At 34.0% G+C, this 555,962-nt stretch overlaps 1 protein-coding gene and 1 pseudogene across 3 annotated transcripts; one reads left to right on the plus strand and one right to left on the minus strand.

The window, feature by feature from the left end:
- Positions 1-10,453: 10,453 nt before the first annotated feature.
- Grm5 (glutamate metabotropic receptor 5) lies at positions 10,454-454,154 on the minus strand. 3 transcript variants are annotated; one of them, XM_005339208.4, is made up of 10 exons: positions 453,721-454,153; positions 435,952-436,812; positions 282,997-283,246; positions 132,949-133,184; positions 101,346-101,592; positions 94,366-94,534; positions 88,585-88,711; positions 61,248-62,187; positions 29,727-29,822; positions 10,454-15,306 (listed from the first exon to the last, which is right to left on the minus strand). In XM_005339208.4, exons 2-10 carry the CDS (start codon positions 436,610-436,612, stop codon positions 14,400-14,402), a joined length of 3,633 nt encoding a protein of 1,210 aa, XP_005339265.2. In that variant the 5' UTR covers positions 436,613-436,812; positions 453,721-454,153; the 3' UTR covers positions 10,454-14,399. The 3 variants fall into 3 exon arrangements, with proteins under 3 accessions (XP_005339265.2, XP_040141011.2, XP_021591554.2); XM_040285077.2 differs by lacking the exon at positions 453,721-454,153 and adding an exon at positions 451,535-451,746; XM_021735879.3 differs by lacking the exon at positions 29,727-29,822 and having other exon boundaries at positions 453,721-454,154.
- Positions 454,155-484,301: 30,147 nt separating this feature from the next.
- On the plus strand, positions 484,302-484,977 carry LOC101964916 (transmembrane protein 14A pseudogene; annotated as a pseudogene).
- The last annotated feature ends 70,985 nt before the right edge of the window (positions 484,978-555,962 follow it).

Raw genomic sequence — 555,962 nt, forward strand, 5'->3', positions numbered from 1 at the left:
ATTTTTTTTTAAGCGAGAAGTCATTTGGAACCATTCTGAATTACTTTGTCCAGGAAAGAGTTGGGATGGAGAGAGAGAAAACCATTTCTGATCTAATCTTCTAAACCATTTGGATGTTGATATCATCTTGACTTTGACCAGAGCAGTTGCTCTGTTCTACCTCTCCAGAATTTCATCTATTTATGATTTTTAAACCACCTGTCCACATGGTGAGCAGAGGCTATAGCACATAGCATATGCTCAACTCTTCCTTTTCTTAGTCCTGATGTGTTCATGAACTAACTGTGGCACTGGACTGATCAATGAGACTCTCTGAAATTTCATCGAAGAGAGAGAGAGAGAGAGAGAGAGAGAGAGAGAGAGAGAGAGAGAGAGAGAGAGAGAGAGAAAATGCGTGCTAAGAATGAAGCTAACATATGTAGACACTATATTGCCAAGCTTTGGACAGACTTCTTCAGTTCACCATTTCTTCACCATCTTCACAGCTCTCACTCTCATTATTTCTCAAGGGGATTACCATTTGTCCTGGACTGATAGCTCCTCCCCTTTTCCACTGTTTTCACTTCTATCATATATTTTAGGAACAAATATTTGGTCATGCCAACCTATTCTATATAACTCCTCACTGACTCCTTTTCTAAACATCTTAGCATTGCATAGAAGCCTTTTCCCCTCTCTTTTTTACTTCTTAGCCATTTTCCTGACACTTCCTCATGTAAGAATCCTACATTTCAGTTCTACCAAACCCCTTGATGACTGAACTTCACACTTTTACTTTTATACATGCTACTTCCTCTGCCAATAATGTCTTATGGATAGTGCTCCTTCAATTCCTAATCTCCAGTATCACCTTCTCTAGGAATCTTTCCCTGACAATCCCACTACCAGTTGGGGTAACTCTTAAGTGTTCCAGTGGCCCCCTATTCTTCAGGTGATGGCTTATCCCAGGGCAGATGCTCTGTTTTCTGTTGGATGAAATGCTACCACTTTGTCCTACTGGATGCCAAGTCAACACCCAAACTCATGCTTGCATTCTCTTCCAAGTGTTCTCTTTTGTCTAGGCATGGAAAGAGGCATGCAATTGAAGTGTGGGATGATCCAAAAGGAAGCATCTTGTCAAGCACCATGAGATAAGATATGTTGAAATGACTGATGGAGAGTTTTGAATATCAGGTCTTCTGCCAACTAGCTGTATTGCTTCTGAGGCAGAAAAGTCCAGAGTGTTGTTATACCAATGAATTTGTTGCTTACTAGCAATGTTGACCTTCAAGTGCCAGAGGGTATCTTGCAGCAAGAGTATTAGTGAAATTGAGTAGAGACGTTGCCTTTGAGCTAGAGTAAGGACTAAGGTTTTTGTTTGTTTGTTTGTTTGTTTTGTAGTTTTTTGTTTGGTTTTTGAGATGGAATCTCAATATGTTTGTTGCCTAGGATGAGCCTGAACTCCCAGCCTTAGGAGTAGCTAAGGTATATGTCACTTTCTTCAGCCAGGACTGAGAGACTTATTACTCAGGTTTATCTCATTTACCACACAAATGTCCCTTTCACTTGTAGAACATTTACTTAGGTGTACCCTTATCATAAAGTTTAGCGATTTTAAGCTAAAAGTAATTTTAAGCTAAAAGTAATGCAGAGAAGTATTTTTCAATCTTTGATTAGTGAACCCCTTTCATATTATGTAATCTCACAACAATCCCTTAGGTTTGAGCAAATCATAATTTTAAGAGGTATTGCTTAAGAAGTAATTTTGAGTTAAAATAAATTGATTGATTGATTGATTGATTGATGGATTATTGGGGATTGAACTCAGGGGCACTTGACCACTGAGCCACATCCCCAGACCTATTTTGTATTTTATTTAGAGATAGGGATTCACTGAGTTGCTTAGTGCCTTGGTTTTGCTGAGGCTGGCTTTGAACTCTTGATCCTCCTGCCTCAGCCTCCTGAGCCACTGGAATTATAGCCTCCTGAGCCATTGGCAAAAATTATCTTTGATTGATATATACTATGTAATAATTATACATGTACAATAAGATATTCTCTTACATTATTTTTCATAATCAACATGTTTTATAGTTATATTCATCCTAATATGATATCCACCCTAATAGAAATCTTGAATCTAACATGTCCTGATCCCTGTAAGATGTGATCCAACTGCAGTCTTTCACAATTCAGCTAAGGGCAACTCCGCCCAGGCCAATACCCCTGGAATCATTCTCAGCTCTCCTTTCTTTAACACTCACATCCAACCCATTAACAAATCATGATAACTTTATTACACACACACACACACACACACACACACACACACACGTGTATAAAATGACTGCTTCTCATGATCTCCAATACAAGCGCCAGCCTTCCTGCTTTTAATTTTGCTTCCTAACAATTTTAGGGCTTTTAGACTAATTGTCTCAAAATAAATCAGATAATGTATGCTTCTGCCCAAAACCCTCAGAGTAAAAGGCATCTTCCTTATAATAGCTCACAGGCTCTCCATGAGTTGAGTCTGGGCTTTCTCTCTGATGTCAGTCAGCCCTGGCACTTTACCCTAGATTCAGTCTCTTTAGTCCCATGAGGTTTCTTGTTATTCATGACATTTCTAGACTCACTCCTTCCTCAGGATCTTTACTCTTCCTGTTTCCTCTATTTGAAATATCTTTCTTCTCCTTCTCTTTCTTCTTCTTTTTTAACACAGGATGTCATGCTTCTCTGTAACTGGAATTTCCTTTCCCCAGATATTTTCATGACTGGCTTTTGTACCTCCCTCAAGTTATTGCTTCATGTCATCTAAATGTAAAAATATTTCCTGATGAGCCTATCTAAAATTACTCCCCTTTTCTGAGTTTATATCTCCTTTACTGATAACTTTTTGATAGCATGTATTTTCTGATATATACTATTCTTTGCTTTTCAATTTCTGTTTCTCGAATTTTCCACCAACACGCTGTATTTATTATGTATTTATATACATAATAAAAAATATGGTCCTTGAGGATAATAATTTTTATTTCTTTTGCTTATTGCTGGACAACAGGTCCTAGTAAACAGCCCTGGAAAATAGCAGATATTCATTAAGTTTTTATGATTTGAATGAATTATATATAAAGGCAAATTACTATTCTTTTCTATTTACCAAAAAGCTTTATAAAATTTACTCTAATTATGTTTGAAAGAAAACTGAGTTCAAATGACAAATAAAATCTCATACTTGAGACTATTTCATATTTAGATACTGAGTGTAATTTAAGTGTAATTGAAATGACATTACATAGTATGCAAGAACTGCTTGCTTCCATGATCTGATATTAGGGAGTATATCTGAAATGCAAAAATCAAGTTGATTATTTTATTTTATAGTATTCATAATTTATTTCCAAATTAAGCAAGATGTTGTTATTTTAGATATGAGGTGTCCCCTCATAAGCTCATGTGTGAGACAATGCAAGAATGTTCATGGATGAAATGATCAGATAGTGAGTTGTAACCTAATCAGTGGATTAATGCACTGATATGGATTAACTGAGTGATAACTAGAGGCAGGTGATAACTAGTAGCTGGAGGAGGTGGGGCACTGGTGTTCTGGCTTGGGGTTGATATTCAGTCCTGGTGAGCAGAACTCTCTCTACTTCCTGGTTGCCTTGTCCTGAGATGCTTTCTTCCACCAATGCCGTTTTGTCATGATGTTCTGCTGTCCTCTGAAACTGAAAGGCAAATAAACTTCCTCCTCTAATTGTTCTTGTCAAGCCTTTTGATCACAGTGGCAAAATAGCTCAGTAAAACATGTTTATGTTAATACGTTGAAAGTTAGTCAAAAACAATTCAATGCTGGGAGCAGTGGTACATGTGACTTGGGAGGCTAAGGTAGGAGGACCACAGGATTGAGGCCAGCCAGGTGAACTTAGAAAGACTCCATCTCAAATGTAACTCAGTGATTGAACACCCCTGGGTTCAAGGGTTTAATTCCCAGCACCAAAAGAAAGGAGAAAAGAAAGAAAGAATGGACAGATGGAAAAAAGGAAGGATGGAAGAAAGGAAAGAGGAAAAGAAAGAAACAAAGCAATCCAATGCCTAACAGTATTTAGCAGACTGAATGAAATATTATGAACCCACCATTTTCATGCCATTGTACTGCTTACTTCATATTTTCTCAAAGGGTCTTAGGAAGCATGCATTTAACAAAAAAGATATTTTTTTCTTTTAATTATTCCCATACTAGTTAAGATAAGGAAGCAACCTAAATGTCCATTGATGGATGAATACGTAAAAAAGGAGTATATACATATAATAGAATATTGATATTATTGATTTATTATTATAATTGGATAAGACAACTAAAACGAAGGAAATGTGTCATATGTGACAGTATGGATGAAGCTTGAGGGTATCATGCTAAGTGAAATAAACTAGTCACAGGAGGACAAATGTGCAATGACTGTACTTACATGAAGTCTCTAAAATGGTCAAACTTGTAAAAGCAGAGTGGAATGATGGTTTTTAAGACAAAAGCTAGGGGGAAATGAGGAACTGCTATTCAGTGGGTGTCCAGTTTCAGTTTTCCAGATGAACAAGTTCTAGAGGTCCGCTGTACATCAGTGTGTTCTAGTTAGCAAAACTGATAACAATAAACTCATGGTACTTTTCTCATGGTGCTGAACCCATGCCTGTGCTGTTCCTGTGTTCCCCTCATGTGATCTAGCTAGTCAGCTCCTATGAATCCCTTAACATTTTGTTTTTCAGAAATCACTTTGGGAAGCATTCTAAAATGTTGTCCTCACCAACACTTTTTTCCTGTGCTAAGATTTTTATCAAGGTGATAGTTTGTTTCATAATTTAAAAATTATTGCGTTTATGTCTTTAACTGTCCCTACTGGTTCAGCAGGTCTTAAAATCCTAGCACTGACAAGAAATTACTTGCCCAAAGTCATGTGGCTCATAACTAGTGATTTCCTTTCTTTGTTTTTTCATGTCTTTGAATTTAACATTTTATTTCTAGATTGCCCTAGATTTTACAGGTAGCTGAATCTTTAGGTGGATTTGTCTTTTTAAACATTTTATTTGCTTTATTTTCCTTGACGTAAGAGTTTTATCTGTGAAGTCAAATATCACATGTGGTAGCAGTTTGATTAAGTGGGCTCATGCTGGAGTTTGCTTAGAAAAATTTAGGTATGAATAGTTATCCCAAGTAAAGCCATTGATCTAGTAGCACTAACACTTTTTATTTATCTCTCAGAAATGCCCCACGTAGGGCAAAAATTTCATTATTGCTTCAGAAATTGTGCACATAATGCATACTTCCTGCACTGCTGACTCAATGGGAATTCTTCTAATTTGTTATTAGTGTCATATTTGCTATAGATTACCAATAGCTTTTTCTATCTGAAGATACTTCCCTTTTATTTTTAGCTGATGATTTGTTTTATGTTAATTAGGAATTGGTGTTAATTATTTTTAAGTGTGCTCTTATCCTATTCTTTCACAGATGACATTTTTCTCCTTAATACACTAATGGTGTCAACTCTACTACTCGATTTTCTAATATTGAGTACTCATAATCCTACTGTAATAATACTTGTTCATGAAGTATTATTAGTTTATTGAGTTTCAAAATTCAATATTTAAGTACTTTATTAGGAATTATTTTAAAAATCTTTGTTTTTAATGTTAGCCTATCATTTTCTTTCAATTCCTTCCTTGTTTGATTTCTCTACCAAAATTACCGTGTCAGAAAAATGCTATCAATATTTCCATGTTTTTCCATGTTTATTTCTCATGGTAAAATTTATCATTAAAATATTTTGGATTATGCTTTTTAAAATAAGATAATTTTAAGTGCCCTTTATGACATTTTACCATCAAAGTCCAAGTTTTCTATTTACTTTTATTTCATTTAGTTAATGTATATTTTCCCAGAATAATTTTCAGTTTATCTGTATTTTCAAATTTATTGATGTAAAATTTATCTTGTAATTTTAAATAGTTTTATCTGTGTACCTCCTTACTCATTACTAATTGGTGTTTATTCCCGTTTCCTTGATTAGATTTGATGGATGTTTGTCTATATATTGTTCTCCTCAAACGAAAAGCCTCCAGTGAATTTTTTTAATCATTGAATAATTACTTTTTTTTTTTTTTTTTAGTTTTTTGGCTCTTAATTTTTTTTACATTTTTGTTTTTCTAAATTAATTTTGAGTTAATCAACATTAATTGTATTGTTTTTATGGATTATTTTTCAACATCTTCAATTGAATGTTTAATTTTATTTTTAATAAATTAAAACATTTCGGATAAAACATTTTTGAGTACTCATTGGCTCTTCTACGAATTTTAATACACATAGTTCTCTATAACATTCATTTTTTAGTAGATTGTGACTTAGTTAAGATTTTCTTCTAGTTACAGAAGCTATCTTAGAAGATAAATCCCAAGTGAATATATTTCATTTGGATTTTTTTTCTTTTACGATTTCATATATTTTTGTTAATGAATGTAGACTGTATGATTTTTTGCTTTATGGAATTTGTTAACATTCTCTCTGTGTCCTGATCTAGGTTGTATATTTACAAATGTTAAAAGGTTGATGAAAAGAATGTTTGTTTTGTGTTAACTCTAAGTAGATTTACTTGACTCTTCTTGCCACTTATGTTACTTGATTTTTGTAAATTTTATTTCATTTTATTTTTTTTGGCTTCTTGCTCTTTGTGTTAGTAAAATATAATAAAGATTATAATTGTAGAATTTTTAATTCTGTTTTTGTTTTATAAAACTTTGAAGCCATATTTTTTACAAATATTGAAGCACATATCAGTTTATTGCTGTTTTAACTTCTAAGTATTTTATCACTTTAAGCTATCTCTTTTGAGCCTTTCAATGAGTTTCATTTTTAATGATTTCTTGCTAGATGTTCACTTTCCTGTACTTTCCTTTGTATATTTATCATTTGCCCTTCCCCTGGGGCTTTGCATGATCAGGCTTGGGTTGACAGTCATTGGGTATAGTGAATAGCACCCTTGATGAGACAATTCATCACTCTTTCTTTTGTGCTTCCTGTTTGTTGGTCTTGTTATCATCAGTCACATTTTTCTTGGACTCCTGATCCCTGCTTTGTCAATGAGGAATAGGGTTTTATCTCAGCCCCCTCATATTTCTTAAGAATTCAATTTGGTGCTCTTCAAGTTCCACACAACAAAGTATTCCCACTCTCTTCTTTGATTTTGCCTAGATAGAACTAGTCAGTATATTACCATAATGCTGTTGTTGATTTTTTTCCTGTTTTATTCAAGTGAGTAGTTGTCTTCCCAGAGTAAGAATTTTTTCTCTCTGTAAACATTTAAATTTTTTTTATGCCTCATTGGAGACCAGGGTAAAGGCACCTGAGCTAGTTATGTGATTTAAGCTCTTCAGAGAGATTAAGTATGTGACTAAGTGCCACAACACGTATGCAAGTAAATGGCAGGGCTGAAAGACACCTTGAATACGCAGGAATAGAAATGCATTGATATGGAATATGCTATCCATGTGTGTATGTAATTTTGCTCATCTAAGGACATTAGTAAAAATCTGAAAACAGTTACCATAATTCCTTTCTGTTCTAATAGCCTGCTGCTGCCCTTAGAAGATACTCCCTTGCTAGTCAACATCTACTAATGCTGTCTCTCATATGTTCCTTCCTCTGAGACTATGACAGTTAAGGGAACCATTTAATACTTCTAATAAAAAATGATTACATCAAATAAAAAGTAAAAGAAAACTCTCAGCTTGAACCAAGAAAATAAAAAAAGTACTAGTACAAGTCTGAGAAATCATAAAATGAGAGGAAAATGAATAATAAAAATGAGTAAGATTTCCCATAGTTCAGTAAAGCAGCTCCTGAAGATGATGCTAACCTGTTTGAATCCACATTTTCTGCTTGAAAAGTCTTATGAGAACCTCATGGAAATGACAATATATTTTGAAGTCTGAATAAAAATGTCTACACATTATAAATTTTATATGATAGCATTTCCAAAATGTGTTCCATGAAATTCCTCAGAAGATACAGCTTTATGGAAAAAAAAGAGCAAGGAAGAAAATATTAGCATATTGAAATATTGAAGAAATAAGTCCTAAGGGGAAGAAAGTAATTTATTTGAAATTATTATGCCTTTCAAATTTTTAAAACTCTACAACTTTTGCTACTTGTGATGCCACATGCCTATAATTCCAGTGACTGTGGAAATTGAGGCAGCAGGATCACAAGTTCAAGGCCAGCCTAGTCAATTTAGCGATATCCTGTCTCAAAATTAAAAAAAAATAAAATAAATAAAAAGAGCTGGGGATGTATCTCAGGGGTAAAGTGGCCCTTTGTTCAACACCCAGTACCAATAATAAATAATATTTTTTTTCTTCATTGTCAATTGCTCTTTAACAGATCAGAAAAGCAAATTTAATATGTTATTTAAATTTTCATGGATATGTGATTCATTTAATTTGTAATACTTATTCAATTATTGGAATATGATAGTATGTAAAGTTTATTTTTTAAAGTGAGTGAGTAGGAATGTAAGATACTTATAAATAAGCCAAGTGTGTTTGAAATGTATATCACATAACTAGACTGTCTATAAGTTATATATAACTGAAAAAGACATTTGTCCTGGCAAAAATAAATGTCCTTGCCCTGAAATAAAAGCTATTTTAAAATATTCTTGTGAAAGTTAAGTTTTCCTGTAATACTTTTGTACTAGAATACTAAGAATGTCTTTTGAAGCTAAGTTTAAACATTTTCTTTGTAGAGTTTATTCAATATATTAACAACTAAAAAATAATAACCAGTGTAAAATGTAGTAATTGGTCCTGAATTTCAAAGTATCTTGTGATAAACAAAATATAGATTCATAAATATAATTCTTTCTATATTCCCACTTAACTACCCAGTTAGCTACCATAAAAAGTTAATGAGAACTGTTCATTTTCTAGTATTTTTCATTCATGGGCAGCATAATTAAAACACTGGCCACAGCATTCAGCAGAGATTTTAACATAAGAAAAATATTCTTTCAGTGGTATTCAATTTACTAAGATGTCCTAAATAGACACTTCCAAGGTTGCATATGAGTTCAAATCTCAATAGCTTTCCTCTTGAAATATGCTTAGGTTTGGACAAACTTTGTTCTATCTCCACAAGTATTATTGAACATGATATATTTTATGTACCTGCTGAATATCAACTGTATATACTACATGCTATAATGCCATTAATGTTGCCTTCTTTGTATTAACACTTATAATGTATCAGGAATGTTGGAAATGAAAGAGACCAGAGGTTTTTTTTTTTCTCACCTCTGCATTTAAAGAAAGAGGAATTGAGCTGTGGAGATATCAAGGTAATTTACCTGAGGTTAGATGGTTAGTATTAGATCCTTGCTTTTAATTTAATGTTATTTTTATTGGTTCAGCTGGATTTGAATGACCTTTCATTTTTCTATTCTTACAAGACTGTTGATATTTAGAAGAAAATTTTCTATATGGTTTTTTTATAGATCTCTCTCCTTTATCTCAATTTTATATGAACATCTGCCCATTGAAATTATCTCAGAATAGATTACTCTGAAGGTCAGAGTGTCAAGAAGCAGAGAAAATGGTTTTGTTTTTAAAGATTGAACATAATTTGTTCAATAATATATGTAGATATGTGTGTATACATCATGTGTGAGTATAAATAATACAATGTTTGGAAGCATAGAGATGATTTATTTTAAAATCTATATTGTCTTTCTTTTTTACACATAAATTATCTATTCTATATTCTGCATTTAGATCTTCTGATTTGTGTTCAGATATGTAAATTTATGTTAGAATCAAAGTACTACGTAATTTAACAATAATTTTTCTGGATAAATTATATAGTTATGCACATACACACAAACACACATTTACACACAAGCACATATGTAGATGAACTCCAAATTAAAATCTCTCTTTTCATATATATATATATATATATATATATATATATATATGATTGTTTATAATATACATAGACACATAGACATACACACAATAATCTATTTTATCCTTGTGATGTTACCTCTATCCACTTGGAAAATTATGGAACTATTTCTATAACTTGTATACCTAGACAAAAAAATTATTTGCCCCACATTTCTTTAAAAAATGTATTTTTAAATTCACATCTTAAAAGGTGTTTGTAGATGTCTTTGGGGACAGCATATCTGGTTGATTTGTATTTTAATTTTAATATATTGTCCACTGCTTACTTCATAAACCCTCTAATTCAAAATGTGTATATCAATCAAAATTTTAAATTAATAGTGTGGCTCTTTTCATCTTAAAAAAACTATTAGGTTAATATTCTAAACATTTGAGGGGAATAATCTTAAGTCATACCATAGTTTCTTTTTTAATATTTTTCAAAACATAACTGACTTCACAAACAACAACTATAACATGATTTAGACAACTGAGAAACAGGCAAGTGTATTTTAAAATGCTAAAATAAAACACATTTATACAAGTACAAAGTAAAACTGCTGATAAAAATGTTAAACTTTATGAAAAAAATCATTTGCAATTCACATCAAAATAATTTAACATTCTCTATCATTTTAATAGTATAAGCTGCAACAACAGAAAAAACAGATACGCGCACACAATTTTAAAACCAAATCAGTTATAAGTGCAGAAAAAGTAGGTACAAGCACTTGTAGCCCACACAAATCTTTTAGGATTGGCACCATCTCTCTAAAACATCTATATTCTATATAGATTTCTAATTACAACACCACCAGCAGCTGCCATTGAATTCTAGAAATACACACAATATACATAGTATATTTGTTCACATTGGGAAGATCAGTGAAATTCAACCAACTATTTTATACATGCCTCATTTTTCAATAGACAATAGAGAATCTTCCAGGCCTCAAACTTTTTCAAAGCAAATTCTAATTTATCTTTACACATTCACTGATCTGTATATTTTTTCACAGTATAAAATTGTAAATGGTAACTATAGAGATTCTGACAGCTTGAGGGTTATTAATAAGCTGTTGCTAAATGTGAACTCATATAATACCTTTGAAGTCTCCAAAACATGTACATTTTGCTGGGAGACTAGTATAGGAAAAGTTTTTTTTTTCTTTTTTATTTTTTCTTCTTTTTTTTGTTTTGTTTGTTTTTATTTAAAAAAATTGTTTAATTCCTGGTTTGGAAGTCACAGAACTGCAAAAAAAGCCATTATACAATTCAGTTACAGTCAGAAATAACTCCTAGTCTTCCTGATCACTTGCTGGTAACATCAATAGTTTGGAAAAGACTATTACTTTCAAGGATTAGCACATTTGGGGATTTGCTTTTTTCTCTTGCTTCAAATTTCTGATGATTTTCCTTTCCATACTCCCTTTCTGTTTTCCACTCCTAGCCTAAAAATAACTTTTCCCCCAATCCAGATATGGTCTTCTCAGGCTGCCCCCACTCTTCTCCCACAGAAGACGAGGGGATTGCTTAATCAGTACAACTTGATCAACCCAGGTCTTCTCTTTTTCTTTCCAGGACCAGACTCTCCTGTAGTGTCACTTTGCTGATCCTTAGTATTTTCCTGTACTTTCCCTTTCCTTTTAGACATACAGATCCCTACTGAATTATCATTGGGCACCAGTAACAGGTTGTTTCCAAGGAAATAAAAATAGGTACCCCGTATCTAGCCCTGGAGTACATGTCAGTTCTCTCTGTATTGTAGAGTTATTACTTGGAACCTGGTATTAGAATTGGCAAAGAGACAATTAGCATCATTCCAAAATAAAACATCTCAAGAATGTATCACGAATAATTTTATGTCCAATATACAATGTATTTAATGATGTGTCAAAGGTCATAGAAATATAGAGAAAAATACATCTTGTTCTCTATTTTTTTATTATTATAGTTGATAATGACATGTGAAATAATCAGGTGAAAATTTATTTGCATTAAATTTTAATTTCTAATGAAGTTTTCCAAGGTGATGTACTTTTTAAGGAAATGTTACTGACAAAAAAAAAAAAAAAACAAAGAATTTAGTCATGGAGAAAGTTTTTTGGTCAGTAGAGTGAAACTTATTGTACTTGAGAATAAAATAGAAATCAATGTAAGGATTTAATGACACAAATTGTAAAGCTTAGAGAATAGAGCATATTTAGAAATATACCTAGGAAATCAAGACAGAAATCCCCAGATGAGTGTCACCTTTCTGATGGGGATCCAGGAGTGTTAATATTTCCAAATATTTACATTAGTTTTTCAGGTGGAGGCAGACATTTTCTTTCAATGAAATTAGGAGAATTAGCTTCATGAATGAAATAGGATTTCATTTCTGTTTCAAGAGTCTCACTCATATTTGGGATCAGGGTGCTCTGATGTTGTTATTTTCAAATCTGGCATAGGAGGTTTGATTACTGTTAAGAATATTTTAGAAAACTAACATTAGCTTTAAATGTTTTATATTGGGAGAACTGACTTCAAATTTCAAGTAAGAACATATCAGAAAAGGAAAATCCACAAGCAGTATATTCATTGTAACTTTTTAAAGAGGAGATGGTAAGTTATGCTGATGAATAGTCTTCAATTTCTTAATTTTTTTAAGTAGATGAGAGATTTAAAATAAGGATATTTAGCTAAAAGGAAAAATTCTATTTATTTTTCTCTCTGCCAAAAATAGACTTCTGCCTCACAGCAAATCTTTTTCATAAGGCTATCTTTAGTATAAGGCTGGGTCAACTGAACTTTAAATTTATAGGACACCTCCTCCTTTTATTACTATCTTTATTTAGAAATCAAAAACATTTGGTACCTGAGGATAGCTGCAATGGGATGAATAAAGAGATGACAGTGAATTCAGGTCTTGAGCTATGATTTTTACCTTATATGATCCTATCAAAGCACATATTTTTATTATAACTCTAAATCTCTTTTCTGCAGTATTTAAAAAGTGACAGTATGAAGTGCACAAAATCATATTAATACTTATTTTTAAAACGAAAATATTAATATTTGCTTTGCCTTTTTTTCTTTTTCTTTTTGGAATGGCTAAGAAAGACTTGTTAATATTCATTAAGGTTCCTCTGTTTCAGTATTCTGTATTGCTTTGAAAAATCTACGCTTGTCATAGTTCATAGCTGCCCTGTGTAAGCAGCAAGGAAAAGATAAAATCACTGCTCATGGGCACAGCAAAATCTTTGCTAAGCCTATTTGACACAGTTTAAAATTTTCAGTGTATTAATATTGTATTAATTTTTTTCAACAATAGTCCCTCCAATAGTGACAACGTCTTCGTTAGGTCTACGGACCACTCTTCCAGTGGTGGGACTCAAAAAGAACAGAGGAGCTCTTGTGCATCAGGTTCTCAAAAGAAAGGAATGAAGAAGCCCAAATGCATATTTTAATATTTTAGCTGGCAACACTAACGGAACAGCATTCATAAGGAGTGGCTGTGTATCATGAAACAGATCGCCAGGCTGGAGCTCAAGAATTATTATTATAAAGAGAAATTCCAGCTACACAATGCACCCCAATGAGGGAATTACAAAATGGTATTCCAGAAAATATTATTATTATTTTTTTGCTACTCCAGTATTGATTGGCAACATGGTGAAATAGTCAAGAAATCTTCCACTGGTTTTTCTTGGTTAATGGAGGTGAATCTGAAATAACTAGGTGGAATTCCAGATGCAGGCTTTTGGAAGAGTATTTCACAACCAAATTGGAGAGGAAAGTCTCAGGTAGAAGCTCTAGGTGCATTAGCGCAGCACTCACTATCCAGTTGTGTGTTATGCATGGGACATACTCACAACTCCCACCTCTAAGTACTGGGCCCAAGGTACTGCTTTCCAAGGTCTTTAAAAGAAGGAAAAAAATAAATAAATAAAAAAGTAACCAGAAAGGTTGACGTTTTGGTCCCAGATGTAAGAGTTTGTTAGAAAATGTACATTCATGTTTGGTGAATCAAAGACTCTTCTGGGAAAAGAATTAAAGTAAACAAATAAAACTTTTTACAGTTGCTTATTAACTACTCTTTCACCTTCCATTATGCTTTTTCACTCTCTCTGCTTTCCCTAGAGCAAAGCACTTGGTATGTAACTGTTTTAACAGACTCCTTGTCAGCCCTCAAAAATATAAGCAATGTTTCTTAAAAGCCCATGTTTTCTAAGGCCACTAGAAGAAAATCTGCCAAAAAATTTGTAGTTGGTGTCTTCGTCGGTTGTTGTGAAATAGCACTATAATCTCGTGTTTCCATCAAGGCTGAAATTGGCATCTTCTACCTCAGGTCCTAACCGGATGAGAACGCGTGTCACTGCGTCCCTCCGTGTGAACACGGAGATCTCTGCTCTGCATGCGGATCCCAGCATGGTTTCCAGTGACGTTCACAACGACGAGGAACTCTGAGTGTAATCTCTTATGATAAGAGTGTCATATTTGGGAGACGATGGTATACAGAGGGCCGATTCGGACACTGGCGAGTTGGGGGTCGTACTCCCCGAGTCCACTGAGTCTCTGAAAGGGGACGGCGGGGTCAGAGCCACCAGCTCCTCCAGGTCTGGCTTGCCGGCCGCCGCCTCGGGACCTGCCGCCGGGGTCTCCGGAGTAGCGCCCCCCGCCGGTGAGGCTCCGGCTGCGGGCTGTGTGCCACCAGTGACCTCTATAGCTGGCAGAGGCTGGATTTCGGCGAACGTGGTCATGGTCGTGGGCAGTTGGATCTCTTTGGGGATCAGGTAGGACGAGCAGAGAGGAGCGCCCACTCCGGGGCCAGGAGCAGCGGTGGACAGCATCATGGAATTGAGCTCACTGATATTGGCGGTGAAGCGAGTCACCACGCTGCTGATCTGCTCCATGAGCGAGCCCTGCGAGGAGCTGCTGCGCGCTGCGGGCTCCGAATGCAGCGAGGGCACGTCGTCTTCCGTGCGGCTGGCCGAGCCCGCGCGGTGGCTCAGCGTGCTGATGGGCGACGGCGAGCGCGGCCGTGCGGGCGCAGGGAACTGCTCCTCCGCCTCCGCCACGTCGTACAGCGCCTTGGCACCCGCGTCTGGGGGCTCAGCCCCTGCAGGGCTAGCGCTAGCACAGCTCGCGCCACCCACGCCCCCAGACGCCCCTGGGCCCGCGCTGCCCGCGCCAGTGCCCAGCCCGCGGCTCTCCGTGCTCTTGGGGAAGGGCTTGATGACAGCCGTTTGGTTGGGGTTCTCTTTCTTGTTGATGTGGACCGACAGCCGCTGCCATAGGTGCTGTCCCCTACTCTTCTCGTTCTGGGCCCACGTGACAGATTTTCCATTAGAGCTGTTGAGAGAAAGAGAAGAGAGATGACTCAGCGAGGTCTGAAGGGGTCTTCCAGGTGGCTTCCCCAATGGTGGGTGATTGTGGGGACTGAGAAGGAAGGGCTTTTCCTATTCTTTCAAGAAATGACACATCAAAAGGACATCATGGAAAGAGGCCTTTGGAAGTGTCCTTGGTTTTCTTCTGGGTTAAAGGCTGCTTTATTTTATCTGGCCTTTAGCTGTATCACTATCATGAACATGTGTCAGATGGGATAGAAAGCTACAGGAGCAGTTTTCAGGATTCTCTGCCCACCCTTGAGTACAACAGTTGTTTATGCTGCAAATCCAGAAACCAGGGTTTGTAGTGTTGTAGTTGTGTGCAGGAGTGCCTGTTACAGGGTAAGGTTTTCCTAGAGTTAGATGGAGGGGACATTATAACTACAATCTAAACTCACAGTCTCAAGAGGGGAGAAGGGTAGTGAGAGAATCAGGGTTTACCAGGAAGTAGTATGGTTCAAATTCAAATTTTATAGTGCAGTTTTATATTTACAACAAGGTATTTCTATCTGAACTTCAGATTTTGAGTTTAGTTTTATTTAGGTTGGCTTATTTGCTGGAAAATAATTAATTAGAAATTCTCGACTTCACATAAATTCTCACATTCTTTTTAAGCTTAAAACTTGAATTCCACGTGAAAGAGTGAAATGCATCGCTATTGCACCTATGATAGAGATTTCCAGTTTTGACCTTGATGAGTGTCATCTGACAAGGCCTTTCTTCCTCTATTCTTTCCCAAATAGTCCTTTTTGTTCTCCAACCTTGGCTCTGAAAGTTACTCTGATGAAGGTGTAGTTGGTTCCCATTCTCAAAGTCTGCATCCTTACCACTCCAACCTGACACAACCACCTCAAAAACTGTTCTTCATCAGGAATATCATGACCTGACCTGCAGGGACATCACATGGAAAAAGCTTGATGTGAATCCATGTCATGAATTACATGCAAGATTTCTGTGACTAGGGGATCTGTTACCTTTAATGCAGACATCTATATATGTTTTTTTTTTTTAAGAGAGAGTGAGAGAGGAGAGAGAGAGAGAGAATTTTTTTTTAATATTTATTTTTCATTTCTTGGCGGACACAACATCTTTGTTGGTATGTGGTGCTGAGGATCGAACCCGGGTCGCACGCATATCAGGCGAGCGCGCTACCGCTTGAGCCACATACCCAGCTCCAGACATCTATATTTTAGGAGTTGTGACCAAGAGATAGCCTGGGGCAGTTTGAGAAGAATGGTGAAAAATGTAGTTTTATTGTATTAATTATACATAAGACTCACCTAGGGTGTTTTTCAAAATTGCCAGATCAGCCATGCCCCCGCCAAGAGATTCTGATTGTCTGAATTGGGTTTTAAGCATCTATGCTTTTTATCAGAACTCTTGTTCTGTGCCCCTTCCCCAAGGTGACTGATGCTGGTGTTTCCCTGAGGAACTCTGACAGAAAGCTATCCTTTGTTCTAGGCTCTCATCTCTCCATTGCCAAGCAGGGGTCTAAACCCTGTTTGGAGCCCACTTGCTTTGAGGTTGCCTGATTGCACCTGCCAGATCCACTCTGCCTGAGGCACTTGCTCCTTTTGATACTGTCTCCATAGCCCTTTTAACAACATTATTCTTGACTTTCCTATACAGCTTGCTTCTTCATCTGTCCCTTTTTACTTTGTGGTATTCCTTTGTCTACTACTTCCTGTGAAATCTCATTTCATTTAATCTGCTCTATATATTACAACCTAATGTCCTTCAGAATTCTGGAATATGAGATGTTTCTCACCACCCGCACCCACTTTTCTGGAAAGGATGAATGAAATCATTTCCAGGTTTGGAGGTTGCTATGCATCTATAGTAGCCGAAAGGGTACTGCCAAATGCTTGACTTTCCTTTCTAACACTGTCTCAGGATTTGTTTTTTCCATTTTGTATTAATCTGACCTGCTACCTTTTAAGTTTTCAGTGCATTACTTTTCTTTTTCCCAGGTGACCACTAACTTCTGCATCATGGCACAGAAGAAAAGGGCCAAATTATTCATGGGATTTGATTGAGAGGATGGTTGCCAACTACTCCCTTTCTCTGCTACCTGCAGGTAAGAAACAGCCATTTTGGGAAGAGCAATTAGTCTTTCAGGTCACTGAGGCCTCTTTTAATACAAAGCATAGGCTAGAAACCAGAAGCATAACTGGATTTATTCAAGCAAGCTTTACCCTAGAGATACTTTTGCTTTCAGCAGAGCAGTTTTGTAACATTTACTTTTAAAAGTCTTTCTCTTTCATTCTCTCTTGAATGCTTTTAGATTACTATGATGGAACATAACTTTGGATGTTAACAGTGACAGTCTTTGGACTCACACATAGTCATGCCTCAAACTATAACAGTATACAGAAAACCTTTTTGGTGAATAAGTGAAAAGAGAACCATCCTCACAAGTTTTGAACAAAATAGTTACATCTAATTTTCTGGTTGTGCCTCTGCACACAGTGCCCATGGCCTTGAGGGAGAAAGAGCACAAGAGCATCTGAATAGACATAGAAGACATCAGAGAAATGGAGTCCAAATCAGAGCACTTCATTTCATTCTGTAGAACATTATAGATTTTTTTCCCCAAAGCAAACAAGAATTCATAAGAAAAAGAAAAACCTACTCATGATGTTAGTTAGCTCTTTATTAGTGAAATGTAGGTTTTATGAAGTCAGTTCTTATCTTATTCAATGACAACAAAATCTTACTAAGACTTTTATAGTTGAGTAGGATTTTTCAGCTAACAGGGCCATGTGTGGTGCTGTGGAAAGTGTAATGGACAAGAGATACTGGATTCTAATTCTAGATCTGCTATCCTGGGTGTTTGAAAAGAATAATCTCTAAGCTTCAGCAAGAAGCAGACAATGATTCAATTGGCAAAAGTTATTTTAAAGATTCAGTGAAACAACTCAGGTATATAGTAAGGAGAATGTGTCTAAGAATGTTCAGTTTTTGTGTTCAATGTGAATACAACATGTCAGTAAATAAAAGCAATATACTCAATGCCATTTTGAGCCCCAGTAAAAGAGAAAGAATTAAGGGAAAAATAAAACACATGGTAAAGCTATAAAATCTTTCCAGTTGTTTCTCCTTACTTAACCAATTTTAACAAATATTTGAATCCCTGGTCTTTCATCCTCTTTTTTTTACGTTTCTGATTGGTCCCATCTGTTCCCACTAAATTCCATGTTATTCTCTTCTTGAAATGCTTTTTCATTGTGCTCCCTTTTCTCTTCTACTTTCTTTTTTGCTTAGACACAGAATATTTATTTACTTTCACATTTCACTTTAATTTTCTTGAAGAAAGCTCTCCTTAACTGAGACCCTGATTAGGCTGACTTCCATTTCTATAGCCGTTTAGGCATTTGATAACTCTGGGTCATATGTGTGTTGCATCTGCCAGATGGGCATCACAAAGGCAAAGGTTGGTTATGTCCATAAAACCCAATGTGTGTGTTGCCTAGAACACTGCACACACTCAAAACTATATTGGGGCCAATAATTGAATGGATAAATGCATTTACTTTTTAAAATTTCATATTTTTTCTCTTAGAAATGAAGTTTCAAAAATGATTTAATATTAATTTTGTTTTATGGATGTATTTACTTTGTATATCACTTTCTTTAAATCAGTAGTACTCAGTGTATCCAGATAAAAGATATTTCCTCAATTAAATATGGTCTTGATATCTACAATGAAAATCATAAATACTTTTTTCATTCATCGCTGTGTGCGTGTGTGTGTGTGTGTGTACACGCAGGTGCGCGTGTGCGCACGTGAGTGAAATTTCTCAGTGATGAAGCTTAATGAAGCAATATGGATAGTGGAAGGGAAATACAACCTAAATGGTGGATCTAAGAACTGACCCTGATTAATGCTGGGAAAATCATTTAACACTTTTGAGATTCCTTATGGCTAAAAATGAAAGAAATGAATATCCATTGCCCAACTCAAATGATTTTTTGGAGGCTCTAATAGATAAATACATAAGAGGGTTCTCAATAAAGTATAGCAGTTCTGCAAGCTCAAGAAATTATTCATTATTGTGAAATCTTCCACTCAGTGGAGATGAGATATTGAGTTTATTATTTAGGCTGAGGATTTTTTTGTTTTGTTTTTTCAGCAGCAGGATTACATGCTTATTTTAGTGGCTTCAGGAAAACAAAAGAAAGGAAACTTTTCTTTACCTCTCCATAGATTTTACCTTTCTCCACTGCATATATTGGTTGTTAGAAAATCAGTGGAGGAAAGAAGAGTGGAAGAGAGAAGGACAAGACAAAATGGTTGCTACATATAGGAAGAAACCCCAAAATGCTTCCACTATTTTCCAGGTACCATTAACCCTTTCTCAGACATAATAATACTGTGCAATGTGATGTCTTCTCTTTTGTGATAATTTGCTCTTTACTTTTGAATAAAAAATAAGCAGTGTATCAATAATGTTGAGTGTTTATCAACTTTTTTGTTTTCTTGGTTTTTTTTTGTTTACATTTCAGGTTTGCAAAAACGACAACTTCTACCTTGAGAAGTTTCCACTTCTTCTTTCCTTCAGTATAGGCACTTAAATAATTTATTAATTTCCAGCAGGCTCTAAGTGTCAGCTTAATGGTTTCTCTACTTATTGACCAAATATGAAGAAATTAGAGCATTTTGCCACAACATGACATCATTAGAGGCAAACATTAATAGAGAGAGAAGTTGACCATCAAAAAACTTGGTGGAATTTATAATTTTTTTATTCAAATTATTATTGAATAAATTGTGTAGTGTTTATTCCTCAGAACATGTTTAGGGTTGTATGAACAGTATATAAGCAATTAAAATTCTTCTATGTTACTGAATTTTATAAAAAGATAAAGCTAAACAACACTTTTTTATTTTTTGTTGCATGGTCTAAGTTATGAAGTTCCTTCATAACTTAAATAGTTGCAGGGCATCAGAAAAACTCTGAGTAATCAAACATGCCCTCCAAAAGTTAACAAGTATTTTTTATTAAAAATGGTCTTCATTACTGAGCCTCTCTTGTTTGGGTATTTTGATTTGAGGGGTAGCCAGGAGGGAGGTGTATGATTATGAGCTATCTAAGATTAAAATATTTGATAAATAAAAAACTTAAAATGTTGTTAGAACATAGCAACTGCTGCCTGCAGAATGACATCAGAAAATATTAAGTGAATGAAAGAACTTCATAATTTAAGAGTATTATAAACTGAAATTTTTTCAGTGGTGATTCCATTTTTTTGGTTAGTTTTCTTAGAGTTTTGTATCCATATATTTTACTTTATAATTTGACTTGAATTACAAAGTATGGTGATACAATTTATAAAGAACACTAAAGAATTTGATAGCGTTTATTTTCAGACATTTTAAAGTAGGTGAACAAATTTCTTTCTAACCTTTGCCCAAAACCTGACATCTAAGGGCTGGAGTTGTTGTGGCTCAATGGTAGAGTGCTTGCCTGGCACGGGTGAGGCAATGGGTTTGAACTTCAGCACCACATAAAAATAAATAAAATAAAACCTGACATCTTGATTTTGAAAATTATACTGAGAAACACACTATAACATGTAAGAAAGTAGCAGAGTTATCTATATAAATTTCCTCAGTTACACTATATAAAGAGCTATCTGTTGACAGAAACAAGTTAAATGGCCATGGCGATGTATGCATTAGAAATGTTTGCATAGAGAAAAACACTTAGGTGAAAGGAAATGAAACCAAGGACTAATTACCTAATACAGAAAGAGGAATCCAAGCAATCCACCTTGTGTTTACACAGTGCTTTATAAAGTATGTTTGGGAATGCTCTGATTGTAAAAGATAGGTAGGAACAACATCTTTATCAACCTTTTCAAGGATGAGAAAACCAAAGCACAGTGAGATTGGGCGATTTGCCCGAAACAGTTACAGAGTTAACAAATGGCAAAGTGAGACTAATGCCATCTCCTGATTTATAATTACAATTTACACTGTCCATACTTTCTTTTTGAAGTTAGACCTCCTTAATCCACAGAAGAAAAACCTCAGAAGATATCTGGAGATGATATGTGTTCAAACTAGGTAAGCCAGTCATTTTATTTATAGTTCTCTTGCCCGATGTTTCTGGACTTCTTAATCATACGCTTACTCATATGCTTAAGAAAGCACTCTACATCGTTTTGTGGCCATTAAATCAAATAGCACAAGTTCATTAGGTAACAGTGTTTGTCAGAGATAATGATTGGATGTCTCAGTGATGGAGGCACTTGAAGCCTACAACCATATAAATTAATATTATTTGACAGTTCTCAGCCTTTTTTTCTCTTTCATGCTGTAATGCAATAAAAAACACTTTTCCCCTGGATGGTTCTAATTCTCTCATTTTGTCTCTGACTCATTTTAGAATTCCAATAATATGTTTTTTTGGATAACTTTATATCTGTACTATTTTGAAAATTTTGTCATTTAAACTAATGTTAACAACAAATAATATGTGATAACTTTGCAAACAATTTTTATTCATCAATGCTTTTTAACACTGTGAATGAAAATTACTGATGTATGAGACAGCTCTCAAGGAGGGTAAGATGGAGTTAAAGAGAGAAGACAGGTGCAGAAGGCTAACATTATCAGGTGTTCACAGTATTTTGACGGAGAGGTTGTTTCTCCTTTCCTTATGACATTGAAAGGAGGAAGCAGATGGACAGGTGGAAGAATGCTAAAAACAGGGAAATTGAAGGATGGCAGTGAAGCATGCAAACAAGGAATCAGTTCATTGGGCTCTAACAGGGGACAGATCAGGAGCGAGTCAAAATTTCATAAGAGGGGAAAACCATTTCTAGCAGGAGTGGTCAGAGAAAGGTACCTTCCAACAGGGGACAGCATGCATCCAGGCTTTGAATAATTGATAGATGATGGTGATGTACAAAGAGAGTAAAAGATATTGCCCTCCATGAAGGATAGCAGTGACAGTGACAAAAATCCACAAGAAATGTTCAAGAGAGAAAATCGACTAGGTTCAAGAAGATAACCATGGGCCCAGTTTGACTATGGGGATATAGTAGATGCTAAAGTATTGGAAGGTACAAGTTAGAGTATGTTGTCTTCTATAAAAATTCTTTCTATTACACTACCTCCAATCTATAAAGATCTACTTCTCTCTTTCTCTATTTGGATAATCCCTTAATAATAACCCTGTGTTTCTCCTCAGTGTCTGGAATGCAAACATGGTTGAATATATTAGACCACAAAAGTAGGCTGATTATTAAAAATGAATAAAACCTACATTCTTGATAAATAAATGAAGAAATAACCATGTCTTCTTTTTGTTATTCCTCAGCCATTGAAATTCTGTTATTTAATGTTTATATTTTTGATCATTAGCTCAGCAGTCAATTAGGGTGCAGGCACAATGCCATCATCTTTGTAAACATTCAACCAGCTTCATTCATGGATGCTATTTCTCATCTAACTCTAGTCCTGATCCTCCTTCAGGAAAATGTTAAGACCAAATTTATATATTTTTTAAAGTTAATTAGTTCTTTGGAGATTGAGGAATAGGGAAAATTGTCTTAGGCAAAATAGTGCAATCTAAGGAAGATTAAAGAGGTTGTTCTGATAATATAGGGATACAATGTTAAGATGCTAATGAGTGTGCCAAAAATGAGGATGGAAAGAATGAACCAATAGGAAAACTACTGTGAAAGAAAAGACATTTGTTTTTGACCATTGGGTTTTAATTGTTGATATTAGAGGAATCCAGAGAAACTTGCCACTGGAGAAAGAAGTTTCAAGGAAAGATGTTCAAATAAAGTGGGGCTTAATGAGGTCTATATACTGGGGATGTTAAAATAATACAGAATAACAAAATTCATTTAATTTATTATGCATTGAAAATATGACAAAGTCATTAATTCTGTATGCCAAATCCCATGAAGCCCTTCCCTCAGCCCTACAAGATGGATTTTCATCTTTCTCTTAGTAGCAGTGGCTGCACACTTTTAAAATTGCCCCAGAAAATATCTCTTACCAGACCTTTAATCCCCAATAAAATGATTGTGCAAGGAGGATCACTCACCCCTGTGGTAACTCATTTTTGGTTTAATAGCCTTTTGGAAATGTTACATGTCCATCCTGGGTGGGTTATTAAAGTGCCTAATGGCACTAGTACTGGGCTACCTCCTCTAAGAGTGCTTATAAAGAGAACTCATTTTAACAAAGAAGAATGTGACACAGGAGCAAGTGTTAAGCTTGGGCATTTTGTTGAGTCATTGAAGCATTTTCTTTCCTAAATTAAGCTCTTTCCTTTAATTCATAATTCAGTTATCTGAACTCAAAGCTTAAAACTAAGCTACCCCTTATCCTAAATTTTGAGTTCTAGTCTTTAGTATAAGTGTTCCAATTAAGACTAGAAGGAGTTTTAGTTTGTGTTTTTCCCAAAACAGAAATGATCGTTTTCCAGCCATCGTTATAAAGTCTCAGATTACAATTTAGTGAGAAAGAACAAGATACAGATGTTTTATATCTGTGGGCCTGTGCAGCCAGGAAAACCATGTGGAGGAATTCAGCTCCATTTAAACCTTGCATAAAAGATGGAAATGAACTGGTGGCAAAGAAGGGTCCCAAAAGAATAATAGCTCCCATTTGAATAACACTTTGTTGCTCACAAGGTGTTTTCACCTATATTATCATATTTGACATTCACAACAGCTTTCTGATATAGCACTTTTCAAATTGAATTATGTATTTAAAAATCAACTCTGCACCATATCTGGAGCACCCTAAAGATGGCAGCTTTGAGTATCTTCTGTACTCAATGTGAGGCCAGGTGTAGAGCAGTTGGGCAGGGAGTTTCAGTGAATGAAGTTAATTCTATCATCTTGAATGTCTGGTATAGACAGGGATTAACTGATAGGTCATAGAGAAATGTGAGTGGTGGGAACATGAAGTTAAGGGAATAATTCTACAGCATAGCCCACTGTGCTTACCCTCACGTTTTCACTTTTAAAAAGTAATTTACCTGCAGCACTGCCTGGCTTAAGTCCCCAGGATATGTTACAGTGCTCTGCAAACAACCTATTATCTGTAGGAGAACTGAAGATCTGAAATGCTGATAAGAACAAAAGTTACCCTGAAGTGGGGAGGGGGGGGACTTTTGTGACACAGATAAGTGATCCCAGAACTCAGGGAAATAAGGATAATTGCCCCTAACTACAAAATCCCCAAGAACAGGTACAAATTAGAACCAGTCAGCATGAGTCAAGGTGATCTAGAGTTGTGATGGCAGTGGATTTGAAAGTCTGATGTTATCCTGTTGTTGGTCAAAAGTCAAGAGATGGATCTGGGCAACTCAGGAAACTTCCCAGGGACTGTCAATAAAACTGCATGGCAGGAGAGCCACACTATTCCTCTCTTTTCTAGGAAAACCTACTCTCTTCCTTGAGCGTGTCCTCTTTCTCCCTTTGCTATCCCTTCTAATCAACTCATGCCTGTTATTCTGAACAACATGTATGAAATCTTTCCAGTGTGATAGCAAGAATCAGAGGTTGGCGGGGTTCATTACTACCTCAGTATCATGGAAGCCACAGCCCTATAAAACTAACCTGCATTATAGATGTGAAAACTTAGGTTATGGAACTAAACCAAGTTACCCAAGTCAAAATAATTGACAGAGCAGTGCTCCAAAATGAATCCAAGGAATATGAAGTACAACAGTAAAAAAAAGGTTAGGTATAGAAAGCCTATTTCATCTCTCCTTGAATTTTTCCAGTATGAGACACGCTGACTTAGGCATAAGTGATGAATAAATGTTTTAAAAATAAATAAACTTGAGTCGAATCAGTTCAAAATGACTCATGACACATGGAAGTAGATGAAATGATCAATTTAAATTTTTAGAGCACTCCGTTTTATTCATTGACTTTTGCCTATATTTTAGATTACCCACCTAATATGAATACAACAATGAGAATAAGTGTACCCAGCTGCAAGATATTATCTATATCTTGAGGTGAGACTAAAAGTAGAAAGCATCCTTCAAAATTCACACATTCTTCTCTTAATGCAGACAAGTTTGAACTTGCTGATTATTTGGCAGGCTGCTCCCTTTTTGGCTTGGCACTTGTTATATCAGAAATTATTTTGATTTTCTTCTTCCTCTTCACAGGAAATCAGAAGCTATAATCTATTGTGTCAAATAAAGTATATTTGCTCTTTTTTAAAATAGGAAATCATAAGATATAAATTTGCTGTTTCAAATAAAGCAAATATATATATACAACTACTGAGTTATTTACAAAAACTGTGTGTGTATGCACATGTGTTTGTGTGTGTGAAATATTTGCCAAATACATATTTGACAGTAGAGGGAAGCAACCTCAAGAAGGTTTTGATCAGCTCTTCTGTTTCTCAATTTAAAGGGTGTTAGGCAAGAAGATGCTTGAACAGAGATTGAGACAGAGGGTCATTTGCTTTTCATAGGCTGAAGAGATGATTGCCAAGTTTAATAACACATGAATGCAATATACTCTCAGTAATTAGTGATTCTTTTAGAAAAATAAGCAACGGGAATTAGGGACTTGGTTTATGTTTGTGACACTTGGTAAAGTCAATGATTTCTAACTTCAGCTAGACTGAGATTTTGCCATCTTGTGAAAGATTTCTTTGGGAAATTGCTTTAATATTTCAAGGATTTATTATAAGATATATATATATATATATATATATATATATATATATATATATGAACGACAACAGATGACTTGAATAAATAGCTACAGGATCAATTAGGTTAAACAAAATAAAATTAATTTCTCAAGACTTATTATGTAAGCATTCACTGAGAGTCTCTTAAGGGCAGATAGCATGTAGTGTGGGCTCTGCTATTGTCATCCCTACTGGCTTCCCTGCTTCCCACCCACCCTGCACCTGGTCAAGTGTTCCTTAGAATAGTTTGTGAAATTTTCTTCTTGGAATTCTTGAAATGTGATCTTGTAACTGTGTATCATGTTACTTCTCCTTTTCTCTCCTCTCCAAATCTAGCCTATATTATCCAGATCACAGATTGAACATCTTAATGTAACTATTTCTCCTACAGTCTCTATTAGACTTTTTTTTCTTTATTAAGAAAATAAGTATCTTTAGGATGGAGATTATCATTATCGTGTCCTTCTCTGAATATACCATGGTCCTTAAAACATTGCTGCCTACCTACAGAAAGGTTCTTGTTCTTTTATTGACTGGTTGATTGACTGAAAGAATAGACCCAGAGCAGTTTTGAATTTAGAAAACATAAGTGAACAAGATTAATTTTTTTTTTGCCTGAAAAATCTCAAGAAGATACAGGCAACTATACAGTATGAGACAAAAATACAAAATACTTCATAATTATGAAACCAGACAGAGATAAGATAGAGTATAAGACTTCTAGGAAGGTTTTACTAGTACTAGCCAACTTGACTCTGGGACAGTTACACCACACCTGAATTCACAGAGTCCTGTTTGTTCCACAGTTTCATCATAGTAAACTTAAGGCCCATGAGATACAGAGCAACACTCCAGGTGTTCTGTGATTACTTGAGGTTCACTTTGTCCCTGGGTGTTCAGGAAAGGCAATTAGCAAAGGTGTGGGGACGTATAAGAAAGAAAGAATTGTCACATAATACTAAAAGCATTTATAAACATCTCATATGCATACAGTTATCCTTGTTCCATCTCTTCAATTCCAGAGTAAGTAAATTAGGATTAACTTCTGCAACTCTGTAATATACTTTTTTTTCATAAAAGTTGTCTCCTTCACATATATTCTTTTAATCTTTAATTTAAACTTATTTCTCTTGTTTAAATGTCATTGTGTGTATATATGTGAACAAATGCATGTGTATTATATGAATAAATATGAAGCTAGAAAAAGTAAAAATGCAAAGGCCTTGTGAATTTTGGTCTATTTGTATGTCTCCAGGGCTTCTCTCTTCTTTAAGGGGAAAGTTGATTTAGAGTACTGAAGGACTTCTCTTCTTCTTCTTCTTCTTCTTCTTCTCTCTCTCTCTCTCTCTCTCTCTCTCTCTCTCTCTCTCTCTCTCTCTCTCTCTTCTGTGTGTGTGTGTGTGTGTGTGTGTGTGTGTGAGGGGTATGTGTATGTGGTTTTATTGATTGCTAAGGACTTGAGAAATTAGAAAGAAAGGATCATTTGTTCCCAATTAGCTTTGCTTATTCGTGGGATTGAAGTCATTACTACAACAAAATGTTTTTTATTACAGCACACACCATTCCCTTCTTTCCTACCAGGATATATCAATGTAGTAAGTCTTGCCTTTACCTTTACTATATCCCCAAAATGTGAGGAAACAAAAGTTAAATGATGTCTTGCTATTAGAGAAGAAATTGGACCATTTCTGGAGTAGATATATTGAATTGGCTACCTTTGTAGATCTGAACCTGAGTCAAAGAAGCTTGGTCTGTTTGATCTGGGTTTCCTTTCACTTTGTATACCACTCTCTCTGTACCCTTACCCCCATTCTCAGTTAAGACAACCTTGAGCAAATCCAATCTCTGGAAGTTCAGATGTGAGCATTCTAAGCATTAACTAAACACTCCTAAGAACATTGCATGGTATAATCAAGACCTAATGCTTGCCACAAACAGCCCATGTTGTTTCCCAGATAAATGGATTGTTTTGAAATATCAGTTTATTGCTCTGACTAAATTGAAATGATCTAGGAAACTTGTTGAGGACAGATGCCTAGATTATATCACTCATGATTTTTTCCTACCATGTTTGATTGGAAGCCAGGTGTGCTAGGTTCAGAAACTCTAGTTTTAATCTTCAAGTCAGAAGTTACTCTGCACAGGGCCCTGGAGCTCTCACTTGATGCAATCTCTTTCACTTTGTCCACCTTACATCAATGCTGTCTGCCTGATTTTTCTGTCATTTTGTCATACTGAAATTAACAGGAATCTTTGCTAAGTTAGTCCCACAAACTGGTCCATTGAGGCCCATCTTCCAGATATTTTGACATCCTAAGACAGCTGTATAAAGGGACTGTTGCAGAAGGCCAATAGTATCCCAATGTGCACACATATGTGCTTGCAAGGGTACACACTCTCTCAGTACTTTGTCTCTGGAAGCCATGAACAAAGTCAGCTAAATTTAGCCAGGGCTGTGATGAATGATCATTCAAATTATGTACGTTGCACTGTTCTGAGAACCATTTTCACAAGACTGTCTTGTGAATAGTTCCACAGCAGCTGTGCAATGCAGAGTTTCTTGGAAAAAATGAGTCATTATTTTGAAAAAAGGAAGGAGCCCACCACTGAGGAAGCAAACACATGTTTGGGGGTAAAATTGGAACACGATTCAAATATTTTCTTGTTATGTGGCTTGATGCTCTCAGCACATGCAAACAGCACATGTACACACTCTCTCCTGGCCTTCCTGTTTTCTCTAATCCAGGTTAATTTGCAACATTTTCCCTCCATACTTCTGTACCACAGCTGAATTGGGAAATACCACAACAAATTAGAAGTGAAGACTTGATTTCTGGTGAGTGACTTCTCAATTTAAGTCTCCTTTAGCATTCTGGAACTGTTTGTTTAATGACAATCTTGATGGCCTTTGTCTTCAGAGCCCTTTCCTTGAAACCCAGTCCCATGCAAAAAAAGCACGTTCACTTCATGCAACACAGCTCAGTTGATGCTTACAGTTCCAAATACCCCAGTTCACTGGGAACAACACAGTTGGAAGTGCCTGGTATGAAAGAACATGCACAGCGCAGCGACAGGGAGTGTTTACCACCAACACAAAGAAGTCAAGGAGCAGCAAAGCTACAGTGGTTAAAGGAGGATTAGCTTTCCTGATTTCATTTCAAGAAAACTCTCTTGCCCATACAGTCCACTGGTTTGGCATGGTATTTGCCCTTGGCTCTGAGATGTTGTTATATTCAACATAGATTAATTTCCAGGTTTGTTTAGGATCAGGGGCTAGCATGGTTCTTTAATTGCAGTCCTTCCTTCAAAACCAGTTCTAAACTTTTGCATTTGTTTTCTTAAGTGGTATAGTCCTGGAATGTAAATTTCCTCCAATTGCTTCCACTTTGCAAACTCCAGAACCATTTGACCAATAAGTTAAAACCTAAGAGAGAACTGACTGTTAGCTAAGGCTTCAGACATGCAAAGCGCACAACCCTGAGAAACAGCAGCACCTGGGACAAGAGGCTCCCATTCCTTTACATTAGGATGGCCTGGGTTTTGCCAATCAAACAACACAGAAACCCAATGGCGGCCCAGTTTGGACACACGTTTTGGGATGTTCAGCAAGACACAGTCCAGGGAGCCACTTGTTCCTCTAGCTTGCATACATTTATTTCACACCACCTCAGGCCACTCACAATTTTGCTTACCTGCTCATTGTTGCTCTCCCACCATTTCCCATACTCCCTTTGGGGGTGAAACACTCTATTTCCGACTTGTGCTGGGCCAGTCTCCTGTCTTTGTACCTGGTGAGCATGAACAAGGACAGGAGCAAACAGAAAGACGTGATTTTGTGCTTAACTACTAGGCTGAGGAAGAGCCATGACCACAAAGAGGGGCACCCCATGCCAAAACAGGGAATCCTGCTTCTCAGTGCAATGGCTGAACTGTGATCCTTATTACATTACTATGAAGGGAGAAGGAAAACATTGGAGATGATTTTGTTACTTCTTGGTTAAACCGTATGTAATCCACCCTTTAGCTTTGCATATTAATAAGTGAATTCATCACATCTAATAGTCAATGGTGAAAGGAATGCAGTTCCTAGCATCTGAAAAAAGATGAGTACCAATCAATAAATCAGAATTTATGTATTGCATACATGTATCAGCCACTGTACTAGAATTTTACTTAAATTTAATCTGATGAATAGCTCTATGGCAGAGTCTCTATTATTTTCATTTCCATGTTACTAATGAAGAAACCTAAAATTATAAAAATTAACTAAACTGATCAAGACAGTTAAATAGTTGGGGTGGGTTTTGAAAAAAAGAGAGTAAAAGTTTAGAACCCACACTTTAGCCATTATAATGTGCTGATTCTATTGTCATGTTTTTTTTTTTTAAATTAAATCTTGTCACTAGTCCAACTTCACAGAGTGATACTATTTCTGAATATTTATTAGACACTGGCAAACCAAAAGAAAGAAGTTATGTTCCTTCTGTAAGAGAGTCTCCCATAATCATTAAACTGAAGTTTGAGAGTCAGTGTTGAATTGAGTATGTCTTGGAATACGGCTCAAAAGGCCTTGGTATCAGAATTGACACTTCACCTCTCCTGGAGCATATTAGGTATTTCATGTAAATTAGTAATGAGATTCTCAACATCTGTCTACTACAAGGTGCCTCAAGATGAATCCTTATACTTCCATGAGTTTTTGAGACAAAATGCTTTTGCAGAAATACTCTTTACTTTTCATGTTTAATCTGTGGAGTAGGTTAAGAAGTCTTGCTATTTCCATTTGCCAAATGAGGAACTTACTTAACTGACTTCACCAAAGTTACAAAACTGCTTGTAGAGTTTGCAGGAACCTAAGACCTGATGTTTTCTCTTATAAAACTGGACCCTGGTATGATTCTATTTCTTCCATGTTCTTAGTATTTGACAGGCAATGATAAAATGAGCTAGTGTCATAAGACTTGCTAACACCAATACATTCACATTCTTTTTAGTTTCTTTTCCTGCTGTCTCAAAAGTTATATAAAACAAAATATGATAAAATCAAGATAATTATGAATCCCAAAATGTTAAAATACTTGCTAAAATAGACAGTGTTGTCCTTCTTTCACTTATTCATTATCCCATTTAAATAAAGATGGTTCATTACATTAGGGCCAATGAACATAATGGGTTAGCTTGTACAATGGACATTTGTTGAGCATCTAATAAATTCTAGGCAATGGACTTTGTACTTCAGCTATAGAGATTACATAATCTGCAGGTCCTTCCTTGTAGAGCTCATAGAATATTGGGAGAAAGCAGAAAAAAAAAAGGCATGTGCCCAAGTGACTTTAGATATAGGTCATAAAGAAGAGAGGAAAAGAACATTTAAGTCTTTGTTAAAGAAGCTAAAGCATCAGACAAAGCCAGACTGAGAAGTCTTTATTTTACCAAAGAAAAATTCCTCAGAAGAGAATCCTTCTGAAGTATCCATCATTGAATGACACTCCACAGGTCAATGCAAAATATTTTGTGCTTGTTTGTGAACTGAATTGCATAACCAAAATACTGCTGTGCAGCTTAAATTAAAATAGTATTAATAGAATAATAAATTATTGATGATTATTCACTTGCTTACAAAAGGATCCTTGACATATTTTTAAAGGTCTTCTGTTAGACTGATTGCCAATTCATCATTTAAGTCCTTCATAAAACTGACTTAAAATAGCTATATTTTTCATGTTCATAAGCTTTTATCCCTAACCCTCTTTTGCATGCCCCTCTAAACACTGCCTAATAACCTCCATTTATTAAAAATAAAACAAACCTCTTTTGGTAAGAGCTTTTACACACGCAAACACACAAAACAAAAACAAAAGAAACAACAATAAAATTCATTCCAATAATGCATGAGATGCCTTAGAATTTTTGTAGTTTTCAGGTAGTTTTGTATTTAGCATGGAGTAAAAATGGCATTAATACAGCTTGGGAAGCTCATCTTTGCTTTTGGAGGTGACCCTTCTTAACTACCTGTAACTGTAATTACAGCTTTATTATGTTTACTACATGCTAAAATAGACAATGTTGTCCTTCTTTCACTTATTCATTATCCCATTCACCAATAATGTGTTGCTCAAAGTAACTAATAATGTTTCAATAGTCTTCACTGAAGATTTATAATTCTTTCTAGTTGAGTTTATTTCAGATATGTAGAACTGCTATGCTAAACATAATTTAAGACTTAGAGTTTATGGCCTATAAAATTTCTTCAAGAAACTCACAGGGTAATTATTATCCCCATTTTTAAATAAGGCACCCATGACTCAAAAAGTTTTCTATGCTGGTCAAAGCCCCATAGGTAGTAAGTCACAGAAGTGGAACTTAAAATCAGCTGTTTTATTTCCAAATCCCGTGCTCTTTATTAACATCTTACTCCCTGCCCCTCATTTTATGCTTAAAAAAACCCTCTTTATTTAAAAAGTCTGATATCACATTGGAGAGACCAAAAAGGTCATATATGAAGGTAATAGTGTGTACTTAGTGGAGCAAGGTTTTGAGCACAATGTAAACTTATTTTTTAAAAGGTCAAATTTGACTACATAATGGCCAAGTAGAATAAATCACTCTCCAGGCTCCCTGCTAACATGCAAACAGAATGCCATTCCACTGCCTGAAATTTACCTAGACAGGAATACACCAGCAAGCAGAGGGCTGGGAAAGGGATCTTGCTGAGATGAGCTCACCACCAGTGTGATGCATGAGATGTGGTGTGAATCAGATGATGGATAGGCAGTAGACTTCAAGAGCTGAGATGTGTCACCAAAAGAGCTGAAAGACAGCCCAAGTCAACCCTCTAGTAAAACTGATCAAAACACTCCAGATGAAGGCAGAAGAAAAGTCATTATGGATCTTCAGTTTACAAAGAAAGTATAAAACCAAATTTTAAAACTTCACTATTATAATGTGATATTGCCAAGTAATACCCTACTTCAGTCCCATTACTCAAGCTTCTATTCATAAGTAAATAAATTGTAATGGTTTACTAAATATGCCAACGGATCTTGTAGCATCCATACACACACTGAAACACATCCTTTGCCCAGACTTGAAATGCCACATTGATTCATTTAAAGGTTTCAGATTAAAAACAAAATTGAGCATGATTAATAGTCCCATAAAACAATGTCAGAAGTGAACATAAGTTTGAAACTATTTGAGAAGCTGCCAAGAAACATATTAAGCTGTGCTCTATAAAAACAAAAGGAAGGCAGAAATTGACAGGTGGGGAAGCAATGCAAATAAGCAATTAAAATGTAAAGAATCAGCTATATTGACCCAGTAATTCTATTCATAGGAATTCATTCTAAGAAAATAATTCAACAGAAGCTCGAAGGTTTTTGCACAAAGATTTTCCCTTCAGTATTATAGAGAATGTCAGAAGCAAAACAAGAACAAACAAACCACTGGAGAATAGTTTAATAAATTAGAGTGTAGAATATAATGAAATGTGTTAAATTTTGTATTGAATAAAGCCTTTCATTTAGCTTCCAGAGAATTCCCAAAGGATGAATCTTAATCCCGCTTATGAGGAGAGTTGTTTTCAGAGATGAATCATCTTAAGTCATTGCCTTTTTGCTGTGTACTTTCCCTCAACATTTCTACTTGTTTCACAATCAATAGAAACCCAGGAAGATACAGATTTTGAAAGCAGTCCTAAGGTGCTTTACAAGCTTACACAACATTCTTAAAGGAAAAGATTTTCAGGGAGGAACTAAAGGTCAACTAGAGGGAAGGTCTCCATAGGAGAATAGTAATGGCCTCAAGAATCATTTGAGAAAGCATTAACTAAAAGTTGCTGGCATCTTAGGACTTATTTCAGAAATGAGGAATTTTCAGGCAAATCATTTATTCTAAGATAAACCAGATGTTTTCCAACAGAGATTTCTCCTTACATTTTTTGTACCTGAACAACTGTAAAGTCTTTGCATACAGAAGAAACTGCATAATAATAACAGAAAGAGCTGTTATTTCCTGAACCCTGGGAATATATCAGACACCATTTAAGTGAATTTCCTCATTTAATCATTGCCATGGTCTGATTATCATCCGTATTTTATACACCAAGAAGAAATAGAGCACAGGAAAGTTAAGTAACTTGCCCAAGGTCACCAGTTTGCTTAATGATAATGTGTATTCTCACTAAAATGCCAGATACAGTAGCATTGCTATTTGTTGGGCTTGGTTCTGTCTTTAAATGGCAACTGTGCTGTTTTTTCAAACCTTTCATTCTTTTTTATTTTTACCACAATCTCCATGGCTTCAGCCCCTGCCTCTGCTCTTTCCTGAGCCTTTTCTGCCCTTTTAGAGAGGAAAACTTATTCCTCCTGGGTACTAACCTTGGTTACAATTTGCACTAGCAACTAGATTTTCTTAGTCTGGGGACAGATGGAGCTCAAACTTCAGAATTCCTCAAAGGAAGCAGATTTTTTCCTGAAGCTGGTGGATTACCATAACCTCTCACAACAGACCCTTGCAAGATTCCATTTCTATTTTTGTGTTTATATTTTGAGATCATTTTCTTTCTTAAATAAAGTTCACCAAATCATATGAATGTTAGGTCATACAGGCTGATATACAATAGATTATTATTCAGCCATAAAAAAGAATGTAATTGCTGGGCATGGTGGCACAAGACTGCAATCCTATAAGCTATGTATAGAAAGACAGGTACTATATGTTCCCATTCTCTTATTTGTAGAAGCTTTAAGTTCATCTTATACAAATTAAGAGTAGAAAAATGACTATTAGTGCCTGGCAAGGGTATGGTGGAGGGAGAGATGGGCCTGGTAAATAGCAGCAATTCTACAGATGTGTTTTGCATTGCTGCAACTGAGAATGTGGTAAAAACAAGATTGATCACAGGCCAGTTCTACTACTTACCCAAATCTAACTCCATCTAATCTGGTCCCTTCTTTGGTGCACAGAAGTTCACTGTCTGGTTCTCCTATCTCATCAAGGTTCTTCTGTTTGACATCCTCCTTCCCCCTCACCTTCAACTTCCTGTCCTAATGCAACACATAAAGCCACTTTTCTTCCTTTTTTAAAAATTTCCTCGGTCTCTGACTGCTTACAAACAAATAAAATATGTTTAAAAATTTTGCAAAGAAGGTTAGTTCTCATTTTCTCAGATTTTAAAATCACTGGATTTTGACAAAAACAAAGTGAGGGAGGGGTCGGGGGAGGAAGTTTGGGTGTCCTGTCAACATGTGTGAGGAGTGAAGAGCAAAGGAGAGGAAGCATGCTTAGTGGTAAGGTGGCCAAGCCTGGGAACGATGCCTGTCAGAGAGAGGACATCTGGCAACTCCTGGCCCACCAGGCTGTGTGCTTCCACTGGATCCAACAGACTCATCTCTACTTCACTGGACTAGAAGGAGGGGGCTAAAATCACAACTCTATGATGAGAGACTCCTTACCACTCCATTATATTCTTGAACTCATTGTTTCAAGAGTACCGTTATAATAAAGGGGATTATATTTTTCCTGGCTTTAGGATAATGTTTTATGCTATCATCACACATAGTTACAACAGATGGATTTACTAATTTTGTTACTTCTAAGCAAACATCTGTCACAATAAATGACACATTCATCACAGTAAATGGAAGTGAGATGATTTTAAGTTCAAAATGGGAGATTCCTAAAGCAACCTCTAATAGTGTTTCTTAAGTACTTATGTGCCATGCACTGAACTAGGATTTGAAATGTGATCTACAGGAGTTCATCATGGATGTGTGCGAGAGGCCAATATATGTATGTGGTCATACCTTGGTATCTGCAAGAGAATGTTTCCAAGATCCCTTGTAGAAAACAGAATCATAAGGTACTTAAGTTGCTCATATAAAAGGATGTGGTATTTGCAAATAAACTATGTATATTCTTCTATATACTTCAAATCTGTAGATGACTTATAATACCTAATAAAATTTAAGTTCTGTGTAATTGTTTTGCTATATTGTTTATGGAATGATTATAAGAAAAAAGACATCCATATATATTTGTAATAGATAGTTTTCATTCAAATATTTTCAAACTATAGTTGGTTATAGATGCAGTACCTATAAATATGGAGGGTTCTCTCTGTATCACTCTCATCCACACACACACAAACAACAACAACAACAACACTTGTATCTCCATATAATTATATACAAACGCACACATATAGATACATATACAATAATTCCAAATTTTTCTAAATTGAGTGGATTTTAATTCACTCAAGTTAGGCAATGATATATCATGGAAAAATGTTCTGACTTTGGAGTTAATTAAAATGGATTTGATTCCCAGCAATACCCCTTATTAGTTGCATGATTTTGAGCAACTAATAAAACTTTCCTAAAATCCAATTGGACAATGGAAACAATAGCACTTATCTCATACAGTTGGTGTTTTATACAGATTTTCACATGTTATCTCACAAGTATATTGTGATACAGTTGCTATTATCATCCCAATGTTTCAGATAAAGAAACTGAGGCAAAGATTGGTTAGTTAGCTTGCTCAAAGTCAGATGGTTAAATGGAGCAAAGATAGTACACATATTTGAATTGTTGAAGTCTAATTAAGGTTTGTATTCTAAAATACTAGATTAAAGAAAATAACCAAAATTACCAAATGGATGACTATTAGGAAAATAAAACTCAATTAAACAAATAAAATGGAAGTTGGGAATGTAGCTCAGTGGTTAAGTACTTGCTCAGCATGTTCCAGATCCTGGGTTCAATTTCCAGTACTGAAAAATAAATAAAATAAAATCCAATAAATCAAGTAGAAGGCAATGAATAAAGAAGAGAAGGAAGAAGAGCAAGCATACATTATAGGTGCTGCACTTGGAGCTTCCCATACATTGTATCAACTATCCTTGGAAACCTGAGATTATCATTATGACCTTATTTAAAGGAGAACTATGATTGACATAGTTGATGAGTATTGGTGTGGGAATTCAAAATGAAGTGCTTATGATGATAAGGAATATATTTAGATACATATTGTGCTCCTTCTAGACACCTGGCATAGAGAATATTCTTCACAACCTCACAATACAAGGAGTTTAGAATCTAATTAAGATGGCAAGCATGACCACCACAGTCAGTTACACAGCACTGAATCAATCCACTGTGAAGGTAACAACACATGTAGCTGGAAAGAAAAGATCAGACTAGGACTAAAATGGAAAAGGTCATGGTAGAACTAGAACTTACCCTGGTCTAAGAATATACCATGAACAATTATTATGTGCTAAATGCATAAGTGGTATGAACAGTTAACTGAAAAAATAATGTGTTCTTTTTCTGTTATCTTTCTTTCTAGGGCCTAAGATAAGTGAAAGTCTTAGCTTTCTCCTTCATGCCTAGAAAGAAGGCAGGGTTACTCTTGACAATACCTAAAGTATGGGAAATCAGCCTACATGCATATATTGGAGTTTTACTTTGCCATAGTGAAGAATGGCAGTTGCTGGTAAATGGATGGAAATAAAGAACATCAAGCTACGTGAATTATGCCAGAATCAGGAAATCAAAGGTGGAGTGTTTTCTCTCATATGTGGAAACTTAAGCAAAACCAAAGAAAAAAGGTGGGAGGATCAGATATCATAAAGGCATAAGTTTTAGAATATAAAACAAACAAAAATAAAACCACTTGTAATTTTATCAAATACTTTATTTCGACATCTATTTGTAAAAAATAGAATTATTGTATAATATGATTTGGAAATTTGCCTTGTGTCACGCAAATTTGGTATAAATCATTTTCTATAAAATTTAACCCTTGAAACAACAAAAGAAGATGTAGGGAAGATTATTAGAGTAGAAGAAGGATAGCAGGAGAGGAGAGACAGAAAAGGGGAAGAAATGAGGAATGAATTTTGAAAAATCACACTATGTGCACATATGGATATACCACAGGGAATTTCACCTTTAAGCATAAGTAGAAACAAACAAACAAAAATAAACAAACAGAATGGGTAAAAGGAAGATCAGTAGAATAAAGGAAGGAGAATAGGAGAAGGGTGAAGGAGAGAGAAAAGGAAGAATAATATAGTGAAATTGAATTCTATGTACATATGATTTTGGGGGGATGAACTTAACTACAATGTATAATTATAATGCTCTAAAAATAATGAAACAGGGTCAGGAGATGATGAGAAAACAGGAGTGTATAGGAGAAGGGAGGATGGACATGATCAAAACTAGATTATACATGTATGGAAATGCCACAGTGAAATCCATTAATTTGTAAAATTGATATGTATGTATAATTATAATAATTTACAAAGAAAGAAAGAAGGCAGATGTAGAAAGAGGAGATGGAGGAAAACACTGGAGAAAACTCACTGCCTTGTTCAATGTTATGTTCATCACAAATAAATACAGGATTGTAGCTTCCTGAAGTCACAGACCTCATAGGTATCCTAGTGTACGAAACAGCAACTGGATTTGTTAAAAATATGTTCTTGCCCAGTGTGGTTGTGCATGCCTGTAATACCAGTGTCTCAGAAGGCCCAGGCAGGAGGATTGCAAGTTCAAAGCCAGCCTCAGCAACTTAGTGAGGCCCTAAGCAATTCAGCAAGACTCTGTCTCTGAATAAAAATATAAGACGAAAGGGCTGGGAATATGGTTCAGTAGTCAAGTACCCGCTGAGTTCAAACCCAGGTACCAGGAAAAAAAAAAGGGGAGGGGGTGTGAACATTCTCAATGAAAGAATTTATTAATCAGAAGGAAAAAAAAAGATGGATTATTTCAGGGAAGAACTATAGAAAACAGGGGGAGAGAGGAAACACCACAATCAGGATCCATATCATCTGGTTTTCTTTCTTTGAGGCTTTTGTTATCCCTTCTCAACAGTGAGAGTGCTGTAACTGACCAATGAATGCTGATTTCCATATAATTACTTCTTTTTTTGTGTGTACCTCTAGTGTCCCCTCCATAGACTTAAATACTTACAACTCTTTACTGACATTTGTTTATATCTCTACTATGAGGAGAGGAGTTATGTGTGGGAAGGACAGTATTTTATTCATTTTTATATATCCCTTTCTTAAAATGTCATCAAGCCATGATAGACAATGTGGGAAATAATGGTCCTCAACAGATGCTACCTGTTTGTTATTGCTGGGGTAATAACCATCACTGAGCAGGGAATCCTGCTTTCTTTGACATCTGGCCAACTATTCTCTTTCCAGCCCACATGGTTTTGATGCCTATTCTATTCCTAATATTGTTGACTACCTTTAACTCACTAAGTTTAACTTCTGTTTCATTCTCCATGAATGTGTGCATTGCCCCCTTGTGTTTCCTTTTGTCAAGCTCCTCAAGAGCCCCTGCTCTGGCATTTCTCCCCCTCCTGTGAGGCTCTGCTGCCCTCTAGGGGGCCTTGTATCATATACATCTCAGGACCCAGGGGACCTGCACTTGAGAGCACAGCCCTGGTAGCAGTGTCACGCCCCAGCAGTGCAACCAAATGCTAGGAATCTTTAACCTACTCCTACATGCCCTAGTTTAGAAACCTGTGGCTGTATAGCCTATTCAGTTCAGGAACACAGACCAAGCTTAAGCAAGTAAGTGGGGTGCCAAGAACTGTCCATCACAAATAAAGGCTTGTTGGAAGCTTGCATGGGGTTTCAGTGCTCTTAGTACCAACAGCGTCCCTAGCTATGAGTGTCCCACCTGCAACTGGTATCTTGAATATGATAACAAAGTTTATGCAATGGAATCCAGCAGCCAATAATGAGAGTGCTATAAATGACCAATGAATGCTGATTTCCATCCTTGCTTGGTCCAGGGAGACAAAGAACTTCCTCAAAGAGATGGAGCCTGCCAAGCACAGCGCATATACCTGTAATCCTGTAGCTCAGGAGGCTGAGGTAGGAGGACTTCAAGTTCAAAGTCAGCCTCAGCAATGGTGAAGCACTAAGTAACTTAGTGAGACCCTATCTCTAAATAAAATACAAAATAGGGCTCGGGATATGGCTCAGTGGTCAACTGCCCCTAAATTCAATCCCTAGTAGTCCCCCAAAAGAAAAGAGATGGAACCTGTGAGCACTTTTCATTAATTCCCAGCAAAAATTGGTTGCTTGCCTGATGTTGACTCTTAACCATTCTCCTTGGCATCTCTGTAACTATTGGCCACTCCTTCATTTTTGAAGTATTCTTTTTTTCCTTTCATGGTACCATTGATTATCTGGGTCTCAGGTGACTCAGGTGATACTAACCAAAAAATTCTTTGTCCAGCTCTCAGATTTTATTTACCTCGTCTCTGGGCTCTTTCCTCTATTCTCCCAAATTGTGCTTCAAATCCCAAACTCTAATTTTTCACAGGTTTCCTAGCAGCTTCTTGGATTTGTCCACTTAGATGACTCTCAGAAGGCTGAAATTTAACAATTGCCAAACCAAATACATCTTTCTTCAAACCTGTTCTCTTTTATTCTTACCACCACATCTCATTTTTTTTCTCATTGAATCATATCATCATCAAATACAGATGCTCCCCTAATTCTACCCTTTTCATTTTAGACTTCAGTCAGGACTTCTCCAAGCTCATAGGACAAATTATTTCAAACTTAATTCTTAGACATATATATTCAAATTTAATTATTGATTATCCCCTTGAATTATCTCCTCCTCAAGTCTGAATTGCACTGGTTCAAATACTATTAAATAAAAAAACCTATCAATCCTCTTTAATTTTTTAAATTTCCTTTATACATAACATCAAATCAATCATTAAGACTCATCATTGTAATTTCTAGTTGAAGTGATCAGCCTCTTAAATCAGATGATTTTATCACTTCTCTTCTCCTTGTTCTGCCTTCTATTCTATCTATAGAAACCAGAAGTCTCTCTTTCACATACTAGTCTTACCATGTAATTTCTCTTCTCAAACATTATGACATTTCCTGTCACACTCAGAACAAAACAAAATCTGTACCTCACCTGGTCTGATCCCCGAAGACCACTCTACTACATTTTCCTCTTTCCATCATTTCCTTTTCTAGCAATATTCCAACCACAAGGACTTTTCTGCTCATCTTCTAAAATGCCAGTTTGGTTCCTGCCTTAAGGTCTTTTCCTTTGCTCTTCTCTCTTCCTCTACCACCCAGATCTACGGATAAGATAATAAGATCCCGTGTTCTTATTTCACTCTTCTCTATCTTCAGTGTATTCAGAGGGGCTGCTTGGGATACTATTTCTTTTTAAAATTTACCCTTTTTAGTGATATACAACACAAGGTTATACCCTGACATTATCACAAAAGCATGGAACACAACCTGCTCCGATTAAGTCCCAGCACTACCCCACCACCCCCACACCACTGCTAGCTCCCTCTACTTCAGGATACCATTTCTAAAAATATATGAAATCACCCCCAATTCACCTCACTCTAGTATCTCATCTTGCTTCATTTTTCTTTACAGCAATTAACATTATGCATCTGTTTATAGTTTATTGTCATTGTCTCTATTGTTGAAGTTCCGTGAGGGTTGAGATTTTGTTTTGTTCACCACTTTATTTTTAAAACTTAAAACATTTCCTGATAAACAGCACATTATCAGGAATAATTGCCAGTGTACTAGTGAATAAAATCAGTGTTATAGTTTGGATGAAGAGTCCCCCCAAAGCTCCTATTTAATGTAGGAATATTCATCTTTTAGATGATTAGCTTATGAGAGCTGAAACTAGTAAGTTCATCCTACTTTGAAGGGACTGACTGACTGGTGGTAATTTCAGGCAGGTGAGGCATAGCTGGAAGAGGTAGATAACTAAGTGCTTTCCCAGGAAGCATGCATCTTCCCTGTGACCCCTTCTCACTCCTGCTACTTCCTAACTTCACTGATCTGAGTACAGGGCCCTTCCCCCATGATGTGTTCCCTTACCTTGGGCCCAGAGCAAGAGAGCCAGCCATCTATGGACTGAGACCTTTGAAACTGTGAGCCCAATAAACTTTTCCTTCTCTAAGTTGTCGTTGGATATTTTGGCCAAAGCAATGGGACAGTTGACTAAAACAAGATATTAAAATATAGTGCAAATTCTTTAGAATTTTCCTATGATCTGTTTCTAAGACATTTGCTTTATCTTCAATAAGATGAATGTGTGTGTGTGTGTGTGTGTGTGTGTGTGTGTGTGTTAATAGTAATAGCCATCTAAGTGAATGATCATCTTTAATATGTTTAGTATTTCTGTGGACTACCTAGTGAATGGTGAAGAATGACATTATAAATGGCATAAGCTGGAATGGGTAAGATGAATGAGAATGAGTTTCATGTACAATTAATACTCTGTAGAAACAGCAATGTACAAGCACTGATTTAGGTCCATGTGTGCAGCAGCTTGATTTTTGAAGAAAATTTAGGCTTAAAAGAAACATGAGGTAAAGCTGAAACGGTAAGAAAGGTGATTCCATAAAGACCCTTGAGTTGCCAGACATGTATTTTTTAAAAGAAGAGAAGAGAGACTAGAGAGTTTGGAGTTGGTCAGATGTTTGGAGTTTTCACTCTTGTGTTAGTTCAGACATGTAGAGATAAGCTATTCTAATTAGCACCTTTGTTTTTTTAAAAAAATATTTTTAGTTGTCAATGATCTATTTCTCTTCTTTCTTTCTTTCTTTCTTTCTTTCTTTCTTTCTTTCTTTCTTTCTTTCTTTCCCTCCCTTCCTCCCTCCCTCCCTCCCTCCCTCCCTCCCTCTCTCTCTCTCCCTCTCTCTCTCTCTCTCTCTTTCTTTCTTTCCTTTTTTCTTTCTTTCTTTCTTTCTTTCTTTCTTTCTTTCTTTCTCTCTCTCTCTCTCTCTCTCTCTCTCTCTCTCTCTCTCTCTTTCTTTCTTTCTTTCTTTCTTTCTTTCTTTCTTTCTTTCTTTCTTTCTCTCTTTCTTTCCACTACTGAGGATCAAACCCAGGGACTCATACATACTAGGCAAATGCTCTACCACTGAGCAACAACTCCAGTTCCTCACTGTAGCATCTTTTTATTTTTTATTTTTTTAGTTGTTGATAGGCTTTTTAATTTTATTTATTTAAATGTGGTGCTGAGAATCAAACCCAGTGCCTCACATATGCCAGGCAAGTCTGCTACCACTGAGCCAAAGCCCCAGCCCCACCATAATATCTGATACATGATTAAATATTAGTTAATTTAAAGACAAGGAAAAATAAGCATGGCTACTTTTTGAAAGTGGGAGGTAGGAGAGTTTGATACATTTAACAGAAACATGGAAAGAAGAAATCATTGAAGAAGAATTTACTGATATAAAAGAGGATGTTATACTGTAGTTATGAAATAAAGCAATGAAATCATGCCTATTGCATATGTTTTGTTGTCTTTGGAAGGGGCCTGATTACTAATCAAGGAAAATAAATGCAGATTTAGGACCAATAAAAAAGAAAATAAAAGAGAATGTTAGTCAGCTTTGCATCACTGTGACCATTACACCCAACAAGAACAATTTAGAGGAGGAATATTTTCAGTTTTATAGGTTTAGTCCATGGGGAGCTGACTCCATTGTTCTGTGCTTGAGGTGAAGCAGAAAATCATGGCATAAGGACATGGCAGAGGAAAGTTTCTCTGCTCAAGCAGCTGGGGAATAGAGAGAGCTTCAGTGCCAAGAGCAAGGGATAATATAATCCACAAAGGCAAACCCCTAGTGACTTACTTCCTCCAGCCTTGCCCTACCTGCTTACAGTCACCACCCATTAATCCATTAAAATTGTTAATCCATCAGGTGGATTAATCCACTGATTAGGTTATAGTTCTCACAATCAAATCACTTCATGTCTGAATATTCCTACACATGAGCTTTTGGGAAACACCTCATATCCAAACCATAACAATGAGTTTGGGGTGTATTGAGGTTGAGGTGATCATAGGTATGAAAACACAACTGCCCCCTTGTCATTTTCAGATGCACAACTAGGGCTCCAGGAAGGACAATACATGAGAACTGAGAATGTAATGATGGTTGTGTGTTCCAAAAGGAAGTGAAGTAAAAAGTAGTCAAGGACCATGGATTGGCTGCAGGTAATACCTATAGTTAGGAGACAGGGGACAGCCTCACAGGGCTTCAAATTCTATTTTGGTAACCCTGTTACCTCTTACTGAAATGCTTATGTGCTCAGTTTAAATACTTTGACTTAGCCTTCTTTTCCATGCTAGGTCCTCTGCAAGTTTCTTTAATATATCACTGAGAGTTGAACTCTATACCTGATTCCCTCTTTTGAGATCAACAGGAACATACATTCAGTTAAGGAGTAATGATGGATACAAGGAGGTGCAGTGGGAAGAGCACAAGGAATAGGCTGTCAGTCATAAGCTCAAACTGGCTTAATTACAATCCAAGTGTACAGTCTTAGAACACATGTTCCTTCTCTCTCAGTTTCAGTTTTCGCAGCTATAAGTAACAGTAGAGAGCTTATTTTAGCCCAACAGCTAGAGAAAATGATAGCCTTATTTTCCTTGTTTATTTCTTCCATCTTCTATACCTAAGGAATGGAGCTTGAGGGAAGATTCTTTAACTCACAGAATTATGCCTCAGGGATACTTTTCTCTGATATGAAATTTTATGTTCTGAAAGAGATATGACTTGCATGCCCCAGATATGTTGCAGCTAGACCACTTCCAAGCAGGGATAATTCAAAGAAAGGAAATATTTCTTAAAATGATATTTCAAACACTTGCTGGTTTACCTCACTACCTAATTTTTATCAGTTAATCAAAAATATTTTAATGAGATTCAAGTAGTAACAAATGTGACCACTAGTATCACATACAAATTAAAATTCATTGTAATCACAGCATTCCAGAATACCAATTCATTATACAGAGGGAGTGTTTTATATGCAATTCATCATAATCATCCAGACATAGTCTTTTATAGCTCCACAAAGATATTTCAATTATTGCAGAACCAAACCATTTAATTAATCATTTGAAAGCATTTTTTTCTCCAAAGTAAAATATCTTAAATATATCATCCATAGCATTGTAACTCACCCACAACCCTGGTATATCACCAGGCAGTGGTATGGGAGACTGGAACAGTTGACTTATCACCTTGGAAAATGAACTATTGAGTACAGATTCGTCATGAGGGTTTAAATATTCTCTAGAGAGCCTAGAAAAGTAAATTTTTGTTGTTCACTGAATACAAATTTCTTAGAGAATTTTCTAAAAAAAAGACACTGTTAGTTGCTAGTGAGCTAGAAGACAATGCTAGGAATTAGTTGCTAGGAGATAGAAGGCAATGCTTACAAGAAGCTTACAACTTGGGCAGGGGAAAGGGTTAGAATGGGCAGGCAGGAAACTTGGGATCCTTTGAGGACAGTTCTGGTTTGCAAGGCTAAGAAATTACAGACACAAATCAGGCCACAAAAAGATCAGGCTGACTCCTGTGTACGCAGAAAAAACAGATAGTTGAGATATCTACTTTCTGGTACCCAGACCCATCTCTAAAAAGGGGCCAAAGTAACCTGATTGTACCATAAAGCATGTTACGAACTGTGGACATGAGTACCTTACCCAGAATTGAGTCAGGAGCTAGCTTCTTTAACCCTGCAAATCTCTATAAACCCCTAGTCACTTTCCAGTATCCATCCCTCTTTTGGGACCCCCACTCCCTTTTGAGAGTTCTATTACTCAAAAAATCCTTTTACGTTGCTCTCACCCTTGGGTTCCATGAATTTCATTCTTTACATATGTGAGACAAAGAACAAAACCCCATGTTCTGTGCTAAAAAATGCAGAAAAACATAAACCAATATTAATTATTCCAATTTTACCATGACACATTGTATACATGTATTAATTTTTCCTACTGTACCAATAATTATGTACAGTATTATATCAATTTTTTTTTCTCTGAGATGGGGATCCCACTATATTGTCCAGGCTGGTCTCAAACTCTTTAACTCAACTGATTCTTCTGCTTAGCCACCTATGTAACTGGTATGGCAGGTATTGAACACTACGCTTGGCCATCATAAAATAAAAGGAAACACAATATATACAACCTGATGAGTTCTAGGAAATTCAGAAAGTCCAATAAATATAGTTTATAAAAGAGTTGTTATATTTGGGTTAGGAAATAGAAGGTTATAAGGTGTTTTCTAGGTAAAAGAAATAAATAAATACAGGCATTAAAAGAGGCAGGAAGTACACTTTTTACATAGGCTGGAAGCACACTGTGTTCCTAGGCCTACCAACTAATGAAATGGCTGAGGCATGACGCACAGGGGAGACTGTTGCAGCTTGGCTCTGTAGAACTGTATGTGTTTTCAGGCTATTAGAGGAAGACTGGTGGGACATTATGGGTTTGGTGAGGCACGTTAGCAGCTCTATCCAAGGTTTTTCAGGTCAAATCATCAAGGAACCAGGTCATCAAAGTTTTGAGCCTTGGGAAGAAATTTTAGATTTTACAAAGGAATCTATACACACTGAAATCAATTTGTAGATTGAGTAATTTGTACTTTTAGGAAGATCACTCTGGCAGCTATGAAGACAGAGTGGCATAATATTTGGGACATCATGTCAATAATTCATAGATTAGGCAATGAGGACCTAACACATAGTGATATTGGTGAGAATGCGAAAGATAATATAAAACATGTTCAGGAAATGACTGCTAAGGTGTGAAAGGTCAGGAAAAGTAAAATAATTGCAACTTTTTTCCCCCAAAGAGAACATATAAGAAGAAACTTCAATGATAAGATGTGGAGAAGTGACAATGAAGTAATTTAATTTCCAGGTCAAAATAGTATTTTCTTTTGATGACTTGTCTTATATACACAAAATATCTTATTATCAAATAAAGTTGGTTCTGATAATGGACTTAAATATTTGCATGAAATAGGTGCTTAAGAAATATCTGTTGACTTGAACTGTACCTGATCACTTATAAAAATATACCTCTCAGTATCACACACCTTTTTAAAGAGAACAATGTAGAAATAGTGTTTATTTGTCAAAAGGAAATGAAAATATGTCATAAGTGATAACAATGAAACCATATACTTAATTTGTGTCTGTTCTTAGGATATGTGTCCCATTCTACCAATTTTGTTAGAATCAGTGCTGTCTGCATTACTCACACATTTCAGCAAGAAATTAAAATATTCTTCATGTGTGTACTTACTTTCATGACCAAGCCTATTCTTGTGGGACTTAGCTGAGTCATAATGCAAAAGAGTTCTCTAGACAGGCTTTAAGTTAACCTGGAAAGAGAATGTGGTAAGGAAAGGGGCTAGCAGAAGAAAACTGGTCAGTGAGCGATCGTTTACTTTTACAAGGAGTTAACAGAAAGATGCCTGGCCAAAATAAAATTACAGCAATAACAGTTTCTCAAACATATGTATCAAGTCTCACCTCTCATTGATTCCTATGAAGGATTTACTACCCTCTTAAATACAGTGTTAGTTTTATTTAATGTTAATGTTAAGGTAGTTGAAATCATGAATTCTAGAGCCAAACTACTTACTTGGGATATAATGCTTTTTACCTGTAGGTATCTGGGCAATTTGCTTAAATTCACTATCTTTCAATTTCCTTATTTATAAAATGGCCATACTTATGTTATCTACCTCTTGGAGTTGTTTTAATAATTCAAAAGTATCAGATCCTAAACATTGACAATATTACTGGACACATCACAAATGTTCAGTAAGAGCTAGCTTTCAGAGTCAACATCCTCCTCCTCACCATCCCCATTCTACGTCTTGCTACCCTCCACCTTTCCTCCTACAGGTTCTATCTATTTAAACTTTGGCTGGTGTGCCTAGGAGTGTTATTTTAAAATCAGGAACTGCTTGATTCCATTCCCATTATCCTTTCTCCCTTAATTCCCATTAGCAGACCCCCAACATCTTCCAGTGCATCAAGATCTTAGGGATGAAGAGTTGTACACTAACTCATTAAAATTCATGGATTGCAAAAAGTTAACTGCTCTTTTACATGTTTTGTTCCCCTCCAGAAATGGAGTGACAAAACATGTGAGAGGATCTTTTCCTTTTGAAGGCCAAACTTCAGAAAGAGCCATGAATTCTAGAGCTAAAGATCTTAACCTCATCAGCTGAGTTCAAAACCTGGTTTAGCCCTTCAACACCTCAGTTCTTTGTCTCTTTCATCTGTGGTGTACTCATCACCACAAGGGGCATAACACACCTTCCTTGCAAAGTTGTTGTAAGATATGAATTATATTAAGCATATGGTATACATAGGCACATGGTGCAGTGATAATTAATAGAAGATCTTAGTAGTGGTAGTGAGTTTGACTCTGAAGAAGCAGCACTGGAAGTGAGAGGCATTTCTGGTTTCAAAACGAAGGTAGGAGAATATTTAGGCAAGATTCCTTTATGGTGTGTGAAACAAATATATATGTTTTTAGAATCTGATATCAACATTCTAGAAGATGATATTGAGTTTTTCCAACTGCTATATGCCACATCATTTTTACAGGTATGGAAATGTGGTATCTGTGATGATGAGAAAACCAACTGATAAAATTGGGAAGTTTGTGTTAGGAACCTTCTTCAGCTGGTACAACTTGGAATACACACATCTACTATTAGCACTGCTCCTGCAAAGGTGTGTCTCTGGGTCCTCACATGAAGCTCTCAGTACAAGCTTACAGGGGCAGTCCTCGACCACTGCTACACAAGCATAGATGCTCTTTCTCACTGGATCTGCCCAGATAACCTGTCTGCCACCTAGTGGACAGGAAAGGGACCTGGTCTGCTGACTGCTAGGGGCTGGGGTGAGGGTGGTTGGGGGAAGGAAACAAGGATAGTAGGAGAAAGTCTGTAAACATTTGACACATAAGGTCTGGCTCTTCACTAGCACCGCTAAGGATGGTCAGAAATGCCCTGGAGTTTAAAAGCTGTCTGCTCCTTTCAGCCCAGAGCTCGCTGTCTGTCTGGCACTATTCTCCCTGGAGATGCAGTCACAAAGCAGTGTCTGCACAGTGAATACAATTAAATGAAAGGCTCTGGAAATGTCCAAGGGGAAATTAGATAACATGTGCTTTGATGCAGGGATTTGGAGTTTGAAGGTGAAAAAGAAAGGCAAGACATCAGAAGGCTGCATCTGCTTAGCTCCAGTTCAGCACATTAGCATTCTGCTAATGGGCCTGTAAATTCTTTGCTGAAGTCAATTTGCTCAGTTTTTTCGCAAGTACCATCAGAAAATTTCAAACATCATTTAGATTAAAACAAGTCCTAAAGTTAGAATTCTGTTGTTACTGAATGTTGAAATCATGTATTTTCTTGTATTTTCATTAGTAAATCAACCAAAGTGGAAAGTGTTTACTAGTCCATTTGGGATAAAGCATTTGGTTCTAATTTTGCTGTCCTGGAAGGCATGACTAGCTTTGTGCATGAAGGACAAAAACTGACTTTTGCCCTAGTCCATTCTCAGCAACAGGCTGCACACCCAATGGCTGGTGGTTCCTAAGAGACTTGTCCACAGTTCACTCTGAATTCAAGTTTCTTTCATTTCTGTGCATCTTTGTGTAATGTCATAATGCTTTTGCCTGAATCAGAGCATACCTGATTCTCACCAACAGGTCAACTGTGACCCTGTTCTTTTCAGCTTCTGACCAAGACCTTGGTGGGCTCCAAAGTGAAGAGGACAGGACACAGCATAGGAGAGAGTTAATGTGGATAGTTTACAACAATGCAGATTTGTTTCCCCTTGAGGAACATGAGGAGGAGTATTCAGGAGAACTTGGTCTCCTTTGAACCTCCTGACTTACTACAACAGCATCTACTCAGAGCCAACTCATAGACAAGTTAGGAGAATGTTCTTTCCCTCAGTGGCCTCTGATAGAGTAATTGTGTTGAAGCTGTGGCATGAAGACAGCGACCTTTGTGATACACACTCAGAAGTTTTGGGTGAGGAAGACAAAATATTCTCTCCCTTTACCTGATCCAGTAGTCTGTTTTTAGTGAGTTTTATAGTCAAGATAGAATCATTCAGGTGGGATCCAGGTTTTACAAACATATATCAGTTGCTTATTGTTTTTGTATCAAGTGACCACAAACTTAAAGTCATAAAATATTATCTTATAGTTCTGGAGATCAGGAATATGAAGTGGCTTTCATGAGCTACAGTCATTAAGACAGTAGGGCTGTGTTCCTCCTGGAAGCTCCAGGGACCACTCATTTCCTTGTGTTTTCCAGCTTCTAGAGGCTACCTGCATTCCTTGGCATCTAGACTCTTCCTTCAGTTTCAAAGCCAGGAAAGGAATATTTTCAAATCTCTGACTCAAATACTCCTTCTTATAAGGGAGAATTTGGATGAATGTTTTAGAGACATCTTTGAGTCTGCTGTAGAATTTACTTGGTGAATTGAGTGGAAAGTATACTTAATAACTCAACCAGCAAAAAGCCTCTTCTGATAGCAATGTTATTATTTACCCTCAGGTAGCCAGGCAATACCTAGAGTTTAATGAGTTTGCAAAGCAAAAAGCATAATATCAAGCAAACAAGAATGAGGGAACAACTACCCACTTGATATATTCTCTTGAAAGCTTATCAGTCCTGCTATTATAGAAAGAATATGGCAGTTAGATTTGGACAATCTTGGGTTTGAATCTTATTTGTGCCCCTTACCAGTAATGTAATCTTAGACAGATAACTTAACCATCTTAGCTTTGACTTTCTCACTTTTAAAACAGACATACTAATAATAGCTGATTCATGTGGTTGTTGTGAGCTTAGTATATATGAGACCATAATTTTCAAAGGAAACCTATAGTGTGATTCCTATACCAGCAACATAGGTATTACTTGGGAGTTTGTTAAACATGCAAACTCTCTGGTCCCTCCCTACATACATTGAACTAGAAACTGTGGTTTGAAGAGCTTGAGTCCATAAAAATAATGATATGCCAAACACATGGAGTAATGTTCCACCCATGATTTGGACTCTCTTAACAAATACCGGCTGTAATTATTTTTTTTTCACTGGGTGCTTTGTTATAATTATTCACCACACATTGCTTTTCAGTTATTGTTTGTTTTGGAAGAGCAAGGTCAGTGACTGATTGATGTTTGATGTTTGTTCACCAAGTCATGGTCTCCTTTTTTTCTCAAACTAAAAATGTCACATAAATAAATAGGGAAGATGCCTTATTTGTTTGAATTTTTGGCTATGCCATTTTAACTCAGCAGAGGGGAAGCCATGCTCTCTCTGGTAGCTTTAACTAGCTGGAGTATGCTGTCATGATATCAGAAAGCAAGACCAAGAAGCAAGTTTGTGCACATGAGAGGTGTTGTGAATATTTTATTCAATTTTTTTTAAAAAACTAAGTGAACAATAAATGCACAAATTTGCCTCACCAAAGACAATTGCATATTATGTAATGCATAAAATTTACCACAGTGCTTCATCATTTAATTTCTACATAATTAAGATGAAGCCACATGTTCTGGACCAAGTTAAAAATTATGTTTTTTTTTTTTAAATAAAAAATATCAATGCATGGACAAAACCACAATAGGAATAAAAAAAAACCCAGCAAAATCCCCCAAACCACTTTTAAACTCTGAGGAAAACATTACTGGGAGAAAAAAAAATACAGCACTTACACAGAACTTTATAAAAACCTACCACCTAAGAATATAATGAAAAATTTGAGGGTCATGTCCCTGTAGGATATAGCAATGATTCACTAGTAATTCTAGCAGATTTACAAAGTCAAATATTTCCGTTTCAGTAACTTTCTTGAAGAATGAAGTAATGGAACCTATTCTTCCATTATGTCACCAGAGTTGTGTAGTTGGTGGAATTGAACTGAGATGACCCCATGATTAGGAGAAAGGAAATAGACATCTCCTAGATCTGGACTGTGAGATATACTCTGTATCATGCTCCCAGAGACCTTATGAGATGAATATTATTATCCCTGTTTAGAGGCTCAGAGAGTTCAAGTGCTTTGTCTGGGGTCTGGCTTATAAGTGGCAGAGCCAAGAATGGAATACGTGTCTCTTAGGCAAGGCTGAATTCCCTGTACCACACTACTTTCATGATGCCATCTTGCCAAAGCTGCATCTTGTTTACCAAATAAGAAAAGTGTTTGGTATAGATACCAAAACAGGTCACTTGTAGGACCCTTTCTCTGGGATTAATATCAGTATCAAAATATGGCAGAAATACAGTTTTGATGACCTTATTTAACAACAGCAGCAGCAAAATGGGGTATATAGTTGAGAAAATGGGTCCATCAGAAAGGCAATATCTGAATGGCAAAGAGCTTTGAAGACCTGGGTTTGAATCCAAAATTTTGGTTACATCATTTATCAGTTCACCAACTAAAGCTGCTTTGTCTCTAATGTGCCTGTTATTATTTTTTCTTATTTGTATACAGAGGACAGTACTTTCTATTGTCAAATATTATACAAAATTGTATGTATCAATTAAGAATAAATTTTAAAATAACATTATATGAAGAGCCAATGGGATCCAATACTTAGCATAGAGCTTTTCCTAAAATAGTTGCCTAATAAATGTTTACTGCATATAGGATGATGCAAGCCATTGACAATCGTGATGATAAAACAGGGGAGGACACATACGTTTTCATTGGGAATGAAGTAGGAAGGCATAGCTGGTATTGGTAAAGTGGTTGTGAGTATGAAGGATTTGGATTTCTAAAGTGGGTGGGTGCTAAATAAAAGAGGCTATCAAGAGGAAATAAGGAAGGTTGGAATGTAGCTAGCTGGCTCCTGAGGCTAAAGCAATTAGGGACACAGTAGATGAGCTTCCTTTGCTCCTTTCAGGCAGCCTCTTCTCCTGTTACCTGCTGGCATATATTTTATATGCTTTTAATGCCCTACATGCATCATCATGTTCCATTTGCTGGGCTGGTGTTCATGCTGTTCCCTAGTGAGTCCATCCATTCCATCGTTTTCACTTGAATCATTTAATCATTCTTTAAGATCCAACTCAGGTGACATCCTCCCAGGAACTTTGGAATTGGACTCAGTTCTCTCCTCAGTGACTTTTCACTTCCCTGTGCATCTATCTCCCTCATCACTTATACACTACAATATAATGTGTATGGGGTGGTCTCCCCACTCTTCTGTGAGCTTCTTCAAAGGGCAAGACTTTTATCTTATGTAATGCATAAAATTTACCACAGTGCTTCATCATTTAATTTCTGCATAATTGAGATGAAGCCACATGTACCCAGGACATAATTATTGCCCTGAAAGCACAGGTTGAGTTAAAGTGAACTAAACCAACTGTAAACTAAACCTGGCCTATTTTATGAGATTTCAATTGAGATTAAGCACTCCACCCTTCAAAAAGAATTATACAAAAAAGCAGTATAAATTCTTATAATTCATGTGAATAAATAGTAAATACTGATGAGATTTTATTCTTGTAAACAAAAGTTGTATAGGTATTTCAAAGTCACCATTAAATTTCTAGATGCCAGCAGCTTTATATTTTCAGATTTTATCTCAGAGGCTTTTATATACTTTATAGAAGACACCAACACAAATCAAATCAGGTTGAGTTGAAGGTATGACTAAGTCTGAAAAGGACAAACAAATAAAGATCCAGGGAGTAGTTTTCCAGCATACTCCTTGAGGAAGAGTTACAATTTTCACTCATTCAATCCCTGTTTTCCTGAGTTCAGGCTACCAAATATTAAGGGATGAAGTGGGAAACAATTTAAGAGTCACTTCATGGGCTTGGAAGCCAGCCTTCTCTTATTCTAATTCTGCCTCATCTATTTATTCTCTGAATGCACCGAGCAAATAAATTAGCCTCTGTTCATGTCAGTTTCTTCAACTTTAAAATAGAAAGACTCATAATGCATGCTCTATAGGTTGTATGGGAACAAGTTTTAATACTTTTAGAGCTCTACCTGCCTCATGGCAAGTACTCACCAAATATTATTTCCTATCTTCAGCCTTTTTCACTGGCAAAAATCAATGCAGCTTAGACATCATTATTCATCCATCCATCTATCATCCATCCATCCACTTAACAAACATCACTGAGTATTGACTATGTGCTGCATGGCCAATGACACAGAAAATGAGTAAGACATGCTCTTCGTTCTTAGTGAGTTCATGATAGAGTGTGTGAGTATTTGTATGTGTTTGTGTATGGGCATATAGCATATGGGCATATGTCCAGGAGTCTTATAGCATTGGGTAAAGCATACTCTATAACAAGAAGCACCTGTTTCATCTCAATCATAAGATGGGGAACCTAAAGCAGTCACAGAGGTCAGGACAGGCTTTTCAGCAGAAGTGTTATTTAAGATGAGGATGAGCTGATCAAGTTTGAGTTGGAATAAGGAAGGGAAGAGTGCATTTCATATCAATGTGGTTTTCCTGCTAGAGGCCATATAATTTATATCTGAAGCATCCTCAGAGGTTCATGTTTTGGTCCCCTAGGCAACAACGTCCAGAAGTTTGGCTATTGGGCAATGATTGTATCATGAGGCAGATTATCAGTGGATTAATCCATTCATGGCTGAATGGATTACAGAGAGGTGGTGGAGACTGGGAGGCAGGGCCTTGTTGAAGGACTGGGTCCTTGAGAGCATGTGTTGGGGAATTTCTTGTCCCTGGCCCCTTCCTCTTCCTCTCTCTTTGCTTCACGTCTGCCATGAGCTGAGCAGATTTCTTGTGCCGTAACCTTCTGCCATGATGTTCTGCCTTGGACCCAGAGATAGCCAATCATGGACTGAGACCTATGAAACCATGAGCTAAAATAAGTCTTTCTCTAAACTGTTTTCCTCAGGTATTTGTGCTAGTGATGAAAAGCTAACACAAGGCCTGAAAACAAAACTGAGGGCGAGAGTCAATGGAAAGTCATGCAGGAAGTGGCCAGAAGCAAGGCTGCTTGGTGGAAAATCAGATCACAAGGGTGTTTCTTAAGAGGGAGTAGAGTTAGGCTTTGCTCTATCCTATTCAGTGGAGAGGCTGATAGGGAATCAAATGTTTAGAGAGTTTTTCTTGTTTGAACTGAATCTTTTAATTAAAAATAAGCTTATTTTTAATTCCTGACAGAATTTACTACTTCTACATTTGAGTCCCTCTATTTCACCCATAAACTCCTGTCATAGCACAATATCACTTTATTTAACTTACCTGTTTCCAATTCAGTTTTCTTTGAGAGGCTGAAAGTGCCTCAAAAGCTGTTGTTCATTTATCTTTGTCCCCAGGATGGGAAAAGTGATTGACAGAGAGCAGACACTCAATGGAAGCTTGATTTAAAAAGTCTGGAGTTAGGCAAAAAGAATCTTATATTTTTATAACAAAGTATTATCAGATAAAATATGGCCAATCTAATCAACAAAGTTATTCTTCATTGTGATGGTTGTGTGAATCTTGTGAGCTGTGGCTCAATAGATTTGAAAGCTATATATCCTACTATGTGTGCTATCATTGAGCACTGGTGCTAGGCAAATAAGGGAGATATAAACACATTTACAACAGCATTAAACAGTTGTAAAAATACTATATATATATGTATATGTGTGTGTGTATGTATATATATATATGGAAAATTTTGAAACAATACCTACATCTCTAAGGCCTAGAAGAGTGCCCAGAAATGCTCATCCCTCAGCAAATTTCTATGAATAAATAATATATAAAGAAGATACAAGGAATGTGTGCTGAATGTATACTATACCCAATAAATGCTCTTAGAGGCTGGATGAGGTAAACACTGCAAGATTAATTAATCTGATTGGGTTTCATTGAGGACTCTTGGCTTTGGAAGATAAATAGGATCTAGAAAAACAGAAGGAAGAGGCCAAGGATTCTGGAGAAAGAAACAGCACAAATATCACTTTATGAAGACTAATAACCTTTTAATGAAATCTAAGCCACTGAAATCATTTTAAAGCTCTGATAATGGTTGAGGCATACTGAAATTCACACACGAGACCCAATTTCCCAGGCATATTGTAATTTGGTCACTGGATATGGAAAGGCTAGCAGTTGCTTCAGTAGACAGCCTAAGTGAGCCCTCATGACAATGTTAATTAAAGCAAAGTTAATTACTTAATTAAAACAAAAGTGGCAAATGATAGTTTCTAAAATTAAGTTAAAGTGGAGGCAACAACACTAATGATTCTTACACCTGACTAGAATCCCAAGAGAGGGTTTCACCTTTTGAGAAAATTTGTTATTTAGAGCTTTAGGCCTCTGTCATTAATTTAGTCATAAAAGGCCCACTGTATTTTAAAGCTCCAGCCCCATGTCGCTGGAAATTCTGCATCTTGTAGAACCAGAACTTTGGACTCATCAGATTAAATGCTTTGTTTAGGTCAGAAACGGGTTTGTGTTCATTTGTCAATTTGCCTCCGAAGTGAATGCCTTAAACAGAAGCCTGGCATTATCTGCTTGACAATGATTTGATGCTGCTCCATGTCATGCTGGAAATTAGTGACTAGAACCAGAATGTTAATCACAGGGACCTCTATACATTGATGGCATAAATAGCATGCTTGTGTATAAAAAAATCTATAGTGACTCATTCCTATTTAAATGAAAATCTCTCTTTGCTATTTCAGTGAACCAAATGACTGACTCTGGGCACTTTTCTGTGTGCTCTAGGGTGAGCCCATTTAACTTCACAAAAACTGCTAGCTCTGTTAGAATTAGCTCTGTTATTTCCTTAGGCTCTCAGAGATCTCAAAGTGATTCTGTCCCCATGACCAGAGGTAGATGTTGGTTCCTCCAGCTACTGACTCAGTAAATATGAACTACTCTTCAAGGCACCATAAACATGTCATCTTCTTAGGTGTGATGATGTTTTTCAAACAGAGCCCCTAGGAGCATCAATTCTTCATAATAACATTATGAAAAACATGGCCCTATGTACAATAAGTGTAGAAAATGATTGGAAATTGTTAATAAATTAGTGGTTTCTGAACTGTAAGACTCTTCAGTCTTTCTATCTAATAAAAGAATTGTGTTTTTTATCCAGATGATTTCACAAACTATTCTGTTTCATGGAGTAATTTGTGAGATATTTTCTAAAGAATATATTGTGGGAAATGTTCGACTTTAGTGACCATATGCTAAGACTGAGTTAAAAACTGCTCCATCACCTACCAATCATGAGATGACAGGCAGGTTGGTCTATGCTGGACCTCAAATTTCTCATCTGAAAAATGAGAAGGATGATGCTTCCTCTTGCAATAGTTTGTGATAATTATAAATGTTAGACGAATAAATGTTTTTCAAGGTGACAGAATATGGTCAGTGGATAATAAACTACTTTGGGGGACTATTCTAATTTTTACTTTTTCTTAATTGCCTTTGTGTTGCTTCTTTACTTCCTTTTCTTTCCTGTATTCCTGACTTTTATTACTATGGCCACTATTACTAGTAGGTACTACCAGTTTCTGTGGCTTTTCCAGTGAGTTCTGTCATCCCTTTTCCCATGCAGTTTCCAATGAAGAGTCTGACAAGGCTAAGTGCACACTTTACTGTGGTCCTATTGCAGCTCTTTAAGACATTCTCAAACAATGAGATACAAGAGCAATTCTTGTAAGACTTGAAAAGACATGCATCCTCCTAATAAAAAGGATGCATTTCATAGCCATGACAGCTATATTGCAGCCATTGGCCAAGAGAATGGCAGAGGTGCTGGCACTGGCATCTCTAAGCCAACATCACATGCTGGGCCTCCATGCTTGTACCATAAAGAATGTGAAACTCAAACAAATTGTATCTTAAAATAGGTTTTCTTAAAATAGATTCAATAGCCTCTTAAAATAGGTTTTCTCTTCCTCACAGTTAAATCTGATTTTAAAGGTTTAGCTATAATATATTAAGTAATTTTTAAGTGCTGCTACTAAGCACTTAGTACATACTACCTCTTTTAATCCTCAAAACAGGAATGATGTGCAGTTATTACTAACACTCACATTAATTTATTCCCCATTATTTAAGTTCCAATGCGACAGATAATGTGATACACACAGACATACATGCAATTGCAAATTTGAAGGGGAGGTAAAATTCTAGCATAACTAGTGATATCCTACAATGTGATAAATGCTTGATTAACACTTTGAACATATTGATTTTGTGTCATAGAGAAGAAATATTTAGATTAGGGGCTGATGGAAACCATCGAGGAAAGGATGGTTAGTTTCATCTCTCTCTGAGGACTGCGGCTTAAGAGAGCAACAGGAATGTATGTGATGCAAGAGGATGATCTCTTTCTCTGCCCTATCTCTTCTCCATATAAACAGCAGGTTCCAGCCTACATATCTTAATTAATGGCCAAAAAAAAATCTCTACATAATTAGATTGTAATGTCTCTCAGTTATAATCATGTAGATGGGCTGAGGTTTATTCAAGATCATAAAAAAGAAAACCCATAAACTATCAAAAGTCCCTCCTTGCCCTTTTTGAGATTTTAATACCCAAATGTACTGATTACAATATCTGATCATCAGGAACTACAGGGCAAGTTAAAACATTGTCACAAAATCCTCAAAAATTTTGTTTCTATTAGCACTATCAGTAAAATCTCTTGTTTTTTGTTTGTGTTTTTGTTTACCAACATAGGAACAAAATAGTTAAAAATATTGATCAAGTGTTACTAGGGGAACATGATATCTAACATGATTAGTAACCCAATTCTTGAGCAGAGACTAATGACTACAAAAACATGAGGGATATTGCAATACAGTACAGTGCAGACTTAACCTAATGAAAGTTAATAGAATCACTGAGGAGTAGTATGCACACTTAGAGACAAGAAAAATAAAAAATACCTATTATATAACCCTTTCTGAAATTCATTCATTCATCAAACATACCAACGAATCATTATTGAGTATCTTCTATGTATGATGCGCCCTTCTAGGTATAGGTAGGCATTGAGGACACAGTGATGAGTACTGTGGACAAGATCCCACTTCCAAGGAGCTAACACTGCTTAAGCTGAAACGCAAGTGTGCTAGGCATTTTGGCAAGGAATAGACCTTGCAAAGATGGAGATGCCGTGAGAAATTCAGACTGAATAGGCAAAGCCTCTACAGATATGTATTGCCTTTATGAGGGTCTTTTCATTATTAATATCATCTTGCTTACATTTCTGACACAGTGACTTTCAGGTATGAAGGAATGCTGACAACTGTCAACTGTCAAGTTAAAATAACATACTTAAGAATTACTATGTGGCAGATATTACATGTATTAGTTTTAGTCCTCACAAAAACTCTACAAAGTATGTATTTCATGATCCTCATTTAACAGAGGTGGGGATTGATTCAGAGAGAGGTTATGTGAAGTTGCCTAAGATTACGCTGATGGTAGTTGAGGTAGCCAGGATACAAGTCCAGTGCTTTCTAGCATAGCATTCTGCTACCTTGAGTAAAGTTATCTATTAGTGTCAAATCTTTACAGACATTTATCTCCTTCATTCTTTATAGTCCTCTGAAGTCAGTGATCCCAATTTATCAGATGAAAAAATTAAGGTGCAGAGAGAGGAAATGCCATTGCCAGTGTTCAAACTAAGGACAACACGTTACACAACCAGTGTTGTTTGCCATTACTTCAGGCTGTCTCTCTAAGGAGCCTTCCCTGATGAGTTCTTGGGAGTGCTGAGAAAGAGACTCACAATTCCTCCCTATGCCAAATTGTCTGTTTTCGATATCTCCTAGACTTCTCTGGAAGATTTTGTTTGAATAAAGGGTGATAAAATAAAAGTTTGTAAAAAATTTTCTTGGCCAAAAATGAAAAGCTGATCCTGCAGAATTTTAGGAAAAGAATGTTTCATAGAGGAGTCAGGAAGATGGATAGAAAATGTGCTGGAAAGTTAGGTATATGGAAGGTCTTCTGTGTACAAACCACAGCATTGCTGGGATTTATTGAAGAAAGGAAAGATACAATTTATGATTTGATGGATATCTTGTACAATGTGCAAGGAAAGAGATGAGAAGCAGAAGGAGGAAGGAATGGAATGAGGTATGGGTAAAAGTTTATAATACAAATAATTGGGCCTCATGGATAAACTTCTTCAAGTATCCTGTGAATCGTTTCCAAAACTTGACGGAGGCAGTATCTTTACCATCACATAATTCATGCTTTGAAAAGTAGGGTAACTGAAAAGTAGGATTTTCATGCAGGAAAAATGATGGTATAGGAGACTAGTTCAAGCAATATTGTTTAGAGATCTATCTTCCATTCAAAAGATATTTAGCTTCTGTTATATTTATCCAGCTTTTAGAAATACTGTTAAATCCTAGTAGATTTTTTGGGACTGATGCCCTGACTAGCTTTTTTGATGTGGTGCTTCTTAAATAGAGGAAATCTTTATTCCCAATCTATGGATCTGTGGAATAAGAAGTTCCTTGTCAACAATCTATGTAGCCTTTTTAATACCTTGAAATTTTTTCTCAAGCTACTGATAATATGATCTCAATGTCATTTAAAGTGTCGGGTCAGTTATAACATAAGAAAGACCCTAACAGCATGGAAATTATTTATTGGCTATTGCATCTAGATTGCTTTCAGACAGAAATCACCTAATAGCTGCTGTTCATGATAGTGAACTTAGGGTGTGATGGGACAACAGGTAAAAGAGAATTGGGAAAGTGATGAGTTAAAAGAGTTATATGCAAAGTTATTTGGTTGTTTTTGCTATTTTCAGCTATTCAGACATTTTTCAAAGAGTGTAACTTACCTATTAAAAACTAAAATGTAATTACATCTTCAAGTCTTTATGGGATGAGCAGTTGAGAGCTCCTCTCAGTTTCAATAAAGGTTCAGACACATTCAAGTGCTGTCAGATGCATAAGACTCTTGGCACTTTGCTCTTAGGATAATATTTATTCACAATAATCTTCTCTAGTCTTGTGAGCTAAAATTTAGTTCTTAATATATCTTTGTGCCCTCAGGACCTGGAGATCTTTGTCTTGGCTCAGTGATTTTACTCCGCTTTCCCTGAACTCACTCTGCTTTGGCTGTACCTTTTTGCTTTATCTGCAATCTCAACTTCCATATGTTTTATCTTTGGCCCAAATAAGTGGACTTGCATTTTATTAACCTCACAAAAACCATTCAATGAATAGGTCCCAAGCCTTAAGGCACTCTTCCCCCCATTGCTTCATTCACTCGGGTGTCTCCATATTAAGATGGCAAATGCCCCTGCTTCCGGTGTAGCAGCGCACCCCCCACTGTGCCCCCACACATTTTACCTTAGGGTTTCCCCAGAGGAGCCCCTCCTCTTCCACAGGTTGACTAGGCTGCTGGATCTGCTGGCTGCGGAGGATGACTTGCCATCCCCTACGTGCATGCGCACCACGGTAGACGTGGTGAAGGCGCTGCGCACGTTTCTCTCCGGCTTGGCCAGAATGATATACACCTTCGGCACAAACATGCAGCCTAGGGCCACTGTGGCACTGAGGCTAACTGAGAAACACATGGTGATGATTTTGTAGTTGCTGCCAAAGTAGATTGGCACAAAGGCCAGCCATATAATGCAGGTGGTGTACATTGTGAAGGCGATATACTTGGCCTCGTTGAAGTTAGCCGGAACATTCCTGGTCTTGAATGCATAGAAGGTACAGCTCAGAATCAACAATCCATTGTATCCAAGAGGAGTGACAACTCCCAGGTTGGTGGTGTTACAAATCAGATAGACTTCTCGAATGCTTGGATAGTCATGCATTATATCAGGAGGCTCCATTATAAAAAGGGCCACAATAATGCCCAACTGGATACATATGAGAATGAAAGCAATCACCAGCTGGGCACAGGCACTCATGAATCTGGGCTTTTTGGTACAGATCTTCTTCTTGCTGCCAGCCAGGATCCTCGCGATGCGGTTGGTCTTGGTTACTAGGGCTGAGTAGCTCATGGCTGGAGACAGACCAATGCCAATTCTCTGAAGATAGCAATAAATCTGTTTGGGCTTCGCAATGAGGCAGAAGGTACATAAATAGCCCAGGCAGATACCAGCAAGAATAATGTAGCAGAGTTCCCTGCTGGAGGACTTGACTACTGGAGTATCACGATAAATGATGAAGACTACAGTAACAAACAGGGTGGCCAGCAGGCCGAGGCAGGCAAACACCACAGCTGCAATGGGCTCAGGGTCACCCCACCGAAGATACTGTACTGGGATCAAATCACAACCTGCAGAGACACAGACACATGTTGAAAAAAGGGAGAGAACTTTACTTGGTTTGCAAATCCTTAAGGTAAAAGCAGCTGCTAATGAATATTTCAGTGTATCTCTCATCTACCTTTCTAACTTCGGTGTTTTTAAATTCATTTAAAAATTCAATCAGAAAATCTTTCTATTATTGACTACATACTGGGTGTTAAGAACTGTTCTAGGTTGTGAAACAAAATAATGATAACCATAGTCCTTGCCCTCATACAAATATTTGAGACCCTTTAAGCAGTGTCCAGCATAGAGTAGGTACCTGAATAGTATTTTTTTGAATGAACAGATGAATATTTCGACCTCTTTTTTTTCTCACTTGCAACATCCTTGCTGAGAATAATATGACCCGAGGGAGGGTTGTATTGATACAGAATGACTTAGTTTATCGGTTTAGAGACTGACAATTGACTCTCCAGAACAGAAAACTCCAGAACAGAAAGGTAAACAACTCACAACCATGAGAATTGTCTCCACTCACAAACCTTTTTGTGTACTCAAGGCATGCAGTTTTTTATATTACTTCATTATGTAGAAGAAAAATATGATAGAATATGGCATAATTTGGGTTATCTGTCATCTTTTTAAATTTCTTTAGGACAGTGGTTCTCAAACCTGGATGCATTCAGGAATCACCTAGAGATTTAAAAAAAAAATACTGAGGTCTGTTTCATTGCTGAAGTTTCTGACTTAATTGGATTGGGAATTGCCTGGGCATTGTAATTTTTGAAATACACTCCAAGTGCTGTTATTGTGCATCACTAACCCTATTTTTATGTCAGTTGAGAACCATTGCTCTAGAACAATTATTACCATAATATAAAGGTTTTTTTTTAAATTGAATTGAGATAATAGCTTCATTGAGTAGAAAAGGAGGCAAGAAACCAGGACCATGAACATTGAGGGAATATGGCAGAGATTACTAATTGACTGTAAGGATCCATTTTTCCCTTTTCCCACAGCAACAGATACACAATTTTATTTTGGATAATAAAAGATGCAACTCAAATACAATGTTTTCCAGTAACCATTGCTGTCAAATGTGGCAGATGTATAGGTTTTAGCAAATAAGTTGTAAAGAGAGGATTCCTTAAAGGAAAATGATTCATCTTGGAGAGGACACACTTCACATTTTCTTGTTTCTTTCATCTTCTTCCTAGAACATAAAGGCTATGTCTGGACCTCCAGCAATTACCTTACTCTTTGAAGTAATGTTAAGGATAAAAAATATTTTCTGGGTTTGAAAGAGAAACTCGGGGGGGGGGTGCAAATTCCTGATAACCATGAAACCAGTTATTAGCTCTGGATTATGTATGTGCATATCTCCTTTGCCTAAAGCTACTTCACTTATTTTGTGATATATATGCAGCCAAACAAAATATTAATTGATATAAAGTAGGGTTTTCCTATCACCTCGCCATTTCCCCTGATTGGAGTATTGCCATGTCTTCGAATATCAATGGTAACTGGGAGTTAGGGAAGACAACACCACCTACTGATGATCAAGAAGAATGTGATTTTTCCAAAATATGCCCGTGGGCAGCTCTGTTGCAGAAAGGAAATAAAGGAAATGTTTTTTTCTTCTTCCTATTATTTCTGTCCCTTTGGTCTCCTACCTCAAGATCTCATGTTACAGATAATAGCATTAGTATTATAGTTAAGTATTATGGTTAAATTCATTAAGGATTCAATAAGAGTTGTGAGTTAGCTTGAGCTCCTCAACACATTTTGAAAAATTGGTCCTATAGAAAAATGTATTCTTATTCTAATTAAGTGTGAATTTAGTATTGAAACAAAGTTCTCTTAGCATTTAAAATTTTGAGGATATCCCAGACAAAACACAAGATAATTACTAAGTATAACATCATTAATTATAAATAAATGCATATGTTACTGCTAATGAATATATCAGTATCTATATTTTAAGATATCCATGTCCATATGTGATGCTTATATGCTAAAATACAGTCTCTGATGCCTTAGTAGGCTATAGAGCTTAGTTTTATATTTAAAATTTGTTCCTTATAGAAAATATTTTATAAAGAGAAAAATTAATTATTCTTTATTCTTGTACAAAAGATTATTTATAGCATTATTTGACAATCAAATTTATTATCTACTGCAGTTAATTTTGTAGATTCTTGTTTCCACTGGTAAGTCATAAACTACTAATATCCACAAGGATTTACTGGTATAGGAAATATCATGGGTAGAAGTGGTGTGAGGCAGGAATACTTTCATTAGCTAAAATAATCTACTAAAAAACATCAATATTTACTTTAAGGACTTTACTTTTTCCCCTTTGTTCTGCTAAATTTTAATTGCTTACATCTAAATACAATTAGCATCTCAATTTCTAAATGTTTTGCACAGGATATTTTTATGTCAGATATATTCTTGAACTCTTCACGTGCAACCAATTAACATTACGTGTGAAACTAAAGAAAGCTCATTAGATGTATGTGTTGGGAACAATATGCATGAGACATGCCTCTAATGTGATGCTATTATTTTCACAAGTTTACCAGAATTTATTCATTCAAATGAATTTTTTTCATTTAATGCAAAACACTGAGAAAGATTTATGTTTGGTTTTCACAAAGCTAAACTGCTATTGCACAAAATACTTTTTATAATTATTCCCTGTGAATAGCAAATTAGACTCTTACTAGAATGCTATAATCACTGAATCTTATAATTGAATGATATCTTAGAGTTTCCAAAAAATAGTTATGTATCACATACTTGCAGGAGATCACAAAAATAAAATTCTGGGGTCTAAACTCAGGAGATTCTGAGTCAGTATTTTGTGGTGGGGCAAAGGAATCGTCTTTTGAATAAGCAACCTCAGTGTCTATAGAGGTAGTCCTGAGTCCTTGATTGGCAACTCAATCTTAGAGATTATTAAATTGACCTCATTCAGTATGTGAATGTCTTATGGGCTACCTTTGAGAGGTGGTAAACCTGGCCTCACTTAAGGATTTTCATGAGCTAAGACTAATAGCAGTGATGGAAAAGCAGGAGTCCACAGTGGCAGCAAGAGACTGAAGAAAGCCTATTCTGAAAGCTATCACAACAAGGCAGTCAAAGATGATTAAAATGGAAACTTAGTCACTGTACTGGGGAAATTAACTGTAAAGAAATTTCAGAAGCAGGATTGAAAGAAATTATAAAGTACACAGGAGATTCAAGGAGAGTGGTTTCAAACTGAGTTGATGGTAATGTTATTAATTAAGACGAGGACCACAGAAAGAAAATTGCTCCGGTTTGGATTTGTTATGTTTGAAGTGTCTATGACCAAGTGAGCATATGGAAACAGAGGCTTAGGTAAGACATTAGGGTAGAAGTTATAGCTTTAGGACCATCTGTTTAAACATAGAAATAGAAGACATGGCCAGGCGTGGTGGCACATGCCTATAATTCCAGAGGCTCAGAAGGTCGAGGCAGGAAGATCACAAGTTCAAAGCCAACCTCTGCAATTTAGTGAGACCCTGAGCAAGTTAACAAGCAAGACCCTGTATCAAAACCATAAATAAATAAATAAATAAGTTGGAGATGTGACTCAGTGGTTAAGATCCATGTTTAATCTTTAGTACCAAAAACAAATAAACAAACAAACAAAAACAGATAGTTTAATAGGTTAACTTTAACAATGAAGTTTCAGTTTTTCTTTTCTTTATCCTAACCCAAATATCATGTATGAAGCATCAATTGTTAGCTTTACCAATATCTTCCCAAAGAGTATATCATTATGTTTTCCTCTCAACTCTGATATCTATTTGTTTTGAATGAGGAGTAGTGTTTCTCCTAAGTTGGAACATGTTGTACCAAAGCTCAGAATCTTGAGATAATGCTGATTTATTATGATACAAATTTAAATGCCATTTATTATCCCACTTTCTATAGCACTGGTCAGCAAACATCTGAATACCTAGTTATTCTTTTTCAGTTTCTTCTTTATTTTCTTCTAATAACTGGACATTTTTCATTAATAGTTTTTTTTAATCCCTTGCTTTATTCTTGGTATAATGGTAAATTTCTAGAAGTATATCTAGAGGCTAGGAATCTTAATTGTATACATTTTATAGTTTTCTTATGTATTTAATTAATATAGCATATGTTATTGTAGTTTATGCTAAATAATCTTAAACATGGTAATGAAGTTTCATCTAACAAATATTTTGTGATCATCAGAAGATATGCATTAACATTCTTTTCTAGAAATGTATTTGAACCACAGACTAGAAAGCCAAATCCTGCATTCTGATAGCATTCATTTAAGTAGATGTTCATATCTCACTTTCTCTCCCTTTCATGCTTGATTCATAATTTTATGGTTCTTTAGAATTATCCATCATTTCATAGTGTGAAATGAGTGACATATATTGCAAATATAAATGCTTATTTTATATTTGGGGGAACGTGGGCTGCCAAAACTACTGTCCATATTCATCACATGATTCCACCAATCTGTTCCCCATACCTCTAATAACAGAATAGACAACTCACTGATTTTCTGAACCCCTGAAAACAATGTGACTGCTCACTTACAGCTGGTACTCATGCTTAGTGTTTTGGTATTAGTCCTACACAATGAATATTCCTCTAGTCAATAGTTCTGAGATGCTGCATTTTCAAATCCTGTTCTAAGTGTCTGTTCAGGCAGAGGGAATGAAGGACAGATGCCTGACATTCTACAAGTCAGGCTGAGCAGGAACTCCTTTACAAGCTCTGTAACATCTATATATTTTGGGGTAAAGGAAGTTGCTGCTGAGAATCTCTGAGAATAAGATGTATGTGTTCTCAGATGCTGACCAGACCATTACAGGGGTACAACTGATAAGGGACTATGGAGACTACCCCAATACACGAGCAGTGGAACTGCCCAAAGCACAGGACTGGTGACTTAGAAACAGCATGCTTGCTTTCAAACTGCTCTACCAGTAACCATTTGTCTGCCTTTCCGCCTTTCTTTACCTCTCTGGATCTGGATCTCTAGGATGTTGTGCTTCGATTTCAGGAATGTGCAGACTTAATTCTTTCTGAATTGAACACATCCCCAATCTTTTCATATTTTCTATTTATTGAGCTTCAGCTATATTTTTCATCATTTCCACAGTTGAGAGGTATTGGAAGTGGCATGTGTGTATGTGAGAGATGATAGATAGATGATAGATAGATAGATAGATAGATAGATAGATAGATAGATAGATAGATAGATATTTGTGGGCTTTATTCTTCACTGCAACACTCACTATAATCTATTTTGTGTATGTGTATGGAGGTCTGCTTGGTTACACTGGTAAGGTCTGTCTTCCTTACTTAGCCACAGTTTTTCTCTGTGGTTCCTCAGTAATGAGAATCACTTATATGATTGGTACAGCAATTCACAAATTAATATATTTCCTATATAATCGAATATATAATTCTTATTCTGGTGAACAAACTTAAGTCATTTGCAACAATTTTTTTTTGCTTCTTTTAAGAAGCCTCAAGTTATAAACTATTATGTATTGCTACAGGCAGAATTCCAAACTCAGCACACTGTATTTGAATTTCAGAGTCAAGATTCTGGTACCCAGAAAGGACAAAACTAGGCAAGCAACTCAAAGGCTTACTTCTATGTAGAGTTGTGATATGTTTAACATTAAAGATTCCTTATACTGAGTAATCATTTAATAGATGCTTCATGATTGATTAATCTCATTTTGAGTAATTCATTCTATATGGGTAATTCATTTCTTCTGTGAGGAAAGAGAGACAATAAAGAGAAATCACTTTTTAGCAAGTGCTATTTAATTATAAAATTCAGATTAATTTCTCCTAAGAAAGCTGTTAATTTCACATTCTTTTTTTTTTTTTTTTTTTTTTGGTATTGGGGGTTAAACCAGGGATTGAACTCAGGGGCACTTGACCACTGAGCCACATCCTCAGCCCTATTTTGTATTTTATTTAGAGACAGGGTCTCACCGAGTTGCTTAGTGCCTCACTTTTGCTGAGGATGGCTTTGAACTTGGGATCCTCTTCCCTCAGCCTCCCCATCCCCAGCGGTTTTTATTTTCATTTTTAGACAGGATCTCACTACATTGCTGAGGTTGCTTTGAACTTGAGCCCTTGGGAATACAGCCATGCACCATCATGCCTAGTTTGTGTTTTACTGTTTACAACAACAAAGTCCCTAAGTCCTCTGCAGAGAAAGAACATTCTAGAGTGAAGTGATTTTTACTATTACCTTAGCTTGAACTAAAACATGCCATGATCATACCATGAAATTAAAATTCAGCCTCTTTCCAAAATGTTAGACAAGATTCATCAGTAACTCATTTGGAAACTGCTTTTGTACCATTAATGTTAGTGTGAACAAAAGGAAAAAACTAACATTTCCTGAGTGCCTCCTACATGCCAGGTGATGCACCAGAAACTTTATGTCTTCTTCATAATAAATAAATAAGTGCAATTATCTTTATTTTGCAGAGAGGAACAATATGAGCTTTAATAAGATTTATTTACTTGCTGGGACTAAGATTGAAACCTCAAGGTTATTTATTTACTTATTTATGCTTTTTTGCTACACCATGGAGGAATTATCATCAACTGGTCCTCTGAAAGGGGTTGTCAGGCTACTTAGTAGGAAATAGAATCCCGATTGATTAGTCACGTCTACCATGGGCATGGCTAATGATGGCAAATGCATTTGATAGTTGTTATTCTAACATAAATCCAAGCTTTCTTCTAAGAAATTCCATTGTTTTCTGCTTTGCAGCAAGCTTCTCAGTCTAGTCTATGTGTCCTGGAAGTCTCTGGCCAAAGACATATAATGGTGTTGCTGCTCTTATGTCCCTAAAGTTATCTAGCATAGAACATTTTCTGTGTTTCCAATAGGCACAGAGAAGCACAGCACAAGGGAACAAGAATTAATTGTGAACAATCCCCATTTTGCTGGAGTGGACTCATAACCCTCCAGTCATCATTGGACCCAGTCTCTTATATACACTTCATGGTTTATTACATATTTTTGTTTTAGATTCCCTTAATAAAATCCCTCAAAGAGCTGGAAATTCAGAAGTATATTTTTTATTTAGTTTTTATTATTTTTGTTCTTCTTTATTGGTTATATTTTATTGGAGGATCTGAAATTGTATGCCAAGATTTATTTCATAATTAAGACATAAAGAATGATTTAATAGTACCACGGAGTGCTAAAGGGAAGGATTATCACAGATGCACATTTGTAGGAACAGCTTTGAAAAATATGACTTCTGGTCATACTGCAGATGAATAAGAGTGGAAAAACACAGCATATGGATTTCAATAATAAAATGTGCTGACTGAAATGCTTGCCTCTTGTCTACTTTCCCTCTATCTCTCATCACTAGCTAACTTCTCATTATTCTTCTATTTTGTAGATACTCTTTGAGGATGATTATTCCAATTCCCTGAGTCTGAATGACAGGTTCCTCCCATTTAGTCAAAGGGCTCTCTGGCTTGTGTCTATGTTTGCTTGTCTGTTTCATGTGGTAGACTGAGCAATCTGAGAGCAGGAAACTGTTTCTTTGTTTATTGCTGTATTTCTAGTGCCAAGAACAGTGCCTGGCACACAGTCAGCAGTTAAGTAGGTTGCATGAATGGATGATTACGTTAATGAAGAGGACAAGTGGGGAATAAGAAGACATACACTTCCTTTTCAGCTTGCAAATGCACACTTCCTGGGGATATGAGCCTTTTATTCTATTGATGTGTGTCTCAATGTTTCCATAACATAGAGATAATACAGAATTCCCTTACCTATAATAACAGTTCTAATTTTAAGAAATCCTTGTAGAAGAATTCACAGATAAGAAATTAAACACCAATGACCAGAAAAAAGGTCAATAAAGAAATTGCTTGTGACTGCAGATGTAAAATGCTTCAAACTAATTTTTGTATTTTAGTAAAATCAAGCATTGAAGTCATCACTTTAAAACCAACACACTCTCAGTGGAGTTTCACATATTTAATAATAATAACTGTATTAATAGTTTACTATTACATTCTCTTTGTCTAGTTTGCTGGATTCTTTGTTATTGTTGCTTGTTTGGTTATTTTTTCAAATAAGTTATATACAGAAAAGCATTTTTTACTCCTGGTTTTTTGTTCAGATATTCAAAGGGTTTCTGATTTTTATGACTCAGTTTTTGCAACCTCTTTCTAAACCCTTCTGTATTTCCATAAATCCTTGATTTTCTTCTTTTTTGAGATAGGCCAGGATGGTTGTAAGGCTTGGGCTTATATTACCTTTCCTATGGCTTTTTGCAAAACTGTATTCATATTCTGCTATAAATTTTACTTTCTGTTTCTTTCCCCAAGCCTGTAAGATTCTAAAATTTAAGTGACACAAAATTATAAATATTTTCCCAACTGAGCTACTGGTATATACTTGATGAATTTAAAATGCTTGTTTCTATTCTAGAGAGAAAATAAGAGAACAAAACCTACATGTAGAAGAAAGGTACATAAGAAGAAAGATTAATGCATTAACCTACCCATTAAAAAGATTGAAAATTATTCACATAGCACAACTAGAGCACATTGCTCACTTCTTGGTTGCGTATAGGTTGTTGAGCATCTTATTGTATTTATGGTGCTGGGTCAGCACCATGGTGACAGAAAGGCAGTCTCCGTTCCTTTAAAATAGAGTACTCTCCCAACACTCAGGGTCTGTGACTACACCACTGGCACTGTGCCAAGCACTTTATGCTTAAAACCTTCTTTAATGCCTCAACATTCTGATGAGGTAAGGACTGCCCTTTCATCTCTCTTTGGTTAAGGAAGTATAGAGGTAGGGTTGGAACTAAAGAGTATTTGAAAGGAATCATAGAAGAAGAAATAAAGACATGGGAAAAGAGAAGAATGTAAAGGAAACAACCCCAATACAGGTCAAATATGCAAAAGGATAACTCTGCAACATAGCAATATAGTGTCGTAAGAAAATTAGAAAGTTCCAGGGAATTATTGCTGAGAGTTCAGATGGGAAACCAGTAAAAACTTCAGGAGGAAAGATGAAAATACCTGCCTGCCTGCCTGTTAAAGATTAGTACAAGGACCATATAAGAAAGTCTGTGACTTGAAAAGTGGCATAATAACTATGAAGTAAGGAAAAGGAGAAAAATAGAAGCATATACATAAAACAGAAGTGACTCAACATCTGCTAAATTGCCTGTGCGTTTTAATAGATTGTTTCCAATGTTCTTCAGGGGAATAACCAGACTGTTTTATTTTTCTAGCCTCTTCGTAGATAAACAGCCCTGAGTAAATGGTATTATATTGTCAGAAATTGTCTGTAAGTAGAAGGCAGAGCGCAATGCTCTATGAATTTTTCACTCGTCTAATGCAGTATTTAACAGGTGTCAGTACAGTAGACATTTATCTGTTTCACATTGCTCATGTAATATACCAATGCTTAATGAATCATTTTCCAAGTAGGTTAGATAATATAGGGGTAAACACTACATTAAAATGTTTTATGTTCTTGGGGAGAAATGTGATCATTTATTTTGGGTAAGCTATATCTATCCAAAACTGAAATCAATGAAACCACATACTTTTCTGTAGTCTGGGCATGTCAGTGCGGTTTTGACCATGCTTATATAGTTTTGGCCAGACCACAAACTTATCACTGTGAGGAAGAGCACAGTGCACATTTTTCATTGCATGGTTTCTGGCAGGATAAATACTGGTTTGTGTTTTCTTTTAGGACTTGTTTTGAGAGGTTCCATTGAGATGGGTTTTCAGCACTTTTTTTTTTTTTTTTTGGTCTTGGAGTAAGTGGTGTTTACATCTATAAATACACTACACAATTTATATATCTGATAGGAAAGCACATTTATATGTTGATAAGAATTTATAAATTGGAAAAGAAAAAAGGCTTTTTACAATTGATCAGTGAATGACCCATGGCATATTATTTTTTTTTTAAATCATTAATTATTTCAGTATTAATCAAAACATCTTCTTCAAGCTCATTATTTGAAAAGAATCAATGAACAGATTTTTTTTCACTACATTTTAGAGATCCTTTAACAAAGAATGCAGAGAGTCACAGGAAAAAGGACAGATTTTATATGAAGACAGGGCAGGACTTCAGCCCTGATTTCTGCTTACTGTGTTATCACAAGCATAGCTATTTTCTGTTTTCAATCCGTTTTCTGTAAAATAAGGATTATGATTCTAACCTTTTTGAGATTTCAAGTGGATTGGCAGGCAGAATACAAAGTTCCTACTAAGATGGGTGACAGGTAATTAATATATGGGGATTTGTGTCTTGGCTTCCATTGCACAAATTCAGGGTCTACTGTAGTCTAGGAGCTTAGTAATCCAAGTTAACAAAAAATACATCAAACATTTCCCTGCCTTTTAGTTTATTTTCCAACTGGGAAGACTGACAAAAATAAATTAATACATAAACTATATAAAATATTAAATACACAAAGTATATAAAATATTGAAGCATATGAAACAGAGAAGAAAAGGTAGAACTGGGTAAGAAGGGAATAACTTTCAGTATTTAGTTGGTTGCTTTTGATAGACATTTGAGCAAGGACTTGGGAGAAAGGATATTAAACATATGTGGATCATTTCCCCAGCTATTTCCTTTGCTTGGGAATTTTTCATTCACCAAACTTAAAAAGTAAAGAAACTTCAGATGTAATGGAGGAACAAAAAGACCTATGTGTTGGGATGGGGGACCAGTTGAAGTGAAGCATAAACAGGAAGATATGTAACAAAGGGCTAGGTCATACAGAAGTAGAATTTGATTTTTGAATGAGATAGCTACCAACTAAATACTGAAAACTATCCCTTTCTCACCCAGTTCTACCTTTTCTTCTCTGTTTCATGTGCTTTCTTTTAATATTTTATATAGTTTGTGTATTAATTAATTTTTTTCAGTCTTTCCAGTTGGAAAATTCTTACATTTTTGCATGTGTGTGTTTGAGTATTGGAAAGAGGCTATAAATAGGGTCAAGGGTCCAATAAGGGAGACTAGCCGAGAAATTATTGCATCAGTAAACATGATCAATGATAATTGCTAGTCCATATACTGGGACCTATAGTGGAGGTAGTGGGAAGTGGTAGAACTATGGAAGTGAAGAAGGAGCAATTGGGATTTCCTGACCGATAAAAGGTATGAGAAAAGTCTAAAGGTAATTCCAAAGTTACTGTCCTAAGCTACTGAAAGAATAGACTTAATATCAAGTGAAATATAGAAAACTAAGGATGGAGCAGCCTGGGGATTCAAAGAAGGCAAAGACCTGGACTTTGAGCTTTGTAACATACAATGTGAGATACCTATTGGTCAAATAAATATGTCAAGTAGGGAGTTGAATATTAATGTCTGTAGATTAGATTAGAAGTCTGGGCTAAAACATTAAATTCAGAAATATTCAGTGTATAGATGATGTTTAATAACAAAAGCCTTGGTGTGATCACCAGTCAATGTTGTAAAAAGAAAAGCAGATCAAGACTGAGATCTGGAGACCCTAAAACTATGTTCTTAGTTTGACTTGAAACTTATAGTTGTGTATAAATGGAAAAATATTGAGGGGACTAGATCCATTTTGGTAAGGTTAAAATATGTAAGTATGTATGCATGTATATATATGTATGTATGTGTATATATATATATATATATATATATATATATATATATATATTTTGTCTTGCCAGTGAGGAAAATATCAACAGTCTGTAATGAAGTCATCAATGAAGCTATAAATATTTTAATAAGGGACAGTGATAAAATTTTAAAAAATATGTCATGGTTCATGGCTATCTTACCAGACTTGGGGTCACCATTAAACTGGAATAATTTATTCACTTTGAATTATAAACCCTAAGAAGATAGCCTGAGTGAAGTTAGAATAGATGTCTATGATAGTAAGCTTAGTTTAACAAATACAAAACCATTGCCTACTGTGCCATTCATTTGACTGGATAGTCATTGATTTAAAATACTTTTCTTCTAAATGTAAAAGATATTTAACAGAGTCATGTTAAAACTTTTCCCAAATTTTCTCACTTTTTCCATTTCTAAATCAATCCATTTGCCTCTATTCATTAAGCTATTAAAACTTTAGTAACAAAGGTGATAATAGTTAAGATATTTGAACATTTAATGGGTTCTAAACGGTTTGTATGCTATTTAAAGTCCTCAACAATCCTAAGAACTAGTTGCGGCAATTATTTCCGTTTTATGGAAAGAAAGCTGAAGCTCAGAGATGGAAATTTATTTGCTTGATGTCATGCAATGAGTCATTGGTGGAACACAGGTTTGAACATGACTATGCCTGACTCTAAAGCCTTTTGATCTAAACCCCATGCTATCGGGAGATAATAAAAATAAGTTGTTGCAGACACATCTTTAAATCCTCAGCTATATTTTTGGGTACTACATTTGTCAAAAATTCAACTTCCTTAAATTGTACTGATGAGTGTGCAGCAAACTTAAAAGGAGAAATCTAGAAGGTGGTTAGGGAACAGAAATCTTATTGTTAAATAAAGCAGTTACTTTCTTTCATAGCTGATCACCATTATGATATTTGCTGTTTAGAAAAGGCTGACTCCCATAATACAGGCTTCAATGGAAAAGGTAAATGAGAAATAGTGATGTATTTGCTCCTGAAGAGATTTGCTATGTTGGAAAAACTATTTTTCAGACGTATACACATTTCTTATATAAGACATGCATCATTCTTTTTAGTTCTTTCTGTCTGAAAATTTCTCTATGATGTACTTAACTTTTCATTCTCACATGCAGTGATTTCCTTTCTGCCTGGAAATTACCTCTAAATTTTCAAGATCTCATTAATTTTCTCTCATCAAAGTTCTTGTATTAATCAATGCTTCCTCTCATAGTAGCATTTTGTTTTTCCCCTCATTCCTTTCTTTACTTCTTCCTCCCCCTTTTATGTTTTTATTAGACAAACATTAACTTGTTCCTACTTAATCCCAGACATACTTAACATACAGAAGTTGCATTCATCTCTGGCTAGGCTCTGGGATACTCAAGAGTAGGAATTGTGGCTCCATCATGACTGCATATCCTGTAACAAATGCTAGTTTACCATCTAGTTGGAACTCACTAAATATTTACAAATAAATTATTCTATCTTTTGTACCACCATTGCATCTGGTAATGGTTCCATTATTGTATGTTTCACATCTCTACTCTAAATGCAATTACATAAATCAGCCTTCTTCCACTATGGACATGTGATTCCATATAAATAGAAGGTCAGGCACTTTCCATTTCAATCTTTATTGATAGACCTTAGCATTCTGTTGAAAACACTTGAAACTTGATCACATAATCTTTTGCTGGTTGAATGAATGAATGAATGATAGGATAACCATCTGTACAGCCTATGTCCCATTCAGATTATTGCCTACTCTAGAAGCCAAGAAGCTAGATAGCACTGTTCTGAAAACCTGTTTCATTTTTTTAATTTCAACAGAAAAACTATTATAATTTTAGCAATAAAGATAAACATATTTCAGAATGGGGTTGTGGCTCAGAGGTAGAGTGCTCTCCTAGCATGCATGAGGCACTGGGTTCGATCCTCAGCACCACATGAAAATAAAATAAAGGTATTGTGTCCACCTACAACTAAAAAATAAATATTTTAAAAAATAAATAAATAAACATATTTCTCATCTAAAATTTTAACAAATAGCCCCCAAAGAATCAGAAATACACAATATATAATAAATGGCAAGGATTCCTCCATTTCCTGTCTAAGTCCAACTGTTATAATCAAATAGCCAGAATATTTTCAACATATTTAGAATGAAAAATATCAGAAAAGTCTGAGATAATTAATATTTGACAAGTTTGAAGCTGAAATTTTTCTTTCTATAATTTCCTGAAAATACATGACTCTGAAATGTGATTGTAGAGAAAGGAGGTGGTATAGCATAAACCCACAGGCTTGATTTTCCATTAGTTTTGTGATCTTGAGCAATTCAGAGTCTGACTGAGTTACTTTCATTGTAAAATAATAACATCTGCCTCACGGAATTCAAAAGGACAATGCTTAAAATAGTTATAATTATTGGTGAAGAAAAGAATTCCCCCCATGTTTATGTTTAATGTGCTGACTTATTAAAAGGCAAACAGAAAAAGTTCTTCGGAAGTAGGACCAGCTAAGAAACATAAATGAAATTGATATTTGTAAGAATGGAGCTCGAAAGCTGGGGTTATAAGGCCTGTCAATGCTTCCACCCACTTGGAGCTCTTCCTCTATTCCCTCACTTTCCCATCCACTCCTTTGTGTTTGACTGTGTTCATTTCCCCCCCTTAAGTGAAGATACAAAGGTTTCAATCTCCAAAGCAATTAGGTAACTCAGGGAACCAAAAGAGCTTCCTAGAGAATGTCCCAATTGGCATTAAAATGCCGATATGTACTGCCTTCCTTCCATTTCACAGCTTTGCACTTGATAAATAAGATATATTTCCTTATGAGTAAAAAAGCAGGAAATCATTCTAACTTCCCAGCATAACGCTTCCCACGGAGTTATTTCTGGAAAGCCACGTTGTTTTTATCCTTGGATTTGGGTTTATTGGAAGGTTGCCGGAAGCTGGCAAACCCACCTGGAAGTGCTTCTGTGGTTTTGGATGAGGGAGCTAAAGATCTCTGAGCTGTTGCTACTTACATTCCCATTCTGAAATTCTTTGACAGAAAACAAATTAAAGATTTTATTCTAGGACAGTTTTTGCAGATACATGGCAGGGAATGGTGTGCAATGAAATGTAGCCTGGCTGAGGCTTTGAGAGAATTCTGAGTGCCTTGCCCAAATTGCTGCCTTTGGCCACTTTTTTCCTTCCTCTCTCAAACCAGACCATACTGTAGTTAACTTCTTCTCAGAGAATCAATTACCTAGTAATATTGATTTTAATTTCTAATCAATCTCTTCATTGCTTTTTATTCCCACTACATTATCCTTGTCCAAACTACCATTAGATTCACATTGATTTTTGCTGAATTTCTTTACTGCGTTTTTCTCTTACTCTCCTTTTGCAATCTCCAATTTTGTAACATTTAAGTAGTTCTAATAGTATGAAATATTTTAAATCATAAACATTTTAAATATTCAAGAAATATAGTACAAATTTTTAAAAATCCAGATTTAACGAATGTTAACATTGTCATATTTGTTTCAAGTCACACACACAGACACAAATACACATTACTGATATAACTGTAACCCCTTCTGTTATTTCCATCTGACTGCTTCCTCTCTCTCTTTGCAAATGATGTCTCTCCTGAAACCAGTATCCTTCTATTTCATGATTTAAAACAATATTCACTGTCTGCAACATGACCATGTAAATAATATTTATAAAGTTGGCCACCAGAATTGCTTTTCTTTTCTCATTCACTTTTTGGATATGCCCCGAGATAATTGCCATGTTGAAAATTATTTTCTCTGCTGGAATGTAAACATCATAGGGGAAGAAAATTTTATCTGTTTTGTTCATAGAAATATTTTCAGCACTTAGAATATTGCCTGTGATAGGGTTCATGATATGCTAGCCCCAAACATGGCACATTGGCATTCTGAATATTTTAATGGAATGATGGAATTTAGGGAGCAACATGTATAGCAAGTACTTCCTAACCTTAACTCACCCTTCTCCCCTGAGAAGGTCATAAGACCATTAGGTGAGAGGTACTCTCCCTGTACTTGAGGAAGGTAGCATCTTATATCATCATCCTTATCACCAAAGATAAAGCGACCCAGGGAGGAAACTAAATGAATAGGCCTTGGTAATTTTTCTCACTTCACCTGTATCATTTTCCTAACACAGTTCTCTACAGCTCTTAATTTTCCATCCAGACTTGCATACAAACACCCAGGTTTAACTGCTTTGTCAAGTCCTCACTTTCTTATGAGAATTCTCATGTTATCAAGACACTTAAATTAGCTGAGTGTAGTGATGCATATATGTGGTCCTAGCTTACTCAGGATACTGAGGCAGGAGGATCACTTGAGCCCAAGTATTTGAGAACAGCCTGGGAAACAGAGAAAGCTCTCCTTCAAAAACAAATAAGCACTTCACAGATCTTGGGAGCAAATCTTTACCCTCACACATCAGAGAGAGCACTAATCTCTAGGGTATATAAAGAACTCAAAAAGCTAAGCACCAAAAAAACCAAATAACCCAATCAATAAATGGGCCAAGGATCTGAAAAGACACTTCTCAGAAGAGGATATACAATCAATCAACAAATATGTGAAAAAAATGTTCATCATCTCTAGCAATTAGAGAAATGCAAATCAAAACTACTCTAAGATTTCATCTCACTCCAGTCAGAATGGCAGCTCTTATAAATACAAACACCAATAAGTGTTGACAAAGATGTTGGGAAAGGGCTGGGGTTATAGCTCAGTGGTACAGCACCTGCCTCATATATGTGAGACACTGGGTTCAATCCTCAGCATCACATATAAATAAATAAACACAAATATTTTTAAAAAAAGATGTTGGGAAAAAGGTACACTCATACACTGCTGCTGAGACTGCAAATTGGTGCAGTCAATATGGAAAGCAGTATGGAGATTGCTTAGAAAACTGGGAATGGAACCACCATTTGACCCAGCTATCCCTCTCCTCAGTCTATACCCAAAGGACTTAAAAACAGCATACTACAAGGACACAGCCCCATCACTGTTTATAGCAGCACAATTCACAATAGCTAAACTGTGGAACCAGCCTACATGCCCTTCAATAGATGAATGGATAAAGAAAAATGTGGCATATAAATACAAAGAAATATTACTCAGCATTTGCAAGTAAATGGATGGAATTAGAGAAGATAATGCTAAGTGAAGTTAGCCAATCCCAAACAACCAAATGCCAAATGTTTTCTTTGATATAAGGAGGCTCTTCATAGTGGGATATGAAGAGGGAGCATGGGAGGAATAGACAAACTCTAGATAGGGCACAGGGGTTGGACGGGAAGGGAGGGGGGCATGGGGTTAGAAATGATGGTGGAATGTGATGATCATTATTATCCACAGTACATGTATGAAGACACAAATTGGTGTGAATATACTTTGTATATAACCAGAGATATGAAGCATTGTGCTCTGTATATGCAATAAGAATTGTAATGCATTCTGTTGTCATACATAAGTAAAAAATTAATTAAAAAACAAGCAAACAAGACCCCAACAACAAACAAGAACCTTATAGTAAACAAATGCATATATTTTTCTTATTAATATGTCTTTTACTATAGAGGCTTCAGCCAATGAACCCAGGGTGGGCAGAAGGAGAAGAGATTTTTTTCTTCCATATACCTGAAGCAGAAAAGACACTAGATATATGTTTATTGAATGAATGGCTAGGTGGCTAAGTGAATAAATACTTGGTTTTTAATTTCCCTTTGGGTAAACTTTAAAGTATTTATAATGGCTTACAAAGTCTTCCAATGGTTGGTCTTTGTCTAGATTTCCTGTCTCATTTTTCCCTTTCACTCTGTTTCTCCTCAGTTATAGATTCTGTATCTGAAACACTTTCAATGTAGTTGGCCAGCTACTATGTTCACTTGAATTTTTCTATGTATACAAGTCATTGAAAAGGCAATTTTATTTATTTATTTGTTTTCCTTTCCACAATAATGATGGGATTTGTTCTTACATATTTATACATGCACACAATACAACAATAATCTTTGGCCAGTATCACTCCCCAGTTAAAGAGGCAATTTTCCATTTTATCTAAATTAACTACCACAGATAAAGACTCCTGCCTCTCTCTGGTCTTTGTTTTTAATACTCAATGTCTTATTACTATTTGTAATGTTTAGTAAGCTTCTCTCTTTCAGAGAAGAGGTCCTGTTTATCCTACTCACTGCTATCACAGGTACTTGATGACAATAAATGACTGTTAGATTGTTTACTGTTCTCAAAGAAAGGAAGTTGAATTGGCAACATTGTCTATGGTCTGCTCTCAACTTTCACTTTTAATCTTATTTCTTTCTTGTCTTCCTAGTTTTCATACCTGACTCTCTTTCTCACTCATTTTAATTCCTAGATACTGGTTCCTGACAATTTATGATTGTTACTGAGAATATGCCTAGCTTCATGACAAAAATATATTTTCATAATATAATCCAATAATATATACATTTGTTCATTGACACATACAAATGCATTTATGGGTACAAAAAGTAATCCATACTCCTACCACTCATAAAAATCTTTTCTTAATAAATAACTTTCATTTCAGTTTTTTATCTATGTAAAATAAATGCACACACTCCCAAATGTAAGGGTAAATATATACATAAATATTATTATTGGTTGATTGAAATTTCTAGTTATTCTGAACAATTATTTAACTCTGGATAAACTCATATCTCTTAGTCATGTTTGTGGGAGGCCATCCTTGCACGTGATTTTGAGTCACCTCCACGGTGGGGCGAGAGGCGCTTAGACACATTTTTGTGTTCAGAGCTTTCCCCACCCTTCTAGGGTCCAAGGGCTTGTTCTTGTGGAGGTGGGACTGACCACAACCCCTGAAGACCCAATTGTCTCACCTGACCTTGGGACACTGCTTCCCTTAATCTTCATTGGGTGTGATTTTCTCCAGAATTTTTTGTTCCGCAATAAAAGTCCACTCCTTTGTGTGTTCTCTCTTTCTCGCTAGTCTCTTCAGTAAACCTCACTACTCTAATAGGTAGCTTGAGGCTGGAGGTACGAGAAGCCATCCTGGAGGTGGTTTAAAGGTAATTAGAGTCTATCTCTTTAATTTAAACTCCCTTTGGATTTCTCAATTAGCACAACCTTTACCTATGAAGCTTGTGCTGGCCACAGGCTAAAATGTTAATGGTTTTACAGGGTTAGATCTGGATTAAATGAAATGACATTTCAAACAGTTTCTGGCATATAGGAACCATATAAGTTTTAGTTCTTCTTGTCATGATGACAGTATTTACCCAAAGTTGACCTGAGCTGTCATGTTATAGACTGAAGTGGGGCAACTGAAGCCAAGTGGGAAGAATAAAGGCTAATAACGTTCCCTAAAGCTAACCCCAAGCCTCTGTGACAGACCTTGGCATAGCTGAAATGGTCAGAATGATCTTCCAGGGAGAAGTTCCAAGTGAGCTGTTACTTTGAATCAGTCAGTGATCTAGGCCTGCAAATAGCTATAGGCTCTTTAGAAAAGTCCTGTAGATTCCAGCAAAAGTTTGATCATGTGGAGAACTTTCTAGGTTTGGCATTTATCAATCCTGTAAAATGGCACACACACAGAGAGAGACACACATATACATCTGTGCAGGTATCCAAAGTCCAATTATTTCATTTTTTTTAAATCTCCATTGGTCCCACTGTGTCTGGAGGATAGAATACAAACTCCTTAGTTAAAGGCTGTCTTCTTAGGCTGGCCCTAAAATTTATTTTGCTTTTCATCTACCACTCTCCATGCCATTTTACTGCAGGTTGACTTATATTTGCTGAGTGACTACTTTATGTGAGGCATTGTATGAAGTATTGGGATTACAAATATAGAAAGAAGACAGTTGTGTCCTTAGGAAAACATCAATTCAGTAAGAGACATGGATAAGTATATAGGTAATTAAAATCTAGTTTGAAAACAAATGGTGCAAAGAGGGAAGCAACATTTCCTTATAAATACAGAAAAAACTGAGCAGGTTGAACATGTTAAGGAGGGTTTTGTGGAGAAGGTGACACCCATGCAGGGTAGGGAAGGTAGAGGGGGAGTTACTTCAATTAGAAAGAGGGGTAAACACATTCTGGGCAGACAGACAATAAATGTCCAGACATGGAGGAATAAAAGAACATGGTGTGTAGATAAGGATTGTAAGCAGTGTTTGACACTAGAATAAAATGAGAGGTAAAAAGCTATGACTACTGAACCTAGAATGACTATAGAAGGGTGGAGGAGAGAGGAAGTTTTGTGTGCCACATTGAAAACCTGGAGTATATCCTCAGAGATACAAAACCATTGTTAAGTGTTGAGTGATGGATTCAGGATACACTATCTGAAAATATGTCACTTTAGCCTGTAAATATTAGCAGAAGCAGAAAGCTCACCCTCAGCTTCTTTATGGCCTTTTCCCCAAAAGCATGTCATTAAACCCTCATTTTTCAGAAAACTTTTTCATACTCAGAGGAAAGGAAGATCTTTATCTCTAGAAACAGGATCACTGAGAGTGATCTTCATGAACAGGATTTGCCAAGTATCCTCTAGTTTATAATAATTAGGTTCCATGTTTTTCTTAAAAATGTAATCATATTTCTATCTGATGGTTCACTTCTCCATTAAACCTATCATATAAAATATAGAGGTTTACCCTAATTTTAGGGTCTTTATTTCTTTATAAAACATACCACATCATGTAAAATTTATCTTAAAATATTGCATGGTTTTCTTTTGTTAAAATGGCCTCAACCATAGATTTTAGGTAGGAAAAAAAAGATATTTATTTCCCTCTACAGGAGCAATTAAATGGAAGGAAGAGAACTATATTTTGAATGCATTCTCTGGAAGCAAGATGAAAAGTAGACTTTGAGGCATGAAGCATAAAATATGCAAAAAGGGAAATGAGCAATTTGCAATTATCAAATGTGAAAAGTTATACAAATGGAGAAGAGAGGAAGTTAAGACTATTTAGCAATTCAAATAATCAGGCCTGATAATCAGGCTTGGATATGGGTGGCCAAAAGGAGAGAAGAGTCTGAGATAACCCATTTCTTCTTGGTTGGAACAACTAAGGTAATGATGGTGTCATTGACTGAAATAGGAGACATAATGGGAAAAGCACTTGTATCATAGTGAAATGATGAGGTATAGACATCTTGGACTAAAATATCTGTGGACTAAACAAATGGACACATTCAGCAAATAGTAAGATTTGTGTGCTTGAAACTCAGGATAAAAATGCAGGCTAAGCTGGACTGTTGGAAGTCATGTAGGGAAGATTTAAACTATCAGAATAGATAAATTCACTTGGAGAGACTGTGCAGAAGAAAAAAACACAATGAACTAATGATGGAGCCAGCAATAAATCAAATTCAAATGATACAGATGAAGTGGAATGAAAAACAATAAATCCCAAGGGAAAAAAACCCAGAAATAGTGTTTAGATAGATCAGAGAAAGTTGTTTTGTGATATGGCTGGCAGAGACAGAGAGCATGCAACATCAAAATTATTAAACTGAGCAGAAATATTTGTAAAATAATGACTTTTTTCAAGTTTGTGGTAAACTTAAGTTACCATAAGGTCTGGCAATGCAGGAGTCCCCAATATTATTTGCCAGGTTGGTAAACCAATTGCTTTGATGAACTCAATGTGAGGAAACTCTGTACAAAAAAGTCTGTACAAGAGTCAGTTGAGTGGATCAAAAAGAGTCAGTTGAGTGGATCAAATCCTACGAATTAGACCAAAACTTTGCAACTGCCACAAGAAAGCATAGTCTCAACACTCCAACATATCGGTGCAGGTATCCACTTCTTAGATAAGTTTCCTAAAGCTCAAGAAATAAAAACAATAATCAATATGGGAGTCACATAGGGAAGAGTTAAAACTATCAGAATAGATGGAGAGACTGCGCAGAAGAAAAAACACAATGAACTAATGAAATAAAGTAGGACAGGATCAAATTTAAAGGCTTCTGCACAGCAAAGGAAAAAAAGAGCATGAAGAGAAAGCTTACAGAATGGGAGAAAAATCTTTGCCAGTTATTCTTCTAACAGAGGATTAATACACAGAATACATAATGAATTCAAAATAATATCAAAAACTTCAACTCAGTCAACAAATAAGCAAAAAGATTAAATAGATATTTCTCAAAAGAATAAATAAAAATGACCAATAAATATGGGAAAAAATTTTCATCATCCTTAACAATTAGAGAAATGCAAATCAAAATGACATTGGGATTTCATCTCACTCCAGTTAAAAAGATAATCATCCAGAATACAAATAATAATACATGCAGGTGAGGAGGTGGAAAAAATGTATATTCATAGATTTTTGGTGAAACTGATAATTAGTAAAACCACTTTGAAAAGCTGAATGGAGATTCTTCTAAACACTAGGAATAGGACCACCATATGACCTGGTTATTGCATTCCTTGGTGTTTATCCAAAAGATCTAAAATTAAAATAATATGGTGATATAGGCACAGGAAAGAGCAACAGGAGTGCAATTCATAATAGCCAAGTTATGGAACAATCCAGGTGCCTATCAACAGATAAATGGATAAAGAAAATGTAGTATATAAACATAATGGGGTATTGCTTAGTCATAGAGAAGAATGAAGTTATGGCATTTGCTGGTAAATGGACGGAACTGGAAAATGTCATGCTAAGTGAAATGAGCCAGACTCAGAAAATCCATGGTCAAATGTTTTCTCTCATATGCAAAAACTAGATTTAACAAAATGTAAAAAAAAGGGGGATGAAAATAGAAGAGAGATCAGTGGAGCAGAGGAAGAAAATTGAGGTGGAAAGAAAGAGAGATTGGAAAATGGAGGAACTGCAGAGTGAATTAATCAATTTTTTTTATGTACTTCTATGACTATACCACAGTGAATGCCACCTTTATGTATATCTAGAATGCACCAGATAAAAATAACAAATAAATGGAAGGAAGACCATTAGAATAGAGGAAGGTGAAGATGGGGAGAGAGAAAGGAAGGGAAAGAGGAAGCATTGAGGACTGAAATGGAGCAAACTATATTCCCAGGAATGTATGTTTATATCAAAATGAGACCCACTATTATGTATAACTATAATGCACTAATAAAAAAACACTAACCAAAAGAATATTTGTTAGAAAGATGATTACAAATGGGGATAAAATAGAATGAGTAGTGAGAAGAATAGTCTTTACAGAAAGTCTCTTAGATAAGAGACAACAAATAAAACGTGCACACATATTATACTGAGGAAAAAAAGAAAGAAAAAAAAAAACAGCCCTTCCTTGATCTTTAGATTACGGGGTTAATAATTCTGAAAGAGCAGCTTTGTCATATATTCATGGTCACTTTGTTAAAGTGAGCTTCCACTTATGCCTTAAGATTAAAGCTTCCCAAATTCTGCAAAGTTCACAATGCTGTCTTCAATACCCATTTCTTGCTCACCTTTAGTGCTAACTTCACTGTGATGTTATATGTTTACATGCTTTTCTCCCACTAGACTCTGAGATTTTTAAAAACTTAGAGCATATCTATGTAATTCCAGAACCTATTACATTTTTGGCACAAACTAATGACTGAATTTATTAAATGAATTAATTCCCATTTAATAATCTCAAAAGCATCTCAAACCTATCTGATAAAAATTTAAACTTTTAGTCTTTATGAAAGAATGTATCTCTTTTTTCAATCTTTAAGACATTAAGCTTGACATCTTTTAAAATAACATCAATTCTATACCAAAGAATGTCTCATATACTTCCAAATCACTCTTGTGTTCAGGAGACTGAGAACTCAGTAGTGACAACCATCCAATTTGTCTACCCATTCCTACCTTCCAATTCTACCCAATTTTTTCTCCTTCACAGCAATCAGAATTCTATTTTTAAAAGTATACCTTGAGTAGTAATGTTTTTGCATCCATTGAGACCTTATAATGGGTTTTCATTACAGTTAAATCATGTGAACCCTGAGCATGTTCTTAGGCTGTACAAGATTTTGCCCCTGTTATTTTTCTTTATCTCTTCTGATATCATTCTCCAAACTGCTTTTCCATATACAGACCTGTATGTATGCTGTTTTCTTGGTACAAAATGCCCTTCTCCCCATCACATGTTAGTTATTTATTATTATATTGGTATCAGCTAATTTTCACTTCTCCAGAGAAACCTTTTCTGACCACAATGTATTCTCTAATATTTTCATTTTTAACTCCTTTTCTTTTACTTCATACTTAACACAATTTGTCAATGTGTGTACATGTGTGTCTGCTCCCCCAACATGGTAAGATATATAAGGACACTACTTGGGGACCAAGAGATGTAGGAACCATGAATGGTTTTCAATTCAGTTTCTCCATTACCCATTACTGTAATGAAAATAGTAATAATAAGAAACATACTTATTAAATTAATAAAATAACAGGTTATGCTCAATTTCATTTTCAGCAGCAAAGTCTCATATAGGACAAAAATATACATTTATATATAGTCTGATGCTTTATTCACGGGTACTATATTTGTGGACTCAACCAAATGCATGTGGATCAAAGTATTTGAAAAAAAACCTGCATGTGTACTAAACAAGTATAGACTTTTTTTTTACTTGTCATTATTTCCTAAAAAAATCATTTTTAACAGCTATTTACATAGCCTTTTACATTTTTTTGTCTTACAAATTATCCAGAAATGACTTTAAGTATACAGATGATGTGCCTATGTTATATGCAAATAGTACACCATTTTATGTATTGGACTTGAGCATCAGGAGATTGTTGTATATGTGGGAGGTCCAGAAATAAATCCCCCACAGACTCCAAGGGACAACTGTACTTGCCCACAAGTTTCTTCCCTATGAAAGATAGTTGAACATGCAAAAAAATTTTAAAATTAGGCAATAATTCAGGTTGAAATTAGAAAAAAATTTAAAAACAATGTAAAGGAAGTGTCACCAATATTGTTCCTTGTTTCACTTCCAAGAAATCCAATCATAATACCTTTTTTCCCCAGCATTTAAATTTTGTGAACATATATGTATACATGTAAATGTTCATGCATGCATACACACATACACAGTAGTTCATCTGTTTCATAAAATTTCTTAAAGGCTTTAAATTCAACATTGAGTCAAGCTCTGGGTATACCAAGATGAATAAGAACATCAGAAAACTTGCCTGGCAGCAAAAATAGGACTCAAGTGTTATCACAAAGTACTTGGATGTTTTCTTAAATCAAATTTTAATGGAAGGAGGAAGGGAAAGAATAAGTACTAGGGGCTGAAGGGGAGCAAATTATGTTCCATGCAGATATGATTTTACCTAAATGAACCCCACTACTTTGTGTAATGATAATGCACTAATGAAAACATAAAAAAGTATTCAGTATGAATACCAATTGCTAAAAAAACTGTAATGTAAGCAAGTTTCAAAAGGTCCAGGATCACAGGATTTGTATACCCAAGATTTTGAAGTAAGCTAATAAAACTAGCATGAACAATCTCTCATCCTGTGAGGGATGGAGTCTAACACTGATGACCTTATGATCTTCCAGCATTAAAATCCATCTCAATACTGAAGGTTAAGCTGGCCACTAGATGGCCTGACATACCACATGGTGAGCCCTCTGCCTAGAGTGCTCCTATGTACCCCATGGGTGCCCTCCCCATTCTCTCCTGCACAGAAGTCTATGCCTACATTATATTGTAATAAATTTTACTTTTTACCATTTCACATTAAAACTGTGAGTTTCTTAAAGGTAAATACAGTATTTTAATTTATATATCTTTACTTCATTAGTAGGCAAAAAGGACACTATGAGTATATTGATGAAAAGTTGGAAGCAAGGTTGGGAGGAGACACATCAGCTTTGGTATTGTGAAAATGTGAAGTGGCTTTAAAATATAGAATGAAAAAACAAGGATATACACAATCATTCTTTGGACTAAAAACAAAAAAGCCAATCCAGAACAACAACAACAACAAAAAAGCAAAAAATAAACAAGCATTGGAAAGTTTTGACCTGAGACAACATTAATTTAAAAGCTCTTATTAGTAAGAGGCTCCTGATTTCAATTAAATAAAAGCATTAAGAACAGCAAATAATTTTAGGAGCTAGGGTTGTAGTTCAGTGGTAGAGAGCTTGCCTAGCATGTGTGAAGCACTGGGTTCATCCTCAGCACCACATAAAAATAAATATATAAAATAAAGTTATCGTGGCCATTTACAACTAAAATAAAAAAGAGTAGCAAATATTTTTTTGTCAAATTTCTACACAATTTGGCTCTACTATTTGCTCTTGAATATGTTGTAATATATTTCAGTCTTTTCTTAGGTAATACGTTCCCCTGTGCTCCTTAAATGACATACTTAACTGAATCCCTGCTTATGAATCTCTAGGAACGTCTTGAGGATGGGTTGACAATCTAGGAATTTTGATCTAATTTGGGATGAGGAGAGAGGTATAGATGGATCCTCCACAGTATCTATAGATTGTCATGATTAGCTCAGCCTTTGGGAAGGCTTATGTTCTTTAGGGAATTATTTGTCCCATAAATAAGACCACCTAACATGAGAAATACTTGAAGATGCCATCCTTTTCTACTGTGTTTGGCTGTTTTCAGTTGATTTTAGAGGAAGGGGATGAGATTGTGATACATGTACCTGTCAGGTCATCAGTGGGCCAGGAACCCAGCTGGCATGCTTTGCAGGTGTACTCATCAAAGACGTACTCATTCTCCTTACAAGGCGTGCAGGTCCAACAACAGCTGACTTCTCCCTTCCGGATCACCTGAGGAAAACATTTAAATTTTGGTTAATATTTTGTATAGATAAAAATCCAACAATTATTTCTTCAAATGTATTGCTTTTCAAAGCAAAAAGGGTCTTCACATACATTCTTTCAAACATCATCACTTTGAATGAGAATCAATATTCTCATTTTATAATTAAATAAATTAAGGATGAGTTTGAACAAGGAGTCTAACATCCCAAGTTGGTTGTTAACGGAGTTGAGAATTAAATAATATGTAAATCTTTGCATAATTATCTTTGGATACTTGCATTTAACTAAATTCCTGTGTTTGTGCTCATGTATACACACAGAAACATGTAAACAACTGAATATTTCTCTTTTTCTATAAATTAAGACCTTTTGCTCTCTGAATTTATCTTGGCTTTCCTTCAATAGCTGAGTAATTGTGAGAAAAAAAAACATTGCATGTTTCCTAATACTAAAAATCTATCTCTATTGATAATTAGTAATTTATATTTGACAGAAACAGAGGCAGAAGACAAAGGATTTCTGGATGTAATCTCTTGGTCTTTTTCTACTAAAAATCTGATTTAAATTTCAGCCCATTCTTTCCTCTTTAATAAATTTACTTTTGTCAGGATGGTTGTAAAAAAAAAAGGTCATTTAGATTATAATATGCTGCTTAATCTATTTGATTTTTAAGGTAATATAAAATAATTGAAATAATTTAACAGTTGAAAGAGTCCCAGACGTTATTCTTTAGAAATGGATGTGTCTTTTATTTTTTCCTGCCATCACATGCATGAATACCTTCTGTGGAATAGAGGCAGAATTCATTCAACATTCTTATAAATAATAGAAACACTTTTGCTTTTGCTTTATATTCCTTGTCTTAGATGGTAATTTTATTAATGAGCTTTGATAATACTATTTAAAACATCTATAGCCAAATATAATTGTTAAGTGGCACTTCTATTTTACATTTTGCATTGTCCCTGGTGCTGATTCTTGATACTGCAGCAATACATTGTAAGTAGGGAATGATGAAAAATGTTCCTGAAGCATCCTTTCCCTAAACTCATCTAGATAAGGCAAAATTGCTAATTAGATCTGCTTAATCCAGCCACAAAACTCTTTACCATAATATTGACTATTTACAGACTATTTAGTGCATGCCACGTGTTCTGATACCATTAAAACATTAGAACAGCTTGGAATGAGGTAACTGGTTTTATTTTATTCATTTTTAGAGGAGAATACTGAAGTATAGTCAGCTTATATCTTATGTTATGGTGAATGAGATATCAAATAACATGGTAGACATGAAGACTCATACTTACAAATACTGGGACTTATTAGAAGAAAGCTTCATGATATTATGAAAAATTTAAGAGAAAGAGGATTGGTTCTGGAATCAAGAGGTCCAGGTTCTAGTCTTGCTTAGTGTCGCTGAGCAGTTATGTGCCTTCATTATTCCTCCAGCTAATGCCAAGATGCCTCAAACAGAGCCTATGCATTGATTATAATAATTCTTACTCTGTAGGAATTCCTGAGGGTTAACACTACAAAAATGTGTAGAACTCCCTAAAATATTACTTATTATTCACTAACAATAAGCATACAAATACTCATATAGAGGAAGGAAAATGTTATTTATAAAGAAATTTCAACTATACTTGGTAAAGAGGAAGGAAGAATGTTATTTATAAAGTAATTTCAACTATACTTGGTAAAACTACTATTGGAAAATGTAGATTACATAATATAGATAGGTGTATTTAAAATTATGAAAGATTCTCTTTTTAGACCTTAGTAAGGATTGGTGAATAAAAGCTGCTTTTTCCTCCCAAGAAATACACTGAATTCCTATGGTTTATTTTTTGTTGGTTGTAAATTTCAGTATCTTGCCAAAATAATTTTGTGTACCTTTCCTAGAATAATCCTACTGTTGCAAATCAAATTTGAATGTCTTCAAATCAGTCATGGCAACTGAGTATGTCTTCTGATCATTCAAAACCATTTTTTTTGTTCTGTTTTACATTTGGTTTGAATAAAAGACATAGTGAAAATTCTCTTTCCCAGCACTGAAAGTAGTGGCACTTTATTTATAACTAACAATTTGTAACTCATTCAAATTTTTTCTAGACTAAACACTTTCATGGAAACTAAGTTACAAATCTCTGAACAACCCCATGAGGTGCTACTATTAATAAATTTGCTCAGTAATAACTTTAAACTATATTGAAAGAATATTGTCAACTCTATACTTAATGGAATGAAAATGAAATATGACTAGAAAGTCAGAGAAAAAAATTATCTTCTAAAACTTTAAGAAAGGTAGCAGAATACAACAGTTACTAATAGGGCATTATGTAAAATTGTGGATGTGTAACCGACGTGATTCTGCAATCTGCATTTGGGGAAAAAATTGGGAGTTCATAACCCACTTCAATCTAATGTATGAAATATGATATGTCAAGAGCTTTGTAATGTTGTGAACAACCAATAAAAAAAAGAAAAAAATAAAACTTTATTAGAAGATAATCAGCATTAAAAATATGATAATAGGGAATCAAATTCTTCCAATGTGTAAAGTTCTTTATGGTTTTCTTTTTTGCAGTGCTAGGGATTGAACCTAGGACCTTGCACATATTAAGTAAGTGATTACTACTAAGCTACCTTTCAGTTCCTGTTGTATAATTGGGTAGAAAAAATATGTGAAGAAGTCTCTCAACAAAGACGTTCAGCATTTTGAATTTACAGGCTCAAAATGTATTGCTGCAAAGAGTCAAAAAATCAACATTCTCTATAGTTATTTACAATGTGTAAGTGTTTTTCAGGAAGTAGTGGAGAGCATGAATAATTGATATCTTGGTTGGGTCTATACTGGATTTCACATGAAGAGCTTAGTTGTAAGATGGGCCAAAGTTCAGAACTCTTTTATCACTGTATATAAACATTTAGTAAATGTTTTTTGAAAAGGATCAAAAGGAAGAAAGGGGCTGGGGCCTGTAGGGAAAAATGGTGGAAGGAAAGAAGAAACACAGGAAGATAGCTTGGCTGTAGTTTTATAAAAGTTTATATTCAAAGGCAGGTAGCAGATCAGATTTAGCCTCTAGGCTTTGGTTCACAATTCTTCCTATGTAACATAATAAGATATCCAGAAATTTTTATATGTTTTGTAAGCCAGTGAGTCATTTAGCCACTATTAAGAAATTTGTTTTCTATTTTCTTTGACTTTGGCTTTCTTCTTTCAAGTCTTATGCTTTTCAAATCTTCAGAACTACCTATTGAGGAACTTTTAATTATAAATCCCATAGAAAACATTTCATTTTTTAAAAAATTTGCTACTAAGGATGAACCAAGAGGTTCTTTACCACTGAGCCACTTCCCCAGTACTTTCTAAGTTTTATCTTATATTTTTAATTTTTTATTTGTTATTATTAGTTATATATGACACTAGAATGCATTTTGACATATTATACTTATATGGTATGTAACATCTCATTCTTGTGGTTGAGTATGAAGTAGAATTACACTGGTCGTGTAATCATATAGACATATAGGAAAGGAATGTCTGATTCATTCTACTATCTTTCCTCTTCCATTTTCCCTCCCTTCCCTTCATTCTCCTTTGTCTAATCCAAAGTACAAATGTTCTTCCCAACCTCCCAACACCCTGCCCCCATAGTGATTTAGCATCTGCATATCAAAGAGAATAGGCCTTTGGTTTTTTAGGAATGGCTTATTTCACTTAGCATGATAGTCTCCAGCTCTGAACATGGCAATCAGTAAACAGAGAGAGAAAGAGGGAGCACCACTCACCAGAGTCAAAATATAAATCCCAAAGGTAGGTTTCTGGTGGTCTACTTCTTCCAGCTACACCCTTCCTGTCTATAGTTACCATATCAGAAGATTAATCCACCTATTAAGTTTCAGCTCTCATAATGTAATCATTTCACCTTGGAACATTCTTGCATTGTCTTACACATGAGTGTTTGGGGGAACAACTCATATTTAACCAAAACACAACAATAACTAACTTATTTCTGCTTTTTAATTATATTTCCATATTCTTCTTCATTGGCTTTTTATTTTCTATCAGCTAGGACACACCAGTGTAAAAGCACCTTTCCTGTACCCTGAAATTACCAATCTGCTACCTATTTTCACCATATACTTTTGGATGCTCAGTTACCATTATATGTTCCTCCATCTGGAAAACTTCTATCTCCAGAGGAACCATCTCATCTTCCACTGAAAACTGTCTTATCTAACAGCAAATTCTGCTGGAGCTCTCTGAATCTGAACATACTCAGCCTCTATTTCTTCTTCTTCCTTTAAACTTCAAAAGAAGACATTCTTCAAGACTCTTCTAGATCTATATTATTTTTTATAGAAACTTCTAGGTTGAGCAATTTTATCTACTTAATAACTTCAACTTGAACTCCATTTAATGTCTAAATCTGAATCATTAGTCTTATTTCTCACTGTTCTGGACCAATCATCACAGGGTGGCTATCTCTAAACCAACAAACTACCCCAAAACTCACCACCTTTTCTCTAAAAGCATTCTCATTTGTTATTCCTGATGATGGCACTTTTTAGTTACTAAGACTTGTAATTACAGTTGATTGTCTTGTACTCCTTTTTCTTCTCCAACCTTGTATCTAATCAGTAATCAGGATTGATTGAGTCTCTTTGTAAGGTTTCTCCCAATGTACACCCTGTCCACCTTTTCATTCTCACTGTTTCTTCCTCAATTCAAACCTTCGTCACCATGATCACAGTGTCCATTTACTTATTTCTTCCATCTTTTTTCATGATTCATAAGTCTGCTCATCAATCTTCACCTATGATAGCTCAATTTATGCCAACACCTCAAAGTTTTTCTTTGACTCCTGTTTAATAAGAAGTAGCTTCAGTTTATTTAGTATAACATTGAAAACTTTCCACAAATCTGGACACAACCTATCATAACTTTTTCTTTTATAATAACCATTTAGAGCAACCATTTACATAATCTAGATTATTCACTGCTATTGAGAAACTATGTATCCCCTTGATCTCTTCTGCATCTTTCCAGTGACTGTTCCCTCTACACTAATGATCTCTCCCTGGAGTCACACTCATTTTTATGGTCCAATGTTTTACATTTTATTCAGAAAAAAGTTCTCTTTCACCCTCCCCACCAAGAATTTATGTAGTCTATTTTTTCTTTCTTGAGGAAGTCATCACATTTTCATGATACTGCTATCTCATGATCTATATGAAATCCAACAATAAAGGATGTCTCACTCATTTCCCCCCACGGATATTAACTACTACTATTACATTAAGAGGCATTTGATAAATACTTGTTACATTAATGAGAATTAGCATGTTTTCCAATTCTAAGTCATTCACTTACAGGAATCAGTCTTTAAAGTCTTGGATAAGCAGAAAGTGTGGGGTAGAACATAATGCCTCAATTAGTTTTATCCTCTCAGACCAACTACTAAGACTATCGTTGGTTGCATTAGACATAAAGAATTAACAAGAGTAAAGAAGAAAAATAACCCTCACAGTTTCTAATGCTAAAAGCCTACAATGTAAAAATGAAAGAAAATCTCAATTTAGAAAAATAGCCAATGGTAGCCAACATTGTTGAATTTACAACAAAAATGAATGAAGTGTGTCCTCCATTTTACCTTTATCTGGCCTTTCTCACATGGTTCACTGCACACAGATCTGATGATGTTATTTTTCTTGGTCCATACTTCATCATCATCCATTTTTAGTTCTCCATTGTCCCAACTTCCAACATTGATATAATCAAAGTAATCTTTTCCCATTTCCTTGAAATTCATTATTTCATACCTGAGAAATAAGAAAATAATTATTCAGCTACAAATATAAATAATCCTCTATAAAAAGGAAAATGACTTCATTCCCTTAAATATAACTCCTATCAGGTAAGTAGTGCTTGGATTTCACAAGACAGAATCCTTAGATAACCAAAACCTATCTGCCATTTCATTTTCTCTTCAGAGATCATTGTTCTGTTTTAATTATTCACGTATTTATTTATTTACATTTAAATCTATACCTGAAATAGAAAAAAATTCCATGTGAGAAACTGACTTAACCTCAAAAGGATGGAGCAGTTTTTAAATAACTTGAAGAAATTTAAGCAAGGACTACTGTTGGGCTTGTGAAAAAAAAAAGAGTTTTGTCTCCATTCAAATATGATCAAATTTTCCTTTACTAGCCCCATGAGAATTTGGTAAATCTTTGATCTTGTTTTCAGTGTTAGGGTGTGTGGGAGTAACTTGGATAAGGCCTGATTTTGCCTTTATTATTTTATGCTTTGTCAACTGTTAAGTTCATTGTATAAAGACAATTTCCAGAATGTTTTTTTAAAGCCTGAACATAGTTACTAAAGAATCTTATGCAAAGTAAAATTACTGGAAGAGAGGAGTACTTGGTGAGTTCTCAGGCTTTATTTGTTGTTAACTCTTATTTTGAGTAAGGGATAAACATGTAAATAGGGAAAACCAACATGCTTATTTAAAGCCTTTTCTTATATGTGAGAACATTTCCAGAGAAACACTTTTGAAATAATTTTCTCATCTGAGGACATCAGATTAGCAACAACACCACTGCATTGGTTCCTACAGGAAAGTAGAACCTACAGGTTCACAATGTCTTCACATGCGTTTTTGTTGTTGTTGTTGTTTTTAAGATTTTTTTTTTTAGTTGTAGATGGGCATGATATCAGTATTTTATTTATTTATTTTTATGTGGTGCTGAGGATTGAACCCAGTGCCAGGTAACTACTCTACCACCAAGCTACAACCCCAGGACCCTTCATATGCTTTTTAACACTACACACACTGTACAGACAGGGGGACTCCTAACTCATAAAAAGCTTCTTCAGTATGTTCAGCAATCTGGAAATGGATATGGATAAAACACATTTTAGCTTTTGGGTTCCAGTTACCATATACCATAGTCACACCAATATTCTGCACAGAAATAAAAAGAACAAAACTAACCTCAGTCCTTGGATCTCCTTTGTAAGATGATGCCATGCTGTTTTTATTGCCAATCACAATTTTTTACTGTAGTAGGTTTTTTTTTTTCAGAATAACAATCCATTCTTATATTTTGTTGGTTGTTAAGTAGCTTCAGGATTATCCTGTAGTGTTTTATTTGAAGTAGGTAATAAGTTGTGATAACTACCTAAATTCCATTTCTAAATAAAAATTCATAGCTCACTTTCCTTTCCACACTGTCACAGTTATCCTATGGCCACAGAGCATTCCATAAATCAAGATTTTAGAACACAAAGCACTAAAGTAAAAAGACCTCATGTGTTATGTCATGGGCTCCTTCAAATACACATGCTGCTAAGTCTTAAAAAGTGAATTTCTGTGAGCAAATAACCTTTGAACATTGTAGTCTGGGAGAAAGAAATAAATGTCAATGTCAGGAGGCTTCTTTTGCTGCTGATTTGAGAAGAGATGAGGGTATCTTTGCTCACTCATAAACAAGACGCCAACCCCATTTCTACTGATTCTTAAGTCTGACAAAGTCTGACCAAGATGTTTATTTCACAGCTAATAGAACTGGAGCCACCTGAGGTCAATCTGTATGACCAACTTGCAGAGAAAGTGTCAGAGCCAGGACCTAAACTAAACCTTAATACTTTAAGTCAGCTCTTCATTTTTTCTCCATTAGATTACTCCCAATCTATTGCTATAGCTAAGAGATCAATTTTCTGTTGTTTAAATAATGTAAAAATGTAACCACTTTACATTATAAGGTTTTAACTTTACACTCATGGCTCCTACTTGTATGTATGAGAATTTTTAAAAAGTAAATGGATTCAGTTTTTGAAAAATAATTAGGAAACCCTATAGAATAAAAATGTCATATTTGATAGGAAAATTATTTAAAGAAAAGTTAAATCACTATTTTATCTTAACCTATCACACTTGTATAACTATACTGGAGACAATAAATCTTCCTTTCAGAATTAATCTTCTTTTTTTCCTGGTAATTGTTTCTTACCTACCAGACACAGAGAAAGATATTATCAATAATAACTAAAGCTGTGAATATATCCCATTCCTTTAAAAACCTTCAGTAGCAGTATACTGAAAAAGAACTTCATAAGGATACTTCTCCATAACAAAGATTCTCTCCTTTTTTCGAGGTGATATATTTTTATTTTTTTAATTTTCAGAGAAAGGATACAGAATTTATTATCCATCAAAAGTGAAAAGAATGAGTGATTCAAAAAAGAACAAATAAAAATGCTCAAAAAGACTAAGGTAAATTCTCATTTGATAATTGTAACGGAGAGCTGCATATTATCCTTCCACTGTTACTAGTTAGTTGGCTGTGCAAACTTGGATGTGTCTCTTTCTTTCTCTGAGACTCAGATTTCTCTCCAGGAAAAGTAGGACATTGACACAGATCATCTGTTTCTCTATGGTCCTTTTAGGAGCACAGCGGTGTATTCAGAATCTATGTGTGGGCTGGGGTCGTGGCTCAGTGGTAGAACACTCATCTGACATGTATAAGACACTGGGTTAAATCCTCAGCACCCCATTAAAAATAAATAAAATAAAGGTATTGTATCCATCTAGAACTAAAAAAAAAGATAAAATAAAAAAATCTAAAGAAAAAAAAAAGAATCCATGTGCATTCAAGGCCAGGATCTGAAATTTCTACTATTCAGGCTTCATATTTTCTATGTGCCCCATTGGTTTTTGCCCTTCCATTCCTCTTTTTCTGCAATATTTTCAAGTTAATCTTTTTTCCTTAATCCCTTTACTGGTATTCCTTTCTTCTGGTATGAAAATTTTAGAGGTTGCTTAAGGGATTACAAATATGAATTCTTACTCTACTTAATGTCAAGTTACCTAATGTAAAATGTAAGAATCTTTCCTTGTATGATTTCATTTCCCTTTCCCTTATACCATTCTTTTCAAATATTTTACAACTATAGACTTATCCACTCTACAATACAGTATCTTAATTTTTGCTTTAAATGGGCAGTTGTATTGAGTTTGACATTTTCTCTCCATGTTCCTTCTGCCTAATTAAGGTCAGTCCTGGGCAGCAGCTAGACCACTTAAAACTTAGGTCCTGAAGGAGTCTCTAAACTAGGGCTTAGCAAACTTTCACTGTTAAAGCACAGATAATAAGTATTTTTGACTTGTAGATAGTCTCTAACTACTCAGCTCTGCTATTATAGTGCAAAAGCAGCCACAGTGCCTAACTAAATGACTGTCACTGTGCTCTAAAAATCCTTCTTTACAGCAAACTCAATTTGGCTTGCAGACCCTAGTTTGCTGACATATGATCTACATCACTGGTGGTAAATACCATAGGTCCATATTTTACATCTGTAATTATGAAACACTTAGAGCTCTGAAAACTGTTTTTTCACAACTCTACTGGCAGCAAAACACGAATCTATCTGCAGTTACCAGTGAAAAAACCTGACCTGAACCTGAGGCTATTTATAGTCTCTATATAACACCTAGTATGAATATTCATGTTTTATGTCAGAAATATCCATTTATTGATTAAGGAGTGCTGTTCCACAGCATGTTGGGGCATTATATTACTGTGTAAACATTTTTAAATTCAAAAGTTCTGGATTCTGTAACACACATGGCACCATGGTTTTAATTACAAAATTATGGGGTGATAGTACCCTACTCAGAGGTGAGGTTTTTAAAAACAATGATCCAAATATGCTTGAGAACAATCTGCAAATGCATGTAAAAGAACCGGTTTCTATCTCTCCTGGCTCCCTTTGTTCAGGATCTTCCTCTTATGCATCTGGCAATTTAAGAGAATCCCTCATCACGCCTTGCTCCTCTAGTTCCTTGTCCATTTGAGAATCTCTTTGATCCAACCCAACAGTTACTTTTACAACACAAAAATAACAATGCATTTTCTGCAAATAAGTTTCTAAAAATGTTTTTATAATTTGATTGTGTTTGATTATAAGACAAGCAGCTAAAGTCTAAAAGACAGAGTTACAATCAACTCTTATCACTTAAGAGACTGTCTTTGGATGAGTACTTTAACCTTTGTAGGCCTCAGTTTCTTCAGCTGAAAAAAAAAAGAATAATAATATTACTTACCTCATATGATTAAAAAGTAGAGCACTCAGCTTGGTGTTTGGATAATAGCATACAATAAATATTAGCTATAATTTTCTTTTGAAACAGATTCTCACTGTTGTGAAGACTTGTTGTGAACAGTTGTAATTTTCTTTAAAAATATAAGTAAATCACTAGGATGGCAATATGTAAAGCAATGGAAGTGAAACTGATGTGAATCTGCAATCTGTATAAGGGGCAATATGGGAGTGCATAACCCACTTGAATCAAAATGTGAAATATGATATATCAAGAAATATGTAATGGAGGGGTAAGACAAGATAATACAAATGGAAGAAATGATTTACAGTAGAAGGGGTAGAGAGAAAAGGGGAGGGGAGGGGAGGGGAGGGGGGATAGTAGAAAATAGGACTGACAGCAGAATACATCAGACACTAGAAAGGCAAGATGTGAATCAATGGAAGGGTAACTGATGTGATACAGCAATCTGTATACGGGGTAAAGTTGGGAGTTCATAACCCGCTTGAATCAAACTGTGAAATATGATGTATTAAGAACTGTGTAAGGTTTTGAACGACCAACAATAAAAAAAAAAAATAAAAAAAAATATATATAAGTAAATTAGTTGGAAAAACAAAAGGTTGCAAACAAACCTTTCTTTGATCTGGTCCATGCCCTCAGAGGCCAACTCTGATAATTTATTAATGCATTAATGTAATATTAAAATTTTGGGGGGGCACCAGGGATTGAACTCAGGGCCACTTGGCCACTGAGCCACATCCCCAGCCCTATTTTTATTTAGACATAGGGTCTCACTGATTAGGCTGGCTTTGAACTCAGGATCTTCCTGCCTTAGCCTCCAGAGCCACTGGGATAACATGTGTGCAGCACCATGCTCAGCTTGTAATATTCAAACTTAGTAGAACATGGATAGACTCAAACCAGCAGGCACTCCCAGATATTGTTTGCAAAATGTTATGTATATTGTTCCTGAAAGGACATCTAGAATTTTACCAGAGTCCAGAAGGGATTAATATTCCAAAAAAGGTTAAGAACCAGTGTCCTAAAAGTACCCTATTATAGTGTATGTGGAGTATGAGTGAGAAAGTAATGTTCTGCCTAATCTATTAAAGTTTCCCACTGGAACAGAACTGAACCATCTGAAGCATTTCCTCAATGTCTCATTTGTGAAACTGTTTGGGGGACATGATATCAAAACTCTTGAACTGAGATAGCTATATTCATTAGTCTGTTAGCAGGTCCCAAGCTAATGTCACTGCTCCAGAGATGCACAAAAGAACAATAAATCCATGCATAGATATCAGAGAACCTAAAGACTGAGCTAATGGGTCAACCTGTCCTAAAAGGAATTATAACACATGTGAAGTAACTTTTGGCCCAGTGGATATAGCAAACAGAGAAAAAAAGTGGAAAACAATATAGTGTAAAGTCAGTTTATCTTGGCAAACAGTCTTGGAGCAATAATCTTCAAACTTCTGGAATAGAAAAACTATATTTTTTAGTCTGGCTATGTGACCTGGCAATGTCACTTAGCAGTTCAGCATGTGAGATGGCAACAGCTACATCCAGGACAATCTCCAGCTTACCTTACAATATGGAAATGTGCTAAACCAAGATTGTTGGCAGAAAGTATGGACACATGGGGTGTGAGCTGTGGAGGATCTTATGAGATCTTCTCTTGGCAGGGTCAACTGCAAATAGAGTGCACTGACACTTCTTCAGGAACCGCTGCTAAGCACAAGGTGCTATTGGAAGAGCATTTGGAATTTTGCAATAGGAGACCAAAGGGTCCTGATTGTTCTGATGCAAAGCATAGGCTATTACAACTCAGAATATAATTTCAATGACACCATCCCTCATGGATTAAATCCCTCATGGATTAAAAACATACTGTGTAGAATTAAGAATCTGGGTATAAAATACATGTGAATTCTGGTAAATTTTGGATACCTAGTGATTTTTGACCTATAATTATAAGTAATTATAATTATATTTCTAAGGCACTTCCCTAGAAATAATAACGGTGAAATATCAGAGAAAAGGGCAATTCAATCCTCAAAAAGGGAGAAAGTGCTCCAACTGGAGAATAACAAAGTAAAATAGGACGTAAATCACTGTACCTCAACCCTATTTCTGGTTTGCCAGAAATTGAATCATTCCTATTTCAGAATAGTTCCATGACCCAAGAGGATAACAGAGTATAGGGAATAACGTGACATAACATGCACTGAGAAACCATTGAGATGGCTTTGGTTACCTATGTTAAAGTGAGGCTCCTGCTCTAACTTTAGGTCTCTGAAATGTGATGATTTCAAAAGCACATTGTGGACATGGGCATCAATTTTTTTTCTTTGGCCACAGGGTATAAAGTTTTGTCTCTGTTTTGCTCACTTTGGGATATTGGGGCTTGACAAACATGGCCAGGCAGCCTAATTATCCACAAGGGAGGGAGACAAGCATCTCAGCATCTACAATTGTCTCTTGTTTAGGCTCTGTTGTTTAGAGGAGAAATCTAACAATACCTTCCTGGAGAGTCTCCATTTTCATCAAATAGGATCATATCTCCAGAAACCCCAGTAAAATTGGTTTTCATCAGGGAGTCCAAAAGTTTTCGCCCATCAATTGGCTTCATTGCATCACAGAGTCCTGCGTAGCCTGGGCAGAGGGACATCTGCATGTTGTGTAGTCCATAGGCCATGGAATAGATGGCATTGATCACAAATCCCATTTTGGAATCTTGAACATGATGTGTTCTCAGGGTCAGAGAACCTGTTGAGAAACAAATCAAGAGTTAATTTTGGAATTTAATTCTATCATACGTGAATGTACGGATCCCAAATAATTGGAATGCCCTGGAGCAACTTGTCAGAATTTGAACTGGAGGCAATGCTAGAAACAGATGCCAACATACTGTCCCAAACTTTGTCTTCTCTATTTGGGCTTCTGTTCCAAAACTTTGAAGACAAATCTCAGCTCCCAACAACAGAAAGATTCACTTCCTCCAGTAACTGAACTCTGAGGATAGGGGAACGATAGCATTGCATTGCTGTATACAAAATTTATCTTAAGGTCAGATTAATTTCCCTTGTGTCAGCTGTGATAATGTACCTCTTAGTTTAGAAATCCACAACAAATCTCCAGCCTCCAAACTATTTAGTCTTCTTAACTGAGAAAATAAGATATTCTACCATCTGGCCTCAACTTACCTAGTTGATGATTTATCACCTACCACCTCCAGTCTCAAAGCATATTCTCTAATAAATGAGCCTATTTTAAAATTATAAAACATACCAATTAAATGCCATTAAGTCACTAATCAATTCAATATGTGTAAAATCAGAGTATATATAAAGCATGTGATTGGTGATCTAGGGGAAAAATAAAAATGATGAATTAGACATGGATTCTACACTAAAGAAATCTGTCCAATAACAGTCCTTTCTGATGATTTGTTTTATTTCTTTACTTGAAAGACTAATGCGTGGTGAATAAGGAGAAGAGAACTAAAATGAGAGGTAAGAGAGAGAAACAGGACTAGTGGAGTGTAGGTCTTTGGAATGTTTTCCAAGTTTCATTAAAAATTATTTTGCTGTATGGAAAATGGAAAGAAATTGGTAAAAGAGGAGGGGAAAACATTTGGGATACTGTGGTAGAATGCTGAGAGATGATGGTGGTTTAGTCCAGGATAAGATTCTGAGTCTATTTTGAAAAAGGAAACAACAGGATGTGCTAATGGATTGGATATGGTCTATTAGGGAAACAGAAGAATCAAAGGATGAATCCAGGTTTTTAGTTTGAGCAATGATGGATTAAAGTGCCATTAACTGAGAAGTGAGAGACACATTGGTGGGGATGGGGAATCCGAGATGCTGTTTAGATTGTAAAGAAGGGAGATAAGTTGTTTGGCCAGTGTTACAGAACCAGGCAACAGATATTGGTGGGTTTTTGTTTTGTTTTACATGGTGACAGCACTAGAGAAGTTGGGGGGTGTTCACATTTAAGAAACATTGGAAAATAGAACAAACATGATTGATTGATTGTATCTGGCTCAGATATCAGACTCCTGTTGAATTCTTTATCATGCCTTTAAAGTTTTATTGTTCTCTATATTTCTACATTTTGTCATCTTCTAATTCTATGTTCTTTCCATGTTTTCAATGCTAGGTAAGTGAGGATTGCCTATAGGGAATGTTTTCAGTGCTACACAAACATTCACTCAATTCTTATAACAACCCAATGGAATATGTGGTATTTTTATGAGAGAATTGGCATAGAATGGTGAACTAACCCAATGCCACATGGTTATTCTGAGAAGAAGCAGGATTTAGAACAATACAGTTTAGCTCTAGAGTGCATGCCTCTTACTTAGATACCCAACAGCTTCTTTTAAATCTAAATCCAATTGAACTCCCAGACAGTCCGTAAGGCACATCAAGCTTAATATTTGATTTAAAAAAAAGTTGGATTCATTCTATATCTCAACTAATTTTGCACACACTTCTATATTCCCTGTATCCATTTCTTTTCTTCCAGATCCAGCCATTCCTAACACCTTTATTTGCATTTTCAGAACTTCCTAATTATATGTGTACTTGTGTATTAATATTTCTAGATTCAATATCAAGGTCAAACATGAAAATGTTATAAAATAAAAATGTTCTCTTTGATCTGCCTTTAGCCACTCATTATTTCTCACTAAGGGTAAACATTCTTAAGAGGGATATTCAATATCCTAACTTTATTATTCCTTCGAGACATTATTATTTTCATTGACAAATATTTACACAAGCCTGAAGATGTCATTTCATAATGGAGGTATGCACACATGCTCTTCTATATCTGGGTTTCTATGCATTACCCTCTCAATACCTAAAACACACATTCCCTCAGATTTTCTACTTAAATTTTCAATTCATGTGAGTTCACTTGCACTCAGAAATTTTTAAAAACCCTCCCCACTCCAGAATTAAGTCCCTGCTTTTTTTCTTACAGTATGATGATGAACAACCATATTGGCACATATTCTCCCTGGTTGTCCTTATTACTTCAGTATATTCATGGGAATTTCATGGGCTCTTTTGTGTTTGATATGTGGTGTCCTGTTTGCATATTATATACTTCACTGTAATCCAGTTGCTGTTAAGAATGATTTACTTTAATGGGAAAAGAAAAAAAAAAAAACTTCACCCAGGCCCATTCCTGAGTGTCCATACAATGAATTACTAACCATTTTGGAAACAGCCCTAAGTATGTAATGGGCATGATATGTGTGGAACTGTGGGTCTGTGATATAAATGCACATTTAATCATTGTGTGGGGTGACTCTTAATTGCTTCTAAATATGTAGCATTATGGTGGATTAATTTGTGCAATTCTACTAACTTTGAGATTGTAACAGTTGTGAAGGATACAATGGTTTTCAAATGAAGGGGCTTACAGAATGGTACAATGTTACTAATATAGTTTGGCCTTTGTTATACAAATTGTTAACACTAGCTATTAAAATATAATAGAAAAAAGAAAAAAGAAATTGCCTGCGTGTAGTTTTGCCTTTAGCCTGGATTTAAGATTGATCCTGCTCTCTCCTCTTCATAGCTCTGGTGGTGATCTCTCACTGGCTTCCAGTACACTGTAAACTATCTGAGATTGTCACAGATGTAGTCCTTGTACTAGCACAGCATATGACATATGACTGGCATCACTAAAATATTCTGTGTGCACGAATAAGGCCATATGGGTGAGAGACAGCCTCCAAGAGTGTCACCAAATACCAGGTCTGGACCTCAGATTGTGAAATCAGTTAATCAGAGAAATTATTTCTTTGTAGAATAGTACTTGTTTAAACAAAACTAAATATCAACACCAATTTGCAATAGGATCTGTCAGGCAGACCAGTTGATCTCTTTTAGCTATCTCATGGATTTTCACCATCTAATAAAAATACATGGAAAGAGCAATAAAAAACAATTATTTGTAAAAAAAAAATACATGGTGAAAATTCTGGTCCCATCAAAATGAAGTAAGCACACTCTATTTTTCTTACACTGAACACAACTAAACACTCTGGGCAGAATGATTAGAATTAGATGAGCTAAAAAAATATATGGAAAGAAGTAGATTGACAAAACTCAAAATGTCAGTGAAGTAGGCATGAATTTCTTAGTTTTTCCTCTAATATCTTTAAATGTGAAGTTGAAAGCAGCTTAAGACATGGATCTTGTGTACCAGGTGCAATCAGAAAGAACTATAAGACAAGTCCTCTATTTCTAGACTAAGAAGCAGAAAGGGGATACCTACAGGTTGGAAGGAATTAAAGAGTTTGTATTTCTGTGTGTTTGTTTTTTGCTATCTTACCCCCTAGGTGTTCTTGCTAAGGAGATGGTGGTAGGTAGTAATGGTGGAGCCCATAGTCCTAGGAAGGTACTTATAACCCTGAGGGTGGGACCCCTTCTTTTTTACCAAAGGAACCATGCCCCAAGCATGTGAGGAAATCCTTTGCTACATTTCCCCTTCTTTAGCTTCATCTTACTTGTGTCCCATGGTAATTCAGTAGCAGGAACAGAAAGAATGAGGAAGAGGTAAAAACTAAAGTCCTAGCCAAAGGATCAGGAAATGGGTCAAAGAGGCTAGAAGATGGAAAGGCCAAGAAGATAATGGACAGTAGAGAGATCCTATATCATTGAATAGACTACTGGGATACTTCCGAGTTGTACAGACATGGATTTGACCTTAGCATACCAAATTCTGAGAACTGAACTATATGACAGAATGCTGCATAGGTCCAAGACTAGCCACTTGATGAGGCACTGTGTGACAAACCCTGATAGCACTGAAAAGCTTTGGAAACTGAACTGAGAATGGAACAACAGCCCAAAGAAGGCAGATACAAACTTACAGATAGAAGTTAATCAAGTTTTTTGCTTGTATTTTTCTTTTTCTTTTCAAAACTCAATATTCTCCATAAGATTGAAACAGCATGAAAAATAATATAACATTGTATTTTAAATTTCCAGAACCCAGAGATGATACTGAGAGTAAGAGAAGTGTGCACAATCAGGTGGGAATAATGTTAGATGCCAACCAACTTTCGCTGATATTCTGTTTACATTTCTAAATTCCCTGCTCTTGTTTGGCTGACACACTATTTGTTTACTGCCTAAATAAAACTAAATAAAAATAAAAAAATTGCCTAAATAAAAAAATAAAAGAGTTATATTCATTTCCTTTGTTTTTTTTGCTTTGGCCTCAGAGAGAAAAACTGGCTCATTGGTTAATTTATTCAGTGACTCATTCAAAGATTAAGTTATTGATTAAAAGATATTTATTGAGTCCCTACTGTATGTCAGACTCTGCTGGATGCTGGTGGTATAAACCTAAGCAAGATCGAATCTCAGTCCTCAATACAAAATCAACTCAGCATGTAAGTTTAAGGTTTAGTGATAGAAGATCATTAGGGCCCAAGGAACTTTATCTTGTCAGGTAAATTTTAAAGGCCTGAATGTGTATCATAAGATAATTCATTTTATTTAGGCTTCTAATCTACTAAGCTATAGGAAAGATCAGATGTTAACTACTTCATGCTTCTAAGAATGAATGTTTCCTTCAGGAACATTAACTTTGCTCAAAGATGATTTTTTAAAGTTTTCCTGGACCAGACCCAACCTAACCATGACATTCTGTGCCAACCCAAATTTGCCAGCTGTTTCAGCTGTTTCAAGCAGTTTGCAGAGCAGAGAGGAAAGCAATGAAGCTGCTCTTCCTTCTTCTTTTTTTTTTTTTCCTTTTGTTCGAATTGGGATACTTGATTTACAGCATTTAATATTCAGGCCTGATTTTAGTATTGTTTAATCAAATCAGAAACCTCCAAAAGGATTATCAGAAACTGAAACCCTCCAATCTGTGATTACAATTTAATTTTGTAGCCTGCAAAACATGTTCTTTGATTCATCTGGGGAACTAAAACTTTGAAGCTTAGTAGATGTTAAACAAAGGGAAATAATGCTGTTAGCAAATCAGAGTCAAAGAATGTCTGTGATACAAAGGATTTTAGAAGGTATTTAGTGTAAAGGCTGAAAAAAGAAAGCCCTTAGGCTGAACTCAGTCCTTGGATATTATTATTATTATTTTTGCTTAAATGCTATTTTATTGAAATTTCATATAACCAGCTTTGTAGGTTCTTGAAAAATCAGAAGATGTAACAACACTGGCACCACAGTCTCACATGGAAAATACTGACTTTCTTCTCTTTTATATCACCTCTCTGACCACTGTACTCATCTGAAATTGTGACCTAGTTTGGTCCAATAAAGCAATTTTACAAATGAGGAAAATAAGGCCAAGAGGGACAAAGAACTTCTCTAAAATCATACTTTTATCTAGTGGCAGCTGCCTAGACCCCTTGTCTCCTAACTCCTTATGTAGTGCTATTTTTATTATGAAAGGGAAATTAATCATGATTTTAAAATGTTTTCAGCAAATTAACTCATTATTGTGGAATGAAATAGGCAACAGATTATTTAAGGAAAAAAAAAAGAACCAAGTTAATTCTTTGTTTATCCCTGGTTTTAGGCACTAAAAGATTTTCAGGTTGTCTTCAGTACATCCTGTGTACTCATTAGTAAGGAAAAAACATTAATAAATGAAGGAAGTAAAGGGGAAGAGATTCCAGCATTTTCTAAGAAAGTGATTACAAATCTGGAAGAAGTTGTTCAATAATGAACTGTAATATTTCAATAAAAACTTCAGTGAAACAAATTCTCCCTACCCTCATTTATTTTATGAATCCACTCATTCTTTATGCATATGGCAAATGGATTCCAGTTGCACACAGTAGATGACACAATAATTTGTTTCCTGCTGTGACAAAAGGGCAGAACATCCCCTCAAACCAGAATTAATCTTTCGCCATTATGTGCTCCACAGAAATGTGCTTATACCTCTATTACATCAAGCAATACTTTCTGCCAAACACTACAATTATCTGCATGCCTGACTGCACAACTACAGAGTACGAACTTCATATAGGCTAAAGCCATCATGCTCACCTGATATCCTCCATATTTCATAATACTGAGACTCAGAGTGGATAATCCATTCCTTCGTTTAATATTTACTAAATACTTTTTAAAAAAAGCTTCTACATATATAATGATGTCCAGAGATTAGTTTAGAATAGACAATCAGTTTCTGTGGATGGGGTACACATTGATCTTATTTGTCATTTTGTTTCCAGCACCTAGAACAGTGCTCAACATTATCTATTGTACATCAGGGATCCTTTGGATGATGGGTGAATACATGAATGTGAAGTAGACTTGCTGTATAGAACATACCATAAAATGGGACAGACAGAGGAATGAATCTTATAAAAAATGTAGGTAGTGCTTTAGGAGAATAGATTCAGATTAGTGAAATAAAAGATTGGTTTTGTGATAGAGGGCTTGGACAGAGTTAGTGATGTAAAGAATCATCTATTAAAAGGCTGGGGTAACTGCTGACATCTCGTAGGTCTTTTGTCCCCTTGTCTAACACTGAAGTGTCAGGTGGCTTGGAAACACTGGGAATTAGAGCTGTACCCAAATGCCTGTAGAGACACCAGTTTCTAATGTCCACAGTGTCTTTAATTTATAACTGTGTCTGAAATGCAGGCAGTTGCCTCTAAATGCTCATACTGAAATGCAAATGAACACAGCAACTGCAGAAAGAAAAGTTTCCCTCAGGGAACTTCGAAAACTCTCCAGGGAATACTATGTTTCTATATACAGAACACCAAATTTTAAATTTAAATTGTGAGCACCATGAAAAGGAAAGTTTTCTGGTGGATATGCTATTTTAGATAGCATATTTCTTTAATTCACATCACAGTATTTTTTTTTTTGGAGGGGGTACTGAGGATTAAACCCAGGAGCACCAACTACTAAGCCACATCCTCAGCTCTTTTTATATTTTATTTAGAGACAGGGTCTTGCTAAGTTGCTTAAGGCCTTGCTAAATTGCTGAGGCTGGCTTTGAACTTGTGATTCTCCTGCCTCAACATCTCTAGCCACTGGGGTTATAGGTGTGTACCATTGTGTCCAGTCACGTTACAATATTTTGAGGAACTTCCATATGGAGTGTAAATGAAGGAAGAATTCCACAGGGATGTGAAAGCTAGTGGTTATGATATTAATTGAAAGAATGTGTAGCAAAAGTCATGGCCTTACAATGTTTTTACTATCCCAAGACCCAACTCCTAGACCAGACCTTCCCACTTGACCTTCTCCGTTCATGTCACTGCAACCATTCTTTCCCAAAAGTTTTATTTTAACTGTATTTCGTGTTATTTTCCAAATAAATGACTTTCCCATCTCTGTGTGATTATTTTCTTATCATACTTTAAAATATAGTCTAATGGTCACTTTACTGTGATACTTTAACAGTTTTCCAGGTAGAATTGAATATTTTTTTTCAACACTACCTCATTTTGAAAACAAGAAAAGTAATACTTTTCGTAAAGTTGTGAGAATTGGGGATAATACAGACAGAAGTTATAGACTTGAAATAGGTAATAAATAACTGAAAGCTTGCTATTGTTATTGTACATTTAGCACAATTTACATACAAGATTGCTAGATTAATCTGAGATATTCAAACTCCTTGCTTTTGAAAGTTTGAGAATTACTGTACTTGTCAATTCATGAAATATTTTGAATTTTAGATTTCTTACAATAAGGGATGAAAAATAATTAGGTTCCATTAAGATTTTTACTTCTAATTAAAAGTAACAAGCATGCTAAATGAGAACTCCATCTTTTATAATAAGCAGTATAATGGCAATGAGGTAGAAAATCGCAAAAATGAATTACATTGCCATATATGAACCTACTGCAAAGACTTTAACCACAAAATGCAGAGTCCACAAATTGTACACATGAAAGATCATCTTCTCTGTTACAAGGGATTTGGTTAGCGTATAAAGTAGATTCATGGAAGAAGACAGACATTAGATCATTTCCATCAAAAAGTACTTACTGAGTGTGATACTTACTGTATCAAGAACACTAAATTCTTTATTGTACATATTACTTTCAAATCAGTACAGCGTTACTTTCAGCCATGACAATGATCATTTTCTATAAGCCATTTTATTCTGAAATATTTCAGAGGCAATCATTACAGGAAGAGATGAGAGAAGAATATACCCTGGAGATGCAAAATACTAGGTGCTTTACATTCATTACCTATTTATCCCTCACAAACTTGCCATTATTTTCTGCTCAGGTTTAGCTGAGGAAATTGAGTTAGAATGTGATATTCAATGTTAGAAAGTTACTAAAGTAGAATTTCAAACCTAGTTTAATCTAACTCCACAGATTAAACTGTCTGAAGCATACTAGCACATCTTCTAATTCATATAAACATAACTAGGTCACTCTTGTAAATGTCATTTTCCTCCACCTGAAAATGAGAATAATCATCCAGACTAACTTTTGAGAGGAGCATTCAGGAACAAATTTTTTACATGGAAAATATTTTGACTAATGGTAATGGGTAATATTTATTGAGAAAGCATTGTTTTTCAGAGTTAATATAGAAAATCCCTATAGGCAGATACTATCACAAGCCTCATTTTTTAATATAAGAAAGCTGAGGTTCATATATGTAGAGCAACTTTTCAAAGGACAAACAGATTGAAAACACCCAATTTTAAAGCATTGCTAACACAGAGAATCATGGAGGTATGTAATCTAAGAAACTGTGCTCTGCCACATTAACTCCTAGGCTTGGCCCCAGCTCCACTCCAGTCCAACATTTATGTCATTAGTGTACCTAACGCTGCACCCTTTTCAATGCATTGGCATTTATTAATGTGTGTCGAAGTCAAGATCCAGTAACATGTAAACCAGAAAACTAAATCTCCTAGAGGTTAGTCAGTGAGAAAATGATTTTTAGTTCTGCAAAACTCCAAATTGGGTTCAGTGGCAGGCATTTTCTCAACCTAATGTTTTGCATTTATAGCCGACAGCACAACATAATAAAGACATGATTTTAGAGGCTTGGATTCAAATTATAACTCTTTATTTGCCAGTTGTATATTCTTGGTTGGCAAGGCAATGCATTTGTTTCAGCTTTAGTTTGTAAAATAACAACCACAATAATATTTCAGGATGTAGAGAGAGCAAGTGAATTAAAAAGCAAGAGGAAGCATGAACCATTTTATAATAGACTAATATTGATTTGTAATCTATAGATTGGCTACAATGAGATATTCAATGGCATAAAGGTAGTAAAGAGTCTACTAGTTCTCCAAAGATAGAAGATAGAGTCCAACAGTTCTCCAAAGAGCTGAGCTAGTTCATTCTAGCCCAATATCGATCTATGATTAAGCAATTCAGAATTGAGCCATTATTGTCTTTGGAAAGAATTACTGCATTTTAGCCTTCAGGTTATTGTGGGAGGTCAAGGTAGGATCCAGCTGTTAGGTATATTAACTCTGGCCACTCTCCACATGTTCCTACCCTGTGTCTGAAATACTTCTCTTCCCAGATTAGTTTCTAGGATTATTCCAGTTTTTTAAAAAAATCAGAGTGGAAATTTGTGGAGTCAAAGAAAATAAATGATTCAAAGACTTTTCACCTATAAATAATCTTATCCAAAATTATAAAATATTATCATGTTTGAGAACAAGTAACAAAAATAAGCTGTCATTTAAATCTAATATCCACTTTATCACTCTGAATACACTGGTTTCATTATAAAACAGAGCTCAGCACAAGGCTTAGATAGAGGGGAGGACACCTGCCTCTTGACAACTTGTCTTTAAAATAAAAATGTGGTATACATTCATTTACTAGTTCTTTAAGTATTTATTGAATATCAACTTTATACCAAAGCAATTCTGCACAGTAGTTTTCAGTAAGTGTATGTAAAGCAGGTAGTATATTCTAAAATCAATAAAAGTATCTAAGAGTGGCAGAGAGATCAATCCATGTATATGCATAAGGTTTAGATTCTTTAGAATCAGATAGCCTAAGGTTTGAGATTGCTTTGCAAACATACTAGCTTTGTAATCTTGAGCAAGTCATTTACACTCTCTAAGCATTATTTCTTCTATTTTTAATAAAAAGGACATTAATAGTAACTATCTCATAAGACTTATAGAGAATAAAATATGATAGGGTAAGGGAAAGTAACCAGCCTAGCAAGCAAGTAATTGCTTATTAAGAGTTTATTATGATGATGATGGTAATGAGACCACTTACTTATATTGTAGCAAAGTGTTAAATTAAGCTTAAGTAATCTCTGTAACCTGGGTGCATAGAATGCAAATTCCCACTTGAATTTTGATTAACTCTTCGTTTTACCTAGATTATGGAAGGCTGTATAATTCTATGATTAGAGAAGTTGAAGTAGCCTTATCCTCCTGTGTTCTCCATTTTTCCTTACTGTCAAACAATGGAAATGTAACTCAGGCTCAGTAAATTGAAAGCTCCTTTCCAGTCATCCAGAGAAAGTGGAGTAAAGCAAAAGAATGGCCAGTATTTATTTGCAATGAAATTTGAGATGGAGTCCAAAATGCAGTTATATGCTTGCAGATTGCTAACAGCGGAGTTTCCTGTTTCCTGGAAGTGTGGGGAGCTGGTTCAGGTTCCCAAACATGGTTCTTTAGCTACCAGTGTATACTGGGAAGTCTTGACATTCTTTCAAATAGTAATATTTATTTATATTGATTTAGTTTATTTAATGAAATCAAGATGAATTTAGTTTCCAGTGATTGCAATTGAAATCCATGACAATAGTCAAACTGTCAGCAACGTTATCAGCTGAGTAACTATTTACTAATTATCTAAGTTCCAACTCAACTATTAATTTTTTAATAGTTTTTGAACTATTAAAAAAACTATTTTTAATAGTTTTTTTGCTCTATTTAGTGTTCTGCAGGTTTGTACACATGGAGGTAGTCCAACAGAGGCAAATTAATTAATTTTATATTAAAGTAGAGCCATGGACCAAAAGATTTCCTTTGCCAAACCATATGAGAAATAAAATAAAGTTGTCAAATTTAATTCAGTACTGTTGCATTCCCTCAGCTGGGATAGCTGGTACCTTGTATCTTGCAGGCTGATTTCATGGGGGAAAACGTCGTCCAATTACCTGTGACTATTTGAATTTGGTAATTCAGTTGAGAGAAAGAACCTCCAGATGAATATCCTTTTCTCTCTTGTCTGCTGAATGAACTTAATTAAATATTGCCTGGGAGCAAAAAAGGAAGCCCTAGTCCAGATCTGTTCCTATACCTACTTTGAGGGGACTGAGAAACACAGGAGGAAGGAAGAATGGCAACAGGGTAACCACAATAAGACACTGAAAATTTTAGGCATCAAGGGAACCCTTACTGCAGAAAACTTGCTGCATGCACCTGAAATCATTAATTAAATTACCAGTTTTGTTTTCTTTCCACATGATGTCTAATAATAGCTAGTTTCCTAGGATTTTAAAATGTCCCCCTTTTCCATTTCCATTTAGAGACAGAGATGAGGTCTTGTGATAAGCAAGTGGTATTATAGCTAGAGGATCTAAGAATATAGAATCCTAGAAATCTGGAGCCACTCCTCTGCATGAGGTTCACCAATAAGACACAGTCTTGTTAAACTTATCAAACTTATTCAAATCATTCCAATGATTTTGGCATAAGGCAAACTTAAATTCAATCAAAGGGACTGATTTCCCCAACCTAGATTCCTTCCTATATCAGTAAGACTTAGCATCTCTACCAGGGACAGATTAAAGGTTTCCATCCAGAGAGCCAGGCTTTTTAATATGCAGGCCATTTGGTTTATTATTCTGAATTCACTTAAATAAAAGCAATGAAATGGTCAGACCTGCTCTCAGATGAGAAGGTGCCCCACTTTAGCTTACTTTTATAGGAATAATGCAAAGGGGAAAAAAGAAAAGGCTGTACCTGTGTCCCTGATGCTTTAATCCACAGTGACTCTGTATTCTATCCAAAGCAGCACAGTCATTATCCTGGAAGCTAGCCCCATTATTATCTTTTTCCTTAGAAAATGAGTTATGGGGTGTATACCTGTCTCTGGGGGCCACACTTTTATATTAATGTTTAAAATTACTAAGCACTAGCAATGTGCTAACATTAAACTATAGAATTGTGGGCATAAACTGGCTATGCTCTTAACTCCTGCGGTGCTAAAATCTGGAGGGAAGTTGAGTTGGTGTTATTAAAAACATCAAATGAGCAAAGAAAAAAAATTCCAGAAAAGAAGAGATAATTTTTAACTCAGAACAAAGAAAGCTGTAATTACTACTCCAGTGCCACAGTCTAGGCAAAATACAAAAGTGCCAGGTGGAACTCACAGGCAACAGGAAGCAATTAGAGAACCAAGACAGGTCACAAAAACAGAGCCGTGTTAAGTAGCTGCTCCTTTTCAATTTCTTGGCTGATAGTTCTAACAATTCTGTGTCCCGAAAGCAGTTTTTACAGGTTGAACTAGATGTAGAGATACTCACTGATTTTCCCAAGATTAAAGAGAAAGAAAATTACAAGAAGCAATGCTGTGAACAAAGCTTTTACTATGTCACAGGCTACTCAGCATAGATAAGTTTTTCCAGATTACGTGACAATCTTGAATGTTGTTTTTATATTTTGCTAATATTTCTCAGATGCAACATATGCCGATTAAAGCAGTATTTGCAAGACATTCTAACTTGAAGACTTTGTGATGATTAAGAGTTTGGAAATAGTCTACTCACCCCCAAAATTATTGTATCTCTTTCTACCATGACTAATAGAGATTTGGGTATAAGTTTCATTTCTTCATAAAATGTAATTTTTAATCAAATTATTTTTTAGAATTACATTTTTTATTCTGAAGTTGTGGGAGCTCAGTAAAATTGATAGAGAAAATATTATGTTAACAAATATTTCTAACAATGACATGATTTATTGAATTTTACTAAATGTTAGAAACTATGTGGTATGAACTGAATTGTGTTCCCCCTGCAAATTCATATAGTGAAGCCCCAATCTCAGTTTGATTGGATTTGGAGATGAAGCTTTCAGAAGATGGTTAGGTTTGAATAAGATCATGAGGGAAGGCCCTCAGGACAGGATTAACACTCAAATAAGAAGAGACACCAGTCTTTGTATTCTACAAACCAGAAAATGGAAAAGAGCCCTTGCCAGAAACTAATCAAGCTGGTACAGTGATCTTGAACTTCCACCCTCCAGAACTTGAGAATTGTAATAAATTTCAGTTGTTTAAGCTCCATAGTTTATGGTACTTTGCAGCTTGAGCTGACTAAGGCAATGTTAAGAGATTCAAAAATATTATTCCATGATCTCATAAGATCCTTATCAGGCATATATTTCATATAATCCTGAATTTACTGCTGAATGAAGAAGAAAGAGAGTTTAAGCAATTTGTCCCTTGTCACAGAGCTATTAAGTTGCACAGCTAGGAAATAAATCTAGCCTGTCAAATGCCAAAGCCTATCCAAAACCCTTCAGCATGTGGCCTTCAATGTATTTTAACTTTTCATTTCTACAAACCCACCACTCATGAATCAGTTTAATTACATTGGTCGCATTAATTAACACGAGTTTACCTTATATTTCTTTGAGAAACTTTTTTTTTTAGGTCTCATGGACTTTCCAAAAGATGCACAGTAGGGACAGTTTTCATTAACTTCTAGCTTTGAGCTCTTCATGCTTCCATCCAGGCTTCTAGTCTACTTCCTGGGAGTAATTTTGCACCAGGGACTCTACCTCACCATTGCATGTCACAAGATGCCTGTCACATTTTTCCTAAGTGTCTATTCTATTAAGTAGAATTTATCTTCCCTATGAATAATTATCCTAATTAGCTCATTTCTTTACTTTCAGTCTTTCTCATTAACATATATTTTTTTCAATCACCTGAGGAAGAAACATTGACGTTACTCTTGCCTTCTCCCTTTCCTTCAACCCTGCAGAGGATCTCTAACTTTACACTACTCTTCAGTCTTACAACAGAAGCTTCAGTGACACTCTCAAACTCCTAGAAGCTTACACACCATAAGGTTATTTCTTTCTCCTATCCAGTGCTAATTTCTCACTCATGCAATAAACTGTAATATTGTCAAGTGAAATTCTTAAAATGTGTTTTTTCATTATATCATTTTCTTTCTCAAAAATATTCAACAATTACTTGCTTTACAGAAGAAAATTTACCAAATCACAGTCTAATATGATAATCTTTAAAAAGCCTTTCTCTACCTTTATTCCCAGTCATTTCTGTTATTACATGTACACTTTTACACTGGTTGGGTTTATTTACCCCCATCATCTGACCAGACCTTATGTTTTCTCAGTGTCATTTTTCAGTGTGCCTAGTCTTTTAAGCTTAGAATACTCTGCCACCAGCTCTTCCTCTAACTGTCCAACCAAAATAAGCACTCAGCTTAAATGCTAACTAAATCTTTAAGTCCTGATCTCCCCATCAACAGAATTTTCTATCTTCTCTAATGCTTAGAGCCTCTAGGTCACATTTCAATCTCCTTCTGCTTATCAGGTATATCCTTGTATTAAAAGATGTTCCAGGATAAATGATAAAATACCTGAAGGCAGAGATTAACTACTAAGTAATCTTTGCATCTTGTTTTATGTTCCTCAAACACAGCTCAAAATTTTGCTTAATGATGTTTTAAAGGGTGATAATTTGATAAAGAAGATATAATAGAAATTTAATAAATGTCCTAAGTTTGTATCAGTACATCACTTTTTGAAACAATATCACATACTATTTATTTAGTATCTTCTCTGATAATCATGCATCCTTCAAGCTAAATCAGTAAAATGTTTTGAAAGAAACAGCTCAAATATCCTAGATACATTCCGAAAGAAATAGAAGAGGGTCAGTGGGAATCACCATGGTAACAGATAGATCCTGCAATTCTTGCAGTCACTTTGGTGTAGACTGGCATTTACACATCATGACAAAAGTCTGAGAATTGCTGTCCATCAGGAACAGTAGGAAGATATTGCAAATCAGGGTAATTAACAGTAGCTGCTATGACAATCCTCAAATATCCAGTAGTTTAACATAATAGAGGTTAATTTCTTACTCACATAAAGTCTGAGGTAGATGGTGAAGCTCTCCTGAGTCTTCTAAGTGATTCAGGGAACCCAGCTCTTTCTATCACATTACTTTTCCATCCCTGAGTCAATTATGAATAGGTCTTCTATTTGTCCATGGTCAGTAATGATGGCCTTTTAAGTTATTCCTTTTAAGGAATAACTCTGAAAAGGCATTTGCACTGGAGCTATTGGTAGTGGCAAAATTGCTATGAGATTTCTTCCAATGATGATCAGACCTTCTTTAGTAGTATTCCATAGCAGTTCCTGATTAATGACACACACCAACTTCATACTACTATTCATTCTCAAACTCAAATATTTCATCTGTGTAACAACCTAATCTATACCTGGATGCACTTCATGTCTTGCAGCTTTATTACTTTCCAGTGCCTTTCCTCCTTATTTTATTCAGTCCCATCCATTCAGGTCTATGAACATGCCAGACAGGTTTCAAGCTCCATCAGAGGTTGGGTGGCTTTCAACTTAAAAGGCCATCATTACTGACCATGGACAAATAGAAGACCTATTCATAATTGACTCTTCAATTTCAACTCTACTTTCCTATTCACTCAAGCTATGTTCTTTTCTTAGCCTCTCATTCCCATTTTCCCACATCACATCCACACCCTCTCTTACAATTGTCCTTAGGTACTCTGACATTCACTGATTTTTCTTGTTTGTATACTTCTGTGACTCTGACTTCTAGAGTCACACTTCCAGCAATGCTTTGTAACCCAACTGATTCCGTAGTGGAGTGATGTGACAGCCAAAGTGATCTCAAAACAATAAGAAGCCAAGCCAAACCATGACAAAGCAAAATGCCAACTTAAACCTGTTTGCCCAAATATGCTAACTTCTTACTCCATTGTAGTGAAAACCCAACTCAATACAATGGCCAACAACACTGCACAATCTCAACTTCTTGCTGTTATCTACTATTACTCCCTCAACCCCCAATTTGCTCTGCTCCTCACACTGGATTACCAACTATTGTCAAAATGAGATGCTGCTATACTTCTTTAGACTTTAAACCTGTGACTTCCTGCTTCTGGAATCATCTCTCCCCACATCCACCTGTGCCACATCCTCTTATTTTTCTGGACTTCATACAAAGCCACTTTCTCAAGAAGGTTATCCCTGACCATCATTTTAAAACTATATCTTTTCAACATTCTAAATCTCCCTTCTTTATTTTTCTCATAGTAATGATGATTATCTAATATATAAATTTTTTATTTTTATTTTGTTTTGATCCATCTCCTCCTAAAAATAATGTATGCTCTGCAAAGGTTTATTTTGTTTATTGCTATAGCTCCAGCATCTTGAAAAAAATAGCAGTAAGCATTAGATATTAGATATTCAATTCATGTTTGCTGAAGAGATAAATCTTTTTTATTTCAGCTTTAATAGCATATATTTTGCTCTTGTGCAGAATGTAGAACCCTGAAGTCAGGTATCAGATCATAATTTCCCCTGTATCCCACCTCTGCATTGAACCAATATTGCAATGGATTAGTAACAATTTATTATTACAAATAATCTTTTAAATCAAGTTCCTTCACAATATTTTCTCAGTGACCCTAGCTTTGGTAGCAACCTGTCTTGTTACTTCAGTGCCACATCACAGCTGTGGGGGGCAACAGCGTCTTTATTTAGTAGCCATCTGGCCTGGATGTTATTTCTCTACCATTTTTAAAGGTTGTGACACTGGTAATTATGGAAATGTCAAAACACTAGGCCAACCATGAGGGCTGTGGCAAAAACCATCCCACAGTGTTGCCATGGAAATGTGGGTAAACTCATATATAGCATCTGGTACCAGCCAGAAATTGAAATTAAAAGTAGCTCTCTCTATTGGCTTGGGGAATGGCACCTGTTATGAAACAGGTATATTGTACCAAAACACTAATATGAAGACTAAAGTAGAGGGCACAGGAAAATTTTTCTACTGTCATATTCTAATCCTATGCTTTTTAACAATCATTTCTAGCCTGATGATTATTGGGAAATATATTCACTAATATCACATTTGCATTTTTTTCTATTTACTTAGTATAATGAATATATAAATCATATTTATGAATTATACATATTTATGAGATATATTGTTTTGTATCCATTGCATAATGTATCCATTGCATAATGCATATGTATATTGCATAATGTTCAAATCATGGGTAAACATATCTATCTCTCTATGTCTTTTGCTTTTCTTTTTCATGATAATGTAAATGCAAATATCTTCTAGAGCACAATTTCTTGTGGCAACTTTATAAGTGTGAAGTTTTAATATAATATTTCTAGAGATCCTTTGATAAGAGTTTTACATATATCATGCTACTTTATCCTCAGAATGTAAGTATTGCCCCAATTGTATAAATGAAGAAGACAAGACAAAGTAACTAGGCCAAGGCTGCAGAGAGGTGAGTGGTGGGGCCGAATTTAACACAGGCTGTCACAGTAAAGCTCTTCCTGCTGCTCACTACATGGTAGAGCTTAGCTAAGCCATATGAGAGACCAGCAGAGGAGGCTGCCTGGGACAGCTCAAAAGGATGAGCACAGGGATTAAATTAAAGCATGAGGGAAAAAATCCTTCCATAAAATATATTTCTATTTGGTTAAAACACAAGAGATATAAGAGATCAGGGATTTGGTTATGTGTATGAGTTCTTTGAAGCATAAGAAAAAGTCTGTAATTAGAGGATTGTTTTAGATGTTTGTGTATGTGTGTAAGTGTATGTGTATGTATATATATTATGTATGTCTAAATATGTGTACATATCACATATGTGTGTGTAAGAGCATACTGTGTGTGTATGTGTGTGTATACATATATATGTATCTCCCCACCACACACCCTTTTTGCAGCCATGGCCTAGTTATTTAGTCTTATCTTTTTTGTTTATACAATTGGGGCAGTACTTATATTTTAGGGTCATTGTGTGTGTATGTATATAATATATATGTATTATATATAATTTTAATTTAAATGTATATAAATATATATATTTATATATGTTCTTTTTACTTTAAAAAAGCTGTTAGAAATGTTTAAGGAAGAAGTATATACATATATTATATATAGATTTTTATATTTAAGGAAGAAGAATATATATGTATATTATATATATATATATATATTATATACAGCTTTTTTAAAGTAAAAAGTATAATTGACATACAATAAACTGCACAAATTGCTTTTACATATGTATGTTCCTATGGAATAATCATAACAATCAAAATAACAATAACAACCAAAATAACAATAACAACCAAAATAACATATTCATTACCTCTACATGTTTCCTGCTACACATTGGATCCTTCACTCCCCTGTTCCCATTCCTGGGAAACTACTAATCTGACTTCTGTCACCATAGATCATTTTACATTTTCTAAAGTTTCATAGAAATCAAATCACACAATATGTATGCCTTCTTTCCTTGATTACTTGACATTGCATAATTATTTTGACTTTTACCATGTTGTTAGGTATATTAATTTGTCAATCCTTCTTCTTCAATAACCTTTCATTGTCTGCATGCTCTTTCTCCAGTTGATGGATATTTAAGTTGCTTTTAATTTCAGGCTATTTTGAGTGACATCACTATGACCATTCTTGACCCAATACTTAGCAGTGCAACAGATGTACCACAGGGTAAAAATATGTTTAATTTTTTTAAGAAACAACTAAACTGCCTTCCCAAATGGTTAGATTATTTCACATTTGCAGCAGCAGTGTATGAGAATATTTGTTCTTTCACATTCTAGCCAACACTTGCTATTGCTGGGCTTTATAATTTAGTCATTCTAATAAGTGTATGGTGGCATCTTACAGTCACACAAATCTTCATTTCTGTTATGAATAATGATGTTGATGTCTTCTCATATCTTCCATCCTATCAATCTTCATTGATAAAATGACTCTTTAAATATCATGTTCATTTCTTTGAACTATATAAAAAATATATGTTCTAGAAACAGGTCTTCCAGTGTGTGTGTTTTATTTTTATTCTCTCTGTAGAGTCCTTTGAAAAGTTAATTGTTATGGCTTAGGTATGAGGTATCCCCCAAAAGCTCATGTGTGAGACAATGCAAGAAGAACTTCCCCTATGATATTCTGCCTCATCTTGAGCCCTGAGGAATGGAGCCAGCCACTTATGGACTGAGACCTCTGAAACCACGAGACCCAAATAAACTTTCCTCCTCTAATTGTTCTAGTCAGGCTTTTTGGTCACATCAATAAGAAAGTTGAATAAAACAGCAGCATGTTTTTTTAAATTTTGATTAAGTCCTGAGCCTTTTATTTTCTGTTGATTGTGTTTTTGGTATCACATCTAAGAAATCTTTCCTAACATAAGATCCCAAAAGATTTTTCATACAGGCTTATAGATGTTTTATAGGGCTAAAGTTTACATTTAGAGCTAAAATTGATTTCAAGTTAATTTTCATGTGTGCTGTATAGTATAGATTGAGATTTTTTAGAGAGTAGGTTCTTATGAATATAGAAATCTTCCTTGTTAAAAACACTCTTGTTTCTCCATTGAATCACTTGTGCCTTTTTTTTTTATATCAAATCCAGCATTTCAAGCAAATGTTGGTTTGTTTCAGAGCTAACTACTCTGGTCTATTGATCTGTTTATCTTTATGTTGATATTATATTGTTTTGATTTCTGCACCTTAAACTGAATCTTGACATTGGGTAATTTTAATCCTTTAACTTTATTATTTTTTTCAGTTTTTTTTTTTGTACTGTGGATTGAACTTAGGGGCACTCAACCACTGAGCCATATCCCCAGCCCTATTTTGTATTTTATTTAGAGATAGGGTCTCACTGAGTTGCTTAGCATCTCGCTTTTGCTGAGGCTGGTTTTGAACTCATCATCCTCCTGTCTCAGCCTCTCAAGCTGTTGGGATTACAGGAGTGAGCCACCATACCAGGCTCAAAGTAGTTTTGAGTTTTCTAGCTCCTTTGCATTTCCAGACAAATTTTTAATCATCTTGTTAATTCTACTAAAAAAATGAGACCACTGTATTTACATTACTAGTTCACATATGGTAAGAAAAAGAAGACTCCTAAGATTTTAATTGATATTCTTTGCATTTATAGATCAATTCTGGCCAAATTGCTATCTCAAGATTGAGTCTTCCTAATTATATATACAGCTTATCTCTCCACTTAACTTAAATCTTTAATTTTCTGAACAAAGTAGTTTTTAAGGCACAAGTCCACAAATCTTGTCAGATTTACTCTCAGTATTTAATATTTTAAGTATTATAAATGAAATTAATTTTCTCTAGACTTCCTAGTACTTGACAAATAAAAATTGTTTAAAGTAGGCAAAATGATGTTTTGATATAATATACAGTGTTTCATGATTACCACAATGAAGCCAGTTTAATCTACGTATTACCTCACACAGTGTAGCAAGAACAATTTAGAGTAATTCTCTCAGCAAATTTCAAGTATATAATATTATTTTAAATTATAGTAACCACTTAGTCTTTGGAATTTATTCGTTCCTCAAAATTGATCAGTTGTACCCTTTTACCAATATCTCTCCATTTATCCCATTGCCCAGCCATTGCAATCACCCATCCATCCTCTGCTTTTATGAAGTCAAGATTTTAAGAATCTACCTATAAGGGAGAGCAGGTAGTATTTGTCTTCCTAGACATGTTTACTTTGCTTAACATAATGGATTCCAGGTTTATCAACACTGGCAGCATTTACTTTCATTTTAAATGCTAATATTGCTTTATGCATATATTCATATATCCATATATATGATACACATGTATCATGTTGTCTTTTTCCATTTATCTGTTCACCAGACACTTAATTTGTTTCTGTATCTTGGCTAGTATGAAATAAGCAAAAGAACATTGGGATGCAGATATCATTCAGATACTGATTTCATTTTCTTCACATATATAGCCAGAACTAGATTTGCTGTATCATAAAATAGTTCTATTTTTAATTTTTAAAGAAATGTCCATAACTATTTTATGTAATGCTTATACTAATTTACATTTCCTCCAATAGTATACAGAGTTCCATTTTCTGTGCATCCTTGCTAATAATCACCTTTTGTCTTTTTCATAGTACCATTCTAACAGGTATGATGTGACATTTTGTTTTTGATTTACATTTTCTTGATGATTACTGGTAGTGAGTGGTATTTTGTATACCCATTGGACACCTTCTCTTCTTCTCTTGAGAAACATCTATTCAGGTCTTTAGATAATTTTTAAATCAGGTTATTTACTTATTTTGCTATGTTCAAGAATCTTATATATTTTAGAAATTGACTCTATGTCCAAATAGAAATATATGGTTGCAAATATCTTGTTCCATTCTATGAATTGCCTTTTTATTCTATTAATTATTTGCTGTGCAGAAACTTTTAGTGATGCAATTCCATTTGTTTTTGCTTGATAGCCTGTGCTTTTGGTGTCATATGAAAAAAAAATCATCGCCTAGAACAATGTCCAGAAACTTTTTCTTTATATTCTTTTCTGATATTTTTGTGTTTTTAGGTCTTTCATGAAGGTCTTTTGACTTATTTTGAGTTGTTTCTCATATGTAAGATGAGTAATGTGTGTCCAATTTCACTCTTCTGCATATGAGTACCAATGAATTGTACTAATTTCTTTTATATGTCTATTATATAGAAATACAAATGATTTTTGTAAATGTGCTGAACACACTAGAATAATTTTTTGAGGTTCCATTGAATTTTCTAGCTCAGTAATCATGCTATCTATTAGTAAAGATGGTTCTACTTCATCCTTTTAAATTAAGAATCTGGAATCTTCAGTGGTGAGAAACAACTTTATTGCCTGATCATAGGGAAAAAGATGTTTAATATGTTGAAAAAGTTTCTGCCTTCTCCAAATTTACTGTAAATTTTATCACAGTAAATGACTAGATTTTATCATTAAAAATTTTTATATCGCCTACCATGTGCAAGGCAATGGATTTGATACACAGCACTGGAAAGATAAACAAACAAACAAATCAAAAAACAAAACCCCAACAACAAAGAACAAAAATGGAAAGCAAAATAAACATATATATGCAAACATATATGTATATATAGAGATCTATCTATAGATCAGGACTATCTATCTATCTATAGATTCAGGACATTTTTCTATTTTAGCTAAGTTGGCTAATTTATTTGTAACTAATTTTTTTAAGAGAGAGAGAGAGAGAGAGAATTTTTTAATATTTATTTTTTAGTTTTCAGTGGACACAACATCTTTATTTTATTTTTATTTGGTGCTGAGGATCGAACCCAACACCCCGCACATGCCAGGCAAGCGCACTACTGCTTGAGCCACATCCCCAGCCCCTGTAACTAAAGTTATACTCATAACATTCTTTTAATTTTTTAATATCCATAGAGTCTGTAGTGATTTTGCTTCTCTCATTCTTCATATTGATAATCCTTATTTTCTCTTCTTTTTCATTATCAATTTGTATTTTAATTTTAATGATTCCTTAAAGGAAACAGGCTTTAGTTTTATTTATTTTTTCTACTATATATCTGTTTTCAATTACAATGAGTTTCACTTTGATCTTCAACTTACTTTACATTTACTTTGCTCTCTTTTCCCAGATTTCTTAAGGAGGAATCTGTAGTTATTGGTTGAAAATATTTTCCTATAAAACTTTTCCACAGTACTGCTTTAGGACCTTTAGCTGTAGGTTTTTTTTTTTTTTTTCAGTTTGACTTCTGTGGATAGATACTCCCCTGTCTTGCATGAGTCCTATGAATCCTGTTTTCTCTCCTTCTTTGGGGTGATTTATTCCCTTACTCTCAAATGTTATCCTTGCTTGCATGTGTAATCAATATTCACTTCATGTTTCCAGGGTTCTCTCCCTGGAGAAAGGAGTTTTTTTCTCTTAAGAGGAGTTCTGAGTTCTTCCTCTATTCCTGTGCTGTGTAAACTCTGGCTTCCCTGCTTTTTCTGAACTCCTTTCCATTTCCTCCACTCAGCAAGCTTCCCTCATTTATTTCTATCTCTTGAAAATAACTATCTTTCATTGCTTAATGTCCAGTGCCTTGAGAACTACTTTTCTCTATATCTTGACTGGTTTTGTTGTTGTAGTTATTTCAAGCAAGAAAGTAAATCTAGCTTTTATTATACTTTATTTGAAGCAAACATTTTCCCATTTATCCTTGTATTTAAGCTTTACTAAAGTTCTGGTGAGTTAGGTATTATTTCCAATAATCATTCTTGTCTTAAACATGTAGAAAAGGAAACGTAGAAAGGCCTCTAAATGATTACAGATTTTTTATTTTTATTTTTTTGTAAGTTTCCTGGATCTAAGTCCAATCCTTTCAACAATGTGCCTACTTCCCTCAGGCAATGGGTTCAACCAGCTTCGCAGCTATCTCTTTAGTTGACTTTAAATATATTTAATACATCTTAGGTTTAACTTCCAGTCCTTAGGTATTTGGGGGAAATCACTAATTCTAAACCAATGCCTTTCTTCTGGGATTTCTTTGAGAATTTTTGATGATGGATAGTCACCATAGAAAATTCCATGTATCAACCTCTAGGATGGATGGATAATCTCCCCCTTTTCTTAGACTCTGGAATTCAAATGAGAAATGCATCTGATTTTTTTTTGAACTTTTTATCTAGGACATTGTTCTGTCTCTATATTCCATTTTCTTAAAACAGATTTCAAGATGGAGAATCATATTGTTTTTTCTGGCAATGAGAAGTATCAAGATATAAGTAACCTAATGCTATCACATAAAATTCTGCTTATCTTAATCCTTTCATTGACGTAGACTTTTGCTCCAGAGACTTTACCACATGCACTAAGACAATGTGATCAGATTTCTTCTTCAATATGTGTTACTGGTGGTGTTCTAGCACAGACTTTCCTACATTATGGCTCTAATCAATGTTGTATAAGAAGATGAATTCAGGGTAAAACAGAAAAAGGTGATGCTGGCTTAAAGAAAGTTATTTATATTTTTTCACAGTGGAATTTGTTATTTTCCAACACGATGAACTACATCAAGTTTCTAAAACATGGTTAAGGAATAATCCCCAACAAATTTAACTACAGAATCCTTTTCATACTGATTAATATTCTTTCTATATGCAAATTTGGAAATGTTTATGTAATGCAAGGATGAGGAAGCTCTCACCTGGCATTATCTGTGGCATTTGACTTTTTTAATTTGGTCCTTACAATACCATTCCTGTATCCCAGCAACTCTCACCTAAGCCAATATTTTCTCTCAGTGATTTGTTTTTTTATTTTTCCACTTACATTTTCAGTTTGAGAGCTGCTCATATTTTCTGAACAATGGCTAAGCATCTAATGCACATTTTAAAGGGCAAAAAATGGTGACAGAACATAAATTTCTGATGGACAAATATCTTCCAACTAACCCGGCTCAAATCCTACTGAGACATGTTCACCAGAAAAAATGTGAACAACTCTAGATGGAAACTTATTATAACAGAAAAGGAAACACTTCCAAGCTAGCAGATTCAATTTTTGGAATACAGGAAATTATTTAAATGTCAAGAAGTCTTCATATGCTGCACAATTACTATTTGTACTTTTAGTGCTTTTGACTTAGAGAATACATAACAACATTAAACTACTGTGATTCCAGTTCTTCACATTAGAACTTCACATTGACCACACAGCTTATGCATATTCACTAGAATATACAAAGCATAGTTCAGTCAACCAATAATTCCATAAGGATTGTAGACCCAGGCTGGAACTCAACAGTGACCCAGTGGATCACTACAGGTTGGGAACTGTCCTCAGTTCTCTAACCATTGTAACATCACCTGGGTCTGAGAAATAAAGGTATATTTATCTAATAACATTTATCAAATGTTTACTACAGATTCTACAGATTGAAAGCATTACAGTAGAAAATTGGAAAACAGAGATAAGTAAGGCTGGTCCTCTTATGACAAAATATATAATTTAATGAAGAAAGAGAAGTATAAAATGTTTTTATACTGGTGTAATGATTTGAAAAGTCCTATTTCTATGTTGTTGCCATACTGTGGGAAAAATTTGTATTAACTCTGGCTGTTTCAGATTCTGAAGGGACAGGGTCATTGTTTTTTTTTTTTTTTGTTGTTGTTGTTGTTTGTTTGTTTGTTTTGGCTCAGTGGTAGTCCTAGCACCGGCGGGACCTGGGTTCAATCCTCAGCACCACATAAAAATAAAATAAAGATGTTGTGTCCACTGAAAACTAAAAAATAAATATTAAAAATTCTCTCTCTCTCTCTTTAAAAAAATAAAGACATTGTGTTGTGTCCATCTACAAAAAAAGATTCATTCTCTCTCTCGAAAAAAAAAGAATAAATTACTTTGTGTGCAGCAAAGTAACTATATTAGCAGCTTTAGGTTCAAAGGACGAATGCTCTGTCTTAAGAATAGAGAAAACAAAATAGTTAAAAAGCTCTGCAAATGAAATGAAGAGTTATTTATTTTAGTAGGTGCACGAAATTCTGAGAAGAGAAGAAGTAAATGTTAAAAAGAAGAAAAGGGGGAGAAATAAAAGCAACACAGTGTCAAGAAGTTGTGAGTGGGAGTATGTGGGGTAGAGTACTATAGAGAAATGTTAGAGCAGGAGAGACTGTTTTTGCATATCATGGCCAAAGGACACAAAGGACATGGTTATTTTGGTAAGTTCTTACTAAAGTAAAATGTCAACATAGAGAAGTTAAAAAATCAGACCTGTAGGTGATTTTTTTTTCTCAAACCACCACTGGATCAAAAAAACATAATATTATAAAATCCCCATAAAAGTTCTCCTGGTTAAAGTACTATTTTGTTATTCTATTATTTCATGCTTGTTTTATTGAGAATAGTTTGGAACACCTACAAATGCATGTATCAGTAATTATATTAAGCATTACGAAAAGGGGGGCAAATCTGTGTTCAATTTCTGGATTGGTATATAATAAAAAGAAGACAAAGAATAAAGGAAGAGTAACATGAAGGAAGTAGAGTTTCAGTGACAACAGGAAAGATATGTACATTCCATGTATGTATTATATGTCAAAATACATTCTGCTGTCATGTATGACTAAAAAAAATTAAAATCAAAATTAAAAAAAACATGAGAGCATAAGCTCTCTGGAATGAAAATATCCTGAGGTGGGTTTTTCCTGAAGTAAAACTCAGTAACATGAAAAAGCACAGGCACTTAAATAGGCTCGCCACTTTACATGGGAGGTCACAATCTGTGAAGTGGCTGGAGTACAGGCTCCATGGATTTAGGGAATACAAGATGAGACATGAAGGCTGGGTTTGTGGCTCAGCAGTAGACCTCTTGTCTAACATGTGTGAGGTACTGGGTTCAAGCCTCAGCCCCACATATAAATAAAATAAAGGTATGGTGTCCATCTACAACTTTATATATATAATGAGACCTGAAAAACATAATTAACTATTTGGAAATGTTTTGACTAGAGCAAAAGAGTTCTGGAATGTTTTTGTAGATATCAGACAACCAAGATCTTATAGAATGGGAGGGTCATGGTGAGATATTTTTTCCTTCCATGAACATCCTTGGGACTAATTTTCAGCATTAGCACAGGAAAAAGAAGCTGGTATGGATATGGTTAGGTAGGGAGATTCTAATACTTGAAGTGAGGGAGAATGAAAAATTAACACAGTCATACAATGATGGATATTTAGACCATGGTGGGATTCACATTATTAGGTCACCACTCAGCTCCAAGGGTAGAGTAGGTGAGTATTACTCACTCATGTGTCTTGGGAGACAGGGAGGGGGATGAGTATGTCATTGACTTCAGCTGTGGAAACAAAAAGGAGAAACTGAAAGTTTGGAGTGGTTAATATGGAAGTTATAATGAGGTTAATTTTAGACATATATAAGTTTGAGCAGCCCTTAGGACATCTAGGTGAAAATATCTGTGTGTTAATGTCATAAGTGACACTTCTGGAAACTATTGGAGGCAACGGGGAGAAATCATAGATAGGAGATGGCAAATGAATGTCAGCAGTTGACAGAGAATGAATATAAAGGTAATGGTCCTTGAACCAGCTGAAATGGGATATGCTTATTAGAAAACAGTCTTGATTTAATCCTCTAAACTTTGCTACTAGGTTAAATACACAATAAGAGAAGAGAAATTAAATTATTGATATGTTAAATTTACTGTCATCATTAATTTACTTTATAATTTAAATCTTCCATAATGGTGCAATTTAAATAAAACTTACTAAAACCATCAAGTTGGTCAATACTGTTTAGGGAAACCATCATATTGAAGCCCTAGAGCATATATTTATATAAAAGTAAAATATGTGTTAATAACAAAACAAAGTGCTGGTATAGAGTTAAAAATTTACAAGATTTTTAAATGGAAATAAGAACCAACTTTAAAATAGTGTATATTAAATTGAGGAGCCATTTGGTAACTTCTATCTAAAAACTCTAAAGGACTTATTCTAACAAATGAAACAAATGTCTTAAGAGAAATAAGATAATAGAATAATTAAAATCATTGATTGATATAAAAGAAGGCAAGAAAGAATAGAAGATTAAGAATTAAAAAATGAATTGGCCAGGCTGGGGCTGTAGCTCAGTGGTAGAGCACTTGCCTCACATGTGTGAAGCACTGGGTTCAATCCTCAGCATCACATAAAAATAAATAAATAAAATACAGATATTGTATTCATCTACAACCAAAAAAATTTAAAAAATGAATTGGCCAAATATAAAACAAATGATTAATGAGAGGAATAGAAGATTAATAAAATAAGCCTCTGATTAAACAATTCAACAGTACATATATCTGACAAAGGACTCAGATCCATAGTATATGAGGCATTTTTAAAAGAAAGATTAAAAAGATAATAAACTCAAAATCATGTTTGAAAGAACTCTTTACAAAAGAGAAGGCCTATTTTTCAATAAGCGTATGAAATGCTTAATAGTATAATACATCATAGAACTGCCAAATGCCCCAGAATGATAGAACCACACACTCAGAGAATATCTCAAATTCAAGAAATAAAATCAGGTTCAACAGGAGCATAGAACAACTTAAATTCCCTTAGGTGATAAAGATGAGATGCCAAAATGACATTTGAGTAGATAAGGAACTAGGGTCAAAACTAAGCGGTAATGAATGTTTGGCTTTGTATAATTACCTTCTATAGCTATACATAAATCATTTAAAAATATATATTTTGAGGCAAGTTTTCACTGTGTTGCCCAGGTTGGACCTATACTTGGATCAAGTGATCCTACTGCTTAGCCTCCTAGCAGCAGGAACTACAGGTATGTGCCACTACTTCTGGTTCAAGAATTATTTTCCTTGTATTTGTTTGATACATATTGATTATCATATAATGCAATGGGCGGAGGGGCAACCAGGAATGAACTCAGGGGCACTTAGCCACTAATCCACATCCCAGCCCTATTCTGTGTTTTATTTAGATACAGGGTCTCACTGAGTTGCTTAGTGCCTTGCTTTTGCTAAGAATGGCTTTGAACTCTGGATCCTCCTGCCTGAGCCTTCAGACCGCTGGGATTACAGGCATGGCTTAATGCAAATTTGATGATTATAATTTTTAATCTTTTCTATTCTGTTTCTATAGTAAATTTCACTAGTTAAACTCTAGACAAATCTGAGTTTAATTCTAAGTTCGAGCACTTAATGGACATATGACTTTGAGGAAGTACTTTTGTCTCCCTAAATCATGTTTACTTTTGATCATTAAGATGAAGACAATAATCTTCCCAGGATGAGAAGAAAAACAGAGGTATTACTTATTGAATGTCCAAGTTTATGCACCAAACATTGGTTGTCAATTAAGATTCCAATGCTGGGGCTGGGGATATAGCTCAATTGGTAGAGTGCTTGCCTTGTATACACAATGCCCTAGGTTTGAACCTCAGCATTGCAAAAAAAAAAAAAAATAATAGAATAAAAAAAATCCAATGGGGGCCTAGGAGAGTACCTTTCATTAGGACAGTGAGGAGCAGATTCTGAGCAGTAAGATCACATTTCAGTGTGCCCAAATGCTCAGTGCCAAAGGGAAGATTTTACCAAACTTCTTTCAAGAATATATCTAAATATGGCCTCCAACAAAGGGAGAGAGAAAAAAGTAACTATTTGTAAGAGGTAGCATTTCAGACAAAAAGGAGTCTGAAAAGAACATTAAGAAGGTACATACCAACTAAAACAATTCCCTTAGACACACTGGTGGGGAGTTGTCATCAACTCCTGAGTACTGAAGAACAGGAGATGAGAACAGAGCTATTGCTTATTATTGATAATGTCTCCAGAATAGCTATGTACAGTAATCTGTGCAGAAACATAGAGTAGGAACAACAGAGAAGTATATGCTCCCCAAATTTCAAAAGAGGAAATAAGTGTGTTCTTCCAAAATTGGATAGAAATGTGACAACTACAAAATTAGCTACAAAATTGAAATTGTGAAATTTAAGTGAGAATGCTATTTATTCTCACACATTTTAAAAAGAAAATAAAAAAATAAAAAAGGAAACAAATAAGTATTGAAAATTTGGAAAGGAGTTAGCAGGAAATCAAGTAGAAGAAAGGCAGACATACTCATACCATACTTCTGTGGTTCCTGGATTTCACTGACCAGTAAGGCAATTTTTTTTTTGGGGGGGTGAGGCACATATCTCCCTTTCTAGACACTAAACCTTTGAAGGAAGAAACTAAATCTCCTAAAATCCCCCTTTCCAACATTCCTCCTCTCCATACTACCTAAACAGGAACTGACACAGTTTTGCCAAGTTCTTGTTTTACCAAATAATGGCATTTAGAAACAATCACAAATCGCCACTTACAATCTCCATCATTTCATAAAAAAAATGAATTGATACCAATGCATAGAACAGACATGAGCTTAGAGAGAGAATGCTTTAAGAGTTCCTGATTTTCCTTATTTTGATGCCAATATAAATAAACTCTCCATGAATGTAATTGGTACTAGAAATAGGATTACAAACCCTCTACATCAAATTGTTCTAGGGATCCATCAACATGGGTGCAAGCAATTATTCTAACAACTAGAATATTTCATACCTTGGAAAATGCATGGGGTTCATATTACACAGTATGGGATAAATCAGTCTCAACAAATCCCTTATCAATTTTAACAAGCCTTAACCTTTTCAGAAATTGCCATATATGTCAATTTTGGCTCTACCTGGTGATTAGAGCCAAGACTTAGGATGTGCAACAAATGATCCTAACCAAATACTTTGTTTATTCCTCATTGCAATACTTGCAACACAGAACAGCAATTTTTTGGGGGGGAAGGGGGCACATATCTCCCTTTCTAGACACTAAATCTTTGAAGTAAGAAACTAATTTCTCCTATTATAGTACTCCTATAAAGGCAATATTTGACATATTATGGATCTCTATAAGCATTTACCAAATGTTTGAATATCTTAAGAGTGTTTATTGAAACAACATAATTGTACATAGTAAAATCTCAGTGATTATTTTATGTTTTATTAATGGAAGTAAGAATTGGATGTGTGGCCTATATTCACTCATTAACTCTTCAGATCTATATAAAACCCTTAATATGTGCTTCTACTGTACTGAGATAATAAAAATGGTCCTCCATCTGCTCAGTATCATAGAAATGAACAGAATGTAGTCCTTGCCTTCAAGGGTGTCAAGAATAGGTGCATTCTAAAGCCCATATGATCTTTTAGTACTGTGTCTCACAAAAATATGTCCAATTATTTGAATGATATAAATATAAATAATTTAATCATTTTAAATCTCAATAGAGTAAACACTTGCTGAGCTATGTTTTTCTTAGCGAGAATAAAACCTGTTTATCACCATTAAGTGGTAATACCTACTCTATTTGAGAGTCCTCCTTGCTAACAAATTACAGCCACTATCCTCATGACATAGTTCACTTAGATTGGAGTCTTAGCCTTGTCCACTTTAAATGATACAGTAAATCTGCTTACTATTGCAAGTCTTGTTGTATTTGCTGTTCTCCTGTGCAAATCCTTCCAGTCGGCACTGAAAACGATGCTGCCAAAATTCTTGAAACCAAGGGTTTCGGAGGTTTGTTTCTGGCCGGAGCTTCAGATAGTAATCATCAAACCACTTGACATCAGGAGATTGGAGCTTGATTGTGATTCCACCAACAGCTTCTCGCTGATATCCATCTGTCACATCATACCTATCAGCCCAGCCATCACTGTGGGAACACACACACACACAAAAAAAAAAAAAAAAAAAAAAGAAAAAAGAAAAACAGAACAGAAATCTTCTGAGTAAATGATTTTCTTTTTTTTTATTTTTTGGTTTACTATGTCAGTCATGAAATGGTACGTCAGGCCACAGGATGGTCATACATTATACCTAGGTGATTGTTAAGATAACAGCTTGTTAAAATAAAAAAAAATGCAGTAACACCAAGAAAACTTTAGGTTTCAGAATGCTAACCTCTCTTATCTTGAGTTGCAAAAAATTACCTAATACTTTTGGCAGAATTTTACTTCTTGTAAAATTCAATATATGCATTTACATGGCATAATAGAAGAGAATCATTCACACCTCTTTTTCCTCTTTCTCAGTGATACTGAGGATTGAACCTGGGGGATGGGCACTTCTCTTTTGAGCTATATCCTCAGCCCTCTTTATTTTTTTTTAATTTTGAATCAGGCTTTCACTAAGCTGTTGAGGCAGGCCATGAACTTGTAATCCTCCTGCCTCAGCCTTCTGAGTCACTGGGATTATAATGTGCACCACAGTGTCAGTTTATCATTTACTGATACTGGATATGTCAAGTTAACTTTCAATATACTCATTTCTTTTACTTTATGATAAACATTAAAATAATCATAAGAATAAAAATATTTCCAGTACATGCCTAACATTGATTTAACCACCCTATAACATGATATTAATTTTTGTTAACATTATACAAGTGAATTATAGAGAATAAAAAAAAAACTTTCTAATTATACTCATTCTATTATTTCAGTCTCAAACTTAAATCTTGGTAGTCCATCACCCATATACTCTTTGCTATCCTAGAGAACTTTTCAATTATATTTAAAATATGTATTTAAAATCATGTTTTAAAGTGATGGAAATAACTTCTTAACAATGGGCCATCATGGTTCAGGACAGGGATCACACTCCTCAACCTACTATTATTATATATACTAATCACTCAAATTAGTAACCTAGGAATTTTAAAATAAAAGAGGTTGGAATCAGAGAGTCCATGTTATAAAGCTACAAGACAGTATAACAATAACAAAAGAGTATTCTAAGCTTATTGGGGAAATACATGGGACACAACACTGGAAACAAAACACAAGAAAAAAATGTTTAAATCAAACTTGGATACTCCCAGGGGGCCCAGGGAGAAGGCACCTTTGACTCCTCCTCCCTCTCTCTCAATGGAACACACACAGCTAGGGCTGCATGTTGGCTGGGACATGGTGCTTCTGCCTTTCTCCTGAAGAGGTTCTAACTGCTCTTTAAGCAAATAAAAAGGAAAAGGAAAATCTGACAACTTAAAAAAGCAACACCAAAAATGTAAGGGAAGAGATATAGAGGAAGTCGAGAGGAAGAATAGAGAAGAGCCCCCGGAATGGAAAGCAGGAGGTGTTTGAACCTGTGCTCCAGGAAGAAGGCAGTGGGCACTGGGGGAGGATAAGGGAAGGGACTTCTATTATCAAGTACTGTTTACCTCAGTGATCCCATTTTCTTTTGAATGCATTTTTGTTCTTAGATTTTTTTTTTCTTTGAGACAAAGCACATGATCCAATGCATGGCACAGAAAACCAATATGTAGGTATGCAAGTTAATAAATAAAATAACACAAAAAGAATGCACTTTTTTTCATTATGATCTATTATACCAAGTCTGATTAAAAAAATTAATAATTAAGAGTTGCTCCAGAAGTCACATAGGTGTTATGGGAATTTGCAATGACTTGAGGTATTTCCTATAGCATCAATAAGTAGAAGAAGAGAAAATAAATAAATAAACAAAAGGAACCATTTCTTTCTCTAAGTCTCCTTGACAAGAAGATATCTCATTAAAAGTTATCTATGGTAAAATCTGAAAAACTTTTGTGGCAGATTAGGGGAAAAAAAGTGTAAATGCAATATGTTTTGTCCCAGTGTTGAATTTGGTTACTTCACACATTGTCTTTCTTCAAGTTTCTCATTTTCAGCTCCAGAAGATTTTATTTAAAGCTGACAAGTTGAAATGAAGTGGGCTTGTTTGCCTCACTTTCTCTCTGTGTTGTGGAGGGTTTATTATATCACTGATATGGGAGTGTGGGTCTCATTGCCACTCCAGGAGCTGCATGGGCGTGCTGCAAGTGGGACAGGAAGCTCTGTTTGTCAAGCAGAGTCCCATTCTCCAAGGAAGTGGCAATTTAAATTGTTCCTTTTGTTAACATTAGCTCACTCTTATGTAACACTATGATTATGAATATTACATAAGAAATGTAAGATTATAATGGGTCCAATTTACCCTTCACAATTCATTCATTGAATTTAATGGGAATTGTAAAAAAGCTTGTCTTGAAAAAGTTACTTGCAGGCAATGTTTTCATAAAGGAAAACTGTCAGGACCAAAGAGTGTTAATTTACTTATCTCTCATCATGTTCATTTCTCTTTGTTTTTTTTCAGATAGAAATCTCTAAGTTTAAGCTTGTAAAAAAAAAAGATGATGCTTTACTATTAGCCTTAAAGGTTCAGTTGTTTAGTTTAAAATGATTTTTGTTCCAGATATTTCTAATCAAGAGCAAAATAAAAATCATAAAGAGGATAGTGCAGAAAAAGAAAATCTCAACACCTGTGTGCAAAGCAGGGTCATTCTATTCAAACTGAATGAGAATATGTGCTAGGTAAGTCACAAGAAAAGACATTTGATGATGTGAAGTTAAAGGATGCTTTAGATTATAAAATGTTAACATTTTTCTAAACAAGTGCTTTTGAGATTGAAGATGTAATAAATCCCAAAATAAAACGAAATGCCAAGAAATCCTGAACATACCTTTCTACCACCTAATGCTTTCTATTACTTCAAAAGAGTAGTCCTTCAAAATATTGGCATCAATTTAATGCTTTGGGTGGCGTGTGTTTCTCCAAAGCAAGGGGAAAAGGGAAAGAACTAACATTTATTGAAAAACAACTCTATGTAAAACATTGATTTAGCTTTATTTTTTACCTATCTTCGATCCATCCATTCATCTAATTTCTCTTTCATCTCACTAGTGGACACGCTACCTATCTCCTTATCATCTATTTCATTCCTTTCTTTCCAATTTTTTATATACAGTATTTTCAATATTTATAAATTCTATATTTGCAAATTTAGAGCTGGAGTTATAGCTCAGTTCTAAAGCACTTGCCTAGCCCAGACAAGGCCCTGATTTCAATTCCCAGAACAGCAAAAAAATGTATTTGAAAATTCACTTACTTCCAAAAATTTATTTGCAACAACCAAATCAATACTGGTGGTATTTTTGCAGTTGTTCACAGGTATGCATGCAGAAACAAAAAGCCGGCATGCATATTCCTAAATGAGGTTTAAAGGATGTCCCTAGGCCTTTACATCAGTTCTCATACAATAAAAATGTGTGCTTTTCACATTCTATTTGGTGCCAGGTCTTTTATAATTTTGGGTTTTGTGCTGGCGATTTTGCTGCCTCACATGGCACCCAGCCTTAGTGAGGCTATGTTGTTCAGTGTAAGCACAAGAAAGCTGAATATAAAATTATTCATAAAGAATGGACAAAACAGTGTTTGCTTCAAGTTCAATGTTAATGAATTAATAATATTAAGTAAGTGAGACTAGCTTCAAAAAAGGAACACATAAAATAAAGTTGCATATGACTAGCAAGTGAAAATATTGTGACTAGAGACTCACAGAACCTAAGTGTGTATTTCCTTTAGGAGCAATTGACAGTCTTCACTAATTTAATGTTTATTTCATTTTTGTACAAACATGGAGTGAATGGAGCATTGACTGTATACATAGTTTTAATCAGGATGTTGTTTTAGTCAGTCTTGTAGTTTTTATTTGGCTGCACAAACAGAGTAATATGGACATTTGAAATAGGATAAGTGTTCTTAACTTAGAACTTGGCTGAAGTCAAGGAAGAATCTCTGTACCTCTTAACCTGTTCTCAAAACCACTCCCAGCAGAAACTTAGAGCCCTTTAAATCTTCCCTGAAGATATCTTTAAAGATATGCTCATATAGCAAGGATTTACCTTCATTTTCTTCCTAGAATTACATTATCAAAAGTATATACTCCTTTCTACAATTTACCTTTCCCTTTCCAACTCAATTTCCCATTATTTCTCAAAATTAGTAACTCATGAAAGTGTAATTTTTTTTCTTTTCAATAGGTTATGTTTAAAACAAAATTGCCTCCGCCTAAAAACTTATTTCTATATCTTAATAACCTTTCTTCTTTACTTCAATATTTATTGCATATCATATCTTAGACTAAATTATTTGTTTGCAATGATAGTTCCAATATCTCAATGGCATAGAACAAAGGCTTGTTTGTTCCTCAGCCTTTACATTCACTGTGAGTGGGCTGTGACTCTGGTCTGTTTTGTTGAAGGGAAAAATAGTGTAAGGGAACCATATGATGGTTCTTAAAGATTCTGCTTAGAAGTGGCATACATTATTTCTACCATTGACCACAAGAAGTCATATGACTAAAGATAATCTGATGGGCTAGGGAGCTACAATTTTTTCCACAGAAAGGAGTAGTCACTATTCTAAAGAAAATGCAATTTATTATATATTGAAATTGTATTGGAACTGGAAAAAACATCAGTTGAATGGGTTTTAGACATATTTGAAAAGCTCAGTCTAGCCTACAGAGCTGTATAAATCACCTATGAATGAATATCATTATAGGTATGAATTAAATGCAATGGGAGATTATATCAGTAAATAATTGATTAACTATCCATAGGATAATAAGATTGCATTTGAAAATAATAAATTGCATTTGAAAAATGTGGATAATATTATTTTGAAATATTATTTTCTATATAGTGAGAGAATATTTGTGAGTCAAGGAACAGTCTTAATTGAACATTGCAGCTAGGTGTTCATCACCTTTTTATTGCTGTGACCAAAACCCCTTCAGGACCAACTTAGAGGAGGAAAAGTTTATTTTGGGCTCATGATTTCAAAGTTTCAGTCTACAGATGGCTGAATCCATTGTTCTGGGCCTGAGGTGAGGCAGAATATTATGGAAGAAGAGTGTGGCGGATGTACCTTCTTAGCTCTTGACAGCCCAGAAATAGAGCACAAGGGGCCAGGGACAAGTCATATAAACCCCAAGGGCATGCACCCAATAACTTAGTTCCTGCAGCAATACCTACCTGCCTATAGGTACTACCAGGTAATCTGTTCAAATTGCTAATTCATAAAATGGATTAACCCACTGATTGGGTTACAGCTGTCGTAGTCTAATCATTTCACCTCTGAACATTTCTGCTTTTTGGGGTGACACCTTACATCCAAACCATAATATGCTATGTAGGATGCACAAAGTAGTGAGTTAATGAAAAGTAAGCTGAGAGGACAATTGTAAATTCTTCTTCTTCTTTTATTATTTATTTATTTTATTCATTTTTTGGCAAACCCTAATGCTTTTGTGAAAGTACTGGGGAACCAGTGGTGCCTTTTAAGGGGGAAATGATATGAAGAGATGCTGAGAACTGGATGAATTCTGAAAGCAGTGTGGGTGACAGTTCGGAGCAGTTGGATTTGAATGTTAGAGGATCAAGTTAGAAAATGTGTTGCAATGGCCAAGAAAACAGAGTTGAATTAAAGAACAACAGTAATAAAGAGCATTGAATTGTATTTGCAAGGAAACTTGATTTAGAATCCCTAGTATATGTGTAAAAATATAAGGTAAAGAATTTTTACGGTTTGCAGAAAAAGAATAACAATATTGTACTTCCATACCCTTTTTTGGAAAATATAGGAAGAGAACAGGTTTGTTATGAAAAAGGAAGAACTAAGTATATGAGTTGGGGTCCTTGATTGTCATAGTTTTATTCATATGCTGTGTAATATTTCTTTTACTTTGATTTTTATGCATTGTCTATATATACAATTGGTTTAAATGTTAAAAAGAAATGCTAACAATTTTCTTATTTGTGGTCCAATATCTTATCAATCTATTCTTTTCTATTATGTATATGTTTTTGTAGAAGTATAATAATTGTTGGAGCTTAAATACATAGTGAGGGATAATGCCAAATAGAGAAACATAAAAATTTGGTATTTCATTATTTCCTTATAAAATAAATATTTTAACTTTATAGTTATTTTATCATATATTGTATTAAATCAGTGATTATCATAGGGTGGCCAGCACCTTACCAGGGAACTCTTGCCTGCTAAGAAGGATAAGCCTTATAAGAATTTAAAATCAGAAATAACAGAAGAACAAAAGACAAAGTTAGAATTAATTTTAAAGGATGGGACCTCTGATGATAGGTGCAGTCCACATAGGATCTGGAGCTAGATAATTAGAAAATGGCTCCTATGGTTTATTTAAGGGGGTTCATCAAGAGCAGGGATAGGTTTCAGGGGTGGAGTTTTGCTTCATGGTGTCTTGCAGTCAGCAGGTTGATTTGCATCTTGGCAGGTCACACCCATCTCTGAGGGACTGTGTGGCTACTATAGATCACCCCACCTCTGGTGCTGTGTGGGACCAGGCAGAGCTTAATAGGACTCACAATGTGTCTGGGCAGTCAGCCAGAGGATATATCCACTGGAAGTTCCCACACATCAGATTCTCTTTGTTCATTAGGCTGTGATGCCAGTATAGTCCACACACAGCCCATGGATGGCTCTTGACAAATGATATATAAAACAAGCCAATAGTTGTAAAATAATCACTGCAGTATTTACCACCAATGACATAAATGCATTTTTTAAAAATTTTGCTAGATGTAGAGATGCCGCTGATATATACATGCTAACAAAAATAAGCAAAAATAATACTTATGGTCTACGGCCATACCACCCTGAACGCGCCCGATCTCGTCTGATCTCGGAAAAATAATACTTATGAAAAAAAACAAAATTAACAATTATCTAATGCTGACTGGAGAAGCTAAATAATCTTAAAATGTGTCTCTTTTATAAAAGCATAAATCTATAAAGGCAGAATATACAATTTCCCTTCCTTTCTAATTTATAAAATCAATAATTGTTTTGAGTGATTGTTATGCAAAAATACATGTACTATTGAAAAATGTGTTGGATCATTCTTTAGTGACAGTGTCAATGTTGTATTCACTCTAGTACATTAATTTGGTAAGGATTTTGGATGCTTCTTCTGTACAAGAAAGTGGTGGGGTGAGTCTACACCCTCAATGGGTCAACAGTCTGTTAGGCATGACCTGCCTAAACAGGCATTACCAACTTACATCCCCCTGAGTATTTCTCATTCATCCTTCATACTGGGTATCCTTCCACTGTATCTTTCAGTCAATCTTTTCAGAATCAGCATAGCTCACTGGATTTCCGGTCACTGGATTATCATTAACTGAAAAATCACATCCCTGCCCTGCTTTCCTAAGACTATTTCACAATCACTTCAATTAATATTCTGGATGTTTCCAAACTCCTAGTTCTTACATTTACAATCTCTTCATTTATTTACCTGAAAGGCTAATCACATACAATAATTTTAAAATGTTCAGTTGTTGAACTCTCAAATGACAGCATGATTATTTACTATAACTCAATAGAATTCTTGAAAAGGCATCTGCTATCTGTCATGGGCAAATAACATAAATGAGAGTCTTTCTAAAAGGTACAATGCCAGACTAAAAAATGTATATATCTAAATGACTATTTCTAGAAGTTACAGTTGTTAAAACTGGGTCTTGGAGATGCGAATTTGGTAGGTGGCGATGGAGAAGTGCTGGCATATGCAGTTATTCTTGCTTACCAAAAGCTTTAGTTCTGCCTATTGCCAAGATACAGAAACTTCTAAGACTAACCACACACATGCTGTCTATTGGAGACACAGCACATTGATTCTTGTTTCTCAACTATGCTACACTTTCATGCATTCCCCCTGCATAGAATGCCATCTCCTCAACTCCTCATGTTCCCCAAATTGATCAATCTAGTCATCCATCAACTAGATAGGTTTAACTTGAAGGCAACTGAGCAAAATCTTTCCAGAGCTCCTGTGGGCTTATTGGTTTCCTCCTCTTTGCTTCTAAAGTACCATGCCATTCATTTATTTACTGAACAAGTGTTTTGTAACTAATATCCAAAATGTGAAAATACAGTGGTAAACAAGAAAGACAAGATTTCTGCTCTCCTAGGAGTCACATGATGAAGTTTTTAGTTTTGAAATCGTCATGGCATTAAATTTAGCTACATTTATTTCTGTCCCTCAAGTTGACTATATATTTTGTGCTCTGGAAATGTTTATATTCTAATGTTTATTGCAATGGTTGGCACATACTAAGCATTCAAGAAATGATATTAGAAAATTAGACTTTAAATGATGAAATTCAAATTATACAGAATTCTTTTCAGATACAACATCCAGTCATTTTTAATTAAGAAAACAAGACGACTTGAATGTACCTTATAAAATAACTGAAAGCTGAGTAAATTCCTCCTCCAAAATGGTCCTCTCCATTATCTACCTGATGCTATTAAGGTTAATGAGTATATTCATTAGGCCTCAACCCAGCATTTTTTTTTCAAAATCTGTTCACAACCCACATAATTATTATGGAAACTGCTGTTCTACCCACATGTAATCATCATCCTGCCAAATCTCTTACCAATAGCATTTTAAAAGATATTCTGGGATTTTAAAAATTCTAATAGTGGGAGTTTACTGGCTTTTTGGCTACTTTCATATAATCCTGTCTTCACCCTGGGGGAGTGGGACATTTCAGAGTCTCTAAATAATAGTGAAAAGCAGGCAAGGATATTGAGACTTTAAATAAAATTTCTTATGTATACTAAACATTAATGAATTACTTAATTATAAATGAAGCAAAATGTATACTTGCTGAGAAAAAAGGTGTGGTTATGGACTGAAAGTCAATCTGTGACATTTGTAAATCTGTTATTCCCACTTTCCGAGATTTATAAAGGATGAGTGGAGGTGGATTGGATGAGCTATATCAGAACATTCAACAGAAGGGAGGAAAGTCAGGGACATGAAATTTGCTATATGTCTAACATAAGGTGCTTTCTCCATTGTATGACTGCCTATTGCTCTGCAGGATTTGTAGGTAATTCTTAGTAACCTTAAATTTTTATAGCTGAAGAAATGAGGCTTTTAGGCATTAATTCGTGTACTCTAAATTCTACAAAGCTCTAGCTCTTTCCATACATACGTAATGACACACTACTTGGCGACAGTACGAAGAGGTGTTTCTTAATTTGAGAGCACATATTGGAGAACAAAAAGCAGAATGCTGGTCTGAGAGCATGCATGCTGAGTCCTAGAACAGCTCCCAGGACTCCTAATCATTGGTTCATACATACCTCTTCTGGTTATTCAAACACTAAACTAGAAAGGCACTGCTTAGAAGGGATTTTCAAGATGTACTTAAGGTCCTAAATAAATCAATCTAAAATAGGAAAATTATTTTAGGTGACTGATCTAACCAGGTGAATCCTGAAAAGGAGACGGCTCTTCCTATCCAAAGAGTTTCAAACACAAAAGGGATTTGACCTTAGAGAGGCAGAGAACATCTCTATGGTTGCCTTTGAAGACAGAGGGAGCCACATGGAAAGGAAGGAACTGAGAATGGCCTGTAGGAACTGAGAATGATCCCTACGAACAACCAGAAAGGAAATGAGGACTCAGGCCTACATTCAAAAAAACTGAATTCAGTAAAAATATCTTGAATGTGCTTGGAGGTAGATATTAAGGTCTGTAAACAAGTCAGGATGGAGCCTGGCATTTTGCCATAGAAATGTTAGAGTCTGTAAACAAGTCTGGATGGCGCCTGGCAAAATGCCAGAGGGAGTGGTTTGTGAAGTAATGCCAGTGAGCCATTAAGTGTGGAGATTCCTTATTGGTTGACTGCTGTATCTATTTTATGTTAATTAGATAAGCTTTGTGGAATGTATAAATACCTCTGTTGTCCTACAATAAACGGCTCCTACTCCTGCTGTATCAATCTACACAAGTTGTTCGTTACTCCCCCACCCCCTGGTTATTTTGCCCACCCAGCCTGGCTGCAGCAGATGGTGCCCCATACCGGGAGCCCCGTGGCACTCGGGGGTAAGTGACGAAAAGAAGCTGCCCATCCAAAGTCCAAAGCTAGGACAGGAGCAAATCTGCTCGTCCCTAGATAGGTCGAGAGGAAAAATGGCCATTTCGAGAAAATGGAGAAGATTGTTATAGTATGTTTGTGTCTTGTTTTGTCTCAGTGTATTGTATTGTCTTTGTGATGAAAATATGGAAGGGGTGTTAAGTAAATTGATAAGGGAAAGAGGCACCCCAGTGGAACCAAGAGCAGTTAGGGAATGTGTTGATAAGAGCCCAGGAACTCTAATCAGAAAGAAAAAGAAAGTTCAGAAGAAGAAGGATTATCAGGAAAAGTTGCAGCAAAAGGCTATTACTGAATACTTTTCGTTGCCGGAGGGTGCGTGAATTGTTGCAGCGGCTGCCACGTGCATGAGCAGGTCACGGTGCAGCAAGTACTTTCCAAGCAGCGGCAGCCGGCTCTTCCATTGCTGGGAGCCCAAATCTAGACCTGACCTAGAGGCACAGTTTCAAAGGCTCTTGCTCCCTGTGCCCAGTAGCAGTTTGAGTCCGGGACACTCCCCGGACTCTCCCAGGGCCATCTGGGGCTGCCCAGGATGCTACAGCCTGCAGAAGACCTACTAGCATCCCTGATGTTTGGTCATTTTCAATGCCAATAACTAAGCTACAATGGTTCTCCCACACCTGAAGGCTGATGAGTAATGAGCGCCATTAAGGCCTATTTCAAATGTAAAAAACCTTGAGATAATGTACTAAATTGTTCAGAAGATTGTTTTCTTAGTGGAATACTACAGGATTCTCTTTAGCCATCCAGAGTTCCTGCCTTCATCCCAGTGCCGGTAAAGACAAAGGTGGAAGAATTTCCAGTGTTGCTGAAAACCGGAAGAGACTTCAGCTGAGAAACAGACTTTTCAGATCAAGCTAGCTGCCTGCAGAACTTACCTGGACTGTGATTTAAGCTAGCTGCCTGCAGAACTTACCTGGACTGTGATTTACCTGGACTTTGAGTTAATCTATTGAGACACTGCTTTACCTGGACTGAGACAACAAACTGTAATGTACAACAAATTGTAACTCGGTATCTTTGCTAACAGTGGCATTACTGGTATAATTTTTCCAAGGGCGGCTTGCATGGAGCCATCAATTGGCTTGGTATTGTGGCATTTTGTATCCTCCCCTTCTGCTCATAACAGATTATTTATGGTGTTTTTGTAAAAAAATTTTGTTTAATTTAAATAACCACTATGGTGGTTATTTAAATTAAACAAAAGGGGGAAATGTTAGAGTCTGTAAACAAGTCTGGATGGTGCCTGACAAAATGCCAGAGGGAGTGGTTTGTGAAGTAATGCTAGCGAGCCATTAAGTGTGGAGATTCCTTATTGGTTGACTGCTGTATCTATTTTATGTTAATTAGATAAGCTTTGTGGAATGTATAAATACCTCTGTTGTCCTACAATAAATGGCTCCCACTCCTGCTGTATCAATCTACACAAGTTGCTCGTCACCCGCCAGTTATTTTGCCTAGCCAGCCAGGCTGCAGCAGGTAGATTCTTCCACAAAGCCTTGCCCAGGACCATTATGAGCCTGTTTGGTCCTGAGCAGAGAACCTAATTCCCCATAATCCCTCCAGCAATTAGCAGGTAATAAATGCATATTTCTTTATGCTTCTAAATTTATGGTAATTTTTTACACAATAATAGAAATTTATTCTTCACTGCCTCCCTCTTTTCTATACTTCCTCTGTTGGAAGACTGATACCATTAATATTGGAAGTATTATTACAGTAAATCAAAACAATTAAAATCTCTAGAGCATGCATCCTGCCTTGATTTTGGCTCTAGGGCACCAGGCATTCTCCTCTGATTTAACATTTCATCCTTCCAAGGGTGCTTCCTCACTATGCACATTCTTTATAGACAAGATGAGAAATATCTTTGTAAATAGATTGATTACTTTGTGTATTTCACAATCTGTTTCTTTTGTCATATTGTAGCCATTTGGAGAAGTGCAAAAATTGAGGGTATTATATAAAATGTGCAACAATTTAGTAAGCAGAATGATTCAGTGAAATAGAGGAAACTCTTTGAGTAAGTAATTGTATCTGCAGCTTTATATAACCATTTCTATGTTTTCCTATCAATTTTCCTTTTTTAGGATAACCTTCTTATTTTCAGTCTACATTTTTTCCCACCAAATCGACTAACTTCTTCAGATAAACTGGTAAACTCTCATCATTGAACTAATGCTTGGATTTATCTGTTAACATGTCTGTGCTAGGACAATACTAACATTTCAACATATAGATTTTTCTCTTTGTTTTTTTCTTCTTCTGTGAAGGCCAAACAGACTCTCAGAGAATGATCTGGTATATTTAATGCTATGAAACACAACATTCATGCAATTAATCAATAATTGTTTATCAAATGCCTATTAAATTCTAAACAATAAGGTGGACTTGCTAAGTATATTGATGAATAGAATCTCTAACCTCCAACTTATTTTCTTCCCTTATCTCTCATTTCATAATTTCAGACTTAATATATTTTCATGATACTTTTTTACATATTTCAGCAGAATTTAGTATCATTCTTTCATCTAATAAACTCTAATGAGTTACAGTGTGCCTACCCCAGTTTTCTACAGAGTGCTATATATATGGAATACAGAGAAGTAAATTATCATTCCCTACCAACTCTTCCACATTAGAGTCAGGCAAATGAAAACTTACTAGAAAGATAAAAGCATCCATGTGTTTGTTCTCTTTTATCTATCTATCTATCTATCTATCTATCTATCTATCTATCTATCTATCCATCCATCCATCCATCCATCCATCCATACTGCCAGATTTTATATCAGTTGTACAAGCCTGAGTCTATGAAGTAGTTATTTTTATATCTTCAAATTTCATGTGAGGAGGAAACTGCGGCTGAAAAAGTAGTAAATTGCATAAGGTTATATATGATTTAAACTCAGTCACTTAAATATAGAAACTAAAACTGAAAGAGTAAAACTTCTTAAACGTGATACTTGATCCAATTTGTGTGCAAAATGGATGCATGAAACTGTAGAGAGAAGAGTTAATTTCTATCAACACACACACAGACGCACACACTTTCAAAATGTTTTTTTTTTCCTTTTCTGAGACATAATTATCTTAAACTATTGCATATTCTCACAGTGAGCCAGCTGTATACCATTAGAATACACTGGCATAGTTATTTAGAATCTCTCTAATCAGAAGGAAAAGAGCAATTAGATGATGTTCAAGACACTTTGAATTCTGTTCATAAACACAGAATGGACTTTTTTTTCAATTTAAATTTTACTGGTAGGCTATATATTTCTTTCTTGATAAAGTATAACCATGACACCTACTGAAACCAAGTCTATTGTTAATGTCTCACATATATTTGATATGTTTTACAAACAAACACATCTGTAGAAGACTACAAATAATCAAAACCTGTACTGAGTTTGAGACAAAGTTTCAGAAATAGCCATTATACAAAAAGGAAGACAAACTACATATCTAATAGTTTGAAAAATTTAGATGTCATATGCCCAATAATTAATCCAAGTAGAATGAAAATGTTAAGTCACATATTAGAAACTGAACAACTACTTTCATTTAGAGCCATGATAAGTTTGATAAAGCTTCCTCAAAAGACAATTAGAAAGGCTAAGGTTTTTAAACATTTATTTAAAATTTCAGAAAGTTATCGATTCAGCCAGAACTATAGGGACAAAGATTAGAGAGAGAGAAAGAAAATGTGCTGGGTATAAATGTCCCTTTGTGGTATGTTATAATTCATTGACATTGAATTCGTTAAAGAGAAGCTAAGATGTGGGGGACAAAAGCACTAAGTGAGTTTCAATAGTTGTTGTTACTTTATGTTCCAGGCTAACATTATATCCAAAATATGATCAGCAAATATCTGGAAAGCAAGACAAGCACATATATTTGAAGCAGATGTTTGAGGCTATTTTACTCCTTGAACTATTTGCTAATTTCTAGGTCATAGTTGTAGAGTTCAGAAAATGAGCATTAAACAGTGACTAAGAGGCTGAAAAGACAAATGGAGTGTTAGGTTATCATACTAAATTAAGGAAAAAGAACTGAATTTCTCCAAGGGAAAAACAATGCCTGTGAACACTTTTGATTTTCTTTTTTAAAGTTTGTTTTATTGATACATTATAATTATACATAATGGTGGGCTTCATTATTACATATTCCAACATGTACATAATGTAACTATAATTTGGCCAATATCATTCCTCAGCACTTCCCCTTTTCCTCATCTTCTCCCTCTCCTCATCTCTTTTCTCCACTCTACTGATGTCCCTTCCATTTTGATCCTTCTCTTCCATATACATTTGTGGGGTGGGTAGGAAAGGTATTGGGGATTGAACTCAGGGGCACTCAACTACTGAGCCACATCCCAACCCTATTTTGTGTTTTATTTAGAGACAGGGTTTCACTGAGTTGCTTAGCATCTCACTTTTGCTGAGACTGGCTTTGAACTTCTGATCCTCCTGCCTCAGCCTCCCAAGCCCCTGGGATTATGAGTGTACATCACCTCACCTGGCTCCATTTTCACAAGATCCATCCTCATCTCCACCTTTTTCTTTTTCTACTCTAGCTTCCACAAATGAAAGAAAATATATGACCCTTAACTTTCTGAGTTTGGCTTATTTTGCTGAACATAGCACTCTCAAGTTCAACCATTTTTCCTGCAAATGATGGAATTTCAATCATCTTTATAACGGAATAAAACTCCACTATATATGTATATATATCTCACATTTTCTTTATTCATTTATCCACTGATAGACACCTAGGCTCCTTCCATAGTTTGGCTATTGTAAATTTTGTTGCTATGAACATGGGTATGCATATATTAATCTATCATGCTGACTTCAATTCTTTAGGATAAGAACCAAGGAGTGATACAGTTGGATAACGTGGTGGTTCCATGCCTTGTCTTGAGGAAACTCCATACTGATTTCCACAGTGGCTGAGCTAATTTAAATTCCCACCTACAGTGTAAAATGTTACTTTTTCTTCACATCCTCTCCAGTATTTATTATCGTATTATTGTATTGTTATTGTGTTCTTGATGGCTGCCTTTCTAACTGTAAATGAAATCTAAGTGTAGTTTTGATTTGCATTTCCCTAATTGCTAAAGATGTACAACTTTTTTCATATGCTTTTTTGGCCATTTGTATTTCGTTTTTTCTGTTTGTTTTTTTTTTTTTTTTTTACTTTTTGGAGAAATGTCTGTTTAGTTCATTTTCCCTTTTATTAATTGGGTTATTTTATTTTTTGGTGTTAAGCTTTTATTGTTTTTATATATTCCCTATATTAATCCTTATCAAAAAATGGATAGCAAAATTTTTCTTCCATTCTATAAGTTCTCTATTCACATTCTTAATAGTTTTCTTTTTTTGTATAGAATCTTTTAAATTTAATACCACCCCATTTATTAAATCTTGGCATTATTTCCTGAGCTTTAGGGGTCTTATGCCTATACACTAGAGTGTTGACCCTACATTTTTTTTCTTGGAGTTACATAATTTCCGATCTAATTCCTAGGACTTTGATTCGTTTTTGAGTGGATTTTTAAACAGGGTGAGATAAGGGTTTTGTTTTATTTTTCTATGTATGCATAACCAGTTTACCCAGCACCATTTTTTAAAAAATACTATCTTTTCTCCACTGTATGTTTTTGGCACCTTTGTTAGAATCAGATGACTGCAGATGTGTGGGTTTGTCTCTGTGTCTTCTTTCTGTACCATTGTCTATGTGTCTGTTTTTATTCCAGTACCAAGCAGTTTTGTTTTGTTTTATTTTTATTTGTCAATGGACCTTTATTTTATTTATTTATATGTGGTGTTAAGAATCAAACCCAGTGCTTCACATATGCTAGGCAAGCTCTCTACCACTGAGCTACAACCCTAGCTCCCATGCAGTCCTTGGTACTGTAGATCTGCAGTATGATTTGAAGTCAGGTATTGTGATTCTAATTTTGCTTTTTTGGGCTTAGAATAGCTTTAGCTATAATGGGTATTTTATTCTTCAAAATGAATTGAAGGACAATTTGTGTAGTTCTCAAAATGAAGAGTCTCATTGATATTTTGATGAGGATTTCATTAGATCTGTATAACACTTTTGGTAATATGGCCATTTGACAACATTAATTCTGCCTAATAAACAATGAACATAGAAGATCTTTCCACATTTTTGTATCTTATTCAATTTCTTTGTTCATTGTTCTATAGTTTTAATTGTAGAGGACTTTCCACTTGTATTAGTCAGGGTTCTCTAGAGGAACAAAATCAATAGGAAGTATGTGTATAAAAAAGGGATTTATGAGGTTGGCTTACTCAACCAGAAGCTAGAGAGTCCACCATGGCTGTCTGCAGCTAAAGAGCTGGAAGAACCAGTAGCAGTGCAGTTCAAGAGGCTGAAACCTCAGAATAAGAGGATCAATGGTGCTACTTCTAATCTGAGATTGAAAGCTTCTAGAAGCTCCCTGAAGAATCACTGGCAGAGTCCCCTTTGGAAGAGTGAAGAAGCAAGAGTCTGATATTCTCAAGAAGAATCCAGCTTGCATCTGCTGCTGCTGCTGCTTTGTTCCTTACAACTTTTATTTCATCCAACCCACCCTATTGGATGGTGCTGCTCCCACTTATGGAGGGTCTCCACTTCAGTTACTCTATCCCACATGCCAATTATTCCTAGACATACCCAGAAGCCTATTAATCTAATTAAGTTGACAACTCAAATTATCTGTCACACCCCTCTTTGGTTAGATTTATTCCTAAGTTTTCTTTTTTGAGGCCATAGCAAATGGAATCATTGTCATAATTTTTTTCTAGGCACAGTTATTATGATGGAAAGGAAAGCTACTGATTTTCATATAATCATTTTGTAACCCGCTTGTTTGCTGAATTTATTAGATCTAGAACTCTTTGTGTTTTTTTTTAATTTTCGAAGTATGGGATCATATCATCCACAAACACTAATATTTTGACTTTTTTCTTTCCTATTGTTATTCCTTGTATTTTCCTTGTCTTGTGCTGGCTGGAATTTCTAGTATTATATTGAAGTAGAGTGGTAAAAGTGGACATCCTTGTCTTGTTCTGGATTTTAAATAAGATGCTTTCAGTTTTTTCCCATTTACTATGATGGTGACTTTGAGTTTGTTATATATGCCTTTTATGAAGTTGAAGTAATTCCCTTCTATTTCTCATTTCTTCAGTTTTTAATCATGAATGGGTGCTGAATTTTATTGAAGGTTTTCTCTGTATATATTGGGATGATTCTGTGATTTTACTCTTAATTTTATTTATGTGATGAATTATATTTATTGATTTATATATGTTTGAACCATCCTTACAATCCTGGAATAAAACCATCTTGGTTATGATGTACAATCTACTTAATATTTCTTGAAAATTTTTGCATCTAAGTTCATTGAAGATTTTGCATCTAAGTTAGTATCTAAGTTCATCTATAATTTTCTTTCCTTAATGCGTCCTTATCTGGTTTTGGAAGGACCATGATACTGGTTTCACAGAATGAATTTGGAAGCATTTCATCCATATGTTTCATGGAATAATTTGAAGAGTATTGTCATTAGTTCTTCTTTAAAAGTCTGTTAGAATTTCAGTTGAGAATCCATCTGATTCTAGGCATCTCTTAGTTGGAAGACTTTTTATTACTCCTGATATTTCATTGCTTGCTATTGGTCTGTTTAGGTTTTCTATATTCTCTTGATTCACTTTTGGCAAGTCATATGTGTCTAGAATTGCATCCATTTCTTCTGGGTTTTCTAATTTATTGGAGTATAAATTTTCAAAATATTCACTAATGATCCTATGGATTTCAGAAATGCCTATGGTGATATATCCTATTTCATTTCTAATTTTGTTCAGTTGGGTATTCTCTCTTTTGGTTAGTTTGGCTAAAGGTTTATCAATCTTGTTTATATTTTCAAAGAAATAATTCCTCATTTTTTGATCTTTACTATATTTCTATTCCATATTTCATTAATTTTAATTCTGATATTAATTATGTCCTCACTTCTACTGATTTTGGAATCAGTTTGTTCTTTTCTTGAAAGATCCTTCAGGTATATTATTGGGATGTTTATTTCAGACCTTTCTGATTTTCTCATGTAAATGCTAAATTATAGATGTCCCTTTTAGAACTGCCTTAGAGCTGTCCCATAGGTTCTAGTATATTGCATCACTGTTCTTGTTTGATTCTAAGAATTTAAAAAAAAAAATTTCCCTGATATTTTTCTTTCACCCACTCATCATTCAAAAGTGTTTTGTTGGGGTTGGGGTTGTGACTCAGTGTTAGAGAGCTCACCTAGCACATGGGAGGGGCTGGGTTCCATCCTCAGCACCACATTAAAGTAAATAAATAAAATAAAGATATTGTGTCAAACTACAACTAAAAAAATTATAAAAGTGTAGTGTTCCATTTACATGTATTTATGTGTTTTTTGTGTTGATTTCTAATTGCATTCCATTATGATCAGAGAAAGTATAAAAAAATTCTATCAATTTTTTGATTGGTTAAGAGTTGCTTTGTGGTCTAAAATATGATGCAGTTTGGAGATGGTTTTCTGAGTAGCTGAGAAGAAAGTGACTTTGGCTGCTGTTGGATGAAATATTCTGTAGATGTTAATTAAGTCCATTTGACTCATATTTTTCAGGTCTAAAGATTCTTTACTGAGTTTATATCTCAAAGAATTATCTATTGGTAAGAAAGAAATTCAATAAAATGGCCTCCTCTCATTTAACTGCTTTAAAGCCATAGCATATTTTCTCTGGAGGAATACAACTTCACACATAGTCTCAGATTACATCATATTCATTGTCCATTATTCAATAATAGTAAATGGAGAGGTATAAAAAAAGAACTAAATGATTAAAAAACAAGGAAATAAGGCAATGAAATTAATCTCATCACAAACATTAAAATTATTAGAAAGAGAATTTAAAAATAGCTGTGATTAATATGTTCAAGATTAGAAGATGAGTCAGAATTTAGGTGGCAGCAGTAATTTATGAAAAAGAAAAGAGAAATAAAGAAAACTAAATATTTTAGGATCAAAATAAAAAACTCAGGAAATGTGTTAGTTTATTTTAGCAATATAAAGGAAGCCAAATTTAAGTTTAGAAAACTTGAACATAGAATAGTAGAAACTAACCATAATAAAACAAGGAGAAATACAATTTTGAAGACAGAAAAAGGTAAAACCTATGAAAAATATTCTGAAAACGTTTATTGTATATACTTGATTTCCCAAGGCAAAAACAAAATAGTGGGAAAGAAACAGAAAATAATGGCAGAGAAAATTCCAATCAAAACAGTAAGCCATAGATAAATAAGTCTGTTGAATTCAAATAAAATTATTAATTTATATCAAGGGATATTGCAGTAAATTGTTCAAAATGAAAGGAAATTACAGGAAGCTAGAAAAAAATAACAAAACAAGAAAAAAATTTCAAAAGAATAAAGATATGCAGAGAATGAATGCAAAATCTATACAGTAGAAAATTTAAGTCAAAGTTGCTTTTTGAAAAGACTAATAAAACTGATGAACACTTGGCCACAGAAATCAAGAAAAATGCTGGGTATGGTGGTACACATATGTAATCCCAGTGATTCAGGAGACTGAGGCAGAAGGATTGCAGATTCAAAGCTAGCCTTAGCAACTTAACAAGAACCTGTCTCAAAATTTAAAATAAATAAATAGGGCCTAGCTATGTGGCACAGTGGTTGAACATCCTTGGGTTCAATCCTCAGTATTTAAAACTTCCCCAGACATGCACACATATACACACAGGCACACACACAAATATACCCCTAGTTTACCAACTTTACTGACAAATCATTCCCTACCTTCAGAAGAGAAACAATACCAGTACTCTGCAAGTTTTTCAGAGCAAAGCAAAGTGTTTACTTCCTGATTCAGAAAAACTGTGATACTAAAATATGAAAAGTATTTTATGAAAAAAAAAGATAAAATAAAGCACAATATCTCACAAATATCAATGTAAGAGCCTAAATAAAATGTAAGTAAACCGTATACAGCAATATATAAAAATGTGAATATATCATAACCAATTTGAGTTTACCCCATGAATGTAAAGTTAGTTATCATTATTATTGTAGTGAAAAAAGAAAACATGAGAGCCTACCTTCCTAACAAAATATTTCAGTTTTTAATAAAATTATATTGACTATACACACAATGCTATACAGCATTCTTAGAATTCATTGGTCTTGGATAACTGAAACTTTATACCCATTGAACAGCAGCTCCCCACGTCCTTCAGTCCTCTCCAGACACAGGCTACTACCATTTTATTTTTGCCTCTGTGAGTTTGACTTCTTTGCATACCTCATGTAAGTCCAACTATGTAGCCTTTCTCCTTCTAGGATTGGCTTACTTCACTTAGCATAATGTATTTAAGTTTTATCCACATGTCAATGTGGTACAACCATCACAGAAAACAGTATACAGTTTCTCCAAAAGATAAAAATGTAATTACCATATGATCTGGCAATCCAATTTTTGGATATTTATCCAAAGTAAATGGAACCAGGTTCTTGATAACTAAAATCAGGATGAATGCATTCCCACATTCACTGTAGCATCATTTACAAGAGCTGCGATTTGGAAACAACCTAAGTGCCCATCGGTGAACAGAGAGAAAAAGGTAATATACACACATACAGCTGACTGAATATTTAAAATCAGCTAGTTTTGGTACCACATTTAAAATGATGGAGAATCAGAAAACTATAAAGAAAATGTGACAAATTCAACAACATTCTGATAAAAAATGTCCTTAGCAACTCCACTGACAGCACCTCCTTTATATGTGCCAGGGTCTTCGAAGTAAAGATCACACACATTCCTCAAAATGAACCCCTATCTTAACTTCTAATATTATAGGTTAATTTTGTATATTTTAAATTTTTCATATAATTGGGATAATATAATTATATTTGTTCTTTATTCTATGTATCTTTCTTTTATTTGCACTCCTAGGTGTTGAATCCTGGGACACTTTACCACTAAGCTAGTCTTTTTATTTTTAGACAAGATCTTGCTAAGTTACTGGGGGTTTCCCTACATCATGGTTGACACTGAACTTGTAATCCTTCTTCCTCAGCCTCCAAAATTGCTAGAATTACAGGCTTATACCATTATGCCTCGTTATTCAGTATATATTTCACAGTACCATATTTATAACATTTATTTTGCTTCATGTGACAGTAATGTGTTTATTTTAATTACTGCCTAGTATTGTAGGATGTGAACAAATGACAATTTATTTTCTAATGGTCATCAGCATTTTAGTTATTTATAATATGGAGCTAATGCACTAGTGGCACTATTGTGAACATTCTCTGTGTAACTTTGCTGTGAATGCGATAGCATTTTTATTAGAGACATTATTGCAGGTAGAATTGCTGGGTCAGAGCATATGCTTTTATTTAGTTAGAATAGACACTGCCAAGTAGTTTTTCAAAGTAGCTTTAGCAACCTATGCTTCCACCATAATGACTGAGGATTATAGTTGCTCCACATTTTATCTTGAACTATGTCAATCTTTTTTTTAAATCTTAGCCATTCTGATTGGTGTGTACTAATGTTCATAGTGAATTTATTTGTATTGCCCTATTTATTGGGCAGTTTTAGACATTTATTGATCATTTAAAATCTTATTTTGTGAAATGAGTGGTATTCAAGTTTCTTAACACTCATCTCACAAACTGAGATTTTCTATTTTTACAATAATACATAGAAATTCTTTATATATTTTGAATATCAGTCCTTTTCAGACTGTCACCTTTGTATCTGTTATCTGTGCATACTTATGACAAGATACATTATAAAATTGACTTGAAAGATCTGTGCCCTATTTGAGAAATATGTTTTATCCTAAGATGGTAACTATATAAATATATCCTTCTGTTATCATTTAGAAGCTTTGTTGTGTCATCATTCATAATTAGATTTATAACCTATTGGGAATTGATTTTCATAAATGGTGTGGCTTAATTATTAAGATTCCCCCATATTATATGCAATTTACCCATAATCATTCTTTTAAATGAATATTTTTCCCTACTTCTTTGCAGTGTTGAATTTGTCAGTTGTTAGTAACTAAGATTTTCTGTGCATGTGAGATTCTTTTATTTATTGATTTATCTATCTCTAAAATTATACATAATTATAACTTTATGATAAATTTTAATATCTAATAGTGCACTTCTCTCACTTAGTTTCTTTAAATTTTTTTTTACATATTTATTTTTATACCATGGTTTGAACCCTGTGGTGCTTAACCACGGACACACATCCCCAGCCATTTTAATTAATTTATTTATCTTTATTTTGATACAGGGTCTAGCTACATAGCCCAGGGCCTCAAAATTTGCCAAGGCTGGCCTTGAACTTGCATACTCTTGCATCAGCCTCCCAAGTCACCGGGATTATAGGCATGCACCACTGTGCTTGGATCCAGTTTCGTTATTCTTTATCAAGATAATAATCTTGGCTATTCATGGCCTTTTTCATTTTTATGTATACTTCAGAATTTGTTTATAAATATCTTCCATGTCTCACCCTTACCCAAGAAAAGCCCACTGGAAATTTTGTCCATGATGAGATATAAAAAAAGTGGATCTGTATCTGAGGAAAATGTATTTTTAATAGATTGACCTCTGGTCTTAAAAATGAAGTGACGAAGAGCTGATAATTGGAAAACTGTCTAAGAAAGCAAATAATTTGAAAACAAAACAAAACAAAACAAAACTCTCCTAGGCATGTAGCATAAAAACGCTTACTTAAATGCAATAGAAGCCAACGCTTCAGACAAAGCTTTTTTGTTGTTGTTCTTAGGCAAAAAGCATATTAAAAATAAAATATATAAAATATAGGTTGTATTTGTGTAATATATGAACATATATATTTGTGTAATACACGAACTAATGTTTTAAAAAGAAGAAATTGTCCATAATCTGAAAAACTGAGAGTTGCTAAAAAGTAAAATTCACATGGCTTTATTAGAATAAATTAGCTAACAAATACATATTTGCATGTGAAACAATAAAGTAGATACAAAACAAGAAGAGAAATCACTGTATTGTGCCTATTGAAGTTTTAGCAGAATCTGTCATGCTAAAGAGTGGGGATGACATTTGAATCACTGCAAATACCACAGATAAGGGCCCACAGGTGAGAATTCACATGATTTATGCAGGAGAAAAACCCCAGAAGTTTAGTTTTCATGGTAACTTAAAACATGAATCTTATACAGTTCAATTTAGATTTTTAATAGATAATCTTTTCTACAAGTGGATTTAAAGCACTTCCTTCTTCAGATATTTATTAGGTTACATCAAGAAGTCAGGTGAAGAATGATGGAACTTGAAACAGGAAAGCAATTGTAGTATGTGAGGTGAGGGTTCAAAGTAAGTAGCACTATACTCATGAGGTCAAAGAGACATAATTTTGTGATTAATATTTTATGGATAGTAAGGAAGAAGAATGAGCACATAGAACTCCAACTTTTCTGATTTGAGTGATCAGTACCATTTACTAAAGAGAAAATATATTTGTTGGGAAAATTTAGTTGTAAATATGTCAACTCTGAAAGCCTCAGGAGACATTCAAGTCAATGTGTCAAGAATGCAGCTATGCATGTAATCGGAAACTTGGAGGAGTTTGGTCTGTGATATTTAATTCAGATGTTATCAATAGATCATTATTTGGCAGAATTCTTGGAGTGCAATAACACAGTGAAAGTATTCTGACTATTATAAGCAATAAAAACAGGTAGGAAGTCAGATAACACTGATAGTTAAAGAATATGTGGAAGATAAATTATTCTGTTAGGAGTTTGATAGGAAAAATGTAGAGAAAAGAGGTAAATAATGGGAGTGGTAATAGAGGGATGGGATATTAATACAAAGGTTGAATATTTTCTCTGATATGTGGAAGTTAGCCCACAATAAAAGAAAGGGATAGATGTTCAGTAGTTTAGACAACGGAGAATGGAGATAAGGTAGGTAAAGGAAAGACAATGGAATGAATCTGATATAATTTTCCTATGTACATATATGAAAACATCACAGTGAATCCTACCATCATGTGCCTCCACAAGAATGGGGTCCTAATTTGAATAAGATATATTTCATGCTTGTATAATTATATCAAAGTGGATTCTGCTGTTATACATATCTAAAGGAAAGTGTAAATTTAAAAAGAGAAAGATAAGAAGCTGCATAAGGAAAAATAGAGCCAATAGTGTCAGATACTACAGAGAACAGAGGACTTAAAACTGTTGTTGGATCAGGCAACCTGATTCGGGTATAGTGGTTAGACTTCAGTGGGGTTAAGATTAAAGAGGAAAGAAAGGATTGAGATGATGAGGCTTATGATAGAATTGAATATAAGTTATTTTCCAGTAATTCTCAACAGTTTAGGAATAGGGCTGCAGAAAGTGGATTATAGAGTATATTTTGCTAAATGCAGAAATTAACAGGTTTGCAAAAGATTCCAGGGTTTAGATTAAAAAGAAGTTAGGAAAATCAACTATGGCATAGCATGGTTATGAAAGCCAGGCTGGCATGGGAGGAGCTGAGATATTGGGGGAGGAGAATGGATATATCTTAAAACAAGGCCACTCCACCAGGGCAGGTCAGGGTACCCAAAAGGGGAATAAAATTAAGAGAAAGTGAAGAGTGCTTATGCAGAGAGTGAGATAGTGAGATAGATCTCTAGGTGTTAGAAAAACTAAGCATGTGGCACTAGACATGTGCTGACACAGATTGGACATTTAGTTTTCTTATTCATCACACAATACTGTTCTTTTCAATTGTATTTCACTTTAACAAACTGTTTCAAGGCCCCATATCATGTTAAATTACAATGCAGAAATTTTGCAACATTTTAACAACAAGGGGGTTGCTTTCTTTGTTCCTGTAATTTGTGGTTTTTTTTTTTAACTCAATAATTTGATGTTCATCTGCTAAACAGAATGTTCTTATCCAACTGGGTACTTAATCCTCTGGCTGTTTCCACTAATGAGGAAAGTACTGATTATTTTATCCTCTTGAGCAGTTAGGGTTTTATACACAGTCATGGATATGCACAGATTACACATGAACAAGAATCTGCTATTTTCTGTGTAAGCCTCACTTCATCTAAGCCAGTTTTCTTTGTGGGATATTTTGGACTTTGTTTTTTTATGGGGTGCTCTTGAAACAATTATTTGTATTATGTCCCGGTTTCCTTTTTTTTTAGAAATTTTATTTTAAAATATTTAATTGGCAAAGAATGTATATGTACATGATACACAATGGGAAGATTTGATATATTATATTTGTAGTGGTTGCCACCATCAAATTATTTCACATAGTTATCACTACTATGATAGAGCCACTGAACTTGTTTACCTTATAAATTCAAGTTTCATATCCTTTGACCAACGTCTCCCCACTTCCCAGGCAATCACCATTCTACTCCGTGAATCTATGAATTTGAAGTATTTTAGATTCCACCTACTGTAAAATCATCCAGTATTTGGCTTTCTGTGTTTGTCTTATTTCACTCAGCACAATGAAAGGGATGAGCAGAACTCATTTATTCATAAGAATGAAGACACTCTGGAGAGCTACAGTTGTGAAATCATCAGTAATGGGGAACACAGGATTTAAGTCACAATTCAATGCAGAGAAACCAAAAAAAAATAAACCCAAAGAACACTGTGAATTGAGGATTTTAGCCATTCTGATATGAATCCATTTCTAATTATTGAAGTTAGCTCAGAGAAGGAGCCTGGTGAATTAAGAATAATTTATTTCTAAGAAGTAGACTCATTTGTTCTGCATTTTATCAAATTCATTTTATCATAGTTTTTTATTTTGTTTGGAAAAAAATCCCTTTTGTCATTTCCTAACTGGTTTAAAGTACTGGCTATTCATGTCTAAATATCCAGTTGGAGCAAAAGCCATGTTTCAGTGGAAGAAAGGTAAAATAAGGATTAGGGAAATGTATTTTATACTTAGCAGAAAACACAAACCTGACTTTGAGAGGAGAATAGAGAAGAAGGGTAGTGGCTAATGAATGGCTCAGTATTAACCAGGGATTTCAGACCACAGGATGCCACATTCTTTGGGGAAAATAATAGAGCATAATTATCAGATACTTATTTGCTTCAGGTTATGGAACTGTATTTGGAACCAGCAGATGTGAGACTAAGAGATGGACCCCTGGATAGGAGCACAAAGAGTGTTCAAAGAAATATGAGGGAAGAATCAGCACATCTTATTAATGTGCTGGATTGAAGAAATCCCAAGATAAAGTGGGGAAACACTCAGTTATATTTGGCTGTGGGAGAAGTGTTGACATCATTGACTTCTGTGGAATGTTAGATGTTTGAACACTGAAAACTCTCCTGTGATGGCTTCTAAGCAAACAGTGTTAGTTATAACATAAACCTGAAGAGACGTTGAACAGCAGCGGTATTATAATCTTCCTGGGACTTCTTTCACAGCCCTGCCTACTCTTCTCCAGCAGTGAAACTTTTTTCCTCCACATGGGCTGTGGATGTGAGACTTGAGTTTGATATATTTTCCTGCACTTTTAAACAGCATCCCATTTGGACTTTATCCTATGACTTTGATTGCCCTCTTTATCTAAGTGAAACTTAGATAAAAACTCCCCTCAACCTTGTCATTCTTCTAGAACTCTAGATCAGAATATTCAACATCTACTTAAAAGCCTGACATAGGGGTATCACCAAAAGAAGAGTACTTCACAATTCCTCAACAGAAACTATCACCCTGTCTGCTATACATCTCTAGATGCATGCTATTGTTATTCCTGCCCTTGTTCAAGCCAGGATTGTGGAGCTAGGGCAGTGTCACTCTTTTCCAACAAGTAATTCCATTAACCTTCCATCTTGGGAAACCATTCTTTCTTCAGTGACCACCCCAATGGTGACTTTATTTAGAATTTCACCTCTTACTTGGACTAGGTGCTACGAGTTTCCCTTTGGTGTTATCAGTGAGATTTCTAAAACACAAATTTAACAATATTACCTCTCTGCTGAAACTTTTTCTTTGCCTATTTTGGCCTCTAAAAATGTACAGACTCCTTCATTAGGCACACAACATCCTCCATGACATTGTACTTGTTCAATACACTTCCTTTTCATGGCTGCATTTTTTTTTCTTAGTGTGCTTAGAAAATACCTTGTTTTCTTAACTCTTTCTAATCAACTCTTTCTAATTAGCTCTTTTTAATCAATGTTTCTTGCTTGCTTAGTCACGCCCTTCTTCTCTTCATTTTATTCTCATCTATCCATTCTTCTGAACTCATTTCAGATGTCTTCTCTTCTGTTTTTGGTGATCCTACCAGTTTGAAAGAGATATGCATTTTGGCACCTTAAATACCACATATTTTATTCCACTTGGCATTCACCAAATTACATCTCAATTGTGTATATGTTTCTCTTTTCCATGAAGCTGGTTTTATACCATGGTCTCAACACTATTTGCCAATAAAACAGATATTACTTATTATTGCACAAATTGGAGGATTATGATAACTGTTAAGAAAGAGAACTGTCATGAGGATGAAAAGAGAGATGCTGGCAATTTAAGTAGATAAGCATATTTGGAGGATGTGCTAAAATATGCTTGTGGGGAATTTAAGGTGGGAAACAATATTTTCTATTTTCAAGAAGATTAAAGTAATTTGTATTGGCAAATTTTGAGTACATGAGAATTTAGAATAACCCAAAGCTGTACAGAAGCAAATATCAAGGATTATAATGCACAGTGAAGAGAATTTCAGCATCAAGGATTTTATGGGAATAAAGATAGCCTTACAAACTTAAAAGAAGAACTTATTCTGAGTTTTGGTGTCTCTATGTGGATTTTATAGACTCATAAAAGTGATATTTTTCATATAAAATGATCATCAGGCCAAAGAATGTTGATTTTTATGGCATATGTTAGTGTCAGTAAGAATTCTGTCTTGCTGACATAGTGATGCACACCCTAGCTACTCTGAAAGCTGAAACAGGAGGATCACAAATTTGAGCCTGTAAAACTTAGAGATGCCTTATCTCAAAAAAAAAAAATTAGAAAGTAACAGAAATGTAGCTCAATGTTGGAGCACTTGCCTACCATGCCCAAGGCCCTGGATTTAATCCCTAGTACTGAAAAAAAAATTATCTTAACCATTGCCTCTAGGAAGATCCAATCTCTCCAAAGATTCTGTCACACAATTACAACTCTTTGCCTGAAAGTTCTATCTGGGTGTCCTGCACTCATCTGAAACTCAATACTTAAAATCAAACACATCTTCTTTCCCAAACCTCAATCAGTTGCCTTATCTGGGCTTTTATCAAGTCATCCAGACTTGAATGCTAGGATTCTTTCTCCTACATTTATACCATATAGAACCAGTTAAAGGTCTTGACATATAATAAGCATTTTACAGATGTTTGTTCAATCAACAAAAAGGAAGAATTAGGAGTCCATATTTCCACATAAAAGGTTAAACAGGGATGGAGGTACTGAGTGTGGAAATAAAGAAAAAATAGATCGCCATAATTGAGGGTAGGGTCAGTCTCACATGTAAGAAAATCAAACACAATATTTGGAGAGTTAGAAACACTAGATGCTGGCAATTGTAGCTCTGATTTCATAAACTCTTGGATGAAATCCCTGAGGTTAATTATAACAAAGAACTCAGCAATAAGGATCATTAGGAAAGTCAAAGTATTTAATCCTTGAAGAAGTTACCAGCATTGCACAACAATTAATTTAATGTCTTGGTTTTTATTATAGCCCTCCCATAAAATTCAGTCAATCTAATTCAGTTTTTATTTCCCCAATTGATTGATTTTATAACCAGGATTGACTGGCGCCCCACTCCCAACCTTTCCAGAGCACTGAACAAGCTGTAAAATTCTCTAAAGCACAGTATTAATTGAGTCTACAAAGCATTATTTAGATATATGAAATTTTTAAGCCTATGCTTTACTCTAAGATACAAAATTAAGACATTCTCTTTTAGTGATTTTTTTTTAACTTAGAGCATTATAGTTCTATATACAAGTAGAATTCATTATGATAAACTCATACACGCACATAGCATAGTTCGGTCAATTTCATTCTCCTGTTTCAACCCTTTCACATCTCTCCTCCTTCCTCCTTGTTTCCCTTCCTTAACTCAACTTCTCTGTTCCTCCCTTTATTTTCATGAGATCCTTCCTCCACTTTTAATTCATTATTTCTCTCTAGGTTTCACATATAAGAGAAACATTTGACTTCTGACTTTCTGAGTCTGGGTTTTTTCACTCAACATGATGGTTTCCAATTCCATACTTTTACTGGCAAGTGGCATAATTTCATTCTTCTTTATGACTGAGTAAAACTCCTTTATGTATATACCACATTTTCTTTCTTTATTCATCTGTTGCTGGAAAACTATGCCAGTTCCATAACTTGGATATTGTGAATTATGCTTCTATAAACATTGCTATGCATGTGTCACTTTAGTATGCTGATTTTACTTCTTTTGGATAAATAACAAGGAATATTATAGCTGAGTCCATTCCTAGGCTTTTGAAGAAACTCCATGCTTATGTCAAAAGTGGAGTCCCACACCAACAACATATAAGTGGACTTTCCCCCCATATCATCACCAGCATTTATTATTGTTTTTATTTTTGATAATTATTGTTCTAACTAAAGTGAGATAAAATTGTAAAAAAGGAGACATTTTATTGAACACTAGAAATTGGCAAGATTTTGGCTTAAAGTTGTGTAATATTATAGTACATGAAATGTTGTTACTATTTCCCTGTAACCAATTACCACTAATTGTGCTCTATACATTTCAAAATGCTGGAATTGATAGTATTGATAATATATTTGTTGTTCTTTTTTATTTTATTATTTTTTAAATTTATATATAACAGTGGAATGCATTACAATTCTTATTACATATATAGAGCACATTTTTTTTCATATATCTGGTTGTATACCAAGTATATTCACACCAATTTGTGTCTTCATACATGTACTTTGGATAATAATGATCATCACATTCAACCGTCATTAATTACCCCATGTGTTGTTCTTTACAAGCTAAAAATTATAATATACAACATATTGTGACCCTAAGCTTACAAACATGGTGAATCTCCATTGGGTCTAGCCCATCCTGAGCTTTTTTACTTATTCCTTTTCTGAACCACACCATCCAAATGGTTGCTTCTTTAGTTTACTGACCATCATTATGCATTTTCAGTTTTTCAGAATAGCTCAATAATTGGCCCGTTCATTTTCCTCTATAAATTTCTCACTTATTTATTCATTCATTTAGTGAACAGACATGTACCCAGTACTTTCTTAAAGCCAAATATTAAACTTAGGGACAAAACATCAAAAAGACCAAAAAATATGCATATTTAATGATATAAAACTTAAGAAAAATATTAATGTCAAGATTGTATAATGATTCTTAATTACAAATTGATTACATCAAGGAGAATAATTATAACAATGATGAACTACAAGAAGTTAATATCACTAGTTTAGGGCAAGGAAGAATTCCATGAGAGTGAACTTTTAATCTGAGCTCTAAGGATGAGTGCTAACTGATCAGGTAAAGAAGTATGTTAGTAAAAATTAAGCAGAAAAATCATTGTTCCAGGAAGAAATGTCCTACTTGAAGCTCCTAAAATAAGAAGTTCAAACAGGACAGGGAGAATAGTCCCCCAAGCCAAAGCTCAGATCCTGAACTTCACAGGCCACTTTAAAAATTTTAGTTTTTGTCCTGAGAACAATGAAAGTCATTGAAGATTTAAATACCCAATGACAGGATCAGATTTTTAGAATGGAGAAATTTGAGAAATGCTGAGGAAGGGTACTATGGGATTTTCAGACATGTGATCTGAAGAAAAAGCCATTGGGGAAGATACAGAGAATAACCAGTTTGGGAGAAAAGTTTTTGAGTTCTACTTTAGGTAAGGTGATTTACTAATATTCAAGTAGAGATTATAAACATACTAGTTTGGAATTACAAAGGTCTTGCATTGTAGACATGAATCTGAGTATGATAAATTAGGTATTTTATCACAAATACCAAAAAAAACAGACTAGTTTTGTGTGTGTGTATCCATCCATCCAGACTTCATTGCCTTACATTATTGGGAAGTCAGCCACAGAGTTGTATTTATATATCACAATATCATGGGGCTCAACAATTTCATTAGCCACTTTAATTTAGAAGTTGAGAGGATGCTAGATGAAGTTAGTTTGGAAACTGTGGATGGTGTATAAGTTGAACAGCATGTGTGTATCTCTGATGATGGAACTTAGTTAACCACACTTAACTTGTACTAACTAAATTCAGAATAAAGTGAATTAATATTAAGGGACTGTTTCACTTAGGAGATAGAGAATGTGAGACTCACTCCCTACAGTATATATTTTTGATAGCTTCCTCACTCTTCATTTTTCGCATCTGTTGTACCAACATGAGGGTTGGTACAACTTTGTTAACTCGCTAATTTTCTTACACTGAACCCAGTGTAGTACTCTTTTCCTGACACTGTGCTGGTTTCTGGTTTTCTGTGAATAGAAACTTCAGTGCTACTACCATTATTAGAACTAAGGATCACATCTTGATCTTTCATCATGTTCATATCTCATCTTTCACGTCACCTTTACCCTTTTCCTTTGAGGGTCTTCCTGATGATTGGAAAAGCACTGAGAGAGAACTACATAAAAGAAGATTACAACAGAGAAATGATGATATGGGATATCTGGGGTACTGAATGGTAAAAATATATAAATTTCCCATTTGACTCTTAGGGGATTTTTGAAGTGATTACTTCTTATATACATATTCCACATATATGTACATATATATTTATATACATACACACATATGTGTATAGAGGAGAGAAAATTACAAGAGCTATTCAACACTCTGGTTTGTATTTACTTATTTATTTTATTTATGTTTGATGCTGAGGATTTAGCCCAGAGTCACTTTACCACCAAGTAATATCCCTAGCCTTTGAATTAATTAATTTATTTTTTATTTTGAGACAAGTTCTCACTAATTTGCTTAGGGTTTTGTTACCTTGCTGAGGCTGGCCTCAAAATTTTGATCCTCCTACTTTAGCCTCCCATTTCATGGAGATTGTAGGCATGCATCACTTTGCCCAGTTAGCCTGTGGCTTTATATAATTTCCCATGACTGATCCTATTTGTAGAGTCAATGTTATTTATTATCTTAGACCACAGATTCTCCTTTTTGGTTCACTCGAGTGGAATTGCTCTCAAAAGCCTCCTTCATTCCTTCTTCTCTTTTTTTTTTTGGCGGGTTTTTTTTTGGGGGGGGTGTTGAACTCAGGGGCACTCAACCACTGAATAATATTATTTACAGCCATCAACTCTATATTACATATTTACCTATGAAAAATGTAATGTTCACATAGATCAGCAAAATTGCCAAGGATTGTTATTTACAACTTAAAATATCTATGGTAACTATTTGATTTGCTCTTTGATTTCAACCCAGTAAACTGACTTCATTAATCTGAGAGTCAGGGCATAGAAAACTTACTTCCCCGTGTGTCTATACATGTGTATGGGGCTACTAGGAAACTGCTGAAGTAAGAGGTAGAGCTAGAGGTGTCAAGCTGTATCATGCAACTTTCTTATAACATTAAAATTCAGTGACAACAATCTATCCTTGGACATTGATTTAAATGAAATACTAAACCTATGCTTCAAATTTTAAAAAGTGAAATTGTCTATAATTGGGTATATTGATGAATATAAGCATATGTGTTAGCAATACACAGGACAATGAGCTGTCTAGCTAATTAGGTTTATGGTGGTCATTACTAGAATATTAGCTACTCAATAAATGAAACATGAACTAAAGAATTGTGGATTTGCCTTCCTTCCTTGGCTGCTTCTTCCTTTCTCTCTCACGCTCTTCCTTTAATATTCTTTTATTCTTTGTGTTTTCCATAACGTCTGTCTCATGATAGCTGCTTTATAGTTCAATGGTGTTAAACTGAATAGCTTTTTAATCTACTGAGACTTTAGGCAACCATTTGATATTGAATGTTTTCAATGATGTCAATTTCATTACTACCTTAAATGGTTAATTTCCTAACTCATAAAGAAAAACAATATACTTCCTTCCCAGCACATATCAGCCTTGTGTTATTAATAAAGATTCTACTCTAATTTCAAGGCACTTTTCCTTCTAACAATTGCTGACAATGAGTCATAGTCACAATGCCACCACAGCCGGGTCTCAGGGGATCATTGTCCCCACAAGGCACTGCATTAATTTCACAACTGTGGTTCATTAAGGGTATTGCCAATGCCCCAGTGAGGTATGGATGTTTATGAATCCCTGATGTTTTCTGATTATTGGCTTGTACTCTATTCCCCCACTAAGAAGTCATTCCCACTATGCTGTCACTAGGGAAAGCAGTGCTTGATGGCAAATGGTGTAATCTATGCATGCAGCCAATTTCTAGTACTTTTGCACCTTTATTTATTTACTTACTTACTTTTCTTTCACTAGGTTAAAGTGTGCTAATGATTTCCTGGGTATTATGGAATAAACTGTGCTCAGATTTATCAGATGAGTCTGTCGGTATTGTCCTCAAATTCACTAATACTCAAACTACCTTAAAAAGTTTGATTTGGAAAATAATTTATTCTATAAGTTAATTTATAGTTAGTAGTAAAAAAAATAACTCTAGTTGAATAACATAGTATACCACTATGTTAGATTCGACCTCTACTTTGGAGAAATGAAAATGGATTATACAGTGCAAAATCATTCAGCAGCTAAAACTTTACTTAATAACAACTATTAAGTACCAAATCCTTGTCCATATATTGGTGGTACAGTGGTTAAAGGAGATAAATGGGTGTTGATTCTTATGGGGCTTTATTCAAGGGGTTGGTAGAAAAAACAAATTCACTTGTACACACGGATATGACAAATGTAGATAAATATATTGGAATAAGACAGAAAATTTTAAGGGTTTGATGATGCTGATGGAGGGACTTGTGGCACTGTAGCTGCAGTGTTAAGCAAAGAACATTCGGAGTTGGTGGCATTTGAATTGACATCTGAAAAATGAGAAAGAAGCAGTAATACAGAGGTCTTAAAGAAGACTATTTTAGGCAGAGGAAACAGCAAATGCAAGGGCTCTGATAAAGAAGTAATCTTTGATGTTATATAAAAATGGAAAGATAAACAATGGGGCTGAAATTTAATGAACTAAATAGAGAGTGATAAGAAATGATTTTGAAGAGGTGGAAAGGAGCCAGATCATATTTGATGTATAAGCCATTTTATTCAAAATGTGATAGGAAACCATTCCAATATTTTAGGTGAGTTATACAATTGATTTATATTAAAGGTTATTCCAGCTACTATGGAAAATATACTATAGAGGTGCATGAGTGAAATTAAAGGATCAATTGGGAACCTAATATAATAATCCATGTGAGAAATAATGATGCTTGGGATTGAGAGGCAAATGGTGGTGAAACTAATTAGCTGCACTGGAGATATATGTTGAAGGTAAACACAATATACTTTGTTATTGGTTGGATGTGAGGAGTTATAAATAGAGATGAATATATGGTGAACCCAGAGTTTTTGCCTTGAATAATGAGTGGTAGGAACATAAATGGGGTGGGGGTACCTCATTGTAAAACAAGGTTTAAAGGTACAGATTAATTTATGTAAAACAATATGTTAAATTCAAATACTTATTAGACCTCCAATTTGAGATCTTAAAGAGGTACTGAATAGATAATTCTGAATCTCTAGGAGAAGTCTGAAGTTCAGAATACATTTGAGAATCAACATCAATAGAGATGAGCTTCAGATTCAAATATAGATACAAGGCAAAGAGCACAGGAGTACAATGCTTCACACAAAGCCTCCCTCTTCTTTCCTACACCCTTTCTTCTCCTCCTCCCCTCTCCCCAAGTATTTTCAATTATCCCTTCCTGCCTGTTTGGCTGGAAGAGATCTTTCTCTAAATTCCCCTCAAATTGTCCCATGGCACTCTCACAATACTGGTTAGATTTTGTCTTCTCTTACAATTTTGCATTAAGCTTTATTTTCTCTACTAGACATTCACACAAGAATCCTAAGAGTTTCTATGCTTTCTATTAAGCTGACTAGAAATGCTGTTTCTTTTGTGAGCTTGTGCCACACCGCCAGCATTTAATCTGGCCTAGTTTATTTATTTTGAGGAACAGTTCCTTACTGAGGTCTTCCTATTCCACACTCCCAATCCCCGATCTATGTTAGGTTCTGGGACTGGGGATGTAGTCCAGTGGCAGAGATTTCCTACCATGCTCCAGGGCCTGGGTTCAAATTCAGTACCACCAAACAAACAAACAAATAAATAAATAAATAAATAAGGCTTTGGTATATCTTTAACATCAAGATTTACAATATGTGTTCTTCACCTGTCTACATTTAATGGTAGAAAATGAATTATGCATGTTATGCATCTAAATGTATTTCTATATAGCTTCATTTGGAAAAATAGTAGTTTTGTATTTAACATACATACATACCAACATCTACATGGAGCTTTAAATTCACAAAAGCTCCTTGACCAACATTATTTTATTACCTCATCAGAGTTCTGCTAGTTAACTATTAGTATTACTATATTCTATGTGAAAAATAAGGGTCAAGATTGTTTAAAAATTTATCCAAGTTTTAAAATAATGATAGTACTGAGAGTGAAATTCAAAGTTTTGCCAAAAATATAATCTTTTACTCTAACACTGCTTTTTCGGAAATTCTAAATATTTCATTTTAGCTTTGGTTTAATTCTTAATATTTTCTTTCCTTCATTACTTCTGTTTACATGTATACACTAATAGACTTTTACACACACATATATATACACACAGACCCACTCTCTCGCTCTCATTTACATTAGGAAATCTAATAGCATAGATGAGTTGGAAAGATCTTGTATGAACAGACAAGAGTAATGTGGCAAATATGATTATAGACCTATATAATTAAACTCTTATAATTAGATTCTTGCATATGTAAATAAATGTCCTGAAAGTCTAAATACTGTTATATGTTAATATCCAGTTTTTATGTCAACTCTTTTAATTTTATTTTGTTTTAAATTATTTTTTCCCTCAATACTGATATATATTAATAAGTACAACTGTGGAGCAAATGGAAATGAGTAACTTATTTTCTGATTGTCGTATGCTAGGAGGCCCAGACAAAAACTCAGAAAATATTCTGTAGATTTCAGTGAAACACTGAAAATCTATTTAATTTTATAATTAAATATAGCCCAATGAAAAATAATTATTAAGAAACATAGAGAAATTCAGCTAGAAAACTTTTCAGTCATATTGACCAGGTCCAAAGTAAGCAAAATTATTCATATATTTAATTCACTATTATCAAAGTCAACAAAGAGAAACACAAGCTTTTGTATTTCATTTATTAACCAAGTGAGAAAACTGTATTAATTTAAGATAAACATTCCTGGAGACACAATAGAAAAAGAATTGCTTTTGAATCAGACAGATCTGGGTTTGATCCCTGCTCTTCACTTCATTTGAAGACTAGTGCTTCTGCAGTTAGTTAATTCCTGAGATAGTTCATTATCTATAAAATGTTAGACCAAAGCACTATGTGCAGTTACTATTAAAATTAATGTTAAAGTGTAAAAATCACTCATCAAAAAACAAACAAAAAAATCACTGAATGACATGGTCATTAGAAAGATGGGGTAGAGAGAGCAGATGGGAGGGGAGGGGAGGGGGGATAGTAGAGGATAGGAAAGGTAGCAGAATACAACAGTCACTAGTATGGCAATATGTAAAAACATGGATGTGTAACTGATGTGATGCTGCAATCTGTATACGGGGTAAAAATGGGAGTTCATAACCCTCTTGAATCAAATGTATGAAATATGATATGTCAAGAGCTTTGTAATGTTTTGAACAACCAATAATTAAAAAAGGAAGAAAAAACTCCTGCAGAGCTCCTAGCACAGAGCCTAATACTTCAGAGGCAATTGAGGAATTTTCTTTAATTAAATAAATACTCAAAGGACTGTGACAAGGAAAAGACCACTCAGCATCCCAATAGTTCTCTCATATGTAAAATGAAAACTTTCATCTTTTTTCATTAAACAAATATATACATATATATTTCAAATTCTGGCCTGTGTTAGATACTGTGTTAGTTTCTGGATGTGAGGAATAATTGTTAGTTTCAAACAAGTTAATAAAACAGACCCCTGGATAGGGTGACGCCATACATTATGATGGGGGACATGGCAGCACAAAGAACAATATCTATTTTTACCATAAAGGGACCCAACCTGGTTTTGAGGAATTCAAGATTTCTCTGAGTTACTGGGATGCATGAGCTCTACCAAATGGCCAGAGAACTTGATGTGGGGGAGCAGGGTAGAGCATGGGAGAAATGGAGGAACTTTAGATAGGGCAAAGGGGAGGGAGGAAAAAGGAGGGAGCATGGGGTAGGAAAGACAGTGGGATGAGATAGACATCATTACCCTAAGTACACGAGAACAGACACCAATTGTGCGAAAATACTTTGTGTACAACCAGAGACTTGAGAAATCATGCTCTACATGTGTAATATGATATGAATTGCATTCTGCTGCATATATAACACATTATAATAAATAATTTAATAAAAAACAGTCAGTGAACTGTGTTGATGCATGCATGTGGGAGGGACAGTATAAAGACTAAAGAAAGCATGCTTCATTAAGGCTACAGTGTAAGGAACTTGTGCACTGCAGATATGCTTATTAATTTCTTATCTATCACTCACTGTCCTCTCTTGGTGTTGAACTTGGTCCTTTGAGCACCACTGTTTTCACTTTCATCTGAGTTCAGGTTTAGCCAATCACCTTCTGGTCCCCAGCTTTGTTTTTTTTTTTTTTGTCTGACAGATTTATGTCCTTCCCTGGCTTACTTCCTGTGCACTTATCTTGGCACTAAGACAGAAGTTTGACTGTGGAGCACAAAGATACAAATAACCAACAGACACATCTAAGACTAAGGCAGGCAGGTATTAGCTCATTTGAAAGAAACACATTTCTTGTTTTGTTTTGCCCTTTAATAAGGATACACTTTAAAAGTTTCTTTTTTATGCCAGATATCATCTTATGTACTGGGGAATCAAAATAAACTGTCCTTCAGGAGCTCATTATCCAACTGGATAAATAACACAAAAACAAATGCCTAACACAGCTAGAGAGATGCTGATAAAAATCTGCACAAAAGTCTAGTAACAGAGATGATTCTTATCTGAGTCAATTTATTAGTGCAAATATATATTTGTATGTATAGAATGCAACTGAGCATATAGAGCACAAATATATGTATTTATGGTGTCATTATTGTTATCATAATTTTATGCTGTGTTTATTATTAAATCAACTCATTTATATGATGGAAATAGTTTTACAATATGAGAAACTTTCTTGACCCTGAATTTTAGATCTGTATCTCAGAATATTTGATTCTAACTTAACTGTCCATATTTTATTTTTGAACAGAACTCAATCTGTTTTTTAGAAGAAAAACTTCATCATTAGGGGAAGACATAATATAAACCTTGAACAGAGACAGTGATATAATGCAATAGATTAATTCATAAAAATAGGATATGTGCAACTCTCCAGTGACATTTTATAATGATGCTTTATGTTTTTAAAAAGATGAATTTTTTTTAATAAATTGCTATATGTTTAAAAGGAATAGTTCTGAATTCATAAAAATTGCCATGGCTTGGCTTTGATAGAAAAATAATTGAATTCAGAAAACTTTTGAGAGTACCTATTTTCAATTTGATGCCAACTAAGTGCTGAGTGACTTAAATGATGCTATACTGGGTACTGAGGCAATTTAAGTGAATGACATGGTACCTGCCCTCAAGGGGCTGTCACTCTACTCAGAGGTAAGTGTTGTTCTAATGTTCTCTGGTGAAGTGCTGCTCTATATCAGTCTGGAGTTGGAGGTAAGGGGATAATAGATGATTTCCAGGTCAGGTGTACAATCTGAACTGAACCTTGAAAGCAAAATTTTACTATCAATGAATCCAAATTTTGTTTTGATCTCAGGTCTCCATTAATCTCTCTGCTGTGGTTTGGGTTAGCTTTATAGACAGAATCTAAACAAGTAGAGTTTGGAAGATAATCAATTTAAAGCCGGCCTGCAGATAGTTTCCTTGATATATGAAGGTCACAGAGCACAAAGAATGCTTCCCCCTTTTGGCACCTCTTTTGATAACTTGCCAGTGACATTGAAGAGAGGGTAAAAACTGCTGTGCAGTCCTTCAGTGTAGGGGGAAGCAGGCTGAAGGGAGGAGGTGGGAGCAGCCCAAGAGAGTCAAGGAGTGGACAGTGTGTTTCTAATAAAGAAAAATAGAGCCCTGTGTCAAATGCACTTTCCACCATAACTCTGGTTTAATTTTTCTCTATTACTGTAAAACAGATTACTTTCTAACATGTTTTAATTATTGTACTTATTCATGTCATTCTTTTTCTATATTCTTGAAAGTAATGTGTAGCTGTATTATAAATCTAGTTTTTTCAAAAAATACTTTGCTCAGCCATGAAGGAAGAAAATCTGAAATGACTTTATTAGAAGAAGAAAACAAAGAACTAATAGAATTATCTTTCTGCTAGACCAATTTCAAATAGTTGCATATATAAAAGTTTTCATAGTTTGAACCAATATTTCTACCTTGATGAGTGCCATATATGTTTTTAACAAGTTCCTTATTTGCTTTCCACAGTGTCCACTTACCCCCACTCCAATTTGGATATTCCATAGACACTTTAATCTCAACCTCTGACTCTGTCATTAATTTACCCATATTTATTAAATCATCTTGCATTTTTTAATATAGTAATAGATATTATCATCCATCTAGGTGTTTATACTGGAAATTTAGCAAGTACCCCGAGTTTCCTTATTTGTCTTGTACATTCTTTTCCCTATGACTTATACACACCCCACCACAAAGACATTTTATTAAGACCATGTCCTGTCATCATTCTATCATCAATGCCTATCCCAGAAATCTCTTCTTTTCCATTGACCCTTATTAGACCAGGTATGCTACAACAGATTGCCATCAATTCCTTATTCCCAGAATGAAACTATAATATAAACTTTATGACTCCATCTTTCTGCTTGAGATATTTACTTATGAGAGGCAGGATAAATCCCAACTTAACTATTTCATGGAGTATGGGGATCTTCACAACCTGGCCCCAGCTCTTACTCAGTTCTACTTGTCTGCTATAACTCTCTTCAGAGAAATACTCTGCTCTGGAAATACTGAAAGCTCTATACCATGTTCTTTTGCCCCTGGAGAACTTATGCTGAAGTCTTAATGTTTAGCTCACTCCTGATCTCCTTTAGGAAATATCGTATTTCAAGGTGGTTAGAATCACTCATTCTGACCTCACAGCTTTTATCACAGGGTACTCAAATAATTTGTTTTCTGATCTGCCATTCCCTATGAGCTCCTTAAGGGCAGGAATAATTTGTTGATCTAGGTCTCTGGCAGCTTCTGTAGAGTTTTGCCTGACTTTAAGTGCTCAATGTGAGCATTTTGATATGTGAAGGCATGGAGGCATGAAGGGATCAATGAGTGAGTACATGAATAATCTGGATTATTATTAGCTGTAGAATAAGCTTCAAATAAAAAAAAAATTCTTAATGAACAGCACCCAAACTTCACACAGGCCCTTAAGACATCAAAAAGCCCTGTCAAAGATTTTTTCTGTCACCTATAATGAGTCATTTAGTTTTTCATCTCTAAAGCTTACTTAGTGCTTCAGTAATAAGTGCAAGCTGTTAACATGCTAGGTGTTAAATTCATTGCTTCAAAAACACTGTCACATTCGTATTAGTTTGGAATAAAACTGTAAGACATGGAACAATACTCCATTTTAAAATTAAAAAAAAAATGCTCGTTTCCCTCTTGCCTAAAATAAACTATTGGCAGCAAATTCTCAGTTCTTCCAAAGATGCTTCAGCTTCAAACAGGGAGTTTTACCACATCTGTAATTTGAAATTCCTTCTCTCACTCCAGGGCAACCCTGCATGATGTCTCCATCATGGGGTCTAGCTCAGGGTGAATTATCAAAGTAAATGAGAGGAGAAACTAATGGGGGATTCTCCTAATGGACCAGTTAACTGTCTTTCTGTCAGTTAGAAGGCAGCAACATCGTAGCTTCTCCACTGGGCCTTAATCCCTGCATTGAGAGTTCTGCTGCAGAGAAAAGAGAATGGAGTTTGTACCTCTTACAGCTTTCAACCAACTGCAGAATTGAGGGAAAATGTTTAGATTACACATGTTAGATTCAATGGGGAGTATTCCGATAAATGGGTGAGAAATAGTTCTGAGCTTCTGCAGTGCCACATAGGTTATAGTAGGATTTTCTGCTATTACAAATAAACTTATTATAAAGACTGGCATGGAAATAAAAATATTGAGGAGGTAGGGAAAAGAAAAGTGATTTCTGACTTGGGGTTTTGAAAAATTTATCAGAGGAAGTAGAATTTGAGGGTTTGAGTGGGCTCTGAACCGGCATCTTTCACCCCTGTTTGACTCCAAAATGGTTAAAAATAAAAAGTAAAGGCAGGGGGCCCAAATATCACTGTAAATACTGATAGCAGTAGGCTAGTAGTCTGAATATCTGAAAATGATCCCTGGAGTGAGGCAGGCTTTCCCACTGAGATAAACTCAAAGACACCCCTCGCCATGTGAACAGCTGTCCAGGTTAGACTCACGAACCTAGACCAGCTCATGCTCTAAAAGAAGGATCATTTTACCAAGAAGTTAGTCCTTATAGATAGTCCTCTAAAAGACCCACCGAGTAGAGAAGTTACTGTATCTCCTCAGAGAAAAGCCCAGAGCCACATTCATTGACCTCATTCTGAGGAAGAAAGCAATAAGAGTGAAGTAAAACATACCCCACCACAGGAGAGCATCCAAGTGGTGACAGAGAGGGAAAGACATCTCAGGCAGGAGAAGAGCTGAATACGAACTGTGCAAGCAAACACTTAGCAGTGGAATGTCATCATGAAGAACATTCTCTTTGGAGCATAACAGATATAAGTTTACTAACTCTTGATTTGAACAAGTCACCTGAATTGTCTGACCCTTGGTTTACTTATCTGCAAGCTGTGTATAATAATACCCATCTCATAGAACTGAATAAAATAGATACCATGATGTCTATTTCCAGAGTGAGTGGACAAGGGGTTATGCCGTATAATCAGACAACATCCTTCATAAAGTGACTGTGAAATTATGAATTTTATTAAGTGGTCTATTTTTTCTAATAATCACCATTGTGAAATAAAGTTAATGTTTTGGGGCTTGTGTACTGTACATGTCATATATAGTTAAGTCCACCATATTTCTGTAGTCATTCGGTATAGGGCAATTGGATTTGATTGTGCCATTTGATGTTTGATAATGAAGGCCTGCTGGGAAAAGCATAGACCTTTTGTGAATGTCAGTTTATTTTTTTAGAAAGTGTGTTTATAATGGCCTTTATCTCTTAGAAGGATTATAAAGATTAAAGCAGACAATATGCATCAAGTGTAGTATTTGGTGTGCAATGAGCACTCAGCATGTGTTTGGAGTTATTGTTACTTTTGAAAAGAGAAATTGAAGAAATCTTTAAAATTAACCAAACGAGTCACTAAACTCCTAAAGTGACTGCAGTTAAATTTTGTATCAGATGATTGGGTAATGCAAAATGAATCCTTGGAGAAGGTGACATTGTATCTCCTTGTATGTGCTTTTCTTTTAAAACATTTTTTCCTCCTAAGCTGGTCAGCTGCCATTTAAGCACATATCTCTTTTCATTATATCTGGATTCTCACAGGAGCTGATTTGGCATATAATTTATGTCTCATGTATATACAGTGTGTAGCATATATAATTTCTATATATAATATTATTATAAAATGTTCATTGTAGAATCAGATCTTAAGTCAGCAATTCTCTTTCAAATGCAGCTGCATCCCAATGACTGTTTCCCTGAGGAAGGAAATATTTTATTTCCCCCTAAGGCCACATGAAGCCATAAGTGTGAAGAGCAGCTGGCAGAAGGCAGTTTTGCTCTGAGGGAAAGCCACTTTTTCCTGACAGTATTGCCACAGACACCCTTGTGTTGGGTTCTGTCATTAAGGATTGATGTGCTCGTCCCAGAGGAACATTGTATCTTGTGATTCCCTGTGAGGATTAAAATGGTACTTTGCCCACCTAATACTCATTTGCTACCTAGCAGTAACATACAATACATGAATAACTGTAGCAGCTCTGTGAAGTCTTCTTCCCTGTTTTCCAGTGTAGTGCAGTGCAGATGCAAGTGACACAACAGAGAACACATTAGAGATTAGACATTTTCTTAGCCTCAGAATCAAGGGTTTCATAAATGCTGTATTATGTAAAATTTACTTGGATGAAGTTGGACCATACAATACATGCAAAATTTTGAGTGAGAAAGTACTTTGTTCAGGATATAAATTTTATAAGTTTCACCAGTTTCTTAAAGGATTCACAAAAATGAAGGATCATATCTCTGATGTAAGCTCTAAAATAATAAAATAAATATTTTATAACATTTTGCCTGGTACTGTTTATGTATATATATATTGGCACTAGTTCTATTTGATTGTGCTGACCAAAAACATACAAAGTCACCCTGAACATCTTGTCTTTCATATGTAATCCAACATCAAGTGCTGTCGTTTCTTTGACTAAACACTGTTCAAATCCATCCACTTTCCTCCAGCTCTGTAAGCCTAGTCTAATCCATGGTATCATCATCTTTCATCAAGACAACTGCAACAAACTTGTGACTCCATATGTCATACAGTCTTATTCCCTACCAAGCCCTTCTGCAGAGGACAGTAAGGAAGCTTTTAAAAATGTAAATCTGATTATAACTCCCCCTGCAATAAAAGCTTTTCCCATCCTAGATATGACCCTGCATAGTCTTGTCCTTGCATATCTCTGCAGCTCCTCCATGTCCCATGCCCCTATTGGCTCTCTCCACTCCAGCAAGAATAATATTATTTTAACCCTTCATGTGTATTATACTTCTCTCCCTAAGGAAATCAGCATGTATTATTCCCTTTGGCTTGAATACTCCTTTTTATATTAGAAAAATCTTCCATTTCCTCCATGATTCGGTTTTATCCACTGTAACATACATTCCTAGAACATACACATTTCCTCCACATCCCCATTTAAGAGCATTTGTTACAATTTTGTTTTGTTTACTTCATGATTATTTGATGCATGTGAATCTCTCAATTAGACTACAGGCTCTATGAAAGTAAATTCTTTTTAACTATTGAATTTAGAGGGCTTGAGATTGTGCTTGCTACAGAGTGGGCATGGATAAATATTTACTGAATTATAAGGTTTGTAGAAGTTGAACTTATAGACATATGGTGGCCTGATCAAAGTGAAGAACTTATAGCCATCTGCTCCAGGATCCAATGCCCTTTCTACCCACCTTCTACATAGCTGTATCATCTTGGTTTTTACAAGTGGTTCCAACCTGTGAGTAGGAACAATTGTTACTTCAAATTTATAGGTGCAGAAAATGTAGGCTTAGCAATTACATAGGCTATTCCTATCATTCTGAAAATGAGAGAGTTGAATAAATTATTGCCTATTGGTCATTCTTGCTTATGACATCCAAATATTTTGGGATGGCAGTTTGTGCAGTTGGACACATTCTGTATTTACATTCATCATGTCAACTGTGAGAGAGACTTAGACATGTAGACAGAGATGGAGGCTGCGAGCCAGACTTTTCAATGCAGCATTCTTTTTCCTGTGTATAAATAAAATGCTCATGGAATCAGAGTCCAAGCAGGGTTAAAAATTACCAAACTTTCTCCACTCTTTAGGCTTTTTTTTCCCCTATATTCATCTAATAGATGCAGTGGAAGCTGAGAGGTACCATAAAGAGGCCACTTCAGAACCAAGACATTCTTTCTCTCAGTTGCCAGGAGTGTTGACTGTTGATCACTAATAAGAATCCCTCTCCAGGAATCTCCCTCATCCAAAAGCCAGGAAGCTGCCTCAGTCTACAGGCTCCTCATTCATAGGGGAAGTCTCTTCCCAAGGCAAGTGAGTGCTTTTACTATATTACATGAACGGACAGCCCAGATCTGATATCATGTATCACTGTTAAGTTAGTAATATTTTTAGAGCTAATATGTATGGTGCATGAGGAATCTCTTATGACCCAGTAACAAAGGAGAAAAAAAATTACATGCAATTAATTTATCAGCCAGTTCAGTGTATGGGTACACACTCAAAAAATAGGATACATAGTAGAATCTATATAAATTATTGAGCAATGAGGAATGGCTTTTCTGATTTATCAGGAAGGGGTCTGCAAAGAAAAAAAATGAAACTAAAGAAATCATGAGCACCAAGAAAGTTTTGGGGAAAGCCATGTGTCTGACCTACAGGAGTGGCAAAAATGTGAAGGTTTTTCTATTGAGTGTAAAAATCCATCAGAGAGCATGTACAACATAGGAAACATATGATCTGATTAAACCATTCTGTTTTCAGTCACTCCATTGCTAGCATGATAGACTCAAGAACAGAATAGCTGTTGGATATGCATAGATCTAAAAGCCTGAGATCTCATTCTCTAGGTTTCATTTGGCTGCTTTCACTGTCAAAGATTCAACTAGAAATAGCAGAGACCATGGTTTAGTCCCCCATATGGCACTATCACTCAAGGAGACTAAGCATTTGGTGGGATGTTGTCTGATTTTTACTACTTCTACTTTGCAAGAAGAAAATTTTAATTTTGACTGAAATCAACACATACTCCATTCATTATTCCTGGCTGCAGTACTTTACCCAGCATCATCATGGCTGCTCACAGTTATCCAGCAACATGACATCTGGAATAATGTTTCTATAGGCCCGGAGACCCACTGAACAGCTAAGGAGGTGTAGTAGTGGTTACACATACTCAGGACTCACTGATCCCATCACATGTTGCACTTCCCAGAAGCTGTCAAATATATATATAGCAATGGAAAAGTCTCTTGAAAAGACAACTGAAAATATTGATTTGGGTACAATGGCCTGCAAGTATGGAGTACATTCTCTAAGTGCTATAGGTGACTTTAATCAATGAAATGGTACTATGTCCTTACTGGGTAGAGTATATTAGTCCAACAATTGGCAATAAAAGTATGTGGTCCCACTGATCATCGTGTCCTTCATGTCCTTCTTGGGGTACTTGTGTTTCCTATCCCCACAAATCACAGTTTCATGGCTGTATAGGATTGGTTCCCAAGGGGAATGCTTCCAGCAGGAGACACACTGAATGTCCCAATAAATTGCTAGCTTCAGCTGCTACACAATCATTTTAAGCTTCTTGAGTGAAGAAGTCAGCAAGGAAGGATGATAGGGGACCATTCTGGTAGAGAGATAAGTTGGGTTGCCAATATACACTTCAGTGAATCACTAAAGATTTTTTTTTTTTGTACTGCCTTACTTAACACATCTTAATGGAAAATAGACACATGTAGTAGCCATGACCTAAGAAGGACATGGTGACAGGTGCTCAGATCCTTTAGGTTTGCAATTCTGGATCACAATCAGTAGGCAACTCATCAATGACAGCATATTCAAAAGTGCCCCCTATGGGTGAGGGAGCCCCAGAATGTATTGGGAGGGTGACAGTAATATTAATAAGGACTCAAGATAACATCAAAGACGGGACCTATCATTTGTTCCACATTTCATCTTTGTTTTTCCTGAAAAACAGATCAATCAGAATCTTCAGGCAGCTATTTCTAGTAGAGTACACTCATTATATGAAGGAATTAGATGTAACCAGAGACTGTGGCAAATGCAAGGAATTTACCTTGTCTAAGCTCTTTTCCTCTCCATCCATAGGAACAATCTTCTATGGCAGAGGGACACCAGTGGATAAGCAACTTGCCTTAAATAGGGATGACTCTGAAAGGCTATATAGCTCAAAACCCCTAAAGTATCAGTGAGAAATCTTTGCTGCAAATGCCTGACAGTTCAGCTTCTCATTCTATCTGATCCCAATTGCTCATCCTTCACAGGCATTATTATCAATCATATTCTAAAGTAAAGTTCCTGTATGGAAATATCACACTCTAAAAGTGTCTATTTCTTGGAAGCCCAGCCTATGACATGTGTGCTATGATCTCAAAAGAAAATTCACCTCTCCCTCCTTTTTTTCCCTCTCTTTTTGGTGTTATTGGGAATTAAACCCAGGGTTTCATGCGTGACAGGCAAGTGCCCTACCACTGAGCTATATTCCAAGTCTTTTTTCTGTTGTTTTATTTTGAAATAGGGTCTTGTTAAGTTGCCTAGGATGACCTAAAATTTGTGATCCTCCTGTCTCAATCTTCTGAGTAGCTGAGGTTACAGGTTTGTACTACCATTCCTGGTCAGATCCTCTTAAATGTTTGATGTTTACTTGGCTTTATGGGGAGGTAATATGGACTTGATGGTAATTGAGAGTAATGAACAAAGATGTTTTAGAATCATTTCATAGGGTTATAATCATATAATTTATTGTATTAAGACTTATTGATAAAGTATTATATGCTGAATGGTGTCACTTCAAATTTATTTGTCGAAGTCTTAACACACTGTATCACAGAATGTAATCATATTTGGAGATGAGGTCTTTAAAAGAGGTGATTGAGTCAAAAGTAGGCTATTTGGGTTTGTACCCTGAGCCACTATAACTAGGGTCCTTACAAGAAGAAGACAGACAAGCAGCTTCATGCAGAAGTACATGTATATAAAGACTCAGCAACAAGGTGACCATCTGTAAGACAAGGATAGAGGCCTTGGAGGAAACCAGCCTTGAACTTGTATTTTCAGCCTTCAGAATTGAGGGAAAATTAATTTCTGTTGTTCAAGTACCTACTGATATCTAAGGATGTTTTAAATAGGAGAGTATCCTCTTATTTAGTTACCAAGTATTCTCTCTTTTCTCAAAATGGCCATTCCAAAATGGAGATTTCATTCTAAAATCTTGCTTTATGTAAACTCCAAATTAGTAGTGGATGTCTGTAAGCAGGAAAAAGATTGGGGTCCTGACCTGTGTTATAATCCCATATGGAATAATTGAAATATCCAAGGCAAATGTTAAGAGAAAAAAAATACTTCTTTCAGTAACAATAATCTCTATTTATTTTATTATACACTAAATCCTAAAAATTTCAATAGTTTTTCAATAAACTTGTCACTTTGAGATAAATCTGGACTCTGAAGAGATGAAATAGGATGCCTCCTATAATCTGCAACTGCCTAATCCTCAATCTGTGATCACAGTGGGACTCTAGGCCATGTCAAATCAATCCCAGTTAGAAATTTTAGTTAAAAATAAATGGTTGGACAAAGAACAAGTAAAGTAAAATCTACCTTTTCTAACTTCTTATAATTCTGTGATTTCTTATATCCTACTTCTTTGCTCTCAGCAGTGAAAAGTGGCGTGGGTTAAATTATAAAAAGAATGGTACAATAATTATAACTCAAGAATACAACATCTAACATTTATGAGCACAGATCGTGTGCTGACTAAGGTTCTAAGAACTTTACATATATTACCTTATCAACTATTTAAACATCTGAAATATACTTGTCAGTATGTTTGTTCTGCTATTACAAATATAGCATGGGAGGATTAAGCAACCAACTCATATTTCTACAGTTTGGGTGGCTGGAAGCCACTTATTTTAATTAGGATCCTTTTTTTTTGGTTGTACAAGATATGGAGTTATGTATTCTTACATGATCATAGGCAAGTTATATCTAATTCATTCTATTGTCTTTCCTATTCTCATCTCCCTCCCTTCCCTTCATTCCCCTTTGTCTAATCCAATAAACTTCTCTTCGTCCTTTCCTCTAACCCTTCTTATTGTATGTTAGTATCCGCATATCAGAGAGAATATCTGGCCTTTGGTTTTTGGGAATTGGCTTATTTAACTTAGCATGATAGTCTCTAGTTCTATCCATTTACTGCCAAATGCCATAATTTCATTCTTCCTTATGGATGAGTGATATTCTATTGTGTATATGTACCACATTTTCTTTATCCATTCATCTGCTGACTGGCACCTAGGTTGGTTTCCTAGGTTATCTATTGTGAATTGAGCCTCTGTAAACATTGGCATAGCTACATCAATATAGTGTGCTGATTTTAAGTCCTTTGGGTACATGCTAAGGAATGGGATAAGTTAATAAAATAGTGGTTCCATTCCAAGTTTTCTGAGGAGTGGTTGCATCAATTTGCAATCCCACCAGCAATGTATGAGTGAACTTTTTCCTCACATTCTCTCCAACAATTATTGTTAGTTGTATTCTTGATAATTGCCATTCTAACTAGAGTAAGATGGAATCTTAGTATAGTTTTAATTTGTATTTCTCTAATTGCTAGAAATGTTGAACATATTTTTATACATTTTTTTGGCCATTCAAATTTTTTTTTCCTTCTTTAAAGTGCCTGTTCAGTACTTTTGTCCATTTATTGATAGGGTTACTTTTTTATTTTGGTGTCAATTTTTTTTTAGTTCTTTGTACATCCTGGAGATTAATGCTTTATATGAAGTGCAGGTGGCAAAGATTTTCTCTCATTTTGTAGGCTCTCTCTTCATATTCTTGATTGTTTCCTTGTCTGTGAAAAAGTTTTTTAGTTTGATGTCATCCTATTTATTGATTCTTGATTTTATTTCTTATGCTTTAGGAGTCTTGTTGAGGAATTTGGTTCCTAAGCCAACATGATGGAGATTTGGGCCTACATTTTCTTCTAGCAGGTTTAGGGGCCCTAGTCTAATGCCTAGGTCCTTGATACACATTTTTTTTTTGGTTCAAAATGACCAATCATATTTCCTCTGTGAAGTACCTGTTCAGTTCCTTTGCCTATTTATTGATTGAAACCTGTGCTTCTTGGCCATTATATTCTACCTACCTCAAATGTTGTCCTTGTGTTTTGAGTGTTCATTTTCTACCCGATCTTCAAATGCTTGAGAAACATCTGGAGTCTTAAGATTCAGAAGTGCTGCCTCTGTAGGAAGTCCTAAGCCTTTGCCCTTCCTCATGCTAGATTTAGGGCTTCCTGGCCACTAGGCAGGCTCAATGTTTTAACATTTCTATTCAGGCATTTAATGCATCATATTGTCATTTTCTTTTTATATTGCTCCTTCAAAATGAAGTGGGATCCAATCTGTAAAATCCTTGAGGCAGGGAATGTGTCTTTCATCTTTATGACTGTGCTCTGTGAAAATGCAGAGCCAAGTACTTGCCATGGAATGCTCTTTTATTAGGGTTGCCATATAATTTATCACTCAGAAACTTTCTGTGAGTAAAATGGGATGCCTCCAAATATTACACTGATATAATAGGTATAAATCTAGATGCATGATTATCTTTTTAAAAAAATGCTTCCTCAGGTGATTTTCCACAAGTCACAATAACCAAGTTCTTTCAGGATAAATACTGGTCTGCCTTCATGTAAATTACTTTATTTTGTAAGTCAAATTGTACAAATTCTCATAGAGATGACTGCTTACAATTCCATAATATCTATACCATTTCTTGTAGCTTAGTTCAAGAATTGCTAGTTGTGTGTAGAATTGGCATCTCATTAAAGGAGATAGCATTTATTTAATAACTATAAATCACCATTTTAATGTAGAGTTAGGTAGTGTGCTTAAATGTCTCCTGCTTAGAACACGAGGCTCACAAAGTTAGAGATCATATTTTAAGTTCTATTTCTAATTTGCATATGATACAGACTGCAGTGCTCATGGATCATTGAGATAGAGCCTTCTCTTTCTCTTATTCCTGCCAGGTGTGGTCCAAGGAATGATTCTGCATCTCTATGCACATTTTCTTCCTGAGTTCCTCCAGGGCAATACCAATTCATGATCGGATTCATCCTGGTTTAGTAAGTAGGAGTGTGGTCTCTGGTGCTTGTATGATTGGGGTTTCCTCCCATTAGCTATATGATCTTGGGAAAGTTTTTAAACTATGCTTTAGTTTCCTAATCTGTAAAGACTTAAATACCTACTTCATAAAATTATTGTGTAGACTAAGTTAATATTTAACAATAACTAGATCTGTGCCTGGGATTTGTTGGGGTCTATGGGAGTACCTGCTAGTTAAATAGTGGACTGTTTCACTGTGAATGCAAAGGTATTCTTTCCTTCTCTGTCACATGAAGAGCAAAAGAGAGTCTCCTCACCTAGTGCTAGTCTGCTTCTCCCAGGTGTGACAACTGACCACATGCTTACTCTTTGTATATAACAAGTGTGTTACTCATTTCTTCAAGTTTCTCTATTATGGAGCCTACAGCAAGGATGACCATTCTGAGGTTTTTATTAAAGCTGAGGAAGAAGACAGTTTTAAATCTTGAGCTTCTGTCATATATACCAATGATGATATGGGAAGTCAATGAACTATTATAAAATGCTATTTTCATCTTTGTGTGAATGTTCTATGTGATTTTTTTTTTTTTTTTTTTTTTTGGAGAGGAAGAATATTTGGCAGTGTGGGATTTGAACCTTCTTTGTGCCTTTAAGCAGCCTCCTAATGTATTATTAAAATAAACTCTCCTTTATTGAGCTGATAAGATAGGCCAGAGAGCATCAAGCAATGGTAGATTACTGTTAGAGAAAGTAGCCTCCAAACGCAATCACTCTTTTGCCATCACAGTAAATCATTCATGATTTTCCAAATTTTAGACTTGTTTCATGACCTTCAGGCTTTTGCCTTATTTGAGAATCACATACACTAAGATTTATCTCATAGTTTTCTTCCTATTTAGTCTATATTTTAAAACTTAAATATTTTAATTAGAAAGAAAATTCTATGCCATTATTTTAAATGTAAAAGCAAAACCGCCTTTTAGCTTACCATTAATAGAAGATAGTTTAATAACTCTCCTTGTGATATGTTTATTTTTAGACTAAGTGGAGAGACTTGCTTGCCAACATGTGGAGCCCCAGGCTCACCTTCCCACTGGTGCAAAAGCAGCTTAGTAGGCTTAAGTAAATACACATTAGCACCAGAGGGAGAGTGTCTCCTCCATTTGATCTAAAAAGTCTACAAGAAAGTGAAAACTTCGTCAGCTTGAGATTCAGTAGTATTTAGTGCTTTTGATTTCTACCAATCTCTTTTAGACATCTCATTTTGGGAGAAACAGTGGAAGGAAGAGGGAAGAGGCAATGAAACATAAAGACTAAAGTCTTTAAGATGAATACTGGGTTTGAAACCTGGCTCTGCCACTTAACATGAAGTTTGTTCTTACTCCACTACCACACCAAGGATTCAGTGATGATCACATTAGACAACGTATGAGAAAGCATAGCATCCCACATTGAAAAGGTTCAGGTTTAGAAACTTTTTCTAAAAGTTTTTAAAAAATTTATGGGAAATTTATCTATGTTTAACTCCCAAACTTTAGAAGTGATAATGATTGGCTTTCCTAGCTTCATTGTAAATTGTTCTTGGAGTCTCTGGAGGTATCGCCTCGCTTGCCACCCATAAAATCTGTTTTCCTTATTGGAATAAAAGTTGCTAAGATTCTAATATGAAATAGACACATGGTGAGAGTTGAGCTTCAGAGGGAAGTATAGAATATTTCTCAACATAAGGTCAAACAAGACAGGCAAGTAAACAAAGTCCATATTTTATCACTTCTAGCATGCACAATTTTTAAAATTTTCACATTTCTGTAAAATATTTTTTATGTTTGATGTCATCTTATACATTACAAAAATAGTGAGTTCTCTTTTGAAAAGAAGTATAAATGCTCTGAAGAGGACAGGAGAGATAAGGCTTCAAAGAGTTTCTCAAAGGAAAAGATGCTCAGTGACTTGGAGGGGCCAGCAAGTGGACCAAGGCAGGAGGAAAGTGACAAGGAAGCAAGTGTCCTGTACAAAGACATAGTCATACAAGTGACATGTTTGGGGCTCATTAATTATTCTGTGCAGCAGCAGGTTGAGGATAAAATAAAGTGGGGAAGGACCAGGAGACTGAAAGTTTAGTTAGGAGTCTGGTTATGTAGAGCATGTTATATAGTTGGACTTTGAAGAACAGTAAAAAAATTCTTCAAGCAGGCATCTGGCATGACTGAATTTGCAATGTTGATAGATTCACTGGATCACTGCCATGGAAGAAACCACTGGTAATGACAGTAAAGAGCAGAATGAGAAAGGAACTTCTTGGAAACAGAGCCCAAACCCGCCTGTCTGTAGTGAAGTAGCCAAACCAATGCTCTGGAGAGGAGAGAACTTCAGCAAGCTCTGAGCATGAGTTCATCGCCCTGGGTGACTGGGCCCTTTGCCTAAACTCACCCTAAGTCAACTCAGTCTGTATTGCCATTACCATTTCCAGGCGTTTGTGTTCCTGGCATCTTCCCCATGTGCCCTGGGGGCAAATTTAACTGGGTTTTGAATGTGTGAATGCCCCATTATATCTGAGTGTCTGAAAATCTCTATCTTCACAAACATGCACTGAACAAGCAGAATCTGTTCTCAAAAGAAAACAACTGTGCCGCTGGAGTTGGCAGGCGAAGTTGGAAAGAAAGCAAGTTACAGCTCTGCTGCCTACCAAGATGCCTCTTCCAGTTTTCTGTTAAAGGCCCCTTTGGTTCTTTCTCCCCCACAAACCAAAGGAAAATGCTAGGTATTTGCATTCATGATTCCAATTGTTTCAAATTAAATTTCCCCAGGAGCCGAATTACCTTAGCGAATGTTTCTCCGTATTGTGCCACTCTGCAATCTAAGAGGTTTCAAATAAGATTCCCCAAAGGCAGGCATTGTTCCTTCATCTGTTCAAAAATCAGGCATTTGCAAAGCTGCAATCCCGTTCACCATGGAAAGTGTTGCTTTCTTTGGTTTCATAAAAATGGTGGGTGGGAGCAACATATTGGCAACAAAATAGAAAAGAAAAAGGTCTAGATAAAAGTAGTTCATAGCATATCCCTAAGAAAGTTTTATCAAGCTCTTTGCATTTTTAGGACCTGACAGGTGGCCATTGTTGAGTGGCATGTGGAACTGGTGACCATGTTGCCAGGGGCTGGCTTGCTGGAGAAGCAGTAGTAGCAGGGCATGAATTCCAGGGGCTCTGGGATTAACTCATGTTTCTATCACACACTACTTGTGGCATTTTAGACAAGCCAATTAAGTTCCTGAGAACTCAGTTTCACCTCAAACCCTAGAAAAAAAAAATGTTAAGGATATATAATGTGTCATTATAATTGGATATATAGAATATGACTCTAAAGAAACCAAAATATATGACGAAAAATTTAAAGAATCAGTCAATCTCTGGCTCCTATTTCCATTAATTATTTCGAAAAAATCACTGAAACCCATTAAAATGGCAGATAGATTTGCTGAGTGCGTGTGTGTATGTGTGTGTGTGTGTGTGTGTGTGTGTGTGTGTGTGTGTGTGTGTGTTGAAGTGAGGTGGAGATATTCCAGGTAGATTGAACAGATGTTTTTGAGGATTTGAAAAGGGTTATATGGTGGGAGCACTGAAAATAAAATAGAACTAGACTATTGAGGCTCAGTTGGAATCAGAAATGATTATCATGCAGTACCTTATAAGCTTAGTATATTGTCTGAGTCCCTGGAAGAAACAGAGGGGACACTTACATTAGGATAATTAGGAAAATCTGAAGAAGAGGAATAAAGGGACTACTTATAAAGGTGCAGGAACTGTACACTATTCAAATTCCAGTAATATTGGGATCTGGTTATGAACCCTACAACAGAGGAACAAGGAGAAGGAGCAGTGACCTTATACAGATCCAGGGACAGAGAAGATTAATGAAGACGAAATGAAACAGAAGACCTTGGGAAAGGAAGGTGGGCCACAATATCCAGCAGGAAGAAAGTCCACCAAAGGAACAAGTAGTCTGCCCTCATTCTCCTTCGTCCTTTCAGCCTCTTGCTGATGCTTCCCTCTGAATCTGCTTGAAAGCAATGGCAACATACCTATTTGATGCAAGATTCTATGTGTGCCTTTTTCCAGGGTACCAGTCAAGGCAGAGTGGAGGGTGGAATGGACCTGGAGTGGCAAATTCAAGGGGCTTTCTCTGTAAAGGAAGGGCCCTTTTACTCTAATGCAAAAGAAATCTCTGACCATTGGGACCCTTTGCTTTCCAGCACCAATAGTTCTCATGCTGATATGCACTATTCCAGTTCACAGACTTGGAGTTCTGATTGCTTGGTTTCAGGTGGTCCTGCCACTTGTTAGCAAAATGACCATGAGGAAATTATTTCATCTCTCAGTTTCCTTAGCTACAAAATGGGAATAATTATATAACTTTTAGTTAGGACTATTGATAGGATTACATATAATAATATGCTGAAAGCACATTGCATCTTGTCTGTCAAATAGTAGGCACTAAGCAAATGCTTACTCTCCTTATTACTGACATTTCAAAGTGTAAGGAGTTGAAGTTGAGAGATTTTTGTTGGAACTGAGTGGGGGAGAAATTCCACTATGCTCAGCAACTTTAATAATGACAATGTACACTTCCTCTGACTGCCCTCTGAGATTGGGAATTCCTTCAAGGCAAAGATTATGTTGTTTTTGTTACACAACTCAAGAATATATCATGACACAAATTGTTGCTCAACAGATTTTTGATGAATGAGTATATAAAGCATAGTGACAGAAGGTATAGATGTAATTACTATAGAACAGAGACATCCCTTGCAAGCCTCAAATCCTTCTCTCTGGTTCTGTACACATAATTCTATAAATAACAAGATATTGACTTCAACAAGATACTGAAATTCAAGAATAAATCATAAACAGATGTCATACTCTATGACTGCTCTGAGGTTCACCACATTGGTTTGAATTTTTGAGTCACCATTTCTAACATTCCCTCCCACCTAATCCCATGTACCTATTGGAAGCAAAGATGGTATATGACTTGTAGGAACTCATTACAACCCATATTCTCTAAAGTCTAGTGTTTTGTTATTGCTTGGTAGAGGAATGATGTATTATTCAATATATGCTGTTAATGGTCTTTTTGGAGGTTTATGTCTTTTATCTTGCATTCAAAGTCTGAGGACAGCTTAGGGCTTCTCTGGGCAAATTGAGGCTGTAAGTTTATAACCAGAATTGTACTCTTACAGTGGTAACTTGCATAAAAGTAAGTAGGAATCTTAAATGACAACAGAGATAAACTCAGCCAACTTCAAGTTAGAGTAATCTTAGAATGAATAAAGTTGATAGTTTGATGGCAATAAATCCATAAAGAAAACTATACCAGGAGTCAGAAGACCTTGGCCATATCATTGACAGTTGGACAAGGCACTTTTGTTAGTTGTGAAATAAGAATAATAATTCTTTTGCCACCATCTTTAATGCCATTAAAATTCATGCAAGAATGTGATCTCAGTGACAAAGGAGGCTGAGGCAGGATGGTTGCAGCTAGAAGTTCAGCCTCAGTAATTTAGTGAGTCCCTAAACAACTAAGCAAGAGCTGATCTCAAAATTTTTATAAAGGGGGCATGCTGGAGATGTAGCTCAGTGTTAACCCCTAGGTTCAGGTTCAATCCCCAGTACCATAAATAAATAAGTAAATTAATTAAAAAGAATCAGATAAAATTTTATCTGTGCAAAAGTCCTGACCCATATAAAGACTAACGTAAATTCCAAAGCTTTCCTTGTCTCTTTACATATCTCGGACATTCATACATTGTTTTTCCTCTTTGGCACATTTAGTATTTATTGAGGTTTGTTTTTTTCATTTGGTTAAGGTTTGTGTCCTGTCCATAACCTTACTGTTCTAGGGCAGTGGGGTACATTTAAAGGATACCAAAGAAAACACCTTTGGGCAGTGTATGAGACACAGTGTTTATTTAAACTTACTGACTTACTAACTGGGAGAGTCTAGTGGAGGCTGGTTGGAAGGTAACACTCTGTAGCTTGTTCCTACAGGGGAAAGTTTCATAGCTTAAGCTATGTAAGCATTGACCTTATTTGTTTCCTTTGCTTTTCTGTATGATCAGCATTCCCAGGAACATCTGCCTTTGGTGTAGGTGAAGGAGAGAACACTTCTTACAGGTACCTCTAATTATATAGTTCCGAGTGGACATGTGAAGAAGTCAGAGCTCCTTCTGACAATACTCATCCAGATGTTCCAGACTGGGCTAGCTTTCATTATCCCCCTAACTTGACTAGAATCTTGGGAAATTAAAGGGGCATCTCAGGGACAGGGCATTTGATATCCCTCCTTCTTTTACAAGGAATATATGGCCTAAGTATAAAAGACCACGGTATAGAAAGAAGAATGTCTTCCTTCCATTGCCTTCTAGATGTGGGAAGATCTTAGCAGATTAGAGCAAAAGTTGAGAACATTTACAGCTTTCCATTGGATTTCATAAGGTATAGTGTAATATCATACTTCTTATTTACTTTTTTGAAAATTTAGTCGAAATAGCAAACATTTGTTAAGTATTAAGTGAAAAGTGCTATACTATACAAGAGGTCTCTAAATAATTATTTGTAAAAATGTCCTCTTTCCCCAAGAAGTTCATAGGTTTATTACAGTGCCAAACAGCAACTGAATAATAACTTTGGGAAAATAATTGAATCATTCTCTCCAACCCTCCTTTTCTGTCATGTATACAACAGAGATAATAGTTATATCTGTCATTTAAAGTTAGCATGAAGATGAAACAGGTTGATAATTATAAAGCTTCTAGCACTATGTCTATCACATAATAAATGTTCAATTAATGATGGATATTTTTATTATGATTGGGAAAGACATACACTAATACAGATGGCACTGTGACACATGCTACACAGGACAAAGAGATAGTATGGTTATACAAGGAATTCTAATTATCTTTTTTTTTTTTTACCTTTTTGAACTATAAACACATTTTGCTCTATACCCAAAGACTAGAATATTAGACATGGATATGTTACAGACAAGCTATGGGAAGAAGAACCATAATATTTTCCTCTAGTGGAAAATTTGCATGTTTCTATTGGTCCCTGCAGGCATGGTTAGTTTGGTATAGGCATTCTCTAATTAAGGGACATTTTAGGAGAGTTATGTTCATTTTAGGGCCTCAATGCTATAGGTAAAAAAAAAAAAACCCAACAAAAACAAAGAAACAAACACAACAGCCAGGTGCAGTGGCACATGCCTGTAATCTCAGCAGCCACAGAGGCTGAGGCAGAAGGTTCACAAATTCAAAGTCAGCTGCCACAACTTAGCAAGGCTCAAAGACCCTGTCTCAAAATTAAATACAAAAAAAGATTTGGAGATGTGGTTCAATATTAAAGCACCTGTGGGTTCAATCCCTGGTATCAAAAAATAAAAAATAAAAAACCCAGTAATTTCCAGTTATCTCTAGAAATCCCAAACATTTTTGATATTTCTCCATGAAGCTTAAAAAATAGTACTTTTCCCCCGATTCTGTTGAAAGCACATGTTTTTCAAAGACAATACAGGAACAAGATTGACACTCTGTGAGAGTTTAGAATTTATGAATCTTATGGGCTATAATTAACTTATCAAAGATTTTTTTAAAGGTTTCAAATAGGTAGATACTTTGTGCAAAAGAATGGATTTTCATGTCTTTCAATCATGATTCATAATTTGATACATACTCAAGAGTTTTGGAGTTTTAGTTAACTATTGATGGAGTGGCACAGGATAGAAATTTTGGAGAAACTTAGAGGTGAAGAACCAACCCATGGTGGGCGACAGGAGGCTATAGAAGTCTTTCTAATGAATGCAGGCAACGAGCTGGGTTTTAAAGACCTATTAAAAGAGTGGAGGAGCATAAAGGTATCTCAAAGTGCAGGAAAGCCATCCCAACATTATAAATACATGGAAGCGGGGTTTACCAGCAAGCAGGTCACCTACAAAATATGGCATCAACAGTTCATTCAGGGTAAAAATGGGGAGACAGAAATTATTGTGATGGAGACATTCTGGGAAATACTGATGGAAATCTAGGACATATAGTTCACAGGGTCTGACTACCGAGCATTAATTGTCTAGGCAGTTTTATAAATCACTGTGCTCCCTTCTTTGGGATATGGTGGCAGTATGATCATTGCATAGATGGTAATAAATCTGTTTCTGCTGCTTGGAAGCACATCTAGTCAATTCATAAATCCCTTAAATAAACTTCTGAAATGGAGCTTCATGCTCATCAAAATGAGTCTGAACTTGTATTTCCTGTTGTGCACATTAAATTTATCTATAGTACAGCTGCATCCAGAGCTTCTGTAAGGATGAAGATTGCTTGCTCTTGCTCAGAAACAGTCAAGGTGAAAACTCCAAATGAAACTAAATTCCACTTTTTTTTTTTTTTGCATGAAAAGAAAAGGAGGGGCTTAAGTTCAGGTCAAGGGATTATTTTGGACTTTAGTCTCTGCTTTATTTTTCTTTAGATTTATAAACTTAAAAAAAAATCATTGAAAGAATTCTTTTTTTTTTGCAGGTGGTATTGTCTTTTTAATCTCCATAGTGTATTTGTGAAGTTTATTTATAAGCAGATCACTTCACTATTTACAGTACATGAGCATAGAGATTCTATAGTTTTTGTGATGTAAACAATAACTCCACCTTTTGAGCCTGAGAAAAGAAGCCAGTTCTGAAGTATTTACAGATGTTAAAATAGAACTTCATACTAACAGAATAATAATACATAGAGCAATTTGGTTAAATTATGTATGAAACTATATAATCTAACAATGCACAAATACAGGAAAACATTTTCTCATTCAGGAGGTAAGACAGATAGATCATACCAGAAATAAAATAGGGACGATAACAACTACAGTAATTAAAAGCAAAGGTTTCTTCCTTGATTCTTTTTTTTAGAGAGAGAGAGAAAGAGAGAGAGAGAGAGAGAGAGAGAGAGAGAGAGAGAGAGAGAGAGAATTTTTAATATTTATTTTTTAGTTTTCGGCAGACACACATCTTTGTTTTGTATGTGGTGCTGAAATAGAACCTGGGTCGCACACATGCGAGGCGAGTGCGCTACCACTTGAGCAGCATCTCCAGCCTAATCTTCCTTGATTCTTACAGTAAAGTATTTATATAAATAAGGACACAACCCAACAAAATGGAAAAAATATATAAAAATCCTCTACCAATTAAAAAAATAGTAAAACTAAAACTCAATTCTCAATCATTAGCAGTGTGCTTTAAAAAATTAAAATTTAGCTTTCTGCTATAAATAACAAAGCAGATGTGTCCCTCTGTGTAGGTGAAATTATTGCATCTTTCTCAAGAAATGCATCAATGTAATTTCCACACACACACACAGGCACAGATGTGTGTCCATGGGCCTATGCAAGCACACATGCGCGCACACACATTTCAGAAACACAGCCTTATACTCACACACTCCAGACTTTAGTTACCTTTGTTGAGCTTCCTAATAAATAATGCCCCCTACAGTTGTACCCCTGGGGATGATAAAGCCTCACAAGTTTAACCACTCCCTGGTTTGACCCTGTGGCAGAGCCAGGGAAAGCCCTGGCTCCCTATTGCTCAGAATTCTCTAGGCTGCATTGTCACACCAAGAGAAGAAGATTTTGGTCCAAGATTTGGAAATTCTGGAAGGGACCAGAGGGAACACCTTGCCTCATTGATTAAGGTTAGGTACAGACAACTTCTCTAGACACCTTGGGGTGGGGAGAGGGAGCTTGTGTTGATTTCAACATTAGCAGCTGTTTTTGGGGGGTATGTATAATACTTGAAGAGAATCAAAGTTTGAGGAAGGCACTAATATTTAATTAATGCTTCAAATATTCAAGACTTTTAGGTACATTCCTTTTACCTCAAAACCATCCTGTAAAATAGGCATAATTATGACTCAGAATGAAAATATCATGGGGGGAGTTATTCTTGTCTGTTTTGCACCACATATTAAATGCTTAAGAAGTGTTTGTGAAATTCAAATTAATTGGATTAAATCTTTAGTAGGTATAACAGCAGTAAAGAACATCTAGGTGTATTTTTCAGGGACTGCAGCAATACTGTTAACTGGGCATGAAGAATATTAGAAGTGACAGAACTTAGATTTGAATGCAGGTTTAGGTTTATCTGACTGGAAAACATATGATTTTTAAAGTACATCAAATACCTCCCTACGATGGTAATTTTCATGAGAAAAAACAAAAAGCTATACAATTCCCAGTAAGGCAGATATTTCTGATTTAGAATTAAAATTTATCTAGGAAGCAGACAGAGTTGTTGATCCCTATTGGATTATTCTACAATCAAATTCTTTCCTGATCAGTGGCATGGGGAGAGATTTTATATGTATCTTTTTATGCTGCCATGGGTCCTTTTGGGGAACAAGAATAAGTAACACACACAAAAACACAACTAAGTGATGCTGAGAATGTACTGTGATTTCATTTTCATTTCAACAGGAATTTACTGTGTGTCAAGTCTGTTTTTCTGGTATTTGTATGCAGTATTAGAGACTAGGGATATAATGGAGCAAAGAACTATTCCTGCCTGAATTAGCTCACAGTTTTATTTTAGGCAGTAAGAAGAATCAAATCAGTGATTTCTAAACCTGGTTGTATATAAGAATAACCTATGATATTTGCTAAAAATGCAGAATGAAGCTATCTAGGGATCATTCTGAGAATATCCATTTTTATCAAAATCCCAGATCATTCTGATGCATAGCCATAGTCAGGGAACACGGACTTGGATGCATGTTAGAATTCCTTCCAGCTTTTGAATTGGATGATGTTATATCATTCTAAAACGTTTTCACAAATACAGTAAGAAAAAAAGAATTGTAGGTTTCTGCCAGAAGAACACAACTTTGAGAGAAAACACTAAGGCAAAAAGGGTGGCAGTGGTAGAGAGAAGAATTTGGTCTAGAAGGCCATGGGCAGCCTAGGCTAAAACCAGCCCAAATACAGAGAGGCTTAGGCCACATATGGATTTCCTATGTTGGTTGACAGCAAATAGCAAGAATATTCCTGGAGAACTGGTGAAGAGCATAAAAGAGTGGGTTACAAAAAGTTTAAACATGGGCATTGATCAGTGTCTTGCACATAGTGAACTCTGAGCATTGGCTTAAAACATAATTATTATTGGTATGGTGGTTGTTGGTGGGTGATTACACTGAAGTCTAAGAATGGAAAGCACCACATTTCACCAGTGTCACTAAAAGCGATGGACTTGACATCAATGAGGACTCTCCAAAGGAGGATTTTTCAATAAGACAAATGAAGCTTCTTTCTCTTGACATCCTGTGCAATGAGTGAATGAATTTTGTTGACTGTTTACTATATTTAGAGTTCTGACCAGCTACTTTAAAGTACAAATATAATAAAGAAATTCAGAAGAGAGCTAGTATTTCTCAAGTACCTATACTGTACCAAGAGGTTTGCCTATTAAACTTAATATTCAGATTTATTATTCACTAAGCTAGGTGACATCAGCCACATTTTTCAGGTAGAGGAAATGAGATTCAGTATTATTACATGGAAGTCATGGTACAATTTCCAAACTGAGTTGAAACCTACTTACTAGATTTTTTACTGCCACTCTTAGAAAAATTGCCCTAATGGATCTTATTCTGCCTCTGCTTTAGTGGCCATACATTCATCATTTGATTAAGGCCCACATAGCCCATTGTTTTGGTTTGGTTTGCTTTACTTTGCTTTGGGATCCCAGTTTGGCTAACTTGGATTGACTTAGATTACAAAAAATAAGATAGCCTAGTTGCTTTTATTTCCAATATCTTTCTTATTTATAAAAATAGTAAGTCAACGTGTATGTCTGTACCTTATGAGTAATGCTACAGAATACTCAATACTCTAAAGTTTCCTTTCTTTAGAGGAAAGGTACTCAGTATACTTTTTATAAAATATATACTGAGTATATATTTTATACTATAAAATAGCCTTCTATAGACCAACCTTCCTATAAAGGGCTTTATTCTCTTCATTAGAAAACTAGTACAGTGGCTTTTGAGGGTTATATAGTGATAAAAGCCACTTCTTAGTCTGTGTTAGTATTATTTTATAAACCCTGAAAAGTTAGGAAAACAATTGGAAATATCTCATTACATAATAATTTCATTTTTAATGGTATTAACTATTACAGTGACTAATTTATTTATAATGACTAATATTTATTGAATGTTTAATGTGTCCAGGTATTATGCCTTCACCACTGTCTTCACAAAAAGAATAAGTTAGGTCCCTTTTTCATCTTCAATTTACTGATGAAGAAATTGAGCTCCATAGAGACTCTCCTTAAGATATCCAGCTCATATGTTTAGTGGAAGGATTAGAATCTAATTCTGTTTGAATCTTCAGTCCATCTTTTAAAACACAGCACTAAACTAGCTCCAAGTAAATAAATTTTTTGTCTCCTCAAAACATTATCTAGTCACTAACTTATCTTCTTTAGAATATTTAAAGGCATGGGGAAGATTCAATGGTCTAATAATAAGTCTCCAAAACATATATAAAGGAAATGTATATATATATATATATATATATATATATATATATATATGCTTAGGAAAATGCTTGGAGGAAATACAGCAAATGTTAATGTTTTTCTTTGGGTGGTTAAGTTACATGTGCATTCTTGTGTTCTTTCCAAAGTTTTTCTGTTTTCTATATTTTCTGTAATAATCATTTATAGTTATAATATTTACATGCTATTAATTAAAATAGACTCTATTAATGTATTAGAAAGATTATAAGGAAATACAGCAAAACTGAAGAGGTTTTTACTTAGACAGCAGAGCTATAAAGATGCAATAATATTCTTTTGCTGATAATTTCTAAGTACTTTTCATAGAAAATGTAAAAAAGATACAAATGATTCAGTTAACATACAAGATATTCTAGTTAATCTAGTTCCTCTCTACTCTTTTCAGGCTTAATTCTTCAAACTTTGCAAAATGTATTCAACTGATTGGTTTTACCAAACCACTTGAAGGTGCTGAATTCTTTCAGGAGTCAATAGCTATACATCTGGTTCCATTTGCCTGAAATCACTGGATTGTAAGATTTTTGAGGTCAAGGTTCTTATTACCATAGTTCTGGTATTCAGTTTACCTGAATCAATGATTACACCATAAATCAAAATACATATTTGTGGAGTAAATGAATGGCCATTTTTTAACTTAAATCACTCTCCATTTTCAGCATGGCAACATGGTTATATATTCAGGCTTTAGAGCTGGTAGAAATGAAGATTAGTGCAGAACTTTCACATTTACTTTCTCTTTGACAGTTTAACAGTGAAAATGCATTCATATACCACTTATGTAATTTGAATAGAAAAAGTAGAAGACATGTTTTATTAAATTTTTCTCTGAGAGAAAGGAAAAGGTTAGCTATCATTATTAGCTATTATTATCTTTTAAATCTCTGCTCAAATATCACATTCTTTTCCAAAGACATCCTTTATTCCTCCTATGTTCAATTCATTTTTCTATCTTGCTATTTCCCATTTCTCTTTTTAAAACTCTATAGCTAAATTCATTGCATTGTGATTGTTTATTTACGAATGTTTCCCTTACTGTGATGTAAGCAAGAACACAAGTTCTAATTTGTTTTTGTATACCAATGGCATGGCCCATAGTCCATATTGGATAAAAATAAAACATGAATGTTGACTTTTTCTCAAATAAGTCACAGAATGGTAAAATATTTCAATGAGGTGACATTTGTGGAAATGTTCCATCTGCTTCTGATTGCTATTCCAATGTCTGCATCTCAGCAAAGCAGCTTGACCAACCTCTCTAAAATTGCCCCATTTGTCCATCACTATTCCTCTTCCTTGTTACATCTTTATCATTAGTATTTATAATCATCATCTACCATAGTACACGTTTTACACATTTTTTTATTACTTGCGTCCCCTCACTATAGTAAGACCTTTATAAAGATTGAAAGTTTTCCCCCGTTTTCTCCCCAAGCCTCTTGCACACCTTGACATATAAGAGATATCCAATTGACATTTTTTGACTAGGGGAATGTGATGTACAAAATGTAGTAATATATAAAAAAGGAAAATTCAGTTCAGTGGCTCTATCATATATCATCTAAGTTCTGTTACTGAATATATTTTTAACAAGTGGGTGTCACTGAACTCAAGGCAATACTCAGAAAAGAACTTTGAGTTGAAATCTTTTTACCATACAAATAATAGTTGTATATATTTATGGGATACAAAGTGAAGTTATTTTTATGATAATGTAGAATGATTAAATCAAACTAATCAACACACCTATTACCTTAAATATTTAATCTGTTTTATGATGAAAACATTTAACCCGAGTTTTTTTTCTCTTTTTATTTTTTTTGCCTTGGTAGGTCCACCTAAAATTTGAGGATTTTATTTATATTTCCATAAACATGTTTAGTTTTGTCTTTTGTATTGTTTTTCTAGCATCTCTCTCATTTATTTTCAACTTATTGAAAATTTATTTATTCCTGCTCACATCTATTTCCTTTGACTGTAATGTTGAGTTATTCACTTGCAACATTCTTCCGTTTTGAAACAGGTGTTTATTGCTATGAACTCTTAGCTTACTTCTACATCCTGTGAGTTTAGTATACTCTGCTTCCATTTTGAAGTCTTTTACATTTATTTCTGAGTACAGATACTTTTCCCTCCTAGAAAATTAAGTGAAGGTGAGGGTGAGTGTGATTTCATTAAGTTTAAATAATCCATAAAGGTCACTGTCACCTCTGCATCATGCTAAACTGAAGGAGCATCTTTCTGCAAGTCTGTCATTTTCTTTAAAAATCTCTTTAGTATCCCGCCTCTCTCAAACTTAACTGGATGAATAGAGCCATAAACTTCTCTACAAATCATGGTCAAATAATTTAATTATAAAAGTATTTTGTAAAGGAAAACCAAATACTCTTTTGGACAGAATGCAATCTGAATAAATTCCTTTTAGATCATCATGCCTCTTCCCTGTTATCCACGTGGACAGACTGAAGAGAATCAACTGAAGAAAATCACTGATAACTTGAGGAAAAAAATGAAAGCAAAACATTAATTTTGTGATAACAAAAATTTGTTTCAGATCATACAATTTCCTCTTTTTCTTTTAGTAATTTTAAAGTAAGTACCCTGACCTATTGTTTGCTCAGATTCTCTCTATATTTAGTGAAATGGACAAGACTGTTTCCAATAAAAGACCTTTTTTTTCTCTTTATAATAAAGAGACATATCCAACTTACTCAAAATGAAATCAATACATACATTTTTTAAAATTAAAAAAAATGTTGCAGAACACCCCTCTGATTAATTCCTATAAAAATAATTGTAGGAATGTCAAAAACCATTTCTGTGAACTCTTGTATACAAATTCTATAGGACCATTATTACCAGATGTGTTTGTGTGTGAATCATGTAAAATTATTCTGCTTGACTCAGAGCCAGTCCCTATGGAATGCAAAAAATGTTCACTAATGTTGAGAAAACCTCAGATCAATTTTTCAGAGTGGTAAAAACAATAATACAATGTTTACTCTGGGTTAATTAGAATGTAACAATTTGATATATGGGTTCAAAGTCTGGTTCTGCCACCTTCCCATTGGTGTGACTATTAAACATTATTGAGCTTTCTGAAACTTATTGTCCTAAGCTATAAATTTTGGTACAATAGAACTTTAATATGGGATTTGGGGGATATTAAATGAGACAATATGAGAGCATAATATAAACATTTAGCACCATGCCTATACACATTTACTGACAGCAATAACTGAATATTTTCATCATGGAAAGAAAAGCTACTTTTTTTCTAGGAACTCAGTATATATATATATTTTGGTGTGAATACAGAATTTTAAGAAAAGTCCATGGAAGATGTAGCATCTGGTTGGGAAGGCATTGTTTTCAAGATTGTATTAACTGAAGAATATAGAAGTAAGAATTGTTAAAAATAAGGCCTAATGTGGACAAACATGCTTAGTACATGTTTAGAAACAACAAAAAAATTTTAAATTGTTTATAATTTTTTTATCATAAGCATGGTCTTATATCATTAATTATGCATGCACATACTGTTAATTTAAATATTATCAATTATTCCTAACAAGAAAATCCACCTCACAACTTGATCTTGTGCCACCAAAGTTATTCTCCACATAGTCACTGACAAAATTGTTTTCATTTATTTCCTACAAGCTATCCATGAACTCTCTTCCATAGTGAAGTTTCTATACTTCCATGATGAATATAGATGAGAATGTCCTATTGTACCAAGAAAAGAATTTAACAAAGGAAAAGATAGCCTTTTTTTTCTCAATAATACTGGACACAAATTTGAAAGACTGTTCACTTTTATGAAGATACACTTCATTATTTCTGAATTTCTTCCCAGAAGAATAGACTGAGTATGTAAGGTATGACTGAATGACTAGTGATATCTAATTATCACCCACTGAACACATGGCCCATAAGTGGGTCTTTGGTCAATTCACATTTCTAAATTAATTAGCAAAGCAGTGAGAAGGAAACATCTAATGACTGACTATTCTCTTGGTCCACATTTAGTCAAGATTTCATTACCTGGCAGAGAATCACTAACAATTAACACCTGCACATTTAGCCTCCAACCATATTTGGTATTACATTTCTACTTTTCTCTGGTTTTAGTCTTTCCTTGTGGGGAGGAAGTATGGGAGTACAGAATTAATTCTGATAAACAGCTCCTCAGTTATTTTGAAAATTTGAGCTGGTATCACTGTACAGATGCCTTGATGACCTGATGTGCCATCTGCTTCCAAGCATTTGTGGCTTCTTGGGGAATCTGCTGCATTTTTTTTTTTTTTTTTGACACTGCTCCATGTAGCTCCAGAGCCCTTGCTGTGATCGTATTTTGGACACATTTCTAAGTGTTGAGCACAGGGGAAAGTCAGAGGTGAAAGGAATTACTTCATGGTAGCTTTTGTATTTTGCAGTATGCAGAATTCTCAGTGCAGACGCTTCTACTTACTAAATCTCTTCATTTTTTTTCCCCTGAGGTACTAGCACAATAAATTTATCTATGCTAAGACAAGGGAAACCCCTGGGCAAAAAGCCAGAAATATCCCATTGTTTACTGTATAACAAATTAGCCTGTTAGTTTGGGTTTTCTAGCAATTCTTGGGTAGGCTGTGATTTATTTATTTATTAAATGAGTAGAATTTAATTCTTTTTTTAAATATGTTTTTAGTTGTCAATGGACCTTTATTTTATTTATTATACGTGGTACTCAGAATTGAACCCAGTGCCTCACACATGCTAGGTAAGTGCTCTGCCACTGAGCCACCCTAGCCCTTGACTTTAATTCTTATAAGTTTACAGAAAACTTTGTCAGAAAGTATATGGTTACCATATGCCACCCAACCTCCACTCTTTGTTTTTCCTCATATTAATATTACAGCTGATGAACCAATGTTGACATATCATTGACTAATGCCCATAGATTATGTTAGTGCTCATTCTTGGTGTTGTATATACTGTGGTTTTTGACAAATGTATAATGACATGCAGCCACTGTTAAATTATCATAGAGAATAGTTGTGTTGCCCTAAATATCCCCTGTGCTTTTCCTAGTCATTTTCCCTCCCTCCTCTTTGAAATCCCTGACAATGAACCACTAATATTTTTACTACTTTCATACTTTTGCCTTTTTCAAAATGTCACATAGTTAGAATCACACAGTAATAGAGCTTTCTCAGATTGTTTTTTTTCTCTTAGCAATGTACTTTTAAAGTTCCTCCTTATTTTGTTTTTAGATAGCTCATTTTACTCTATCACTGAAAAATATTGAATAATATTCTGTTTTATGAAGGTAACACTTTGTTTATCCATTTACCCAAAGAAAGACACCTCAGGTACATCCAGGTTTTGGCACTGAGGAATAAAGTTGCCATAAGCATTCATGCACAGGTTTTTGTGTGGACCTATGTTATTAGCCCATAGGTATAGATGTTTGATCTTAGGGTAAGTACAGCAGGCTGTCTTTCAAAGTGGCTTTACCATTTCTCATTTCTACCATCAATGGATGAGAGTTTCTATTGTTCCTTGCTGTTTTCTCTTTTGTCTTTTCAATCAAATGGTTATTAATATTAATACTTAATGTTACACATTAAGATAAAAGGGTTATAAAACAGATTGAACAATCAAGCAACTAAACATCAAACAACCTTTTTGTTTTTTCAGTAGATCATCCCTTTCCCATCTCTTTGAAGTTTTGAACTGCAGAGATAATCTTTTGTAGTCACTCTGAAAGCTCTCTGTAGCTCCTCCCATGACCCCCATTTTAACTAGCAACAGGAAATCTTACCCTATCTTTGTGCCTGCTCTTCTAGCTCCTATTAAAACTTTTCTCTTAGCAGGCGGCATGAACGTTTTAAAGATGGAAATACCAACCCTAAACACTCTCATGAGACGACTGAAAACCTTAATATAATCTATGAGATCTTGCATGTGCTGTTAACTACCTGTCCCTCCAGAACTATCTCTGGCCATTTACTTTCCTGCTTAGTTGTTCTCATTTCTATTGGATTCCTTCCACCTCCATGTGCATGTCAAGCTCCTACTCTGCTAGAGAGCCTAAAAACATACCATACGTTCCAGGAGAAATTGTCTTCTCTCCTATCTCCTATGCTGAAATCATATTCATTTTACAGCCTCTTTTGAGCTTTCATGACTTCAGGAGGCCTGCCCTGACATGCTTCTCACCTTAAACCTAAAAATTAACTGTCTTACCAATACTTCATATTTATTCTTCAATTTCCTTCATGATATTGCATAGTTATCCAATATCACTATATCTGATAGTCATCTTTTTCACCAGACAGCATGCTTTATGAAGGTAAAGCTACATCTATTTTAGCCTGCTTTATTCTCAGAACTCATAATAATGATGGCAGTGTATTAATATTTAGCAAGTGAGTTAATAATACCAAATATGTATGTATTAAAAGTGTAAACAGTAATTGCTATGAATTAAGAAAATCAATGCACTATTGAAAATAGAAACTTATATTATTCAGAAATATTGCAGTTTCTTTTAATGGCTAACAAAGCTGATAAAGTCCTTTATCACGCACACAGAGCCAGAAGTAAAAAACCCTTCATGATTTCACTCTGCCTGCTTCTCCTTTCTAGTTACCTACCACTTCTCCCTTATTCATTATATTCTAGAGACATCGAGCTGCTACTGCTCTTCACAGGCTTTGCTATTTTATCACCTGTGGCATTGCTCAGTCTTCTTCCATTGGTGGGAAGATCCATTCTTACTTCCTAATAAGCAACCACTGAATCTTCTTGATATAACTTCCATGTGACCTCCTCCAGGAACACCTCACTAAACTGCAGCCCAAGAAAAGTGTGTCTCTGAGCTTCCTCATCACTCTGTGTAGTCTTACACCATAGTGCACATGTTTAAGAAGTATTTAATTAATGAAATTGAGTGTCATTCACCAAGATTAGGTCAAAATTATTATTGAATATTAGTGAATATTTTCATTCATGCACATCTATCTCCCTTGAGACTAAGGGTAAAATATTAATGGGACTGTTTGTCTTTTTTGCTGCAATATCTCTGGGGTCCCTGGTGACTATGATGCCTGAGAAGAGTCACCTGACCTGTGTTTGCCAAAATTAACTGAATGATCAATACCAAACAGTATTAAGCTGGGACAGATTTGCTCAAGAGTAGGTTACTAAAGTAATCAAATCATCTTTTTTTTGTTTATATTAGATACCTTAATAGTTTATAAAAAACTTGAATTCTCTGACTTTCTAAATAGATGTCAGAATCTATTTCTTATATACTATAAAAAGAATCATTGTGTCTTGCTGCAGTCTAAGCTGACCCAAGATCAAAGAATTAAGGCTCTTATTTTTAGAGATGTCTTACAAAAATGAGTCCAAATCAAGATTTTTTCCAAGATCTTTTGGATCACATTCTAGTTTCTCTATCACTCACTGAGATGATAATTATCCATCCATTTTCTCATTGAATCTTTGCTCATTGAGTACCCTTGTCAAATCTTCCTATCATATCAATTACCAATCTCTATTAAAACGTGTTGTTGATATGTGTGTCTCCTCTGTTTGAAATCTTGCTGAAGGCAGAACTAATGCTTCATTAATTTCTACATTCAAAAAATCAAATCCAGTGACTATCCCATAGATGCATCAGAAAGCAATGATCATATACAATAGGAAAAGTAGAGAATAGAATAACTCAGAGATGTGAAAATATACAAAAATACAAGAAATCTGATATTTGAAATACAAATCACAATCTCCAACATTGGCTCTGTAGAGGAAACTGACACTACCTAGGATGTGCCAAACACTGTGCTGGGTTCTGGGTATTTTGTCAGTGTTGTTTTGTTTCAATTTCACACCAACTAAAGTTCCGTATCCTGCTATTCATACACTATCATTTAAAGAGAACAATATTCGGGTTGTAGAAAATACATGGAGAAAGAAGCTGAAGGGATTTCTGGTTAAGGGAGTGAAACAGTGGAGTAAGAAAATAATCCATCTCATGCAAACCTTTGTTGGCTCAGAGCACAAGGTCTCCTTCATGGCCTCATCTATCTTAGACCTACCCCCTGTGTCTAAGTGTATAGAATGTACTCTTCCCCATGCCTTATGGACAAACCATCATTTTCTAGGACTGGGTGGCTTCAGAAGATGCCTAAAGTAAGATCCTTGCCAAAGCATCATTTTGAAGCTATGTTTGCTTTAGTGCAACTTCCATTCCCCCCCCCCCCGAATTTCTTTAGTGCTTTTATTAAAGTAAACTTTATTGATCATACTAAATGCACTTACCTAGAGATAGCCTATAAAAACTAAAAGAAGCTGAAAAATTTTAACTTTCTGTAGGGTTGAGTAATACCTTGTATTATAGTATATAGTTTGTCAGTATTTATACACTGCCTTCCCCATTAGCTTGTAAGTGCTACATAGGATCCACACTCAGCTCGGTATCCTCAGCATCTAGGATAATATCTTAAATGTTCTAGGAAATCTGAAAATAATATACACTTTGAGATGATAAATAATTTCCCTCATCATATATATTTATAATATGAGACACAGTGAAAGCAAATACTTTTCTTAGACCATGCATTGTGAGGGATGGGACCCAGATCCTCTAACTCTGAAACATCTCTTCACAATTTAAGTATCTTAGAGGTTAGGGGTTGTCTTGACACAGCATGGCTTGAAACCCCAGGAGTTTCCAACCATGAGGTTTTATAATTAGGGAAATTACATGCTATCATTTATGCTATGATAGGTTTAGAGATATTAACAAGTAAAAAATGAGATGCTAGAAATAGCAGTGTTTGTGGTTACATGTTAAGATATTTGGAAGTTGACTCCCAGGACTATTCTCTGCTTGTGTTACATAATGGCAGGAAACCTTCTCAGTAACCTGAGAAAACTTTTTTCTTGCAATCATTTTTTCATCCTGGGGTGGCTCAAGAGAATAAATAAGCTTTAGAAAAGGCAATCTGTTTCCACAGAACAAAATGCAATAGTGAAATAGTGGAGAAAAAAAAAAAACAGGGCTTCTAACCAATCCATCCTAACCTTAAAAAATTCCTGCACATTCTGAAAGCAGTCTCCTGTTGCCTGCTTGTTATGCATTTCTAAGACCATAAACAGTATTTATCAAAATGTAGCATGAGCATATCTGGGAATTCAGATAATTTTAAATATTTACTGATTATTATTTTTATTTTAGTAATCATCTGTGTATTATGGTTAACTTACATTTATTAAATTACTCCATTTTTCTACTTAGAGAGGGACTTTACAAACCAATAGCAAAAAATAAAATAGCCTGAGTAAAAAAAAATGGGCAAATAAACATTTTTGCCAGAGAAGGTACACAAAATTGCCAATAAAAATATGAAAATATGCTCAACATCATAAGTTTAGAGAAATGCAAATCAAAATTTCAATGACTTTACAACTATTAAGATGGTTACTATCAGAGAAACAAAAGACATATAAGTATTGGTAAAAAAAAATTGAGAAATTAACAGCACTTTCGGACACTATTGATAGTATAGTAAAATGCTAAAATATGTATGGGAAACAGTATGAAGGTTCTTCAAAAGAAGAAAAAATAGATTTATAATAATTTGCAGCAACCCCACTTTTGAGTATATATATCCCCAAACATTGAAATCTGGGTCTCAAAGAGATACTTGTACCTATATATACCTATATAAAGCAGGATATTTTGGATTTTTTAAAATATATTTTGTCCCAGATGCTAGTTACTTTAAAAATTATGTGTATTATTTTTCTACCAAGCATAATTAGCATAGTAAGTGCTAATTAAAGACAAGTAGTTATGAACTTATTAAGACTTAATTACTGAGAAAAATGGAGGAACTTTGATTGGGCAAAGGGGAGGGTTGGGAGAGGAAGGGAGATGGCGGAAGGAGAAATGGTGGAATAAGCTGGACATCATTACCCTAGATACATGTATGACTGCACATATGGTAGGATGCTACATCGTGTACAACAGAGAAATGTAAAGTTGTGCTGCAATTGTGTACAATGAATCAAAATGCATTCTGCTGTCATATATACCTAATTAAACTTTAAAAATAAAAAGAATCTATAACTGACAATGATCATGAGAAATAGGAAATAAAAGCCAGAGATGGAATCATTGACGTTTGGAATCAGGTGGTTATCTAGTTGACCGTTGAGAGACAGCATAGATAGAGTCTCGATTTGCTTAATTAACAATTTGATAGATGACAATACATTAAAATACATGATAGAGTCTATTCATAAATGGATATCATAAGAGTCCACATTTGATGTGTACATTAAAAATACTGTAAACCTAATTCTAACTCTGCTTTTTTTAAGTTATTCATTCTTAATGAAATCATCTTATTATATAACCCTAAGAAATACATTAAATTTAGCTTTGTTTTTGAAAATGTTGATGTTCACCACATTCTCACTATTGTCTCAGGAGATTTTCCTTCATTTGCCCAAAGATAACTGTTACTTTAACAGTAAAGTGAAATCTCTCAGCTTTCCCAGCACTCTGTGGTCAGTAAGCTGTCTAAAAATATAGCTTTCCCAGGATTCATTTTGCTAGAAAATGAAATAAAATAAGTTCTCAGAATACACATTTTCTGTGCCCATTACCTTGTTCAGTTTCACACTGGCAAAACTTTCAGTTGGTTCCTGTTGCTATCGTCTCTGTCAACCTGCCATGCACACAGTATTCTAAAATAATGATGTGTCCAGGGAGGGGTTAGCCTATTTCCCCAGGCCCTGAGCTCAGGAGTACCTGGGGACAGATTCCGTTCCTCCTTTCCTCTCACTAGTAAACAGATTCTAAAGTGGGTCTGCTGCATCCTTATCCAATATCCAGGGCATGTAGGAAGACTCTGGTGTCCCAGAGAACAGTGAACTACAGCTGCACATTTGCACGGACACTCATTTGTGTGTTCTGTCTTTCCAGTATTTCTTAGCTGGAAAAAAAATCACCTTTTCATCATGTTCTTCAATCTAGGAAGGCATAATGTGGAAAGGTCAGACTCTTCAGAAGTCATCAGGTGGGGGTGACACTGTTCTCCACAAGACCATACATGGCATGCATCTTAGCCGCAGGCTCTTTTCCAAAGCCAGAAGGCTGTACTTGTGAAATTGTTTGATACCCAAATTCAAAAGACACAATTATGAATCATTTTGTCTAGAGTGACCATAACCATATGGGCCAGTTTTCTTGTGCTCATTCCCTTTATGCTTGTTTTCTCAGAGTGACAACACTCCTGAGAACTCTCAGATTTGTCTGGCTTAGACAATCAATTGTGGTAATCCTAGTTGTGTCCTTAGGAAAATTTGTTCATCTCTTTAGCGTCAGTTTAGAGGACCATACGCTACAATTTCTATAGATTCTTCTAATGCTAACATTCTATGAAAAATACCTCCCACATCAAGTACACAGTAAAACAATGAACTAAAAACAAAGTTTCCTGAAATCAACACATCCTGAGTTTTAATTTGGAACATACTATACTTTTGAATTGACAGGTGGACTTTTCCACCATGTGTGTGTGTGTGTGTGTGTGTGTGTTTGTTTTGTTTTTTAAGATATTTTGGTTAATTTATGAAAACAGTCTCAATTTATGCTTTTATCTCAGATTTCAGCCTTTAAAATAATATTTAAAATTTACAGAGCTGGAATTATTATCATGCCTCATTGTCAATAGGTGCTTTCATTCTCAATTTTCAGTGCTATAAAATTCCTTTTTTACCTTTGTACTTTATGCACATTTTTTTTCTTTTCCCACATTTTTTTATTGGTGCAATATAGTCACACATACTAATGAGATTTGTTGTTACATGTTCATACATGCACACAATATGTAATATAACAATAGAATTTGGCCAATACCACTCTCTAGCAATTCCCCCCCTCCCATCCCTCTTCCTACCCTATGGTCCCTTTTCTCTACTGATCTTCCTTTGATTTCACGAGATCCATCCCCAAACTTTATTCCCTTCTTTTTCTCTAGCTTCTGCGTTGAGAAAAACATATAGCTTCTAGTTCCATCCATTTTCCTAAAAATGACAATTCCATTTTTCTTTATGTTTGAATAAAACTGCACTGTATATATATACCACATTTTCTTCATTCATCTACTGATGGACATCTAGGCTGGTTCCATAATTTGGCTGTTGTGAATTATACACTAGAAACATGGATATGATGACTTTAATTCTTCAGCATAAATAATGAGGATGAATCTTGCAGAGTACAAGACATAGAGGTACACGCACACACCTACAATCATCTGATTCTTGAAAAACATGCCCCAAACATACATTTTGGAGAAAAGACAACCTTTTTAAATAAATGAAGCTGGGAAAACTGGTTATCCACAGGTAAAAAACAAATCTTTTGTCTCATCCTGCACAAAAATCAATTCAAAATGGATCAAAGACCTAGGGATTAGACCAGAAACTATGGAACTCCTAGAAGAAAATATGGGGTCAACAATCCAGCACATAGGCACAAGCAACAACTTTCTTAACAAACCCTCTAAAGCTCAAGAAATAATGCCAAAAGTTAATAAATGGGATGGCACCAAATTAAAAAGCTTCTGCACAGCAAAGAAAACAATTAAAAATGTGAAGAGGAAACCTAGAGAATGGGAGAAAATATTTGCAAATTATACAGCTGACAAAGGATTGACATGCAGAATATATAAAGAGCTTCAACAACTGAATAGCAAAAAAATCCAATTTTAAAAATGGACAGTAGATCTAAGTAGACATCTCTCAAAAGAAGACATATAAATGACCAACAGGTACATGAAAAATGAAAAAATGTTCAATCTTGAAATACAAACCAAAACAAAAATGAGATATCACCTCACTGCGGTAAGAGTGGTTATTATCAACAAAACTGAAGATAACAAGCACCAGTAAAGATGTGGGGAAAAGGGACCCTTACTAAATAACTGTTGGTTGGAATGAAAATTAATACAGCCACTATGAAAAACAGTATGGTGATTCCTCAAAAAATTAAAGATAGATCTAGCACATGACTCAACAATCTTGCTATATATCCAAAGGAAATTAAATCAGTAAATTGAAGAGAAATCTGCAAATATCTGCCTCCTATATTCACTGTTCACATTAGCACTATTCACATTAGCCAATAAATGGAAAGAGTCTAAGTGTTCATGAGTTGATTAATGAATAATGAAAACGTGGTATATGTGTGCAATGGAATACTATTCAGCTATAAAAAGAATAAAATTTGGTCATTGTGGCTACATGGATGAAACTAGGAGATCGGAATATTAAATGAAATAAAATAGGCACAGAAAGACAATTACTGCATGACCTTTCTCATATGTGGAATCTAAAATGTTGAAAATAAGATAGTAGTTACTAGAGGTCAGGAAAGGATATTGTGGGGAGGGATGAGGAAAGTTGATCAATGGATCCTATGTTACAGAGGAACAGTGGTTCTGTTGTGCTGTGGCAGAGTAGGATAATTGTAAATAATGACATTGTACCATGCATCTCAAAAAGCTAAAAAAAAAGCATTTGGGTAGTTTTTACTATAAAGCAACAATAAATGTTTAAGGAGGTAACTTTTTAAATATTGTTTAAACTTTAATGTACATACACTGGAAATTGCAGGGTCCCCCAGGATTATGTATACTTTTTATGTTTTTAGGTTTCAATTAAAAATAAATTCATAAGAAATAATCGTTATTAGGTGTTACTCTAGTATGTTCTCCTTGTGGAACTCACCACCATAAACATGGAAGCTCCTATGCATTTTTCCCTTTAGACTAAAATCTACTTGAGGGTAAGAACTAAGATCTATTTACCTTAGTATCCAAGACACCACAGTGGTGAGTTGGTCCATGGGAGGAGACACTCAACAAATGTTTTGAAAGAAAGAGTATATAAAACTTGGGAACTCTAGTTGATTTTTGTATTTTTTATATGAACTTTATATAGACACATTTTTGGAAACAATAAATATGAAAATTATATAACTCTAAAAATATGTTAAATTAATAAAAATGGGAAATAAAATTCATGATTATCATACTTTTGAAGGATCCGTATGAAAATGAGTAAATATGGATGAAGAAAGTTGGGATATTTTACCAAATGAAAATAAATTTTAAATTGAGTTATTCAATGAGCATTTTTGAAGGAACACATTTTGAATCTTGCTAATATATTTGAAAGCATAGGGAGCTTCTGAGATATTTAAATTTGTGCTTCTTCATTTTTATATTGTTATCATTTTATTGATATTTGTACCTTCAAATAATTATGAAGGCTTTTTTTAACATAGAACGTGGCAGAACAGAGTGTCAAAAATATTTATAATGTCAAGCTGGTAACCCAAGAATTGTGTTGCAACATTTGGGTAATAAAGAGATATATCAGAAACGTTATGGAGAAATCACTGGTTAGAACTTCTGTGAAATGTCCTCAGGTTCCTGAGTTGCACTTGACCTGCTGCGTTATCTGAATTTGTATTATAATAAAATATTCATCCATGTATAAGTCTTTATTTAAAACCACCCAATCTATTGTTCAGAACATCTGGGTAGCAAATGTAATAAGAAGATGTTTTTCAATTCCACCATCTGCCTCTGCAACTGTGAAGATCTATGAGTTCACGATTCTCATTTAGTTCACTTAAACATCAACAACTACTTCACAACAATGCACAGACCTGCAGACTATATTTCTTTCTCTTAATGATGAATGTGTAAAAAGCAGAGTAGTCTGTGGTTTGTGCCTTGATTTTCACTTTCTACTATTTCTATACAGTCATCCTTGCACAACTCTGTATTTACTAACCTTGATATGATCTTGTCCAAAAAGCTTTCATGGCTCCTTATTGATTACTGGATGAAATCATGACATTTTGTCACCGCTTTCACAACCCTCTACAGAGGGTTAATGAAGTCTCAATACACATGTCCAACTAACTTTCTACAAATTCCCCATACTCAGACTGCACCTCTAAATTGAAATTTACTGCTCTTGAATCTTTTGCAATACCTTTTGTACACCTAGACTTCCCTTCTCCCCCTAACTCTACATGCTCCAACTCCAGATACCATTCAAGGTGCAGGAAAAATACTACCATGTTCATAGAGTATATTTTATATTTTCCATGCAAAAGGATTTTCCCATTTCCAACATAGTATTAAAGCTAAATATTTCATAGCACTTAGCTCTTTTTACTTTGTCATTGTATGTCCTTTACTAGATAGTAAGCTCTTGAATATCAACTCTGTTTGTTTTCCATAGTATTCTTAGAACTAGAATTATTACTTTCAGGCATAAGGTAGTTTCAGACTTCAAAAATTCTCACTAAAAGTACCAAGAATGCTGACATTTTCATTGAGTGCCCTAGTCTACTCTTCTAGTGACAGAGTCGGGTTTAGAACCCCAACAATCTGACTCCAGAGTCCTGCTTTAACCAAAATAATACATTTTAACTTAATAAAGCTTGTGAGAATCAGGGGTAGTTTTTCTCTTATTCAAATGTCAACAACCAAGATTAATAAATACTCAAGGAACACTTGGATCTCATCATCATGGGACCAATAGATGACAAAGGAAGCTGGAATTAAGCAAAATCTGCTTACAAGAGTAAAGAACTTGGCACATTGGAGGAGGGCAATCAAAGTAGATAATTTTCTCCATGAAAAGTTCTCTTTACCCTCTCACCAGGGATGGGGGCGGGGATGATACAGTTACTGAAGATTTATGAGAGAATAGTTTCAATATATCCAAAATAAAGCAATTGGTAGCATCTTTCTTCTGTGTCGTCTTCATGTTCATTGTTGTAGCTGACCTGGAATATATACCATGGGTACAAGACAGGAGAATGGCTATCCCCATGGCAGTTAGTTAGTCAAATCTAGATGGCAGAATAAGAGTTTGGAAATGCTATAGCAACCACTGCTTAAGAGGAATTTAGTGCTAGGGAATTAAGTGATACTTATGATGAAAAAGAACCAACATCATTATGGTTAATGAGACCTGGGTGACAAGATTGACCTGGAATACCAGAGAAATAATCAGTCAAGCTATAGAGCAGAAACTTGAAGCAAATTTCAATTTTGCAACTGGATCAAAATAGGAGTGAAAAGAGAAATACGGTGTCTTAAAAACCATACAAACTTCAAAGCATCTGGCCAGTATAGCAGCCCAGTTATCTCCTTTCCAGGGTTAGACATACCATGGTTAGACTTCCCACTAAATTTTCTTTGGTGGTTCCAAGACTTCTGACATTCTTATAGGCTATGCCAAGAAACAGTTCAAGAACTGAAAATTCTCGAGCCTACAGATGGGGCTCTTTTGTTCATATCTCCATAACTTCTGGCATTCGCTCCTTATAAAGTACCTTCAGGGTGCCACACATATATGCAGGAGACAGACCATGATCAGTGCATGTTGTGAGCCTTGAGCAACATCTGTTCTAGTAAAGTAGTTCTTTAATAAGGATTACACATAGAAAAATACAGCAGCTCATATTTGCAATGGTGGTAGACTGTCCTGGTGAGTGTGGAGGATTAAGAGAAGGTTTTATGGTAGAAATGATCCAGCTGTGAGGATAATGGAGGCAGGGAGAATGTGATAAGGGCCAACAGGAACAAATACCTCTTCTAAATGAAAGCACATTTAAAACAATACAGAGTGGCGAGACAAGCAAGATGACTGTTCCAGTAAAAGAACATTGTCAAATCCACACCCACTGCCATTTCTGATTAGCATGTTCATTTATTGTGCAGCACAGGAAGGTCAGGCTGTGCTACAGATATTTATAGACTCTTAAGCAGCTGTAAAAGCATGACATTGAATGACAGTTGGGTAACCTTTCTCCTAATAATAGGGATCAGAACTGTTTAAGATCCAGGCACTCATAGAATTCAATTTCTGATTAGTTCTAATTCTAGAAAGGTATAATAATCATTATTTGTATTTGCACAATATTTAAAAAGCTCTTTCATAATCATTATTGTGTTTGAGCCTCACAATAATTTTCTGAGATAAATGGGAACAACATTATTAAAATCTTGATTTCTTATTTTCCAGAAGCAACTAAAGAAGCTAGAGAATTTAAGTTACTAGCTGGAGGAGATTAAGCTAGGATGAGGAATACAGATGAGGAATCCAGGTTTCTGATTTCAAATCCAGTGTTCTGTCCTCAAGAGAGAACAACTGTCAGTTACTCAAAGGATTGCTCATAATTTGAAATAAAAGTTTGATATCCTCTTTTTGAGACTCCTTATCTGTCATTTGTTTCTATAAAGAAGATAGTTCATAACCCACTTGAATCAAATGTGTGAAATATGATATGTCAAGAACTATGTAATGTTTTGAACAACCAATAATAAAAATTTAAAAAAAAGAAGAAGATAGAGGGAGAAGGAGAAATAATGTTAAGTAGAGAAAGTCATCCAAAGTAAGACCCTCCCACACCAAACTTCTGTCTTATTCTTTCTGTGGAAGTGTGCGGAAATAGCATTATAATTGAGCTTATGGTACAAGATTCTGATTGGGAAAGGGGGATGATGAGCACATATTATTGAGATAATCTGAAAGTGTTGGAACTTTACCCACACCTCCTTCCTAAACATCTGGGATCTATACTTTACCTCCCCATACCAAACAGTTTGCCTTTCCATGCTGGATGATTGTACATGACAGAGCCTGGGCCTTTTCCCAAACCACCCCCAGTGTTGACTTAGAGGGCACATCTCTTTTATTTTTTGGACTCCCACTAGCTGAGTTGGCTTGTAGGATTCAGTTCCAGTGAAAGGGATATGACTACAAAGCCTCAGGACAGAACCTTGGGCCATTTTACTAGGATACAAATTATCAGTGAACTAAACAGCCTGTCAGAATGAGAACTGAAGCAAATAAAATCACATTGTATCATATCAGAAACCTAACAACACTTATCCATAATTAAGAACTAACCAAAAATGGCAGATTGTAGCCCCAGAAGCAGCAGATACTTCTAATTAGTTCTAGATGATTAATCACACACATAGCTTTGACTATACAAGCTAGAAGGAATTGTAGGAACTTGCCAATAGTAATGAAGCCTATTTTGACAAAGTAGAGTCAAACTTCAAAAGCACAAATCAAAGCTGTTTCAAGAAAATATTGAAATGATACTAAAAGTTGTTGAACAAGATAGTCATTCATGTCAGTCAAATGAATATTAATATATGAAATATGATAACAAGATTTTTGTCTATAGCATCATTTTGAAAAAGAGATTAAAACATACCTCTTATTTTCTAATGTCTGAATTTATAAATCTAGAACCACAGTTAAAGAAATTTGTACTTTATGTCAGTAGAAACTCAAATGAGAGTAACTTGGTTTGCATTTTACATTTTAGAACCACAGTTAAAGAAATTTGTACCTTATGTCGGTAGAAACTCAAATGAGAGTAACTTGGTTTGCATTTTACATTTTTGAGTGAACTATAGTAATAAAAAATCAGAGGAAAAAATTCAGGATGAGAAAAAAATGACACTGACGTTTAACAACAATGCATTATGGAGAAAGGGACATTAATAGCCAGACATTCTGTTCAGCAAACCATTATTTATGACAAGGTCACCTTTGCTATAAGTAGATATTGAGCAATAATTGAGTTATAGGCTGGTGAGGATTTTAGAAATCACAAAATCCATCTCCTTCATTTAAAGCTTTTGCAACTGAATCCCAGGAATGGAGAATGGAAGAGAAGCAAATAAACTAATGATTATTAAACCCTTATGTTAAAAAAATACATATTTTTATATTTTTACAAACCCTACACAGTCATTTCTTATATGAATATTAAAAGTCAGGTGTCCCTGGTTTCAGGACATGCTTGAGGAAACTGAGAAGAATAGCTTGTTACCATGCTGCCTTTCTGGAAAGGAACTATTGCTAGCTGATTTGGCAAATCAACACTGCTCTGGGACAGGGCACCTATTTTTAGAGTTTATCCTTGATTCAGGAATTAATTCCTAACAATTCTACTAGATACAATTTCTAGAATATAAAAAAATATTTGAGAAGCATTCAGAAAATGAAAATATTTGGCAAGCATTAAGTTTAAAGGTAAGGGCAGTCCTCCTTACTTTAGAATATGAATCTGCATATCTACTTCGGGGAAAAAAAGTCTAATAGAATATGTTGATTAATAATGATGACTACCATCTATTAAAAATTGACTATATGCCTAGCTTTATACTAGATCACTTATTTTTGTTAATACTGATAATATAATTGTTCTACCTTACCAATGAAAAGTTCACACAGTATAGAATGGCCAAGCAACTTCTACAAGTTTACATAAACAAGGAGTAGCAAAACTAGATTTTTAAAACTAGCTTTGTGGGCCCCCAAATCCCTTCTTTTACTTACTATCAGCTTTTCTGATATTTCCTAATTCTCTAATGAGTTCCTTATCTTCAAGTTGAAGTTCATTTCAACTTAGTTCTCTTTGCAAACCTTGTATTTTTCACATCTATGGTTCTTTTATGTGTCAGGTTTGGATCTTCATTAAGGTACTTCTTCATACCCTTCAAATCTACTAACTCAACACGTCCTAATAGCAGTGTCTGGTAAGGAGCTCAGCTCCAGGGAGAGGAAACCCAGCAGCCACTCCTTACCTCAGAATTTTTATTTAGTCACTTTCACTATAAGCTGAGTAATCCCTTATGCATTTAAGGAGTAGGCATTCCCAAAAGGCACCAATTATTGTCTGTGTAACATTGGCCACATTATTTAATCACTCTGCTTCTCAGTTTTCTCATGTGTGAAAAGAACATAAGACCACATAGTTCAAATAGTTGTGTGAAAACTGTAAGCAATAATTGCATGCTAATTCCCTTGTATATAGTAACTGATCTTTGAATGTTGATCATTATGGTCCTCTTTGGATCCAGCTTGTGCTAGTAACATTTGGATGGACATTCCCTGGATTCCCTCTGCTCCTCCTTGACCTCTTTAGCATGGCCCAACATACTACCTTAACTCATGTATCTCCTCTTTGGAGATACACATCCTCATTACTCTTTTTCACTTTCCTTGTTTTTTTTTTCACATTTTCTTTTGTTCTTCCTGTTAAATATGCATGGACTTCCATAATCACTTCTATAACATGATATGGTAAGTTTTTTCTTTCTTTTTCCCTACCACTGTTTTATACTGCTCACCAATTATGATCCTTAGTAAATAGCTAGGACTGTTTCCATAATAATCATGATGATAGAATGTTTACTTCCATCATTAAATACGTTTCTAAAACAGATATGTCACAAAATTCCCCAAAGTAGAAAATAGGATAACTTCTTATTGCCCTCCTTACACTAAAAAGGGATATCCTGGTTTAATTTCATGGTATTTTACTGGATTCTCTGATTCTTAATCTAATGCTCTAGTACATGATGAATCACAGGGTCAATGGCCTAGATTAAAAACTTAGTTTCCTCACTTGCAAGCTACATAAAGTTGGATAAGTTATTTAACCTCACTGAGCTTCATTTTAAATATCAGTAAATGGGGCAAGAACATTATCAGAGTATTATGGAATTCATTGAGACAGTAGTACATGATAAAGATACAATGTAATAAAACATTTCAGAGAAAGAATTTTGAAAACAGAAAGAAAAATGTACTCTTTACATACAAGGGATGCTTAATGGGAACATGGACATTTTTTTCCATCACAAATTTTAGAGGTCAGATAGCAATGGATACATATATTCAAAGTGCTAAAAGAAAAAAGAAAGAAAAGAAAAGAAAGAAAGGGAAAAAATTCAAATAAAAATTCTATATCCAGCAAAACAGTTCACCAAAGGCTGTGGAGCCAAAATAGTTGCCCTTCATCAGATGAATGGATAAATGAAATGGGTTATATGAGCACAATGGAGTATTACTCAGTCATAAATAAGAATGATTTTATGCCATTTGATTGTAAATGAGTGGACCTGGAGACTATCATGCTAAGTAAAAGTAGCTACTCTCCAAAAATCAAATTTGAATGTTTTCTCTGATATGAGGAAGCTAATCCAAAATAAGTGTTGGGAGAGAATAGATGTAAGAGCAGTAAACAAAGGGGGATGAAGGAAAGCGGGGAAGGATGGAATAAGGAAAAATAGTGGAAAGGATCTGACATAAAATTTCTATGTAGACATATAAATATAGCCTAGTGAAGCTCACCATTGTTGACATCCCCAAGAAACAATTATAAAATAATGATGGGTAAATGGCAGAAAGATTGAAAGAGTAGAGGAAAAGGACCAGTGGGCAGAAGGAAAGGAGGGGAAAGAAAGGTACTGGGAACTTAATTAGCACAAGATAAGCTCTATGCTTTTATAATTATGTCAAAATGGGCTCTATTATCATATATCAACTGAAAAGAACCAATTAAAAAAATTAGAGGGAGAGAGAAAAAAAGTGAAGGAGAAACTAAGACATTCCCAAATAAACAAGAGAAATCAAGGCATTCTCAGATAAAACTTAAAGGAATTTATTACTATTGGAGCTACCCTATAAAAAGTGCTTAAATGCATCCTATAGGGTTAAAAAATAGAACATGAGATGGTAAATTGAAGCCATAATAAATAAACATCTCAGTAAAAGTAAATACATGGGAATTTATAAATGCTACTATTATTGTAACAATAATTTGTAATCTTACTTTTTGTGTTCTACATAATTTAATAATATGGTCTAACCGATTAAAACACAATTATTAGTCTATATGTTTGGACACACAGTTGATTAAAATGTAATTTTGTGATATTAACAATTTAAAAGCTTGGGGATGGAGCTAATAATGGAGCAGATATTTTGTATGTTATTGAAGTTAAGAAGTTATAGGGTCAAATTAGAAAATTATAATGTTAGGATGTTAAATATAAACCCCTTGGTGATCACAAATAAAATAGTTACAGAGGATCTGTAAAAGAAAATAAATAATTTAAAATTTTTGTAACAAAAAGAAATCAACTAAATGCAAAAAGAGACAGTAATTCAGGAAATGAGGGACAAAAAAGCAATAAGGCATATAAAAACAACAAAATAAAAAAGTAAGTTTCTCCTTGATAGTAATTACTTAAAGTATAAGTGAATTAGTCTCTACAATCAAAGGGTAGCAAGAAACACATGTTCCCACTACTGATTATCTACAAGAGACTCACTCAAGGTCCCAAAGTAGAAATAGATTCAAAGTGAAAACTTACTCCACATGAATAGTAACCAAAGCAGCGCATAGTGGCTATGGTAATTTCAGAAAGAAATCACTTTAAATAAAAAGGCAAAGGAATTAGACATTGTTACCCTAAGTACATGTATGAAGACATGAATGGTGTGAAAATACTTATGTACAATCAGTGACTTGAAGAATTGTGCTCTATATGTGTTATATGAAGTGGATTGCATTTTGCCATCATATATAACAGAATAGAATAAATAAACAATTTAATAGTAAAAAAGTGAAGGGACATTATAGATTAATAAAATGTTCAATATAGCAAGAATATATGACAGCTACAAATACCTACACACCTAGTGGAAAAACCATCAAAACATAAAGCAAGAACTGACAGAATTGAAGAGAGAAATAGAAAAATTTTACCCTAATAGTTGCAGAGTTCAGTACTTCACTCTCAGTAATGGAGATGAATAAGGAAACAAAAGACAGTAAACCAACCAGATCTGACAGACATAGGGAACACCAGCAAACAATACAGAGTACACATTCTCCTCAAGAACACATGGGAATTCCCAGGATTAGAGCATGTATTATAGAAGAAATTCTCAAATATGTGTGTGTGTGTGTGTGTGTGTGTGTGTGTGTGTGTGTGTGTGTGTTGGTCCAAGTGATAATTGAACCCAGGGGCACTTAATCATATAGCCACATCCTCAACAGTTTTTTTTTGTTGTTGTTGTTTTTTAATTTTGAGACAGGGTCTCACTAAGTAGTTTAGGTGGGCCTCAAACATGTGATCCTCCTGCCTCATCCTCCTAGGCAGGAGGCTGGGAGCCTCAATATGCCTTAAAAGATACATATAATACAAAGGATTTTCTCTGAACACAACAGGATAAAGGTAGAGGTCTATAACAGTTCAATATGGAAAATTCACAAATAGGATAAACTAATTCACAAATAGTATAAACTCTGAGCCAATAGATCAAAGAAGAAGTCACAAGGGAAATTAGAGAATACTCAAATTAAAATGAAAACATAATATAGCAAAACTAGAAAGTAGTACTAATGGGGAAATTTATAGCTATAAACACATTCACAAAAAAGAAAAATTTCAAGTCAAAATACTAACTTTACAACTTATGGTAATAGTAAAAGAACAAACTAATTCCAAAGCTAGAAGAAGGAAGGAAATAATAAAGATTGAAGAAGACATAAATTAATTAGACAACAGGAAAACAATAAAGGAAATCAGTAAAACAAATGTTGGTTGTTTGAAAACACCAAAAAAAAAAAATTGAAAAATATCCAAGTATATAGACTAAGGGGACAAGGAGAGGAGCCCTCAATTACTAAAACCAAAAATAAAATAAAATACAATGACTTTATGAGAATAATGATTTTAGGAAAGTGATATGCATAACCATATGCCAACTGGTTAGACATTCTGGATGAAAAGGGGAATATTCCTAGAAACAAAATCCCTCCTAGTAATAATAAATCATGAAGCAATAGAGAACCTGGATAGGTCTATGAATAGTTAAGAGATTGAATGAGTTTGTAATCAAAATTCTCTCAATGAAAAAATGAAAAAAAAAGCCCTAGATAGAGGTTTTTTTTTTTTTTTTTGCAAATTATACCAAAGATGTAAAGAATAACTGACACCAACCTTTCTCAAACTTGAACAACAACAACAAAACATTAAAGAGGAAGGAATACTTCCTATTTCCATTATTCTGATGATCAATATACATAAAGACACTACAGTAACATAAAGCCATATGCCAATATCCTCATGAACACAACTGCAAAAGTCTTCAATAAAATAGCAGCAAACAAAATTTGACAACACTTAAAAGTATTTCATGCCAAGACCAAGAGGGATTTATCTCTGGGATGAAAAGATGCTTCAGCATATGAAAAGCAAACAAGGTAAGGTATGATATTAGCAGAACAAAAGGGCTGGGCTATGCTCAGTGGTAGAGTGCTTGCCTAGCAGGTATGAGCTGAGCTCAATCCCCCTTGCTACAAAACAAAACAAAAAAGAGAATAAATGGAGAAAAACCACATAATCATCTCAACTGATAGAGAAAATGTATTTTATAAAACTCAACAACTGTTCATGATAAAAACATTCAACAAACCAGGAGTAAAAGGAAACTACCTCAACACAACAAAAGCCATATATTAAAAAATCCACTGTGAACATCATACTCAGTGATGAAAGGATAAAGGCTTTCTTGTAAGACAAGGATCAAGGCAAGGATGCCCATTTTCACCACTTTTATTCAACACAATACTGGAAGCTCTAGCAAGAGCAATTAGTCAAACAAAGAAAGGAAAGATATCCAAATTGAAACAAAAGATGTAAAATTATCTCTGCTCAAACATATGATCTAATATATAGAAACCCTTACGTATTCCACAAAAATCCTGTTAGAACTGCTAAATTCAGCAAAGTACCAGAATACAAGGTCATCTCAAAAATCACTTATGTTTCTATGTAAAAACTGAATAGCCTGAAAAGCAAATAGCAGAACAACTACATTTAAAATAGCATAAAAATATAAAATATGTGGCCCTAAATTTAACCAAGGAAATGGAAGACTAATTTACTAAAAGCTATAAACATTTGTTTTAGTCAGTTTTTCGCTGCTATGACTAAAGAACCTGACCAGCACAATCATAGGTTAGTTTATTTGAGGGCTCACGGTTTCAGAGGTCTCTGTGCATAGAAGTCCAGCACCATGCCTCAGGCTTCAGTTGAGGCTGCACATCAAGGCAGAAGAGTGTGGCAGAGGGAAGCAGCTCACATGATGATCAGGAAGCAGAAAGAGAGAGTCTTCATGCCCTCAACGAACCACTTCCTTCAGCTACACCCCTAGTTACCAGTCAGTTAATCCCATCAGGGATTAATTTACTGATTAGGTAAAGGCTAATACCCAATCATTTCTCCTAAAAACCTTCTTGCAAGAGCTTTTGGGGGACACCTAAGATCCAAACCATAACAACATTGCTGAAAGAAATTAAATAAGACAAAATAAATGGATACACATCTCATGGAATGGAAGAGTTAATATACTTGAGATGTCAATGATATGATCTACAGACTCAGTGCAGTCCCTTACCAAAATTACAATGACTGTTTTTGCTGACAGCCCAAAATTCATATGGTATTACTACAGCCAGAACACACTGAATACAAGGAACAGAGTGGGAGGGCTTAGATTTTAATTAATTAAAAACTTACTACAGGGCTAGGGTTATAGCTCAGTGGTAGAGTGCTTGTCTAGCATGGGTGAAGCACTGGGTTCGATCCTCAACACCATATAAAAAGAAAATAAACAAAAGTTTTGTGTACATACAAAACTAAAATAAATAAATAAAACCTTATTACAAAGCTAAAATCAATCCAAACAGTGTGGTACTCACATATATGCAAACACAGGCAAATGAAATTGAACAAAGAGCCCAAAATAAACCCTTTTGAATACAGTTAAATGATTTTTGACAAGGGTGCCAAGACAATTGAATGGGGAAAATAAAAGTCTTTTCAACAAATGCAGTAGGCAAAATGGAATATCCACATGCTCTGGATATTCAACCACATTATAGTGATGTTATTTAAAGAAGACCTCACTAAACAATAACGACAAAGTACAAGTACAGGATATGTCAAAAGAGAACAAAAACCAACTGAAAGAACTTCCCCAAAATAAAGATGAACAATCTATGCAATAAAATGAAGTGTATTTGGATTATAATTCACAGTATAAAATAAAAATATCCATAGCTCCATTCTGACATGAATAAATAATTGAATAAATTAATAAATTGAAGAGAATAGAAAAATCAATTATGTCAAATAATTCCATGTAAATTATGTGGCTATTTTGCTCTAAAAGTAGATCAAAACCCTCCACTTTTAAAGTATGAGCTATGCAGAATGACTTCCTTCCAAAGACAAAAGTATGGAAGAAGGGAGAAGAGAATACTTTTGCAGTGAAGAAAACTGACAAATACTGTTCTAGCCAGGTTATCAAGGTCAACACTGCTGTTATAAATCATCTTTATGGTATATATTCCTGATATGATGTGAGCCAAATGGCACTTTACTTCTGTGATCTACCTCTCCAAACCCGTAACATCAACTTACTCATGAGAGAAATATCAGGAAAGTCTCATTTGGGGAGCATTCTATAAATTATCTGACTTGTATTTACGAAAACTTTCAGGACAATGAAAAAAAATTACAAGAAAGTTTCACTAAATGAAATATGTGATGTGATATCCTGAATTGTATCCCCAAATAGAAAAGAAACATTATATAAAAACTGAGAACATCTAAATAAACTATGGATTGTATTTAATAGTTATACACAATATTGTTTTATTATTTTTAAACCAATGTGCTATACTCATGTAAGATGTTAAAATATGATAAAGTATATGTTCAGAGCAAATGTATAATATGAAAATTGTTTTATAAACTCAATTGTTCACTAAATGTAAAACCATTCTAAAAACTAAAGTCTATTTATATAAAATAAATTGAGAAAATGTTGCTTCTAATTTGATGTAAGAAAAGAGTTTTGGTTTTAATTTTATGGGAAGCAGATACTGTATTGGCTGAATTATATGTTTATCTTATTGTTTTGTGATTGATGCTATATGTCACGAAAGCTGAACAAAATTGTATTACATGAAACAAGTAATGGTAATATGCTTTTGGCAAATAATGTATTCTTGACAGAAACTGATATGGATTATAATTGGGGGCATCTAATGATTTGAATCTTTTATGGCACACATATTAGTAGAATTTGTTAGAATGTTAATTTAAATGTAATCATGTGATAATGTATTCAGTTTTGGAAAGAATAACAAAGGGACATTTGTCACTTATTCTCAGAATGGATTTCCAAACAGATATGACCATATTGTCACTCAGCAGTAGCCAAACAATTTAAATGCCTTTTCTACTTTTTAATTCAGTTTCAAATTAGAAACCCATTCCTCACTGCATGGTAAACCCACTTGCTGATGAAAAATGACATTCAGTAAAACCAGAAAAAATGAATGGCTTAATATGCAGTTAATATGAAAGTTAGACATGGAAATATTTTTAGGGATCATACAGTTCCAGGCTATCCAATATGGCAGCCAAAAGTCATTTGACACATGGATAGTATGAATTAAAACATGTTGTAAGTTTAAAATATACTCCTGACTTTGTAGACCTACCAAAAAAGACAAAGCAAAATAGCTCAATTTTTTGTTGTTGGTTTTACATTGAAGTGGTAATATTTTAAATTTGTTAGAAAAAATTAATAGTGGATATTTCATCTGTTGGTTTTCAGTTTTATAATGTTATACTTAAACTCATACATGTAGTTCACAATCTTTCTCTCACCTTACATTTCTATTAGATAATATTGGTATAGTCCAATTTGTTTTCTATATAAAGAAACATATTATGGCCCCAAACAATGAAAGGTCCCGTTTTTAGTTGACTTTTAAAATAGAATATTTCTCTATCAAACTGGAGAGAGGGGTTATTTCTATTTTTGTATCAATAAGGTTTAAACATATTTTATTTATTTATTTATTTATTTATTTATTTATTTATTTATTTATTTATTTATTTTAGAATTCTCGAAAAAAAAGTTTTAATTTAAATTTTGACTAACAGGTCTGAGAAACTCACAGAGCCCCTTTCTCATTTATTTTGGCATTAATCCCAGAACACAAATAATGCCTAATTATGCAATTATTACAGGATAACAAAGGGTAACAAGTTCCCCTTTATTTTTTTTAAGTGATTTAAATGGTTTAATTAATTAATTTATTTATTTTTATTAATTTTTTATTTTTTTTATTGGTTGTTCACAACATTACAAAGCTCTTGACATATCATATTTCATACATTAGATTGAAGTGGGTTATGAACTCCCAATTGTACCCCAAATGCAGATTCCAGAATCACGTCGGTTATACATCCACAATTTTACATAATGCCCAATTAGTAATTGTGGGGATAGTAGGGGATAGGAAAGGTAGCAGAATTAAACATATTTTACATAATACTGTCATTTGTCTCTACTGAAGCAAGGCGTTGGCCTGCTGCTCTTCTGGGTTTAGGAAAATAAACTACCATTTATTTAGTGCTTACTCTATCTATACCAATATTTCACTATGTATATAACTTATATAATAGTCTCACAGAACACTTATAGATGAAGAATCTTACAATGAAATAGCAATTTGCTAAGGTCAGCTGACTAGTCAGAAAGTAATAGATATGGAATTCACAAGCCTGTGCTCTATCCACTATTCCCAATTACTTCCAGAGTGTATCAAGAATGGTTTATCTAAGATGCTGAAGCTGTAAATAGGAATCCTATTATTATTAATAATCCTAGGATTATTCAGCCTTTCACATTTATTGGGGTTTAGCTGCACATTGAAATCCCTTCAATTCTTCATGTGGTGGAACATGGCCATAGTAGTGCCTGCTCTAAAGAAAACATGTGTCTATCACATTTTATTCTCTGATGCTTGAAAGGCACCAGGCTCTTTTGAGTACAGGATAACAGTGCAACAGGGGCTAATGCAAAAGAATATGATTTTTATTCTGGATAAGTGTTCAGTTTCCCTGCTATTTAGCAAACCCTTAATTATCTAAAGATTCCAGTAATAAGATTTTATTCTGTACTCTTTCAGCAGGAAGAGGAAATGACATCGGAGGTTTCTAATTTCAGAATTAAAGAAATTAATATCTTCACCCATCCACCCTCACACCCACCCACTCATAGGGCTCTAGAAAAGATTCTTCTCCCTTGAAATGTATCTTCTTCTATTTTTCAGTTATTTTTTTTTCTTATTTGGGTTCCTTGTCACTGAAAAGCAAATACCACAAATAATTTATTTCAAACAAATGTTTTTTTTTTTTTTTTAACTTGCACAGCAACATCGTTGCTAAGGTGCATAAATTCCAAATCCATGGTGTCTTCGGCATCCTCCCCCTGTTCTTTCTCATGGCAACCGCCCTCTTCATGGACACCATCCGCTCCTGTACCACTGCTACATTTCCCTTTTGCACTTCATGTTCCAGTCACTGATGTTCTTTCATCTCCTTGGAAATGTGGTGTTGTGCTGTGTGCCTGGAAATGCCTTCCTTTTTCTTAGCCAAGTCTCATTCTGTTTTTTTTTTTTTTGGGGGGGGGGTGGTAGGAGAGGGTGGCAGGAGGATTGAACCCAGAGTTGTTTAATTCCCAGTACTTTTTAATTTTTCTTTTGAGACAGGGTCTCCTTAAGTTGCTGAGGGTCTTGCTAATTTAGTCAGAATTTATGCTTCTCCAGAACCCTTATGGGACTTCTACAGATGAGGAGGTTTTCTTTCAGTAACTGCTTATGGCACCTGTTTTCCTGTAGCACTTACAATGACAACAATTAATTGTTTTCTTAATACCCATTTTCCCTGCTGAGATGCTCTTAAATATGCTAGGCTGTTTTCCACTACTAGATGTTGCATTTTCTAATCAAGGTTTTCCTCTTGTATTTCCAATAGGCCATTGAAAATTTACAAAATGCAAATAAAAGCAACAAGTCTTTGTTAATTTTTAACTCCAATTGCCAGTGGTGTAGAGCATAGTTGGTTTAGAATCTTTTTTTTTTATCCTCTCTATATAAGGTTGATCAATATGCTTTACAGTTTTATGGTATTGGGAAAGCACCTTAAATTCTCAATGAATCCGTTTTCTTATCTGAAATATAGGGATGATAATCTCTCTGAATCTCTTTGAGTATTATGATATGAATTAATTTAGGTAATAGGTTTTATTTCAGGTAATTATATTGAAGGTTATATATGTGAATATATGACATTTGTTTTAATATATATTTCAGGTATGAGGTATATACATAATACACATGAATGCTGACAAATAATAATTTCATTTTAGAAATATCTACATATTTTGTAAACAGAGAAAGTGTTCAAAACAAATTTTCTGAAACAAACTCCCATTGCCAAAGGGAGCAGTTCTCAAGAGTGAGACAAATTTGCATCCTCCTTTGATGTGCTCACACATTTCCTTTTGGTAGTCATTAAACACTTTTTCTTCAACTAGGAAATCTTGCAACTTATTGAAAATAACTGAAGGTTAGTCCAAATCTTTCTGAATAGCTGTTGTATATATAGCATTCTGGGTAGGTACACAAATAATTAGAACAGTAAAAAGACAAAAAAGCCCCTGTTATATATTTTCTTTTGATGCATCTTTTGCACAGAGATTTATTTTAAAGGCCACATGGGTATGGAAGGACCATAAAGTTCAACATTTATAAGATACATGTCTCTGATTATCAGCATAGGTCGTGTCTAACTGCAAAGAGTACCAGAATATGCTCTGAGCATCAGCAACACAGAACTGAAAATACTCTATAAACAAATATGCAAGAATCTATATTATATGGATTATATGGATTATATATTATACATACCTCACATAATGTTCATAGATATATGCAAAACTCAAACTACCCTTGTCAGATTTATAAGTCTGTATAATATCTAAATGTACAGTTAAGTGAAGGAAAGGCATTGTGTCCTTTGTTTAGAATTTCCAAGCAAACTGGAATTTCCTGGCTGTAATTTCAGCCATCATGGCGGTATTTGACTCTCACAAGTTCCCTACTTCCTTCCAAACAGGTTCATTTGTCAGGAAAGTAGAGAGCATGTATTGTTGCTCTGGGACTTTCAGAGGGGCTGGTAGGTAGGTTCCTGCTAAGCATTATCAAAGAGAAGAACTTTTAAGGTTCTGGCTACCCAACTCCTCAGGCATGGTGTTCTGAGATCACAAGAAAACTAGCATCTGAATTTAATCCTTTCTTAGCTAAGTGATATCTGTTGAAATTGACAAGCCAACAAATCTGAAAACCCTTGCTGAGCAGAAGAATTAGGGACATTTGAGGCTGCTAATATCTCTGCTGCACAGTAGGAAACTGAGAATCATGTTATCATGGTATTGTATTTAAGCACAAGATTTTCAAACCTTCCTCATACACTAGACTTCTTTGATAAAATTTCGCTTTTATGTATTGAAAAACATTGTGATACAAAAAATTATATTTTTTTATTAATTTAATTTTTGTTTTACAGATCTTTTATGTGAAAGTTGTTTTGTTTTGAAATCTGTATTACTGGGTCCTATTTAAATTTTTTAAATTGAATGTCTAATAATGGATTGACTACCAAAGTGACAATTCTTCCTGTAGTAGCAGTAATAATAATAACAATAATAACAGTGATGGCTTACTTTTACTACTTACATGTTGCTTATTTTTGTAGATGTTTCCATATAACTTTATGTATACAGTGAATCTTTAAGATTGTCCCTACTGTAAATGTTGTGGTTTTACTCCATGATTTGAAAATTGGAAAGCTTTCAGTTTTTGCTTTAGGTTATAGAGGACAAGTTATCTTCATTAGCATAATGGTCAAATAATTAAAATGCCAATTCCTATGTCCAGTAGAGACCAGCTGTTTCCAGCAGTATTCAGAGGAAATATCAATAGAAACAATGGCTGAACTCCTTCTTGGTTTATTTACTGTCTCTGACAAACAGAACTTTTTCATCTATAAAAGTTTTTTGTTTTTATCTTCTAACATATTTATTAGTTTTAAAAAAAATAGTATTGTTTCCACTTGCCAGACGATAGCTGAGGTTTGGAGATTAAATCACTTTCCCAGGATCACATACTAGCCTGGCAAAGATAAGGCTGAAACTACAATTGGCCTGACTCCAAAGTCTGGGCTGTAAATTACAACACAACTGGTGATATACAAATTATTTTTAAATATTATGTTTGTTTTCACACTTTGAAAATGAATTGAAAACATGTTTACATAAGTAAGAGATGTGGATATCATGTTAGATTTAGTGGTTTAACATCCTTTCTTTAAGTAATTTATGGACATCTGCAAATTAAACACAACATAATGGATTTATGTTCAAGTGATTAGTTCATTAGGGTCAGCCTTGAGTTTTTAGAATCCTGTCAACAATCCAGCATTAAATTTTTGTTGTTTACATCATTGTTCATGTATATTATGACTGTGCAGCCATGAAGTGGTATTTTATCACCTTAGAAGTTGTTTATTTTTTACATAACAGTTCACAATTAAAATTTTCAGATTCTAGAACACGACTTCATTAGGGGAAAAGCAATTCTGATGGGTAGGTAAGTTTGAACAGAGACTGAGATAAATGCAAAGGGAAGGAGAAAGTTAGGTAGTGACAATAGCTTGAGCAGCATGCATGTCTTGTGGTTAGGTTCAGTAGACAATAACATTCCAGAAGCCTGATTTCTAATTCTACTCTTTTCCTCTCTTTCCCTTTTAGCATTCTGTATGCTAGAACATCTATGTGATTGAGGCTGCAGATGACATATGACCGAATCTAAGAAGTACTTCTAATTTTTCCCCCTTATAATACATCCTGACATTAGTTCTTCTTTTTCTTCTTTAAATCACTAAAACAGATAAAAATATCCACCTTTCAAAGTCTTAAGAGGATGTTATATATTAGTCCTTGCAAAGCAACTTACACTCAGTCACATAGGAAATACTAGTGATTATTTTTACATTCCAACTTTTGATCCCATAAATCTGGTAGCAGTGAGTTTTAGACACAGAAGAAAAAGTAATTCCCCATTATCAGAGGAATGCTGGTGACAGCCTCATGGCAGCTTACAGGAATCAATTATGCAAATTTCTTCCTAACTTCTCATAATGGTTCAAATCAAGATCCTTCTTGTCCTTATTTTCTCCCTGAGATTTGATTGTTATAATTCAACAGTATATCATCATGGACATAATATACCTTCCATAGTCTTCTTTCTAATAAATTTGTAGCACCAGGCAGAGTGGAAAGCAACTACAGAAAGCAAACAAGCACATCTCTTCTTAGTATAGCAGCAACTTCTTGCTCTGCTCAGGTGTCAAAAATAATGTGATGTCACCTAATCATATGCTGATCCATTAGGTGGGATGCAGAATTTTTTAGTGTAAAATTGTCAGTTCAGAACTGTCAGTAGGAGGTACACTTTTTATATTCTCTACTTTCATGCTCCCTGTAGGACTATCCAAGTTATCAGCCACATATTTTAGGTGCCACATGTTTTACTAAATGCTTTAAATACAAATAATTTAATCATGGATATGGTTCTGTATGGTATACATTATCTGCCAAATAATATAGAGGAAGAAAATGAGGCTCAGAGAGACTAAGAGAATAACCTAACCCAGTATCACAGAGCTGTTAAAACTTGTTTGGCTGGAACATAGACTGCTCAGCCTGTGCACTTGAGCACTGTGTTCTCTCACCTCCCATTCTGTTGAAGAAAAACTGCTGCTGTGGGCAGAAGTTACACATTTTATGCGTGAAGTAACTGAAGCATTGGGAAATGAAAACATTTTTTAAAATGATTCCATAAATGCAGAATTTCATTTCTCCATACAGAATTATCTAAAATAAAAGGCAAGTGCATAAAACCGATTAGCAGATAAAGGGCTGTCCATCTTTGGGAATGTTAATCTCTGGTCACATGTAGCAAACATTTAACTGTTATCTCCATCACATAATCTCTTCTGGCAAATATATCTTGAAATATGTGTACAGTTCTCTCTATGACCTATAATTCAGAGAAGAAGACCTGATTTAAGGCAATATTTTTAAATCATTCTCAATATCTTGCAATATAAAATTCTACATTCAGTTGAGAACACAGTTAAAACTAACACTAAAAAAGCAGGACATTTAGATTACTAGAATTAAATAGAGCTCTTAAAAGATTCCAAATGTATTCTGCAGAGGATTGTCAGTGGAGGTGGAGTATACAGGATTATCTTTCTATTTCAACTGAAATGATTCCATGGTAAACATTTGGTTACTTAGTAACATTAAAATTGCAATTAAGTTCCCTTATAATTAACAACCTTCAAATAAACAGTTTTGTGAACAAATTACATACTTCACCAGAATTTTATTCCTTCTATCTTGGTAATTATTTCACTCAACTTCTAAATGTAGAGAGCATGATCTTATTTCTCTAAATGCTTTTCTGCGTTCTACGGAAGAAAGCTAGCTAACACTGAAACTTGATTTGGAGGTAAAAAGAGCAAAAGTAAATCCACTTAAGTTTTTAGAAATGAATTGAGAAGGATGGAATGAAGAGTTTTTTTTTTTGTTGTGTTCCTTGTGACCCTAAACATCTATAGTTAAAATAAAATAATAAAGCAAAAGTCATGAATAGTCACATCTAGAAATGTTTGTGTAGCTGTATTGTTAAGAACATGTGACAAGTGATATATTATTCTTAGATATACAGCATTATGTAGTCAAAGCATTAGGTTGCTTAGCCCAATTAGTCATTTTTACTATCAGTTGCTTCACTCAATTACTCTTGGTATTTGAAAATAATAAGATTTTAGGAAAGGTTGCTATGATGAATGGAGTGAAATCTCAAAATTTTATTGCAAATTCTATATTAAAGAAATTCATAAGAAAAAAGATATCCACCTTTTGTCATTTTTGACATGCTAACAACAATGAAAGTGGTCAAGAGCCATTTAGTTTTGGTAGGATGAAGAGAAACTATGGGAAAGAAAACAAGGTGGTATTATGCTTGTGTTAGCAGCATTCTCATGCTTTGCTCTAGTGCCAAAGATAATGCCATGCCTTCCAATCATATGTTAAGACATTAGCTCAGATAATCACTTAATTTAAGAAGCTGCTGGTTGAGAACCACAAGCAAGGAATCACACGTTTTCTGTTGTCTGCATTTATGCCCATTTATCCAATAGATATTAAATGCTCTTTATACATTTTGTCAGGTTCATGAATATTACATAGTGCCTGGCAGTAGGAAGGCTGTGATCTAAGAAACAGATGGTAAACATATAGCGTAATGAAACGGGAGTATGCATAAGATGCTGTGGCAGCATGGCAGAAGTGACACTAGAGATAGATAGGTTCTTTTGATAAGAAAACAAGAATCCTCCTGGCTCAATTTCTCAAAGAAGTCTTTGCTAACATTGCCCCCCACCCCCATACCACCTACAGTGACTTTAAGGTGGTACCTTTGAGCACACACAATACTCAGTGCATCACACTGTCATGATTGGATATAAGTAGTTAAAACCCACAAATTCTCTAATGACTTCCAGTCTTGTAAAAGTTAAAAGTAGAGGGCTTATAGCTCTACATTGTTCAGCACACTCTCTTTGGCTTTTGGATTTCATCTCCTTCAATTCCCCTTCTCACTTACAGTATGTTAACCACACTAGACTTTGCCCCTCCTGAGGGATATTGCCCCACATTCTACTCGCCTTTGTTCTTGCTATGCTTTCATCCTGCAAAGGTCTTCCCACTAATGCCAACTTGTTTTGCTCCCTCCTTTTCTTAAGTTCTCTCAAATATGACCTTCTTCTTAGGTCACTCCTGACCACCTTCTTTGAAAATAGCACCCCTACAATCTTCTAAAGTCCCTTTCCAGCTTTCTTTTTCTTACATCACATAGTTTTCTTTTTATGTGTAGTTTCCTTCCCTCTCCTGCTGGAACATAAGCTCCATAAAAGAAGGGATTTTTGATTATTTTGTGCAATGTTGTATTATATGGACCAAGAAGAATTCTTTCCATAAAGGAAGTAATCTACAAATGTTTATAGGGTAAATTAAAATTGGAAAAATTTACAGATTGTAACTAACACAAAGAAATAGATCTTTACTTAAAAATTGGTGTGTGTATATGCACATGTGTGTTTGTGTGTGGGAAGTGTGTGTGTGTGTGTGTGTGTGTGTGTGTGTGTGTGTGTGTGCATGTCTTTTAAATCAGGACACTCAGGAAAGATTTCTCATAGAAGATATTTTAGTATAGACATGATATCTAAGAAGCATAAATTTGTTAAGATGTTGAGCAGGGTTATTAGTCCTCAAATCAGGGAGTAACTCAAGTATTACACTTTTCCTATCTTTCCAGGGCAGGAAAGAACTGGATATAATATATGAATTTAGGAGTCATGATAAGACAGTTGGTCATTTTTGAAGAGTTTTCAGATAGTCCCAAATGGTTTCAGTGAGGGAAATGGCATGATGTCTTATTGATTTTGAAGTATCTTCTGGATCCTGTGTGGTAAAAGAATGGGACTGTGGCCAGAATGGAGTGGAATATAGTTAAAAGGTGCCACTGATAGTCTGGATCTGACCCAGAACCTTGAGCTAGGAAAAGAAAACCAAAAATGATGGAGGGAAGTGAATATTATATATAAGATCTGCTTTTAGGATAGATCAAAAAGTATTTCAATAAACCAAACCTGGAAGTTGAAGAAAAGAAAGTGATAAATACTCTTCTTTTGCCAACCTTGGCAATCATTTACTGAAGCAGGAGATGAAAGAAAATTACTTGGGTAAGGGGAAAAGGTTCTCTCTAGACATTTCAAGTTTGAGAAGCCTGTGATTTCCATGTGATTTCCATGTGGAGAAGTCAAGAGGCATGTGGCCACATCAGCTAGATCTGTACCTGCGCTCACCAACACACTATGAATTTTTCAAGGGAGGATATTTTACTTTACTCATCTCCACGTCAATAGTTGGCAAAGTAGGGGCTTTTTAAAAGTTTCTACAGAAGACTGCTCTTTTGTGTCCTGCTAATGTACTATCTAGGCCTGCTAAGCCCTGTCTGTGGGTTGGGGAAAAAAAAAAAACTACTCCTTAGGTCAAAATAGGGCATTATGTAGAAATGGTTTGCTTTGGAATATCTTTTAAAATTTGTTTTTTCTTTGCTTTGTAAAATAACCCTTTTTGTATGACACAATAAACCTGATAGCATGTTTTTAGAAGAAACAAAGCAGATCAAACATAATGGCAGCATCGTTTTTTATAAGGAAATATGCATTTTAGAATGGGTGATCTCAAGAGGGATGGAGAAAGAATGACAATGGAGTGGGGATAAGCCAGGGGCACAAGGAGGTGGCAAAGCACATGGAAAACACTATTTGGTCAGTTGCTAGGGAAACTGCAGAGGGAGATATAAAATTATATGTAGGAAGCTATATTGCAAAATACATCAAGTGAAAGATATAAGCAGCTAGATATAACTTTTCTCTGACAAAAAAAAATGTGAGAAAACCTAAGAGAAGGATGACAGCCTTTGCAATTGGTATTTTGAAAGAGATTTGATGCTTTCTTTACTAAAATTGATCGTTATTTTTGTGGGCATCTATCTTCTTCCTGGCTTCTAAGGGACTGAACTGGTAAGAAGTGTGAGTGAATGTGGAAAAAAAGTCAAGATTTACTTGGATCAATAACACAATTAAAGCTTACTGGGCTAAGAATTAAGAAAGATTTCCAAAAAGGTCCAGATATGAAATTAGGAAAGTTACCTTCCCTTCTTGGTTTTTAGTTCCAAAATCTGGAGAATAAGGGACATGAAAAAAAAATAACTGTTAAAGTTCCTTCTGACTATAACAGTCTATTCTATGAGTGACAGATGAATGGAAACCCTAGAAGTGGAGAAGAATAGTACCCTTAATAAGAAGGAAATTATGGGTAGTGAGATATACTGTCAAGGTCGGGAGGCCAAGTTCAATCTAAGTAGCATAGAAAAGCATATATCTATATATATGTTTATATATGTGTATCTCTCTCTCTCTTTCTCTCTCTCTCTCTCTCTCTCTCTCTCTCTCTCTCTCTATATATATATATATATATATATATATATATATATATGTTTAAATATAAATATTTATGGAGTGAAATATAGTTAAAAGGTGCCACTGGTAGTCTGGATCTGAAATATATAATATATATTACATATATTACATATATATATTAGATATATTAGATATATGAGAAAATAATATATTATTTAGGTTAAGATTATCTATGAATTAAGATCCATGCCAGTACATAATGTTTCAATTTCTAGTCATAAATTTAAACACTTTTTTGGTTCAATTTCATCATGTTTTCATTTAAATTCCTTTTTAAGACACAAAGGACATTGTAAGCATTTCTAAAATCTTGTTATGAATCTTACCGTTTGAAATGAGAAAAAATTTCTCACTCTGTTGTGATAACATATGAAAAATGCAAGAGAAAATTTCTAACTCTTCAAAAATCACAAAGCAGAGACAATCCACAGCGTACAGAATAGCTATTGAAGTATAAAGTTAACCATTTCCTATGACTCTTCCACTCCTTACCCCTATAGTAAATTCTATGCTGCAGCAAAATAAAAGTATTTGCTACTTCTCAAATATACAATGTTCTTTTGTATTTTCATGTCCTTATACATACTATCCTCTTGACCTACAATGTATTTCTTTTCATTGCATTTCCCCCCAAATTTTACATATACTTTTAAAATTTAGCTAGTGCCCACGTATTGAATAAAGTCTTTCTTTAATCTATTAAAATCAGTAGCTAATATTTAAAATTGATTTTCAACAAAAATTTATTGACCATTTACTACATGCCAGGTATCTTCCATGTATTTTTCCAGATTGTCTGGGGTGTTTTGTACTATATCCATTTTTTCCACTAATTGACTTAAAATATACAATTCATGTTTCTTATAAACATAAAATACCACATCACACTGAATTTATCAATATTTCTGGACATTTGTCTTATCAAACTCAGAATTATTTGAGTAAATAGGATTTATTCATATTAATTGAATAAGTACATCTGTGGGCTGGGGTTGTGGCTCAGTGGTAGAGCACTTGCGTAGCATGTGTGAGGCACTGGGTTCAATTCTCAGCACCACATGTAAATAAATAAATAAAATAAAGTTCCATAAACAACTAATATATTTTTTTTTAAAAAAATACCACCTGTCAGCAATGTGGATAATGAATTGCAAGGGTGGGAGTGAGAATGTAGAAGGAACATAAGAAACAATGACAATGGTAAGGGCTGACAAATATCCAAAAGAAGCAGCTGTGTTAATGCATAGGAACAAACAAAAGCAAAAGAAAGTAATCCTCTAGCATCAACAGGATTTCATCATCAGCTGGATCTGAGGGTTGGGTTTTTAGGGACAGAATGGCTTTCATTCTGCAAGGATGAAACCAGGTCAGGAGGACAGAATGGCGTTTTGATGTTAAGTTAACCTCATTTCATTCTAGATGAACCTGAGGTACCTATTAAAAACTCATATAAGTATCTGAATCTGTGGGTGAAGAAATTAAACCCCAAAGAATTTGGGGTTTAAGTCACAAAGTTGGGAAACTGTAATAAAAGAGTTGAGGAAAATGACTTTGTCTTATTGACTCTTTGTTCTCAGTTCTATACAGAAGTCTGGGCCCTCAACAAAAGTTAATATCATCAGGAGCCTCCAAGCTTCTTTCATTAGAGAACTAATAATGTAGCAAGGGCTCAATGAATAGAAATTCCATGGATGACTTGGATAGATACAGTGGTTTTTTTTGTTTTTTGGTTTTGGTATATGTCTGAGAATTATAAAATATTAAGACATAAATAACTAACATTACATTATACACTGAAGTATATGGGGTACAGAACTAGTAAATAAAGGAGATTTAAATAATTTTAATATTTTAGAAGCTTACTATTTTGTGGAATAATCAGAATTGAAAGGAAACCTATGAAAATTCCTATTTGCCTTCTACCAGAAGTTTGTTTTCCTTTGTTTAATCAGTGTTTTTCTTGTGATCTGTGAATTCATTTGTCTTTCTCTGGATATTTATATCAACTATTTCCTATTGAATTATTTGTAGCCTCCTATTATAGCTTAGTTGAAAGAAGAACACAATGGAGATAGTAGTATTGATCAGTGTATGACCTAGCCCCCTAAGAAAGATGGACAGTAGTGTATCTTTGTTTGTAGTTTGTTTGTGATTTTTGAAAATCTCTTATTGATTTTATCTTTTTAATACACAACAGCAGTGGAATGCTTTACAATTCTTATTACACATATAGAGCACAATTTTTCATATCTCTGTATATAAAGTATGTTCATACCAATTTATGCCTTTTACATGTTCTTTGTTTTTTCATTATGATTCTTAATACAAATATACCACAATTTTTCATGTCTCTGTTTGTATATAAAGTATGTTGATATCCAATTCAAGTCTTCATACATGTACTTTGTATAATGATGTCCATCACATTCCACCATCCTTGCTAATCCCCTGCCACCTCCTTTTCCCTCCCACCCCTCTTCCCTATCTAGAATTCATCTAATCCTCCCAGGTTCTCCCTCCCTACCCTACTATGAGTCACCCTCCTTATATCAGAGAAAACATTTGGCATTTTTTTTTTTGAGGGATTGGCTAACTTCACTTAGCATTATCTTCTCCAATGCCATCCATTTATCTGCAAATGCCATGATTTTATTCTTTTTTAATGCTGAGTAAAATTCCATTGTGTATATATGCCATATTTTTTATCCATTCATCCACTGAAGGTTGGCTCCACAGTTTGGCTATTGTGAATTGTGCAGCTATAAACATTGATGTGGCTGTGTCCCTGTAGTATGCTGTTTTTCAGTCCTTTGGGTATAGTCTGAGGAGAAGAATAGGTGGGTCAAATGGTGGTTCCATTCCCAGATTTACAAGGAATTCCATACTGCTTTCCAAATTGACTTCACCAATTTGCAGTCCCACCAGCAATGTATGAGTGTATCTTTTCCCCCACATCCTTGCCAACACTTATTGTTGTTTGACCTCATAATAGCTGCCATTCTGACTGGAGTGAGATGATATCTTAGAGTAGTTTTGATTTGCATTTCTCTGATTGCTAGAGATGATGAACATTTTTTCATATATTTGTTGATTGATTGTATATCATCTTCTGAGAAGTGTCTGTTCAGGTCCTTGTCCCATTTGTTGATTGGGTTATTTGTTTTTTCAGTGTTTAACAAAACTTAACTAAAAATGGATAAAGGACCTAGGAATTAAACCAGAGACTCTGCATCTAATAGAAGAAAAAGTAGGCCCTAATCTTCATCATGTGGGATTAGGCCCAACTTCCTTAATAAGACTCCTATAGCGCAAGAATTAAAATCAAGAATCAATAAATGGGATGGAATCAAACTAAAAATTTTCTTCTCAGAGAAAGAAACAATCTGTGAGGTAAACAGAGAGCCTGCATCCTGGGAGCAAATTTTTACCCTTCACACATCAGATAGAGCACTAAACTCTACAGAGTAGTTGGTTGGAAACAAAAGCAAGTTGGTTGATACACTGGGCTAAGTGAGGATCCACAGGAATAAGATTTTCAGTGTATTGGATTTTTAAAATATTCTTGTGGAGGCTCTAGAAGATTGAGCCTCACCAAAACCAATATCACTGTTTCCTTAGCAGGATTCTGACAAATTCTCAGGTATTTTTGCTCTAGAAATAATACAGTCCATTCATAGTTACATCTACATGTATGAATCTTACTGGGCAAAGTCAATCATGGGAAACCTGAGGTATTTATTTTGTTACTCTTATTTGGCCTAGTTATGGTTCCGAATTAGCACAATTGATGCCAAATCTTCAAATGGAGAGGTACTAAACACACATGCCAATGTTGTGGCCAAAGAAACTACTCTTTATAGGTTGCTCTTAATGAACTGTGTTCATAAAATAAACATATACAGCAGGATTTCTATGCTTTCTGGCACTGAGCCAATGAAAGTAATATTGCCAATTTAGAAGAATTTCTAGAAATACGACTGATAAGACTCCAATTTACTCTCAATATAAGGAGGGAATTTAAGGAAGAGAATTCCATCAATATTTAATCTGATTCAGTACATATTGTATGTCCATACCAATAGTGGTATTTCTCAAACAGGTAAGAAAATTACAAGACATAATTTTGCTTATAAAATTGTCACTGGAATTGTCTTTCTTTTAAAAAAAACAATGGTCTTATTGGAAATCTACCATATTCATTTGATTGTCATACACTTAAAAATATGTGTATATATTTGTAAATAGTCAAAAGTAGCAGGGGCAGTGGTGCAGGGCGGTAATCCCAGTGACTCTGAAAGCTGAGGCAAGAGAACCACAAGCTCGAGGCTAGCCTCAGCAAATTAGTGAGAACCTGTCTCAAAATAAAAAGTAAAAACAGGACTGAAGGACTGAGGATATACCTTAGCATTAAATTTCCCCTGTGTTCAATCCTCAGTAGAAAGAAAAGAAATAAAGAAAGAAAAGGGTAGAGAGAAAGGGAGGGAGGAAGGAAGGAGGAATGAAGAGCTTTAAAAATTATAAAGTTATCAGTCATGTAAAACAGCCTCAAACATTTATGTCATAATCTTCCTTTTTCTTTTTTAACAATTTTTATTAGTATATTTATTTATACATGATTGTAAGGTTCATTTTGACATAGTTTTACTCATATGGAAATCAAAGTTAGAATATGTTTCTGAGTAAGGCCTAGGATCTCTGTTATGCCATTGTTTTCTAATTTTTCAGAATTAGGGCAAGGAGGGGTGACAATTTGCTCACACCGGAGTAAATATGGTAAGAAGGAAGAAACTGAAGGTAGCAGAAACAGATTGGAAAACAATATGACTGGCAAACACTCATTTTTATGTAATTCCTTCTTGACTACTCTCCCTTAGGGCACCAGTATCTGTCACCTGTGTTAATGTAACAACTTCTTGAATGGCCAACCAGCCTCCAGTCTTATCTCACATTCAAGCAATTCTTTGCTATGAGGATAACATTTCTAATAACATAAGTTATTTTATGTTCCTATATTTAAAAAAAAACACTTTTTGTGGGCACATTTTTCTCTTATCAAGTTAAATTATTTACCATAGCTTAAAATTCCCTGACAGATTTGGAAAAGAGTAGTGAGCCTGAAATTGAGTTGGGATCAGATAACAGACTTTTGAATGAACATTTTAAGAGGAACATTCTGTCAGATCTTTAGAGGATCCCCAGTAGAGAAGCATGGGAATGTGTTGAAAGGGATCAAGATCCTCATCTCTAAAATTTCACAAGAGAGACTATGACATATTAAAACAGAAAGGGCCATTATTTCACAAGAGAAAAAGTAGAGTCCCAGAGAGAAGCAAGTGACCTGGCCAAGTTGCACAGTTGGTTATAGATTCTGATCCAATTTCAGGATCAAAGCCTGGTGTCCTCCATACTACATAACAGTGGCTCGCCAAGTACAGCAGCGTGTGACTACCTCTGGAACACACAGGGACTAGGCAAGTTGACCATGAGAACAGACAGGCTGTTAGAATATATAGGGAAAGACAAGACAATTACAGGGATGCTTCTCACTGAAGACAACTATAAAATAATTAAGAATAGCTAATTATTGTTAACCAAACAATAACAAACACAGTATCGAATAGTGAGTTTGTGCAAAGTTCCATGACAGGTGTGCAATCTGGATATTATTATATTTTTACAACAACTCTGTTAATTAGATATTCTGATTTCCCTCCACCTTACAGATGAGAAAGGAAAGGATTTTAAGGAATTTATGCAAGTTATCTACAGTTATCTCTCTAGTAAATGGATGAACCAGGTCTTGGAATTTAGCCATGTTCTTTATCATTTTTCTCTCTTGAAAATGTGGTTACTATAGTGGGTCCATTAGCCCAAGGAAATAAAAAATTTAGTAGTTACACATGTCCCTACTGCATAGAAGAGCCTAGGGAGACATTTCAGAAGCATTCTTGGTGAAAACAAAAACAATTAGCTAATCTTCTGGATTGTTACTTATTTAATGAAATGTATTAGTAATTTGAAATGGACTACAATGAATTACTCAGAGAAAATGGGTTCAACTAATTGGTCCAGAAAATCATCTCAAGGATATAATTAAATTGCCCAGTGTACTATTACTGCAAGCATAAACACTATTAGTGATCTTCTGGACTGCTTGCATTTAGAGCATAATTAAAAATAAGTGGTGGGGAAGACAAGTTCCACGAACACAGTGTGGTTCAAGGAATCAGTCATGTGGTTTGCTAATGAAAGTGAAGTAAGGTCAGCATTTGTGTTTCTGTTATTTTTTTGTTGTTTGTTTTTAATCCATTTAAAATAACCAATAAATGTATATTTTAGGGAAATTACAATCTCTTTTAAGAGCAACTTCTGGGTCCTAATTGCTTAGCACAAAAGAAACTTAATAAATATATTTTAAGCAAATTAATTCAGATTTTGTAAAACTAGCATCCCCCCCCCCATATTTTGTTGAAGAAGCAATTAAACACACACATTACACTCACTATCTTCGTGAAGTTAAGTTATATCATACATGTGACAGAGGATTGGACCACAACACCATGTCCAGCTTCAATTATGCTACTTCTGTAGAAATTTATGATAATAGAAAAAGTGACGAACAAATACTAAGGAATGGAATTGTTTTTGAAGTACAAGGATATTTCCATCACTGATACCTACTATGCATGAAAAATCACAAAGGAGGGATCAATCACTCTACAATGGGATTATTTTTGCCTTATTCATAGTCTAAACATAAAAATGATTTGAACTTGATCAATGGGTAGTACTGTTCTTGAGATTGTTAAGGTTTTCATGTGTTTGTCATTTGCCACAAGTTACTTTCTGTGAGGGCCAAAGAGTCATTGTGCTTCCCATGTAAAATGCAAAATAAATAGATGCCTGTATTTCTTTTCATGGTGACAAAAGTGGGAGAAAGAGATAGGACCTGGATAGTTTTCTTGGTATACAATAGGAACCAAGAGATGATTGCTATTGAATTAATGTTGTCCAATTACTTTCAAGGATCACGCAGATGTGAACATTATCCTTGCAAATTTTAGGTGTTCAATATGAGAACATGAACGCTTTAAATTCAAGTTTTTTTTTTTTTTTGTCAAAAAGAAATCCTGAGAAAAATGTCAAATAACATAGTCATATTTTAAATGATATTAGCTTAAAGCATCTTGTTAAATTTTTCCAAAGTTTTCTTGAGACCATAACAAAGACTCTGTGAGTGGTTGAAACTATAGTGGAGGTAGTCTAGCAATACTAATTTCACAGTGTGATAATGGCCTCCATCTTTTGTTTTTAAAAGTAGGTTCTATTACTGGATTTTTATTGGATTTTCTTACATGTCACAATATAAAAGCCTACAATTGAGATAGGTTTTTGTAAATCTATATGTCTATCTTGATTTTAAAAATATAATTCAGCATGTGAACTTACAGCACTTTCATGAATCGCTGTTACCACAAATAATCATTTAGGATCTCTTCTCTCTCTCTCTCTCTCTCTCTCTCTCTCTCTCTCTCTCTCTCTCTCTCTTTTTCTCTTTCAACTCACCTCACCTTTAATTTAATTGCAGAGCCAAGAATAAGAATTGGAAAAAATAGCTCTTAATATATAATGACATAACTGTGAACTTAGTCAACATAATGATATTACTGTGAACTTAGTCAATCATGTTATTGAATATGACAGCATTATGTTATAATTTTTTTTCCTTTCTTCTTCATTTGTCTGAAAAATTCCTTGAGGGTTCACATTTTATTTTATTAATCTTTCATCCACTCAATTCAATAACTTTTATTGAACATTTATTATGTGCAAGGCATTTTACTCATAGCAATGAATTCTAAACACTAAATTCAGTGTATTATACAAAAATTGCTTTGTGGAATGAATGAGTGGGAACTTACAACAATCCAAGGAAATTTTATGACAATTCTTTATAAAGAAAGCTCTAAAATGGAAATTTAATTATTGTGTGGTGGTGTTCCAGTCAGGGAAGAGAACAAATCTTCACCTCACATCACTAAATTTATAATTCTCTGCTTAATGTTACTTTAATTCTCTAAATATTAGATCTTTCCTATCACTTTAACCACATTGGCATGGAAAATAAAGAGAAGATAAACATGGAAGATTTCAAGAAGCAGGTTTTGCTTTTAAAGTCTTTTAAAATATTATTATTGTCTTAACTGTTTTATATAAAGAGATGTTTGGGAGAAATTTGGGTTTAAAAATATTGACTTTTGGTCAGAGTCATGAATACTTCTGTGTTTTTTAATTATCTTATGAATGCATAAAAAAAGTGTGCACTGGGGGAAACTATTTTTCATGACAAGCCAGAGGAGACTCAGAAAGGTCATCCATACATTGGCATTTGAACTGATAGCTCTGTGTGTGCATTAAATAAGAAAGTACAATGTTAAACAAGGTTCTGTTTTCCTAAAATTAATCTCTTGTTTATTTGGAAAGATATGAAAAACAGGACTCATCCTTTTTTGAAGTAAAATTGATAATATGCCTAAAGAGTTCTGAAAAGTGCATGACCTTTCACTGACAAAGTTTACTTTTATAAATTGCTTTTTAAAGTTATTTAGAAAGTGTTCACATCTTTTCAAATAAAAATTTTATTGCACTGTTGCCCAACACAGTAAAAATTAGATTCAACCAGAACTTTTATTATTTATTTTCTAAATAACTTATGTGAAGATTAAAAAATCACAATAAAATATTAAAAGCTAACTATTTAACATGAAATATATTAATAATAATTAAGTTATGGAATATAACATATTGTCTAGTGTTATTTTGTTTTTTATAAAAGTCTATATTAATGTGTATTTCAAGATTCATACATATATATATGAAATACTATGATCTACAATTGTATATGTATAGAAATTTTTGAAGAATATGTATAATAATGTTAATCCTACTTTAATTTGAGTGTAGTGAGGTTACAAATAATATGAAAATAAATAATATAAGGAAGTACAATTGCATACAGCAAAGCTAATACAAACCTAAAACTCCAAGCTCATCACTTATAATGAAAAGCAGATATGATTCAGTCCTGGTTTGTATGTTTCTGTATGGTTTTTGCAGAGCAATATTAGCTTTGTTAATATTGTGTATGTACAATCACAGATAATAAAGATAATAAGATAATAAAGGCTGAAATATATCTCCATTTTCTTATCCAGGACTTATAGAAACAAGAATGGCAGCTCAAACTAAATGCTGTATAACTCATCAAAGCACATAATCCCAATTGAAAGGGTGTGGGCTTTGCAACTTCCTTAATAAGTCTCCTATAACACAAGAATTAAAATCAAGAATTAATACTAATAAATGGGGTGGATTCAAACTTCGTCTCAGCAAATGAAAAAAATCAGTGAGGTGAATAGAGAACCTACATTCCTACATTTTGGGAGCAAATTTTTACCACTTGCACATCAGAGCACTAATCTCTAGGAGATATATATATATATATATATATATATATATATATATATAGAGAGAGAGAGAGAGAGAGAGAGAGAGAGAGAGAGAAGAAGAAGAAGAAGAAGAAGAAGAAGAAGAAGAAGAAGAAGAAGAAGAAGAAGAAGAAGAAAAGAGAGAGGGAAAGAGAGAGAACTCAAAAAGATAAACAACAAAAGAACAAATAGCCCGATCAATAAATGGGCCAAGGAATTGAACAGACACTTCTCAGAAGATGATATACAATCAATCAACAAATATATGAAAAAAAATGTTGAACATCTCTAGCAATTAGAGAAATGTGAATCAAAACTACGCTAAGATTTCATCTTATTCTAGTCAGAATGGCAGCTATTAAGAACACAAACAACAATAAGTGTTGGTGAGAATGTGGGGTAAAAGGTACACTTTATATATTGCTGGTGGGACTGCAAATTGGTGCAACCAATCTGGAAAGCAGTATAAAGATTCCTTGGAAAACTGGAAATGGAACCACCATTTGACCCAGCTATCCCACTCTTTGGTCTATACCCAAAGGACTTAAAAACAGCATACAACAGGGACATAGCCACATCAATGTGTATAGCAGCACAATTCTAAATAACTAAACTGTGAACCCAACCTAGATGCTCTTCAGTAGATGAGTGGATAAAGAAACTGTGGTGTATATATACACAAGGAAATATTATTCAGCATTAATAGAGAATAAAATCATGGGATTTGCAGGTAAATGGATGAAGTTGGAGAATATAATGCCAAGTGAAGAAAGCAATCACAAAAAAACAAATGCTGATTTGTTTTCTCTGATGTAAGGATGATGATTCATAATGGGAATGGTGGGAGCATGGGATAAATAGATGACCTCTAGATAGGGCAAAGAGGAGGGGGGGAAAGGGAGGGAGCATGGGGATAAAAAATGATGGTGGAATGAGATGTATGTTATTACCATAAGTACATGTATGAAGACACAAATACTGAATATACTTTATAAACAACTAGTGAAATGAAAAATTATGCTCTACATGTATCATATGAATTGTAATTCATTCTGCTGCCATATATAACCAAATAGAATTTAAGAAAGAAAGAAAGAAAGAAAGAAAGAAAGAAAGAAAGAAAGAAAGAAAGAAAGAAAGAAAGAAAGAAAGAAAGAAAGAAAGAATCTGGGCTTTGGTCTTAGTCTTGCTGGCAAACAACAGACTCTAGGCTGATGGACAATTGCAATTAGAACCAACTTCCTAGTAGGGATGGGGGAAATTGACATCACAAATTAGTTCCTAACTTGAAGAAAATCTAAGAAGCATTTTCCGAAATAGCACCACAGGGATTTTATGCACATCTATGAGAAAGTCAAAAGGTAAACAAATAAAACCTTAGAATTGGGAGGGAATTTAGCTATCATTTAGAGTTATGCTTTTACTTCAAAGATGAAGGAATCGATGGTCCACAGGGGAGCAAATTACTGAGGTCACTCTGAAAACTAGTTATGTAAAAGGAAGTTTCCTGATTTCCACCCTAGTGCAGTTCTCAGCTAGGATTCCTAATCAAAGAACACTACTGTTTTTGTAGGCTATATATTTTTCTGTACAAAAGAAGATTATATCATATGAAATGTTTTTCTGATCATCACAGGCAGAGTTATACAATGCTTTTGTGGCTCTACAACACTCTTTATAAAACCTCTGTTATATTACTTGTAAAACAATATCAAAATTTTTGCTTATTTATTTACTATAGAAAATTACATGTTCCTGAAGAACAAGAATCAGATTTTGGTTATTTTGAATCTCCAATGCCAATTGCATTACCCAGGATACATCAGAAACTCAGCAAATATTTCAAAAATGAATGAACTAGTGCATTTATTTTCTATTGTAAATAGTGACCAAAGGCAAGCCTTATGAACTAGTGAAATTTCATGTACAGTGAAAAGAGCCAGATCTGGCAGGCAAATGAGCTGGAATTCATTCCTATGTCTCTATTGGTTTTTAGTTGCAAGGGAAGGACCTTTAAATTCCCTGAGCAACAGATTCCTTATCCATATAACAGAAGAATACCTGCTAGCCTACCTCCCATTGTGATCATGAGGATCCTGTGTGATATGTGTGAAAGTTAAAAAATTTAATTATTAGCAAAATTGTTATATGGAAGAAAGGAACCTCTAAGCAGGGCTTTTAATCACAGTCTATTAAAACAGACCACAGCATTCAAATTGAATGTCCACTATAATAAAAGAAAGTCCATAGAGCTATTTTTACTGGTATATGTCATGTGCTTCAGGTATGTTCTGATGAGAAACAGAGGCTTGATAGGTATATAGTAATGAGAGAATAAAATTTTAGGGGCAAATCAGTAGATCTTTGACATTTGAGAATGATACATCCACAGATTTGGAGATTCCATAGACTTCTGAAGACTTTAAATTCTAAATTCTTCTCCTAGAATGTACAAATAATTGCAAGTGGAGGAATAAAAGCTGTTACAATGAAGTCATCAGGTAATTGGCCAAAGGATTTGTTCCTATTTACCTCTTGAAGTGAGATTCCTATTTGTTCTCAATAATTCAGTAAATTGCCACATGGGGCAGGCTACTTGCTGGGTTCCCTTTTGCATATGACACAATGTAACTGTTAAATTCAAGAATGGCAACAATTTGCTATACCTGCACAGGACAATGTAGTTCTTTAAGACAAATAAATCTATTTGTAAATAATCATCCATCCAAGTCCTATTAGAACTACATTTGGGGGAAAAATCTTGATTTTCTTAAAAATTCTGTAAGCTGATCTCAAAAGCTTCATTGGCTCTCTCTTTTTTTTTTAAATTTTTCTACTAACTTATAAGCTCTTTGTCTTTTTAAAAAAATGTTCTAATTAGTTATACATGACAGTAGACTGCAGTTTGACACATCATACATAAATGGACTATAACTTCTTATTCTTCTGGTTATACATGATGTAAAATCTCACCAGTCCAATAGTCATATAGGCACATAGTGTAAAAATGCTCAATTCATTCTACTATCCTACTATCCCCATACCCCCTCCTGTCTGCCTAATTCAAAGTATCCTTAGCATCTCCCTCCCACCTGCAAAACACACACACACACACACACACACACACACACACACACACACATGTCCTGGCATTGTGAATAGCATCTACATTGGTTCTTTTCTTAAACAGTAAATGAATATTACAAGAAGATTAGGTGGTAAAGTTGGGAAAATAGGCAAGAAACCCATATGAAGGAGTATTAGATTTCTCATATACAAATAGTAAGTGCAATAGAATGGAAGATGCAATTTCTTTGAATGAAAACTTTCTTCCACTTAAGTGTGGAATTAATTAGTAGTCACAATATTTGCTGTATCTACATTCTCAAATTTTATGAGCTCTAGGACGAGGAAAGCTTACTTAGGGTATCGCACCATGAGCCAGAGAAATGAATATGGTGAGCAGAGGTTAAACATTTCCTGGTTACATTAGGTTGCATTAGGATGATGCAATAAGAAGCTTCAGGAAACCCCTTCTCTTGTCCACACAGGGTCAAGTGTGGGGAAAGGAGATGTGAAGGCATGCTTTAAGGCCGATCTTCCTGGTTTCAGGGAGACAGATTCTTCTTCTGTTTTTTTTTTTTTTTTTTTTTTTCGTTTCCTTGATTTTATGCTCACTTTTTATTTTTGCAATGACAGCAATAAAAACTCATGGATCAAAATTTAAGAGTAGAGATATAAAGAAAAAGAAACAGCTGGGCACTGTATACATGCCTATAACCCCAGCCCCAGCCACTTGAGAGGCTGAGGCATAAAGATGGTGAGTTCATAGCCAGCCTTAGCAACATAGGCCCTAAGCAACTCAGCAAGGCCCTGTCTCTAAATAAAATATTTTAAAACAAAAAGAAATAGAACCAAAAATAATATTTTGTCTGCACATGATCTAGATGTTAAGGTTCTTGAGGGTCTAGCTTATCTCATAAAAATCAGGAAATATAGATAAAAGTTTGATGCTGAAAACTTAGTTGTAATAAATCCAGTGACTTTTGTCCTGACTCTTCCCTGTAAATGCATGACTTGGAGACCTAATGGAGATTATCCTATCTTATGAATCTTAAATAGCTAGAGCCAGGATTCTGCTTCATGAGTGCTGGTATTCCACACCTTCCATGTGTTTTACATCATGAATGCTAGTATTTCTGTGTAAAATTATTAATAATACAAAATGATTCTCAATAAACTCAGTGTTGGTTTCTAGAAAAATTAACAGGTTAGCTATCTGCATAGTTTACTACTGAAGAAGTGAGAAACTTCAAGACAAATAAAGTATTAATGATCTTTGTTATTCTAGTCAAATACCCTTCTCAAAAATTCTAAATACAAGAGAGTAAAATTTGTGGTTCATCTTTCATCTCTTTTTTCCTGTTCTTTTTGATTAGTAGATAAAGTTCTAAATAATGTTTTTGTCCCTGAGAGAATCTATCCCATCAATATCATAAAAATATATTTCTCTTCTTTTTCCTAGTTGAAGATTATTTAATCTTTTGAGAATAATCTTTTTATTCATTTTCATCCTTCATTGATGCTGTCATTTTCATTACTAATTGGGGCTTCTCTTCTGCAACTAACTTTGACTTGCTGCTCTGCCTCAGCTCTGCAGAGGTCAGGCCCTTGGGGGCAGCTGTCAAGTATCACCAGAAGCAATGAAAAGGAAGATCATTCAAATCCCAGCTCTGTCATTTACTAGCTATAGGGCCTTGAGCATGGTGCTTAATCTCTCTGGATATCAATTTTTTTTCATCCATGCAATGCAATGAAAGAAGTTTAACTATGGTTCTTAAACAGGAATGCACATCAAAGTCATCTGTGGAACTCCACTAAACATACCCAAGCCAAAATTTATTCACAGAAAATGTGATGTAGTAGGTCTGGAGGAGGAGAAAAGGCTATAAACATCTACATTTCTAAGATGATCAATATGGTTTATTCATTATTTGAAGTTTCAGAACTTTCAGAATTCTCAATCACCTATTCAACAAGAACTATTTAAAAAGATATACTGCATTCTTTAGTATCCTAAATGTTCTAGAGGAAAGATATTTCAACATTAACCTAACCATTAATTTTAATTATGCCATTAATCATCAAGTTTAATGATCAAGTTAATTATTAAAATTGAGCTCTAACTCCTTTGATTTCTGCCTACAGAAGTGATAGGTAAAATTGCTCTCCATTCCAGAGAGCTGATCTCCACTGTGGACTGTAACGGGCTCCCAGGTATTGTGGTCACTTCAGGTGGGGCTCAACTTATACAATTTATACCAAGTTGTGGAGATAGCCAAGCTCAGTAACTCTGGTGCCCTATATTTCCATCAATGCCTGCATCCTGGAAATTTACTCATAAATACAATATCTTAGGATGCTTTCGTCATGTCCTATGAAGCTTTCCCTATCCTCTCATGCCTGTGTTGATTTATGTGTTATGGTTCTAATGCATTTATGGATTCCCAGCTAGTACCATTACCTCTTCATTCTTCATTTCTTTAACTCAATATCCAAATTATCAGACATTGCTTAAATTTTTAAAAGGACAAGAAAATAACTGTCTTTTCTTACCTTCTCTCTCTCTCTCTCTCTCTCTCTCTATCTATCTATCTATCTATCTCTCCCCCCCATGGTTGAAGAGGGTGCTGAGGATTTTACCACTGAACTACAAAGGCCAAAGGCCTTTACCACTGAACTACATTCTTAGCCATGTTTATTCTTTATTTTGTGTTAAGTTTTCTCTAAGTTGCTGAGGGTCTCACTAGGTTGCTGAGCCTCGTCTCAAACATGTGATCCTTCTGTCCTCAGCCTCCTGGGTACTGGGATTGCAGACATGCACTAAAGTTCCTGGCATCATTGTCTATCTTTTTTTTAATTTATATATAACAGTGGAATACATTATAATTCTTATTACATATATAGAGCACAGTTTTTCATATCTCTGGTTGTATACATAGTATATTCACATCGATTATTGTCTTCATACATGTACTTCAACCATCATTAATTACCCCATGCCCCCTCCCTTCCCCTCCCACCTCTGTGCCCTATCTAGAGTTTGTCTAATGCTAAGTGAAGTTAGCCAATCCCCCAAAACCAAATGCCGAATGTTTTCTTTGATATAAGTAGGCTGATTCATACTTGGATAGGGAGAGGGAGTATTGGAGGAATAAACAAAATCATTGTCTTTCTTTAAAACTTCGTTCTAATCTCACTTCTTTGGTGAAGTCTCCTCTGATTTGATCAGGAAAGCCAAGGTTACACCCTTCCTGGGTGTCTTCTAGACTTTATATGTTGCACAAATCCTTGTTACAAGTTTCTCTGGACTATAAGTCTCTTGATAGTGAGGACATGGACTTTTCATCTCAGTGTCTGTAATGACAGTCATCATCCCTGACATATATAATGTTCAAAAAAATATTAGTTGAACAAGTGAATGAATGGAAAATGTAAACATTTTGTCTTAAAACTTCAAGCATTTTTTAAATTTTTAATTATTTAACTTTGAAAAAGATCCTAATTGGTACTTAATAATTACATATAATTATGAGGTACACTGCAATAGATCAGTACATGCATGTAATATGCAATGATCAGAGTAAATGGCATATTCATCACCTCAAACATTTATTATTTCTTTCAAGTTGGAACATTCAAAATATTCTCTACTAGCTCTTTTCATATATACAATTGTTGTCAACCATAGTTATCCATCCTCTTAGGCTATGGAAATTTAGAAGTTATTTCTTCTACCCAACTACACCCCTGTGCCATTTAACTACCCTCTCTCTGTCACTCCTTCCTCCACCCTTCACAGGCTCTGGAAACTATCATTCCACTTCTTCAAAGAGATTACATATTTTTAGCTTCCAAATGTAACTATGAACATTATGAATATGTGGTACTTGTCTTTCTGTGCTAGGTTTATTTCACTTTTTATAATGTCCTCCAGGTTCACCTAAGTTGTCAAAAAAAAAAAGATAGAGTTGTATTTCTAATGACTGAATAATTTTTCTTTCTTTCTATATAATATATTTTCTTTATTCATTCATCAGTCATCAATGGACAGGTTAATTGATTTCATATCTCAAATATTGTGAATTAGAGCTGCCATAAACATGAAAGTGTAAATATATTTTTGACCTACTGGTTTCTTTTCAGGAACCGTTGAAAATAATTTTTTACAACCCCCTTAAAACTAAGCATATTGTTGAATTTGTACTCTGGCCTTTCTAAAAAAAAATGTGTTGTGAAATGATTATACTGCTTAGCAAATGATGTTGCATTTGTGGATTTATTTATGTATGTATGTATTTACGTGTATTTATGTATTTATTTACTCATGCAGGTTATGGCTGCAATCCCATTCAAAATAGGCACTGGGAGAGGTAGAGATGAAACTGAAATGGAACTGCCTTCAGGAAATTTTCAGTCTAGTATAAATTCTAAACCACATAAATGAATACTTACAATAAAATGCTATAAATCAGATACAAAGAAAGTCTTATAAAAATTTGGAGAACATGAGCAAAGAATGAGTTATAGGAATAGTATATTTTGAATTGGATTTGAAAAAAATATAATACCTGAATATGCAGAGAATTTGAAATGTTATTCCAACACAGAGGATACATATGCAAGGCAATGGCATAAGGAAAACATGTATGAGGTGCATAAATATTTCAGCTGGTTGAGACAAAATTTGAAAAAAGTGTGTAGGATACAGGAGATCATAGATATCTTCAAGTATGTGCAACTGATAAATCTGTCCTGTGCACCAGTGGGATTTTTCATCAGGGGAAATAAATATTCTCAGAAAGATAAAGTCCTCTCACATAAGTCAAATCTAAGTTTAGATATCAATTGTGCCAATTATATCACCTATTCACATTTCTTAAACACTTTACCACCTGGTTCATAATCTGCTTTTCTAGTTGTTTTACAACTAACAAAAGCAATCCCTTGAAAAGCACTGAACTTTGTTTCTAATCCATAATATTCACTCAATAAAATATTGTCACTGTATTTTATTTCAGAGTGCTTATGCTATATTTAGTGAGAATGCTATTTTTGAATATGAATAAAGGGGAAACCAGCAGTGGAGTTTGTTCAAATGAGAGACATCTGAATAGAGGCTAGTGTGGTGGAAGACAAGAAGGGATCTGCATTTCACAGCTACTAAGTATATAATAAAATAATTATGATACTGCTCTTCTATGTTTATGAGAAGCAACTCCTTGCTCAGCTAATAGCCAATGTGGCATTTACCATTGATCATATTTACAACTATATATACCAGCACTCCTAACCACTCATTGGTGGCCCTTAGTGTCAGGAGTGATTGATGGTCTGTCATCATTTTTAGTAAAGTACAACTATAAATCATCATCTGCCATCAGACTTTTAAGTACTTCTGTCACCAAAGCAGAGGCCTGATATGCAAATTGTATTTAGAGTTTCACAAAATAAGCAGCAAAGATTCTATTTATATAGACTTATTTTTTAAGCATCAGAAATTCAGACAATGCAAATTTCCAATAAAACTTTTTACACCATTTTTTAACACACAGTGCTAAGAAGAAATTGAGTTGTACCTACAATTCAATTAACAAACCATTTCTCACTTGCCACAAATTTTTATAGCACTTTAGAACATTTGTTTCTCAATGTGTTATCATTTATAAAATGCAAATTTTATCCAAAAATAGGCATGTTGGACAATTTTTGGTGTATGCTTTGTTGAAATGTTCTATTAAAATATCTAAATTTGCTTAGTCTCTAATATGATATATAAATAATACTGTATAATATCTATTATTTAATCCTAGTGTATGTGGTGGTACATATAAAATGTACTGGCAATTTATAGCACAGCCATATTTTACATAATGTATGTATGGAATTCATGAACATGTATGTTGAAGTCTTGCTACCTAATATCATATTGGTGAATTTTGTACTAGAACATAAATTTTAAAATGAGTTTGTTTTATAATTTGTAAGTGTCAAACATTAAATGATATATAAAACATCTGATATTTCTTAAACACTGTCACAGAATTTTAGACAGGGTGTATTCTTCATGCAAATTGCATATCTGAAAAAAATCTGCTGGCAGATAAAAATAGAAATAATACTAAAATTGTGTGTTGGGTTTAGATTGTTATTTTTTTAATTTCTCCCCTCTAAAGAAGAAATAAAAGCAGAGAATGGCATGGATATTTATAGTTAAGAATCACAGTTTTATGAAAAACAGTTTTTGTGAAGAACAAGTTTCCATAGACTTAATTAAGAGGAGGTCAATTATTCAAAAATGGATTTTAACATAGTGCTGATGACTTCTGATATTCCTAGGCATTAACTTGGTATACTGGAATATAAAATGTCACTTCAAGAGAGAGCACAGTAACAGCACTAAATGAGTGGCATTAAGAGCGGCTCTTTTTCAGTCTCACAGTCTTCCTAGATGGCCTGCTGCTTTGGCAGAAATCTCCAAATTCTGCTCATTCCATGTTCATGAATACTAATCGTGTACCTTAAAATATGATTCCTGAACATGAATTTATTTTGCTCCTCAAAACATATTTTTATTTTTCATATCTCACAAGGATTTATGAAAGACAGTTCTCTGGCATTTATTGGCATCTTTGTTTTACTAATTAACATTCTTGCACATCCATGGAGGAAAAGAGACATAGTCTTACAATCAACTTCCTTCATCTTTGAATAGTGTGTCTGTTCTAGTGTGGAGACTGTTAATTAGTTTAACCCTAGACACTTAAAAAACATTTTCTTTTTTTAAAATTCCAAGTCACTGAGAAAAACACAGAGTAATTGATTCAAGTTAACAACAAGGCATATCTCATCTCTTTCTTAAAATCAGTGAAAACAGTGTCACCATGGAGATGGAATGTCCAAGTGAAGGAAAGGAAGGCCTCACAAATCTCTTAACTTTCGTGGCAAACGTCCTTCCTCTCTAAAGGAATATTAGAAAAGGTGTTTTTTTTTTTTTGTTTGTTTGTTTTTGTTTATTTGTTTGCTTTATTTTGGTACCAGTGATTGAGCCTAGGGGCACTTAGACACTGAGCTACATCCCCAGGATTTTTGTGATTTTATTTTGAGACAGGGTCTTGCTAAATTGTCTATGGCCTCGCTAATTTGTTGAGGCTGTCTGAACTGCAGTCCTCTTGCCTCAGCCTCCTAAGTTGCTGGGGTTACAGGAGAGAGGACACTGCACCACTACACAAAGCTAGAATGTTATTTAACTGTAGCCATTTCTGGCTGATTCACTATAATCTTTCCTATGTCATTGAGGATGGTGGCAGAGAAGCACGGTTTTATAGGTTCACTGAGCTATTTGCTTTTGTTTGTGATCGGCTGTATATTTTGCTTTGTGTTGTTCATCCTATTTAATCTCTACAAGGATTACATTTGCCATTCAATAAAAACAATGTGATTATGTTGAAAACTGAAACCCAGAGATGTTAATCAAAACAAGCCAATAACTGGTAAAGATAATAACAATATATTTGGGAAATTTTGAGAAAGAAATAAGATAATAAATATGCTTTGCAACAAATACAGTGTTACACTCATATAAGACAAGCAAACATACAGGGATACTAATCAAGACTGATTGAGACCAGGTATAAAAAAAAAGGAAAAGATTTCTCAGGGATTGGGATGCAAGATTAATAAATTAATATATAATGACACTTTAAATCTGATTCCATAAAGATAATAATTTTCTTTGTACAAATATTTTCCATGTAATATTTGAAATAGCTTATATTGAGCGAATGTATTATAATTATATATTCAAACTTAAGTGACTTGTATTTTATCTGACCATCTTACTCAGAATTTTTTCTACTAGAAATTAAAATAAAATAGGTTTTTATTACTTAGGATTAAAACTGGGAGAGATGGCACAAGAGAACTTTTCTAAAAAAAAACTATACTAATTTGTTATATATGACAGCAGAATGCATTTCAATTCATAGTACACATATAGAGCACAATTTTTCATGTCTCTGGTTGTACACAAAGTAGAGTCACACCATTCATGTCTTCATCCATGTACTTTGGGTAATAATGTATATGTTACATTATGTATATGTTACATTATATATATGGTGGAATGCCACCATCTTTCCTACGCCCCTATCCCTCCCTACACCTCCCTCCCCTTTGCCCTATCTAAAGTTCCTCCATTTCTCCCATGCTCCCCTCATCCCCATTGTGTATCAACATCTTCATATCAGAAAATAAAACATTTGGCACTTGGTTTTGGGGGATTGGCTTACTTCACTTAGCATTATATTTTCCAAATGCATCCATTTACTTGCAAATGTCATAATTTTATTATCTTTTAATGCTGAGTAATATTCCATTGTGTGTATATACCATAGTTTTTTATCCATTCATCTACTGAAGAGCATTTAGTTTGGTTCCACGATTTAGCTTTTGTGAATTATGCTGCTACAAACATTGATGTGGCTGTGTCTCTGTAGTATGCTGTTTTTAGGTCCTTTGGGTATTAACTGAGGAGTGGGAAACCTGAGTCAAACTGCAACACCATTTGCAGTTTTCACAGCACCATTTGTTAAAGAGGCTATATTTTCTCCAATAGATATTTTTGAAACCTTTTTTATAAATTCATTCTCTATTCTTCAGTGAATCTCCATACTGCTTTCCAGATTGGTTGCACCAATTTTCAGTCCCACCAGCAATATATAGTTATGCTTTTCTTCTGCATCCTCACCAATACTTATTGTTGTTTGTATTCTGAATAGTTACCATTCTGAATGGAGTAAGAAGAAATCTTAAAAGTAGTTTTGATTTGAATTTCTCTAATTGCTAGAGATGTTCAACATTTTTTTCATATATTTGTTGATTTATTCTATTTCATCTTCTGAGAAGTGTCTGTTCAGTTCCTTGCCCATTTATTGATTGGGTTATTTGCTTTTTGGGTGTTAAGATTTTTGCATTCCTTATATATTTTAAAGATTAGTGCTCTATCTGATGTGCGAATGGTGAAAATTTGCTCCAAAAATGTAGGCTCTCTATTCATCTCACTGATTTTTTTTTCTGAGAAGAACCTTTTTAGTTTGAATCCATCTCATTTATGGATATTAATTATTGTGCTATAGGAGTCTTATTAAGGAAGTCAGGTCTTAATCTGACATGATAAATATTTGGGGTCTCTGATTTGATTCCTCGGTCTTTAATCCACTTTGAGTTGAATATTCTGCATGATGAGAGATGGGAGTTTAATTTAATTTTGTTACAGATGAATTCCAGTTTTCACAGCACCATTTGTTAAAGAGGCTATATTTTCTCCAATAGATATTTTTGAAACCTTTTTTATAAATACAATTATATGAGATAACTGTATTCATGTGGGTTTGTCTCTGTGTTCTCTATTCTGTACCATTGGTCTACAAGTGTATTTTGGTATCAATACCATGTAATTTTTGTTACTATTGCCCTGTAGTATAGTTTAAGCTCTGCTACAGTGATGCCACCTGCTTCACTCTTCTTGCTAAGGATTGCTTTAGTTATTCTGGGTCTCTTATTTTTACACATGAATTTCATGACTGCTTTTTCTATTTCTAGGAGGAATGTTATTGGGATTTTGATTGAAACAATAGAACTTTTATCCTTTTATTAAACATCTGCTATGATGACCATCTTGAGATGGAAACCCCAAGTATCAAAAAGATTGTAGAGAAAATAGTTGGCAAAAACCTGAAATCCAGATCAGCAGGCTTGAAGAAGACTACGTGTGGCAGTTGTATGGAGATCCAGGAAAGCCAATAACTATTAGGCTAGGATAGTTTAGTAAAGCTTTGATGAAAATAACTTGGGCAGGCTCTTGAAAGGTGAGACTTGATAATATAAAGATTAAATGATAGGTAGTCTCACTATTGTGAATTAAGAGAGGGTAAGGATAAGTACTGGAAACTCAATTAGGGCAAATTATACTCCATGCATTTATAATTATGTCAGAATAAATCCCAATGTTATTTATAACTATTATGAACCAATAATTTTTTAAAAAAATAAGTAAATACAGAAAAAGGTTAATTTCTCTTTAGAAACATTAGTAAAAATAAAAACAGAAGAATGGATGTTTATCAAATATCAATTCTGCGTCAATATCCACATCTACATGAACATTATATAAAGAATCAGCTAAGATAAAAATAGATGCCCATGAATAAGATAAGCATGGAAGTATGCTGCCCAAGTCATCATTTGTCAGAAAAATCTTTCCCAGTGCTCAAAGAGAAAGAACCAGGAGAACAACTTTCATTGAGAACTTATACTTTTGTCAGTCATTGCTATACTATTGAATTAAATCCTCACACTTAAATTCATTATGAAGTATAAAAATAATTTTCAATATAGAGACAGTCAATGTCAATCAGAATCATTGAGTGTGGGAAAAATCATGAAGAATAAATTAGATAAGGTTTGGTCAAAAATGATCTCAGCTCTAATATTCTAGGGGCCTGGGTTAGAAAATCCATTGGTCTAGTAACAATTGTGTTGTCTTTTTCATTCTCAAGAGGCTGTGACTCCACTATAGATTGGAGGTAGATCGTTTTGAAGGATAGCAATTAAATTATGCATATGTGGGCCCACAAGAGAACATGGAACAACTAGTGTAATTGAGCACAAATAATAAAAGATCTTTTGTGAAAAACATTCTTAATAAATTTAATAGATTTTGTTGCAGACTGTAGAAAGGGGATGTAGCATAATAATGTAATAAGGGAGAGGGGTCAGGAATAGGAAAGACAGTGAAATTAACCTGACATAACTTTCTTGGGTATATATATATGAATACCTCACAGTGAATCTCAACATCATGTACATCCTCAAGACTGGGATCCTAATTAGAATAAGATCTATTCCATACTCAAATAAATATATCAAAAATAGATTTTACTGTCATGTCTAACTAGAAAGAACAAATAATTTTTTTAAAAAAATTTAAAAATCTAATACATAATAAAAGGACTTTGGAAAACTAAGTATGAAATCATAAACTCAGTTTGAATGCTGTGTAATATAAAGACCTTTGGTGGAATCTACAGTATTTTCTAGTGTCCTATACATTAAAAAACATTCTGACTTTTGGTACTTTTGACACAGAGGGAAGAAAGTTTCAAGAAACCTCTCACAGAATTGAATAGGAATATGGTTCTATTTGATCCTAGCCCTAGTGCATTTTTTTCCAGTTTAAATGGGCTTATTCTGCATTTACTCGTGAACATAGTACAATTTTGCAGAATTAGAGAACTGCCTGTCTAGAGGACAAACTATATGTTTGACAAGATGGGATATAATAATATAAAATGGTGTATTAAATGTGCTTTTAGATCTAAAGCATATCACAGGCACACAACAAATGGTGGTTTCCTTCCTTCTTCTTTCTTTCTCTATCCTAGCAGACCCAATCCCTGTCCCTTTTGTGGTACAATGTGCTAAAATACCCAATTCCCATTTGTACAAATTTAGCATGTATTAGGGATAATGACCAGGAATGACATGACACTTTCCCTGAAGAAAGTCTTTTGTTAAGAGAGTGGAGCAAAGAATTAGGTCAGTTACATAAGCCAAACAGTAAATGAGTACACTTGGGGCCACTTTATTGATACTGTTCCTGCTACTGCCTTCAAGTGGTAACAAGAGAAAGGAGAAGTTAATTTCCTTTGTTTCAAAAGTTACATGTTTTATATGTCTGAAGGGGGCAATATTGTAATGATAGCCTACATACACTATTAACCATTTCCTGCCAAAGAAACACTATATTTCAATAGTCCATAAATATCCAAAAGAGATTGTCCCGTTATATGTATATGACATATACAGTATAGAGATTGTCTCAGTGTGTATGTGTGTATGTCTTGCAGCTGGCAAAGCAGGCAAAGCCATTTCAGTGATGAGGTGCTGCAGAGACTCAACAAACTTAGATAATTACATGTGTTACATTAACAACCAAAACCTGTTCATGAGTGCTGCTCAATTAGGTGTGAATAAGAATCTTAGAATTATACAGCATTTAAGGTTTAGAGGATGTTTTCTAATATATTCAGTGCACACACAAGGGAACTGAGACTTGGAAATGTTAAATTGTTCACTTACATACTTATAGTGGACCAGTAAATGAAAGAGATAGTCTTCAAACAGTTTTTTCCCCTATTTTTTCTCCTCCTCCTCCTCCTCATCCCCCCTCCTCCTCCCTCTTCCTCTTCTTCTTCTTTCTCTCCTTTTTCTTTTCTCCTTCTCCTTTTCATACTGGGGATTGAAACCAGGGACACTGTACCACTGGGCTACACCTCCAGCCCTTTTCATTATTTATTTTGAGACAAGGTCTTGCTAAATTGTCCAGGCTGGTCTCAGACTTGGGATTCTCCTGCCTCAGCCTCCTAAGTCACTGGAATTTGTAGGTGTGCACCACTGCACCCAGATGAAACAGGTTTTTTGATCTGTCCAACTGAAAAACTCCTATTTTTGGTACAAATACAATTGACACCTGTGTCTCTGCTTTTGAAAGTCCTTGTAAGGCACTGCAAAAACCTGGGAAAACCTTTGAGTAATGAAAGAAAAAGTTCCAATGTTATTTCTAAATCCTAGGCTTTTAATACATTAAAAATAAATTGAGCTTCAAGAATCAGAATACTCTTTTTGAACTAGAATAGAATAATTAATACTTAATTTACATTTGGAAAATTAAAACATTAATATTTTCATATTTTACATGTTTTATGACAACAAAAATGTGACTTGAGACTTGTGAATTTCTGTGCTATTTCTATTCATTTTTTAAATCCATTCCTACCTAAAGCTGGCAAAGCCTGACCTTCCTGCTTTACCTTGCCTCACTATAGTTCCATGTGCTTTTATTTGATCTTTTGTTTTAACTCCAGGCTACAGCTTTGTTTTTATCTCATTTTAATATTCTTTTGTTGTTGTTGTTGTTGTTTTTGTTTTAATATATTGCTTTAGTATACTAGTGTCTTCCAGTACTCTGAATTTATTGTCCAAGTAATTGGTGATTTTTATCAGATTTGCATCACAAATAAATCTGTTATAAGTCATATTTCAGTCTCCTAACAAGTTGCTGACATTTTATTCATGTTTATATCTTTGTAACTTGCAGGTAGGGTAAACTGTCTGCTAAAGGCATGAATGATTAATGGGACAGTGCCAAAGACAGTGCCCCAAGCTGGGCATTTCTTAGTTCTCTCACCAGGCTTCCCAAGATGTTTTATTTATTTTTTATTTATTTATTTTTTTGGCTCACCAAATTTCTTTTTTTTTTGTTTTTTTATTTTTTATTTTTATTAACCCAAGATGTTTTAAATAGTAGATGTCAGGTACCACTTAGAGCTTTCTCAATTTCAACCTATCATTTCAATATACAATGGTTCATTAAAAATTCCAATGAAATAACAATATTTTGAGACTTATATGGATAGAATGTCTTTTGGTTTCCTCATCACTTTCCAGTATTATTTTTCTGAAACTGTTTTTGAATATCTTATGTATCACAACTAGTTCACATGAAGTAAAATAGACTAAAAACCTTTCGAATTAAGCCATGGTATCCTTAAAATTTAGCCATGTACAAGCACAGATTTGTGCATACATGCTTCTACATACAACCCATAAGGACTCATGTAAAACCTAGGTTACTTAATTCTAGGTATGGGCAGGGCTATTTAGTGTTGAATACAGTAGCTAATATTTTTTTAAGGAAAGAAATATGCAATCTTATTATACCTCATTTTTCCTCACCTGTACATTTTATAGTGAATTTCTACAATAGCATTCACTTTCTCATTTAGGTATTAATACAAAAAATTAAGAAAATCAGAACTTTTTTTTCTAAATTCCAGTTGGTTCTAGAATGGTATAGTAGTTTCATCTGCTATATGATTCAGAAATTAGTTTCATTGGACTCTAGATTTAGACCAAAATGTTTTAACAAAAATCTGAAAAACCATCCCATTACATACAAACAAACAAACAAAACTCAATGAAATATATCAAGCAATAGTTTTCAAGAAATCCCATACTAAACAATGAAGGAACATGATCTCTGAGAAATGGGATAAGAGGAATATGAACCCTATAATATCCCAGCTTACTTCCTTTAGTAAATCTTCAGGCCATTGTACAAGGAGTCTGGGGATACAAAATTACTATTATTTAAAAACAGAGAATTGGAGAAGAGGATCTGGGAGATCTATAAACAGCCTCTCCCTTGTGTATTTAGCATTGAATTGGTCAGTGTTTGCATGTGAGTTAATTATTAGAGGTGTAGAATGTATTTCTTAAAGTATTGGGTTGAACCCAATGCACAGAGCCTGGATCAGTACCTGTTTCCATAAGACAAAGTGGAAAATCTTATTCACAGATATTCAATGACACTGAATACAGCACTCAGAAGGCTATTCCTCCGTATTAGAGAATATTTATATTTTTACTACCATAATTGTATCCTTAACTACCATTTTTTTGAGAGAGAGGTGGGGGAGAGAATTTTTTAATGTTTATTTTTTACTTTTCGGTGGACACAACATCTTTATTTTATTTTTATGTGGTGCTGAGGATCAAACCTAGTGCCCCACGCATACCAGGTGAGCGCTACCGCTTGAGCCACATTCCCAGCCCCACTACCAATTTTTTTATTGGTTGTTCAAAACATTATAAAGCTCATGACATAACATCTTTCATACATTTGACTCAAGTGGGTTATGAACTCCCATTTTTACCCCAAATACAAATTGCAGAATCACATCGGTTACACATTCACATTTTTACATAATGGCATATTAGTGACTGTTGAATTCTGCTACCCCCACTACCAAATTTTAAAGTAGGATCACTAAGGAAAAAAGTTGCTTCCAACTAACTGAATGACATTCCAGAACAAAACTGAGGGTATTTATATAAATATTTATATAAATAACTAACTGAATGACATTCCAGAACAAAGCTGAGGGTATATATAAATACACAGCAACCCCCAAACCACAAAATCTAGATTCTAATGCAAATGTTACCAGATAAGCAGAATAGTAAGGAAACACAACACATAGTAAAAATAATCAAAACAGACCTAGGATTTTTAAAAAAATGTTATTATAGGTCAAAGTGTCAATTCATCAAGTCGTAAACATAAAAACACCTACTAATAGCTTCAAAATACATGAAGCAAAAGAGATAGAGCTGCAAAAATATAAAAGAAAAAAATCATAGTCAAAATTTCAATTCCCCTCTCTTAATAATAGATAAAACAAATCATTTGAAAGGTAATAAAGATGTAGAAGACATGAGCAACCAAGTCAATGGATATGAACTCATTGCAATTAATAGATATTCCACCAAGTTATGGTGACATATACATTATTGGAAAGAATACACCGATAATTTACCAAGATGGATTATATTATAGGCTATAAAACAAATCTCACTAAATTAAAATAATTTAAGCCATGCATGCCAGGTGTATTTTTTATTACAAAAGAATTAAATTATAAATGAGTACCAGAAAAACAAATCTCCCATAACCCATATGTCAAAGAAGAATTAAGAAACAAAATTTAAATAATTTTGAAATAAATAAAGAGGAAACAAAACATATCAAAATCTATAAGATATCAATAGATCACTAGTTAGAGAGGACTTTAGGGCACTATATGTTTGTATTAGAAAATAAGAAAGGTCACAAATCAAAGGGCCTATTTTTACCTGAACAAATTAGAAATAGAAGAACAAATGAAATTAAAAATAAACAGGAAAAAGAAAATACAGATTAAGTAAAAAAATCAATGAGAGACAGAATATAAAAAAACAAGAAAGTCAGTGAACAAAAGCTGTCATTTAAGAGGACCAATGAAACCCATCTCTATCCAGACTGCTGATCAAAAAGAGAGAAAAGATGCAAATTACCTGTATGAGTTATAAAATCAGTGACAGTACTATGAATTATACAGTATTAAAAGGATCATAGAGGAGTACTGTAAACAATCTTATGCTTGTAATTTTGACATCTTGGATGAAATAGAAATGTTTCCACAACTCATTCAGAAAGAAATGGATATCTCAAATATAATATTTATTTTAAAAGTGGATTTCTAATTAATTATCTTTCTATCAAACAGACAAATGAACAAACATAAAGGACTAATGAATTATTGTTTGCCTTATTTCAATAGTTTGGTACAAAAAGCAATCAACTTGCTACTCTATTTTACCACAAAGGAAAAGAAAAACAATATGAATATTTAAATAGACCAAAAAAGCATTTGATGAAATCCAGCATTCATTTCTCATTAAAACTCTCAGTAAGCTTGGAATAGAAGTTATCCTAACCTGAAAATGGGCATCTGTAAGAAAGACAGACCTAGTATACACTTGGTGGTGAGAGAAAGAATATTTGCCCTCCAGGATCAGAAAGTAAAACAATGTTTACTCTCAGCGTAGTAATTCAACAACATGGTAGAAATAAAATAAGACAAGAAAAATAAATAAAACAAACATAAATTAAAAGCATTTTAGAATGAAGGAAATATTCATTTGCAGATGTAATTATGTGCCGTTAATTATATTTCAACTATATCTAAATAAAACTGTTAACACAATATTAACAGGGAGTATTCACATATACAGATACAAACACACATACAAAAAAACTAATGCTATTAACTATATCAATAACCAAATTGCCACTCCTTTAAGAGGACAAATTTTGGCTGTAAATTTCTGTAGTTGTGGCTCTCACAATTATTGGTCCATTGTCTTTGAACTGGGTGAGAAGTCTATAGTAGGAATATATAGGATGCTTTTTTAAAAATAAATTTGGTATGTTTGTTTGTTTTTGTCATTCACATGTGAACAGTATATAAAATGCCCCTTAGGCAGAATTAATATTATCAGAATGTTCATACTACCAAAAGCATTATTTAGATTCTACAGAATCTTTATCAAAATACCAATGAAATTCTTCACAGAACTAGGAAAAGCAGTTATAAAATTCATTTGGAAATACAAGAGACTGAGAATAGCCAAAGCAGTCTGACCAGGAAGAGTGATTCTAGAGGCAATGCAATACAGGACCTCAATTTATACTAGAGAGCAATTGTACAAAAACAGTGGATTATTGGCACCAAAACAGACTTGATTACCAGTGGAACAGAATAGAAGAAACAGAGACAAACCGACATACAGTTATCTGTTACTAGACAAAGGTGCCAAAAACACATAGAAGGAAAAGATAAGCTTTTAAACAAATGGTCTTACGAAAACTGAATATCCATGTGTAGAAGAATAAAATATAACCCCTATCTTTCACCCTATACAAAAGCCAACTCAAAGTGGATTGAAGATCTAAGAATTAGACCACAAACTCTGAAACTGCTAGAAGAAAATGTAGGCTCAGCATTTTAGCACAGAATCTACTTCCTTAACAAGTCTCCTGAAGCACAGAAATGAAATGAAAAAAAATCAATGGGTGGGGTAGTATCAAAAGGCTTCTGAACAGCAGAGGAAATGAGAGCATGAAAGAAGAGCCTACAGAGTGGAGAAGATATTTGTTGCCTGTTCTTCAAGGAATTAATATCCAGAATATATGAAGAACTAAAAAGAAAAATTAAAAACCAACAAACAAAAAGAAATAACCCAACTAATAGTAATAGATAGGCAAAATAACTAAACTGCTTTCAAAAGCCACCAAATACAAGAAAAAAAAAGTTCAACATCTCTAAAAATTAGTTAGATGAAATTTCATCTCACTCCAGTCAGAAAGGCAATAATCAAGAAAATAAATAATAACAAGTATTGGTGAGGATTTGGGAGCAAAAGTACACTCACACATTGCTGGTGGGACTGAAAATTAGTGCACCTACTATGGATAGCTTTATGAGATTCCTTATAAATCTAGGATTGGAACCACTATATGAATCAGCCATCCTATAATGGATTTTAGATCCAAAAGATCTAAAATCAGTATACTACAATGACACAGCCACATCAATATTTATAGCAGCACAATTCACAATAGCTAAGCTATGGAATCAACCTAGGTTCTCTTCCATAAATTAATGGTAAAGAAAATGTGGCATACATTCACCATGGCTTATTATCCAGTCATCAAAAAGAATGAAACTATGGTATTTTCCAGTAAAATGATGGAATTGGAGATTATCATGCTCAGTGAAATAAGCCAGACCCAGAGAGTCAAATGTCAAAAGTTGTCTTTGATATGTGGAAGTTAGTAAAAACTAAGGGGAAAAGAAAAGTGTGGGGGGATTCCATCAAAACAGAAGAAAGTTTAGTGGAGTAGAGGAAAGGGACTGATATGAAAGGAGGGGGGACAAGAAAAGGACTTAACAGTAGAATTACTCTGACCTAACTTTCCTATGTACATATGTAAATATACTATAGAGAATCTCACCATCATGTACATCCACAAGGCACTAATTTAAAAAAAAAACATAAGTAAATAACAGAAAAATCAGTAGAGGGAAGGAAAGAGGGGGAGTGAAGAAGCAAGGAAATAGAAAGTACTGGAGAGTAAATTAGAACAAATTATGTTTCATACTTTTATAATTATGTACAAATGAATCCTAATGTATGTATAACTAAAAAGAATTTAAAAATCTAAAATAATAGAATTCCCCTTAATATTGAATAAGAGACACTACTAAACTTAATTTTTTTCCTACTTTTGTCATACTTTTTCTGCAAGAATTTTCTGCTTTGTGACCTTAACTTGTGACCTGCCTAATTTTTAGGTGTATTTGAAAAAATTCCAAACCCCGAACAGTGAATTTTTAGTTTACTGTCATCATGTGATATCAACTCAAAAAACTACTAAACTTTTATCAAATTTCAATTTCTACATTGAGTTCTAATTTCTTTGACTAATGTTTTTTAAAATAACATGAGTTAATTAAAGGTATTTTCATTATCCACAAATCAACCAAGCAAGCAAACAAGCAACCACCACCACCACCAGCAACAACAACAAAAATAATCACTTTGTGATAAAATGTATTAGGAAACAAATTGCAAGCTCCTTGAAGGAGAGACAATAATATTGAAATATTTATCAAGTTATTGAGTGCCTACTTTGTGATGTCTATTTAAGTCTTTATATTTTGTCTCTATTCCTCCCATGAGACATTAGTTGATAACCATTATTATGTGCAAGTAAAATGATGTTCAAATAAGTTAAGTAACTTTCCTGAGATCTCAAACCCATAATCCAAGTGCTAAGAACCAAACTCAGCTGTGTTGGACTGTGAAGTCTCTCCTTTACCAATCAGCCATATTGATTTCTTAAGTCTGCTTGTTTGACTCCTATAGTCATGGTCAATCACAAGTTAGTGAGAACTCACAGAACATTTATAAGATACTGAGAAAGTTGTTGGCTGGCATTTCAGTTACCTAAACTGACCCAAATCTCACTTTCTTTCTAGTTTGAAAAGTAAGATAATTTTGAAATAAAAACATAACCAATAACAAAGCAATCTACCTGCATTATAAAAATGATCACTGGCCTTATTCAGCAATAGGTTGCATCAAGATTAGGACAGAAAAGTTATGAGCTTCTGAACATTCTGCAAATGCCTCAGGTATGTGTATACAGCTAATATATATTTAGAAAGTTTATAAATGATATACTGTCTGTTGGCTCAGTGTAAATAATGAGTTATTGGGCCAGCTTGGAGAAATAGAATGATGCATGCTTCTTTCAAATGTTAATAAGGCATGCTCTTTCATGTGGTAAGACTAGACTTATAAATGTAGGGCTACTTGATATTTATGTACTTTTCTCTTGTTGTTTAACATCTATTACACTGGCATTATTGTTCTGCAAGGTATAGAACAATATATCTATACAGTATGTATATAGCAGACATTATTGAAACCTGAATTATTCTATTTTCAGTTTCTGTGATGAAATACTTGAGATTGGATAACAATAAAGGAAAGAGGTTTGTTTAGTTAATTCACAGATCTGGAGATTCCAAGGGCATGGTGTCAGCTTCAACCTGGTTCTGGTGCAGCTCTTGTTGTGATTGGCATCACAGTGGAGTGAGTGCATGTGAGAACAAGCAACCATCAGGGACAGATAGGAAGCCAGAGAGAAGGGGCTGCTAATAAAAAAACTACCATTCTCAAGAACTGACTCTGGGTTCCATGAAAAGTACCTCAGTTGTTTCACGGGCAGCACCCCAATGCCTAGGCCACCTCCAATTAGGCCCCACTTCTTTCATGTCCCTCTACCTCCCAACCCTGTCACATTAGGAAGTAAGTTTCCACTACAAGGACCCTTGGGAAACATACTTAAAAACACAGCTAGCTCATTAGAGCAAAACCTAAGTCACTCTTCATCAAGCTGATTATTCTCAAAAGTGTTCTAATAAATCAGTTCACTTGAAGAATAAAGCTGATTCATAATCATGTTACATGTCTCTCAATCAAGGTTTCTTATATATAGATTAAATAAAATCATCACAAAATTTCAAAGGTAAATGTAGATTTCAAGTTTACACAAAGGGAAAGGAAATTTTAAAATGACATGCATTATTTTGAAAACTTGAAAGCATCTTACAATTAGAAAGAAAGTCCAAAGTCATTGAATATATTAATTATGCCTATTCTTGTGATTTATATCTATCTCAACCAAATTGCAACTTTCTACTTATGCTTAACTTTTTAGTCAAGTCATTATTTTTGTTTCTTTTAAATTTTGATTCTGTTATATGAGTCACAGAATGAAACTTCTGGCTCTGTGTGAAGGACAAATTTGAAAATTAACACTTCCATGATTTCCTACAAATCACTGAATAAATGTTTCCAAGGACAGGTAGACAGTCCTGGTAGAGTGGAAAGAGCATAGATCTCAGAATCAAAATAAAAAGTTTTGTGGCTTGATGACTCCATTTCTGAGCTCATGACCTTGGATAAATCTCTTAACAACATGAGCCCTAGTTTTCTCTTCTGGAGCACAGATAATGCATCAAAATTTGACAAACTACTTTGTCAACTGCAAATGACTACATAAGTTTACAGATGCACCAGATTGTGCTGTAGATATGCCTCTGAAAACATCTTTTAAAATTTATATTCATGTTTACACATTATTTAAGTATAGAATTGATCTAAATTCACATTAAGCTGTCAATTCATCTAAACTCACATTTTTATGTCACCCTAAAAGAAAATTGCAGAGATTTTTGCCATAATTTTGCTAAATTTGGTATCTCAATAGTCATTTTTTTAAAGAAAGAATGAAGGAATTCATTTTGATAATGGAATTTTATGATTTGCTATTCATTCTGATTAAAATAGAAAGAAGTTTATGTTATGTAAGTCATTCTTAGTGAATCCATTGAATTCTTGTAAATGACATAATTCCTTCCTAATACCCCCAAACAATTTTTTTAAAGAGAGAGAGAGAGAGAGAGAGAGAGAGAGAGAGAGAGAGAGAGAGAGAGAATTTTTTAATATTTATTTTTCAGTTTTCGGTGGACACAACATCTTTATTTTTATGTGGGGCTGAGGATTGAACCCAGCACTCTGCACATGCCAGGTGAGCACGTTACCGCTTGAGCCACATCCCCAGCCCCCAAACAAAATTTTAAAAATAAGATAATATAACCAGCAAAACTTATTTTTCTATTATTTTTATCCTTGCCTCTCCATAATCTTGCCCTTTGAAAATTAGGCATTCACTGGTCAATAGATTCCTTTGCATAGAAATATTAGGGAAAAAAAAACTTTGGGGTTTGAAAAACTGTCATTTTTAAACTTGCTCTTACCTTGCAATATTGGACAAATAACCTGGCCTTCTGAGTATTGACTTGTTCATTCATAAAAGTGTAGAAAATAAACTTTAACTCTCTATTTGTTAAGGAAAGTTAAAGGAAATAACATGCGCATGTTTGACCTGTAACAAATTCTATTCCCACTACATACTGTTCCCTCACTATCTGACTCTCCTTGCTGAACAGAATGAAGCTTTTCCAGATATATTCTTTGGAGGCATGTATTCCTAAGGATTTACTCTTACTAGAAAATACAGTAAACCCTAAGAAAATGACTTTTCTGCAATATGAAGAAGCCAAAAGACAAAATTGGTCCTATCGTCTTTTTCCTTTAAACCCTAGAATATTTAGATTTGTAAGGAAGGAAAAGGTATCTTGAATTCAGACATGTAAGATTTCATTTTGAGAAAAAATATACACATGTGAGGTACTGCCTGCAAACATGCAGCACAAAAGTCAGGAAGTTTGTCAGTAAAAGTAATGATCCGATGACTTCAGCTGAGCTTCCAAAAGGTCACTACATCAGTGTTAAAGTGGCCAGAAGTAATGAGATAATTAAGCATCTGTCTCTAGAATCCATCTGTAAATAGGTGCTCTAAGTTTCTGAAAGCAAGTCATCAAATAGAAGCGAAAGCATAGAATTTGGGCTTCTTTTATCTATCCACTGACCTCCTGTTTCTTATTTAAAAGTGGTTCATAACTTCTCTTGAGTTCTTTACATCTTTTCTTATTAAACATATAGAACACAGTTTTTCTTATCTCTGTATAAAAAGTATGTTCACACCAATTCATGTCTTCATACATGTACTTGGATATGATGTCCATCACATTCCACCATCATTGCTAACCCCCAGTCCCCACAAGGTATTTGAGTTCAAAACTAAGAATATTTCAGAACCACACTAAGCTTAGTTACACCCAATTATTAAGTTTAGTGTTAACAGCTAATGAAATATCATGGATAGATACGGTCCACAAATAATCCTAAAACTTGTCTTTATCTGTTATTTAAACCTGTTTCTTTATCAGAAGCTACATTCTAGAAGAAAAAAGGACTAATTTTACTTTTCATTTTATCTCACTATGTCATCCCACTTTAACTAACTCATATTAATTACCCTTTATTCCAATCAGTCTCAGGTTTTCGTTTGTCTTATGCTTTACTTCCAGTAAAATATCACAGTCCTCTATGCAAGCATGAGATAACATTTGATATATATCTTATTCTGTATTGTCTGGTAATTTACAAAGTTCTGTACAGGGTAGATGCTTAGGAACCATTTGTTTAGCTGTATACCTTCTCATGAGTGTAACTACATTTTAAAAAAATATATATGACAGAAGAAAGCATTGCTTTTTATTTTTATTACCTGCCTGTTGGCTATTAAATTTACCTTCAGGGTCATCAGAGTTGTTTCAGTTAACAAGATAAAGATCAAGTAAGATGAGTCTTGAATCCTTTGCTTAAGATTTGTTCTTATTTATTGCTGAGTGTTCCTCCTTGCATGTCTGCCAGTTGATAACAAGGTAAACACCACCCAAATAAGGCTGAAAAAATTTTGCTGTTTTCACCCATATTATCAGTTACCTTCCTTTTTTTTTTTCCTCCAGAGGCACTGTATTCTTACTAGCACAGTTCATTCAGGAAGACCAGAAGCAGTCTTGTTTCCCTGTTTATACTCCATCATCTTAATTATATTAATTGAGAAATGAATGTTGCCTTAAATTAGCAAGTCAACATTTTCTATGACATTTATCAAGATGAAGGAATGGATATCATTCAAAATACAGTTGTGGGTCTCTCTCATAATATTCTAATGATGTTGGCAAATGAAATTGACAATATGAATCACAAGTTGGTATGATTACAATGAATACTGGACACATACAAAAGCTGCCTTGTGCTTTAAGTATGAGTAAGTCACTCAAAATACGAAAGAGGAGAGACAAGTTGGTTTGAAAAGACTACAGGTTTTGGAATTAAGATAAATTTAGGCAAATACTGGCTCTCCTCATAAGAAAGATTACCACTGTATATTTCTGAAGGAATATTGAGAGAATATAAAATGACTTGGATTGTAGTACAAATGACCCTGTTTTCTTTGATATTTTCTGTCATTCTTATTTTATTTCACCTGCTAACACACTGCATGCTTAAGCACTAATGTAATACTTTAACAAAACTGTACATTTTTATTTACAAATAAAATACATTGTATCTGTTGAACAGTTACTTTGCTCTGTAGGAAGATGTTATTACTTTCATGTAGAGGAGAAAGAGGAGTCTCAATGTAGGTGTTAAGCTAGTTTTCAAATTCATCACTTCTCCCTTTGAAATAGCATCCGTAAAAGTATACATACAAATAAGGGAAGGCTTGCATGGTGGATCACTAAAAGTATTACAGTTACAAAGTAATTTTAAGGCCAACAGAGCACTGGTGATTCAATTTCTTATTCTGCCCATTTTATTGTATTTTTTTAACAAAGCAAGTTACCATAAATTGCTATCATTTAATATCAGAAAGTATTTTACCTTCAAAAAAATAGCTTCTTCATTATACTTATTTATCAAGCTTTAGAACTAAATATTTGGCACCTATTTATCATTTTATTTAGACCTTACTAAATTAGTGTTTTTTACCATATTGTATTCAGTGTAAAGGGCCTGCAACAGAGTAACCAAATTGATACTTGTTAAAGGAATAAATAAATGAGAAAATCCTTATCTAAATAAACCCATTCAACAACTACTACAAACACATAGACTCATAAGTATTGTAAATAATTACTTATACAAATAATTGTATGGCTTGTTTATTTATTTTTACTCCTTTCATTAGCCCTTCCAAGGGCCTACAGACCTGCATTTGGTAGCCACTAGTCTAACTATTTGGATGGCTAATGTCCATTTCAGCCATCTGGACTGTCATGCATTTGCTGGACAAGGAGGATTAAATGCCATAATGCCCATAAAAGCATTCTGTAATCTTTAAAGCACGTACTACATATAATGTACTAGTACCGTTATAGTTGTGGCATTGATTCAGAATGCACCGAAATAAATCCTAAAGTAAACTTTAAAAACACAACAATAAAATAACCTTGTCTACTTGGAAATAATAAGATTCTATATAGTTTTAAAAGTAAATTTTTTCCCAGAAGAGTGTTAACCATTGACCTTTTGGTTATTTGGCTACATCATTCAGCCTACTATAGAAACTGTAAATAATGTAAAAATGAAATTGTCAGGCTATCACAATCTCTTAGGACTACTGTGTTAAATGTAAATATATTTAAAATTTCTTTTTGATGTATCATTAGAGCTAAGATTCTATTGTAGGGAGTAAAAGTCTATTTGTAATGGATTTAAAAAAATAACAATCTCTCCTCAGGCTGAATGAAAGACTTGTAGAAATAACAAATGTTTATTTGTTTGTTTGTTTAAAGAGTGAGGACATATGACCATTAAAAACACAGAAACTCCTATGTACCTTCAAATTCAATGTCTATTGTGGCATTGTCCTCTGTTTTACTGGACCCCCCTCCCTGGCCAACTCCTGGTTTCTCACTTGGCACTCCTCCAGTCAGTCTTCACTTTCATAGTCTGAACCTCATTTATGTCTCAAATAACTCACGTTACATGGTGCTCATGTTTCATAGAAGTCTCTAGAACTTTCACATTTTAATTTTCTTCAAATCTATTATTTCTGTCTTCCTATGCAAGGCTTTGTTTTGGGACAATGAAGAATCAGCTGCTCAAAGTGGATGAGATGAGATTGAACCCATGGACTTGTTGTTAAGTGTTTTAAATATTTCACCTCTAAGTTTAACAGGAAATTATTGGCAGAATCAAGCCATATGTTAAAGGACACTGAATAACAAATTATGGAGTTGAATACAACAGCAAAGAAAGTCAGCTAAAATTATTTTTCAGAAGGACAATACAATTAAATATGTGTTTTAGAAAAAATGACTCTCATGAAAACAGGGGAGATGGATAGAGGAGAAAAAAATGAAGTATTTTTAATCCATGTCATCAGTCCATTTAACAAATGAGAGGAATAAAAATAACTTTATTAGAAAGACTAATATATATACCCAAAGAGTACATTCCTTATTATACTTAGCACATTCTTTTATTTTAGATAAAATTAAATCACTTGGGGATGAATAAGGAGATATTTCAAAATGCATCTTCTCTTCCAATTGCTTTGAACATTATGTTCCAGGATGATGAATTAAAAAAAAAAAAAAGTCCTCCTTTGTTCTTCATTCTTCTGCACTGACAAACTCAGCATTCAAACCTGTACTCCTCACTCCCAACCAACTCTCCTCTCACTGAGCCTGTGATGCTCAGGAGCCCCTAAACTTCAAGAATTAAAACTAGAGTTTATGTGCAAACCACCACTAATTCTGCATAAATGTTGAAATCCTAAGTCTTAACATAGCTGTATAAGCAGGCAGAGCCATATTCAGAGATGAAAAACATCTGGATCAGTAGTAAGCAAAGTTTTAGTAAAGTCAGATTAAATATCTTAGTCTTCGGAGGATATATGGTCTCTGTTACAGATATTCAATATGGCCATTGTAGACCCAAAGCAGCCAAGGACATTATGTAAATGAGTGTGACTGTGCCCAGTAAAACTTTATCACATTTTCTATGAATGCCACCAGAGAACTTATCAATTCTTTGCAAAACAAGGGAAGAGCTGGCTGTGACCTGCTTTAGTAAAGAATAACATTCTGTATTTGCCCTTGGTTATCCCTGGGTATTTTCAACTTCAAGCTTTTTAATTTATTAAACCTAAATTTTATTGTGATTATTTCCTGCAAAAACAGTAATATCTTTTGAACACTTCATATATTCTCACTAAATTTTTGGTTTATAGAAAGTTAGATTGTTCCATATTGCTTATTTAAAAATAAAAAATAAAAAAACTCTCTTTTCAGAATAACCTTGAATTATTAAGTTTCCCTTTGTTAAAGAATATCTACTTGAACAACAGTTAAAAAAATATTTTAATATTTTATACTGTAAGAGTCAAATTTATTTCTGAATTTAAGGATGGCCAATAATTCACAGATGGTTTACCATAGTGGTTCAGAGTACAAGCTACTAGCCAGTATCCTCTCTGGTACCTACTGTCTGTGGGATCTTGAGCACATTAGTTGTCTCTTGATTGTCATTAGTTGCCGAGTTTCCTCAGCCAGAAAATGAAGTGAATAATAATTTCCAAATATGATTGCTATAAAAAAATCAGTAAAAATGTAAAGAAAAATCACATAGAACAATGTTTGCTAAACAAAGAACACTCTACAAATAACTATTATTATCCAATTATTTAAACAGGTCATCTACCCTAAGCTACCAGAACTTTTTGAGATGCAGAAGTCTTCTAAGTGATACAAGTCTGAGGTCTTCCAGGAAAATGGGGCAGCATGAAGACTCCCTTTAATCCCAGATTTTTTTTTCCAACAAATCAGAAAGATTTCAGACACATCACTCAGAATAACAGGCATGAGTTTATTAGAAGGGATGGAAAAAGGGGAAAGAGAATACTCTCAAGGGAGAGATTGGGTCTCCTCACAGAGGAGAGGTACAACATGGCTCTCCTGTCCTCCAGTTTTATTTGGGTTCCAAGGAAATTTCCAAAGAGTCCTGTCCATGTTCATATCTTAAATTTTGACCAACTGTAGGATGATCTCAGAGTTTGAAGTCAATACTGCCATGACAACTCTAGTTTACTTTGGCCCATACTGACCAGTTCTAGCCAGAACTTGTTCCTACAGATTTGCTTAGGGGAAATTACCCTTATCTCCTGGAGTTCTGGGATCTGTTTTCTATAAGGGTCATGGAAATCTCCTCTTTTAGGGAAACTTGTGTTCTTGTTAGCATTTGGGGGCCTGCAGATAACAGGTAGTTTCCTGACAAATGTAACCTATCCATGGATTTTAACCAGGCAGAACTTCAAGTAAATTGTTTTTTTTTTTTTTTTTCTTGTGGTGCTGGGGATTGAACCCAGGGCCTTGTGCATGTGAGGCAAGCACAACTGAGCTATATCCCCAGCCTAGTAAATTGCTTTTTAATAGTGAAAGCATGTGGAGGTCAGCATATAGGGCCCATTTTATAGAATTATTTCCTTAACCTGATGTTCCCATCACTCATGTCTGTCTGTCCCTTATCAAAAGTACCAGTGTTAGGTACAAAAGATTAGTACAATATCATAGGTTGTTCACATCTTACACATAGAAATCCTTCTGGGTCTGATAACATCAGAACCTCTGTTCTCTTATTCTCCTTTTAGACATTTATGTTTGTTTGTTTGTTTTCTTTTTGGAGTAATAGCGCCTTCCAAGGTAAACAGTATCATTTAAGATTCAGCTGCACAACTAGAGATCTTGGTGGCCTTTGATAAAATAAGTAATGTCTCTGAGTTTCAGTTCTTCATCTCTACATTCAAGTTAATTTTTGCTTTGAGATATGAAAGAAATATATCTTACTCTTCAAACTTCAATAGGGGTGTTTTCAATTTCCAAGAGTGGAAAAACATGGAATGAAATCTCATAGCTTCTCTCTACCACCTCTTTCTTTCTTACCTTGAGACAGACTGGCTGACATGGTGAGACTAGGGAAGAGGTTAAGCAAGCGTGATTTGCCTCTTCTTTTGGAGGAATGATCTGTTTCCTCTACTTAAGAGTTCTGTTGTTTTTCTGTGAACCATCTGTCTAATCCAGGAAACTACTCCAAGGCTTTTGGCCCTGCACACCCATGGCTTGGGATTTAGAGACAGCATTAAGAAGTCCATTTAGTTACAAATCAGATAATTGGTTTCTAATTAGTTAATATACATAAATTTCCATGACTCATTCTTTATTTTTTAAGTTTTTAATTTGAAGCCTGTACTTCTGTTTAATCAATGTTTAAACCCCTAATTGTGATAATTTTTTTCAGCACTTAATGGGTTAGAATGTGCACAGTTGTTCAATTTGATTTTTTTGAGAATATTTTTAATATAGTATGGTCAAGTCTTTCTCTCCTCATTGTTTATAACACATGAAGTGATATTTAAAATGTAATATAGAAAAGCATTTATTAGCAGCATTAGTCTTCTTGTTTTCTCATCTCCACTGATAACTTCTCATCCCAGGGTCAACACCTGCACACACTAATATTGACTGCTACTTTTCATTAACTTAATCCTTTATCCTACCTGCATCCCAAAATTCAATGACCACTTAAGTAAACAAACCTCCCTTGCTGTGAATGAAGTATACAAATGTACAATTCCAGTGAGTTACTAAAAAAGACATCTAAAAAGTAGAGTATGGTATTTCTCAAATCACCATAAGCAAGATCAAAATTAAATGAAAAGAGAAAGAACATGTTAAAGATATGTCAATGAATGAGTTTCTTTAATTTATAATGAGCCTTTTAATAAATTAATCAGGAAAATAAACAGAAAAAGTTGACTAAGTATATGACTAATGAATGCATAGATTTTAGAAAAAATATATATGCATTAATTATTACATTGAAAAAGATTATAATGTCACCCACTTATAAAACTGTTAAAATATTATGTTGATATTTTACTTATAAGATTATCAAATCATTTAATAATATGCTGTGTTGATAAAGATACAGAAATATAATGGTTATTCAGTGAGTAATTTGGTTCACCATTTAAATTATTTTTCATGATTATAAATTACATATTTGAAAATAAATAAAATACTATTAAAATACTTTTCTCTTGGCTGGGCATGGTGGTACATGCTTATAATCCTAGAAGCTTGGGAGACTAATGCAAGTTCAAAGAGAACCTCAGCAAGTAGAGGCCCTAAGCAATTCGGTGAGACTGTCTGTCAATAAAATATAAAAAAGAGTTGGGGATGTGGCATAGTGGTTAAGGACCCCTGGGTCAATCCCTGGTTAACCACCCCCTCCACAGTACTTTTATCTTGACAGCATTTTTCCTTCAAGATATAGTTCATAATTTTCCATTCCTTATTGGTTAAACTTCCCCAAACCCTTATGTATATGCCATGGTTCATTTTCTCACTTCCTACTTCTCAGCCATTTCATTCTTAATCTGTTATTTCTGCATTCAGTCATGTCTTACTAAATCACCAACTTTCTCTACCTCAATAAATCTAAAAGGCTGTCTCACTATCATTTACTGTTGATCTTCCAAAGTCAGCTGACCACTGCTTTCTCTCTTCCATTGGCTCAGTTGACACAACACTCTTGGTTCTCCTCCTATATCTCTGGATTTGCCTTTTCACTCCTTTTCACAGTTCATCTATTTTCCACAATCAATAAATGCCAAGGAACCCCAAAGTAAGTTCTTAAACTTCCTTTCTTTTAATTTTATGTAACCATGTCTTTAGTTAATAAAAAAAGATATTCTGTTCATTTACTCAGTTCTATTCATTGATTACTTCTGTCTTTGAGCTCCAGATTCATGTATAGTTACTTCCTGATTATCATTTTTTTTTGTTTGAAAAGCACAACTTGGGACACTGACACAAGTGCAAAACTTATCTGAAACTTAACTCATTTTCTGCCCTCCAGTTTTTACTTGATTCTTTTTCAATGACCTTCTTCTCCATAAAATAGCCATCATTCGCATTTTACATAACACAAAACCATAGGCATCATTCTGGACATATTTTCCACACTTTCTCACAATATCCAACACATTGTCAGCTCCCATCTATTTTCTACTCAGTAAATAAGTCTTAGATTTCCACCTTTTCACCATTCTTAGTCTACAGGAGTTCCATTTATGTTGGCACACTGGTTCCCCTGCATCCACCTTACCTCTTCTAATTCATATTTTATGTTCTACCATTATATTTTGGAAAATTGTATTTATCATATTCACATTCCTACAAAAACTCTTTACTAACAAAATAATAAATATCAAAATACCAATATGGTGTCCCACTCTCTTCTTTAAACTTCTTTTACACAAACTCCTCATATTCTCTGGACTCAACTTCATTGTTTAGAGAGCTTTGCATGTGGTCTGAGACAGATGCTTCTAAAAGTAACCAGCTACTCAGACACTGAACATTATATGATTAATACATTCTCCTTACCATAAATGTAGATGAGCAGATAAACAAAATCTACTCCAATTGGTATATAGTTGGCTTTTTGTATTATAAAATTATCATGAACATATCCAAAATTATCAAAACATTTTACTAGTGTCTTTAATTTAAAAGGATAATGAAATAACCCAAAAATGAAACAAAATGAAACTGAGCTGATCATAGTGTTGAAATGTTTATGTAGCTAAAAGGCTTCTTGGTGATTGTTTAAATGGGTGAGTTAAATTAATCTTATCTACTCACTTAATCTCTTTGTATCTCTGTTTCCTCCCCTATAAAATAGGGCATTTAAGTTTGACATGTCCAACACTTCAAAGCATTAAATGAGACATTGTCTGTCTCTGTCACTCCTTTCTGACCGCCTTCTCCATCACCCCACTTGAAACTCAATGAAAATAATTTTCCCACCCTGCATTTTCGTGACACTGAATAGTCTAGCAGACTATTTTGTTTTCAACTATACTTGTTTTCAAATGGTTTAATTTAGAATAGATAGATATTCTAGTGGTTCAAGGATAAATAATAATATCTACTTCTGGACAATAACTTCCATGACAGTTTTAACAAAACAATTATTTCTAACTCGATAGGTAAAATATCTATTAGTGTAAACTCTTAATTTTTCCTATTTTGAAAAATATTGAGATTTTACTCTAAATTCCAGAAAACTTTTGAAATTGAAGTACATTTCCTTCTGTGGCTTGGAAATAATCTTATTGACAACAGAGACTCTTAATTCAGACTTATATTGTAGTTAACCATAGACAAACAAACCTACCTTTGAATGGTTAAATTAATAAGTTCCAAGTTCATGCTTGGAAACAAGTATAAATTATAAACAATGTATCTCACATGATATTTTCCCATGTCTAGAATGACGGCAGTGTATACTTTCAGATTATTGATCTCATCCTGCTTTAAGGGCCAAATTGTTTAACAAGACCATTTCAGGGACCTGAATAAGGCATTTTTATTGGTAATGAGATGACAGAATACCCAGACCTTAAATGGGAAGACCCAGTGTCCAGGTCCACATCACTCTAATGTTCTATTGATGTGGAGCACAGATGGCTAGATGTGATGATGGATGAAGTTGTCTTAGCAGCAGAGTTGTCTTAGTCCTGCCAAATACTTTAGCTGAATGACTTATTAAACATGGCTGATCCAAGGCAGCTGGAGAAATTTATAAGTAACTACATCAATAGAATATGGAAACTTCTAGAGAAGTCTGAAGTGGAATTTTTTATTATACCATTGATTCAGAATTCAAATGGTTCATCAGAACCATTCATACAAGAGTTGGGAGAACAAAAGGGGTGACAAGAGATACTGGGAGAATATATGTAAACAAAATGATTTTAAAGAACTAAGAGGAGTTACAGAGTAAAATGACAATTTTTTGAAGGGAAGTTTGATATTAAAATACTTACTTAAATTAAAGTTATCTAGGATTGCTACTTCAAAGACACAGGGGCTAATATGGAACCAGGAATTTGCTATCAAATTATAACTCCTGACATGTTCTATTCTACAGGAGACCGGTAGTAAAGAAAATCTCACAGGGGCATACTTTATATACAAACAGAGATACAAAAATTGTGGTATATATGTGTATTAAGAATTGTAATGCAAAAAAACCCCACAAAGTACATGTATAAAAGCAAATAAAATAAAATAAAATAAAATTCACATGTCAAAAAAAGAAAATCACTTGGTTATGAGGCATGGAATTTAAATTATGTGACTAGGTATGCCATCCAAATTTTGAGGGTTTAAGTCTTCTCATTTGTACAGTGAAAGAGGGTAGATGTTCTAACTTTTTTCTTACAATTATTAAATTTTGCTTTTCTGTTCCATAGCACTATTATTTAATATTTATTGAGCTTTAGAATCTTTTTCTATAAAATGAAACATCATGCAGATTTTTCTTGGATGTATTTTTTCATAGCATTTGTTACCTCCTACCTGCAAGCTCCATAAAAGTAATAATTATTGTCTGTTTCATTCATTGATTACATAAGCAGTGTAACACATGGGAGACACTCAATACTTTTCAAATGAATGATTAAATGAGATGATGCATGTAAAGTGCTCAACATAGTAATTGGCACAAAACATTTGATAATTGGTCCTATTTGATAAATGGTTATGAAAAATATTTTCATTAACAACCATGATACAGTCTCTCTAAGATGGTTGTAGTAAGCAGGAATGTTTGAGAAAGAAGTTGAATGGAACTTAGAACTATACTCTGGTTTCCAGATATCTGAAAGAGTAAAACATGCTACTTTTAAAGAAAAGAACATGAGCCAAGAGTTGAAAATAGCAGTGACATATCTTTAAAATTCAGAGTAAAGAAGACTTTTCTAACAAAAATATTCAAAAATGAAATGAACTAGTGCACGTGTAAATGTAAACTATGATGTAACCAATCAATGAAGGGAATGAAAAATATAACTAAAAGTTATATTTTTTATATTTATCATTGCAGGAATTAAATAATTTGGAGATCATTTCCCATTATTAGTATATTAAGAATAAATTTTAAAATATGTTAAATATATAATTTTAACTTTATGGTATAGCCAGCAATAAAATCATAGATGGAAAATTGAAAATATAGTAAAGACCAATTTTTGGTAAATACTACCAATCTTGTCATTTAATACTGACAGTAGCAGTAGATTGGAGCTGCCGAATTCTTAACTTGCTATCATAAAATACTTAAAACCAGTATCTTTCCTGTTGTTTAAACCCTAGTGGTAACACTGGATTTGAGAATGAGAATATTGTCACTGAGTATATCCTTGGGGTGTATGAAACTAACTGGTGCTTCACCTGCCAGCTAGGGAAAATTTTAGACAAAATGTATAACATCGATGAAAAAGAAACCTCACTAAATACCATTTTTATGAAGGAGGTATGACTTCATACCAAAATATCCTCATCAATCAGATTAGACAGAAAAGAATTAGTTACAAAAAAAATGACTGTCAGAAAATGTCTTAAGCAGGAGCTGAGTTTGACCACAGAAGGTCAGTTAAACATTTGGAAAATAAAGAATGTTCTCTTTAACAAGACATCAAAAGTCAACAGCAAATAAGATGTGTTTCTACTGTGGACAGAAATATTAAGAAAGGCAGTGGTTTCTAAGGCTTTTGCTATTCATTAAAGTGGCTGCTTCTTAATACATGATATGATATGTGGTAACCTCTTAAAACAGTGTGGAATCGTAGAAACTTACACATTGTTGACAAACCATGATGCTGCATCTCAGGGATGAATGTTTCATTCACACATTCACTTAAGTATCATAACAGTTAGTTTTGTGCAGCAATTGGGCCACAGGTGCTCAGATATTTGGCCAAATATTATCATCCCTGTGTTTGTGAAAGTGTTTTGGTTAAAACCATTTGAATCAGTAGATTGAGGGTATACTTTTTCATGTGGATGTGCTTCCTCTGAGCAACTGGAAATCTCAACAGAAGGAAGGGGTTAGGTAAGAGGAAACAGTTTTTGTGTAACTGCAGCAGCTGGGACATTGGTCCTTCCCAGGCTTTGGATTTGGGGTCAAACTTTGGTTCTTCTGGAGTCTGGAGGTTGGTGGCTTTAAGACTGGAACTTAACACTGCCAGCTCTTGGAGTCCTTAACCTGCACTCAGACTTGAACTACATGTCAGCTTTCCCAGATTTCTAGATTGCCAATTGCAGTTCTTATGAACTCACAGCCTCCTTAAACACATGACCTAATTCCTTACCAAAAAACCCTTATACGTATATTATAAAGTGTGTATACATTCACTTTTGATTGTTTCTCTGGAGAACTTGATTAATACACTGATTCAGCAATAGTAGCAGGTAAGGGTCTGACCTGTGCCAATCAAGTAAATTTTCTGGATGTTAATATCAATCCTTGTAAAAGTTAATGTTTTAGAACAGTGTCTTAGTAACAATGCAGACAAGGCAATCTGAAAAGGTAAAAACATGTTTGGAATATGGAAATTTTGAGTTAATTTACCAATGTTTTAAAAATTAGTTCTAAATAATTCCTTATTTTTAACCCCAAATCCTAATATTCTACTTTATATATTAAACCTATATGGTCCTCACAATCAACCTCAAATGGAACAGAAACAAGTTTGATATGTGTTTATTTCTCAAGATATTAACCCAGGCACTTAAGAATCCATCTCATTTAGTTATATTTTTGAGGAGGTAAGGACTCATCTCTCTGTGTTCATTCCTCTTATCTTTATTAATCTGTACAAGGCCTTTCTATTTATTTTCCATGATTTTCTTCAGTACTGGTACTTTATGATATTTAAGCTCTACTTCCGCTGAACAGCTTAAAATTCTAAAGCATCTGTCCTCATGCATCAAAAGATACCTTTGAATGCTTCCAAAGCCATGGCATTAACTGTATGTGGATTTTCTCATTGTTACTCACCTGCCCAGAAGCAGAAATTCTCCTGCAAGACCCAGGCGTCTCATAGCCATCAGCAGACCTCTCACTGTCATGCCCTCACAGAAGCAAGCCACCACCCTTGCCTTGGGCAAGTGACTTCTGAGCTTTTTCAGCAACTTGTCGAAGCTCTGCTCCCCTGCGTTGCTGTAGATTTTGTAAGAGTGGGCAATGCAAATCCCTTCCTTGGCTGACATATCTTTGAAAGCCTCCATTCCACTTTCACCATAGTTGCCTGTGTGAAAACATAGATAAGCAAAGGGAAAATGAAATGAGAGAATCACATTAATTGGATACATTTAGGATGCAAAAGAGTTAAGAGTGTGCAGGTCTCTTGATGGTGTTGGACTTGGAACTTGAAAATCTGAATTTGAGGTTTTATTCTTTAACTGACTTATTTGTCTTACACAAGTTAAAAATCAAATTACATTACAAATACATTCATTGATCTTTTATACTTTTACTGAGACAGAGAATATTATAAAAGTACAAGCAATTAAGCTTCCCTTTTGATTCAAAATAGTTCATTTTAAAAATAATAATCAAGTATTATTAATTTGTTTGCCATTTTTAAATTGAATTTACTTAGCAAATGGATAAAAAGCAATATTATGCATACTAATGGGTAACATGGGTAACATGTAATGCTTCGATACATCTATACATTGCTTAATGCTTAGATCAGGTTAAACATATCTACCTCCTCAAATTTTTATGATTTATTTATGAAAAATTTTAAAAAATTCTTCTAGCTTTTGAACTGTATAGTCATTATTGCTTTCCTTGGTGACTCTGCTGTATAATAGTAGAAAACAAGTTTTTACTCCTAATTGTAACTTATCATGCATTGTTTGGTCTTTTCCAAACATTACATTATATATTATACATTTCATGCATGATCTATATCTATATCTATAAATAATGGAATATATGCAATGTATTTTTATATACTGCATTTTCCTTATTCATCAGTTTATGGACACTTGTGTTCTTTCCAATTCTTAGTTATTGTGAATAGTAGTGTGATCAACATAGGTGAGCAGATGTCTCATCAACATACTGATTTGATTTCCCATAGATTCATTCTTGTATTCAACTGCAAGATCATGTATGGTTTATCACTACATTTTTGTCCCCATTGTATTGAACTTCTCATTGCTTTTCTCTTTATGATAATTTTACCAAACTGCTTTTGTTTGGATATGCTTTATAACCCAAAGATTCATATGCTAGAAGTTTGGTCCCAGAGTGACAATGTGGAGGTGGTAGAACCTTTAAGAGGAGGGGCTTGGTAATAAGGTTGGCGGGGAGGTATACACTCATGAGTTCATTAATCCTGTCTTCTGGAAGTAGTAATGTCTGGTAGGAGTAGATTTTTCCCACTGGTTGTTATGAAAGGCTCTTACCCAGTCTCTTGCTACCTTGCTGACATACATGCTCTTCCTGTTATAGTGTATTCCCTTTTTGTTTCCCCACCACGTTGTATTATAACTGGACCCCAGAAATATGATGTATGGACTTTCTAGTCACCATTATCATGAACTAAATAAGCCTTTTTCCTTTATACATTATCTAGCATCAGTTATTCTGTTATGGAAACACACATTCATTAATATTTTTGTGTTAAAAGACACAGTATATACATGTAATACTTATACTTTATATTGTAAAAATGTTGTCATACAAATATTTTTATAGAGTATTACATTGTATAAAATATTACATATACTAAGTTATGTTAATAGCCATTAGAATTTATAGTTTTCTCTTAACTAAAAATCCCAGATTGGGGCTGGGGATGTGGCTCAAGCGGTAGAGCGCTTGCCTGGCATGTGTGCCGCCTAGGTTCGAGCCTCAGCACCACATACAAACAAAGATGTTGAGTCCGCCGAAAACTAAAAAATAAATAAATAAATATTAAAAAAAATCCTAGATGGTTTATTTAGATTATTTTATCATAAATAAGTGTATAAGCTCATGAAAAACATTTTCAGTTTTATTCTATGTAACCATAGCCAAGTTGGTGGTAAATACATTCAAAGTCCTTTCCAAAATCCAAGCGTTAATGAATAATGGCTCTCTTTTAAATTTAATGAAAAACAGAAATTAATATTTACAATCAACTCTACAGAAAGCACATCAGGACCTTTATAGATGTGATCCCATTTGACTCCTGCAATAATATTTTGAGGTAAGTAATTCAACCCTCATTCCGTGGATAAAGCTGATAAGGCAGTTAGGTCTACATTGACCCTGTATTTTATATGCACGAGCAGTAAATGAAGGCTGAACTTCACCTGGAGAGCTGAGAGTACAGGTTCTGCTCCCTCCACTCTTCTGAGGCTCTCAGAAGTCTCAAAAGTTCAAATGGTATCTGCTTTCTCTTTCCTACATGAAGATGCTTTCAATTTTAGATACATTTTGAGCATTTTTTAAAGCTTTATAAATCACATTAGGCTCATTTTCTGAATTTTTGAAAGATTAGTTGGGCAAGAAAGTTTGATTTGAAGTTTGCAGGAGCATATTACAAGTCAGTCAAGCTATAGAATGTAAAAATAGGTAACTGGTCTAAAAATCAACTAGACCTAGGAACTAGAACTTCACCAGAAGAAGTAGACATCAAATGAACAAGGAGCAATGGGCATTGGGCATTCAATTGCACAGGTTCCCATGCCTGGAAGAGAGATGATTTATTTATAAATAATTACATGGTATAACAGTTTAATTTGGAAAAGTCAGTTCAGTTCATATATATTAGCTCAGTGCTCCTTACAAAAACTATGTAAAGGTAAATATAATGTTCTTCTCATAGCTGATGAAATTAAAATCCAATCCTAGCAAATAGGTGTCTGAGTGTTGCCTTGAACATGTATCTTCTGATTCCTGCAACTGTGTGTGCTCCACCATGACATAGGTGCCTTGCTGCAAATGTGACCTTCAGACACAGATAGTTGTTTTTCTTTTTGTGTGTGTGTCTGAGGAACATTTACCAGAGATTGAACTCAGGGGAACTTGGCCATTAGGCCATGTCCCCAGCCCTATTTTGCACTTAATTTATAGAGAGGGTCTCACTGAGTTGCTTAGTGCCTTGCTGTTGCCTTGAATTCATGGTCCTCCTCTGGAACTGCTGGGATAACAAGCATGTGCCATGGTGCCTGGCTGAGGGTAGATTTTTGCATATTTCTGTCTTCATGGACAAATTGCAAAAGGGCAAAGCAGAGTAGGTCTGCTTGAGTCCCAGCCAAACTCAGTGGTGGACCAGCTGCAACTTTTTTCCTTTTCCAGAATTGAAAGCAACAAGAAGCCTCTGTGATGATGGCAGGTGGACAATCCAGTTATTTTGCAATTAGTAATGTTTAAAGGGTGCTTTCTGAAACGTGCCAAGGGGCCTAAATTACTGGTTTTACACTAATCTGACTAATCTATTATTCTTTGATTTATTTTTAGCCATCTCCATTTTTCAACTACCTTCCACTCAGTGCTTTGATTTAATGCTGAGGCAATTACATAAATAATTTGAAGTGAGGTATAGTGATTATGATGAAAATAATAAAATTTTCAAAATATTCATAAATAAGAAAAACATTGAGAAATTCATAGTCTTTAGCATCTCTCCAAAAACCTTTGTTTTAACATTGTTTTTATTTATACAACATGCTGTATAAAAGCAGCTTAGAACAGCTCATGTATCGGGGAAAATTATCACAAGATTCAAAATTAGACTAATTAGAATCATAAAAAAAGACACAAATAAGTTTTCTTTCTCTGATACCTTTTCTTTGTTCCATTTACTCCTACATCCTCCACAGAAGGCAAATAAAAATCTTGAAATGATATGTATATTTGTTCAAATAAGATCATCAAGTAGACACTAAATGAATATGGAGTACTCTTTCAGAAATCCTTCATTATAGGAAACAGTCACTTTAAAGAAAGTATTGGGATCTATCTTCCAAATTAGGACTTTTAGTCTTAGTTGGTCCAAGTTATCATTCACCAAAAAGGTGAAATTAAAATTCCCATCTAAGTGATTACTTAAAAATACATTCTAGAAGGCATTTAATGGTAATCCCTTGTTGCTGCTATGGCCGTGCTGCATCTTACTGACATCAGTTAGTGAAGAAAATCAAAGCTTTTTCTCATGGGAGTTGCTAAAAAAGGTCCTTCCCTAAAAAAATACTCATAAGCAGCTTCAATCGGTCACTAAATTCTGCCCTTTGACAGGGTCAGATGTTCATCAAGCAATATTACCCCAAACTAACATATTGCAGGGGCTATGGCTTAAACTAGTGGGTAACTAAAATAGACAGGAATGAAGAATGTGAGGAATGCCTGAGAGTGAAACATCTTCTCATTTTATTGATCTCTTTTATAAACATGATATTCCTTAATTTTTAAAAATATATACCTTTTCACCCATAAAGGCCATATGTGCAATGAGTATAGCATTTTTAAGGCTATAATGCAATCATGTTTATCTTCCTGTATTATACAAGTTCTTCAAGGCAGATGTTTCTATCCTCACAACAAATTAATGTGTATATATTGAATGAAAGAAGAAAAAGAAGTTAAATGGTACAAGGAATATTTTTAAATATGATCAAATAACTAAGACTTAGGTGGTTTCCATTCATATCCTGAGCTAAGAATGGAAATTTTTTGTAAAGACTTTTTTGAAAATTAGCATCAACTATCATGTATTGTCATCAAGGTTCCATGACTTATAATAATTTTATGGCTTAGAGAACCCTTTCTGGCAAATTTCCATGTTTTCATCAATGGCCCAATTAGTTCAAACCCTCTGCTGTCGTTTCTCTAAAACATGACCCATATGATACAGTATTCCACATGAAGCTGGGCATTATTGGCTCACATCCAGGATTTTTTTAATTGGAGCTATTATTATTGGTACTAGAAATATCTCATTTAGCAAATTCACTTTAGGTAGTTCTTTAAGAATGCATTATGTCAGCACATTTCATTAATACTCCCATAATGAACTCAGCAGAAAAAAATATTTGTGAAGAACTATATTATGTGCTATAAATGTGTATAACTACAACTATGGATATTTAACCACACACATATAAAATATTATTTATGAAAATACAAACCAGGGCTATTGATTTTTGTCATAAAAGTATATGACAAGTAGTTTGCTAAGTGATATGGGGTATAAGGATACCAGGTATGAGTCTAGAAAAAGAAGTTTAATTTGAAGAACAAGGGTAAAAATTGACCATACAAAGTCATATTGGCAGAGGACAGGACATTCATTCAATGAAAGAATACCTGACAGTTATAACTGCAACACGTCAGGATAATAAGTTTAAATGCCATTTTGGTATGGGTTGTAGGACCAGGAATCAAAAGTGTTACTATTCCCTCCAGTAACTCTAGTTTATATAATTGGGTTGAATGAACTGAGAGAAACAAATCAGAAAAGAATTAGCTTTGGAGACAATTCCAAGTTTTGGAAATGTTGTTTAAGCTTCTGTGAAATATCCAAGTAGAGATGTCAGGTACGAAATGAATCAGGACATTCTGGCTCAGAGAACAGAAATTTTTATTTCAGAATCCTCAGAATATGGATAACAACAGTAATAGATAAAAGTAAAGGGTGTGAGAGGAAGATAGTTCTGAATTATACACTAAGACACTCAAATATTCACACATTAATTGAGAAGGAAACATTCACAAAGGCAACATATTCACAAAGGTTAAAAACATATGGTTTATCCCTAACTGATCCAACCCATTCCATTTCTGAGAACACCAGAAACCAAGGAAATGTATTTTCTTATGGAAACCAAGAGACAATGATGATTTTATTTTCTCCTTTCCACTAACTAGGTTGAATACTAAATGTACAGTGAAAATATCTGCTGATTTTGGCAACATTCTAGAAGTCACACAGAATAGTCTAGTCCTGTGTACTGGGCACAATGGTACATATCTGTAATTCCAGTCACACAGGAGGCTGAGACAGGAGAATTTCAAGTTTGAGACTAGTGGCAGCAACATACTGAGTGAGGCCTCAGCAATTATGAGAGACCCTGTGTCAAAATAAAATGGACAGGGGTGCAACTCAGTGGGAAACATATCCCTGGATTCAACACCAAGTATCAGAAAACAAACAAACAAAAAGGAATAATAGGCTTTGGCTTGTGTGAATGAGAGTAGAAAATAAAGACCATTGAAATGTTTGACTTCTTTGAAACACTTGGGGTTGAAGAAGAGTAAGAAGTATGGTGGTGGGCTTGGGTTGTGGCTCAGTAGTAGAGCACTTGTCTAGCACATGTGAGGCATTGAGTTCAATTCTCAGCACCAGATAAAAATAAATAAAATAAAGGCACATTGACAACTAAGTATTTTTTTAAAAAAATTTAATAGGGCTGGGGATGTGGCTCAAGCGGTAGCGCCCTTGCCTGGCATGCGTGCGGGCCCGGGTTCGATCCTCAGCACCACATACCAACAAAGATGTTGTGTCCGCCAAGAACTAAAAAATAAATATTAAAAATTCTCTCTCTCTTTCTCACTCTCTCTTTAAGAAAAAAAAAGTTAATAGATCAGAATATGGAAATCAAAATAAAGGGTTTTTTTGTTCATTTTTTAGATAGGGGAAACTTAGGTACTAAGTGCTTAAGGGCATGGTTCAGAGTAAGAACTCAATAGATTGTGGATTTTATTTTCTTCATCATTATCATCATCATCATCATCATTATCATGTGCATCCTGAACAATATTTACCTAGTACTTGCCAAATTATTTGGTAAGAAGTTAATGATAAATACCAAGAACTGCACTAGTCACTTCAAATATATTGTATTATTAAAATGAACTAAACATCTGAGGTAGATATTATTTCTCACATTTGTAAATAAGTTGGGAATGCTGAAAGAATTTGCCAAAGTATTTACAGAGAGGCAATGGAAGGGATGGAATTTCAAACACTATTCATCAAATTTCAAAGCCCATGCTATCTTCCTACAGTGTATTGCTACTCTTAAGCCAATATGGAAAGGATTGCTCAGCTTAGCTCAGTGGTTTATCCAAAGACACTTCTTCTACCCACCACTGCTTTCTTTGAAACTAATTTCAGATACTATTGAATTGAACACATCTCAGCAAACTATGCATTATTTAACAAGAGTTTTCCCCCTCCAAACTTCTAGATAGGTTAAAAACATATGGTTTATTCCTAACTGATCCAACCCATTCCATTTCTGAGAATTGGTGTTTGAATCTCAAGGGTTTTCTTTAAAATATGTTATGCTTAATTATGGTGTTTCTTTAGATAAAGGCCTATAAAATAAGAAGGGGCTCTTGGAAAGAGACATACCACCAATCTTGTATTATTTTCATAACAGCATCATTGCCGGGGACAAGGAATCTCAGAGGAGAACAGGGAAAAGGAAAAGAAATTGATTCTGATATAAAAAATTCTGTAGGATTTTAAGTTTTTTATTATTTGGTAATATAGCTTAAATTGAGATTTGCAAAATTAAAAAAGAAAACTTTCTCATTTTCATAAAAATACTGCAGTCTTTGACTCATTTCTTTCTCTGGCTATTCTTCCCAGAAGAAAATAAAAGTTGAGACAGAAACTATGACCTAGATTCCCACTCTAACTCTCAAGAATTCTACTTCTTTCTGCTTTCTCCCTAAGTTGTCAGCTTCACAGCTGACGCCTGCAGTGCCCATCTCATTAACAGTGATTCCATTTGCAGAGAAAGGACAGCATCTATATGGAACTGTGTGTCAATGGGCAGAGTGGGCTGGCAAGTTATTCATTTGCCTCTGTTTTAGCTCGCTAGTCACCTCTGATCCTTGATTCTAACAGGATCTAATGACAATGCAGAAATTCTCCCATACCACTGAAGACAGAAAATCCTCTGCAGCGCAGCCAAAGTTGTTCATGCTTGACAGCCTTTGCTGAAATGAAGTAGCTTCTTTGACAGCAACTCCCTGGCCTGCCACCCTGTACTCTAGTTTAAATTTGCACTGTCTGGGTCCTGTGCTTGCCAGATTCCCTCTGAAAGGACACAATACTGAGAGGAAGGACTCAGTGTGGATTCAAAAAGAGTAGAAAGAGTTGAAATGAAGTGCAAAGTCTATGCTCCTGTTGCTATCAAATTCTGAGATTCATTTAAGATGAGTAACCATGCTATATTCTTGCATTATGGTCTTGGTATTTCTCATCTAGAGTTTTGATCTGTCCTGTCTAACATGGTAGCCTCTGGCTACATGCGGCTCTAAGTATCTGTCATTTGGCTAGTTTTTAAGTTGAGTGATTATGTGAGTGTAAAACACAAAATTGATTTTAAAGACTTAGCATTTTCTTAGTAGAAAAATACAAGGTATTTCACTAATATTTTATCATGTGGACTACATGTTTAAATGATAAAATTTTGGATATACTGTTAAAAACGTAATCTTTAAATTAATCCCACCTGTTTATTTTCAACTTTCTTGAACTGTACATAGGACTAGCATTAGATTTTTACCAATGTACTATTTTATACGAAGTGGGGGTTTACATCCTGTTCTCTCAGGGTAAAAACTAAACTCCTTGACGAGTTTATAGAATGTAGGGCTTCTTATGCTCCAATGCCTAAACTTTTTCCTCCTGTCTTACTGCTGCCTTTTCCTTATGACAGTCATCTTCCAGCCCTGCCAGATAGTGCACAGATCAACAAATACACCATGCTTTTGTACATCTCTAAATTTTGCACAATCTCTTTATTCTAAGATAATCTTCTATTCAGTGAATCCCTATGCATCCTTTAAGATTCAGCTGAAGGGGATATAATTCTACAGTTTTGGGGCTGGGGATGTGGCTCAAGCGGTAGCGCGCTCGCCTGTCATGCGTGCGACCCGGGTTCGATCCTCAGCACCACATACCAACAAAGATTTTGTGTCCGCCGAGAACTAAAAAAATAAATATTAAAAAAAAATTCTCTCTCTCTCTCTCTCTCTCTCTCTCTCTCTCTTTAAAAAAAATAATTCTACAGTTTTTCATTTTTAAACAGGTATCTTCTACTATTTTATCATGCCCACCCCACTCTAATATTCTAGGATTTTCATGTTATGTTGTAATTATTGATTTGACTCCCTTAGAGACTGTGAGCTAATTATAAAAGGGGTTACCTCTTAATTACTAGTTTATCTCAAGAGTCTAGAAAGCCTAAGCATATTTTGAGTAAATTAATTTTTAGAAAATGAACCTCAAATTTTCATTAGCAAAATACTATTAAGCATCTACTATAGATAGCTCTGTATAGCAGTTCTGGTATTGAACCTACTCAGGATTAATTGTGATTAAAAGGACTAAGCTAGGCTAAGATAAAATATGCTATGATGAAGAGCAAAACTCAGTCACAAGCACTTGGATAGAGTGAGTTGACAGTGCTTTAATTGAGTCCTTCTGACTTATTATTTACATGGACTTTGAGAAATCATTTAGCATTTTTTGTGAATTTGTCTTCTCAAATATGATTGATATGTATTCTAAAAATTCTTAGAATGAGATCTTATATTTTCTCTCCTAGGTCCTTTTATTATATTGTAATACTGACAAGGAATATTTTAGCCTGATTTATTCTCATTTCTTCTACATGTTCTTGCTTCAAATTCTAGTTTCCATTTCTCAACACCTTCTGAATGTAGTGAATAATTCCTAAGCTAAGTTTATCTTGTATTTAGGGAATCAGATATTCTACTTAGTACAGACTTTATTGGAAGGATATCTAATAATGTGGCTATGGTAACATGAAAAAGATTCTCCAATGAAGGGCACTACCTTGCGATTTATCTCACTACTCATTGTTTATTCATATGCTCTACCAGGATTTGCCAGAGTTTATGTCAAGCATTATTTGTTCTTTTGAGTTATTTCAGCCTTTTCAAGAACTGCTTAGTTTATGTTATTTGTAATGTACTCATGCCAATTTGAATAAAGATCTCAACAATAGCAATCAAGTGATATATTTTTTTCCATATGTATAAAGTCAAGGGAGAACAAAACTCACTAAATAAATATCAAAAGGATTTTAAAGTGTTTGCTGATAATCACTGGAAACCCTGTGCATTTGGAGATATGTATAACTCCAGTGTTTATTTATTTTTTTTAATTAACAAAAAATTGCCCAGGAGAATCTGTTCTAAAGCAAAGGAAATAGACCCTGGCCTGGGGCCAAAAGAATTTTGAGTTTAGCTTTCCTCTGGAAGGAGTCCCAATGATAAGCACTGGTGTCTTGACTACAAGTTTCATATACTCATAAATGCCACTAAAATTCTCACTTAATGTGAGAAAAAGAAGTGAGTGGGTGGAGAAAGTCTGACGCAGATCACACGTTTCTTAATCTTGGGTAGTTTCCATGGATTCCAGATTCAGTACCTTTAAGTACATCCCAACCAATGTACAGACATTCATCAAAATTAATTTTAAAAAATACAAAAACGTAAAGACAGGGGAGTAGACAACAATCTACAAGCCAAGGAAAGTGGTCCTCAGGAGGAGCAAACACCACTGATATCTTGATTTGGGGCTTTCATGTACTAGAAATGTGAGGAACAAATTTCTATCATTTAAGTCAACTGTTTGTGGTTCTTTGTTGTGGCTGCTCAACCCAACAACTGTGATCCTCTGTGGGTGACCAAAGCTTCCAGTCACAAAAGATTCTCAAATCCTTAGGCAATATGAAACTAACATAATTTTGTAGTTAGAAGGATGATAATTTTTGGAAAGGGCATTGGCATTTGTGATATATATAGTGAAGTTGATACTTGCATCTCCAATTATCAAATGTTGATAAGGTGAATATAAGGATCAATTTGATTTTGAATGGGAAATGCTTAGAATAGAGCCTGACACATTAGGAAAAGGGCTCAGCAAGGGTCACTGTTCTTACACACATAGTTTATTTTTCTATAAAATTCTTAGATGTTGGTGTTCACTGTGACTATCTATGACCCATTCCTCTTAATAGAAACCTTCTTTATGTTGTTGCATCTATCAAGGCTCCAGCTAACACCTATGGCTCCCAATTCATATCTGCAGTTAGATACCTGGCAAATGTTTGTTCCACTGCTGCCAGCCTTCTCCCCAGAATTTTAAACTAACACTGCTCATTAGATAAGGTGGTGAACTGAGTATTCAGTTGAGCTGCTGCACAGTAACACCATTTCAGTGTTTCTTAAAGACATGATCCCTACCCCTGTTGCCCATGTAGGCACTGCATAAAGCAAATTAGAACAGGCATATCCTCTGTCATCAGGGATCTTAATGGCTAAATCTTGATTGGATTCACCCAGTGTTTTAATAAAATCACTCATGGTCCAATTCTCTTGTCCTCGTTTTGCTACTGATAAAATCCCAGGACAGTACCAACATGTTGGCTTTTCACTCTGTTGCACTAACGCATGCTGTTTCTCCACTCTGTAATTCGTTAATATTACCTTTGGGATGCTGGAATGTAGTAAACCATTTGGGATTACCTAATACACAGGATAGCAAGTTATTCTCTGAAGCGTACAGAAGCTGCCAAGGTGGTTTACTTTCTCACTTTAACTCAAGATATCTTTGATACGGGGCTGGGGATGTGGCTCAAGCGGTAGCGCGCTCGCCTGGCATGCGTGCGGCCCGGGTTCGATTCTCAGCACCACATACCAACAAAGATGTAGTGTCCGCCAAGAACTAAAAAATAAATATTAAAAAAAAATTCTCTCTCTCTCTCTCTCTCTCTCTCGCTCTCTCTCTCTCTCTCTCTCTCTCTCTCTCTCTCCCCTCTCTCACTCTCTCTTAAAAAAAAAAAAAAAAAAAAAAAAGATATCTTTGATACCAAGCCTCCAGGAGGCACTTGTGAGAAATTTCTAAACAGTCCTATCTGTTCTTAACTTTGAACTGAGAAGGGCGAATCAGCTTTAGGAAGATTCCATGGATTTGAGACCATGTTGGATCATGAGCTCATGGAATTGTAGGTCAGCTATGAAGAAAGGAAATGACCATAATTATGCTTTAAGTTTAATAAAAACTCATTCTTTCTAGGCATGATGGCACACACCTGTAATCTCAGCTGTGCTGAGGGCTAAGGCCCGGGGATAGGAGGATTGCAAGTTTGGGGCTGGCCTCAGAAATGTAACAATATGCTATCTCAAAAGAAAAAGATTCATAGTGGGGTAGGGAGGGGGAGCATGGGAGGAATAGACCAACTCTAGATAGGGTAGAGGGGTGGGAGGGTAAGGGAGGGAGCATGGGGTTTGAAATGATGGTGAAATGTGATGGTCATCATCATCCAAAGTACATCTATCAAGACACAAAATTTGTGTGAATATAAGTTGTATACAACCAGAGATATAAATAAATTGTGTTCTATATATGTAATATGAATTGTAAAGCATTCCACTGTCATAAATTTTTAAAAATTAATTATAAAAAACACTTAGAAATCCCATAAAAATAAATAAATAAAAAGGGCTGGTGATGTAGAGCACCTATAAGATCAGTACCCAAAGGTTAAAAAACAAGGAACTCATTCATCCTTATTGATGCAAACATAGTACCTATCTAGTTTCTGCAAAATCCATCTGTGGGGTTTGTGTATAACTCCATTCTCTGGCAATACACATCTCTGCCTCTTTATTTATTCGTTGAGTACAATTAACAAATTGTAAAATGTTGATATTTTAAAAGTGTAATACACAATGATTTATACTTAATGAGGTGTAAATTTATATACTTAGAGTTCTTCACCCCCTGGCCTCAGTGGTTGACTTTAAAGGAAGAGACGTTACTTAAGCTGCTCATCAGGTTTTTTTGCTTGGGTTTTCAAATTCAAAGAAATTTAGAGAATTATTTTATTCTCTGGAATTTCTATCTATTCTCTGTAAAAATGTGAGCCAAGCACGGCCATCCGCGGTAGTCCTAGACTCTTGCTGAAGTGACGAGAGAAATGGTGTCGCCTGAGAAGGAGAAGTATGAGGTGAAGGCACTGGATCTGTCACTCTGGAACAGGGCTGCATTTTTATCTGTACACCCTGCATGCTAGCATTCATGAGTAAAGAAATTTCCCTTTGTTTTTGATTTTGGTTTCTATCATTTACAATGACAGTGTCCTGTTACTCTGTGGATGAACCAAGATAGGAAATATTTCCATAAGGAAGTTAGAACAAGTTAGGCCACAAAACACAGAAAAGAAGAAATGCTTTAGTAGGTAAGTTTTGGTACAGAAATTTTACATAGGTGGAGGGAAGGGAAAATGAATATGAACTACAGTTGTGGTTACTTTTAGTTTTTGAAATCATAGGACCATGTGGTGAGCAGTGGGGGAAAGCACTAAAATGCAGAGAGCTTTCAAACACAGGCAGTGAAAGCTAGTGATAAGGCAGGGAAAAAAAAAAAACAGTAACAAGTAAACTACAGAGTACCAATAGTACTTAATTTGAAAAATGGTATTCTAGGTCTGGCGATATGGCTTAGTGGTAGAGAACTTGCTAGCATGCACAAGGTCCTGGGTTTGACTTCTAGAGCTACAAAAAACAAGCAAACAAACAAACACAAAATCAAAAAGAAACTATTTCTGGCAGATATTTGTAAGGATGAATGGAAGAAAGAACGGAGAGACAGATATCCCATGAGAAGCTACTGAGAAAAAAAATTTGTGAGATGACAAGAACTTTTTTCCCCTTTCTTTCTTTTTGCAGTGCTAGAGTTGTTGGACAATCACTTTATCACTGAGTTATACCCCTAGTAACCAAGATCTTTAAATAGGACACAGATGGCAGAAATACAGAAGAGTTTCCAAGAAGGAAACATGACATTCATCATCCTATGTTATCTAGGGTTAGGTAATATACCAAAAGAACGAGGGCAGGATGATTCCATGGTTTCCAGTTTGACAGACCAACTAACAGATGGGATAGTTGGGCAATGGAACTGGTGTTTGGCAGGGAAGATGATGTGTTTCACTGTGGACACATGGTTAGCAAAAGGAATCCATATAAAGATGTTTTCCATTCAAATGTAAATCTAATGTTGGAGTTTTCATGAGAGGTCTGGGCCAGAGGGAATGATATGGTTTTTATATGGCGATAAGAAGTAAATTCTTGAAACTGGAGAAAAAGAAGAGTAGAGAGCTTATGTCAGAGTTTTGCTCAGAGAGAAACAAATGATTAAAGGGCATAAAGGTTTATTACAAATGATAATTAGTGTAGAATAATATTTCCAGTAAACATATTGATAATATCTAACATTATTGAAAATTAGACACTAGTCATTTTTATACACATAGTCTCAATGAATCCTAGAAACAACCTAGTGATGTAGCTATCAATTTTTCCCATTTCCCAGATAAGAAAACTGAAGCAGAAATTAAACACCCTTCTCAGTTCTACTACCAAAGCTTAAGTGGTTATCTATGAGCCTGTGATGCCTACTGAATGAGAGAGCATCATCACTAGATTTTAGAGACCCACAAATGGTCTTTGACATGAATCTATAAAAGGAAAAAACTTCAGGTTGAAGGGTGTGTCTGGCATTAAATGCCTCATGAAAAGAAAGATGGCTCAGGACCAAGGTGGTAACTGACTTGAAGCAGAGTCTTCTCAATGGAGCAGTGGGGCTTAGATCCAACTGCAGAGTGCCAAGGTAAGGGGAAGAATAGGTCAAGAGTATTCGTGAGTGTAAATTCCAATCCAAATCAAGCAAATCTACACTAGTAAGGGAGGTATTATCATACTGGAGCAGCTTTTATCTATGTGATATTTTCACCCTCCAAGGATATACAAAATACTGTTTACTAAAAACAAACTTATGGATGCTAAACTAATGGCTCTAATTTTGAATTAAATAACTTCAATGGCATTTTAATTAACTGTTAAATTATGTTGTATTTAAGATAATAACAATAAAGGAACATGTTACAGAAGAATATACCCTACATAAAAATGAAGAAAATGAAGTTCAGAAGACTTTAGTAACTTGTTAATTATCATCAAAGCAATAAAAGTTAGGAAAAGAAATGTTGTCAGTTCTCAAGCATTCATTCCATTATATCACACAGAAACTTATAAATCCAACTATTATTTTTCTACTAAGAAAATCTATATTTCTTTTAGAAGAAAAAATGAGAGATGCAGAAAAAAAGAGATTATTTAGGATTGTCAAGGTATTCCTGGAAATCTTTGTAAGACTAATGAGAGCTACATGTTCTGGAAGATATCATATTATCATATATGCAAAAAGTAATGAGAAATCAAATTAATAGCCAAAGAAGAAAAGTGTCTTAAGATACCAGAAACATGCACTAACAGAAAGTGATGATGTACATCCAATAATTAAAATAGAGGGGAGTAATGAAAATCATAGATGATTTAAAATTTTTATTTTATTGGTGAATCTTCTAATTATAAATGCATAATAATATGAGGCAAAATGGAAACTTTTTCTCCTTTAAGACTTTTACATTTTAAATGAGGAATCTTTAAGAATAGGTCAAAATAATTTCATATATTAATTACATTATAAATATTAATGAAAATAAAATGGATACTGTAAAATATTTTAAGCAAATCAATCCTATCTTTATAGGAAAAGAATGCTATTACACAGATTTAATACTAAAGACTGCATTAAAGATGATCTCTTACTCTAATATGTAAAGGCTTAATGCAGGACAGAGAGATTCTTTAGAACATTAAAATAGGGAAGGACAATGGAAGAATTCACTTTACATTTCATAGGAGTTCTCAATCATTTTTGTCATGGATTTATTTGGCGGTTTGATAAAACTTAAAAATTTTGGAATAATTTTATTTTAAAAGTATGAAATCAAATACATGTAACTATATCTATATATAATTATACTTATATATTTTACTTATATAATATATTGAGATTAATAATTTTAAAACAAATTCTAGATATATTGCTGCATGCATTCTTCATTAAGCCCCTAAATATGAAGAGATAGTAACAGGCTTACTAAATGCTCATGTGTTTGATAGTAATAAAAACAATATTTCAAGATATCTGCAGTAGTTATAATATTATATGATAATATCTTTGAATACTTTTTGTGAAAAAGTCAAAATTTCTGTTATTATTTGTGATTTTTTGATTGTATTAATAATTGGAGGAACTGCTACATTTACTTCAGAATTCAGTGAATGTAAAAATGAAAGTCATAAATTCCATCCATAGGAATTTTAAGGCCATGAAGATTCAAAAAACCCTGCACTGGGCATTCTCTTTTTTTTCTTTTTTTTAATATTTATTTTTTAGTTGTAGGTGGACACAATATCTTTATTTTACTTTTATGTGGTGCTGAGGATCGAACCCTGTGCTTCATGCCTGCTCGCTCTACCACTGAGCCACAACCCCAGCCCTGCAGACCTCTATATCTTTTTTTTTTAATTGTTTTTATTTTCTTAAAAGTAACCAGTATAAGTTATTGATTAATCTTATTATTACAAATAATAAAGTTCTTATTAAAAATGACAAAATTAAAAGAAGAAGGCATTGTTATCACAATGTAAATTAAAATCTTATCACTCATATACATATGTATACACATATACACATTCATGCACATTTAAGGGAATGGTTAATTCACTTTGGCATATTCTTATAGAAGATTATGCATTTAAAACTAAAAAACCTCTTTATGTTTTAAAATTGTGTTTTAATTATAATTTTATATGTGTATCACATGGTTTTAATTATGCATTTTACAAAAAACTAGATAAAAATATGACATATGTCAAAAAAAAAACCTGCAAATAAAAATCTCTCTTTCTTCTAAATGATCACTATGAAAATAAATGGCAGGTGGCTCAGAGGGGATAGGATCTTGAGATAATTAGTTTTAGGTCAATTACTCAACACATACTCAACCTGACCCTATAACTTGCCTTGGAGTTGTGTTTTCAGCTCAGTGTACTGTCATAGCATGGGATTATTTTACTCCAAATCAAGATAGATTAGACACCATTAACATAAATAAAACAATGACCTTATTCTCTTTCATCTCTCTGTCTTCTTCCATTCACTTGAAATACCTTTCAAGTATTTCAAGAATTTAGGGGATACATATTTCAGAATGAAAATGAAATAAAAGTATCATCAGATAAATTAAAATTAGGAGAATTAATTGCAAATAGCCCTGTGGCCAGAAGAAATGCTAAAGAAAGTTCTCAGGTTAATGGGAAATCTGTAAGAGAATTTTGGAACTTCAGGAATGAATAAAAATCAAGAAGAATGCTAAATATCTGACTAAATGTAACATTAGTTTGTCTTTTTCTCTCTTCAAGGGTGAAGTAGGCAGATGTGTGGATGGATAGGTAAAATATATGTTATTATCTGATGGAGTTTTCAATATAAGTAAATTTAGTATGCATTAAAACTGAAACATGCAAGCAGGAGAGTAAGGAAATACATATGGCTATAAGGGTCTACATTTTACTTAAAATGATGTATTGTTATTATAAATACACTACAAAAGATATACATAGGATTGACTTTTAAAATAATGTAAAATAACAATACAATTCAACACATATGTTGAAACTGAATACTAAAAAATCATAATGCAGAAAAACATCTAGAAAGGGGAAACATAGGGATAATGATAACAACAACATCTGGGAATGAAGAGAAAGACAATAACATAATGATATGTGTAAAATGATCACTTCATTAATTACATATTAATTACATTAAATGGGCAAATACACCATTTAAAAGACAAGAGATTTCAAGATTGCATTGAAAAAATAATCTCTACAATAAGGATCCTACTGTGAAATAACATAAATAGAACACAAATAAAAAGAGGGAAAAGATGTAAATACTAATCAAAATAAAGCTATAGTGACTGCATTAATATCAAAGTATGTATATTCCAATTAAAAAAATTATCAGGCTTCATCATAAGAGAATTCATTAAAAATACCAATTCTACCTGAGTTTATCCCTAAGACAGATTCAAAACATGAAGGGAAAGCTCATAGAACTGCATGAAAGAAAAGAAAAATTTGCCATCATAACAGGAGATTTTTAATAATCATCTCCCATCTATAGAATAAGTAGACAGGAAATCAGCCAGGGGATACAGTACTTGAGGAAAACTTTCAACCAATTTGACCTCATTGACAATTTAAAACATGCCATTCAACCAGAGCAGAATACACCTGCTTTTCATCATCACTGAAATCATTCACAAGATGGATGATAATACACAACACAAACTTTAGCATATTTGGAAGAATATAAATCATGTAAAATATGTTCTGTGAAATAATTGAGTTTAAGTATATATCAACCAAATGACATATGAAAAAATCTCCAAACATTTGGATATTAAAAAACACTTTTCTAAGTAAACTATGGAGATTGTTAGTGGAAATTAAAAAATAGTTTGTATAAAAGGAAAATTAAATGGAAAACATAAAATTATGGTATGCAGTAACCAGGGCTTGGAAATGAATTGATAATGTTGAAAGCTTAAATTTGAAAAGAGGGGTCTTAAATAAACAGTCTTAGCTTTAATCTTAAAAAAAATAAGAAAGAAAATGAAACACAAAAGCAAGCAGAAGGGAGAAAATAATATACATAACAGAAAAGGATAAAATACAAAACAGAAAACCAATTAAGAACAATATTTACATCAAAAGCTGGACCACTGGCCAGACTGATTAAGATATAAAGGCAGGTATTATCAATGTCATGAGGGAAAGAGGACCATCATTATACTACCTTAATGCACCATGAAAAAACATTTTAAGGAAATATTGCAAATAATTATGACCACACCCTTGAAAGCAGATGAAATGGACATATTCACTAGGCACCATGTGAAAGATAATGTATTCCTTCTAAGTTAGGCACAAAGAAAATTGTGTCCTCTCTCGTCACTCTGATTCAACATTACATTGGAAAGTTCTAACCTGTGTAATCAATAGGAAAAAGAAGCAAGATAAAACCTGATTGGAAATTAAAAATAATATAGTCCCTTTCCATGGGCAATTTAATTAGTAAAATATCCCAAGGAATCTACAAAAAAAGGTCATAGAATTAATAAGTGTGTTTACTGAGATCCCCCTACCAGCATCATTATACAAAAGCATTCTTACACTTAAGAATTAGAATTGTATAAATAGATTTCAAAGATTAAATAACAGTAGCACTTATAATAACATGAAATAAATGATTGTATAAAATATAACCTAACAAAATAATGCTGGGTTTTGTATACTAAAAATTATAGAACATGGTTGAAATAATTCAGTAAAATCTAAGTGAATGTCTAGATTATATACTATTCATAGATAAGAAAATTCAATATGGTTGATTTAATTTTCCCCAAATTTTAGATTCTTCACAATTTCAATCAAAATCCCAGGAAAAGTTTTAGGGATAGTGACAAATTGACTCTAAAATTTATATGGAAAGGCAGAAGAACCACAATAATCAAAACCATAAAAGAGGAAGAATAAGACTATGGAGAACTCATGTGGCCTGATTTCGAGGTTTGTTAAACATTTACATTAATCAAAAGAGCACTGGTGAAAGCTCAGACACATAAGCCAAGAGAAGAGAAAATTTAGCCAAGAAGTAGATACATAGAGAAATAGTAAATTGATATTTTACATAGGTACAATGGCAACTTAAATAAGAGATGGTTGAAATTTAACAAATTTTGCTGAAACAAGTGGGCATCCAATAGGCAAACAAATGGGCCTCTACCCAAAACTCATCAGTTAATAAGAATTGTCATAGATGTAAGTATAATACCTAAAATTGTAAATCTTACAATTTTCTGACCATTGGCAGAAAAATAATTATTTGATGTCATATCAAGGCATGATTCATAAAATGAAAACAACAATAATTTATAGGACTTCATCAAAGTTAACACTTTTGTTTTGTGAAAGATATTTTCAGAATTTGAAGGCAAGTAGCAGATCAGAGAAAAGTTATTTTTTAGTTTTAAATTTGCCATAGGACTTGAACTGGAATATGGATTTTACACTCAAGATTCAACAATAAGAAAAATAATAAATTGATCTTTAAAAAATAGGCAAAACAATTTAATCAATGTTTTACCAAAGCAGATATAAGAATTGTAAACCATGACACAAAAAGATGTTCATCATCATTTCTAAAAATGTTATTTTTCTAATCTACTCCAAATCTATATTTATATATCTATATATCTATATCTATCTATATATCTATATCTATCTATCTATCTATATATCACCTTGGTTTCTTCAAGTATGGTTATCAACAAGAGATGTGTTTGTTTAATGAATGTAATATCTGAACGAAGTTACCTGGCAGAAGATAAATGTTTTCAACGTACATAGCAATCTATCAAAGAAGTTGGAAATTTAAAGCCCAAAGTGAATTGGTTTGGGTTATATTGAATAGCAAGCCAGCAAGCATAGTGAATTCTCCCCGACTTGGAAAAGCAGAAATTCTCCAGACACAAAAATTTAGTTGTTGCTGGGAGACTTCAGTATCAAAGAATGGAAGCCTGTGTGATCCTGTCCTTTTGGATTTTTTTCCAATTCTCATGTAAATACTTTTAACTTGCTTTGCTCTCATAAGTTTTAGCTTTATTAGAGTTTCTAATAGACCTTCCAGGATTTGTGAAATACAAAACAGGAAAAAAAATAAGAATACTTACTGTTCTGTGAAAGCTACAAAGTATTTTTTTATTTTAAATTCACATTCTATCCTACTCAAGAATGAATCAAATGTCATAAAAATTATTAACATAAAACTTTGCTTAGAGCTATTTGGACTAGTTCTTAGAAATTCATCATAACTATTTAAAAAATCAGAATTGATGAAGTGAACTCTGCCTTTTATCTAACTTCTAATATCCATGTAAAATAAAAATGTAGTTTATTCATTATATTTTTAAATACCAGGAAATGTGGATTTCTAAGGATTTAAAAAATGCAGTTGACATTGAATTTGTGATGAATACTTGGCATTGTGTTTATTACACACATACTTAATTTTATCACACTTCACTGCACTTAGACTAAGATACCGTGGTTTTTTTTTTTCAAATTGAATGTTTATGGCAACATCATATTGAGCAAGTCTATGAGCAGCATTTTCCAATAGCCTGTGCTTACTTTGTATATCCACATTTTGGTGGTTCTCACAATGATTCAAACTTTTTAATTTATTTTATGTTTATAGTGACTTGTGATCAGTGATCTTTGCTATTTTCTTAATCATTTGCAGGTCCCATAAACCATGCCCATATAACACAGAAAAGTCAATTGTTAAATGTTGTCTGTGCTCTAATTGCTCCACCACCCAGCTGTTCAATCCTGTTTTTCTCCCTCTTCTTGGGTTTCCCTATTGCTTGAGAAACAGTAATAGTGAAATTAGGCTCATTAACAACTATGCGGTGGCCTCGCATTAGTCAAGTGAAAGGAAAAGTTGTGTGTCTCTCATTTTAAATAAAAAACTGGACATGATTAGTTTAGTGAAGAAGGTATTTTGAAAGCTGAGATAAGCTATAAGCTAGGCCTTTACAGAGCTAACCAAGATGTCAATACAAAGGAAAACCCTTTAAAGTATTAAAATTGCTACACCAGTGAACACATAAATGGTTAGAAAGCAAAACAATCTTATTGCTGAGGCAGAAAAAAGGTTAGTGTTGTGGATAGAAGATCAAACCAGCCACAACATTTCATTCAGCCAATACCTAATCTAGAGCAAAACTTTAGTGTTTTAATTCTAAAGGACTAAAAGAGATAAGGAAGCTGCTGAAGAAAATGTTGAACCTGACAGAGGTTGGTTCAAGAGATTTAAGGGAAGACTCCATCTCCATTAGATAAAGGTGCAGGTGAAGCAATAAGTGTTGATGTGGAAGCTGCAGTAGTCATCCAGAAGATCTAACTAAGATGAGTTATGAAAGTGGCTACATTAAACAATAGATTTTCAATGTAGATGAAATGGCTTTATATTATAAGAAGAAGTAAGATATCTAGGACTTTCACAGCTAGAGAGAAGTCAATTTCTGGCGTCCAAGCTTCAAAGTATAGGCTTAGTCTCTTGTGAGGGACTACTGCAGTTGGTGACTTTGATATCAATGCTCACTTTACCATTCCAAAAGTCCTAAGTATTATACTAAATTGACTCTTCTTGTTCTTTATACATGAAATAGCATAACCTGGATGACAGTCCCTCTGTTCAACACATGGTTTACTGACTAAAGTTCACTGTTGCAATATCCTATTCAGAAAGTAAACTACTTTTCAAAGTACATCTGCTTATTAACATTGTGCCTGATCCCTCAAGAGCTCTGATGAGGAGGTACAACAAGATTAATGTGTTTATACAAGTGCAACATCCAATCTACTACCCACAGATTAAGGAGCAATTTCAACCTTAAAATCTTACCTTTATCAAACAACATTCTGAAATTATACCTTCCATTCCTCTGATAGATCTAAGCAAAGTAAACTGAAAACTTCTGGAAATGATTCACCATCCTAGATGCTGTTAAATCATTTTGATTCACAGGAACAGGTAAAAATATCAACATTAACAGGATTTGGAAGAAGCTGAATTCAGCCCTCATGGACAATTTTGAGGGATTCAAGATTTCAGTGGGAAATGTATATGGCAATAGCTAGAGGACTGGAAGAGGAGCCGAAAATGTGATGGAACTGCTGCAATCTCGCAATAAAGCTGATGGATGAATGAGAAAGTGCTTCTTCCAGATGAGTAAAGAAAGGGGTTTCTTGAGATGAAATCTATTCCAGGGGAAGATGCTGGCAATATTGGTGAACTTATAATATTACATAAACAAAATTGATAAAGCAACAACCATTTGGGAAGCTTTTCTTTAATTTTGAAGTTCTACTGTGGGTAAATAACATTGTTTCCTATAGAGAAATATTTTGTAAGAGGGAGAGTCAATCTATGTTGCAAACTTTATTATTGTTTTGTTTTGAATTCCCACAGCCATATCAAGCTTCAGCAATCATCACCCTGATCAGTTAGGAGACATCAACATCAAGGCAAGATCCTCCATCAGCAAAATATTATGATTCACTGAAAGCTTAAATGGTCATTAGCATTTTTAGTGACAAAGCATTTTCTACTTAAACCATATGCATGGCTTTTTAATTATACTTGTTTTCGTCAGTTTTTTTTTTTCTGCTGTGACTAAAAGATCTGACCAGAACAACTGTAGAGGGGGAAAAGTTTATTGGGGGGCTCATGGCTTCAGAGGTCTCAATCCACAGACAGGGATTCCTCAGAGCTCCAATCCTCGTGGCTCAAGGTCAGTCAGGACATTATGGCAGAAGAGTGTGGTGGAAGGATGGCGCTCATATGATGATCAGAAAGCAGAGAGAGAACAACTCCACATACAGAATGTATACCTCATGTCCCCACTCCCCAAAAACCTCTCCTGGAGCCACACCCCACCTGCCTCCAGTTACCACTCGCTAATCCCATCAGGGTTTAATTTGATGATTATGTTAAGGATATAACCCAATCTTTTCTCCTCCAAATCTTCTTTCATTATTTCACATGTGAGATTTTGGGGAACACCACATCTAACCATAACAATATTGATATTACACACTTAGTAGGCTAGAGTGTAGAGAAAGTGTACCAAAAAACTTTGCTTTTTGTGATATTCACTTAATTGCAGTGGTCTGGTACTGAACCGTCTATATCTCCAACATATTCATGCGTTACTATTAAGAATTCTCTAGTTTCATTTTGGTCTTTAAACTTTTAAATGTCCACATTTTAAAATTTCCATACTAATTCTTTATTTGACTTAAATCAGTTATTCCTATGACATGCAAAGAATCTACCTTTAGAATATTATTTTATTTCTATAATTTTTTTTATGTTTTGAGAATTCCTTTTTTTGTCCTGTGCCTGTCTATCTGCATCCAAATTTCTCCCATTTGTAAGAGCATCTGTCATATTGAATTAGGGACCAAACTAATAGTCTACTTTTAACATAATGCTTCTGTAAATATCTTATATCCAAATAAGATTACTTTCTGAGGAACTGGGAATGAAGGCTTCAGGGGACACAATTCAGCTCAAACACTGATTAAATTATTTTTCCTAAGTTTCAGTTTCCTCAACTGTAAAATGCAAATGATATTGTCTGCAATGTTATTGAGATTAAAAGAAACTATAAAAAATCAATTATCATAGCAGCTGGTATACCACAGGTGTTCAAAGTATATATATGATTTTCCTTTCACATTTATATTTTTGAAGTATATTTATTTCTGTGTACACATAAATCACGATCATTTTTCATTCTACTTATTACATTCTATTTGAACTATATACCCATTTGTCTCTCTGGCTTGCTAATGTTTTGAGATCAGAAACTGCTGCAGTGATTTTTAGGTGCCCAATATATAACTTAGTTTATTCATTATGGATTCTTGGTTAAATGGAATGATGAGTGGACAAATGAATGGATAGATGTAAATTGCCCAGCCTTTGCCAAAAATATGCCCATCAAATATCAATTTCTCTTAGTGGTTGAGAGTTTAGATAGTATCTGAAACAATATACAGAATATATATATATATGTTTTACACTTCTTATTTGTTTGTGTTTATTCTTATTCTCGTTACTTAACAGTTTCCTAGTTACTTTTGTGATCTTTAAATTTTTTCAACCACTTAGCCAACTTGGATTTTTCAAAATCCTAATGGTATCTACTACAGTCTCTCAGCAGATTCCTTTTTGAAAATCTGCCCAAATAATTCACTGCTCTCTCAAGTTATTTCTTCTTCACAGACATCCAAATTTTTCCAGGGAGGGGAATGAGAGAAATCTCATCATTAAGGATGCTGGATATAATTCAGACAACCTTCAATCATAGTTAAATTTTATCTCACTCTTCTAGAAATGGCAAAGATATAGAACAGATTTACATTTTGCAATAAAAATTATTTCTTGCTCATTTACTGTCATTGGGAGGAAAATTGAGTGCATTCACTATTTATGAGGAAAAGAAGGAAGAGCAGTATTCTAATGAAATTTTAAAACACACTCATATTCTTAAATACTTCAACTCTCAATAGATTACAGAGGAAGTCAACTGATTTATAACCAAAGCTTACTTTACAATAATGACCTGTGGTATGAAATCCATGCTCAATTTAGGAACCTGAACTAATTATTCAGAATGCTGAAATGACCTGAAATAATCTTTTATAATTTTGAATATGAATCTGAAGTTAAGGGAGAATAAGACCCTTCCTCTTTATGTGGATAAAACAATCTCAGCCATATGTTTTCCAGCACAATCTAAATAACTGCTTTAATTCTATTCTATCTGAATAAATAAAGCAAAGGTTTTATCAGCTAATTTAATTTATATAAACTTTTAGCAATATCATGTTTTCCTAATTTTAAAATGTGGTTTGTATTAAGTTCACTGAGCTTTGAATTAGATCCACTCATATTTAATAAAAACAATTTTTTGAAACTTTATGTTAAGAAGAAAAATGCTTTAAATATGGACACTATTTCTCCACATTAATTATTTGTTTATTTTATGGATCTATTCTATATGCAATTAACACAGCTGGTAAATATTTATGGGCTCCTAGATGTTGTAAAGAATGAAGTAGAGTTAGAAGATATAGTACCAATATTTATTTATTTCAGTACTGAGTATTGAATCCTGGAACTCTTTACCACTGAGATACATCCCCAGACTTTTTTACTTTTTAAATTTTCAGACAATGTCTGTGTAAGTTACTGAAGGGGGGGTCTTGTTAAGCTTATGAGGTTGACATCAATGTTTATAGCACCACAATTCACAATAGCTAAATTGTGGAACCAACCCAGATGCCCTTTAGTAGATGAATGGATAGGCCAACTTTGTTGTATATACACAATGGAATATTATTCAGCATTAAAAAAGAATAAAATCATGACATTTGCAGGTAAATGGATGGAGTTGGATAATATAATGCTATGTGAAATAAGCCAATTCTCCAAATCCAAAGGCCAAATGTTTTCTTTGATATGAGGATGCTGACTTATAATGGCAATGGTGGGGCATGGAAGGAATGGAGGAACTTTAGATAGGACAAAGGGGAGGGAGGGTAAAGGAGGGGACATAGGGGTTGGAAGGATGGTGGAATGAGTTAGACATCATTACCATAAGTACATGTATGAAGAAACAAATGTGTGGAAATACTTTGTATACAACTAGTGACTTGAAAAATTGTACTCACTATGTATAATGAAATGAATTGCATTCTGTTGTCATATATAATAATTTAGTATAAATAAATAATTTAATAAAATATGTGTAATCTATGATTGTTAAATAAGAATAAAATAATAAAAGCTAGATAATGAAATAAAAAAATGATTATGAGCCTGGCCCCAAATTTGTGATCCTCCTGCCTTAGTCTCCAGAGTTGCTGGGATTACAGTGTCATGGCACCTGGCATAGTTTCTATCTTAGACTGATCCAGTCTTGAATGAAGAAATACACAGAGTAGAGTCCATTGTATTAAGAACCTAGATATAGTGGTATGCTGGTAGATATACAAAGACTTGCTTTCTGGAGGGAAAAAAAAAGTTCTGACTTGCAGCATTAATTGATTTCCATGATATAAATTAAATTTTCAGACAATGTGTGTGACCAATTTCAAACTACCTGTGTAAAGTCACTAAACATAAAGTTGAAGAGGTAAGCACACAATTGGCTTTTTCAATTCAATGTGACAATTAGCAAATCAACACTGTAAAGATAGATAGGAATATGTACAGTGATTATTTTTTCAGGCACGATCCTAAAGAATACGTGAATGCTTACTAATATAATAAATCTTATACATTGTGAAAGAATATTGGCCAAAATTGCTATTTTGAATATCTAATTCTGCCCATTCATTCTAGTAATACAGATGCTACTGAAATATAATTGCAATATTATATATAAAAGATTATATTAAATTTTCTAGATCACCTCTTGTGGATATTAGAAACTGTTATGAACAAGAGATGCAAAGATGGATAGGGTGTAGCCTTTATCTGTACATTCTGGAGAAGGTCACTAAAAATATAATTCCAGTATACAATTTCAAGTAGTAAGATGGAGATAAGCATCTTTCCAACAGCACACGTGTGGATATTTATCTTACTCTGATACAGGATGGCTTCCTGGGAAATGGTGCTGTTAAAACCACTTTAGGAAATATGCTCTGCCACTTTAGAGCCATCCCTATGTAGTCAACAACAACCTGGTCCCCATAGTTGAAATAGTCTCGGTATACTTCATTGAAGATGAAATATGTCCTTAATTTTGTGGACATTGTAAATAGGGGCTAAATTCAGATAGAACTTTTAAGTGATAATGTGAGAACTTCCATGCAACTTACAGGCATTTCTTCACAATGGTGACAAGTTGGGAAAGCCCTGATGGTAGGCTGATGGACCAGGGTATTCATTTATTTATCATGGTACTGGGGGATGGAACCAAAACTTTGTGCATACTTTGCAAGCACTCTACCACTGAGTTATAGCCCTATAAATTCCAACTGTGAGCTTACTCAAGTCATTTTCCAGGAAGACTTGTTTCCTTTATTTGTGAAATAAATGAGTTGAGGTGGGTAATAAAGACAGAATGATTGATACTGTTTATTGTGTGAATTCAGTGTTGTTACATCTTTCACACACATAATGAATTCTCACAACAATCATAGGAGTGAATATCTGTCTTTATCTATTTACATTTGAGAAATCTGAAATTCTTCAGTTAGGAAGGGCCAGAGGAAGAAATCCCACCCTGTTCTTTCTGACTCTGACATTTTAGACATCTCTTGAGATAGATCTCAGGATTAATGTTCTTGATCTCAGAAATATCTTTGGATCTTCCCTTAATTGCTGTGAAAACAACACAGCAGAGCTGTGCAGACTGGGGATTCCAGCTATGTCCATTCACTTATATGCAGCTTTGTAAATGAGCTCTGGAAATGCTACGAAAACCTGCCACCAAGTCTTCACGTTAACTTTTCAGCAATATTCCCCAGTATACTAATTAGGAGGGAGGCCCATCTTCTCTTTGGCCTTTGAACAGTGATCATTTGCTTGATTGCTCTCAACAGAAATCTTCTCATAGCCTCTGATATTTTCTTTCATCTCTTCTGGGTTGTTTATTGTTAATTACTTAACATTTTTAAAAATGCCTCTTCTGAATGCATCTCTGACATAGAGCAGAAAAGCCAAGTAATTTAATTTTTTTTTTGCACCCCCTATGAAAATAACCAAATGGAATTTCATAATTTAACCATAGTTTTCCACAACTCTGGAATTTTATAAGCAAATCCCACTTCTGGGAGTGGTATCCACCACACATTTCTTTCTCTGGCTAAATTCTCCTTTTCCTTTGTCACTGAAGTAAACCTCTGACACAAAGTCCCAAATTGTCCTCCACATTGACTGTATTGTGTTTCATGCTGATTTTTTCCTTCTCTTTTGTAAAAGTTGTTAACTGCTTGAGGCTAGAGAATGGATTTTATAAACCAGTTAACCTACACTTAGTGCAATGATGGTATGGATTAGTGTGGAAGATTTGGGGGGTTTATAGTTCAAATATTTAGAGTTAAATTTATAGTTACTTTCCCAGGAGACCTTTGGAGAATTTTAAAAATTATCTGACTTACAAATTTATGTGTATAAGTTAGACAATATTACAACTCACCTCAAAGGGTTTTGTGAAAATTAAATAGAAATGGTTTATGTAGAGGGCTTGGCACAGTGTCTAGCACAAACTAATCATTTAACAAATGTTATTATTAGATTTGCAAATACTAAGTTAAGAATGAGTAAATATATATATATATTCCTTCAGAAAATATCGATGTTTGCATGATGCTATGCATATATCTAAGACTCTGGAATGCAGGAGTGAATGCATTGAGTTGCCCCCCAATTTCTTTAGAGCTTATATTCTCTTAAAGGGATACAGATATCAAATATATGAACTATCAAATACACTGTGATACATAGGAAAATAAAGCAGAGCAAGTGGATAGGTAGCAACAAGGAAAGTGACATTTTATATAAAAGAGAGACTCCAGAATATGTTTAGATTTATTCATGTACCTGAATGAGAAAGGGACACATCTGCATCACTATCTGAAGGAAAAGCAAATGCAAAGGTCCTGAGGCTAGAGTTACTTAGGCATCAAAGAAAAGCAAGCCAAATGGCTGGATTGTGAAAAGCGAGAGACATGAGGGAGATGTTAGGAGGTAAGAGTTTTTTTTTATTTTTTTTAAATTTGTTTATGATTATGCTGCTCCATCATTGGTTCACTTTGAGGCATGAACGTGCCATTTATCTGCATATAATCAGAAGATACAGTCCACTAGTGTTGTATAATTTATTTATGATCTTTAAAAAACTATGTGTGGGGGAAAAGGAAAGGTCACTGTTTCAGATAAATGACTATCTCTAAGGGGAAGATTAGAAGGTAGGAAAGAATGGGGTAATATTTATGTGGGCCTGAAAGCAGGAACCTGCCACAGAGCAGGAGATATGCCCACAAAACCTAAAAGGTTAATTTATTCTAGGGGATGTATCTCTTGTTAAATCAGTTCTCCTGAAAGATTTAGTAATATCTTGCTTACTTTGAGTTTCCTTCCAGTATCTTTCCAAAGCTCATTCTAAAAGACATTTATAAATGACTTACTAAATTCCAGAGACTGAAATGAGCAAATTATCAGATTTCCTGTCTCCAGTCAATAGCAACCCTGGAGTAGGGCAAGGCTGGCAGGGTGGTGGGGCCTCATCAAAGAGACATATATATTGTCTAAATTCAAATATTATAATAGTTTAGATTATTCAAATAATAAAAGAAAATAAGAAGAACAGAGTCAGGAATTTATTCTCTTTTATTGCTGAGTAAAATTCCATTGCGTATAAATGCCACATTTCTTTTTATCCATTCATCCACTGAAGGGCATCTAGGTTGGCTCTACAGTTCAGCTATTGTGAATTGTGCTGCTATAAACATTGATGTGGCTGTGTCCCTGTAGTATGCTGTTTTTAAGTCTTTGGGGTATAAACCAAGGAGAGCGATAGCTGGGTCAAATGGTGGTTCCATTCCCAGTCTTCTGAGGACTCTTCATACTGTTTTTCATATTGGCTGCACCAATTTCCAGTCCCACCAGCAATGTATGAGTGTAACTTTTCCTCCACAACCTTGTCAACACTTACTGTTGTTTGTCTTCATAATAGCTGCCATTCTGACTGGAGTGAGATGATGTCTTAGAGTGGTTTTGATTTGCATTTCTCTAATTGCTAGAGATGATGAACATTTTTTCATATACTTGTTGATTGATTGTATATCATCTTCTGAGAACTGTCTGTTCAGGTCCTTGGCCCATTTGTTGATTGGGTTATTTATTTTTTTTTTGGTGTTTAAGTTTTTGAGTTCTTTATATACCCTAGAGATTAGTGCTCTATCTGATGTATGAGGGGTAAAAATTTGCTCCCAGGATGTAGGCTCTCTGTTCACCTCACAGATTGCAGGTAAATGGATGGTGTTGGAGAAGATAATGCTAAGTTAGCCAATCCCCCCCCAAAAAATAACAGAATGTTTTCTCTGATATGAGGAGGCTGAATCATAGTGAGGTAGGGAGAGGAAGCATGAGAGGAAGAAATAAATTCTAGATAGGGAAGAGGGGAGGGAGGGAAAGGGAGGAGACAGGGGCTTAGCGAGGATGGTGGATGGAATGTGATAGATATCATTATACAAAGTACATATATTAACACATGAATTGGTGTCAAATACTTTATATACAACCAAAGATATGAAAAATTTTGCTGTATATGTGTAATAAGAATTGTAATGCATTCCAATGTCATTTATTTTTTTAAAAAATCAATAGGAAAAAAAGAAAATTGTCAGGAGCACTGCAAATGAACTAACTGGTAAAACTAACTGGTATGTATTGATAGGTAAATAAAGGTATTTGTGTTTATTGGCTTAATTTATTGGCTTACTTTCAGTTACTCTTGCCTTTGTCGTTGACGAGTTTCCAGCATTTACACTGATCTACTTTTAGGTAAGACTCACATTTGGCAGTTAAAATAAGCATGATTTTTAAGTGATTTTCTAGGTGATAAGACATACATTATTACTTTATTATCTATCCCAATTTGAGGACATTTATACATAAATCTGAGTCATTCTCAAGAGATTATCTCATGTGACAATTTACTTGGATATAAGTGTGATTATAGAAGTAATTCTTTTCACTTGAGAGAAAAAAATTAAAAGCTCTGCATTATTTTCATCTGTTTTTATTTCTATTTCTTACCTACATAGTAGAAAAATTATATTTTGACAGATGAAAAGATAACATCACCCTTGAAAGTAGAAAAGAATCTGCATTTGATCAGTCTGACATGGATTATCAGTTCCAATTATTAATGAAATAAGAAGTTATTGAACACATTGCTGCTCATAACAACCTGTATTTTATCTAGGTATTTTTAGCAACTTAAGAGAGTTTCTCTTAAGAGTTTGAGGCAAATGAACTAACTGGTAAATGGGTAAAAAAATGGTAAAATGGGTAAAAATGGGTAAAAATTAGAAAATGGGTAAAAAATGCTGTCTTGGAGAGACCCTGTGCCTACTAGAAGAAAACATAAGCCCTACTCTCCATCATATTGGATTAGGAACCAACTTTCTCAAAAAGACTCTTAAAGTGCAAGAAGTAAAATCAAGAATCAATAAAAGGGATGGTACCAAACTATAAAATGTCTTCACAGCAAAAGAAATAATCAAGAATGTGGAGAGGGAGCCTATAGAGTAGGAGAAAATCTTTGCCACCTGTACCTCAGATAGAGTTTTAATCTCTAGGATATATAAAGAACTCAAAAATCTTAACACCAAAAAAAAAATTTAAAACCAAATAACTCAATAATAGGCAAAGGAACTGATTATGCACTTCATCGACAAAGAAATACAAATGGTCGAAAAATATATGAAAAAAGTTCAACATCTCTAGCAGTTACAGAAATGCAACTTAAAACTACACTGAAATTCCTTCTCACTCCAGTCAGAATGGCAATTATCAAGAATACAAGTAACAATAAATTCTGGTGAGGATGTGGGGAAAAGGTACACTCATACAATGCTGGTTAGACTGAAAATTGGTGCAACTACTCTGGAAAGCAGTATGGAGATTTTTCAGAAAAAAATGGAAAAGAACCACAATTTGACCCAGTTATCTCACTCTCTGGTATATACACAAAGGACTTAAAATCAGTATACTACAGTGATGCAGTCACATCGATGTCCATAGCAGTCCAATTTACAATAGCTAAACTATGGAACCAACATAGATTTCCTTCAGTAGATGAATGGATAAAGAAATTGTGGTATATAAACACATTGGAATATTACTCAGCCATAAAGAAAAATAAAAATGTGGCATTTGCAGGAAAATGGATGGAACCAGAGACTATCACGCTAAGTAAAATAAGTCGATTCCAAAAAACCAAAGGTCAAACGTTCTCTCTGATATGTGGATGCTGACACACAATAAGGGGGCAGGAGAGAATAAAAGTTCTTTGGATTAGATAAAGAGAATGAAGGGAAAGGAGAGAGGATGGGAACAGGCAAGACAGTAGAATGGATCAGACATAATTTCCCTATGTTCATGTATGGTACACAATCAGTGTAACTCCACATCATGTTCAATCACACAGTGGGATCCTAATTAAAATTAGTTATACTACATGTATCTTTATCAAACTATATTCTACTTATGTGTATCTAAAAAGAACAAATTTTAAAAAATACTAGCTTGGAAGCAAATGCCAAAGTTCAATTTCTGCTCTTCTATTTTTGGCTGTAAGACTTGGGATAGGCTATTGGGTTTCCATGTGACACATGTCCTCATCAATAAAAGAAGGTAATTATGAGAAATATGTTGCTACATGTATGTGCCTACAGCATCACCTGGCATATAGAGCCAGTCTGCTAGTTTTAGCTAGCTAGCAATTGTCATTGCTGATTTATACTGGAAACTTCCTAACAGCCTGGGAACCACACCGGTCAGGCTCTCCCCACATCCCACAGGGCACCACAGGAGCCCCTTCCTCTGGCCTTCTGTATTCCACTCTATCCAGCCCTGCTAATAGTGCCATGTGCAGCCAGAGACTTGAGAGCAAGACTGAGAATGAAAGACTAAAAATGAAAGAGAAAGATGGAAATCAAAGAAAATGTTGTTTTATCATAACAGGAGGCTTCTAGTGCTCCATCAATTATATAGAAAGATAAATAACTAAATATCAGTATGACGTAAAATGTTACAAATTTCAGCTGCATTTCTCATCTAGATATTTGAAATTATTATAATTTCACTGCATAATTGTATAGAGTTTTAATATACACAAGGTAGAAGGTAAATACAATTAACTTGTGAAGATCTAGAGCTTTGAAATTAAGCATATATGAATTAAATCCCAGCTCTATCACTAACTGTGCAATCTTGGGAAGATCACTTAACTTCTCTCTGCCCTCAGTGTTTTAATTTTAAGAGAAACATTGCTGAGAATTATTAAGGATTTTAATGAAATTGTATAAGGACATATACACAACTATAGAATCCCATTGGAGAAAATCAGTAAGATTTATAAATAGTACCTTGAAAAACACATTATTTCTCTATTTTCTGTAATTGTTGCCATCTATTCATTTTCTACCATCAATAGAAGCAATATTATTCAAGAGGACTAGAAACAAAGTAAGACACTACTGGTAAAAATGATTATAAAATAATCCCACAAAAGTAGAAAGAATATGTGTTAATATACTATGGTTATTAAAATGCAATAAACCATGTGGCTATATATCTTATTGATATTTTTCCATGTTTTAACATTTTTATAGAAATAACATACTTTCCACCTTTTGGCAAATTACTCATGCAAAAAAAAAAAAATTGTGACCATCGCCTGACTTGTAGTGCTAGTCAGAGTAAACCTGCTGCTCCCTGCTGTCTCTCTGGTAGCTACAATAGGAAGCTTTGCTCCTGAAAAGCCAATAATTGCTTAATAGGTTGTTAAAAATAATTGTCATGATTCATCATCTCTCCTTAAACTATGAAAGAGAAAGCAAATTCTTAGGCTGTTTTCTAGATATAAGAGTAAAATTGTCATCTGGGTCTGTCATCCATCAGTCCTGGATGCTCAGGGCCATCCTTGCTCTTCTTTCCTCTGTACCACATCTTTCACACACAGCTCCTGGAACTGACCTTCCGAAGCCCAGATCAGGTAACTATCTTCCTGTGGACTTGAAAACAAGAGCCCAAAGCATGAAAATAAGATGATAATTTTCTCTCTGTTTTTCAAAAGTAACATGACCTTAAATTCCATTCACATCTTTTTATCATATTATCCCTGTTTTACCATGGTAGTTCATATTCTGAGTATATTAAAATACAGTCCCCAAATCTTTGATTACATTTTTTCCTTCTAATGGATATGCATTATTAGCTTTCCATTATTTGCAAGTCAAAATTGCTTTTATATCTCAATGTAGCCTAACATTCCACCAGAGTAGGTTTTAAACTTTTTGGTTAGATTTCATAGGCTACATTTGGATGAGGTTAAATTATGCATGTGACTCTGTATTACCTCTAAGCTAAAAGAAAACCCATCAACTTTGCTTTCCTAGTTGCCTTGCATTAATATTTTGTTCCTCAGGAATTCTAATTACTTCAAACTTGGCAGTCAGCTAGTCGTAAAATTGAGACTTTGAGGAGAGACCTTACTTGGAGATGTTGAGTCTAGTGCATACACTCCAATCCAGCTTTTGCAAAATGTTTCATTGGCAGTTGTAGGTACTAGACCAACTAAAATGAAAGTGGCACTTTGATTCCTCATTTGTCTTATTCATTGAGTTTATAATTGCCTTGGAAACCTCATGGGAAATGGATGATTTATAAGGCAGTGTATTATTAATTCTGGGTTCCCCTAGCCAAACAATGTATAATAGCAATCTAAAATCCATCTTACACTTAATACACTTAATATATTAGCAAAATTGGCATCTTGTTCCTGCTATTCCACTTTCTCCCTCACTGTGACAGGTATAAAAAGTGAAATGTGTCCCCAAAACTGCTCATATTGTTCTTTCTACCATGTAGCTGAGTAGCTAGATTGACCTACCATCCCATCTCTTCTGACTTTGTGTCTACTTTATTTGTTCTTTATTTTGAATTACCTGCTTTTTTTTTTCTTGTAAAGAGAAACCTCTTCAGTACACACACACACACACACACACACACACACACACACACACACACTTTTTATGGCTCTTTCTTGTTTCTACACTACAACTTAAATTCTTCTCTTTTTGCAGGCTGGCTTATTGCTTCCTAGTGTTCCTCACTGACACAAGCTCCATGAGGGCAGGGGGTGTGCCTAGTTATCAATTTCTGTATGCAGAGTCTTCATGTTTTGCTTAGTATGGATGACAAGCACAATAACCATAAATGCATCTTCATTTAATATGAAGTGCCCAAGATTGGTGGTGAGCAGCCCAAGTCATTTTGCACACAAACAAGGTCTTTCCTGGTGTTTTTTCTTTATTTCCCCCCTAAAGTTGGTGGATACATTTAATTTATTTAAAAATTATGGCAAGCATATATAAAATTTTGCAATTGCAAACATTTTATAATACAATATCAGTTCATTCTTTCTTATTGCTAGATGGTATTTCACTGTATGAATATTTTACTTTTTTGTGCATTCATTTGTTGGTAGACAGCTAGACTATTTACACCAATAATATCTTTATGAACATTGATAAACAAGAATCCCTGTTTTAAGTGTATTTGACTATATACTTAGGAGTGAAACTTTGTATGGTAACTCTTAACTCTTTGGGGAATCTCCAGATTTCTTCGTTGTTTTACAGCAGAGGGCATGGTTTCAATTGGCTTATCCTTGAGCTGAGATTGGAAGGAAGGAGTGAATGAACAAAAGCCTAATAATATTTTTTAATACACATGTCCAAAATTATCAAATGACTAGACAAAGAAATAGTACCATTCAAATTAGTGGCAATTATAAGCAAACACACTGAAAAATATCACCAAAACTTAAACCATATTTCAAGCAAGAAAAACTAGTTGAAATATCTATTCACATCAATAGAGAACCCTATAAAGGGACTCAACAATTTAAATAAATAAAATGCAGATTATATTTTATTTAATTTTCAAATAAGTTCTAAAATCACTTGCAGCATGAAATCTAAGAAATATTTTGGAATTCTTGCTCTTTATTCTTTTTTGATAGTTAGAGATTAGGGAGAGAAAAGGAAATATTTCTCCTTATTTTTAAAGATTAACTCTCCTTTTTGAGTGTGTAAAATAACATTTTTCCCACAGGCAAAAAAAAAAAAAATATATATATATATATATTTTGCTTGGGGGGAAAAAAGTCTGCTTTAAAAATAAGAACCCGTCCTTATTCCCTGTAATTTCTTGATTTTTCAATGTGACTCCCCTGTTCCAAAGAGATGAAAAAGTTTTAAAATTCATCATAAATATTATAAAAACAGCAAAACAAGACTAGTCCTTACTGTGTACAAAGCTCCACTCCAGGCATAGGTATTGGCTGAATCTTCTAGGGAGTTATAAGAAAACAGATTTCATTTTTTACAAGATGGTCTCCTACAAAAAGTTGTAATTATACTACTTCTGTAGTATAACTTTGTGGTATATGTGGTGTCTGTATCTATGTATTTTTCTATTTATTCATCTACCTTGTGTTCCTGTTCATTTTTTACTAAACAATATTAATAAAATATGTCAGATGAAATTAAAACAAGGCAATGAAAAAGCTTTCCCTCACCATTGGAATACTTGAAACTGTTTTACCCAGAGGAGGCTCAATGTGAACAGGTAGTTGATTCCTGTACTACCACGACTTTAGCCTACCTAGAACAAGGTACTCAAATATCATTGGGGTCCTTTCTGTTTTTATTCTGTACCATTTATAATAAAAGTTTGGAGTTTGAATATGTCACTAAACCTCCAAAGGCTGTTTTCTTTTTTGTAAATTGAGAGGTTTACTAGATTATTGGTTTATATATTATGTTATTTTAAAAGTTATAAGTGAAGATAATTGATAAATAAGTCAGTGGGATTTGGGATTTGCTACCTTATTTTAAGCACAGTGTTTTTACTTTAATTTATCTATGCATTTAGAATCTGTTAACAATTCTGTTTGGGGAGAAGAAGAAAATTCCCATATTAGAACATGCAAATATGAACTATTCAGTAACAATAAATTATTGTTATGTCAGTATGAACTTCACTTATTTTCTTGACATAGAGCCAGTAAAATGACAGTATTCAATTAGTTTGCATGGTAATGAGCAACAATAAATCAGTACTGTATCATACTTTAAGTATTGGTAAAGTTCAGAGCAACCTGTTTACAGTTCCCAAAATGATTTTTAAAAAAAGAATAGTAAAACATTGTGTAGCATGAGTCATAGCTTATTATTCAATGGATACTGGCATAACAATTACACACACACACACACACATATACATACACACACATCTGTATGTAGTCTTTCATTAAAATATCTTTATTTGAACCACACGGGATAAATTTTGTATGCAGTCTTGACTCTAAATGAGGAGCCACTCAGCATGAAGATGTCATATATCTATTGGTAGAATCAGTTCTTTCATGATTTATGGAAATTTTTCTGGAAGGTTAAAGTTGACTTACTTTGCTTCAATCTGTGATCAATTTGTCGCTTTCTATGTTTGCAAACACCATCTACAGACTGCTATCTCTATCTTTGGGTCAATTTTCTTTTAGAATGCCACTCATTCAAATGAATATGAATAAAAGTCACTACACATCAAGCATTCTTTAAAAAGCTGAGAATTCAGTAGTTGCCAATCATATAAAACCACCCATCCTACTGGGACTTATATTTTGTGAGGAGTCAGAGATACTAAACTAACGGACACATGACTGACATAATTAAGAAGAATCACTCTGGCTTTTGTATTGAGTATAGTCTGACAGATGCCAGGGACAGAATCAAGAAGAAGAGTTACAATGAGACAGGGGAAATGATATGACAGCTTGGACAAAGGTTTTGCAAGTGAGGTTCTTAGGTTAGTTCTGTACACCCACATTCATCCTACTTCCCCATTTCCCTAAAACACTAACCCCCAAAGTTGCAGACAGCCTCATCTATACTTTACCAGTTTATTATGAAGAAGAAGTTTATAATCACCCAGTAATAAAGGTCAATAATATCCACCTGTGAGTCAAGAAAAATCATTTTTATTTTTCTTGGAAGTAGTTATTAGTATATTTTATACCCTGAAACATAAAGAAAATATAACAAGATGCCTAGGGACCGTGATAAAACTAAAAATAAAAGTCAAATGAGAAGTTTTTATTGAATTGTTCAGATGAAATTGTTCTGAATGAAATAACAAAGTGATTACCATATTTAATTGTTTTCAGTATTCAGGTATGGGTGAGACAATTAAGGTTTCCATAATAAGATTAATAATAGCTTTGTTATCTACTCCTGAAAAATAGGAAGGTTAATTTTTTTCCCAAACATAGACCAGTAATGATAATATTTGGAGCACTACACATGAATGCCACCGTTTCATCTTGGTAGAATAAAAATAGTACGCTTTTACTGTGTTTAAGCGCTGGGGAATCCAATGGAAGGTTAGAAGGAGGAGAGGGAGGAGGAAATGGTAAGAAAAGGAAACCTTGACTATTCTTTGAAGTGTTTCTAAGATAATTTAAGGTTGTGAGTCCATAAAACAAAAGCAATCAACTCTTGTTCTTGAATTTTAAGATATGATTCTTTTTAGTTGCAATATGAATTTGATCTACAAACAGGTGATTTTGGATGGAAAAGAGTCTCTACTGGAGATCTGAAATGCAATAAAAGCAAGGAGGAGAGGAACAGTTCTTTATTCACTTATAGGGAGTAGCTCTTCCTATTATAGCTATGGCAGCTATCCCTGGCTAACTTCAAGGCTATTGTAAAAGTCTTAGATTCTCCTCATTATCTAATCAGAGATATATTGATAATTTATAAAGCATTAATTAATATAAAATTCCACTCATTTAATATTTATGTATGAGGCTCTTGGTCCTGGATCTTGAACAAGTATTTGACAACCCATTTTCTAGTTCTTAGGGAATACCTGATCATATACAAGGCTATGAGCAGAGTTCATTAGAGGATCTTCAAGGGACTACTACCAAAATCTTCTAACTTCAGATTGACAGGAAAAAATGATGGGTTTGAAGACTGTGCAGAATCCATACCACTTAACATACAATAATTTTATCAACTCAATTTTACATAAAATTAAAGGTGAAATAGTACTTTCTGTTTTGAAGACTATGAAGTGTTTACTGAAATAAAGAAGACAGAAGCTGCTACAGAATAGTCCAAAGATTCTGAAAGGTCGTGGTCATAATGAATTAATTCAATGGATTGGAATATTACCTAAATAATGGCTGTGCCATTTATTTATATTAAAATTTCATTCTGGAGGTCATTGAAATTCCTACAGATGTTACTACCTCAGGGGAAAAATCCTGAAGAGTATCATGTGGTTAAAATTATGTCATTGTGAGTAACTACAAAGGCTGTTGAGAGATATAAAAGCAAATAACTGATCAGATAGCCTGAGAATATTCAGGAAAAAAATTAACTCAACAGTGCCATATTTTAAGTAAGGATAGTGACAATAAGAATGCTGCCATCCACTGAAAGGTAACTGTGTCTCACAGTGGCTTGGTGCCTCCAACTTCAAGGCAGCTCTGGTATCACTATTTCAAAATTGAGGAAATGAGCAGCAACACTAAGTACTTTTTACTGTTTCCTTTCCTTTTTCTTTGGTTAAAACCATTTTCAATTCAGTAAAGTCCTACCTCATCCTACACATTCACTTTGTACTATTCTCAGCCCCATTAGCAACATAATTTCTGACCTACCAAGACTGTTTTTCTCTCTCAGTAGATTTGACATATCACACCCCTGCAACATAACCTTACACACTCTCAAGTGTTCCCGATCCAAATTTCAAAGCATGGCAAGAAGCTAACAGAGTTAATTGCAATCATTACAGGGGTTTAAATACTAATCCCAAAACCAGAAAATATTTGAAGAGTGTTAAGATGCAGTGTCTTTCCTTCTTTCTGCCCACTGAATCCTTCCTCCTTACTTATGACCAATCTACATCTGGAGAAAACCAACAAACAATACGAATATGAACTCTGGTCTTATAAAAACAAATGATCAGCCACTGATTGAGCAGTGAATATAAACATCACTGCTAGGTGCTTTCTGCATCTTTTTGTCATTGAATTTTCCTGAATCCTTAACATATGCATTGTTTTTGCATCTTACTCTTACAGATTAGGTCTCATGGAATTTAGTCAGCAGAGCAAGTATTCAAAAACAAATCCCTCTAATGTCAAAATCCAGACTAGTTTCCTTGGGTGCTATTTTACTGTCAAATTTCAACACAATTATCCTCTATCTTCCATGAAATGAACTGTGAAAAGTAGTACAAACTCACCATGTTTACCACAAACAAGTCAAAAGATTGCATTTCATGAATAAAATAATGTTTATTATTGTTTTAATATGCTAGTCACAAATATCAGGCCTTGAGTTCATATCTATTGCTGATGTTAATAATATAAAACTAGACCTCTCAACCCTCTTATTATCACTTAGCATATAACACCTTTGTGTTCACTTAATGATTTCTGTTCATTTAGCAAGCTAACTTTGGTTTAGTTGGAGCTAGAATTTTTCACATTTATATGTACAAAACTGTTTTTTTATCTGTTTCACATTGTACTGAATCAACCTTGTACTCATTTTTGTCACCATTGATCTGATCCTCAAATAAGTTCCCGGTGCACATATAATTTTCTACATCACAGAGCATTCACTCCCTAAAGAACCACAATTTAAGGAACACCATAATGTAAACCCATAAGGGCAGCTCTGTGCTCTGTTGTTCATAGTTGACCCCACGGTTAGGACAGCTCTTTACACAGGATGGCCAATCAGGCCATCAAAGTGAGCAAAGAATATAGCCTCTCTCTTAGCAATTATGTCCAGCAATTATATTTATCTAGCAAAATATTTATCAATTATATTTCAATAATTTAATATTTAAGAATAGTTAAATGTTCATGTTTCAATTATCTACATATTCAAATCATTAAAATTTTTCATCTAGTTTTTCTTTTCCCTTTCTTTAAGTCTTTTTTCATTGAAGACTAAAATTTTAAGCATGCAATACTAATTTGTCATCCTCATGGCATCTTGAATAAAGAAAGTCTGTTTATCCCACAGTGGTTGGATAAACTTAGCTGATTGCTCCAGAACTAAAGGTGTACCCAAAACAAGGAAGGCAGTAGAGTTGTCCAGGAAGTGCCCTCCTCCTCTTGGCCCTCTCTCAGTTCTTCTAGTGCTATTTGGACATAGCCAAATGCCCTGAAATGAAAATTAAAGGCTTTGGAATATTTGGCAGAAAAAAAATATATTCTAGAAGTAAACCCTCAGTCTCAGTCTCAGATTGTCTGTCTGTGAGAAAGCATCATTATTTAGAATTTGCAATGTGAATGAGAAACCAAAGAAAAAATGAAGAAATCCCTCATTTTCAAAGGTACATAAATTTGTGATTATTTAAAAATAAGAGTACATTTTACAAGGCCTAAACATTTTAAATAGAACTTTTTCCTACTACAAGAGACGTAGCATTTTATCTTAACTTTGGCACTTGTCAAACCATGGAACTTAATTTAAATGGACTAAACTTTGTCTCTTGGCAACCACAAGCCACAGGAATTGGTAGCACTCTCTCTGGAGGAAGAACATGCTTCTCAATATTTATGAGTTACATTATTAACTCTTCTGTCTTCTCTCCAGCTAAATGCTGGCCTTTCTATTGAAAAACCCCAAAGTTAAGCACCCCACACAGGCAGAAAGGATTTTCACTGTTTTCTCCTGGTATATTTGTGTTCAATTAATTCACATTGAAGAAAAGATTTATATTTTAATAAAACATTCAAAGATATTATTTATAGGTCAAATGAAGCCTTTAATAAATGCACACTATGTCAATCAAATGCTCCCTGATAAAACGAAGAGGAAAATAAACTTTAAATACATGATCTACAAGATTTCCTTAATCACTGAATTTCAGAACAAGGTTCTAGAGGCCCATTTACCTTCCTCCCCAGAGCACTTGGTTCTTATCATAGACATAAAGATGGCACTTTGGGAGCTGTTATAAGTATGTCTTTCTGGACTAACAGTCTCTCAGATTCTCAAAGTAGACATGAAAAATAATGAGAAATTTTGGTGTAGGGAAAAACATATAAGCCCATAGTTTATAATACTTACTTATTCATAATACTTAATTCCTTACTATAATTACCAGGAATTATGAATTTTAATTCCAGTAAGGTATTCACAAGCACCTTAATAAATTATATAATTGTGGACAGATATCATGCATCTCACCTCTGATGGGACTTGGTTCTGGCTTAGTGCCAGTTTCTACTTCAATGGGTTTATGTACTCAACTAAGACTGAAGGAGCTCTTGTGCTCACTTATCCCTTTAAAACAAAACTATTAAACTAGTTAATTTAGTCATATTTATAAAGCCAATAATGAAAAAAATTCTTTGTAAAGAAAGATTTAAATTAAACAAGTAATTGCACAATTCTTTTTCATTTATGGTTAACTATTATTAAACATAAATTAAATGCATATAAATATTTAACTTAATAAGTTAAATTAGAAAATGAATTTCTTTAGATTAAAATTGTCCTACATATATTCAAAAACAAGACAAATGTATAGAGATTATTCTAACTTATTATAATAAGTTTTGTTTAGAATAATGACAAACTTAAAAATGATAGAGTGTGAAAATAAATTTGAGTTTAATAATGTTTCTTCTCATAATGGTAGGATTGTGTAATAATCCACAGGTGTTATGTAACATGGTAGTCAGTATATATTTTCAGTGAGGCCTCACAGGTTTTTTAAAATAGGCTGCAACTTATATTTCAAATATATTTATCAAAAATACATTTATATTGTTGGTGAAGCTCTATAAATATCTTCTAATTATTAACTAATAATTTGGTAAAGGAAGCACCTAAAAATAAATAAAAAAGAGCAAATTTTACTAGTTCATGTGAATCAATCACTATTCACATACATGACACATGCTTTATTCCAATCCACTATGTTATTATAAAATGCACTGAGAATCCTAGCTTGTTTTATTTCTCATTTTCCTTAAGCTAAGGTTATTGGGTCAAACTGTTATTTCAGAGAAATAAATAAAAAATATACCAGTTGATTAAAATTGCAAGAAAAAGAGTAGAAATTATCATTTTATTTCTCTAAACTTTCTTTGTGTCTATGTCTCTCAGACCCAAAGAAAATAAGACATTCCAAAAACAAAAAGCTTGTTTTAATTCAGGCAAACAGAAATGATGGATTAAATAGTAATGTGATGTATTATTCAAAGAAAAAATAAAAGGGATTTCCACCAGGTGGCCCTCAAGTATGACTTCACCTCATAATGCTTATTAAAGATGGAGAAACAAAAGCAAGTAAACATAACAACCATTTTTTTTCCCTAGGTGAAGAAAAATGCCAGTAGGATTTTCTTTTTAAGAAGTAGGGCTGGGCATGTTGGCACATGCCTGCAATCCCAGCAGCTCAGGAGACAGATGAAGGAGGATCACAAATTCAAAGGCAGCTTCAGCAATTTAGTGAGGCCTTAAGCAACAGACTTAGAGACACCCTGTCTCAAAATAAAAAATAAAAAAGGCTGAGGATGTGGCTTAATGGTTGAAAGGCTGGGTTCACTCCTCCATTCAAAAAAAAAAAGTGGTGCTTGTGGTTTCTGATTTTATAATCTCTAGACCTGAACATTTAGACAATATATATTAAAATGGAGGATGATATTCTAGTGACAGGATGGAAAAAAATATTCATCTATATGCTACAGATACATAACTATGTTAAAAGTAAAAAAATAAAATTTAACTAAAATTTAAAAAATTCTCCTAAAAAGAATTCAGTGTTAATTTTAAGAATCCCTCAAAGACTTTAGAATATTTTAGACTATACAAATAAGCATAAAATAAAACACTTTATCTTATTTATTCAACAAGTAATAGAATCTTTAAGAGTGTTGAGTACTGGTTACACCACCAAGGTTAATAAAATATCTACTAGCTCAAGAAATATACATCAAAATGAGAGAAACTATCTATTTGAAAATTAGCCATGCAAAATTAAAACAAAAGCAAAATTAAAGAAAGGATATATTTAAAAAGCCAAAGGAAAAAAGGTCAATCCTAATTTGGGAGATCAAATAGGCTCCACAACAGACATTAAGAGTTCATCTGAGTACTAATGATAAGCAGAATGCAAACAGGTAAAGAAGAAACATAGAACAGACTTGAAAACCAAGCTGAAGAAGTAATATAGCACAGCCATGCGAATTGTGAGATCAAACAAAATTGCTGTTACTGCATCCCCTTGAACTGGCTCTATTAACTTGATGTTTTTATTGTGAATGATCCCAAATCCCACTTGGGTTAAAAAAAATGACTTTTAATTTTATTTATACTGTCATTTGCTTTTTTTTGTATGTGTGGAAAATGAGCTAAAATATTTTAGAAACTTTAATTGCTTCATATTTGAACTAAAGCAATGATACTCTTTAAATTTTCTGTCTACAGATAGCAACGTATTATATTCACCATGAGAACACATGACAGTAATACATTAATATGTCCTTATCTGAACCCATCTTTTAAAAGAAAAAATAGTAATTATGTGACTCCACAAATAAACCCACCTTCAAAGCTGAGCAGTTTCACCATAGATTGGAAAAATCTAAGTGTCAGCAAGGATGTAGGGAAAAAGTTTCATGAGATGTTAATGTATGCATAAACTGGCATGAGATTATTGAGTGACAATTCATCAAGTGACTTGTCAAAAACTTCCATGTCTTTTGTACTTTGTTATGCAACAGCAAAATTGTGATGTTTCAAAAGAATATGTAAATGTTCTGATTCAGCAATTATGTTTCTAATAATTTATTCCAAAATAATGACTATTTAAAAATCATCTTGTGTTTATATGTATAATATAGAATATTTGTAATAACACATATGCCTAACAATAAAATATCAGCTAAACATAATCATGATAACATACTATGCAGCTATGAAGGCTTACAATGTATATGTGTAGCACACATAGGTAGTTCATGGAAACTTTATCATATATTTTAAGTGATGTTTATCATAAATTCTTGATTATACTGAGTGCTCACTCAGCTTATCTATTGTTATTTTTGTTGTCTGTTAGTAATAAAATGTATATAAATACAAAGAATAAACAAGTTTTATATCTGTATATATAAAATAATCATAGATAAATAGTTGTACATGTGTAACACTATCTCAAGATTTATCATATTTAGGACATTATAGTAATTTATACATCATTATTTATTTTGTCAATAAGCTCTATAGATATTTCATGAGATTACCAATGTTTTAAAATCATATTGACTTCCTTCAAATTGACATAGACTCTGAATAAAAGTGTTACATTTTAGTTTTAGTGCCTTGTTTTATTAGAATAAAAGGTCTTTAAAACCTAAAGTTGCCAAAATGCCAGATAGGACTTCATTAGAGACCACCTGAACAATAACCATTTAATTAGTAATTACTTTTGTATTTGCCCTGACCCACATGTCTCTAGATCATGTGTATGACCTTTTCATAAATCAATTTCATTTGAAAAAACATACTTTCTGAGATTCCTTTAAATCATCTCAGGACAATCCTTCCAAATAAATAATTCATAAAAGTCACTCAAGTAATTAACATTTAAACTTTGTTACTTTCTTAGTTTTAATAAACTTGTAAAACTGGAAAGTTATCAGAAAATACCTCAGTTCTACAATTCAAATATTTTTGGGTAAATGTTTTGTTCAGCACATATCTGATTTGCCAGTGTAAAAGTAAAAGAAAGGTGTTGTCATTTCCCTGGACTAACACTTAAGTACAGGGCTCAATGATAAATAAATAAATAACAGCAAAGAATGTATAAATGGAAGTACATAAAATGAAGATCTACCAGTGAAATCTCTGCAGTGTTAACTGTGACTCTCCTCACTATTACTAAACTTCAAATCCATGTATTGAGGCAAACTTTAAGCGAATATCTGTGCAACTGTTTATACATTCTTTTTAAACTCAAAATTCAGGAATATGTTACTCTTTGGACAACTTCCTTCTTTTAAAAAAATTAAACAGTCTCAGTAATGTTATCATTTATCACTCCATGTCACATATCCCATTCAATCTCACTTGTAAGGTCTATTTATTCCAAGGCTTATCTTAATCTTTCACCATACAATTGTTTAAGTCAACTTTCCTTTTTTTATAAATCTATCCATTACTTATCCATTAGATACAAATTATGAAAACTTGGAAATCACACATTTGAAAATATTGATTTATTCATTTGCTTATACATAGTTTAAAGTGCTCCAGGGAGATAAAAATAAAGCCTCTTTTAAATTATCCTTCAGATTCAAATCATTCCTTATTTCAGTAAATGGCCTGGAACTTCTATTATATATGCTAGGCATTAAAGGGGATGTAAAAGTGAAGCAGAGATATATGCATTAAAATAAAAATGTGCCCCTAATATAAAGTAAAAGAGGAAAGGGTTATGGAGCCAGAATAGTAAGATCTGTATTTTGTTAAATGTATGTACATATATAGATTTTTTAAGACAGATATTAACATTATATCCTAGCCATGCATTCCTGCCATGACTAAGAAACTAAACTGGAAAACAGCAAACAAACAACAACAAAAATTCTTCATTGCACTTCCCTGTAGTTTGCTGCCTCTCTAATTTCCCTACTTTCATAATGTCACAAATATCAATATAACTACTAAAGGCTTTATTCTTTGTTTTAGTCTTTGAATATGAAATATTTTCAAAATGCAATCTCCATTCTTGGACAACAGAGTTCACAATGAATTTTAGGAATTTGTCCAACTGTCAATCAATTTCAAAGATAACCCAACAACATTTACAGTGCTTATCAGCTTATCATCTGCATGATAATATAATAACTACATATTGATTCACATTTCAGTGTACAAAGTTGCATCTACTTTATTTGCCACACATTGTTCATGGAAAACAGTGTCACATTTAATGTAGAAAATACGTTTATACCATGGCAAGCTTAAATTCTATGAGGACTTGACACCAAAATAAATAATCTGAATAAATGAACTGGACATGAGTGAAAGGGGACTCAGGTTATCACATAGCACAATGAAACAGAAGCATGATGAATGCAAAAGCAGATGCACTACTAGATGCAGGATGCATAGCATCGTTTAATGTTTAAAAGAGCATCACCAATCAAATGAGATTATCTAAATGGTACTGCATTGTAACTTTATCTCTAGTCTTATAATTGAATAGGAAATATAACCATTGGTGTCAAATTCATAATGTACAAATATTTAATTTTAATATTATAATAAAATGTGTTTGCAGTAAGAGTCCAGGTAAATATTTTCATATAGGCAGTTAAAAGTTAAGACTGAAAAAATTGAACAACAATATCTCATGTATGGAAAGAATTCATATTGTTAAAATACTCAAACTACGGAAAGTAATCTACAGATTCAGCACAATCCTTACCAAAATAAGAATGGCATTCTTCACAGAAATAGAAAAGCATTCTAGAAATTGTATGGAACCACAAATCCTCCCAAACAGCCAAAGCACTGTGGACCACAAAGAATGAAGTGGGAGATACCATACAGCCTAACTTTGAAATATATTTTGAAGTTATAGGTACCAAAACAACATAGTCTTGGTGCAAAAATAGATATATAGATCAATGGAGCAGAACCGAGAGTCCAGAAATAAATCTACACATTTGTAGTTAACTGACCCCTACCTGAAACTATGAAATGAGTATAAGATAACTTTGGCAAAATTCTTTAAGACACTTTAATGGGCAATGCATTTTTATTTTGTTTATGACTCTAAAAATATAAACAACAAAAACAAAAATAGGCAAATAGAATGATATCCAACTAGAAATCTTTGCACAGCAAATAAAATAATCAATAAAGTAAAGAGAAAAGTTGCAGAATGGAATAAAATGTTCTAAAACTATACATCTGGCAAGGGGTAAATATTCAGAATATATAAGGAACTTAAACAATTCAAAACCAACCAAATAGATAATCCAATTAAAATAAACAAAAGATTTAAATAAACATTTCTGAAAAGAAGAAATACAAATGGACAACATAGGAAAAAATAACATCACTAATCCTCAAGGAAATTCAAATCAAAACCACAGTGAAATATTACCTTACTCTTGTAAGAATGCCTATTATCAAAAGACAAAAGACAAGTGTTGAAGTGTTGGCAAGTACTTGCAGAAAAGGGAGTCCTTACAAAAGGTTGGTGGAAATGCAAATTAGTACAGCCTTTGTGGATAACAGCATGGAGGACCTTAAAAATTTCAGAAATAGAACAATGGTATGATCTAGCAATTCCACTACTAAATGTATATCCAAAGGAAATGATATCAATATGTCAAAAAAACCCCAAACATCTGCATACCCATGCTTATTATTCACAATAACAACAACAAAAATGCAATCAACCTAAATATCTATTAAGATGTGACTGTATTAAAAAAAAGGTATATTCCACAAACAATGGAATACTATTCAGCCATAAAAGGATGAAGTTCTGGCATTTCTGATAACATGAATTAACTGGGAGAAACATGCTAAGTGAAGCAAAGTCAGTCGCAGAAAGACAAGTATTGTACTATCTTATATTTCTCATATTTGAGATCTAGAGAAGTTGTTCTCATAGAAATAGAAAGTTAAATAGTAGTTACCAGAGATTAGGGACTGTAGGAGGGATGGGAAAAAGTTGTTTAATGAGTACAATGCTACAATTAGCAGGAATAAGTTCTGATATTTTATTAGGTAATGGAGTTACTATGTTTAACAATCATATATTTTATATTTCAATATAACTAGAAGACAGAATCTTGAATTCTTGAATATTTTTTCCTTTGTACTGGAAATTGAACCCAGGGGCACTCAACCACTGACTCACATTGTGGCATTTTTATTTTTTATTTGAGATAGAATCTCTCCAAGTTGCTGAGTGCCTTGCTAAATTACTGAGGCTGAACTTGCAATCCTCCTGACTCAGTCTCCCAAGCCACTAGGAGTACAGGTGTGTGCCACTGATGCCCCGTGGATCTTGAATATTCTCACCACAACAAAGTAATAAATGTTTGAGATGATGGGTATGCTAATTGTTCTTACATGTTTATAAAACAACATATGCATGTATCAAAATAATATATTATGCCCCATTAATGTAAACAATTGTGATGTGTCAATTTGAAATAAAAGTAAAAAAGAGATAGGTTACCAATAGGCAGAATGGTTTGTCAAATTCTATGATTTAAAAGTCTGGTAAAGGACAGGGAAGTAACAAATTAAAATCTGTCAATTAACCTACTGAGCCTCTCATGTGCTAATCACTCTGCTAGGTATTGTGATTATTAATTTTATGTAATATTCACATCAACATTATACATCTGCAAGAAGCTATTAACAACCCCTACATGGAAGAACAAAAATTGAAACTTTAAAATTAAGTTTAGATGCTGTTACCAAAGTCTTAAACTCATAAATGACAGAGCTTGGGTTTTTAAGCTCTGACTTTCTTCTATTCTGCAATAATCACATGTTCTCCTTCAAAATGATTGTGTTGCTGTCAATTATCAGGGCCAAGATACCAAAGAAAGAAAAGAAAACAAAGCAAAATGAACAAGATGAGAAGGATTAAACAAATAATAAAGAGAAAAGTTGTCATGGATGATGACAAAAACAATATATGTGAAGCAAACATATATATTAATTATAATTATTAACATTTTATATATATATATATATATATATATATATATATAAAACAGCAGCCAATTCTTTCAATGGCCTCTCTTTTTGCAAATATGAAAAAAAAAACCAGGATGAGCTACTTACATTCTTCAGAAGACATAGAAGAGGAACTATCAATAATGCTTGACTAGCTCCAAAAGTGGCATTCTGGTTAATATCAGTAAAATAAAGAGAGATTCTTGCCCTAAAGCAACATGGTGAAGGTGTTAAGCTTTCCCATTATGCAGGGTGTGAAGGCAAAAGCATCCTGGCACACAATGAATCTCATGGCCCAGCCTTGCACCTTCATTGGATCAATGGAAAGGGAAACACTCTTGTTAAAGACACATAAGGAAATAAAAACTACAAGCTGAGTAACCTCTCTATATAAACTATTCAATTATTTTCTATATAATTTTCTGTTGATTCTTTAATCTACTTTCAAAGAAGTCTTTAAAATATACATTGCAAGACTTCTAAAAAGAGAGAGTTGACTAATTAACTATAGTATGTACTTGGGATAGAGATAATAAGAAATGAAACTAAATACAAGTCCAATAAATCCTAGCTTTCTTTTTTGGATAACATTTAAGTGATGAAAGAAATGTAACTAATTTAGTATTTTGTTAGATATTATTAAATAAAGTAAATCCCACAGATTTACTTTATTGAGGAATATTTATTTACTTCTATTTCTTTGCAGAGTGGTTCTGAAAGATTAAAAATATTTTGTAAAATACTTAACTGGAATGAGCAAGAAGTCAGTGTATAGCGACTATTATTACTAGCTAGAAGACCATTGTTTTAAGCAAAAGTCAAAACAAGGAAAACACCTATGGAAAGAAACAGATGCTTGTTTAGGAAGCTAGCAGTTGCATTACAATACATCTGAGTCTTTTGGCTCTTTCTCATTATAATCTCTCATGCTTTATTCTGTGTACTATCAAGTCAAATAAAGAAAGAAAATCAGGGAAACAATGTGAAATGCAGTGGCATTTAACATGTAACTAAGGAAACCTGATATAAGCAAATGAGATATATGATAAGAACAAAACTTTTATACAAAATATGTAAATTTTTATATAAACTAAACTGATGTTCAGTTTCTTTGGATGCAAAAGATGTAATAAATTCTCCTCTGCAACATTCCTCCCCTCCCCCCCCACTTGTACTGGGGGATAAATTCAGGAGCACTTTACTACTGAGCTACATCCCTCATTCTTTATTATTACTTTCTTTTTCTTTTCCTTTTTTTTTTTCTAATTTTGAGACAGGGTCTTGTTAAATTGCTGAGGCTAGCCTCAGACTTGTAATCCTCTTGCTTTAGCTTCACAAGTCACTGAAGTTAGAGGCTTGCATCACTGTACCTGGTCCCATCTTTAATATTTTTAATATGCTAACACTAACCCACCATTTTGACTATTAATAAAAATAGCACTATCCCATTTATTCATAATCAATTACCAAAATATATAGGGACTTGTAATCCTCTTGCTTAAGCTTCACAAGTCACTGAAGTTAGAGGCTTGCATCACTGTACCTGGTCCCATCTTTAATATTTTTAATATGCTAACACTAACCCACCATTTTGACTATTAATAAAAATAGCACTATCCTATTTATTCATAATCAATTACCAAAATATATAGGGACCAAAGGAACCTAATCACTTTGTTCTGTCAATTAGTTTTATTTGAATCAATTGACTATTAATATTGAAACATGACAATGAGAGATGGGTATAGCCTGAGTACATCTTGTTAATTATTAAATATTTGAGTACTAATGATACATTAGCTATTCTAGGTTTTGAGGTATAGAAGTGGAGGATAGAGAGATTAGAATTTAAACAACTACTAAGAAAAGAAATTCTAATGTTGACCATACTATAGTCTGCAATTTATTATAGAGTAAACTAAATAAATGTCATTGGTGAGAGTGGCTAAAAACGCATGAACAAATAAACAAAAAAATCAATCCTCCAATTGATTGATCAACAATTGTATTTAAAAGTAGTAGCAACCCAGTTGAAAAACAAGTCAAAGGACATGTCAAACAATGAATAAAAGAAAAGAAGGTTTACATGGATTTTTGGATTTCTAAAAAAGAAGGTTAAGTCTTCTTTTATTATTATTCTTTTTATAAGCTATGCTTCGGAGAAGTCAAGAAATTTGAAGTTATACATTCAATAAGTGGTAGAACCACAACCAACACTTATAATTCTCTAGTTTTCCTGTACAGAACATCCTGTAATTATTCACTGTCTTCTCAGCCTACCTGCACCATAACAGAGTTCAATAAATGCAGGTCAATCATCTAAATGTCTTCTGTTAATCAACATGGAAATTTATGTTTTTATATATCTATGTTGGCATAAAATGCATAGTTTAAATTCATATTGAATTTCCTGAGTTATATTAGGTTTGCTTCTTGAAAACAAATCTTTTCTAATATCATGTACAGGATGTATTGTAGTCCATAGACTCCTCTCTCCACAACTGTGAATTTGTGCTGTGTTTGCTACCCTACTGACATTTGCCTAAAGAGTTCTTGATTGCAGTATATTTAAAATTCACAATTGCTCTATTTTTCATCTTCTGCAATAATTTCCTCCTTTTTCCTTGCATATTCTGTATTTTTAGTTTATGACTAATTCATCTGTGGATGACTCAAGAATTCCTTTTTATTCTGGAACATCTGAAATAATCTCTCTTCTCTTGAGATCACCATAGTATATATTCAAATTTCAGTTCCAAATGTCACTGTTGAAGACCTGAATTGTTTACTCAATTTTGTTTTATTTTTACCCACCAGATCTTTGGATATATATTCAGGTATATTCACTTGGAATATAATTGCATAATATTTATACAATGTAAACTAATGTGTAATCAAATAGCCAAGGTTACACATATTCATTGTATTTTTGTGAAACCCAAACAAACAAGATGTACCAATATTATCCTATCATGATTCCTGAGGATAGCATTAGAGAAAAATAGGTCAAATGATAAAAAGAACAAAGGAAACTAAGGATTTTAAAGTTGTAATCTCTGAGTGTTTTTTAAAATTTCCAAATGCAAGTTACAAAAGAAGAAATCATCATTTCTCTTTTAGTAATTCTTGAATGTTATTTATTGAACCTTCATGGAGTAGGTAGTATGCTAAGCTTTGGGGTCCTGCCCTCAGGTAGTTCACAGTTTAAAACACAAAACTCGGTTACAATAAGTATTTGATGTGTTGTCTGCATGTGTATTTAAATAACCTGGTGTTTAGTAAACCATGGGTAAATAAATGTTAAGAAATATGAAAGGAAAAGAAAGATATCTAAATAAACAATTGTATTTAAATGTAATAGCAACCCAGTTGAAAAACAAGTCAAAGGGACATGTCAAACAATGGATAAAAGTACTGAGTGTGTCCAGACACTGGCACATAGATTGGGGTGACAGAAGAGAAAGACAGATTAAATAGCATGAGAAGTAGAGAAAGCAGTAATAAAAGGAACCAGGATAGAGAATGTGTTATGGGTGCTGTCTTGGTCAGATGTCATCCTATGAAGCTTAAGATCTCTCAAACCTTAGTGCATGAGTTTTAAACTTCAAACTTCTTAATGCAAAATTAAAGAAGCCTGTCTGGATACACCAGAGCAGTTCCTATTAGTGGCCCAGACCTTAGTTGACACTTCCCAATTCTCCAAAATAAACCAATCACAATTTTCTTTTTGTGCTCTAGCTTCAATTTTCAACATTGTTTAAGTGGCCCATTTTTTTCCTGATCTGAAATCACCCCACATACTGTGATCTCATCCCAGGTTCATGGGATTTTTTGGACGGATTTTTAAAAACATTTCAGCTTGTAGTGACAAACAAGAAATTTTTAAACTTAATTTGTTTGGAGAAAAGGAGACTTTTTGAGAGGAACAAGGATAGGAGAAAGAGTTCCCTGAGGTTATCATTACATATAGTTTTTACTTTTGAACAATAGAAATGGCTTGCTTATTCAAAAATAAAATAAGTAAAAATGTGAAAGTAGATCTCTGAAAGTAATAAAATAGAAAATCCCTAATTTTATGTAAAATTGATAAAGTATTCACAGAAAAAATTAATTCAAGAAATTTCTAGATACAGTATTTTGATTATAAATCTATGGGAAATATTGCATAGGAATAAAAAGAACTCAAAAAGGTCCTGAACTTTCATTTGTTGAATTTTAAATGGTCTTCTTGGTGCAATCCTGAGAGTATTTTGTTCTGAAACTTTCAGGTGCATGGTAGGATTGAGAAAATATGTAAACATAATATTTTGGAGAATAACAATATACACTTTCTATAGGAGAAGAGAAATACAAATATCAAGTGAAAGAAGATGGAAAACAATGCAGTGGTATTGAATTTCTATATGAGATTATCACTATGAATTTACTTAAATTGCACTCATGTCTACCCAGGGTGCATACACAGGGGATTTTTTCCAAAGTTCATCTCCTAAAAGGCCAAAAACCAACAACACACGAGACAATAAAATTCTAGAACCTAGACTGTTGTTTATAGATAATATTTGCTACTAATAAAAACCAAAGTTTTGGAGAAATGGCTGATTTGAGTCTGGGGGAAAAAAGTACAAAGTGAGCCTGGAACACCTTGTCATGCCAGAAAATGTGGAAATGTTCAAAGTCCAATGGGGACATGAAAAAAGAACATAGGAATCAGTTTAAAGGACATCCCACTTCTGAAGCTGGAATACCCCAAACACTGAAAAGAATAATGAAAATAATGGCATATAACACACTTGAGCTTAGAAAAGAGAAAGAACATGTGTGTACTTACTAATGAGAGAGAGAAAAGAGTACAAAAAATAGGAAAACAGGGGGTGGGGAAAGAGAAAGGAGAAGAAACAGGAGGATGAAAAAAAGCTCCTTTATTAAAAACAAAACAAAACACCAACTGTAAATGTAGAACCACTACTGCAATAATTGATTTAGATAAGATCATTAAACTGCTGGCTGAAATCTTGCTGGGAATACAATATCAATTTCATCTTTATGAAGCATAAAAACACCTTCTATAATAGAGATATCTGAAGATCTTTTTTTATTTGTTCTTCTTAGTCGAATGCATTTTGACAGTAGAATGCATTTTGACCCATTATACATAAATGGAGTGTAACTTCTCATTCTTCTTTTTGCACATGAAGTTAACCAAATAATAATGTATCATGTGATCACTGATTCCAGGCTATGAGAGACATACATCACCCACAGGATGCTCTTACTTAAACCAATCACAATTACTGATTAACTCAAGAGGAGGCAGTATTCTCCAGACTATGAGATATTTGGTGGGATAACTTATGTGGAATTTCCAAGTAACTTAACATTAAGAAAAGCAATGAATGCAAGAAATGAAGACTTGCTTTATGAGAGAGACTCAGGAAAAATAATGTGAATTTAATCATCTTGATTAGATCTTCATTACAAAACACACTAACCCCAAAAAACTAAGCAAATAAAACAAAGCCATGAAGTGAATGTCCTTAGATAATTGGAGATTTGGGGGAATTAGTGTGAGCTGTTCACTTGATAATGATCTTGCATTAATGTCTACTTTCCTAAGTGTAAACATAGGTGCTGCAGCTATGTTAGAGGTGTTATTCATTCTTGAAAGAAGTGTATTAATGTACTTATTGATGAAATGTCATAATAGCAGCAGTCTACTTTCAAGTGTTTTGGCAAAAAAAAAGAAGTATCTAGTAAGATGTTAGCAGATGATGCATTTGGTGAGTTATATATAAATATACGCTACATCATTCTTTAACTCTCTTTTTAGTATGACATTTAAAAAATTAAAACAAATAAGCAAGAAATGCTGATCCATCTCTGTCATTTATAAATCCTAGGCAAATGCTTTCAATATCTATTTCCTTTTTCTTAATGAGAATTATCATAAGGATCAGATTTCTTTTCTATTGCCAGATGCTAGTCTTGTGCCCCTCAAAGTCTCTGTCAGAAATATATTTTCTTAATTAAATCTAAGTCTGCAACTAAACTACCTTTTCAAGGTTTATGTTATCCTTTTAAGCTTAGCACAACATATAAGATCCTCTATTTGATGATCTGATGACCTAGATTTCTCACTTTCTCTTTGAAATGACAGCACTAATATTCAGTAACATAATGTGACATTACTGATCTTTGAAATTACTTTGACGTTTTGAGCTTAATTGATTCTAATAATATTTCATTTGATATTATAGTACCTCAACAAATAGATTTCAACATCATTGTTAACCTAGATTTCCCTCTCTGTCTCTGCCCCACCCCATTCTAATAACTATAGGATATAAAATAGAGGCCCAAGATAAAAAAAATTAGAGCAATACAACCATCAAGCAAGCAACTCTAATGGTTCTGTTAGTACATTACCATTTCATGAATCTTTATAACACCCTAGGAGGCCAAGGGCAAGTGGCCCCATATGAACACATTATTGCTGTTTTTATTAATAAGTGTTATTACTCCAAGGTTTAGAGAGATTAACTGATACACTCAAACAGGGCTTCTCATAGGTGTTATTAGTAAAGAACTCCTGAACTCTAAGACCAATATTGTCTCCTTTCATGTACCAGAGAGTACCTTCCAACATTTATGCAGTTTTTAAATTTATAGCACTCATTTAATCAAACCTCACTTCCACTTGTAAAAGTTATATGCTCTTTACATTTCTCTAGAAAACTAAAAATTGTCATAAAATGGATCTGAGTTTCTCCTGCACACATCAGCTGCACAGTTACCAGAAGTAAGATAATCTCACCTATTTCTACCATTTCTTCTACCCCATAGATACTACTATTTTGGTAACTTGAAATCATTATTCTGACTGTACAAGACTAATCTTCAACTGTATATATCCATTGCAAAATTTAGTTGTTCACTGATAATATTTTTAAAATCAAAGTAGATTTTCCTGCTGTGGAGATTTGCTTTCTCCTATGATTTCTATAGTTCATGATATATACCACTACACATCCCAGTGGAAACTGTTGGTACCCTGGAGTGCTTTCTCCTTCTCCATCTTGTCCACCTCTGAAAGTAACTTAATAGAGGAGAAACAGAATCAGGAACTGATTTTAGTAATAATGCATTTGCTATTATAGTACCTCAAAAAAAACAGTTTTCAAGACTATTTTCATCCTGTATATCTCATTTTAAAATGTTTTTACTAGTGCATTATAGTTATACACAATAGTGAGATTCATTTTGACCTAAATATATGTACATGGAATGCAATTTGCTCCATTTTGGTCCCAAGTTCTTTTCTCTCCCCTCCTCCTTCTCCCTGTTCCCCTTTCTCTAGTCTACTGGTTTTTCTTTTATTTATTTATTGCTTTTTTTAAAATAAAGAAATGGTGTTTTATAGAGCCAAATAAAGGTGAAATTCATTGTGATATATTCATATATGTATGTAGCATAATTTGACCAATTAAATAGCACATTTCCTGCCCTTTCCCATCCCTCCTCAATCCCCTTCCTCTACTGCACTGATCTCACTTTTATTTTCATGGGATCCCCTGATCTTTCCACCTTATTCTGTTCTGTTATAGCTTTTGTGTATGAGAGAAAACATTCAACCATTGAATGAGTCTGGTTTATTTCACATAGCATGAGAAATAAATCCTGTGTCTTTTATGACACAGGATTCTGGATGCTGGGCAATCAAATAAGCTTTCTCTCTCTCTCTCTCTCTCTCTCTCTCTCTCTCTCTCTCTCTCTCTCTCTCTCTCTCTCTCTCTCTCTCTCTCTTCCTAGTAAATGATAGGATGCAAAATAGAGGCCCAATAGACATGAGTCTTAGTATCAATAAAGGCAGATTTGTATTCTGACTGCATCTTCAACCAACTGAACAAAGACCATCACTTTTTCAGAGCCTAAAGGTTTTTTTTTCTCTCATGTAAAATGGAGATGACAAACCTTACTTCAAGAAGTTGTAAATAATAAATAAGGATAATCAATGTAAATTGCTTGGCACTTAATTGTGTACATCAGAGAACAGATGATCCTAAAGTTGTGTTGCTTAAAGCAGGATACATTTGAGTTGCATTTTGAAGAACAAGTTGATTACTGTGGACTTATGAAAGAGCTTATTTGGGAGGGGATTGTTCCATCTCTACAGGCAGATCTTGTGAAGGGGATGAATGAGAAGTTTACTTTGATGGAAGCAAAGGATAATGGGATCAAGGGGCTACATGTGAAGCTGGAAAGATAAGGAGAGGCCAGATAACAAAAAATCTTATGACACAGGATTCTGGATGCTGGAGAATCAAAGAAGCTTTGCAAGCAAAAGAGAAACATGATAGTATGTGTATTGTGTGTGCATGTGTTTGGGCTAAAGTAAGAGAAGAAAACAGTTAATCATTTCTGTAATTTTTATCACAAATACTAAAGTATAATATTATGTGTGTATGTGTTTTTGTATATATATGTATACATATAATAGTTCACCACATAATCATCACAGATTTTATGCAAAGCAAGTTTCCCCAAAATGAAATGTGAACATTATGTGAAGCTTTTTCTAAAAAAATTGTTAGTACATTACATGCAGACATAATAGTGAGGTTTACTTTCACATGTTCCTACATTCATGTAATAATTTAATTTGCTCCATTTCAATGCCTAGTACTTCCACATTTCCTCCCCTCCTCCCTGCTATTGCTCCTATTCTTCAAGACTACTGGCCTTCATTTTATCTATCTATCTATCTATATAGTTGTGCTAATATTACTCAAAAATCATTTATTATTAAACTGCCTATGATGCAATATTAGAATGCATGAAACATTCACAGATATATGTTACTATTGTGACAATGATCATGCAGTGAAATACAGTATATACTTTCAGTATGTAAGCAACTATATATGTATATGTGTGTGTATGTGTGTGTGTGTATGAGCAAATTAACATATAATAATCTCACTACCTTTAGTTTTGTATAAAGTACTTGAAAATTACTCTCAGTAATCTCCAGGGTGTAATACAATATCACTTAGTATTGTCCTCATGCAATACATTATTTTAGGAATAAAATAGTGTGTTTTGACATTTTCACAGTCTATACCCCCTCTTTTGTTTAGTTATTCAGTTTGGCCTTCCTACAGGGCCCCAGGGAAAAATGAGAACAAGCAGCTACATATCTTGATGAGAATCTAGCTGATAAAACATTATCACTTGGAATCTTTTTAATCAAACTGCTTCATTACTTATTGTGGTTTAACTGGACTGATAATGTTTACTTGCAGTGAAAGACTTTGCACAGTTAGACTCATTGAGGAATCTAGCAAATCTAGCAAATCTGGGTACAGTGGTGCATTCCTATAATCCTAGGGACCCAGGAAGCTGAGGTAGGAGGATTGCAAGTTCAAGGTCAGCCTCAGCAACTTAGCAAGGTCCTAAGAAACTTAGTGAGACCCTGTTTTCAAATTAAAAAAATAAAATTGGTTAGGGATGTAGCTCAGTGGTAAAAAGCACCTTAGGGTTTAATACCCAGTACTCTCCTCTAAAATAGATTGGCCATATTGAATTATTTAGATGAAGAAATAGAAACCAAAATAGAGCATATATTTGATAGGATGACCATATGAGAGACAGAAACTTGAATTATGAAAGAAGATTATTACATTTTAGTATCACTTGTGAAGGCTCACATGACTTATAATAATTTTCTAATTTTATCATACCTCCTACATTAATTAAAATTTTGCTTTGGATAACATAAGTTCCTCTCAACCAGAGATGTACCACTTCATCTGTTTTATATATTTGCCTCTAATAAGATTCTTTTTCTAAAAAGAATTAAGAAAATGGCTGCTTCAATATTTATAACTTTTTGAAAAGCACTAGTATAAACATTCTGACTGCCCATATTAGTAATTAAAAGCAGTAAGAATTTTATTCCCCAATTAATGAATCAGAAATTGTTATTGAAAGCAGTTTGAAAAAGCCAGGTGCAGGCTTCTTTAATTAAGCTCCCAGTGTGGTTCACAAAGGACAGGTGGCTACAGTGTCAGTGCTTCAGTTAAGGCTAGCACACTGCTTTCAGTTTACATAGCTTCCCAATAACTAGAGATAAAATTTTACAAATGAAATCTTAATAATTCTATCTTTTATGACTTCATAATAATCACCTGGGATAGCCTTTCTTCTTGGTAAACTTCAGTATAAACCAATGGGATGAAAGTATACAACTCTAGGTAATCTCAGAAAGTTCCTAGAGTGTAGTAGTCTCTAATGTATAGAGCATATGGAACAACTCATTTTCTACTATGCCCTCTCAAAATACACACACACACACACACACACACACACATATATATATATATAATCATTGTTAGTAATAGGATGATTCCCAAAAGAAAACACAAAATCAAGAAATTTCATAATTTTCCATAATGTGAAAATTATCTGATCCCCAAAAGAAAAAGAATGAAAAGCATTTAAACCACAAAATTAAAGGGGAAATGAAATATGAACCTATGCAAAACAGTATCAAGAAAGTAGCAATAAAATCAAGTATAAATAAAATGATTTGCTATAGTTCCATAACTTGGCTATTATAAAGTGTGCTGCAATAAACATTATTTGGGGATTCATGGTTTCAGAAGGCTCAGTCCATCGACAGCTGACTCCATTCCTTGGGTCCTGACATTAGGCAGAACATCATGATGGAAGTGTTTCGCAGAGGAAAGTAGTTGGGGACATGGCACTATGACATGGCACTGTGACACCATGATACAGAGAAAGAAGGAGGGAAGGAGGGATGAGGAGGGGAAGGAGAGAGAGAGAAGAGAAAGACAGAGAGAGAGAGAGAGAGAGAGAGAGAGAGAGAGAGAGAGAGAGAGAGAGAGAGAGAGAGAGAGAGAAATTCTCCTTTCTTCGAGGACAAATATATACCCCAAAGACATACCCTCAGGTACCCACCTTCTCCAGTCACAACTTACCTGCCCAGAGTTACCATTCATTTAATCCCTGTCAAGGATTAATGCACTGATTAGGCTAAAACTAATGCCAATCATGTCACCTCTAAACTTTCTTGCATTACTTTATACAGGAGCTTTTGGGGAACAGATAATATCTAAATTATAACAGCTGTTATGCATATAACAAATGAGAAATTAAAAAAAACACTTCCTAATATTTCATTGAAATGACATTATTGTGTAACCAACTTAACACAAAGCCTAGAATTAAACTGTCTTTGCATCCTATTTACTATTAAGATTGAGTATTGTAGATACCTTATTTCCTCACTGTTCCCTGAAATCACCCTTCTAGAAGCACAAAGCAATCTCTGATCACTAAAATTAAGGTTTTTAACAACAAAAATAAAATATGGTGGCTCAAGCATCACAGCTTAATTTATGTCTCAGTGTTTCCTAGAGAGAATTCACTTTGTTTCCACCAGGAGCTGGCATTCTTCCAATTCTCTCATCTTTAATGTTGTGCTTTTCTTCCTTCTCCCTCCTACATCTCTGAATTTCTTCCATCAATATACTAACCACATTGTATTGTAACTGTTGGTTTATGATGTCTCTTCCCTTACCATAAACTCTTATGAAGGGGACACTTTGTTCTACCTGATTTCCATTACATCCCCAGTGTGTGTTCCAGTTTTTGAAATATAGTGGGTACACTAAATAAAAATTTGTTGAGTGAAGAAGTTTTAGCATAGAACTTACATCTCTAAATTATTGTTTCAGTTGATGAAATATACTTCACATAAATAATCAGCTTTGTGCTTGTGTCAGAGGCACTGCAACATGGGCAATTTATGAAGCAAGAGTTTTTACAAAATATCAAATATAAAATAAGGCATAGACTTTCAGTTTAAAGAAAGTTAAAAAAATCTTAAGAAAAACTTTGAAATGTATTACTTTTAAGACTATAATAGAGATCTTAAGGAAATGATTTACAAACATATTCATGGTAATATTTCTCAAATTAAAATCCAATATAAGAAACCACACAATAAGTAAAAAATCATCAGAACCAATACTTTAGAAGCTGAAAATAATGTATGTTTCAGTATGATCAATATTTAATATGGCTGTTAGCTATAGACTCCATAAGGGACTTATACACTTTCTCATTTACAATTCTACATCTGTATTTAGTTAAATCCTGGCACATGACAATAACTCAGTTGAATCTATGCTGTAATGACAACTAACCAAATAGGTAACTGAAAGTATTATTAAAAAATGCCCATTAAGAGATTTGTGTGAGCTGTGCTTGTGCATCTTTGTATGTGTGTATATGATTATATATACATACACATCAAATGGAAAAAAGTCAAAGAGAGTGAGAGAGACAGAATACCAATGTGGGCTCTGGAGCAAGTTTGGTATTTTTTCCCTTTCTTTCCTTTCTTCCTCCCTCCCTCTCTCTGCCTCCCTCCCTCCCTGCCCTTCTTTCTCTTTCTCCCCACAACCCTCTCTCTCTTTCCTTATAAATAACCTCTAATTTTTTTCAGTAAATACATTCATGGTAAGAAAAAAATCAATGCTACAAAATAAGTTAACATTTATTGAAATATTGATCTTTTGACAATGAACATTCCATTGTTAGAGTGGGAAAGCGAAACAAGAAGACTAAGAAATAAGAAAAATCCTATGAAAAGCAATCAAGGACTCCACCTAGACAAGCCAAAATGCTATGTCCTTCATATTTCAAGAAAATCCTACTTCTGTCATTATTTTCTAATAATGTTGATCTTTGAACAGAATGCTCACCTCTTAAGTCTGAACCAACTTCAATTGTGATTCTAATTCACAGGATTACTGTTAGTATCAAAGGATATGCTACTGGTAAGAGAATACAGAAATGTATAAATGAATGATATGTCTGGAATTTTGATACCATCAATTTTGGCAAAGATCCAGGACTAAAAGTTGGAAGATAATTTATTTAATAGAGAAAAATTAATCTAGGAATTTCTGATTCACAATTTATTTTCCTCAAACAGCAGGGTTTGTGTATGTGTGTGCTTACTTTATTTTTTAAGTCAATGAGTAGAAAGTTATGTCTATTTTATTTCACCTCGTAAAGAAAACTGAGCTGCATCCAAACCAGAAAGAGAGTGGGTACCATTTCCAGAATCCATTTCATTTCCAAAAGAGTTTCAGCTTCTGCTAAGTTTTATTGAAAAATTATGGGTAAAGAACTTTCCACCTTGGGGCATTTTACACCTTCCTATAGGAGAATAGATTAGAAGGTAGCTGTCTGTCACTTGGATTGTTCTTACCTGACTCATGTTGTGTTTGCTTTCTGAACCTTTCAGACATCAGTAATGTTTCATTTTAGTTCTCTTGGGTTAGAGTGGTGCATAGTATGGTACATGCTGTATAGATTTTAGGTGAAATGAATCCTGTCTTCTTTCACAGCATCCCTGGCAACTTGCTCACATTATATGTGAGCAATTTCAATTTTTCTCTATTATAAATTAGAAATAATAGTAACTACAGCACAGGGATGATGTGAAACTAAAGATATTTTTATTATGTTTGTTGGTACATATTAAATGCCTGATAAATAAGGCCATTATAATATTGATTACTGATTCTTGTAGACCTATGGGTAAATGTATATGCATATAAGCAGCATGCATTTTTACATTGTTAAACTATGTATTATGTCATTTCTCAAGTTAGGGTTCAAAAATCAGTTCATTTAGTTGTTACTTCCTTATATTAACTATTTCTGTCACTGTTAAAAAAAACTCAGGTGATACTTTAAACAGAGTGACCTTTCTAAAATGCAATTCTATTTCTACAAATTACTCTCCTTCTAACTCATTTCACTTTTTCAACTTCCTTTGGTTAACTCATTAACAGGGTAGTATAGGTTGCTTGTGGAGAAATTCGTAGTCATGCCCTTATCAACTGTTAAAGTGCTAGTTCACAGCAAAATCTTCCTCTCCTCATCAAACACACAAAAGCACATCAACACACACACACACACACACACACACACACACACACACACATATATATATAAATATATGTATGATTTTTTGTGTTTTCTTTGAAATAATTCATACTCCATCCCTTGTTCCTGGAACATTAATCTCTCCTCCTTCCTAGAAAAATTCCTATTCTTCTTTTAGGTAATTTCACTAAATAATTTATTATTATTATTATTATTATTATTATTATTATTATTATTATTATTTTACTTCTCAGACACTTTTAATATGCTCATATGGCTCTATATGCTCCTACTGACATTGTAGCAGCACTGGTTGCACTGGATTGTAATTGCCTGTTCATTTGTATGTCTCAGAAACTAGCCTGGAGGTAACCAAAGGGCAGAAGCCTTCTCCAACACTCACTGATTTATTGCCAATGAATTACACTGTAGATGGTACATGGTATAAATTCAATAGACACTGGCTTAGTGGATATGTTAAAGTTCTAATGCAAAATTCTTACCCAAAATCTGGAGTAAAACTTTTCTCATAAACTTATCAATCAACTAATTCCTCTGAATTTCATAATAAGTAGGGAAAAAGCCATTGGGAAAAGAACTCTTTCATCACCGACAATTCTAATGTGGAAAGTCACAGGGGTTCAGATGCTATCATAACTTCTACTTGCCTGTCAATCTGTATGTCTAGGGGGACAGAAAAAGGGGATCTTAAAAATATCAGGATAATTTATCTTCGGCCTTGGAAAATCATTTTCATTTCTTGCATGAGAAAAAAAGAGAGAGAGATCTATTTCCATCTGTTATCTCATAACTATTTTACCTGAAAATATCTTCTAACATAAATACAGAGAAAACTAAAATATAAGAATGACTATATTTGAGTGTGTGAATTATAGATGACTTTTCCCTATATTTCCCAAACTTTCTGTAATGTTAAATTGTCTTTATAGGAGCAGAAAAAATGAACATAGAGTGAAGAAAAAAAAATCAGATTTTAAAATAACTTTATTTGTCCTGCTGTAGAGATTAGAAAATAAAATCCCTGGATAATATTAATAAAATTTACTGTAGCCTAATATAGGACCTTGCAGTTTGTAAGACTCATGAGTTTAGTGTCTAGACTTGTGTGTGTGCATGCATGTGCAGGTGTCTCTACCAATAGATCAAAAGCTTGCAGCAGAAAATTTGGGAATGATTAACTTATCTCTTTAAGTTGCAAGTCCTTCTTTATAATATGTTTTTCATTATGATAGTACCTCCAGAGAAGTATAAGGTGAGTTTAGCTAAAGATACCCTGAATATATGACCTCTTACAGATGCATGTACTGACCTCTTATTAGCCATAAAACCATAGGAGCCTATACCCTCATTACTCTTCCTTTATCTGGTTTGTGTCTCTCTCTGTGTATGTGGGTGTGGCCCCTGAATAAATATTTAACAGTCAGCATATTTATTCAGCTTCTATGATACCAAAATTGCAGAGTTTGGAAATTTGATCTCACTATCTATGCTGCTGAATCACATAGCTCATGGAATAAGAATTCAAATGGCATTTTATGAGGAAGGAAAAGGTATGAATTCACTGCTAGGCAGAAAATTATATAATTGAATGTTTTATGCTGCTAAAGATATTTTAGCAATCATTTGCATATGACCTTTGTAGTGTAGCATCTGCCTTACAAGATTTTAAGGGAAGCTTTTTAGTTAAATGTGCATGTCCTCTGACCACATCACATAGTAAAGGCTTCTGTACCCACCACTGTATGAACACATTATGCTTTATGTTACTTCAGTCTTTTGGATCATAAATGGTGTAGACAAAGTTACTATTCAAAGAATGATTATCAGCATGACTTTCACCTTTTGTTATGTAGTTAGGTATATTCTAGCCAGTTCTCAGTGGTTTTATTCAGTATTACGTTTACATGCATAATTTAGCTAAAATGTCTCTTCCCAATTGAAGAGTTAAGAAAATAGAATGTCGATCATGTTGGTCCCCTCCATACTAACATTAAAAAAAAATCCATTTAAGATGGAGATAATGCAGACCTATGAGGGAGTTAGTGCATTTCCAACTTCATTAGCTTCCCAAAATTATATAGCAACTCTTGACATTTTAATATTCTTTAATGCATTGTTATAAGTGTTTTTTTTTCTTGCTTAACATTTCCTTCTATACTTCCTAAGATAGGTAAATTGAGGATCACTGATTTTATCACAATGTTTTTGAGGAACAATTAAATAATAATTTACTAATGGAATCAGTTCTACTAACATTTCAGTCCAATATTATTCAATAGAACTTTCTGCAGTGAAGGAAATGATATACAAATCTAGGCTATCTGATACCTGTGGATATTGAGCATTTGAAATGTGTGGCTAATACATCTAAGAAACTGAATTTTAAGTTCATATTAGCTACTTATGTGGGTAATAACTGTTACACTGGCCAGCACATCTCTGGTCTGTCCCCTTTGCTGTGTCCTGTAATTCCAGGTTGGTTCTGTCACATTGTGGACAAACTCAGTCAGCTGGCTGTAATGGCTCTTCAGACCCCCAAGCCTAGTGTCAGAGTGGTGGTGTATGGTGAAGAAGATGCTGGTGATGGGTGAATGCAGGAAGGATGCACTGGCAACCGTGGTATGATCAAAATTTAGCAAAAGGGACGTTTTAATTTGTTTTCATAAAAATACAAATTATTAAGTTCCTAAGAAATTATGTGGACAATTTATAGTGACTAATGGCTTCCCCAACTCTTTCACTTTTCATCTCATTGTATATTAACAACAATTGTAATAAGTCAACAATAAAGTAACTTTGTATGTTTTTTATAGAGATATACACAAAAGCTAAGATAAGGTAAGTCACTTTCTGGTTGCACAACCAAAAGGTGTAAAGTATTATCATTCTTCAAAAACAAAAAGGATGGAGAAAACCCTTTTTAATATGCTATGCAAAATATTTTGAAAAGTGCAATTTATGTTTTATATTTGTATGTTGATATCTACTAATGCATGACACTGAAAATTCGGTGCTAAATCCTAAGCTTTAACTATAATAAAGGTTAATGTTGATTATGTATGTTTTATTGTACTGTCTTGAAAATCAGTAAATTTGTAAGCCATTTGCATTACCTCTTGATAAATATGCATACATGATAAAATATATGTATAATTTAAAAATCAACAAAAATTTTTCATTTCCCCAATATGTTAAAATACTTTGTCACATTTTTTTCTACCTTTAACTTCTTCATTTGCTTAAATATATAATTTTTTCTCATCAAATACCTTCATACTTCACTTACACTTGAATCATGGCAATTTCCCCTCTATGTCACAAATTTACCCTTAATTTTCTTGCCCTTTTGTCATAGTGTGTGGAGTTATCCCAGTTTAAAATGTTCTTCCCACCGGCCCACCTACTAAATCTTAAATTTTTAGTACCTAGATCAGATACCTCCCACTACAGAAAATCTTTTCTCATATAAATTCATCACTTCATCTTCAGTATTTCTTAGCAATTCTGATCTTGATATCATGTTTTACTCAAAAAACATTTACCTGAAAACATGAAGTACTAGTTAGTAGTATGAGAAAACATGAGGTGAGGACCATTTGAGTCTCTCCCATTCCTAGTTTTTTGAGGAATCTCCATACTGCTTTTCAGAGTGGTTGCACTAATTTGCAGTCCCACCAAGAATGTGTGAGTGTACCCTTTTTTCACATCTTCACCAATACTTATAATTATTTACATTCTTAAAAATTGCCATTCTGACTGGAGTGAGAGGAAATCTCAATGTAGTTTTGATTTAAATTTCCCTAAGTGCTAGAGATGTTGAACACTTTTCCAATATTCGTTGATTGTGTGTTTCTCTTTAAATAAGTGTCTGTTTAGTTCTTTTGCTCATTTATTAATTGAAATAATAGCTCTTTGGTATTGTTTTGAGTTCTTTTTTTATTCTGGATATTAATGCCCTGAGTAGCAGGTGAACAAGGTCACTTGTCCAAAAAAAAGTGAAAGGTTGAATGTTTCCTCTGATATGTGGAAACTAATCCAAAATAAGGGAGCAGGGGAATAAAATAATGGGGGCAGAAAGGGGAAAAAAGAGAGGGAATTTCATCAAAATAGCAGAAAGTTCAGTAGAGTAGACTAATGGATTGAGGGGGAGGAACGAGAAATGGAAAAGAGAAAAATAGTGAAATGAGTCTGACTGAACTCTGTAAGTACATACATGAATATAGCACAGTGAATTCCAACATCAAGTCTATCCACAAGACACCAATTTAAAAAAACATGAATAAATTACAGAAAGAGCAGTAGAGCAGAGGGAGGGGAGCAGAGGGAGGTACAGGTGGGTAGGGAAGTTCCGGGGACCAAGATGACTCCAGGCTTGTCCACTTCTTCTCTGGGAAGCATAGAGAGTCCAACCACAGTGTCTGTACATGAAGATGCACCCTATGCCATCCCACCCAGGTGGTACATAGAAGCCTTGAACCAGGGCCTCCCAAGACACCCTCCTCCAAGGACTGATGCTTCAAGGGACCAATCCTGTCTGCACAGGTAATAAAGGATTATTTTTAAGTGGGGGGAAAAAACTCCTAAATTTCTGCTTAAAAAGTAGATCTTTGTATAGTGCTTATTAAAAAGCATTTTTAAAATCTCATTGTGAAATACCACTTGTGTTTTAATTAATTTTGTCTTGGTACTCTAGATCATTGGTTTTACATAACAGAAACAGAAACTCAAACATCTATTCCAGGATTCCTGATACTACAGAAAAGTTAGAATACGACAGTGTAAAACCTAGAGAGAGGTTGGCAGAGGAAGCTCTCAGCTTGATAACTGTCAGCATAAATAATAACCTAACACTTTACCTTCACAGTCTTTGCATTTGAAAATGAATGTTTAAAATGCAACTCCCTTAAAAAATTTCTCAATTAAAACAGAATAAAATTTTAGTGATAGGTGGTTTTATCACAGTAAAGCTCTTCTAATTAGTGAATTATTTTGTAATCCAGAGTTATTATTCCAAACATATATTGAGTATGGCTAAAATTTTTAAAAATTTATTCCCTTATTTAAAACTCTTTATTAAGCACACATTATATCTAGACACTCTGTTACTGCACAGGTTGATATAAATATCACATTGTCCCTAGACAAAATTACATGATATTTAGAAACAGAACCTTTGAGTGACAAACTTTCATTTCTTTCCCAGCTTGATCAACTAATTATTTGATTTTTTCTTAATTAATTTAGCATTTCCTGAACATATTTATTCATCTATAAGATGGGGATGTATTTTAAAAGTATATACCTTACTATGAGAATCAAATAATTTAATATATGAAAATATATAAAATACTGGCACCAATTTTTGTAGTTTAGCAAATATTCTCTAACTGTTGATAATAACTGCAATTCAGGGTGGAAAGTACTATGACTACAGAGTATCAAATATAATATGCAAATATGAAGGAACAGGGCCTTATTTCATTAAAGTGAGTGGGAGAAAGCTTCTCAGAAGGAAACAGTTGAAAGTGGGATTTGAAAGATGAATAGGAATTTTCAGGTGGCATTACTAAGAAAAAGACAGGTGTTTGAGATGAAGGAAACAATCTCAGAAAATATATTCAAGTGATCTGTATGTAACACATTATAGTTAGAGGAGACACATGGAGAAACAGCCATGGAATATGGCAAAGGAATCAAAGGAACATTCAGAACATGAGGGCTGTGGATGAATTCTCATTTTACAAAGATCAGTATGTCTACAGTTTACAAAATACACATCAAAGAGCTGAAATAATAAGTGAGAAAGTATATTGTGAAGTTATTTTAATAGTTCTAACCCTTAGATGACAATACCTTGAATTTAGTTATAAATTATAGAAGTTAAGAGAAAAGATTGATGAGAAAGAATAATACATATAACATGTGATATAAAATGATATAATGTTTGATCTTGGTGAATAGAACACCAACATAATGTCACAGAAGAACAAAATATGTGATTCCAATGAGCTATGTTTACCCACTTGCCATAATAAAAATCTACATTCAAATGCTTGCATCACCACTATTAATAGGCAAATCCAAGAATGAGCTAGATCATATTAGAAAAAAATGAAGATAATTTAATTCAAAAAGATGAAAGCTATCCTGATTAGGTTTTTGTATCTATTGCTCCATGAGAATTTTTTCAAACTATGTTTGAATACAAAAAATAAGATCTGTTCTTGGATGGAGGAATTTAACATTTAAAAAGAGTTAAATATTTACTAAGATTACTCAAAGCAAAGAGTTATTTTTGTCCCCATGGGGTAAGATACTTTTTAAAACATGAACTAATCCTATAATACTCTCCAGTTTTCTCTTAATCACTCAGGGTCAATTTGTTAATTGAGCAAATTTGATTTATTAGAAAAAGCTTGATTTGGATGATTGTGGCAGTAATGACAAAAAAATGTAGGTGCATGTTTAATGAAAAGTTAAATACTAACCCTCTACTTATACATAAAATTGGTGAATAATAAAAATTACACGATTTTCTTTTACATTTACCTTCTAATGTAGAGATCACAGTCATATCATTGACCATGTAAAAATGTAATGTCAAAATATGCAAAAGAAATTAATACCTATTTCAAGTTAGTCATTAGCCTAACACTGTCCTGAAGGTAAAAACTTAAACCACACATAGATGCAGAAAGTTCATGACTTAATTTAGATTAAATAATTAAATTCTATGTTAATTTTTGTTCATTTTTACTTCAAGTTGTTTTATAGGAAGAAAAAATAAATGGATAGTGCTTAAATAGATTAAACTGTAATAAATAAGTAATAATAGAATTTATAGCAGAAACTTTAGTGCTTTCTATTGTTTTATCAACATTATAAAATAAACTTCCACTGAAAACTTTTCATTACACTGAAGGAGAAATATGTAACAATTCTGTAAATGTGCTTATAAATTGGTTAAAAAGATGAACTCTTAAAGTAAAATTGTTTTTATGAGGTTATTGAAAGCTCAAATTGTGGTGGAATTCGTACCATAGAAAAACAATGGTTTTACTATGACAGGAAGTTTTGATATAGAAATATACTTGTAATTTCTTATGGTATATATGTAATTCATGAGAACATCAAAAAAGCTGTTATATTCTACCAATTCAAGTAGAAGCTACAGTGATCAGAAGTACAAATATATTCAAAGGGCAATTGAATTTCAAAATACTCATGATGTAAGTGGTATTAAATTCAAAGAAAGAAGGAAAACTTAAGCTTATGGCAATATGTCCTTGTCTCTTTGCCATCAATAATTTAGAAATATCTCAGTTTTTGAAAAACTACTTTTATATATGTATGTTTGCTTTCTTGATATTAAGTTAATTTTATAAATGAGTTCTAAAAATTCTGTTTGTGTTTTGTTCAAAGTCAGTTTAGAATTTGTAATAAAATTACTCAATGTTTGGAGTACAAAAAAAGTCTTCTTTTAAAAATTTTATAGAATTTCAAACAAATGATAAAAATGCTTTAAAAATAGTATTGAAATTCATCCTACAAAAATAAAAGTGCAAGATATAAATCACAAATAGCACATAATGTTCTTATTTTTAAATTTTGTAATTGTTTCGTACCACCTGAATTGGAATCTTTATATGGAATATTACATTTAATTTTGGAAATCTACATTTTATAACACAAATAACTTATTGAAATTATTTAGAATTTGCAACTGAAAATACTTTTTAGCTTTTTTTTCATAGAAAAAACAATGTAAATTTATTTGTTTGCAATTGAGATTTGCACATGCTCAGTCACCTGTGCATCCAAAGCTTGGAATTTCAGAACATAATAACTTCAACAAAATTTGTTAAACTTTAGACACTCAGTGCACAAACAAATTTATTTAGGAGTAATTGGTAGTTATGGAGTTATTACTATGGTTAACAGTGTTGGGGCAGAGCTCTTGAAGTGCTAAAATTTCACTCAGGCTATTGGTAATTTATGTATTTTACACTATTACATGCACAATACAATACTGCCAGCAACAGCAGTTTAGAAAATATGCTGATAAATGTCTTGAGATAAACTTACACATTTGATATTTGACTATTTATCTGCATTGACCTCAGCTCATGTAATAGTTGGAAATACATTCATGATACCTAGAAAATCTCCACATTTTCTTTGCCTTAGATACATATGTCTCACTTGACCCATATTTCTTTTTACTGAAGGTAATTCTGGTCATTGGGGACTTGGTCCTACATGTGGTCTTTTGCTCAAGAAAGAACTAATGCCCAGTGTAACCAAGCTTTTCCCCTTTATTGAAGGTAGATATTTTCCAAATTTTTCAATATATCTTAGTCTTTCTACTCATTTGTCTTTTAAAAGAGATACTCATAACATGAGTAGCTTTTTATTATATGTACATATAGATAGAAGGAGGATCTGTAATTTTAATATTCTGCTTATTTTCAACATCATTTTCCCTTAACATCTGCCCTTTTTTGTGTTGCTAAGATTGGAACCCCGTACCCTGCACATTATGCACACATGCTTTATCACTTAACTGTGCCTCCAGTCCCAAATTCTAACTTCAGATTGGTCAGTTTCATCCTTCATGTCTAAGATTAATTTTTATATGGTTGAATTTAGTTAGACCTTTCTGTTGCTCTCAACAATATCAAAAGTGAAAATAAATATGGATTCAGATTTTGTTCATGTTATGATTCTTTAGTCTGTATTATTGTAATATAGCTTATAATATACATTAGTGTCACATAACAATCCCTACTTTATTGGTTCTTCTAAATTAAAGGTTTGGGAATATTTTTCATACTTTACTTCCCAAATATTTTAATAAAAAAAATTTGTTTTGTCTCTTATTAAAACAAAATTGTACTAAAAGTTTTATGGGGAAAATTATACTTTAAATTGAAGAAAAAAATGTTGACTTTGCAATGATGAGATTTATTTACAATCATGGTATTTATAATTGAGTATATTATGTGTTTCTAAAAATTTCTAGTTTTTACCTAAATCTATTGAAAGCCTCTATACATATGAAACGTTACAAAGATATCACTTTTATATAATATTTATGTGATATATTGTTTGGTTAAATAAAATATATTAAAACCAAATATGTTTCTGGGCTCTAAAATTCATTTTTTTTAAAGTTTAGTATTTGTTTCTTCTTGAACATACCTCCTCTTTTATCCCAGCTCCTATATTTCAACTGTATGAAGTAATATAGCAGTAGCCTTATGCTATCATGTAACTATATACTATAATGGTTCACTATGTTACTTATTGAAAAGCATTGTGAATAACAGTTGTTTAGAACTCCATCTTTAGTTCATGAGGATTTATTTAATGTCTTCATAAATATTATGTAATTATTTTTATCTAATGTTATTTTTTACTTCACCAATTTGTTATTTTTTTATTTTTGAACATTTATCTTTATATAATGTCATAATTTAAGTCCCTAATTGCTTTTCTCTTTTTGTGTCATTCACTTCCTTTTTTTTAATCAAAGTGCTTAGTTATATATAAGGTCTAGTTCTCTCATTGTCACTTTTCTTTGTACCTTTCAATGGTGTAATTTATGAATAAAATTTTTAACATAATGTTTCCCAGTTTATGAATTTTTAACATTTTTGTAAGTTTTAGAGAAGAAATAACACCTTTTTCTGTAATTATTGAGATTAAAATTAAGTTTGCCATTTCACTGAATTATATTCCTAGCGTTTTTTAAATTTAATTTGGAGATGAGATGTTAGTAAGTTGCCCAAGCTGGCCTTAAAATTTTAATAATTATGCCTTATCCTCCCAAATAGATGGTATTAGAGGCATGGATTATGATATTAACACTATACACCATTTCTATTTTGGTGAGACACATCCTCAACCCATATACCGAGCCTTTAATACACTCTTTGAAGTAATCAATAATGACTTTTAAAATTTAAATTACATTTATATCACTTTTTCTAATTATTTCTAGTATTTTAAGCTAATTTAATGAATGACTGTGGGGTTTTTTTGTTTGTTTGTTTGTTTGATTGATTATTTTCCAGAGACTATTTTGTCACTTCTTTAGGGCTTAATGAAAGTTCTCCTTCTTTTATTTTTCCTCAGAATAATTATGTCCTATTATCGAATGGGTCCATATTAAATGTGTTGAAAATAATGATTCTAAAAAGTTCATTCAATCCTCACATTTCCAAGGCTATTGGGGCAGGAAAAGGACAATTTTAATAACCAAGAAACCATTACCAGTGGAAGCATAGTACCATTGTCTCATGTGAAGTGTAATATAGATGTTTCAGTGGTAAGATGGTGTAAGAACTACCACCTAGGTTTTGGGGATCCTATAAAGCACCACGAATGGCTTTAAATCTTACTCTTTTTCAAAATAAAATCTCTGCTACTTGCTTGAAAAATAAAGCACTATGTATGAGAAAGGTGAATAAGACTTAAGTTCTCTGGAGGTGCTGAGGTTGATCTTCAATTATAGTGTATAAATAGTCCAATCAGAAGGGTCTTACAATTGTCTCATCTTTTCCAACTATATGAAATGGAACATTCAGATGTAATGACCATTTCCGTGATTTTAGGGTTTTCAGCATTCTCCCTTTGATTTGTTTTCAGCTTCTTCCTAGCACAGAAACTTGGGCTCCTGATCCAGGACAGAAAGCTTGTTCACATTTGGATTGAACTGCATTCATCTGCAATATTTTTGCTGCATGTGTTTAGCTGTTAACATTACTGAATTTCAGAGGGTGATCTGGCTGCCAAAAAAAAAAAAGCACCCTGAATCTTCTTCACATGCTATCTCAGAATCAAATAAATTAAGGTGGGCTTGTTCTCATTGAGGACACAGTGTTCTTTCCGAGATTTTATTAGCAGGACCATAGCGGTCAGTCACAGAAGAGAAGGGAGGAGAGAGAGAGAGAGAGAGAGATAGATAGATAGATAGATAGAGAGAGAGAGAGAGAGAGAGAGAGAGAGAAAGAGAGAGAGAGAGAGAGAGAGAGAGAGAGGACTTTTTAGCTTTTAAAATTATTATAAGAACTTTAGAAAAATCATTAAAACAATTTGATGAATTTTGTCTTAGAAAAGTATTGTTTTGAACAGAGTTAAAGAGTACTGTAAGACTGTTTTGGCTTAAATATTTACCCATTTCAAAATAATTGAACACATTCTTCATTACATAGACTTTGTCCTGGTATCTTAGTATATCAGTATTTGCAGTGAAAGTATTTTCAGAGAAAGCTTATTATGTACAGTGTGATTCTCAAACTTGCTGTTCTCCCAATACCTTTTAACTCTTAAAAATTGCTGAGTATCCTAAAGGTTCTTTTTAAATGAGTAATATGTACTAATATTTACTATATGATTCAAATGTATGAAATGTCAAGATCATTGTACTGTTACATGTAACTAATAAAAAATAAATAAATTTTAAAAAATTAAAATTCAGAAAATGTTTAATATTTTATTATTTTAAGTTACCAATTACAAGTTAAAGCAATTTTTTTTGTCTAAAAATTTTATATTTCTGTAAAAAGTTTAGTGAGAAGTTTGGCTAATTCTTACATTTAATTTTTTTTTGTAAAGTATCTGACAATTGATAATAGTTGGATTCTTATTTCTGCTTCTGCATTCAGTCTGTTCTGGTTCCACATTTCAGAAAGGCTGAGGAAAACATTTCCATACATTCAAGAGAAAGAAGGCAAATGACATTTTAGTATCACATAAAATACAATTTTATATTGAGCTCATATAGTCTGTGAAAGGTTTTCCGTTTGCCAGTAGTCTTTTCACAACATGTTCATGGTTATTATTCTTCAGGAATGTTCATGGAAGTTATCAACAATTTAAATTTTAGTAGCTCAAAAAAGCAAAATTTAAGATGATTGTAGCAACTTTAAAAATAGTGATATAATATTATAGTAATTTTTTCCAGGAAAATACCAGTGAATCTTTTAGAGACAGATATATCTTAAAAATTATGTAAATTTTTACCAATAATTGAGAATATTCAGATTTCCAGTTACAAAAGACACACACACACACACACACACACATATACATGAAAAAATACATGATTTTTGTAAACATATGTATTTTCATAAATTATATTTTCCATGTGCATTTAAAAAATTTAACATTAAATAAAAAGTAAATACAGTTTCAGAGGTATGAATTGATAAACACATACCACTCATCTAACAAATATAGATTTTTTAAAACAGATTTGACATATGTTATTTTGAAAATATGTCAGAATACTATAAACCATGTAAGTACATGCGTGCACACACACACACACACACACATACATAGACCCCTTCTAATTTCAGAGAAGGCAGAGGCCTTGACCTTGATTGATTCTTCCAGAGACATAAAATTCTGTGTGATAAACACTCCTTAGTCTAGAAAACAGAAATGTGATAAGAAGTCAGTGTTTCCTTATTAATCACACTGCTGTCTGCTGTGTTTAGATTAGATGGGATGGAATAAATCATAAAGTAAACAAAGTTGTCTTGAAAGGAAATATGTTTATACAGATAGAATTTGGAAAGTTTTTTCTTGTTTTACATAACATTTTCACCTCTATTTGAAATTTTAAATGTGTTTTTCAGTAAAGGCTTCATACCTGAAACATCTGAAGAGCCATATGGGTTGGGGGAGGCAGCAACCCATACACACTCTTGGGGTGAAATGTGTTCTAGGTAGAGGGAATTGCATTGGCAAAGGATCTGAGGCAGACTTGTGTTTGGAGTATTTAAGGAAGAGCAAAGGGAATGTTGCTCACCGTACCATAAGCGAAGCAGAGACTAGAAGGAAGGCAATCAGAGAGGGTAAAGGAATAAGATTATGTAGGTCAAGTTATATTTGATGTGAATAAGTTTGGAGATGACTGAGAGAAGAGATATTGTTCAATAAATAACACATTAAAATTAGCACATGCCAGGCACTATTCTAAGTACTTTCATAGACTTATCTAACTCTCACAAAAATCCTATGAAGTAGGCAGGTTAAGAATATCACTAAACATTTTAGAAAGCCCTTACAGAGTTGTTAAGGCTGAGTTTATAAATTTCCTTTAAACAATGACAAATATTTTTAAAGAAGGAAAATCTACTGATAACTAAAGTTAATTTGTGGCTAATGTTTCATAAACACATTTAATTTCCAACCCAAAAGGATCACCCTGGACATAGTATTGAGAATAAAAGTAGCAGGGCAAGTGTTGGAGCAGGAAGATAATTAGGGAGACTTCCAAAATTACCCAGGAAGCTAATTTTGGGAAACTTGGGAAAATGTGAAAGATACACAGGTTTAGGTTGATTTATCCTGTTATAAATGATAATGCAGATCAAAAACTGAATGGATAAAAAATTGCAGTAAGTATAAAAAGTAGCCAAAAGTGGAGTCAGGTAAAGTTGCCCACTATGAGTCTATTAGAAAAAATATTCTAGATAAAGCACAGTAACTAAGTCCACAGATAATAGCATCCCCATGAAACTGATAAGGAAACAGGCGCAAACACCACAGAACCCGAACACTAAAGGCACATACACTAGAAAGAATACATAGCTAATACTTGTAGTTTGGATTTGAGACTAATTGCGTTAGATGTTGAGGCCTAAAGTACATGCTAAATTATATCTCTAGTGCTTTGATTTGTAGTTGCTATGGGATCTCTGTACTTTGCATAAGAGATTCTTCAAAAATAGCCTAAATAAATAATACAAGTCAAGCCAAACTAATTTAGGACCAGGAAGAATAAAAATAAAACATTGAAACAAGGTAGCATATATAAACTCATTGTTTCAGTATATTGTTCTTAGCAGCTAGACAGGTGGGTAAATAAACTGGTACAATGTACAAGCACCTCAGTTGTTTCAGTGATTAATTTTTTATTAAAATAATTCAGCCAAGCTGTGCTCAGATACAAGAGCATTTTATTTTTGCTTGTTTTAAAAGTACTGGCAAGTCCAAAGAGATAGAGCAGCCAGGAACTGAGGCTGGCATTTGCAACTGTGCCAGGGTCAAAGTCACTCTGTGTCCTTGGGCCATTCATTCAAGTGTTTTGAGATCTCATTTGTCTCACGGATAAACAGAACTCTTGCTACTTATTCATTTTTCCTTTATGATCCTTCAGATAATTTGCAATTTAATGAGAAGTGTGGGCAAGATGTTATCACCTCCTTTATGCTAATTTAATCCTCCTCCTTTTTGCTTCCCAAACTCAAACATAACATTCCAAGACTTATTTGCCTATTCATGATCTTTCCCTTTTTACAGTTCTTCATAAATTTGTCATCTGGCACTGAGCATACCCCTCATTTTAATGGTGATAATCCTTTTATACATAAGTCCTGTCTACCCAGATTAACTGGGGGATCCTAGAACGCTGAGCCAAGATTGCACATATATTTTCATGTATATCCAGGGATCAGTGAAATGCTGAGTGGGAAGAAATGGTTGGATAAGTATGTGATGAGGATAATGATAATTCTAATAGCAACTGCTGTTTATGGAGTACATATTTGTGCCAGTCATTTAAAATAATGTCTATTTTATCCCCAGGAAAACACACAAGCTATTTATTATAATATGAATTTAGAAATGAGGAACCTGAGATGCACAGAGTTTGAGTAACCCATGAAATCCAGAGGCTTTGGCAGAAGTATGATAAAACTCCAGCCTTTTTTTTTTCATCTCCTAATTAATTCCATGTATTATGGTAGAAGAGTCAATTCAAGTATTTATGTAATAGAAACCATTCACTGTGCTCTGATCAATATATTCATGCATTTGTTTACCACCAGTTTAATGATTTGTCTATTTAAGCATCTTCCCTGAATCCACCCACACTTCATGCTTACAGTCATCTATTCATGTACTTATGTATATGTAGATTCTTCATTATTGCATTCATTTGTTCTGTCTTCCATCCCTTCACCCATCCAACTCTTCAGCTAACTGTTCATAGACATACTAAACAACCAGTTCATTCAATAATACACTCACACATCCAATTATTCTCTAATTCTTATATACATTTTTTCATCTATCTTCATATTCACACTCTTACCAATCTGTCCATTTATTCCTTAAATCTTCATTTATAAACACCATCATTCCTCATTTATATTTTGAAACTTACTAATATGTCCATTTATTCATTTAGACATTCATTTATTCAAGTTTTAACTCAATTATTCTGAACATGTCTAAGAATTCATTCTCTCAACACTCTTCTATTTTGAATACATTCATTCTTCACCATTATTATGTTCTTTGTTAAAGCAGATTCTTGCTAAACACATGGAATATTTTTTAAAAAGTAAGACATATTCTCTGTCCTAGAGTATCTCACTGTCTGATTTAAAGAGTTTAGAATACACTAATGTGTTGGAAAGGAGAAAATAGCTTTGTATTATGGGGAGAGGAACTGGTTCTGTAAGAACTTCTCAAAAAAGTTTATATATGAATGCAAGGTCAAAAAAATGGACAAGTTAACAAGTTGGAAAACAAAGGACACAGTCATTTCAGACAAAGAGGTATAGCAAAGCTGATGTGAATATGCATTAAATAAGAGAATACAGATTACAAGTGGTAACATTCCTCAATATTCATTATGTCATTCTCATAGTGATGAAATTGTTGTTTAATAGCTAGTTACCAAAAATTAAGTTTATATTTTTCCAGCCTCCCTCACAAACTTATATAGTGAAGTATTGCTGCTTATACAATTCCCAGTAAGTGAATCTCAGCTGAAGTGATGCATGCAATACCTATACTGTGTTTTTAAAGAGAACCCTCATAACTTTCACTTCCCTTTAGTCTCCTGGCTGGAATACCATTATGTGATTGAACCCTTTTGGAATATACAGATAAAAGCAACTTGCTTGGAATCAGAGAGGATTAGGATGAAAAGGTCATGGACCCCTGATAACTTTATGCTGGTGAACCTCTTGAAGCTTGGGTTGTAGCTTTATATTTTGTTTCAGCCACATTCAATTTATTAATATGGATTTTTTATGGCATGTGAGCCTATATTCTAAACAATTTAAACTTTAGTACCATAAATTGGAATGTTTCACTATCAGAAATAAAATATGTAGCATTGCCTTTGAGACAGTGTGGGAGGCTGTGAAGACACAGATGCCACATTTTTTGAAAACGTATAACTCTCAAGATTTTGTGGCATATATATGGTTGAGCTTGCCTCAGTCTTTTCAAAGCAAACACATACTTAAGAGAGTCTATAATCAGGAGAAAAACATTAGAAATATTCAGAATTTTGGTGTTTATTGGGTTCTTCTTTCCTCTTTCAGTAAAGACCCAGAACAGATGGATGATGTTGGGCTTCATCTAAACAGGTGATGCAGACTAAAGTCTTTGCAGATCTACAAGTGATATACTCTCTATCTGTAGTTTGTGATCCCAGTTGGCTGAGAATCTGGTAACTGGGACCAAATGGATAAGAAAGGAGAATTGATTTTACACCTCAGATAATATCAGACAATCTTGAAAAAGTACTTCAGCTAGAGGGAAGAATATGGTACCAAGCATTTTTTTTTTTGTCAGAAATTGTTAGCCAGATACTGGAGCCACCACAGAAGCAAAATTCATTCAATTCAAGGTGTTTCCTTTCCACCCAAACTTTTTAAACTGATGACTTCAAAATATCTTCCCTTTCTTTGAAAGGCAGTAGAATAGATAGGAATTGTAGAGTATTTTTTAAAGATTATATTTTACAGGCTTACATCTATTTCAAATTCTTTATTTTGTTCAGTAATTTGGGAAGGTAGGGCAATCTCTGTTCCCAGTCCAACAGAAAGAAGACAAATTAACATCAGCTTCACAATTTTTTTTTCAGTCCTTGCAAGTACTGTGGTCACAGGAAAACCAATTGATTGAACACTTACCAAAAGACAGACATTTGTGGAAAAAATGGAAAGCAATACTTTTATTTTACAAAATAATAATTTTAATTACAAAATTAGTAGACAACAATTGTGTGTTAGTAAGCTTTTTTTTTTTCCTGGAACAAAATATCTGAGATAAACAATTTAAAAAGGAAAAAAATTAGCTGAGAATTTCAGAAGTTTCATGGTTAGCTAGTTTCACTGCTCTGGAACTGAATTACGATAGAACATCAGGGTAGAAGATCATGGCAGAGGAAAGCTGCTCACTTCATGGCAGCCATGAAGCAAGAGCTACAAGAAAGGATCAGAGACACGATATATCCTTCCAGAGCATGTTCCCAAGGACCTACTTCGTCCAGTTAGTTCCCACTACCTCCAAATAAGGCCATCAAATTATTAATACATTCATGGATTAATTCATTGATGAGGTCAGAGCCCTTATGATCTAATCACCTACCAAGACCACCTCTTGGAATGTTGCTGCACTGTGGACCAAGACCTCAACACATGAGCCTTTAGGGGAGACATTCCAGATCCAAACCATCACAATCCAAAAAGTTGGAAACACCAAGCAGGTTAAATATAAAAACACTATATCTAGAACAGCTTGCTCTAACAGCTGAGAACAAAAGAAAACAAGATTCTTGAAGGTAACAAAAGAATAAAGTCAAATTAAGTACAGTAGGATAGGAATTATAAAAGATTTCTCCTCAAAAATCATACAAACTAGAAGAAAATAGAGTGACATCTTTAAGTACTGAAAGGAAAAGAATGAAAATTACTTTAATCCATGAATAGCCAATGTATACATCGGGTTAGCTCTGTTAACCCATGTATAGCCAAAAAGCAACAACAAAGAAGTAGAAGAGTGAAACAAAAACATACTGAAAAAATACAAAATACCTAGTAGATTTTAATACCAATATAACAAAATAATATTCAATGAGAATGTTCTAAACACATCAGTTAAAAGATTGACACATTGGATAAAAACTAAGGTATACAGTTATACGCTGTCTTAGCCCAGGCTGCTGTAACATAGTACCATAAACCGGGTGGCTTATAAACCATAGAAATTCATTCCGTGCAGTTCTGGAGTCTGGAAGTCTAAGAGCTGGATGACAGCATGGTAGGGTTCCTGTGAGGGCCCTCTTCCTTGCAGATTTCCCATCATTTTGTCACACTTTCCTAAGAGAGCTAGCTTGGTATCCGGCTTCTTCTTATGACAGCATAAATTGAATACATGAAGGCTCCACTCCGCTTATCTAAGTACCTCCCCAGGTTTCAACATATCTACTTGTGGATTCAAAAGCCATTGGTCCACCTAGAATATACAAATCTTTATAAGCAGAAGTAAACTCATGTATTATAGTTAGTAGGGTTAGTATAAGTTAACAGTTTGTTTCTGTTAGAGGTGATAAAACTGTTCTAAAGTTATATAATGATAATAATTACAAACTTGGTTTCTACTCTAAAAACCACTGATTTACACATATAAAAATAAAGAATAAGGAAAAATAAATAGGCAGGAGGCAGATAATCAGGGGTTTATATATCATGTCAAGAATTTATTTATTTTTTTAGGTTGTGAGTAGCCATCAGTATACTAGATGTGTTAATAATAAAATTATATTTTAAAAATAAAACTCCTGAGCTGGTCTGGAAAGCATACTGATGGAAGAAGAGGATAATCTTGAACATAAGGTGGCTGGTTAGACTTGACAGGAGGCAGTGAGGCCTAACCTAGGGCAACAGAATGAAAGTGATGGACATTAATTGAGAAGGAGATCCAGACCAAAATGCATTTCAGTCATTTGCCTCTTGTCCCCCTCAACTATGGATTTTTAGAGACAATTGAAAGTCTTTATGCTTTTAACTTTTTTATTATCTTTCTCCCACTGATTATACATTTTACTTTCTAGGAAGATAATATAATGAGCATGTGAAATACTAACAATGTTTGCAGACACCTATGTTCATAGCCCAGAGTAAAACCTCTGTAGGTACTTTTAGGTATCAAATGAACTGCCTTGGTATTACATAGTCAATAAAGCCTGACCAACTTTTCTAATTACCTTTAATTAAGGTTTGAGTACTCTTTATGGAATACAACCAGTTTTAATTTCCTCATCAAATGAATATTTTCATATCTACAATTTTTTTTATTGAAACCAATCAACGTTCTCCTAGAACTCCCATTAAGATAAGACTCCTGAGTACTAATACAATAAATGAGCCAAAATTAGTAACTCTTATTTATCAAAGATATGATGGAAATTGTTTCATTAAAGTTAGATATTTATAGCAGTACTAATTTTGTGAGATAATTCATATTACATTTATTTTTTCACACATGAGACCACAATAAATAGAGAAGAAATAAACTGTTGTCAAAAAGGAAATGTATGAATATATTTTGCAAAGTTCTACACGACTATTGAGTTAATTCCATGTGCAGAAGGAAATTCAGCATGTGAGATATACCTGCACCCATCTTTCCATTTACTGTCTTTGTACATTTTTATTGACAGCCATATAAAAAATTTGAAATTGGGTGTGGGGGTTCACTGCTAAAATCTTAGCTACTCAGAAAGGGTCAAAAGGCTGGAGGTCACAAGTTCAAGAGCAGCCTGGGAAATTGTGAGACCTACATCAAAATGAAATAAAAAATAAAAAGACTGGGGATGTAGCTCAGTAAGAGAGCACTTGCTAAGCATGCACAAGACCCTAAGTTTAATCCCATTACTGAAAGAAAGAGAGATTTTTTACTATCCATTTCATGAACATAATATCCTGTCTCATTCCTCTTATTTTTACAAATGCTTTTATCTTCCATGGGAACAAAACTCATTCCTTTTTGTCTAATAAATACTTATTCTTAGAGGCTCAAGTAGGTATTGCCATTTTGAGCAGGCACAATGGTATGAGTGCTATATATCTGGAATTCTATTTCTAACCGGTGCATCCTTCTTCCTCCTTCCCTTCTTCTTTTTGAATGCCCAGCTCTCAGACTGTTCACACAACATGAAGGCAGTGGGAAATGGCAGATAGGGTTCTAGCAATAAGCCAGTGTATTGGTACAGGTGGTTAAGATTCTGGGGCTGATCTTTCTAAAAGACACTTTCTTCTTCATCCTTCTTCTCACCTTTCTCCCACCTTCTTCCTCCTCCTATCTTCTTCCCTTCCTTTGTGTGAGCCAGTACACCCAGTAGGGAAGACAGTCAGCTTTCTGCTGTCATGGTAAAGATTTTGATAATATACAAGCAGAATTGATCAAATGTAAAAATTCACTAAGGAAAATGAAAGACACTGATTTCATTGTTGAAAATGTGGCTTATAATTATGGAAAGGAGAGATGGTGCTTGAATAGTATTGTGAACATCTGTATGAACAATGTTCATTATGATATAGCACTGGTTATCATTAAGATGTATGAATACATAGGTTAATTCATATACATACATAGTATGGGGAGTATTTATTATCTAAATCTCTTGATCGGGTAGTAACACCCTAGTCATGAAGGGTATACACATTGTTCAAATAATTACTTTTAAATACAAAGGATTTAGATCTTCCTGGAGAGAAATGGCTGACTTGAGGCCTAGGTAAGAATATTCTGCTGCTTTGAAAGTACTCAAAGGGCATGTCAAAATGGAGCTCCCATTGAACAAGTCTGGCAGAATTTCAAATACGTAATAATGATGAATTATTTTTTAAGTAAAAAAAAGAATTCATGAGAGCATGCTAACACAAAAACATAAAGACTCATACATAAATTGGGAAAAACAGATTGTTTCCGTGCTGACTAACAAATTTAATATGAATGAGAGAATTAGAAGATGACCACTTGACAGTCATCATTGTGATATTGATTCACACAAAACTCATCAATGGATGTGTGAAAAATCAATAAGAAAATTTCCAATAAGATGCACAGTGTTCCAGAGACACTGTATCTATTAGAATAAAATGTAGGCCCAAATCTCCATCATGTCAGATTAGGCCCCAACTTCCTTAATAGGCTCCTATAGCACAAGAATTAATATCAAGAATCAATAAATTGAATGGATTCAAACTGAAAAGCTTCTTGTCAGCAAAAGAAACAATCAATGAGGTGCATAGAGAGTCTACAAATTGGGAACAAATTCTTACAAATTCACACAAGTTGGATAGAGCACTAATCTCTATAATATATAATATATAAAGAACTCAAAAACCTTAACACTAAAAAAACAAATAACCCAATCAATAAAGGGCCAAGGAACTGAACAGACACTTCTCAGAAGAAGATATACAATCAATCAACAAGTACATGAAAAAATGTTCAACATCTCTAGCAATTAGAGAAATGAAAATCAAAACTACTCTAAGATTTTGTCTACTCTAGTTAGAATGGCAGCTATTAAGAATACAAACAACAATACGTGTTGGTGAGGATGTAGGGAATAAGGCACACTCACACATTGCTGTTAGGACTGCAAAATGGTGCAGCCAATATGAAAAGCAGTATGGAGAATCCTTGGAAAACTGATAATGGAACCACCATTTGACCCAACTATCCCATTCCTAGGACTATACACAAAGAACTTAAAAACAGCATACTTCAGGGACACAGCCACATCAATATTTATAGCAACACAATTCACAATAGCTAAACTATGGAACCAACCTAGATGCCCTTCAGTAGATGAAAGGATAAAGAAAAAGTTACACACACACACACACACACACACACACACACACACACACACTAGAATATTATTCAGCATTAAAAGATAATAAAGTCATGGCATTTGCAGGTAAATGGATGGAGCTGGAGAGTATAATATAACTGAAATTAGCCAATCCCCCAAAAAACAAATGCTGAATGATTTCTCTGATTTAAGGCTGCTGATTTGTAATATGCTGCGGGAGGGAGGGAATGGGAGTGGGAGGATTTAATGAATCTAGACTGGGCAAAGGGGAAAAGGGGATGGAGGGGAAGGAAGGGGGAATGGAGGTAGGAAAGATGGTGGAATGCGATGGTCATCATTAACTTAAGTACATGTATGAAGACATTAAAGATGTGACTCTACTTTGTGTACAACCAGAGATATGAAAAATTGTGCTCTATATGTGTAACATGAATTGTAATGCATTCTGTTGTCATATACAACAAATTAAAATTTTAAAAAATTCATAGTGTTTATTAATAAACAATACATATCATAAATTCACTTTCCTGTGAAAAAATCTAAATGATATAACGCTAGCATCACAATTCATGAGAGAAACCAATACTGTGCAACTTGTGATATGAGGATTCACTGAAAAGACTTCAGCATCATTTCTGCACTATTCTTGCTAAAAATATGCAAATTTTAAAATGTTTAATTGTTTTTTCATAACAAGTATCAGACAAACTAAAAGCAACTGTAATGTGAATTAGAACCACTAAAGACAGGAAAAACCAAGGAGGTATTCTAGATTAAAAGATATTAAAAGAAGTGACAATGAATGAAACACATGAGGCTGGATTGGCTGCTACCCCTAAAATGGGTATCATAGGGATAAAGATAACTATGAAAATCTGAATGAGCTCTTAGGTTGTAAAATAATTTGGATTATTTCTCCCTTTCTGTTTTGATAGACTTATTGGTCATATATGGGAAAATGTACATAGGAAATAGAAATTGGAGAATTAGCGGATGTGGTGAGGCAGAATGGCCTTACAAAGAAATCAGGTCAACTTTTTTCTTCTGGCAGATGCAGAGTCTCTGATTTGATATCAAGATCTTTGATCCATTTTGAGTTAACTTTTGTGCATGGCGAGAGAAAGGGATTGAGTTTCATTTTGTTGCATATGGATTTCCGGTTTTCCCAGCACCATTTGTTGAAGATGCTATACTTCCTCCATTGCATGCTTTTAGCCCCTTTATCAAATATAAGAAAGTTGTAATTTTGTGGATTGGTCTCTGTGTCCTCTATTCTGTACCATTGGTCCACCCCTCTGTTTTGGTACCAGTACCATGCTGTTTTTGTTATTATTGCTCTGTAGCATAGTTTGAAATCTGGTATTGCTATACTGCCTGATTCACACTTCTTGCTTAGAATTGCTTTTGCTATTCTGGGTCTTTTGTTTTTCCATATGAATTTCATGATTGCTTTTTCTATTTCTACAAGAAATGCCGTTGGGATTTTTATTGGCATTGCATTAAACCTATAGAGAACTTTGGGTAATATTGCCATTTTGATGATGTTAGTTCTGCCTATCCATGAACAGGGTATATTTTTCCATCTTCTAAGATCTTCTATTTCTCTCTTTAGGGTTCTGTAGTTTTCATTGTATAAATCTTTCACCTCTTTTGTTTAGTTGATTCCCAAGTATTTTTTTTTTAGGATATTGTGAATGGGGTGGACACATAAGTTTTGAAGATAAATCTCAGCAGATAAGTCTTAAAGATCAGCTTAATCTGTAGATCTTGAGACTTGAAGAGGATCTTGGATCATCCAAATGTGTCCTAAAATGCCATCACAAGGGCTAAGGGAGATTGGAGGTACACAGAAGGAAAAACATGTGGAAGTGGAGGTAGTGGAGGTACATATTTCCATGGAGTAACATGGAAATATGTAAGGAATAATAAAGGGAGACACAGAGACAAGGTGCAGAGGCTCCTTGTCCAAGAAAGTGGCTCCTTTTACAAGTGGCCACACTTATTTATACCAATAGGTTACATCAGGTCATTAGTACCATAACTACATTATTGTTTGGAGTATCAGTAAGGTTGCTTATTCTGCAGATACATTTCACAGTTATAATATGCAATGTCAGAAGATTTGGGCAGCTCTTAAGAAAGTCCATTGTCTAAAGTCACTGTTAAGCGAGCAGATCCAGGAGCATTGGAGCTTGGTGAAACATTTTAGTTATCAAGAAAGTAAGTCCCTTTATTTCCAGGAATTATGTACCTAAGATCAAGGTCGAAACCCTCTTGAAGAACATTGCTACAGTAGCCAGGCATCCCACGTCTTTTACATGGAAGTTTCCCAGCAGCCAGGCATTCTGTACCTTTGCACAGAAACTCCCCAGCCACCAAGCATGCCACAATCATGAAGTTTATCAGAGATCCCCAGTCCCAAACACAGAACCCCTACAGAAACAAGGTAAAGAAGGACAGCAGACACCAGTAGCTAAAAGAAGCTGGAGTACATCTGCCCTGTTTCAGTGAACTTTTTTTTTCAGCTATGAACAAAAGATCTGACATGAACAATTAGAGGAGGACAAGTTTATCTGGGGGCTCATGGCTTCAGAGGTCTCAATCTATAGAAGGCCAACTCCAATTCTTGGGGCTCCAGGTGAGGCAGAATATCATGGTAGAAGAGTGTAGTAGACGAAAGTTGCTTAGGACATTTCCAGAAGGTAGAAACATACAGAGTTCCCCTCAGGAAGGATAAAATATATACCCCAAAGACATGCCTCCAATGATCCACCTCCTCCAGCCATTCCTTACCAGCCCACAGTTACCATTCAGTTAACACTTATCAGAAAATAGCTCTGTAGTATCATTTGAGATCAGGTATTGTAATGCCTCCGGCATCACTTTTCTTGCGCAGTATTCTTTTGACTATTATCCTTTTATTCTTCTAAATTAATTTTAACACTGTTTTTTTCTAGTTCTATGAAGAATGTCATTGGTATTTTGATGGGATTTGGAATAAATCTGTAGATCACTTTTGATAATTTGTCCTTATGTTGTTTCTGCCTCTCTAGCACCATAGAAGTTCTTTCTCTCTTTTAAGATCTTCTTTAATTTCTCTTTTTAAATTATTTTTAGTTCAGAAAAACTAATAGTAGTTCAAAAGAACTAGCTATGTATAACATCAGATGTATTTTGACATAATTATAAAATCATAGAATATTATTTGCACTAATTCAGTCCTCAATACTTCCCTTGCCCTCCCATCCTTCCTTAACTTGTTTCCTTCCCTCAACTCTACTGAGAGTTTTGCTTTATTTAGTTTTCTATAATTTTCACTGGAGATGACATAACTTTCTTTTTTATCAAGAAAATAGATATTTTCTTTGTAGCCTTCGAAAATGGCTGTTTATATCTCAATATCCAGAATTAAACTAAGCTGTAAGTAAATCTATAAAGGTGAGTACTCACTTTCCTGGCTTCTTGAGTGGGCATAGAAATGGAACAAAAAGATTGAAAACCTCCCCTGAATTGGCCCAACTGTTGTATCATTCATGTAGTTGCCTATCTACCCTTCTGATGTCTTATCTCCTTGACTGTCTATAAAATATAATGAAAGTGTTCACTACAGTCTCTAAAATGCACACTTGATAAATTATTTTAAAGTTCATAAATCCTCTCACAACTTCATTGTATTTTCTTTTCTCTCAGGAAGTGATATAAGAAAATAGAAACATACTGAAAAGAAAATAGGGGAAAGTTGAAATTGTTAAATAAAAATGTTTAGGAGTGATTGATAAGAAGGACTTACCAAATATTTTGAAGACTCTATCCTTAGAAAGCAATATATGGGAATATCAAACATAGTAAAAGCTACTTTAAAAAAAGTTTGTGGTAAATTAATGGCTAACATTCTAGATATAAGGAATTTGATGGGCCTATCAGATGTTCCTATGCATATAAATAGCTGAAAATCAGATATGCCAACTTTAAACTAAAGGCAGATAGGATAGGAGATATAAATTGGGTGTTCTTCAGCATGTAGATACAATTGAAGCTTATGAAGTTAAGATATTGTAAAGCAGCCACATAAAATGAGAAGAAACAGAATTACAGATAAATCCTTGATGTTCACAAACCCTAATGGCAGGACATTTCAGCGCTGGGAGAAACAATGTGATATTCAGGAGAGAGCCAGCTCCAGGGAGTGAGGAGGCATCATTTCTTCTGACATTAATTCAGTTGGAAATCCAGTGAAGGCTTCTCAAACCCTAGTGCAAATATTAATTACCTTTGAGGTTTTCCAAAACACATTTACAGGTCCCAGGCCCAGATGTACTCATTCAGTGGGTTTCAGTTGAGGCCACATAGCCTGAGTTTATAACAATGTCTCATACCATGCTCGTGTTGCTAGGCTAGGACCACCCTTTTTTTATGTTGAAAGGTCTGAATTGTACCACAATTTTTGGCAGAACATTGGGTTTTGGCAAAACATTGGGCCAGAACATCAGCATTACCTGGGAGCCTGATGGAAATGTGGAATCTTAGGCTCAACCCAGACCCATGGAATCAGAAATTGCCTTTTATCATTATCCCAGGTGATTCATAGCATTTGTGAAGCACTGCAATCTAGAATGTAGTGCTTAACATATGGCACAGTTTTCATATCTAATAAAATGACACTGTTGATCTCACTTTTATTCCAACCTACTGTGGGTGAAAAATTAGGATGTGAAGCCTGACATCTGCGAGTGAATTGTGCCTCACCTAGCCTTCATTTCTCTATGTAACATGGGACCATTCCGGTGTTCCCACCTTGGTTACGGTTAAGAGTGAAATAGTGTCACAAACGTAACATGCTCTGCTGCTTTTACTTGAGCAGAGCTACAGTTGCGAAACACTGGAATTTCACTTCTACATGAATATTCAGGTTGCAGCTAGCACAGAGCTGTTTGTGAAATTGCTTATTTGTTATGTTAGTTCCACCTATTTGATTAGTTAATTTGGTAAATTTAATGAAGCTTTAAGTGAAATGATTCCAGTTAATGATTATTGATTTGAACCTCAAGAAGAGGGAAATAAAATTCATTCCTGGGTAATTAAAACTTAAAACACATACATTGAGTGGGTGCAGATGCTGACTGATTACAGATTATGACTATTTTAAAACTGGTGTGAAATTAAAACCAAGTTGGAAGGAGTCAGATTATGACTGAAAGTAATTAATACAAAATTGAGATGACCAATCAAAAACTAAATGGATTGCCTGCCAGACAGTATGTCTTCACTACTGGAGATGCCCAAGCTGATGGTAGACACACTGAGCATGTACATCAGAAAGGTTTCTATTTTGAGAGGAAGTCCAAAACACATTTCTAATGTCCCTGAAATTCTAAATTTCAAATTTATGAATTTAGCACTTTTCTCTTTATGTTCTTTTACCTCATAACCAGGGAAGTCCATTATATTTTATATGAAAGTATTTTTCTAACAGTTTCAAAAATAAGATAACTAATTATGAATACCCATCAAAGGGCTATGCCTTGTAGGTTGTGTTGTTAAGTAGTTTAGAATACATTATTAGGAGTCCATCAGATCCAAATTAGAATCATAACTCTGCCATTATGAACTATGCAACTTGGGTAGATTATACATAGGGATATATAATTATAACATAAATAATAGGAATTTATAATTATATATACATATATGTGTGTATATACAAATATGTGTGTAAATATATATGTATAATATATATAAATTTATCTTCAGATTCCTCATCACTAAATGGAACCCAAACTGCTAACCACAGTTCAATCTGTACATAGTTTCATAATGTATAAAATGTCAACTGTACTTGATTATAGGATCCTGTAAAGACTAAATGACCTTGGCATGGTGACATATATCTGTAATTACAGCTACTAGGGAGACTATAGCTGGAGCATCACAAATTCAATGGCATTCTAGGCAATTTAGAGAGACCCTGTCTCAAAACAAAAAGTAAAATTAGCAAAGCTGAGGGTCCCAGAATTCAATCCCCAGTACTGAAATAAATATATAAAAGTCTATATGAAATAAATAATATGAGATGTTTAAAAAAATATTTCTTCCTGAAAATCTCCATGTGATGAGTTAATAAATAAGTATATGTCACTCAGCTATGCTGCCCACAGATTATAGAAACTGTTATATAATAAATATTTGTTATTTAAAGTTGTTGAAACATGGGTAATTTGTCATACAACAATAGAAAACTAAAACAGTTCTTTGGCAACCAACTTTATATGGAATGATCAGAGTAGAATAACTGTAACATTTTTCTGTATAAGACTATTTCTTGAAGAAGCAATTTATAGGATTTTCCCTCTCCTGCTTTTGTTTTTTCACTCTTTACATCAATTGCCTCAAAAATCAACCATGTTTTGGATAATTCAATATCTGGAAATAATTCTCCTAAGCATAACATATAATAAGTATTTGACTTATGAAATCACACAACAAAATGAATAAATAACCATTGAGAAAAAAATAAAGTCATCTCAGCTTCAAATAGCATATTCATTCTTCAATAGATGTGTAAATCCTTCCAAGTTTTAAGAAATGGGCATTCACATGTAATAAAGGACTTCTTGAATTAGGCAATACAAGTAGTCAGTTAATTCTAGAGGAGTACAGACTTAAATTCAGTACTTTAAATAACAAATCATTTCTACTTTGGAAGTATGACTGAGATTCTCTGGGGGAGGGGAGTTAATAAATCTAAATTCAAATACTGGGCTTTGATGAACTGCAAAGTCCTGCATAGCTCTCTCAATGCTACTTGCTTCTAGTGAAATGGATCTTGCACATTGGAATACATACAGTGTAACATGATTGGAATACATCTTCCTGTTAGCCTTAGTTAATCTTCTAAAGGTGTATTTTAACCTTTTATCCCTGAGGAATTAGCCAAATAAGATTGTAAGACTATTGTCTAGTATTATCATCAACTCAAAGCCACTCATTATACAAAACATTCAATAAAATTAAACAATACTCTGATATATTAATTAACACATCAATGGCAATGAACACATTACTAGGGTAAATCTGCACATTACCAGAATATTGACTCAAGAACCATATCTTGACCAACAACTGACTACTTGGTTTTTCACAAGAACAGACATGGAGAAGCACAGTTACCTAATAAAGAAAGAATGAGCATGCTCATCTGTAGACATCATGCTATTTTTGTGCTTTTAACTTGAAAGGAAAATTTTAGATTGGATCATTTACTAATTATGCTTGTCAAATGATCGTTCAGGTTATGCTTAAATATTTTGTGTTAAATAAACCCAAATCATCTTATTCTATATCTAATCATCCTCAGCTCTTGAAAATCCTTATAATATATATTATATTTCATATACATCATATAAAATTAAACTCAGAACTCAAATAACAAACTTGCATTACAATTCTATTTTGAAGTATGATTGTATATAAAATATTATATACAATATTATATATAGACATACATACACACACACACGCACGCGTGCGTGAACGTACACATACACACACAGGTTCTTACACTTCTACCAAGTGTAGAACTGGTTAGAAACCACAAAAGAGGAGGTGTGTTCTGGACAGCAAAATGCTTTTGCTATAGAGGTCTGAGGGAACGTGCAAGGTGGAGGTAAGATAGGAGGGCATCTGAGGAAGACAGATACAGCCAAGTTCTCAAGTATTGTCAAGTAGTCACATCACACAACATACTCAAGACCCAAAGGGTTGTGTGCTGGAAAAGAGTACCCAGAAGGAAGGAAATTTACTAAGGGCAAAGTTAACACAAGCCCATCCTGACTCGGTCAGGTCACTCTTTAACCTCACTGACCTCCTCCCTGAGGACTCTAATATTACTTAAAGGAAATATGGGATAAACATAATAAAGTCTAATAGGTGAAGGCTATGATTACTTAAAGCAAAGACAGATTATAGATTCCTCTAATCTATAGCCTCAAAGAACCAATTACAAGTCAATGCTCTTGGACCCAAGGATATTAAAACAATTGTTTAAAATCTAGAATTCTAAAAGTATTTCTGTTTTATAATAGGCAGAGTCATATTTATTGCCTCTAGTATGCCTATAGTATGCAGTAGCTGTTTGGTTCCAATTATAAATGCTTTTGCCTTTTTAAATAATTCATATGTAAAATATTAGGTTATCATTCTGTCAGCTGAGATCTTGATAAAGGAGGTTTAATAGGAATGCAAAGAGAATTACTTTTCGTTTTAAAGATATAGAAGATATTGCTATACAGAATTTACATTTTGATAATTAATTGCTTTCCCTTGGAAGCCTAAGCTGGTTTAATGATGAAAAATAACTTCATTATATGTAAGTATTTCTGTTATATGTGTATGTTCATGTGTATTTATATATATGTGTGTAAATAATAAATATACCACATGTATGTTTGTACATAAATGTACATAAATTCACAAATGGCAAAGTAACAAGATGTGGAAACATTTCCCAATGGTTAGTATTCTCTTTTATTTTTGTCAAAGATTCATCTGATGTCTGCTTGAATGTTTCCAGTAATGAAAAGTTCATCATCTAATAAGGTATTTTGTCCTAATTCCCTCAATTTTTTTTATCTAATCTGAAGCTGGTCATCCTACTTATGTTTATAGATCACTTTGTCTGGTAGCTCCATAAAAACTATCATGACACTCATTATTCAATTCTTACTTAACACAATATCTCGAATTACTTCAACTTCACCTTAAGTGTCATAATTTTGAAACTATGCAGTCATTTTCTAGTTTGTTTGAGTCTTTCTTAAGTGAAAATCCATGAATTCATAATACCACACAAATCTACTGAGTTAGGCTGCTTAGAGTAAATGAGAATAAAAAATAAATACCACCATCTATCACCTCTTTTCCATCCACCTAGAACCTACAGTTGGTTATTTTAAAAATACCAAAATCTTCTTGATTCAGCTAAATTTTCAGGAAGTCTTTATAATTTTTTTAATGAGGGATTTAGAGAGTCACACCTACATTTTGCTATTCATATTGAGACGTGTATTTTATCCTAACCTAAGATAAGATGTATTGTTACTGTATAAAAATCAATATCCTCAGATGTTTAACACAAGGTAACAAATAATTTTAAGCTATATTGTGAGATAAACCTGTATTTGATCACTAAGACTGCTACAAACTGCTATGTGAATGAAAATCAGTTCCTCTGCTTCTCTGTGCCCAAAGATTTTAATATTTAAAGGGGAAATAATAATTCTTATATTTTGGATTATTGTGATAATTATGATAACACATGAGAAATATTTCATATATAACAGGAACTCAACAATTGATATATTATCCTGTCATTGTTACTATTGTTATAGTTTCTAATATTTTGAACTGGCAAACTCTCAAAAATGTGAATCTTTAAGTATTTGACTGGTATCCATTCTCTGCCAGTAGATAAGTCAGTATAGTGTCCAGGAGAACCTGTCTGAGAACAGTCACTAGACAACCATTTTCAGATAGTCCTAGATTAGCTAATCCATAATAATATCTCACATGTACTGATTATTAGTAAAATCTAGGACAAAGGCTTTACTACTGCACATTAAGAGAGGTGCTAATACAGTTACAAAGGAATAGAGGCAATTCTTATTCAGAAAATGGAACCCAAAGTGCTAACTACAGTATAATCTGTATATAGCTTTATAATGTATAAAATGTTGTACCTTCTACATATTTCTTCCCATCAGCAGACAAATTTGGAATATACCTAAGTTTTCTACTTCATGTTTTGGCATCTTAGATGTGAGAATATTGTGAGATCTTATTAAATGCTTTGCCAAAATCTAGGACTACAATTCCCACAGACTTCCAGAACTTTGCATTTCTAACCTTCCTACTTAAAAAAGGATATGAGCTTGACTTAATCTTTCCTTTTCAAAGTTCTGAAATGCCTTTTGAATAATGAGCTCTAAACTCTTGTTGAAATGTAGTTCAGCCTTAGGAGCCTTGTAAATCTACTATTCCTCTTCAATTCTTCAATCTCAATTTTTCTTCTTAAATGGGATGATGGTAGCCTGTATCTTATCTCCCAAAGCCTTTGTTTCTTTATCTAATAAGTATAGAAAATAATATCTAATAAATTGGACTGTTGTAACAAATAGATTTTAAAATTCAAGTGCTGGAAACAGGGTTTGGCACAAAACAAATCAATAATAGCTGTCATTATGTAAATTTTACCCACAATAAATTTGTGAGAAAGTTGATGATGCTGAATTTTTCAACACTGCAGTCTTCATGAATAGTAGCATTCTCTTGTATACAGAAGCAACACTCAATAATTGTTTGCTGAATTGAACATCCAGAGCAAGTTTTTATATTGCCCAAGTTGCAATTAAGCAGCAAATTCGACACATAAAACATTTTTTCAAAGATAAAAATGGAAGTTCTTTTAGATTGCTATTGGAGAACCCCAAAAGGGTTCCTATAAATACAATAAAAATACTTAGGTATGCTGATTTTTCCTCCAGGCTTAGCATATTTTCCCTAAATAACCCTGCTTGGAAAGACAGCAAATGAATAATTTCATCTCTAGTAAACTAATCAATATTGAAGCAGAAACTCTCAGTTTATTCTAATTTGCTAATAGAACGAATGCAATACTATTTCTAGCATAGGAAAGATTAGATTCCAGCAAATTTTTCAAATAATAGATTTATATGAAAAGACTTAAAAGGCCCTTTGTCTAAATGAAGGAACAGTTATTTAAATGGATTTGAGTAACTCAACACAAGTCACATAAAATTCAAGTTCCATTCACAATGGACAATTTTAAATTTTCAAGGCATCATCGTCCTTCCATCGGATGAAGGTTTTGTGTATCTGAAGTACTGTCATATGTCTGAGGTTGAGACTCTGACCACAGTTACCACACGTTTGCTGCAGTTGGATGGTTAAGATTCTAATTCAGGCTTTCACACTTTCTTGTCTTCAGTGTTCAAGGAGGAGCAACTAGGGAGGAAAATCTGATCCAGAAGACAGAGTCAATATGCACAGAATTTCCTCGAAATTCCAAGGCAATTGAAGGAAGGATACTCCTTTAATTCCCCATGACAATTGAAGGAGTGCTACTTGGCTTCAAGATGCCCTGGTAAAGGTAGGTAGCATGAACTACTGTCTGCTGCACATCAACATACCTCCATTGCCAAGGCATCCAAACTCAGAAATTTTGTACAAGATTCTTTACTCCACTACCATTCAGTACTTGTGTTTGTTAATCCTTAGCTATATTATCTATTTATTTACCATCAGTTAGAAAATTCTGTACATTTTCATTTGTATTGAATCAATTTCTCTTCCACTTATAGTGATTCATTCTTCTTCATTACTAGCAAGCTCTAAAATACAAGATAAATAAGGCCTAGAGATCAGTTGTCTAATACAGTGTCTATAGCTATTAATATTTGTATTACATTATTAATAATTTAATAAGAGGACTGGTCTTATGACTTTTGCTCTTACCACAAAATAATAATCATAAATAAAGGAGAAAGATGTAACTTTTGGAGGTGATGGACAAGCTTATGGCAAAGATTGTTCTGATGGTTTCATAGTTATATGCTTATCTCCAAGCTCATCAAATTATATATATTAGTTATGACAGATTTTGATATATCAATAATTTAAATAAAATGTAATGTTGAAAAAATAAAATGTTTATGTTGGAAAGAAGAAAAACAGCAGCTAATGCTTCAAGTGACTCATACCTGCCATCTATGATATTAGGATTATTATGCCTCAATTTTTCTCTATTAGGTATGTATTTTCTCCATTTTACTGATAAGAAAATTGAGGTTCAGAAAGGATAAGTAACTTGTCAAAAACACATTCTTCATTGCAAAATCTGAGAAATAGTTCAGGATTTGTAATTGCAATTTGTATTCCTTTATGATTAAATTCTTTCCTGTGTGAGAGAAAACATAAACACTAGAAGTGTCTCAAGGTCCTTTACTTTTGTCCTAGATTCTCTAAAATAGCCTCCATTTTAATAAAACTCTGTTTTGCAAAGTCCCATGATTCTTCAACATCTGGTTCAATAATGCAGTTTCATAATGAAAACCTAATGAATCACTTTCAATAGTTGCAGGAGCGACATGCAGGTGAAAAAAGAATTAGCTATATCTTTAGATTGCTATTGGAGTCCTTCCCTAAGAACAGGCAGCCTTTTGAAGCTACATGCATGGCCAAGGCAGGGAGGTTAGATACCATCTCATTATCACTTTCACAGCATCTGCAGGATTTACTTAACTTTTGATTCCAGAAAGTAAACAAAATGATTTTTTTTTTGAGAAACTGGGACCAATAATTTACTGAAATAGGAAACTACACATTTTTTTTCTACAACTTAAATATAAATGTGTGTAACAAGTAACACATGTTCTGATTCTGACATAATTTTCAAACCATTCCCTTAAATATTATTAGCCCTATGTAGAAAGATATTTCTGTTTTGGTCTAGACTCTTTTGTAGAGATTTCTGATTATTGTTGCTCATATTTTTGAATGTCTGATGAAATTTTGTTTGGCTGAGGGCCTTTCTACTATTTACAGAAAGGCCTTCAGCTCCGTGCAGAATAATTTTTTGGCCTGTTTAATATTCTGGTTCTGTGCTCTGATCCGATGCTTCTGTCTATTCCTTCTACACTTTTAAATTCCCCTTTAAGGGAAAAGTCACTTCAGCTTGGACTAAAGTTGATGAAGAGCTGAGTAGAAACATGGAGGCTTGAAGCTGACCTAAATGTTCTGATGTTTCTACTATGGAGTCCTAGGATTTTCTCATACCTGAGGTCTTCTTGTGGAGGCCACTTTGATCTAACCATGGCAAAAAGCATAGGCAACAAAGGCATTCTATCCCATGTTGACTGTATTTAATAAAGGACTATGAAATTTTAAATTCTGGATATAAAGATATTTGGGATATTCTGGAGACATAAACTTTGAGAAATAAGTAGAGAGATAGACTTTTTAGGCTGCTATTTGGATCCTAAGGACCTGTTCTTCCATCTATTGACTAAATCTACAGTGCATAATTTGGAAAATACTCAGTTTTTAATGGCTAAAATATTTAAAAAATTATAGACAAATATGGCATCTCAAATAATCACTCATAATTCAAATTTGTAAAAATAAGGATTCAAATTTAAATAAATATGTTCTGATTAGTAAATGAAAATAAATTATATCATACAACTTTTTTAAGCATTTAAGAGGATCCTTACTGAATTTTCTTTCTGAGCATATAATAGGGCAGAAAACCCCTCAAAAACTAAAATTCATTAGCTACCTGTTGTTTCTGAAAAACAACTCAAGAAATATTCCACCAAGAGTTATGTTGACAAATTAAAAGGGTTCTTGCCATTTCTAGTGGTTCTTCCACTATAAAAATAACATGACACACAGAAGTGGAGCTAATAGTATTGCACCAATTATCTTTGTTTGCTTTAATGAACATGCTTTGATCGTCTAAGATAATGTCATCAGGAGAAACTGAGTGAGGTATATACAGAATTTATTGGCATTATCTTTACAATGTATTTTAAACTGCAAAGATTCCTAAATTCTATAAACATATAATATATATTTATATTGTGTATGTGTATATATTTATATATATATGGTTAAGAAATATTCCTTACCTACATTCTGTGCTCAAACATTAAGATTTTTATCTAGATATGCAAAGCACTCTACTACCAAAATATAAAGAGGAGGCATTAAAATGATCATTAAAATTAATTCCTCATGCCCATCATATGAAATTTTAAAAATAATCCAGAAGGAGTTCAAACAATTTATTGTTATTGCAATAGAATTTCTTCTAGCCCATCTCTTTATTTATGTGGACAGTATTTCATAGACCTTACATTTATGAAAATGAAAAATAGGAGAAAAGCTAGTTCTCATTCTATTAAGCACAACTTATCAATGATTTCTGATCTTTGACTTTACCAATACATGAAATTTTTTTTTCTGTTGCAAGTATTTTGTTAATATTTTAAGTAAGAAATTGTGTTTAAATATTGTTTGAAACTTATTTTAGAAGTGTTTTGAAATTAAGGAAATTGAAGCTCACAGAGATTATGAACTTGCCCAGTATTGTATATACTGAATAAGGCATCAACCTCAGAAGTCTATGTGACTTCAAACCATAGACTTCAGCTGTTTCATCTGAAATATGAATGGACCAGTATGCCTTAAAGTAGAATTTTAAACACAGAACTCAAATGAAATCTAATTCTAGTTAATAAATGTATTCTTATTGTTCATCAATATAACACTGGAATGAATTTTCAAATAATTGATAAATAAACTATGAGTCAAAGAAAGACAGCTACTTGTTCTGGCTGATTTAAACATTTACCATTTTGAAATGGTATTGAGGAAAAACTATCCTTTCTCAAGCCCTTGCCCCACTATAGACATTCTTGGTTCTTATTTTAAGACCATAGAATTGAATGCAGGATAAAGATTGATAACACATTTAAGTGAAATGTGTTTAAGAACCAGGAGTCATTGACCCTGAGTTCAAATTTCAGCTCTGCCCTCAATTTATAATACAAAATTTCCTTTTGTAAGCCTCAATTTCTCCATCTAGAGAATTAGGATAAATTCTTGTATCACATATTGACTGAGGTTTCAATGAGATTAGGCAAGTGGATTGCCTAGGGGAGAAATTGGTTATTCAGAAGGCCAAATTAAGTTTGAAGTGAACTACATCCTGATGTTGATTAGCTACAGTGGTTTCTTCTTCCACTTTGCATTCCACCAATGCAAAATAACTTGGATTTTCTATTCTAAATATAAAATGATGCATTGACCTTCTGTGTTAAAACCTTGAAAAAGCAATGCACTTTGAAATCTTGAGTTTAGTGCTCCATTGTGTGATCAATATTTTTGATTAAAATTCTTTGCTACTACCAAAATATAAAGAGTAGGCATCAGATGATCATTAAAATTAATTCCTCATGCCCATCATGTGAATTTTTAAAAATAATCCAGAAGGAGTTCAAACAATTTAGTGTTATTGCAATAGAATTTCTTCTAGGCCATCTCTTTATTTATGTGAACCGTATTTCATAGACCTGACATTTATGAAAATGAAAAATAGGAAAAAAGTAATATATAAATCTTCTGCTCACAGAAGTCTCAATTCTACTCAGAAGTGATATTTATGCATGAATTCATGAATAATTCATAAAAGAGGACATTCATCTAATAGAAAATAATTTTTTTAACAAATTGTTATTTTATGTGTAATAATTATCTTTTATAATTGCAATATATCTATGATGTTTAGATCAAATTAGTACTAAAATTTTTATGAAAATAACTTAACCCAGGAAATGTCTTTCATTACAGGGAAATACACCAACAAAAAATACATAGACATATGTACAAATACAATTTGTCTGTATTTCTTGTTTCAAATTCATGTAATAATTTAAATAATACAAATCACATTAGCATAATTTAAATAATACAAACCACATTAGCATAAAGTGTACTGAAGACAGTAGAATGGAAATACGAATTTTAGAAGAACTGTAAGCAATGTTAATTTCTTGACCTTTAAAACTTGTAATTTTAACCGAATGCTAAGTATCAGAGCACCACAGTTTGAATTTTTCCAGTTACACTTAAGTAAATGCCTTATGGGTTTTTTTTTTTTTTTGAGAGAGAGAGAGAGAGATTTTTAATATTTATTGTTTAGTTTGGCGTACACAACATCTTTGTTTATATGTGGTGCTGAGGATCAACCCGGGCCACATGCATGCCAGGAGAGCATGATACTGCTTGAGCCACATCCCCAGCCCCCTTATGGGTTTTTTTAATATGTATATGCAAAACAGAATAAGTCACATTCATTTTATCTATTCAAACTTACAATAAACTCTTCTAGATAATGTAGTGTTAGCTTGGTGCTATGGCATGTCTGTAGACCCAGCTACTTGTCGGCTGAAGCAGAAGGATCTCTTTAGTCCAGAAGTTCCAAGCCACTGGATAACATAGACAGACCTCGTTGTAAATAAATAAATAAGTAAATGTAAATAAATAAAATATATATGTGTGTGCCCTGGATACGTGTAAATGCATACATATGTGTATGTTTGTGTGTGTGTGTGTGTGTGTGTGTGTAATTTCCAAGCTCTTTAATGTATTTTTGAGCAGAAGTGCTTAAAAAAAAATGAGATAAGGCCAGATTAGTGCATCAAGTAGTCAGATTCTAGGGCAATCCAGAGAAGCCAAGATTCATGAGCCACTTAAGGGAAAGATTCTGAAACTAAAGACTGAATCCAAATCCTTTGTCATTCTTGTCCTTGACAAATGCCTAAGGGTATAAAAGGCCCAAAGTAGAAAGCCAATCATAGACAGAAACCTCTAAAACAAAACCTAGGTGAACATTTTCTCTTCATAGATATTTATTACAGAGAAGAAAAGTTGTGGACTACACACATTGAATCATATTTTCTGCTCATGATAAAACTTTGAGATTTCAGGAACTAAAAGAATTTTGGAAAATATTTATTTACTGCAATGAACTTTTCAACTTCTCAGTATTTTAAGTCAGTTTTCATGAGACCCATGGTGACATTTACAAATGTGGGTTGTTTTAAGAATATAATAAAATGTGTTCAATATGTGGAAGATCTTCATAGCTCAGTGAACTAGTAATTTCCAAGTGACTAATGGATGAAGTCATAAAATCTTGAATGGTAAAGATTCATTTAAAGTACAAAATTGGACAATGGGTTTCAATGTAAAAATAATACAAAATTTTAATTGATGTGCATATCAGATGTTATAGTATAAGTAACTTTTAAGAAGCTACCACTTGTGTTTACTGTACAACCAAGGATGAGTGCCAACAAGTACCTGAAAACTGATTGGCATTCTTCAAAAAAAATGAATATTTACATTTATACAAAAATGTTGACCCAATGTTTGTAGAAGATTTATTAATCATAACTGGAAACACATGTCTTGCAGTTGGAGCATGTTTAAACAAATTGTGATACATCCATCTCATAGAGTACTACTAGGCATGAAAAAGGGTAAATATAATTTATATATATTATAAAGCTTATATATATAATTTATACACATATTTATATACATATAAGCATATATGTATATAAAATTTATGTATATATTTAAATCTATAAAATTTATGCACACACATACACACACACAAACACACACACACACACACACACACATATATATATCTCCAGAGAATGAATTATGCTTAGTGAAAAAGTCAGTCTCCAAAGGTCATATATTTATGGTAGAAGAGACACAAAAGAGAATGAATGAAGGAAGTGGATATAGACATCAAAGGGAAATACAAGGGTTCCTGGTGATGAAGGAACAAACTTGTCTTGACTATATCACTATCAGTATCCTGACATTGATATTGGTACTACAGTTTTACAAAATATTATCATTTGAGGAAACTGGGTGAAAGATATAGAATTTTTTGTATCTTGTATCATTTCTTCAACTGTGTGCAAATCTACATTTATTCAAAATGAATAGTTTAATTTTAAAAATCAATAGGTAATTATTACTTCTTAAAATTATGACAGATAGGATGTTGTGTTCTCACCAACAAAATGATAATGATTGAAGCTGTGTCTACATCAGTTGGCAGGATTTATTTCTCCACAATGGATATAAATTTCAAAACATCACACTGCACAAATATACACAATTTTATCTATTAAAATAAAATAAAATTTAAATAATTAAATAAATAGCTTGAAAAGAGAATTTGGGATGAGAGGTTCAACAAACTCAGCCTGAAGAAGAGAAAAATGAAGGGCCAATTTCATCTTTAAGTACCTGAAGAAATAATTAAAGAAGGAAAATGATCAAATTCACAACAGATTATAGAGCTAGGACTAGGTTACAGCTTCATAGACATAGAGGAAAGTTAATAAAGAATTTCCTGGTTGTATGCAGGTTCTCAGGCACAAAAGCAAGCTATGTTGAGGAAGCTGTCTTTTCTCCCTATTTACATAGAATCATTATGTGAATAATTATTCTTATAACATGTATTGAGAGTAGTGCTGTTCTATAATAAATTCATAGTAGACTAGAGGCTGGGACCTAGAAGTAAAGGAGGAGAGAAAAGAAAAAGGAAGAACTGGGGTGTGGAGTTGACCAAATTATTCCAGGTGAATGTATGAAGATATCATAGTGCATTCTGTTTTTTTTATATAATTGTAATGCACCAATTAAAAATAAATAAATAATTAGAAAGACAAATAAAATAGATAAATGGGATGAGGGGGAGTCAGAAAGGGAAGGATAGGGTCATACTGGGGACTGAAGTAGAACAAACTATGTTATAAATATGTCAAAATTTACCCCACTATTATGTACTACTATAATTCACTAAATAAAATATTTTTAAAAAATATATTGAATATATTCAAGGGCTATTTGCTATACATTATGTAATGAATTCCACAACAGATTGCTTAATACACATATATACATCACAAATCACATTATACACTAGATCCTAATCTTGTTCATCTTATTTCTGAAGGTTTTTAGCCCTTGCTCAACATCTCCACATTTTTCCCATCTTCCAAAATCTGACAACTATTTTTCCATTCTGCTTCTGTAACTTTGGTTTTTTTCAGATTCGGTATAAAATTTAAATCATTCAGTATTTGTCTTCTTTTTTCTGGCTTATTCCTTTAGTATAATGTTCTCCAAATCCATCCATGTTTTTGTAAATGGGAAGATATCATTCCTTTCTGTCTCAGAATAATATTTCATAGTATATGGCAACCAAAATATCTTCACATACTCATTCTTTGATGGACACATAGGCTATTTCCATTTCCTTACTATTTTTAACAATGCTGAAATGAAAATGGGAATGCAGATATCTTTTCAAGAATCTGATTTAATTTCCTCTGGATACAAACCAGAATTAGGATTGATGGGTAATTAAGGTAATTCTAATTTTACTTTCCTGAGAGGACTTAATATCATTTTCAAACATGTCTACACCAATCTGCAATTCACCAACAGTGTACAGGGTTCCCTTTCCCCACACCCTCACCAATACTAATCTCTGGTCTTTTTAATACTAAACACTCTTAACAGACGTGAGATGATGTTTCATTATGGTTTTGATTTGTGCATCTCTAATGATTAGAACAGCTATTCACATACCTATCAGCCATCTGCATGTCTCTGGAAACAATATCTGTTCTACTTCTTTGTCCATTTTAATTGGGCTACTTATTCTTTTTTTGTTTGCTATTGAATATTTTAGTTCCTAATATGTATTTGGATATTAATTGCTTATCAGACAATGGTTTTAAAATATTTTCCTCCTAAACCACAGATTATATTTTAATTTTATTGACTGTTTCCTTTGCTATGCAGAAACTTTTAGTTTTGATACAGTCCCACTTCTTACTTTTGCTTTTGCTGCTTATGTTTTTGGTGTTGTATCAAAAAAAATCATTTAGAAAACTAATATAGATCAATTTTCCTCCTATGTTTTCTCCTAGATGTTTTATGGCTTCAGAACTTACATTCAAGTCTTGTATCCTTTTCTACCCAACTACTATATTTTCTGGACTGTACATTTAAGGATGAATAAAATGTTTTCTGTCCAGCTGAGGGGCTCCTAACCTGTGGGGGCTATGGGCATGAGGATGCCTAGAAAAATTCTCAGAAAAGTGATGAATTTTAACAATTAGAGATTTTTTAGAATTAGCTTGGTGAAAAAATTGAGAGCAAATAAGAATCATATGGTGCACATCATTTGGCATTTTCTAAATAATCATTTCTTATTTCTAACAATATATTGAAAATTAGTTCATATAGGTTGTATCAAATATAGAAAGAGTACCAGGGAAGCTTAAAATCTTTAAATTCTAAGTGAAAATAGCTACAAATTAATAATGAGAATGATAATGAATTGGTTCTAGGTATGAAAGGAAGAAGAGCCATATTACTGCTCCTCTCACCTCAATCTGTCACTGTTATTCAAAGTAAATACATGTTAGTCAAAGTAAATATATATGTTTGTAAGAGCTTGTAGCCTCACTTTTTAAGGGAAGTTTTAATTATCAGTCAATCCATTAACTTTAAAGTTCAGCTTTCACATAAAATCCTGTGGGAGAATATTACTACCAAATGGCCTATTTTCTATACACAAAATTTGATTACAGCTATATCTTCTTATCTGGAGTCCATGAGAAATGTGATTTTCCTTTCCAAAAGTATAATGTTGATAAACTTCCAAAGAAAATTTCTGAGTGGCTCTGGAGAGAAGAAATGGTGTGATATTTGGTATACTTGTGCTTCATAAAACTGTGCAGCTTCAAAAAAAGTTGAAATAATCTTTACACTCTGCATTGCTGGAATTAATTACCTACCAAATTTTAATGGTAATGCATTACAAATATCATAAACAGATGCAAATTTCCATTCCTTTTTGTGCTTATACACAAAAATTAACAGACAAAATTAAACTTCTATCTTATATTTCAAATCTAAATCTTCCCCGTTGTCTCCCTTCATGTGCTCTTCCTTTTCCATTGAAGACATCTAGGGAGTATCTGAGACACAATGGGAGTTATATCAGGGCAGGACCTACATGAGACATGTGGAATGTCAAAAACTGAGAGAGTGAGCACAGGATGTATAAGAAAGCAATGATGCTAGAAGCCAGAAAGAACACCATACATAGGCATCAACCAAAAACTTCTAGAGGCAGACATTAAAGCTGGTTTCTGAAACCAGGAATCAGTTTAAAGTAGCAAATTCTATCAAGCTGGAAGCAAATGGAAATGGGAAAGAGGGGGACTGCTGTGATCTAGAGAACTGTCCAGCAGAGTTGCTATTGCTTAAATACTGCACACATGAATGTATTGGTGGTATGGTAAGTGCTTTAAAACAGTAACTTTCAAACTTTATTGAAATAAATTTTATTTATGAGAAGAAATGAATTTTACAATTGATGTCATGTGTATGTGAAGGAGTGTGTGTATGTGTTTGTAAATCAGGAAAAATATCATGAAACAAGTTTATATTTACTACATTTAATGTACTGCAATATTATTACACTATGCATTGCTGGAATTAATTACCTACCAAATTTTAATGGTGATGTATTCCAAATATCATAAACAGATGTTATTCTGTTCTCTACTTTTTATTTCTTTAAGCATGATATTTTCAATTCACTAAATTGTTTTCACAATTCTATAATGCACCTCATTTTGCCTATTTAAGGACTAATAGAAGGAAGAACAGATTGAATGTTCAAAATGGCAACAAAATTTGGTTTTTTAAAGGAAAGAAATAAATACAATAGGTGAAGTATATGTATATTATTATAATATTCTTATAGGATGTTAGATCTAAAACTAGACTAGAGATTTTCTAGTCATCAATTTCCTTTAATTTGATAGATGAAAACAAGTTTGACCAAATGAAGTCACTAATCTAAGGTCTCACAGTAAATGGCAGAGTTAGATTTAAGACTCAAAACAATCATCTCTTAGTACTAATTTTATTATAAGTAAAAATGTGTCTTCATCTAAGAGGTTTCACAAAAGAGCAAGGAAGCACATATTAAATTAGAAGACCCCATAATTCCAAGTTAAAGCATTTTAGACTTAATCTTGGGGTAATAATAAGTCATTAAAAAGATCATATCAGGAATATCAAATGAAAGGAATGCTCATTGAGATACACGTGGTAATTTTTATGAGTGGATTGGGAAGTAGAAATCGAGGACAGAAAGACCAGTTAGGCAATTAGAGTATTCCAGGAGTAGAAGAATAGAGAGCCAGATTACATTGATCAGCAGAGTAGAATGGTAAGGAAAAAGAACGATGACAAAAGCACCATGAAGGAGAAAGTTGGGAAACGTAGTTTAGTAAGGAGTTCTGAAAGATGAAGGAGAGAGCATTATGTACGACTAATGACTCAGCTTTCCTTGCAGGGATAAGAGTGAGATCTTTGACATTCAAATTGGAAATAGATGAAAAATACTGATTTTATTAAATGAATTATTTGTCTATCTATCCATTTTGGTGTAATGGTAAAATATATAAAGATTTATGAAAAAAATTATAGGAATGAGAGAGAAGTTAGTATGAGTTTTGAGCAGACAGGAGGCATCAAATGGGCCCATATCTGATAGAAAATGTTTAAAAATATAGACACAGGCTGGACCAGAGCTGATACCTTAACTTAGGAGCTAGAAGTTGGAATTATTTAATGAGAGAAATAGAAATTCTGATTATATAATAGCCATTTCAAAGTAAATAGTGTATCAGAGACTTTATTAGATACTGGGTTAAACATAATGAAATAGAAAGTCTTGGAAATGACAGGATAATATGTTTTGTAGAGTCCCACAAAAGAAAACTTCCAAGAATATCAGATTATTACATAATTTTTAAAGTTTCTAAATGGTTAATTCATATAGATCATATTGGATCCCATTTCATGAGAACACAACTATCGATTCTCATCAAAATTACATTCAAATGAAATTCTCAACTTTACATCTGACTATAGTTTGAGGGTTAGAGAGATTTAATTTTTCCAATGGTTCAAACTATCAAATTCTTTAAAAAAACCAATTTTCATCTTTTGCTTCTGAAAAGATGAAAGAGATATATTTTTTTCTTATTGCTATCAGTAAATACAGCCAAAATCCTGGGCATTATACATAAAACAAGTATAGAGAGCCTCTAAGGCAAAAAAAAAAAAAATGGGAGATTTGTTATGAACATTGATTGCTAAGGGATAACATAATGGTGGATTTGTGGGCTTTCTTTTAGCCTCAGTATATCTCAGAGTTGGATCTGAATAAACTGGCAACCTAGAAATGCCAATGGACAAGAGACAAAGCAACCCTAGCAAAAGCATATGGTTTCTAGCCAAATGACCAGGAATGGAGTAGGTTCAGCAAGACATAAAAGTTTCATATTATAATCCCTCTACAATAGACAAGACATTAAAGCAAACTCTGTGTCCTCTATCTATGCTAGAAAAGGCCATGAGGAGAGCCTCGTCTTCCATACATGCCCAACACCCCTATCAAGGTGGTAATAGAGTAGGCTAAGGAAGGGGAAAGGCGCAGGCCCCTCATCACTGTCAGGCAGTACTTGGAAGGCAAGATCATAGAACAAAACTTGCTCCAGTTCAGACTCTGGTACTCTCCCACCCCATTTCCCTCCTTCCACTCCAGTGATGATGATGCTTCTCTCTTTTCAGTTCATTTACAGTTTACATCTCTTCCATCTTTCCAGAAGCAAAAGATGAGAATAGACCAGATTTCAGTGCATTTAAGGTTGTGTCCAAAAGTTGGTTTTTGTCATGAGTGCCAGGATATCAAACAGGGGATTATAATGTATAACTCTACCAGTATTCAAGGTAGCTATTACATAAACTAAATATGTTTTTATTCTAGTTAGCTTTGTTTTGTAATTTGCTTTTAGATGGTCTAAGGATTGCCTGTTAATGTTTTAAAGAGATACTGCTTTAAGAACTCACAACCTGGGTTAAATTAAGATAAGAAGTTATCACCTACAGGATAGAGAGATAGGTACTAAAGCTCAGTATCCTTAATATAAGGCTGTTAATTTATTTGCCAGATGTTTAAGGTTAAGTGTTAAATTAAAAATTTGGCTTTTGCCTTCTGAGTCAGTCTGAATCAGGGAATAGGGAACTTTTTCAAAGGGCTCTGCAACTCTAGGCCACATAACTTCCCGAGCAGGGAGATTAATGAGACCAGTGGAGGGCAGAAGGCCAATCAGTGCATTTGCTCTAAAGAGGAGGGTCATCAGAGAAGGGAGACATCCCTGATGCTTCTGAGGGAAGCCGTATGGTCAAGCAAGGCCTGGACCCATCCCAGCGCAAATGGCACTACCAGAACTGAGAAGCTGCTGTGAAGTTCCCAAGGATGCCTAGAGTAACTCAGCTGACTGTTAATAGGTAGAAATAGAAGTCAGTTTGACTTGCTTTATCTTAAACACTTAGCAGACAGTCAAAGCCAAAGCACAGCTATTCCTGGACATCTTAAATGATAATAATAGTTAAATGTAACTTCCATAAATAAGTAGACTGGAGGGTACAAAAGAGATTCTTAGAAATGCCTGATAACTGTCAAAGGGACTGCTAGAGTAGTTTTAGTCTAAGGCCTTTATTTCTAACCAACGCAGGTAGGCTTGATGTTTGCTAATATGGTTATCCAGCCCTAAGTAGCAGAATTAAAGATTTCTCTATTAGACACAGAGGTCATACTAGTAAAAGGATTTTGCAGGATCAGATGACATTAAATTATTAGACTATCTTAAGGGAAGGACATCTGTATCCCTAAAAGTTAAATGTTGTGTTTACATCCCTGACATTTCTTGCAATATCCTTAAAGATTTACATGCTCAGATAGAAGCCATGTCCTCAGCAACATTGTCGTGGAAACAGTATCTTAACTCCTAGTTCCTGTACTGCCTGATAGAAAACATTGTTGATCTTTGTCTTGGCCATTATACTCATTGGCATATTTCTGTGCTGTGGCAGCATTTCTTGCTGCATCAATCTGGTTCCAGTACTAATGAATTCTTGTTTCTCTTATAGACCACCTATCACTCGAATGGCCCTCCAGCCTATTACTTCTCAATTGGACTTTTAGCATGGACCACTCGATAGACCTGATATTTTTAAGGGGGACTCCAAACTGCTTGCCCCACACTGTCCCTTTTCAGCCTGAAGAAGCCAGAGAGATCCTCTTCGTCCCCCTTCCTCACAGCAGTAAGGAGTTCCCAAATTAGAGGGGGGAATGAAGCCAGATTTAAAGTTAGGTAGTCAGTGTAGTTAGATAAATCGGGGTCTAATACCGAGTGAAATCTAAAATGGAGGCCATGCTAAAAATGATTCCAGGAAACACAGGACAACCCATGGTAATCAGAAGGCAATATGCTCCACTGACAGAGATGAAAAATGAGACTCCCCAATAATTATGATTCATTACTTTTAAGATTAAAAGTAGTCAGAAAAAGGAGTGGGGAATGAAAGGATAAAGTTTCTAAACTGGAAAGCTTGAATGTAAAAGATTAGGTATTATTAAATTCCTCTGTTACACCCAGATTCCTGAGATAGTTAAGACAACGCCCTACTGGCCACTTAGCCTAGGGCCCTGTGCAGTTTGTCACAGGGCCCGAACCAATCAGTTTGAATGTGTACCCAGCTTAGGAATGACCAATCACCCCAGCCCGACCTGTTCCCCACCAATGAATGTGCCAATCACGTCTCAGAGTTGTTGTTCAATTTTCCTGTGCCTCATGATGATTTGTTCTGATGTATGCAAAGCCTCCTGCCCTCCCCAAAAAGTGTACTTAAGCTCTGCTTGAACCTCTGCTCGGGGCTTTGGGCCGCTCTCCCTTCCTGAGTGAGCCTTGAGCCTCAGCGCGCTGAATTAGGATCCTCTTCAATAAACCCCCTCCTGCCCATTGAAAAATAAATAAATAAATAAATAAATAAATAAATAAAAATTTGATAGGTCAGATTGTTGGAAAAAAAAATGGAGATTTTGTGGGAACTCTGAACTTCCTTCTTAACTTGTCAACACTGAGACAACCTTCTCTTCTTCCTGAGTTGGTAACAGAGAAGGCCTAATGGAGAGACAGAATCTTCCCCATAATAAGGTGGTAATAAAGAGAGCATCTCCTCCCCACCTCCAGTGGTGTCAGTAGAGACCTTACAGGACTCTGCGACCCGTATACTTATAAGCCTTAATGAAGAAGTTCTCCCTGATTGTCAAGGGAGACCCATAAAGAACATGGACTTTTGCTCCACCTTACATGAACAAGGTAATACCCCATCCTTCTTAAAATTGGGAAAAAAATGTGTATCTTTATAAATACTAAGAAAAGTATTTTAATATTTTATAATCATGAAGTTTCTCATAACAAATGAAAAAAAAAGTCTAACTAAAAAATTAGAAAGTTTTACCAAAGAAGTAGAAGATATAAGGAAGAACTAAATGAAAATTGTAGAACAAATACAGTAAAAAAAAGCAAAATCAGTTGAGAAAAATTCTTACATGGGCTCATGAAAAAATTAGGAAACTTAAAAACAGAGGTATGGAAGATTTAATGCAATTTTTATTAAAATTCCAATGATTTTCTTAGCCAAAGCAATCCTTAGCAAGTGAGTGAAGCAGGAGGCATCACAATACCATACATCATACTATGCTACAGAGTAATAATATAAAAAATGGCATGGTATTGACACCAAGATAAACATGTAGACCAATGGGACAGAATAGAAGACACAGAGACAAACCCTCATGAATACAATTATCTCATATTAGACAAAGGCACCAAAAATATACATTGGAGAAAAGATAGCCTATTCAACAAATGATGATGGAAAAACTGGAAAATCCATAGGTAGCAAAATGAAATTAAACCCCTATCTCTCAACCTGCACAAAAAAATCAACTCAAAATGGATTAAAGAGTTAGGAACTAGAACAGAGACCCTACATCTAATACAAGAAAAAGTTGGACCAAATCTCCACCAACTTGGCTTATGAACTGACTTCCTTAACCAGACTCCTAAAGTGCAAGAAGTAAAATCAAGAATCAATAAATGGGATAGACTCAAACTAAAATCTTTCTTGTCAGCAAAGGAAATAAACAATAAGGTGAAGAGAGAGCCTACAGAATGGGAGAACTATTTACCACAAAAACTTCAGATTCAGAACTAATCTCCAGAATATATAAAGAACTCAAAAAACTTAACAACAAAAAGCAAATAATCCAATCAATATATGGTTAGGAAATTAACAGACACTTCACAGAATAAGAAATATAATCTATCAAGAAACATGAAAAAGAATGTTCATCATCTCTACCGATTAGAGAAATGCAAATCAAAAGTAATCTAAGCTTTCATCCCACTCCTGTCAGAATTGCAATTATCAACAATACAAGCAACAATGAGTGTTGGTAAGGTTGTGGGGTAAAAGGTACACTCATACATTACTGGTAGGACTGCAAATTTCGTAAACCACGATGAAAAGCAGTATGAAGATTCCTCAGAAAACTTGGAATAGAATCACCATTTGACTAAGTTATCTCATTCCTTGGCTTATACTCAAAAGATTTAAAATCAGCATACCACAATGATGCACACATCAAAGTTTACAGCAGCTCAATTCACAATACCTAAACTGTGGAACCAACCTAGATGCCCTTCAACAGATGAATGGATAAAGAAAATGTGTAACATATACACAGTGGGATATTACTCAGCCTGAAAGAAGAATGAAATTATGGCATTTGCAGCTAAATGGACAGAGCTGTTGAATATCATGCTAAGCAATAATAAGCCAAACCCCCCAAATCAAAGGCTGAACATTTTCTCTCATACATGGATGCTATAATGGTGGTGGACGTGGGGGAAAATAAAAGGACTTTGGATTGTGCAGAGGGGAGTGTGGGAAGGGGTGTGGGTGTGTGAAGGATGGTGGAATGAGCCAGGCATTATTACTCTATGTACATATATAATTACACTACCAGTGTGACTATGCAACTTGTTCAGCCAGAGGAAGGAGAAGCTATTCTCTATTTGTGTATAATGTGTCAAACTGCTTTCTACTGTCATATATAACCAATTAGAACAAATTTTCAAAAAAGAAAATAGAGGTATGGAAATTACACAATCTGAACAATAAGAGAAAATGGATTAAAAATTAAAGAAATTGAGCTTCTAATTTCTCCGAAATTAAAATGAAAGAGGTAACATTCATGTTACTGGATTCCTGGAGTCCTGGGAATAAAAGAGAAAAGGGGTGAAGCAGAAAGAGTATTGAAAGAAATAATGGCTGAAAAATTCCTAAATTTGGCTAGAAACAAAGAGACATATGCCTACAGATTCAAAAACCTGAGAAAATGCCAAACCTATAAACATAATGAAATCACCAAAACACCTCAGTCAAACTTCTAAAAACATAATGGCAAAAACTCTAAAAAGCAATTTATCAGAAAAAATTCAAATGATGATTGATATCTTATAAAAAATTGGAGTTCATACGGAAGTAACAAAATATTTGTCAAGTGCTGAAAGAAAAGCACCATGAACCCAAAACCTATATTAAGGGAAAAAATGTCCTTAAGAAATGAATGGGTAATTAAAACATCCTTAGATCAGGTAAAAACTAAAGCAAACGAATGAAAGACATCAAAGATGAAAAAATCAACAAATGAAGGCATCTTACAACATCAATAAAGAAAAAGGAACAATAGAAAAATGTAAAATGTGAGTATAGGCTGGGTGTGTGCCTTGGTGGTAAAGTACTTGTTTAGCATACGGGAGGCCCTGGGTTCAGTCCCTGGTATTGCAAATATATATACACACACACATATATATATAAAATCTATTTTATATTTGTAGATATATCAAATCTTTCTCTTCTTCAATTTCCTAAGTTCTGTATGACAGATAAAATGAAAATTATAGCATGGATCTGTGTGGTCAGAAAAATATTTAAAACAATTATAAGCAAGGGACAACAATTGTAGGCAATTTTCTGTGTATTACTTAGCTTGAAAAATCATGATATCATAGACTGCAATAAGCTTTGTATATCTAATACCTAGAACAACCACTTAAAAATTATATAAATAGATGCATTCAAATACAGTACAGATAAATAAAAATGGCATTCCAAAAAGTGTTTAAGTAACTGAAGGGCAGGCAGGAAGAGAAAGCAGAGAAATCAAAATTAATAGAAAAATAACAGGAAAAAAAGAAAATTTAACAATAATTTATCAATAGCCCACAGAATAATCTAAACATACCAATTAAGAGACTGACAGACCAAATTTAAGAAAGAATCAAGTTTCTGATGTTTAGAAAGAAAATCATTACAAGAATAATTATATTGACATATCAAAGTACAAAGATGAGAGAATTATTTTATATAAACAATAATAAAAGTAAAATTATACAAAAAAAGATTTAACATATTAATATCAGGTAAAGTAGACCTCAAAGTAAAGAAAGTTATCACTAATAGATCACAGCATTATATAATGATAAAAAGGGTAATTCAATTCTAAATGTGTACACAATAAGTCCCATAATATGAAACAAAAACTGGTAGAATTGAAAAGAGAAAATTACAAAGGCAAGACTTTAATGGAAGCCTTCAACATCCCTGTCAACAACTAATAGAACAAAGAGAAAAACACCAAAAATTTGCAATGACTCCAAAGAAACATCAAACAATAGTCCCTAACTTATATAACTCTCTACTAATGATAGAAGAATGAACTTTACTTTTGCAAATGCCCTTGGAACATATGCCAACACAGAACACACCACAAAACCTGAGATGATCTGAAATCATACTCACAGTGGAGTCAAACAGGATCACAACAGAAAGAGAGAAGGAAAATTCCAGGAACTAACCAACACATTATTGAATGATCCATAGTTTTAAAAGGAAGTATTTAGATAAATAGAAGGGAAAAAATCATCAAAGTGAGTTAAAAAAACACACAAAATCTGTGGGACACAGCTAACACAGTTCTGAGAAATGTAAAGCACTATAGGATTATATGAGAAAAATAGAAAAATCTCAAATAGATCATTTCAGCTCATACCTCAAGAAGAAAAGAAATATCAAATAAATGGCAAGCAAGCAAAAGGAAGAGAATATTAAATATAATGATGAATACAAATGAAATAGGAAATAGATAAGGAAATCAATTCAAAAAGGATCTAGTTTTTTTAAAAATTCAATAAAATTTACAAGCCTCTAAGAAGACTAAAAAAAAAAACAGACGTCAAAAATTATCAATATCATGAATGAAGTTTGGGACATCAATGTGGACTTTTCAAACTTCAAAAGAATAAAATGAAAATACTCTGAAGAGCTCTACACACATGATCAACAACACAAAGGAAATGAACCAATTCCTTGAGAAGCACAATCACAACTTACAACAAAAGGAATAAGAAAATACCAATTTGTTTTGTTTTGTTTTGAATAGGGACATTAAATTCATAATTTAAATCTCAAAATGTAACAACAGAAATCTCCAGGATGATATACTTCTATACAAATAAATCTAACACTGGTATAAAAAGAAAAAAATAAAAGAAAGAAACTACGGATTAATACTAATGAACATGGCCATAAATTTATTTTAATATTAGTATGGAGAATTCAGCAAACACATGAAAAGTGTAACCCATCTACTCCTGAGCCTACCAGTTTGAATTTAAGGGATAAAAGGCTGGAATAATATTTGATAATCTATCTATGTAATATATCATATTGCATAATCATGTTAACTAATGCAAAAATATTATTTGACAAAATTCAACATCAATTCATTAAAATAACAACAATAAAAACAACAGCTCTCAGGAATATATGAAGGGGGAACTTCCTCACCTTGTTTAAAAAATGCACAAAAAAAAATACCTAATATCATACTTCATAGTAAAAGAACCAACTGTTTGCCTCTAAGGTTGTGGCAAGGATGTCCAATCCTCCCATTATTATCCAACAAAGCACTAGGTGTTCTAGCCAGTGCAGTAGGCAATAAAAGTAAATGAATGATATAAAGATTGAGACAAAGAAATAAAACTGTCCCTTTTGGAAATGGCATGATTGTCTCAAAAGAAAACCCCTAGGAGTCTACAAAAATACTCCTAAAACTAAATGCATTCAGCAAGAGTGCAGAGTCCATGTAAACATATGGAAATTAATTATATTTCTCCATATTAGCAGTGAGCACATGAATACCAAAATAGAAATTCTATACTATTTACAATCACACAAAAAAATCAAAGGAATAAATCGAAAACAGACTTTTTTGTAGACATAGACTATACTATTCTATAATTTATGACAAAGATAAAAGAACTAGAATACCTAATGTGATTTTGAAAAGGAAGAATTAAATCAGTGTTTGGTATCAATATTATTATATTGTACAGAAATAAACATTGTTGGATTCTGGCAGAGGAATGGACATGTACATCAATGGCATAGGACAGAGAACTCAGAAATAAACCCACATGTATATGTTCATCTTATTTTTGATGAAGATACTAAAGTTATTCAATGAGGACACAGGTTTTTAAAAATGATGCTGGAATAAGTAATTACCCAAAGACAAAGGGGTAAAAAAAGAGGAAAAATAAAACCTCATGGCTCATAAGGAAATAATATAAATATATTATGAACTAAAGTTAAAACCTAAAATTATATAAATTTTTAGAAAAAAATAGAAGAAAGCTTTCATGCTCTAGAATGAGGCAAAGATTTTTTTCAACTTGACACTAAAAGCAAAATTCATAAAAGGAAAAATTAATAAATGGGGCTTCATCAAAATTAGAATATATTCTGCACAAAACACTGTTAAGAGGATTATAACAAACAAAAAGCGAGTTACAGACTGGAAGAAAATATTTGCACACCATATATTCAGTAAAAGAATACTAACTAGAATATATAACAATTCTTCAAATTCTAAACTTAAAAACCATTCCCATTAGATTATAGTCAATGTCCTGGTTAGATATTTCACAGAAAAGAAGATACTGATGACAAGCACAAGAAAGTTCCAAAATTAAGAGCTACCAGGGAAAAGCAAATTAAACCACAACATGATTTTGCTACATACTTAACTGGATGGCTAAAATGAAGAACAAATATTAAGACAGCACCAGACATTAATATAATTATACACTAGTGGTGGGAGTGTAAAATGGCACAGTCACTCAGGAGAACAGTTTGAAAATTTCCCTGGGAAGACAAGTAAACAAACAACAAACTCAGTTTTTCACTAGTACTCAATCTACTGATTGGCCTATTGTTTATCCTAGAAAAAGTAAACTTAGGCAGCCTCACAGTAAAACCTGCACTTGATGTTTACAACAGCTTTATTTCTCATGGTCAGACACAAATGTGATCAGATGTCCTTCAATGGTGAAGAGCTAAAGAGTAATGGGTGGTGAATTCATGCCAAGGAATACTGCCTAACTATAAAAAGGAACAAGTTACGCATTCGTCCAGCAGCCTGTATAAATCTCCAGAGAATCATGCTAAGTGAAAAGGCCAGTCCCAAAACGTCATGGTTCCATTTATATAATATTCTTGATGTGTCAGAATTACAGAAATGGAGAACAGATCAGGGGTGTGGAAGTGCGGAAGGAAGTAGAAACTGCTATAGAAAGCATACAGGAGGAAATCTTGTGGTGGATTCTCTGCATCTTGACAGGGTAATGTCACTGTTCTGATTTGTACTGCAGTTTGTAAAAGGTCACTGTTAGAGGAAACAGGAAAATGCAAAAGAGCATCTGAGGCCTCTCGATGTATTTCTCACAGCTGTATGTGAATCTACAATCATCTCAAATAAAAAAAAAGTTGACTAAAAAAAGCAGCATCCTGCTTCATTAAAAATAAACCAAAGAACTTAACATCACATTAATCATAATAAAGTCAATAAAATCAAAGCACATATACTTGTGACAGATTGTCATTGTTAAAACAAAAATTCTAAATCCCACTTGTTCTTAATACTCTCAATACAGGGTGATTTTTACTTATATATTTTTTAAAGCACCTATATTCTTTTGGAACTGTGAGCTATTTTCATCCCCTAGAGAGTTCTGGAAATATGGTGATAACATTTTAAAAGGCATGTGGGCATAGACTGAGTGCTTAGAGCTCATATAGTCTTCTAAACCTCTTGGCTTAAATGCATTTCTATTTCAAATTTAACTATTTTTGGCTTGTTTTCCTAACTGTATCTAGGTTGAGAGAAATGTATGGTTCCAAAGCCAGGGAACAATTAAGAATCCCAAAAGAGTACACATTACATAAAGTCATAACAAGGAACTGAAAGATTTTATTAAAATGTGTAAGTGATTTGTATCAGAGAAAGGGCTAGTAGATATATTTAGCAAACCGGATGTACATTTATCTTGCCATGCAAGAACATTAGGTAAAGTACACAGAAAAATCCTGATTAGGAAACCTTGCTTCCTAAAAAAAAAACTCTTCAAAAAATGAGAAGCTGCAAGTGTTAATAAGTACATTTGTTGCCCCTGATTACCACAAAAAGGCAGGCCCATTTTGTAATGAATCCTGGTAGACAACCCCCTTAGCTACATGCTATTCAAGTTTATTGGCTCCTTTACTCATGTGGAAAATATATTATCTGGAACAAGGGCAAACTTTTCTTTGCTTGCGTCTCATACTGCTAAGATGCACAAATCCAATAGAAATAACTATTGAATAAAATAATCCATTTCTCGTTTTATAATCAATGTAATGTCTTACATTGGTACTTGTTTACACGTTTTAGCATAAATCAGATAGGCTCACTCTTTTGTTCACAACTCTGCAAAGACTTGTATACCAAGAGCTCTACACTGTTCCCATCACTCAGCATGTTTTTCCCCTCAAATCATCACATGTATCATTTCTTCACCTCCTTAGAATCATTCCTGGAAGCCCCCCTTTCAGTGAGACTTGCCCTGGAAAACTTACTTGACATTTGATCTAATTCCTCCTATGCTAGCATATGTCAGTATTCACTTATTTTTATTGTCCACTTCACTACTAGAATATAAGCTCCTAAAGTCAGGATTTTTGTTCTCTTTCTGTTCATGGTTATATCCTCAGCACTTTTCTCATGACTAAGAACAGAATGTTAAACAAAGATGTGTTAAATAAATGAGAGAACTATGTTTGTCTTGTTTTGCCATGTGTCTTAGTCCACTTCATGTTGTTATAACAAAAGATGTGAGACTGGGAAGGCTGAAATGTCCAAGCTCCGATGGCCACATCTGGCATAAGCCTCATTTTGCAACATGCCCTGGTGAATGGTATATCTCAGCAGGATAACTGCAGAAGGGGACAGAAACTCATGCAGAAGAGACCAAACACATGGAGTGACCTCATTCCATACCTACTGTCACAGGAGATGGGCAATAATCCCTTCTGAAGGTTGAGTACCCATGACCCAGTTAACACTAGACCCCATTTCTGAAAGGTTCCAGCTGCTTTCATTATCATAACATTGAGGTCCAGGTTATGAATCCTTGGGTAATGAACCAAATCCAAACCACAGAACCACACTTTCAACAAATACTTGTCTATTATTTACATGTCCTGGCATCATTCTATCACTGGAAGCAACTACATGCTAGACACAATCCTTGCTCTCACAGGTCTCACTGTGAAGAAATAAAATAAATTGGGGTTAGCGAAAGGTGTTTAAAGTAGACAGGTAACTACACTACTGTAGTATCTTATGGGCTACAGTGTCAGCCTTCTTTCATATCTCGGGGAGGTAAAATCAAACAGAATGTAAGGTAGTCCTTTTAATTGGCTTTAAAACAATCATTCTATGGATCTAACTGTCTAATGAGGGAATGACATTTAGAATAGGGGGATTGGAGGAGTAATAAATTTATACAATATGGTATGCATTGAGATGACTGTAAAATATGGGGATGCAAAGAGAGAGGACTGCGTAGATGACATGGAAGGGTCTAAGAATATCACTTGAACAGGATGTTACAGGACTAATGACAATGTTTTTATTAGTGCTTTGCAGATTATAAAGCCTAGAATCAACTTCAAAGGGAAGGAGCTCAAGCACTATCTTTGAACATTTAAACAACTTGTCATTCAAATGTATTAGTCAGGGCAGCCATAGAGTGCAAGCTGAAGTGGTGCATCCACTTAAAAATCTTTGTGAAAGTCTTCATGCTCAAATTCCACCAAATTATTGCAGTACCCAGCTCTGCAGCTGACCAAGTAGCCCCAATTCTGCCATGGTAATACTGCTTGTATTTTTTATGATTTATAAATGATTTATAGTTTTTAAATGATTTATAGTTTACAAAGCACAATTACATTTGGTATCTCTTTAAAGCCTTTTGGTTTGTGTAGTAGGTACCCTAGCTTCTATTATCTTTGAAGCTTTTATGTTGCTGTAGTATCTTACTACCTCAATGTTTAAGATTTGAGAGGTTTATTTTCACCAATTCCTAAAAGCTACATAGCTCATGAGTGACAGATGTGGACCCTCTGTCCAAATTCTCTGACCTCCAGTCATGCACAGTGATCTGTTTAATACCTATAGTCCCCATTAGCTGGTATACTGCATGAAGATCAGAAACATATCCCTAGTACTATAATCCCTAGGACCTTGCATACTGTCTGTCTATTATTAACAGGAGGGAAGGAAAAGCAGAAGTAGTCCTCCAGGGAATTGGATAGACCTCTGGATGAGAAAATTAAGATCTATCCTAATTTTTCTCATTTTCTTAGAGACTTAATAATCAAGGTCATGATTCTTACGAGTCAGAGAAATATTTTAGATTTGCAGAGAAAGGGGCTGGTGTGAAATAATAACCTAGTTCAATGAGACACTGAATGAACTAACCACAACTGGTTTTAGAAATGGCAGTCAGTGTCCTCATGAGAGCAAGGAATTATGGAGTTTAGATTACTAGAAGATTATAATTAGAAATAGTGAAAGAAGCATAGGTGTTGGCAAATTAATAGCTCCTAAATGAAAATTTATAAATGAATATACCATAGCTTTCTCCTGAGAGCGGAAGTCATGCAATACAATGGAAGGTCACTGCAAGTCAAGAAAACAGCAAGTACAAAGCTACAACAATGCAAGAATCACAGTAGAGTAGAGTAGAATCAAAGAAGGATAGTAGAAAGAAATTTAGAATTCAAGAACTTAGTGTCTATCACCTAAATTTGCCACATTTTTCCCATGGAATTAATTAAATTTATATAAATCCTCTAAATTTTAATTTACTAATCTGCAAATAGGTTTTTATATGATCAATCTCAGTGTTGTTGTGAGGCTTAAGATCCTTTCTCTCTGTCTCTCTCTCTCTCTCTCTCTCTCTCTCTCTCTCTCTCTCTCTCTCTCCCTCTCTCCCTCCCTCCCTCCCTCCCTGCTCTCTCTCTCTCTCTCTCTCTCTTTGAGATTTAAAATATATAACTTTTTTGAGATATATAACTTTATAAACATTTGAGATATTTTGAGATTTATAACTTTATAAATAGTCAGATATTTTTCTATATGGTCAATCTCATTGTTGTGTCTTAAATAAGAACAGATTTTTCCCCTAAAATATAATGCATTTTACCCCCCACTTTCTCTCTCGGGTTCTAAACATCATCTCCAACTCTCCTCCTACATTCCCTTTGGACTTTGCCTCTAACCCTTTCTCCACCACATAGGAGCAAGACTTTTTCAAAAAGCACAACAGATCAAGTCACACCTCCTTTTAAAATCCCCAATGCCTTCACATTTTTCCTAAAGCCAATTTATCAATAATGGCTGGAAGGTCTTGCGGGACTATTCCTCTGACTATAGGGACATTTTCACAGTTGCCTTCCCTATGCGCTGTGCTTCAACAACTCTGTTGTTCTTTCAGTCCACATGTACCAATAATCCTTCCTACTCTTTACCACTCCTGCTTTTCAGACTGTAATAGAAATAAATATTTGCAATTGCTCAGGTGATTATTTTCATGCACCCAACCAGACTGCAATTTCTGCAGGAGGCTAAGAATGTCTGATTTTTCTTCACCCATATCATCAGTATTCTTTGCAAATCAGTGGATCTCTTTGCTAAGTTTAGTGACAAGTGCACAGTAAGTGTGAAGAGTATTTTCTGCCTAAATAAATAAATGAAAACTCTAAATCCAGTGAAAATCAACCAGTGGGAGTGTCATGTACTGCTATTGTTCTGTTGTTATTTCTTGTTCAGAGTTTTTCTCAATAGAGCATAGATGCAAGATGAGAAGGGAGGGCTTGGGCTGTAGAAAGGGACCATCTGTATAATGAAGGATTTTTAAATCTTGTCAAGTAATGTGGGGTTTGTCCAGGCATATCGAAGGAAGAATTAGGAGGGTTTAAGAGCAAGAACATGCTGATCAGATCAGTGTTTAAGAAACTTCTGCTGCAAAATGCAAATTCGTAACTACAAAGGAAAGTCAGGCAATAACACTTTAGAAAGCTTTTATGTAATTGATATGAGAAGCATAAAAAGGTACTGAACTCAGAAGATCTTGCATTTCTCTAATTCGCTAATCTTTCTTAATTCATTGCTTTGTCATTAATAACTGCTCTTAGATGGCAAAAGAGGCAATCTTTTATTCCTTTTTTGTTTCATCACTCAAGCATTTTTTTTACTTTAAATTAAAAGAAACATCCCCAGAAAAATACTTAGAAGAGAACTCCAGACTTCTATGAGACCATAATGGACAAAGATAGTACCTGTCTTTGTTTTAGGAAGAGAAATATGGAATGAAATTAGATTTTTATTTTGTTCAGCCTTGATTAAAAGGAAAACTGGTGTTGTGGGGGAGGGAATGCTATTAAATAGAGAATAAGTAATCTTTTCAAACTCAAGTTTCCTCACTGAGCAACTATTATGCAAAATAGCCTTATTCAAGGCTGATAGATAAACTGAAGGATATAGGATATTTACTAAATAAACCAATAATTTTACTAACAAAATAAGAATCATGATTAGTTGAATAATCAAGCAAATGTTATAAGTAAACTTAAATTTTTCTATGGTCAGATCACTATCATAAATAAATAACTGTATCTGTATTTCTTTTCATTATATGTAAATAGATAAAGATTATTTCCCTGAAAATTTGTTTTACTAGATGGTATTTGGAGGGGGGTACTGGAGATTGAACTCAGGGGTACTGACCCACTGAACCACATTCCCAGCCCTATTTTGTATTTTATTTAGAGACAGGGTCTCACTGAGTTGCTAAGTGTTTTGCCATTGCTTAGGCTGGCTTTGAATTCATGGTCCTCTGGTCTCAGCCTCCAAAACAGATGGGATTACAGGTGTGTGCTGTCATCCAGCACTACATGGTACATTTACTTTGCAAAATGTTATTCTTTGTGATTATGTTTATGTAGATATTAAGTTTGAAAGAAATATTGCTTTTGATAAATCATTTACTCCAAACTCTGATTAGAGTGATAACTATAATAAGTGATAACTAACTAACTGCCAGTCTTTTTAGTTATAACTTAACACAATAGATTAGTTTTTGCTCTTTCCACCTTGAATTTATGTTCTTCAGTTTAACACACTATAAGATTTCATCATATCTTCTGATTATGAAGAAAATATTCTCTTTCATTTCCTGGTTTAAATTAAAGACTTTTGTCTTTTTAAGCTATTTTTGTGTCCAAACTCAAAATATAAAACAAAACAAAAAACTCTTCACATTATACAAATTATGATTTCCAGTTGTAATGTTGTATAGTAAGAGTAACCAAGAAAAAGCCTGGTCAGAATATAGTTGGAACAATAAATGTACATAAGTTTAAAAAATCTTTCTGCATTTTTTTTACCTCTGCTACTTCTTTAGAGTTCATTTCTCAATTAAGGGAAATTTGTCATAATTTTTAAAAAATAATTGACAAGGGATACCTCTGGGCACACCATTAATGAAGAGCTTAAGTTGTCTTTACTTCTTTTATTTTAAACATTACACAAAACACCACTGATGTCTAATTCCATTATACTTCTCTCCCTCCCTGTCTCTCCTGCCCAGAAAACAAAACTAGGATTTAGAAGATAACCCTAGGGTTTATAAGTTAATTTTAAGTTCATAAATTGATTTAATTTGTTAACACAAAGGTAAGTTGACATGTTAGAAAACACAAATGAAATGTCGCTAAATTGGAATTCAAGTAATTATAGAGGTTTTATTCATACTTTCTTCCCTCTTTGGGTATTCCTTAGACTTTTCAAGTTTAATGAACTAATTTTAATTTTGAAAAAAATTGAAGTGGTGAGAATTAGATAATTACATTCAGCTTCATTTTAATCACTAATTGACCTAGGATTCCTTGACTGACAAACAGCAGCCCATTGAGAAAAACCAAAGCTCAGAGAATTAGAGGAATTAACCCAAGATCATTTAACTAACAGTTGACAAAACTAGGACTAAAGCCGTGGCCAAATATTTCACCCAGCAAGTATTACAATGGAGTACATGTAAAATTATAAAGAATGCAAAAGGGTTTAAAATGTAAAGCAGCTATCCCTAAGCAATAAAATTGCAGCATCAAAATTTTTGATTTGGGGCTGGGGTTGTGGCTCAGTGGTAGAGCGCTTGCCTCACATATGTGAGGCATGGGATTTGATTCTCAGAGGGGTTGGATGGGAAGGGAGGGGCATGGGGTAATTAATGATGGTGAAATGTGATGATCATTACTATCCAAAGTACATGTGTGAAGACACAAATTGGTGTGAATATACTATGTATACAACCAGAGATATAAAAAATTGTGCTCTATATATGTAATAAGAAGTGTAATGCATTCTGCTGTCATATATGAATAAAAAAATTTTTAAAAATGAATAAAATAAAAGTCCATCAAAAACTGAAAAAAAAATTAAACTTCTGATTTACTAACTTTCTGAAAATTAAAATATACTTCAAGTAATTTGCTACACGGGCTGGGGATGTGGCTCAAGTGGTAGCGCGCTCACATGGCATGTGTGTGGCCCGGGTTCGATCCTCAGCACCACATACCAACAAAGATGTTGTGTCCGCCAAGAACTAAAAAATAAATATTAAAAATTCTCTCTCTCTCTCTCTCACTCTCTCTCATCTCTCACTCTCTCTAAAAAAAAAAAAAGTAATTTGCTACAACCACATATATCTATAATACTCTCATGCACATATATGCATACATGTGTTCATAAATATATATATGTGTGTGTGTGTGCACATACATGTATATACACATATTAAGGCAAGAGGAAAACAAATTCTGAAAACCTAACATCAAATCTGTAAAAGTATTTTCATATTTTTATTAGCAAAACAGTTTATGTGAAATATGAATATATTTTAACATTAATGCTATTTTGAGAACAGCAGCTATAAATGCAAGGGTGTCTAGGACTTTCAAATGTCTCAAGATGGTTTTGACTTGCATTACAACCCATTTTAACTCAGCTGCAGCATAACAACATAACAGTCCACAGCCTGACTCACAATAGAAAGTGATGATTGGAGAGGAACATACTCCTTGAAACGGGTTGAGAGAACAACAGGTTTAGCAATGCAAAGGAAGAGAAGGAAGACCAGATGAAGGGGTAAGCATCATGAGGACCCTCTTAGATTTGTGGGAGGAGCATTAAATTGGAAAGAACTTAGGTTAAATAATGAGAAAATAGTTTTTAAATGTGAATTTTTTAAAATCTAGGACCACAAACAATTACACAGGTTTCCATACAGTGCCAGTATGCTCACCAAGTATTGTCTCTGAGAGTTACAGAGTGAATGTAAGCAGTAACCAGTATTTGGACTAATTTCTATTTTATTCCAAAATTTAAGTTTTTTTTTCAGTACACTACCTGGTTAAGATTGTATAACTTGGCCAAATCTCACAGTAAATACAGATATATGGAAAGCACAAAATGGATATAACCTATGGTCCAGAATTCTGGCCCAGAAACACTTCACATATATTTTCACATGAGAGCTCATAAACCTTAAGTGGTTTATTATTATTATTTCTATTATTGTTATTATTATTATTATTATCATCATCATCACTGAGTCACATCCCCATTTTCATTTTTGATTTTGAGACAGGGTCTCACTAAGCTACTTAGGGTCTGGTTAAATAGCTGAGACTGGCTTTGAACATGAGATCCTCCTGCATTACTCTCTCAAGCTGGGATTACAGGTGTGCACCACTATGTTTGGCAAAAGTTTAATTTTTTTTTTGTTTTTTTAAAGAGAGAGAGAGAGAGAGAGAGAGAGAGAAAGAGAATTTTTTAAATATTTATTTTTCAGTTTTTGGTGGATACAACATCCTTATTATATTTTTTATGTGGTGCTGAGGATTGAACCCAGCACCCCATGCATGCCAGGCGAACACGTTACCACTTGAGCCACATCCCCAGCCCAAAAAGTTTAAGTTTTTTTTTTAATTTAAATGCCCCAAGGATTAAAAAATTATAGAGGTAAGGCAGACAAAAGAAATCACAAGTGAGGGGTTCTCAGCTAAGATCCACACAGTTGTAAGGGCTTTACAATGGTGGTGAATAATTGAAATGCTACATAGATTTATCTTGAGAAGTTTTCATATTTCTGATGATCAAACTCATAGAATCCTGGTATTCTCAAAGGTTTTGGTTTTATGAATTTTAGGAACTTGAGCCAGGCACGATGGCACACACCTGTGAGACCTGGAGTTTGAGGTCAGCCTGGGAAACACAATGAATCCCGTGTCAATAATAATAATAAACAAGGAACTTGATATAAAACAGTGTTTTCATAGATGAGAAATGGAAATGTAGATCCCTAACATGACCATTGGGACCGCACATCTGGGCAGTGAGGAAGGGTTTCTTGAACACTGGTTTCTTACTTGCTACTGCACCCTTTCACTCCTTCACTGATATCATGGTGCTATAGGAGTTACCCACCGTGTATGAGCTTGCAAAAGAAAGATGGAATTGACAGAGTGCTGTGCATCTCTACAAGGAAATTGGAATTAGGCATGGTGTACACTGCAGGCACCCCTCCCCCACCCCCATTTGCTTCTTAAGAGACTAATAAGAAAAGCTGTGTTTAATTTTACATAGTTCAATTTGTACAGAGAAAGAGTATTTGCTGCTCTATAAATTATGGTACAAGGCTAACTAAGGCCATTTTCTAAGAAAACTCAGTGACTTGGAACCTGCTAACCTCAGTAAACAAAACCTCAGTGAGCTGTAATTAATGTTCATAGTGCATCTGCTTAATTTTTCCAAATGTTTTAGTCCCTTTTCCTCATTTCACAATGCCTATAATTTTCATTAGCTTTACATTCAGAAATTTATAGTTTTCTTATTTTATAGTTATAGTGCAATGCAAATTTGAATGTTGATTTTTCTGAGGGTAGAGTGATTGAAAACTATTTTAAAACCAATGGATCTATTTATCAAGATTTTTAGTATAAAACAGTTGTATGTATTGCTAGAATATTTTATAAGAAAGAGGGTGTCTTCATTATAGCTCAGTATTGTCAAGCTGAAAGTATATGTATTGCAGAGAAATTGGCAGAAGCTACTGACTAATGCTTCAGGTTGTTCCCATGTAAGAATTACTCCTACCTGATGACTGGAGACCAGAGTTTTGCACAAAATGGTCCTTTCAGTCATGAGCATCCCAACACTGATGATTTGAGTTTTGCAATATATTTTCAAAGGGAACAGGGTATGGTAGACTTGGTAAAGTGTAATGATCCATCTCTGCCATATACATAATGCATATATTATTTTATGTAACCTTCATAAAATTGCTATACTATGGATGTTTTTACTCCTATTATACCTTAGATATAGCAATATTATTTCACAGATGTTTTATAGGTAAGGAAATTTGTATTTTAGGAGGTTAAGTAATTTGCATATGCTCAAAGTTCACCTCAAATTAACAAAATTAGAAGGTTGCATATTGACCAAAAATTAACATTTTAAAAATCCTCAGCCTTCCAGTCAGCCCAGATGGTCAAAGAGCAATAAAGTCATGCCCAAGAAAAGCACTAAGAAATCATTTGGCACTGTTTGAATAATTTCATTAAATCACTCAGTGCTTTATCTATTATTAGTAATAGCATGGAGAACTTGTTTCCCATTACAGATGGCAGACAATTTCTATTTTGCATAAAATCAACATCCTATGAGGTTCTGAAAAAAAACATATGTTTGCAGATGATTATCCAAAGATAGCAGCAGAACATTCATTATTCATTAGATGCTTCATTACAAATTTAATATGATCCATTCTCCATATTTCACTGAATCTAGGTCCCTCTGGACAAAGTCAATACACAGTCTTGTTTTTCCTTTCCATTCAGTTTAGATAAGGGTATAGGATGACATGTTGGCTTTTTTTTTCCAGATTCATAAATATGACAAGATAAGTAACAATTTGGAAGTTGTTTTAAGTTTAGAAGACACACTATTTTTGTCATTAACTGTTGTAAAGAGAAAATATTTAGACTCATATTCACGTCCATACCTTGGGTCCACAGAGAACAAATGTCCACAGCACTCCTGTCTTCTATGAAATATTAGAAGAAAAATAATCACTCCTTTTTTACTTCATTTTATTTTTAATAGCACTAGGGGAGGGAGGGTATTGCTTCATTCTTCACATGACACTTGAATAAAGCTGTTATAATTTGGATCTTGAATGTTCCCCGAAAAGCTCATATATTAGGCAATGCAGGAATGATTAGAGGTGAAATGATTATATTATGAGAGTTGTAACCTCATTGGTAGATTGTCCCATTTGATGGATTAGCAATGTCAATGAATGTCGGGCAGGTGGGATATGGAAGTAGAGGTTTGCCCTTGAGCATTGTATTTTATCTCTGGTTCCTTGCATGAGTGCCCCCTCCCTCCCTGCCTCCCTTTCTCTCTCGCTCTCTCTCGCTCTCTCTTTCCCTCTCTCTCTCCATTTGGCAGCCCAGCTATGAGTGGAACAGCTTTCCTCTGCCATAACCTTCTGTCATGATGTTCTGCCTCTTCTCAGGCCCAAAGCTATGGAACCAGCCAAACACAGATTGAGATCTCTGAAACTATGAACCCAAAATAAATTCTTCCTCCTCTAAGTTGTTTTTGTAAGGTGTATTTGTCATGATGACAAAAAGATGACTAATACAAAACTGAATTATAAATCTATGCATTGCAAGTCATGGATATCATATAAGGATAAAATCTTTTTGAAGAAGAGAATGAATAATACAAAACCATGCATAGAACCCCACATAACCCCTTGCTCTATATTCTGAATGACTCTGAAATCTTTGCTTCATGAGAATAGACTTTATCCAAACTATTTTCAGGTAAGAAGGTTTTTTTGTTGTAACTGCAATCATTGCTATAAACTGAGAAAGTTGCTTATTATCCTATATTAACATCCTTTTCACCATTAGGGTCCCAGAGAAATGTCATTTCTGATGAGAAATGGTTTATATACCCTAATCCTAAATCCAATGCCCCTCCTCTGTGACTTTTTAGCAATTTTAACATTTTGATAGTACTCATCCTTCCAGGTGATCATTAAAATCATTTATGTATGTGCCTTGCTTATTGATTAATCTATGAATCCCTAGTAATTAGAATATAGATGAGAATTATTTTTGTGACCGCCCAGTTCTCATAAAGCACATTATATATGAACCATATGGACAAAATTAATGTGTAAGGCTATGGTGTTTTTTTACTCTAGTTCAGACAAGATACTATGGCGAACTTCAGTAAATCAGGTTTTCCAAAGATCAAAGTATCAACACCTATGACATCCCTGAACTCATGCTCTCACATGCATATGTATACATGTTTATGGCATGCATTACACAGAAGCTCACACAAACACATAAGCAAACACACAATACTCCAGGCATTTTCCCTTGTCTGTTCACAATTGTTGTAACTCCTATTACTTAATTAAAAAAAATGTTTAGGCTGCTTAAAGAAAGAAAATTGCAAAGTTCATGGAGATATAGTAAAACAATTAGTATCACAGCACAGGGTACAGAAAACAGAATTTGTATTACTGATCAACAGTGCTGGCACATCATAAAAACACAAGGGAACTTTTCTAAGCTGACCTAAAGTTGATATAGGAGATGTTGTCTAAGCTCATTTTTCCTGTAAAAAGGACTACTTTCTCCTTTTGCTTTGCTTTTGCATTCCTACCTCTGACCCTGATGACTTCTTTGAGCAGAGTGCCTGCTGCAGGTACTCAAGTGACCTTCATAAGTATAGACAGAATCATAAGAAAGGCAGCTTTCTGCTCACATCAATCCAGGATGTGAAATAATAATAATCAAACACTTGAAATACAATGTAATAGGTTTAATTGAAAGAGAAAAGTTCTGTGTTGACTTTGTATTTATTTGAACTTGGACTGGTTACTTAGCCTGGATAAACCTCAAATCCTTTAACAGTGAAGTAGACACATTCTAATATTCCAAAAACACACTTCAGATGATTATATCATGTAATTTCTTGTACTCTGACTTACACAAAACACAGTGATATCAGATCACACAACTTAAAATTATTTAACTAACTCTCCAATTATTTTTTGTATCTCTCATAATGAGATAACTCATTGTATAACTTTGGTGCCAGATCCCAGGGTATAGGTTATCAGTTTATTTTATTGTGCTGTTTCTTGCTACTCAGTGTCCACAACTGAGAAGAAAGCAATGGGTGTCTGTTAGCAGTGTTCTGAAAGACATTTACTCAGATAATTGAAGTAGTTATTCATGGAGAACAGAATATTTTCTGGATATGAGTCTGCCCTCATGTGGATATCATAGGGCCTCTTTCTTCTTTCAGCAAATGCCAGTCCATTATTTTTCCATTGAAGCTACAAGCGGATACTTTATGTGTGTGTTTAAAAGCCCAGATAGTACTAACTGACATTTCCCAGGAAACATTTCAAGTACTTTGGAGGATTTATATTGAACTTTTCATTAGAAAACCTTCCCAAATGGATAAAGTTATTTGATTCATAAAGGATATGTGATCTCTCATTAAAACTTTGAGAGTGACCACATAAACATATTTGGAAGAGTATCAGGAAGTACCTGGCTATTCTCACTTTGATCTAAACTATTAGCCAAGATTGTAATTCAAGGGGATATGCTATTTAACCTCATCACTTTAATTTTCTTTCCTGAAATAGAAGGCATGATATCTTTGCAATAAAGGTTCTCCTATTTCTAGAAGTGATGTAATGTGGTTTGCAGAGAGGAAAAGTTTGCTGAAGGGAAAGAATCAAAATGTAGTTGGAGGTTTGGGGACATACTCAAGTGGTAGAGTATTTGCCTAGTAGTATGCAAGGCCCTGGGTTGGATCCTCAGCACTGAAAAAAATCCAGTTAGAAGATGATGCCTTGGGGCTGGGGATGTGGCTAAAGCGGTAGCGCGCTTGCCTGGTATGCGTGCGACCCGGGTTCGATCCTCAGCACCACATACCAACAAAGATGTTGTGTCCGCCGAGAACTAAAAAAATAAATAATAAAAATTCTCTCTCTCTCTCTCTCTCCTCTCTCACTCTCTCTTTAAAAAAAAAAAAAAGATGATGCCTTAAACATATCAATCAACTAAGGGAAAAATACATTGTGTTTAAATTTTGTTTTGGACCCAAGTTTCCTGGTAATGAAGGTAAAAAGAAAAAATGCATTTATATATCAATATATCTAAATATATCTATACAAAATCATTATTTACATATTATGTTACATATAATTATGTATGTACTTATATATAGCATATGACATATTTAATACATGATGCATATTTTATATTGCATATATTTATGACATATATTAATGCTATATATTATATGCATGGAGAATATTTTCTTCACTGAAAAGTATTTCACAAAATTTGTTCCAAACATCATTAACCAGTTCATGTTACTTTGTATAAGACCTCTCAATAGTTATACAGCTTCTAATTATAGTCTTACAGAAAGAAGTTAATAATAAATTTTCAATATTTTAAAGAGATGGCATTTGCTGGCCAATGTATAATGCTTTACATACTATCTATAATCATTAAACATTATCTATAGCAAGAAAATATTGTCATTTGCATTTCTAGAGAGGTAAAAATAGAATTTAAAGAAATCAACAGATTCCCTTTTGGCAAATGAGCAGGAGCAACACAAAGGTATTCTCATGTGGCTCCTTCTGCACATCTGAGTATGATGCAGTGGGCATAATTCTTTTTGGAGGCTGAGACAATGGAGAGCATTTTTAGCTCCTGAGAGTTGGTACATGATACCAAGTTATACTTCCAGAGAAGAGGTGTATAAAGTTGTCTTGAATATATCTTCCTAAAGTAAATATTGTTTCTGCTCAGTTGTACACAGCAAAATGGATAATATCCATCTGCCAAGAAAATTTCTGAGAGAAATACATAATAAAATTATTTTAAATTTTTGGTGGAAAGATAAGCTACAAATTTAGCTTATCTGTGTGGCTACACAGAGGCAGGTAAAAGATTGAACTTGGTGAGCATAACTAATTAAAACAAATAAAAATAACAAAAAAATTTGTGCAACTATTTTGTTCTTATTCTACTACTTACTGAGAATTTACCTATTTATCATATATCTTCTATGCCATGGGAGACACTGAAACCTGGTTTTAAAACACCAAATTCTTGCCCTTAGGTGCTTAGCTCAGTGAAACACTGGTAATGCAACATGATATGGACAAGATGGGAGAGGCCAATCCAAACCATGAAGGTAGAGCAGGGTAAAAAGACATAAGGTTATGGAAATAGACTAATGCTTAGGTCTCCTAAAGATTTGGCCTGCATTTGGAAGGATAAGTAAGAATGATTTTTAAATGAACTTTTCCTTTTAGAATAGCTTTTGATTCACTGAGTTACTATCAAGATTGTGCAGAGTCCTACACAAGCTCATAGCTAATTTCTCTTATTGTTAACATCTTGTTTCGGTATGGCTCATTTTTCACAAGTAAGAACTAATATTGACACATTATTAACTAAAACTCTTCCTTTATTCAAATTTTCTCACCTAGTTTTTTTAACCTAGTTTCCCTTTTCTAATATCACAAGCAAGGTGCCACATTACATTTAATTGTCATGTTTTCCTTAAGCTCTTCAAGGCTGTGGCTAATTCTCAAGATTGTTATTGTGTTTTTTATTACCTTGAGTTTTTAGATCTACTGAAGTATTTTATAGAATTCCCTTCCTTAGAATTTTCATGATGGTTTTCTCATGATTTTGCTAGGTTATGTATTTTGGGGAAGAAGAGCACAACAAAATTACTATTCCCATCATATCATAACAAGGGTAATGCTATTAAAATTGCCTGTCACATTTCATGGTAAACTTCATCATTTGGTGATTATGTGTATTAGGTCTCTTCATTGTATATTTACTCTCTTTAACCATTCCATACTGTTTAAATTTAGTATAAAGCAAAATGCCTCCATAAAAATCACTCTCTTTTATCTCAAATTCTTGCCAATTTCCGAGAGAAAGAATTGTTTCCAATATGGACCCTACAAAAATTCTTCTGCTATAAAAGAGAAATGAATCAAGACTTTTGTATAAACATTCATAGAATTTAATGAAAGAAGATGAACTATTTAAAAGAAGTGACATGGCCATGGAGGACCCTCTCAGTAAAACTTTCCCACACAGAGAGCTCTGTTTTATGGGCCACAGCTACAGCAACCTTAGAATGTGACTTACAATTTCATCAGTGCAAAGTCTGGCAGAGCCAAGGATGATGGCAGCCATGCATTGTTCATGAAAGGGAAAGGAGGGGGAAAATAGCATTAACAATTATTAATATCTGATTTTTCAAGGGTGAATATACATGACTTTATTTAATTCATAAAATAAATGTGAGATTGTCATTCCTGGCTCTATTTTATAGCAGAATATAGAAGTCCCAGATCATACCATATGGTAAGTGGCAGATATGAAATTTAAACCCAGGTGCTTAGATTTCCAATCATGTATTTATAGTACCAAAAGACATTTTAAGCAAAGATCTAACATTAATAATATATTTCTTCCTTTTTAACTACTACAGAAATTGCAGAACAGGCTTATTGGTAGAAAAAATTCTTTAGCTAAGTCATATTTCTTGAAAGTGGAAAAATAATGGAAGTCTATACAGAGAGTATAAAATCTCAGAATTTAGTGAAAACAATTATATGAAAGATGGGTGGAGGTTGACAGTGAACTCTATAACACCATCAGCTAGGAAAATAAAGTCAAGAGAGAGCATGGCCATGGATAATCCTCAGTTACATTATTAGGCAGGCACCATCAAGACCTCAATATAATTTGCTTTGCATGGTCTAGACAGAGAACTGCAAGGTGCATCAATCCAGCTCCAGGCCCCACCCTGTCCAGTTTTTGAAAGATTATTGATCCATTCTCCTGTTAGTTCACTCATTTTATATTATTGCATGCTAAAATAGTGTTGCTATATGTGGTTCTGTGTTAAAATAGTAATCCTAATGATTTGGGAGGCTGAGAAAGAAAGAATTTGAGTTCAAAGCCAGTCTCAGCAACTTAGCAAGGCCATAAGTGAGACCCTATCTCTTAATAAAATACAAAAAGGGCTGAGGATGTGGCTCAGTGAGTATTTGCCCCTAGGTTCGATCTCCAGTACCAAATAAAGAGTAGTATGTCCAACATACATTTATGCACTGCCTACTATGTGCCAAGCACTCTTCTAAGGGATCTCACAATCATTATTTTATTTTTCTAGTATTGATGCTAACACCAGAAATTCCATTTCTCAGAAAAATAAACTAAGTCTTGGTGAGGATAAGTACTTTCTGATAGTGGTAGAATGGTTATTCAAATACAGATATTCTGCCTACCAAGCCAACTCCCTTTACTATTCCTTGTGATAGTCTCCAGGAAAGGGGATATACATAATCTGTTTGGCCAGAATCACCTCAGCTCATCTAGATTTCATGTCATAGTTATCACTGTACAAACTCATAGTCTATAATAAATTTTTACCACTGTACAACCTCATAGTCTACAATAAATGAAATTTTATTGAAAACTATGATACTCTGTATTTCACAACTTATGAGGAAGAACAGTTTTAAATGTCTATGCTGCAAAGGCACTAAAGGTAAATGTAATTTAGTGCATTTTTTGGAAACCTAGTAAAAAAGAAAATTATCCCTAAATTTCTTCTTGAATCTTCTGCCTCCTCAACCTTGTAAACAGAAACAAAATGTGGGAAAAGAAGGGAAAATTAAAATGTCACTAACAAGAAGGTCATTCCATCAACTGCACAGTCCTCTTTAAAGGCAGCCCTTGCCCAAGGTTCCTGCTGTCCGTTCACTGGACTGGCAATAAATTGGGTAACTGCTTCTTTAATCCTATCTTTCTGCTTCCTTGAATCTCAAGGAAGCTTCCACAAACAGAGATGTATAACATTTCATGGGAACAGTTATTTTGTCACTGCACCCTATTGCTCTATTAAGGGCACGAACAAAATACATGTAAGGTGTGTGTGTGTGTGTGTGTGTGTGTGTGTGTGTGTGTTGTGTTGTGTGTTTTCTGTATATATAAACTATACATTAGAAAAAATCAGATAATAAAAAATATAGAGAATGGTCCATATACAAATTCAGGAAATGTTATCCTTTCTTTTCTCTTTGCTTCTCTCGGCTTCCGACTTTACACAAGATGGCCTTGTTTATTCTTCTGCTCACTCCCTCCTATTTCCCAGATTCATACTACTATGATAACATTAAAGCAATATGGCATGTTATTAAATTGGGAGTGGGCAGTCACTAGAGTTGCAAGAATTTCCCTAGTCCCAAGGTAACATGGACTCATTTGTAACTGGTCCAGATATATCAGGGGCTTTCCTTCTCCAGCCATATGTAGCATCAATTCTTTGATGCTATTGCACCTCAGGGTGTGTTTCTTAATTTTTTTTTAAACATTAAAAATTATACAAGTAAAGACTCAGTCAACTTGATCCTTCATGCCAGAATAAGAAGTATGCTGAATGGGCCCTCTACTGTGCCCTACTGACATTAAGATATATGCAGCCTGTCTTTAATTTCAGATTCTTATGCCAGGATCTTCATATCATAAATCAGTAGGATAGTACAACAATTAAAGATGCAGACTATTTTAGTATTTAATTAACATGTAATTTAATTGTTTCAGATAATATAATTCATTTTTGTTAATTTGACTTAGACCTAATAAAACATAAATTATCAACAAAGATATTGACTCATCATCTTTTATTATAGTGATCTCAAGATCAAAATAACAGAAAATGCTTGTATTCTGTTTCAATATGTTATGGCCAACAATACTGGAAAAGCACCTTTTCCAGTTTGTTCAATTTTTAATGACATATTTACAATTACTGATTGTATAACTGCAAACAACAAATAAAACCTTGACCAATAAGCTTTAAATGGATGAAGCAAGGCTTACAACCTAATATTGAGCCCTAACATCTTGCCTGTAAATTATTTCTACACCTTGCTCAGTCTTGCCTCATAGAAGACTTACAAAATAACAAAATCAGCTATTCTACAGAAGAATGTCTAAAATGACAAGTAATCAAAAGAGATCTACACTACTAATAGGCAAGTTTTCTACCAGGAAAGGTTAATCTCTCTCTCTCTCTCTCTCTCTCTCTCTCTCTCTCTCTCTCTCTCTCTATCTCTCTATCTCTCTATCTCTCTATCTCTCTATCTCTATCTCTATCTCTATCTCTCTGTCTTTTTTTTGACCAAAACTCTGTAAGATGTTGACAAGAGAAACTGAAAACTAAGAGAAATATAAATAGAACCTAGAATGTCTTATTAAAGTTTCATAGACCTTATTTTCCTTCACATATGGTATGTGGATGTGGGAAAAAAGATTATGAAAATTATTTTGCTTCTCTGAAGAGAAACCCTCTACCTGTGTCCCTAATCACCATTTCTGTTCATCTGGTAATACTTGACTGGGTTTGCCCTGGTGGCTGAGGATGAATTGTGAGCTCAGTACTTGAGATGGACTTATGTGTAGAAATTAGACAATGAAACAAAATGGAAAGGAAAACAATAGACCATATGCAAACACTTCAAAGAGTGAAATTATGAGACAGATTAACACAGACAGAAGGAATGCAGAGCCAATATAATTCTGAGAAAGACATGCAATAATCAGATCCAAACAATGACCTAGAAGTAGTCCAAAGAAGCATCATACTATCTGGAAAAGGTGTCCATGATATTGTTTTTATTGCGTTTACTGCTCAGCTGCAAAGAGAAGCCTACAATGTTGAACATTTGATAAAAAAAAAATATCCGTTAAAAAATACTGGATAGGTAGAGAAAAAATTGCTTTGAAGAATTCTAGAAAAATGGTTTAAAAAATCACACATGAAACTACCAATTTGAAATATTGACTATAACATGGTGCAATAGAATCTTTGGAGACAGACATGTCTCTAATGAGATTTTGTTGCAAATATACTATGGCTGTATAGAATTCCTATTTACCTGTACTATTATAAAAATGACAGTATCTATGTTATAATTCAATACAATGAGAAAATAATATCACGTGCATGAAAATACTAACAGGTAACATTCATTCAGTGAGTGTAATCTGTTATTATTTCTCACATCCTAGCTCCTTTTGGAAAGAAGAGAAATATAGTAGACTAACCACACTTTCTCTGTGTATTGAGTAAAATTTAATAAAAAGAGAAATCCACAGCCAAAATTAATTTCATTACCATGTAATTTTTCTCAATGTATATTACATACTATTGAAACCATATACTACAAGTAAGCCATGTGACAAGGTGGAGGTGTTAAAGTGAAAAATGACCAAGTGAGTACATAGGACCGAAGGAATAGGGCTTTCTCTCATCTTCTGTGGCTGCAGGGCCAAGCTGACTCCCACGTCTCATCTGCCACTGCCCCTGTCATTCTGAGAGCTTACTCACTAGACAGGCCTAGTTATCCTTGACCATTCAACACTATACTCAATTGTTCACTTGACTGTTTTGAAGGATGGGAGAAATTACTAACTATGCTATAGATATAAACAGGCTACAGAAATAAAGGCATCCAATTTGGTTTATTAGATAACATTAGTTTATGACAAAGCCTCAGATTTCAGACTTCTGCATGAGGGAAGAAATTGTAAAGTCCGGAGTTGCCATGCAGATCATGCTCTCATGAATTAGTCAGCATGGTATAGGCTATGAAATAAGACAGACTTCTGTGTATGAAAAGAAAACATTTCCAAATTATTCAGCATTTTTATGCTCTTATTAGGACATATGGCCATAATTTAATTCAACTTGAAATAAATTTAATTTAGTAACTATTTATTTGGCACTTATCTACTCCAAAGTATGGCAAATGCTGTAAAGGACATCATAGAAGTTCTAAATCCCCTACTATAAAAACAATTCACTCCCATTTCTTATAATAATATTCACTAATGTGGAAAAAGGATAGTATAAGGTCATGGGTAATTATGTTCACAAAGAATATGAATAACATAGGAAAATATATTTTTTAAAAAACTTGGTAAGTAAAAAGAAAAATATACAAGCAAAGATTAATTCCAAAAATATGTGTTACAAATACTTCATAAAATTGTTCATAAGTAAGACAAAAAGATAATAAAACATTGAAAGTTTTATTTCTGTTGGAATAGAGTTTTAGTCATCTTTTTCACTGTTCTGCCTAAAAAACCTGACAGGAAAAATTTTAGTGGAGGAAGTTTATTTGGGAGCTCACAGTTTCAGAGGTCTCAGTCCATAGATGGCCAAATTCATTGCTCTGTGCTTGAGGTAAGGCAGAACATCATGGTGGAGGATGAGGCAAAAGAAGGCAGTATAAGACATGTCAGTCAGGAAACAGAGAGAGTTGTGCTGACTAGGGACAAAATATAAACCTCCAATTCATTCCCCCAGTGACCCACCTCCTCCAGTAATACCCTACTTATCTACCTACAGTTCCCATCTAGTTAGTCCATTCAAGTAGATTGATGCACTGATTGAGTTAAGGCTTTAATAATCAATCATTTCATCTCTAAACTTTCTGTAATTGTCTTATACATGAGTTTTTGAGGGTTACCTCATATCTAAATGACAATAAATAATGGTAATACTAAGTAATGATTTTTAAAATTATTTATTTTTTCTAAATATAAAATAATATCTAAAATTGCTTTTATTTTTAGAAATAATAGCAGCTAACATTTTTGAATGTATATTATCTGATAGATTTTATATTAAATTCATGATCACAATTTCCCTATGAGTCAAATATATTGTTAATCAAGACTTTTCTGAAATATAGTAATGAGACTTGAAGAACTTGCCTCATCTCTACAACAAATAATGGTGGACGTGGGATTTGAACCCAGGTCAATCTGAATTCTGTGTATCAGCTCTTCTTGATTACTATTCAGTGATCTTACTATTAGAATTCTCAGGGCATTCCTATATCTGATACTCTAAATATTTGCTAATTACAGATAGACCATGGCTATAGTGTGGAAAAAAAAGCTCAAGGCATTCCCCTAACCATGACTGCCAATCAACATCTCATTATTTTTAATGTGAAGGAGACATCATTAGTGGACGTTTTGATTAGCAACTAATTTTCACAGAAATGTACTAAGTATTTCAAAATAAAAGTTTAAAGACCTTGGCACATAGTAAATATTCATTTATATTTAATCAATTAATATATCAGGCAGCTTTAGGTTTACAAAGTGCATTAACTGATTATTCAATAGACCATCATAAAAATTAGTATAGAAAGTGTAGGTATAGCCATCTGTCACCTTGCAAATGAGGGTATTTGTAAAGATCGTCCCAAAGTGGGAAATAAAATATAGTCCCAAGAGTAAACTCAAGATGGACTCATTTATTATTGACCTCAAAACCAAATATGTTGATCTTATAAATAGTTGAGAAAGGAAGTTCTCATATTCAAGTTCAAGCACTTCAGCATAAATTTCTTCTGCTCTTTCTCTGGAATGATTAAAATTATTCCAGTTGTCTATGATTAGGGATCATGGTCAATCTAGAAACCGCAATTCATGACCACTTTAATATTTCATAGATGAAAATTTTAAAATATATATTTTTCTTTTTTCTATCTATATGGTATTCTTGTTTCTACTAATGGCATAGCCTTTTCAAGTATTCTAACTGTACAGAGTAACTTTCCATCTAAAGACAGAGTGAAGAAAAAACAGACAAGGAATGATCTTTGAGACTTTGAAGGGAACTACCTGTCAAACATACCCTAATTACTATTCTCTAAAGTCACAAAATAATGCACTCTCCTTCAAAAAATGTGTGATTCAAATAAGTGAAACAAATTCAATAAAACCACCAATTCTAGGATTACGTAAAGGAGCTGAAAAAATTTAGAATTTATAGCTACAAAAAAAAAATCTTAGGAAGAGGAAGAAGATTAGGATTTCAAGATAGAGACAAGAGACCAGGAAGTGTTTGTGATTATAATATCACTCAAAGGATGTTAAATTTGTGCCAAGAAAAATTTAGTATGGTTAGATAGAATAAAAAGCATTTATGTTTTCTTAGCTTTACATAGATAATCTTCAGAGTCTTAAAACTCCATAAAAATAATTTGTCTCAATTTTGTCAAACAATCCAGAGTATCTTAATTAGTTGTGATTATGTGTTGTATAGTTTATTATTTAAAGTTGTTCAAAATTTTTGTTGGTGAGGATGAATAATTTTATAAAAGAATGCACATAACAACATCTAACTCAAACTTCTTATCTCAACTTTCTACTAGATCAGGGATGCTCATACAAAAGAGAAAGACAAGGCAATGCAGGGTGTTCCATAAGTTTTCTTTAATCTCAGAATTAAATCACTAAGCAGTATGCAATGACATTGCATCAAATGAAATATGACACATTTATATTCTTAATTTTTGACTGGGGATACCAATCCCATTTTATTCTTATTAATTGTGTTATATACCATTTCCAAGGCCACATATTACATTTGTATTATTTGTATAAGTTCCATAAGTAGAGATTCTTTTCTGATAAATTTTTAAAAACACCTTTAAAATGCATAATTTTCCAAATTATACTTAGCAATAATATCTTTTCTTGCATCTAGTTATTGAATATACTCATCCCTTGCCACACAGCTATCTTTGTTGTTCGTCATTTATGTGTACCTATGTTCTTCCTATGAGGGTATATTTGACATTAATATGAAATCCTCGCTTGGTGAATCTCTGAGGTAAGTCAGGTGCTAGTCCATGACTCCATCTCACATTTGTCATAATGTCTACCACAGATTCAAGCATATGGTACATAGCCAATAAGTACCTGTAAATTAATGAATACATCAATACACTTGTGTTAGTATTACATGAATCTTGAACTCTATTTAATATGCTTTCATATATTATATGTATCTGCAATGAAATATATTGTGATAAAATATATTTCATTGCAGATACATATAATATATATTTTGATAAAATCAACATTGTTCAATTGTTACCACAACTTCAAAATCTTGGTAAATTGAAAGTACCATCAAATCCTCAAACGCTTTTTTAAAAATTTCATTAGGTATAAGAAGATGTGATTTTGTCAATAATTTGTAAATACAAAGTTGTATAATTAATTTATAAACAACTTAATGTTTTCAGTTGTCATTTTTCAGCATTTATTTCTTCTGAGAAAAAACTTAGAACCAATTATGCTTACATAGCAGGGATGAATGTAATAATTTAAGAATTGAAATAATTAAATTTGATTATAAATAAGATAGCTAAATAATGTGTCTACTTTTCTAGTGTCTTGATATAGGCTTTGCCTTTCCTTAAATTTCTTTGATATAAATATTAATCACCAGCTTATATTTGGTTTTGATTTTTCCAGTTCCAAGAAATTGAAATTAAACTTACATGACACTTCAATATGTCTCACTTGACTTTTGTTTTTCCACCTTCTCTAAAGGACAAGAATTCATAATATTACAATATAATATAGTTTTCTTTAAAAAATATTTTCTAGTCCTAGTAGGGAAAGAAAAACTTAAAATCCTAACCCAAATACTGTAAAATAAAGTTATATGAAACAAGGATATATAACCAAATAAGACTGAAAAATGTCTGTGAGGAAATTGTTAAAGATAGAAAAAGTTATACTTTTAGAGCCCTCAAGGAAAGGAATGAAGAAATATCTATTTTTCACCGTATCTATGGTTTGAGTTATAAGATGACATTAATAATATTATATTAATAAGGGCTCCAAAATCTATATCTTTATATCTCTTCATAGATTACAAAAAGCTTTTATAATTTCTGAGAACACAGTAAGCACTTTTAAATAGTTATTATTAGTGCAGCTACAACAATTTGCAAGAGAGCATCAAACTGGTATTTACACAAATGTAGCTATTTAATATAATGTATTTATTTTGTTTCCTAAGATTCATATTATTTCATTTTAGTTTTATACTCAAGGCTGTGGCATGATTGTATGTGCTATACCATATCTCCTGTTAATAAATCTTCTAGTTACAAACTACTAAATGTCCATAAGCATTTCTAATTTGAAATTTATAAAGAAGTTATATTTCTGTTGCTTGAGCTTATTTTTTTCCACTACAAAGTTGTTAATGCTTGTTGAAAATTAGAAATATTTCAGAATTACTTAATATATAGAATTAACTTTCCATCTTGAATCACCCCTAGTTCTATACCACATCCCCTATGTACACACAGCAAGAACAACTATGCTAACAGCATGGCTGTGGGATTTTCCAGACTTTGTCAATTTGTTACCCTTAAATGGCTCTTAGCATACATCTGCAACTGGAAGAGTACAGAGTATCTCTTTCCTTACCAACTCTCTACTTCACTAGTCAGTTTTATATAGGCAAAACCAAACTGAAATATCATTTATGGGCACTTTTCTCCGTAGCCAATAGAAGGCAAGGCAAGTTCTTGGCAAGCAAACCTAAGAAGGTTTTATTGAATACTTGCTATGTGCCAAGCTTGATGTTAAGTGCTTTATATTCAGTTTCGCAGCAATTGTATGGGATGGTATTATGTCAATTTTATAGCAAAAATAAATAAATTAAATGACCTGACCAAAGTCTCTGTACTAGCAAGATTAATCAGGACTTGCACTCAATCCTTCTGTGTTCATAGTTGAAAGTGTAAGGTACTCAGTTTCCAGAGACGGCTATGCAATAAGCTTTGTGAATTTAAGGTCATGACTCTACTGCAGTTTACCCATTTGATGGAATTGCTCTTACTTCTAACATTGGTATCTCATCTTCTTATCTCACTTGATTTTGCCTTTTTTTTTTTTTTGGCCTGAGATTCACATCTTCAAAAGATGTTAAGAAAAGAAAAAAAATCTTCTTCATTCAGCAATTTTAGTTAAACTGCATGTGCCAAAATGAGATTTCATAACTCCTCGCACCAATGAATTCCAAAGAATAGTTTTTCATACATAAGGTTGCATCATTTAACAATATGTCCTCCTACTCTTGAAAAATGTGTACCATATTGCTCCCTCCAATAACTCCCATCTGAAGGACAGTGTGGAGCCTGTAGGGGAGATGTGAACAGACCAGCGACAGTCCAGCAACAGTCTGTACTCATCATCAGACTCTCAGAAAGTTCTTCTGTGAGGTCAACTTGTTGCCACACTGCCTCCTCCTTAATTTCTTTTTACTGTAATTAATCCATTCTCTGGGAACAAGAAAAGGTGCTGCCATGGAAGCTGGATAAAAAGACATATGTGACATGCTTAAAAGATTTTATCTGTGGGAAAACAAATAGTATCTTTTGTTTCCTAAGAAAGAAAAATGAATCTTGAGATGTGCACTTCACTTTTCCTTAAAGCTACAACTTCTCCAATACAAAGTAAGAAGATTTATATTTGTTTTAAAAGGGTAGACCTAGCATCTGAATCCTTACTCTTTGCCACTAACTAGCTGCAATATTATGGGAAAATTATTTTCTCTTTCCATATTTATTTTATAATCTGTAAAATGGCCAATTTTTAAGGCAAATTATTGAATAAAAGAGTGAACTAACAAATTTATGAAAAATGTTTAATATGTGATCACATTTTATCTAACAGAACAATAGTATCTCAAATGATATTGATGGCTATATAAAAGAAAAAATAATCCAACCCCATTGGCCAACTGAGGTTTAAATTCATTTTTCCATAGCCTCCCAATGATTGCCCATTCTAGGCTTTTGCATCGGAGTTATGGACAATTGATTGACTACATCCTTCCAAATGTACAGGCAATTCCTTTCAAAGAATAGTTCTGTTCATGTTAATGGCTCTGTTGCTGTTAATGGTTCTAATTACTGAACTAAAATTTGTTACTGTGGTATTTCAATAAACTAGATCTTTGTAAAGTTCCTGGCCATTGAGAATGAATTTAGGTCCTCTCTACCTGAACTTTACAAAGACCTAAATATACCAATACTTAAAGTTTGAATCAGGGCTCTACCATGTCCTGTCTTCTCTCTGCTAAATTTGTTCTCTGAATACCTAGTTTCAAGTCTCATAAACATTCCTGCCACACTCATTTGAATATGTCATGCTTGGTTTCACTTATATTAAATGTGATGCCCAGCATTTAATGTAGCCCATTTGTAGTCTGTAGACACTTGAGCAAAGCAAATCACAGAAGGTTAGTCTTGGAAGTGACCCATGAGAATGGCCTTTCCAGCTCCAACCTCATATGACAAATGCGGGAAGGGGCTCAAGTGACTTTCTCAGAATCATAGAGTAAAAACATTTAGTCCCACCCACTAGTTGTTTAGAACAACTAGTCCTTATAATTTTCTCTTTTTCCATTTCAAAGTATTAATTATATAGGCTTTAGTAATATTCTTCATATTTCATGTATCTACCCTCAAATCAATGGAATAATAAAAAAAGATTATAATTCTTGACCAGACTTATGTAAACAGCCTAAATTTTTTTAAAATTTTCTGTTGATGAAAGCAGATGAAAAATTGTAAATAAGAAAGACAGAGAGGGTGTGATGATGTAAGTCTATAATCCCAGCAGCTCAGGAGGCTGAGGTACGTAGACTGCAAGTTCGAATTCAGCCTCAGCAACTTAGTGAGACCCAAACAACTTAGCAAGACCCTGTCTCAAAATAAAAGTAAAAATAAAAATAAAAATGACTGGGGATGTAGCTCAGTGGCTAAGCGCCCCTGGGTTCAATCCCTAGTAGAGAGAGAGAGAGAGAGAGAAACTGAATGAGGAGGAAGAAAGGGAGGGAGGGAGGAAGGGAAGGAGGAAGGAAGGAAGAAAGGAAGGAAGGAAGGAAGGAAGGAAGGAAGGAAGGAAGGAAGGAAGGAAGGAAGGAAGGAAGGAAGAGAGAGGAGGGAAGGAAGAAGGGAAGGAAGGAAGGAAATGAAAGAATAAAGGTACAGGAAAATGTTCCACGAGATAAACTCTCTATATTTTTAAGAATCCCTATCTTTGCTTTCTCTTATGTGCTTTCCTTGTGTAGTTTACATCATATGTACTGTAATTTTTGTTCTGTGTTTTGTCTTTCAAAAAGAACTTTTGAACATTATACCTCACATCATACTCTATGCTTCCCCAGCTTTCCTTACTCAGAATCAACCTCTGTGGCTCATACCTGAACATTATAAACCTTAAGCTAATAAGATTACTATAACTAAGTGAGTCACAAGGTTTCTCTTTAGTAAACAAAATGACTGAACTTTCCAAATATACAAACCCTAAAGCTCAGACAATAATATTACCTCTATGAGATCTTGGAATAATGGAGACCAAGGAAAAACATACATATGTGCAGCTCACATCCATACAATGGGTACATACAGAATAACTGACAGACATGGAAACTCAGAGGTGGTCATTTTGTTCAAGGAAGCATCTGATTAATTGAAACTGTAGAAATATCTACAGTTGCATATCACCCAAGAAATTTGTTTCTGTTTCTTGGAGGAACAGTGCAGTGACATCCTCCCAAAACAAACTGCTTTCTAAATTAGTCCTCTGGGCCCTCATATATTTCGGGGAAATTTTCTAGTATTTTCAACAATGAATGGACAGAAATGGTACCTGTGAAAGAGGAAGCAAGGATGTCATCTCATATGTGAGTCAGAATCCAAGCCAGAAATTATATAATTTAAACGAGTCCTGAAAGTAGGAAAGGCAGGCTACTATTAGTTATGGTCACAAATTCAATGATTTTTTCCCCTGAGAAAATTTGAATAACAATTTCAACCATGATATGGAAACATAGTGAAGTGTAGATTGGGATCCTGAGTTCCAAAACTCTAACTAATTATGTGACAAAAAAGGCCACATTATCTGACCTTTCTTTCTCTGATTTTTCAACTGAAAAATAATGAAGGTAGAATAAATGATTGCCTATCATCTTTCCAGTGTCAACGTTCTATAAAACAAACCATAGCTTGTATATGTGAATTGTTACCATCATTATTTTAAAATTTATCTCAACTTCTCAGTCCCTGGAGAAACAAAATGAAACCCTATTTCAATGTACTTTTTTATCTTCCCAAACATAACTATGATCTTTATAGAGTCAAAATTAGCAGAGAAGTTGAGATGGAAACAGTGTATCCCCACTTAAAGCTGCCTGCCTATATTTACTGTGCTAATGTTCCCAGAGCCAAGATATGGAACCAATCTTGTTAGCAATGGACAGAAGAATAGATAAAGAAAAGGGAGTATATAGAGATGATAGAATATTATTCAGTCATAAAGAATAATGAAATCCTGTAATTTGCAGCAAAATGAATGGAACTAGAGGTCATTATGTAAGGTAAAACAAGCCAGACACATTAAGACAAATATTACGTGTTTTTCTCATACATAGAAATTCATAAAAAATTAATCTAAAAGTATAATGTAATTATTAAAGATTAGGAAGGGTGTGGGTGAGGGGGTGTGGGTGAGGGGGTGTGGGTGATGTGGGTGATGTGGGTGATGGGATGTATCTATAATTGATCAGTATATGCTTTATATAAGTACAGAAGTAATATCCTGAGCCCCCATTAACATGTACAATTAATATGTGCACATTTTAAAAGTTGAACTTTAGCATATATACTATAAAGCAAAATAAAGCACTTTCAGCCAAAGCTTGGTTGTGATCATATATATAAGTAAATACTTGATGGAAAACCATATAATCAGAAACAAGTAGAATATTGCAATCTATAGGCTGATCTAAAGACAATATTTTTCATGATGTTATGTTACCAGTACAATTTACTAGTATATTCCCTCCACCATAGTATCATTGAAACATTTTTCCCTAGGGAAAAAAAAGAGCGGTATTCTTGTTTCATTAGACAAAAATAAGAATTTCAAGTACCAGTGAAAACAAAAAAGGGAGTGAAGTGTGAACCACATTTTACAATTAATCAAGGGAGGCATTTTGGCACCTCATTTCATAAAAAAGCAAAACTGTGAAAAATTACAAGTGCTTGCTATTTATCCACATACTATATAGTCATAAACAATGGGTTATATATTATTCTAATAGAAATTAATCCATTCAGCAAACCATCTTTGAGTACCTATAATGTGCTGGATATTCCAGTAGACCCTGGGGAATATACAGTAGAGTTCTAACTAAAGTCAGCAAAAATTATAAAGTGTGAAAATCCTGTGAATCATACAGAGAGTACAGTAGGTTTGGTTTTGAATAGTAAACCAAGCCCAGTAATTACTTTTCTCAATGAAACTAAGGTAGATCCAGCAGAATAATAGAATAATGAAATACAATAAAAGAAAAAATAATGAAATACACAAAAGTGATTAATAGTATTTAGGTTTCAAGGAACAACTAAATATCCAATTACAAGACTATGTATTTGATCAGTATAAGCTTTGTTCATGTATAGAAATGCTGCACTGATCCCCATGAATATGGGGTTGAAGCGTTACTTATACAATGAAGCATTTCTTGCCTGCACATTAGTTCTCTTTAATTTAGATAAATTTAATTTAAATACATTTAATTTAAATAAACTTATTTTGTTTTGATTTCAAAGTTTAGGCATAAAAATGGTACCCACTTGTGTGGAGAGGAGCTGGAATCTAAAGTCACTGGGATGAGTATGGTTCTTTTGACCTCCATCCTGAAAGCATTTATCATTGCTCACAAATGGGTCTGCAGTCAACCGGGAAACGTTTATGGTTTCAGCTGGGTCATTTATGTGATTGCAATAGGCTGTGGGTCTGCAATGTAATTGTGTTGATCTATTGTGAGATCTCACATGGTTAATGTCAACAGGTTCACAATGATCTCATATGGAAAACTTGGGGATACTCCTGCCTCACCTGGTAATGATCAAGTTTCAAGACAGACTAGCAAGGAAGTCCCCACTTCAACCAAATTATATTTACTAAAGCAATGAGTAACCAGACCAAATGTGCATAAAAGTGGAAAAGAACTATCCAATTACAAAGTGAATAATGTGGATTTAGGGACCAGTTAACTGAAGTCACCAATTAAGTAGATCTGCCCCAGCCCCAAACAGATAAACATTATTGATCCTGTACTATAATGGACATATAGGTCTAGGTTTGGAAAAGTACTGAGGGAAGTGTCCCTTTAAATAGTCTTAGAGCAGAGAGGGTGCTGACTAGACTAACTCCCTTAAAAAGGTGAAATATTTCTCCTGAGTCACTACATCTTCCCTTTGTCTACAGGGTCAAAGTTCTAGTTTATTCTGCCCTGAAAAAAAAAAAACCTATTTTCTTTGTTTTGTTTTGTATTATGAATCTCTTTGCCTGGAAGTTCTAAGCATAATTTCTGTTTCATACAATAAGCCACAATAAATAGTCATTCCCTCAGACTATAAAATTCATAAACCACGGAAGTCCAAGTTTAGTGGATTAATATTAAAGCTCAAACTCAGGTCTCCAGTGTTCTCCTCTGGATTTCTGGGCTAGCATACACTTTCTTGAAGAAATATCTGTGGTAGCTGTCATGATTGAGTGACATAGTACTGTCAGGTTGAAGTAATTTGGGGTAGATGTTTTTGAAAATAGGACCGTATCTTTTCATACAACTTGATGGCTCATGTGAAAGTGTTTGGAAATGTTTATACTTTTCAAAAAGAAAAAGCAAAAGAGCATAATTATAAGAACATAAAAATAAAGTACAAGGTACAGGACTGATTGTTCTGTGACTACGGAGAATTAACCTAAGCAAGCCAGAGAGAGAAGCTAAAGTAAGAACTGGCATTTTCAGTTTATATAAGATCACACCGAGGATTTTTGAAGGGCCAAGCAACAGAAAACCAGGCATATCCTTGGAGAGCTTCCACAGAATCCAACAGGGCTGTATCTCATTTGACTCAAGGACTTTTCAGATCCTGGAGGTGAATTTTGCCTTGTGAAAATTTCTACCATGCCATTCATATTGATAAACTACAAGTCCTAAGACCATATAACTCCATTATCACACATTTGCTTAGAATCAAAACAAAACAAATATGTCTTAACATAATCACATAAAGCAATAATCCAGAGTGTTTCTTCTTATTTTTGAATGTTCAGTTCTAAATTTTATTCTCTCCTGAATCCTGCTGGTATGGTGTCACCATAGTAATTTTCTTGAATTTTGGCAATGCAGTTTCATTTGTCTTAATTTTACCCTCAGAGTATTTTCTTATAAGTGATATATTACAATAGGAAATTTATGCAAGTAACACACCACATCAAAAGATGGTCGGTAAAAATTATGCATGTAACACACAACTTTGAACACATGTATGTAAAAGTTATAGATGAAAAGTAAATCCCTCCCATTCTTTCATGTTCCCTAACTACTTATATTTCCTCTCAGAAAGACAAATAGTTGTTTTACTTATTTCTATGAGCAATTCTATGAATATGCCATTGTATGCTTTGTGTAAAAACATTTTTAAGCAAGTAGAAATACCATATACACAGAACCACATCTAGTTGTTTTCACAAAATAATCTTGGAAATCACTAGTATTATTTAATTTTCTATAGAGCTCCCCATTCATTTCAATTGCTACATAATAATATGTTAATGAATCATAATTTATTACTATTCAATTACAATTCAATTACTATTGATGCACATTAAGATCAAGATACCAGTTTAAATAAGTAAAAGTCAATGACCCTGATTTTGAGTTTTACTGGGAGCTCTGAGTCTCACTTGGAGCACAATCTCAGATTGGCTTCTCCCACATGGTGACCAAACTTTCTCTTCTGAAGCTAGAAGGAAGTTCTCACCTTCTCATATTTCCTCATGTCCTTAGCTTAAATGCAATCCTTCTTAATTTTCAACAATTGTCAGTATTCTTCCAGTTAAGATTTAACTATCAAGTTCTTCTAAGATAACCATGACCCCCATCACCACAGATAGAAGGTAATTTTTCCCTGTCAATTTACTTTAGAGACTTATTTGCAATTGTCACCTTGAATTATGCTCATATAAGTATTCATGCGTGTTTCATACCCTTTGCCAGATTGCAAGCCCATTGAAGACTGTGATATATAAAACATGGAGCTGTCCTTTACAAAACTATCAGCCCGACTTGCATATATTTGTGTTTAACAAATTTGTGTTACACAAATGTATCCTTAGAGTATGACTCTATAGAATTCTATTAAATTATGATAGTACACTGATTGAGAAGTCTGCAGCTATGACCTCTGTCCCTATCTCCAATATTACTATTAGTTATATATTGGATAAATTTTTAAACTCCTAGAATGCTTATATTTGTAAATATATTCTATGCTTGTATGAATATGTCAAAATATATTATAATGTCATGTATAACTAAGTAGAGCAATAAAAATAAATAAAATGGTTATAAAATTTCTGGACTCTCTATATCACCAGATGGTTGTGAAAATCAAATAAAAGAATAGTTTATAAGAAAAATCTTAGCATTAGGAAAAAAAGGAGGGGCCAAGGAATGAGTAAGAGGTAGTGTACTTTCCTACGGTCTGGGTTTGATTTTCTAAAGTAATATGATCAGAATAAAATGAGAAAATTTTCCCAGCAAAGGAGAAATAATCCAAATTGACCTAGTCCAAATATTTTCTCCTTGCTCAAAATCTCTCTATATCAACCTCAAAATCTCTCTATATCAACCTCGAATTAATTCTCTATTTATATGAAAATTTCCAGAGGTAAAGTTTCAATCTGTATAGAATTCCACTGTATATTTATGCAGTTGTATATCATGAATTAAGTTAATTCATGATAATATGCCACTTGATAATGAAAATCTGCTATATCTGATTGATCATTTTCTCTAACCTCTAAAGTTAAACTGACTGAGATCATTTCACTAATTTGTTAATAATGTAACATAAAATTCTATAGGATTGGATTGTTTGGGCCACAATAATATGTGATCACAGGAATTTTTAAAATCTTAACTAATCTTCACAATCATTTAACTATTTATAAAAATGTGCTGTACACTCTTCAAGATATTATATTGCTTAATATATGCCTCTTTTGTCCAGGAAAGTGTGTGAAATAACAAGTGAATCTCACCATTTCAGTCACTTAACCCCAATAAGTTAAAGCAAACCTATCCAAAACAGCCTTACTGAAGGACTAATAGTATTCCAAAGCATTTTTAAATTACTATAAGCAACAACAAGCTACTTGTTATTATAAATGTAATAATACATTAATAATGTATTAATATATTATAAATATTATTAGATATTTTCCTAACTCACACTCCTTTCAATATAAAGAAGTAATAATTTTCAAAGCAAACTTGTGTTGAATTGTTAAGAATCATACTTCCCAAGTATGTTCTATACAAGGATGAAATTAATTCATTCTTATCTTCATTGTAGTTTGACCATGAATCTATTGAAAAATATAGATGTAAGACTAAACTGTTTGGTAATTTCTATAATATGCTTAGACTGGAACTGGCTACATTCATTCCTATATACATTCATATCTACCTCTCTATATGAGATAAAATTGACAATTGGAGCAACTCTATATTAAATATGTGAGATGTTCAATGAAAATCTATAAAACTTAAAAACATCTAATAATATCAAATATTTTTATATTTTTATAGCAAATATTATCTATAGCAAAAGTAGAAATGATATAATGCAAATTCAAATAATTTATGGCCACATAACCATGTAATTTACTTAATTACATTAACTAATATCTATGTTTCTCTAGATATCTTCCATTCAGTCCCTTTGAATCATATTAGTATAATTGAAGCAAACTCACAATGTCCAAAATAATAAGGAATAGTGAGCCTTCCAAAACCTAAAATTTTAATAGAGAAGTTGATGAATGCATCAGAAGACATATTTCATGCATGTAAAAGAACTTACCTTCTGTGTGTACTGCTGACACATATGTCCAGTTGTATCTCTTCACTATGTCCACCATGGCTCGTGCCTGCTGGGCATCAGAAGGCACAACCCTCATGAAGTACTTGAACAAAGTCTTATCACTCAGATCCATGCTGGTTGCTGAGTAAGCAATCTGAGGTATGTTGAAAAGCTGGAGCAAGTTCTGGACTTGAATGGCCACAGAACTAGAGCCAGGCCCAATGACCCCTACTATAGGCTTCTTGGAGCGGAAAGAAGAGGAAGAGCCATCCACACAGCGTACCAAGCCCTCCTCCTCTTCTGAAGAAATGAGGGAATCTCTTATAAACTCAATGCTCTGCTCTAGGGCCACAGCTGAATGCCAGCAGGAATCCCTTATTTCACAGCCAAGAGTGATGTTGGGCAAGAGTGTGGGGTCTGAATTGATTCTTTCCAAGGTATGTAGCATGGCCTCCACTCTCTGGATGCCGTACTGCTCACGGACTGCCCCACACTTCCTCTCATGAACTTTGTCCACAGTCGGCTGGTGGTGGACAGAAAAAAGAGCTCCAATAATGATGTCACCTGGCATGTGAGCCACCACCCTCCTCTCACTGGACTGTGCGCTCCCACGGACATCTTCTTTCAAAAGCAGGACTGACAGGATCAACAGAAGGACCATTTTAGGGAAGGAGTTCAAGCTAATAAAGATAGCATGGTGGAGAAAATTTGGAGATTTCTGATAGTGAAAATCAAATGATGTCCTATGTTGAGTGGTACACCAAGGAATTAGTTAGCAATTTAGATGTGTTCGCTAAAGAACCACCATGTCCCCAGGAAGCATTTAGTTAGGTGCATCCATGTGATCATGGTCTTCAAAACCTGAAAGAAAAGAACATGGGTTTTTAACAACATAAGCACAACTAGTTTAGGGAAGTTCTAATGATGCTAGTGGATAATTACAAACTATTTCTGACTTGTCTGTTTCCTTTGCGATTCCATGAAATAGATGACATAGCTTCTTGGTTCTGCCTTGCTTAGATTAAAATTTTTCTTTGTTCATCTGGCACAAAAATATTACTCTCATGCAGAGGTGAGAAAGGTAGAGCAACCTAGTAGAAAAACTGTTTTGAACAGAAAATTCTAGGAAGAATGCATCCCGAAGTATTAAACATTGGTGATCTCTGGGTGATAGAATCATGGTTATTTCTTTTTATTTTAATGCTTATTAAGCTTCATATTTCTTTACAAATTTTCAGCACTGAGCATAAATTAATTATCTATATTATTGTAATTATATTATTAAAAGTTATATTTAAAGAGCTGGAGATATACCTCACTGGTAGAGCACTTCCCTACCATATGAAGGTCCTGAGTTCCATTCCTAGAACCATGGAAATTGATAAATAAATGAAATAAACCAATTAAGATAAAAACCTGATTATTCCTTGTCTAAATTCAATGGAAAATAATGGACTGATCTTTCCAGGAAAAAATGAGTTATTTGTCTAATTCACATGTAAGATATAACAAAGATGAGTAAAGAGAGGCAGATAATTCAAGTTACATGAACTGTGGGGGAGAAAAAGAAGGTTGTTATATTAAAAATCAAAATGCCCTCCAAATAGGCAGCAAATAATGGTGGCATGAGAATGAATTTTTGGAGAAAAGCATATATAGGTTCAAATCCCAGTTCTGCTATTTAAAAATAATAAGAAAATTGTTCAACTTCCCAGTACCAGAATTTCCTTATCTGAAAAATGGGGATAATATGTGCTAGACTGCCCTTATGGGGATTCACATGAGACATCAACTATGCAAATACTTTGTAAATTAAATAGGACTATATATATTCAAGACATAATCTTTTTGCTATTAAATTTCCAAGGGCATTCTGTGGCTAGGTGTTAAGGACAGAAAATTCTCTGGCAACCCAACTGGTCCTCTAGAGAATCTTCAAAGTAATTACAGAGTCTTGTAATAAAATTCACAGTAATCAGTCCTCCAGCTCTGATCCAGAAAAAAATTTCCACATTTCTAAGGCTCAAAAGGTTGGAAGTGTGCACATTTGTAACTATCCTTCAAGGGTAGACAGTATATCTATGAACACAGCCATCTATTTCAGTTTAAATTCTTGAAAAGAAGGAGATTTTGCCTCACGCTTCCTACAGCAAAGTCTAGCATAATTTGTAAAAGAGAACTGACAGATTAATGATTTTATTTAGTTAATGGGTTTGGGTAAGAGACTTAGTTCGGTATGTTGTCATCTATGTTAGTCAAGGATCTTAAGTTGTTTTAAAATGACTAACTCCCTAAGCAGTATCTCTTAAAACAGGTAATAATGATTTTTCAGGAATTTTTTTTAATCTTCATGCCTCTACAAGAGTACTAACGGTTTCAAAATTCATCAAAACCTAAGAAATTTTAGCCAGACACAAGATGAATGTAACTTGAATCATGTTTCTAATTACTCCTACCCTCATTTTCACTGTTTCCTTCAACTGTATCCTATGGCAACAGAGAAGCGCTCCCTGAGTATCGTGCCAAATGCTAAAATAAAAAATCTCATTAATAACTAGATGTTCCTGAATAATGAGGTGCTTGGCAATATATAGAAAAATTAATTTTTGGTATAAAAGTTGGCATTTTAGACAAGAGGAAAAGAAACAAAGAATGATGTTAATGTTCTCACTGGGAAGTTATCTGAATATTTTCAAATTTCCCTTTCACTCTCCTTGGACCAAAAACCTGAAGATCATTGCTAATTCTTGTGGTCATGTGAACTACATTGAATACAAAAAAATAAATAATTAAAGAGAACGAAAGCACAGTCTCTCATTATATTAAGAATTAGTGGACAAAATAACAAAATAACACGCACTTCTTAAGCAAGAGTATCACAATGATATGAGACCAGAAGCAACCCATTAAACTTATGAAGCTGAAATAGGAATCCCAAGCATCTTATTAGGTACAGTTGTTTTAGGAAAACCGTATACATTGAGAAACTGTATATGTGTGTGTGAGTGTGTGTGTTTGTATAATATATATATATGTGTGTGTGTGTGTGTGTGTGTGTGTATGTCTTTCAGTGACTATGTATGTGTGTGTATATATATATGTATGTCTTTCAAAAAATATATATAATATATATTATATACATATATATTATATACATTATATATATGTATAGTAACTGAAAGACTGCCTTGCTTATATATGCTAAATTATTTAACTCATTCAGCAAAGATCTACCGGGTATAGATAGTAATGATCATTGCCTGGATCGTGACGGTCATTGGCTTTCATGCTCCAGCCATTTATTTATTAACTCTTTTAACAAGTATTCTTGGCACACTTATGTTGTGAATCCCTCCTGGGAATTGAATATCAAAAGTGAACAAGTTATGCATGCTCTCTATAATTATGGGCCTTATGAAGGTATTCAAAGGGATAAATTCAGCTGAAAACTGATGAGAAAAAGGAGCTAGGCCTATGAAAAAAGTAGATAAAACACAAAGAATTGGAGGGATTGTGGTATAAAATGAAGTTAGAAAGACAAGAAAGAACTAGACTGCATAGGATCTTCTAGGCTCTTATAAAGAGTTTTAATGTCCTTTGCAACAAAAAGCTATTGAAGATATGTAAGCAAATGATAAACACAATTCAATTTTAAAATTATTCTAGCTTTCTGTTATTCTGGATAATGAATTGAAGAAATCTGATTAGGAGACATTTATAATAATCTAGTAAGGAATGAAAGTGAAATGACTATGATTGATGACAGTACAAACTGAGGGACCTGGTTAGAGTTAAATATATTGTTCCAAGTAAAATTCACTGTACTTGCTGATGAACTAGATATGGGTAGTAAGGTTTAGCGAGGAACTAGGGTAACACCTAGGCTTCTAGTCTACAAAACTAGAGCATTTGAGTCCATTAAAAGAGATGTGATAGACTGGCATATGAACTTGTAAGAAAGAAGAAAATTAACTGTTTTCTTTTTAACATGTTAAACTTGGCATAATTTTGAGCTATACAGGTACAGAAATCAAATAGGAAAGTTCCGTAGTCCGTCTGGGCAAAATAACCGAGAGGTGACAAGCAACTTGAAGGATGAAGCGGGAACTACTTTATTGCGAGTGAACTCAGCGGGAACTGAGTGAGAACTCAAAGTAACTGGCACCCAAGGTAGCAGGAGCCGCTTCTCTGTTGGACAGCAGAGGTGAATATACCCAACTAATTACACACAGCTTAACTTAATTAACATTATCTAGATACAGCAGTCAGTCATTAAGGAATCCTCATTATCTTAATGGCTCCTTGGCGTTACTTCAAAAACCACTCCTCCTGGCAAAGTGCCAGGCGCCATCTTGACTTGATTTGCATCCCCAAAAGGAAAGTATTATTAAGGAGGAGACTGTACTTGCTGATGAACTAGATATGGGTAGTAAGGTTTAGAGAGGTAAGGTTTTAAGGGGGAGAGTGTTTGGTTTGAGATTAAATCAAAGGCAACCAATATGTAAAATCTTAGGAATGCTTACAATCATCTGGAGAAAAAGGATGGGGGTGGGCAGATAGTTTTGGAAAAACCAGCTCAGGAAAATGGCAACCCAAAAAGTAAGGTGTGAAAAAGCATATCATATCTGGGAAGCCAGGAGAGGATGTTCTAAGCACTTCACATTCATAGACATACAGGAGGCTTCTATATTGCACAAGAAATGCATCTGGATTACTTGCCAGATATATTCTAAGTGCACTGTATATCAGGACAACTGAACACAACAGTATGTCCCTATGTCCATTTGTGTCATACAGATGTCAAAGATCCCCCAAGATGTAGGTATCGTTTTATTATGTCTATTTTGTAAATGATGCAATCGGTTTTAATAAGTTAAAAACTTGCCAATTACTTAGCAAGAAATAAGGCTAGAATTGTCTAGGCCTATTGAACAAAACGATACTATTTTCACTATCTTTTGTTTTTTCACCACTCCTTCCTATAATACAGATATTAACAAAAACTTATGCAAATGTGTCCAGCATTGTGAGACACACCTGTAATCCCAGAGACTCGGGAAGCTGAGCTGGAACAATTGCAAGTTCAAGGTAACCCTGGGCAACTTCATAAGGCCCTCTCTCAAAATAAAAAATAAAAAGAGCTAAGATTGTACCTCAGTGATAAAGCTTCCCTGGGTTCTATCCCCAATCTATAGTACCAAAAATAAATAAATATATAAATAAAAATGAAGAGCAGGGCCAACCAATTTGAACTTCCATATAGAAGATTATAGGTGTTGCCTTGGAATCTAGAGAGTGAAGAGTATGCCAAAAAAAGAAAACAGAAGATAGAAATTTGCATAGGTATTTACTAAAAGCTTATTTATATTGTCCTCTCATTCACTACCATATTATGAAATCCAGACACCTAGAAAGGGATATTTTAGAATAAATTATAATATAAAAATATGACAGAAGTATGCTACAACTCGGATTATTATAAAGCTATTAGCAAATCATTCCGTGTGCTGTCAAAGTACTAAAAATTAATACAGGATAAATTTAAAATAGACAAGTAGAGGATACATGAGATCTATCAGCATCATTCATTTGTTCAATAAATGCTTACTGGGTGACTATTTTTTTTTTAATTTTTGACTTAGGATTCACTTATGGACAAGGTAGACATAAGTTCATGCTCTCAAGGAGTGCACAAAAATCTAAGGGGCGTGACTGGAGAATAACAAGGTAAGCAAATAAACTACTCTATACTAAAAAATATTAATCATGAAAGAGGGAAAAGTTAGACTGTGAAACAAGATAGAAAGTGGTAGAGATATAGAAAAACCTTAAATAGTGTGGCTAAATTATAAACTGAAAAAGTAACATTTGAATAAAGACCTAAAAGGAAAAAAAGAAGCAAATCATGCAAATATCTAGGAAAGAACATTCCAGGTAATAGTAAAAGCAAAGACAAAGTCTGTAAGGTTTATGCCTAGTGTGTTAAAATAGCAAAGAGGCTCGTGTGCTGGCAGTGACTGTAATTGTGGGGAGAAGCAGTCGTGCAGTCTGTGACATAGAGTGATGATCCTGAGACTGCTTTGACTTTAAAAGACGTTGGCATTTAACATTGCATGAGAATGGTTTTTGTGAAGGGTTTTCAACAGAGGAGTGTTACACTCTGCCTAACATTTTAACAAGAACAAGAACACAAAAGCAGACACTGAGGGAGCAATTAGGAATCAATGGCATTGTCAGGTGAGAGAGATGACAATGGTTGGATTGGGGAGATGGTGGTACAAGTGGAGGGGTCACTAATAGGATTCTGACTGTATTTGGAAGGCAAAGTACAAAGGTTTGCTGTCAGATCTGACTTGTAATGTGAGAGCAAGAAAAGTGTCAATAAAAATGCTGACATTTTCAGCTATGGAGGCAGGAAATGAAGAATTGTGTCACTCTGAAGTGAACAGCACGGTGGAAAAGATTTGGATGGAGACAAAGACATTCAGTTTTTATAAATTAAGCTTTAAATACTGAGTGGAAATTCAAGAAGAAATATGGAATAAGTGGTGAAATTCTGGAGAAGTTGAAACTGGAGATGAAAAATGCAGGAGACATAAGTATATAGATAGATTTTTTTTTATTATAAAAGTTGTTGAAATCACGTGGGAAGTGAAAAGAGAAAAGAAACTAGTCTGATAGACTGCATTCCAAAGAATTTCAACTTCTAAATTGCCAGAGATAAGGAGAAACTAGCAAAGGAGACTGAATAAGTTTTGAAACAGAAACTTTGTCTTGTGAAGTGTGTGAGTGGAGTGGGCAATAAAATAAGAATTGTTCTCATTATGTTAAACAGAAGTAAAAGAATAGTTCAGTGTTCACAAGAAATATCATGAATGAGTATATTGGCATACATAGACCTAAGTCTGTATACTAACATTTATTTTTATTGTTTCCTTTCACTTAATCTGTGTTTTCCAAATTTTATTTTTTGGGGTTTTGTTTGTTTGTTTGTTTTTTAAGTTTGAGACTTAAGGATCTGCCTTCCAAATGTCTGCCCCAATCTTTCTGGTGATGCTACCTACCCTCCATCTGCTCCTGTTTAGGAGTCTACTAGTGAAGTTAAATTAGTCTCCTATACAAAGTATATACTGCATTATTTCAATGGCTTTGTTCTTGCTTGTCCTGACCCTTGATAATCCCTTTTATTAATGTCAGAATTGTTGAGAGTGAAGGCTTAGAGTCTAGCTGGTCTGAGTTTGAAGTTTGAATTCTGGCACTGCTATGGTTGGCTTTGTGACATTGGGTACTCCACATCTCTGAGTCTCATGACTTTGTTAGTAATTGGAATGAGACTGATAACAACCTCAAAGAGTTTTAATGAGAAATGAATGAGATAATATTTTAAAATACTTCTATTCTGAAATCTTCCCTGATTTCTTACCTTGCAGAATTTGCTACATTCTCTGTGCTCATACAGCGTTCTTGACCCATACTTTCACACAGTAGTTATTACTAAGTTAATATTATGGTTACTTATACATTTATTTTCTCCTACAATTGATTTTAAGACTTTCAAATGTTAAATGTGTGCCATACGCAGCACTTGCTATGATCCTCTCACAAAATTAAATGTTCAATAAATCCTGCTGAATGCGCAAAATAGTAAATTAATTGCCTCCAATTGGCTTTCTCTTAAACTATCTGCCTGAGGCTCCAGGATAGTACCCCTTCCCTACCTAGAAAGACGAAAAGTTTATATAATGTAACTTCCTCTATCCAATGGGTTTAGATGACAGCAGACCTCTAAAAGAGAAGTAGAGACTGATAAAATCATAGAGAATAACTGCATATTCCCCACAGCTTTCCAAGATATTAGGAAAGTAACATCATTTAACTATAAAAGGCCCTGGAGTTGATTCAATTTAACTGAGACCCATAGAGATTAAATTATTTGTAGCAGAACTGATATTAGAATCTAAAAAAATTCTCAAAATCCATTTGTAATCATATTGTACAACTTGATATCCTGTCTTATATAATATTCTAAGCTTACAATATTTTATATATTTTTATTTAAATGTAATACTAATATCAAGGTTCTCTAACAATCAATTTTGATTATTCCCTATGTAATATAAAGATCTTTCCTATAAGTTCATTTGACAATAGAGTTAATGATAACAATAATTAAACTATACAGATAGGTCTGAAGTGTATGTATCTCAGTGGTAGAGCACTTTCCCAGTAGATACTAGGTCCTAGGTTTGATATGTCTATCTACACACACACACACACACACACACACACACACACACACACACACACACATATATATATATATATATATATATATATATATATATAATAGGAGAGAGAGAGAGAGATATTGCCATGTGATAGGCACTTTGCTTCACACAAAATGTTATATAATTTTCATACAAACTACATAGTAAATATTTTATGCACATTTTACAGATGATGGATCTAAGGCTCAGAGAGAGACAGTGGTTTAGCCAAGATTCTCAAACAAGTAAGCAGCAAAATCAAGGTTCACATTTCTTTTTAAAAGTTGCATACTATTCAATTATATGAGTGTACCAAAATGCACTTAAATAACCATTATTGTTAGATATTAAGGTTGTTTGCAGATTTTCTTACTATCATAAACAATGTTGTACTTGCTTTTGAAAGTGTTTCCATAGCCCAAATATCCACACATTTATTTTGGGGGGTGTACAAATGCTTTTCCATTGTATAATTTGTCCATTTAGATTTTAAAAGATAGTGTCCACAACATTCAAAGACCTTTCTCTTTAACCCCACCATTTCTAGGCACTACCAAATGTTCTTTCCATGAGAACCTGCTTTTCCTTGCTTCTATACAAATTTATGTGTGTTATCGTTTCTCCTTTCATCACAAGATTCACTTATTCTTTTAAAAGGGCTCAGGGAAAAGAAAAGAAAATGAAAAATAATACTTAATTTTCAGATACAGACCCTTTTTTCATTGTTGATCTCACTCTCAGTCCCTCCCTAACCCCTTTGGGAAAAAGAAGACACTGTGAGAAATTTTTTATACATCAGGAAGTAAAATAAGTTTGAAAAAGAATAAGTAGTTTCTTTAGGTTATAGCTCTTATTGGCAAGGTGATAGGTTGGTAGAAAAATTGTAGGTTTGTGCTATAGATAATGGGAAGCAATAACTCATATAATTACTCGAAGAAAGCCTTCAATTTTGTATTGGACTTACAGTCTAATAATATAGAGACTTTTAATTCACTTGAAATTAATATCTGTATGGAAAATTTAACTTACAGGGTATGTTAGTTCAAGGAGTATTTTTAGAAGCACAAGTATTCTTCATTCAATATTATAAATGGGTTCATAGTATATTATCATTAATAACAACAGAGAAATAAATAGGCATGTATTTAATATGCAATAAAAGTACTTTTCCTCAGGTAATGTATGAAAGTATATCCTAAATGAATATAAAAAAAAGATATTGGTGGGTAGACTTTTACTTACAGTGCAAACTACATTGTATCAGAATCATAGCTCACATTGTCTTTCATTTTCAACAGTCTTCTGAAACACTAGCCATCTTTCTAGCACAGATGCCTCTTATATAACTTAATCCTCACACAAGCAAATCACACAGCTCAGGCCATCAACAGGAACATGATTCCTTCTGCCTGAGGAATAGCCTCATCCCAAACAATCAGAGGTGTCAACACTGCACATGCCATGGATGCCTATGATATATTTTTCAGAAAACAAGTGCATACCACAGATAAGAGGCACTCTGAGATGCAAGGATACTGCAGCCCTTATAGTGTAAGGAAAGCTTCATTGTCATCACTATGTCAAGCACACATCTGTGATCTTGTAAACAAAGAATAGGACACATGGTATTGTGCAAAGATGAAATCTATAATTTTATGCATTAGTTAAAAAGTGCTAGCAGTAGAATAAAGCTCACTAAATCACCATAAATCATTTAAATAGGAGGTTTAGTAGTCCGTGAAGACCTGAAACAGCCTTCTGTAGAAAAGCAATAAAAATAATACCATCCAATATTTTTAACTAGTCCAATTTAATTATCAAGCAGGGATTTTAGAGTTCTATCCATTTTGCAGTTTCAGCTGCTCTTATTATTTATGGCATACCTCTAAAGACTGCAAAACATTATTGCTCCTATTAGATTACCAATTGCCAGGTGGTTTTACATTTCTATGACTTGATATCTATTTAATTATTATAGTTAATATTTATAAAGTGCTGGCTTTGTGCTATTTAACATAAGCCTTGCAACCTTGTAAAGCAGCCATGATTTCTACCTATATTAGTAACTCTAGAAATTAGGGTTCAGAGGTGAAAATCTTATCAAAAGTCTCACACCTATAGTAAATGAAAGGATGTAGATATTATTCCAACTGTCTCTGACTCTCAGGCCCAAACTTCACACAGTTAGAGATAATGCCTTCCAAAGGACCAAATGGATTGGTTATTTGAACTTTATGTATTGATTGCACAATATTCTGGAGATTTTACTTTCCATTAAATTTTTATGTAATGCCAACAATTAAAGTCAAACCATACAAACAAATCAAGTTAATACAGATAACTCTATTTTCTGGTATCACTGAATCAAGGTTTCTCAACCACAGCACTAATGACATTTAGAACTAGATAAATAGCTTGTGTGTGTGTGTGTGTGTGTGTGTGTGTGTGTGTGTGTGTGTGTGTGTGTGAAGGGCTGTTGTTCTGTCCCTTGTATGATTTTTAGCCACATCCTTGGTCTCTGTCTACTGGACCAATGGACTAGTAGCACCACCTCTTATTTATAATAAATGAAATATGCCCTGATATATTGCCAAATATCCTGTGCAGTTTCAAAATCACTCTCAGATGAAAGTCAGTGATTCACATGAAAATTATTCTAGAAAGGTCCACATAATCATCAAGGAGTTCAACTAAAAGCAAATTGTATCCTAATTAGAATAAGATGTACTCTGTTTGTATAAATGTGTCAAAATACACTCTAATGTTATGTATAACTAAAAAGAACAAAGAAAAATAAAAAATAAATACACAGAAGAAAAAAGAGAAAATCATTGGGATACATTCGTTCTATATAGATTTTACCTGAATCTTCAAAATAATACTAAAGAAGATAAGTTGGAATAGGCTTGCCTTCTTTATTTTGTTATTTCTATATTATCTTGTTGCAGTTTCAGTTTGAGAAACACAAACTAAGTTAACAGTACAGGATGATATTGCCTTCCATTAAATAAACATAGTTCTAAGTATCCATAAGTTACAATAAATGAATGTGATAAGAGTATCCTATTATGTACTTCCCAATTTTAAAGGCTGCTTTTAATATGAAATGCAAAGCTTTATTAACTTTTCACAAGATAATAACAAAATAACCTTATATACTAATTTGCACATTTGTTTATTATTGAATTTCATTTTTGGTTTAAATGAGTATTAATATTAAGTTATGTACTTCTGTGTCTTTAAGGAATTCTACTACATTATGGTAAATTTAAGGCAACATTGGAGTATTTTTAAAGCAAATTCATATCATTAAAATATTTTCATTATTCCTGCAAAATAAATTTAAATGAATATTATTACTATAGTACCCACTGTGTCATTGGGATTAAAAGCTTTTCTTTCCTCAGAACACTTTTGCTCAAAAGTTTAAAATCAGAGTTATTGTGACAATTAATTATCAAAGTATTCTTCTTAATTCTGATATCTTACAAGACCAACTGAATCACATATACAAAAAATACATACTAAGATCAGCTATATACCATTTTGATTTCTGGTTGTCTCCAAATCTCTGCATGCTTATTTTTAAATATGCTTAGATTTATGAGAAAAATAAATGTTCACACATTCCCTTTATGGAAGAAGAAGGTGCTGCTGACTAGAAATTGATAGAATTTTTTAAAAATGAGATACATGTCCAAGTTGCAGGTCAATATTACAGTTACGAGTTTGAGTTTGGGAATCAGATGATCCTGGATTTTAATAACTGCCTTGTCATGTTACAACTGCGGGACATTGGACAAGCTATTTCATCTCTCTTATCCTCACTTTTTGGTGTGAAGTTCACACAATGAAAACAAAATGCAATTCCTAGGGTTGTTGTGAGGATTAAATTTGGTAATATAGTTACCCATGAAACATTGTATCCATAGGACTGTATAGGTTTAATAGTCATAATTAGTATTTATATACTGTCCACTTCAGGTCAGGCACTTTACTTAATTTGTGTAATTAATTAATCAATAGTACTAATATAATTATAATCTTTTCCTCATTTAAAAATAAGGAAACTGAGTTATAGCCACTAAAGCACCTTGTCAAGGTCACACAGATAGCCACAAGGCTGAGATTCACATTCAGGCATTCTGGTGTGAGAGTTTGCAGTCTGCCCCTGCATTTATACCACACTCACTGAAAACCACAGTGAAAGAATTCTGTAATGTTTAGTTATATCACAGATTACAATTGTCTGGTATTATGAAAACAGCATGAGTTCAAGTTCCAAACAAATGATAGCTAACTATTTACTTATCTGTATAAAATTTATAATATCCAGATTTATTATGCATAGCATATTTATTTATATATGTGTTTAATTATATTATTGGTTTTTCTCATTTTCTTGTTTCTGTGATGATGGAGAAAAGAAGTCAGTTTTCACAACAGGAAAATAATAATAAATAATGCCATGTATTGCCATATGTGGATTAAATAAAATAATATATCTAGTACTGAGCCTGGTGCCTAATGTGCTTAATAAATGGTAGTTATTACAGAAAGTATGAATTTACACCAAGATTTTGCTCAGTGTTCCTTCTGGCCAAAGGTAAATATAATTCAAACAAAATTAGGACTGCTAAAATGTGGATTTTTTTTCCTCCTCTCTGTGAAATGAAATAAGAATAAGCCTGAGACATAATATTATATTAAAATACTTTTAAACAACTGAGATAATCAAACATGAAAAAATATATTATTTTATTTATATATAGTGGAAAATGCATAATAAAAACTCAAACTTTCTTTTCTTGGGGTATAAAAATATGAAATAAAAATATTTCTTTGGATGCTCATATTTTATTATGTCTCCTAAACTCCACTTGCTGACTGAAATGGCAACTAAATGGTATTTGGGAACTAATTTCTGAATAGGAATAGTATCATGAATTTCTAAACTGGAATGTTTCTCCTTTATATCTTCAGAATACACAAACTTCAAGTTAAATTAATTTAGCATATGCTACATATATTCACATATATCAAAAGAAAGTTCCTGTTTTATAAAATTATTTGACCTATCTACATGTGAATTTAAATAATACAGATAAACATGGTACTTTACATTATAATATATATTAATCCCACAGCAAAATATATGAGGGAGTATATTTAGGTATGTATATTTAGCCCATGAGGATACAAAGTCTGGGATAAAATAGGTTTATTGTTTATTGTCATTTAATTAAGCTTTCTTATCTAAATTTTCTGACCATTCTTTTAGAGATGATATAGAAGCAATCCTATAAAATATTCAATATGTTTTGAAGAAAAGCAAAATAAGAATTATAAAAATCATTTAGTCACAACAGTGAGACCAATGATTGTATTAGAAAATGTCTTAAAAAATGTAAAACATTTCAATGTTTTCCAATCAGAGAAAAACAGAAAATGGTATCTGGTTATACAAGTATTTTCAAAGTATGGACAGTCTGTGTGGACATGTTATCTACAAGTGAACTTCTCAGCTTCCCCATGGGTGTTTGCCATACTGTCCAGAATGTGTGTTACAAAATAATGGAAGAATTTTGTATCTATCTATGGAAGGAAGTGAGTTATTGGATTATTCAAATACTCTTCCTTCCCAAAACAATTTCAGCATGTCTTTTCATAAATGAACATTTAAGAGTTTGGTTTCTTCTTGAGTATATAAGCCACAGGCAAAACATGGCCTTTTGACAACACAAAACTCTAGGGGATGCAATTAAAACATCTAGATTGTATACATTCTCATGCAGAATGTAAATAACCAAGGATTTTTTTTTTCCTTAAGAGAGGTGGTTATTTAGAAAGTGATTAAGGCGCATTCTTTGCCTAAGAAACTTTAAAAGCTCTGTCCAGAGTACTGAAAATGTTTCTGCCAGAGAAGGCTGCAGATTTGTTGAAGTGTACCTTACTAACCTGATGAGTTCAGGAAGCAGTATTTAAAATGCCTAAACCAATGGCCCTTTAAAATGTATACCGACATCTCTAACATAGACACAAATGATCCTTAAATGTGTAATTACACAGAAATAACATAGAAATTAAAGGAGAAAGTTGCCTGCACTTTGAAGAAAATAGCACAAGGCACAACTAACAGGAAGTATGCCTGAACACTTCAAAATTCCCAATAAAATATCAGATAATCCAGAACTTCTGCAGAAAACATTTTTATACCTCACTAGAGAAAAGGGGATGCATTTAGACCAAAGCAATGCTCCCTAGGCTGTTATAATCCCACAGCAGCCCATTGTAGGAATATAGATAATCTCTATGTCAATCTTGAGGAACTCCAAACCATAAAATCCAATGCAAAGAATATAGAAATAGGCAGAAATGAGAAGCTGCATTCCACTGGCCTGTGTCAATTTCTTTTCAAAAAGTAAAGTGACAGCAAATCTGCCTGGCTACTCAAGCTTACAGATCAGCTGAGGTGGTACCAAGATTGTGTCTAAATAAGTCCAACACTGGTTATACTCTTCTCAAATTCCCCTTGAACCCATAGCCACTCAGGATAGAAACCTGAACAACTGGAACTCCAGCAGCAGGTGGAAGTACCCTCCAGAGGAACCTATCACTTTCTTCTGAGAGGTCCCAAGAGTAGGTTAGGCTCAGGCCAACCAGCTAGCCTTTGCATTCCTGGGCCTGCCCAGGGTTCTCTTTACAGGTCGCTGTAGTCTAGGCTCTCTTCACCACATGCCGCTTATGATGCTGAGGAATTAGTAAGCTTTGTGTCTAAAGGGAAGAGAAAGATGCATCCCTGGGAGTAGAAAGAGCGGGAGGGTTCAGAATGGTATTCAGAGCAAGGCACTCTAGCCAGAGTGAAAGAGATGTGCTTTCAGCACCACCCGCTGTCCCCCTTCTTTCTGCAGCAAGCGCCACAGAGCGGCTGTGACTGGATTTATAAAGAAAGGATTCTCCTTCCTTTCCCTCTCTACCTTTGCTTTTCTGGATTTCTAGCCCTTAGGCGGTTGGGGGAGTCCATCTGCATTTTGAAACCATGCGCCCCTTTCCTTGAGAGCTGGGATTCTGGTCCGAAGGCATGCAGAATCCCTGTCTCAATGTTTGCAGCTCTTCCCTCCTTTATCCCATTGCTTGCTCCCTTTCCACCAACAGGTTTACTCAGACTGTCCGCAAATGGAGCAGACATGAACCTTATGGGCTCTGGCCGTTCCCACTCCATCCATGTCCCCCTCCCCCAAACCAAACTGTGAGCTATTTAGCAAGCTAATAGCTCCTAAATCCTTCTCGGGAACACAGACACTTAGCAAGCTTACCCCCTGTCGGCCAGGCAGTGGACAGTGAGACGCGGTATATCTAGCCCCATGTAAAGTTGGGCGGTGGGGGTCAGCGGGGTAGAGCCGGTTTTTCCAGTGCTGGGCTCCCCCCCACCCCACCCCAAGATGATCTCAGGCTCATCCCTTGTGCTCAGCGCTCGCAGAACAGCCAAGCTGAGGGCGTTGTGTGCAGCAATCTTCCCGCTACCAAGAAACGGGGGGAAGGGGAGAGAGCGGAGGAGGGAGGGGTGGTAGTTTGTATTTATAGAGAACAGAGTTCTCTGCGCAACTTTTTGGTGCCACCAAGTGGCACAGTGAGTTCCTTTAGGAACACAGCCTCCTGGGCGAATCTGGATGGGTAGACTAGCTCTGCAGCCAGATGCTCACATGGTGGGGGAGCCGAAGGCAACCCCCCTCCCCACCAGGAGTTGAATTTTCACATGTTCTCCTTTTCAGAAACTGGCATGCAAATTCCTAAATTCTAAGAATAAGCCCTTATTAAAGGAATAAAGATACTTGTAACCTCTTCAGTCAAGTGCAAGAAGTGTCAAGGACACTGTAGGTGCGAGATATGTCCAAGGAGTATAGAAACCCATGTCCTAGGAGGAATTTCCATGGCCCTCTCCCTCCTTAAACCCTCTTCCCAGACCAAAATATACTCGCATCCCACTTCGAACCCTTCTTCTTGCCACCCCAAATACCTAACCTTTAAACTGGGATGTCATTTTCCTTGTGTCAGAATTAATTTTAGATAATTTCCCAAATACTCAAATTTAAAATTTCTTACAGCTTGTCACCAAAGTGTCTTCTTCAACTGCCACTTTTAAAAAGCATGTGACTAGGCTCTGTGGATCTGAATCTCCTCAAACAAATCTCAAAACTTCAGGTTCCTTTAGCAGCAAGCTAAGTGTCTGATTGTCCTCGCTCATTTCTGCAGATCTCTCAACATGCAACAATACAGCCAGTATCTTGCAAATGCCTTTACTAATTTGAGGAATAACACCTTGAAGCTTTCCTTTATCCATGTTTTCTGGATAGTCTCCCTGTTTTGTATGCAGGTCTTCAAACCCATACAATCAAAGCCATTATTACATGAGACCTCAGTGTCCAGAAATGTGGAATAACCTCTACATTTTGTAGATAGAGAAACTGACTATACGAAGGTTAAAAGATTTGCTCAAGGTCACACATTTCCCTATAGAACATCTCTGGGACTGCTGGGGGACTGGGGTCTGAATGAACACCATGATGCCAAACCTTACTGGCAGGCTTTTTCTCCTTCTACCACCCCAGCAGCCCATTCAGTCATATTCAGCTTCCTTCTCTTCCCTCTTTCTTTCATGTCCCTCTCTGTCATTATCCTTTGCTAAAGTTCTATAAGGGAACTGAGAGTAAAGATGTCTTCCTAACCCCATAGAGGTGATATGAACTTGAGTTTAGAGGTCCAGAGTTGCAGGTGTATCCCTTAAAATGGCCCATAGTTCTAGAAAACCTCTCCCTCCTGCTATTGTAGTCATGGAAGTGTCATTACATTAGAAATGTAACACTGGTATTCACATCCAACCATGTCCCTCCTTTGCTGCCTCTTTTTGGGGTGAAGCATCAGCAAGTGCTTCGATTAGCCTTCAAACATCTAATGGCTTCAAAGAGAGAGAAGCCCCCTCCCTTGGTAAATGCATGCCTTCTGTGCACATGTATCGGCATGAGAGAGAGAGAGAGAGAGAGAGAGAGAGAGAGAGAGAGAGAGAGAGAGAGAGAGAGGAGAAAATGTGCAAACGCCTCCTTTGGCTCAGTTCCCCCCTTCTCTGATTTTTTTTTTTAGTTCATTTTCTATGGAAACGAGCCTACTTGAATCTCTCTTATGCAAATAAAAACAAAATTATTTTCATAAACCTCCCATTGGAGGGACACCGCGGTAGCCTGGGCTCCTGAGTCAAAATTCATTTCTGGTTCACAGGGCACATGTCCTTGTAGGATGACTTTACTAAACTTACAGGACCTCACAGCGTCCCTAGCTCCGCCAGTCCTCCACCTGCCCACCACCTGCCCTTCTGGGTCCCTTTAGCCCAAGCTCCCGCCCCTTTCCTGATTGCTCTCCATCTCTGCACTGGGGGAGGGGCTCTGGCGGCATCCTACATCCCTGGTAACTCTACAGCTGAGAGAAAGAAAAATCGCGCTGTGCTTACCAGGTGCGCTCCCGGAGCCTTGCGCCCCCGGCCAACAGCTCCTTGCAAGCTTCCTGCGCTTTCATAGCGGCCTTGGCTGCTGCTGGAGCGCTAGTGGCAGCGATGGAGGCAGTGGTGGCAGCCGGCAGAAGGGATGCGGGACCCGCGGTGGTGGCGCTCGCTCTCTCGCGCCAGCGCTGGGAGCACGTGCCGCGCTCGGGCAGACGCAGCTGGAAGCGCAGCGCAGGGCTGGCTCCTACTCCTGCAGCGCGCCGCGGGGGGCGGCAGACTCGCCTGGGCTCGATTTAGTGGGTGAACTAGAATCCTCTTCTTGGTCTCAGGGTTCAGACAAAGGTAGCTTTGGGTTCCCTTTCTAGGTCTTCAGATTTCCTCCGGAGCTGTGGAAGGAGGAGAGCTGTTCAGGGAGGCGTGGGTGGTGTGTCACTCAGAGAGAAGCTGGGGGAGCAGGTAGATAATAAGCTTCTTTTTGAAGATGCCACTTAAAACTCCTGACAATGATTGGGAGAAGGGGTGTCATTGCTGGAGGGCAGACATAGGAAGTCCGGGAACCCTAAGATGATTCAGAGGAGTCAGTGGTGAGAAAGAACGGTCTCTTTAATATTACTTAATAATGACATTTTGCATTTGTCTGCACTTCTTAAAAACGATTCTGTACATCCATTAAAATTTCTTCCTCCGTAGCAGATAAATGCTTTTTACTTCCTCAAATGACTTTGCTTTCCTTCCCCTGCCATCCCCATAACTGTCCAATATTGTCAAAAATGCTGAAGTTATCTTAAGATTACAAAAACAAAACAAAACAGAAACAATTTAAAAAAGACTTTATTTCTATCTCTGTTAAAAAATTGTTATAAATTACTTTCCTGCAAATATTGCAGTAACGTTATTATTGCCTTTATATTTCCCTAGGTGACTTTTGGGAACCAGATCTTTGCAGCAGCTGGATTAAAGATTAAAAGATAACACCAAAGTCAAGGGTACTGGTTCTCATACATACATTATTAACACCTGGTGTTAAATTTTCCACTAGACCCTTGACAATAAGGAAAGTCATTCTTTGAGATCTTCAGGTATTCAAAAGAAAAAAAAAAGTATCTACCACACCTTGTTGAGTTTTATAGTGGTGTGTTTATTTTTGCATTTCCATGTTTACCAATGATGGTGGCATTTAATTTTTGAGGTTTCTTATCCAAGCAAATTTTAATACTTTCTAGGAAGTCCAAGAAAGATGTGATAAATCTTCCTGAATATCAAAAATGAGGAGAATGACATAGATGAGAAAATACAAAAATGAGAGTTCTGAAGAAAATAGAGGATAACTTATGAGTAGATGATTCTAGTAAAGAAATGAAGCCTAATGAACAAAAATGTGATTTTACAACCCAATTGTCTGAGGCATTGGCAATGAGGACAAGGTCATAGATTTGGTCTTTGCATAGAACACTTTCTGATTTTGAGTGAACATAGGGCATTACAAGTTCCCCATTCTTCTTTTTCAGTTGGTGCTGAATCTAAGCATACAAACTCCTTGCTGTACTCCTAGGCAAGGGGTTCTCCTGTTAACCACAGTCACTGAAATTCCAGATTCTTAAAATCTTTCCATCCCTACTGTCTCCCAGAGTTATACAGAGTATTGCTTGAAATATGTCATTCCCAAGCATATTAGAAATAGTAAAATAAAAGACAGCAGAAATGTACTGCATGATTTACCAAGATATATTCACATGTTCTAAAAGCTAAAATGAAAAGGGCATTCCCCATGTTGAACAATTGTGATATTTTCAGATGAGAAGGAAAATATAATTATATAATTTTAAGTTTTCTGACATTTTAAAATATAGCTTTGTCTCATAATTATAAAGTGGTGAATTATTCAAAATTAAAATTAAAAGAGTATAGGAACAATGTCTTCACTCCCCCAAATAAGTTGTGATTATAATATCTCAATGGTAATACTTTTGCCTTAGGATGAGTTATTAATAAAATAAAAATGTAATTCTAATGTAGAACAGTAAAAACATGAAAAAAATAATTTTACTTATAATGGATCAGACTTAAAACTTGGAAGCTTCATTGACTCCTTTCTTTCTTTCACATATGACAGTTGGTCAGGATATCCTATTAGCTCTTTGACAATTATTCTAGAATCCTAGTACTTCTAACTACCTTCACAGATGCAATGTTGAATCAAACTACCACCATTTTTTACCTGACTTACAGCAAAACTTCTAAACTGCTACAATGGTCTTTCAAAGAAGTTATTTAAATCAAAACCTTCCAGTAATTTTTCTTTTCACTCAAAATACAATCCCAAGTACATATCATTGCCCTAAATAATCTGTGTCTATTCCATTTGTGACCTTTTTTGACTACTCTTTGTAGTATTCTTTCTTTTTGATTTTTCTATTGTAACCACCAGGCTGACTTTGCATTTTTCAAAGGTACCTGACATCTTCTTATCTACTGTCCTTTGCACTAGGTGTTTCTTTTAAATGAAAGGCTCTGTTTCAAAGTAATCAGCAGGCTAATTCTTTCCTTTGCTTCAAATCTTTGCAAAAATTTTAATTCTTAGATGAGGACTTACCAGCCTACCCTGTTTAATCCAGTAAACTATTCTCCCTTTCATTCCCAGTGCTCCTGATACTCTTTTTCAATGCCATTTTCCTCTTACAGTTCCCAAAGCAGTTCAAAATACTGTATCCTTATTCACTTGGTATATTTGTTGTTTATTGCCTGTCCCCTCCTCTTATTAGAATGCAGTCTTCTCAAGGAAAGGAATCTTTGTTTCACTGATAAATTCAAACCAGAAAAAATATGGCACATAGAAGCTACTCAATAAAAATTTGAATAAAAATTTAAGTGAGTGCTTATGGAAATAGAAGTAACCAATTACATACAGCCTTTTATTGTCCAACTTGGCAATGCCGATGATATTACTATTTACACGAAGTCTGAAAAACTGTAAGTGACAGTACTTTTTTCTAGTCTGGACACATTTACCCCTGCTTCTTGAACTGTGCTTTTTGGAAATAGCTAATTCATCGTCTGGACTCCAAAAGGGCAACTGCAATGCTGAATGTTTTACAACTATATGTTTATTTGAATCCATTCAATGAGAGGTAAGTGGCTTTTAAAATTTTCTGAGATTTTTTTTTATTAACTTAAAAAGTAAATATCTTCAACAAGAATTTCACAGTAAAAGTATAAACCTCATCATACTGTCTTATATGAAACTTCAATATAAAATCCAGGCATCACATGGAAATTTTACTCGAAGAAGTCATTACTTACAAGTCTAGGTTAACTTATGTCTATACTCCAGGCAGAACAAAACTAGCATATGGCCCTGTAAATTTTTAATTTTCTCATGATACATAGTAAAAACACACAATAATTCCATGCTCAGGGAGTACAACTACTTGGGTAAATGTTTTCCAGGATAGAACTCAACCTAAGCAGGCTTATATGGCACACATATAGCAGAGATTGTCTTCTTTACTCTTTGACCCTCAGCCATGCTTACCACTCATCTTAAGAGGCAAAGCATTTGTCTGATAGCCCACGTGAATAACTTTATCCAATCATTCTCTGAGACTACCAAAGGGTATAGCAGAATACCTACTGGATTTTAGGATTAATAAACTGCCATTAGAAACTGACTCTGATTCTTATTTGCCGAGGGAACTTGGATAAACTCATGAACATTGAAACCTCATTTCCTTATCTGGAAATGAGAAAATGATAAATATAATTTTAAATATATCTGATTCTCTTGATTACATGTAAAGTGAGTTTGTAAACTCAGAGTGTTATAGAAGTCTCAGCAAATCATAATAATTTTTTTCTCATATTCCCTCACAATCTGGCTCTTTTGTTCCAAAATAATACTAGGTGTAGGCAAGAATTTGGATAATGGTGTGAAATTATTAGGATCATAAATAACACAAGAAAATTCTTTCATGAATTCTGTTTTTATATTGACTAGAAACTTCTTGTTTTTGCTTCTTTTTAAAACATAGATAATGGCACCTCTCTAGTTAGGTTGCCACTGGGATAAGCAATAATGGTTGTGAAGAAATTGTACACTACCTGAAATGTGGCAGGTATGTGGCATTTGGTGACTAAAATGATGAAAAATTACATTAGGATAGACAAGACACTAGGCATGAGGTCTTCTGTTTTAGACACTGGGATTTTGAGAACCACCTTTTAGTCTAGTAGAGCTTATCTCTTTGTAAATGTACTTAAGTTGTTACATGGTCAGGTCTTGTGTCAATTCTTAGTCAATACTTTTGGCAAAAGTAGTGATATTTTCATCTAATATGAAAAATAGATTAAATATAATGACAGAAGCATTTTATTTTACATTTGAATGACTGAGATTATACAGAGGATTTTATCTTTCTAATAAGTCTCAGAACCATTGTTTAATAAAATCCCTGGGAATTCTGCATTAGGTACATAAGAGACAATTATGCACTGAATGGTTTAGATAGAGCTGTTGCAGCATTCCATATTACATTCAGTCCTCAGGAGTATTAACTACCTGAAATCGAACATTATATCCAACATTTTGTAAATACAGATTTCAGGGATTTCTATTATTTTTCAATGTTATTTTTTCTTAGAAACAATTTATTGAGTTAAAGTCAATGATTATTCAAAGTTAAATATATTAAGAAGTAAAATCCAGACTTTTGAAAATTGTAAAGGAATATCATCTGTTATGTTACTAAATATTTGTTTATAATCTTTTGAAGATTTAGTAGGGATTTGAATGAGGCTAATCACATGGATCTATCAAAAACATTGACTAGTAGAATAAAAGCCATGTGCCACAGTGGAAGTAGCAAAACATGCAACTTTGTCTCTCAGCTTCTTTCTCTCTAAAGTGGAGGAATCACATGTTTCATAGTTAACAGTAGAAATTAAGTGAGTTATATTTGCAAAGCACATAGCATGGTACATTGTAAGCATTGACCACGTTATTACTTATAATTACTATGGAGGAGAAAGTCTTCAGCATATCAATAAAAGCATTATCTCTGAGGCCAGTCTACATGTGTTTGCTTACTAGCTATATATGGACACATTTGTTAATCTTTCTGTGTATTAATTTCTTTAAATTATTAAAGAGAGATAAATGACAACTACTTCATAAAGTCATTTTTAGCAATCTAATGATGTCATTACAACAATGTATTGCCAATAATAATCAAGCAATGTTAGTTATTGTTAGCATATAATAACTTAATAATAAAATTAGACCCATTAATCATTCAACCTAAATGCTTCCTGTATTCAAACTGAACCTGACAATCCAAGAAACTATGAAATATTTGACTTTCTAAATGTTATATATGAATTCATATCTTCAGGATACTCAGAAAAAGTTGAAGGCCTCACCAATCTCATATTGGTATCTGTTGCTGCTGTGCTCATTGAAACGAATTCTAACCCTATTACCTGGGTTAGATACCTGGGTTCCTTGATTGTCTGGTTCTACCTTTTTTTTTTCCTAATCTTTTCATAACTAGCTTACCTTTTACTAACACAGTATGTATGTATCTCATGACTCTTAGCTTTGTCTTTTTGAAAGGCACCTAACATTACATATGTCTTTTCATAAAGAATATGTATTTATATTTTAAGATCAGCATTACTGCTCTACCCCTTTAAGAGATTTTAATCACCATGATTTTAATCACCATTTCTTTCTATTTCTATAGAATATTGCTAAAAGCCCTAGCATAAGATGTACAATCTTAAATAAAACCACACATTTAGGTTCCTGCCATCCCTGATACAATACATATGTATCTGTGTATGTATATACATTTTATCAAATTTATGATGCTTATCCTTCTTGAGTAGGTATGATATTTTATGCATTCTCCATACCTATTATTGTGCCTAGAAAGTGATGGTTACCAAGCACATAGTCAATGAATAAATTAATGAATGCTTTATAGCAATCAATCAAAATTCTCATAAACTAGATTCTAAAGGAGCCTAAAGTAGTTCATATAGATAGACTTTTTAGTTTCATAATTATGAATGCTGAGTAATTAGAATCATTCAGGGAAGCATTGAATGACAAAGTTATTTGATATCAGGCAGATTAATTTTTTCTTGATGGATTCACAGGTCGTTCTAATTTACCTTCAACACACAAATGAATTTCTAGTCTTTTTAACCCCTTTGTGTTTAAGTTAAAATGACATGAAAGATATACTAAATGTGAATATAGGTGCAAATTAATTAAACAACGCACAATTTGACAACAGGAGAATAAAGAACCTCCTAAAAGATTTTGCCCTATTAGCCCCCTCTGAATGTGATAACCCCTTTAAAAAGTGAACACCCATATTTTACATCTGTAAATATATAAAAGCATTCATTTCTCAGAAACTCACATATATTTTGAAGTATTCCCCATATCAATCATGGGAAATAAATGATATCTACAGAGGTGAAATTGTTAGTCCTTATCAAACCGTTTTAAAGTATTACCATATTAGGGGTAGATATGGATCAGAGGTAGAACACTTGCTTATGCAAGCACAAGGCACTGGATCACTGAATCAGTACTGGGGGGTGGGTGAGGGGAAGAAATAAAGAAATAGCACCATTCTAAAGTTCAAAATTTATGCTATTTCCAGTTGTCTTATGCTTAATCTTAACCCTAAAACACTTTTAAACTTCAACTCAAAAATTATGTATATATTGAATATTGACATGCTTGAATTTTATATTCTAGAATACAATATTTTATCATAAAATCTCATGTAGATATCACTAGATTTTGAAAAAAGCAAAATAAAGTCAAATTAACCAGTAATTACATAAAAATACAGTGAAAATTATAGTGCTCAAAATATTATAAGAATATTAATTTTATATTCAATGAAAAACCAACATGACAAACATTTACTTTTACCATATGTCAATTTCAAAATTAAGTAGCTTTACGTTTTTGTATTTTATCTTTACTCCTTAAAATAATATGTATATTCTTATGCATCTATATACTTATTAAGCAAATGTTAATTGTGAAGTTGTTACATGTCAAATCCTATAGTGATACAAGTTTCTAAAAGTTTAGCAGCATTGATATTGTACACAGAATATTGCATTTGAATTTTATTATTTGAAATTGTTTTATAAATAATTTGCTGGGTTTGTACATACCCTAGCTAATGATTATTTTTAACTATATATCTTTCTACCTTATTCATACATAATTACCTAAGAATATCCTCAAGCAATGGTCAAAATTAAAGATATATGTTATATACAAAAGATATCTTGTACCAATGGAATATTATTCAGCAACAAAAGAGAACCAAATTATGGCATTTTCAGGTAAATAGATGGGAGTTGGAGGAGATAATGCTAAGTGAAGTTAGCCAATCCCCAAAAAACAAATGCCTAATGTTTTCTCTGATATCAGGAGTCCAATTCATAGTGTGGTAGGGAGGGGAGCATGGGAGGAATAGATGAACTTTATATAGGGCAGAGGGGTGGGAGGGGAAGGGAGTAGCCATGGGGTAAGAAATGATGGTGGAATGTGATGGTCATCATTATCCAAAGTACAGGTATGAAGACACGAATTGGTGTGAATATACTTTGTACACAACCAGAGATATAAAAAATTGTGCTCTACATGTGTAATATGAATTGTAATGTATTATCCTGTCATATATAAATTTTTTAAAATAATAAAATAAAAAGATATCTTATAAGATATATTTTTACATATATGTGAACTAGCTATATTATTTAGTCAGAATATTTAAATGATCTATTTTCTAATTATTCTCATCTTAGATATTAATATATTGTATTATTTCCCCCTCATTGTTTAGTAATAGTCTAAGTATAGAAAATCCAAGTGAATTTTCATTCATTTCCTTTTTTTTCTCACAAATGCCATAATAGACTCTCACAACCCCCCGTTAAGAAAATCAAGATCAACAGGAAAATAGAGAATGATGAAGAAGAACAATAAAGTTAATTTTAAAAATTGCATGGATGGTAGAAGGAGACCCTTATCATACAAAATACAGGTATGAAGATGTGAATTTGCTGTCAACCTATCTTGTATACATGGATATGATAAATTGTGGTATAAAGGTGTATTAAGAATTGTAATGCAAAAAAGAATAATAATAATAAGAGAGATCATGTAAAAATAAATAAATAAATGAAAAATTATACCCTGTTTGATTCAAATGTATGATATGTCAAGATCATTGTATTATCATGAGCAACTAATAAAAAAGAAAAATAATTAAATAAATAATGAAAAATAAACATGAAAAAAATTATAAAAATAAAAAGGGAGGGAGGAAGAGAAAAAAAGAGAGGGAAAGTAAGAATGAGAGTGTGAAGAAAAGAAGACAGGTAGAAAAAAGAAGGAGAGAAAAGCCACCACAGAATATAGAATGTTGCAAAATCCTCACATCCCATGACAGTGTAATAAAATAAATATCATAATTTATGAAGAATCTATCCTCAAGTGAGTGTTAAAAATCAATGTCAGCATTCCTAATTTAAGACTCATATTCTCAGCTCAAGACCTCTCTTCTGATCTCTTGATGTTCCATGGACTCATGTCTGGTTTCCATAGTGACTGTTTTCATGAGTCTTTTAAATAATAAGAAAAATTGATATCTCTCACATGACTTATTTTCAGAATCTTGGAATTAGAATCTTTACTTCTTTCCTGCAGCATCTCAGGGAAGATTACCTTTAACTTAAGTGACTTTAAATTAGATAGCAATAAATTACCACCCAATAGAATAGTGGGAGTAGGAGAAACACGTAAGAGGTATTGAGCAAATGAATATTTAGATACAGGTAAATATAGAGATAGATAGATCGTTAGATAGAATAGAAAAACAGCCTTGTGCTCCTTCCTCTGATGAAATGGATATTAACAGATTCTCTTCTTCCATGGAGTCATGGGATCTGAACACCAATAGAGAATTCATAACAAATCAAATGTATTGGGAGCATAAGATGTGATATATGAGGAATTAGTTAATAACCTTTAGCTGATTCTGATTTTTCTATTCAAATATTCAATTATCCTGCATCAACTATGCAACTAACAAAATTCCTTATAAACACTGATATTTTCAGTTAGAAACATGGTTCTGTGTAAATTTGAATTCTAGATTTTGTCAGATCCTTGATTATCAGTTCAAAATTTTAATCCAATTAATTTTATTTGATCATTCAATGTCTTAACAATAAATCATCAATTTTAATTGGAAACAAGTAAATAATATTCTGCATGCATATATGCATAATAGAAACACTAGAAGTTTCCTTACACTATCTCAGTATCTCTATCTCACGCACATATCTGTATTCCTGAAGTCTGTATAAGACCTGTTTTGTTGCAGAGTTCCACAAATTTTAATAATTGTGGAATTTTACACTATATTTATTATTTATTATTTTAATGATTTAATGTTATTTCTATGAAGCTTTGGTATATTTTGCAATATGGATACAAATAGGCCTTTATAATGCCATTTTTCATCATTATCATATCACCATTGCTGCTTAGAACATGAATGTCACATTTTTGCAGCATAATAAATCTTTAGAGAATGGATACATGATTTGATTACCCTAAAATTGCCTTTTATTTACTTTGACAAGTATAAATTCATGAGAAACAGAGGCTAAAATTAAGACATATAAGTAAAAACAACTGAATAACAACTTATGTATCTATATTCAAATACATAAAGTATATATAGTTTATAAATATAGATGTAAAATATAAAATATAATACAGACTACTATAGGCTTTGATAATATAATTCTTAAAATTCTCATTTCTAGTTATTATATCTTATTCTTTATTTTTAAATATTACTAAAATATAGAAATATAGACTCTTCAGGCTATAAGATATTGAAGATGGGGTTTCAAGATAAAATATAGGAAGCTCAGTTAAGTTAGACTTTCGATTCAGTTAATTGTTAAAGTACATAACAAATATTTCATTAGACATACTTATAACTTTTTTAAAAAGTTATTTCTTCTTCTGAAATTCAAATTTAACTGAATATCCTATATTTTTATTTGTTGAATCTGGCAACCCTATATTTAAGCCATCTACTCAAACTTCCCCATTTTCTGCGAAGTTCATAGTGGAGAAAACAATGACAGTATTTTCTGTTGAGTGTTCCAGGATGAAGCATGGCTTCCTATGTGAGGACAAGTTAAAAGTATTTTGCAAACACCCATAAAAACCAAATTAAGGGGCTGGGATTGAGGCTCAGTGGTAGAATGCTTGCCTAGCATGCATGATGCACTGGGTTCGATCCCCAGCACCACATAATAAACAAACAAACAAATAAATAGACAATAAACAAACTCAATATACAAAATAAAGATATCATGTCCATCTACAACTAAAAGTATATTTTTAAAAATTAAGATTCTGAGATCAAATGTTAGAAAATTACAGTACACAGTTACATACTAAAGCTCAAAAATGTATAACCAGAACCAAAAGCAGGATCACAATGGAAGATCATGGCAAAACCCCTTCAGGTATTTTGCAAAAACCTTTGTCTCCTTTAAGCTGCCTCATGGGTCCATAGTTGATGATATTAAAGGGCCTCCAACCTGCAGTACTTACTTATAATAAACATTAAAGAGAGATCTTCACAACGCAACACATAATCTAATACAATATAGACATTAATACATTTTTTAATTGCCTGAAACCATCAGTAGATGAAGCCTCTGGCAGTTTCAAAGAAAGTTTGAAAATATTTTTTTTATTTAATTACCTCAAATAATATTGGAGTATCTGAGAACAGAATCTCAATGTTACTTATCTCAGTATTTCTAACAATTACCCCATACATAGCACTGAGCATATAAAAAATATTTTTAGAATAAATGAATGCCTCCTTAATCCCCTAGTTATTCTGCTTGTCCTCTCCACTTTAATTTCACTTTGTCGGTTATTGGCCCACTTTCTTCTTTATCATAACTGGGAGTCTCTCAGCCAACAGGGAAACTTACAGGGACAATGCAAAATGATTAAGTTGTAGAGCTTGTGTCAAGGATAAAATCCAATTGGAATCTCTGAGTATAGAATACAAAAAGACACAGAAAATTTTATGTTGGGTTTTTGAGGATCTGATCATCCAGGGAAAGCAGTCTGCTGGATACTTGACAATGACTCTGAGGTGGCTGGTGACTCTAGATGTCAATTACATAGAGACAGTATCATCATGCGTACTCTACTGGAGCCCTGAAGAAGAGCAAACTTTTTGTGTCCTCCCATTGTAAATCATTATGCCAGTTAAGCAATTTTTGTTATGACACAGGTGTGTAGAGGTTCATAAGATTCAATGCTAGCAAGAAACTGCATTGCATATATTATGTGGCTACTGTGACATAAAGTTGTAACATAAAGGTTGTAAAGAAAGAATATCATGAAGTGAATGAGATCCACCAAATATGAGGTTGAATTAAGATCCTAAATCTCCAGAAAGGAAAAAAAAAGGTTAAGATGCACTTGCATAGATATTGAAAAGAAAATTAATGACTACTTTAAAAACACACACACACACACAAAATTCGTCCAGTGCTTTTATTTATTACCATATATGCTACCTTAATATTTATTTTCAAATAGCACATATAAAATAGGAAATCATGTTTTAAATGTTGCTGTTTTCCATGCTCGTGCTCCTACAACACTTGTAATTAGTTTGCCAATTTAGTGACTTCAGTGGGTCTAGAATATCAAAACTAATTGTAGTCCATTTCTTCCTACTGATGAAACTAGGGTTGATCTATCTAAAAACATAAGGCATGGTTGTGAAACAAGTAACTTCACTGAAGGAACAAACATATGCATCAGAAAATAAATAAATATGTATCTCCAGAGGGCTGACTCTGGATGCTTTCACTCACTGCACCTTTATTGCATTGTAAAATTATATTTACTTATTTTAAATACCTTGTGTATAAAAAGAATAATAGACTGATGAGTGAAAGTATCCCTTCTATTTTCTTATGCCCTTTCAGATGCAAATGAAATGTGTAGGTGTTTATCTTATATAAATGAAAGCATGATAACCAGTGCTCTGCTCTTAATATTTGCTTTATGATTACAGTGAGTATTTCATTTATTCATTGCTGAATAGTAATTTTTGTATAAATGTACTATAACTTTTAAACAGTACCTATAAATTAACAAGTTGATTCTTAAATTTTTTGTTTTATCAATAGCATAAGCAATACAAATACTTTATTGACACATTACTTTATACTGTGAATGTGTAACTAGAATACCTCAAGAGTATTTTCACAGCTATGCCCCAGATTCCTACTACAGTAGATTGATACTTCACCAGGAATACCTATCTTTTTAAGACTCATATATTTTTTCTTATTTTTTATTTTTAGTTATACATGACAATAGGATTCATTTTGACATAATTTTAAAAGTATGGAATGTGATTTTTCTAATTCAATCCCAAGTACTTCCACTTCCCCTACTTTCCTCTTCCCCTATTCCTTTCCTCTACTCTACTGATCTTTCTGCTATTTATTTACAGTTTTTTAAACTAGTGTCTGTGTATGTACATTATGGTGAGATTCACTGTGTATGTTTATATATGTACATAGGAAAGTCAGGTCAGATTCATTCCACTGTCTTTCCCTACCCTTCCCTCCTCCTTAATTTCATCCCTTTTTTCTCTAATGAGTGAGTCCTCATTCTTCAAGATAAACTTGTCTCCCCTAACATTCACTAGCACACCATGTCATCACACCTGTGATCTTGGCAAATATGATAGGAGTAAAATGTTATATTAGTATGGTTACAACTTGCATGTCTCTTATTATGAATAATTTAAAATATCTCATGTGCTTGAGACCCAGCTATAATTTTTCCTGTCACCCATCATTATCCTTTGCTACTTTTGAGGGTTTTTTTTCTGTTTTCTTGATTGATTTGTAAGAATTATCTTTGTAACAGGGAAAGTAGTTATTCATAATGTGAGTTATACTTATTTTTCCAAGTTTTCATTTACTTCTTGAATTTGTTTATAATGTTCATTAAATAAGAACTTTTAAAATTTTTTACAAAATCAAAATTATCAACATTTTCTTATGTGTCTTCTGAGGTTTTTTTCTGTTTTTTTAAGAAAGAGGGAGAGAGAGAGAGAGAGAGAGAGAGAGAGAATTTTTTAATATTTATTTTTTAGTTTTCGGCGGTCACAACATCTTTGTTTGTACGTGGTGCTGAGGATCGAACCTGGGCCTCACACATGCCAGGCGAGCGCGCTACCACTTGAGCCACATCCCCAGCCCTGAGAGTTTTCTGTTTTTACTTAAATTTAGAAGGATTATATTTAAATATACAAATTTCTAAATCTTAAACAGAAAATGATATAATGTCATTTCAGAGTTCATTTGGCTTGTCTGATTCTGTTTCTGTAGAAGCTTCTTTACAACTCTGAAAATTGTGGAGCACTGACAGCAATGATAAATAATTTTTGTCCATAGACATGCAAATAAGTTCTGTCCCATGGAGAAACAAGGAAAAAAAACTAAAAAAACGTTTTGGCACTATTTGTACATTCTTTCATAAATCCTGATTGTTCTTAGAATTCTTCTTTGACCTGATTGCAATACTTCATTAATTTCCTCATGAATGAGTTAAATAAAATATTTTGCATGTGTTTATTCCTAAACATATTTAAATGACATTTTTCATTTTCTTCTTTTGCTTTCATGGTTTCTAATCTGTTTTCATTTTAATTTTAGTTTTTGATTTATCAGAATTTTTTTCTTTATTTTGTTCCAGAAAACCACATGCAGTTGTACTACCCATAAAATTAATCTTTCTTTCTCTACTAATTCAAAGGCTACCTTCATTTATAAACTAAATAGCCAATTATATTTCAATCTTTTTTATATCAATAGTTCTTAGCTAAGCGAGGTTTTCCCCCAAGGGAACAATTGAAATGTATGGAGATATTTTTGATTGTCATAACCTGGGGGAGGTACTGGTATTTCTGATTAAGGGACATAAATTTGGTCAAACATCCCACAATGTACTGTACAGCTCCTGAGGAAAAAAAAAGAATTATCTATCCTAAAAAAGATCACTAGTACTGAAATTTACTTGAGTTCATTAGTGTTCCTGACTTTATATTCTAGTCCATTAATATATTTGTTCATGTCATGCAGATAACTATTCATATTAGCTATTATAATTTTCTGATAAAATAGCTCAAAAGATTAATCTGTTTTTAGGATATACTCTTTTTACAGAATTTTTATACTGATACCTGATTATTTACTTTATATAAAAAAATAAACTGTAAAAAATGTACCTAATTCTCCACCTCCTCACCACTAATTAAATCCTAAGGCATTTTTATTACTACTATGTTAGATTTTAAGCAACTTGGGCAGAATTGGAGTCTGTATATATTAAGATTTCCTATTTCAAAGCATTGTGTGCATTTCTCAAAATTTCTTTTGGTCTCTCAGTTGTCTTCTAAAGATTTCCTTATTGAGTCTTTCTGCATTTCTCTTTAAGTGTACTGCTTTTTTTTTTTTTGTCTTTTTCACATGAGGGTTTTAGTATCAATATATTTCCATAGTGTTCTTTGGCTGTTTAAAATGAATTTGTTTCTGTAAATGAATTACCAGCTTAAAAATTTTCTTATCCTTTATAAATATTTTGACTCTAAGAAGATTTGAAAGAATTAATTTTGTTTTATAGGACATAATTATATATAATGATTACAATATATAATATTTAACTATAATTACTATTTGATCAGTGAATGATAATTCGTATCTTTTCTAGTTTTTATAAATTCTGTTCTTTCCTTTGTAAATTGCATTGTCTGATAACCAACAAACAATATTTCAAATAATATGAATAGGGCTTGAGTGTTGCTCAGTGGCAGAGTACTTGCACTGAGCATATCTGAGTTTTGTGCCATATAGTCACTTCAGTTTCTAGTCTTTAATAGAATCTTTGAAGTAATCCATTGCTTGTTGAGTGTTGAGGTATCAATCTTTACATTAAAATAATGAGAATTGGAAAGAAATGCTACAAACATAACAAGTTATTTGTATAGTACTTTTTCTTTTTCATCACTCTTTTATATTCATTTTCTTAGTGAACCTCAATAGACTTGTAGGATAGCTATTATACACAGTTGTCCATATTAGGACATAGGATGAGACTGACTGCGACTGCTCTTCCTGTTCTATTATTGGGTAACCTGTTATCAAATATCACAAAGACTAGCAAACTGCAATAATTTCTACACATATTGTAAAAATTATCAGAATTTAATACTTTTAAGGAAATACCAATATTTAGATGGGCTGGGATTGTGGCTCAGCAGTAGAGTGCTCGCCTAGCATGGGCGGGACCCAGGTTCGATTCTCAGCACTTCATGAAAATAAAAGGCATTGTGTTGTATCCATCTACCAAAAAAAAAAAAAAAAGATTCTCTCTCTCTCTCTCTCTCTCTCTCTCTCTCTCTCTCTCAAAAAAAATATTTAGAGATGAGTGTACTGGCAAACAATATTCTCACTAAAACTAGAAAGGAAACATGGACACTTTTTATTACCACTTTATTTTTTTCAGTGTGGAAATCAAACCAGGACCTCACCATATTAGGCAAGCACTCTACCACTAATTTACACACCGTAACTATTTTTATATTTGAACAATGTACAATTAAATAAACGGTTTCTTAATTATTTGCTTAAAAAACAGGTGTGAATTTATATACTTAACAACTCTAGGACTAGCAAATCACAGACTTCAATTCAGCACTTATATGGATGTTGCTAGTTTTTTACTTCTTTTTGTTATAAAGCAAGGTAAATGTATAATTATGTGTAAATTTTGGTTGAAAAATCTTTGGAAATAATAAGAAAGTTAGAATTTTTATATTGTGCTCCTGCGTGGAATTCTAGTTTTCATCTTAGACTAACTTTTTAATTAAAAATCATCTCATTGGGCATGGTGATGCACATCTATAATCCCAGTAACTCAGGAGGTTTAGGGAGGAGGATCAGAAGTTTAAGGTCAGCCTGAGAATCTTAGCAAGATACTGTCTCAAAATGAAAAATAAAAAGGACTGTGGATATAGCTCAGTAGTAAAACATGCCCAGGTTTAATCTTTAGTACCACATATAAATAAATAAATAAATAAATAAAGTCATCTGATGCCCTATGTATGCTTATTAATAAATAATAATGTGAATGTCAACAGGTAAATGAAGTGACATTTAGGAATTTCATGACTAATATTGAAGTTAAGGAAAAAACTAAACAACTTATTCCTAGTCATCCTTCAGGTCTCAACTTAATCTATCATTTTACCAGGAAAAACATACCAATTCAGACCAGGTGAGGTTTCCCTGTTAATATACACTAATTAACTCTAGTCATTACTTTTGAAACTCCTCTTACACTTGACATAAAATTTAGCATTTATCTTATTATGTATTTATGTTTGTTTCTACTGCTAATCTCAAACTCACTGAGGCATACTATAAACTACACTGGTACAATTTTTACTTTCAAAATAATTGTGATCAAAAGCATAAGACATTTTTGTGATATAGATTTGAAATCATTTCACAAACATTCATTACACACTTATTCTGAACAAAATTTCATTATGAGAATTGTAAAACATGTAGAAATATCAAAATTATATAAATGAATAAATTCCAGACCAAATTAATATATCAAAGTGACATGAAATGTTTCAGAAAAATTCTTTCTTATCCTCTAAAAGAGCAGCAAAATGTGTGTAAAGGGCAGAGAGAGCTAATGATATGTTCACAGAGGAGAAAATAACAAATTATTTCTGGGGGATAACAACAATATTGGGTTATGTGTCCAATAAATGTAGAAGAAAAAAATGAAGAAAAGGGTTAGTCATTTTTTCCTTTAATAGTAAAGTATGAGTTATTTTTCAATAGAATGGAGACAGAGCCCCAGACTTACATACAAGCAAATTGATACGTACAAGTATATGTTCCCTTTCCCTCCTCCAAATATATGAATATGCATTATCTGACACTAATTCTGGTATTTTCCTGAATGTTCCTTGATGGTATGATGTGTTCTCACAAGGGAATGTGAGTAAAAAAATTCTGTTAAATTCTTTCAGTTTATATTGATCTATGTCTGGCCTCACCATACCTTGCACATGGTGCAAGGTATTGTTCAAAGGATATATAAATGCTCAATCTATTTTCAGGAAATACATATTCAGTTTCAGAACCTAATCAACTGTAACCTCATCTTATTTGTAAATATAAACCTAATAATCTGGGTCCAAACCGAAGCATTTACTTCTGTTATCTATGGGAGAAAGCTAGAAACATTGAGCCAGTTGAATGTCCCTGCTCCAACCATCCTTTAGATGAAAACATATGCAAAGTCACTGGCCTAAAGGAGAATTTCACATAAGACTAGAAAAGATAAAGGAAAATGCACTTTCAATTAACGAGAAAAATTCAGTTTTGATGGTTCAAAAAAAATCAAGAAGATAAAATTAAGGTTTATTGTAAGGTTATTGCATCTAAAACATGCAAATATATCAAAATAAGAAAACCAAACTAATTTAAACATAATTTTACAGTTATGTAGAACTAGATTAATATTTAAAATCAGTTTAAGGGCTTTTTTAATGTGTTCTTTCATTTTATCTTTTTGAGGTGTTTTTTTTTTTTTCCAAAGATATTTACAGTGGAAAAAAAGAAAGAAACAGGATATGATTCTTTCCAGGAGTCATCAAAGAACTTACTCTGGTTGCAGCTGTATTTTTGAGGCATGTAAATGAATCCAGAATGTTTTCAGTTTTGAAATAATAACACCATGAATCACTGTGAAATGTACTTATCAAATTGAATTATTAACCTAGCTCTAAAATTCTCTGGTTGAAAGCAGTCCCAAAATAATTTAGATTTTTGATTTGTGTCTTTATTGCTTGGGGTATCATGTATTATTGATTCCTTTCTATACTGATAAGCCATAGCTTAATTCGTCTAAAACTTTAAAACGTTTTCACTCAAATTCTATTTAACTACTTTTTGTATTTATGGAAATGCTAAATCAAGTTCCTTTAAAAAAAAGAGAGAGAAACAAAAACAAATACAAACCTCTCTATTATTGTTCAGTTGAACACTGAGAACTGACCTGAGCTGGATTTCTAGATCCTAGACTTATAAAGTCTGCTAATTTGAACTGATCATAAGAAGTGCTAGATAGTTGGCAGAAGTAGGTGGAATATACCAGATCGTGTATCTCTAAGTACATATGTCAATTTAAGTCAATAAAGGAAAACTTTGTCTTTTCTTGGTCTGTCAATGTCCTACTTTCATTGATGCCTTAGGCCAAAATATAACATAAAACGCAGCCTTATTTTAAGACATTTTTAACACTTGGGAGCTTGTCTAAGTATTTTACACAAAAATAAAATGTTTTTAGGGAGCCAGGAAAGAACCTATCACTCTCAGCCTCACCTAGAGCCAGGCACCAGCATGAGCATGCAGAGATCAACACCCATTGGGGTTCCTTATCCACCAGTGTGTGTCTACACCCAAACCACCTCCATCTTGGGACACTATAGCCACCTCCAAGGCCCATCCTACATGGTAATCTCCACTGTGGTTTAATGGATAGGGTCAAGAGACAGCGTCCTTTGCAGCATAACATGCCACAGTTGTGCCATAACCAAACAAGGCACCCATCCTTCCAGCTACATTTCTGAAAGTGGTTGCCTTTATCTTCTCTACTGCCATCTGGGGTTACCTCCACTGCCACCTCTGCTACCTATATTTGAAGCAGATTCCATCTTGGGACGCGGACTGAGGCCTGGAAGCCTAATAGCAAGGTACCTATTGGCTTGACACTACTGGTGCCCCCAACTAGGGACATTGCCGTTTCCATCTTTGGACAATAACCAGGACCTGGAAAACCACCACCAAGGTCCCCATGGACCCAGTTGCCCCAGAGGTAACCTACTAGGTGTGTTAACAGTCACCATCCTGTTACAGAGGCAACAGGGAGCATCAAATAGGGTCACCTCTCTCTCTTTTTTTCTCCTAAGAGCCAATTTCTGTCGATTCCTCTTTTCACTCATCCTATAATCTAATACCTCTATATTCTCACGTCCTACCTCATAAACATCACATCCTACACCCCCTTCTCTCTCTGTCTACCACTAGAAACTGTAAACCCTCATGCAAACCTACTGGATATATGGTAGGACATAGCCATACTTGTCATTTCTGTATATAGCAGTAAAACTGTGTGGAAATAAAAGCTAATTGATTTATGGCTGCATATTAGTTGCATTGGGTGCTGTAAACATTCATCTCCCCACTAAAGGTGACGTATTCCTTTGTTTTTTTTTAGGAGAGGAAGAGAACATCAGATAGAAAGGGAGCAGAGAGGAAGAGAGCAGAAAGCAGAGAGAAAGAGAGCAGGAGATGAGGTGTAGACAGGAAGAAACAAGGGAGAAAAATGTCTCAAACAAACCAAGATACTATAACAACAAAATCCATTGACAATGCAGTAGATAAAATGACAGAGAAGGAGTTAAGAATGTACATAATTAAAATGATCTGCAAATTTAAAAAATGACCTAAGTGAGCAAATATATGCAAACATTTATCACTCCAATAAAGAGATAAGAGAGCAAATACAGGTTACAAAAGATTACTTCAAGGGGCTGGGGATGTGGCTCAAGCGGTAGCGCGCTCGCCTGGCATGCATGCGGTCCGGGTTCGATCCTCAGCACCACATACAAACAAAGATGTTGTGTCCACCGAAAACTAAAAAAAAATAAATATTAAAAAATCTCTCTCTCTAAAAAAATTAAAAATTTTAAAAAAGATTACTTCAAGAAAGAGAAATTTTGAAAAAAAATCCTTGAAATGAAGGAAACAATAAACCAAATAAAAATCTCAATAGAAATCATAACCAACAGACTAGATCACATGGAATACAGAAACTCAGACAATGAAGATAAAATATACAATCCATAAAACAAAGTTGACCACACAGTGAAGATGGTAAGAAACCATGAACAGAGCATCCAAGAATTATGGAATAACATAAAAGACCAAATCTAAGATTTATCAGGATAAAGGAAGGCACAGAGTTTCAAACCAAAGAAATGCACAATTTCTTCAATGAAATAATATCAGAAGATTCCCCAAATATGAAGAATGAATTGGAAAATCAAATACAAGAAGATTTCAGGACACCAAATGTACAAAATTACAACTGATCTACAACAAGGCACATTATAATGAAAATGCCTAGCATATAGAATAAGGATAGAATCTTAAAGGCTGCAAGAGAGAGGAATCAGATAACATATAGGGGAGACAAATTTGTATCTTAGTGTTTTTTCAGCCCAGACCCTCAAGGCCAGGGGATCCTGGAAGAATATATACCAAGCTCTGAAAGAAAATGGATGCCAACCAAAAATCTTATATCAAGTAAAATTAAGCTTCAGATTTGATGAAAAAATAAAAACCTTCTAAATAAACAAAAGTTAAAAGAATTTAAAGCAAGAAAGCCTGCACTACGGAACATTCTTCACAAAATATTTCATGAGAAGGAAATAAAAAAGAACAATAAAAATTTGCAAAGGGAGGAACTACACTAAAGGAAAGTCCAATCAAAGAGAAACCAAGTCAAGTTAAAAACCAAAATTAAACAAAAATTACTGGGAATACAAAATATATTTTAACAATAACCTTGAATGTGAATGGCTTAAACTCATCAATTGAAAGACATAAACTGGAAGATTGTATTAAAAAAAAAAGAGCTAACAGTATGCTGCCTTCAAGCCATTCATCTCACCAGAAAAGACATTCACAGACTGAAAGATGGGGAAAAAAATGTATCACTCACATAGACCAAGTAAACAAGCAAGGGTTTCCATCCACACATCAGATAGAGTGGACTTCAAACCAAGTTAGTGAAAATGGATAAAGAAGGACATTTAATACTACTTAAGGGAATTATATATCAATATGACATAACAGTCATAAATATCTATTCCCCAAACAATGGGGCATCTGTGTATGTCAAACAAACCCTTCTCAACTTCAAGAATGAAATAGACCACAAAACAATAATACTGGGTGACTTTAATATACCTCTCTCACCACTGGATAGACCTTTGACACAAAAACTAAACAAAAAAACTACAGAACTCAATAAAACAATCAATAATTTAGACTTAATATATAGAATATTCCATCTATCAACAAGTGAATATACTTTCTTCTCAGCAGTACATGGATCCTTCTCCAAAATAGACCATATGTTATGCCACAAAGCAAGTATTAGTAAATGAAAATGCAAAAACATAATAATAATAGAGATACTACCCTGCACTCTATCTGACCATAACAGAATAAAATTAGGTATCAATGATAAAATAAAAAATAGAAGCTACTCCAACACCTAAAGACTAAATAATACACTACTGAATGATGCATGGATAACAGAAGACATCAGATAGGAGATAAAAAAAATATTAGACATAAATGAGAACCTGACACAACATATCAAAATCTTTGGGATACTATGAAGTCAGTGCTAAGAGGAAAGTTCATTGCATTGAGCTCATTCATTAAAAAGAAGAAAAAGTCAACAAATAAATGACCTAGAAATCAATGCCCTAGAAAAAAGAAGAAGAAAAAAACACCAAAAGTAAAAGGAGACAGGAAATCATAACCCTGGATTTTAATCATTTTAATTAAAATAATTAATTTGATTATTAAATAATTCTATTATTTTAATTAAATAATTTAAATTAAAATCAGGGCTAAAATCAATCAAATTGAAACAAAAAAATTCAAAACACTGACAAAAAAATCAGCTGGTTCTTTGAAAAAATAAATAAAATTGGCAAACCCTTTGCCACCTTAATGAAAAGATGGGAAGAGAAAACTCAAATTATTAAATTTGTGATCAGTTGAGGAACTTTGGATGAGGCAAATGGAGAGAGTGTGGGGGCAAGGAATAGGAAAGACCATTTGTATACAATGAATCAAAGAGCATTCTGCTGTCATGTATAGCTGATTAGAACAAATAAATAAATTTAAAAAAATTTTAAAAACCAATGTTTTTAGCATAATAAAAATTTAAAATGTCACTGTTTAATTAATCTATAAGAAGAATCATGCTAAGGATTTTTCTTTAATTTGCATTATGATCCCATGGATTAGATACTCATTAGTTGATTCTTCTTCTCTCCGTTCTCTTCCCTGTCTTTCTTCCTCTCTCCCTGCCTGCCTAACTGCCTTCCTTCTTCCCTTCCCTCCTTCTTGTCTTCTCTTCATTTTCTGTCCTTACGCACTATCCCCTTTTCTATAGACCACGTAGAGTTCTCAAAGAACATCTAACCCTTTTTATGTACAAGTTAGAACTCATTCAGTTTAGTTGTCTAACTTAATCTATGCATGCAAAAGTATATTTTAGATTGTTGTTTCCAAAAAGTGCATGTGTTAAATAGTAAATATTTCAATTTTAATTTTAGAAAACCTTTGAAAGAAAACTATATGTGTTCATAAAATTGTTATTCAGAAAACAAATTATTTCATCTTACACTGGCATAGTAGTGTATGAAAGCTCTGAATCAGCCCACACCTAGCATGATATCAATATTTATGAAACTAACAAGATAGCAAGGAGCTTCTATCTTGTGGTCTACAGTGATGAAGTGTGGTCTTTTCTCTGAATTATCGGGTAGATCATAGATACATGTATACCCTTCCAAATAACTGGAGAAAATGAAAAGCTGGGTCATGGGACTAGAAGAGCAGAATTTGGAAGCCAAACATATTTCTTTAAACATTCTCTTCTTCTTCTAGATAAGATGTATGGATGCAAGGAGTGAAAAAAGAGATCCAGTCTATTCAAGTAAAATACAAAAATTTCTAAGTAAGAATTCCACTCTTGAAGTGACATATTCAGACTTTGCTGAAAAATCAACTCTATGAAGTAAAAATGATAATCTGGGTTTATCAACCCAACCGAGGTGACTTAATAATTTTTGTACTTTCATAACAAATAAGATGCAGATATAATTTGCTGATGCAATACTGAAAGTTGAGAAGTAAATTAAAATTCTATGTCTTTTTTATGACTTAAAGGTTTAAATGAACTATGGTGAATTTTTTTTAATGTTTAACTACTTAGTCCAGTTAATATAGATTAATTCTCTCCCAATTTCTCAGTGCCCATTGTCCAAAAGTGTAGTTTTAAGTCCATTATTTTTTTCAGAGTGCAGTACCAGAATTAAAACAAAGCAACTAGTGTTCTGAGAAGCCTCTAATATTTGGAATATAAATAAACTTTTTAAAGTACATCAATTTCCAATGTACTATGGTTAACCTTTCTTCATGGTAAGATCATGGAATCCTTCAGGGAGACTTATGCTAAGTTAACAATTATTTTTCACTTATTAAAAGGAAATTAAATTCACTTCTTAAATAATTGTTTTGTTTAAAACATAGTTATGTCTAAATCAGCACACTATTCAGTTCAGAAAAGACATTAAATCTAATGATAGGAAGGGATCTATTCTTTGGACATTTTTTCCACACACAACCTCCTTGCCTACTGGTGTACTTTTCCTTTAAATATCATTCATGGCATCTGTTCCATCTTAGCTTCCAGTTCCTACACCATTAATTTAGGGAAGAAGAATTTAAGAGGCATGAATCTTCTTTTGCTGGTGCTGAGGAGGTAACTGTGACTTTTTTCCATGTAATTCTCAGATCCTCTAGAGATGTGTTGAAGTCCAGTTTTTTCATGGTGGAATCAGCCTCATTCAGTGCCCTCTGTTTCTATGGACCTACCCATGGGATGAGTAGCTATTAATTCCTCCAAGGGTATAAACAGTCAATCACTTCCTTGTTGGACATTCCGTTGCCTGGCCAGTCAACTGGCAGTGTTGCCTCCTACTTTATGCTTCTCTGTTAACTTTTGTGGTCAGTCTTGTATGTGAAATCATTGAGATGCTGGAATCTGTCTATTTCTAAGATTGTTAAGAGAATTGAAAGGTTTGGGTGTTACAGCCATCATGTTTCCTGGTATCACTTCCTCTTCAAGTCATGCTAGCTCAAGCCACTCCAGAGGGTTTTACTTTTCAGAACTTTCTACACCAAAAGAGGAGATATATATATATATATATAAACAATGCCATATATATCAGTTTTAAAAGTATGATGCTTACTTCTCAACTATCCAGTCGAATGGAAAAGGATACAGGTATGCTCTTCTCAAAAGCAAATACATTCTTATTATAGACTCTCTTTGGATACTCTATGTGGGACTTGATGGAGGATTTCTATCCATGGCAAAGGAATAGGTTATTAGCAAAAACAAAAATTATGAGCCCTAAAAATGTGTTCTATCTTCTTACTCATTGTATATAACATAGTGATTGGCTTGTTTTTATGAATGGAAAGGAGATGTGCTTTTGTGTAAAGGTCTATTTCTGGGATTTCTATTCAATTCAATTGATTTATATGTCTATACTTTCACCAGATTCTCTAGATTACTATAGCTTCAAAATAACTCCTGAAATATGGTATTGTGAATTTTTCCAATTTGTTTCTCCTTTAAAAATATTTAGGGAGAATGATGTCAGCAAGATAGAGGAGTAGGAAGACCCAGACCTCTTTTCTTCATAGAGAGGCTGTGAACAACATGATCCAAAAAGTCTTTAGAAGAACTCCAAAATCCAGTCATGAAACTTCGGTAATGCAAGCAAGTGCAAAGTCAAAATAGCCACTTTGAAATAGCTAAGAAAAGTTATTAAAAGCCCTTCCTCATGTCCAGCAAAATGTACTACAATTGGGGAAGAAATATGCCCAATTTGTCACTTCTCTCTTGAAAGAAAAAGAAAAGAGGAACTGTTTTGTTTGTATCACTTGACTCAGAGTGCTGATGGCATATCTGGGAGCCACTAAGACCATAATACCTTGTTAAAGCACCAAAAAACATGTGTTACCACAGAAAGACATTGTAGGAAAGTCATTACTTTCTCCTAAAAATAAACTAGAAAATTCTTCCAGTTAGGAAACAACAGGCAAAAGACTAGAAAAAGTGCATTCTTCTCCAAATGTTTGGGAGGCTTCTAGAATCACTATTCATCCTAATTGTTTAACTTCTTCCCTAAAAGTTACTTCACAAAGATAAGGAGAGAGGCTATTTTATCAAATGCCCAAATCCCAGCAAGAAATAACAAGATTTGAGAAAAGACAAGAAAACAAAATACAACTCCAGAAACCAACTTTCAGGAAATGGAAATCTAACAAAAATTTTCAATATTTTTCTTAGAGAAACTCAGTGAGGTAAAAGAGAGTTTAGGAAAGAAATCCATAAGGAACATGAGAATGTCACATGGGAGAGAAACACTTGGTTAATAATTGTCAGAGTTTTTGAACATTTGGAATATAGATATCTATTTACTTCTACAGATTTGGTAAGTTCTCAGGTATTATTGATTCAAACAGGCCACTTCTGTGTCTCCTCTGGGATTCACATAATGAAAATATTATTAAACACTACAGCATTCTACAATTACCCTAGGCTCTCCATTTCCTTCATTGTTTTTTGTTTGTTTGTTTTTCTGACACAATAATTTCAAATGACTTTATTTTTGAACTCACTGATTCTTCTGCTTGACAAAAAACTTCTGTGAAATATCTCTACATAATTTTAATATGGTTATTGTATTTTGATCTCCATAATTTTTGTTATATTGTTGTTGTTTTTAATATACATGATATTAGGGTGTGTTTTGACATATTTTATGTACATGGGGTAAAACCCATTAGAGGTGTGATACCATTCTTGTGGTTGCACACAATGTGGGATTACACTGGTCATGTATTCATATGTGAGCATAGAAAAATTATGTCTGGTTTTTCTACTAACATTCCTATTCCCATCCTTTTTTTCCTTCCCTTCCTTCCCCTTTGTCTAATCCAATGAGTTTGTATAATTCATTTTCCTACCCTCCTTTTGCATGAGCTCTCTCTCCTCCAGCCAGGAGGTCCATGGAACAAGATAAAGGAGAGTGTGGCTGCTGAGTCGCTAATCAAGACCTCCAGAGACCAAACAGGAAGCAGGTCTGACTTTATTACACAATCACCATGTATTATACTCAAGCAGTAGCTAAGCAAATTACAGGCAGCCACCAATGCAATTTTTGCTAACTGCCCTTGCAGCAACCAATGGAGGAGTGGCTGTGGAGCAGGCACAGGGACTGCAACACATGGCCTCACACCCAGGGCTGTGCCTATGGGGTATGCTAAGTGCTGTTCACATTCCTAGCATGAGGGGAGTGGCTTGCTACTCAGATACCTTTAATGTATGCCATGTATGCCGTACTCCATGCACTTGTCCCCACAACCCTTGTTATAGGTTAGCATTCACATATCAGAGAGAACATGCAACCTTTGGTTTGGCGGCACTGGCTTATTTTATTTTGAATGATATTCTCCATTTCCATCCATTTACTGGCAAATACCATAATATTATTAATGGCTGAGTAATATTCCATTGAGTAATATACCACATTTCTTCATCCATTCATCTGTTGAAGGGAAGCTAGATTGGTTCCATAGCTCAGCTATTGTGAATTGTGCTTCAATAAACATTGGTGTGGCTTTGTCACTGAATATGTTAATTTTAAGTCCTTTATGTATAAACAAAGGAGTGGGATAGGTGGGTCAAATGGTGGTTCCATTCCAAGTTTTCTGAGAGATCTCTATACTGCTTTCTAGATTGGTTGCACCAATTTACCATCCGACCAGCAATGTGTGAGTGAACCTTTTTATCCACATCCTCACCAACATATATTGTTACTTCTGTTCTTGATGATTGCCATTCTGACTGAAATGAGGTAGAATCTCAGTGTAGTTTTAATTTGCATTGCTTTTTAATTGCTAGAGATGTTGAACACTTTTTCATATTTTTTTGACCATTTGAATTTATTCTTCTGTGAAGTGCCTGGTCAGTTCCTTTGCCCATTTATTGATTGAGTTATATGTTGTTTTGATGTTTTTTGAATTCTTTGTATACCCTGGAGATTAATGCTGTGTTTGAGGTGCAGGTGGTAAAAATTTTCTCCCATTTTATAAGCTTCTGTTCATGTTCTTGATTGTTTCCTCTGCTGTGAAGAAGCTTTTTAGTTTGATGCAATCCCATTTATTGATTCTTGATTTTACTTCTTGTACTTTAGGAGTCCTATTGAAGACATCTTTTCCTGAGCCAATAGAATGGAGAGTTGGGCCTACTCAGTTTTACCTCATTGTTAATATTGCCATGCTGCTCATCATCCATTTTATGATTTTTTTCTAGTGTCTTTTTATGTTCTCTTATACCCCACTGAGATTCTTTAAGAAAAATGTTGAAAATTCTTTTTCAGGTAATTCATAGATTTCCATTTATTTAAAGTTGGTTTCTAGAGATGGAATTTATTTTTCCTTTAACTGGGTTATGTTTTCTTTTCTCATCTTAAGCTTGTTATGAGAAACAAAAGACACATGATCAGACTGTCAAAAATTAAAGACATAGTGAGAAAACTGAAAGGAGCAAGAGAAAAAAAAACCTACTCATATACAGAGGAGTTTCCATGTAATTATCCATGGATTTCTAGACAAAACCTTCACAGATGAGAAGAAAAATGAATGGTACATTTAAATTTAAAGTGTTAAATCTAAGAAAGCTGCTAAGCAAAATGCTATATCTAGAAAACTGTATCTTAAAAGTGAAGAAAAAACAAAGTCCTTCCTATATAATCAAATTTGAGAAGGTTCATTATCAATAGTCTTCCCTTACAGGAAGTGATAAAGGGTATGCTTCAGTTTGAATTGAGGGCAGTCAGAAAACAACATGAAAATACTTATGCACAAATACAGAATCCTGAAATACCATAATTATGTTGCATAAATCACTTTTACTTCTGATCTACAATATAAAAAAACAATAGCATAAAATAACTATCAAAATATTAATTTATAAATTCATTATATTGATAACACAATGTGAGGAAGGGCAATGTAAAGGGTAGAATTTTGCATGAAACTGAAGCTAAGAGCTTTTTTGCTTTAAAATGGCACAACCAAATTCATCAATACATTATGAAGGGCCAAATGGGATTTAATCCTGGAATACAAGAATTGTTCAACATATAAAAATTGACTGATGTAATATGCAACATTACTAGGATGAGAAACAAAAAACAAAAGATCATCTCAATTGATATGTAAAAAAAGCTTTTGAAAAAATTTAACATTTTCACATTTTTAAGTTTTTTAAAAACTTAAAAATTAGTAATAGATGAAAATTGTTTTCAATATTATTCTCATTGGTGAAAAAAATTTGAAAGTTTTTTTCTTTAAGACCAGAAAAAAAGCACAAACAACTTCTCTTTTGATTTCTATTGAACATACTACTGGAAATTCTAGCCAAAACAATTATATGAGAGAAAGAAAAAAGAGTCATCCAAATTGGAAAGCAGTAAGATAGATTATCTCTGTTCACAAATTATTTTTAAAAGAATTATGAAAACTACTAAATGAATTCAGAATAGTTGAAGGTTACCAAATCAACCCAAATATTCAGTTTTTTCCTATAGATTCACAATGAACAATTCACAGAAAAGTGAGAAAACAATCTCACTTATAATAGCATTAGAAAGAATAAAATAGAAATAAATCTTACCAAGAAATTGAACTTATACCACAAACTACAAAACACTGCTCAAAGAAATCACAAATAAATGGAAAGGTCTGCCAATTAATATATTGGAAAAAAAAAGTGTTACTGCTAAAATATCCACACTACCCAAAGTGATCCACAATTTCAATGCAATCCCTATCAAAATTTCCATGGCACTCTTCCTTAGAAATAGAAAAAGTCTTAAAATTTATATAAAATTTCATGGGCCCCAAATAGCCAAAATAATCTTGAGAAAGAAGAAACAAAGTGGTTTCACACTCCCTTATAACATAGCAATTAAAACATTAAGGTACTTCAATGAAGAGAGATATATGGAACAATGAAACATAAAGGAGAGGCCAGAAATAAAATTCCATAAATAAAGTCAACTAACTGGTCTTTGACAAGAGTGCCAAAGTTATGAAATGGTAAAGGAATAGTTTCTTGCACAAATTGTATCAGGAAAACTGGATATCCACATATAGAAGAATAAAATTGAAAAAAATATAAAAATTTACTCGAAATTTGTTAGATAATAACACATGACCTGAAAGTATAAAACCTCTGGGGCGGGGGGGGGGGGGAACTTAGGGGAAAACAATTACATTGGAGTTTGTCATATCTTAGATATGACAGCAAAAACGCAAAACAAGGGGGGGAATAGAAAAGTGTGATCACATTAAATTTAAAGACTTCTACAAAAACTAAACAATTAACAGCCTGAAAAAGTAACTTATGAAATATTGAAAAGTGCTTGAGAAATATCTATTTGATAAAGGTTTGATGTCTAAAATATAATACACCCACAACTCAATGTCAGCAACGTTAAATAATTTGATTAAAAATGGGAAAATGACTAAAATAGACATTTCTGCAAAGAATAAATACAAATAGCCAATAAGTATAAAAAGACGATTTGCATTGCTAATCATTACGGAAAATGAAACCAGAAACCACATTGAGATATCACCTCATAACAATTAGAATGGCAACTATCAAATAAATATGTAAATAAGGCACACAAAATAATATGAATTGACAAAGATGTGGAGAAATGAACCCTTGTGAATTACTGTTAAAAATTTTAAATGGCTGAGGCTGTAGCTCAGTGACAGAGCACTTGCCCAGCATGCTTAAGGCACTGGGTTTGATCCTCAGCACCACATAAAAATAAATGAATAAAATAAAGGCATACTGTCACAACTACAAAAAAGAAATTTAAATAAAAATGTAAAATGGTGCAGCACTTTTAAAAACAATACTGAATTTCTCCCATTCCAACAGACCCCCTAAAAAGTAAGATAAAATTACCATACAATTCAGCAATCTCAATTCTGACCATGTATCTAAAAGAAATGAAACTTGGGTTCCAAAGATATATACCCTCTGCATGTTCTTTGCAGCTACATTCACATTAGCTAACAGGGGGAAGTCCTTCAAATGATTATCAATGGATAAATAGGTTTTTAAAAAGTGGTATATACACAAAATGGAATATTATTCATCCCTAAGAAGGGGAAATCCTGTGATATACTGAAAATATTGATATATTTTACTTTCCTTTTAACTAGTTTAAAAGTATTTTCTAATTTATTTTGATATAACTTTTCTATTTTTTGTGCTATTTACATGTGTGTTACTTAATTTCCAAAAATTTAGGAGCTTTCCATATATTTTGTTATTTATTTCAGTTTAAATCATTGTGGTTGACATACAAACTTTGTGTGATTTTAATCATTTTATGTTTGTTGATACTTATAGGTGTAGAACCTGATCCACCTTGATGTGTTCTGCGCACAGTTAAAATAATGTAGAGGAAGAATGTTTCCAGACTTTAGCACCTACCTTGTACAATGTACTTGGTGCAATGGGGATAAAGAAGTGAAACTGGGTTTACCATGAAGGAGCTTGACTGGCTTTGAAGAGAAAGGATCCCAACAAAAGGAATACTACACCAGAATTGAAAATTCACCAATGGACCTGGTTGGTTTTGGTTATGCAGCCCTTGTGACATTTGGATGCATTTTAGGATATAAGCAGAGAAGTAGTGTTTCCTCTTTGATTGTTGGTCATTGTTGAATTTTTGGCAGGCTATGGAGCTTACCATGTCTCCATGGACAAATGAGATTTTGAACTATTGCTACTTGCAGCTTTCCTCATGGCTACCATAATGGGTGTGAGATTTAAACTTTCAAAAAATATGCCTGTGGAGCTGTTTGCAGGTTTAAGCCTCAGGATGATCCTGAGACTTACTGATCTTACTGTTGCTGTGAACTTCCAGAAGGGCTGAAAACTCATTTCCTGTCATTCCACTGTAACAGGCAGAGTATATTCTTTGTATTTAAAAGATAAATTTCCATATAGAATGTCAATTCTCTTATTTTATGTCAGAAACAAAAGTAACGCTATCCCCTCTAGTATGAACAATAATTTGAGGTAGTTTTTTTATTTAACTGCAAAAATATTATTTGAACTGTTTCTAATTGTCAAGTACTGTTTTCAATAAAGGTGTTTAATGAATTCCAATATACTCTTTTATTTGCTTTGTCTATCTTTACCTCTGTAGCATTGTTTTTGACATTTTCAAATACTTATGACTCAAGTAAATTTAAATTAAACTACAACTTATCCAATAAAGGAATCCCCTAAGTGAACATCACAGAATACAAAAGTATTCATTTATCACTTGTGTTATGTAAGATTTTTTTTTCATTTTAATTTTATTGCTGCCAATATTAGTTTTCCTTTAAATTAATTCCGTTCTCAACATACTCTAACAGAATGGATAAGTATTCAAATAAAAACAAAAGTTTTTTTAAAAATAAAATAATCTAGAATTTTTTGTTGTTTTTATAGTTTGCTAGAAATAACAACTAGGTCAAGTGGCTGATACTTAATGTGTATCTGTTGTATCCTTATATATATTTTATCCACATGTTAATTTAATTATTTTGACAAGAATATATAACCCTACAAATACAATTTTTGTCTATTTTTTCTCTTTATAAGCTTTTGTGTCATGTGATTTAAATATCTGTTATTTTTTGGTATTAATTTTTCAAGTTATTTATATATCCTGGAGATTAATGCTCTGAGATGCAGGTGGTAAAGATTTTCTCCCTTTCTGTAGGCTCCCTATTAATGTTCTTGATTTTCTTCGAAGTAAAGAAGCATTTTAGTTTGATACCATCTCATTTATGATTTTTGCTGATAATGGATGGATCTGGAGACTATCATGATAAGTGAAATGAACCAATCCCCAAAATCTAAAGGTAGAATGTTCTCTCTGATATTCAGATGCTAAAACACAATAAGGGTGGAGAGGGAAGAGTAGAAATTCATTGGATTAGACAAGGGGGAATGAAGAAAAGGGAGTGATGATGGGAAGAGGAAAGACAAATTAATTAGACATAGCTTTCCTATGTTTGTCTATGAGTATACCACCAGTGAAACTCTACCTCATGTACAACCTCAAGAATAGATTCCTAAGTAGAATGAGTCATACTCCATGTATGTATAATATGTCAAAATATGTTCTACTGTCATGTATACCTAAAAAAACAAATTTAAAATTTTTACAAAAATCTCTATTGTTACATGCATTTTCATTTTGGATCATTATATATTCTTTTTTTAAGAGAGAGAGAATTTTTTAATATTTATTTTTTAGTTTTCAGTGGACATAACATCTTTATTTTATTTTTATGTGGTGCTGAGGATGGAACTCAGCGCCCCACGCATGCCAGGCAAGAGCACTACTGCTTGAGCCACATCCCCAGCCCCTCATTACATATTCTTATTGAATTGACTGCTTTAAAATATATATAAGGCCCATCTTCCCCATATGTCATATAACATTGAATCCAGCGATATATTTAAAAAGTACAGTAAGCAGAGGCAAGAGAATCGTGAGTTCCAATCCAGTTTCAGAACTTAGCAAGGCCCTGTCTTAAAAAAAAAAAAAAATTAAAAAGGGCTGGGATGTGGCTTTGCCACTGAGTTCAATTCTCAGTACCAATAAAAATAATCTATAAATATATATGTATATATAGCACATAATTATGTAGTTTATGTTGTATATGTAGCATTATATTTGTATTATAGTATGATAATATAATTCAGCATATGAGCAAAATATTAGCATAGATATTTTATAATCATAAATAAATGCATAAAAATATTTGACAAAAATTCAACATTTACTCATAATAAAAACTCTAAGCACAATTTGAAGGAAATAGTCTCAACCTGATAAGCAGTATCTATGAGAAAATTGTCCCCTGAGTGAAAGATTAAATTCTTTCTCCTTTAAAATTAAGGAAGAGTTAAAATTCTTTTCTATTAAATATTTTACTGGAGGTAGATCCTAGTTAGAGCAATATGACAAGATAAACCATGCAAATGAAATGGAAAAAAAAGCCATGAGTCCTCATTAATAGATGGAAGACAACCTATGCATAAATTTCTCCAAAGTAAGTCACCCAAAACCTGTTAGAATTAATAAGCGAGCTTAACAAAATTATGCATCATAAAATCAATATGCAAAATGTGGTTGCATTTCTATATACTGTTCATAGTGAGATTAAAGTAAGGTAATAGAGGCTCCTAGGGTGCAAAATTTAAGAAAACACTCATTTTAAAAGTGTGAAATTAAAGTAGAAAATGTTTACAATAGCATAAAAAATCCTAAAATCCTTAGTGACAAATCTAATAAAATGTGTTTAAGATCTTTATGCTGAAATCATCAAAAGTTGCTAATAGAAATTAATGACAATTTAAGTTCATGAACAGATATACTTTTCATTAATTAAAAGACCTAAATTCTCTCAAATTGATATAAAGATTACATTCGACTTCATTAATTTCTCAAGTGCACTTTTTTATGATAGAAATTTACAAATTTACTTCTGAAAGTAAAAAACTAGAAGAAGCAAAAACACTTTTAAAATAAAACAATAAAAATGGATCATATTATTTGATTTCAATATTCATTCTAAAGCTTCAATAATGAAAACAAAGAATACAACATATACTGATTGCATTTATGAAAATCTGGAAAGAGAAAAACTTAGAAGAATAGAATTGGATTTTAGTTTAGGCAAGAGCTAGTTTTGAGGGAAATAAATAATATTTGCAAAATGGAACTAGGGAACATTTTTGGATGTTGATGATATTCTTTATTAGTTTGGCATCCAAGTTATACAATTTGTATATTTGGCCAATTTGTAAACTATTTCTTTAAAAGAGTACATATTGTGAACATTGAGCATTAGTAAATCTGACTTCTTAAAAAAAATGTGTCATTGGAGGAATGTGGATTCCATTAAACCTGGGATTGCCTTGTTATAATGGATGTCTCTATTGGTGATTCTCATTAACACTATAGTTCAGAACTAGCAGTTTACTCACCTTCAACTATTTTCACAGTCACTCACACTGCTGTCATTTATTTATTTATCACTCACTTGACTAATAACTCACTCACCTGTTTATCCATCCAACAAATCTCCCTTATGCTTCTACTAGTGGGCAACCATTGTGCATTATAAAAAAACCTCAAGGGTGGATTCAGGACACCTTTTATCCAAGTAACAACTGACCTCTTTCCCATCAGTGTGACCTCAAGTAATTGTATGTTGTGCGATTCTAATTTTCCTCACCTGTAAAATAATGGTAACAATACTTACCTCTGGGTAAAGCTCTCTTGACACAGTATCGGGCATATGCCTTAAAAAAAAAAATCCTCTTTCCTTCCATTTATGCCAATTATTTCCAGAGCAAAACTTAGAGTTTCTGGCATCAGAATCACCTGCTACATATTAAAATACAATCCTTAAGAAGGAAATTGCAGAAAGTACATTTTAACAAGTACTAAACTGGGCATGCCCTGATGCTCTGTTGCCTACCAGCTCCAGCTGTTTCCAATGTCTACCTACCTTCTTCAGAGGTGAAATCTCCTCCTGAATGATCTCACTGAATGTCTAAGAACAATTTTATTCTTTTACTATGAAGGATCCTTTTTTTCCTCTCAAAGTGTCATCAGATGACTTTTGTATCAGAATATTTTGGATATGCTTATTCAAAATCCAAGTTTCTTAGCCTTATGCCTTTATTGGGGATGAACATCTATGAATCTTCTTTACTATTATTATCTTTTAAAAGTCTTAATTTAAGCAAGATATCTATACACAATTCACAAAAGCTGTAACATTTGAGACCTCTAGGCAAAACCCATAAATCTCATTTTCCTAAAGTCTGAGAAATTTTTTTTAATCTCAGTTCATATTCACTCTCCTGTTTCATATCCTCACTCTTTAAGCAGCAGGAATGGAAAATGCAGTATATTTTTAATGGTCTGATTCTATCTCCGACCTGCAGTCCAGTGAATATAAACTAATTTTCACTGGTATTTCTTTATTCTAAAAGTGTCCATTTGTAGCTAATAGGTATCAAGCCCTAATCTAAGTGTTCAGGATATAGAAGCAACAACAACAAAAACAAACTAACAACAAATAAAAACGATTTCTCTGAAGCTCATTTTATAATGACATATTCAAAATTAATCAAAGTTAACAAAATTAATCAAATGAAGCAAGTTAGACAACAAAAATAAATGTATTATGGTAACAATGAAATAAGGAAGGGGATAGAAGTATAAAATTTATCATTCTAAAATAGTATAATTAGGGGAAAGGGAGTTTATCTACCTTATACTTCCTGTAACTCCAAATATAGCATAATTAAATGTAACTTTCTCATTGTTACTGCTATGTCCACCCTCTTGTTGGGAGCCCAACAATTGTGTATCACCAGCCTGATAGGAACTGTCTGGGCCATCACCTCCATAACATTTGGATGAAAAATTATGTGACAGGACCTAATTTTCCCAGAGTCCAGAGCTGAACTTGGCTATTAGGTATGCCCCATATAACTTTTCCTAACTTGGCCATTATCAACCACACCTGGAGATGATATTTTCACCTAATCTGAAGGGTTAATTGCAGTGATAGATTACTACCAGAAGAGGGTAGCAGAGGGTTGCAGAGTAAGAGCTAAAGCTATCATAGGTCTCCCTCTGCCGAGGTTATGTTCAAACAAAGCATTAGTATAGTCAGTCAAGAGGCAAACTCATTGGGCAAAACATTGTCCTGAGAAGAACATAGTTTATAAGAGCTGAAAATAATCTGTAACTTCACATTCCCTGGAAGAAATCGGTTCATAGAGTATCAGAGATTTTTGTATCAGAATATTTTGAATTCTAGAGCCCTGGTCTTATCATTTCTCTTAGTTAATAACAGATCTTTGATTTCTTGCTAGATAAAATAGATAAAATATTCATGCATGAATATATCCCATGACATGAATGTCTACTGCCACAATGACCCCTGTGTATGTCTTTGACTTCCTCTGTTGCCACTCCTACCCACCCTACGCCTATTAAGTCCTACTGTCTTAGGAACCAATGGCCCCTAAACATGGCGGAAAATCTCAAGATTCAAGTTGTCTTTCTTCTCTCCATGGTAAGTATTTATTCATCATGAGTTCCTGGTTTAAGCTTGAGCATATGAAGTATTAAAACTGAAGTCTTCTAGCACTCCTTTATTTGATAAAAAAGAAGATGAGATCCAAGATTACCTGAGGGTTTCATCTCTGCATTCCCAGCAACTACCATGGTACCTGGTGCTTTATAGATACTCGATCATTGTTACTGCAAGAATTCACCAGGTGACCATACAAAGCATTTAGCCCAGATGGTAAATTTTACAGTCTTTAAAAGGACAGAGTATGGCAAATTTCATTTTTATCTTATATCCTGCAGAAACCAGCTGTATCGCATCCCTTCCCAGGAGTACTTTGCAGGAATCCTCCCACCTACTGAACTCTGGACAGTGCCCTGACAGTGATATCAAACAGATGAAGTTGAAAATTCAGTGGAGGATGTAACATGTCCTTAAAATCATCACCACCACGACCCTTGATACAAACCAAAGCAAAGGTCAGTACTGCCCCTGTGCTCCTCATGGCCAGGACTCTGCCACCTGTCAACTGCAACAGACTTGCCAGCAACCCTCTCTGGACAAGAACTAACAGAAATTCTGGGAAAGAAGCCAGACAATATTCTTGACTCTTAGAGCCAAATTTATGACAAGGGAAAAGGAATTAGAACCCAGTTTTTTTTTTTTTCTTTTCAACAAAGCTGTAAAAACAAGCAAATTTAAAAGTAGTTTTCTCTTTTAACCTTTCTAACAGATCGGTGAAAAGGTATTATTATTTTAATTATTATTATTTTCCTCATTCTGGGAGGATGTAAAGGGAGATAAAAAGTCTCATTCAGGACTCCAACTGAGGTCTTTTGATTTCAAAACCCATGTTAATTTTTGTATGCTGCCATGCTTCCCTGATTCAATTTGATGTAACTCATATGTCATGTTTTATGATTTATAATACATGTCAATTTTTATTTTTTAATTTATATATAATTAGAACCATATTGTAAAGATAAAATATTAATTTATCTTGGATAGATAAGGATCCGAGGTCATATGAATTTTGACTGTAAATCCAATCCTCCATGAACAAATGACTTGCCTGTGCAAATTGGTTCAGTCTGCTTAAAGTATAATCTAAGAAAAGACTTAAAACCGGTCTTTTCAGGGTAATATTTGTCCCTTTAATATCACTTGAGTGGTTGCTGCAACTCAAACTTCTGTATACATAAGATGATAAAAACTTACCCAAAATTGCTTTTCTTTTGTTCAAAATGCTGAAACAAAAGCAAAAGTAAACCTTCTCACTTTAATGAACCATAGGAGAAAATCACAGACCTGGCTGCTTTCTAAGCTGTGTGTGTTGAGGAGGAATGTACATAGCAATGGCACAATTGTTATCCTGATAAGGAGCAAAGGAACAGAGACCACGTGGAGTTACCTAGATGTTTCCAGAGGGAATTAATAAGCTTTTAATTATTTGGTTTTAAAAGAGTAAAACCTAGGACTGGATTTGAAAGTGGAATATAATAAAAAATAAATAAGGTTTTTTACATAAGCCAATCAGGAGAATATATTTTACTTTGCTTAAATCAATACAAGGTAACAATGAAAGGAAAACCCTGAAATTAATAGCAAAGAGCAATAATTCAACAGACCTCAACTCCATATTGAACTATGAATATAAAAAATTAACTTCAGAATTTCAGCAATATTGGAGAAAAAATAAAGATGAATAGAAAGACTCAACCTAGTGCAATCAGAAAATTAAGAAGCAAGAAAAGAGTAGCTGATGTCTGGATTGTACTTATTAATCACAATTTTACTAGACAATGTTTATTGTGTAATTACTATATTTCAACTTTGCTTAATGAATTTTGAAGATTTTATTTAACTCACATAATTCTATTAAGTGAATTTAAAGGATCATCAGCGTTTACTAATGTGCAATGAGGCTTAGAGATGTTATGTAATTTTGTCAAAATCTCACAGGAAATAGAATCAGGATAGGATTTGATTGGTCTGATTCAAGTGCCTGTGACCTTACAATTATTTTTCTTTATAACTATAATAACCTGAAAATATAATTTATATATAGCAGAAACTTACCCCTAAGTTATTCATTAATTTAGATTCAGCTGTGTCACAAAGTTAACAGACTTCCAAGGAATATGCTAATAAAGCCATGAATTAGGATGTTTCTTTATTAACATCACTTAAAATACAATCAAAGGGAACTATTCCTATGAAACCCTCTCCCAATTTGCAAGCTTCTCTTCATTACACCCAGGAAATAAATATAGATGTCAAGCAAACCCCTAGGTGAGGTTTCCTATTTAACTTCTAGGTACTTGAACTTCTAAGTATAAGAATAGAATAATCTAACACAAAGTGCGGTTTTTGCAAGTATGAAGAAGGCTCAATTTGAGAAGGGATAATTATGATTGTGTACCTAATGCTAGTTTGTAAATGTTCCCTTTAGTAGGTACCTGAGTGGGCTGATTGGATGAGAGGCAGTACTGGGATAAGGGAGAAGAGTCAAAAACAGGAAATATGGGACAGAGTTGTGGCTCAGTGGTAGAGTGCTTCCCTAGCATGTGTGAGACACTGGGTTCAATCCCATGAACCACATAAAAATAAACAAATAAAGTAAAGGTATTATGTCCATCTAAAACTAAAAACAACAACAACAAAAAAAAAACCCACAGAAAATATGGGTCTCAACTGGAATGAATTTATACTTTAAAAGACTAGTTGATTGTATATTAAATAACTGGAAATTTCCAAGAAAATTCACTAGAAAATGATAACATGGTTATGATAACATAGTTTTCAGTGAATGAGTGATTTCTACAGTTCAAGCACTGCAAAAGAAAATTTTCATACACTATTATGTTTAATCCTCACAACAATTCTATAAAGTATTTATTCTTCATTTGCATTTTACCAATGAGAAAAGAGGCTCCCATATAGGAAAGGAAATACTGAGAATGGAAGGGATTGCTGGCCTGTGGACTGGGTCCATGAAGCTATTCACTTCCTCTGAAACACCAATCTGGAATCCAGAGAGCCTTTGTAATACATCATTTAGACCAAATGTAGAATTACTTCCTCTGGTCAAAAGAGGTATGCTTCACTCTCTTCTCATTTTCTATGCATTTGTGACATCTCTTAGGGCATCATATACTTGAATCTATTAAACGTCTGCCAAATGTCATTATTTCTTAGGTTTAGCTGTAATAATCTAGTAGACAAGATCTATGTGCATTATGAAGCTCACACATGTCACTGGTGTTCGGTAAATGTGTGCTGGGAAGTCAGCTGACCCGATTCTCCCTTGGACATGCTCATTGCCACCTCATGAAGCCATTCTATAAAAACATGATGGAAGCTGGGATTCATTTTAGCTAAGTCCAATTGCTTAGCTTCTCTTTTATCTTTTTCATTTTTTGCATATATATATAATTTCTAGAAACATAAATAAGAACAAAGCAGCTTAATGACTCTCATACTCTACTATTTTACTCAACTTGTCCCACTAATAATCTCCAAATAGAAAATAGCTCCCTGCTGCTGAAATAAAAGCTCAATTCTGTAAAGCATCAAGTGATCTGTTCGTGTGATATATTAAATATTTACATATTTCAAGGTATGTGAATGTCACTCTCATGTACATGCATAAGACACTAATTTAATAAAAAAAACTATAAGTAAATGTCAGTAAAGGGAAAGGAACAGGAAACGGAGGAGAGAAGGGAAAGGGAGAAGTGCTGGGGACTTAATTAGAACAAACCATGCTTTTATAATTTTGTCAAAATGAACCCTATTATCATGTATATCTAAAAAGAACCAATAAAAAATGAAATAAAAATTTAAGATATGACCAGGCATGGTGGTGTACGGTGTACCCCTACAATATCAGTGACTGCAGATGTTGAGATAGGAAGATTGTAAGCTCAAGGTCATTCTTAGAAACTTAGCAAAACTCTGTCTCAAAGTAAAAAAATAAAATAAAATAAGACTGAGGATGTGGGAATAGTGGCAATGCACTCCCGGGTTCAAAAACATCTCTTTTAAGGTATTGAAATTTTCAGAAGTATAATGATATTTATCACTATCCAGTTACAGTATATTTTTATTCCAGATAGTCAGATTACTAAAGTTTTAATGTGTATTTTCTACACATCAAATATCTTCAGTGTGTTTTTTCATTTGTTCATTATTTTCTTAACACGGAAAATACTTTACTAATAATACCTAGTCTGACATGTCACTACAAAAGACACTGTTAATAGAGAGTTATTTTTGTGTAACTACTGAGACAAAGTTTTTCAAGGCATAATAACAATGAAAGTTAGGAGTCAAAATCAGACCACTATATAGAAGGCATTGCAGAAGAGGAAATATTTGAACAACATCATGAAGAATGAGGAGTCTATTCACTGGGAAAATATAATAGGAGAAAGGAAGGATCAAAGATAAAGATGTCAAAAAAAATATGGCACTTCAAGAAAATATAAGTACTTGCATTTTGTGAAATGCAGGTTGCCATATAGAAGTGAGGAAAGTAAGTTGACACATTAGGTGATGTTACAGTTTGGATATACGGTGGTATCCCCTCAAAGCTAATAATACCTAGTCTGCAGTTCAAAGCTATTCTTTTAATGCAGGAATATCCAGGTAAAGTGATTGTACTGTGGCAGCTGCAACCTACTCAGTCCATCCCAGTTTGAATGGACAGACTTGGTTTTAAATGTAGGCAGACAAGAGTATGGCAGAAAGAGGTGAGTCACTAAGGGCGTGCCTTGGAAGGGTGCATCTTCACTGTGGTCTTTCCCTCTTGTTTCCTGACCCTGCCATGAACTGAGTAACTTTCCTCCACTGAGTCCTTCTCCCATGACATACTGGCTTATCTTAGACCCACAGAAACAGAGTTGATTGTCTATAGACTGAGACCTCTGAAGCAGTGAGCCCCAAATGAATTTCTGCCCTTGTTGGGTATTTTGACCACCGTGATGCAAAAGCCAAATAAAACAGGTAAATAATATATAATATATATTGAAATATATATAAATCATAATATATATATTTCAAGCAACTAAAGTGTCTTTAGTCTTGTAAAAACTATAGCTCTCCAAAACTTATCAGCTTAAATCAATACAGTACTGAATTAATCCAAAGTAAGGCAGATGGTAAGGAAAATGATGATACAGTACAAATGGGACAAATAGGAACAAATAGCAAGATGGGAAATTTAATCCAAACCATATCAGTCATACTGAATGTAAATGTTGTAACTAGCAATCAAAATACATAAAGAACAAGTCAAATGTTATGAAGAGACCCTTCTCTATGCATTTAAAACAAACATTTTAATAGCAGAGAGAAATTAAATGAAAGAATAGGAAATGATATGCTATGTTAACACCATCAGAAGGAAGGTAGTATAATAAATTCAGTATCAAGGTACTTTTCAGCATAAAGATATTACCAAGAATAAAAGGACTATTTCATATTGATAAATGAGTTTATTCATTAATAAATTTTAAAATTAAAAAATGTTAATGCACCCAATAAAAGAGCTTCAAAATACATAAAGCACAATCTTACAAAAAGAAAAGGATAAATAAATCCACAAATATGAAATGGTATGCCTTTCATTATTTACAAACCAAGAAGACCATTAAAGATATGGAAGTCTTTGGCTCCTACCAACTAAGGTGACCTATGAAATATTTATATAATATTCATCCAATATCATAATTTACATATTTTTTCACCAAAATATAAAAAGGAAAATACATCTTGTTTAAGGGGATTTGATCTAGAGTACAATAGCTTATTTAATATTTAAAAGCTAATGCAAACCACCATGCAAACAGAATTTTAAAATTGAATGATCATCTCAAAAAATGAAGAAAAAATCATGACAAGATACAATTATCTAATAACAAAACTCTCAGAAAACTAGGTATAGAAGATATTTCCCCAAACTTTTAAAGAGATCTGTAAAAACCCTTTAATCACATATTTCACAGTAAAAGACTAGATGTTGTTCTATAAAACCAGGAATGAGAAAAAAATGTCCACTCTCAGCTGTCCATTCATTATTGCCCTGGAAGTCTAGCTAGGCAAGTGTCATCCAAACTGCAAGAAAAGAGCAAAACCACTTCTAATAGTAGACAGCAGCATTATTGCCTTGTGAACATTTTTTTTTAAATCTGGAAATAATCTTCTAAACTAATAAGTGAATTAAGCTATGAATAACTTTGCAGAATAAAAGTCAATATGCAAAATTTAATTCAATTTAATAACACCAGGAAAGAAAAATAAGAAATTGAAAGTAAAAAAAACTAAGTCATTTATAACAACATCAAAATATAAATTAACTGGGGGAAATTTTGATACAAGAGGTGTTTAACACCTATATGAAAATTACAAAACATTTCTGAAAAAAATTTAAAAGATTTATGTAAAAAAAAAATATATATATATATACACACATACACACACACACACACACACACACACACACATACATACATACACACACAGTTGCACTTGCCTGTAATCCCAGCTACTCAGGAGGATGAGGCAAGAGAATTGTAATTTCAAACCAGCTTTAACAACTTAGTCAAGCCCTGTCAATATATAAAAAATATAAAAAGGGGCTGGGAATATGGCTCATTGAATGGTTAAGCATCTCTGGTTCAATCACCAGTACCAAAAAACAAACAAACAAACAAACAAGCAAAAAACCCACCACACACACACACACACACACACACAAATGTATATATATATATACACACACACATATTTATATATACATGCACATATATAGGAAATCAATAAAATATACATACACATATATAGGAAATCAAGAAAATCAATAAAATTTGTACTTATATAATTGTATATATTTGTTTAAGCATATGTATTTATATACATATACATACATATATATATATATATATATATGTTTGTGACTATGAATCAGAAGATAGCATTATTAAGATGTCCGTTCTCCCCAAACTGATCTATAGATTTGACCCAATCAACTGAATTTAAATCTTATCAGGCTTCTGTGTAGAATTTGTTTTTATTGATTCTTCTTATACATGACAGTAGAATCCATTTTGATATAACTATACAAACATGGAATATATTTACTCTAATTAGAACCCCAATCTTGTAGATGTAGACAATGGTGAGATTTGCTGTGGTGTATTTATATATTTGCATAGGAAAGTTATGTCAGATTCTTTCCACTGTCTTTTCTTTTACTATTGTCACACCTTCCCTTCATTCCACTTTGTATAATCACCTGAACTTTTCTCCCTCCTCCACATTTATTGTGAATCAGCTTTACCATATCAGAGAAAGATATTCAACCTTTGCATTTTGTGGGGATTGGCTTATTTCACTTAGCATGCTAGTATCCATTCCATCCATTTTCTTGTAACTTCCATAAATTATTATTCTTTATGGATGAATAATACTCCATCATGTGTATATATACCACATTTTCTTTATCCATTTATCTGTTGAAAGGCACCTAGATATGCTCCATAGCTTAGCTATTCTGAATTGTGCTTCTATAAACATTTGTGTGGCTGTGTCACTAAATATAAGAGAGTCAAATGGTTTTTTTATTCCTAGTTTGTTGAGGACTCTCCATAGTGTTTTCCATTATGGTTGCAGTAATTTGCAGTCCCACCAAAAATGCATGAGAATATTCTTTCCCCATATCCTCACCAATGTTTGTTGTTACTTGTATGCTTGATAATTGCCATTTTGGCAGAAGTGAAATCAAATCTCAGGGTAATTTTAATTTGCATTTCTCTGATTGCTAGTGATGTTGAAACATTTTTTCATATATTTCATATATTTTTTTCTTCTTTTGAGAAGTGTCTGTTTAATTCTTTTGCCCATTAATTATGAGTTTCTGGTGTTCTAGATACAGAATCATTGTTGTCAGCAGAGAAAGTTTGAGTTTTTCTTTTCCTTTTTGTATCTCTTGATTTTTTTTTCTTTTGCTTAATTATTCTGACTAGAGTTTCAAGGACTATGTTTGAACAGAAATGATGAAAGTGGGCATACCATTTCTGATTTTAGAGGAAATGCTTTCAGTACTTCTATATTTTGAATGATCATGGCCTTGCATTTATCTTATATAGCTTTTAAAATGTTGAGGTATATTTCTTCTATCCCTAGATTTTCTGTGTTTTAAACATGATGATGTATTTTGTCAAACTATTTTTTTGCATCTGTTGTGATGATCATGTGCTTCTTGTTTCTAAGTCTACTTATGTGGTGAATTACATTTATTGATTTCTGTATGCTGAACCAACATTGCATCCCTGGGTGAAACTCATTTGCTCATGGTGCACTATCTTTTTAATGTGTTTTTCTGTGTGATTTTCCAGTATTTTACTGAGAATTTTTACATCTAGCTATATAGAAGGAGTTTGAATGAGTTTCCATTTTATTTCATGAATTGCATTTATTCTTCTTTAAAGTTCTTATAAAACTCTACTGACAATCCATCTGGTCCTGTGTTTTTCTTTGTTGGTAATTATTTGATAGTATGTAAATTACTTGATATTGATCTCTTTACATTTTCTATATCCTCCTAGATATCCTCAATTTTTGTAGGTCACATATCTCTAGAAATTTGTTACTGTTTTCAGAGTTTTCTAGTGTATTAGAGTGTAAATTTTCAAAATAGTTTGTGATAATCCTCTGTATTTAAGTGGTGTCTGTGTTAATATTTTCTTTTTCTTCATGAATTTTAACAACTTGATTTTTTTCCCTTTTCTTTTGGTTAGCTTCACTAACATTTATCAATTTTCTTTGTTCTTTCAAAGAATTACCTTTTTGTTTTGTTGATTTTGAATCATTTTTTAACCTTGATTGTAGCTCTGGTTTTAATTATTTTCTATATTCTCTTGATTTTGGTGTTGATTTTTTATTCTTTTTCTAGGGATTGATATGTAATATTAGATTATTTATTTGGTATATTTCTATTTTTTTAATGTAAAAGTTTAATGTTGTGAATTTTCCTCTTATAACCACCTTTATAGTGTCACAGAGATTTTGATATGTTGTAACACTATTCTTATTTACCTCTTCATAGCTTTTAGCTTCACCCCTGATTTCTTCTGCTATACATTCCTGATTTAATAGTGTATTTAGTCTCCCGATATCAGACTAGTATGCATTTTTTTATCTTATCATCAATTATTAATTCCATTCCATTATGATCTGACAGAATGCATGGCATCATCTCTGTTTTCTTGTATTTGCTAAAAGTTGTGTTGTGGCATAAAATATGGTCTATTTTAGAAAACGTTTCATCTGCTTCTGAGAAGAATGTGAATTTGGCTGTTGATGGATGAAATATTCTATATATCTCTGTTAAGTCTAAATTATTAATTGCATTTTTAATCTCTGTAGCTTCTTTATTTTTGTTTGGAATATCTGTCCTGTGATGAGTGAGGCATGTAAATGTCACCCAGTATTACTGTGTTGCAGTCTATTTGATTCTTGATATTGAGAAGGGCTTGTTGGATGTACATAGATGCTCCATTGTTTGGGGCACAAATATTTGTGATTGTAATTGCTTATTGTTATATGATTCCCTTAAACAGTACGAAATGAACTTTTTTGTCTCGTCTGATTAACTTTGGCTTGAAGTCCGCTCTGCCTGATATAAGAATAGAAACTCTTCTTGTTTATGAGATCTATATAAATTATATGTTTTTTCTCATCCTTTCATTTTTAGGCTGTGAATATCTTTGCCTATGAGGTGAGTCTCTTGGATATAGCATATTGTTGGATGTTGCTTTTTAATACAATCTGCCACTATATGTCTTTTGGTTGATGAGGTTAGGCCATTTACATTCAATGTTATTATTGAGAGATGATTTTATTTTGTCATTTTGATTTATTTCTAGTTTTTAAGTTGAAAAATATTCTACTTTGATTGACTATTCTTCTAGTGTAGTTCGCCCTTTCCTGGTTTTCATTTTTATTTTTTATTTCTTCTTTATGAGATATTTTATTGAGATGTTTTGTAGTGCAGGCCTTCTAGTTGTGAATTCTTTTAACTTTTGTTTATCATGGAAGATTTGTATTTCATCTTCAATTCTGAAGTTTAATTTTTCTGGGTATAGTATCCTTGTATCTATTTTCTTACAGAGCTTGATATATATTATTCCAAAATCTCCTAGCTTTTTGGGTTTGGTTGAGAAATCAGCTGAGATCAAGACTAGTTTACCTCTAAATGTGAGGTTTTTATCTAGCAGCTTTCACAATTCTATTCTTATTATTTATATTAGGCATCCTCATGATACTGTCGCCTTGGTGTGGGGCTGTTGTAAGTTTGTATATTTGAAGGCCTGTGTGCCTCTGTATTTGATTTGCCATTTCATTCTTAAGTTTTGAAATTTTTTCTTATATTATTTTATTGAAAAGATTGTTCATTCCTTTAGTTTGTATTTCAGAGCCTTCATCTATCCTGATGAATCTTAAATATTGCCTTTTAATGTTATCTCATATTTCTTGAAAATTCTTTTCATGGCTTCTTAATATGTTTTCTCCACAAACAACTTTATTTTCAAGATTTTATACTTTGACTTCATTTCCTAAAACTCTGTCTTCTGAGTAGTCTAGTCTATTGGTGATGTTTTCCATTGAATTTTTAATTTTATTTACTGACTCCTTCATTTCGAGGATTTCTGATTGATTCTTTTTCAGAATACCTATCTCATTGCTAAGTGATATTTCACTTTTTATATTTTTTCTTTGATTTCACTGCTTTTATTATCTTTTACCTTGTAGATCAGTTTAACTATGAACTTTTAAATTCCTTCTCTGACATTTCCTCCACTCTGGTAGCAATGGAGACTGTTATTGAGGCATTTGGGTTGTTTGGGATGATTTCTTCCTTAATTTTTTCATATTGTTTCAGTGTCTATCCATCTATTACTATGGATCTGAATCAGCAGAGTTTTTACCCTTTGACCATGTAGTATCCCTATAGGTTACCAGTACCTCACAGATTAGGGGGAAAAATAATACCAACACCCAATGCAAACAATATACAGCATTAAATTAAATACTTAGTTTCTACTGAAACATTCACAATAAACAGAAATGGTAGGATCATCAATTGCCAACAGTAAAAACAGTAAGTAATCATGTATTCTATCTGGCATAAATTCAAACAATATATATCATCTTTAACTTCCACAGCAATAATAATTGCTATAACATTAGTGGTGGGGGCCACTTAGTGTTAAAGGATGTTAAGAATAGAGTTTATTGAAAAGTAGGAAGAGATAGGTAGAAAGAGTTTGCTATTTTAAAAGGAGAATGCAGAAAAAAAATAAGGTGTGAAGTTTATAAGGGAGGAGGAGAAAAATAGATGTAAAAAAATAAAGGAAGAGTGAAATAGAGGGTAATAAAATTTAGCTATTAGGAAAAGAAAGGAGAGACACAGAAATAATAGAAACAGACAACTAAAAACAATACCAAACAAATCCAAATACACTAATCAAAAACCCTAACCCTGAAATGACAGAGCAAGGCAAAATAACTACCTTCAAAAAATGCTAGAAATGAGAAAAAAAATATATATATATATATATAAATGTCCATGAAACATTCAGCACACATAATTAATTAATTCACTTTAAAAAGGGGGAAAAGAAAAAGAGAGAGATTCTTGATGAAAAAGTTAGGAATTGTTTCCATTGGAGTAGTCAAAACAGTCAATGAGGATATATATTCAGCATGTAGGCCCACCTGTCTTTCTTTCTGTTGTTCTTGAGTTATGTACCTAGCACAAATGTAGGAGCTGCAGGCTATCAAACTCATAACCTTTTTATGTTGCTCGCCAAGTTGCCAGTTGAAGCTCAACAATTCTCAGCTTCCCTTCTGGCAGTATGAGATAAGGTGGGGTGGGAAGTACTTTCAGCTTCACTCCCAGGGTGTAATGCTCCAGAGTTCTATGGGAGGAGTTCTCAGAAGGTGAAGTTCCCAAAGGCCAAGCTTAGGTCTAGTCCTGTCCCAGGTGCTTAGTAGAGTGGTGCCTAGTATGGAGGTATTAAATCAGTGCACATCTAAACCCCAGCAGTTGCCAATCTATGCTGGGAGACTACATTCCAGGAGTCTCTCCAGGTTTACTTGTAGGGAAGGGAAGCCAATCCTTCACCACTTCTATTTTTTGCCGATACCAACTTTCCAGTCTTCCCAGGCTTAGTTCCTGAGCATAGCTGCTAGTTTAAATTTCCAGCCTGCTTTATCTGGTCCTACAAGCTGCCACATTCAAAGCAGGGGGAGAGCCAGACTTTCTTTTGCCTTTCTGACTTGTAAATTCTCCCGGGTAAAATACTTTCTGGTGCTTCTTTTCCTGTCTGTTAGGGACAGTCTAGATCATGCTATAGATGTCTGCCAGGTCCATGTATTGGATCCAGCTTGGATCTCTCAGAATCTAGTTCCTGGTTCTCAGTTCCTGCAACCACTACTGCTGTGTAACCTCAAATTGGGAAATATAAGGTGTCTTCCATGCACTAGTACATTGTACAGTTCAGCCTCTGGATCAGCCTAGGGGAGGCTGTCTCTCCAATCTCAGGATTTTCCACACTAAGACTGTCCACTGTATTAGCATTTCCACTCCTTCTGTGCTAATGCCACTGCGGCTGCTAGCATGTTGTCCCTCTTCCTAATTTACTGTATCCCAAATTTCTAAGTCTCTAAAGCATTCTGGATGTCCAATATTGAGTAATCTCTCTTTTACCCACCTCACAAAGAAGCAGTATTTCAGCTGATTGAGTCCCAGGTCACCCAGCTACAAAAAATATAGCTTCCTTCTAGTCCACCATCTTGTGATTCCTCTCTATATAGAAATGAATTCACTGATTCTAAATTTTCTTTTTCTTATTTTTGCAATAATGGGGATTGAGCATATAGGGCAAAAGGGTGCACCTAGGGGTGTTTTACCACTAAGTTTGAACCACTTCCTGAGATGGCTTTTCTTTTTTTCTTTTATTCATCCTTCCTTCTCTCTCTCCCTCCCTCCCTCCTTCTCTTTCTTTCTTTCCTTTCTTCCTTCCTTTATTTCCTTTTTTCTCTCTTTCTTTCTTTCTAATTTGAGACAGGAGCTATCTAAATTGCTGAGAGTCTGGCTAACTTGCCAAGGCTGACCTTACATTTACAATAAAGTTACTATGATTACAGTTGTAGACCATTGCACTTCACTGATTCTCAATTTTCAGTGATAATTCAAAGGATCTGAAATAGATAATACTCGAATGAATTTTACTACTACTTAATTTCAGAGTTTAATTTCACCAATTAAGACTGTGTGGCAGTATTTTAAATATAGATATATAGATTAATGGAAAATAAAATACACTCCAGAAATAAATAAATATTTGTTTGATATATAATATTTATTATATTATATTTATATATATATATATATATTAATTACACTAATTTTGGTTCAAAGGTACTAGAATGATTCAATGTAGAAAAAATAAGGTTTTTAATAAAATGTTCTTAAACAAAAAGAGTAATTCTCAAACCTGTCCTCATACCATGCATACAATTACATAAATTAGAGACCTCATTATAAAAAGTAAAAACTACCAAACATGTAGAAGTAAACAGAAAATATTGATATTTCAGTAAGACTTTTAATAGGATTTTTAAAACCATGAGATACAAAGGGTAAAATTTATAAAATTTAAAAGAGTTTCTCTTTAAAATGATATTAGTCAGAAGGAAAGAGCAAGTCATGGACCAGAAGAAAACAGTGGTAAAACATGCATTTAATAAAGAAGCTGGGGCTGAGGCATAGCTCAGTGTTAGAGTACTTGCCTAGCATGTACCAGGTCCCGAATTCTATTTCCAGCACTGCAAAAAAATAAAAGTAAATAAATAAGGTATATATTATATATTTTAAATATATATAATACACTTCATCACACTAATATATAAACAAATAAGGGCATTTAACAAGTAGGAAAACGATTTGAATAGATACTTCATGAAAGAAGAATTACAGATGGCAAATAAGTATATAAAAAGATACTCAAAATATCTCTAGAAAATACAAATTAAAACCATAAATTACCAATTAGAACAAAATAAATTTTAAAAGGAGGGTAACAGTGTGTCTTCTTAGTTGATTTATGAAGAATCTTGTCTTCCTCTATAATAGAAATTAAAACCAACTAAGAAAACAAAGCAAACTTATAACTAGATCATACAATGATTATATCCCAAAGTCTCACCAAGATTTAAAAATTTGCATAATTAATTGTATTGATTCCAAAAGGAATAAAAATGTGTAAAAGATTTTAATGATAATAAAAATTTATCATTAATAAACAAATAAATCAAAAACCCATGAGTTAGTATTTCATAGTTACTATGGTGCCTATAGTTGAATAGTGCTAAGTGTTGGCAAGCAACTAATAAAATTGCTAACAGGAATGTAAATGGTATAACCACTTAGAAAAAATAGTTTACAATTTCCAAAAAGTTAAATTATACACATTATACACACACACACACACACACACACACACACACACACACACACACACATCATCCCAGCCACAAGGATTCAGTAAAGAAAATAAAAAAGCATATGCCCAAAGATTTGTGCATTAATGTTCATAGCAAATTTATTTACAGTATCCCAAAACTTGAAAAGATCAAAATTCACCAGACTCTCTGTTTCCCATTCCTGTGTTTCATTTTTGCAAATAAAGACACAGTTTGTTTTCAGGTGTCCTTTAACAAATGCCAGAGAAGAAATCCAAGTTGTTTAGATTAAGGTCTTAGGTATTTTCTCTTTTGTTGTTCAGTGCTAAGAACTCATGCATTAAATTCCCTTTGAAATTTAATTCCAGGGGAAAAAAAAAAGCATTTACTGTTTCCAAGACCAAGTACACTGTATCTACATAAATGATCACTTAAACTACACGAAACACCTTGGGATGGAGTGTATAACACAACAAGACAAATATATAATCTTGTATTCTTAAGGTAACCAGAAATAGGCACATATTCTCTCATATGACAGAACCATTGCAAGAAATGGAAGCTTGAGAAGAAAAATAAAAGTCTTCTAAGAGTAAATTAAATGGATCTTGAAAGATAACATCAAGTAAACTGATTATTCTAACACAAAAAGTCAAAAATATGTAAAAGCATGTATCCCTGTTTGGGAAAAATTCTAAAAAATTAAAAATATTTTCTTTCAGATTTAAATTCACTGGAAAAGACTTAATCAAATTGTTAAACAATAAAAGTATATCAAAGTTCTTATGTTGCTCTCTGCAATGGCAGAGGACAAATTCTAAAGTTGTCAAGCACAGCGTCAAGACTAGTGACAACAGGTAAAGTGTAAAAGGTGATTTCTGCACACTCGCTGCTTTAGGACTACACCTGTCACTTGATAATTAAAGTGTCAGTGAAGTCAGAAAGATTCATAGGCATGAGTCATGAAATTATTGCTCTGAGAACTGTGGATTTTCCATGTACAGAGAGTCTTACAATGACAGGTGTGTTTGCCATAGAGATTTTGTTTAATGATGTGTAAATATTTACACACTACTAACATTTTAAACATGAGCTTATGGGTCAAACCTTTAGAACAAAGAGGGAAAACATTGAAAGAAATTTTTTGTTCAGTTGTCAAGAATTGGAAACAAAGCTCCAAGATTCTGGAATTACTTCCAAATCTTTTCTGTATGCCCTATTTAGGAGGAAAGCTCACCCACTTAATAATTACCTTCATTCTATGTTTAGCTTGCAACTACTTCCTGAACTATCAGCACCAACTTCTTGTAGTTTATAATATATAGGCAGAAAACCTCTCAAAATCCAACAAGCCAAAAGGGAATTCATCAATTCCCCCTCTTCCATTTTTCTTGATTTAGTTAATGGCATCCTCATCCATTCAGTCCTGAAGCCTCTACAATTTAAAATGATAAGTTGTCATCTACTTTTAAACATGCTTTTTCATAAAATTTTCCTGTGAAATAGGTCCAAGTTTTCTTACCTGTGTCAGTCTGTTTTCCATTATTTAAATTCTATTTTGTTCCATTCCTCTGGTAATTTCCCTAAAGTTCAACTCTGATGGGATAATTTCCTTTCCTTCAAGCAATGTCCTTAATAGTTCATACCACACATAACTTTCCATTTGTTGGTGCCAATCTGTTTTCCTAAATCATAACCCTCCATTTTTCATTATATGTCTACTTTTCATGCCAAACCAAAGATCCTGAGTCTCTATACTCAACCTTGACATTTGTACTAAATAAAAATTTGTCTACCCTATTTTCAATTCCTGGAAAAGCATCACTTTAAAACAACAACAACAAACAAAACAAACAAACAAATACAATTGGTGGTTGAAATGCTACAGAACGTTGAAATATCTTCTTTTGTAATTCCATCTCCTCCTTGATGTTTTCTTTGCCTCACATGAAACTCATCTCTCCACCATGAGAGATTTTCCAAGATGCATATTTCCCTCTTGTTAGATGTTTTATTCTACTCAGGCTCATAATAGCATTATTTTTAAAAATTCAGAATACAGTTTGTCCTCTCTCATTTACTCCTTAAAGGATTCAGAAGCTCAAGTGGACCCTAGAAACCACTTAGTTCAACCACTTTCATTTATATAATAAAGAGAAGGAGTACAGAGAGACATATTAACATGCCCAGGCATACAGACCTATGGTATAGTATGATTAGAATATAAGACGCCAGACTTATCCTGTGTTTTTATATTGACTTCTTCCATTATCAGTCTCTTTTTGGCTTTTCTATTATTTTGAGAACATCAATTCACATCAATGTCAATGACTTCAATCCTGACCTTCATGACATTTCCTTTTTTCTTTTATTTTTCACATTCATTATATCTGATGTGCAATTTAAGACAAAAATAAAAAGACATTGGCTTTCTGTTATAGGGGATTAGAATAGTTAACATATTTTCATGCTTATTTAGTCATTTCAAACAGACTTATTTTCATCCTATTAGACCTTTTTAAACTAAACTCTCGATAATTACCTTATTAAAGTTTAGTCTCTTAACAAGTTTCCCTACAAATCATTGAGAAGATATTTCTGAGGTGACATAGGGAAAGATAGTGGAATTAGGAGCCAAAATAGCAGAGAACTTATTATCCAGCTCTATCACTTATAGGCCAGGTGATCTGGGACCAGTTACTTAACATATTGGTGAATCAGTGGCCTTAATGCCAAACTTGGCAAGTTGTTTTGAGTAGTAAACTTCTACCATGATAAATAGTTATATATTTGATGTTCAAAAAAATGTCTGAGTCTACTTTTTTGTAGTACACTGACCTATTCATAGGGGAGATGGTTGTATATTATAATAAGTTTTCAAAGCTGTTTATAATAATTAGCATATAGCTACAAGTTTAGTAATAAAATTTTTTAAAAATTGTTTTTCCGTCAGAAAGCTTGACATTTTAAAGATTTCTTTCCCAACTAAAGCTATGCTTCTGCATTATTTTAAGAGTAATTATAAATATTTACCCAAAATATGGAAATAGTACAAAGCTACCATTTCATGTTTATCTATGTCACATGCAGGCACTAATAGACCTATCAAAGATCTCAAAGATATATGTGTATATATGTGTGTATATAAAGAGAGTGGGAGGGGAGAAAATGTTTGCTAAATTTGACATAAAACCAAGGGTTTTCTTACTTAATAGATGATGAACATTTGACTTGCTTCTCAGTATTGATTAGGGCCCTGTACATTGATTCTGTAAAATAAGGCTGTAAATTTATTATACATTTACAAGTTTGTTAAATTGCAAATATTTGGAGTTTAAAAATAAAATTTTTTTTTATTTAGGAGAAAAGATAACTCCACCATTTATATTATAAATGACATGTAGGATAATGTTTTGAATTTAACTCAGCAAATGTATTTACATATTTTTCTTTTGGCTGACAGCATAAATCTGCAGCAATGTTCTTTGAACAAACATTACCATCTTTCTGACTTCCTCAAAATACTAGAATTTTGAAATGTGCTTAATAACTGTTGGCATGAAATCCATCTTTTTAATATTTTAAAATTTGACAGAGTAGGACTTTATGTTGTTATTTCTATTCTAAGAAGAATCCTTTGAATATTCTCCTCTGTATAAGACTGCATGTAATAGGAAAGGGGACCCAAACATTCTAGCAAAACAGTAAAATTGACTGCTTTTAGTGAGTTGTAGGGGTTAACTGGCAATATCTGTCCACTTCATGTCACTGGTGAGGAAGACACAATATCTACATTGAGACAAAGGAGTCTTAAAAAGTAAATTGTAAGTTCTAGATTTCAATTTCTCTCTGAACTTGTATTTTAATAAAGTCTCTGATCCCATGGCTTAAAGTCTGCCAGGTTTCAAAATGCTGGCAGAAAGGAGATCAAGGTCATCCAAGTGAAACCAAGGTCATGCAAGTGGAATAGTCTGGGCAGATGAATCAGGCTCACTTCCAGGGCTGAATAATTATGGAGAAAGGAAGGGTCAACAACAACATAATATTGGATAAGGCTAAAGCTATCTGTTCTCCCAAGTAATCTGGCCTGGAGGGAGTTCTCTGGGAATAGTCACTGTGTATACAAAATCAAATAAAAGCAGCCACCTGGGAAACCAGAGGGTGAGAGTTCTGGATGTCCTCCAACTTAGCACTGCTTCAGATTGCAAGGAGACGGAGAACCATGTGGTCACCTTCTTCCAAAACCGAAGAGTCTCCTCTGTGACTCTAGAGGAGATCCTAGAGTAGGGGACAATGAGGATCTCCAGACTATGGGGAGTCTCTTTAGGACTGTGAGATTGTTACCAGTCATAGAAACAGCAGCAGCAAGAAAGAAGGACTACCACTAGACAGCTCAAATTCCCAAAATTTCATGCCCTGGGTTGTTCTCAGGCAGACTGGCCTCTATGGACTAAATAAGTTGTAGGATTTATATTTGGAGAAAGGAAACCATGTCAAAAGAGAATATTTTCTGCTAATCTGAGGTATGTGAAGGAAAGGGTATATTATCAGAAAAAAAGTGTGAAATTTATGTATCTTTAACTGAAGTTTAAAATTGTAATTCTTCATTATAATTGTTATAGATAGAATTTTGTCCACCAGATTAATTAGAATTCTCCTCCAAATTAATCTATTTAAGTCCTAGTGCCTGAGAATGTCAAAATCCTGCCCCTGTTACCTTATTTAGAGTTAAGGTCTTCACAGATTTCATCAAATTAAAGTGAGGTTTGGGTGAATTTTATTTTAAAGATTTGGTAAAATCTGTTCTCGGACTCATACACAGAAATAATATCATGTAAATATGAAGATAGCAATCACAAGCCACGGATAGAGATATGAAACAAATTCACTCACAGAATTCATAAGACAAGAACCTGGCCAACACTTCCATTTCTTTTTTTTTTTTTTTTCAGAGTAGAAATTAGAAGTTTATTAAAGGACAGCAGAAAAACTTCTCCTGGAGGAAGAAGGGGACCCAAGAGGTGGAATCCAACACTTCCATTTCTGACCTCTAGCATCCAGGAACCACATGATAAATATCTGTGGTATAAATCATTCACTTTCTGTGCTTTGTTACAACAGCCCTAGTAAACTAATACATGAATTTTTATTTAAGCAAGTTAGTTATCTAGACCTCTAAGGAGACATAAATTCATAAGTACTCTGAGTAATATTAATGGATTTTATAATACCATAAATATATTAAATCATATATGTACAAATGTTCACTTAAATAACCTCTTCTAAGAGGACAGAACTCATTCAAACCAATAATGTATTCACAATCAAACCATTTTAGAATCTAATTTTAGTTATTATTGGCATCAACTTTCTGCTTCTCTGGTTATACACCAGTACTTATACTGCAAGCAGCAGGGTGAACAAATGCCCAAGGTTGGCCAATTATCTTGTTCCCTGCTCTTAGCACCATGATTCATTTGTTCAAGAAATATCTTCAAAGATATATGTTTCTATTGCCTTCCAAGAAGCTTCTCCCCCACAAATTTTATTAATTTTGTTTATTTATTTGAGATGGTCTCTCATTCTGTTTCCCAGGCTGGCTGTAGATACTGGGCTCGAGTGATTCTCTGCCTCAACCTTAGTAGCTGGTACTACAGGTACATGCCACCACACCCAATTTTATTAATTTATTTTAAATCGTGTTTCTGTAACTTGTCACTAAAATGATAAAGTCTTGATCAATACACCCTTTGAAAAACTGACTTCAGATTAATACCTCTAATTAATAATCATAGGTTTTATAGCCAGAATATCTAATCCTTTCAAATTTGGAATCAGGATGACACATTCAGGATCTTACAGGATAGGAAACAGAATTAGAGTCCAGGCCTTGTCACTGATAACAGATAAATCAGCTACTGAAGCTAAAAAGAGCAATCTAACACTTGGATTCTCCTGATGATATCTCTGAGAAATATCAAATCTATATGTCAGGTCTACTTCACATTATTTCTTCCCATCATCATTAACAATAAACAATGCTTAATTCTAAAAATTTCAAATTATAGAAAGAGTATTACTATTTGACAACAGACATGTGATGTGTCTATAAAGTAATGAATCTGTTTTTGTATGAAGATTATAAATAGATTTTATTAAGATCAATACCTTCAACAATGTCCCATCTTCTTAGTTGGATGGTGACAAATTACTAAAGGAATAATAATTAATATAAGTAATTATGATGATAAAAAATACTTACATAATAACATTATTTCCTTAGAACGGATTAACAATATTGACATAAAATATTCCTGACCTGTGTCTTCAGGTGTACCAAGATATATAACTTTTGGTCTGAGAATTTTTTAAAAATGTTCAGAAACCTACCTCTTGTATTAAATAGAACAGTGTGGGTGTCACGAGATAAATCACCATAGAACAATTGTTCTTTTAGTCTAAATCTAGAATATCTATTCCTGTGTAGAAAAAATAATATCTAAGACTGAAGTCTCACACCAGACGGGTGGTTGGTTCAATGAACACAAGCCAAAGTTAGCTTTCAGGAACCGGGTAAACTACCAAGTCCTTTATCATACACCCAGACATGTGAAAAAGCAGGTACGAATACCACTTTATTAGATTAGATCATTTTAATCAGATAAAATTAAAAGAAATTATATATTAAAAAGAAGGCAATGATACTTGGGGTAGTTAATAATTCATAATACCTTGATTTCTCAGGTACAGCCATCATTGACCTTTACCCCCAGCTATTTTATGATAGAGATCTTTAAAATACATCCCTGGTTAAAGTAGCTATTATGAACCAGGCATATGTCAAAGTACTTTACCTGTATGTTTGTGCCAGAGACTGTTGGTTGTCCCTAAAACCTATATTTTGTTTCCTATACAGTAATGGAATTCCCAGGTTTTTGTTTGACTCATACCTTGCCATTGCAGAATGAATATTTTACTTCTAAATTCTAATTAATAAGGTGTTCATTGATACCACGGTATAATTCTCAAGCTTGCCTTTAAAGGAGAGGCATCTTTGTGTTGGCTCAAGTGCTGTTGGATTTATGTACCAGTTAGCAATAAATGTGGAAGTTGGAACAAGAGATCAAAACGACAAGGACTTATGGCCATTATTGAAAATGAGGACATCATAGTAGCTTGAAATTTCATGTGAGGAATAAATTGCTATCCATGTTGAGATGTCAGAATTTTGAGCTTCTCTTAGGTGTAGATATACTTATCTTCTCTGGTCCAGTATGGTTCTGTGGACTTACAGCCCTTCTCTCCTCAAAATGCACACTTATGTGAATTTTCCTTAAATCTTAAAGCTTTCCCCTACATACCTAATTCTACCATTCACACTTTGATCTGAGGTTATCATTGCTATAATGAACTTGTAGATTACTTCTTCCAAACTATGAACATGTTGATATCTTCCCACTCATTGTGTTTTTGTCAATTTTTTATCAGTTTTTTGTAGTTTTCAGTGTATACATCCATCATCTCCTTAATTAAATTTACTCCCAAGTCTTTTTTTATTTTTAAATGCTACCATTTTTGTTGTTCTGGTTTTAAACTCAGAGCATAAGCTAAACAAGTGCCCTACCACTGAGCAACACTCCTAGCCTCTTGATTGTGTTCTTAATTTTATTTTCAGTCAGTTTGTTATTAGTATATGCAAAAGTTACTAATTCCTATGTGGATTATGTAACCTGTTACTTCAGTAAATTTGTTTGCCAGTTCTAAAAGTTTTCTGGTGATATTTTTAAGAATTTCTACATATAAGATCATGTTATCAGAAAACAGACACCATTTCATCTCCTTTTTCTCCATAGGTGTCTTTTCTTTCTTTTTCTTCCATAAGTCATATGGTTAGAATTTCAGTACTTCATTGAATAACACTGGTGAGAGTGTTAAAATATCTATGCTACACCCAACAACATGCCAACTGACAGCAATTCTTATCAAAATACCAATGGTATTTTTTTCGATAACTAGAAAAAAACAATCTTAAAATTTGCATAAAAGTATAACACACACACACACACACACACACACACACACACACACCCCAGAATAGCTGATTACTGAAGTAATCTTGAGAAGAAAAAAACAGGACTACTTAATTTCAAAATATACCACAAGGCTATAGTAAGGATATACTAGTTAGAACAACATAATATTTCCATAAAAACAGATACAGAGAAAATGGAACAAAACAGGAAACCTAGAATTAAACCCATACATCTAGAGCCAAATGATATTTCAGAAAGTTCCTATCAATGCTCTTTGGAAAAAAAAAAAACCAGTCTTTTCTATAAGTGGTGCTGCTAAAATGGGTCATCCACACGCAGAAGAATGAACATCTATATCATACCAGCTACAAAAATCAACTCAAAACAGATTAAAGACTTAAATGTAAGACATAAAATTACTGAAAAAAAAATGTGAGGGAAGTGCTTCAGGACATTAGAATGGGCAAGGATATTTTCGAATAAAACCCTGAAAGCATAGCAAAGTAAAGCAAAAATAGACAATGGGATTATATCAAACTAAAAAGCTTCAAAACAGAAAAAGAAGTAATCAACTGATTGAGGATATAATCTGTAGAAAGAAGAAATATTTGCAAACCATCTGTTTGACAGAAATTAAAAATCCAGAACATATAAGAAACTCAAGAAACTCAATAATAAACAAGTAAATGAATATAATTTTAAAATGATCTATAGATCTAAATAGATATTTTTCAAAGGAAGACATACAAATGACCAGTTGGTATATGAAAAAAAATATTCAACATCATTAATCATCCAAAAATTCAAATGAAAGATACAATGACATATGACCACTTTTTATTGTCAAAAAGACAAATAATAACAAGTATTGGGGAGAATGTAGAGAAAAGGGAACACTTGCAAATAATTGATTAAAGTGTAAATTAATATAGACCTATGGAAACTAGTATGGAGATTTATCAAATAATTAAAAATAAACTACTAAATAGTCCAGCAATTGCACTATTTGTATATATCCAAAGGAAATCAAAGAAGTGTTTGGAAGAGACATCTGCACTCCCAAGGTTACAGCAACATTATTCACAATAATCAGAAAATTAAAACAAACTAATTGCCCATTAACTAATGAATAGACTAAAAATGTAGAACACATACAAAATGAAAACTATTCATCTATAAAAAATGAAGAAATCCTATCATTTGTGAGAGCATTCGTAGAATTTCATGTATTATCTTAAGCCAGGCAGAGAAAAGCAAGTACCACATAATCTTCTTCTTATGTGGAAGCTTAAAAGATTGATTTCAACAAGTTGGAACATAGAATAGTGGTTACCAGAGGCTGAGGAGAGTATGGTGGAGAGATAGATTAGATGGGAGAGAGAAAGAAAAGGAGAGACAAAAGAAAGAAATTATGGTGTATTCTTATATAGCAGAGTGACTATAAATAATAATAATGTTCTGTATATTTTTAAAAGGCTAGCAAAAGTTTTTGAAAATGTTTTCACCATAAATAGTAAATTTTTTAGTTGATATATATGTTTAACCTGATTTGAACATTGAACATATATACATATATTAAAACATTACATAGAACTCCAAAACATATTTAATATGTTTTATGTATCAGTTAAAAAAAATGAGAAACTATCAAGAGAAAAAAAATTCCACTGTCATTTTTCAAGAAAACATAAAAAAGTTTCCTAAAATGTATGTAGAACCACAAAAGATCTTAAATAGCCAAAACACTCATAAGTAGAAAGAACAAAATTGGAGGCATCATACTCCCTGATTTCAAAATGTATTTAAAATTCATTGTAATCAGAAGAGCAAGGTACTGACATAAAGAGAGACACATCAAGCAATGGAACACAATAGAAAATCCAGAAAGAATATTTATGATGGTTTGACTTTTTAAAAAATGACAAGAACAAATAGTGGTGAATGGACAGCATTTTCAAACAATGTTAGTGGAAATCTGACTTTCCACATGCAGAAGAATGAAATTGAATCTTCATCTCACATCATATATAAAAATCAGGTGAATATAGGGAAAAAAAGATTTAACATAAAAGTTGGAACTGTAAGCTACTAGAAGAGAACCTCAAGGAAAATCTGTATGACCTTGATCTGGGCAATAATTTCTCAAGTTTGACAATGAAAGGGTGGGAAGCAAAAGTAAAAAACATGGGTTGAATCACACTGAACAACTTCTACACAGCCCAAGCAACCAATTTACTGAATAAAGATGTAAGCATGGGTTGAGAAAATGTATTTTTATACTATATATCTAATAGGGGCTAACATCCAACATTTATAAGAAATTCAAACAACACAGTAGCATTAAAAAACACTCATTTCTAATCATTAGGAAAAAAATTAAAGCCACAATGCAATATTAGCTTACATTTGCTAGACTGATATTATAAAAAATACAAACATGATAACAATGTTTGCAACATTGTAGAAAAAAGAGAAGTTTTTTGTTTGTTTTTCTTTCATTTTTTCTTTTTTGGTACCATTTATAAAACCCAAGGGCATTTTATTACTGAGCCACATCCCAGCCCTTTTACTTTTTATTTGGAGATAGGGTCTCACTAGATTGCTTATAGCCTTGCTAAGTTGCTAAGTCTGGTTTTGAACTCATGGTTTTTCTGCCTCAGCTTCCAAAGCTGCTGGGACTACAGGCATGTGCCACCATGCCTGGTGAAAATGGAACTCTCACTATTATTGGCAACATAAGTTTGTATAATCATTTTGGAAAATAGCATGGAGGTTTCTCAAAATGCTAAATTTATAATGACAATATGATCTGGCATTTCCACTTTTGGGTATATATCCAAAAGAAATGAAATCATATGTTATGATATTTATGTACTCCCATATTTATTGCATTATTCACAATAGCTAAGTTGTAGAATCTACTATGTGTACATCAACAGATGAATGGGTAAACAAAAAATATTGTGCATGTATATATACATACATACACACACATATATACATATACACATATAATGGAGTACAACACATTTTTGTAAAATAAGAAAATTCTGTAATTTGTGGCAATATGGATGAAACTGGAAATATTTCACTTAGTGAAGTAATTCATTACAGGCACAGAAAGATAAATGTGAGGTAATATCACTGAGATGTAGAATTAAAAAGTATATCTTATAGAAAAAGGAAATATAATGATGGTTATGAGGGTGGAGGGAAAGGAGGAAATGATGAAAGAGGACAGTCTGATCAATGAGTACAAGTTTCAGGTAGATTTAGGAATAAGTTTTAGTGGTCTACTGTACTGCATGAGGACCACAGTTAGTAATAATGCATTAAATATTTCAAAGTTAGAATATGCATTTAATATTTTCATCTCAAAAGAATATGTTAGTGAGATGATGAATATACTAATTAGCTTGAATGAATCTTCTATAATGTATAAATAGATAAAATTTCACATTATAACCCATAAATATGCACAATTTTTTCAATTAAAATATAAATAAATAAATCATTGACATATAGATGGCTTTTCCAATAATACAATTTTTATTTCAAAAATTAATCCTGACCACCCTTAATTTTCAATCCTTGAGAGTGGATACCACATAAAACAACTCACAGAAAAATAGCATATATTTATATACTAACTAAAAATTAAAAATTATAAAAATATTATATATATTAAAATGTATTTATTTATAAAGAGAATATATGCATCCTTAAATATACATGTTTCTTTTATGTAAAGCAGATTTTTTTTCAGTTTTATATAAAGCTAATTTTTTCAGTAAATGAAATAATAAACCAAATTGCTCAGTTAATTCTAGTGTCAAGAAATAGTGCTATAGTTTGAATCTTAAGTGTCTCCCAAAGGAAGATGTGTTAAGGACATGATCTCCAAGATGATACTGTTGTGAAGTGGTTAAATCCTTAAGGGGGTTCTATTGGGTGGTCTTCATGTCATTGGATGCATATCCTTGAAGGGGCAGTGGAACCTTGCCTCTTCCTCCTTCTCTGCTGCTTCCCAGTTGTGATGTGAGCAATTTTTTCTCCCCCCATAATGTGCTGACTCACCACAGGCTCAGCAATGGGTCACTTGGTCATAGGCAGGAACCTCTGAAACCCATAAGCAAAGTAATTTATGATTTAATTATCTCAGGTATTTTCCTGATGGAAAGCTTCTTAGAAACAAAATATTCTATGGATAGTTTTAGCACTCATGCCACAATAATCTAAAACATCCAAGCTACCATACTAAATACAATTTTGTAAATTATTACTATTGTATTTTATAGATAGTTAACATTTAAACTTTACATAAAACTGAGAAACCATATTTAAAAATAATTCCTTGAATTTTTTGTTTATTTATATTATATAACTTAAATAAGATCACTGTGTCTTCTGTGCACATGCAGATTTAAGATTGACTTGACACAAGCTTCCACCAGATTGCTATTCCAAAGGCCAAGCTGTACAGGAATTCTGAGCTATGCCTGAGAAAGATATGCTAAAAATCATCAGAGAAAAGGCAAGTTGGTTGAGAAAATACAAGTCCTTGGCATCACAGCTTAGACATATGGCATGTGCATTGTATTTGTCTTTCTTTTCTGTTTTCTGTCTTCAGAACATAACAGAAAGTGACAGTATTCTGATGGCAGTGGGGGCAGAAAAGTAATTAAAGCCTTCCCTATGAGTAAGTTAGGCAATGCAGGCTGGGTGAACAGAGAGAGCCTGTGGCCATATCCAAGAATATCTGAATGCTTCAAAGATAAGTAGCTCTGGTCTTTTGATGGTCAGTAAAGACTTTCAATTCTGAAATTCTACAATGCTTTTATAAAACCAAAGGTTTAAGTCAAACCAATTGGAAGAACTCTGAACTAAGACTCAAATTAAGATGATAAATAAGAAGTGAAAATTGATAGGAATAATAAAAACCTTTAAAATAATTTCTTATTTTAAAGTATTTCTTTTAAAAGTTATCTTATGATGGTGATATTGAATTTTATAAGGTATATGTTACATATACTATAAATTAAACATAAGAAACATAATATATTACATTATTTATTACCTAATATCTTAAGAAATTACAATGCACCTATATGCACACATATTAATATAAATACAGATACACAATTAAGCTTGAGTTGAGAATCATGCACAAAAATGCTAAGTAAATTATTAAAAGGGCATGAATTATTATAAATTATTTCCTAAATTATAAGCTGATGATCTAATTAACACTAATTTACATATTATATATGTGAAACATGTATATGTGTCTCTGTATATGAGCTAGAGGTTATACACACACACACACAAACACACACACACACACAAACACACACACATGATGGTTTTTATCGAGCTACATGTGCAACAAAAATTAAGGAAAATGTCACAATAGGAATATACAAAATCAATCAATTAATGCTAGAAATATTCAAATGTTAAAATGAATTATTATATTATAACTAATGTTGCCATGAAAAATTATTAGACTTATAAGTGAATTATTTCATCCAGCATTAATCTTAATAGCAATCACCATAGATAATCCTTTCACTGAGCACAAACAGACAGCAAGCCATCAACAGTCGCCATAAAATACTATGCAATCCATTTCACAGACTACATCAGCCTGAAGTGATACTTATGAGGCCATGCAATGACTGTCAGGGCAACCGGGATTATGAAAATTACAGGATTAAAATCCTGAGGGGGTTGCTTATCCTGAGAAGGTGAAAAGAATTATGATCTTAGCAACTCACAACATATTTTCCTCCTAAAGAATTTGCTATGCTTGTTTTCAGGAAAAACCATTTTTGAAAAGTTAGTGGGCCCAGAAAATGAAACACTGAAGGCCGTGAGTAGACAGAAAATGGCAAAGTGATAAAAGAAGATAGATAAAGTGGCCTACATTGGAATTGAACAGAAATAAGAGACAAGAGGAAAAAAGAGAGAGGAGGGAAAGACAAGAAAAATGCTGCAACTGACAAATGCTTTTGAGAACAAACACATTTATATTGTATTTGGCCTGTTCATATTTGGTGTTTGAGTTAATCATGTGGTCTTGGAGGATTAAGAGCAGCTCATATTGTCAGGCTATTATTTATTCTTCTCCTTGTCCAAACACATAGCTTCTCAGATAGTCTCTCTGTTCTTGGACTAAGTTCTTTTCCATAAGACCCTATAGTATATCTTACAAATTAATCATTGGTAGGCCAGCTATATACATACATCTATCCAAAAAGATCAGTTATTCTGAATTTCCCTACTAAGCAGCATGACTATTCAAGTTTGGCTAGTTTATATCCAGTTCAAAACAGTTCCTATTCTAATTCCTAGAGATAAGTGTGAGGGAAGTTGAAGAAGTTGTTTTCTGTCTTGATCATGAGTCCCCTTGAGACAATCATTGGCAGATGAGAACTCAATTTGATATCTTTACAAAGTAATTAATGTTATTTTTGATCATTTTCACTTTTCATCTTCACACTGGACATTTGAAAGACTTACACACACCATGAAATCAATGATATATTCTGAATTAGAGTATAAATTTGTAGTGATTTTTACTTTCATTTGTTTTCATGATACTATTTTTCTTCTGCTTCCAATTGATCTGTTCAGTTAAATATTTCTTGTTAGCCTGGTCAGTAGTGATTAATTTCTTTAGTTTTTTCTTGTGTGCTAAAGAGTTTTGATGTTTCTTCTTTATTTCTAAAGGATAGTTTTGCTTGGTATATTCTTGTCTAATTTCCTGCCTGGAAACCAAGCTTGGGGAGGGATGGGAGTTGTCTGTTAACCACTAGGAACATCAAAATAAAGGGAAAGAAGAAAGATAATTGAGGAGTCCGGAAAGGTTGTTAAAGCAGAGGGGAAACATAAATAAGATGATGAACAGATTCAGGACCAGAAGCAAAATTCAAAAGTGGCAGTTGGGAATTTTGAGGGGGCGGGGGAGTAAAACAGATATAAAACTATTGATGATAGCTTTATCTTGGATAAAACTTTGAAGACTCTGCTAGTTTCAAGTTGTTGTGTCTTGAAGAGGGCCATTTTTAAAAGATCATATAGTAAAGTTAACAACACAGGAAATAATAGAACAAGATTTAAATGTTCCACAGGGCCCCAAATACAAGCCAACTACACTATGTACTATTCACTAAAGAAATAAACATCTTCTAATATTTGGTAGGGTCTGGTTTTGTTGGATTTATTGAGAGAGAGGGTAATCATCATCTCTATGTTTGTTAAGGACTTTGAAAGTTTAACTGTGCTATATTTGCCATTATAGCCTAAACATCATGTGTGAGACTCAACATGTAGTAGGAGAGACAGAGTAATAACAAAAATCACTCCAGTGCCCTTCCTGTTAAGATGCCCATGATCAGTTAGTAACTATGAAGGAAAAAAGAGAAGAGAGAGGAGAGAGAAGGAAAAAAAGAGAAAGGAGAGAAAGATTAAGGATATTTGGCCTGCTTTCAGAAGGCAATTTTAACATCTTTACCAAAGTGTTCTCACCACTAGAAGCAGGAACCAGAGGATAATTCTTCCTCTGACATTCTTACTCATCTATGAAGTATGAAGTGCAAGGAAAAAACATACAGTACATTTCCAAATATTAAGGCAGACTAACCCAAACAGCTACCGAAACAATGTTACTCATTGCATCTTCCATCTTAAAAACTATATTAATGACTCTTTTTGTTAGAAGAAGCATCCAGGAAAAGATTCACAGAAGATGAAAGTTGCCTTCTCACCATGATTCCAGATGACACAAGGTCTGTGGAAGTCCTTTTCTCCAGGATTCCATAAAGGAAGGTGGAAAAGGAAAACGACTCCTCCCACCATGCACATCACTCATAATTTAAGGCAAACTCTTACCACATAAGAGTCTGAAGCCACAAGCACAGGGAAGTTCTTAATAGACACCAATGTTGGATAATGTTTTGTAGAGGAAATGACATTTGTAAGAAATTGTAAAAATCAGGTAAGATTTTCATCAGTCAGTTAAGGCTGAAAAGACCGTTTTAGGAAATAAAAAGCAAAGCTCTACAGATATAAAATATACAACTTGTTTAACAAATAATAAAATTCAGTCAGAAAAGAGTCATGTTACTAGAATTGACAGAAATGGAGAAATGAAGAGATAGTGTATGTGTGTAGATATGGTTGGCTGGATGTAAAACGCTATCAGTTATCATGATTCTTTTTGAATGTCACATTGAGGATCTATGTTTTAATCCTTAACAATGGAAAATCAATAAAGAAGTTTTCAATTGAGGAATGACATAATCTGACTAGTATTTAGGAAAACACATCACTGGTAACCATGTGTGGAAAGTAAGGAAGGAGGGCTAAGTCAATGTACTTTCAAGGACTTTCTGGCCCAGCAATTGCAATCACATCCACATCACTAGCACAGTGGTCCTCACTGGGTATGGGTTTTGTGTTCATTGCATAAGACAGAACTCTTCTAACAACTTTGAACAATAGCTCCTTTCATACTCTGAATGAGGACTTGGAAAATATAGATATGGTTTGCCTGAGTTGCACAGCAGGCCAAACAGAGAAATGGGCAAGATCTAGACTCCAATTTGCTGTGAATATCATTACCAACAGATGAACTTAATACCCCCATCCTTTGTGCCCGATGACCAGCTAAAAAATTGTTCTCAGCCTTAAATAGCACCCCACCAAGATGCTTAGTAATTTACAGAGTCATTTTTTGTTACCAAAATCACTTCAAAGTGTTGCTGAATTTCAATGAATAGGGCTCAGGAATATTATATGTCTTGAAATTTGTAGGCCAAGGCCTTAATAATAGCTACCATTGTAACTGTGCCACTCAAAATGCCAATGGTGCTCCTGCAAGAAAAAAATATCACATCAACATTTACTAAAGTATTTTCTGCAGAACATTTTAGTCCCAGAAAATACTAAGCAAAACAAATACCCTGAAATAAACCTACACATATACACATACATGGTCAACTAATTTTAGACAAATAAACCAAGAATACATAATGGGTAAAAGACTATTCAATAAATGATATTCGGAAAACTAGATATCTACCTGAAAAATAATGAAATTGGACTTATCAGACACAAAAAAATCTTAACATTAGTGTTGATAATGATACTTTGGATTTCTCACCAATGACATTGATTATAAAAGCAAAAATGAAAAAAGTAGATTATAACAAACTAAATAGTTTCTGCACAGAAAGGAATTAATCAATAAAATTTAAAAAAGCAACATAGAATGGAAGAAAATACTCAGAATTTATCTTTTTTGATAATAGAGAAATTTTAAAAGTATGTAAAGAACATATACAATACAGTAGAAAAAATAAAATAAAATAAATTGATTTTAAAATGTGTGAAGGACCTAAACAAGAATTTTTCCAAAGAAGATATACAAATGACCAAAAAAACCATGAAAATATGTTCATCACTAATCATCAGGAAAATCCAAATAAAAACCACACAAAAAATATCACCTCAAACATATTAGGATAATTGTTACTAAAAGATGAAAGGTAAATATTGGCAAAAACATGAATGAAAAGGAACCCTTGTACTCTGTTTATGGAATAAAATTAGTTAGAGTCATTAAGAAATATAATATGGAGTTTCCTAAAAAATCAAAACTTGTACAGGAATCGCACTTGTGGAATATAGCCAATGAAAATAAAATCTGTATTTAAAAGAGATATTTGCACTCCCATGTTCACTGCAGCATTCTTCACAATAGCCAAGATATGGAAATAAACTCTATGTCTATTAGCAGATGAATGGATTAAAAAATCGAAAATAATCTGATGGAATATTATTAGCCTTAAAAATAAAGAAGTCCTACAATTTGTGACAATGTGGATGAAACTGGAGTGCATTGTGCTCACTTTAATAACCCAGAAATCAAAAGAAAAATCCTACATATTCCAATTTACATGTGGAATCTAAGAAATTAAACCCATAGTAAGACAGAGTAGAATGATGTTTACCAGAGGGAAATTATGCTGTGACAAAATGGGAGATCCAACTCCAAGGTACAAAGTTTCATTTACAAGTTAAATGACTTCTGAGGAACTACTGCACAGCATAATGACTACAGTTAATAATACTGTACCTCATACTTGAACTTTGCTAAAGAATAGATATCAAGTATTTTTACCACACTCAAATCAAATGGTATATAGAGAAGGTGATGTATATGTTCACTGGCTTGATCGTGGTCACCATTTCGCAGTGTATATGTCAATCAGGACATTAGGCTATAAACCTTAAACACATGGAATTACAGATTGTCTATGTCAATTTAAAATACCTATGATAAGTATGTTTTCTAATTCTAAATGCTATGTCTTTTCTTAAAAAGTCATTTCATACATTTGCATATTAAAACACTGAACAATTCTCTTTAACTTTGTATAATCCAATGTTTTAAAAATGTATTTATCTACAATAGTTCATGGACCACTTTCAAACATGTATGCTTTGAGCACAAGGGATACTGCTGGTTCTTAGTACTACCTATAATTGATGTCAGAGTCCCATCTCTAGAGATTCTGGTGAAGCCTATACATCAATATATTTTTAGCTATCTAATGATTTTAATATCCAGAATGCTGATAACACTTGCTCTGAATGTTTACGGCCTTTTATTCAACGAGCACTCATTTACCATGACAGATGCCAAAAGCATGTGTTTATTAGTTTGTTTGTCTAGAAGCTTCTAGTTTCAATGAATATAAATTACTAACATAATATGAAAAAAAAACTTGAAATCTGGACTATAATAATATTTTCAGATTTCAGAGCAACTGCAACTTATATTTCTCAAGTTTCATTTTCTCATTTTAGAAATCGTAAAATAGGCAGGAATGGATTTATAACATGATAATAATAATTTGAAAGAGAAATAGATCTTATGTTGAATGGAGCACATTTTGAAGAGGCTTTGCAAAAATCACTATAACCAAACGAGAGACATGTTCAGACATGTGTTGAAAGAATACTCCTGCAAATTAAGGGACTCAATGCAGGAAAGAGAAACTGGAAGCAGGGAGAACAGTTGGGAACTCTTTCAAATACACAGACAAGTGATTGTGAAGCTGCAAATTATTCAGGACACTAAAGATGAAGAAAACGAATGAAGTAGAAGTATTTCTGCGTTAGAATCTTGCTGGCCTGTGCATTGGTCTAAATGAGGAAAATAAGACCATGGGATATTCTAGTAATAGTTCCCAAAGTTTTAGCTTGGGAAGTTAGAACACAGAAGGAGAAATAAGTTAGTAGATAAAGATTCAGAAGCACAATTTTTTAAAGGGTAGATAATTGAAACTATAAATGTTTAAATATTCCTTTAGGTAGAGAAAATAAATAGACTGAAGGAAAGGGCTAAGAATAGAACACTTTTATATAAGTGATGACAAGAGAAAGAAAAGCAAATGAAAGATAAGCAGAATGACCAGAGAGGAGGAAACCACAGAAAACCAAAGTGGGGAAAATTTCAATATTGAGGAAGAAAATAACAAATCTATGTATAGAGAGATACTGAAGAATGAGAATTAAGGAAAGCTCATTGTTAGAGCATGAGGAACCTACTGCTGGACTGTGAGATGAGTTTCCACGGTGAAGAGGACTAAATTCTGGTCAGATTGGAGAATGGGAAATGGGGTAATTTGTGAAATGCAGGCCAAGAACCACACACTGAAATGTCAACAGAACATTTTTCCAAGGCTCGCCATGGCTAAGTTTAGCATAGACAGCAGGGATTGCTGTAGGCTGTGATCTGAAGGTAGAAGCAGGTTTTGGGAAGAGAGATAAAGAAGCAAGTTGCAAGAGAAATCCAAAAACAAGGGTAAGGGCAGAGAGACCATTATCTTTGGAAGGGTAGAAAGGCCCCTTTCTTTGAAAAAGGAGAAAAGTTATAGCTAAATGAAGAAACTACCTGTGATGGCTAATTTCATGTGACTCTGCTACTGTGCCCAGGTATTTGGTCAAATATTATTCTGAATGTTATTGTGCAGGTGTTTGGGGGATGAGATTAACATCTAACTTGTTATATTTAAAGTAAGCAGCTTACTCTCCCAAACCTCATCTACTCAATAGAAGTCCTAACTGAAAATCAGTCCGATCTTCCCAGGAGCAAGAAGGAGTTGCACCAGTAGATGGATTTGAGATGTAATTCTTTCTTCAGTCTTCAGCCTGTGGGTCTAATCCCATCATTCATATACATATACCTATGTGTTTATATATGTAGACATATATATATACATATACACATATATGTATGTATGTATACACACACATACACACATATATATACACATATATATGTATTTTATACCAATCAAGCCTCTGCAATCCCATGAGTCATACAATATTTTTTAAGTCAATCTCTCTTTCTATTTGGTTCTGTTTCTCTGGAGAAACTGAACAAATATACTAGGTCACATGCCAATAGGAAGCAGGTATGTAAAAGATAGGTATAGAATAGTTTCTTTGATTATATATTAAAAGACATGAAAAATTATTTCAGTATCTTTAAGAATTCATCCTCTTCATGTTCAAAAAAACAGCTGACAAGACTTAAGCATTTTATTAGAACTATGTCATTAGTTTAGTAACCATCAGAAATTGGTGTGACTGTTAAAACTTGCCAACTAAAGGGAAAAAATTCACTTCTGTCATTAACTTGTTGTAGGAGTGATTTTGACGCCTCCTCAAATATAAAAAGAAGTTTCAGGTGATTTATTACTTGTCATAACAGATTCAGGCTCAAACTCTGGATATACCTTACTCAAAATGAATCTGTTCTTTAGAAAAATGAGAGGCACTCCTGAAGTTTCATGGACAGGGAAGAAGAAAATCAGGATAGGGTCATTTGAACTGCAAATATTTCACAATCTGTTTCTCATTGCTCCACTATCTACTGTTATAGTATGCTTGAACAGAAGTTTTTAAGGTAGTGAGGCTCAAGGAGGGAGCATGTTGGTGGACAAAATCATTACTATGCACAGGATAATTACAAAGACCTCAATAACAAATTTGGAGCATGTCAATCTTTAAACTCTTAGAGATTTCATTTTGATGTCTAAAAAAGCCTCTATTTCAATATATAATTATTTCACCTTATAAAGTTTTACTAAAAATATGGTTAAAATTTTAAAAAATTTTCACCTATACATAAAAAACAAAAGTGTACATATTAATGCTATACCTTGTGATGTTTCAATCTATGTATAGATTATGCAGTGTTTGAATCTAGTTAAGCACATTTATTTTCTCATCTATCATTTCTTTATCTTGAAATCACTCAAAAATTTTCTTATAACTTTGCAAGATATATAGTACATAATTGTTAATCTATGGTCACCCTATTGTGCAATATCACACTAGCTATCTGCAACTTAGTATCCATTTGTCTAAAGATTTCCCACAGAATAATCATCACTGTTTTCTACTATCTAGGATTCCTTTGTATTTACGTGCTACTGACCATGCCATCACTTCTCTTTTTAGTTGATGTATCCTTTTTGAAGGGAAGAAGAAATTCTTAAATGAAAAAATAGTATAGAAAGAAGTGGAAGTCATTTACTTGGCTGATATAAGGAACTTTGATTTATGGTCTTAACCTGGAACAAGTCTACCTTAAAAGAAGATTTTATTGCTTAAAAAATTTATGATGTTATGATAAAGTAATACATAATGATATATGCTAATATGGGACAATAATAAATTTCTTCCTTTCCCCAACATCTCATGTCAGGCAAAGCATTTAGGAAAGATCTCTAATCCTAACCTGCCCAATGATCTTCCCATATTTTTCTAAAATGTATTCTTTTTACCAAAAATTTGGGTACTGTACCTTAAAGGATTAATCTCCTATTGGTAACATTGTTTCAAATGGAATAGTGAAGGATAAAAATTTAGTAGTATAATTCTTAAAAATAAATTTTGACAAAAGAAAGAACTGATGAATATGCAGATAAAATCTAGCTCTACTAGTAATTATTTCCTTCTATTATTTTTTGGGGAGTCTTGGGAAAGTAAGGGGAGAATATTAGTCAACACTAATTTAGACCATGCTTCTTTAAAGCACTTTAAAGTTAGTTTTTAAAATGGAGAGAAATGCACAAAAAATAAGTATTTGTTATAATTGCAACATTTGAATTTGAGTCCCCCAAAGCTCTTTTAACTGTCTGTACCCAGTGGTAGATACCATTAACAAAACGATGTGCATACTCAAACATTTCTTGAATTGGCAGAGATATATTTCTATTAATAATATATTTGGTTAACCACATCATCATCAACATGGAGAGTCTATTTCTCAATTCACTTGAATCAGGAAGATGCTGTGACTTCTTTGATCTGTAGATAAATAAAGGATGCAATATTGTTCCTGTGGCAGGTCTAGTCCTTAATTACCCTGAGAGCTTCTTTTTGCTTTTCTTAACTTTTTTTTGGACACACTTTGAAAGCTTCCTGTTTAAATTCAGTTTTCATGTTGTAAGAATCATATGCCGCAAGGAAAGCTCATATGTAGGCAATCTATTCTACAGCTCCAGATAAGCTCTCATGCAACAGCCAGCCTAAGCTGTCATTCATGTGAAGGGGCCATTTTCACATTCCAGCGTGGCCTTTGAACTCCCATAGTCACAACTACCATGTGAATGAAATTGCTTGAAATTACTTGAGGAAAAAAAAAAAAAACAGGAAAGGATACCTCCATCAAGAATAATCAACCCACAAAACCATGAAAAATACTATTCAATTTCTAAAGTAAGCCATTAAATTTTGGGCTGTGTTGTTACATAGCAATGTCTAACTAACCAGTCTTCATATTTTAGCATTTCTACTAGTAGAATTATAATAAACGAAATAGGAAGGCATCATTCTTTGCTTTGCTTTTCTTTTTCTTTTTTGTTTTTGCTTTTCAATTCAATTGTCTCTCTTAAAAGTACATAAATTAATAATCAACTTATAATTAGTGCATTTGAAAGCCAATGGTATCTTAGCTTTCATAAATGTTTTTGATGATACTGCAAATAAAATAAAAAAAATGTCTAATTGTTATCATGGCTGAGATATGCTCAGGTAAATTTAGATGTCTTTTAAAATAATTCATGCAGAATCTAAATATTTACAGTTTCAGGACTGGAGATAGATAGGACTCCCAAGCCACTGGGATTTTGGGTGTGGACCACCATGCCCAACAAAAAAAGGAGCATGAAAAAAAAACAAAAAAACCCCACATATACCAGTATGCATGATGGAGTCTGAAAGTCAAAGTGTTTGTAAGAAGTTAGCAAGAGAGTTGAGAAAATTGATTTGGACCTAGAAATTTTACATTCCTATATTAAAGCTGTAGTCCTATATTTATGAATTAATATATTGTCTAACTTGGGCAAAACATTTTATCTTTCTTAACTTCAATTGTTTTATTGGAAAATAATGTGTTTCCTTTTTGAAAATTCACCTACCATAATCTTTGGCTTTGTACACTTCTATATATGCATTATATAAATTTCATTTGTATCTTACAGTAATTATTTTTTTACATCTGCACATATGTATCTGTGAATGATATGCAATATTTTACATATTTATGTTGTATAATATTATAGTACATGGTATGCATCCTTCTGAATATTAGTTTTAATTCCACAGAGAACTTTCAAGATCCCTTTTTATTGATATATAGACCTTATTCATTTTTCTTAAATGCTGAGTAATATTTTATGATTATACCTTGTCTATGTACCGACCCCTTATTTATCAATCTTTTGTTTTAATTTCAATTTTTATTTCCACAGCATATTTTATTGTAAGGAAGAAATTTGTTTGTGGCTTGGGTGCAGATGCAAAGACTTCCTCCAAAGCATGAATTCTGAATCATGAACTGTGGTGGGACCCAGCATCTTCCTGTAACAAGGCTTCAGGGTGATGCTGATGCATTTCCAGCTGAGAATTGAAGAGTATGCTGAGTCATCTATGCCACTTTTTAAAAAATGTGCCTGTATTTCCTCATTTTTACATTTAACCTTCACTGTATTACCTTATACCATTAAATATTCTTTGACAACTTAATTATTAATTTTAGTATTATTTATTTAAATAATGTATTCATTATTAACATTCAGTAATTTCTATTTTTCTTTATTATAAGGCACTCATATCAACTACTCTTGTGAAGAAACTTTAGATTCATCTTTTACTTTCCTAGAACATTTTCTAAAAATGCTTCATACTATTAAAGATTCATATGACATATTAAATAATTATTTTCCAGAAAAGTTCATGCCAATTATATATTTTCTCAGGCAGAATTTAGGACTGCCTGTTTCAGAACATTCTCACATATATTATCATCTTTTAAGATTCCTTTAGGACATATAAAAAAATTAAAAGTGATGATACATGCTAATTTTCCATGCTTGATTATTAATAAATTTGAAAATATAATTTTGTTTTTTAGTAAGTCAACTATTCATATCTCCCATATTACATCTTTTCTTGCTCATGGATGTATTTAGTCATATTCTTCTATCATGCTGCTTTTTAGAAATTATGTTTTTATACTAATTAAATTCATTTATTCAATTTTAAAATTTTGTTGGAAATAATTAATTAATTTTAAAATTTTTCATTTGTAGTGCAGTGCTCTACTAACTATGTTGAACTTGTGCATATGCATATCTGTTGATTTTTTATGATTGCTTTTTATGTATTGCTTATGTGAGCACAGTTATTGACTAAATTAGGACCAATAAAATCCATCTTTACTTGCTTTAAGCTTTTTGTAAAGTCATTTTTATGTCAAACTCTTCATGCCATCTAAATTTCTGTTTTGTATGTCACAACTATCCCAATTTTAATGGAATTTGTTTGACTTAAGTTTCAGTGTAGGTTGTTTTTCGCCAAATAAGAACTACAAATCTAACTTTAAGTTCTAGCTCTTTTATTCTCCTACTTAAGGGGAGCTCTCTCCACTCCACAATTTGCTTATTCCTTCATCCAGAATATTTTTATATGCTGTTAATAAACTAAATCAACTTTCATTTTCTCTATTAAACCATTTTTATATTTCCATAATTGTTAATATAATTTAATGTGCATTCATGTGAGTGTGTGTATATTCAGAACAATATTGTTGCATTAATAATAGCTATTATGATTGTATATTATTATAGTTTCTTTATATGTCTGTCCACATTTTCCATAAGTCCCTTTGGGACAGGTTTCCCTCCTATTCATTTCCGAGATCCACTAGGATAAGCATAATGTAACCCATGTATGCATTTACATATTTTGGAAGTGCTATGTGAACCCTTTTTCAGCAGCCTATATTCCTGAGCCCTAGTGTTGTGCCAACAGGAACTGCTTTTGAAATCTGGTTTCGTATCATCATTGCTTGAGAGCAATTTCTAAAACAAAGTTCCCTGACTTTACTTTGAATCTCCTTTACCTTGGAATCTCTGAAAATAAGGCCTGAGAAATTAAATTTTACTATGGATTGCAAATGATTCTTATGCAGTCATCTCTGTATCCAAGTATATGTGTAAGGTCAGGGAGCAGCGACCCAAAGGAGGCAGATTTTAAAAGGCTGCTGAATGAGGCTTTATTGAGATTTTGCTCCCAGGCAAAACCCTCAGCCCAACAGGATGGGTCTGAGGAGAAATTCTCTGGGGCTGGACCAGACTAGAATTTATATTGGGCTTAGGGCAAGGAGAGCAGGCTTGGGACAGGAAAAGGGTTTTTTATAGTCCCTTGGCCTACTTGGGTTGGTAGGGTGGGTCCAGGATTGGCCAGGAGACCCAGCTGATTGACAGGTGGTTCTGTCGGCACCTGATTGGTGTTTCTGGAGCCCAAGCGAGTTGATTGGTGCTTTGTTCCTCAGCCATTGACCCGACAATATGTATTACTCATCACTGAAGTAGGGTTATATTTTTCTGTTATTTCCTGTTTCCTATTTCAGGCTTCCATGCATGCTTTCTCCCCATCAAGCACCTCTTGAGCATGTTTCTTATTTCTTCAAGCTCTTAGCAGATACCTTTATCAAATAAATAAATGTTGACTTGAATGAAGTGTTTTCACAGTAAGCACCAGTGAAAGGGTAAGGAATAAGGAGGAAGAGGCTAATTGGAGGCTCCTGGTACTCAATGCTTTCATCCCTTTAAAGTATATTCAGATTTTCAGTCTAGAGTCACAAACTTGTTGAGTGTGGCAATAAAATAGCCACTGCACATAGGTGCTGCCAGGATAAGCACCTAACAGTGAACAGGAATCTCTATGAAAAGGTAAACAGTACCATAGGGATGACAGTCATCCTGAATTAATCAACATTAGCAATTTAGAAGCAGAAACTCCTACACTGGGATGGCCTCTTTTACATGCATAAGAAAATTGAAAAATTGCATTTGGCTTATAGATGAGAGAGACTGACAATTTCTCAAGCATTTGTATCTTAAGTTCTTTGAAGTTTCTCATAATAGTGGGTGATAAAGAGTTTAAAGAGCATTAAATAAGAGAACTGGCTTTGATTCTTATTCTGCTCCTATCTGACTGTGAGCTTCGCTATTTCATTATACGATTTTGGCCATATTTCCCTGATCTAAAATATGAGTGATGGAAATCAATTATTTTTAAGTTTCTTTACTGTTAAAAAAAATCTCTGCATCTAAATGTTGGTGATAACATCGGAGTGACAAGAAGCTGAAATTTGGGTGAAAAATGAATGTGATACTAAATTCTTAAGAATGGGAAACAAATAGGTAGATATGATGTTTGATGCTACATCTATGACAAAAATCATATCATGGTAAACATTGTGTCATAGTGGTGATAATCTGGACTGTGGCACTAATAAAGATATAATATATTCTAAGTAAAAGTTAGAAATGCTGGCAACACACAACTGAACAAGGAGGAGGACTGCTTCCTTTCTCTTCTACCTGCCCACTGTACCCCTCACAATGTGGGAACAGGGAGGACTGGTGATCTGTAGTTCTAAATGCAGTGACTTCAATTCCTCTGTTGATCTGTAGGACATTCTCTCCAGATGTTTATTCTATTTTTTCCCATTACTTTTTTCTTGCATCTCTTCAATCTGGTAAGGTTTCTTATGATAGCCTTGTGATTTAAAATACTCAGGGGAAGGTTTTAGAAAGAGAATGAGTTAGAATGTTTCCCTAAATAATGCAAGTTCAGGATGACAGGAGTAGATGCTGGCTACAATCTTAATCTGTTTCAGCTCCTTCATCCACACTGCCACAGAACAAGGGGAAAGAAGCATGTGGCATCGAGGCACATGCCATTCATTTTCACGGTTGAATAATATTTTATTATATTATTTGAATATACTACATTTTGTTTGTTCATTGGCCTGTAGATGGGCACTGGGATTGTTTCAACCATTTGATATTATGAATACCAATGCTGTAAGCATTCACATATAAGTTTCCATTTGGACACGTTTTCCTTTCTATTGGATACTTACTTAAGAGTCAAATTGCTGGGCTTTATGGCAACTCTATGCGTAATAATTTATTTTGTTAAGTGAAAGAAGCCAGTCAGAGAATACTATATACTCTATGATTTCACTCATATGAAAACTTATTGTCCGGAAATCTGTAGAAAAAGTAAAGATATTAGTGGTTTCATAGAGCTGGGAGTGGGTGATAACCAAAGACTAGTCATTGAAATGATAAAATGTTCTAAAGTTGGGGCTGGGATTGTGGCTCAGGGGTAGAACACTTGCCTAGCATGTGTGAGGCTCTGGGTTCCAACCTCAGCACCACACATAAATAAATAAAATAAAGGTCCATCAACAACTGAAAAAAAAATTTAAAAAAATGTTTCTAAAGTTGACTATGGTGATAGCTCTCTCTATATTAAATATATACTGAAAACAATCAAATCAGATACTTTGTGCAAATTGTATGTGTATTCATCTTTATAAGGTTGTTAAAATTAATAAGAAAATACATTCTCATTAAATTAAAAAAATAAAAACACCTAGGATTATTCACTCCAGGAATTATCCTGATTCTTTAGGCTGGCATACAAGAGGCTCCTCTGAGCATATAACTTTTTTTCACTGATAGTGAATTTATCCATTTCATAGCTGTCTTCACATCAGATTGTTATCCCTTGGGAAATGAAATAATATCATGTTAATAACAATTTCCCTAGGGTCAAGCACAGAATCTGGAAAATGATGATTAAAAAATAAATATATTATATGGACTAATACTCTAAATCATTTTTTCCCCTGGAGAGTTACAGAGTTTTAGTAAGGAAGTACACAAGAATACTTAATTCAGAATTACCAATTCTATTGCCTGCAAATTAGGCTTCTTGTTTAAAGTAGCCCATTTTTAAAATTTTTTGTTTAGAGGAGAGGTCTAATTTTCCCAGGCTGGCCTTGAATTTATAAGCCTCTTCCTCAGCTTCCCCAGTCACTGGGATTACAGTCATGTTTCGCTGCACATAGCTTTACTGTTTTACATTTATTGTCAACTATAATCTTTATATTATAAGCAGATTTCTAAATCTTTCTCACTCTGTATCACTGAAACTTTAGAGATATAAAATGGTGTGTGTAGTCATAATGGAAAACAATGTGGAGTTTCCTTGAAATACTGAAAATGGAACTGTCAGTTGATCCAGCAATCCCACTACTGGTAGACATACATAGAAATGAAATCAGTAACTTGAAGAGGTATCTGCATTTCCACATTTAATGCATCATCATTATTGCAATACTCACTTGGGATGATTTAGATATGTGTTGTCCCCCCAAGCTTACAATGCAAGAAGGTTTAGAGGTGATCTCAATCTGTGAATTAATCCCCTGATAAGAATTAACTGAGTAGTAACTGTAGGCAGGTAGGGTGTGGCTGACCTAGGTGTAGGTCTTGGGGGCATGCCTTTGGGGTTTATATTATTTGTTTGTTGAGCAGAGATCTCTCTCTCTCTCTCTGCTTCCTAATCATGTCCTGAGTGTTTTTCCCTTCACCATTCTTCCACCAGGATGTTCTGTCTCATTTAGAGCCCCAAAGAATGGAGCCAAAGCTGTCTATGGACTGAGACCTCCAAAATCATGAGCCCCAAATAAACCTTTTGTCCCCTAAAATTGTTCTTCTCAGGTCTTTTGGTCATGTCATTGACAGCTGACTAAAACACCACCGCATGTAAATAGAACAATACCCATCAACAGATGAATAGATAAAGAAAACGCCATATATGCAGTCAGTGAAATATTAGTAAACCTTTAAAAAGAAAGGAATCACATTATGCTATGTACATATACAATATGGCATAATGAATCCCACTATAATGTATAATTATAAGGTAAAAAAAAAAAAAAGAAAAAAATCCTGGAGGCCAGTCACAGAAGGACCAATGCTGCCTAATTGCACTTATGTGAGGTATCTAAAATTGTCAAAGTAACAAAAGTAAAGGATGGAGTGATGTTTTCCAGGAGCTGGTAGAAGGGGAAATGTGTGTATGTGTGTTTTCTACCAGTTACTTTTACTCACCATCTTTCTGGTTTTTTTTCCTTTACAAAATGTCACACATGGCTTAGTCATTCTTTATTAAATATACCATGATGGTAAATACTCTCACCTTTCCCCCAAAGTTTTTGTTTAATTTCATTGTTAAATCATAATACACTAAACTATGAAAATTCTATGTTTTGACACTACTTTTTGTTCATAGTTTGGATACATCCTTCCTTGTCTAATTATCTAATTATTTTGTGTTGACGGGGAGCAATCTGTCTTTTCTGTGCTGTCTTTTTCTAAGATTAATGCTTTGCTTTGGTTTTCTTTCATTTTCCTATAATATTTATTTTTTTATGTTTTTTATTTCATATTTTCTTGGCAGGGATGATGGGGATTGAACTCAGGGGCACTTTACCACTGAGCCACATCCCCAGCTTTATTTTGTTTTTTATTTAGAGAGAGAATCTCATTGAGTTGCTAAGTGCCTCACTTTTGCTAAAGCTGGCTTTGGACTTGCAAAATCCTCCTGCCTCAGCCTCCCAAGCTATTGGGATTACAGGCATGCACCACCATGACTACCTAATATTTTTTTAGAAGTCTATTTTATTTACTCTGCTTGCAGGTCATTGTGCTTAAATTGAGAACTCACAAAGTCTCTTTAATTCTGTATAAGTCGTTCAGAGCTGTAGCCACATAACTTTCTGTGCTTGTGGGTATATGTTGGTCCCATCCATGATTTCCCAGAGGAGCAGCCTCTCACATTGTCAACTCCATACCAATCTTTTCACTTTAACTTTTATTCTTTCACAGGCTCCAGGCCAAATTTCCTGTCCTACATTGGTCCTAAAACCCAATATCTGAGAATTCAGGGTATATATCTAGATTATTATATTCATGGGCAATGAATCAACTCTGATTGCAGGATTAGTGCACTGTTTTTAAATTTTTTAATCATTTCTGTAATCAAGAGCACATTTCCTTCCTTCCTTCCTTCCTTCCTTCCTTCCTTCCTTCCTTCCTTCCTTCCTCTTTCCTTTCTTCCCTCTCTCTTCTAATTTCTGTTAATTAATTTATTTTAAAATATTTTTTCAGAATCTAATTTTATATTACAGCAGGGTGAGAGTCTGGATTAGATTCATACTTCTATAAATATATACTCTACCTTAGGTCTATTTTTAACTTTGGGAGAAATGTTTGTACAAATTTATACTCCTACTAACAATGTGCCAATGGAAGTATTTGCTTTTGTCTGCATCTTCACCAACAACTGTTATCTTTTGTCTTTTGACAATAGCCAGTCTAACAGGAGTGAAATAATATCTCATTGTGCTTTTCATTTTTATTTTCCTGATGATGATTGCTATGGAGAATTTTTTCATATACCAATTGGCCATTCACATGACTTCTTTTGAGAAACATAGAATGAGGTCCCTTGCTCATTTTTTCTTGTTTGTGCATTGTTGAGTTTCTTAAATCCCTTATATATTTTGGATATTAACTCTTTGTAGATATATAAATATTTTCTTCCATTCTGTATATTGACACTTGACTCTGTTGATAATTTCCTTTGCTATGTAGAAGCCTTTTAGTTTGATATAATTTCAATACCACCACTGGCATATGTTCAAGGAAATTAAATCAGTTTGTTGAAGAGGTATCTGTACTTCAATTCTGTGGGAGCATTGATCACAATACATAATACCCAAAATATGAAGTCAATCCAAATGTCCATAAAACATAAAACACACATATCTATACACACACACACACACACACACACACACACACACACACTAAACTCCTATTCATCCATTAAAATAAGGGAGGAAATCCTGGCATTTGCAACAATACAAATGAACCTGGAAAGCATGATATTAACTGAAATAAGTGAGGCACAGAAAAATAAGTACTGTAAAAACCTCACTCATTTGGAACTTAAAACAGATCTTTTAGATAGTAGAATGGTGTCAACTAGAGGCTAGGGGTGAACAGCTGTTAAGGAAATGTTAGTCAAAGTTGACAAAATAATGGTGCAATAGGAAGAATAAATTCAAAAAATATATTGTAGAATATGGTGACACTAATTAATCATATGCTGTATTCTTGAAAAAATGTTGAAATAGTGTATGTGAAGGTTTTTTTTCAAACCACAAATATGTAACTATTTGAGGTAAAGCATAAGCTAATTAGCTAGGTTTTGTCATTCCCTAAGTATATATATTTCAAAACATCATGTTTTACACAGTAAATAAATAGAATTTCTTCTTTTAATTTTAAAAGTAAATAAAAACAACCAGTCATGGTGGTGCATGTCCGTTGGTCCCAGCTCCTGGTGGGGGCTAAGTCAGGATGTGTATGATTTAGATTTGTGGTATCCCCCAAATGCTCATATGCAAGAAACTTTACAGGTGAAATGATTGGTTTATGAGATCCTTAACCCAACAAGTACATTAATCCATTTGAATGGATTAACTGGAAGATAACTGTAGGCAGGCAGGGTATGGCTGGGAGAAGTGGGTCATTGGGCTCATGGGGCGTATGCCTTTATATTTGGTGATCCAGAGTGGAGAGTGCCTTCTGCTTCCTGGTGCCATGTAGTGAAATGTTTTTCTCTACCACACCTTTCTACCATGGTGTTCTGCCTTACCTTCATCCCAGAGCTAAGAAATTGGCTTTCTATAAAATGAGACTTCTAAAACAAGGAGTACCAAATAAACTTGTCTTCTGATAAAATTGTTCTTGTTAATTCTTTCAGTCACAGCAGTGAAAAAGCTGACTAAAACAGAAAGATTGCGTAAGTAGAGGAGTTCAAGGCCAGCCTGGGCAACACAGCAAGATGTTGTCATTAATTAATTAATTAAGTCTGAAGGGGGCGATGGAAAATAATCACATTTTTTTTTTAGTTGTGGGTGGACACAATATCTTTGTTCTATTCATTTATCTTATGTGATGCTGAGGATCGAACCTAGTGCCTCATGTATGAGAGGCAAGTGCTCAACCACTAAGCTACAACTCCAGTCCCTACCGACATTAATTTCTAGAAGCCTAATAGTTATGCAGTTGATGTATTTTCTTATGTCTTCTCAATTTAGTTACTAATGGAAGATAGTGTAGCTTTTATCAATCAATAAATTGCCAGACCAGCTATTAGATGAAAAAAATCCCAAAACATGAAATAGCAGTGCAGACAATTTAACCTAACTCTGAAGTAGGGCCCAGGCTGTCAAATCAAAGAAAAGCTTATCTTTCTTCTACCATCCTGACAGAGCCTGATGTCCTTAGCTCACTTTATGCAGATTATGGCCTTCTTTTAGCTTCTCATTTAAACATTCTACCTCACTAAAATGAAACGGAGTCATATGGTTAGCAGAAAGTATATCTGAAAGCTGTCAGTGTTCTGTATATCTCCTATTTTATTATAAAGTATCATATCTTGACAGGGTGAAGGAGAGAAGCAGGTGGTTTTATAATCAAGTTATAAGAAGGAATAGATGATATGTATAACATGGTGTGGGTGGAAGTTTCAGCTTCTATGGAGGGGTGGACAGTGAATGTGGCAGTTGAAGACTAGATTTTTTCCAGTCTCTTCTGCCAGAACTACATCATATAGTAAATTGGATGTGGTGGCATTTGCTTCATCTCCAGCTTCTTCTATGCTGATACAAAGTCAAAAATTAACACTGCATTAGGGCTCCTTTCTTGTGGCATGAAATATGTATCTTCTCATTGCCTCAGTGCCTTTGATCATATGCTATAAATATGCCTTTCTGTAGAGTAACAATTATCACTTGTTTATATCAAAAGGCTTCAAAAATATCAAATCCTTTAGGGTAAAATGATCAGAAGGAATGGGGAATTGTAGGCCTGAGAATTTAGGTGTAGCTATGAAATACTCATATGATCAAGAAAAAGTTTCTCAATCCCTTAGCTCATCTGACTTTCTATTTTATGAAATGGAAACAGTGCAGAGAACCTTAACAGGACAATGATATTTATTTATAACCTTGATTATTAATAGATTAATAGAATGTAATATTGGATAGAATTTAATAATCCAAAATTTCTTATAATTTTTTTTCGTGTCCATTATCTAACATTTTTTTTAGAATTGCCAATATAAAAATAAAACTGGATGTAGTTGGATTCCATATCTTTTTATTCTAGTTGTTCTTCCTAATTCAAGTAAAGGCATATCCTCCAGAAAGCAAAAGTGTTAAATAAAATGAAAGAGTATGAAATATTTGGGGGACTGAAGGTTTGAAGCTTTCTGTTTAAAAGACATCATCTAATTTAATTCTTAGAGTAATTCTGTGAGCTTATTATTACTGTTTTACTAAAAAGGAAATTGATGTCACAACAAAGTTTATGGCTTGTTATCAGACAAACCTTTGTTTTTTAGGACAGTACTTCATTTCAAAGCCCATTTAGTACGTGCATGTGTGTTTATGTTTTCTGCATATCATTACTGCCTCTACATAAAAACTATGTTATTGGCTACTGAATAAAATGAAGATCTTTGACAAAAACAAACTTTATATTTAAACAGATTTGGGAACAATCTGTAACAAACCCACTATTAACAGAATTTCTTTGCCAGAAGTCTTACTAATATCCTTATAGATTTAATGGTCTTGATGTTTTATACATGCAGAATTTATAATGAATTTAGGATCATGAGTCACATCAATAGCAAAAAAAATTATTATATTGTGGGGAGTAATAAGACTCATAAATTTTATGATGATAAAACTAGAAAATGTTGGCCTTGTCCTTAGAAGTAATGAATACTAGGCCAGTAGTGAGAGTCAGTTTTCAGACATGAATAACCATACTGTCTCTGTTCATGATTTTTTTCTAAACCCTTTTGTCTTTTTTTACCTAAGATAATCATATTAATCTGCTTGTATGAACTGTAATTCCATATACACTATGAGACCTACCTCATATAATCTTCAGCCTACCTAAATGCCCTGAATTTGTGTTAGTTTTCACAATGCTACTACAGAAGTCATATTTTCTCATCACTCCCGTCCTCTCCACTTCAACATAACCAATTACTGGAAATCCTTACAGTTTCTTCCCATCTCTGCACATACTTCGCTGCTCCCTGCACTTGGACAATACTTTCTTTCCTTCTTTCCCCCTCACCAGTTTATTTTATATCATTCTTCTTTCAAGGCTCAGCTAAGGCATCATCTTTCCTAGAAACCTTGTCTCCCAGGCCATTCAGTGATGGTGTGAGTTCTGTCTCCACTATGGTCCCACATTTCCTTGCACATAAACAGCACATAGACATGGTAAGAAGAAAAGAGATGACTTGTCACACTACTGAATTCAAACTCTGAATCCATCAGTTGTTAGTTTTGTGTCTTTGATTCAATTATTTAATCCCTCTGAATCTTATTTATTTGGAAGATTAAAATAACTATTTAAGGGCAGGTTATTTATAAAGATGAATAAAATCATGTGATATTATAGGCAATTGTGTCAAATATCATTCTTTGGATCCCCAGACCCAGCTCTGCCCTTCACCATTTTCTGAGCCCCATAAGAATGATTCGAAAGAACCACATCAATAGGCTACTTGATCCTGTAACTTGAGCATAGCCTCATCCACTGAGGTGCACAGCTAGAAGGTTAGAGGGCAGGGGGGAAGTGAAGTCAGAGGTCAGTGTATTCAGCCCTCCAACTCCCCTCTGTCTTGTAGCTGTGGTTGCCTGACTCCTTTTCTAAGGATGTGAAATGCCAGCTGGCTCCATCGTACAGTGATCTTTGTTCCTGTAATTGTTCTCTGGCTTTGCCCTTCATGCTCAGGCTACTGCATAATCTCTTATTCATTCCCTTAAACCCTACTTTCCAAATTGTAAATGATTTCTTTGTTAAACCCTCCTAAAAGAAACCAGCTTGAGTGTGTCAGCTGTTTCCTGCCAGGGCCCTGACTGATATCACAGTCAATATTATTAATAATATGCACTTAATAAATCATCCTGAAGTTGTCTCTTTATTTTCCCAACTCCCTTGCCAGACTGTAAACCAATCTACAATAGGGCAACTGCTTGCTTGTCACTCTTATCCTCTGCTGTCATGCACTCTGCTTGGCAAAACATGAGCACTAAGTAAATGTGTCTCTGGTTTAACGAAGGAAAGAAGGAATGCATATCATGTTGAATCCTTAAAAGCAGGATCAACTTCTTATTCTTCCTGAACTATGAATATAGTGTTTCATACTAGGTAATCTAAATAAATGGTTTCTCTAATGAATGTGAATTTTTCCAGAAAGAGGAGATAAAAGGCACTGAAAGAAATGTGTCAGGACAAATTAAGCTTAGGAACAAGCCATCAGGTTCAGTGTCAAATAAAACCGGCTCTGAACAGGCCTGGCAGATGGAAGTCTAGGAAGGCCACACAAGTTCCAATTTAGTGGATGTGTTCAGAACTTCATACTTAGAAAAGAGAATTGAAGAGAGGACATTCTATAGATAATTTATTATTTTTTCCCACTCACCTTTTTTTTTTCCCTGCTATAAGACATTATTCTGGTTCATCCATTAGAAAAGATCTTACTTGAAGCCTGATCAATGAAGTTAAATTTTTATTTCCCTAAAATATTTTTCTTACTGTGATTTGATGGGTGGATTGAATGTTTGGTATTATTCTGTACTCTATCACAGAGGGCACTGGGGATTCAGGGATAATAGAGGTTATTTGGGAAAAACAATTTATTTCAAGTGGCAATCAGAAATTATATACTGTGATGAGGACTTGGATTTGTAAAGAAATAGTTTAAACTTGAGACATGGAGAATGAAGTGTTTGAAAATACTTCATTTTCATAATCTATGAAAATTTTTAACATTGTTTTTTTAACAACTAAAGAACCAGACCAGGAAGGATTATTGTTTTCTTTCTGTAGTTGTGGAAGGTGAAAACCAGAGACATTAAGGGTTTTGCCCAAAGTCATATGGAACATGGTGCACCAGAATTAATTTGAACTAATTTGTGACCTAGTGTTACTAAGATAAATATTATAACCCAGAGTGGCCAATTTTTTACTTGATTTTATTTTAAGCCCATTTTCTTTTCTTTTTTAAAATATTTTTATTGGTTTTAATTAGTTACATATGACAGTAGAATACATTTATGAACTTTGATATATCATTCATAGATGGGGTAAAATTTCTCATTTTTATGATTACACATGTTGTAGAATCACATTGTTCATGAAGTCATATATATATATATATACATAAAGTAATAATGCTTGTTTCATTCTACTATCTTTTCTATAAGAATATCCCCTCCCCTCCCTTCATTCTCCTCTACCTAATCTAAGGTAACTCTATTCTTTCTTAGTGCCCCCCCCACTGTGAATTAGCATCCACACATTAGAGAAACATTTGTCCTTTGGTTTGGGGGGATTCGTTTATTTCACTTAGCATGATAGTCTACAATTCCATCCATTTACCTGCAAATGCCATGATTTTATTCTTCTTTAAAGCTGAGTAATATTCCATTGAAAACACACACACACACACACACACACACACACACACACACCACATTTTCTTTATCCATTCATCTATTGAAGGACACCTAGGTTGGTTCCGTAGTTTAGCTACTGTAAATTGAGCTATTGAGCTGCTATAAACATTGATGTGGCTGCATCACTGTAGTATGTTGATTTTAAGTCCTTTGGGTATAAACCAAGGAGTGGGATAGCTGAGTCAAATGTTGATTCCCATTTCAGGGAATCTCCATACTGCTTCCTACAGTGGTTGCACCAATTTGCAGTCCCATCACCAATGTATGAGTGTACCTCTTCTCCTACATCCTTGCCAACATTTATTGTTGCCTGTATTCTTGATGAGTGCCATTCTGACTGGAGTGAGATGAGAATCTAAGATTATTTTTGATTTGTATTTCTTTAATTCTAGAGATGTTGAACGTTTTTTCATATATTGTTGATCAAGTGTATTTCTTCTGTGAAGTGTCTAATCAGTTCCTTTGCCTATTATTGAGTTATTTGTCTTTTTAATGTTAAGGTTTTTGAGTTCTTTATGTATTCTAGAGATTAATGCTTTATCTGAGATGCATGTGGTAAAGATCTTCTCCCAATCTGTAGGCTCTCTCCACACATTATTAACTTTTTCCTTTGCTGAGAAGAAGCTTTTTAGTTTGAATACATCCCACTTATTGTTTCCTGTTTTTATTTCTTGTGCTTTTGGGGTCTTGTTAAGGAAGTCAGATCCTACTTCAACATGGTGAAGATTTGGGCCTGCTTTGTCTTCTATTAGGTGCAGGATCTCTGTTCTAGTCTTAAAGTCTTTGTTCTACTTTGAGTTGATTTTTGTGCAGGGTGAGAGATAGAGGTTAATTTCAGTTTGCTACGTAGGGATTTCCAATTTTGTTAGGCCCATTTTCTAAAGTCTTTCTTCCTTCCTAGAATAATATGTGATTTTTTTGTCAATATGATGAATTTATTTATGTTGATTTGAATACTTTTATGAAGACAGTGACAATAAGTGATTGTCCTTAATGATGAAACATTTGAGAATTCCTCATGTAAATTTCATTTTGGTTTCAGTCTTGACGTCTTTGTTCCCTTAGAACTAGCTGTGGTCTGACAGTCACATCCAACTGTTGGCTGGTGGTGACTATAGCAGTGTTCCTAATCCATTATCTTCAAAGCCTTTAGGGAATATGGAGTTATTATATAGAATCCTGAACACTCTCAAATAAGCAGTGCTATGTGTAGACAGTAACTTCTATGATTTAAACATATTCACTTAATAATTTACAAATGTATATATACACTGCTCTAAAAATGTATATAAATTTATGTAAGATAGGAGAGAAGAAAATTATTTCATCACCTGTTGCAAAGTTTATGGCTGACACCTCTATAACAAAGGATATATTACAAGACAAAACTATAGCAAATTTATTTGGTATGAGTTTTATTTGACACAAAGACTCCCAAATTCTGGAAAAACTTAATATTATTTTTCTGAATGGGTAATCAAAGCTGGAGACAGTCATGTAAAATTATCTTTAGATAAAAGGGGTTCTGGCCTGATTTTTATAAACTGAGGGGAGGAACCAAGACTTTTTTAGAAGACTTTATCCAGATTCTTCTATGCCTGTGAGTAAGTGGCACATAGGTTTCTGTGGGGAAAAAGGGAGAAGGCTAGAGAATGACCTTTAGGTTTTATGACTTGTTCTGCAGAAGATGAATTCTAGTTTCCATGACACTGCTTTGTGAGAAAAATGGGGTACAAAAAGTCAAAGAGAATTTCCTGCTTCTGCAGCCACCCCCCAACTCTATCAACTGAAAACATCTGCATTCATCGTACCATAGAGTATCCTGATATGGTGCCCACATTCCAGAATTTCTAGACCAATCATGTTCAATAAATGCTGAAAATTGTGTGTTTTTTACTAGGAGATCTTTACAATTTATAAACATTTCAAAGGTTGCATATTTTAGCTCTATATTTTGATTCAATATCTAGGTTTGCTCTAATGTCCGCAGAGGTCATGCCATATCTCAGAAGCCACTCTACAATTCTACAGTTATATTTTTGTCCTGCTAGCCTACATGTTGTATAATGTGTCTTAAAGAATACCTTTGTTTCTGCAATGCAGATTTTGTTCTTTGTTACTAACATTTAACCAACTTCTAATAAAGATTTAATTATAATAGTGTTTGCATTAAGCAATAGCAGAAATTAGTTCTGCATGTTGTAGAATTATATACATGGAAATTGAATCCAAGAAAATTAATACTCTGCCTCCAATATCATTTATAGACAGTTCAAGTGAAACAAAATGAATATATATGAGTCATTCAGGATAGTGGTAGCCTCAAATTTCATAATACTTCAATAGCCTATGATGATCGAATTTGAGGGAGTGTCAGTGAATAATGGAGGCATATTATCCAACAACCACCTTTAAACTGAAGTAAGATGTGTCTAAGATTTTCTTTTCTTTTTTTTTTAAATCTGATTCAGTACATAGCCAAGTGCCCAAACTTGACCTTCAGAACAGTTAAAAAAAATTTGTCACAGGCAATGTATAAAGTCAAGTAAAAGAAGGGTTAATAGAGTAAAATGCAACCAACAGGTCAAACTTATAACAGAGCACAATAAAAATTATATATCTATGAGGTTTAGAATTATGCACATATGAAGATATGACCTCCACAATTTACTAGTAGCTTGATATTAAGAACCAACTTTAGTTTCCTTAACTATAGTTGGATATAATATATACCGTACAGGTTCCTTTTGAGGATTAATTTTTTTAAAAATGTATGTTAAATGCCTAGTCTTAAGTAAACATCCATGTAATAAATAATACTGTATGGAAATTATTGTCAAATAAATATCTAGGTAAATCTTAATCTACTCTCTTTCCTAGCTACCCTTTAGAAGAGCATTAACAGAATATGTCCCTCATTCTCTCATGTCCATCTGGTTTCACAGTGTGACTTTATGCCATCCCCCCTCTATGCTGCGTTTATTGTTAGGTTCCTTCCTCCTAAAAATTACATTCAAATAATACCTAGTCCCATTCATATTTCTTGCCTTACTCCTCCACCTCTCCCTTTCCTGTGTCCACAATGATATTAAGATCATAAAAAGTTTACCCACAGTTTAAAACACAAAGATATATTAAATGAGTGTGGTGGAACATGGGTCCTCTTTTTATTATTTATGTTTTTCTGTATGCTTGAATATTTTAAAACTTCACAATCTATATCAAAAAACAAAGAAAATAAAAGAAATTGGTCTATGTGGTCATCCATCCATCTATTCCCTATATAATACAGGTATTCTTCAAGTGCTGAACAGTGTGCAAGGTACTCAGGGTGAAACCACATTTTTTATCCTCAGAGAATGAATGGTCTGGAAGGACCTCAAAACACATCAACAGATTATTGCAGAGCATTCTCATGAGTCTAACTATGGTGAAATAAGGTCATAGCAGAACCTACCCCAAGGAAGGTCTGTAGATCAGCAAGGTTTTCCAGAAGATACAATATTAAACAAAATATTTCAGGGTGAATAGAAATTGTGCAAGTGAATAAAGGAGAAACCACTCTTAGTAAGGGAAAGAATTAGTACTCATCTCTTGAGTCCTAAGGAAGCAAGACATTTCAGTGTAATTGTAGAAGTTCAATAGCCAAGGAACAAGGCTTTAATTGGAAGAAAGGGAAAATGAGAATGTTAGGTAGAGAACAAAAGGGCCAATTTTTAATAATGATATGTAATTATTTCTAATAAAATAGTTATTTTCTAGCCCTTTACACTGAAAAGGGACTAAAAGTAATGAAAACTCTATAATGATTAATATCACTAGTACCAAATTTGTAGTCTTAAAAGTGAACATATCTTGAGTAGTTTAATGAGTGTCAGACCTCTTTCTGTGTTTAACATATATCTTTTAAACTCAAAAAGCCCTGCATGGTAGAGCTGAACACACTGAGGTCATGATAAGGAATGTAATTTTTAAAAATACTGAATACATGTAAATTCTCTTTCACTTATATCTTTCCATAGGACCTAAGAACTAATAACTGGCTGGATTTAAATATAAATTCAGAGACATCAAATTCTTTGACTTCAAGTTCAGGGTAAGTGACTTGTTCAACTCTGTGTCTCCTAGTTATTTATTAAATTGTCTTAGGAATTAAGGGTATTCAATGTTAATTGGATAAATAAATGAATCCAAAGTTCAACTATGGAGGATTGATGACTACATATTCTTCCCTTCAATGCTGTATATGCACACACATAAATACAATCTTAATTATCATTGCCATACACATCTTATTCAATGCAGAATGAATTTAAGTGTAAATAAAACAGTGATAAGAAAAATGTATTCTTTACAAAATAATCATACTTAACAAATGCAACAGAATGATAGAATTAAAAGAACACTCATTCACATAATCTTTAATAAAATAATGTATGTTATTATCAGTTGTCCACCAAAAGCTTGTGTGTTAATGTACGGGTGAAGTAGTCAGATTATAAGTGTTACAAATTAAACAGTGGATTAATGAATTTGCTGGATTAATAATTTAAATTGATTACTGGGTGGAAACTGTAAGCAGGTGGGGTGTGACTAGGAAAGTGGGTCACTGGGAACTTGCCTTGAGGATTATATATTTTGTCCTTAGCTCCTCCCAATCTCTCTCTCTGCTTGTCAGTTACCATGAGGTGAGCAGCCTTTCTCTGACAGACCCTTTTGCATGCTGTTGTCTCACACTGGGCCCAGAGCAATGGAGTCACCCCCTGAATCTGAAACTGAGAGCTCAGAATAAACTTTTTTTACTCTAAGTTGTTTAGATCAGGTATTTTAGTCACAGTGCTAAAAACATAACTAATATAAATAGAAAATATTATTAAAAAATGAAAACAAAATTTTGTTAGAGAATTGTGTAATCAGATAGTCTGATATGATATCAAGACTCAGAACAAAGAGGTTATGAGGGGCAAGGGGGTGGGGGGAAAAAAGGGGAGAGAATTGAACAACAGCAGAGGAGGTAGAGAGGGAAGATGGGAGGGGAGGGAAGGGGAGGGGGGATAGTAGGGGATAGGAAAGGTAGCAGAATACAACAGTCACTAATATGCCATTATGTAAAAATGTGAGTATGTAACAGAAGTGAGTCTGTATTATGTATTTGGGGAGTTCAAAACCCAATTGAGTCGAATGTATGAAAGATGATATGTCTTGAGCTTTGTAATGTTTTGAACAATCAATAAAAAAAAAGAACATAAATTGGGAAAACCAAACAATATATTAGTGTGGTGTGTTGGAATAATAATACACAAGTATGATGTAATTATTGTTAACAAAAGCAATAAGAAAATTTAACAAAATCTCTAGATTTAACTCCCTAATTATAGACAATTCAAGTAATTATTATTCAAAATGTATATGATGTAGAAAATTTCAGATAAACAACATATTAAACCCACAAAGAAAAATTAGTCAAACCTGAAATGTGAGAAATTCTATAGGATTAAAAAAAAAGTTCTTCCATAAAAAAAATTGTTTTTTCTCTTTTTAATTAAAAGAAAATGTGGAAAAAATTATAAGCAAAGAATGTTCTGTATGATTTGTTGTAATATTCTCCAGAATTTCAGAGTTGGTGGGAACAGAAGAAATAATACCTACCCCAAAATGCTGGTTGTTGAAGTTTGTTCACAAGTACCTGCTAGTTTATTGCAGTAATTTTTTTTCTAATTTGAGCATATTTAACTGTTCCTGTAGTGAAATTTATTTTTAAATGGTAGCCATTGATGCTGATATTATTATCTTACTTGTACTCAACAAATATCAACTATTATTACAATTGAAAGAGGAATTCTGATAAGCAAAGCTGAAGCAATGTATTCACACTAGCATCAAATATAGGAGGAAAAATAATCAAGATTTACCAGGTCAACACCAAGGCATGTGTGAATTATGTTTCTAAACATCAGAAATAGAGAATGAATCATACTCTCAAACTCAACAAATTTAAAATTGAACCCATATTCAATTTCCACCAACATTGTATCTTCTATTATTCTTTATTTCAGTTAATGACACATCTATCTTAGCAACCAACTCTCTGGTCCAAGCAAGGTCATTTCTTGCTTGGTTTACTCCAATACTCCCCTAACAGGCATGTCTACATTTACTCTAGTTTCCATCTTGATCTTTGTTCTCATCTCAGCAGCTTAAGCAAATTGTTTTAAATCCACATGTGATTGCTTCAAAACTTTGTTTCTGATCATTTATAGACTAAGATCTGGTCCATGTGTACACCTCCATAGTTCTAAACATGGAGCTACACCCACCTTAACTGTCCTCAGGACCCTTGAATGTGCAATGCAGCTTTCACCGTGAGCCTTTGTATATAGTAGTCCCTCAGATGTCCCTTGAAATGTCATTGAAATAACATTTCTTCCAGAAACCTTCATTGACTATCCCTCATGAGATTAGATGGGCCCCTCTGCCATCTACTCTAATAGTCTTCTATAATTTTCATAATTTTTTCTTTTGGTACCTGGGATTGAACCCAAGGGCACCTAACCACTAAACCACAACCCCACCCTTTTTCTTTTCTTTTCTCTTCTTTCTCCTTCCTTCTTTTCTTTCTTTCTTTCTTTCTTTCTCTTTCTTTCTCTCTCTCTCTCTCTCTCTCTCTCTCTCTTCTTTTTTTTTTTTCATTTAGAAACAGGGCTTTGCTGAGTTGCTTAGTGCTTCACTAAGTTGCTGAGGCTGGCTTTGAATTTACTATCCTCCCTCCTTAGTCTCCCAAGTCATTGAGATTACAGACCTGTTCCAACCACGCCCAGCTTCTCTATAATTTTCTTTTACTAATATTAAAATACTATTTTAAAAGACTAGATCCGTCATGTTGGTAGAGACTTTTACTATTGTGCTTACTCTAGCATTCATATCTCTCAGTTGGTGCCTGAGAGTTGGTGCTCCTAGTTCTAGTTAATGGAATTTTACATTAATTGTGTGTTAGGTAATATAAAAATTGTTCAGGATAGGATCTGACACTTTCCAATTGTGTAATCTAAAGAGACCAAAAGAATGTATATCCAGAGTGGAGGAGAAACCAATCTAAACAGGTTGTTTTTTTCTTTATTTTTTTATTTATGTTTTGTTCTTTTTATATATACATTAAACTGTATTTTGAGATATTGTACAAAACTGAAGTATAACTTATTCTAATTAGAATTCCATTCTTGTGGTTGTACATAATGTGGAGTTATGATAGTCATGTATTCATACATAAGCATAGGAAAATTAAGTCCCCATGCATTCTACTGTCTTTCCAATCCCCCATCCCCTCTCACTTCCATTCATTCCCCCTTGTGCAATACAATGAACTTCTAATTTCCCCCTCCCATCCCTCCTTTCTAATGGGTTAGCATCCACAGATCAGATAGGACATTCAGACTTTGTTTTTTTTTGGAATTGACTTATTATACTTAGCATGATAGTCTCTAGTTTCATTCAATTACCAGCAAATGCCACAACTTAATTCTTATTTATGCCTGTGTAACATTCTGTTATGTATATATACCATATTTTCTTTACCCATTCATATGTGGTAGGGAACCTAGGTTGATTCCATAGTTGGGTTATTGTGAATTTAGCTGAGGTAAACATTGTTGTGACTGTATCACTGTAAAGTATGCTGATTTAAAGTCCTTTGTGTATAAACCAAGAAGTGGGATTATTGAGTCAAATGGTAACTCCATTCCAAACTTTCCAAGGAATTCTCTTACTGCTTTTCATAGTGGTAGCACCAGTTTACAGTCCCACCAGCAACATATGAAAGTACCTTTCTCCCCCAACCTTGCCAACATTTATTATTGCTTGTATTCTTGATAATTGTCATTCTGACTGAAGTGAGATGGAATCTCAGTGTCTTTTTGTTTTTTATTTCTCTAATTGCTAGAGATGTTGAACACTTTTTCATATATTTTGACCATTTGTATTTCTTCTGTGAAGTGCCTGTTCAGCTCCTTTCCCCATTTATTGATAGTGTTATTTGTGTGTGTGTGTGTGTGTGTGTGTTAAGTTTTTTTTTTTTTTTTTGAGTTCTTACGTATCCTAGAGATTAATGCTCTATGTGACGTCCAGGTGGTAAAGATTTTCTCCTATTCTGTAGGCTCTCTGTTCATGTTCTTGATTGATTCCTTTGCTTGGAAGAAGTAGTTTGATACCACCCCACTAACTGATTCTTGATTTTATTTCTTGCACTTTAGGAATCTTATTGAGCAAGTTGGTTCCTAAGCCAACATGGTAGAGAATTAGGCCTACTTTTTCTTCTTGTAGTTGCAGGATCTCTGATCTAAGACCTAGGTCCTTGATCCACTTACAGTTAAGTTTTGTGCAGAGTAAGAGATAGGAGTTCAATTTTATTCTACAATATATGGATTTTTCAGTTTCTCTAGCACCATTCGCTATCTTTTCTCCAATGTATCTTTATGGTGCTTTTGTCTAGTATGAGATAACTTTATTTATGTGTGTATGTCTCTGTGTCTTCTATTCTGTTCCATTGGCCTTTATCTCTGTTTTGGTGCTAATATCATGCTAATTTTTTTACTATAGTTCTATAGTATAATTTAGGTCTAGTATTGTGATGCTTTCTGCATCAGTCTACTTGCTAAGGGTTGCTTTGTCTATTCTTGGTCTCTTATTTTCCCAAATAAATCTCATGACTGCTTTTTCTATTTCTATGAAGAATGTTATTGGAATTTTAGAGGGAAATGTATTAAGTCTATATAGCACTTTTAGTAGTGTGGCCATTTTGACAATATTAATTGTGCATACCCAAGACCATCTTCTAAGATCTTCTTCAATTTATTTTTTTAGTGTACTCTATTTTTCATTGTAGAGGCCTTTTACCTCATTTGTCCCATTTTTTCCCCCAAGGCTATTGTGAATAGGATAGTTTTCCTGGTTTCTCTTTTAGGTTATTCATTAGTGGTGGGTAGGAATGCAATTGATTTATGGGTATTAATTTTATATCCTATTACTTTGCTGAATTCTTTTATGAGCTCTAGAAGCTGTCTGGTGGAGTTTTTTGCAGTCTTTCAAACAGAATTATGTCATCAGCAAATAGGAATAATTTGAGATCTTTTTTCCTATTTGTATCTCTTTCATTTCTTTCTTTTATCTAATCACTTTTGCTAGTGTTTCAAGGACTGTTTTGAATAGGAGTGGTCAAAGACATATCCTTGTCCTGTTCCAGTTTTTTTTAATACTTTTATTTTATTTATTTATTTTATGTGGTGCTAAGGATTAAACATGAGTACATATTAGGTGATTGTTCTACTGCTGAGCCATAACCCCAGCCCTTTGTTCCTGTTTTCAGAGATAATGCTTTCAATTTTTCTCCATTTAGAATGATGTTGGCTTTGGGTTTAACATATATAGCTTTTTCAATGTTGAGTTATGTTCCTGCTATTCCAAGTTTTTCTAGTGTTTTGAGCATGAATGGATACTGAATTCTGTCAAATGATTTTTCTGCATAGATTAAGATAATCTCATGATTCTTGTCTTCAAGTCTATTGATATGATAAATTACATTTTTTTTTTTATTTCTGTATGTTGAACCAGCCTCACATCCCTGAAACGAACCACATTGGGTCACAGGCACTATCTTCTTAATATGTTTTTGTATGCGATTTTCCAGTAGTCTATTAAGAATTTTTTATCTATGTTCACCAGGCATATTGGTCTAAAGTTTTCTTTCTTTTATGTGTCTTTGTCTGGTTTTGGTATCATGGTGATACTAGCTCCATAGAATGAGTTTGGAAAGCCTCACTCCTTTTCCATTTTATGGAAAATTTTGAGATGTATTGGTGTCAATTCTTCTTTGAAGGTCCAGTAGAAATTGAGTGAGAATCTGTATGGGCTTTTCTTTGTTGGTAGGCTTTTATGGTGTCTTTAATTTTATTGCTTGAAAATGATTTGTTTAAATTTTCTATGTCCTCCTGATTCAATTTGGGTAGACCATATGTCTCTAGAAATTTGTTGATGTCTTCATCATTTTCTATCTTTTGGAGTCTAGATTTTCAAAATAGTTTCTGATTATCACCTGTATTTCAGTGGTATCTTTAATTGATATTTCCTTTTTCATCACAAATTTTAGTAATTTGAGTTTTTTTCTTTCTCTTTATTAGCATAGCTAAAGGTTTGTCAATTTTATTTATTTTTTTCAAGGAACCAACTTTTTGTCATCTATTTTTTGAATTTTGCTTTTTTTTTGTTTCAATTTCATTATTTTCAGGTCTAATTCTAATTATCTCCTGTCTTCTACTGCTTTTGGTGGTGATTTTTTTTTTCTTGAGGCTTAGAGATGTAAAGTTAGTTATTTATTTGGTGACTTTCTATTCTGTTAATGAATGAGCTAATTGCAATGACCTTTCTTCTTAGTGACACTCCCTTCAGTGTCCCAGAGAAATTGATATGTTGTGTTCTATTCTGATTTACCTCGAAATATTTTTATTTTATTTCATCCTGACTTCTTTACCTATCCATTGGTCATTCAATAGTGTATTATAGTATCTCCAGATAATACAGTAGCTTCTATTTTAAATTTTATTATTAATTTCTAATTTTATTCCATTATGATCTGATAAAATTCAAGATATTATCTCCATTTTTTTGTATTTGTTAAGAGTTGCTTTTTGGCCTATTATATGTCCTATTTTTGAGAAAGATCTGTATGTTTCTGAGAAGAAAGTTTATTCAGTCATTGATGGATGAAATAGTCTACATATGTCTGTTAAGTCTAAATTATTAATTGTATTTTTTAGTCCCATAATTTTTTATTTAGTTTTTGTTTGGAAGATCTATCAAGTGGTGACAGAGCCATGTTAAAGTCAGCCAGTATTATTGTGTTATTACCTATCTAATTCTTGATATTGTGGAGGGTTGTTTAATATATGTCGCTGCTTTATTTTTTAGAGCATAAATATTTAAGATTGTTATGTTTTGTTGATATATACTTCCCTTAAGCAGTATAAAATGACCTTCTTTGTCCCTTTTAATTTATTTAACAATTAAGTCCACTTTATCTGTCATGAGGAGAGAAGAACCCCTGCTTGTTTATGAGATCCAAGTGAATGATAAGCTTCCCCCCCATTCTTTTACCTTCAGTCTGAGGATGTCTTTGCACATAAGGTGAGTCTTTGTATATAAGGTGAGTCTCTTGGAGACAGCATATAGTTGGATCTTGTTTTTTAATCCAATTTTCCAGTCTATGTCTTTTGATTCATGAGCTTAAGCCATTTACATTCAATGTTATTATTGAGAAATGATTCTTATTTCCTGTTATTTTGAATTGTTTCTGCTTTTTAATTTGAAATAGTATCTTTTTGATTGAATATTTTTCCAGTATAGTTCCTCCATTTGCTGGTTTTCATTTTTATTATTTATAAAATATTTTGTTGAGAATGTTTTGTTGTAAAATTATTTTAGTTGTGAATCTTTTAACTTTTGTTTATCATGAGAGGCTTCATTTCATCATCAAGTCTGATGCTTAATTTTGCAAAGTATGGTATTAGTTGGCATCCATTTTCTTTCAGAGCTTGGTATATTTTATTCCAAGTGCTCCTAGATTTAAGGGTCTGATTGAGAAATTAGCTATGATCTGGCTTGGTTTCCCTCTAAATGTAATCATTGAAAATTTTCATAATAATGTGCCTTGGTATGGGTCTGTTGTAATTTTGTATATTTGGGGCCCCACACCTCCAATATTTCATTTTCCATTTCATTCTTAAGGTTTGGGAAATGGTCTGACATTATTTCATTGAAAAGATTGTGCATTTCTTTGGTTTGTAAACTCTGAGTCTTTATCTCTACTGATACATCTTAAGTTTGGTCTTTTCATGTTATCCCACATTTCTTAGAAGTTTTGTTCATGGTTTTTTATCATCTTTTGTCTATCATCAACTTTACTTTCTAGATTATATATTTTATCTTCATTGCCTGAAACTCTGTCTTCCAAGTGGTCTAGTCTGCTGGTGATGCCTTCCAATGAATCTTTCATCCAGTTTTTTGAATCCTTCATTTCACAGATTTCTGCTATTGTTTTTTCCCCAAATCTTTATCACTTATTGATGTATCTTTTGATTCATGTATTTTCTCCCTTCCATTATCTTTACCTCACAGATCAATTTAATATGAACATTTTAAAACTCTTTCTCTATCTTTTCATCCACTGTGGTATCAATAAATTCTGTTATTGAATTATATTGGTTTCTTTTTCCCTTGATTTTTCATGTTGTTTGTGTGTCTACCCATTTTACAGTGTGTTTTTGAGGTAGTAGAGTTTCTACCCTGTGGACTTACAGTGTCTGAAGTTTTCTAGTGTCTCACAGTTTAGAGAGGAGACCGGTTAAAAACAAGAACCAATGCAATTGATTTACAGCATCAAACCAGATAGTTCCTGCTTTGGTCTCTACTTGTTAATTGTCACAATAAACAGAGATCATATGATCAACAATTGTGCACAGTAAAACCAATAAATTTACGTATGGATTTATAATTTTAAGTTGTGGATGTTGATAAAAAGAAAAAAGTGACATAGAATGTGATGTTTATGAGGGAAGAAGAGAGAAAATATAAGTGAAAAATAAAGGAAGAGTGCTAGGTCAATAAAATGTTGGCTGTTAGAACAGAAGTGAAACAGAGAATCAAGGGAAAAAGGCATGTAAGAGAAAAAAGTGTATAGAGTAAAAAAATAATAAATTAAGAATAAAAATGAAAATAAAAGTAAAAGAATACAAGAACAAAACTTATATACTGTAATCAAATATCTTAGTTCTCAAAATATTGACTTATGAGAAATAACTTATTTAATAAAATGCTAGGAAGAGAAAAAAACAGGTTTGTGTATATATGTGTGTGTGTGTGTGTGTTCATGAACATTCAAATCATAATTGAACAGAATAGAAAAATTAAAAATAAAAACATAAAATACTTAAAAAATAATAAATTAATTAAATTAAAAAGATGATCTTAATGCAATGTTAGAGAATTATTTCCATTAGAGTTCCAAAGATTCTTGTTTTCCCTTCTCAGATGTGTTAGGTGGAGTTGATGAAGTGTGATGAGAGATCCCATAAGCAAGATTCCTGGAGGTGTGGTTTAGGTTTGGGTAAACCTGAAGATTTTAAATCAGTGCACCTCCCAGGCCAGGCAGATGTTGAATCCCACTGGGAGGCTGTCCCTCAGGAAAAACTCCTGGATCTCACTCCTGTGTTAGAGAGGCCAATTCTTGTTCCCCTCAGATATGCATGAACTTCAGGTTTTTAGGAATCTCAAATTCAGACTTAACTATCAATTATTCCCCTGTTCTTTCAAATTCTGTGTCTGGTATGAGTCACCCATGAGGGGAGACTTTCCCAATTGAATTTTCAAGCAGCCAATCTTTGAAGTGGCCATTCAGTAGGGGCAGAAAAGAAGCAGGTGTGTTTCCTGGACAGGTTGTCTTCTATGTAAATCCCTCTCCACTTTTGATTTTCTCCTGGACACTTAGACACACACTATACTGTGCGTTGTGAGTTTGCCAAAACTGGCTTTCGGGATAGGCACAGTTTTCAGGATTCGGATCCCAGGAGCTATTCCTCTGTACTGGAGCTGTAAATTGGTTCCGTCCTCTGATTTACCTGGTAGCTGGGAGAGATTTGGTTTCTTTTTTGTTTCCCATAAAATATTGTTGTGCAAGACACATTTCAGCTTAGTCGGGGAATGTCTTGAACTCTGATCTCTCCATATCCATAGGTACCTCAGGTCTCCTAAAACTGGGGGTTCCTTTAATTGATGTATTGCTCTACTAGTTTAGTGCAGGGGTGATTGCACCTGCCAGTGCCACCACCAGTAGGAGCAGTGCTGGGGATTTCTTCTTTATTTTGTTATATCCAGCCTCCTGAGTTCCTGATCTGCTTTGAATGTCCTGAGTTAATTCCGAGAAAAGTTTCCCTCTCTCACCTTGCTGAGAAATGGTGTGTCTGAATTCTTGCTTTTACTCCACAGAGGTAGTAGGAAAGTGACCTTCTCTAATACATCATTTAAATCGGTGCACCTCCCAGGCCAGGCAGATGTTGAACCCAACTGGGAGGCTGTCCCTCAGGAAAAACTCCTCTAAACAGAGTTTAGAGTCTCCTCTAAACAGGTTTGGTATCTAGGAACCCATTACTAGTAATGACACTTTTATCTAGGTGGACTAGAGGAGATGGTAGACTACATTGTGGAGAAATATGAAGAACTGTCAATTTAAAGAAATCAAA

The sequence above is a fragment of the Ictidomys tridecemlineatus genome, chromosome 4 (genome assembly GCF_052094955.1).
Source record: "Ictidomys tridecemlineatus isolate mIctTri1 chromosome 4, mIctTri1.hap1, whole genome shotgun sequence".
NCBI classification, from domain to species: Eukaryota; Metazoa; Chordata; class Mammalia; order Rodentia; family Sciuridae; genus Ictidomys; species Ictidomys tridecemlineatus.

Coding starts and splice junctions, on each gene's coding strand:
- Grm5 (XM_005339208.4), bottom strand. CDS start 436,612: ATGGTCCTTCTGTTGATCCTGTCAGTCCTGCTTTTGAAAGAAGATGTC. Junction 283,247..435,951: donor GTCAGCAGTACACACAGAAG/GTAAGTTCTTTT, acceptor GTTTTCACACAG/GCAACTATGGTGAAAGTGGA. Junction 62,188..88,584: donor GCCCACTGATGACCTGACAG/GTACATGTATCA, acceptor GTGTCTCTGCAG/GTTGTGATTTGATCCCAGTA.